Genomic DNA, 576716 nt, shown 5'->3' on the forward strand with positions numbered 1-576716 from the left:
ACATATTTATGTATCTTACCAGTATTGAAACCTGGCAGACACATTTACCTGCTGCAATGCAGAGGTACACTCCCTACTAGAAGTCCGGACGCTGCTTTCAAGTCCAGTGAGAGAACAGCTCTCAGAGCAGTCAGGAGGAAACTCATCCTAGGCATCAAGACTGCAATGACCACCTTCACACAAAAAAATTCAGGAACACCTGTCTGATAGCAATCCCTGGTGTATGTAGCTGGGCACCAAGGACATTACAGACTCCACAAGGACTTTACCGGTGACACCTGCCACCCTGATGCTCTAAATGACTTCTGTGCATGCTTCGAGGCATGCAACACAATGCCGGCCATGTAAACCAACCTCCTTCCAGGTGAGCAGCCACTGTCCATAACAGCAGCAGACATGAAGACTCTGCATTGAGTCAACCCCCATATGGTAGACAATATCCCATTTTGAGTACTCAGGGAATATGCACACCAGCTCACCAATGTCTTTACAGTCCTCTTCAACATTTTACTCACCCAGTCTGCTGTCACCATATGTTTCAAATCAGCCACCATCATTTCTGTGCCAAAGAACTAAGTGATTACAGCTTCAGAAGTAAATGGGTTACTGTCCAGTGGCACTGATGCCAATCATTGTGAAGTGCTTTGAATGGCTGATAATGGCACATTTCAAAAACTTCACTCCTGCCGCGTTGAACACTCACCACTATGCTTACCGACAGAATGGCTCTATGACAGATGCAGTAGCATCTGGCCCTGACACACCGAGAAAACTAAGACACATATCAGTTCAGCATTCAACACTAATGCCCCACAGACCTTGGTAAACAAAATCCTACTCCTTGGTCTAAGTAGGTCACTATGCAGCTAGGTGCTGGACTTCCCAACCAACAGACATCAGATAGTCAGAATGCTCCTCCCTCCATCATCCACAACACGGGTGCCCCCTCCCCCAGGGCTGTGTGTTGAGCCCATTGCTGTACGCTCTGCTCACACTTGACTACACGGCCAAACTCCAGAACAATCACATCATCAAGATCTCTGACACCACGAGAGTGGTGGGGCTCATTACCAACAATGATGAGACGGCCTACAAATAACCTCTTCCTTCATGTCAATAAGACAAAGGAGATGGTTATTCAGTTCTGGACAAACTCACACCCCACTTCACATCATTGGTAACGCAGTGCAAACTGCGAGTAGTTTCAAACTCCTGGGAGTGCAGATCACATACAACCTCTCATGGTCCCAAAACACATCCTACACAGTCGAGAAAGCTCACTGACACCTCTACTTCCTGAGGAGGCTGAAGAGAGCTGGACTTTGCACATCCATACTCACATCATTCTATAGATACGCAGAAGAAAGCATCCTAACAAGCTGCATCAATGCCTGGCACAGGAACTGCACTGCGGCGGACAGGAATTCTTTTTAACAGTTAGTCAAACTGCCCGGTGTATCACCAGCACCAGCCTACCCTCCACCATGGACATACAGAAAGGTGCTTAAAAAGAGCCAGTAACATCATGAAGACTCCCTGCCATGGATTGTTTGTCCCACTCCTATCAGGAAGGAGACTACAGAGCATCTACAGAGACTACAGAGGATCCCCGGACTCGAAAACAATTACTCTCTCCAAGCAGTAAGGCTGACTAACATCTCCACGCACTAACTCCACAACTACTCTATTGTTTCCCATCAGTCACCTTATGTACAGACTAGCATCATTTATGGTCATAAAATCAATCTATGTATATAAGCTATCTTATGTATTTATATTTATTGTGCATTATTATCATTACTACTATTTGTTCTTTATCTTATGTGTTCCTTTGTGCTGCATCAGATCTGGGGTTACAATTATTTCATTTTCTTTACACTTATGTGCAGAAAATGACAATAAGAAATCTTAAAATGAACAAACTAAAGGAAAGCGCGACTCTCTTAAAGGCTTAAGTAAATTGAAGAGACAGTTTTGGCCATCATAAAAGTAGTTGCTTGAGTTGTTGGCAGCAGAGGATTAGAGTTTGTTGTTATGTTTATATTTATCCTTATTTAATGTGCCCCATTCTGCATCATCCCAAATTGTCTTTTCAGACCAGTTTGAAAACTGCCAGGGAACTCCAACGATTCTGCCCCAGATTCTGAGAACTTCTGTAAAGAATGCTTCACCCTTTCAGTGTGATGGTACTCACAACCCCACCACTAGCACTTTAGCAGTTCTCTCACTGCTCCTTATCAAATAGATAGCCTAGACTGCTGCCATTCATGGTAAAACAATGCAATCCATGCCTGGAGTACTCTTGATTGCTCTTCATGGGCCCTGCAAACTCCTTCATTTTGGCAGGAGGCACAAAGCAAGCACTGCAGAGTGGTAGTGAGGTAGACAGGGGCATATGGAAGACAGATATTTAGGTATAATTTCAGTGATTAATATACAGATATATAACTTTGGTTTTGATTAAATGTGTAAACATGTTTGCCTTGTTAATTTGCTTGCTTCTAGTTTTCATAATTTATGCATAAAGGAACACTAAGATAATGAGTAACACAGATGAAAGCCATCATGGGGATTCAGGTTCCTATTCATTATAACTCATGGATGGTGAACATCACTGTGAGATCATTGCTCATCTCTACCTATTAATGTGGTTACAGAGGAGCTACCTTCCCATACTGCGCCAGCCTAGTGGATACGAAAACACACAGTTGAAAAAATATGTATTTCCAAGGCATATGAAATTATGAAGGGTATGTATAGGGTGAATGCACACAAGCTTTTTCCACTGAGGTCGGGTGAGACTAGAATGAAAGGGCATGGGAGAAAGGTGAATTGCATAAGGGGAATGAGGGCAAGTTCTTCATTCAGAGGGTGGTGAGAATGTGGTACGAACTGCCAGCAGAAGTGGTGATTAGGGTTCAATTTCAACATATAAGATAAATTTGGATGGAAGGGGTATTGAGGGTTATGGTCGGGTGCAGGTTGATGTGACTAGGCAGATTTGTAGTTTGGCATGGAGTAAATGGGGCGAAGGGCCTGTTTCTGTGTGGTAGTATTCTATGTCTGTATGACGCTAAGTGAGTATGTCAGTGAGTGTGATGGAGTCTGTCTTAGAAGTGTGAGAGTATACAAGCAATAGCTACCTTTGTTTCTACAGTTGATGTCAATGGAGAGTTTTTATAATGATGGGGAATTAGCTTCGTAGCAGTGAGACTGACATCATTGACACTATTACTGGATGCTTTGTGCTGAATGGGATGAAGAGAAGTCCAAGTAGGACTGAGTCGCTGTCTAATGTTGCCTTTGAACATAGCCTCCAGATACATTTATCATTGGAAAAGTAAAACATCCCGAGGAATAGTAGCACTTGTCAGTGCTCTTCTGCCATACGCCTTCTTCTCTAATACAAAGGCTGTGTCTTTTCCCCACCACTTTTTTTTTCAATGAGTAGAGTACCAACAGGACAATGACTAAAGCTTACTCAGTATATCTCTCTATCTAAGCTACCAATTTCTCTCAAAGATTTTTGAAAAAATAACCAAAAAGGTATAGGGGAGTGGATGTTGTCTGACTGGTTTTTAGAAGAGCTTTCAACAAGGTTCCACATGATAGGCTGATGTGGAAAGTCCCATGGAATCCATGGAGTACTAGTTAGGTTGGAAGCAGAAGGTGTTGGCTGAAGGTTGTTTCTAGGAATGGAGGCTGGTAACTAGTGGTGTGCTGGAACAGTCAGTGTTGGGACCATTCATATTCGTTATGTATATAAATGACTTGAATGCAAGTGCATGAGGTTTGATAAGTAAGTTTGCAGATGACAATATTAGGAGGTGTTGTTGATAGTTAGGAAACTTATCATAGATAACAAGGAACTTGATCAATTAGGGAAGTGGCTGAGGAGTGGTAAATGGATTTCAATACAGATTAGTGTTTAGTGATGTAAAGTCAAACGACCATAGGACATACTATGAATGGTAGCACACTGGAGGGTGCAATGGAACAGAGGAACTCAGGACTAAAAGTGCATATTTCCTTGAAAGCAGCATCACGGGTGGACAGGGTGGTACAAAAAGTGTTTAGCACACTAGCCTTCATCAGTCAAGGCACTGAGAATATGAGTTGGGATATTATGATGTTGTATAAATCATTGGCAAGGCCATATTTAGAGTACTGTGTACAGTTTTGATCACCCTGTTATTGGAAAGATGTGGTTAAACTGAAATTACCACTCACCAACATGCTTCCTGACAGAGCTGCTCTACAACCGATGCCATAACATATGTCATGCATCTGGCTCTGACACACCTAAAAAACAAAGACACTTATGTCAGAATGCTCTTTCTGGACTTCAGTTTGGCATTCAACACTACTTTTCCACAGACCTTGATGAACAAACACCTACAGCTCAGTCAAAGTACACCACTGTACAATGGAATGTTGTAGTTCCTAACCAACAGATATTGTCAGATAGTCATGATGCACAACCACTCCTCCTTCCCCATCATCCTCAACACGGGTTCCCCCCAGGGCTTTGAGCTGAGCCCACTGCTGTACACTCTGCTCACACATGACCGCATGGCCAAACACCCAAATGATCACCCAATCACATGCCACAACAATGTTGGGGCTCACCACCAGCAATGATGAGAGAAGGCCTGGAGCCAGTCAAATAATCTCTTTGTCAATGTCAACGAGACAAGGGAGATTGTTATCGACTTCAGGAGAGCTTGCATCACACACATCCCTCTTTACATCGGCAGCACAGCAGTGAAAATCGAGATCAGTTTCAAACTTCTGGGAGTGTACATCTTGTGTAACCTTTCATGGCTCAAGAACACAAACAGGAAAGCTCACCAATGCCTCTACTTTCTGAGGAGCCTGAAGAGAGCTGGATGATGCACATCTATACTCATTTCTTCAAATGTGCAGCAGAGAGCATCCCAACAAGCTGCATCACTGCATGGTATGGAACTGCACTGTGGTAGTGAGCAAGGCTCTACAACAGGTACTGAAAACTGCGCAATGCATCACTGACACCAGCCTACCTGCCATCAAGGACATATATACACAAAGGTGCCAAAAAAGGGCCAGTAACATCATAAAGGATCCTACCCACCTTGTTCATAGTCTGTTTGTCCCCCACCCATCAAGGAGGATGCTACATCACATCCAAGCCATGACCACCAGACTCAAAAGACAGATACTTTCCACAGTAAGCAGTAAAGCTGATCGACACCTCCAGCCACTAACTCACCCTCGACACACCCAACCACCACTACTTTATCATTTCCTGTCAGTCACCTTATGTACAAACACTCCGGTGCCTAGAGTCACTTTATGGACATACAATCTTTGTATATGATCTATCTCATGTATTTATATTTATTGTGTTACTTAAATTATTATTGTATTGTTTATCTCGTTGTGTTTTTTTTATTGTATTGGAGCTGGAGTAACAATTACTTCATTCTCCTTTACACTTGTGTACTGGAAATGTCACTAAACAATTTTGAAAAGAGTGCAGAAACTATTTACGAGGATGTTTTCAGGAGTAGAGGCCTGAGTTATATAGGGAGCAGCTAGCCTGGCTGGTTCTTAGTTCCTTGGTAAATACGAGAATGAGGTGTGACCTAACAGAAATTTTTAATGGATAAGTTAGATGGTTTTCCTCAGGCAAGGTGAGACCAAAGCTAGGGAGCATAGGCTTAGGGCAGGGGTTCCCAATTTTTTTGTGCCATGGACTAATACCATTAAGCAAGGGGTCTGTTGAGCTGAGGCTGGGAACCTGGCTTAGGATAAGAGGAGAAAGATTTATCCCATATGATAGATAATTGTGACCCCAACATTGACTCTTGAGAGAGCTAACTTTATACATGGTGCTGAATTTATGCTTTTGCATCATCCATATCAACATTATTTTGCTGTTTAGCCATTCTCCTCTATGATTGAATAGAAAGGCATTGGATGGATTGGTATCAAGGCAGCTTGGGAGGTATTAATACACACTTTTTCTTTGCAGATTATATTGCAGGGTAGCATGAAAACCATGTTTGCATCAAATGGTAGATAAATTGTCGTTTGGAAAAATGGATTGATAAGTGTCAACACATGGATTTTTTAAAAAGCAAATTGTGTGATAAATTTGATCTCTGAGATCTCTGAGGACCTAACCTGGTCCCAACATATCAATGCAGCTACAGAGAAGGCAAGACAGTGACTATACTTCATTAGGAGTTTGAAGAGATTTGGTATTTCAACAAAAACACTAAAAAAACTTCTATAGCTGTATCGTGGAGAGCATTCTGACAGGCTGCATCACCGTCTGGTGATTGGGCGGGGGGGGGGCTACTGCACAGGACCGAAAGATGCAGCAGAGGGTTGTAAAGTTAGTCGGCTCCATCCTGGGTACCAGCCTACAAAGTACCCAGGACATCTTCAAGGAGCGGTGTCTCAGGATGGCAGCATCCATTATTAAGCACCTCCAGCACCTTGGGCATGCCCTTTTCTCACTGTTACCATTGGGTAGGAGGTACAAAAGCCTGAAGGCACACACTTTGCAATTCAGGAACAGCTTCTTCCCCTCTGCCATCCAATTCCTAAATGGACATTGAACCCATTGACACTACCTCACTTTTTAATATATATTATTTCTGTTTTTACATGATTTTTAACCTATTCATTATATGTATACTGTAATTGATTTATTTATTTATTATTATTCTTTTTCTTCTTCTTCTTCTTCTATATTATGTATTGCATTGAACTGCTGCTTCTATATTTACAAATTTCATGACACGTGCCGGTGATAATAAACCTGATTCTGATTCTGATTGAACGCTGATGAAATAAATAATAAATGAGGATTTTGCAGGTGTTCTGTATTTTTTAAAAAAATGTGATTATGATAGCATAAATGAAATTCAGAGTGTGGATATGAAACTACTTCAAGTACAGGAAACAGAGAGTGTTCGATTTTATTGCACAGAGGGAATTAAATGGTGATGTTCCTTTGGGTTGATCATTCAAATAATTTTTTTGTGATCTAGATGAATTGAATTGACTTTATTTCTTACATTCTTCATATACATGAGGAAGTAAAAATTTTTACGTTACGTCTCCATTTAAATGTGCAATGTGCAATTTATGGTAATTTATAATGAATAGTTTGTACAACAGGACAGTCAATATAACATTGAAATACATTTGTATCAGCATGAGTTAATCAGTCTGATGGCCTGGTGGAAGAAGCTGTCCCGGAGCCTGTTGGTCCTGGCTTTTATGCTGTGGTACCATTTCCCGGATGGTAGCAGCTGGAACAGTTTGTGGTTGGGGTGACTCGGGTCCCCAATGATCCTTCAGGTCCTTTTTAGGCACCTGTCTTTGTAAGTGTCCTGAATAGTGGGAAGTTCATATCTACAGATGAGCTGGGCTGTCCGCACCACTCTCTGCAGAGTCCTGCAGTTGTTGGAAGTACAGTTCCCATACCAGGCAGTGATGCAGCCAGTCGGGATGCTCTCAACTGTGCCTCTGTAGAAAGCTCTTAAGATTTGGGGGCTCATACCAAACTTCTTCAACCGTCTGAGGGGAAAGATGCGCTGTTGTGCCTTTTTCACCACACAGCTGGTATGTACAGACCACATGAGATCCTCAGTAGTGTGTATGCCGAGGAACTTAAAGCTGTTAACCCTCTCACCACCAAATCCATTGATGTCAATATGGGTTAGCCTGTCTCCATTCCTCCTGCAGTTCACAACCAGCTCCTTTGTTTTAGCGACATTGAGGGAGAGGTTGTTTTCTTGACACCACTGTGTCAGGGTGATGACTTCTTCTCTGTAGGCTGCTTCATTATTATTTGAGATTAGGCCAATCAGTGTATTGTCGTCAGCAAATTTAATTAGCGGGTTGGAGCTGTGGGTGGTGACACAGTCATGGGTATACAGAGTAAAGGAGGGGGCTTAGGACACAGCCCTGAGGGGCACCTGTGTTGAGGGGCAGAGGTGAGGGAGCCTAGTCTTACCACCTGCTGGATGACTTGACCTGCATGTAGATGCATGGAGAATAATTAAGAAATAAGTAAATAGTGAGGGGGATAGAAGTAGGTTGAAGAGGAACTGCCAAATTGGAGAAGTATGTGGCAGATGAAAGACGATGTAGGGACATCTATAATGATTCATTCAGAAAGAAGAATGAGAGGAAAGAGGGTAACATAGATTAAATGGAAAAATAACAGAAATAAATATTTGGTGTATATGTACAAGAGTGAACATGATAGGACATTGATAAGAATGTAAGTAAGGACTGGGGACTCATGGGGCTCCAATAGGTGAATGAAGTTAAGAAAAACAGAAAAGTTGTGCTAAACTTTAAAAAACCAGGCTTCAGCCAAATATCGACATGTAAAAGTTTTCAACAGATACATAGAAACATAGAAAATAGGTGCAGGAGTAGGCCATTCGGCCCTTTGAGCCTGCACCGCCATTCAGTATGATCATGGCTGATCATCCAACTCAGAACCCCACCCCAGCCTTCCCTCCATACCCCCTGATCCCCGTAGCCACAAGGGCCATACCTAACTCCCTCTTAAATATAGCCAATGAACTGGCCTCAACTGTTTCCTGTGGCAGAGAATTCCACAGATTCACCACTCTCTGTGTGAAGAAGTTTTTCCTAATCTCGGTCCTAAAAGGCTTCCCCTTTATCCTCAAACTGTGACCCCTTGTTCTGGACTTCCCCAACATCGGGAACAATCTTCCTGCATCTAGCCTGTCCAATCCCTTTAGGATTTTATACGTTTCAATCAGATTCCCCCTCAATCTTCTAAATACGTACATGTCGCCCCCTGGTAAGCCTCAGGCTCGCTCAGCTCGCTTTCGTCTAGGGGGAGCAGCCTTCAGCCCCACCAAATAACAGACAGTACACCATATGCGATTAAATGATTACACTTTATAGATCTTACTGGAACTATGTAATTATTAGAGATACAATATAAAAGGAAAGTAAAAGGCGCCAGACTTATCAAAGTTCAACCACTTTGTGCACAACCATTGGAGCTCAATTAATGGAGTCTTCTTTCCACCATTCGATCCCCTCCGACCTTCTCAACCCACTGCCTGGGACTAACCACGGTGGTCGACCAGAGCACGTCCAGCACGTCCTTCCTCTTCGGTTCTCTTCCCAAAAAGCCCTGGGCCTCGGGCTCCCTCATGGGTCCGATCCTCGCCCAGCTTACAGCATCGCATCTCCTCTCTCTGTTCCCATCACACCTTCTGTCCAAAGCCCACGAAAACAATAGCTTACAGACACACAAGAAAGAATAACATCTATACCAATTGGTTAGCAAATGAATACAATTCTCGTTATCAGTAATTATAACCCAAACAAGCTGCTACCGTTAACTCAGCAGTTAACATTACAGAGAAACCATTTTATTAAAACATAACAAAGAAGACATTTTATTAGCCTTAGCAGTAACATAAAAGAAACCCCTTACATACAGTACTTGCGTTTAGATGTATAATAAAATACAAAGAAAAAAAGAATATTTTCAGTGCTAGATTTTAGGTGGTTTGGATGGCCTCACTTTTATCACACCAGGGTCCTGGTTCTTCCACTCCCTTTAACATACTAGGTCCTAGATTCTTGTGTTCCCTTTCCACACATTGAAACCCTTTAACACACAGGGGCTCTGATTACACTGGACAACAAAGATTTTGCTTCCTGAATACCTTTAGGTGTATCTTATGAATTTTGGGCTACTGATCATGAAAATCACCATGAAATTTCTGTATCACACTTTTTTTTAAAATAAACTTATGTTTATTATTTCAATTCATAATTCAAGTCAATTAAAATGTTGCCTACAATGTAAACTGGAAAGTTTCCCATCTTGTCCAGGCATGATTGGGCATGCTTAAGTGACATGGCTGCTGCATGGCAGGGCAGGTTTTAGTAATAATTATTGGGTTCAGGACTGTAAGGATGGAATTTGCTATCACTAGGCACAAAAATTTCTGTGAGGGATTTTGATATTTGAGACAGATGCTTCCCAGAATAACTGATGCCAAGATTAAGGAAAGCATTTTTGTTGGTCCACAAATCAAACCGGTCATCAATGACAGACAAGTTGAAGAATTTCTAGTGGGACTGGAGAAAATCACATGGAAGGCATTCAAGGAAGTTGTTGAAATTTTTCTTGGCATCTACAGAGCACCAAGCTACATGCAGCTGGTTGAAAGCATGATTCAAGCATATAAAACCATGAAATGCAACATGTCACTAAAGATTCATTTTCTGCATTCCCATTTAGACTTCTTCCCTGCAAATCTTGGTGCTGTTAGTGACAAGCATGGTGAAAGGTTTCCCCAGAACATTGTGGTCATGGAGAAAAGATACCAGGGCAACTGGAATCCATCAGTGCTGGCGAATTATTGTTGGACACTTGCGAGAAGCCCCAGACACTGAGTACAAATGAAAATCTTTAACAACATATTTTTAACTTAGTTGAACTATTGCAAAGCATCAGCGCCATTATGCAATTAAACACATTATATTCAATAAAAGTTAATTTGTTGTTTCTCCAAATTCCTACGTGATACAAGTAGTCTGAAATTATATTTTTGTTCATCTTCAAGCAGTCTATCATAAACAAAAAAAAATTCTGAGGAAGCCACACTTGAAAAAAATTGTTGTCCAGTGTTATCGTACTCCCTTTACATTGGGTCTATAGTTCCTACGTTCTTTTTAAACTCACTCGGATCTTAACTCTCGAAACGGAGATCTTCCATTCCCCATGTTTCTTTTAAACCCACCAGCGCACTATTTCCCATGCTCCCTTTAAACCTACCAGATTCATTAAAAAAAAATGTTGAATGATCTGGGAAACCTGCCAGCTTGGCACCTCTAAAGCCCTGGTATGTGGGATTAACGGTACTTAGACATGAAACCAAGACGAATGCCGGACCAACCCCATAATTGTTCTGGTTTTGGGGAGACCGAGTTGGGTACAATCTCAAACTGCAATAAAGTCCGGTAGCCCGTGAAAGAATTGAAGTAATGGTCATTTTGTGTTTTTACTTTGTTTCTTAGATTTCCATATCTGCGATGATCGCAAAGGATAAGTTAAAAAATATTTAGAAATGATGCGGCATGAATGGGAATGTCCGCACCTAGAGGAAAGTGAACGGTGGAGGTGGGAGCTTTGTTTTATTTGTCGGCCGAGTAGGAGTGGGTGTGCGCACCTTTAAGCTGGCGGGGGCTGCCGGAGCCGGCGTAGTGCCGCTGCTGTTGCAGAGCGAGGAGTGGGGCTACTGCGGAGGACCAGCACGATCGTCAGCGCTCGGTGCGTCGTGAGACCGCTTAACCCCCCACTGCCACCCAGCACAACCTTGCAGACCGAGCCCGGGAGGATGGCGGAGAGCGAGGCAGAAACACCCAGCACTCCGGGCGAGTTCGACAGCAAGTACTTCGAATACAATGGTGTGCGGCTGCCTCCGTTCTGCAGGGGAAAGATGGAGGAGATCGCCAACTTCCCGGTCAGGAAAAGCGACATCTGGATCGTCACTTATCCCAAATCCGGTAGGAACTCCCCTTCCTTACCTGGACCCTTCCTTATCCGCTCTTTGATTTCACATCTCTCGTCAACATCAAATCCCCATCCTTCCCCCACTTCACCCCATCCCCCATTCTCCCCCCTACAGCTCCCTGTCCTTCCCTCCTCCTCTCTCCCCATCTAACCCTCATCCTCCCACCAACCGCCATATTCCTCTCCTTCCCCTATACAACTCCCCCCCATCCGCTCCTCTGACCTTTGTCATCCCCAGCCTCACCATACTGTACCTCGCCCCTATGTCAAGCTGACAGTATTCAGGTGGTATTTTCCTTCCCTCATGATATAAAATGCTCCTGAGATCAATGGAACTGTACTTTGACAGATGTGTGATTTAACTGGCTGAACTAGACCAATTTATAATGTAGAGGCAACAAAATTGCAAGTGTCGGCCTTAAGACCAAAGTATGAGTCACTCACCATCGATTACAGTTTGCATATTGAAAACAGCTTTGGGCCCCCTTCCACATGTGCAGAGGAAGGTGAAATAGTGATGGAGCTTGTTTACATGGAATTTCTGCAGACCCACCATTGTCGGTGTGTGAGCAGCGGCCAATTAAACGAATGAACAAAATGTGGAAATCCAATTTTAGTCCTGATTGCTTTGCATTTGTTATGTTGTTGGGAACTCCTCTGCAATGCAAAATTGTAGGCTCCGATGTAGCGTGCCCCTAAATGTGAGCTTGTGATGCAGCTTACCTAGTGACAGAATGATTGATGGGTCTTAGCTTTTGGAGCGCACCCAATTATTCTGTGTATCGTATCAATGGAAACGTTGAATAACATTTTCAGCTACAGTACCTATTGCAATTTAAGACCACTTTTAGCAGGAAAAGGAGGCTATTTATACCAGTACACCCATAAGTTTATAACAGTCTCACATGAGGACAATTTTATGATGTTGTTATGTTCCAGCAAAGCCAAATGAATTTACTTCCAAGTTTACCTTGGTTGGAAATGCATATGCTGATATTTGAAATTTGATACGGTTTTGCAGGTTACCATGACAAGTACACTTTTTTCCTACATTGGTAGGATGATTTTTTTTTAAAAAAAGGTAACAGCAACTTTGAAAATAAATGTTTCTATTCCTGAGATCATGGAGCCAAATTTACCTTAGCTCTTGCTCGTTGCTTCTGTACCAGGCTGCGTATCAGTCTGTGTTTCAGTAACTTCTCCAGTATAAAAAAATCCTGGAATGATTTATAAATAAAAACAAAATATTTAGTAAAGCAGCAACAAATGGAGAAGAAATGACTAATGTTTGATGATTCTTTGACACTATTTTTAAATAAACAGTGACAGCAGTGGAGTTAACACTTACTAATTTCATTATCTTAATAGTTTTGGGGGAAATGTGAGATCACAATATTTGCACCATTTTTCTGTAACTTTAGCTTTTAAAATATTAGACGGTGATTTTTCTGCCTTGGCTCTGGCTTTGTTTAAATTATGATTTTATTTCCAGATTCAAGTCCCACTCCAGAGACTTGAATACAGAACTTTAACTTTGCACTTCAGCGCAATTCTGAGGGTCTGCTGCGCATTTTGAAATGTCTTTTTTAGTGAAACTAAGACGTTACCTGCTTTCTCAATTGGACAAAATAGATCTTTAGCATTACTTTGAAGAAGAGTTTAAAACAGATTCCCTGAACTAGCATCACAAACTATCTGTCATATTGTTATACATTGCAAGAAGTATGCTTTGCAAGTGCTTTATTGGTTGAAAACATTTGAAAGAGTTGTGAAAAATGCCAAATAATAGTTTATCTGTCTTTAATAGTTTAATTTTGGACTTTCTGTAGTCCCTGATAAATAAGGGAATCAATGAGGAACTATAATTTTTCATGTTAGAGTTCAGCATTCTGAGGTAGCAGATGTCTTTACATTCATGCATCTGGGATAGAATGGTATAATTGGTTGTGCAATGAAGCAGCATCATATCCTGTTACAGCTTGTTTCCATAAATCATCAGTATGCCAGGCAATAGGCAGGATTCTCTAGCAGCCTGTTTTTGTTATGTCCTTGTTTTTCGTGACCTTGTTCCTATAATTCATTTGTTTCTTTGCTGAATTCCTACCATTGTCAGGTAGTGATGTTTTGTTAGGCCTTTAGAGTCGGTTGCAAAAGCCCCAAGTCTGCACTGAAAGATGCAGCATTGTAGTAAATTGCCATCAGGCTCATTGCTGCAAATAAATCAAACAAATTATTTTTCAAGAATTTCTTCACAGCCTGTCTCATAAATGCCTTGCTAGATGCAGGTAAATCTAAAGTTCAGTGAAGCCAAATTATTTGCCTCATAATCTAGGTTACTTCATTGACTTGCATATTAAAATCAGGAATGATTTAGAACTGCCTGCTCACAACTGAGAAAGCAGGGCTGATGGGTATGCTCAATAATGCATCATGTACAATTACCCCATTCTAAATGACGCTCTCAATGCTATGAGCAGGAAGTAACTGTTGACTGGAGGTGATTTTATCAAACTTTTACCCTAGTAATTTTAGTGGCATAATCACCTTTTTTTTTATTTGTTCCTGTAAATCACAATTCAGTACAGGAAATTTACTGAATTCAGTGACTTAAAAATCTTACTTATTGCACATTTTTCCCTTCCATTATTTTGCCCCTTGCCAAGTTTAAAAATCAATGATTATTGAAATTTAAATGTAAAGACAAGTGATGATGCAGTAGGTTAGCACAGTATCCTGTCACGTCGAAAAACAATTTGGATCTAGTCTTGAAGTTATCTTTGTTTAATGTAAGGGTTCAGGGAACTATGGAATAAGCTTGAATAATCTCAATCCTGAATTGCTGTATGGCACATATTAACTTCTATTGACTGTCATATTCACTGAGGCCATAAGAGGTTTGGTGTGGAAAATGGGGGGGAAACACCCTGCATCACAGAGTGTAAAGTTAAGACAGGAATATTTATTGTACAGAAGCCAGTGTTATTAAAAATGATTAGTATAGGTAGTGATACCAGGACTGAATTTTGCATTCCCACAGCTAATGTCCTTCACAATAAATACAAAATGCACTCAAAATATTATCACAATTTAAAAAAAAGGTAACTGTGTAGACCTTGAATTGCAGAATGAAATTTACTTTAAAATAAAGCTTCAAGTTTGCAATAAGTTTTGCAATAATTTCTGTCTGACAATATTTTTTCCACATTTATTTATTATAAGGTGCATTTTATCAGTTAAAAATTTCAGCTGAGGAGTTGAGAAGCATACCAACATCTTCATTTTTCTAAAAAAAAGCAAAACTCAATGAAGCAGTAATTTAGTGATATAAACAATCCTAGTATGCAAGCTTATTAGCTATTGTTCTTTAAATTATGGCAAAAGTCCACCGTGGATTTGTCATCAGTGAAGAGAAAGCACATGCATAAATTTTGCCTTGTATCTTTTTCAAACCAGTTTTCTACCTTTCTCTTAACTTCTTTCAATTAATCTCCTTTGTGATACCTTACCAACGGTTTGTAAAAAATTTCTGTAGGCAACATCAGCTGTGTTTTCCCATCTGCTATAGCTGCCAACTCCCTCAGGGAACTTATCAAGGTGTCCTCTAAAGTCTTCCTTCTGAAACAGAGAAAACTGATCCTAATTATTGTTTTTTAATATCATGTAATATTTTAGGACAATGTTCAATTAATTTGCTTTCGTTGTGAATGTGTACAGAGTATATAACATTTCAATCTGAGAATATCCTGTCAATTGAGAGTCAAAGGCTGAGAGCTGGGCCTGAAATAAATGCATAGAAAAAGTAACAGCCTGAGAGTTACCGGATTTACAGCAGCTTGTGTTTCTCCTTAAGCAAGAATTATATAGGAAAATAAAGTTTGGTGCGACTCAGGATTATACTCAAGATTACATTGAATTCAGAAATTTTAATTACGTTACAGATTACATTTCATGCTTAATGAAGAAATAAACAATAATCATCATAAAAACATTTTTTCAGCATATTGACCCAGTATTTTCCATTTCTTCCCCCCCATTTTGTTTGAGCGACACTTCTTTTCAAACAGAGACAGCTCCTACTACATCTCTAAATTTGTCACCAGCTCATTCACTTTTCTTGATGACTACCTTGGGATGGAGCAGATCATATAAAGACAAGGTGGGGGAAGGGGGAGTTGGTGAACCCTTTATTTCATTTACTCATCATTAAAAAGCCTCTCTCGACAACACTGCCCATCTCTATCAGTCTGCCAATGCAACAGTTATCAATGTCTGTATCATATCCAGAGTTGAACATTCAAAGCTCAAAGTAAATTTATTATCAAAATACATAAATGTCATAATATACGACCCTGAGATTAATTTTCTTGTTGGCATTCACAGTAAATACAAAGAAACACAATAGAATCAGTGAAAAACTGCACACCACTAAGATGGACAAATGACCAGTGTGCAAAAGACAACAGTTTGTGCAAATACAAAAAAGAAAAAAATCAAAATAATAAATAAATACATATTGAGAACATGAGTAATGGAGTCAACTTCTCAACGTATCAAAAAGCCAAAGAGAGGTCTGTTGTTGAATTTGATGCAAAACATCCTCCTTCTCGTCATGAAATTTTAAATGCTCAGTCTTGCGTTTAAATTCTTTTATTGCTCAATCTCTGTATCGCACTGTTGCAACATTTCTTGGTTCCTCTGCTTTTTTTTCACTCCTTGGTTCTGTGCTCTTGGCCCTTTCTGAATTCACTCTTTTAAAAATCCCCCATGATATGTTTTGTAACTCTAAAACATGAAAAAACTAATTGAAACAAAACAAAAACAAGGAGCTGGGAATAACTTGTAAATGTTAGTTTTTTTTACTTTAAGTGAGGTGCATGTTTGATGTAGTGGTGTGATGACATATACCGTTCATGTAACCAATAACAAATTATATAAACTACAAAGAATATTTAATCAAACAATATATTTATAATATTAGTCAAATATTACTGAAATATTAAATACACAACACTCCACTATTTCACTTTCTTTAAAATCCTCTGTTGAGCCTCCTCGTTGATATTTGGATCATATCTTCTAGTATCTTTCTGTTTGTCTTGGGATTTGGATCTTTGATGATATCTCTGATATACTTGTCTTCCCTACATTTGCTCTATTTTTTGTTGTTACTACCTGCAATATGGTTCTTCTCTCATACTTTTTGCTGGGGATATCAAGCTGCAAAATGAATTGTGTGAATAGTTGACCATTGTTCAGTTTTGCCAAATGTAGAGGATTCGATTCTAAGAAGGTTGCAGGTCCACCTCTGTCTTGAACACAAAATGCAGACCAACACTTCATTCCGGTACCGAGGGAGTGTGACACCGTTGCAGAAGCAGTCTTTGGAGGAGGCATTAGGCAAATTTCAGCATTCCGTCTGAGGTGTTTACAGAAGGTTCCTTTCACCCTTAAAAACTCTTTCAAAATATTAATCCCATTGCCAGCACCACTGAAGTTTAAAGTGCTTTGGAGAATGCTGTTGTCACAAAGATCTCTGTCAGTGCATATAGTTGCCTCTTTCTTTTTCTATCTCCTTCTCTCTTCTCCCAGGTAAAAATTTCTGCACTCTTAAATTTGCCAGTTTTTGCTTTGTGTTGAAATTTCATGTACTATATGATAAACGTAGCAAGCAAAGCAGGGTTATGTTCCTTGGACTGCATAGCATGGAGGCAGAATAGTATTGTTGACACTTGTAAGGCAGAAAACAGTAATAAATCTGACATGGCATTTTCTCAGTTTTATTAGTGAAACAAAACGGCTAGCTGAATGGCATCAGCAAGGAAGGCTGAGAGAATGATGCAATGCAAAGCACAGAGCACAAACTGACATGCTACTGGTCTGAGATTTATTGAGATGATGTAGAGCTGTTAGCTGTTCCTGTGTTTGCAGCTCAGACCATAACTACTGTGATGAGCTGAGCTGGAGGTCTCACGCCTCCTTTCCCATCATGCTGACATTATGACTTTGTTTGGATTGTTTATATTTGGCTAATTACATATGGATTTCAAGGTTTGGCACTCACTGTCAGCATAAAATATTCTTGGCCCTTGTATAATGTGGGCTAAGTGCAGTGGAAATTCACTTCCATTTCAGGTTTGCTTTCCAATAGACCACGGGGAAAATTTGCTGACTGGCACAACACCTGGTTCAAGGCAGCACGTGAAAGTTGGGGCTAGAAAAGATGCAGCAGCCAACATTCTGAGATTGGTGATGAGAATTCTCATCGCATCTTTGATCTTTGAAATACATTCAAGCACAAATGGCAGTGATCTTTTTAGTGAACTGCTAGTACCCTTCTCATTGGGACAAAATGAACGAAGCCACAGTCTGTCCCTTGTTATTGAAATGCAACTGTAACAGCAGTGTAAATGCCACTCTTTTGACATTTTCTAGCAAGTCTGACCATTAGAGCTGCCTTGTTGGATTTTAACCTTGGGGACCTTTCTCCACGATCAGATGCCGAAATTTGATTCATTTTGTATGTCTCTCGGGTATGAAGTCCAGACCATACTTTGTCAAATGATGTACCATTATCAGCAAAAGTTCCTCAGCAAGAAATCATTTAATAAGAGAGAGGAAATTGTAGAACTTTATAGATTCTAATCTTGACTTGCATAATATCCTTCTTTAGATCTGTCACAAGTCATCAGATCATTTTGTTGAAATCATTGTAACTTAAAAGTCAGGATAATATTAACATAGTCAACTTTATAAAAATAGTTTGATCTTAGATTATCAATTCATCATAATGACTGGACTTATTAATTGGGATAGCCTTGACATGTACAGTAGGTATGTTGTATCTGTGAGGTTATTAGAAATGTTTTAAACTCCGAGTGTTGTACATCCCAGGTTTTAGAGTAGCATCCATTATCAGGATGCTGCATCGGCAAATTTTCAGCACTGGAAGCTCATGGCAGGGAGAGTTTCTTCCTTCTACCGTTTGCGTGAGATGTTGGGGCTATCGGGACTTTGAGACTTTTTTTTACCGTGCCCATGGTCTGCCCTTATCAAATTATGGTATTGCTTTGCACTGTTGTAACTATATGTTATAATTATGTGGTTTTTGTCAGTATTAGTCTTGGTTTGTCTTGTGTTTCTGTGATATCATACCGCAGGAACATTGTATCATTTTTTAATGCATGCATTTCTAAATGACAGTAAATGAGGAGTGAGGGTCCTCATAATCTAATCTAATCTAATATTTGATTCTTATAACACTTTAATCTCTTGTGTGAGTAAAGGGACTTTTTTCTCATAGAAGACAATATAGCTGGGATTGTTAATTAAGGCAGCTATAGTCAGAAAGGATGTTTATCTGTAAAAGGTATAAAATTAGGATTTAATATTAGAGCTTCTGTTGATGAATAAATAAGCTGATATACACTTTCAGGGGTGAGAGAAGATTGCTGAGGAAATTATATGTAGGAGGAGTTGATTTGAATGTCCCGTGTTAATGTTTTAACATGGAGTTTCATTCATCTTAATTTCATTCAGAACAACAGAATTACAAACAGGCTATAACAATTTTGCTTTTTAGATTTGCTTTACTTCAAAGCATTGAAATTTGCCTGCGCTATTTTCAATAATTCTATTATAAATTGATCTGTAAAAGTAAATGGATGAAATTAGTGCATGTGAATGGAATATGAACACATTGATGAGTATGCTAAAGTAGCAGACACAAAAACTTCCATCTGCAGATCCCCTGTTCTCTGCATTTGAATTTTAAAAAATTGGAACGTTTTAATAAATAGCGAAGCAATTAAGTTTATGGGCCAAGCTCTTGAACATAAGAATAAATTGAACTACATTTTCCTTCAAACATCTCAGCTTCTATATTAACAAAAATATTTGAGAATTACATTTATGGTGAGAAATGTTTGTGCTAGGTTATAGTCCACAAAATATGTCAGTCATGACTGTTACACTGATTGGAGAGAAATGCACGTTCAATTTAAAAGATCCTGGAATAAAGTATTATGGTCACCACAGAGATTAATAAATGCTTATCAGTTAGTTTTTGAAAACTCACTTTTTTATTTGCCTATTGCATAAAGAACTACCAGATATAAATATATGGATCTTTGCATATATTTTACTCTGTTGAACATGATATTTTATAATAATTAAAAATAAGCAAAAATTAATTGATTTGGAACCCTTGTATCATTGGGAGAGAAATGGGAATGTGTTTTAAAATGAAGCAGGTTTCTTGCGCACAATAGCTGAATATGCATCTCAAGACATAACTCCATATGTTCATGTTCTTTTGTGTTCTTTGCCTGATATGGTCCATAGGATGCAGTCCATGATAGATCTACCTGAAGTATACTTGTATATGAAGTGAAATTGTATGTCATGTTATTGCTTTTATGTAGCACATACACAATGCTGAAGGCACTCAGCAGGTCAGCGAGCATCTTTGAGGGGAATAAACAGTTGATGTTTCAGGCTGAGATCCTTCTTCAGAGCTGGTTGTTTATTCCTCTCCATAGATGCTGTCTGACCTGCTGCGTTCCTCCAGCATTTTGTTTGTGTTCCTTAAGATTTCCAGCAAATGCAGATTCTCTTGTGATAATGTTTTTATGTAACAGTTTTATTAAAACCACCTGCACAAGATACAATGCGAGCTTTGTTTTGCATGCCATCCATATAGAAAATTCTAAAACAGTGGTATATCGAGCTAGTACAAAGGGAAAGACAATACCGGAATGCAGAATATGGTATTACAGTTACTGTTACTAGAAAGTGCAGTGCAGGTAGACACACAAGGTACAAAGGGCTATGACAAGGCACAGTGTTGTGGATAATCATGGTGGAGATGTTGCTGCTTATCCTTCTGGATTGTGATCTGTGGATCAGGAAGTCAAGAATCCATTTGCAAAGTAGTTTAATTCACATTAAAAAGCTGAACCTAGTTTTCATTTAGGATGGAATATAAGGCAATATTAGAATTTGTATTAGTTTATTATTGTCACATGTACAAAGGTAAGTGAAAAGCTTGTCTTGCATACTTTTTATACAGATCAATTCATTACGCAGTGCTTTGAGGTAGTACAAGGGAAAACAATAACAGCATGCAGAATAAAGTGCAACAGCTACAGAGACAGATAGATGTGCAGTGCAGGTAGACAATAAGATACAGGGATAGGGTCATAATGAGGAGGATTGTGAGGTTAAGAGTCCATTGTATTGTAGTAGGGAATCATTCAGTAGTCTTGTAACAATGGGTTAGAGACTTCCTTGAGACTCGCGGTATGTGTTTTCAGGCTTTTGTGTCTTCTGCCTGGGAGGAAGAAAGAATGTCCAGGGTGAGTGGGGTCTTTGAAAATGCTGGCTGTTTTACTGAAGAGGCAAGAAGTATAGACAGAGTCAATAGTCACCCTTTTGCTACTAAGCTCTCTATTTCTCTCTGTACTCTGACTCATCGTCAGTTCAGATGTGGCCCCTATGGTGGTATCAGCTGCAAATTTGTAGATGGGGTTAGAGCAGAATCTGGCTATGTAGTTATGGTGTACAGGGAGCGGGCTGGGGAGCTGAGGACACAATCTTGTGAAGCACCAGTGTTGAGGATAATCATTGTGGAGGTGTTGTTGTCTATCCTTATTGATTGCAGTCCATTAGTCAGGAAGTCAAGGATCCAGTTGCTAATGGAGGTGTTGAGGCCCATGATTAGGAGTATGGAGGTGAGTTTGCTTGGAGTTACTTATTGAAGGAACTATAGTCAATAAGCAGTAGTCTAACATGGGTGTATTTGCTGTCCAGATGCTCCAAAGATGAGTGCAGGACCAGGGAAGGGGCCTCTTCCGGAGACCTGTTTCAGTAGTAGATGGATTTACAGTGGGTCAAGATCGTCTGGAGGGCAGGAATTAACATGTGTCAAGACCAGACTCCTGAGGTACTTCATGATGAGAATGTGAGAGCCACTGGGCAGTAGTTGTGAAAGCACATTACTTTGTTTTTGTTAGGTACTGAGTGGTCTTCTGAAAGCAGGTGGGAACCTCAGATTGACAGATTTAAAATATCTGTAAATACTTCTGACAGCTGATCTAAGGATGCCATGCAATGCCGGATGCTGTTTGTGGGTTCACTCTCTGGAAGACTATCTTACATTTGCAATGGTGACAATGGGTTCAGGTGCCTTAGTCAGGGTGAGTGGTACATACCAATCCCTTCTGTTCAAAGTGTGTATAAAAGGCACTAAACTCATCTGGAAAGGATGTGCTGTTGTCGAGGATGCTGCCTGACTTTGTTTTGTAGTCATTTATAGCATGTAAGCCCTGCCAGAACTGATGGTTGCCCTGGGACTCGATTTTAGACTGCGATTGTCTCTTGGCATTCATAATAGCTTTATGAAGGTCATATCTTGATTTTGTAAGAACGTCAGGGTCACCTGATTTGAATGCTGCAGTCCAAGACTTCAGTAGGGAGTGGAACTCCTGGTCCATCCATGGTTTCCGATTTGGGAATACCCAGACTATTCCCTTTGGTACACGGTCCTTAACACGCTGGCTGATAAAGTCCACGATAGTGGTGACATACTCATCTAGGCTGGCAGCTGAGTCTTTCTACAAACTCAAAAGTAGTCATATAGAAACTCATCTGTTCCCTCAGACCAACGCTGTATGATGTTCTATAGTGGATCTTCCTGTTTTAGCTACTGTTTGTATGCAGCGAGAAGGAGCACAGCCTGTTGGTCTGAATTACCATCGTATGGACAGGGTGTCCATATTTTGATTGTATAGCAGTGCTTAGGTCTGAATAAAGGCTCTAGCATTAAACTGGAAGAACAAATAAAAGTGCAGAAATACTTGGGGGACATTTAGTTCATTGCCCTGGATAAGTTCATCGGTGTTCCTGTCCCAGATTCCACAAATGTCTACTACAACATTATCTAGATTTTGGCTTTGTAGAAGATAATGTGGTGATGAACATTTCTGGGATGTGTGACAGGAGGGTGTGTGCCCAAGTTAGTGAATTAAAAGTCCCAAGCATTTTTTGCATTTGTTGCTACACTTCCAGTTTACTGTCAGACATTAGCTTTTAATGGCTTCAGTTTTTTTTAGGCATCCGTTAGTCTCGTGAGACCATGGATTTGCACCTTGGAAGGTTTTCAGGGCGCAGACCTGGGCAAGGTTGTATGGAAGACCGGCATTTTTCCATGCTGCGTCTCCCCTTTCCACGCCACCGATGTTGTCCAAGGGAAGGGCACTAGGGCCAATATAGCTTGGCACCGGTGTCATCGCAGAGCAATGTGTGGTTAAGTGCCTTGCTCAAGGACACAACACGCTGCCTCAGCTGAGGCTCAAACTAGCGACCTTCAGATCAACGCCTTAACCACTTGGCCACGCGCCAACACAATGTACACAACACAGTGTACTTTATTAGGAAAATAGCTGATCCAAGAAATGCAGGCAGGTTAGTACTAAATCTGGTTTTACACACCTTGTTTGCACACTGAAAGCACAATGTTTTCTTATTTTCTGCCATTGACTACTCACCTTTGCAATGGAGACTTCCAGAGCTAATATTTTGGCAGAAATTAGATTCAAGTTGAATCTTATTTATGATAACTTAATACATAAGACATTTAAATCTCCAAAGTGTGGGGTTGGTTGGCTGGCCAGTAAACTAATCCAGGAGGAGTAATTGGAAGAGATAGGTTGCTTGAGGTATAGGGCTGGAGGATCATAGTCAATTTTCTTCAGTCCATGGTGATGCAGAAATGAGAGCCATGGTTTTACCAGTCATACACTGGTGAGCAGAGCACTTTTTCTTGCTGAGCACTGAGGTAATTTTTTTCAACTTCATGGTTTGTTTTTAAAATATCTGAATTCTAATTAACTTAAATTACATACATTTATGTCTTTTGAGTTTTTTGCCTGCAATCTACTCAATTTTATTGATACAAATTATTTTGGAGATAAAAATTAGTTTTTTGTTTTAATTTGCTTAGTTGGAAATACTGCATAATTTGTTGTTTAGCTTGTGAAACGTGCATACCTCCACTGTTTTTTACTTGTTTCCTTTGGCAAATGTGAACTTTTTGGCCCGTTCAGTGACAAGAGTGTGGTGGCTTGCATTGTGCTTCAAATTCAAACTCTGAAAACGCAATGCTTTTTCAAAGTTTAAGATCAAAGTAAATTTATTATCGAAGTACAAATAGGTCACCATATACTACCCTGGGATTTATTTAGTTTGCAGGCTAAATTACTGAAAATCAGATTTTGCTCAGTCTCAAATTAACAGAGGTTTAGCCATACCTAAACAGTTACAAGTCATTAACATGTAGAAAATGGATATCATTGTCATTAATGACGATGTTTTGTTCTTCTGTGTAGAAGTTTCTAATGCATCTTGTCCTTGCATTTATATGGAATTTTCGTACAGTTTGGCACAATATCAGTGTTTCTTTCATTGTTACATGCATTGTAATTTGTCAAGGAAAATGTTTTTTTTTGTTAGAATGAGCTCTGCTTTAGGGTTCTTGCAAAAACAAGACTGATGGTTCAGAATCTGTCTTCCACTGGTGTACTGGTTGTAAAAATGCTGCTGGAAGAATTATCTCTTGCGTACTATTTGCAGAACTAGGGGAAGAATACTTTCCATATTGTGCTACATATTTATTCCACACCAAATTAATTTTAAAATATTGAATAAATTTCTGCTTATTGCTCGTGAATAAATTTTTACGATTGAATCGTTCCTTTCCACCCTGTTAACAAAACATTATTGGTTGGTTCTATGATGTGATTTAATGCTTTAGTCTAATTGACCTACTGCAGTAAAGCAATCTTCCTGATTTTATACATGATTTAATAGACCTGTTCAAAATTCCATTTTCTGCTGAAAGTGCTGTTTGGAAAAATGTCTTGAGCTCACGATATCTGCTCAGTTCAAGGGCACATTTATGGAATGCATAGACACAGGGGTAATAGATTATGCCAATTATGTTATCAGTGTAGATTGTGGGGGGTGGGGGTTGTTTATTGGTCCTAGCTCTTAACGTGGAATGATAATTAAGGCCAGGCACACAAGAATTTTTTAGATCAGATATAACACGGTTTCTCAGTATAATTCTTGCCATCTCTAACCTGTCCCACCACCCTGCAGCTAATTTTATTCTTTCTTTAGTGCAAAGACTTCAGCTGATGCAGTGTCCCAAAGGCATTACTGGGCTTTTCAGTATTAGACAGTGAATATTGGCAAGAAACTTGACCAACTGTTCTATCAGCTGTGACAAGAAGTGATGTTAGAGCTGAATAGGATTTGTCCTTTCCCCAGTGCTCTACAGTAGAGGTCACTGGGGAAACATTGTGAGTACAGTTCTTCTTCATTCCCCTAGCTCAAACTTACCAAGGAGATGAAAACCCTGCCCATCTTCTCTGTTTCCATTGAATGTAGCTCGAGAAAATGGATGTTTCTGGCTAACAGAGAATTGATCTCCGAAATGGAACCCATACATAATCCAGGGAATGCCTGCATTTAAAATACTCCTCTCTATAGAGCAATGGTAATGAGATGAATGTACATTGGTGAACAGTAAGTTGTTGGAGCTCCAAGGGCATATAATCAAGATTCAATTTTGTGGTTTTAAAATCAATTATGTCTCACCCTAAATGATAACATAATACATAGTATACATTATACATCGAATCAGTTTTCTTTATATAGTATTATTAAGTTAAATGTGGAGGGCCAATGTTCAGATTTGTAATGTTTTTGGAAGTGATAAGATTCAGTTCCTTTCACTGTTAGCTCAGTTTAAGGAGCAAATATCTGGTCTGCTTTGCTAAATGTGTGCATATTAAGATTCATGGTGCTCAATCACCTTTTGAAAAATGGCATCATGCAAGAGATTTCCAAAATAAATATGATTCAATGATATTTGATGAGCGAAAGAAGAAATTACTGTGATCTGAGGTTTATCATCTTGTAGCAGGGAGGTTGGTGTGAGCCAATGTACTACTTATTTGGATAGGATAAGAGGAATTGAACAATTAATCAGATCAATGAGCCAGAAAATGACAAAAATTGAAATTGTTAGATCTATTTTGTAATTTGATGAAAATGATAACTTCTGTATTTGTTTGTTGTAGTGGAGCTTGTGAACAACTCAGAATGTTTAATAAGTGTTTGTTTTAGAAACTTGTCTTTAGACTTCTTAGATTATGAGGAGAAAAAAGGAAGGATCATTGGAAATAATTGTCAGTTGAGTCAAAAGATGGGATTGGAAGAAATTAGACAAGCTCTAGCAACAGAGAAGTGGTGTGTGAATGGATGGTCAGGAGAGAAGAACACATGTATCAGAGGAGTCAGGAGTACGACATAAGATGGTACTCAATGAGGTAAATTAGGACAAGGCTAAGGATACAACTGTGGGAAGGGCAGGAATTTTATCATTGATCCAGGAAGTCAGTGTTTCTGTATTTAAGATCTTTAATTGAAATGTATTCATTATAATATATTATAGAATACAGATCTCATTATGCACAATATCTTGAAGATGTGATGGCACAATATCTAATGATTTCTTAGGCAAGAGAATGTGTTAGTAATGTAGTTTCTATTGGCATTCCCAATTTCAAACTTGAAGCTGTTTCTTGACATTGGGCATTGTCATTCATAATTTCATCATATAAATATATCATAGAGTAGGACAAGGTTAATCCTTAACACTGATCTGAGTACTATTGAAATGAAACTGTATGATAGAAGTGAATATTTATTGAGGAAAATAACACTTTGCCATTTTGAATTTTCTGTAAAACTTTATTTTAGGAACAAGTGTCTCACTATATAACACTCCAAATTCGTTCTGTTAACTACAGTAAACATATTAGAAATGTGAGGGAATACAAATGTTCAGCAACATTGAAGAAGTTCAGCATCATCCAGCGCAAAGTAGACTGTTTGATAGCCCATCCACCAGCATAAGTATTCGTCTTCAACCATAGGCATAGACCATTTATAAAACGCAATGCAGTTTCTTAACTAGACTATGCCTCTCAATGGTGTATTCATATCTTCCGTTCCAATGAAGGGTTTGTTTCTGTTTCCACAGATCCTGTGTGATCCTCTTTTTCTGTTTGTATATCAGATTTCCAAAGTCTGCATTTTTTTATTTTCAATCTTGTGTCCTCTTCTATAACTCAAGTTGAGGGTGCATGTTGAGAATATCCGGTCCTATCAGCATGAATTTATGTCCGAGCAATGGCAACTGTTTGCTTTGATATAATTACCTGGTTATTTTTGTGACAAGCTTGTATCTTATAATAATGACATTTAGGCAGTGAACTGATTCATAAAGCAGATACCAGCAGGGACTAAACCATTGGTGTCTGTGTCAAACATCAGCAGAGCCCAGGTGGCCTTCTTTGTAATGCTTCCTTACTGTTTTTTCCTCTTTATGGTGGCTTGCATGAATTAATATTCCCAAATAAATCCTTGAAAATCCTAATAATGTGCTTCAAGTCAAGAAGTCTAAATATCACAGTGCAAAATGTTCTCTTAGTATAATGAAAAAATATATTACTCGAAACGGAACTTCAGTTCTTTTATTGTGAAATCTATCATTGTGCTAATACTGGAGTTATGTGCCCCTTCCACCATCAGTTTTCATTTTTCTGTTGGTGGGTTGGATAACCGTTGAATCATGCTTTTATTCATTCTGAGAGTTGGCCAATTTATCACTTGGCCATTAAACTATAATAGGTCTCAATGGTGGTTTGGAAACTGAGACATTTGTGCAGCTTCCTGATGGCATTAAAATCCAAGTCTCTGACTCTTTAGAAGAGTTGAGGGTGGTGGGGGAACTGAAGTAGTAAATTCTATCAGTGCAGTACCCTTTTTATTTCTCAAGATTTCAATTGACTTTCCAGCTCCCCACAACAGCCACCTATTCCAAGATGGCTGGAGTCTTTGAGTTGTACTGAATTTACATCCTTCTGAAGTTTCTTTCCCTTGTAATTACAAATGGGATCTTTATCAATTATAGTTCTTGTTGATAATCTGGTGCTACTGTATCACTTACGCGTGGGAGTGGGGAGCTGGTGGGGGGGACTTTGGGGTTCTCACATTTAACTGCTGTACATTCTTTGGGGCATTTCTCTGTTTTCATGGATGTTTGCGAAGAAAAAGCATTTCAGGATGTATATTGTATACATTTCCCTGACCTTAAATTGAACCTTTGAACATGGTGACATATGGTTGAAGTGGTTCTGTTTATTATCAGAGAATGTGTACAGTATAAAACCCAAAGTACTTGTCTTCCATGAAAAACCCCAAAAGAATGAACGCCAGAAAAACATTAGAACCCCAAGGATTTCTTTTGCCCCTTCCCCTACGCAAGCAGCAGCAACCTCCTCCCTCACTCTCCCCGCTGCCCATTTCAGCAAAAAGCATAGCCCACCATCCACCAAATAACAACAAAGCACCCAAGAGAGATCGTGATCTGTAGTCAACAATAGCTAATGTTTACCAACAGTTTGACATGCCCCAGGCTCTCTCTGTCACTAACAAGGCACAGAGCGATATCACCCATTTTCACAGAGAAAAGGGAGACTGACAGACGCTGTACAATATTATAGTTTGCCGCGTTGCTTTTCCATACATCCATCGCAGCAAATTCCTGATGTACTTTTATAATAAATTTACTTTGAACTTTGAACTCATGCCAGACACAGCTCAAATGCTCTCTGTAAGTTGGCTGATAACACCACAGTTGTTGGCAGAATCTTGATGGTGACAAGGAGGGATTCAGGAGTAAGATAGACCGGGCGGTTGAGTGGAGTTGCATCATCTACTTCACACTCAATGTCAGTAAGACAAGGAATTGTTTGTGGACACCAGTCCTCATTGAGAGGTCAGTGGTGGAAAGGGTGGGCAGCTTCAAGTTCCTGGCATCAACATCTCAGGATTTGTCTTAAGTCCACACATCAATGTAATCACAAAGAAAGCAAGCCATCGGTTCTACTTCATGAGGAGTTTGAAGAGATCTGGTATGTCCCTAAAGACTTGCAAGTTTCTATAGAAGAATGATGGAGAGCATTTTGACTGGTTGTATCACAACCTGATTTGGAGTTGCTAATGTACAGGATCACTAAAGGCTGCAGAGGGTTTTAGATTCAGCCAGTCCTATCACCTCCCCACCATTGTAGATGTCAACAAGAGGCAGTATCTCAAGAAGGTGGGATCCATCATAAACAACCATCACCATCTGGGACATGTCATCTTCACGTTACTACTATCAGGGGGAGGAGGTGCTTAGGGCTGTTTCCCCTCTGCCATCAGATTTCCTGATGGTTAATGAATGCATGAACACTATGTTGTTTATTTGTGTTTTGCACTATTCATTTCTTATGTAACTTAGAGTATTTGTATGTCAAGCTGTAAAACAAAAAAAAATCATGATGTATGTCTGTGATAATAAAGCTGATTCTGATTCTGATGTGAAAGACTTCGAGTGAACATCTGATATTTTTTGTTTTCCTGTTTGTGTTTGCAGTTTCTCTGTTGTTTCCTTATCCGTACAGTGTAACTAAATCAAAACAAAACACTGGATACAATTAGCAAGTTAGTGAATGTTAGTGCTGTAATGTTAGTGGAGACCTTGGAATGGAACTCTCATTTGATGAAAGTTCTAGAGGGACATTAATGGGATATTTGAAGGAGGCTAATATCAGAATAACTAGAAATGAGATCATCTAAGGAATATTATGCTAATTTGGTATGTTTTTTTGTCAGGGACCAGCCTTCTCCAGGAACTGGTATATTTGGTGAACCAGGATGCAGATCCAGATGAGATTGGAATAATGAATATTGATGAGCAGTTACCAGTCCTAGAATATCCTCAGCCTGGTCTTGATATAATTAAGGTAAGCGTAATTCACTTGAACTTGTCCTGCAGTGAAATCCTGGGGCTAGTACTGACCTCCAACCACAAACGTCTTACTACGTCTTATTTTTGATTTCTGCCAGTGGAGACTTGCCATTAATTTTAATATAATTGAGATATCTACCTCAAATTTTATCAAATGATACCTTCAGTTTAAGGAAATCCAAGTTGTGTAACTCTGGAGGAACCCAAAGTGAGGATCAATGCGCTGGTTATTGATAAATACCACTTGATAAGTTGTTTGTTGACTTATTGTTTTGCTTGTGTCTGACCTGAACAGTGATTGTTGGAATTAGATTTTTCCTTTCTTTTGGACATGGCATATCAGGGCAGTTTTAGTGTGTTGTTTCTCAGTTGGAATAGTGGTCAAGTGCCAGTATTATTCTATACTGTACTATTCTTACACACTACGATTAGGATGATTTCACGGCCGTTAACCTTCCCTTATCTACTGAACTGTGTCATTTACTTTGGCTGAGCACGGGTTTCTTGGAGGGTAAACACAATGTCAGTAGTGAGAATTCATGTTTAGTTTTTTAATGATGTTATCCAGATATTAGATTTGAATTTTGAAATGGATCCTCCAGATGATACCTCAAGCTAAAGATGCCTTTGGGTTTTACATTTGGTGTTGCACTATCATCAAGAACAAGTTCTTGGAGTGTTCTCCTTTCGTTAGCTGTTAAATCCATCACTGCACATGTCCTGAAATGGTGCTGTTCTGATGCTTTGCTCTGCTCTGTTGGTTGTGGGATTGGTTAGTTCTGTGTATAACCTGCTGCTTTGGTTGTTTAGGATTTCTGTAGTTTTGTGTGGCAGCTTCACCAGGTTGGCATATAGATTGGCTATAAAGTGGCATGCTCTTCTAAAATCCTCTCCAAACCAGAATCAACTCCTCAGTAGATGTTAGCCATTGAAGCAAGAAAGTGCTGGGCCATGAGGTTACAGATTGTAGTGAAGAACATTTCTGCAACTGAAAGATGGCTGATTTTTGAGCCGTATGATCTGTCCAATCTAAGTCTTCTCCATTGCATAATGAAACTACCATGTGTTTGGTGTAAAGTCGTATCTGTTTACATGAAGGCTTTGCAACGTTGTCTCCTACCAGTACACTCATGGACAAGAGCATCTTGTATTGACTGGCACGAAAGTGGTAAAGCAGTTCTTTTCTACCCATTGGAGTTGGTGTTACTACAGCAGTATCTGTCAGTACCTTGCCAACTCAGTCAGTGGTGATACTGCTTAATCACTTGGTAATGTATGTTGAAGACCCCTGCCTTCAATACCTTTTGTGTATTTGCTATTGCCAGTGCTTCTCCCAAGTGGAATTTTAATATGGAAGTTTGCTGATCTTTCAACTGAGGTTGAATGTCAAATGATGATCAGTTGAAGTTTTGCAAAATTGAATGGTATCTTGGGCCATTTCAAAGAGCCTTTGGTTTTCCACTCTGCATCATCCTTTTCCTTTTCATTGATGTCTTTCTTGCATAAATTTCCCTTATTTGTGATATCCTATAAGTAAGAGTAGCAAGGCTAAGCATGTGAAATAGGTTACTTATGGACAGTTCCTTGTGTTCATTCTGTTAGATCTACCTTGGATGAAGAAACAGAACAATAATAAAAGTTCTTTAGAAAGTAAGGTTTCTGAAAGCTAATTATGTTCTCATCTTTAGGAACTGACATCCCCTCGCCTCATTAAGAGTCACCTGCCATATCGTTTCCTACCTACAGATTTACACAATGGACAGTCAAAGGTAAAATATTATGTGTCGTGTACTTTTTATTGATTATGCTGTTTAGAATTAATTAACATTGACAGGTAATTCCAAACACTTTTCTCAGAAGTTATGTTAATTTGTAGATCAAGTTCTTTAAAATCAGCTTTTCAGATAGGAGGTTTTATTTAGAAATTATTTCTGAATTTCTCTTTAAAAATTTTTGGCTCTCCAGAGTACAATAGAATACTGTGGACATAGATAAGGGAACCCTTTATTAGCAGTTGCCATTCACCTGCATTTGGAAGATATTATCTATTGGACTCTGAGCTCTCAGCAAGCTCTACTTTCTTTACTGAGATGTAGTCAACATTTCTCACTCTTCCTCATGCTTTCAAAATGCACTCTAGAGGGTAAAGGTGACATCCTGCAAATAGCTGTAATTCAGAAAGGGAGGAAGGCACTAATGGGTAATGGGTAATTCTTTTATTATTGTTACGTGTAAGGACGTACCCGGAGCCTGAAGGCACACTCTAAATGTTTTAGAAACAGCTTCTTCCCCTCTGCCATCATACTTCTGAACAAGCCGTGAACAAACCCAGGAACACCAGCTCACTATTTTTGCTCTCCTTTCGCACTACTTCTTTAATTTATTTTATAAATGCATTTCTTATTGTAATTTTTTTAAAGATTACACTGTACTGCTGCCCCAACACAACAAATTTCTTGATGTATGCCAGAGATAGTAAATCTAATCCTGATGCTGGAGATACAATGAAAAGCTTTTGTTTACTGCCATCCAGGCAGGTAATTCCAAACACAAGCACAACAAGGTAGTACAGAAAGGGAAGACGGCATGTCGAAGATAATGTTACAGGTACAGAGACAGTGCAGTGTAATTAGATAAATGAAGTGGAAGCACTACGACAGGTTAGACTGGTAGATCAAGGATCTATCTTTCATTGTATGAGAGGTCAATCATGAGTCCGGCGGGCAGACACTAAATGCTGTAGGAACTCAGCAGGCCAGGCAGCATCTATGGAAAAGAGTACAGGTGTCCCCCGCTTTTCAAACGTTCGTTTTACAAAACCTCACTGTTACGAAAGACCTACATTAGTTACCTGTTTTCACTAGCAGAAGGTATTTTCACTGTTACGAAAAAGGCAGCGCGTGAAAAAAAGCGGCGCGCGCCCCGAGCAGCCGCTCCTCGCCCTGGATTCGGAACGGCATTCTAGCCGGCATTGCTTAAGCACGTGCCTGTGAGCATCTGTCTGCAAGATGAATTCTAAGGTATCGGAAAAGCCTAAAAGAGCTCGTAAGTATTGTTACAGTTAGCGTAAAACTAGACATAATTAAGCGTTTCGATCGTGGTGAATGAAGCAAGGACAAAGTGAGTTTGGCTTGTGGAAGTTGATGAAGATGATGTTGAAGAGGTTTTGGCATCCCATGACCAAGGACTGATAGATGAAGAGCTGATGCAATTGGAAGAGGAAAGGATAACAATCGAATCTGAAGTAGCGAACGGACCGAAAGTGAAGTCGTCCAGGAACTGAACGTGAAGCAACTGCGTGAGATTTTCACTGCAATGATAAAGTACGACTTTAATTTTGAAAGGGTACGTCGGTTTAGGGCATATTTGCAAGATGGTTTGAGTGCTTACAAAGAACTGTATGATAGAAAAATGCGCGAGGCTACCAGTCAGGCATATTGTCGTTTTTCAAGCCTTACACAGCAGACAACGAACCTCGACCTTCGACATCAAGGCAGGCAGACATAGAAGGTGACCTGCCTGCCCTGATGGAAACAGACGATCATGAGATGACACCTCAGTGTCCCACCACCTCAACCCCCGGGCCGCGGACAGATACCGATTCGCGGAGAATGCAGTGGTAGCCGGTAGGCACCCAGCACATCTTTAATAAAAAAAAGCCGAAATAAACAAGCTAATTAATTAGGTGCCGCCTGGCACGTAAATGTCGGCCCAGATCAGAGTCGATTGCCGATTGCGTCGCCTCTGATCTGGGCCGACATTTACATGCTGGGCGGCGCCTAATTAATTAGCTTGCTTATTTCAGCTTTTTTCTTAAAGATGTGTTGGGTGCGTCCCAGCCACTGCTGCACCCCTGCATGCTTCGCGGATCGGTATCGGTTGGCGGTCTGGAGGGTGGGGCCACTGCACCATCCCAACTTCCGACGACTCAGCCTAACACACCATCATCAGTGTGTTCGGCACTGTCTTCCCAATTCCGGTAAGTGATACTACACTGTACATACATTATTTCTACTTTATATAGGCTGTGTATTTTTATATGTTATTTGGTATGATTTCGCAGCTTCATAGCTTAAAGGTTACTAGAGAGAGTGTTTTTGCCAAGAGTGCTTGCGTGAGAGTTTCGCTACGGAGAAAGGTGCATGCAATGATTGTAGAGAAGTATTTCTGCTTTATACAGGCTGTATATTTATAATATCATTCCTGCTTTTACTATATGTTACTGTTATTTTAGTTTTTATGTGTTATTTGGCATGATTTAGTAGGTTATTTTTGGGTCTGCGAACGCTCACAAGTTTTTCCCATATAAATGGTAATTGCTTCTTTGCTTTACGACATTCCGGCTTACGAACCATTTCATAGGAACGCTCTACCTTTGGATGGCAGGGGAGACCTGTACCATTGATGTTTCAGGCCGAAACCCTTCAGCAGGGCTCCAACATTTTGTGTGTTCTGCTTGGATTTCCAGTATTTGCATATTTTCTCTTCATAAAACAAGAGGGAGAATCTGCAGATGCTGGAAATCTGTGCAACACACACAAAATGCTGGAGGGAAGGGTTTTGGCCGGAAATGTCAACTGTACTTGTTTCTGTAGAAGCTGCCTGGCCTGCTGAGTTCCTCCGGCATTTTGTGTGTGGAGTGCAGAATTTCTGTTGTTTGTGTTAAGAGTCAAGCTGGATTTGGATCCATTGGGATTTAGACTGGGGGGACTTGAATGAAACGTAAATTCTTTGAGGTTCTTAATGTGTGGATGTTGAGAGAATGTTTCAATTGGGGCAGGATCTCAGACTAAGAATCATTGGTTTAACAATAAGTGGGGGCATATTTATGTAAGATGAGGCACTATGTTTTGTCTGTGAATTTTGAATGTTTGGAACTCTCCTCGTCAGAATAGTGGTAGTCACCTCTGAATATTTTGATGCAAAGTTAGTTTCATACTTGATATGCAAGAGTGTGAGAAGTTGGCAGAGGTAGCTGGGAATGTGGAGTTGAGGTTGCAGTCAGAACAGCCTTGTTCTTATGAAGTGCCTTAGCAAGACTGGTCTAGTTGCTAATTAGTACAAGGAAGTGAGAGAGTAGATTCAGCAATGATGATTCCATTGGCCAAGAATTTCTAGATTCTCGTATTATGGTCTCCTATTAAAGGGTTAGCTATTCAGGATTGAGATGGGAAGAAATTTCTGCAGCCACAGGGTGGTGAATCTTTGGAATCTTCTACCCAAGAGATATGGAAGCTCCATTCCAGAACATATTCGAGGCAGTGATTGATAGATTTTTGGTATTAAGGGAATTGAAGGATGGTGGGATGGGGACAGTGCATTGGAATAGTGTTGAATTAATGGATCAGTCATGATCCAAGTTAATGGAATAGCAGGTAAAAATGTTGAAGGTCAGCTTCTTATATTTTTAATTTACAGTGCACGATCTGATATGTCCATTAATGAATGCATCACTATTGTATGTATGTACAAAGGCAAAGTACTGCATATAGTCATAGTCATAGTCATACTTTATTGATCTCAGGGGAAATTGGTTTTCATTACAGTTGCACCATAAATAATTAAATAGTAATAAAACCATAAATAGTTAAATAGTAATATGTAAATTATGCCAGGAAATAAGTCCGGGACCAGCCTATTGGCTCAGGGTGTCTGACCCTCCAAGGGAGGAGTTGTAAAGTTTGATGGACACAGGCAGGAATGACTGGAAATATGCTGGAAATCTGAAAAAAAAACAAAAACTGGAAATAATTGGCCAATTAGGCAACATTTGTGGAACAAGAAATTGTGTTTATTATTCGGATAAACAACTTTTGCAGAATACTTGACAAACGGTATTGACCCAAAGTACTAAGTTTTTCTCCCTCACTGTTAATATTTTGGGTCAACAGTCATTTTATACTAAGTGACCATTTTTTTTTCTCTCATTTGAGTCCAAGCAACCGAGTTTCCTGGATTTTTGTGCTATTGAGAATGCTTTCAAGTCTTTATGCAGCAGCATTAAAATACTCCCTCTTGCAGTAAATTGGGCTGACGATTTGGCCCTTCATTCTAGTTGCACTTGTCTGACCCACCTGCTTGTCCTCGTTCATGTGGTCCAAAATTTCATATTTGAGTTTCGCTTTCAATGTAAGTGCACCTTTTTAGAAATGATCCTTATGTCTGTGTTTCTGAAAATGGGAAACTACTAGTATAATGACAACTTATAATTTATTTTAAGCTTTCATCCTCAGTTCCAAAACTGTCTTTCTACAGGTTATATGCATGGCCAGGAATCCCAAAGACTTGGTGGTGTCATATTATCAGTTTCATCGTTCTTTACGGACTATGAGCTACAGAGGGACTTTTCAGGAATTCTGTCGGCGGTTTATGAACGATAAGTGTAAGTGTCAGAACTACTTTGATATTTCATTGTTTTTCTTCATTTCTATGCGAGAATTGGAAGGTAGTTAAAATAAATTTGAATTGGGCAGATGAGTAACGTATTAATTGAAATAAGTCTGCTTGTAATCCATAGAATCAATAGCTTGGACTTCACGATCAGTTACATTGATTTTTGGGAGCAAAGAAGTTGAGCCAGTTGTATCAGGACATAAGTGGAGATTCAGCATCTGGAAACTACTTATAGTATTTCTGATTGTGATTTTGAAAAACATAATATGTCAAAAAAGGTTCGATCATTAGACATTGACCTAATTTAACATAGCCCACTTCCAAATCATCCTGTTAATTTTTTACAGGAAGTGGACATTCAGAACTGTAAGTTTATGTACACAGTTGATATTTAAGGATCCTGTGTGATGATTGTATTATAAAATTATATTTATAATTTTTTGTGAATTATTGTTTCCAGTTATCTTAAAAATTATACCATCCATAGTGAAACATCCATATTTTACCAATGAGGCAAATAGCAGCACTGAGAATTTCTTCAAGAATAGCATTGTACATCTGATTTTTCAGCAAGTACAGTGGAATTATGACAATGAATTTGGGCTTTGTTGCAGATTTTCCCAAGAAGTTGTAAAGTTCTTAGTTCTAATAATACAATAGTTTATGTTCTTAAAGTAGCTTTTGTTTTTCCAGTGGGTTATGGTTCATGGTTTGAACATGTTCAGGAGTTCTGGGAACATCGCATGGACTCCAACGTCCTTTTCCTGCTTTATGAAGATTTACATAAGGTGAGCCTTGTGTTGCTGGGATGAAAATTAACTGAACCACATGAAATCATAGTTTTTCCAGTAAAACAGTCTGGTTGGTCCAGCATTACTGGTATTAATCTGTTCTCTTCCTGGCTGTTTCTCCAGAGTGCTGCAAATACTGTTTCTTAAAGCATGCACGCTTACGTAATTCCTTTTCAAAATCCCTAATAAAATCAGCTTTCGGACAATGTATCTGAGACCTTGCTACCTGTGTGGAAAGATTTATAATTTTGTCTTATTTGATTCTTTAGCCAATATTCTTAAATTTGTTTTCTCATATTCCTGAATCTGATGTAAACAGGTAGATTTCTTCACCTTATCTTGACTTTCATGATCTTGAACATTTCTATCAAATCACTTCTCACATTCCATGATCTGTGTAGCTGTTTTTGTTGATCATTAATACATCTCATAAGCCCATGAATGGAACATAAATCTCTGGTAATTGAACTAGTGTTTTATAAAAGTTTGACATTACCACAGACTTTTGACAATGCTCTAGTGTATATCCCTGACTCAACCCTTGGTGCTGACCTTACGACATTAACGTTCATCCATTTAACTGCAACCATAGGTCCTGTCCCAGACTTGCTGTTTCTTGCATGCTACATGGCTCTCAAAGTATGCAGCAGGTAAAGTTATCACCTGATATTTTTGGTTTTCTTTTGCTGCTATATTTTGTGTTGGCTCACCTATGCTCAAAGTAGTGTACCTTGTGATGAGCTCTTAGCATATAAATGAGAGTCAAGATACATTTCTAGTAATGCATGTCTACAGGCGTTCATAAAGCTAAAGCCAAAGAACATTCAGGCTTGGACTGATGAGTGGTAAATCATCATCTTTGTGTGGTGGGGGTGTTCTCTGTGATCCAAACTTCCCCCAGAACCAACCAGTTAAGTACCATAGAGAAATCCAAGAAAAGATTAGAGATTAAGGTATTCCATGGTGTGACTAGTCTGACACCAGAAGTCTTTATGAGGTACAAGTCAAAATGATATGTATTCAAAGCCATGAAATATATTCTCTACTTGCACGATGAGTGCATTTGTAACTACTCTCATGAAGTTTAACACAATCCAACAAAGCATACTTGATTGATACTCCAATTGTTGTTCTCAACATCACTCTCTCCACTACCAGTGCAGTCTATGCAATCGATAAAATGTACTGCAGCACAAGCTACTGTGATAACACCTCCCAAACTGGCAAGCACTACCATTAAAAACAAGGACAGCAAGCATAAGTGGGATGTATTCAGCTGTGAATTCCTAGTTGCACATTATTTTCACTTGAAAATATTTCCTTTGTTGCTGCTGGGTGTAGAGCCTTAACCAACGGCCCTATGGGAGTACATTTACTCAGAAGATTCAAGGACATTTAGAGATGTTAAGAAAAAAGATCTCTCAAGGTATCAGGCCGGATAAATAATGTAATTATGTAGCCAAGGGCTAGAATATGAGAACATGAAAATTGTGTTAGGCTACAGCTTAAGATTCTAGTTATAACACCTCAGATATCATCTGATGTTACTGGAGTTTCATTTCGATGTTTTAAGGAGAGAGGCCAGGCTGTGGGTTGTTTTCTTTAGAACAGAGGTGTACTTGGGACACACAAAATTGATTGCCTGTGACAATATGAACAGGACTCATTTTCCTTTCCAGACAAGTCAGTAATTGGAATAGTAACTATTGCAATATCTCAGAGTATCAGAAAAGTGTTGAAGAGAAATTATACATCAGCTAAGTAGCAACAAGTGTCTTGAAGACCTGATCTGCTCAGTTCAACAGTGGAACAAGTAACTTTAACTTACAATTTGTGATTCCTTTTGGCAAGGACCAGTTCAGATATTTAAGTGATAGAAAAGGATGTAATCAAAGGTTCATAAACACCAAGGAAAACTGAATCTGAATATTGATTTTCCAGATTTGTGCAACTACCTTTTCTAAGCTGGCATATTGATCTGGTATTAGTAAGGTTGTGATATTTTAATAGCAGTTTTCCTGATATTGAAAGGTGTTCCAGTTAAGTCTGTCGTTTGCTCCTGGTGTTAGAACCTTGCAGGTACCGTGGAACTCTTGGTCCGGTTCCTTGGAGTATCGTATGATAAAACGCAGATGGAGGCTATAACTGAGCACTGCCAGCAGCTGGTGGACCAATGCTGTAATGCAGAAGCCCTTCCCATTGGGAGAGGTAAGTGCTGAGAACAGCAAAATAAAAACTGAGCAATCTGTGATATTCTGGCACTTATGGTGGATTTGAAATAAAACACATAAGTGTTCAGTTTGGCTCCTCTGTCTATGATGCAATATGATGTCACTTGCTACGCAATGATTATCTCTGAACTTCTGTGTACTGTATGAGGCCCATGAGTAGCAAGAGCCTCCTCCAATAAAACAGGACCTAGCCAGTGGGCTAAGGCCTCCTTTGGTGTTGATTATATGGCTTGACCCTGACTTGGCTATGGTCAGGGTGTCAATGAAAACCTTAACCAAAGGAAATCTTTCCCCATGGTTAATCACTCACCATTTACTGAATCCCCTCCATCCTCCTCAGTGATCCTCAACCCATTTATGGAATCTTAATCTACCAATCTACCTCCACTCTCTCAATTCCTGACCTCCCCCACTGCCAACTAGACCTCCAGTTAATTTTGCTACATTTATCCTCATTTTCTTCACTGTTAGAAGTGGTGGGACATTGAGTATGAAAGGTCTTTCTTGTTATTTGTTCAAGTAATGCCTTTTTGTAGCACACACAATGCCTGTATGAAATGCCACTGTACACACATTTAAGTGCATAACAGTTTGTAGATGTGCAATTTAGCAATGGACGCTGACTATCTCATCTCTGTATGACATCGAAGCCGTCCAGCCCATTGATCCTATGCTGGTTCTCATCACACATCAACTCCATTTTCCTGTCTTGCCCTACTTCAACCTCATGTCTTAAACCAATCTGCTCTTCCTGATTTTCCTGCCCGCTAACTATACTAGAGAAAATTTCTAATAGCCAGTTATCCTAACAGAATGCTTTTGGGTTCTGAAGGAAAGGAATTAAGGAAGTAAGAAACTGGTGGGACAGAAAGTACTGATGTCAAAGAGGAGTGATATGAACTGAAGGAAATTACGTTGAACTGTAAATTTCGTTTAGAACTTAAGAGAATGTTGTTAGGATGGGACTATGATCTAGAACAGGTGGAGTGATGTGAAGACGTGAGTATAATCTGTAACCGAAATGAACTACAAAATCCACAGAGTCAAGAATAAAACCTGCTTCAGTTTGTTCATTTTTCATACTTTTAGTTTTATTCATTGTTTTCATTGTATCAATTTTGTTTTACATATATATATGAGCTATTGAAAATTTTCAGACACACCTTTTGATGAAAATATTTAAGTTAAATGCTGAATATTCATTTTTTTTATTTTCTAAATTTTGTTTGTTTGAAGCATTTTGGTTTCTTCCTTTTTGTTTTTAGTGTTTCGACTCATTGAACTGAAGACCTAGTATAATTGATGAGAAGGTAGACTAGACCTTATCCCATTGGGGTTCTCTTTTCATCTAAACCCTCAGGCAGGTGTAATGTAGCAAGGTGGGTATCACAGTATTTCTTAAATTGATTTTTCGTTTGTTCACTTGTTTAAAAAAAAGTAAATTCTATTGGGTTACTAATCCATTGTATCACTTCAGCCACATGCTTTTCACATTGTTTAATATTGGTATTATTTTTATTCAGCTGTTAACCCAATCCATTTTCATTTTGAGGGTCTCCCTGGTTTTATTTTTCACACCTGTGCAGAATTAAAGTTCAAAGTAAATTTATTTTCAAAGTACATATATGTCACCTTATACAACCTGAGATTCATTTTCTTCCGGGCAAACTCAATAAGTCCAATAATCAAAATAGAATCAATGAAAGACCACACAAACGGGGTGGACAACCAGTGTGCAAAAGACAACAAACTGTGCAAACACAAAAAGGAAAAAAGGCAAGAAATATAGAGAACATGAGATGAAGAGTCCTTGAAAGTGAGTCCATTGGTTGTAGGAACAGTTCAGTGATGGGGCAAGTGAAGTTGAGTGAAGTTATACCCTCAGGTTCAGGAGCCTGATGGTGAATGGGTAATAACTATTCCTGAACATGGTGATGTGCGTCCTGAAGTACCTGTATCTTTCTGATGGTAGCACTGAGAAGAAAGATGGAGATCCCTGATGATGGATGCTTCTTTCCTGTGACAATGCTCCATGTAAATGTGCTCAATGGTTGGGAGGGCTTTACCCATAATGGACTGGGCCATATTCATTACTTGTTGAAGGATTTTTTGTTCAAGGGGATTGGTGTTTCCATACTAGGCTGTGATGCAGCCAGTCAATATACTCTCCACCACACATCTATAGAAGTTAGTCAAAGTTTGCAACCTCCTAATGGAGTAGAGGCACTGCCATGCTTTCTTTGTTATTGCTCCTATGTGCTGGGCCCAGAACAGGCCCTCTGAAATAATAATACCTCGGAATTTATAGTTGCTGACCCTCTCCTCCTCTGATCCTCCAATGAGTACTGGCTCATGGACTCTGGTTTTCTACTGAAGTCAAAATGTAAGAAAGAAAATTACCACTTAAGATTTGAAACTGAATTAATGATGACTGTTATTTAGACATATCAAAACTGCTCACAGTTTATTTTTCACAAACCCAAATATTAATGATCATGGTGAAGGAATGTCATTTCTTTCTGTTCCAATGCAGTTCTCAATTTTTTCCCCTTATTACTTGTTGATCCTCTGGTCTCCAGATTACATTGAGACTCGAGTACTTATCCATTGATGTCTGCTGCTATAGTAAGATAAGGTTGCTATAATTTAGAATACTCATTATCTATTAAATTCCATTATCCTCAACATGGCTTTGATATTTTTTAATCAACACTTCTTTTATGCACAAATGGAATTCTGTTCTTGAATGTGTTGGTGATTATTGTTTCCATTGGCTTGGAATTCTATATTCTTCTTGAAGTCTGACACCTTGGAATTTGAAATAGGCAATTGTTGGGAACCAAAGTTTTATTTTATCAACCAGAAAGCTGCAATTCTGACATTCTGTCATGTCACTTATGTTGCCTGTGTTTCATTTCCTGTCACCTGTAGATTATCTGATTTCTTTCACATTATATCTGTTGTTTATCCATCACCAGATAAGTTGCTATAAACATGTGTAATCATAAACTTTGCACTTTAGGAGCATTTAATATGAAGCAGAATTTTCATTTCTCATTTTATTTAGTGAATTGCTGGGCTGCAATGGTTTTCTATTCTTCAAAGATACAAGCAAAAAATTTATCTCATAGGACTTCAATACTATAATGATGATCTTGTAACTGGCACATACCCCTGCTAGCATTTTTCAGTTGAACAGTCTCAAGAAATGACTGACTTAGCATTTTATTGTTTGAAATACAAACTAACCATTTTCTTCTGCTCCTTATCTTTTCCATTGTTCTCTGAATCACATTGTAAATTTTAGCCCTCATTTTGATAGCCTCCATTGTGACGGAAGAGTTTGAAAGAAAGAGACATTTATTTCAGAATCTCTGAAGTGTATGATGAAGTTCTATTATTTCCAAGACCTCTAAAGTGTTTACTGACTATTTTCACTCTTAGTCTTGAGACAGGAGAAAGTCTTCCAACAAAAAGCGTGATATTTTATTGTAGAGGAAGGAAAAGTGAGAGCAATTTTTCTGACCTTATTGATTTTATTTTCCATGCTGTTACTTCTCAAAACTGCTAAATTCTCACTGCAGAAACATATGTCCGTCATTTTGCTTATAAATGCATGGTAGTTCACTTGCAAATCCACCAGCTCCTATTCCAACTCAGGTCTGTAATAAGTTTGATTACAGACCCCTCAAAGTTCTTTTGTTTCCTCAGCTTTCTCACTGAGGAAAATCTACAAGATTTGAAGATTTTAAACCCCAATTTTGCCACCATTTACATGCAATTTCCTTGTTTGATTTTATCATCTTTGTTGATGACAACCTGGTTTGTGAGCTAAATTCCTTACTTAAATTTTGTAAATGATACTCCTGGCTCAGGTATGCCACTGGTTGCTTTGTTTCAAACTATTTATCCAACTTCTAACTTTCTTTTTCCTTCCAAGTAATGTTTTTCTTACACTGAGTCATCACTCCGCATTCTCCTCAACTTGTCTGCTGCCTTTGGCATGTCAGAATATAAGGTTCCCCCTTTATCTTCCTCTCTGTAGCACTGGTCAATCTTGACATCCGGTTTGACTGCAGATTACACTTATGTGGCTGCCTGCTTCCTCTGTAACAATAGATCCCCGCATTGGCCCATTATTATTATCACATATGAAAAAATTGTCTTGGGTACCATTCAAACAGATCAATTTGTGTTACAATAATACATTGAGTTAGTACAAAGTAAAAGAATAACATTGCAGATCAAGTGTTACATTACAGAGAAAGTGTAGACAAGTAGACAATAAGGTGGAAAGTCAGAACAAGGTAGGTTATGAGGTCAAGAATCCATCTTGTCGCACTAAGAAACTATTCAATGGTCTTATAACGGCAGCATAGGAGCTATCCTTGAGCCTGATGGTTTGTACTTTCAGGAGTTTTGTATCTTCTGTCCATTGGGAGAGTTGGGGGTCAGGGGCTTTGACTATGCTGGCTGCTTCAGCAAGACAATGAAGGAGCCCTTTGAGAATAGGCTGGTTTCTGTGATGTGCTGAACTGTGTTAACAAATCTCTGCAGTTCTTTGCAGTCACAGGTAGAATATTTACCTGTGCCTGAACTTGAATGATTGCAATTTGGAATGATATCCTTGCACTTGTATTGTAGATTTAGTTGGTCATGATGATAGAATCAGTTTGTTGCCTGTAGCACATTGATTCAACTGGAATTGTCCCTAACTTAATCACGCTAATAAATTTAACTTATTTTTCAATTTCAGGTCGAGTTGGCCTATGGAAGGATATCTTCACTGTATCAATGAATGAGAAATTTGATGCCGTTTACAAACAGAAGATGGGAAAATCTGATCTTAAATTCGACTTTAGCCTTTAAGGAAGCAACATGCATGCACTTCAGTATTCTCAACATTAGAAATGCATCTCTGCATTTGTTTATCATTCACTGGCTAATCTTCGCTGTTATGTGTATTATGACAGCTTTTAGTGAAAGATATTGGGTATTCTCTATCTATAGTAACAGTTTCCTCTCTTGTTGCAGCTTTGACTTGTATGTTACCTTTCAGCAGAATTGGAAGATACATAGTCTAAGAAAGCAACTTAATTATAAACTGTAGTAATTTTGATGGAAAGGACAGTTACTCTGTACTCCAAAATAACTATTTAAAAATATGCAAACTGATACTTGCACTCCCATAAACTCAATTGTACACTTATGCACACACAAACAATACCAAAATTGTAAGGAAAATTACTGCTGCAAAATAGATGTTATTTATTTTCTGTAATTTTTAATTACATATTCCAGGTTAATTGCATATTAGCTTCAATGTAGTGTCCATGTCTGAATTAAACTAATTAAAATTATTTAGTTAGTGCTGATGCCATTTCATTTAGATCTACAAAGAAGGGGGTGAAATGAGACAAATCTTCCATTCTTTTGATATTTTAAAGAAAGCTCTAAAGCATTTCTAATTCATTTGAGCAACATTGTGAAACAGTGGTTAATGAATACCCGGTCCATTGACACCACATTGGCATATGTATCCTCAGGATTAGTAAGTTTGAAGTTCTAGTGGTTTGTAATTATATAATGTTTAAATAAGCTGCATTCTACCAATATGCAGCAACAGCATGAGGAGACAAATGGGAGAGAAATCTGTTATCTAATCACCCACTGCTTGTACTCTTGAATATTGTCATTTCATCTTTAATCATGGTAAAGTTTGCAATAAAATCTCCATTCCAGAATAATCTCCTTAAACATAGAAAATATTTTGTGGTTGACATTGTGTTGTTTTCAAAACAAACTGTTTGCAATGTTAACAAATCCTTTATTTGATATTACTTGAAGCTATATGAAATTTAAAAAGAAATCCTATCCAGTCTTTAAAAATTACCGTACAAGATTTTACCAATTGTGGACAATCAAATTATTAATTTTCATGTAACACTTCAACTTTGAGACTGACAGTATCTCTATTGTCTGTGATAGCACCTGGGCTAACAATTTTCCAGAATTCATGAATAATTAATTAGGTGCATCAGGTCTTAATGTTAGAATTGTTGCTCTTAGTTTTAGAGGCAAAACCAGAGCAATTTCTTAAAAATGGTTTCTATCTTGTCTCCTAACATTCAGTAGAGCCATCTTTCTTTATACTACTTAACCCAATGCTAGTGGTCAATTTCTACAAGTCCAATGAATAGGTTACTTTTATTTCACGATGAAGGGCGTGAAAATATTTGTTGGTTGAAGTACTAACTTTATTATTCTTTCAAAAAAACTGGTAAACTGTGATTTTGCTATGATTTCGTTCAGATGAGTAAAGCAGTTGAAAAAGTCTACATGAAATATGACTTTGCAGAGATGTCAATGCAAGTGTTGAAATCAGTGAGGAAGCCTGTTCCAAATCTGCCATGGCTTGGGGTCCATAGCATCTACTCCATTAATATCCCAAGATGGAACCCCAGTGGAATCTGAGAGGAAAAATATCTTAAACATCAAACATTTTTGAAGGCAACACAATGTCTTCTCAAAAAAAAACTTAAAACCATAAGACATTTGAGCAGAATCAGGCCATTCAGCCCCTCAAGTCCACTCTGCCATCTCATCATGGCTCATCCAGGATCCCATTCAACCCCATACACCTGCCCTCTCACCATATCCCTTAATGCCATGACCAATCAGGAACCTATCAACTTCCGCTTTGAAAAAAAACCCACAGATATGGCCTCCACTGCAGTCTGTGGCAGAGCATTCCACAGATTCACCACTCTTTGGCTAAACAATTCCTCCTTACTTCTGTTCTAAAAGGTCACCCCTCAATTTTGAGGCTGTGTTCCCTAGTTCTGGATACCCCCACCAGAGCAAACTTCCTCTCCACATCCACCTTATCTAGTCCTTTCAACATTCAGTAGGTTTCAATGGAATCTCCGCATATTCTTCTAAATTCCAGTGAGTACAGGCCCATAGCTGCCAAATGTTCCTCCTATGTTAACCCATTCATTTTGAGAATCATCCTCATGAACCTCTTCTGGACTCTCTCCAATGACAATACATCCTTTCTGAGATAAGGGCCTAAAGCTGTTGACAATACTCTACATGCGGTCTGACTAGTGTCTTACAAAGCTTCAGCATTATCTGCCAAAGGGTCTCAGCCCAAAATGGCAACTGGACTTTTTTCCATAGATGCTGCCTGGCCTGCTGAGTTCCTCCAGCATTTTGTGTGTGTTGCTTTTGAATTATCTCCTTGTTTATTTTATTCTATTCCCATTGAAATAAATGCCAACATTGCAATTTACTCAACCTGTAAATTACCCTCCTGGGAGTCTTGCAGAAGGACTCTTAAGTCCCTTTGCAGCTCTGATGTTTGAATTTTCTCCCCATTTAAATAATAGTCCAAGCTATTGTTCCTTTTATGAAAATGCGTTACTGAACAATTCCTAAGACTGTATTCCATCTGCCACTTTTTTGCCCATTCTTCCAATTTGTCTTAAGTTCTGTTGCAATGGCATTGCTTCCTCAGCACTACCTACCCCTCCACCTATGTTTGTATCATCTGCAAACTTTGCCACAAAGCCATCAATTCCACTATCTAAATGATTGACAAACAATGTGAAAAGTAGTGGTCCCAATACTGACCCCTGAAGAACACCAGTAGTCACTGACAGCCAACCAGAAAAGGCCCCCTTTATTCCCACTCAGCCATTCCTGTATCAATGCCAGTATATTTCCTGTAACATCATAAGCTTTTATCTTGTTAAGCACCCTCATGTGAGGCACCTTATCAAATGCCTTTTGAAAATCAAAGTAAATGACATCCACTGCCTCCCCTTTGTCTAGCTTGCTTTTTGCTTCCTTGAAGAATTCAAACAGACTTGTCAGGCACAATTTCCCTTTACAGAAACTATGCTGACTTTGACTTATTTTATCATTAGTCTCTAAGTACCCCAAACCCTCGTCCTTAATAATAGACTCCAACACTTTCACAACCACTGAGATTAAGCTAACTGGCCTATTATTTCCTTTGCCTTCATCCCTTCTTAAAGAGTGGAGTGATATTTGCAATTTTCCATTCCTCTGGGACCATGCCAAGATCAAGTGAATTTGGAAAGATCAAGACCAATGCATCTATTACCTCTTCAGCAACCTCATTCAGGACTCTAGGATGTAGTCCATCTGGTCCAAGTAACTTAATCCACCTTAAGACCTTTGAGTTTGCCTAGCACTTTTTCATTTGTAATAGCAATGGCATTCACTCCTGCTCCCTGACACTCACAGCGGGAAGTGCAGAATCAAATATTGCTGTGATAATTGTATGTTCTAGTATCAATTGTTTGACAACAATAAAGTGTAAGTATAAAGTACAGCTAGTCTTCCACTGTAAGGATTAAAGCAAAGTACCCGTTAAGTTCATCTGCCATTTCTTTGTTCCCCATTACTACCTCACCAGCATCATTTTACAGTGGTACAATATCAAATCTTTCCTCCCTTTTATTCTTTATATAACTGAAAAAAACTTCTAGCATCCTGCTTTATATTACCAGCTAGTTTGCTCTCATATTTCACTTTTTTCCTGCTTATAGATTTTTTTAGTTGCCTTTTGTTGGATTTTAAAAGCTTCAGAATCATCCAACTTTCCACTCACTGTTGCTACCTTGTATGCCCTTTCCTTGGCTTTTATGCAGTCCTAAACTTCCTTTGTCAGCCACGGTTGCATTGTACTGCCATTTGAGAACTACTTCTTCTGTGGGATATATCTATCCTGCGCCTTTTGAACTATTCCCAGGATCTTCAGCCACCTCTGTTCTGCCATCATCCCTGTCAGTATCCCTCTCCAATCTACCTGGGAAAGCTCCTCTCTCTTGCTTCTATAATTCCCTTTATTCCATTGCAATACTGATACATGTGACTTATTGAGACTTCTCCCTCTCAAGTTGCAGTATGAATTCAATCATATTATGATCACTGCCCCGCTAAGGGTCCCTTTACCTTAAGCTGACTAATAAAATCTGGTTATTACAGAACACCCAATCTAAGATGGTCTTTAGATCAGCACAAACTGATCTTAAAAGCCATCTTGTAGGCATTCAACGAATTCCCTCTTGTGATCCGACACCAATCTGATTTTCCAATCCCCTTGCATATTGAAGTCCCCCATTACAATTGTTACATTAACCTTATTACTTGCCCTTTCCAGCTCCCTATCCAATCTCAACCCCACATCTTGGCTACTATTTGGAGGCGTACATATGATTCCCATAAATGGGTTTTTTACCCTTGCAGTTTCTTAACTCCACCCACAAAGGTTTGGCCCTATATGTCACCTGTTGTCTAAAGATGTAATTCCATCTCTTACGCATAGAGTCACACCACAACCTATGCCTTCCTGCCTGTCCTTTTGATACAAAGTATATCCTTTGATGTTAAACTCCCAACTATGACCTTCTTTCAGCCATAACTCACTGATGCCCACAATGTCATACCGACCAATCTCTTAATTGTGCCATGAGTTCTTCCACCTTATTCTGAACGCTACGTGCTATCGGTCTTGCACTCTTCGCCCTTGTGAATTTTGCTGCTGGTACATCTTAACTCTTTGCTCTTTCTGCAGTTACACCCAATCATTTGCGTGTCCTTCCATACATTCATATTGTATATTACATCATCTATTTGTAAACCTGCTGGCTCACCCTCAGGTCTATCATACTGGTTCCCATCCCCCTGCCATATTAGTTTAAACCACTCCCAACAGCCCTAGCAAAAACACTGCTCGTTTGAAGAAGAATGATTCTGAATACTACTTTTCACTGAGGTTACAACTACTATCATTCTTGTATGCGCAGCAAATCAGTGCCTACCATCAAGTAGCCACACCAACCCTATTCTTACTGAACTCCTAACCCACCACCAGCTGTGACAATTCCTTACCTATAAGGGACAATTTGCTGTGGTCAATTATCCTACAGATCCACAAATCCTTGAGGAGGAAATCAGAGTACCTGGTAGAAACTCAATCAATTACAGGGAATATGTGCAAACTCCACACAGACAGCTCTGGAGGTTGGGATTGAACTCAGGCCAGTGTACTGTAAGACAGTAAACTCTGCCAACTGTGCCACGGTTGGAACATCCGCATCATCCCTCAAAGTCCTGTGCTCTGACATGAATTTCTGTTACACAACAATGATGAAAGCCAATGTAGCATATGATTACAACTTGATAATGTGTGAGAAAAACACATTTATTTTTATTCTGGCCTTGATTTTGCCCTTCCCAAAGTCTGTTGAAATGGTGATCTCTTTGAGTGTGACGTCAGCCTTTGGCCCTTCATCACATGACCACATGGGAGGAAAATTACACCGTTAATGCCATTTGTGTATCCGATCTGTTTATTGCAACTATTTTTATCAAATAATTTTGATCTTAGAGTTTGGCAGTTCCCCATTATCACTCTGTGGCTTCAGTTTTAGATCAGATTCTGCTTGAAAATCTGAAATTACTCTACTGATGAGGCTGGGGTGTTTACCCAGGATGAAATGAGCATTTGTGTCAATCAGTACTGGACCAACTTTCAGTTCCAACCTTGTGTAAAATAATTCACAATTTCAATTCATGAAATGTGTGCAAAAAAGATGTAACATAATAATTGTGTATGATTGGCAGGTTTGATATCACATTTATCTAAAAGATACATTTATTTATAAGAAGCATCTTGTGGACAAAGCCAGAAATTTTAGTTGGATTGCATCTGTTCTCACCAAATTATTGCTTGTGATCGACAGGAATCAGTATATCATTACCACACTTGGGCAATTTGTATTGTCTCTGCACAAACACTGCAGCAAAGGTTGGGTATTTCCAGGCATTGAGATGATGAATGGCCACACCCTTGGTCCATTCTCTATTAAACTTTTCATGTAATCGAGCGCTGCTACGTGCTTAAGATTTTCTTTTTTTTTTGCTGCTTTGGAGAATGATCTGAATCACAATTATCATCAATATAATGTTCTGATATCTTGCTTGATAAAAGAAAGCTCCAGGAAGAAGGGCTGTGATTAGTTCAGTTCCCAAAACCTGTGTTCAGTCACACTGTAAATAAAAAAACTCTGGAGTATATGATGCACTGTTATTTCTTAGTATCTCAGTCCCTATACTGCCCAGTTACTGCCCGTTTTTTAATGTGTTTGCTACCATTTATTTGTTCTTCTCTTTCCAAAGCTCTTTATTTTCACCCTCATACCCCAAATCAGGTCCTCCTATTCTGTTCCTTTCAAGGAGTATTTAAAACTTCAGAGGTCATTAGGTTGAATGAGGAATATGGTTACCTACACTGAAACAAAAATACTTATGAGGCACCATTGTCATTTTCTGAATATCCCAAAGCAATTCATCAGCCATGAATTCATCAAAAATACCTACTACCGCTATGTAAAGAGAGCTGTGGCAACCAATTTGTGCAAAAGCAGAACTCACACCCACAACTGAAATAAATCATTAATCTGATTTAAAATCTCAGAATTTATCTGAAACAGGTGCAACGTTTTACTTCCAAGTAGCATTTTCATTGCTGAAATGTATGCACTCCTTTGTGTTTATTCCATGCATCAAATTGAAATTCAAATTCCTTATCTGTGTAGCTTTGTTCACATTTGCAATGTGTCGATAATTATCACTACAAATAACCACACTCACTCATCAACAGTTGTGGCATATCTGTTTCCCACATGGTGGTTCTTTCAACTCTCACATCCACTGCCTGAGATGTTGCCCCTTGTCCACTTGATAGCCTGTGTGCCCACTTACCGAGCTGTTGACCCCATCACCCTCCTAGCCTTCATCTTATTTTCTCCTAATTGTGCACACAAGGTCAGAATTTTCTGAGCCGACCTGTTTTCCAAAACATTTGCTTGTTGGAGAGACACCAAAACCCACCTAAAAATCCAAAAGTAGTTGTGGAGTGAGCTGGAGGTGAGGAGTTAGATGGAAACAGGCCTTTTAACTTATCATGTTTATGCCAATAATCATAGCAATTTATATTAATGCCAGATACTTGCATTAATCTGGTATCCCTCATTTAAGTTCCTTTCCAGTGCCTTTTAAATTTTATTACTGTTCCTGCATCCACCACCTTCTCTGAGAACTCCCAATTACTGTGTAAAAGAAAACCTCCCCTCGCTTTAAGTCTTTGCCTTCCAATTTTAGACATCTCTACCACAGGGAAATTAACTTTGGTTATCTATCCTTAACAATGCCTCTCCCATTCTTCATCTTTGTCAAATCACCTCTCAGCTTCCAGTGTTCCTGGATAGACAGGTTCTACCTGTCCAATCTTACTTTATTACTCAAGCCCAGGTAACATCCCTAGGAAACTTTTCTACAATCTTAATCACATCCCGTAGTGTGGTGAGCAGACCAGCAATTGATACTCCAAGCGCAACCTAATCAATAGTTTGCACAATTACAACAATGAGGCCACAGATCTTCAGTTCAAATCCCTGGCAGAGGAAGCTAAGCATGTCATGTGCCTTCTCTACCACCCTGTCTATTTGTGTTGCCACTTTCAGGGAAATATGTACATATACTCTTAGATCTCACTGTTCTGCAGTATTCCCCAGAGCCCTGGTTTAACTTTCCAAAATCCAAAAATTCTCAATGCTGGGCGATGGAGAAGAAAGGTACTTATCAACTCTGAATCTTTATCTGTGTACACAAGCTATTTGGTGGTGGCAACGGCATAAGTGGATTGGGACTATGCTTTTTTCTTTATTATGGAATTCTATGAGAAGAGCTGACAGGTGTAAAGCAGCCACCACAAAAGCAGAAAGCAAGTTAGGAAGAGTAAAAAGAAGTGTCTTGTTTGTGTTGTGATGAAGAACTAAAGCTTTATACTGTAACAGAAAATTGGAGAGATTAAATTAGTACTGACTTCCTGACATTCTTTCTATTTCCTATAACACCACTTGTTTGTTTAATTGGGAAAAATAAGTGGTGACAAAAATAGAAACATAGAAAATAGGTGGAGTAGGCCATTCGGCCCTTCGAGCCTGCACCACCATTCAGTATGATCATGGCTGATCATCCAACTCAGAACCCTGTACCTGCCTTCTCTCCATACCCCGTGATCCCTTTAGCCACAAGGGTCATATCTAACTCCCTCTTAAATATAGCCTATGAACTAGCCTCAACTATTTCCTGTGGCAGAGAATTCCACGGATTCACCACTCTCTGTGTGAAGAAGTTTTTCCTCATCTCAGTCCTAAAAGGCTTCCCCTTTATCCTCAAACTGTGACCCCTCGTTCTGGACTTCCCCAACATCGGGAACAATCTTCCTGCATCTAGCCTGTCCAATCCCTTTAGGATTTTATACGTTTCAATAAGATCCCCCCTCAATCTTCTAAATTCCAACGAGTACAAGCCTAGCCAATCCAGTCTTTCATCATATGAAAGTCCTGCCATCCCAGGAATCAATCTGGTGGACCTTCTTTATACTCCCTCTATGGCAAGAATGTCTTTCCTCAGATTAGGGGACCAAAACTGCACACAATACTCCAGGTGTGGTCTCACCAAGGTAGATTTATTAAACAATAGCAATTGTCCATTCTGTTGGTTACATGTTGGTTTGATTGATATATCGAGCTATTCTTCACCTGAGAGAAAGGGGTTGGAAAATGAAGGATAAATAAATTCAATTTTGATTCTGTTTCAATGAAATATTTTGGGTACTTTTGGAAAGTTGAACCCGATTATAATAAGGATTCAGAGGTATTTACTAGATTATCTTGGGTTGTAGTCAGCAGGAAAAAGTAAAGTTAGAATATTGCAGTTAGAAAGACATTAACGCACCACCATGAAAGAAAGCATGCTGGTGATTGATGAATAGGTTTTTGATTCACTCTTAGGCATCATCTCCTCAGTGCTCCATGGTCTCCTAATTTTTAGACTTCCGTACCTCGTCAAATGCTTGTGTGAAAAGCCAGACAACGAACACCAGCAGGGAAGTGCACTACAGGAGGCATCTTAGTCTGGCTTAGTTCTGTTATTCCCTAGCATCCAAACACGTTTTAACTGAGCTAATGGTGTAAAGGTGCCCTAATCTGAATAGTGTACCACGTGCGTATAACAGGGCAAAGCCATCAGAGGGATGCAGGGAGTAGAGGTGGAATGCTGAATATTCTTGCAGCCGCTACAAAATTTCACAGCATAATGACTTTCTGCAAGCACCAAGAATAATTACCCCTAACCATCTATCTTGCCAGCATTCTGCCACGTGTCTGTATCTTGTTTTACGGCAGTTGGCATCCAGCTTAATGGTGCATTACCGCCACCCTCTGCTCCAGAATGTGCAACACACACACACACACACACACACACAACCTTTGACCATCCTAGTATCCTATTCCTGTTTATTCGTCATATTCTATAAAAACCCCTGTACCCCTTAAAAACACTAAACCCGGACTTGTGCTCTCTCACCCATGCCCAGCAACCCTTTTAATGTGAATTCCTGCATCCCCAACTCCCTTAATTTATTTCTCATCATCTCTCTCTGTATCCCATACTTCCTGCAACACAAAACTACATGTTCTACTGACTCCTCTTCCTGACATTCCTCACACAATCCTGTCTGGTGTTTCCCCATAATTTTCACTGTTTTGTTTAATGCACAATGCCCCAGCCTTAACCTAGTCCACACAATTTCCTCTCTTCTGTTTCCATTACCTACCCTAGTAACTGCAACATTCTTTTGTATTTGATATAAATGCCTCCCTTTCCCCTCCCTGTCCCATCTTTCTGGCCACATTCGGTTCACTTTTTCCCAGATTACACACTTAACCTCTGCTTTACTGATACTAATGTGCATTTCCACATTTTCTTTCTTTAACGCCCTCTTTGCCAACTCATCCACCCTCTCATTCCCCTTCACCCCTACATGTGCTGGAACCCATAGAAATTTTACCTGACCTCCCTGATTTGCAATTCTTGTAACTAACTGAAGGACTTCATAAAGTACATCTTGCCGACTGTTTGTGTGAAAAGACCTTAAACTTGCTAGAACTGAGGATGAATCTGAACATATCAATGCTTTGGCTTGTCTGGCTTTCTGCACTCATTGCAACGCAACCAACACTGCCAGCATCTCCACTGTAAACACCCGTAACTTATTAGATGTTCTTCTGCTGATTCCAATTTCTTTTGCTGGTATTACCACCCCAAACCCTGTCACTCCTGTTTCAGGTTCCTTCGCACCATCCGTATAAATGTGAGTATAATCACTATACTTTTCCATCACATGACAGTTAAATGCATTTACCAAATCTGTTTTATATCTTTCTTTCCTTTTTACCTCTAATAAATGCCAGTCTATGTCAGGCCATACAAGCTTCCATGGAGCTACAACCAGATAAACTACTGAAGGACTTATCCTCAGATCAAATACTCCACATTCTTTCGCAATATCATTCCCTACCTGACTAAGGGTATCCCTCTGAAACCTCACATTTTCCCAGCACTCCTGCAACACTCCTTTAGTAGGGTGAGAATCATTGTGCCCCTGCAAGTTAGCCTAGTAGTTTGCCATCAGTTGCATCCTTCTTAGTTCCAAAGGCATTATTCCCATTTCTACCTGTAGGGCTGACACTGGTGACATTTTAAAAGCCCCACTGCACACTCTCAAGGCCTGAGCCTGAATCACATCCAGTTTCTTTATAAGAGACCTAGCTGCTGATCCATATACTATATTTCCATAATCCAATACAGATCTTACTAAAGCCACATACATTCTCTTCAAAGCTGAACAACTTGCTCCCCATTCCCTATCAGTCAAACATCTCATCACATTTATTACTTTTTTACATTTCTCCTCAACTTTCCTGATATGGTCTGCCCATGATAATCGTGAATCAAATACAACTCCCAGAAATTTAAATGATGCAACCCTTTCTAATTCAACCCCATACATCCTTAACTTCTTCCCTACCTCAACCCTTTTCCTGGTAAAAAATACAGTTTGAGTTTTGTCTACTGAAAATCTACATCCCCAATCATAACCCCACTCCACCACTTCATCAATTGCTTCTTGTAGTTTCCTGATTATATGGTCCATGTTCCTGCCTCTTTTCCACAAGGCCCCATGATCCGCAAACAGTGACCTACCTATATCCACTGGTACCTTTGTGAAGACATCATTGATCATAATGATGAAAAGTAACAGGCTAATCACACTACCTTGAGGTGTGCCATTTTCCACTATGTACTGTTTTGATAATTCTGATCCAATCCAAACTTGAATTTTTCTACCAAACAAAAAATCTTTAATCCAATTAAAAACTCTCCCACCAACTCCCATCTTGTGCAGTTTAATTAATAATCCTTCCACATCATATCATAGGCTTTTTCAATGTCAAAGAACACTGCCACTACTGACTCTCTATTTGCCTGGGCCTTCCATATTTCAGTCTCTAACATAATCACTGCGTCCATGGAATTCCTTCCCTTTCTGAAACCACTCTGATAACTTGCCAGCATTCCCCTTTTCTCAAGCTCATATGATAACCTTTCTGTTATCATCCTTTCCATTATCTTACATATACTTGATGTTAATGCAATTGGTCTGTAGCTAGTGGGTTTTGACGGATCCTTGCCAGGCTTCCTTATTGGAATTACTACTGCTTCTTTCCATGCACTTGGTAATCTTCTCTCCTCCCACACTCTGTTATAAAAATGCAGCAACTTCAAGAGCGCTCCTTCTCCTAGATTTTTTAGCATCACAGAGCATATCAGATCTTTCCCTGGGGAGGTTGGTCTCAATCTCTTTATTGCTCTCACCATTTCTGCTAATGTAAATAGATCATCAATTATATCATCTGTTCCTTTCCTCCTGCTGAACACACCTGGGTGTTGGCTCATTATTCTTTCCCTTCTTCTTCTCCCTTCTTCAGACAAATTTTCTGAACTGTGTATCAGTACAAATGACTTGGCCATGACCTCAGCCTTATCCCTACTGGAGACTGCAATTTCCTCCTCAGATATCATTACTGGATATTCCCATTCCCTTCTATCTCCTCCCATCCTCAATCATTCCCCATATCTCTCCCACAGGTGTTGTTCTTCCTACCTTGTCGCAAAAACTCCTCCAACTTGCCCTTTTAGCTTGACGTATATTTCTTCTCACCACTGCCTGTGCTTTCTTATATTGAACCAAATGCTGCATATTATGGGTTCTTTTAACCAGCCTGAATGCTCTATTTCTGTTTTTTACAGCCTGACAACATTCCTCTGTCCACCATGGTACCAGTTTTCTATTCATCCCATTTTTACTCCTAGGTATAGATCCTTCTGCTGCCATGATAATTGCTGAAGTCACCTGACTGTTTAATTCATCAACATTTCCAGAAATATCAATCTTTGTCAACCCTTCTTCACTCAACTTCTGGAACTTACCCCAATCAGCTTTTTCAAACACCCACTTTGGGGTTCCGCCACCTGGTCTTACTTCAACTCTTTCACCCACTGAACACAAAACTGGGTAGTGATCACTGCCTACTGTTGAAGCAATCCAAACTCCCCAGTTACTAATGCCAGCCAAGGTATTAGACACTAACGTAATATCTAACACTGACTCAGTTCCTGTTGTTATATCTATCCTTGTGCCGCTACCATCATTCATACACACCAAATCCCTTTCTTCCATCAAATCTTCAATTACCTTTCCATTTGGATCTGTAATCTGATCCCCCCATATTGTGCTATGAGCATTGAAATCTGCACACCACACTACTTTGTCTGTTTTGTCCTTGTATCTTTAATAGGCTGTCCAAATCCAACCTTTTACATGGATTGTAGTAGTTAATTATAACCACTCCCTCCCCTCTCTCCCACACTTCCACCACTATGTATTCCTGATCATCTCCTTTTTCCAGTACCCTATATGGTATACCCTACTTGATTAACATAGCACAACCCCCTCCTCCCCCTAGATTTCTATCTTTCCTTATCATTGTATACCTATATACCACAAAGTCTAAAGTTGGTTTTAACCAAGTTTCCTGAATACACACTACATCCGGTTTTACAACCATTTCTTTAATAAAGTGCTTGAATTCCTGGCTATTGGCCAGTAAGCTCCTTGCATTCCATAGTAAAAGAATCACCATAATTAGTATTAACCAACACATGACACTTCCTGGCTTGACTGATTACTGAGGTTCTCCCTCACTTCCTCCCACGTCAGTCCTACTAACCCTAAATGGTTTACTGCTGCTTTTACCACCAGCTGAATTTTGTCACTTTTTGACTTTACCTCAGCCGTACTATTAATCACTCCTGCAATGAATGTTACTAGAGCCTTTTTGTCTACATAAATCCTGTCATTTGTTCTTTGTTGCATCTCTCGTATCCCTATTGCTCCCTCCCTGTTCATTAGGAGCATTATTCTGTTCTCTTGACATTCTTACAGCTTCTGCATAAGTGATATTTCTTTTCACTGTTATTTCTTGAATTTTAGTCTCCCGTCTCACAACCTCACACCCACTATATGCAACATTATGAGCTCCTCCACAATTGCAGCATTTTGGTTGAACTCCTGTTCCGCACTTTCCATATTCATGATCACCCCCACATCTAGCACATCTCCTCTGCCTTTTACAGTTTTTAGCCACGTGTCCAAACCTTCGACAATTATAGCACCTCAGTGGCTTTGGCACATACACCCTTACTGGGAACTCATGAAACCCAGGAACACCTTCCTTGGCACTCTTTCTTCTTCAAATTCAATCAATACAGATTCACTTTCCTTTTTCACTCCCTCCTTTGTTGTTTTCAGTCTTTGAACATTCATTACTTTCCCTCCTTTGATATTCCTCTTTATCTCCTCCATATTTATACTCATTGGTATCCCCGTGATCACTCCTTTACAACCACTGTTTTGTGCTCCTACCCTCCCAGTGTATTCCACCTTGCATTTTCCTATCTCTTTTAGCTTGAGTGCTTTCTCAAGTTGTTCCTCATTTGCACATCTTACCAATAAGTTGCCATCATTAAGGACTTTTGCTAATACTATTTCCCCTACCTTATTTGTCAGAGTTGTTGTTAGCACAAACGGGTTAATTTTCTTCATATGTCCCTGAGCCTTCTCATTAAATCTAATTATGACAACACCTCCTCTCTGAGCTTCTTCATCTTCCTCACTTTCAGAGCTTTCTCCACTATCATTTCTTATTCTTTTATTCCCTTTGTCTTGGTTTTTATTCATCCGACCCCTCACTACCTCCTCATTCCCTTTATTTCTCCCTTCACAATAATCCACCTCTCCCCAGCTGCCTACCTTTGGTCCCAAGTCTCTATCCCTCTCCTTCTCCACTTTCTTTCCCTCAACCCCGCCTCTTATGTTGTCCGCCATTACCGGACCCACACGACCCCCTCCCAGCAATTTCCGTTCCTTCCCCACTCTCTTTCCCTCAACAGGTTCCAAACCACATTCACGCATCAAGCAAAACATAGCCAGCTTCCAGTCGAGCCAACTCAGCCACTCCCTTCTCAGACCAACAGATGCTCCATCCACCGACTCCAGCCTGCCGCCTGCTTCCTCTTCGACGTTTTAAAGCGCAGACCAATTGAGAAGACCTTTGCTTGAGTATCATTTACGGGTTTATCCAATGAGGAATGTGTTCACCATTGCGACCAGCAACGATGTTGCTCGGCAACGAGACTGCGTCGGCGCAACCGGAGCGGCAAGAACAGGGTACGGGAGAAGGACAGATAACGAGGGTGAATCGTTTATAGGGTGAAGGTGTGACGGGGAAGGGGTCATGGAGGGGGTTGGAGAAGGAAAGAGGGCTATGGAGGGAGTTGGAGGAGGGAAGAGGTACGGCAGGAGGACGGGTAACTGGGATGAATCGTTTATAGAGTGAAGGAGTCATGGAGGGCGCTGGAGGAGGGAAAGGGTTATGGAGGGGTAGAGGGGAGAAGGAGTGACAGAGAAGGGGTAGGAGGAATGATGGGGAGATGGAAGGGGTCATGCAGAGAGGAATTGAGAAGAAGAGGTCATGGAAAGACAAGAAGGGCAGAGTGGTTTTAGTGGGGGACACAGGGAGGGCAGGGGAAACTTTGGGAGGGCGTGGGGAGATGGAGAAGGCATTGGGGGTGTGATGAAGCAGGAGGAAGGGGAGGAGGGGGCAAGAGACAGGGAAGGGGTGGGGTTCCTAGAACATTGGAGGAGGGAAGGGGTAACATTGAAAGGTCGTGGAGGGGGTGGAGGAAGGATGGGGAGAAAGAAGGGGTCAGGGAGAGACTAGAAGGTGAGATGAGTACATGGATGGGGAAGACGAGGGAAGCAGCGACAAGGAAGGGAGGGTTTGAGAGGTAGGAGTCATGGAGAGATGAGAATACAGGGAAGGGGAGAATTGGAGAAAATCTCCAATTCTGCACGTTAAAACGTGATGCAAATTGAATGCCCCTGAAACTGGAACCTAACTGAACAGCAAATACCTTTCGACTCTGCTATCCAATAGGAACACGGTGCAAACACGAGCATGGATAGAGAGAGACCAAGGTGTTTCATGCTTAAATGAGGTATTGGATGCTGATTTCAGAACAAGTCAGGCAGGTTTCAGATATTACAAGTTACTGTTTTGCTCTCCATAATAAAAATGATCATTTATATTTACAGATTATCATTCCATTAAGTTGTGTTCTAAATATTGATTTATTTTGATTTCTAGATAAATTCTTCAAGAGGATGGTCGGCTCTACCCCAGACTTAGGGGTTCTATGTTTGGAGTCCCGTGGAATACCATTGACCCCAAGGCCCCAGACAACACCCTCATGGCGTAATTGCAATAGTCGAGCATCACTGCAATCAGCTTCAGGTATAATGAGCTTATCTAGTGTCTCAACACAGTCAAATTTATCTTAATATTTTTATTGCTAAAAATATTAAGCAATAAAGCTGCAGTGCTGGTTGTCAGCGTTGTTAAGAAAGCATATGGTGTAATAGCCTTCATCAACCGTGGGATTGAGTTCAACTGCCATGAGGTAATATTAAAGCTATATACGAGGGGTGATTGATAAGTTTGTGGCCTTAATATTTTATTGCTAAAAATATTAATAAGGGATAAATTGTTAAATGACTAATGTGATTGCCATATTTTGCAAAATGAGTCTTTTTCTCCCATTTCCTGTACCGACTGATGTGCGACTCTGAATAAATGTGAATTTTAATTAGTTTAGTTCCATGAAAGATTTTTTTGAAGAAGCACAGTGCATTACTAACATAAACTAGCATAAATTATACAAAACTTACATGATAAAATAAACTAAAATAAATATAAAAGCATTAGTGCAAATTGATAGGGAAGAGGAAAAAAGATGTTCTGGGCGTCTTTTAGGAACTGAACTGAAATTTACTTCACGGGGGGGGCGTCTTTAAAACCTACAACTAATGAGTCTGATTCCTTTAAAACAGTCTGGATCTTAGATAGGAGGCTTCAGTTCCTTTGATTATACTTTCTGTAGTTGGATCTTACTATTTCATTCTCCCCTTGTGATGAGAACAAGAAACAAAAGAGGAAGGTATAATTTCAGTCAGCAGTGATATATGCACACAAGACAAGACTATCATGCTTGTTTTATGTAGCTCACATCCATCATCAAGTACTCTGACCATCCAGGATATGCTCTCTTCTCGCTGCGGCCGTCAGGAAGAAGGTTCAGGAGCCACACCACCAGGTTTAGGAAGTTATTAACCATCTGCCATCAGGCTCTTGAACCAGAGGGGATAACTTCACTCAACTTCACTTGCCCCATCACTGAACCAGCTGACTCACTTTCAAGGTCTCTTCCATCTTGTGTTCTATGTTGTTTATTTATTATTGATATTACTTTTTTTCTTTTGATATTTGCAGTGTGTTGTTTTTTGCACATTGTTTGTCTGTCCTGTTGGGGGCAGTCTTTCAATGATTCTATTGTGTTTCTTGTATCTTCTGTGAATACCCACAAGAAAATGAATCTCAGGGTAGTATATGGTGACATATATGTATTTTGATAATTTTCTTTGAGTTTGTGAGCTACACAAAAAGAATAATGATAGTTTTGCAGATATACTGTCCCTTTATAACATTTTATAAAATACACATTTCTCAGCTTTGAGTAGGCATATGTTTGATATGTTGATTTTCTCAATATATACTAAGTTGTAATTGAAAAGCAAAACCATGCAGACACCCTGCAAATCTGAAGTAAAAAGAGAAGATATTGGAAATGCACAATTGGCCAGGCAGCATCTCTAAAGTGAGAAAGAGTTTGGGGTCTATAGCCCTTTATCAGCACCGAGAGATCTTGAAAATCAGCCATATTTAGATTACAAAGAAGATGGGGGTGAGATGAAATCACTGAGGAAAAAATGTATGTTATAGGGTAGAGAGTTAGAGAATAAATGACACAAGTGGTGTTGCTGTTACTTGGGGGGGGTGGGAGGGGGTAAAGGCTTATTAATCACCAATAACCTACCTAAGGTGAGACATAAATCAAGAAATGACTGAAAATACACGAGGGAAGAGGGGTAGAGCTTTTTTCTAAAGTGCAGAGAGGCAAAGCGTTGCACATGTTAGAAACAATCAGTATATGTCAAGTGGGATATAGAGCTAGTGTTTTAGATTAATTGACCTTCCATCTGAGCTGGCCAATTCATATCCAAACTGGAAAGACTGGTTGTCTGAATTGTTGAAATCAATATTAAGACCATCGTCCAAAGGTTTTTTATCCCTTCTTTTTAGTTGTCATGGATTCCTAATTTCAATTCTTGAATTCTAACTGTTTACTAACCTTTCTTTCCCTTCACTTTCCAACCTCATTAGTGTTGGGCACGTGGCCAACTGGTTAAGACGTTTGTCTAGTGATCTGAAGGTTGTTAGTGTGAGCCTCAGTTGTCGCAGCGTGTTTGTGTCCTTGAGCAAGGCACTTAGCCACATATTGCTCTAGTCTGTGCGAGGAGTGGCGCCCCACACAGACTTCCAATCTGCGCCTCGTAAGACATGAAAATGCCCAACGCAGGCCTCTCATGGTCTGAGTCGACGTTCCCTCCTCCCTCCCTCCCTCCTTCCAACCTCATCTGACAGACCAGTTTTATTCTTTTATCGTCTTTGATTTCCTCTCTCTCATTTTGAATAGTCAGTCCTCATTTGTCATCTTCAGAATTCACAATGCACCAGACCCCTGCTCCTGGCTCTTTATTCATTATAAACGTATGGCCTAATACTGACCACTTTATTTTTTCCACTCCTCCTTTTACACTGAATCTGATGACAGGGGTTGTGCTGATATTGTTTGAAGAACTGAGAGACTGATTTCCTGCTCTCTGACTGTTCATCTGTCCTGAGCCACAACCCCACACTGAACATCATGCTATTTCCTCGAGAGATCTGTTCACTAGAGCATTCAGCTTAATAATTTTCCATGCAAAGCCCACTTCATCCTCCCTCTCCAAAACCTGGAAAAATGATTATCCTCGCAAACACGAGGAAATCTGGAGATGCTGGAAATTCAAGCAACACACACAAAGTGCTGGTGGAACGCAGCAGGCCAGGCGGCATCGATAGGAAAAGGTACAGTCTACGTTTCGGGCCGAGACCCTTCGTCAGGACTAACTGAAAGAAGAGGTAGTAAGAGATTTGAAAATGAGAGGGGGAGGGGGAGATCCGAAATGATAGGAGAAGACAGGAGGGAGAGGGATGAAGCTAAGAGCTGGAAAGTTGATTGGCAAAAGGGATACAGAGCTAGAGAAAGGAGAGGATCATGGGATGGGAGGCCTGGTGAGAAAGAAAGAGGGAGGGGAGCACCAGAGGAAGATGGAGAGCAGGCAAGGAGTTATTATTAGAGGGACAGAGAGAGAAAAATGGGAAAAAAATAATAAATAAATAAGGGATGGGGTAAGAAAGGGAGGAGAGGCATTAACGGAAGTTAGAGAAATCAATGTTCATGCCATCAGGTTGGAGGCTACCCAGATGGAATATAAGGAGCTTTTTCTCCAACCTGAGTGTGGCTTTATCTTGACAGTGGAGGAGGCCATGAATTGACATATCAGAATGGGAATGGGACGTGGAACTAAAATGTGTGGCCACTGGGAGATCCTGCTTTCTCTGGCGGATGGAGAGTAGGTGCTCAGCGAAACGATCTCCCAGTCTCGCCAATATATAGGAGGCCGCACCGGATGCAGTATATCACCCCAGCCGACTCACAGGTGAAGTGTCGCCTCACCTGGAGGGACTGTCTGGGGCCCTGAATGGTGGTGAGGGAGGAAGTGTAAGGGCATGTGTAGCACTTGTTCTGCTTATAAGTGCCAGGAGGGAGATCGATGGGAAGGGATGGAGGGGACAAATGGACAAAGGAGTTGCATAGGGAGTGATCCCTGTGGAAAGCAGAAAGAGAGGGGGAGGGAAAGATGTGTTCAGTGGTGGGATCCCATTGGAGGTGGCGGAAGTTGCGGAGAATAATATGTTGGACCTGGAGGCTGGTGGGGTGGTAGGTGAGGAGAAGGGGAACCCTATCCCTAGTGGGGTGACAGGAGGATGGGGTGAGAGCAGATGTGCAGATCTTGGTATTTTCATTGTTCCAATCTGTTCTACTACCACAGAACTTACTTCTTTCTACCTTTATTGTTTCTTCCAGCATTTTCCTATTTGCATTCGTGACTTACTTCTGCTGCTTTGACATTTTCCATTTTTTAAGATTCAACATGAGCACCTAATCACTCTGCATTACCATCCCACAACAGGCTCAACCAGTGCTCCTGCATCAAAACCATGCTTCACCTAGCTGAGCAACACAAATACTAGAGGAACTCAGCAGGCCAGGCAGCAACTATGGAAAAAAGTAAACAGTCAACGTTCCAGGCCGAGACCCTTCACTTGGACCTTAGCTGAATTTGTTTTCACACTAAGCACCACTCATTTAACCCCACGGACTTTCTCTAGCAGTTGTCTATTTTTATTACATTTTCCTCTCTCTCCTCTGGTTTTCATTTATTTCTTTCCATTTCACCTCTTCCAGACAGATCATCATCAGAGATAGAAGGAGGTCTGGAACCCTCTGCCGAAAAGCGGATGAGAGCAGAAGCCATAAATATATTTTATACTATTTGGATGTGTAGTTAGCTGTCATCTGTATGATTATGGACCAGTTGCTAGAAAATGCGATTAGGATAGGGACCTTTTTTGACTGGCTTAAAGAAAATAAGCTGATTAGCCTCTTTTAGTGTAATCAAAATTGGATGATTCTGATCTACATTGAACAAACTTGGACTATCCTCTCAAAACCCAGCACCAAAACCTTTATGCAATTCTTTGGTTTCTATCCTTTTGTCAGTAATCCTGTTGTTTTGGCAAATAAAAAAAAATAGAAAATATGTGAAATTTTATTTTTAAGCTTTCTCAGTTCTGCTGAAAATACACTTTCCTATCATGTTGTCCCTACTCTTTTTACAAGAGTTGCCTGTGAATTTCCAGCAATTTGTTTTTTATATACTCAATAATTATCAAGCTCTTGCACTTTTTTGCTTAAATCTGCTTTAATATTTATTTCTTAGGTTCATTGTGTGCTGACCATGATGTAAGCCGCTCCATTGCAAAAATTGCACACATTCTTGCTCAGAGAGCCAAGGAAAAGCAAAATGACTTAAGAAGAGCTTTCGAAACTTATGACAAAGTTCGGAATCTGACGGTCACAAAAGGCGAATTCCGCAAAGTGATTGAAAGATTTTTGCTGCCTCTTAATCCAAAACAATTTCAAGATCTACTTGCAAGGGTAATTGAATTAAATGCCTGAAGTCTCATTATAAAGCAGTCACTGAGTTTTAGTGCTTTATTGTTACTATTTTTTATCACTCTTGAGCAATAGGAAGTGACTGTCCTTTAAACTGAATAAGAGGTTGAGATGTCGAAAAATTGCATATTTAAAATGTATCTTGTTTCCATGGAAATGATTGAATTTGAAGATTTGATACTCTCCAATATTTTTGAAAAACATAATGGGACCTTTTATGCATCTAATGCAAGATTTATCATCTTTTAATATTTCATAAATTTCTTTGAAATCTAGAAATTATGGAGACCTCCTCAGGGAAACTGTTTCAATGTTTGATGATTTTTGTACAACTATATTGCAATGATCAAGATGCTCTGAACCTAGTTAGTAACTTTAAAGTGCAATTGATCCCTCTTTTTGAAAATAGTTTAATATGTATACACTTGTTAGCATCTGCAAGCATCTTGTAAGACTACACCCAGAAAGCTTGGCTTCTCTTTTAGAGTCATAGTAAAGTACAGCACAGAAACAGGTCCTTTAGCACTACTCATCCATGCTGAACCATTTAACCTGTCTACTCCCATCAACCTGCGCCAGGACCATAGCCCTTCATACCCCTACCATCCATGTACCTATCTAAACTCTTAAACGTTGAAATTGAGGTCACACGCCCCACTTGTGCTGGCAGCTCATTCCACATATTCATGATTCTCTGAGTGAAGAACTTTCCACTCATGCTCCCCCTAAAATTTCACCTCTCACCCTTAACTCATAACCTCTAGTTGTAGTCCCACCCAACCTTGATGAAAAATGCCTGCTTACATTTAGCCTATCTATACCCCTCATAATTTTGTATGCCTCTGGCAAATCTCCCCTTAATCTTCCATGTCCTAACCTATTCAATCTTTCCTTATAACTCAGGCCCTGTAGTCCTGGCAACAGTAGGTGACCAAAACTGCACAGAATGCTGTACTCCAAACTAGGCCTCACCACATCTTGTACAACTTCAACATAACATAACATCCCATCTCCTGTACCCATGTTCTGATGAATGATCTTTGCCTGAAATGTCGACTGTTTACTCTTTTCCATAGTTGCTGCCTGGTCTCATAAGTTTCTCCAGAATTTTGAGCATGTTTCCTGTACTCAGTAAATTGATTTATGAAGGCCAATGTGCCAAAAGCTTTCTGTATGACCCCATATTTTCATACCTAACTCTTAATTTTTTTTTGAAAAGCTTTAGACTAGCCAAGAATTAAAGTATCAGAAGAGTCTGAGTTTTAATATCTACTCTTTTCATCTGGAGAGGATATTAGAAAATTATAGAGTATTGCTAGGCAGTCCTTCATATTTCCAATTTGTCAGTTTTATTCTTTTAATTAATTCTTGTTTTAGTTAGAAATGCTGCTTCACATTTGTATTTATTCCTTATTGTCCATAGCATGCTTTCCAAGATATTTTAACCCTCTCCACTTATCCCCACAGACAGTTTGTCTTTTTCCATGTCACTTCATCATTACCCATTTTTCCACATGATATTCCGATGAATAATGCTTACAAAAGGAAGAAAAAAGCTGCAACAGATAGGATCGGTTTTAATAGGACCTCCAAAATTAATTACCTGTATTGCATAGGTTAGCAAGTACCAGTCAAACTGAGATGACTTCCAAATTGCTTGATTGACATTCTGGAACTTTCAGTCCAAGAACACTTTTTAGAATGCCTTCATACGTTGGACTGTAGAGGTTAGTTATTATCCTTTCTGAAGGCGATTAGGAATGAGCAATAATTGCTGTCTTTGCCAACAGTACACACATCTCAGAATAAATAAAATGCATGCACGTTTATTTGTCCAATCATACGGGGCTTTGAAGTGTGAAGAGTGGGGATTATACGTTTACAAAGGTACCTGTAGATGTGCCCAAAGCCCAGAATGCATTCTGCTGTTTTATGGAAGTGAGATGATTACAATCCAGTTTGGACTGATTGTATGCTTGTTTTTGTGGATTTTTCCAAGTATTTTTTTATACTGTATAGTATTGTTTCATATGGAGAATGTACTAAAGTTCAAAGCACATATATTATCAATGTATGTATACTATATACGGCCTTGAGATTCATCTGCTTACAGGCGGCTACAAAACAAATAGACCTAATAGAACCCAATATAAAAAAAAGGCCATCAAACACCTTATGTGAAGAAAAAACAAATCATGCAAGCAGTAAAAGTAAATAAGTAACATTCATAACTGAAGTTCACGAAAGTGTGTCCACAGCGAAGAAGCAAGTCACAGCCGATCCAGGAGCCCATTAGTTGCAGTCTCAGTTCAACACAGAGATGAGTAAACTTTGCGGAGAAGCCAGCTGAACACTGGCCTGTCCCTCGCATCCAGATCCAAACCTCTGACCTTTTCCATCTGGCCCAGTGCTTAAATCTGCAAACATCAGGTCATTCTTTGTTCTCAGACCCAGGCTCTGCTACTTTAATATGCTCTTGGACCCAGAGTCCACCACCTCGATTCCACCTATACCTGGCCTTTCCAATTTACCCTGGTGCTTAAATCAGTCAACATTGGCTTGTTCCTCGCTCTTGGGCCTGGGCCTCAATGCTGCTTCACCTTAGTTCTGGCACTTTAACTTGCCTCCAAGATCACTCCAGCAGACAAACATTGGCTTGCTCCCTGGTCTCAGGCCCCAGCCCCACCACCTCAATGTAGCCTGTACACGCCACACCACAAAACAGTGCTGCACCTTTGAGACTTCAGTTCACACCAGGACAATGCCAGGTAGTACAGAGTGATAAAAAGCTCACCTCCAAAAGGGAAGTTTCAGGCTAATGATTGCAGTGATTGCTTTTGAGAAAAAGTTTTCTTTTTGAGAAATAACCTAGTTAATAGTTGTGTCTGCTGTCAGCAAGTCATCACTGTGCTTCACAGGCACCATATTAAATTGGAATCACTAATTGGATTGGTGAAGTACAAAATTATACAGCAACCAAATAGAAGAAAACTGATATTTAAGCAGCAATTAGGAAGAAAATGAATCATCACACTATCACATTGCTGATCACCATCAGCATAATACTGTGGATAATGGTGATCTGAGAGAATTTATTAGCATGGAAATTTACCTGCTATATTGATGAAGATCAAAAAGTACCTGAACTATTTTGCAAAGAACGATGTACATTATGAAAAATTGTAGTAGTCACATTAATTCTGAAATAATAATTGGATTGCATAAAATGTGGTGATTACAACATCAGACAATTTATAACACTTAACCCAATTCATGAAAGTGAATCACAAACAAGAAAATCTGCAGATACTGGAAATCCAAGCAACACACACAAAATGCTGGAGGAAATCAGCAGGCCTGGCAGCATCTATGAAAAGAAGTACAGTTGGTGTGTTGGGCTGAGACCCTTTGGCAGGACTGGAGGGAAAAAAAGCTGAGGAGTAGATTTAAAAGGTGGGCGGGAGGAGAAGGAGAAACACGAGGTGATAGGTAAAACCGGGAGTCGGATGAGGAATGAAGTAAAGAGCTAGGAAGTTGTCTGGTGAAAGAGATACAGGTCTGGAGAAAGGGGAGTCTGGTAGGAGAGGACAGGAGGCCATGGAAGGAAGAAAAGTGGGGGTGTGTGGAGAAGTACCAGAGAGGAACAATGGGCAGGCAAGGAGATGAGGCGAGAGAGGGAAAAGGGGAATGGGGAACGGTGAAGGGGGGGGGGGGCATTACCGGAAGTTCAAGAAATCAATGTTCATGCCAACAGGTTGGAGTTCCTGATGAGTTCTTCCAGCATTTTGTGTTATGAAAGTAAATCATTCATTTTCCATTTACAATGTCAATAAATTTTGTGTTCTTTATGATAAAGTACATTCCTTGCTTTTTTTTAAAAGATTCCAATCAACAGCGATGAAACGGTACCTTACATGGTATTTTTGGAGAAATTTTGTTCATCTCATGAATCCTGTGTAAGAAGAGCAAGCAGCAGGTTTGTACTGAAATTAAGATAAACCGGAAATTTTAAATACGAGTGACAAAAACTGTGAAGAAGTTAGCAAAACTCTGTAAAATGGAAGTTTCATCAATCTAATGAGGGATACACATTTAAAACTTTTTTGATTGCAGATGTTGATTTATATGGATTTTAGCAGTATTTTCTGATTCATTCAGTATTGACAATTCAGTGGGCAAGGAAATCATTGTACATTTTTTTCCAGACAAGTTCTAAAAATCACAGAAGTTTATTTATTGGTTTTGTGCTGTTGATAAAAGAGATCTGAGGAAAAAAGAAGAGTTGATACTGCAGGGTTGAAGTGAAACGTTAACACCTTTTAGAGATTATAGTTTATAACTGGGTATCCTAAGTTGGATACATTGCCTTTAATTTAAAATTGCTTGGAGTGCCGTGTTGGACAAGTGATAATGCACCAGATTTTTTGCAAAACTCATCTTGTAAACTTTTTCCTTATTACTCTGAACACAATAGGTATGTTAAGGATAACGTTCTTAGCCATAAGCAGCAACTGAAAATTCGTTTAGGTGTCAACTGCATTGACAATCTTGATGCTGATTGTAGTTGGTTGTTTAATAAATGAGAACCCAATCTTTTCCCCCCTAGCCAGGAAACTTGAAATTGATTGAGGTGCTTTTCTTTCACCCCCAAGTGAGATCTACTAGAGCCGCATAATTGAGAAATCACACTTGGGATTGTCCTGCTTTGTATGAATCTGTTCTATATTAAGTGTGTTTATGAATTGAACCTTCAAAACTAGTGTTTTGTTATCGACAATGCTCAATATTCTGAGGGAAGAAAGAATTAACACTAACTTGCCACTTGGGATTTTGGTATTCTCAGTAAGAAAATGTTAATAACTTAAAAAGCACAAAGGAATGTTGTTAAAATTTCAAGTAAAAATTTAACAGATCTTGATCAATAGGATATGGTTTATTGTAAGTGAGAAATGTAGTTATTGAATTACTGATTTAAGTATTACTTTTGAGAGCAGTACAAATATGAATTTCTTTAAGAAATTCTGATGCATTCTATTTATAATTTTTTTTTTCCCAGGAGTATTTTTACTTACTGAAGCCCATTACCCCTACTGGGGCGTAGGCTGCTGACAGCTGCTCACCAGGGTCCTCTGTCGTGGGCCAGTCTTTCAAGTTGTCCCCAGCTGTAGTCCATCTTTTCTTTCCACTTCCTGGAATGAGCTCACTGGAGCTTCTTATTGACATTTCTGTAGCACTGTGTTTTTATGGGATGGGGTTGTTAGTGTCATGCCCAGCCCTCCTGCTTTCACAGTTGGGCTTGGGACAGTCCACAGGCGGAGTTAGGGGTACCCTTGCTTTGCTTGTTGCAAAGATTTTGCAAGCAGCTCTAAGCTAGGTCTTTTGAGGGCAGAAACGCAATTTATTTTTATCTTTGTTTGGATAACTTTGGATGTGCAATGTGATCACATTAGCCATTTTACTCAAATCAAATCAAGCTTAATTATCATTCAGACCTACATTGATACAGTCAAACGAGACAGTGTTCCTCTGGGACCTATGTGCATAACGTACATTCAAAAAAGTGAGAGAGACAAAAAACACACACATCGTTATGCAAGAAAACACATGTGTAGTCCAAGTTGCTGAGTAACATGCCAATTGATGGTACAGCTCCTAGCAATCTAGCCTGTCTTTCTGCTGGTTGGACACTAGAAGGCAGCACTGACAGGAAAGGTCAGCTCCCAACCAAGCACAAACTCCACACTACACCACCTCCAGCGTTGTCTCACCTGGTCTGCAGCAGTAGGCAAGCCTGTTTGAGGCCTTGTCCTCATTACAACCGAGGTGATGCTTCTGCCTCATTGCCTGTCTCTCCACCAAACAAGGGAAACAGGCCTGCAGCATCACACATTATCAATGTCCAACGGGGTCTTGTGATTGCAAGAGAAACGTCCAAGATAGTTACTCACGATTACACTGCAAGCTGCTTTTGCACATCAACTCCGATGTCTTTGAGTAACAGAAGCAGTACGGTCTGCATGCAGGTCAGCTCCTCTGAACCTTCCCTGCCTCGTCCACTGGTTTCTCCTTCTCCCAGCCCGCCACCAGCTTCCCTTTCTCTCGGTATCCACTGGCTTCTCCTTCTCCTGGCCCATTCGCCGACTTCTCCTTCTCCTGGTTTGTCTGCTGGCTTCTTTTTCTCCTGGCCCATCACCAGCTTCTCCTGCCCGGCCAAGCCCCAGCTTCTCCATGTAAAGGAGAAAACTTTCTCCAAATGTCTCTTCATAATCTAATATTGCCATAATAAGATTATTATTTGGCTTCCTTGCCACATTTGTGTCCATCACACAGTTCTTTCATTGCAAAGGAACTCTGAAGCTAGAATTATCTGGTAGATTAGTGGAATTGCCTTAAAATTGAATTGACTTTATTTCTTACATCCTTCACATACATGAGGAGAAAAAATCTTTACGTTACGTCTCTGTGTAATTAACAATGCCACAACTTTTTGAAGTTGTTTCAACTTTCAAGATTTTCTTTATCCATTATTTCCCATTACACTGCATTTGTAATGCTTATTTTGGAGTGTTCTCTAAGAAATATGTACAACTAAACACATTGTATCAAGAAACTGCTCACCTTCTACCATATCAAATAATCAAAAACAAATTTATTAACACTGACTTCAATGACATGAAATTTGTTATGCAGCAACTGTACAGTGCAAACTTAGGTTGAAACAATCTTACTTATTAAAGTCTCTGTGCCTGCAGATTTCAGCTGTAATTGTTTCAAATGGAGATATTTGATTCCTTTGGGAGCTGCATGTAAAAAGGTGCCCTCTGGTACCATTTTTGGAAAAATGAATAGCACAGGGATTGCTCATAACAATGTAGCATACATGTAACTGGACCAAATTGGAGAAGTTTTGGAGAAGATCTGCATTCACTTTATAAGAACAGCTATTTAACTATTTTCTCTCTTTTTCCAGGAACGGTTCCATTATCTCCAATTGCAATTTGACATTAAAGCAAATTGAGAATCACCTCAGAGAAAAGGTGAGAAATGCATCTTCGCAAAAGAACAGAATTATATCATTGTGATATAGAGAAACACTTTTTTTTTCAATCTTTTTATTAATATCAGATTCTCAAACAATACGAAGAATTGATACAAAACTATTGGGATTGCATTGTTAATAATTAGTATATATAAATAAAAACACAGTTGATACACAGATATTAACCTCCCAAAATCCTACAAAGTACAAATATAGTAATATATAGAAAAAAATATATACAAAAATATCATGGAAAAAGAAAAAAAGAAAAAAAATGCCCCAATAGGAAAAAAAACCCTAATTTAAATCAAATAATCAACTAAACTAAAAAAAGAAAAAGAAATGGGCTATTATGTAACATCAGATAAAACCAATAGTGTCATTAACTCCGCTCCTCTCTATATATTTAAAAGTAGCAGAATAGAATTGGAGAGGGTCAAACTACAACATATGAAAGTATTGAATAAATGGCCTCCAAGTCTCTTCAAATTTAATAGAAGGTTCATAAATGACACTTCTAATTTTTTCGAACTTTAAACACGACATAGTTTGAGAGAACCAATGAAATGTAGTAGGAGGATTAATCTCTTTCCAATTGAATAGTATGGATCTTCTAGCCATTAATGTAATGAATGCAATCATCCGACATGATGAAGAGGTCAAATGACTTTGTTCTATCATTGGTAAACCAAAAATTGTAGTAATGGGGTGAGGATGTAAATCAATATCCAGAACAGTTGAAATGGTATCGAAGATATCTTTCCAATATTTCTTCAGCAGAGGACATGACCAAAACATATGAGTTAAGGAAGCTGTCTCAGAATGACATCTGTCACATATAGGATTTACATGAGAGCTAATAATGAGCTAATTTATCCTTAGACTTATGAGCCCTATGTACTACTTTAAACTGTATCAATGCTTCTAAAGAAGAGAAACACTTCTTTATCACAAAATAATCTTTTATTTGCATAACTGCTTGAACAGCAATGTGCCCCAAGTGATATCTGAAGTTTATCACCATAACCGAAGAAGATATTAAAAATGATAAACAAAATCTTAATTAAAGATGCAAAGTTTTAAATGCATCATATGGAAAGAGCCATGAAAGGTTTAGGGAAGGAATTCAGCACTTTGGGCATTGACAGCTTAAGTCTAGCCACAATGTGTAGAATAATTCAACTGAGGGTAACCACGAGTTAAAGGAACCCAGGTATCTTGCAGAACTGTAAAGTAGAGAGGTTTAGAGATGGGGAGGAATTGGGGGCCAAGGGTGAGAATCTTAATAAGACATTGCTTAACTAAGTCAGGAAGCATAGGGATGATGAACTTGGAATGTTAGGAAATAGGGTCCAGGTTTTTGATGAACTTGCATTTGCAAGGGTAGTAGGAGCTTCCATGGGAAGTGGAGGTCGCACATAGATGTTGATTTCAGCAGCAAATGACTTGAGAAAAAAGTGTTAACAACCTTGGAAATGGTGGGGTTATATAACGTGATAACTGTGTCAGGAGCAGATATGACACCAGTTTTGTGAACAAGCTGGATCTATTTCAAACTAATGCCAGGAAGAGAGCTGGATTCAGTGACTAGGGAAGATAGTTTATGATGTGGACCAGGGGCAGTGATTAGGTTTTTGTAAATGAAGTTTAGGGGAACTTCAGTCTAGGAATGGACTTTGCTTTTAGGTGATATTGTCAAAAGACAACATAGAGATGCATAAGAAGGTCAGAGGCAAATTCATTACAGAAAATTTGCAGCAGATAGTTCTATAACAACAGCTGGATTGATGACTTTGAAACAACTAGGCAAGTGTTATTCCATCCATCTTACAGGGATAGAGAGGATAAAGTGGTCTACCACTTCAAAAGAGATGAGAAGCAGTTAATTACCTTTCTACCAACTACATAGGATGTCTCTGATCTGAGCTTTTTTAACAATGTGGCAGGGCAAACAGTGATATTTTTAAAAATAAATATTTGCTTTACAGGGTTTGGGATTTGGGGGCAAAACCAGCATTTACTGCCGATACATTTTAGTTCTGTCAATGGACATAGGACAAAATGATGGCTCAGCTTATGAAACCTAATTGCCCATAAGCTGCCTTGCTGAGAATCAGTTTCAGAATTGATTACATATAGAGAATATCTGAATTTTATTCCTTGATGCACACTAGAGAACCAGACAACTGCAATCCAGTAAATGCTGCGTCATCCTTACCAAAGATCAGTTGACTACACACATAGAAATGAAAGTGAAATATAGAATGGGGTACCAAATTAAGCAGTAGAATAAGTGAGTTAATTGTGAAGTGGCAATATTTTAAATACAGTATCAGATGTATGGTAAAATCCTGATAATCAGACATATGTCATTCAGAAATGGTGGTTTGGTATCTGGCTCACTCATTAGTCTGGTCCGAGGGCCAGGTATGCAGCCATGGTTGAGGGTGGATAACTGGAATGCTATTAAAATTTACTGAGTTTTTTGCCCCCATTCCCTTATGAAATGGCTCAATTTCCCATTCCCATTTATGTTAGATTTATAAAAGAAAGCGAAATTGTGTTGGTATATTACAAGGAGTAACATATTTGGCCGCATGATTTAAAAATAATTGTTTAGGTATCTTTTGTACTAATTTCTAAAAAACTTCTTGCATTGGTATATAAACATAAGATAACATTTTTAACACAGAACCTAGAATATCTGTTATATTAACCAAAGTTCCATTTGAATGACTCTAGTATGAAAAGAGCTTGTCATGTTTTATGCCAACTTCCCCAGTGTGTTAGTACTGAAAGCAAGCCAGTTTTTTACAATCTCATGTACTTTTAGCAAATGAGATTTCAGAAAAATGAGAAGTTGCAAATAAGACTGTTGTGATTTATTTATATAACAATTATGCAGAAAAATGTAACATTATTTTTTTCCTTAGATCTTAAATAATGTAAAAAATCTCGTAAGAGCCTTTAAGTTATTTGATTATAACAAGGATGAGCACATTCAGTGCTATGAACTTCGAAGAGTTCTTGAGAGTTACTGTCTTCGATTAAGCGACTCTCAGTTTGAAAGGTCAGTACATGTAGATGCTCATCTTTGGTGTTTCGGGATGAATTTTTAAAACTATACTTTGATACAGAATGGTTCAATAGCTAATCCTGTGCACTACAGTGAAAATCTGCTGCATTATGAGTGAAAGTAGAATGCAATTAGCAACAATTAAATAAGTATTTTAAAATTGGTTATACAATGTGATGTTTTGAATGGAAGAACATTAAGCCAAAAGGGAGTCCAAAATAGTGATTTCAGCTTTATCCATTACATCAGAAGAGTAATGAATGTTTATAAATATTAAGTTTGAAACACTAATTTAAACAGTTGTAGAATAACATTACAAGCTATTTTATGCTGGTTAATAATTCATATTGCTCAGTTGTTGAAAGATGAGAACAAAGTTAAGTAGCTTATTTCTTGTGTTTTTCACCTTTCCACTTCATTCCTATAGCTCCAATGTACGCATAAGTCCCTGTTCAGAATAAATTATGTGCCCATGCTATTCTCTGCGCTTCAGCAAGTAGCAGTATTGATACAGTAGTTAAAGGAAATAGGAGTTCCTGGGCAACACACATCAAAGTTGCTGGTGAACGCAGCAGGCTAGGCAGCATCTCTAGGAAGAGGTACAGTCGATGTTTTAGGCCGAGACCCTTTGTCAGGACTAACTGAAGGAAGAGTTAGTAAGAGATTAGTAAGGAGTTCTTGGGGATGGCATTGGAGATTGAGATGGAAGGTATGGAAAGGAGCTACAGCAAAAGCAGGCAATCAGTAAGAAGTTTTTCTAACTATGCTATTATAACAACAGTATTAAAGACATTTAACTCAAAGCTCTCTTGATTAAGTATCTCTCTGCAACTACCTCTAAGGTGGTCTTGCTGGTGAGTCAGAACAATGTATAGAGATTGAGATAGATGAGCCAGAGATATTAATGAATAAAAGGCACCTCAGCCTATGCCACGTATTTGTTATTTAGTTTGCGGGACAGGCTTCCCAATTTGGGCATATTTCTGAATATCTCTAAGGAAGATTTTAAAGTCATCTAGTATTTTATAGGTGCCATTGCAGTCATGGTATTTAAACTTGTTTCTCTGAATTTTGTAGCTCAGCCCTTTGGATTACTCATATAGAAATATAACCACTGCTATCATTTCCTTAACTGAATGAAGTATCCTAAAATTTTCTTACAAATCTTATCCATCCATCCATCCTTCCATCCATTTAGAGAGTTCTATGGATATACTTAACCTCTTTTCCTCTACTCATTAGTGTAGTATCATCTGTGTGATCTCCATGCCTAATTTCCTTCACATTACCATCCACTTCTATAGGTTTATTTCCTTCTTTCATTTTTCCGCCTACCCATTCAGCCTGCTGAGATCCTTCTCCAGTTGAGAGTTATTTTCCCTTCCTATGTTTGCACATCTTTAAGTGTGTAACAGGAAGGCTTCTTGTATTCCTGCAAACATAGGAGATTTCTCCTGCTTTCTACTACCTCCATTGAGACTTACTGAGTGGCATCTACAAGCCTCTGATCCCTTTTCTTCATATTGTCCGTATTTGTTTCTTGGATCAGTGCATTAGTTGATAGACCTTTCCTTATGATGTGCAAGTTAGTTTGAAACAAGGCAGTTACATTATGAGCTACTAAGCCAACACTGGTGTTTCTGAAAGCAATTGCAGAATTGCTGCCGTACTATTTTTTTCCAACCATCTTCTAAATGGAGCTTATCCTGGCCTCTCAGATTATGACATTTATGCTTGCAAGGCTCTGTTACCATTTGGACCTTCCCATGGAATTCTGGACCAATGTTTTGCAGGAGGTTAGCACTGGGGTATCTGTGCAAACTTAACTTTGTGTTTATAGGTGAGGGCAGGTTACTTGCAACTGGTAGGAACTATTGGGTTATTATAAACAGGCAATGGACTTGGTGTGCTGCTTGCTTTGCCATCCATGGGCACAGGTTTAATTGAAGATTTTGATCCCTTTCAAATATAGGCACTCCAACTTAAGTAACAGGAGTTGTACTGTTGAGCCAACCCAGATGCAGTTGTTTTCACTGACACAAATGTATGTTTCCATTAGGCTTTGTTCTCGATACAACCTTTCTAGGACTGGAACAGTGAATTACATGCAATTTCTACAAAAGCTGGACATCCATGTTGAATCCTCAAACAAATGCAGTAAAGAATGTGTGGCACAAGGTTGGTCTTAAGTTATTGATCCTTTCATTTCAGCTGGTATACATCTATGCTTTAATTGATCTAAAATTTATAATTTTAATAAATAATTTGGAAATCACGATTAAGAATCATCAGAACTGTAGAATATACTTGACCGTAAGCAAAATGCACTATATTCCCATATGCACTATAATTCTGCATATAAGTACAGTATAAATAATTTTGTATCCACAATCGTTATACAAGTTAGGCTTCAAGATCCTATTTTCCAAATAATCAGCACAGTCAATGGTGATATGTAATCAATTTCCATGAGAACCTGAACAATCACTTGGCTCACTTTTGTCTTTTAGCCCCCTGCTGAAGAGAATGACTGGCAGAGGAGGGCTGTGCAAGCTAAAGATTTTTGGGTTGGGGAAACTCAAGTTAAATGTGTACAAATGTAGTATTTTTATCCCATTATTGTTGCTTTTCTGATAATAAGTGGAGAACTCACAGTTCTCCACTCATTATCAGCCAACTGATCTTGGAATCACAGAGTCATACAGCACGGAAACAGATCTTTCAGCATGCAGTTCATCCCAGCATCAGGTATCTAGATGTACTGATCCCATTTTCCAGCTCTTGCCCTGTAGCCTTTTATATCATGATAATTTGGGTGCTCATTTAAATACTTAAATATTATGAAAGTACCTGCCTGCACAGCTACCTCCGACAGTATGTTGCAGTGGTTTCATGTACCCGCTGGGAGAAACATTATGTAGAAATGCTTGCTGCACTGCATCTATTTTTGAAGCAAGTGCCTACAATATTTACACTATTGCAGTAGGTCTGACCTCAAGTGATTATCCTCAGACATACTGGCAAATACGTTTCTTTTTGATAGTAATTATTGCTGGATTCCCATTGTTTCATTAAATTCTAGAGATTTATTATGAGTCAAAGTATAACTATTCTGCTGTTGACTCTTCAGTTACACTTGTAGCAGGTAACTGCCCAAAGGCTCCATTTACTTCAGCTAGAAGTCATCATTCTGTTTTTGATATTCCACCAGGAGTGTAGTTAGAAAGGATTGCTTTACACAGAATGAGTCTGGAGTTGTATCCATGGTACTCAAATTAAATATACCCTGGATACTGAAAATTATAGTTTATTCATTGGTATATAAAAAAAAAGTATTAGACAGCATCATGTACTCCCTCCATTGCCCCTGCACTATTCCCACAGACAAACCTTTGTCAACCCTGTGTGATCAGTTGGCCTTTCAATGTTTGTGCTCCAGACTCTGATGCAGTGCTGGGCCTGGGTGTGAAGCAGAAAGTTAGTTGAATAGCAACAACTCAGTACAATGGGAACTCAACGGGCCCAGCAACATCTGTGTGGAGAAAGGGATTGTTGATGTTTGGGTTGAAACCCCATATCAGGACCGGTATCAGACTATTACAGTGTTTCGACCCAAAACATTGACAATTCCTCCTCCCCCGCCCCCATCCACCACTGATGTTACTGGGCCCGCTAATTTGCACTAGCAGATTTGTTGCAGTTCAGTTGAAGAGCATTAAATCTCCCCAAAGTCAAAGATATGCTGACTGGAAATGTAAGTACATTTAGGACCAAGTTATCTTTTATCAATTCAGTTAAACTTTAAAATGGAATTATATTTTATTCCAGTTGTTTAGATTTCAGCTTTAAAGTGATGTATATTTGGGTATTGGTGCAGGATTAAATACAGTCAGCAGAATCTTGAATATGAATACGTTGAAGAAAGGTGAAAGATAGGAACCTCAATTAAGAATGAAACATCTCATCTATTGATATGAACATTTGAGAATTGGCAATGTTTGGGATTTAGTGTTCATAGATAATGCAAAAAAATTGTACAAAATCTTGGGATAAGGGATAAACCAAGGGATCCATGAATGAGGCTTTTGAATTTAGATTGTATTTATCATTGAAGGAGGAAACAAGACTGGATGCTGAGTGGAGAATAGAAATGTACAGAGTGGAAAATTGCAAGGTTCTGGTGAACTGACATGAATGAAAAAAATCATCTTTAAAGCAGAGAAGTTTATATTGGTAATTATAAGTGTTTTAAGTATATTTAATTGTGGTTTCACAAAGCAATGAACTGGGAAAATGGCGTTCAAGAACAAGGAAAAAAAACAAAATTGCAACAACCAGTGACTGAGGAGCCCCCCATAATTTCAAAAAGTTCATCCGTGGATGAAATTTATTCTACTTTTCAAAAAAAGGTAAATTTGTTCGTTTATTCTGATACATCTTGATACGCATGACTGGATTTGTATGTTTAAATTAAATGTTATTCTCACAGAAATATGGAAAGTTTATAGTTCGAATTTGAATAAGAGATCAACAGTAGTGGAACTGCAAACACAAGGAAATCTGCAGATGATGGAAATTCAAGCAACACACATAAAAATGCTGGTGAATGCAGCAGGCCAGGCAGCATTTTAAGGAAGAGGTACAGTCGATGTTTCGGGCTGAGACCCTTCGTCAGGACTAACTGAAAGAAGAGATAGTAAGAGATTTGAAAGGGGGAGGGGGAGGGGGAGATCCGAAATGATAGGAGAAGACAGGAGGGGGAGGGATGGAGCTGAGAGCTGGAAAGTTGATTGGCAAAAGGGATACGAGGCTGGAGAAGGGAGAGGATCATGGGATGGGAGGCCTTGGAAGAAAGAAAGGGGAAGGGGGGGAAAGCCCAGAGGATGGGCAAGGAGTTATAGTGAGAGGGACAGAGGGAGAAAAAAAGAGAGTGAAAAAAAAGGGAAAATAAATAAATAAATAAATAAATAAATAAGGGATGTGGTAAGAAGGGGAGGTGGGGCATTAACGGAAGATAGAGAAGTCAATGTTCATGCCATCAGGTTGGAGGCTACCCAGATAGAATATAAGGCGTTGTTCCTCCAACCTGAGTGTGGCTTCATTTTGACAGTAGAGGAGGCTGTGGATAGACATATCAGAATGGGAATGGGATGTGGAATTAAAACGAGTGGCCACTGGGAGATCCTGCTTTCTCTGGCGGACAGAGCGTAGGTGTTCAGCAAAGCGGTCTCCCAGCCTGCGTTGCGTCTCGCTATTATATAGAAGGCAGCATCGGGAACACCAGATGCAGTATATCACCCCAGCCGACTCACAGTTGAAGTGTTGCCTCACCTGGAAGGACTGTCTGGGGCCCTAAATGGTGGTGAGGGAGGAAGTGTAAGGGCATGTGTAGCACTTGTTCTGCTTACAAGAATAAGTGCCAGGAGGGAGATTGGTGGGAAAGGATGGGGGGAGAAGAATGGACAAGGGAGTTGCGTAGGGAGTGATCCCTGCGGAAAGCAGAAAGGGGGGTGAGGGAAAGATGTGCTTAGTGGTGGGATCCCGTTGGAGGTGGCATAAGTTACGGAGAATTATATGTTGGACCCGGAGGCTGGTGGGGTGGTAGGTGAGGACAAGGGGAACCCTATTCCTAGTGGGCTGGCAGGAGGATGGAGTGAGAGCAGATGTGCGTGAAATTGGAGAGATGCGTTTGAGATCAGAGTTGACGCTGGAGGAAGAGAAGCCCCTTTCTTTTAAAAAAAGGAGGACATCTCCTTCGTCCTGGAAATTTCAATGATTTTAAGTTTCCTGGCCTCCACCGCTTTATTTTAACCATGGATGTCCAGTCCCTATATACCTCCATCCCCCGCTAGGAAGGTCCCAAAGCTCTCTGCTTCTTTTTGGATTCCAGACCTAACCAGTTCCCCTCTACCACCACTCTCCTCCGTCTGGCAGAGTTAGTCTTTACTCTTAATAATTTCTCCTTTGGCTCTTCCCACTTTCTCTAAACTAAAGGTGCAGCCATGGGCACCCATATGGGTCCCAGCTATGCCTGCCTTTTTGTTGGCTTTGTGGAACAATCCATGTTCGAAGCCTATATTGATATCTGTCCCCCACTTTTCCTTCACTACATTGCCGACTGCATTGGCGCTGCTTCCTGCACGCATGCTGAGCTCGTTGACTTCATTAACTTTGCCTCCAACTTTCACCCTGTCCTCAAGTTTACGTGGTCCATTTCCGACACCTCCCTCCCCTTTCTTGATCTTTCTGTTTCTATCTCTGGAGACAGCTTATCTACTGATATCTACTATAAGCCTATGGACTCTCACAGCTACCTGGACTATTCCTCTTTCCACCCTGTCTCTTGCAAAAATGCCATCCCCTTCTCGCAATTCCTCCATCTCTGCTGCATCTGCTCTCAGGATGAGGCTTTTCATTCCAGGATGAAGGAGATGTCCTCCTTTTTTTAAAGAAAGGGTCTTCCCTTCCTCCAGCATCAACTCTGCTCTCAAATGCATCTCTCCCATTTCACGCACACCTGCTCTTACCCCATCCTCTTGACACCTCACTAGGAATAGGGTTCCCCTTGTCCTCACTGTATAATTCTCCGTATCTTCTGCCACCTCCAACAGGATCCCACCACTAAGCACATAATTCGTCCCCCCCACCTTTCTGCTTTCCACAGGCATCGTTCCCTACGCAACTCCCTTGTCCATTCGTCCCCCCCATCCCTTCCCACCAATCTCCCTCCCGGCACTTATCCTCGTAAGTGGAACAAGTGCTACACATGCCCTTACACTTCGTCCCTCACCACCTTCCAGGTGAGGTGACACTTCACCTGTGAGTCGGCTGGGGTGATATACTGCGTCCAGTGCTCCCGATGCGGCCTTTTATGTATTGGCGAGACCCGAAGCAGGCTGGGAGACTGTTTTGCTGAACACCTACGCTCTGTCCACCAGAGAAAGCAGGATCTCCCAGTGGCCACACATTTTAATTCCACATCCCATTCCCATTCTGACATGTCTATCCATGGCCTCCTCTACTGTCAAAATGAAGCCACACTCAGGTTGGACGAACAACACCTTGTATTCCGTCTGGGTAGCCTCCAACCTGATGGCATGAGCATTGACTTCTCTAACTTCCGCTAATGCCCCACCTCCCCTTCTTACCCCATCCCATTTATTTATTATTATTATTATATTTTTCTTTTCCCTTTTTTCTCTCTTTTTTTTCCTTCCTCTGACCCTCTCACTATAACTCCTTGTCCATCCTCTGGGCTTTCCCCCTCCTCCCCCTTTCTTTCTCCCTAGACCTCCCGTCCCATGATCCTCTCCCTTCTCCAGCCTCGTATCCCTTTTACCAATCAACTTTCCAACTCTCAGCTTCATCCCTCTCCCTCCTGTCTTCTATCATTTTGGATTTCCCTCTCCCCCTCCCACTTTCAAATCTCTTACTATCTCTTCTTTCAGTTAGTCCTGACGAAGGGTCTCAGCCCGAAATGTCAACTGTACCTCTTCCTATAGATGCTGCCTGGCCTGCTGCGTTCACCAGCATTTTTTATGTGTGTTGCGTGTAGTGGAATACTGGGTTATTTTTTAACCAAATCAATGATGATAGTGTGCTATGACTGACATAGCTATGATTTTTGCTAATATTAGTAAGTGCTCAAATATAATCACCTTTAAAAGATAAAACATGGTAAACAATTACAATTATAATATTAGTAGAAAAATGATAGGTTTTGTGATTTTAACTATTACGGTTTGGTTTCGGATTACTTTCAATTGTCTTAACAATCTTATTTTTTAAAAAGTTATTTGGGCAGACACTGGAACTTGCTCACTGGTAGTGGTGTTATGTTTAATACATATTCTTCTCAATTTACAAATTATGTTATTCCTCTGGACTCAGAAGAGTACAAGTCATTCATAAAATGGATTGCAAACCAAGGATAATTATAATTCAAATGGATGTAAATTCATAGTATGTTAATAAATAGAAGCAAGGTGCATTTAATCAACACACACAAAATGCTGGATGAACTCAGTGGGCTAGGCAGCATCTTTGGAAAACTAGGAACAGTCGACGCTTTGGGCTGAGACACTTCATCAGGACTGGAATAAGGTGAGAAGTTAGAGCAGGAAGGTTGGGGTAGGGAGTAAGACGTAGAAGGTGGTAGGTGATGGGTGAAACCAGGAGAGTGGGAGGGGTGAAGTAAAGGAGCTGAGGAGTTGACGGGTGAAAACGATAAATGGCTGCAGAAGGAAGAATCTGATAGGAGAGGGTAGAAGGACCATGGAATTAGGGAAAGGGGGAGGAGCACTGGAGGGAGGCAATGGGCAGGCAAGAAAATAAGGTGAAAGAGGGAAACAGGAATAGGGGAATGATGGAGGGAGTTACCAGAAGATGGAGAAATCGATGGTCATGCCATCAGATTGGAGGCTACACTGACGGAATATAAGGTGCTGCTCCTCCAACCTGATTGTGGCTTCACTGAGGCAGTAGAGAAGGCCATTGGCTGACATGTTGCAATGGGAATGGGAAGTAGAATTGAAATGGGTGGCGACTGGGAGATCCCGCTTTTTCTGGTGGACGGAGTATAGGTGCTCAGCGAAGTCGTCTCCTAATCTATATCAGGTCTCACCAATGTACAAAAAGCCATGCTGAGAACACTGGATACTGTAGATGACCCCAACAGACTCACAGGTGAAGTGTCGCCTCACATGGAAGGACTGTTTTTCTCATGAAGGTGAATTTAATACTTGTTTTCTATTCCTGTGCCTACAAATGTAAGAATGTATGTCTAATTATGTGTATTCATGCAATATTTACGATAAATGATTGATAACTTTCCGATAGTCTTCAAATAAATTTGTGCATGGAAAGTACAGGAAAACAAAGGTTTGAATGATGAAGCAATTGGAAAAAAGAGATGGAAGGGAAAAAATTGGACTATCAGAAAATAAGAAATAGGAGCAGGCATAGGCCATCTGTCAGGTCGAACTTGCTCTACCATTCGATAAGATCATGGCTGATCTGGATGTGAATTCAGCTCCACCTACCTGCTTTTACCCCATAACCCCTAATCCCCCTGTTATGCTGTAACTATGTCTGAAATATGTTAAATGAGCACTGTTCCCTCTAAGCTATGTTGGTATGCAGCCATGCAGTAACTGAAATGTTCTCGCTTACATAGCCTTTGTTGCTGCCAGCTGCAATTTTCTTTTATATAATGTTATATAATTTTGACTTATTAAATTCATTATTCTATTATTTGATTCATTCAATGTGTGTAATCATTTGGATAATAGATTTCCTGACGATGGGTTAAGAGAATGGCAAGCTTTTGTCCCTTCTGCTATTGCAAACCAACCGATTTTGAATGTGGAGAAGAGAATGTTGTATGACTGACAAGCAATATTCAACTACTATTATGAACTACACTGATAGCATTACCTCAAAAATGTTGCAGCAATTCTGTGATATCAAATTTGTAATTTCTGCAAAAGTTAAAACTGGTTCAATTAATATGTTCACTGATATGTTGAACTATGTGCTTAGAAATGAAGAATTTGATGAACTATCAATTCTTGTTGACATCATTGGATCACTTCAAGCTTCTAGTGCTGTCTGTGAACAAAGATTCAGTCTTATGAATTCAATCAAATTTAAATCCAGAAACAGACTAGAATTGGAACATTTGAATGATCTAATGAGGACTAAGAAGTATCTTTCATCTGGATGCAAATTAATCTGGACAGTGTAGACAATGGATTTGTAATAAAGACAGATGAAAAAAGGTTTACGAAGTGTGAATGATTTTCTTTGTCATACTGTATTTCCTTATACCCTTCAATTAATACATAACATCAAAAGTATGTGTTTTTAAAAAATGTTTCATTCTAACTATTCATAGTATGCATATTACAAAAAAAAATTAAAGTGCCACACAGTTTTCAGGCCATGTAAAAAAAAAATTTGCTCAGAATAATGTGTCTGTATCACTGCAAAAAAAAAATTGGAGGAAATGTTAATGAGGTAGCCTTGTACTACTTCCTTGGCCAGAGAATTCCACAGATTCACTACTCTCTGGGAAAATCAGTTTTTTCTCATCTCTGTCCTAAATTTATTCCCTCAAACCTTGAGGCTATGTCCCTACCTCTTACCAGTGGAAACAACTTTCCAGCCTCTATCTTGTCTATCCCTTTCAAAATCCTCTACCATGCTAATGCATTATCCCCAACTCCATGCATCCTTATCTTATGGATAGGTCTTTTACATAGCACTTTATTGAATGCCTTCTGGAAATCCTAATATCCACCTGTTCCCATCTATTCTCTGTGTACATAGAACTCCAGTAAGTTTGCACTTTATTAATCCATGCTGTCTTTGCTTGATGAAACCACTTCTATTCAGATGTCTTGATATTTTTTTCCTTAATGATGGCTTCAAGCAATTACCCCACTATAGATGTTAAGTTAACTGACTTATAGTTACCTGCCCTTTGCCTACATCCTTCTTTAAGCAATGGTGTAATATTCGCAGGAAGAACACGACAGGGTTGAACTCACCTGCCATGAATAAAAATCTTTGAGGGAGATAAAGAGTAAGAATCTCCGTCACATTGCACTATTGTTGTTCTCTGTCCTTGCTGAAGCTGTTTAATATACTGGTAATGCTTTATTATTCTATTGCAAAAAAAAATTAGTGTTGTATTTAAAAAAATATGCTCTTTTTAATCTGATGTTTCTGAATGTTTATATTTATTTTTTATTATCAACTGTAGAATATCAAATTACCAGTGTGGTTTTTGTTACTAAATAAAAAAATATTATTGTCAGGTACTATCATGCGCTCACTATTTGCATGTTCAGTTATTGCTTTGTGTATTCAAGGTAAATATTTTTTAAAGCTACCCAAGTCTCCCAGTCCAATCGTATGTGTAATTTTTCATGACAAAGGCATTTGAACTAAAGAATCAAACAGAGTTAGTTGCATGTTCCTCTTTTATTCCAGTTGCACTCCAATTATCATGAATTGTTGCAAGCATTTTCAACTTCTGATGTGACCAAAAGTGGCTTAGTCTCAATGGAAGATCTCCAGACAATTTTCAACAATGTTTTATTTTCAATGAGTAAAGAAGTCTTTGATCACATAATGGGCAGGTAAGACATAAGTGTTCTTAATGCTATTCATTTAATTTAGAATATTTTGTCTGAACATTTTAAACAATTTTTTGCTTATTATACAAAACTAAAAAATACCTATTAGTACTAATCATTGAGGGAGAAAGATAACAAGCAGAAATCTAAATTGGATTTTACCCCGGCCCTGGGGAAAAAAGACAGAATCAGTACTGATCAGATTGTTCATAGCTGTATTAAGTATAGAAAGTTAAACTTAACACCAGCCAATTAGAATATTAATTTTGATTACACTTGATCTAATACACTACTGGCTACCTTGCAATTCACAAGGCATCATCACTGTCTAAAAAGGAAAGAATAAAATCCATTGCTTAGTTAAGAGCCCAAAGAATTTATTTTCTTTAATTTTAAATAATTTGAACCCAAGAAAGAGTTGTTAGTGTAAAGGTTAATTCTTCTGCAGGTTTATTCATTTTAGCAGTATTTACCACTCTGTCTCTACCTCTACCAAGCTCCATGCAACTCTTTAAAACTGAAAGCATCCACTCTCTTTAAACCATTACTCTCTCAAGTCTTAAGTGGACAAGACAGTTTAACACATTGTAAAACTGAAAGCATCTAGTCTTTAAACCATTTCTCTCTCAAGTCTTAAGAGGACAAGGCAGCTTAAGACAATTAGACAGACTTTATGGAGACGTTAGAGGGAAAGGCAGTGAACAAGGCTAGGGAGAAGAGTAGAGATGGATGAACAAGTGTCCCAGCCTCCTTTTTACCTGATGCTTATTTTGAATTCTATCACTTCCTGCACCTTTCTTTCATATATTTACAAACAAAGTTGAAAACACTCAATCTCTTGCTCTCTGTTTCATTACAAACTCACTCACTTTCATCCTATCCAAATTTACTCTTATGTCCACTCTTCGTTGATGTAAACCATTGACTGGGAATTATTTTGAACAAAGCGGATGAGCTTAGAGCGTGGATCAGTACTTGGAGCTATGATGTTGTGGCCATTACAGAGACTTGGATGGCTCAGGGACAGGAATGGTTACTTCAAGTGCCAGGCTTTAGATGTATCAGAAAGGACAGGGAGGGAGGCAAAAGAGGTGGGGGCATGGCACTGTTGATCAGAGATGGTGTCATGGCTGCAGAAAAGGAGGAAGTTATGGAAGGATTGTCTACAGAGTCTCTGTGGGTGGAAGTCAGGAACAGGGAGGGGTTAATAACTCTACTGGGTGTTTTTTATAAACCACCCAATAGTAACAGGAGCAGATAGGGAGACAGATTCTGGAAAGGTGTAATAATAACAGGGTTGTTGTGGGAGATTTTAATTTCCCAAATATCAATTGGGATCTCCCTAGAACGAGGGGTTTAGATGGGGTAGAGTTTGTTACGTGTGTTCAGGAAGATTTCTTGACACAATGTGTAGATAAGCCTGCAAGAGGAGAGGCTGTACTTGATCTGGTATTGGGAAATGAACCGGGTCAGGTGTCAGATCTTTCAGTGGGAGAACATTTTGGAGATAGTGATCACAATTCTATCTCCTTTACCATAGCATTGGAGAGGGATAGGAACAGACAAGTTAGGAAAGCATTTAATTGGAGTAAGGGGAAATATCAGGGTATCAGGCAGGAACTTGGAAGCATAAATTGGAAACATGCTCTCAGGGAAACATACGGAAGAAATGTGGCAAATGTTCAGGGGATATTTGCGTGGGGTTCTGCATAGGTACATTCCAATGAGACAGGGAAAGGATGGTAGGGTACAGGAACCGTGGTGTACAAAGGCTGTGGTAAATCTAGGCAAGAGGTTACAAAAGGTTCAAAAAAACTAGGTAGTGATAGAGATCTAGAGGATTATAAGGCTAGCAGGAAGGAGTTTAAGAATGAAATTAGGAGAGCCGGAAGGGGCCATGAGAAGGCCTTGGCGGACAGGATTAAGGAAAACCCCAAGGCATTCTACAAGTATGTAAAGAGCAAGAGGATAAGACGTGAGAGAATAGCACCAATCAAGTGTGACAGTGGAAAAGTGTGTATGGAACTGGAGGAGATAGTGGAGGTGTTTAATGAATACTTTGCTTCAGTATTCACTATGGAAAAGGATCTTGGCAATTGTAGGGATGACTTACAGTGGATTGAAAAGCTTGAGCATGTAGATATTAAGGAAGAGGATGTGCTGGAGCTTTTGGAAAGCGTCAAGTTGGATAAGTCACAGGGACTGGATGAGATATACCCCAGGCTACTATGGGAGGCAAGGGACGAGATTGCTGAGCCTCTGATGATCTTTGCATCATCAGTGGGGACGGGAGAGGTTCCGGAGGGTTTTGGGTTGCGGATGTTGTTCCCTTATTCAAGAAAGGGAGTAGAGATAACCCAGAAAATTATAGACCAGTGAGTCTTACTTCAGTGGTTGGTAAGTTGATGGAAAAGATCCTGAGAGGCAGGATTTATGAACATTTGGAGAGGCATAATATGATTAGGAATAGTCAGCATGGCTTTGTCAAAGGCAGGTCGTGCCTTACAAGCCTGACTGAATTTTTTGAGGATGTGACTAAACACATTGATGAAGGTAGAGCAGTAGATGTAGTATATATAGATTTCAGCAAGCCATTTGATAAGCTACCCCATGCAAGGCTTATTGAGAAAGTAAGGAGGCATGGGATCCAAGGGGACATTGCTTTTTGGATCCAGAACTGGCTTGCCCACAGAAGGCAAAGAGTGGTTGCAGATGGGTCATATTCTGCATGGAGGTCGGTGACCAGTGCTGTGCCTCAGGGATCTGTTCTGGGACCCCTACTGTTCTTGATTATTGTAAATGACCTGGATGAGGAAGTGGAGGGATGGGCTAGTAAATTTGCTGATGACACAAAGGTTGGAGGTGATGTTGATGGTGTGGAGGGCTGTCAGAGGTTACAGTGTGACATTGATAGGATGCAAAACTGGGCTGAGAAGTGGCAGATGGAGTTCAACCCAGATAAGTGTGTGGTGGTTCATCTTGGTAGGTTAAATATGATAGCAGAATATAGTATTAATGGTAAGACTCTTGGCATTGTGGGGGATCAGAGGGGTGTTGGGGTCCGAGTCCATAGGACACTCAAAACTGCTACGCAGTTTGACTCTGTGGTTAAGAAGGCATAGGGTGCATTGGCCGCAATCAATCGTGGGATTGAGTTTAAGAGCTGAGAGGTAATATTGCAGCTCTGTAGTACCCTGGTCAGACCCCACTTGAAGTACTGTGCTCGGTTCTGGTTGCCTCACTACAGGAAGGATGTGGAAACCACAGAAAGGGTGCAAAGGAGATTTATGAGGATGTTGCCTGGATTGGGGAGCGTGCCTTATGAGAATAGGTTGAGTGGACTTGGCCTTTTTCTCTTGGAGTGACAGAGGATGAGAGGTGACCTGATAGAGGTGTACAAGATGATGAGAGGCATTGATCATGTGGATAGTCAAAGGCTTTTTCCCAGGGCTGAAATGGCTAGCACAAGAGGGCACTGTTTTAAGGTGCTTGGAAGTAGGTACAGAGGAGATGTCAGGGGTAAGTTTTTTATGCAAAGAGTGGTGAGTGTGTGGAATGGGCTGCCAGCGATAGTGGTGGAGACGGATATGATAGGGTCTTTTAAAAGACTCCTGGATCGGTACACAGAACTTAGAAAAATAGAGGGCTAGAGGTAAGCCTTGGTAGTTCTAAGATAAGGACGTGTTTGGCACAGCTTTGTGGGCCGAAGGGCCTGTATTGTGCTGTAGGTTTTCTATGTTTCTATTTTCAAACAGGTCACACTGACCAGAACATTGTTCTGCCCTCAGAGTGTATCTAACATATTCTACTCCCATGCCTATTGTCATTGGACTTTTGTCACATCCCATACCCACATAATCAGTTGAAATTCAAACCTCGCTGTTCACTGAGTTACTTCAGGACACACAAGGAGGTCAACCAGATACAAAGTTTTGGGACATCTCAAAAACAACTCATAGGGTGCTTGTTATTGTATCTTAAACATACTTGCATATGACCTGTATCATCTAATTGAAAGGTTACACATCATAGATGAACATTTTCATGAACATTGCACAAAGATATAGCTATTACTTCTTAACCAGCTCAGAGTGCAACTCCTCTCCAACCAGAACCGAACATCCCTTTGATTCAGTTGATTGGCCAGTCAATGTCACGTCCCTCCAAAGGGCATACAGTATATAATTAACAGACCTGTTATTGGTAGTCATATTTGCTCTGCTGAACACTTGTTTGTAAAGCTGTCACCTTTCCTTAAATTCTTGCAGAGCTTAGTTGTGTTAGGAATAGGCTCATAGCTTTTATTTCTTTTCCATCCTGCAGCTTTCTGTAGCCTGCTTATTTGGAACCATGAGGTGAATTAAGGTTTTCCTGTACATTTACATCGAGTATTGTCCTGTGTGATAGTATAGGGCTGTTGTCTTTAAGAGAAGATTCCAAGGGGCCATTTGTGTTGCTTTGTACTTCTGATCCTGTTAGCTTGATTACTGAAAATAGCTTAGAGATAGGAGACAGAGGTAGTGAAAGTTTGGAATTGGAAGTTTGTGAACAATGGTGTACTGCAGGGATAGGTGCAGGAACCCTTGTTTATTATAAAATGACTTGGGTGTGACTATAGAAATAGATAAATAGATATACTTTATTAATCCCAAGGGAAATTTGGTTAGTAAGGAATGATTAGTAAGTTTATGGATGACATGAAAATTGGTAGTCATATGGAAATCAAGGAATATTGTCTAAGGCTTTAGTTCAGATAGAAAGATTGGAATTTAATTCTTGTAAGTGTAAACTGATGAATTTTGGATGGAAGTGGAACAGGGTGGTAGAGCAGAAAGGAATATGATGTACAGAGGGACTTTGAGAATCAAATACACAGTTCCCTGAAAGAGATAACAGGGGTAAAGAGATAAGAAAGTGTAGAAGATGTATGACATGCTTGCCTTCATAGAGTATAAAGTTATTATGTTGTGGCTTTACTTAACACTGCACTGGGAACATTGTGTGCAGTTCTAGTCACCTTAATAAAGGAAGAATGTGGTTGCTTGGAGGGATTGCAGAGGGACTCACCAGAATGTTGCTGGGGTTAGAGGTCTTTGGTTATGGGGAGAGATTAGAGAAATTGTGTTTGTTTTCCCTGAAGCAAAGGAGGCTAGAGGGTGAGGGTTGGGTTTGGTGACCTGATAGGGGTATTTATAATTTTAAGAGGTATAGATAGTGTAGGTAGGCGAGCTCTTTTTTCATGGTAGGGTTAAGAGGGCATAGGAGAAGGAGTTGCAAAGGGGTTTTGAGAGGAAAGTGTTTTGCACAGAGAGTGGTATCTGGAACTTGTTGCCAGATGAGGTGCGAGAATCAGATATAAAGGGTATATTTAGTAGACTTATAGGCAGGCACTTGAATTTTTTAATTGGCCAAAAAGGGCAGCATCAATGTGGTGGGCCAAAATGCTTCTTTGCTGTACAGCTCTAACTCTGTGATTCTAAAAGTATTTGTAAATCTTATTGGTTATCCTGGCGACAGTCCACTGACCATTCAGGCTTCGGAAGGTAGATAATACATTGATGTTAAAATGGTCCTGTCCTTGCATTTGTGCAATCTTTATTTACTCTGCTTATTGAACAATATAAACTATACATCTTTAAAATGGGAAATACGTGTTCTCTTCCTCCCAATCCCTTCATGCCACACCAGTGACCTGTCAAACACAGACTTTTTACATTTGTAGTAAACACATTAATAAAAGAGAAGCTGGTTTGAGACTAATTTTGCAGTGATCTTCCAAGCAGCAAAATAACTACTAATTTATCAGTCAGAATTGGTTTCAAGTTACTTTGTCCTGCACTTCCTGATATTGTCATTTGAATGTCATCTGTCTGTCATGGTCTGGATCGGGGTCCCTTTAAATTTATCTTGTTTATGTTACGATCCGGTCCTGTTTTCCTGTGTCCTCGGCTTTGGTGATTAGAGGCAATTAACGCTCGGCTGAACGAGTAGTTTATAGTCTCCGGCTTTCAGCTGTTCGGCACGGGAGCGTCTGCAAAGTCGTCTAAGGTACGGTGTGCCGACGTCATCTGGCCAGAGCAAGCCTAGTCTCTGCTGAAGCGAGTGCCAGTAATTCGCCTTTCCTCACCAGAGCAACCCTGACCAGTTACCTCGCCAAAGCGAGCCTGCAAAGTTTCCTCACCAAGGTGGATCCGTCAGTTAACCCGCCGGAGGGAATCAAGAACCACTGTCTACTGTTCCCGGGCCGATTCGAGAGCTCGCCACTACCCGGAGGCTCCAAGTCAAGTCCCGGTCCTGGCGGCATTCAAGTACCAAGTCAAGTCCCGGTCCTGGCGGCTTCCCAGTTCTGAGTCAAGTCCTGGCCCTGGTGGTCTGTGATTCCTGTCCTGCCCCCACTGTCTGAATCCCTTCTCTGCCTGTCTTGCCTCTCGCCCTCGTCTGCAGTCCTTGCCTGCACTTCAGTCTAGTTCAATCACTGGAGCTAGATAGGTACTGTCTGGTGTGCTTTCGTGTTGGTCTTGTCCTGTCCTTGCCTCCGTGGGGTAAGTCAGGCTGTCTTGCCGTTGCCCCGCGGGGGGTCATGTCTTGTCTTGTCTTGTCCTCGTCTCCGTGGGGTAAGTCTGGCCATCTTGCCGTTGCCCCACGGAGAGTCATGTCTTGTCTCATCTTGTCCTCGCCTCCGTGGGGTAAGTCAGGCCGTCTTGCCGTTGCCCCGCGGAGTGTCATGAGTCCCGGCCCTATGTCCTGTACCCAAGGAGGGGTCCCGGCTCTGTGTTCTGTGTATGTGTCTACGGTTCCGTGTACCTGCTCTCCCGAGACCGAGGCTCTGTTTTCCATGTTCCTCCTCTCCCTAGCCCATGTCATTTCCATGCCTGGTTCTGGGGTCTGAACCTGAGGCAAGACCCAGGTACTGGGTCCTTGCCCAGTCTCGGGCTCTGAGTCCATACCCTAGCCTCTTCATGTCTCCTCTAGTTCTGGGAGCTGATTCCGAGTCCAAGCCCAGACCCTTGACCCCAGCCTAGTTGTAGTCCTGAGTCCCTGTCCAGTTCGTTACTCCTGCTCCTGCCTTGCTCTCCTGGTATCGAACAATTAACTAAATCTAAGTAACCTCACAAGATGTGCCTTGCATTTGGGTCCACCCTTGCTCCCAAAGCCCCCGCCAATGTGACACTGTCACAATTCAGTTTAACAACTTTTCCCTTCAAACCTTCTTTTCAAATTGTATGTGCAGCTAAATCAACACTTCATTTTGGCCGTTTGTAAAGCATTGTAGACCATTAGGTGCCCACTGATCAGAAAATGCCTATGGACACTGCAATCTCGCCCTCTCTCTCCAGGATTAACTGCATCACAGCAGCTGTAGGAGCCATATGGAGCCAACATATTAATTCTGCTTCCATAATGAACGGAACATGATTGCCATTTGAAATTTGTAGCCATGGATTATCAGTCATGGAAAGTGAATCAACTTGCCTGAAAATATGGAGTATATGCCTTAGTGTCCCATAGATTATTTGAATAACTTAACTATCTTAAATGTTTTACTTAAGGTTCGTTACTTCTTTCAGGGAAATAATTCCGTGAGCTAAATTCTCAGGCGGTTGAGTTTACTTGTTTTTCATAACCTATAGGTTAATAAGCTTCTATTTCACATATACAGTATTTGCATTTTGTTTTATTAGGTATAAAATTGAAACTAATGGCAAAGTAGCATGGAAACAATTTTTACTGAACTGTCCAGAGTCACAGCCATTGGAGGACAAATGGGCATTATCAAAGCATCAACCAAATCATATGTAAGTTTATTTTTCTGGATAGCAGGTTTAATAACTATTTCTGTTGTGTGGTGTTTTTCAAATAATAGTACTTCTGTTTAATTTCTTTGCTTAGATATATGACAGGAAATGAGACAATAAAGTTGCAGATCTGTCCTGATTCATTTCACTTTTAAAAGGCATATCTGGTTGCACTTAATTTCTTTGAATCTTTGTAATCACTTTGGACAAATTTGTATTTGCATTCTTATAGACGAGATTTCAGTTTCCAGTTAAAGCAGCATTTGATGATGACTTGAGAGGTGGGATTGGAATAAGACAGAACTTAACAATGATATCTCATATCTTGCAATCCTGACTTGCTGGTTGGATTTGACCACATTTTTTCCACTGAGCTGAAGCATATATTATTTAGTTCTTTGTGATTTGTTATATTGTCACACATCTTAGAGATCCATTCTCTCCTTTTTTGAGAATGCACAATGAACATATCTAGATGTGTGTTTTTTTTTCTTATTTCTTGAGTCATAATAAAACAAATAATATTAGTTGGTCATGAAAAACGCGCATGGCTTATCTGCATAATTTATCTTCTCCTTTCTGTTCCTTTGGTTTTCATTTTCATTTTTCTGCATCTTTAAATTGCTTTTTCCAATTTGTTTCTGTATCAATTTCCCAAAAAATTTCAGTACAGTGAAGGATTTGTGAGGAGAAGCATCTCTCATATGTTCACACTCACTCATTTTAAATCATTGAAGCTTTGTATGGGGATTTTCCAAGTAACCAAGGCGCTAGGATTCAAAGGAAGTCACAAATTCCAGCAGGCAAACAGTAGTACACGCTGTGGGTAAGGATAGCAAGATCAGGTAAATTGTAGAAATTAGAATATCTAGGATACTGGAGATATGTAATAAAATGTATATTTTGTAGTTCTTCGCAGGATGAGAGTTTGACCGTTATCCAGGAAACTCCAAAGTCTCCAGCATGTGGTTCACAGAAATCTGGAGCAAAGTTTGAGTAAGTTTGTGATTCATTTTTTTTTACTTGTCTGAGGAATTTCAATTTTGGATATCAACTAAATCAAGGCAGCAAACAATATGCTTCTGTATTGCCAGTCGATATTTATTGTCAGATGTTTTCATGAATAATTTCAAATGCTGACGGAGAGAGGATTTTGGTGAATAATGAATGGTTCAGTGAATCATTTTAGTCTTTCTGAATCTCTGTCAAGTCTGAATGAGTACTGAAACCTTCCCACAATGTCAGAAGAGGGCTTGGATAATGATTGTGTCAAGAAAAATACATGCTAGCAGGTAGAGAAATTATAGAGACACTTTGCTGCAGCTTGTACAGTACACTTTCAGTTTACTCCAAAAAGACTGTTGTTTGAGCTCACCAGGGATATCATTTGAACCTGCTTTTGGATGGACAATTCAAGTATAAACGCTTTTCACCCAGCCAATTAACAAAGGGCCCCGGTGTCTGAGAAAACTACTGAGATGGCCAAGTACTTTATGTGTAATAAACGCTAGCTTGCAGAGAACAGCACCTTCTATAAATTAAGATATTCATATATTTAGGACTTCAGGTATTTTAAGGAAAATATTGACCAGTTTTCCACAGGAGCATCACTCTTTCAAACTGTCATTACAGTTCGATATTCACCTAATGCACTAGAATGCTAGGTTGGATAAAAATTTACCATGTGTGTAACTCATATTGATTAAATGTCATACTGGCAATATCACTGAAATTGTAAATTTGGTTCTCAAAGATTTGGTGTCATAATAGTCCATTTCAGTCATTCAAATAAAGTCTAAAATTTCTTATTTGTGCTTCAGTCTTCATCTTTTTCATTATTTTGAAACACAGCCTTACATCTTGTCACAGGTTGACTCATGCTGGAGAAATGTTTGGGAACAAAAAGGTTATGGATGTTGTCCTGAAGCTTCATAAATATTTCCAGGAGAGATACCCTGCCTTGGAGGAGGAGGTATATGTCATGATTTTAAATTTTTGTATTTCTTGCACCTAATAACTGTAGCTTTCTGGTGCTAATGTAGATTTAAACTTTACAGAGTTATAAACATACCCTCAAATAGCTTAGCTGAACTTTTTCAGAAATACATTTTAATGTATAAGTACAAGTAATTGGACTTTAGATACTGGCAATGTTATTTTTAATGATTCTTTGTATAATGACTATGGGTAACCCTAGGTAATTTCTCAGGTAAGGACATGTTCGGCACTGTATTGGGCTGTAGGTTTTCTATGTTTCTATAATGCTTTTATAGTAAAACAGTTTCATTTTTTTCTCAGAAATGCAAAGACATAATAGCTAGACAAGAACTGCGTCAAATTCTACAGCATTTCCCTTTTCGGCTAACTGATGAGGAGATTAAAACATTTATGTTATTGCTGGATCCACAGCACAGTGGCTATTTTCATTATAACCAACTTATGGAACTTATTGAAGGAAAAGTATGTCAAACATCACTTTTTTTTGTTTTGAAACCAAATAGTTGATGATATGTCAATCTTTGGAGATAGTCAGAAAACAGTGAGTGCTGTAAAGTAAATTTAAATTGTTTTGTATCTTGTGAAACATGCTGTAACACTGTGCATATATATAAAATTTAGAGATAATTCAATGTCCTGTGAAGATTATAATAGAGTAGTTATAATGCCTCAAAGGTTTGTCAACACTTATTTGCAGAAATGTTTCCCACTGCACGACAGTTAAAATTGCTCGCAGGCTCACATGGTGGTACACCGTACACCAGATCACAATACGAGAGAATCAGCAAAGCTTCTGCTTTGTATTTGATGGTTTGGGGTAATGTTGAAAATAACAAAGTTGAGTAATTCAGACGATAGGCCACAGTTTTATAAAAAAAAACCTTTTAATTGTTAAAGCAGACAGTTCTAATAATATGTATGTCAGCACTCTTCCCTTTTAGACTGAAAATTTTAATCTCTTTCCAGTAATCCTGGGTCATAATATAAGTATTTCTGAGGGAATTGTGTAATGCACTTCTAATAGAGAACAGAGAAGTTTGAGGGAACGTAGAAAGAGCACAGAACTGTACAGCACAAGAATAGGCTCATTCTTGCAAGAGTGGCCAGAATGCCAAATTAAATTAATCCCATCTGCCTGCAAATGGTCCATGTCCTTTGCTCTCTCATGTCTGTCTGATTGCCTCAATCTTATCATTCTCCACCACCTCCCTGCCAGTGCATTACCACTCTCTCTGTGTTTTAAAAACATGTTGTCTTGCATATCCCCTTTAAATTTCCATCTTCTTACCTTATGCTCTGTAGTATTCAACATTTTCACTCTGGTAAAAAAAACTCTTATCTACTCTATGTTTTTAAAGTTTTATATATTTCTAGCATTCTCTTAAGGCTGTTTTGCTCCAGAAATGCCAATCCAAGTTTGTTCAACCTCTCTTTATGGCTATACACTCCAATCCAGGTAACTCTTGGTGAATCTTTTCTGCACCCTCGCCAGTGCTTCCTCATCCTTCCTGTACTGTTGCTACCATATGATTTGGATGTTCCTAACCATCTGGATTTGTCTTTACTTTCAGTGATAAAAAACAAAATGCTTGAAATACTCTGCAGCAACTTTGGAGATAGAGAAACAGTGTTAACAATTTATACCTACATACTAATTAGTAGCAGGGGTAGACCATATAGGCCCCTTGAGCCTGCTGTAACACCAGCAAAACCATGCTTGATCTAATTGTAACCTGAACCCTACATTCTCATCTACTAAAATGAGATTATTCTGGGTGAAAGGTGAGAAGAAGCTGATTTGGAGACATTTGTTACACAAAGGAGTGTGGCTGCAGAAGTAAATTTTGATTAACACCTTTTCAGTAATGAAAAGGAAAACAAAAACTGTTCAGATGGCAAAAAGTAAAGGAAACAAAATGAAATTCTTGAATATACTGGGTAGTTGAACTTATAAAACCCTCTGGGATAAAGCATTCCAAAGTTTTGCTACCTTCTGGATGAAACACTTCCTTTTCATTTGTCAATCCACTTTTTTGTTGGAGAACATGTTTTTATTCTCATCTAATATTTTGAACCAATTAGAAATCAAATCAACATTTATGAATGACTACCAAGGTAATTGATTTTTCATCAATATATAATATTTACAAAGCTAAAAAAATGTATGGAACATTGATGAATGCATCACCACTTTGTATGACTTAATAACACAATACCTAAAAATGTAAACTCTCTTCTTTCACAGTAAGTGTAAACATAGGTAAGAAACATTAAAGTTCTGGTTAAATTTAACAAATTCTACAGCAACCTCTCATGAAAATAGTAGTTATAGATCTTGGAAGTTAATTTGCAAAGTCTTCTAGTTAGCAATGTAACAAAATGCCTGAAATAAAAGCAGAAAACTTTGGGAACACAAGGTAGTTCAGCAGAATTTGTGGGAAGGGAAAAGGAGTTACTATTTCAAAGGGGAAATCATTTGTTAGAAAATGCCTGAATATCTGGAGGATATCCTCCCATTCAACTTGATTCACATCTACTGGTCAACAGTTATCAGTTTTGTTGAATTAAATATATGTCTGGTAAAGATCTGTATGAAGAGATCTGAAGGAAATATGGATTCTACACTCCAAAGGCTTGCTCCAGTTCAATTTGTAGTATGTTTATTGCTAGTTTGACCTTTAACATTTCTTTATAACCAATCTATTATGTTATACCATTAGAATAGTACAGAGAAAATTACTGGTGTTCTCATAAATATTGCAGATACTCCACCTCTCTCCATCTGCGCTCTTTTGTACACAAGGGAATGTAAACATTGGAACTTTACATTGGAGTTTGATATTCCTGTTGTGTCCTTTCCAAAACCAATATATTTGTTTAGTGGTGGAACACCCAGAAATGACACAGTACTTCAAATGGTCTCACCAAGATTTGCTGCAGTTAAAGCATAACATCCTTGTCTTTATAATCAACACAGGAAAAAAATTATTTTTCATATACCTTTCTGCTAAAGTGCTTAATAGGTTTCTGCTTTGGTAGAAAAAGCACACATTGTCATAGACTCTTGTTAAAGTGAAATTGTAAACTTGTGCCAAGTAATTTCAGAATTTAAGTGTTGTGTACTTGGATTCCTTGATATCTTTGCTCCTCTGCACTTTGTTGTTTTTCATGTTACTGAACCTGTTCTACAGGTGGGAATTTCTTTTGCACCGTGAATTATTCCTGCTATTTGGAGTCTGAAATCTTGGACAGGTGACTTGCTATCTCACTGTCCACATTTTTAAAAAAAAGAAAAACTAAGGTGCCAGAACCTCACTGGGGAACTCAGCTTACCAATTTGAATACATCATTTTATCACCATCTTCCATTTTCCTTCTTTTGTAATATGCCTCAAAATGCTGATACTTTAGTAATTATTACTTAAGATCCATAAGTTTTTTCCCCTTATTTTCCTTACCAGAAGAACCAAAGTTCTTTGAATGGAACTAAAATTGTCAAGAAGCATACTCCTGCAGCAGCAGTATGGGGAACTGTAAGTATGTCTGTTTACTTCTGTGAAATATTTGACGCAAATTTGTTTTCGCAAGTTGCATTTGTGAACTTTAGTGAACTGTGTGTGCTTTGGCAATTCTGAATGTAGGAATGCCTGTTTTAACAAATTGTGTTAATCCTGATAGAACACAGGATCTAACAGGATTATTATTTAAAAAGAAAATCCTAGTTCAAGTAGAGTCCGTGAATCTGTATTCTGAAAGTGTAGTGAGTTTTCTGTTAATATCAAAAATATTTGGCCGGAGAAGGGAAGAAATGTGTTTGCAAGGGAGTTGCCAACATTAATCTTTGAGAAATGGAAGCAACAGGCAACTATGTGAAAGTGACTAATAGACTTATTGTTTGGTCGAAAACCATGCACTGTCAGAAAGTCTGTTAAAGTAAAATTACATGCTTTTATCAAGTAATTTTACTGTGAGCTGAGATCTGTTATTTTCACAAAAGTATAGGATGAGTCAGAAGTACAGGGTGAATCAAACCATTAACTTGAACTCTCCCAGCCAGCTTCTACAGCGCAGCACATAATAATGTGGACTAGGTGCTAGAATTATGGCTTTCAGTGAGAAGGAAGGAATGTTGGGATGTTGTGTTATTATTGTTTGTGACATAGTATTGTTTGATTTTCATTCAGAAAGTAGAATTTGATACAAACTTCCTCTGTAGCCTCTTGTGGAAATGTGAATGCGGCGTACCTGTATGTTTGAATCTTATCATCAAGTTCATTACATAATTTAGGCATCTTTATGTGTCCAGTGGCAGAGAAATTGGTCCATGTTGCAAGCATTATTATTTGATAAACTATGGTCCCATTCTTAAAGGTGGTGGGTATTGGGGCTGGAACAGAGGTTCACACATACTGTACCTTCAAAATGTTTGGGATGAGGTCTGCCTGATTGTAATTGGTCACAAACTTTGTTTTAACTGAATTTGCACAGATCCACTAATTGGCCAATGATTAGCAAATGAAAATTGTATATCATGTTAAGATTGCTTTACTGGAACAATGTATGTACTTACAGGATGCAACTACTTCCTTTCGGTATCTGAAACACCTCAGAAGAGCAGATTAAATTTGTATAATTGGGTAGGTGTTGAATAGATGGGGATGATGTATAAGTATATATGTTTACAAAGATTTTTGTGAGGCAGAGACAGTTAAAGCCAGGATGTTTGTGTTATTGAACAATATAGGGAAGAAACCCTCACATTTGATGTCCAGAAGTGTGCACAAAAGCTAATTTGAGAACTGTGGTTTCATGGAATTGTTCATCAGGATCCTCAATTCTGACTACTACACTGCTCCGATTCCTGCTGGAAGGCATATGGAGGGATCAATCAGGATGAAACACCTCTATCTCTTCAATAGATTTTATTACACCATTTATAAAGATCTTGTCTTTGTGAATTTGGTCTTGAAAAGCATAGGTTTGCTTCTTCCTGTCTGTGCCATCTGGTGTTCAATTGAAAAAGGAGGCTGTAGGAACAAAATTTTAAAGGGGCCAATTAAATTAAGTCTTTGGTTAGACTCGAGCGGCTTCTGGGGTGCTTCAGTGCAGTTAGTTTATTTGGACACTTTGATGGTCTGCAGGGTGATTGTGAAGTGCTTTAGTATTTTAAACCAGAAGAATTAAACTGCTAATAGCCAGCACTTACAAAGTATGTGAAGCCCACAACAAGCTTTAAAACTCGACGTTACTATGTGATTTAATTTTGTTGGTATAGAAGGATTCACCCATTCAGCAGCAGCTTAAATGAAAAGATCTGTGCATAAACAAAGTTTGACGTTTTTGATACTACTTAATTTCTTGCTTTTCCATTTACCCTTGCTTGGCATTCCAACCAGGTAGAAGATATTCTGTGTGACAAAATTAGACACAATTGGGATGAAATTCAGAAGTCTTTTATGATGAATGATCCGGAAAGAACTGGTACAATTAGCCTTGCTAAATTGCGAAAGATCCTGGAAACCCACTGTCTTAGTATTTCTGATCAGCACTTAGAGAAGTAAGTGATTTTTAAAAATTAATATTGTACTTTTTGGTACATTGGAGATTTTAAGTAATATTTGTTAAAATTTAAATTTTGTATTTGTTATAAAAGAAAAAAATGAAATTGGAAGATGGTGATAAAGGATATGTACTTAGTAAGCAATGTTCCTCAGTGATGTTCTAAAGATTGGATTTATTGCTACTACTTTTCATAATATGGATGACGGGACATTAAGCTTTCTGATTTCTAAGATTTGTGCTCGACAGTTCTCCAGTGGTTTATAGATTAATTCCATACTGAGGTTCCTTTGGCTTATGTGGTTCAAAAATACAAAGTATTAATATCTTGTATGCTGCAAAGGTCTATAACACAAGAAAGTAAGTGTGGGGAAAGGGCTAATGGAGGAAAAAAGATCTGTATTGTCATTAATAATTGTCAGAATGAATTTCAATAATTGAAACTCATTCTGTGTCTTTGCAAAATGTAAATGTGTAGGGCAAGGGTGGGTGGTAAACCTTTTTGAGAGCAAGTGTCCAAATTGGTGATAATCTTCTAAAAAAAAAATCTCTAATGTGCCATACTAATTTTGAAATTTTGAGCAATGATGATCATTGATAAAGCATAACAGAGACAGATTGAAATAAAGTAAGCATTTTAGAATAACTATTAAGAAATTATTAATATTAATCTTTTTAAAAGACAACTATTTCTAAATAGTAACATACATCAAAGTTGCTGGTGAACGCAGCAGGCCAGGCAGCATCTATAGGAAGAGGCGCAGTCGACGTTTCAGGCCGAGACCCTTCGTCAGGACTAACTGAAGGAAGAGTGAGTAAGGGATTTGAAAGCTGGAGGGGGAGGGGGAGATGCAAAATGATAGGAGAAGACAGGAGGGGGAGGGATGGAGCCGAGAGCTGGACAGGTGATAGGCAGAAGGGGATACGAGAGGATCATGGGACAGGAGGTCCGGGAAGAAAGGGGGGCGGTGACCCAGAGGATGGGCAAGAGGTATATTCAGAGGGACAGAGGGAGAAAAAGGAGAGTGAGAGAAAGAATGTGTGCATAAAAAAGAGTAACAGATGGGGTACGAGGGGGAGGTGGGGCCTAGCGGAAGTTAGAGAAGTCAATGTTCATGCCATCAGGTTGGAGGCTACCCATACGGAATATAAGGTGTTGTTCCTCCAACCTGAGTGTGGCTTCATCTTTACAGTAGAGGAGGCCGTGGATAGACATGTCAGAATGGGAATGGGATGTGGAATTAAAATGTGTGGCCACTGGGAGATCCTGCTTTCTCTGGCGGACAGAGCGTAGATGTTCAGCAAAGCGGTCTCCCAGTCTGCGTCGGGTCTCACCAATATATAAAAGGCCACATCGGGAGCACCGGACGCAGTATATCACCCCAGTCGAACTACAGGTGAAGTGATGCCTCACCTGGAAGGACTGTTTGGGGCCCTGAATGGTGGTAAGGGAGGAAGTGTAAGGGCATGTGTAGCACTTGTTCCGCTTACACGGATAAGTGCCAGGAGGGAGATCAGTGGGGAGGGATGGGGGGGACGAATGGACAAGGGAGTTGTGTAGGGAGCGATCCCTGCGGAATGCAGAGAGAGGGGGGAGGGAAAGATATGCTTAGTGGTGGGATCCCGTTGGAGGTGGCGGAAGTTACGGAGAATAATATGTTGGACCCGGAGGCTGGTGGGGTGGTAGGTAAGGACCAGGGGAACCCTATTCCTAGTGGGGTGGTGGGAGGATGGAGTGAGAGCAGATGTACGTGAAATGGGGGAGATGCGTTTAAGAGCAGAGTTGATAGTGGAGGAAGGGAAGCCCCTTTCTTTAAAAAATGAAGACATCTCCCTCGTCCTAGAATGAAAAGCCTCATCCTGAGAGCAGATGCGGCGGAGACGGAGGAATTGCGAGAAGGGGATGGCGTTTTTGCAAGAGACAGGGTGAGAAGAGGAATAGTCCAGATAGCTGTGAGAGTCAGTAGGCTTATAGTAGATATCAGTGGATAAGCTGTCTCCAGAGACAGAGACAGAAAGATCTAGAAAGGGGAGGGAGGTGTCGGAAATGGACCAGGTAAACTTGAGGGCAGGGTGAAAGTTGGAGGCAAAGTTAATAAAGTCAACGAGTTCTGCATGCGTGCAGGAAGCAGCGCCAATGCAGTCGTCGATGTAGCGAAGGAAAAGTGGGGGACAGATACCAGAACAGGCACGGAACATAGATTGTTCCACAAACCCAACAAAAAGGCAGGCATAGCTAGGACCCATACGGGTGCCCATAGCTACACCTTTAGTTTGGAGGAAATGGGAGGAGCAAAAGGAGAAATTATTAAGAGTAAGGACTAATTCTGCTAGACGGAGCAGAGTGGTGGTAGAGGGGAACTGATTAGGTCTGGAATCCAAAAAGAAGCGTAGAGCTTTGAGACCTTCCTGATGGGGGATGGAAGTATATAGGGACTGGACATCCAAGGTGAAAATAAAGCGGTGGGGGCCAGGGAACTTAAAATCATCGAAAAGTTTAAGAGCGTGAGAAGTGTCACGAACATAGGTCGGAAGGGATTGAACAAGGAGTGATAAAACAGTGTCGAGGTATGCAGAAACGAGTTCGGTGGGGCAGGAGCAAGCTGAGACAATAGGTCGGCCAGGACAGGCAGGTTTGTGGATCTTGGGTAGGAGGTAGAAACGGGAAGTGCGGGGTGTGGGAACTATAAGGTTGGTAGCAGTGGATGGGAGATCCCCTGAGCGGATAAAGTCATTGATAGTGTGGGAGACAATGGCCTGGTGCTCCTTAGTGGGGTCACGATCGAGGGGTAAATAAGAGGAGGTATCCGCGAGTTGTCGCTGTGCCTCGGCAAGGTAGAGGTCAGTACGCCAGACTACAACAGCACCCCCTTTATCAGCGGGTTTAATCAGTGCTGTTGTAGTCTGGCGTACTGACCTCTACCTTGCCGAGGCACAGCGACAACTCGCGGATACCTCCTCTTATTTACCCCTCGATCGTGACCCCACTAAGGAGCACCAGGCCATTGTCTCCCACACTATCAACGACTTTATCCGCTCAGGGGATCTCCCATCCACTGCTACCAACCTTATAGTTCCCACACCCCGCACTTCCCGTTTCTACCTCCTACCCAAGATCCACAAACCTGCCTGTCCTGGCCGACCTATTGTCTCAGCTTGCTCCTGCCCCACCGAACTCGTTTCTGCATACCTCGACACTGTTTTATCACCCCTTGTTCAATCCCTTCCGACCTATGTTCGTGACACTTCTCACGCTCTTAAACTTTTCGATGATTTTAAGTTCCCTGGCCCCCACCGCTTTATTTTCACCTTGGATGTCCAGACCCTATATACTTCCATCCCCCATCAGGAAGGTCTCAAAGCTCTACGCTTCTTTTTGGATTCCAGACCTAATCAGTTCCCCTCTACCACCACTCTGCTCCGTCTAGCAGAATTAGTCCTTACTCTTAATAATTTCTCCTTTTGCTCCTCCCATTTCCTCCAAACTAAAGGTGTAGCTATGGGCACCCGTATGGGTCCTAGCTATGCCTGCCTTTTTGTTGGGTTTGTGGAACAATCTATGTTCCGTGCCTATTCTGGTATCTGTCCCCCACTTTTCCTTCGCTACATCGACGACTGCATTGGCGCTGCTTCCTGCACGCATGCAGAACTCGTTGACTTTATTAACTTTGCCTCCAACTTTCACCCTGCCCTCAAGTTTACCTGGTCCATTTCCGACACCTCCCTCCCCTTTCTAGATCTTTCTGTCTCTGTCTCTGGAGATAGCTTATCCACTGATGTCTACTATAAGCCTACTGACTCTCACAGCTATCTGGACTATTCCTCTTCTCACCCTGTCTCTTGCAAAAACGCCATCCCCTTCTCGCAATTCCTCCGTCTCCGCCGCATCTGCTCTCAGGATGAGGCTTTTCATTCTAGGACGAGGGAGATGTCTTCATTTTTTAAAGAAAGGGGCTTCCCTTCCTCCACTATCAACTCTGCTCTTAAACGCATCTCCCCCATTTCACGTACATCTGCTCTCACTCCATCCTCCCACCACCCCACTAGGAATAGGGTTCCCCTGGTCCTTACCTACCACCCCACCAGCCTCCGGGTCCAACATATTATTCTCCGTAACTTCCGCCACCTCCAACGGGATCCCACCACTAAGCATATCTTTCCCTCCCCCCCTCTCTCTGCATTCCGCAGGGATCGCTCCCTACACAACTCCCTTGTCCATTCGTCCCCCCCATCCCTCCCCACTGATCTCCCTCCTGGCACTTATCCGTGTAAGCGGAACAAGTGCTACACATGCCCTTACACTTCCTCCCTTACCACCATTCAGGGCCCCAAACAGTCCTTCCAGGTGAGGCATCACTTCACCTGTGAGTCGACTGGGGTGATATACTGCGTCCGGTGCTCCCGATGTGGCCTTTTATATATTGGTGAGACCCGACGCAGACTGGGAGACCGCTTTGCTGAACATCTACGCTCTGTCCGCCAGAGAAAGCAGGATCTCCCAGTGGCCACACATTTTAATTTCACATCCCATTCCCATTCTGACATGTCTATCCACGGCCTCCTCTACTGTAAAGATGAAGCCACACTCAGGTTGGAGGAACAACACCTTATATTCCGTATGGGTAGCCTCCAACCTGATGGCATGAACATTGACTTCTCTAACTTCCGCTAGGCCCCACCTCCCCCTCGTACCCCATCTGTTACTCTTTTTTATGCACACATTCTTTCTCTCACTCTCCTTTTTCTCCCTCTGTCCCTCTGAATATACCTCTTGCCCATCCTCTGGGTCACCGCCCCCCTTTCTTCCCGGACCTCCTGTCCCATGATCCTCTCGTATCCCCTTCTGCCTATCACCTGTCCAGCTCTCGGCTCCATCCCTCCCCCTCCTGTCTTCTCCTATCATTTTGCATCTCCCCCTCCCCCTCCAGCTTTCAAATCCCTTACTCACTCTTCCTTCAGTTAGTCCTGACGAAGGGTCTCGGCCTGAAACGTCGACTGCGCCTCTTCCTATAGATGCTGCCTGGCCTGCTGCGTTCACCAGCAACTTTGATGTATGTTGCTTGAATTTCCAGCATCTGCAGAATTCCTGTTGTTTGTATTTCTAAATAGTATTGTTATTGTATTTTATATACAGTATAACATAAGAAATATGAATGTGGAATTATAAGATTTGGTGCATATTTATAAAAGATCAAGAAAAGGAAAATAAACACACATTACTCTCAGTAAGACTTTTGTTGCTGCACTAACGATGACAAATGTTTTATCCAGCTTGTAGTTGGTTGTTTTGAGAGCAATATATGTAGCACTATTTTCATCAGTAAATCTACTCCTATTATTAGATTTGACCAAGTTTGAGGTCGAGTCAGGAATGTTCACGCTGTGACCCTGTTAATCCGAAAGGAGACCAATCCTGACATTACACGCCAGACCAAGTGATCCAGTGGGTGGTAAAAGGATAAACCCTCGGCCCACTGGAAATTATGAAAATCGTTAGCCACAACATTGAAGGCTTCAGCCACAGTAAAGCAGAAATCCTGGCAAACTTAAAACCGGACATCTGGTGCATACAAGAAACTCATAGGCTGAACAACCAACCCTATGTGCCAGGAATGCACTTGGCTATTGACACCCCTAGCCAAACTTATGGAAGTGCAATCTTTGTTAAAGATAAATCTATAGTAATGAGCACAGAAAACATCCAAGCTGGCTCAGTGGAACTTCTGAAAGTTGAAACAAAACACATAAATATCATGTTGGTCTACAAACCCCCTAATGAACCATTCATGTGGCCACCTAACCTAGATCTCTGGGACAAAATGTACCTCATTATTGGTGACTTTAATAGCCATAGCACCAACTGGGGATATGAAGATGACGATGCAAATGGAGAAGAAGTTGTACCATGGGCTCTAAACAACAGCCTTGAGCTGTTGTTTAGAGCCCATGATACAACTATATGAGTCAAAGGACACCCCTACCTTCACAAGTGCCAGATGGAGAAAAGGATACAATCCAGACCTTGCCTTTGCTACCTCGGCAAGCTCCATCCTCTTCACACGAACAGTCCTCCAACATATACTCAAATCCCAACACCGTCCAGTCTAGGTAGAATCCCTTCCAGTTCTGAGACCCGTACCGTCAAAGTACCTACCAAGATTTAACCTGAGAAAAGCGAATTGGACATCTTTCGCAGAATCTCTTGATCAACTTATTGATGCCATACCACCAGAACCTGATCATTATGATAAATTTGTCCATCTAATCTGGAAAGTTGTGCAGCAGAACATATCTAGAGGCTGCAGAACCAAATATATTCAGGGATTGACTAGTGATATCAAGCAAAGTTATGATGAGTATGTCAACTTGTATGACGAAGACCCGTTTGGTCAAGACACAATTGAAATGGGAGAGTCAGTTCTGTCCCTACTGAGCCAAGAGAGATAACAGCGTTGGCAGGAACTGATAGAAAACACAGACGTGACCAAGAGCAGTAAGAAGGCATGGGCAACTGTTCGGAAACTCAACTCAGACAATAGATCACCTCAGAGAATTGCTGCCATAACACCAAATCAGGTTGACCACCAACTAATACTAAATGGTCGACCAAATAACAAGGAACGGAAGCAAAAGAAAAAGCAACATCAGAAGATGAAGTCAACTTTCTCAAAGGGGAATAACAGCTTCCCACCTCTCACCCTAGAAGAATTAAAGGATGAAGTATCAGAGCTAAAATCCAGCAAAGTTACTGGCATAGATGGGATTCTTAATGAATTCCTTAAACACCTTGGACCTAAAGCACTCCACTGGCTTCTGTCCCTTTTTAACTGTTGCCTAAGATCATTAAGAATACCTAAAAAATGGAGAAGAGCCAAAGTTGTTGCTCTCCTAAAACCCAATAAAGACCCCAACATTCCTACAAATTACAGACTGATTTCCTTGCTCTGCACCCTCTATAAACTCTATGAGAGACTCATACTGAAAAGAATATCCCCCTTACTCAAAGATCTTCTAACACCAGACCAAGCCGGGTTCAGGCCAGGCCGCACTTGCTGCGGTCAAGTCCTGAACTTAAACCAGTATATTGAGGATGGCTTTGAAATGTGATAAATTATAGGGGCAGTATTCATTGACTTAACAGCAGCATACGACACTGTGAATCACAGAGGCCTTCTACTGAAATTATCTAAAATGTTAAAGAACGAAACCACAGTCAAAATAATAAGAAGCCTCCTAGAAAATCGTAGATTTTATGTAGAAATGAATGGAATTAAGAGTAGGTGGCGTCCACAAAAGAACAGCCTACCACAGGGATCATTCCTGGCACCTCTACTATTTAATGTTACACAAACGACCAACCAACCTTTCCTAACACACAGGTTTATCTATGCAGACGACCTAAGCATAGCAACACAAGCTAACTCCTTCCAAGAAGTTGAAGTACGACTTAACAGCAGTCCTTGAAGCAATGAAGCCGTATTATGAAAAATGGTATCTGAACCTAAATCCAGCAAAAACTCAAATGTGTACATTTCCACCTGAGGGATCGAGAAGCAGCTCAGAAATTCAAGATCTTCTGGTGTGGGAAGGAGCTCGCACACCATCCGACTCCAATTTACCTGGGTGTGACACTGGATAGGACCACCTAAGTCCAAAAACACTCTCTTGAAAAAATCAGCAGGCACGAAATAGGGAGCTAATGCTCACACATTTAGATCAACTGCCCTAGCACTCTGCTATGCAGCTACAGAATACTGTGCACCTGTGTGGGGCAGATCAGCCCATGCAAAGAAAATAGACCCGTTGCTTAATGAAGCCTGCTGAATAATCACGGGCACACTGCGCCCCACACCCACCAACATCACTTACAGACCTGCAGGGATTGTTCCCCCGGAGATCCGAAGACACACTACAACAAAAATTGAAAAAGGTAAACAGAACTTGGATCCACGGCACCCACTACATCATCATGTGCCAGTTCCAACCGCCTAAAATCGAGGAAAAGCTTTGCTACGGTGGAGGAACTACCGCATGGAACATCCCCCCCAAACATATAGGATTGACCTTTGACAACAAACAGAAGCCAGAACGCCACCAAACAATACAGTGCAAGACCCCACAGAAATGTTGCCAGACAGGGCACTGCTTGACAGACGGAAGTGGTGCACTCTCAACAGAGCGAGAGCGGGAGTTTGTAGGACGGGAGATAATTTGGTGAAGTGGGGTTTAAAGACCAGCGAATCCTGTGAGTGTGGCGAAAAGATGCAGAACATTGAACACATTCTGAGCAACTGCCCACTCTCACCTGATTTAGCTGACACTGACCTGCTCGACATCAACCAAACAACACTAGAGTGGCTGGCTCTCTGGTGTGACAACCCATGATGATGACGTGATGATGATGACAAAGTTCATCATTATTGAAAACAATAACTCACATGAGTATTCACGGAGATGTTAAACTACATACAGTACCCTGAAACGTCGACTGCGCCTCTTCCTATAGATGCTGCTTGGCCTGCTGCGTTCACCAGCAACTTTGATGTATGTTGTTACAATATTTACTGTTATTATTACTGAATTTCCAATGTTTTTCCAATTTCCAATGAACTTCAAATGAAAGAAGAAAAAATTTAACCAGAACCAAACCAATGCAAACTGGTCCAACCATTTACTATCCAAATTCTGATGTATACATTAGGTCTGTGAGGATTTCAAAACATATCATCCAATATCAAGTCTTCTTGAAATTGTCCAGCTGATACCAAGCCAGGATGAGATGTTTCCTGTGAAAACATTTTCATTGCTCTTGGGTTGTAAAAAATAACTTGATGCTTCATTTTGCAGAGAAGATAATCACTATGTATCTTTTTAAGGGGTTTAAAGAATGAAAGAATTGCAGTGTGCCAAATAATTCTTGCAAGTGCCCTAGATTTGCCCCTCTGGAAGTAAGTGCGATAGAAAAAATGGTTAGAGGTATTTCCTTAGGAAATTCAACAGGATCAAGAAGAACATACATTACTGAAGATGCACTGTCTCCGAGCAGATTGGTAAAAGTAGAATCAAGCAAGTTGCAATGAACTGGAGAACACTAAGTATTTGGTGGAGATTTGTGTAGTTTACCAAGTCAAAGGCTATAGGGAGGTTGAGAAAGGAGAGTTTAGGTTTTGGTAGGAGTTCAAGTGGGGGAGATGGAGTGAAGGTTAGTGCACTATGATCATGGTTGATTTTCATTCAAACTATTTCAGTGCTCATTACATTTTCCTGAAAACAAATAAATGCTAGCACAAGTGAATTACTGTAAGTCAGTAAGAGACCTGAACGTGAATCAGGATTCCTGGCAGAATTGGTGTCTGAGTGTACCAGTTTTGTCAGTTCCAGTTAAACATGGTGCCTAGGGTGACAAAAGTCATTACGTATTAAGGAAATTCAGTGGTTTTGTTTTATATGTTGCCTTGATACTTGCAAGTTATTTTGTATGAGAATCGTGCCTATTTTTGTCCGTTTGATTATTGTGGGGTATATTTCTGGGGTGTATTGCTGCAATTTTGTACCATTGATTCCAGCACCATTTTCCATTAGGGGTAGGAAACTTGTTTAAGTTTTATGCTGTCAATTACATGGATAAAACAGCAACACAGGAAAACGAAAACATAAAGTTGGAGGTACAGTTGAGAGATGACAGAAGAGCTCACAAGATATTAAAATATGCAAGTCTTGGAGACAGTTCCAATTATCCTCACAGATATGATGCATGTAAGATGATTTGCTTTGGCTGACCTACCATTACTGAGCTATATTGTGCTACAGTAGGAGTAAGTGTTAAGGGTCTGGCAAGCACAATGAATACTGTGGTGAGAACACACAATAAATGCTGGAGAAACTCAGCAGTCCAGCCAGCAACTATGGAAAAGAGTAAGCAATCAATGTTTTGGGTCAAGACCTTTGATCTGGACCCAAAACATCAACTGTACTCTTTTCCATAGATGCTGCCCGGCCTGCTGAGTTGCCCCAGCATTTTGTGTGTGTTGCTTGGATTTCCAACACCTGTAGACATCCTCATGACCGTGGTGAGGGTAACAGTCAGAGTGATGTTAACTGTTGTAGGATTTATGTTTGTGCTCTGAGTCTTTATCTTTAACATGCCATTCAAGAGTTATTAGCCACTCTTTACAGTACTTCATTACTTTGAATTGTGAAGGTAGTCAAATAGCAAAAAACAAACCAAGTTTTCTGTGGATGCATCAAGTAAATTCCTGGGTGTCACTATCTCAGTGGATATGTCCTGGACCCATCATATAAATATTATTGCAAAGAAAGCATGACAGCGCCTCTACTTCCTCAGGACTCTGCGGAGGTTCAGCACGTTATCGAAAACCTTGGCAAACTTCCATAGATGTGCGGTGGAAAGGGTGCTGACTGGCTGCATTATGGCCTGTTATGGGAACACTAATGACTTTGAGTGGAAAAAACCTACAAAAGGTAATGGATTCAGTCCAGTATGTTATGGGGAAAACCCTTCCAACCATTGAGCATATCTACGTGAAACATTGCCATAGGGAAGCAGCATCCATCATCAAAGATCTTCACCACCTAGACTATACTCTTTTTTTCACTGTTGCCATCAGTTGGAAGGTACAGGTTGCTCAGGACTCTCAATGCCAGGTTCAAGAACAGTTACTACCCCAAAACCATCAGACTCTTGAACAAAAGGGCATAGCTACACTCATTTAAGTACTCCGTTATATTGTTATTTCATGCTCATTATTTATTGCTACTTATTTATATCTGTATTTGCACAGTCTGTTAACAGTTTACAGTTTCTGTTCTATAAACGTGCTAAGTATGCCCATAGAAAAAGAATCTCAGGGATCTATGTACCCTGATAATAAATTTTACTTTGAACTTTAAAAGATTATACTCATAAAGCTCTGATACTCTGTGCCTCAAGCAAAGAAGTTTCTACATTTGGAAGGGTGTTTCTTATTGAATATTAATCTCATCTGCATTGAATAATTTAGTCTGTGTTCAGTTAACACATTTGTGATTTTATTCTATGAATGCCTCCAATTTTTGTTTCTTGCTCCAAAATTATTTGAATTTCATCACAAACCCAGGCACAGATACAAAGCTTTGTTGAAATTATTTGGTGGCAAAAATAGGAAAACAGATTATTTGGCGGCAAAAATAGGAAAACAGATTATTATCTGAATGGTGGCCGATTAGGAAAAGGGGAGGTGCAACGAGACCTGGGTGTCATTATACACCAGTCATTGAAAGTGGGCATGCAGGTACAGCAGGCGGTGAAAAAGGCGAATGGTATGCTGGCATTTATAGCGAGAGGATTCGAGTACAGGAGCAGGGACGTACTACTGCAGTTGTACAAGGCCTTGGTGAGACCACACCTGGAGTATTGTGTGCAGTTTTGGTCCCCTAATCTGAGGAAAGACATCTTTGCCATAGAGGGAGTACAAAGAAGGTTCACCAGATTGATTCCTGGGATGGCAGGACTTTCATATGAAGAAAGACTGGATGAACTGGGCTTGTACTCGTTGGAATTTAGAAGATTGAGGGGGGATCTGATTGAAACGTATAAGATCCTAAAGGGATTGGACAGGCTAGATGCAGGAAGATTGTTCCCGATGTTGGGGAAGTCCAGAACGAGGGGTCACAGTTTGAGGACAGAGGGGAAGCCATTTAGGACCGAGATTAGGAAAAACTTCTTCACACAGAGAGTGGTGAATCTGTGGAATTCTCTGCCACAGGAAGCTGTTGAGGCCAGTTCATTGGCTATGTTTAAGAGGGAGTTAGATATGGCCCTTGTGGCTACAGGGGTCAGGGGGTATGGAGGGAAGGCTGGGGCGGGGTTCTGAGTTGGATGATCAGCCATGATCATAATAAATGGCGATGCAGGCTCGAAGGGCCGAATGGCCTACTCCTGCACCTATTTTCTATGTTTCTATGTTTCTATGAAATAGCTACTCCAAGATAAAGTTGCATATAAAGCAGCTCTTAATGAGCTCTTAAAACTAAGGTTTCACTGTTTTGACTACTTCGGGCTATTCTATTTTGCTGACTAATTGGTAAAAGACAGCTTAGTTTGGAAAATCTAGAGCTATTTCAAGAATTTAAGGAGGCAATGAAAACAAGAAAGGCCTAAGAGGTTGTATATGTTGATTTAAAGCTAAAATTCACTAAACTAAAACTCAAAAACTAAAATTCGTCATATGGAATCCCTAGTACCTGGCTTATATACTTGCTGCACTTGTTGTGATGCTACTGTATTGTGTCTCCATATTGGCTTTAGTTAAAGTTGCAAAGCTACTAAACCTTTATCGATCATGGTTCCTAGAAATCCCCATGTCAGATAAGCTCAAGGAGCTATGACTGTTGAGTGCAGACAACATATCCGTTTTGCAAAACTAGCTGAATGCAGGCTGTATGTTTCACCTTCTGATATATAATCACTGAATAAATTGTCATATTGTGGATTGAGAGATTTCCTGGAATTAAAAAGGGTGTGAAAACTTTAGAAAAGACATAGAAGAGATTTTCCCAAGAATGCTTCCCACATTAGAGAGTATTATCTCTATGGAGAGTTTGGACAAACTTGGATTGTTTTCTCTGGAGCATTAGATGCTGAAGAGAAACCTGCTTGAGGTTTATAGGTTTATGAGAGGCATAGATAGGATAAATAGTCTTTTTCCCAATGCATAGATGTCAAATATTAGAGGACATAGCTTTAAGATGAGAGGGGGAAAGCTTAAAGAAAGCATACAGTGAACATTTTTTTTTACAAGAGTGATAGGTGCATGGAAAATACTGCCTGGGGTAGTGGTGGAAGTAGACATGATAATGGCATCTAATAGGCATTTAGACAAGCATAAGAACATGTAGGGAATGGAGGGATACGGATCATGTGAGGGTGGATAAGGTTTAATTTAATTTGACTTTGTACTCAGCACAGTCATGGGCAGAATGGACTGGTCCTGTGCAGTACTATTCAATGTCCTATGTACTAGAATGATTCCAGTGATCAGAATTTGCAATTACTTGAAAGATAGGAGAAACTTGAGCTCTCTTGGCTCAAAGAAATTTGAAAGAAATGTTTAACATCATGAAGGAGTTAGAGGAATAGCCTATGTGAACAAAGGTAAATAACCAGAGGGCACTGATACAAGAGCCTACATCAAAGTTGCTGGTGAACGCAGCAGACCAGGCATCATCTCTAGGAAGAGGCACAGTCGACGTTTTAGGCAGAGACCCTTCGTCCTGGCCCGAAACGTCGACTGTACCTCTTCCTAGAGATGCTGCCTGGTCTGCTGTGTTCACCAGCAACTTTGATGTGTGTTGCTTTAAATTCCAGCATCTGCAGATTTCCTCATGTTTGCATTTTTAAACTGATATAAGAGTTTGGGTTTGAGATTGGATATTGGGAGTAACTCACTAGTAGCTTTCAGAAGAGAGTTTGGTAAATTCTTGATGAAGAAACAAAGGTAGAAAAGAGGGTGATCAGCTGAATTCCCTATTAGATGAATGAAAATCTGTGGAAAATGTTAATAAATCTAGTTCTATAGAGAAAACTGCCCTCACAGAAATAAACCATCAGAATGACTGTATTTCAAGAGTAGTACAGATTTGATGAAGAAAATGGCCTCTTTCTGTATTGTACCATCTAAGATTCAATCCTTGGGTAGGATATCACTGATACCACAGTATCCTTTTTTAATTAACTATAGGGCTGTCAAATAGCTTTTAGGTCTAACGGTGTGATATCATTAGGGTATTGTAACAATATGCTTTCTAAATTTGAATCAATGTCATTATTAACATCAAAATAAACCCCCTCAATATTTCAGATTGTGCAAGCAACAACAGAACAGCAGCGTACAAGTTTCATATCAGCAGTTCCTGGAAAATCTTGGGGTTATTGGCATGCCTAAGATCACCAGCACAGAAGTACCTGTGCTCAATCATCAGCAAGATAAAAAGAGGCAAGGTCACTTCTCCATCAGCACTCAGTGCATCTTTGAATAACTCTGTTATTTAAAATGCTGTCAAAATCTTGACTGGTTTAAAATGAATATTAGGATGTGATATGCCTTCTAGGAAAAAAAAACAATTCTGTTGTTATAACTGGAGCCTTAATTCTAGAGAAAAAAATTTTTAGTTTTATGTTAAGTTCTGGAAGTTATAATCCTAGTTGGTTATTTGGCTAACGTGATCATGAATAGAACATTATGCACAATATTTTGAAAGTATGTTGAAAGTTTGCTGAGATCTCTGGTGTTACTATTTGAGATCTAAAATTGAAATCTACTATACAATAAAATTAAAAATTGTCTAAATTGAGTGAATAGAAGTGAATCATTTTCAGTGAAACTTCATGGAGTTTTGTAGAAACCTAGCAGTTCCACTTCTGTGATGTTCAGAGTCTGTTTATGAATGATTTTCATATTTAGATCTAAAGTTGTGCTGAAAATTAACAGATAATATTTCAAAGCTATATTAAGTAAATATCAAGGACTTGGTGAAAGTTATCTGCCATCACTGATTCACTTGGCTAAGCTTGTTCTCCGCCAAGATATCATAGACGTTCCTTTCTCTCCACCTCTTACACTATCACATAGTTTTGTTGCATGATAATAATTAAGGATAACAATTTTGTTTTCTTCATTACATGAGAGATCTTGAGGTCTTATTGGTTTTATTTTTCCTTTAATGAACAACTATGATTTTCTTAAATTGTGATCCAAGTAAAATAGGACAAAACTTTCTTTGAGTGAAAGGGCACTCGTATTGCATCAAATGTCCAATGGAAATTAGTTCCCTTGGTAATTACAAGCTATTGATTTAAAATGTAATGTATTTATATTTAGGTATATGAGTCAAAGCTGTAAGTTAGCGTACCCACAGATGAATCAGAATTATATGAATATCAGCCCCCTCCTCCCCCCCAAAATAGACTTGAATGAATGCATAAAACCATTTGCATTCATTTTCCCTCAGTATGGTCTCCAAGGAATGATTTCAGAACTGCGAGCAAACCGTGAGGTTTGTCATTTGGAAAACAGCAACATCCTTAATTTCCTCAGAGAAACATCAGTGCCATCTACTCTTTAAAAAAAAACTATTATTTTAAAGCTGTTCTATTACTAAGTGATTTCAATGGATAGCTGTAACATTTATTGTTTATGTTTCAGGCTCATAAAGAAAGAAAATGAGGATTCCATGTTTTGCAAGGCGATGACTTTGAATGAAGTAAAATCAGAGCTTTGGGAACGTATTACCTATTGTGACAGTAACATTAGAAAAAGTTTCCTTACCCATAAAAACCAATGTACTGGCAAAATCAACCAGGAAGGATTCAAAAAGGTCTGAATTTTTGAGTAAAAATAACCTCATTTGATTTAGACAAGGTAATATTCAATAAGGCAAAATGATGAAGTTAAATGGAGAGGAATCAGTTCAAACTACATGTCGATGATAATCGTGAATGGAAGTTACAGATGGTTGTTGTTTTTCTTCTGTCAGCTTTTTTATTTGCTCTGATTTTCCATTTCTTCTGTTCAGACATAACAGAAGGAAATGTACCAAGACACATGAATGATCTTTGTCAAAGCATACTACTTTATTCTTTCCCTTTTATGAGGCAATACTTATTGGCTTTCGTCCATCGTCTTCTGCCAGCAATTCCATGATGAAGGATGTTGGCTGATTTGTGATCCAAGAAAGTGATGTTGGTAGAGAAATAATCCCAGAGCATAGCAGCTAAGTCTGATCCACTCTCCATTCCACGTGCAGACACACACTTTCAAACAGGGCCTTGTAAAATAATAAATTTACTGAGCACAGTCAAGAGGTTAAATATGAAAGAAGTTACCTCCGTTTGATTGCTAAATTCGGTGAAGGCTCAAAAATTTATAGGAGGGTAAATGGTAAAGGGGGAATGAGGAGGCAACAAAGAGACGGAAGTAGGCTAAGGGAGTGGGTAATGTAGGAAGATCAAAAATTGTCCATTTTGACAGGGAATTTTAAAAAAAAATCTAAATGATGAGAGATTGCAAAGCTATAAGGTGCCAAAGTATATGGATGGCTTAATGTAGAATTCACAAGAAACTTCGGTAGTAATTAAGGAAGATAAAAGAAAAGTTTCATTTTTGTTTGTAAATGAAACTGAATACAATTTAGTGAAATTGTGCTTTTGTTGTAGAGACAATTAATATCACAACATCAGGAGTACATCATAAGTCCCCATATTCAAGGAAGGATGTTAATATATTTGAAGCATTTCAGGGTGTATTTATATTTAACAAACCAATACTTAGAATGGACAGGTTGTCTTAGAGAGACGTTTGGACAGGAAAGGCATGTCTGCCCAGGGTTTTGGTAAATTTAGAGGGGAATTGATTGAAACATACAAAATCATGAGATATCCTGACGGTGTAATGATGGGCGGGTTGTTTCCTGTCATGAAAATCTAGAACTAGAGATCATTATTTAAAAATGAATGATCCATTCAAGATGGTGATGTGAAAAAGAACTCCCTCAGAAGACTGTGAACCTTCAAAATATTCTTTCAAGGAAAGGTGGAATCAGAATATTTTCAAGGCAGAGGTAGATAGGCTCTTGACAAGTAAGCAAGTAGAGAGTGAAGATGCAATCTCACCGCTGGTAGACTGGAATGCAGAGGTTACAGTCAATTAGCAATCATTTTATTTAATGAAAGAACAGCTGTAACCTATTCCTGTACCTTAAATTCTCACTAGCTTATTCCAGTTTATTTTAAATATCATTACTCACGCTTTGCTATACTCTTCTTAAGTTCTATTTGCCCAGTAGTTGAAAGATAATGGTAGCTGTTATTAAAAAAAGCTTATGATTGTATACATGGCATGTATGTCAACGAGTTTCTTTAACTTTGATTAAAATATATATACCTGTTATTTTGCTCTTTTGATACGTTTCCATTACTTTCAAAAGTAAATTTCCAAGATTTTAAAAATTCTGCTTTTATCTTAGAAGTAACTATGCTTTTATTTATTTTATGCCTGTGGTATTAATGAAGTATTTTCCAATCAATTAGGATCACCGTCAAATCCACAGCTGTCTCCTCCTTAGCCTCCCACAGTGTCCTGGGATAGATCAATTTCAATGTTTTTCAAAATCTCCAAGATACCCTAGATTATCAACATACCCCTCCCTGATCTCAACATCATTCATGTCCTTCTCCACTACGAATACTAATTGCAATGTACTCATTTAGGACCTTGACCATTTCCTCTGGCTACTTGCGTAAATTCCTCCCTTTGCCCTTGAGTGGACCTACCCTTTCCCATCATGCTACCCTTTTGCTCCTAATATAGGTATAAAATGCCTTCAGATTCTCCTTAATCCTACTTGCCAAGGACATTCCGCCCTTTTCAGCCCTCCTAATTCTTTGTTTAAATTCTTTCCAGATTCCCTTATATTTCTCAAAGGTCTCGCCTGATACCAGTTTCCTAAACCTTATACAAGTTTCCATTTTTCCTTTAACTAAACTAAAATATCTCTTTTCATTGCAGGTTTCTAAATCTTGCTGTCCTTTCCCTTTATCCTCTTGGTTTTCTGAAGTCTAAACAGCTGGCCTTTAGCACTCTGTGTTCAGATGTGCGTACACTGAAGGTCAAAATTTATTGAGGTAATGCCTGCAGAATGCCACACATCTGTTGGCCTTAACTAGCAAATTGTACACCACTAGGTCTCTTCTGATGTTCCAAATGATATTTCTACTTTCATTATGGGGTTGCCCTCTAAATAATTCTGGTGGATGACAATTTCTGAAATCATGATTACTGATCACTGGTGAAAGTTTGCCTGTTTCTGTACCCACCCCAACAACTCCACCAAATGGCAGTCTGATTTAGGACCACTAGGGACCGCTACTACACCAGAAGAGGTACTGTACTGCTGTCATGATGTGTGAACTGGGAACTTCTGAAAATTTTGGTTATTATGCAAAACCAGGGTTGAGAACCATAATTCATGTTGAATATTCATTATGCACGTAAGAAAGTTTTTCTCCTGCAGCTAAATAAAATAATGCCTTGGATCAAGTCTGTAGCTCCATGTTAGCTTGTGTTTCTATCTGTATTATAATTTTTAGGCTAAAATCAAATTTACAACATAATGTTCATTCCCTTGTATTTTAGGTGCTACAAGATTGCGGCATAATCATGGACGAACATCAGTTTAACATTCTGGCTAACGTACTGGGATTCAAGAATCAAGACTTGGATTTCCATGACTTCTCTGAACACTTCAAAGGTAACCAAGATATTGCAAATTCAATTAGAACATTGTCTCTGACACCATCACCAGCCTAATCAAATCTAGTGATCTCCCATCCACTGCCATCGAACTCATTGTTTCCTTACCCCACACTGCTCATTTCTACCTCCTACCCAAGATCCACAAACCTGACTGTCCAGGTAGGCCCATTGTCCCAGCTTGCATCTGCCCCACTGAACCCACATCTGCATACCTTGACGCTATTATATCCCCCTTGGTTCAGTCCCTTCAGTTCTACATCCGTGACACTTTATATGCTGTTAATCTCCTCAAAACCTTTCAAATCCCTGGTCCTGATTGCCTCATTTTCACCATGAATGTCCAGTCCCTACATACTTATATTCCTCATCAAGAAAGCCTTAAAGCTCTCTGCTTCTTTCTTGACAAAACACCCAACCAGTTCCCCTCCACCACCAGCCTCCTCTGTTTGGCAGAACTGGTCCTTACCCTCAACCAATTCTCCTTTAGCTCTTCCTACTTTCTCCAAACTTGAGGGGCAGCCATGTACACTCATGTGGCCCCCAGCAATTCCTGCCTTTTTGCTGGTTATGTGGAACAGTCCATGTTCCAAGCCTTCCATGGTAAAGCTCCCCAACTCTTTCTGAGCTACAGTGGCAACTGCATTGGTACTGCTTCATGCACCCATGCTGAGTTCGTCAATTTCATCAACTTTGCCTCCAACTTCCACCCTGCCCTTAAATTCACTTGGCCCATTTCTGACACCTCTCTCCGCTTTTTCGATCTTCCTGTCTCCATCTCTGGAGACAAACTGTCTAATGACATCTTTTTTACATCTACCAATTCTCACAGCTGTCTTGACTCTTCCCACCCTGTCTCCTGTAAAAAAAAAGCTATTCTCTTTTCTCAGTTCCTTCATCCCCACCACATCTGTTCCCAGAATGAGGTTTTTCTTTCCAGGACAGATGTCCTTCTTCTTCAAAGGACAGTGTTTCCCTTACTTACCGTTGATGCTGCCCTCACCCACTTCTCCTCTATTTCCCAGACATCCGCACTCACCCCATCTTCCCACCACCTTAACAGGGAAAGTTTCTCTTGTCCTCACCTACCACCTCATGAACTTGCACATCCAACACATTATTTTCTGCAACTTCTGCCATCTTCAATGGGATCTTACCACTAACAAATCTTCACCTTCCCCCCCCCCCACCCCCCACTGTCAGCTTTCTGCAGGGATTGGTCCCTCTATAATTCCCTTGTCCATTCATCGTTCCCCACTAATCTCCTCCCTGCAAGTGACAGAAATGCTCTACCTGCCCATTCACGATTGTATTAGGTAGAATAGGAAATTCATTGGCATGAGAGAACTATCTTATAAGTTGTTGTGTAGTTTGTCAGTGACAATTTGTTCATGGATTACATCAACCTCCCCTCCATTGATTGTCTCAATATCAGCAGCCAGCATAATCAAGACATTTTTACTTCAGTTATTCTTTATTCTCTCTTCTCACGATGGGCCAAATATATGAAAGCATGAACCACCAGACTCGAGGACAGCTTCTATCCTACTGTTATGTGGCCTCTCGTCTTAAAAGATGAACTCTTGACCTTACAGTTTACCTGGTCATAGTCTTGCTACTTATTTGTCTACCTGTCTTGCATTTTATCTGTAACACTATATTCTACATTCTGTTTTTTTTTAACCTCAATGTAATAACATATGGCATGATCTGTCTGGATGGTATGTAAAATAAACACTTCACTGTGTTTCAGTATGTGTGACAAAATACCAATACCATTGCAGCAAAATTCAGCAGCAACTAAGACCAAGGTCTGTTGTGTTGCTGAATAACTCTTAACCTTATGCATTTTACCATTCTGGGGAATTGCGTGAAAGAGAATTATAAAGTCCAAGGCTGGGGCTGAGTCCTTAGAGATTGTGAGCTTTAACATTGAATCAACTGACAATGGTTGTATTATGAGATGGTGGAAAGAGGCGTGATTCAAGGCAGATAGGCATTGGATCAGGTGGGCAGAATAAAATTGAGACCATAAGATATAGGAGCAGAAGGTGGGAGGAGAGAGAAGCACCGCGCCGTGCGCGCACAGCCCTCCGGTGAAAAATGATATCGTATCCATTAAATAGGGGCCGTGAACAATTCTGATTTGATGGAGATGGACGTGAAAGCACAAAGGAACATCTGGAAAAATTTCTGAAGTGCCCGTTCGCTGCTGTCGTTACTGCGCGGTTGGGAATCTTTCGGAGGGAAGGCCTCAGAATCCCCGGCTTTGCCTGCTGTTGGCGACCGAGATGTAGGTCGAATCATTCGGATAGAGATGGCGCTCAGTACTCGGTGTCGGAGAGCTGATCAGAGCTCGAAGTTTTCGGATGACTCAGAGTCAGACTGTGGTCGGATATGGCAGGAAGGGTTTTTCTTCCTTCTCCCGTCTGCGTGAGATGTGGGACATTTGAGAGACTTTGAACTTTTACTGTGCTCATGGACTTCTTCATCAAGTTATGGTATTGTGCACTGTTGTAACTATATGTTATAATTATGTGGTTTTGTTAGTTTTTTTCAGTCTTGGTCTGTCCTGTGTTTTGTGATATCACACCGGAGGAAATATTGTATCATTTCTTAATGCATGCATTACTAAATGACAATAAAAGAGGACTGCGTGTCTTCATAATCTAAAAAAATTAGGCCATCTGACCAATCGAGTCTGCTCTGCCATTCAATCGTGGCTGATCCTTTTTTCTATCTCTTCCTCAACTCCAGTTCCCGGCCTTCTTCCCATAACTTTTGATGCCATGTCCAATCAAGAAACTATCAATCTCTGCCTTAAATACACACTACAACCTGGCCTCCACAGCTGCACGTGGCAACAAATTCCACAAATTCACCACCCTTTGGCTAAAGAAATTTCTCCGCATCTCTGTTTTGAAAGGGCGCCCCTCTATCCTGAGGCTGTGCCCTCTTGTCCCGGCCTCTCCCATCATGGAAAACATCCTTTCCACATTTACTCTGTCTAGGTCTTCGAACATTCGAATGGTTTCAATAAGATTCCACCCCCCCCCCCCATTCTTCTGAATTCCAGTGAGTACAGACCCAGAGTCATCAAACGTTCCTCGTATGATAACCCTTTCATTCCTGGAATCATCCTTGCGAACCTCCTCTGACCCTCTCCAATACCAGCACATCTTTCCTAAGATGAGGGGCCCAAAACTGTTCACAATACTCAAGGTGAAACCTCACCAGCGCCTTATAAAGCCTCCACATCACATCCTTGCTCTTGTATTCTAGACCTCTTGAAATGATTGCTAACATGGCATTAGCCTTGCTCACCGCCAACTCAATCTGCAAGTTAACCTTCAGGCTGTTCTGCACAAGGACTCTGCATCTCAGATTCCTGGATTTTTTCCCCAATTAGGAAATAGTCTGCACATTTATTTCTACTGCTAAAGTGCATGACCATGCATTTTCCAACATTGTATTTCATTTGCCACTTTCTTGCCCATTCTTCCAATCTGTCTAAGTCTTTCTGCATCCTATCTGTTTCCTCAACACTACCTGCCCCTCTACCAATCTTCATATCATCTGAAAACTTGACAACAAAGCCATCTATTCCATCATGTATCTCATTTATATACAGCATAAAAAGAAGTGGTCCCAACACCGACCCCTGCTGAACACCACTAGTCACTGGCAGCCAACCAGAAAATGATCCTTTTATTCCCACTTTCTGCCTCCTACTAATCAGCCAATGCTCTAACCATGTTAGTACCTGTCCTGTAATTCCATTGGCTGTTAATTTGGTAAGCAGCCTCATGTGTGGCACCTTGTTAAAGGCCTTCTGAAAGTCCAAATATACAACATCCACTGCATCCCCTTTATCTATCTGACTTGTAATCTCTTTGAAGCATTCCAACAGGTTCATCAGGCAGGAGTTTCCCTGAAGGAAACCATGCTGACTATGTACTATCTTGTCCTGTGTCACCAAGTACTCCATCACCTCATCCTTAACAATTGACTCTAACATCTTCCCAATCACTGAGGTCAGGCTAACTGCTGCCTTCCTCCTTTCTTAAAGAGTGGAGTAACGTTGGCAATTTTCTAATACTCTGGCACCATGCCAGAGTCCAATGACCGGGGGGTGAGTGAGATTGGGTTATGTGGTTAGGATATTGAATGTGATTGGAGACCAGTTAAATAAATGGGATTCCGAGGCACAAGTTAGGATCTGAGTGGTCAAGTAGCATTGGTGGGGGGAAGGGGATAGTGTATTGGGTGGGCAGGTATGACAGGGTGAGAGGTAATCCTTCTCCCCTTCTTCCCCACCCCAAACAGATGCTGCTTGTCCTGTAGAGTTCCTCAGTCAGACTGATTTTTGCTTCAGATTGCAGCATCCTCAATCTCTTCTGTCTACAAGTTAAGGTCTTCTGAGGAAGCATTATTAAGGGATAATCTCAGACATAACTATGACCGAAAATACATCCTCTGTGATTTGCAAATGGGTGCGTTTCTGGCAAGCTTGGCATGATTTAACCCAGAAATCTCAAACACATTTTGCACTAGAAATAGCCAGGTTACAAGAATTCAGTTCTTCTCAATTGAAAGAATTAGGGAAATTAGATGTGGGACATTGTGCTTACCCTTGACTTTGTTACATTGAACCTTGTCGCCCAAATAAAAAGGGCTTCACATAAGTTGGCAAATCTTTCACCTTCATCAGTCCAATGCATGATAATAGTGAAGACTATAGATGCCTGGCATCCTTGGAATATACTTTTCCTGATGCAGAGAAGTCTGTTGTATTTGGTTCTGTCTGTATCTGTAATGCTGTCAGTTTAAAGTTGGGAATAATGGATTGCATGCTGCGACTACACCTACATGACTGAAATGAATAGTTGATCTTCAGTTTAGAATGAGTGGATAAACTGCACCACCCATCCAACTGCTATGACTATGTTCTCAAAACCCTTCTCATTACATTGCCTTCATTTCCAGAGTTCCATTAATGTCCACATCTGAACTCCAAGGAAGGTTTACTGATGATTCAGCTCCAAGATCAGGGGAAAGTTCTGATTTACCAAAAAGTGGGTGGTGGTGGCTCGGGAATACAGTTTGCAAATACAAGGAGTAGGCCATTTAGGACTGAGATGAGGAGATCTTCCTTTGCTGAGTGTGGTGAACCTTTTGAATTTACTCTGTTAGGTGGCTCTGGATGCTCAGTCACTGTGTATTTTTCATAACAGATATGACCAGATTTTTGCCCATCAGGAGATGAACGGGTACTTTTGGAAATGGTGCTGGGGTAGAATTTTAGCTATAAGAATGGTGAACAGATTTGAAGGGCAAGATTGCCTACTCCCGCTCTTTTTCTTCCAGGTATAATCAAACATTTAATTTAATGATTTCTTTATCTGGATTACAGATTACAGAACTGCAAGTCCAGATGTTGCAATAAAACAATCTTCCAGTAAAGGGGCTGACTGGAAAATGAGACGCATGATTGCTGATGATTGTTTTAATTACATCTTTGAAAAAGTGAAACATTCATCTTCGGTAAGGCAATTTAGATAATGCTGGGGAAATGCTGCAGTTTTTATTACTTATGGATAATGTGTTACCTGTGAACAATTAGGTTTGTGATTTTTAGTATTTTTAATTTTTTAAAATCATACTCCTGAAACTGGGTAATATTATTAATTATGTACTAATTTTTTTCAAGGATTTTCACGTATTGTTTGACCAATTAGACCGTAACCACGATGGATTAATTACGATGTACGACTTTCGTACTCTGCTTGATGACTTCCCACTTACAGTCACAACAACCGAATATCATCGATTTTTAGAGATGTTGGGACTTCTACCCGAGTCAAAACTAACGTATTTGGAATTCCTTAAGATAATTAGGATAATAGAGTCCAAGCAAGATCAGCGCTGGAATAAATCAGCCCACAAGTCAGTGTATAACTGCTTTTTAAAGCTCACTCTTCTATTTTCATCCATTAAATTTGTTTGGAAGTGAAAATGTATTGTTTGAATACAAATAGAAAGCAAAAAGACTTTAAAATATGCAAACCTGAGACAAAACCAAAAAATGCATGCAACTTTCCATCATTGTCTGGCAAACGTCAGTAGGAGGCAGGGCTGGGTCTTTCTTCAGGTGAAGACAGTTATTGATGAATATGATGTTAGTGGAGGTGGTGTTCATGAGGCTGACTTAATGGAAGATATGAAAATAAAAGCTGGAGACTGAAAATATATAACAGCATCTCGATTAGACAATGAAAAATGTAAGAATAATTTAAAGGTAAAACTAATACAAAGACAGTGAGCAGCTCATAGAAAAGTGGGAAGTGTGGGAAAATGTGCAATATGGACATTCTTCCATATTCTCGGCCTTAAATACATTTTCAGTTTTATTTCTTTATCCCTGTCAAAGTGATTATTAGCAACATGATCTGATCGTTTGAGGGGCTTTGTAGTTTACTTATCCAATCCTCAGGAATACTGTCCATCCTCTTTGTGGCATTATAACTTTTTATGTATATATACTATATAAGGTAAGTTCTTACAGTGGAGGAATTTTGATCTGGAAGTTTGTTGCTCATCTACATAGGTAAGTTTAAGTGTTTTATCTTTCTTTCTCATTCTCATAAATAATGAGGAAATAATTCTGCCTTCCCTGTTTGTTATTCCCGTCCTTCCATGTCCTGCCATGCAAAATCTGCAGAAAGAAATGCGCAAACGACAACTGAGATGTGTTCTTGTATTAAAGATTCAGAAGGGAGCAGAACATTTAGATGTGTGAAACGTGAAACACAAAATATTTTTTTGAAATGTAATACTAAGTCAGTGATAGAACGGTACTTAAAATGGTCACCTTGCACATTTAGATACTGCATGACTCACTAATTCTTCTTATGGGGATGACATCTTTCTGGACTATTTCTTCTGCAGTTCTGAATTGAGTGATTAGAAAATGCAGCACAAGTTAGTTGTCAGATTCCAAATAAAATGTGGAAAGATCAGAGAAGTGCAAATAAGAGGGGCAAAGAATAATTTGGCTGCCAACATAAAAGGGAATCCAGTGGTATCTTAAAGGGAAATAAATAATACAGAGCTGTAGGTGGACCAAAGAGGTCAATTGTAAAGGATCATAAAGTATATCTATTTATAGAAGTGGGTAGTATGAGTATTTTGCATCTGTCTTTACCAAGAAGTAAGTGAAATTCTGGAATGTTCTAAAAGGGATAGTCGTTGTAGCAACCATCTCCGACCATTTGGCTGTGAGCCTGGTGCTACAAATGCTGGTGTGATCATAGTCCAAAGTACTGTAGCACTGTGTATATGTGTGCCTGCACCTGTGGTCTATTTACTTCCTTGTATGCTTACCTAAATTTCATGCTATTCTATTTCTCTTTCTATAGTAAAACTAAATTTAGTGTTTAATATTCAGTTTTGCAGTGAGCTAGGAATAAATAATCTGAAACAGGACTCCAAGGCTCTCAAACTAGGATTCGAATAAAATGGTACAATTGCAATCAGGACAACAGTTTTAGAGTTTTCCTATAATAGCTCTAAATAATAAATTAGTTAATCTTTTGGCGGTTGGGAGGCAGAAAGTATTCCTCTATTCAAGATATTAACATAAAAAGAAATAATTTTTACAATGATAACTTTCATTTATTTGTAGCTCAAGAGAAGACACAGATGACACTTACCTGATTTGCGAGCAGGTTCATGACTACTTATCTAATAAAGCAAGAACAAAATGGCATGAGATGATCAAGGTAAGAAGAAAGTTCTGATGTGATGTTCCAGTATTTACTTTTGGCTTATTGTTTTCTCTCTGTAATTTATTAAGAGACTGTACTGACTAATTTGTATATATACTGTATGTTTTTCACTGTTTTTATATAATCTTCATTCTTTATTTCACTAAATTATGGCCTCTTCCATTTGGAAAATGTAGTAATTATCATTTGTTTAGGGTTTAATAATGTGTCCAAAAGCTTTTGCTTTGGACCCAATCAACATATTCCATTAGTATTTAGTAAACTTTTCTAGCTTCTGCTCAAACTTATTTCCATAACACTGCAGATAAAAACTGCTATGAATTAGTGCAGCCTGGCAGTGTCATAAGACTTTGTAATTAAAAGCATTTTTTGGTTCACTTGATGTAGGTAATGAAATTAGAAATGGGTTTCAATGCATTGTTAATCTGTTCATGTAGTTTCAGTTTAATGACTGAAAATTAAATAAAAGCAGCACAGAGTCTATTATTACATTAGTATTAATTCTTAGAGAATTAATCTATTTAGCAGTTTTTAACATTGTTGTCATTGTGTTCATAAAATTAACTTTGGAAGAAATTACAAAAGTAAGTAAAATTTACAATTCAATATGTGGATAGTGTCAGTTTTGTGACTGTGGTCAGCTTTACTTTTTTAAAGTAATGCAAAAGTAACAAATTGTGCTAGACATTTGTTGAATATTGGGTTCTCTGATTCATGGTTTGATTCAGTTAGGCAAATTGAGGAAAATCCAGTTACTACCTCAACTTTTCTACCAAATATACAAAGGTTGCTATCAAACATAAACTGAGAATAATAATATTTATATTTTCTAGGCCTTTAATCAGATTGATTCTGAAGGTAACCTTATTGTGCAAAAGAAGGATATAAAGGAGCTTTTATGCCAGCCCTGTATGCCAATTTCACCCAAGCAATTTGAAACATTTTGGTCCTGGTAATGACATTTCATTCTTCTTCATCACCTCTTGTCTTCTGAAGTTGATTCATGTCTTAACTAGAGTTGTGATAGAATGATATCCTAATCAAATGGTCATTCATTATATCTAAGCTTAGAGACAATATGTATGTTAATTAACTGTGGAAGAACTCAAAACCTTCCTTAATATTTCCTTCACTTACAATTGACTTCCATGAGCTTTTATCTAGTGTTGTAAGATATCATAAGAAGAAATTTTGATAATCATCTTTTTCCTGCTCTGTTTCCCCGTCCCCTTCTTAATAGGCCATGATTTCAATTCAAACAAGTCAATTGCAGGATGACAATTAGCATACACCACAGTTTATATTTCAGACTTTCTTCGGCTTGATGATATCATTATACATTTGATAATCAATCGTCAACTAATTAGTTAAAGTAATATTTTAAATATCTTAAATTACTGTATATTTGAATCATGGAATTTAGATTTTCTTCCCCATGAATGTTTGCACCTGTGTTTTTATGGATTAGAATTCCCTTTTACCACTAATGTTTCTCATCTTCATTTCATGCTATTCTTTAAAAGCACTCCTTAAAGCTTACATTCTAATCAGAAGGCATGAGAAGAGTATTCCCTTTTTATACATCCCAAGTTCTGTTCCTGTGGACTATCTTGAAATGTTTTGTTTATATTAAAAATGTTATGCAATTGGTCAATTCTTGTTAAATTTAATGTAGATGGAAGTTACATTTTTTGTTGAATTATTAATTAAGAACATTTGAAAGTGAATTTACATGAAGCAGCAAATGAATTAAACAGCATAATTGCATTATAAATTAAAAATAAAATCGGATTTAAAACAGTATTATTTCAGATCTGCCGTGTCAATATTAAGTACCTTAAGATGACGTGTTGCATGAGTAACTACAGAAAAGGAGAGTAAAAGTTTCTCCATCTCTGAAATATTTAGTTCTAATTTCAAGGCAGTAGTTTTGCCTCAAAATTCTTACACAAAAGATTGGGTACCAATCAAAATGTAATTAGCAAAAGTTCTGCCTAATTCTTTCCTCAGATACCCTCAAAAGGTAGTTAATATGTGCATGCTCAATATTACACTTATAAAACTATCTACCAAAACAGAAAATTAGTGAAGACTGTTCTTGCATCAAAATTCATTAAAAAAATTATTATGTTTGATTATCTTAAAATACTGTTTGTTATTTCTTCAGACTAATCCTTAAGTTGTAAATAGAAATTTAATATGGGAAAATCGAAATAAGAATATAAAATCTGCTTGTATGAGTTCAGAAAGTGTACAACAGTATTTCATTTTTGGTAGCTCACAGTTGCTTACATTCCCTTCCCCAGAAACTGTGTTGCATTGAGGCTGAAATTTTGTCACAATGATGAATTCATTAAATGAGTTTGATTCACAATTTATCCATTCCTCTAACAGCTTTAAAAGTGAATCTGGGCCAACACACTTTAAAAGCTTTGCCAAAGTATTCCTACACTCATTTGTGTTGCTGACTAAGTTATTGTACTACAATATAAATAAATTGACAAAATGCAAACCAAAACTGATTTATGTGCCATAATATTGGCCAAAAGGAAATGCTAACTTGCTGCGGGAAAAAAATTGAATATTTAGGGAGTGCAACTGGTCTCTTGCCTATGCAGTGCACGTTCAGCAAAAGATCCAAAAGAAGTGGTAAAATGAGATGAGGCATTCTTCTTGCCATCAATGTTATAAAACCAAAAGAGAGAATTTCTCTGGATATTCATCCTCAAAGTTTCATCCTTCAGATCAAGTAGCCATGCCTATGTCCTGTTCCACAGAACAATTTAGGTACCTGTCTTTCACTAGTGAATCACAGAGCACAACAGACTAGTGGGAAATGAGGACAGTTAACAGCTGTGGCTCACTTGGCCGAATTTAGGCCTTATTGCAGACCCTTGATATTAAAATATGATGCAGTTTGCTACATCAGTAGACATACTACCTTTCCAGCAATAAAAGGGTTCTTTCTAATCTCAGTTGGATGTAATAGTGCAACCACCATACTTTGGGTAGAGGATTAATCCACAATTTGCTTACTGATAATTATCACTCAATCAGCATCACTAAAACAGATAGCAACACACATCAAAGTTGCTGGTGAACGCAGCAGGCCAAGCAGCATCTATAGGAAGAGGCGCAGTTGACGTTTCAGGCCGAGACCCTTCGTCAGGACTAACTAAAACAGATAACCTGGTCTTTATTGATTTTTGAGGAAGCTTAGCTTGTTTAACCATATGTCATATATTGCAGCAGTGACTAAATGTCAAATACCACATTGACGATATTCTGAGGGAAAGAAAAACACTGCATAGATGTTTTTCTTCTACTCTTTTCCTTTATTCCTAGCGACATTAATTTCCCTTTCCATTTATTTTATTGTCCTGCAGGTATGATCCTGATAATAAAGGTTTTGTGACTTACTTTGAGTTCCTGCAGAAGCTCAGGAGCAGGTTTGGATCACAAATCCAGTCAGACAGAAAACAAATTGTTCCAGAGACGAAAGACAACTTAAAGGACAGATCTGAGCAACACCAGGTCTATGCAGATAGCATCCAAAAACAGAGACTTCAGTCAGGCAAATTTAATATCAAAGAATTACAAAAACAGCTCAAGTAAGTAGAATAGTGCACATTTTCAACTGTTCTTATTAAAGCAGTTAGTGAGTTACAAAAGAAATTTAACATTTGGTTATGGTATAAGATTTCTCAATGAACTTAGTTAAAAAATGCCTATCATTGGCACTATGGAAATATCATACTCAAAGAGAAGGGATTATTTAGTAATGCCACGTTGTCAAAGAAAAGCTGCGCATAGTTGGGAGGGGGAGCAAATTAAAAATTGGAGTCATGGTGTTGCAGCCTATCTCTATTTTATTCTCTTTGGATATGGCTGATTGATGGTATTACCTAATTATGCTGGGTGATTAGGTGTACAGGATAGCTTGTAGAGATTTCCATTTGCTGTTTTTCAGATAAAATGAAACATTAGTAGAGTACTTAGTAAACAGATATGCGTGTAAATACTAGGATCCACCTGGGACTTATTCATAACACTTCTGTTGAAGAGAATGTTCAATACCTTGCTGCAACAAAGGGTAATAGTCTGACAGGGTAGGAATGAGAAGTGGGGAAAATATTAATTGGAAAAAAACCGAAGGGGGCAAATGAAAGAAACTAGTATTTCCCTTACAAACACTATTCGGGTTTTCTGTTTAGTCAGTTGAAAACAAATTTTAGAGCATCTTTTTCCAAAGATCAATTGCAATAATTGGTAATTAAAATGGAGAATTTTTACATAATATCTGAGGTTGTGTCCAATATAACTCTTGAAATACAGTGGGTTTATGTTTTAAACGTTCATGTTAAATTCTGGATGTGTAGCCTATAAATTCACAGGAATTGTCCGTAATTCAATGAGAGTTCAAATCATCAACTTTCTATTTGTGCTGTATGTCAATGGTGGTTTGAAAACTTATTTTTCATTCATGAAATTTAGGTATTAGCAAGCTCAGTATTTATGATCTCTCCACATTATCTTCAATTGTCTTCAAAAATTCTTAGATGCTTATGCCACAGAAGGAAGCCATTTGCCCTTTTAAGAAAGAGCTTTTCAGTACTAAGTCTATAGCTTTGTCGATTACAACACACCATGCTTTTTCAAATACTTCCTAAATAAGTAATGGGTTGCTAACCCACACCAATCCCATTATTCATACATTCTTTGTGCACTACCACCAGGTATCTCTGAGCGGGTACTGTTCGCTCTCTAAGTGTGTAGCCTCATGTTTGTGTGGAATTGAATTTCATTTGACACATTTGCCTTTACCTGATCTAACAATTGTACAGAGTTTTGGTGAGGGCACATCTTGAGATTTCATCTCTATTTCTAACAAAATATTATACTCACCTTGGAGGTGCAGAAGACTGACATTATCTGATTGAATCATTGTGCTTGTGGAATGAGGAGAAATTGACTAAGTTTGACTGAAGCACACTGGAATTTGGGATAAACACTGTGAAGCTTTTTTCCTTTGGCTGGAGAGTTAACTGGGGGTAACATAGTTGCTGAATATGACTGGTTATTTAGAATGGAGATGGGAAGAACTTCCTTTACTCTGAGAGCTGTATTTTCTACAGTGGATATTTAATTGTTGAGGTGATTATTGGATTACAGGCCTCTATAGGAATTAAATGTTTTGTAGTTCAAATGGGAATTGAGACTTGGCTATGCCCTTAACTCCAAAGTTCAGGAGGTTAGGTGGTCAATTCCTGTTTCTGCTTTATATATTCTTCACATCAAAAATATGTTCAACTGGTTCTAGGGTTGCAAATAATGTTGGTTCATTTCCTTCGCAAAGGGTATTTATAATTTAATGGACTTGAGATATTCATATTGGTATTTGTATTTCAATGTTAATTTATTGATTTAAATTCCCAACCAGTCATCATAATTAAGCATTTATTTGAATATGTGTTATCAGACCAGTGTTCAAACCTTTAGACTTCTGGTCCACCACCAAAACTACAATGCTATCATCCTGCTAAAATGTCTTGTGACAAAAATATGTATGAAAACATTTGCTGTCATCCAATAAGAGGAAGCTTTATGAATCACAACTGATAGAGATAGCAAGTGCTTTACTGCTGACAAAAATAATAGTATGGAGCTTGATTGTAATTTATTAACCACCTAATTTTTTTTGTTCTTTTGACCTCCAAGAGCTATGTTCAGGGATCACCACAAGGGTTTTAATGAGACCTTTTCTAAACTAGACAAGTGTAATGATGGCTGTATAACGATAAGTGATTTCCAGAGTGTACTGAAGGATCATAACTACCAACTGGGACAAGAACAACTCAAACAACTCTTGGTCAGGTATGAGCATAAAATGAATGTCACACGACTTTTGTACAAGGCGTACCTACATCAAATTGTGTTGATGAATTTGGAGAAGTTATTTAGAAAGACAGTCTTCACAAATATTTCATTATTGGAAACATTAGTTTGAAGTTGAAACCAGTTTCCTGAAGGTTCAAAGGTTCATTTATTATCAAAGTATACAACTCTGAAATTCTTCTGCTCTGGGTAGCCGTGAACCCAAGAAAGAAAAGAAAGGCAGCGCAATCATCAACCCCAAATCCCTCCTTCCACACAAAAACAAGAACAAAAATGGTACAGGCACATCGATCCCCAAATCCCTCCTCCTGCACAAAAAGAAAGAACAAAAATGGACCAGGCACATGAACCCTCAAATCTCCCAGCCCGCACAAAGAAAATGAATAAAAACAGAACAGGTACATCAACCCCCAAATCCCTCCTCCTGCGCAAAAACACGAACAAAAACAGAGTGGGCACGTCAACCCCCAAATCCCTCCTTCCGCACAAAAAAATGAACAAAAATAGAACAGACACATCAATCCCCAAATTCCTCCTCCTGCAGAAAAAAACCAAACAAAAACAGAACAAGCATATCAATCCCCAAATCCCTTCTCCTACACAAAAAAAAACGAGCAAAAACAGAACAGGCAAATTGACCCCAAAGAACAAGAAAGACTGGGCGAGAAACGCTGAATATAAAAAAACTATTAGATTGAAGGTGGCCTTAATAGTAACTAATGGAATTGTACTAAAATGTGAGAACCTTAACCAACTTATGCATCCGTTCCGTATATTATTTTGTAATGAATGAACGTTTGTTTCAGTATACACAGCAGCAAACATATGTTTTCTTTTGTCTTGCTCATCTAAACACTTTTCATCAGTTGCTCAGTTCTTAAAGATGCTGTCAGTAATTCATGGTTCTTATTTCAGTTATGTTTGTAAATTGTGGATCATCTTTATACCACTGATTCTTAAGACTTTGCAAAAACATGTCCCACTAAGAAAAGTGCTAATTCCGTTGAAAATGAATAACATTTTCTTATTTAAAATAATCAGGGTTGATCATCTGAGGGTCTTTTGCACAAATGAAACATTTTTTCATATGTTTGTTTTTAATTTTATAAATTATATTATTCTATGATAGCCCAGTACCCACAAAATCAGTTGTCCTCAGACAAGAGATTATCATTTCAATTTGATTTAAAAAGTGTGAAAAAAATCATTTAAAATGTATTATATATGTGCCAAATGAAAGAGTAGTGTGAAAATCCTCTTTAAAACTAAAAGCAGTGAATTTTCAACAATATTTACTCTTATTTTGTGGTTGCTCAAAATGTGTCCCAAGTTTTTGTCAACATCATCAGATATTTATATAAAAAAAAGCAATAAAATCAGGCAACCACATGGTCAACTATATTCCTGAGGACCCCCTTTCCACCCTCCACATCTGCTAAATGCAACAAGGTCAAACAAGCTCCTGTAAGTTTGCTATTTTTTCAATAATTTTTACATATTGATATTGCTACTGTCACAACCATGACGTGTCAACATTGCCTCTTTTGTATAGGAAGAATTATTTTAAATTATGACATTAATTTGTGCATTTTAAGTAGAGGCCAGAGGCAGCTAGCAACAGAGGGAAAACAAGATGGCTCCTGTATACAACTCATGCATGTCATGTAAAAGTGTGCTTTTGTCAATACCGTCGGGTTTTCTGTCTGACAGTGGTGACACATAGTTTGATGGTGTTGACAAAAATCCAAATCATCCTCAATGGAGGCTTGAATATAATTTATGATCACAATAAATAGTAATATGGCTTGTAATGTTTCATTAACCTCTTTATTTATAATATACATAATTTCCCCTTTATTTCTTCCACGTACAGGCCTACAATATTTCCTTACTGTATGTATCCCCAGTGACTAAAACCATAAATGAATTTAGTTGCACTATTTCATAATCATTTTATAAAATTTCACCAAATTAAACATAATTAAATTCATAGTAATTTTGCACAATTTCATAGTAATTCCATTAAATTCTGACCCTTTTATGTATTTTAGGAAGTTACAGCTAGGCAGCAGTTATCAGTGGAGGAGCAAAGGAGAGGAAACAGGGAATACCAAGAAAAGCGGAGAGACAAAATATATAGTGAGCCAGAGTTAAAGGAGGAATACCTGAGAAAGGAAAAGCAAAGATGGAGGAAGAGAGTAGAGGATGGGAAGATAAAAACAATCAGTGATTTGAATGAAAGGGAAAAGAGGAGTAAGAGAAAGGCGTGGAAATGTAGACAGCAAGAGTCAAGAGAGCGTAAGGGAAAGGGCCCAGAACCCCCAGAAACTCTGCCAGATAGTCCATTGGATCCGCCTATACAAGAGCCAGCTCGCAGTAGGCAGTCTATAGCAGGGGAAAGGAAAAGAAAGATAACAAGAGCAAGGTACTTGAGAGAGATGAAAGCTTTGAAAAGTAAACTTCATAGTTCTGAATCTTCTAAGGATAACACTGTAATGAACAATTTTTTAGATCAACTAAATATTCCTACAATTTCTGCCGACAACAGAAAGCTGTTGGAACAACCTATTCGTTTTGAGGAAATTGTTGAGGCTCATTACGTTTGAGGAAAGCTCTGGGTCCAGATGGATTTTCTGGAGAATTTTACAAGACCTTTTCCTCACTGCTTATACCTCATTTATGTTCAGGTTTTTTTGGATTCATTTAAGTCGGGCAGACTCCCTTAGTGTTTTTATGAGGCTTCCATTTTGCTTATTCTTAAAAAGAATCAGGATCCAACTGAATGCTCTTCTTATAGACCAATCTCTTTACTTAATGTTGATACTAAGATCCTATCTAAAGTTTTGGCCCATAGGATTGAAAATATTTTATCATCTGTCATTTCTGATAATCAGACTGGATTTATTAAAAATTGAGATTCTCACTTTAATATTCGTCAGTTATTAAATGTTATTTATCCTCCTTCTAACATGATATCGGAATATGTGGTATCCCTAGATGCTGAGAAAGCTTTCGACAGAGTTGAATGGAATTATTTATTTAAAACTTTAGAAAAATTCAATTTTGGACCCATTTTCATTCAATGGATTAAATTACATTATTCAGCTCCTTCCGCTAGGGTTATCACCAATTCTCATAATTCCAAACCATTTAAGCTTCATCGTGGCGCTAGACAAGGCTGACCGTTGAGCCATTTGCTTTTCGATCTGGCCCTAGAACCCTTAGCCATTGCCTTTCGAGAATCTAATGATATCACCGGTATTTGAAGGAGGGACACTATTCATAAAGTCTCGCTGTATGCTGATGATCTGCTGCTATTTCTGTCTAATGTTGAGACTTCATTACCCCATGTGCTTTCTTTACTCTCCTCTTTTAGCCAGTTCTCAGATTATAAATTAAACCTACATAAAAGTGAACTTTTCCCTTTGAACAATTTGATACCAACAAATTCTAACCTTCCTTTAAAAATTATAAGAAACCAATTTACGTACTTAGATGTAACAACCACTAAAAACTATAATTGTCTATTTAAAGAAAATTTTCTTACCCTATTGAATCACATAAAAAGGATACTATTAAATTGGTCGCCTCTTTCGTTATTGCTGATTGTTCGAATTAACTCTATCAAAATGAATATATTACCTAAATTTATATACCTTTTTCAGGCATTGCCGGTTTTTATTCCTAAATCTTTTTTTGATTCTCTTGACTCTATTATATCTTATATATGGAAGAATAAGCAATCTAGATTAAATAAAAATCATCTTCAGAAAGATAAAAAGAATGGAGGATTAGCCTTACCAAACTTTAGATTTTATTATTGGGCAGTTAATATAAGAAATCTTACATTCTGGTTATATTACATAAATTGTGAGGATTGTGCAATGTGGGTTGCTTTAGAAGCTAACTCTGTTAATTAATTTTCTATTAGTTCTCTTCTTGGATCCTCACTCTCTTTGTCTCTGAGTAAGTTAACTGATAATCTGGTAGTTAAACACACTATGAGAATTTGGATACAATTCCAAAAATACTTTGGCTTATTGAGATTTTCTCTTTCGAGTCCCATTTTTTCTAATTTTTTTTAAACCCTCTATGATTGATGTGGCTTTTAAAGAATGGGATAGATTAGGTATTAAATGCTTTCAGGACTTATTTGTAGAGGGAAGTCTGTTTTAATTTGAACAACTGTCAACTAGATATAGTTTACCCAAAACTCATTTTTTTCGATACCTACAAATAAGAGTTTTTTTTATGGTCTCAAGCAAGTACATTTCCTAAAAGTCCTAAGAATCTACTAGATGTAATTTTTAATTTGAAACCTTTTTATAATAGATCTGTATCTAATATTTATAATATTGTTGCTGGGAATGAGAAGTGTTCTTTTAGATAAAACTAAAAATCTTTGGGAACAAGATTTACAGACTTCAATTTCTGAGGAAACTTGGATCAAATTTTTAAATTGGTTAACACTTCATCATTACATGCCCACCACACTCTCCTACAATTTAAAGTGGTCCATAGGGCCCATATGACCAAGGATAAGTTGTCTCATTTTTATTTAGATATATCTCCATATTGTGATAGATATAATAATGGAGAAGCTTCACTCATTCATATGTTTTGGACATGTCCGAGTCTTGGAAAATATTGGAAAGAAGGATTTCAAACTTTCTCGACACTTTTTAAAGTAAACTTTAAGCCTAATCCTTTGACTGCTTTATTTGGTATTGTTGGAGGAAAGGATATTATTTTGGAGTCATCTGACTTTGCACATTTTGGCTTTTATTTCTCTTATGGCCAGAAGAACGCTTTTGCTTAAATGGAAAGATACGGCCCCTCCTATTCACGCCCAATGGTTGTGTGATGTGATGTCGTGTTTAAATTTAGAGAAGATTCGATGCTCAATCTCTGAATCTAGTCAAGACTTTCAAACGTTGTGGGGACCTCTTCTGAATAATTTTCAAAACCTTTGATTTGTTGTTAAAGCACAGATGATGACTAATAATTTTTTATTTCCTTTTTTTCTTTACTAATCAGCTTCAGTCTTGGTAGTGGGTTAGAATTTTTTAATATAATAAAATTACTATATTTCAATGCTATGAATTAATTAACCTGTATGAATATAGGGTAAGGAGTCTTTATATGTGATTTAGTATAATATATTGATTTTTTTTTTCCTGTGCTCTGTATCCTTATATGTAAATTAATAAAAATATTGGAAAAGAAAAATAAACTTCAAGAGATATTAAAAGATAGGAACAAACTGAAAAAGCGTTGGCGACGAGAGCAAACTAGAAATTAAAAAAAACACAATAATCACCATGAGAAAAAACAGAGCAGGTGCTACAGGGAAGCAAAATCTTCCATGAGATGGTTGGGAGAATCCTCTGCAGTACTCAGCTCTATCATATTGCTGAAGGTGACATGCAGACATATGATGCACTCCTTTTTCAATCACTAAAACCTGTACCAGCAACAAGGAAAATCCAGCAGGTCGTAAGTTACAGAAACAGCATCCATTGCAGATCATTATCATGCTTCTGCGGTGAGCCACAGATGTGCCAGTGTTTCAGCCCAACAACATTGCAGTTGACTGAAAATACACATGCAAGGGTACAGGCTGAGGAGAATGATGGCTCTACCATAATGGGAAAGAACAGAGGGCCTTTGGCAATGCTGATAGAGGAAATGGAGCAGGAACCCCAGAGTGATCCTGACAGGACTATGACAGATATATCTGCTGGTGTCATTAATTTGTGGAGATTGGCTTGCAGTCATTTATGACCAAAATTGGTGGTTAGCAAAGGTTGTCACTGTGGATGCTCATCATCAAGATGTTCAAGTGGAGTTTTTCCACCCTCATGGGCCCAACACAGGCTTCCATCCAAAACCAGGTGGAAAGGATATGTGCTTCATACCAGTTGAAGATATTCTGCTCAGACTGATGGAGCCATCATCACCGGGTCGTAAGAGCAGGTCGAGGGAGATCTACCACCTGTCTGCTGAAGTCATGGACTTCATAGAGGAGGAACATATTAATCGTCTACTTCCTGATAAAGCTGACTGAACATTTTTGAAGATTTTCAAGCCCAGAAATGGATGGAATTTTTTTTAGTTCCTGGTGTGTTTTCTGATGTTTATGCTTAAACATTGCAGTTGTACTGTAGTTTTTATTTTGCTGTTTACCATTGTTGTTAATATTTACAGAAGGATAAAATGTACATGACAAATTGTTACTTGTTGTACCAAATTGTTAAATAAAGTTGTTAAGCAAGGAAGCATTGACTTGAGTGGTGAAAAAGTTGGAATTGTTTGTTGTAATTAGGCCACTGCCACCACCATCAGAACTCAGTCACCACCGTCAGATGGAACTTTCTTTGTTTTCAATTAATATGCTTACAATCTGTTCCTCCAAAACAGCTGACTTATTAAAGTAATTGTCTCTTTAAAATTAAAAATGTTTATGTCCAAAATTGTTATTTTGTATATTTAATGCTAATGATAAAAGTTGCATGATGTAAGAGTTTTTAAAGGAGTACATGTGAAATAGTATAAAAAATGAACAAAAGTGAATATTCAACATTTAACAGCATATATGTGTATCAGTGCTGTAGACACAGTGAATCAAAAGCTCTAAATCTATATAAGACTAAATAAATAGGAATAATTAGCTTTTTATTGTGTCTGACTGTGTTGACAAAAACTAAGTAATGACAGGAAAAACACATATTTTATGAAAAAATTAAAAAATCAGGAGGCTGCACCGAAATATTACTTGATTGCTGAGACCTTGTTCTATAAACATATAGGTTTAGATTTCTTAACATTTAAAGTTTTTTCTTTTCAAAATTAAAACCTGTTTTATCCAAATTCTAAAGAATCAGTGATACTTCAAAATTATGTTAATATATCACATACATAACGCTGGAGGTACTCAGCAGGTCAGGCAGTATTTATGGAGAGGAATAAACAGTCGACATTTTGAAACTGTTTGTTCCACTCCATAAATGCTGCCCGAGTTCCTCCAGGGTTTTGTGTGTGTTACTCCAGATTTCCAGCATATACAGTATCTCTTGTGTTTATGTTGATGCATGTTGACTTTAAAAAGTATTTGGAAATCATATAAGCAGGGAAGGTTTCTAGTCTGTCCATGCTTTAGCTAAAATGGACAGTTTATAAAATATTTTCATGCCCATTTTTTGACAGCCAAGTTTAAATTTTCCAAGTATGTATTATCTAAATCAATAGTGCACTTCATTTTATTTTGCTGGGAAGAGACAGATGGAGGATGGAGGCATATTTAACATCCAAGCTACTTTTAGGAGAGCAACACACATCAAAGTTGCTGGTGGACGCAGCAGGCCAGGCAGCATCTCTAGGAATAGGCCCCTTCTGGGCCTGAAACGTCGACTGTACCTCTTCCTAGAGATGCTGCCTGGCCTGCTGCGTTCATCAGCAACTTTGATGTGTGTTGCTTGAATTTCCAGCATCTGCAGGATTCCTGTTGTCTACTTTTAGGAGACTTGTTTTATCTTAATTGTATGTAACTAGGTGTCAATATACTTAATTGTATGTAACCAGGTGTTGATATACTTGTAACTGCTCCATTCAGTGCCTCCATGTTGCTGCATTTAATACTGCTCTGCTACCTCTTCATTGCTATTCTGTCTCAGTCTCACTGCTTCAGACAATGGCCCATCACTTCACTCATTGCACCGATACTGGTCCACTTCCAGCTCTCCAGAAATGTGCCCACTTGTATTATGCACTAATAGAAAATAAATAAAAGTGCTGGAATCTGAACCAAGAGCAGAATTGCTGGAAGTACTCAGCAAACTGAGTAGCATTTATGGAAGGAGAAAGCAGTTAATGTTTCAATTTGAAGTCCTTCCACTATTCTGATGAAGGGTCTTCAATCTGAAATGTTAACTGGTTACTCTTTACACAGATGCTGCTTAACTAACTGAATGCCCCAAGTATTTTATTTTGTTGGAAGATTAGGGCACATGGAAACTTCATAGATTGGCTTGGCCATAGAAGACATGGGAAGTGTTGAGAGGTGGTATTCTGGCTGGAGATTGGTGACCAATGGTGTTCCACAGGGATCATTGCTGGGACTTGTGTTGTTTATGATATATAATCAGAATCAGACATTATCACTGATGTATATGCAATGTAGATTCTTTTGCTGCAGCTGTATAGTGCAAAGAAATAAAATTACTGGAAATTACAAAATAAATAAAATAAAGATAAGTGTAATATAATTATTTAGATGAAAATGTACTTTGGCTGATTAATGACTTCGCAAACGACACAACAAATAACATTGTTGTGGATAGTGAGGGAAGTTGTCAAATGGTTCAGCAGGATATATATACTAGTTGGAAGTAGGACAATTAGAGTTTAATACATATAACTGTGTGGTGATGCACTTTGGGAAATAAAATTTAACAGGCAAGTATATAGTAAATGGCAGGATGCTGAGAAGCGTTGGTGTACAGAGCGATATTTGTGTACAAATCCATAACCCCTTGAAAGTGGCAACACAAGTAGATTGGATGATAAAGAATGTGTATGGCATATTTAGCTTCATCAGTCGGTGTGTTGAGTATAAAAGTCGTCATGCTGCAGCTGTACAAAACATTGGTCTAGCCATGTAGAGAATTTTGAGAGGGGATGAGTTTATAGGAGATTTACATTGTGATTTTTTTTCTTGGAACAGGTGCTTGGAATATGCTATTGGGGAAAATGGTGGAAGCAGACATGATAGCAGATTTTAAAGGGTATTTAGACAGGCAGGGAATAGAGGGATATAGACTACGTGCAGTTTAAATTGACATCAATGTCAACACAAACTCTGTGCTGTGCTGTACCGTACTATGTTCTAGTTTATTCAGTAACTAGTATGTACCCTGAGTGCATATGTCACTGATAAAAACTTAAAAGTCTCTACCTATCAGTACAGTGCCCATTTATTGTTATAGATTTGTCTCCACCAGTATAAGACAGCTTTGTTTAGAACTGAGATTTTTCTTAGATCTTAATATTGATTCTGTCATGGTCTCTTGAATTCTCATCACTGAGTTCTCATCCCAGGCCTAGCAAAAGGTGGATCTTAATACTTACTTTCAAGTCGGACTCAAGGCCTTGTGTAGGGAGAGCCTCAAAGTCTGGCCCTTGCTCTGATGGGATTTGGAATCCAAGTTTGGCATTAGGCAGGGCAGCTGGGACAGAGAATGTGGGCGGGATGCAGCCCAGAGGCTGGAGTTACCCACCAAGATCAAGATTGTTGTATTTAGTATGCCATTTTTTTTTTCAATTTGATCTGTTATTTTAGAACATAGCACATAGAACACTGCAACACAGTACAGGCTCTTTGGCCCACAGTGCTATGCCGACCCTACAATCCATTCCAAGATTAATCTAACCCTTCTCTCTTACATACCCTTCCAATTTTCTTTCATCCATGTGCCTATCTAAGAGTTCCTTAGATGTCCCAATAATGTATCTGCCTCTACCACCACCCTATGTTGCAAAAAAAAACTTTCCTCTACCATCCTCCTTATAGATATTCCACCTCAACATTGTGCTCCCTTGTATTAGCTATTTCTGCTCTGAGAATAGTCTCTGGCTATCCACTTGATCGATGCCTCTTATTATCCTGTAGACCTCTATCATTACATTTCACCCTTCTTTGCTTCAAACCCTAGCTCACTGAACCTATCCTCATAAGATATGATCTCTAATCCAGACAGCATCCTGGTAAATCTCCTCAGCACCACATCCTTCCTATAATGAGGCAACCAGAAATGGATATTTCAAGTGTACTCTAACAAGAGCTTTATAAAACTGCAACTCAGAAATGTGGTTCTTGAACATAGGTCCTTGACTAATAAAGGTCAACACACCATATGCCGCCTTAAACTCCCTATCAACTTGTGGGGTAACTTTGAGGGATCTATGCATGTGGATCCTAAGATCCCTTAGTGAATCACTTCACACTTTTCCCTAAGTGAACTCCATCTGCTACTTCTCAGCCCAGCTCTGTATCTTGTCAAGTGTCCTGTTGTAACCTATGACAATCCTCTACACTATCCACAACTCCACCAACCTTTGTGTCATCTGCAAACTTACTGGCCCACCGTTCCATTTGCTCATCCAAGTCACTTGTAAAAATCACAAAGAGCAGGGGTTCTAGAACATATCCCTGTGGAACACCACTGGTCACCGACCTCTAGGCAGAAAATCTACAATCTCCAGGTGGAAAACCTTCATCTCCAACCACACTGTGCCTTCTATGGACAAGCCAGATCTGAATACATACAACCAGTTTCCCTGGATCCCATTTTACAAATACATTTTTTTAACGACTTTCATCTGTTTTCTATACTAAAAAGAAATTATGTTTTATCAACATACATCAAAGTTGCTGGTGAACGCAGCAGGCCAAGCAGCATCTATAGGAGGAGGTGCAGTCGACGTTTCAGGCCGAGACCCTTCGTCAGGACTCCTGACGAAGGGTCTCGGCCTGAAACGTCGACTGCACCTCTTCCTATAGATGCTGCTTGGCCTGCTGCGTTCACCAGCAACTTTGATGTATGTTGCTTGAATTTCCAGCATCTGCAGAATTCCTGTTGTTTATGTTTTATCACTTGGGATGGGTATTCTTCCTGTCCTTCAAGACCTGGAGCAAATAGATTTCCTTGTTCTTGCAGTACCTAAACCAGTTATATCCAAAGAGACACACTCACTAATGCAGGTTGGTCAAATTATTTTGATGAGCTTGACCCTTTAAAAAATACTATTATAGACAAGACATCAGCATCAAATAGCTGAAATCTTGATTTTTCAAAAGTGCTTCATTTTTTTTACCATGCATGAAGATGGGACCAAACAAATATTAGTACATGCTGTAAAATTGTTTTGGAAAACAGATTGATTGAAGGAGTATGATAGTATTTAACGATATGCAGTGAAAATGCATTTAATGTTGAATAAGCTCTTCTTGGGCTTCCAGCCAGGTACAGGTATTGATTATAACCGAAGTTTTGATGACCAACTCTACCCAGAGCTGGTCATTGAAATGTCAGTTATAATTGTTATCTGTACCGGGTTGGAAGCCCAAGAACTGTTTATTTGTCATATATGCCAGGAAAGCACTTGATCTTTTGTGTATATTTAAAGTATTGAAAATTCCCTTTATATAATTTTTAAAACTCCATTAATTTCAGAGAAATTTAAATGTATGTTAAATGTTTTTCAGTTTGTACTTTAATCACTCAAGAACTGAATGTAAAGTCAATGTTTTTATCAAAAGTACCGCAAAATCATGGTGTGTGACAGGATCATGTGTTTACTGAACATTAATCATGAATTGTGTTTAATATTGCAAGTCATAATATGGAATAGTGATGTAAACATAATGAAAATAATCAATGAAATAGGTACTTCATAATTAAAGACTGCTGCCTGCTAAACATTTAGAGATTTGACACGTAGTCTGGGAGCTGATGCTCAGCAAGTGGACCGATAGAGGCTTTTTCCCAGGGGTGAAATGGCTAGCACGAGAGGGGACAGTTTTAAGGTGCTTCGAAGTAGGTAAAGAGGGGATGTCAAGGGTAAGTTTTTTATGCAGAAGTTGGTGACTGCGTGGAATAGGGTCTTATAAGAGGCTCCTGGATCAGTACATAGAGCTTGGAAAAATAGAGGGCTATAGGTAACTTGAGGAAATTTCTAAAGTAAGTACATGTTCGGCACAGCTTTTTGCACCAAAAGGCCTCTATTGTGCAGTAGGTTTTCTATGTTTCTATGATATGTTCCAGTTAAATTTCTGGAAGTTTACTGAAATGGCAAAAAAGTGCTGAAATAGCACAGTACTCTTTTAAAAATTGCTTTATTACTCTTTCCCACTGTCTCATCTTTCATAATCCCATCACCCTGCCTCAGGTTGGAAATTCCACTGTATAACAACAAGTTTTCATATTCTCATTTCTTGCGGGCCATTGAGGGTATTGAAGACAAGTCTTTAAAGTGTGGATCGAAGCTTACATTTATTCCACGTGAAAACATTGAAGCCCCATCTCCAGAAAAAGTGATCACTAGACTAAAGGGGGTTGTCCTCAAATCCTATGGGGCATTGTTTAAGGTAAGTTTTTTAAAATTATAAGAGTCAGGATAGATGTAATGTAAATAATATAGGGTTCAGATGGTTCAGTTGTGTACTTATATTTTAGTAATATTCGAGTAATTTTGTGTGTGTGTATATATATAAAAATTTGATTAAGTGTTCTTGTTGGTTTAAATAATTAATTATTGATTATATGTAAAAGTAAGTGAATTGCATATGTCATCACGCTCCATGTAATACATGCTTAAAGTAAACGTGAAATTAGACCCACATTCTGAGACACCAGTAACTTGCTTTGAATTAATTTAATATTTTGATGTTAGAAAACATAACATTGGTTACGAGGTATTTTATAAGTGAACACAAGATGGCTTTTGACCTGTTGAAGCGCAACGTGATGTTCAAACTGAAAGGAAACATGGTGAGTAAAAAATGCAGCCCAGCAAATACAGAGAAGGTTGAGTTATAAAAAATAGCATTACAGCATATTTTCTTTGGAAAGGAAGACAGGATCATGTTTTTAAAACAAAAAGTCAGAAAATGGAAGAATTCACAGGTTCATAAAGTGTCAGTATCATAAAAAAAGGCAGAAATGGCTGGCTACATTGGAAAGGCTGACAAATTTGATTACACCACAGGTATACTGAGTTAATTCAATGATGTTTTGAAGCACCTGAAATAGCCAATGAGAAACAAGTACCAATTTTGTTGAGTGCATTGGGTTTAAAGGCATACAGTTTGCTTCAAAATTTGACTGTTGCAACTAAACCATCCAAAATGAGCTTTGCTAATATTGTCAAAGTAATGCAGGAACATTTAGAATCGAAAGTCATTGTTGATTGCAGAATGCTTTATGTTTCATGAGAGTAATCAAAAAGAAGGGGAGTCCATTTCAGTGTATGTGGCTGAACTGGAGAGGTTGTCTGAGCATCAGCAGTTCAGTAATGGTCTTAATGATGCACTGAGAGGTCATTTAGTTTGTGGAAACTTACAATAAAGCATTCAGAAACGGCTACTAACTGAAGCACAACTTGCATTTAATGGAACAGTTGAAATTACTGTTTCAATGAAAACCGCATTCAGCGATAGAATTGAGTTGCAGTCAGTGATGAAAGTCAGCGTGAACAAAATTGCAGTGTCTATATGGAGGCTTGCCTGGCCGAACAAATTGTGTTACCATTGTGGCAGGGGTTCACATATACCAGACAAATGCACTACTAAGGGTGAAACTTGCAGAAAACGCAACAAAGTAGGACACTTACAAAGAGCATGTTGGGCAGACAAAAATAAATTGAATTCTCAGGGAAGAGAAAAGGCTAAAAAATCAAGTTGCCATTTCAAAAAGAGCACTAATCTGCATGCTGCTGATGGAAGAAATGATGAGAGTGACACTGGACCGAGATTTATAGTGTAAGAATTAACAATAGACAAGCAATATGGCTTATGCCAGAAGTGAATGGCAAATTAATTAAAATGGAATTAGACAATGGTTCAGCTGTTTCCGTCATTCCACAAAATTAGTTTGAGTGGTATTTCAAAGAAACTGAAGCCTGCAAATATCCAACTAAGAACTTATACTGGAGAAAAGATAACTCCTGTGGGAATGACATTCCTGACAGTGTTAAACGACAACCAACAAGCCACATTGAGCTTGAAAGTGGTAAAAACAGGAGGACCAGCATTATGGGGACATTAGCATTAGCTGAGACAGCTACAAGTTGATTGGAAATCCATTCACCATGTGCATGACACATCCCTTGCAATGAAGCCAACTAAAAGTGAACTAAGAAAGGTACTGGATGATGCTGCAACTGTCTCGATGATGTACATCTTGAACCATTGTCAAACAGAAGACAAACAGGCATTGGTGCCAACTTCTGTGCCTCTGGTTCGAAAGCATATTAGACCAAGGAAAGACCATACTGCTCAGAGGAATCATAAATGTGACGAAAGCAGTGGCCTGACTACAACAGTTTTTGTAGGCAACATTTCTGAGAAAGCTTCTGATACGTTACTCGGGCAATTACTTGTGAAGTGTGGCTTGGTTTTAAGCTGGAAGAGAGTTCAAGCAGCTTTAGGAAAGTTGCAAGCATTCGGCTTTTAGAAACATAGAAAATAGGTGCAGGAGTAGGCCATTCGGCCCTTCGAGCCTGCATCGCCATTTATTATGATCATGGCTGATCATCCAACTCAGAACCCCGCCCCAGCCTTCCCTCCATACCCCCTGACCCCTGTAGCCACAAGGGCCATATCTAACTCCCTCTTAAACATAGCCAATGAACTGGCCTCAACAGTTTCCTGTGGCAGAGAATTCCACAGATTCACCACTCTCTGTGTGAAGAAGTTTTTCCTAATCTCGGTCCTAAATGGCTTCCCCTCTATCCTCAAACTGTGACCCCTCGTTCTGGACTTTGTGAGTATAAAGTACCAGAATCTACTCTGTGTGCATTAAGGTTATGGCATGAAATTTTAAGTGGGAGACAAAAACCTGCTTGTAAAAGTAGATGCAAAGACCAAATCCCAGCTAGATGAATGGAAGATCAAAAAGAAATGAGCTAATGGAAATACAAAAGCTCATTAGATGTGGATGAGGAAACCAAGAGGAGAGATCAGATCGCAAAGGGGGCAATAGAGGGATTAATAAGAGAATACTCCAGTAAACTACATACACCTTCCCAAGATCAAAATGCACAAACTAGAAGAAAAAGGAAGGAGAAGAAAGGTGTCCAAAGCTGTCAGAACCACGTCTAACAATCTCAGAATCAACCCCTACAACCACCACGAAGGGGGCCTCACAACCTGAGATTGTTACACACACATTTCACCTGCCAAGCAGAGTGATTCCCCCTTGTCAGGAAAGACATCATCCCACAAGAATAAGAAATCCTCCACAGCAATTAAATCTTTATGCGTGAATGGGACAATTTAAAATTTACAATACTGTGGATGTGTGTGTAATGTAGTAGTTGTATAATATTGTGTACTGTGTATATAGATGAGATGCATTCTCTATTGAATTGGAGTTTATAGCTAATCAGGGAGGGGTATTATGTATTTAATATTTTAGTAATATTTGAGTACTCTTGTGTGTGTGTGTGTATATATGTATTGTTTGATTAAGTATTCTTGTTCATTTACATAATTACAGGTTATATGTAATAATACGTGAATTGCATACTTCATCACATTACCATGTGAAACGTGCATGTCTCACTTAAAGTAAACCCAAAGTTTGACCCTTATTCCTGGACTCCCGTATCTTCCTTTGAATTAGTTTAAAGTTTTGAAATTACAAAACATAACAGACTCCACCCTGCAAACCTCAGAAGCACAGAAGCATTAGATTTTATTTGGAGAAGTTAAGAGCAAAGAAGCAAGGATTTGAGATAAAGAGAGTGTTGGGCGGGGGGTGGGGAATAAAATTAAGAGAAAAGAGTGGGTTTTGGAATACTGTAAAGTAGATAGTTCAAGGGGTAAACACCAAAATTGAAAAACTGGGCTAAATTCTGTAAGATATGTGCAACTGCATATCAGTAACATTCTAAGATAAATCATAATACACCCCAAGCAGAAATATACAAGACAGGCAACAGAGAAAATTTTCAGGAGCAGAAGATGTTAATGAATCATAAAGAACAGATAATAACACATGTAGACCATTATATTGAAGGACCAATTGATTCCCAAGCTATTTATCAAAAAAAGAATTACCAGTGCACACTATTTTGCTTGTCCCTAAAGCAATTGTCTTCTGTTTTCTAATTATTCATCTTATGTTAGCTGTAGGTGAATAATTTTCTACAACGTTGAACATAAAATAGATTCACATAATCAATGTTTCAATGAACTTTTCAGACTAATTGCTATGCTTTCTTTCTTCAAAGTTATTTTGTTATGTGATCAACTACACAACAAAGCTATTTGCCATGATTCATTTCAAAGGTTAAATTTGAATTTGAGATGAGGAAATGTGGGAAATATACTCAAAACATCAAAATCATTGGAACTTTCTGAAGCCTGTTCATAGGGTAACCAACTACACTTAGGATACTGTTGATTATTTGGGGAATCTCCAACAACTCTTGATAAAATCTCCTGGATAGTGCAGCAGTGCAACTTCCTGCTCCCATGTGAAGTACTTCTGTTCTGTTCTGTAACTTCTTGCCTGGACTTCTCTCTTCCAACCCCTCTTTATGTCCCTTAAAACCATTGCTATGCTCAAACCATCATTCATCCTGGTGGGTTTTTGTGTGGCATCTGAATCACAATGCTCGAAATAAATGCCTTGCAATGCTTCATTAAATCTGAGGTACTATATAAATGCAAGTTAATGTTCTTCCATAACTAACAATTCTTGTATGACATAAACCATCACACTTCTGCACACTTGGGCTGGGTTCTGCTTGACCCGAATCATGTCCCACTTAACTCCTTGTGGCTCTGTTGTTCAAACTACACTGGCAAATTACACCACATTGCTGATGTGGTCATTCTGTGAAACAGGTCCACAAGCAGTGACTGGATGGTTCCTAGCAAAAGCTGGTTTCTGACATCTGATATTGAAACACTTGTTTATGGTTTCCAAATTACTCTTATAATCAGAGAAATTTAGAGCCATTTGATGTAAATAATCAAAATAATGGTAAATGATTAATATATATTGCATTTAATTAAACATTACTATTAAAATATACAAAAAAATCACTTTTTAGTGAAGGTTGATAACTCTATTCAAATAAATTCTATGCACTCTCTGAGCTGATGTAAGATTGAGGGCTTTTCTGCATCCGGTCCCTTGGCTCGGTAAATTATGCAACGTCCCATGATTAGTTTGCCCAATTGCTTCGGATTGCAAGTGTATTCTCCAGTTCTGCACAGGTGCAGTATGATCTGGCCCATTGTTTCTTGATCATTTTCTTTTTCTTCCTCCATAGAGAAATGGCAAACTCCACACTATCTCTCTCATTACTTAGATCATTTGAAATTTGAGGAAGTAGGTGGTGAGAGGCAGGCACTCATGCTTGATTCTTCCAGTCTGTATAAAATTTTATGCATTTACTAATGTAGGTCATTGTTGTTGTTAGAACCCACCATTTTCAGTAACTTAATCAACAGGACTATGAAGGTATATGAAACTGAAATAGGCCATTCTAACTAAAGTTTTGCTTGTTCCTTGCCAAAGATGCTATTAATACAAAACTAAACTAACTACTCCAAATCCTCCCATGTGGAACTTCAAAAACTCAGAGATTTTTGTTGCTCATTAATATTTTGTATGAAGCATTAATCTTTGATATTTGCTGTTTTGTTTCCTCAGGCTTTTAAATCATTTGATAAATACGGAAATGGAAAGATCAACTCGTTGGCATTCCGCCATGTACTGAATAATGTATGCTTCAGGATGACAGATGGGGAATTCAATTACCTCCTCAGCAAATTGAAATTAGACTCTGACTACATGGTGGACTGGGTTGACTTCCTACAGACCTCCACCATTCACAATTATAAGGTCAGCATAGTTATTTTAATCTTTTTCTCTGCAACTATTCAGTCCTTATCTGACCATAAGCAAGAGAAAATCTGCAGATGCAGGAAATCCAAGACACATACAAAATGCTAAAGGAACTCAGCAGGGCAGGCAGCATCTATGGGAAAAAGTAGTCCATGTTTTGTGGTGAATTTCTTCAGCAGGACTGGAGAAAAAAAGCTGAAGAGTAGATTTAAAAGGTGGGGGAGGGGAGAAAGACCCACCAGGTGATCGGTGAAACCTGGAGGGGAAGGGATGAAGTAAAGAGCTGGGAAATTGATTGGTGAGATGAGGTGAGAGAGGGAAAAGCGGATGGGAAATGGAGAAGGAGGGGGTGAGTGGTAGTACCGGAAGTTTGAGAAATCGAGGTTCGTGTCTTCAGGTTGGAGGCTATCCAAACGGAATATAAAGTGTTGCTCCTCTAACCTAAGTGTGGCCTCATCACGACAGTGGAGGATGCCATGGGTACACATATCGGAATGGAAATGGGAAGAAAAATTAAAACAGGTGGCCACTGGAGATCCCGCATGTTCTGGCAGATGAAGGGTAGATTCACAGTGAAGTGGCCTCCCAATCTACAGTGGGTCCCACCGATGTACAAGAGGCCACAGTGGGAGCACCGAACACAGTATATGACCCAACAGACTCACAGGTAAAGTGTTGCCTCACCTGGAAGGACTGTTTAGGGCCCTGGATGGGAGGAGGTGTAGTGGCAGGTACAGCATTTGTTCCACTTGCAAGGATAAGTGTCAGGAGGGAGATCAGTGGGGAGTGATATATGGACAAGGGAGTCGCTTAGGGAGCGATCCCTGTGGAAAGCAGAAAGTGGGAGAGAGGGAAAGATGCACTTGGTGGTGGGATCTCAGTGGAGGTGGTGGCAGTTTTGGAGAATTATGTGCTGGACGCAGAGGCTGGTGGGGTGGTAGATGAGGACAGAGGAACCCTATCCCTGGTGGGGTGGCGGGAGGATGGGGTAAGAGCAGATGTGTGTGAAATGGAAGGGATGTGGTTGAGGGCAGCGTTGATGGTGGACAAAGGGAAGTCACTTTCATTGAAAAAGGAGGGCATCTGCTTCATTCTAGAATGAAAAGCCTCATCCTGAGAGCATCTGGAGTGGAGACAGAGGAATTGAGAAAAGGGGATGGCGTTTTTATAAATAGTCAGGTGGTTTCACCAATCACCTGGTGGTTCTCTCTCCCCTCCACCCACCTTTGAAATCTACTCTTTAGTTTTTTTTCTGCAGTCCTGCTGAAAGTTTTCGGCCCGAAACATCAACTGTACTTTGTTCAATAGATGCTGCCTAGCCTGAGTTCCTCCAGCATTTTGTGTGTGTTGCTCAGTCCTTATCTGAATTTTGTTTCAATCAGCACCTATAATGTCCCTCTTGTTTCTTATCATATGGAAACTACTTAATAGGAGGCATGAATAAAATATAAACGTATAGAAAAGATTTTTGTAATTCGAATGGTGTAACTTGCATTGAAATATTAACTTAGACATACAAGAACTAAAGAAACAAATTTCCAATGTAAATTGAATCTTAAAAAATCCTGTTCTGCCTTACAGTTTGGTCATCTAGCTTTGTAACAAAGGCATGTTCTTATGCCATGAACTTTGGCTTTGAAGAACACAAGAAAATCAATCAAGTTTGGGATACGAACCTGTGGGGCCATGTTAAAATCATAGCTCGGTTATAATGACTAACATTTGAAAATGATTCTTAGTTCACTGTATTACTCAGTTGATTATGAAACATTTGTGTTGTTAACTGTTTATTTTGTTAAAGCTCTATAAAGCTGATGAGTGTGTTTGGATATGGTCCCATATCTGAGGGCTCTGACCTCACTATTCATAGGTATTATTTTCACAATGTTAGAATATATGAGAAACAACCAGAAGTCATGTCCAAATTGAAACTTAACTTTGCTTTGTACTAAACTGCATATGTAGTCAATGTTGTGGGATCCATTTTCCATATTTGGTAACTAGCATAGAAATGATTAGGTGACAGAATCACTTAACCCAAATGGAATACAATTTATTGATTTACTTATTTAGAGACACGTCATGGTACAGGCCCTTGCGGACAAATGAGCCACAACGCACAGCAACTTACCTATTTAACCCTAGCGTAATCACAGGACAATTCATAATGATCAATTAACCTGCTAACCAGTATGTCTTTGAACTGTGGGAGGAAACTAGAGCACCTAGAGGAAACCCATACACTCAAGGGAAGGAAGTATAAACTTTTTACAAAGGATGCCGGAATTGAACTCCAAATTCCAATGCCCCAAGCTGTAATAGCGTTGCACTAACCGCTACATTGCTGTAGTTACTTGGTTGAATCTTGACATGCTGTATATCGTAGAGACTTGCATATAGTAGCTTACCAATTAGTGGGATGTGGATTCCACAGAACAGATGACGTGTATTTTTTTTGCACATCAAAAATTAATTTGCAATTTGAAGAGTGTGTATGGACCTAATGTTATGGAATTGTACTCATTATAGCAAAAGCGGAATATGTTGGAATACTCAGTAGATTAGGCAGCAAAATAGAGGAAAAAAAACTTTACAATGATCTTTCATCAAATCTATTTTATGTTAGGTTATTGATCTGAAGCCCTGAAATAGTCTTTTTTTTTTGTTTTCACGTAATCACTTTTGGATTCACACAAATCACAGTAGTAGAGTTCTGTTACTAATATTTACAGACTTCAGCATTCAGATTCAGACCCTGTGTTGTCAAACTGATGTGTTCCATTTAGTTAGAAGAACTCTTCAGCAACATATAGAGAATGCAGGAGGAACTCAGCAAGTCAAGTGACATCTGAAGGGGAATAAAAAGCCACTATTTTTGGGCTGAGACCTTTTAATAGGACTGGAAAGGAAGGAGGCAGAAGCCAAAATAAGAAGCTGGGAGGAGGGGGAGCAGAACAGGCTGGAAGGTTATAGGTAAGACCCGGGGGGGGGGGGGGGTTGGATGGAGGAGGGGAGATGAAGAAAGAAGCCAGGAGGTGATAAGTACAAGGGATAAAGGCTAAAAACAAATCTAATAGGAGAGGGCAGTGCACCATGGAAGAAAGGGAACAAGGAGTGGAACCAGGGGAAGGTGCGAGACAAGTGAGGAGAAGAGAATGGGGTAAGAGGATAACCAGAATGGGAAATGGAAAAGCAGATAAGGAAGAGAAGGGGAATTACTGGAGGTTAGAGAAATTGATGAATATGCCAGCAAGTTCGAGGCTACTGAAAAGGAATATGGGGTGTTCTCCTCCAATCTATGTTTGGCCTCATCATGGCAATAGAGGAGACCAGGGGCAGACATGTCAGAATGGGAATGGGAAGTAGAATGAAATGGGTAGCCATCAGGAGATCCTGCCTTTGCAGTGGACAAAGTGAAAGTGCTCAACCAAAACGGTTCTCTAATCTGTGCTGTGTCTCACCAATACAGATGAGGCTACATCATCAGCACTAGATATAATAGATAACACTGACAGATTTACAGGTCAAGAACTGTTTGGGCCCTAAGTGATCGTGAGGGAGGAGGTATAGGGGCAGGTGTAGCACTTGTCACACTTGCAGGGATGAGTGCCAGGAGAGAGATCAGTGGGGAGGGATGAGTGGATAAGGGAGTCATGTGAGTGCAATCCCTATGAAAATGGAGAAAAAGGGAGAGAGAGAGAAAGATATACTTAATAGTAGGATCCTGTTGGAGATAGTGGAAGTTTGAATAATGATGTGCGTGGGATGGTAGGTGAGAACAAAGTGAATTCTGTCCCTCTTCTTGATGGCAGATGGATGTGGTGAGGCAGATGTGTGGTAAATGGAAGAGATGTAGGCAAGGGCATCATCATTGGTGTTGGAAGAGAACCCCTGTTCTTTGAAAAAGGAGGGCATCTCTGATGTTCTAAAATGGAAAGCCACATCCTGAGAACAGATTGGGGAGCACTTCGTCGAGCACCTCCGCTCCGTCCGCCACAACAGGCAGGATCTCCCAATAGCCACCCACTTCAACTCTGCTTCCCACTCCTATTCAGATATGTCCATACATGGCCTCCCCTACTGCCATGATGAGGCTCAACTCAGGTTGGAGGAGCAACACCTCATATACCGTCTAGGTAGTCTCCAGCCCCTTGGTATGAACATAGAATTCTCCAACTTCCGGTAATTCCCTCCCTCTCCCTTCCCCTATCCCTATGTCACTCTGCCCCCTCCCCCAGCTGCCTATCACCTCCCTCATGGTTCCGCCTCCTTCTACTAACCATTGTGTTTTCCCCTATTCCTTCTTCACCTTTCCTGCCTATCACCTCCCTGCTTCCCCTCCTCCACCCCTTTATCTTACCCCTTACTGGTTTTTCACCCGGAACCTACCAGCCTTCTCTTTCCTACCCTCCCCCCACCTTCTTCATAGGGCCTCTACCCCTTCCCTCTACAGTCCTGACGAAGGGTTCCAGCCCAAAACGTCGACTCATCGTTTCCACGGATGCTGCCTGACCTGCTGAGTTCCTCCAGTGTGTTGTGAGTGTTGATTTGACCCCAGTATCTGCAGATTATTTTGTGTGTAGCGGAAGTTTGAGAAGTCAATATTCATGCCATCAGGTTGGAGGCTACCCAGACGGAATATAAGATGTTGTTCCTCCAACCTGAGTGTGGCTTCATCTTGACAGTAGAGGAGGTCGTGGATAGACATACCAGAATGGGAATGGGACGTGGAATTAAAATGTGTGGCCACTGGGAGATCCTGCTTTCTCTGGTGGACAGACCGTAGGTGTTCAGCGAAACGATCTCCCAGTCTGCGTCAGGTCTCGCCAATATATTTCTCAAACTTCCGTTAATGCCCCACCTCCCCCTTGTACCCTATCTGTTATTTATTTATATACACACATTCTTTTCCTCTCTCTCCTTTTTCTCTCTCTGTCCCCCTCACTATATACCCCTTTCCCATCCTCTGGAATTTCTCACCCCGTCCCCCTTTTCCTTCTCCCTGGGCCTTCTGTCCCATGATCCTCTCATATCCCTTTTGCCAATCACCTGTCAGCTCTTGGCTCCATCCCTCCCCCTCCTGTCTTCTCCTATCATTTTGGATCTCCCCCTCCCCCTCCCACTTTCAAATCCCTTACTCACTCTTCCTTCAGTTAGTCCTGACGAAGGGTCTCAGCCCGAAACATTGACTGTACCTCTTCCTTAAAATGCTGCCTGGCCCGCTGCATTCACCAGCTACTTTGATGTGTGTTGCTTGAAATTCCAGCATCTGCAGATTTCCTCGTGTTTGCGAGTAAATTTAAGGGCAGGATAGAAGTTGGAGAGAAAGTTCATGTAATTGATAATTTCAGTATGAGTGCAGGAAGCAGTACCAATGTAATGGAGAAATATTGGGTGACATTATCAATGAAGGCTTGGAACATGCACTGTGCCACGTAGCCAGTGAAAAAGTAGGCATAGCTGGGCCCCATGAAAGTGCCCGTGGTTATACCTTGGGTTTGGAAAAAGTGGAAGGAGCTGAAAGAGAAATTATTGAGGTTAAATACAGTTCTGCCGGACAGAGGAGAGTGGTGGTAGATGGGAACTGGATAGGTCTGTTGTCCAGAAAGAAATTAAGAGCCTTAAAACTTTCCTGGTGGAGGATAGGAATATGGCTTTGATATTTTCAGATTTAGCAATGAGCAATGAAATGTTGTATGAAGCATGGTATTTTTCAGTCACTTTGTGAAAACTTACAGAAACTGAAAACACTTCAAAACATGATAACGACACTTAACAACAAAACAGTGATGGTTGGCATGACTCGTACAACATTTCATTGCTCATTGCTGAGCCTGGAAAGCCCCATACAATCGGAGAAGAACTGATTCTGCCATCAGTGAGGGAGTTTCTGTGTAGTTTTATCTATGTCACCAAACCAAATAATTAAAGTGATTCTGCTCAGCTACAATTCTTCGAAGATGAATAGATGAAATAACTGAGCATGTGATAGACACATTGTGCAACATACTTAGGACAACAGAATTTGCTCTGCAGTTGGATGGTTCAAATTTGCCAGCTAATGAATCTTTGCTTTTTTGTTATGTTCACTTCATAAAACATGAAAGCATGATTCAAGAATTGTAAATTGCAAGGGGCCTCTGTACACTCCATCGGCAATTGGATCCTCGACTTCCTAACTGGAAGACCACAATCTGTGCAGATTGGTGATAATATCTCTTCCTCGCTGACATTCAACACTGGTGCACCTCAGGGGTGTGTACTTAGCCCACTGTTCTACTCTCTCTATTCCCATGACTGTGTGGCTAAGCATAGCTCAAATACCATCTATAAATTTACTGATGATACACCCATTGTTGGTAGAATCTCAGATGGAGATGAGAGGGTGTACAGGAGCAAGATATGCCAACTACTGGCATGATGTTGCAACAATAACCTTGCACTCAACGTCAGTAAGATGAAAGAGCTGATTGTGGACTTCAGGAAGGATAAGACGAAGGAACACACACCAATCCTCATAGAGGGATCCGAAGTGGAGAGAGTGAGCAGTTTCAAGTTCCTGGGTGTCAAGATCTCTGAGGTCCTAACCTGGTCCCAACATATCAATGCAGTTATAAAGAAGGCAAGACAGCGATTGTACTTCATTTGGAGTTTGAAGAGATTTAGTATGCCAACAAATACACTCAAAAACTTCTATAGATATGCTGTGGAGAGCATTCTGACAGGCTGCATCACTGTCTGGTATGTTGGGGGGGTGGGTGGGGGGCTACTGCATAGGACCAAAAGAAGCTGCAGAGGGTTGTAAATTTAGTTGGCTCCATCTTGGGTACAAAGTACCCAGGACGTTTTCAAGGAGCAGTGTCTCAGAAAGGCAGTGTCCATTATTAAGGACCTCCAGCACTCAGGGCATGCCCTTTTCACAGTGTTACCATCAGGTCGGAGGTACAGAAGCCTAAAGGCACACACGCAGCAATTCAGGAACAGCTTCTTCCCCTCTGCCATTTGATTCCTAACTAGACATTGAACCCGTGAACACTTAACTCACTTTTTTAACATATATTATTTCTGTTTTTGCACGATTTTTAATCTGTTCAATATATATTTATATATATATATTGTAATTGATTGATTTATTTATTATTATTGTTACTACTACTTCTTTTATGTTATGTATTGCATTGAACTGCTGCTGCTAAGTTAACAAATTTTATGACATATGCCGGTGATAATAAACCCAATTCTGATTCTGAAGGGGGAAGTAAGAGAAAATCTGCAGCTGTTGGAAATCCAAGTAACGCACACAAAATGCTGGAGGAACTCAGCAGGCCAGGCAGCATCTATGGAAAAAAGTACAGTCAACATTTTGGGCCAAAACTTGCCGAAGGGTTTCGGCCTGAAACATCGACTGTACTTTTTTGCCTGACCTGCTGAGTTCCTCCAGCATTTTGTATGAAGAGGGAGTCAATACTTCAGGTTGTTGAGCAGATTTCAAAGAAAAAGACATTCCGCTCACCAGCATTCTTGGTGTGCAACAGATGGGGCACCATCAATGGCAGGATGCCACTGTGGGATTACTGCTTTGTTGAAAAGCTGCTCCTAACATATTTACCATTGATGTGTAATTCACAGACATCTCATCACACAAAACCTAAGTGATCGGCTATACAAATCATGAAATACTATTATCACAGTGGTGAATAAAATCAAGTTCTACGCTCTCAATTCTCGACTATTTAGAGAGCTTTGTATTGAGAATGATGAGCAGTTTGAATGCTTGCTGATGCACAGATGGCTCTCAAGAGGAAACTACCTGAGACGCTTTTATGCACTTTGTGAAATTGTGATCGAATTCTTTGAAGACTCATGTGCTTCATTCAGCAATTGTCTCAAGAGCATTAGGCATGACTTTGCTTATTTGTCAGAATTATTCACAAAGTTTGATGAAATATATCTTCAATTGCAAGGAAGTAATTTGAATCTTATCAAAGTCTAATCAGTCATCTTCACATTTCTGTCTAAGTTAACCCTATTTAAGTGCAACATTGTCCGTTGTGACCTTTTCCAATTTCCAAACCTCTCTGAGTTGGAAGAGAAAGGAAGAATACCAGATGATGATCTTCAAGTATACTGTGCCCATCTGGGTGAACCACATAAAGACATGTCAAAAGAAATTTAAGGATCTTCTCTCAATCCAAATTGCAGATTGCTTACCAAATCCATTGCTAACACTTGTAAAGGGCAATTGGCGGGAAGGATGGAGGAAGAACTGATTTCGCTACAAAATGACTTTTAAGCTTAAACTGAGGTTGAAAAAGTCATATCAGGACCTTTGGCTGCAGAAAGACATCTCTGAATGTTACCCTGCACTGTTGGAAAAGGTCAAGATGTTCTTTATTGCTTTTCCAACATTATATTTAGTGGAGCACGGTTTCAGTGCAGTTGCCCAACTTTTTTCAAAGCAATAAAACAGACTGCAGATTACTGAACATGGGAACCTGAGACTCCTTGAGTGACATTCAGCCTGATGTTGAGAAGCTCATATCATTGCACCAAGCCCATCCATTTCATTGAAAGATGAAAAAGCAATGAAGTAGTGAATAGTTGGACTAGTAAGGCATACTCTAAAATTGGTGATGAAAATTGTTTTTAATGTATTTAAAGAAATTATTTTACTTGCACCTTTAAATAGATTAGAATATTTTTGCAATTATTTGTCACTGCTTTACATTTGCATTTCCTGTTTTCTTTCACTGTGCATCATAAATCAACTCTTTATACTTTTAATATAATGGCCAGAAAGGGAGAGGGATGTGGTCTAGGAGCCAAGGGGATGTTAACCTATAGAAGTTTGGAACCTCTGTACTGGACCATCAGACCACTGTGATTTTTGGTAGTGCTTTTTCTTTTGCTGCTTTGATGCTTCACTGCACCTCAAGTACACCCAATTTTCAACCGCCAGAAATTCAGAGGCACAATGTTAGTCCTACAAAAAATGATGGAGGATCACACACAAAATGCTGGAGGAACTCAGCAGGCCAGGCAGCATCTATGGAAAAGAGTACTGTCAATGTTTCGGGTCGAGAGAAGGGTCTCAGCCCGAAATGTCAACTGTTTATTCATTTCTATAGTTGCTTCCTGGCCTGCTGAATTCCTCCAGCATTTTGTGTGTGTTGCTTAGATTTTCAGCAGCTGCAGATTTTCTTTTGTTGACGATGGAGGATGTTGTCAGTATGAAAAGTTGTTTGCAAAAGGATTTTGAGATGGTCACTCCTAGCAACGCTGTCATGGGCAGATCATCTGCAGTGGGTGACAAGAACAAGGTTAAATAAGTTTGTGTACTATCTGTCACAGACACAGTCTGAAAGTTTCCAGACTTGGTGTGCTTTGTGAAGATCATCAATATTCCCTTCCAGAGTATGTTTTGTGCCCTTGCTTCTTTCAGTGCTACCAAGTATTGTTCAACATAGTTCCATCATTACTTCATCAGCTGAAGGAAAGCAGCAAGTGGTGATTAGGAGGAAGTGTTTTTGTGCCTGTTTGACCTGATGTTATGATTTGTTCTGGGGTTGGTAGTCAATGTTGAGGACTTCCTGGGTTATTCATTACCAGTATGCAACTACCTCTGTTGAGTCTATCCTGCTGGTGGGGCAAACATGCACAGGGATCTTGATGGAAGAGTCTGACATGTTTTCTGGAAGAAGTGATTTTGCGGAGTATGACAATGTCTCACAACAGCTCAACCAATCAGTTGGACAACTCCGCCAGTTTAGACATTTGAGTTGTCTAGGTTTGGTATCTGGATCATGCTGTGTTATGGTTAACTGATTTCAGTATAACACAGGAACAGTTCTTTCCCTCTGCCATCCGATTCCTAAATGGACATTGAACCCATGAACACTACTTCACTTTTTAAAATTATTTCTGTTTTTGTACTATTTTTAATTTAATGATTTAATATACATACAGTATATACTTACTGTAATTAATTAATTTGTTTATTTTATCATGTATTTCATTGTACTGCTGCCGTAAAGTTAACAAATTTCACGACATATGCTGATGATATTAAACCTGCTTCAGATATTTGAGATAAAGAACCTTAGAATGTTTTAAATCCTGGCCAGGTTCTAGTACATCACATTCCAAAATGCATTTTCTAACTGATCTCTTTATTTGCAAGTTTGATTGTCATCTAGCTGTTCTAATGAAATACAGTTAAAAAAAAAGGTTTATAATTATTTTATATTTGTGTGGATCAATGAAGCCTTATTTGTTAGACTTCAGTACTTTATAAAAAAAAATGAAGCAAAAGGAAAATAAAATATTCTCATTTTCCATTTGAACTGACAATGGTGAGTAAGTTTTTATATACTACAATGATTATTTGCATCATAACATACACATACAATTACATTACAACCACTGTTGGCAGATAGATCTTCTATATTGGGCACTGGACTCGAGTTACAATCAATTTTCGTGATCTTACACGCCATGAATTGTGCTGTTACCTTGATATTGCCTATGGAAAGCTGACATAACGAATGAAGAACAATATTGCTACAAAGAGCATCTACTTTTACATTAAGAGACAATGTATTATTTATGACTTAATATTAGAGACACAAAAAAACAACTGAACAGGAGTACTTAGTTGTGAATTGAATAGGTGGACCAGAGACCACCTGATTTTATACACATTTAGAAATTGCTTCTGGTGTTTGATTTCAGGTTAATTAAAAATTTGGAGGAATTTATTTTTCCCCTTTCAAATACAATGTTACGGTTTTTATTCTGTAGATCCTCAACTTTCTGGGGACTCTTTGCCAGCATTTACCCTTTTGGATTGCAAATAAATCCTGTAGAAGAATTAAACCTCACTGCAATTTCCCAAACCATTACACTTGGGATATCTTTCCATTGAACAGGAGGGACAGCATTATTCATTTGTTCTTTAGATACAATTGTGCAGCTGAGATCTTTTAGCTCCCGTGACACTTGGTTTAGTCTTGATCTCCAGTGCTCTCTGTCTGGACTCTATGGGCTACATCTATCTGTGGTGGTTTTCTCCCACCTCCCAAGAATATGTGGGTTGGAAGATTAATTGCTCGGTGTAAATTGCCCCCTGTGTGTAGGTGAGTGGTAGAATCTGAAGTGAGTTGGTACTTAACTAATGAGTGGGAGCATCTTTCCACTGCTGCATGTCTGGCCTTGTGTCCCATTTTGTGTCAGCCAGTAAGTAGCATCAATCTCTAAATCAGCTCTTAAATGCCATGCTAACATGTATAATTCCAATTTATTTCTTTTAATTTTTTTTTCAGATGTCATCCATCCCTGATTACCATTGAGTTGGTGATAAACCACCTACTTGCACTGTTGTAGTCTATTTGTGTTATCTGTGATAAAGTTATTAACAAAATGTAATTTTGCATTTCAGACTGCAGAGGTACCAGATGGAGAAGCGGCTAGACCAAAATCATCACAGCAGTTAACAATGAATGACATTATGTCCCACGTACGAGATGTTGTCAATAAGTGCCTCTATACCATTACTCAAGAGTTTGAAGACATTGATTATGCAAATATAAAAGCAATTTCCAAGAAAAACTTTAAAGAAATATTTTTCAAGCACTTCATGAGTCTCACAGATGAACAGGTAAAAGTTATGTAGAAATTGGAATTAAATAATCATTTTGTTCTGCATCATTATTATTGTTTGAATTGAATAATATTTGATATTTAATAAAATATTAACAACTAACTTTATATTGTTAAATTCAAATCAACATGATTTGCATTATGCAACTTAAAATGAAGAGGATTAATTAGGTTTTTTTCCCTACATCTTCCTTTTGATTTCTGAAAGATTCAATCATGGAAAGTTAAGATAGTCTGCCACTGGAGTTAAAAAACTGTCTTTTTTTCGGCAAAGGGTAATACAAATGTTGCATTCTACTGCAGTTTAAGATGCCTGATCTTAATAGGTGAGCACTTAAATGACAATGAGAAGGACCTAGAAAGAGTAGAAAATAAATCCCATCTCGAAGAAATGATGATACAGGACTTAATTGACCAACTGGTAAAGGAAGCCATTGAAATAAAACTAGAGGCAAAGAACTTCAACAAAGATGAAGATCTTGCTCTGAAGTAAGAACTGGAATTCGATTGTAAACAAGATGGGAGAGTGGAAACCTGAATGGATAAGGACTAACCAATCAGGAGGGATGAACTATGGGAGTATAAATACCACCAGACTAGATATACTCAGGCATCATCCCTGATGAGGATGGCAAGAGTCTGTCATCAAAACATTGGTTATAATCAATATTTGTACCCAGCTGGAAGCCTGAGAAAAGTTTATTTGTCATATATGCCAGGAAAGCACTAGATCCGTTTTTCACATTTTGATGAAGTTTTATTTTTTCAGAATTATGGATGTTAGCACTGTTAATGTAAACACAAAGTTCAGTGTTTCTTCAGCTATAGTAATAAAATACAAATATATAAGAAATAACCTTTTCAAAGCAATTCACTTATTTCCATATTTAAACAAGTAAAAATTTGAATAGAATATATTCAGACTTTCAGTTCTGCAGGTATATTGCATTTCATTGGGAGGGGGGAATAAGTTTTGATATGGTGTATTGTTTACAGTTGACTTTCTTTTTCAGTTTGAAAACCTGTGGAATCAATTACCGGTCAATGATTATGGGAATCTGGAATATCACAAATTTTTGAAGCAGTTCACTGGTCAGGAGTTACTTGACATGAACAGTAGTCGAGCAGCGTCACGAACCAAACTGTCAACGTCTAGAAGCACAAGTAGATCTTCAAGTTCTCAGAGTCATAAAACAGCATCTGCCATTCTGGGCAATGAAAAGGTATTGGCTACTAAAAGCTCCCAGTTAGAAATGCTGCATGATATAACACACGACAGAATAATATTATTATAGCATTAATTTGTCCAGACAAATTACTAGCATTTTCACAAATTGATATATCGCCATCAGTACAGGTGCCCCACAAGGCTGTGTGCTTAACCCCCTGCTCTACTTACTTTATACTTATGACTGTGAGGCTAAGCACAGCTACCATGCCATATTCAAGTTTTCTGATGACATTGCTGTTGTTGGTCATATCAATGGTGGTGATAAGTCAGCTTACAGGAGGAAGATTGAAAATCTGGGTGAATGGTACCATTACAACATCCTCTCACTCAATGTCAGCAAGATCAAGGATTATTGTCTACCAGAGGAGAAAACTAGAGGTCCATGAGCCAGTCTACACTGGGGTATCAGAGGTGGAGAGAGTCAGCAACTTTTAATTCCTCGGTTTCGCCGCGGATTGTCACCTTGTCGTGGTGGGGAGGCTTGTGTGGTCCTTTTATCCCGAGATCGATGCCATCTGGAGCTATGCTCCTGGTAGGGTCACCCCATGGCGGTAAGGTCGAGGGTGAGGACCCTGACAAAGAACAATCTAACCAATACCTCAACGGTGGAACAGGCAGACGAAGTTACTTCGAATTCAACAGCTGTGAAGGCGGATGAAGGCTGCAACAAATCCATCAGCTCCAATCGTCGTAGTTTCCATGCCATTGGAATCAGTTGGTTGATTTGTGAAGTATCGTGTGCTTCTTGGAGTGCAACGTCAAGTACATGTTAAACAAATACATGCACAGGCATCTTCGCTCTGTGGGCCACCTCTTCAGAATGAAGACCATCATCCTCGACCTCGAGGGATAGCCACGATGATGATGAATTCCTTGGTGTTATTATTTTAGAGGATCTGTCCTGAATCCAGCAGATAAGTGCTATTACAAAGAAAGTATGGCAGTGCCTCTACTCTCTTAAAAAGTTTGATAAACTTCTATAGGTGTGCATTAGAGAGTAAACTGACAGGTTGTATCATGGCCTGGTATGAAAACACCAATGCCCTTGAATGGAAAAGCGTACAGAAAGCAGGGGATTCAGCCCAGTCCATTCACAGGTATAGTCCTCCCCACCATTGAGAACATCCACAAGGAGAACTGTCTCGGAAAAGTAGCATCCATCATTAAGGGCCACCATCCAGGCCATACTCTATTCCTGCTGCTCACATCAGGAAGGAGGTACAGGAACCTTAGGACCCACATCACCAGTTTCAGGAAATGTTATTACACCTCTACCATCAGGCTCTTCAACAGACGGGATAACTTTACTCAACTTAACTCACCCCAACATTGAACTGTTCCCATGATCTATGGGTTCATTTTCAAGGACTCTTCATCTCATGTTCTCATTATTTTTTGCTTATTTATTTATCATTATTATTTTTTCTTTTTGTATTTGCACACTTTGTTGTCTTTTGCAGATTGGATATTTGACTGTTTTGTGTGTGGTTTTTCATTTATTCTGTTGTGTTTCTTTATATTTATTGTGAATGCCTGCAAGAAAATTAATCTTAGGGTTGTATATGGTGACATATACAGTATATACTTTGATATTAAATTTACTTTGAACTTTGAGGGCTTGAGTTACAAGGAGAGAGTCTTTAGGCTGGAACTTCTATTTTCCTAGAGTGTAGGAGATAAGGTGTGACCTTCTCATGAGGGGAGTAGATAAAGGTATTGCCAGGTTTTCCCAGTGCAGAGGTATCTAAAACTATAGAACATACATTTAAGATGGGGTGGAGGGAGAATTTAAAAGGGAATGAGGAGCAACTTTTTTGCATGGGGGTAAGTGTGTATATGGAATAAATGAGCTGCCAAAGGAAGTTACAATTACAATGTTTAAAAGTCATTTGGATAGGTACTTGGATTGGAAAAGCCATTACATGCCAAATGGAGGCAAATTAGACTAGCTCAGATAGACCTGTTGGTCAGCATGGACAAATTGGGCTAAAGAACCTACATCTGTGCTGATTAACTCTATGACTCTACACTGTTACTTTACTACCACCTGTGGGCTATTACTCTTGTCTGAAAAATGCCTAATTAGTTCACCACAGAGTGATTGCATTTTCAGCATTTTTCTGTATTTGCAGTTACCATTTGATATAAAACTGGAGAAAAAAATTCCAGAATTGCTGATATGAAATATTTGTAGTTCAACCATTAGACTAAAAGTAATTAATAACAATTTAGCAAATGTGATAAATTTGCTTTGTTAATCTTCCTGCAAATCTTTGTAGCACTTTCAGAAAGCTGGCTTAGTTTCTTCCAGCCTCCTGGATTTTTAACTTATTCCTGGTAACTTGGTTTGCTATGGGGTTTATGATCTGTTGGTGTAGAACCAAAGAGTGAGCTCCTCATTATCTGAACCTGATGATTAGTACTGTTACTGAATGTTAATTCCCGAGTCCACTTACTGAACAAAGAAATTCTCAGAATTACAGAGAAACTACTTAGTTTTGGTAATTAATGGAAAAACACAGCCACTGTTAAGTATTTTAATAACTATGACTGATTTTAAGTGGCCTTGATGCTGCTTAGATGCCTAATATATGAATAGTTTACCAGCGATGTTGCACACGCTTCAGAAGGATTTCTCTTGTATGATATGGTACCTTAAAATGTTTTGGCAGAACTTTTATTTGTCAAGTGCTTGGTTTGTTTAATGGTTTCATAAGACAATGATAACCACCACCCCATCCACTCATTTTTTCCTTTGTGATATCCAGCCAATGGAGTTCTCACAACAATCGGCCTCCTTAGCATCATCAATGAACTGTGAGGCAATTGAGCAGAGGCTGAAGAAAGATATTAAACATTTCTGGAAGGAGATACAAAAAGAATGCATCGAAAAAGACACTGAGAAACAGGGTGAAATTGAAGCTACTGCTTTTCAGGGTATGCCAATCTTTCTAAAAAAAAAATGTTCCTTTAGTGTTCAGAATACTAATACTTTACTTGCACTATCCACTCTGTAGTGTGGGCATTAGTTTGATGATATCAAGCTTTATCCAATTATTGAAATGACTGACACACAATATGCAACTGTAGCGGGTGAGAACAGTCTAGATTGACCAAGTGCTCAGTAAAATAGGCATAAATGTAGTGCAAGTAAAGACAATCTTTCTATTTTGGATGAAGAAGATAATTTGAATGAAGAACTTTGCAATTTGAAATCTGATGAATATTTCTTTGTTTCTGAAAGCCTTTTTATAAATATTCTTGCTTGATTTATCCTAAAATTCCAAATAAGTAAATTTTAAGATATTAGGAAATGCTTATTGTTAGAATAAGTTGAAGTTACACAATTTTAATCATTGAGTCACTGTCTGTTAATGTTCCAGTGTTTTCCATTAAGAACTGGGTAAAGGATTTGTACTTATTCGCTGTTTTCTTGATTTGCAAATTTACCATGAAAGGAAAACCTAAATATCACTCTCATAATCACCATCTAAGACCAAGTCTTACCATCTCCTGATTGAACTATGTACTACAGGTATGTGGTCATGACAATAGGGTACAACCACCTCTGGTAATTATTCCCAGGTATGCTTGTACCTATCGGAAGATAGCCAAAGGCATCAGTTGCCCAATTGCCTCTCTTCCAATTGACCAATTCATCCAGCAAAATCAAGAGTTCATCTTAGGACAGTGTCACTGTGGAATCTTCTGGCCCTTGAGTTGATGAAATACCGCTACTACAATAAACTAAGACGCAGCAGATAAGAGCCAATGCATCTAGGTTGGAGGAAAGCGGAGTAGCAAATCCTTACCTTGTAAATCCTTGCATAACCAAAGATAAGAGCTTATGTGGACCATCTTATGGTTTGGCTGTACATACCTGTACTTGGAACTGGATGTAATTTCTTTATTCCTGTGCTTAAATACACTGAGCTATTCATCCTGATAATGTAGTTTTAGTTTAGGTTGAAGGTATGCATGCAAATTCAATTTTTACAGGGTTTATGGGGCTGATTAGAATTATATTGGAAGAACAATATTGGGAACAATTTTCCCATTTAAATGGCTCTTCAAATTACCTTCAAATATTTCCATTAATCTGCATGATCCTTGGGGCAGTTGTGGATGGAGAATAAATATTAGTGTTTTCTATAATCTTTCAGTGTGGAAAAATATCTAATAAAATAGAGCAAAGAAAATCATAGCTTAATTCACCACAAGCTACAAGCTACATAATTTGTTTATGATGAAGCTAGGAAGCTATTATTTTAGACTTGATAATTCTGTACATTTTTCATTAACCAAGAATAGGAGAAAAACTAGCGCTCTGATCTTTTCATGTTACACTAAGCACTTCCAGAGCAGAGATGCAGCCAAGAGCGTGATGTAGAGAAAGGCTGCATGAATAAACAACAATTCTGTGATGAACTCTATTTTTGATTGCTTTTAGGAGCAATTTTTTGTTGTCCAATTCAAAATTTACTTCAGAGCAACACTTTTGTAATTTTTGATAGCAAGTATTTGGCTAACCTTTGTTTTAATTATGGAGAACAATACAATAGTAGTTGAGTTATTTGACTAATGATCAGAGCCCTGGCCCATTGATTCAGAACCAGGAAACCGAATCCCAGTACAGCAAATAGGAATTTAAATTCAAATTTTTAAATGAATAAAAAATTTGTCTCAATTATAGTACCAGAAAACTGCTCAAAATCTACTGTTCATAAACGTCCTTCAGGGGAAAAATCTGGTCATTACCCAGTCCAGCCTATATCTGCCTCCTGCCACCCCAAGTATAGATTCATTCTTAAATGAAATCAAATAAATGACATACTGTGTTGAATTTTGTTCTTATTTCATATTTCCAGCACCTGCAATTTTTTTTGTCATTGACTCTTGACTACTTCCTCAATTTACGAACAATTTGGGATAGACGATGAATACCAGCTCTGCCCACAGACAGATCAATAAGCAAAAAAAAATGTCTTCAAGTTATATTGTGGGTAGCTGGCCTCACAGTATGTGTCTGTGTAAACTGTTTATGAGAAACAAAATAAAATTAGCAATATCTCTTCAATCTTCTAGCTGTAATGAAAAAGTTCTGCATACCTATTAAACCAGAGGAGTTTCAGCAGTTGGCCAAAAAGTATGAAACTAAGAGTGTGGGTCATTTTGCATACAATGAATTTCTTCAGCACCTCATCTTATCACTGGGGAAACTGGACACAAATCCACTGCAGAGAATGAGGATCCCACATCCAAAGATCCCGGTATGTACAATACAGGTTGAGAAGCACAATGATTAAGTAAGAAGACTGCCCCCCAGAGGCCTGGAATGTTGATCGAAACCATGAGCTTGAATCCCACCACCATCATAAAAAGCAGGGAATTAAATTTAAGAGCTTTGGAATGAAATACTTGAATCAATAATATTGCCCACAAAACAGTTGATTTGCTGTAGAAACACGTTTGAATCAATAAAGGAAATCAGTTATCCTAATACATTTGGGACTGCAGACCAATTAATGTGGCTGATAGTGAAATCACTCAGTATCCTCTCAGTGCATAGTGCAGTTAACAATGGACTGTAAAATGCGCACAATGTGTGTGTGTGTGGGGGGGGGAGGGGAGTGAGTGGGGGACTTGAATAGTAACAAATAGTACAGTTTGTCTTACTGTGGAGGAAATTCTATTCTACATATTGTTTAATCCGTTTTGCCATAAAGTTTTGCTCTTTTTTGTCTATGAAAAAAATCATGATTGACAAAATTTTGGTGCAGGAGATACTTTCTGCATTTTCCAAGTCTCATTATTTGGCTGGTTTTAAGAGAGGAGCAGGATATGTTAGGTGCTTCTGACTAACTCTTACAGGTCTCCTTCTTGAGGGAAACTTTGAGAGCAAATGTTAGTACGAATATTTTTAAGATGCAGATGCTAACTTCAGATCATAGGTGAAGTGACTGAGAAACAATTTGCTTACTAGAAACCCAATTTAATGTAGTAAGTAAAAACTTGTATCTTTAACATTTGAGATCTTTTGGTGTGAATTAAAGTAAAAATGAATGTATTTTTAACTTCTGACTGTTGGGCAGATGGTCATCTTTCATGTTGTCTAGGCTCAGTTAATAGTTTTTCATCAATGTACACTTTGTACAAGAAATTTATAAATTAGTTCTTTCCTTAGTACCAGTTATAACCAAGACTACATTTTAATAGCAGATCTACAGTTGGTGGATCTGTACCTTATGAAGGCAAAAAATGATGGTAGAAAAACAAAGCTGTAACAATTACTTTTTCATGTAATGTGTAAAGTCTCTTAATATAATGGAACAATGGGAGTATAATTTTTCTTTTAATTTATTCTAATTATGCCAAGGACAATCTTTTTGCCACTTTTGTACTACAGAAACCACATTCATCACATTGCAATCATACAGTGAATAAGGCTACCATAATAAGCATTCTGTCAAGTCTAACTATTTGATTTGTTCATTTCCTCTACCATATGTCTGTCCAAAGCAAAAATAGGGAAGGAAGTGAAATGTTAGAGTGCCCACCATCTGCCCTCTGTTTTTCTTTTCAGATTTATAAAAACTATTCAGTCACTAGAGTAAAAATAAATTGTCAACTTGCAAGGTGAGCAGAGACTTGCCACAGCATTTGAACTTTGTTTCTCCTCAGATGTACTATAGCACTTTATTATTTTACATCCTCGTGCCAGCTTTCATACAGTTTTTCTTTCACTCTCAAACTCTTGTATTTTATCACAATGTACTTCTCCCTTACAGATGAGCCCCGGAATGCAACATGAGACACTTACTCAATTAATGATGCGGATTCAGCCATGCATCACAAAATGTTGGAAGCTTATGCGTCGAACTTTTAAAGCCTATGATGAGACGGGGAGTGGCTACCTCTCACTTTTTCTGTTTCGACAGGTTAGAACCCTGGCTTTTGTCAATCCAAAAGTTTTACATGAAGATTGACATTCATAATTTTTTTTAATGAAGTTGGTTGCTGTCAATATTTTAGGGAGTTCTGGTGTACAGGCCAATTAGGTAGACTGTCATACTGAAAATTTCATGAATTCTTCAAAGCCGGACATATAATAAACTCTAATTTTTGAGCGAACAGAAAAATTAAAGATTTGCACATGAGATTAAGGAAGCAACTGCATAAAAGATTAAAGAGCTACAGAGGTTGTAAAGAAATAGTTACAGCTTAGTGCACACTTGAAAATTTATAGAGGCTATATAACAAATCAAAAGCTAGATGTTTTTGCGAAGAAAGCAGCAATTTCACCAATGTGCAGAAATTCAGTAATATGGCAGTCCCACACTTGACGGCATATGATTGTTATTTCCAATTCCGCTGTGCTCGGATACCAGACTTCTCAATTTTCCTGTAGTTCTTCTAGCAGTTGTGCTGGGAAACCCACCAACTGAATTTCTGCAGTTAGGTCTGGCACCTACCTGTTCAGTAACTCCATTCATTTTAATGGAACTGATTAACCGTGAGGAAGATTTTTTTTAAAGAGTTTTTACTTTAGGAAAAAAATAATATTTCGGGTAGTCCCTTGGGGTTTTGTTTAATTGTTCAAATAAAAGAAATGAAACATGCCATGTAAGTTCACCAAGGCTTTTTCAGCACCTACTGAGCCCACAGCATTGAAGAACATGGGCTGCACGTATAAGAAACAACCTAGCTTTTCTTTGAGTTAAACACAATGCTGAATTGATAACATGATCACTTTTTTTTAAATGTCACCCAATGCAATTCTCAGAGCTACCTAAATAACAGGGCTGTAAGAAAACCTTCACTGTGCACACTGCAGTGGTTCAAGGTAATTGGAGACAGTATATAAATGCCTTTTGGGACCCAAAATCGGTGGATGAAATATAATAAAAAGTTAGATTTTTTTAATGCAGCAAATGATCCCTTGTTGGTTGCCCTAGAACAAGGCAGTGACATAATGGTATCCAGGGAGAAATAGAAACAGTTGCTATAAAACTCAAAGAGCTGCTTTGAAATAGTTTAACATCTTGAAATAAACAAAAGAATCTATGGTACACTAAGATAGATGAAACTCATTTTTCGTGATGTAATTTTCACAGATGTCCATTTGGATCTCTTAACTGTATTGTTGTGTTGTATAGGTCCTGCAGCAGTATGGTATTAAACTATCTGAGGAGGAATTTTACTACCTGTCGTCCTATTATGACAAGCATCTACAAGGAACAATCTCATATAATGAATTCCTGCATGTATTCCTCTGAATACTCTGTTTCTACGTTCATTTTGTATTTTTAAAGAGAAATATGACAACTATTTTCTAATGGTAAAGGTATTTTCTAAACTATCAACTGTATAGTTATTTTAGACCAGTTACATCATAAACTTTTCAAAGTTTGGGCATTATATTTTAGAAGCATCCTATTTTTTTAAAATCTCCTATTGCTATTGATTGAAAATGAATAAAAGGCAAAGTAATGTTACAAGAACCCCACTGATTTATCCAGTCACATAAATCTATATTTAATAATAATGTATTATTATTGTAATGCATTACAAAAGTAAATTTTTGAGGAATTCATCAGTTACAAAATGTCACTGGCAGAAACAGTTGAAAACATTTCCCAGTTATGTAACATGAAAATAAACCATCTTGAGATTGACAAAATTATATGTGATGATGGGGTAATTATTCCATGGTCCTGACCTTTGACGGTGTAGTCCCATCCAAAGAAATACTGGCTCTGAATGTGTTGTCACCATTTCTAGGTATTTGTGAAAGCATATGTGGTACTTTGCTTTTTTGGCTTTTGCCATATGATGCAAAATTAGCCTCCGTAGTAACTATTACACTACTTCATCTATTGACTATTTTCAGCATTTTATATTTTCAGTTCTTTTGCCTCAGTAGTTATGTTTTTCTGCTTTCTCTGATGAGCCAGTATATTTTAGTGGAATTAGCAAGTTAAACCAAATACAGCCTAAGCGGGCATGTTTCTTGGACTGAAAGCTGGGAAAACTGTACAAGTTTGTTTTGGCCCTTTGGACTCCACATCAGCATCAGCCTTCAGCAATTTTGCTGAGGGAGTGAGGCTAAGTTCCACTGTCAGGGCCAAAAAATTACTTGTTCAGAGTTCATAGCACTAACCAGATTATCCAGGTATCCCATTGTCATGGTTCTTTCATTTCCATAAAATCAAAATAGAAAATTAAGTTTGTTTTATCTATTTTAACCCAAGGAACAAAATTTCCATTAAAATTCTATCTACTTGATAAATCTTTGAAATTGTTAGTCCTAGGAAAGAGAATTTATGAAGTAAATGTCCTTTTTCACACTGCACATGAAGACACCAAGTACAGGTCCTTCCCAGGTTATGGCAGGGTTGTGTTCCTCCAAGTCACTTGTAACCCTAACTCTTTGTACTGTGTAAATGTAGCCTGGCAGAAGATACCTACAGCCGCACAGCAGCCAACAAGTCCATTTTGAGATCTCATTCATATATACTGGCTCCATGTAAGTTGGGTGATCAGAAGCTGGGGATTTAATTCAAAGAAAAAGTAAAGCAAAATAATTTTAAGAGGTTGAATGAGTACTACGCCCTCTGGTGGAAATCCATCATCTTGAAAAAAATCTTTTATAACTCATATCAGCAATTTTGGAGATAAGACCATAAGACATAGGAGCAGAATTAGGCCATTTGACCCATTTCATCATCGCTGATCCATTTTCCTCTCAGCCCCAATCTCTTGCCTTCTCCTTGGATCCCTTCATGCCCTGACCAATCAAGATGTCAATACAGATCAGGCATTAAATTCGCTCACTGAACCTGTACCTAGTGCAAGTGCTAGAAATCCCAATAAAAAGCTTTCAAAGCCATTCACAATTCCTCAGTCAAACAATTAAAACCTGCGTGCAGCAAAATTGAATGACAGTCTTGGAGTGATAAGTGGTAAATTTGCCTGCCAGTAGTGATCACCTCTCACTAGTGAAGGTATCAACATTTCCTTTATACTTATCGTCAACTTAAGTGCCCACTATTTGACCTGCTGTAATAGCCAAGGCATTTACATGGATGTTCAATAATCATGTAGACCAATACAGCAACTCAGATTTCTCAACAGTCCATGTACACTACTTGCTGTTTATTTCTCTCTTGCACTATTTATTTATTTACGTTATAATTTGACTACGAGTAATTTGCTTTGCCTGCACTGTACTGCTGCCACAAAACAAGATTCTGAGTAGACTAGACTTTCAAGACAGCCATCTCATTCTCAATTTACTTAATCTTCCACATTTTTGTTGCTCACCTTTGTTATTTATGCCCGTCTTCTCTCAGCTGCACTTTAGTTCATTTACAGGTTTGTCACTTGGAAATGTATCACAAAGTGTGAGGACAAGAACACAGTGCATTTGCCTGTTTGGACACAGCTACAGTGACACCAAAACACTCAGGCTTGAGCATCTGCCATCAGCAAACAAAGCTTTCAATGTGTATCACTGCACAGGATCCAATGGTGAGGAAATAGCTATAATTCCTGTTGGTTTCTGTGATGCAATTAGATAAATGGAGGAAAAGTTTAGATCCTATACACTGGAAAAACTGAGGTAAGGGGATTGACATGCACTTAGGCATTAGAATATGTAACCATTTGGAAGACGGGGTTGCAGATAAATAAGCAAAATGAACAGTTTTCCCACTCTGTGATGAGATGGTACATGGATTTGATAGTAGGAGTTCTCAGACTAAATCCTGTAATTCACATCACTGCCTGCATATGATGTATGAGTTTGCTTATTTTATATCAGAAATCTAATTATAAAGGTGTACAATGAATTACAGTAAAACTAGGCAATTCGATATGTTCCAATGCCACTTTTAACTTAAAGATGTAGTTCTACTTAACTATAGGCTAAGTTACAAATAGGATCAGTATACCATCCAGCAGTATTCCAACCAAAACTCACTCACCTTCATTTTTAAGTAATCTTTGAAGTTTATTATGAAAATGATTAAACAGACAAAATCCTTTATGTGCCTGCTTTAGAGGTCTAAGTTGGAAAATAAAACTAAATAGAGAGAGAAAACAAGGTAATTCAAGAAAAATGTGCAGAGTAAAAGGTTACATTTACAACACTTTACAGTGATAAAACTGGCGGTATTAACAAAACTGTGTGGCTCCCTTACTGCAAGTCTATGACCGTTGCCATTTATATAAAGTAACAAAATCTTATTGCAGTTTATACAGTTTGTATTTTAACTTCTTTCTATCTACTTTGGTAAATATTAACTTAATTTCATATGGAAAACAAAATGCCAACATTTGTACATAATTTACACATTGGTAATAAAGCTTATAAAGCAGCATCTACAGGTTTTTTATGCTTAGGTAAAGTATCAATCAGACCAGTAACCTAAGAATAGGAGAAATAACACAAGAATCTGTAAAACACTTCCAGTTCTGTACAGATAATGAAACTTCAGACCAACAGGAAGACCTGCCTATTCCAGTTAGTAAATCAGCCAGTAGCTTTGCTACCATTACATCAACTAAATCAGTAGCATAAATACAAAGATAATGCATTGGTTTTTAAGACAAAAACGGGATGTTCCCAATTAATATCACCTATGCAGATAAAAACAACCAATATGGCTATACCACGAAGAGCTGAGACTGCCTATGCTGATTTTCTTTATAAAGGAAAGGGTTACCAATCATTAAAACACAACATTCTGTATGGAGCATTTTATCTTACTGGAACATACTTGGAAACATTTTTCTCCTCCACTCCCTCCCTCCCCCGCCCCCCAAAGAAATGATAGAAGTGTTAAAATTCGGTATTCAGTTTGCAAAATGTCCTTTTAAAAAAGGCTTTTCTGTAGCAAAGAAATAAAATTAATTTTTTTTGACCAATCAGAATGAGAGACTAGAATGACTGTCCAATTCTGTTTCATCTCTGAAGTATAGTCAAGTGTTTATACAAGTCAAATAGTACTTTTAGACCTAAGGAGAAAACAATTTAGATTTTTTACTAAATTGATTCAAATACAACATTCAAGTGCAATTAAAATTCCAAATATTAGTTATAACTTTTCCTTTATTTCTATTGCATCTTTTTTTATATACTTTTGCAGGTAGTTGCCAATTTTTGCTACTTTCCAACATGCTGGAAGAGTTTTTGTTCTACTGGATCTATATTTTCCCTGTAGAGGAGATTAAAAATGAAATTATGTCAATAGTCATTTTCTATTAAAATGAAATGTTCTTTGAACATATAACAAAGGTGACCACCTGTAGTGCACACGTTTACAGCCAAAGCCAAATGCACATAAGGCTTCCCGAGTTCTTTCTGCTTTCAAAAGAATATCAACCCAAAGCAGGATAATTGCTTGTATATTTCAGCACATTTGAGAATATGTTCTTCAATAAGGAAGAATGGAAAAGATCTTTAAAATCAAAAGAGGACAATTAAACAGAAGCTTGAATTGTAATGAGAAAGTAGGACACCGGTGTTGAAGGAAGGGATGTCTCCTTTTTTCCAGATTGCAATATAACAGCATGTTAAAGATCTTTAGCAGCAAACCTACTTGTAAGGCCTCAGAAACCTGGAAACTTTGGACCGCAGCAACTTTATAAATGATCTGGGGAACATTTCTTTTGACTCTTGTGCTGTATACTTGAAATAATTTTGAGGATGTGCCAATACATCAAAGAGTGCTTTGATCAACTTCTTGTCCTATGTTAAAAAAAAACAAAGTTCATAATTGAAAATTTTCTTCAGCATGGGCATATACATATTGTATTTGTAAATACTTATGTCAATTTTTCTTCTTAATAAACTTACTTTAAGAATTTCTTGATGATTCTCAGAAGCATACAAACGGCCGTCTCTGACAATATCTTCTATGAGCTGTTGGTAGTCCTCTAACCAAGAAAAAAGGATTAAGTAGCAACTTACTACTTCAATTCTGATAAATGTTCTTTGGTAGTTTTCATTTGGCAGCAAGGTTTTGAAATATTCTAATTATCTTATTAAATTGCGTGGGCTTTTCGTTAAATATAACCTTGTAGTTTGCTGATACTAGTTAACTCTGTGTACACAGCAAGTGAATAGAGGGTCTTTTATGTACAATTAGCTTAGTGCAATATGGGTAAAATCCAATGGTACATTATATATATTATATCTGATATATGTGTTGGTGCGTAGCCAAGTGGTTAAGGCATTGGTCTAGTGATCTGAAGGTCGCTAGTTCAAGCCTCAGCTGAGGCAGCGTGTTGTGTCCTTGAGCAAGGCACTTAACCACACATTGCTCTGCAATGACACCGGTGCCAAGCTATATTGGCCCTAGTGCCCTTCCCATGGACAATATCAGTGGCATGGAGAGGGGAGACGCAGCATGGGCAACTGCCATACAACCTTGCCCAGGCCTGCGCCCTAGAAACTTTCCAAGGCGCAAATCCATGACTGATGGACGCCTAAAATATCTGATATATGTATTATATATATAATGCATCTGCTGTATCATAAAGTAGCTTGTACACCACGGTGGAATATAAAACTACTTAGTCAGTGAGAATAAAAACAATCACTGAATAGATAGTTGCCATGTCATTTACCTTCAATTTAAATACTTTATAAGACCATGTCCTTTCCCTGTATCTTAAACTTTTGCTAATCTGGGCAAAGTATTACACTGTATCTTAAATATTTTAAATTTATGCAAACTATTTAAAATTTGATGTTACAGATGTACATTCAAAGGATGTTTCTTAATATTTTGCAGCACTATGGTGCTGTGGATAAAATAGTTTCAAACTCCATTTGAAGAGAGAAGTTATCTTGAGATCTAAGAAGTTCTATCTTATCTTTTCCCTTTAATAGTTTTAACATCTACTCCCATGCCTCTACTGAGATAGATATTAGAGCAGATGACAAAACAGATTCTGCAGGAGGATATTCTGAAAGATGTTTGACTTGTCTGTCAGAGGTATCAAAAACACCATTAGCTCAAATGCACCTTTTAAATATGTATTGTAATCAAATTCACTGCAGGCTCAGATTGGCATTCTTCAAGATCAACTTAATTTCCAGTTTTTACTCTTGTATTCAAATGTGTTTGCAATTAAAGTAAATATACCATTTGCTTTCCTAACTACTTGAAGTTCCTGCAGGTTAACTTTCAGTGGGTTGTTACAAAGACACTCGTATGCCTCTGCGCGCCAATAACATTCCACCTTTCACAGTAAAGATTTCCTCTTTATAATTTTTCTACCAATGTAGTTTAAACCTAACTTTTTTCACATTATAATCCATCTGCCATGTCCTTTTCATTTACTTTATCTTAAGTATGGTCTAAGTGGTCTGTTATTTCTTCGTTAATAATAGTTCCACATTTTCCCTAGTATTGATATCTGGCTAATTTAGTCTGAAAGTTCCCTGTTCTCACAATCCTTCATTTCATAAATTGAGCAGATGAATTTACTATGTTCCAGTACATAGACATCTGTACAACTTTGAAAGACAGTACTTGTGCATCTACAACAGCCAATGAACCCTCCCTCAAAAACCTAAGCAGTAGATCACCAGGATCGGGAATCCACTGCCCTATACTCTGAATAATTTCTCCAATAATTTTAAACTAAAGTTTAAGGGAGGAGAATATTGTAGACCTGAGAAGAGCCGCAAATAGAGTGGTGTAGATCACCATGATTGTAAATAATTTTATTGAATAAAATAATAATATTGTTCTAAAGCAATATTTAGAACAAATTGTAATGCAGAAATTACCTCCATTTGATTTTGTTTGATAATATTAGGAAACCTTTCTCTTTTTGTGATTTTTTTTCCAAATAAATATTCACTGACTGTAAGCCATTCTATTGCAAACATAGTAGTTGCTTAGAAGCTTTGTATGAGATTCATTGCATTGCATTGTCTCATAGTTTGAAGAATGGCAAATAGTTTGGGGAATATATTTAAAATGAATGGTTTAAAAAGGGAATGTTGTTAAAGCAGAAAATATACTTATTTAAACTACCAATGTAAAAGGAAGAGCATCTTTGAGTATATGGATCATTTTTCCTTACCATCATATGTGACATATGGAACTTGAAATCCTTTGGCACTGTTCCCTTCATTAGCTTTGAACTGAATCCATAGTTTCCGAGACCTTGAGGTAAACGCGATAGGCCGTTCATAAGTTTGGCATGTTTCATAGGTTGTAACAGATGTTGGTGAAGCTGCGAATGAAATTATAAAATAACTTAATATGGACCATAATGAAAATGCATGTACACTACGTTATTTGAAACTTACCCTTTTAGCTCTTTAACTCCGTTTGGAACAAGTGGAGCCACTGAACCTGGGCTTGGTGCTGGTTCAGTGGTACAGTGTAGAAGTTGCAGTAAGTTAGTGCCCCTACTGCCAACATTGAATGTTGTTATACGGTTAACAAAGCACTTATGATCACCTCTCAGAAAGCTGAGACTCCTGCATCTGTGATGAAATTCCAAGTTGCCTGATAATAGAGAGAAAGGCCAACAATTCCACATAGAACTCATGGCACTTCTCAGGAAAATTTGGGCCAATCTTTGCTATAGATCAAAGTACAACAATGATAAATGTTTTTTTTTCCCCTTCATGTATGTTCACTGGCAAGTCAATAGCAAATTCAGTTGATGTTTTTAAAGATGGGTGAAAAGTTAAAGGAAGAGTAACTAATGCTCCATCATTAGTTCTTCAGTTTCTTCCCCACCTACTAGATAATATGCAGGAAAAGTTTGCAGAGTTTGAACTGAAGGTGTCCCTAAATAGTTAATTCTACTTTTCAAAATATACTTTCCATTTATAATTGTATCTGGGGTGCTAGTACGTGAAAGAAGAAAACAGCATTCAGCTACCAGAATTAGAAAGGCTAATGCAATACCCACCCATATTGTAAGAAGAATGGAGTATTAAATGGAGGACATTTTTGATACAAACTTATTGGGTACTGGTGGACTGCACCTGGAGTACTATGTACAACTCTAGTCTCCATATTAAAGGAAGAATGTTCTGCATTCTAGGCCGTGTAAAGAAGATTCACAAGGATGATTACTGGTCTGGTGTCAATGATGCATGAAGAATGTTAAATAGTGTGGGTTTATTTTCATTGGCATATGGAATAAAAAGCATACACTAATAAGGGGGATAATTAAGGTGGATGACAAGAGATTTCCCTCAGTGGAGATACCTATAACTAGGGAGCATAGTTTCAAAACAATTAAGTAAACAATTGAGTTGGAGGTTAGGAGAATTTCTTTTCTCTCAAGAGAGTCATGCATCCATCAGAGAACCGTGGAGGTGAAGTCAGTGATTACGTTTGAGGTAGAGACTGACGGATATGTACACTAGCAGGGTGTGGGATCTTGTGTTACAGTTAAAATTGGATCAGTAGTGAACTTGTTAACTAACAGAGCAGGCACCAGCTCACTCATGCTCTCATATCTTGTGTTCTCATGTATTCCTTGAATAATTCTCTATTATTCTTTAGGAAGGAAGAAAATGGGATATTTAAAAAAATACAAAAGTACAAAATGACATTGAAACTAAAACAAGGCACAGTAAGTAAACAAACAAAAAGAACAGGATGTGGAGGATGAGAAACAAGAAATCATTGGCTGAAGTAAGATCAAAATATTAGTAAATAATATAATAATGGAGTAATATAAAATTGGTTCAAAATCTTAAAAGAATAATTACTGAATGTAATTACTTACAACTCTTTCTCATTACTAAAACATCTCCACACTCATCTTCCATTGGTAAGAAAATTTCTGGCACGACGATGAGGATCCTCCTCTTTGGTGGTGGATTTATATTCCAAACACACTCCACATTGGAAGGATAATCTCCAGGATAGTTTGGTGACTCAATAAAGCCTGTGTAGTCTCCAAGATCTCCTCCACACTGTTGGTCTTTTTATTAAAAAAAACACAATATTAAAATTGAAGGTAGGCAGGAAACTTACAGAATATTATCATTTGTTGCAAGGGATCTCAATGTAAAAGTAGGGAGGATATACTTAAATTGTCATTTAATCTCTCCTGCTTTTCACCATCAGAGACATTGGTAAGATGTCTTCTAGATTATTGTGTACAGTATTGATTTTAATAAGTTAACATATTAATAATTCAGAAATAGTTCACTTGACTAACATTAATCATAGGCAAGTTATCTTTGAGAAAGGGTCAGACAGGCTAGACCAGTCTGGTGGAATTTAGAAAAGTGGGAGGGAACTTAACTGAAACTTGTAAGGTGCAGAGTGGTGTTGACATGGTCGATGTAGCATGGATGTTTACTCTTGTGGGGAGGATTCATTATGTAAAAATGAGGGGACTCCCAATTACAATCGAGATGAAGAGAACATTTTTCCACATCTTTGAAATGCTGAACTGTGGAAGCAGAGTCTCTGAGTACTTTTAAGGCAGAGATGGATAAATTCTTGATAGGTGGATAGAAGAGGATGAGATTACTGGGGATAAGTGGGAATGAAGTGTTGAGGTTATAATCTGATATTCCTTAAATTGATTGGTCAAACAAGCTCAAGGGGTGAATGATCTACTCCAGCTTCAAATTCATACACAAGTTCATATGGCGTTTTGAAGTTTGTTTTATCTATCCTATTATTATCCTGTCTTACACTACCTTGATAATTGTCATTTAATCTCTCCAGTGTTTCACCATCAGAGACATCCCTTGGTCATCAGTCTGAAACATTCGACTTGCTTTGCTACCTCGTTCATCGACTATTTCCAGCATTTCAGTTTCTGCTATAGGACAACCTGCATTTGTGTAATTACACTTTTGTCACCGCTCTGACATTAGCTTTCACATAACTGATCACGCACTGAGAGTCTGGAATACCTTATTCTTGTAACAGCAGGTACCATGAGGTACAAAACATTCTAACCCAGAGCAAATCAACATCAAATGTGCTTATACTGGCCAAAATTGTTGATTTATATCTAATTGAATGCAACAGTCTCATAAATTCTGTGTATGTGCAAAATCACCTGTTTTCAAGGCTTGCTTGCAAACCAGCACATTCATTGCCTAATGAGGACTGAGAACTTTTGAAGTTTTTTACCAAAATAAGAGAGTGAAATACTCGACCAAGAGCCCACCAAGGCATCTGGGAGTTGTGTAAATGAGTTTTAAAGGCTATTTCTATCCTGTTTAAAAAGGTAACAATCTTGAAACGCAGCTCTCTGATGGTGAAGCTGCAGGCATCACTGCTCCACAACACCAACAACGACTTAAGAGTTAACATGCAAATGTAATTTAATACAAAAGTCATGAATTTGCAATTAGTAATGTAACATGGATTTTTACAGCTGTCTTCACTGTAATCCAGTTGTAACAGTGATTAAGCTTCTATAACCCAGTCCCTGAAAAATAACACTTGGCCTGAGAGCATTTAATGTACTCAACCATAATTAATACACTGCACACTATCTGGTTCTAAAAAAGTAATTTTATGCATTGCAATTTCCTTAATGCCAGTCTTTACTTAGCATTTTCTAGAATAATGAAAAAGTTGACCCCAGAAAACTGCTTCCTGATTATGGTACTTGTTTCATGTGGTTGGCCACTGAACCAACTCAATAATATCACTGCTGCTGATGATAACAGCAAGAAGCAGAAAGAGAATGCTTTGAACATAAGCCTATTAATTTCAATAATTACAATGGTAAGATAATGAAATATATGTTACCATTATAGAGAAACCTAGGGGTGAAACTAGTGTTTCATCATACTGCAAAACATATTGCAAAGGTTGTTTAGCATCATGTCTGAAATCCCTTCTCATTGAAGACATTGAGCTATAATGCTGACATTTGCTAAACTGTACAAACCCTATTGGAAATAGAATCCTACAATAAACATAATACTTTGTATCTGAAAAATATTAAGACAACACCAGCAACATGTCTTGGTACAACCACATAGATGCCACAGCCAGGAAAGCTTGCCAATGACTTTATTTCCTTAAGGAGACTATAGAAATTTGGCATGTCCCCATTGACACTTACAGTTTTATCAATGCACCATAGAAAGCATTCTGTCTGGATGTATCATAGCTTAGTATGGCAATTGCTCTGCACATGACTGCAAGAAACTGAAGAGTCATGGACACAGCCTAGCACATCATAGAAACCAGCCCTCTATCCGTGGGCTCTGTCTGTGCTTCTCACTGCCTCAGTAAAGCAAACAGCATAATCAGAACCTCCACCCATTCCAGACATTCTCTCTTCTCCTCTCTCCCCTCAAGAAGAAGATACAAAAGCCTGAAAGCACATACCACCAGGCTCAAGGACAGCTTCTACTCTGCTGCTATAAGACTATTGAATAGTTCCCTAGTACATACAATGGACTCTTGACCTCACGTTATTATGATCTTGTACCTTGTTGTCTACCTGCATTGCAATTTCTCTATAGCTATTACATTTTAGTCTGCATTCTGTTACTGTTTTACCTTGTACCACCTCAGTACACAGTATAATGAACTTATCTGTATACAGTGTGCAAGGCAAGCCATTCACTGTATATCAGTAATTGTGACAATAATAAAGCAATTCCAATTCCAGTTCCAGAACTTTCCGAATCTGAGTACTCTTCTGGATTACTGCAAAATACTTTTGTATTAAGTCAGTGAGAAAATGCTCTAAATAATATCCTGAGATTACTAATTTCTAATGTATTATCAATTACTTACTTTTACATTGAGTGACGTTGGTAGAACCATCAAAATCTGTGGTTGTGTTTCCAGGACAAGTGATGCAGTAATTCTGACCAAACTCTGGCTGATAACTTGCAACGGGACATCTTATGCATCTGTGTGTGGTGGAGTTGTAATAGTGACCAGGGGAACAATGAACTGTGGAAAAGTTTATGAATGGTAAAAAATATTTCACTGAGTGATTTATTGTTATTTTAGAGATCATAAAACTGTTATACAAAACACAATATTTTATGTAAAAGTTCACAGTAAATGAATGAACTACAGAGTTTAGCATTAAATAACCATTTATTCTGATGTTATGTAATTCAAGTGAACGAGACTAAGACTTATCCAATTAAAAGGGAATGTTGATGCTGTTGTAAATGTCATTTAGTTTCATTGAATAGGTTGCATAAGTAATTGTAAACAACAAGCAATTTTACAAATTGCATTTACACATCACCTTTTATTTTGGAAAACCCTCCTTCCACAAATGGAAAGAAAACCGAATACACAAATAAATAAGTGAATATTAGGAAGGGAGACTAAAACTTGGTCAAAGAGATAAAAGTTTAAGGCAGAGTCTTAATAGAAGGGGAACAGATGAAGCACAAGAGCTGAAGGTGGAAGCTGCTTTGGTGCAAGCAGCTGATAGCATAGCTGAAAATGATAGACAAGGGAACAGTCGAGAGATCAGAATGGAAGGAATTAATATCTAGGGAACCGGGGAGCTGGGGTTACAGAGGAGGGAAGCATCACTGTTGGAGGGAGAGGTGCTATAAGGAACAGTGAGGCAGGGAAAGGAAAGGTGCTCAGGGCAGTCCTGGTGTAGTAGAAGGAGCCAGGCTCCATACCCTGAATGGAGAAAGCACAATGAAGGATAAAAGAAACAGAAAATATGTCTTGTGAGGGTGTGAGGTGGTGGAGGTTAGGAGAAGACATGACTGTTCGGTGAGGTGAGGCTGAGGTGTGAATTACAGGTGAATTTCATTGCCATAGAGGGAACCTTTCCACTTACATACACCCTGGCAAGAGTTAAGGGTTTATTACTGTTTCAACAGTACAGATATCTCCACTATAGAATCATAAAACCATAAGACATAGGAGCAGAATGAGGCCATTCAGCCCATCAAGTTTGCTCTACCATTCCATCATGGCTGATTCCAGATCCCACTCACCCCCATACACCTGCCTTCTTGCCATATCCTTTGATGCCCTGACCGATTAGGAAACTATCAACTTCCACCTTAAATATACCCATGGACTTGGCCTTCATCACAGTCTGTGGTAGAGCATTCCACAGATTCACCACTCTCTGGCTTTAAAAAATCCTCTTTACCTCTTTTCTACAGGGTTGCCCCTCAATTTTGAGGCTGTGCTCTCTAGGTCTGGATACCTCCCACCACAGGAAACATCCTCTTCACGTCCACCTTATCTAGTCCTTTCAACAGTCGGTAGGTTTCAATGAGATCCCTCCACATTCTTCTAAATTCCAGTGACTATAGGCCCGAAGTTGCCAAACGCTCTTTATATGTTAACCCCTTCATTCCCAGAATCATCCTCATTAACCTCCTCTGGATTCTCTCCAATGACAACACATCCTTTCTGAGATATGGGGGCCAAATCTGTTGACAATACTCCCAGTGCAGCCTGACTAGTGTCTTATAAAGCCTCAGCATCATCTCCTGGCTTATATATTCTATTCCCCTTGAAATAAATACCAATCATTTCACAGTTTCAAAAGCTTGTTGCTGAAAAGCCTTTTGAGAGGTGTGCATTTCTAGTAGCTGTGGACCTTCTTAATGGTGGAAACCCTGATGTGGATTTGAACCCCGCACACAGAAACCCGAATCGTTCTTCTCACTGGAAACTAGCTTCAATTTACCTGACGGTTTTAAAGATACAAATTTTAATTATATTCAAAAAACTTGCTTAAGAAACATACTAACTCCATGTACCTTTTGTGGCGTTGCTCATAGTGGTAAGCAAGTATGTCTGTAAAAGAGTAAGTGGTTTTGGAGACCAATCCCAGGGCTACAGAAGATGAACATATTGGGACAAAATGGACCAATGTGTGAATGTGACCCAGGGTGGGAATGTAACTGAAAAAGGTTTTTGGTAAATTAAATGGATTATGCTTTGATTCAAGTGGGGGATATTCAAGATTAATTTGTCAATTAATCTAGCATTTAAAATTTGTTGTTTGCACAGCCATATTAGCTTTTCATTGGTAATTTTTAATATGTTTTTACTGCAATTTTCCAACAAAGTGAAACACTGAAAATGTGCTGCTGACTTGACTAGAATGCCATCAGTGGAACTGCTCATACTGCAGATAACAACAGCAAGACTTACCTTTCGTTTCACAATCTTGGAATGAGACGGCACCTTCATATTTGGTTAATAATCCACCCCCACAATAGAAGCACTGTGTGCGGCCTGGCTCAGGTTGGAAGGTGCCAATTGGGCATGATCGACAGGGCCTAAACCCATCGGATGAGAAATGTCCTGGGGAACACTGGCCTGAAAAAAGAGTTAAAGAAAACTTCAGTCCATTTGCACAGTAGCAAAATTAAAAACAAGCACATCCACACACAACTTAAAGAGGCAAAATTATTTGGTGGATAAACTACATTTTGTGATTGCATATATAGTACAATATATTACAAACTATCCTGCACAAGTCAGCAGCATCTATGGAGGGGAATAAACAGTCAATGTTTCAGGCTGAGGCCTTTCATCAAGACGTCTTGCCTGAAACCATCAACTGTTTATTCTAATCCTGACTTGCTGAGTTCCCCCAGCATTTTGTGTGTGTTGCTTTAGCTTTCCAGCATCTGCAGGGACTCTTATGCTTATAAACTATCCTTCTGTCTGGCATATGGGCTCAAATCCAATCCCAGAAGAAGGGTAGTGCAAAACTTTTGAATATTAGAGATAATTGACAAACTGTGTTTGGATGAAATAACTAAATTCTGAAGAATCCACCACACAATGTTGTCTTTAGAAATACACTTAGTGGCCACTTTATTAGGTACATCTGCACCCCAGCTCGTAAATGCAAATATCTATTCAGGCAATCATGTGGCAGCAACTCAATGGATAAAAGCACGCAAGCATGGTCAAGAGGTTCAGTTGTTGTTCAAACCAAACATCAGAATGGGGAGAAAATAGGATCTAAGTAACTTGGACTATACATTGATTGTTGGTGCCATACAGGGTGGTTTGAGTACCTCAGAAACTGATCTCCTGGGATTTTCACGCAGAGCAGTCTCTACAGTGTGCAGAGAATGGCATGATAAAGAAAAAACACCCAGTGAGTGACAGTTCTGTAGGCAAAAATGCCTTGTTAATGAGAGGTCAGAGGAGAATGTCCAGACTAGTTCAAGCCAGCAGGAAGGTGACTGTAATTCAAATCACCACACGTTACAACATTGGTGTGCAGAAGAGCAGAATACACAACACATTGAACATTGAAGTGGATGAACAACAGTAGCAGAAGACCATGAACGTACATTCAGTAGCCACTTTATTAGTTTCAGGAGGTACCTAAAGAAGTGGCCACTAAGTATAGATATGTTCATTTCCTGCCATGGATTCGCTGCTTCACTGCTCACTGATGCACACTGCATAACTTAATTTCAATGGGAAATTTCCAAATCCATCCTGGAGAAAAGAATGTTTGTGAAAGTCCACCAGCCTGAAATGGTCTCTGTGTTTCTCTCCCCACAGGTGATGCCTAATCTGCTATTTCCAATACAATTTCACTAAATGGTAGAAAGGACTCAAGAGCCTAAAAAGGCAACTCTTGCTCATTTATTCATTTACTTCTTGTATTTCAGAATTCCAACAATAGCCAAATTTTGCTTTTGTAAAGAAAAGAAAGGTTTGATATTGTTCAACTGGAGTACCACCGGCATGAAGAGCCAGTTCTACTGAATTACCCAGGAATATGGAATATGACTTTAAACTTCATTTTCAATACTTCTGGATCATTAGTGGCCAAGGGATCATTGACTCCCACCATGATTAACCTCTTCATGTTATCTAGCACAAATCCATAGAATTCGCAGCAACACACACAAAATACTGGAGGGACTCAGCAGGTCAGGTAGCATCTATGGAAATGAACGAGCAGTCAACACTCTGAGCCAAGACCCTTCTTCAGGACACATAGAATTCTCTTTATTTTTGGAGAGAGAAAGCTTCAAACCATAATGAGCCTTTGGTGTTTATAACCCTCATCAGCTACACACTCAAAATAAAAGTATTCTGTGGGACTATACTCTTAAAAATACCAGGGAGATACTTTCACTTTATGTAATTTGAATTCTGGCTAGTCTCAAAATTTCATCAAAATTCATTTAATTCAAGCACAGCTCTGGCATCGTGTGTGTGTTAACATCAGTGTATTCAGACGTTGGGTAAAAGCACCACTTTCAATTCAGCAGGTAAAACATGTGAATAAAAATGCCTGATGTGGCGGACGGAGCACCTTCACTCTGCCACAACAAGTGAGTTTTCCTTGTGGCCACCTACTTTTATTCCACTTCCCATTGCTATTCCGTCATGTCGGTCCATAGCTTCCCCTACTGCCAATATGAGTTCATTCTCAGGTTGGAGGAGCAACACCTCATATTCACTCATATCTGGGTAGCCTCCAGCATGACAATATGAATACTGAAATTTCTAACTTCCAGTAATTTCTCCCTTCCTCTCCTTTCTCTCTTCTTAAATTCCCTATTCTGGCTCCTTTTGTACCCCTTCCCTTATCCCTACCTCCCCATCACCTCTCTCTCGTGTCCCTCCTCCTTTCCCTTCTACCATGGTCCATTCTCCTCTCCTATCAGATTTCTTCTTCTTCAGCCCTTTACATTCTTCACCTGTCACCTCCCAGCTTCTCATGTCATCCCCTCCCCTATCCACACGTCTTCCTCCTCACTTGATTTCGCCTATCACCTGCTGGCTTCCCCTCCCTCCACGTTCTTATTCTAGCTTCTTCCCCCTTCCTTCCCAGTCCTGAAAAAAGCTCTCAGCCTGAAACGTCAACTGTTTATTCATTTCCATAGATACTATCCTCCAGCATTTTGTGTGTTGCTCTGAATTTCTAGCATCTGCAGAATCTCTGTGTTTATTTGAGTAAACCTTAATTTAATGAAAAATAATAAGCTGTGAGTAAAAAGAGCAGTTATTTGTTCACTTCATCCACAAGCCTGATTGGCTGCCATCTACATTTCCTAGGCAATATCAAATGCCCGCTTGAAGTTCAGCTTCTTATCACCTGCAGCTTCTTTTGAGTATACACCATAAATTGCATTGACCAAGCAATATACGATCCAAACTTGTATCTCAAAATTGATAAAGCATGATAGACTATGTCTATGAGACACAACTCTCGGTAGATTGTGTTAGTACACAGCTCCAGATAAAGAACCCTAAAATATTATGATAAACAAGCTATACTTACTCCTGAAACCATTCTGGATGGACTGAATTTATCTTTGGTACTAGTAATCAAAATGGTATTGCTTAATGTGTTCAAGCATTGACTGCATCAAACATTAGTAAAAGTTCAGCAGTGAAAATATTTAGTATTCTGCTCTGTTTAAAAAGGTGTTTTACACCCTTTATCCTGTAGAGGGCATTAATAAAAAGAGTTGAAACACAATGTTCCTAGATTATTAAAATACCTTAACAACACCAATAGTTACATATTATGATAGTCGCACCCTGTGCCAAGCTAATGAGTTACTTTGTTTGAGAGTTGCTCTTCTTTATTAAAACAGCAATGGGATTAGATGTCTTTTCTGATTAAACATGAATGATCTAAAGATTTTATTTTGCACATATTGTACTGTACTAAGTAAACTATCCTCTTACATATGCCCATCAATCTGTGTTTCATTTTCTTCAGTCTTAGTGAACAGAGTGCTTGAAATTCAATGTTTACAATCCTTTCCCCCAGATTTTCCCTAGAGCGTAGGTGAATGTGGGGAGGTTGACAGAGGTACAAAATTATGAGAGAGATAAGACACGATAACTGCAAGCAAGGTTTTTCCCATTGAGGTTGGGTGAGACTAGAGGTAGAGGTCAAGACTTAAGGGTGAAAAGTGAAATGTTTAAGGGGAACTTGAAGGAGAACTTCTTTACTCAGAGGGTGGTGAGAGTGGAACGAATTGCCAGAAGTGGTGGATGCGGGATTGATTTCAACATTTAAGAGAAATTTGGATAGGTACGTGGATGGGAGGGATAGGAAGAGCTATGGTCCAGGTGCAGGTCAATGGGACTTGGCAGATTAATAGTTTGGCACAGATAAAAATGGGCCAAAGGACTTATTTCTGTGTTGAAGTGTCCTATTACTCTGCTCCTGTTTACCATGTACATATGTACGTATACAGTATATCATATACATGTTGCTCTCAATTTGTATTGACCTTTCTTATTATATACCCTACAAATCTTGGAGCTCCTTCATATTTAAAAAATAATTATAATTATCTGGACTAAATGTAGAATTAATATTTGTTTATTAAGGATTTCGTGGGCACGTGGCCAAGTGGTTAAGGCATTGGACTAGCGATCTGAAGGTCGTGAGTTCGAGCCCCAGCCAAGGCAATGTGTTGTGTCCTTGAGCAAGGCACTTAACCACACATTGCTCTGCGACGACACTGGTGCCATGCTGTATGGGTACTAATGGCCTTCCCTTGGACAACAGTGGAGTCGTGGAGAGGGGAGACTTGCAGCATGGACAACTGCTGGTCTTCCATACAACCTTGCCCAGCCCTGTGCCTTGGAGAGTGAAGACTTTCCAGGCGTAGATCCATGGTCTCGCAAGACTAATGGATGCCTTTATTTTTATTAAGAATTTCAATAGAATATTGACTTTTATATTTTACCACAAGATTTCTCTCCTTGCAGTTGTTTTCTGAATAAGGTGATCTAGGAACATTAAGATACAATACCTGTGTCATCTTTATAGCTTGAAAGGAATGTGGAATTTGGAAAGAGGGTGGTTAGGAGTAGTTCCTTGTACAGACGTAGGATAGTGATTAAACAAAAATATTAAGAAAATGGAACAAAAATCTACCATAAATTGTGTCTAGTTTCTTACCATCTAACAATTGATTAACAAAGTAAGTATAAGGCAAGAACCCACCTCCACACTCAGATACATTCCGAGCCCCAGCTATTCCTTGTCCATCGTTGCTAGGACATGGCTCACAGGACAGCTGCCCTCTTGTATCCTGGTATGTGCCCGGTGGACACAGGAGACATTGGTTGAGCTCTCCACTGTAATAGCGTCCTAGTTCACAGCTGACTGGAAGAACAAGACAGATGTGTGAGTGAACTGAAAGGCTTAGCATTCTAGCTTCTGCAATTTTGTTGTCTGTCATGCCTGTAAGGTATTCACATCATCCTCTCAAAACTAATTAATAAACACATGGACCTTGGCTTCAATACCTCCTTGTGCTATTGGATCCTCGATCTCCTCACTTACAGACCAGAGTCAATTCAGATTGGCAACTACATCTCCTCCACAATCTCTATCAGCACAGGTGCACCACAAGGATGTGTGCTTAGCTTCCTGCTCTACTTACTTTACACTTACGGCTTTGTGGCTTCAATGGCATATTCAGGTTTAATGATGGCACCTCTGTCGTAAGCCGAATCAAAGGTGGTGATGAATCATCATAGAGAAGGGAGATTGAAAACCTGGCTGAGTGGTGCCACAACAACCTCTTACTCATGGTCAGCAAGACCAAGGAGCTGATTTATTGATTTCAAGAGGAGGAAACCAGAGGTTCATGAGCCAGCCCTCATCGGGGGATCAGAGGTGGAGAGGGTCAGCAAATTTAAATTCCTTGGTGTTATCATTTCAGAGGACCTGCCCTGGGCCCAGCATGTAAGTGCCATTACAAAGAAAGATTGACAGTGCCTGTACTTCCTTTTGAGTTTGAGAGGATTCGGCATGATATCTAACACTTTAACAAACTGCTACAGATTTCTGGTGGAGAGTATATTGACTGGCTGCATCATAGCCTGGTATGGAAACACCAATGTACTTGAATAGAAATTCCTACAGAAAGTGGTGGATATATCCGTCCCCACCATTGAGCACATCTGCGTGGAGCATTGTCACAGGAAAGCGGCATCCATCATCAGGGTGTCCCATCATACTTGTCATGCTGTCTTCTCACTGCTGCCATCAGGAAGAAGGTACAGGAGCCTCAGGATTCACACAGCCAGGTTCAGGACAGTTATTACGCCTCAAACATCCGGCTCCTCAACCAAAGGGGATAACTTCTCTCAACTTCACTTGCCCCATCATTGAAATGTTCCCAAAGCCTATGGACTCACCTTCAAGGACTGTTCATCTCATGCACTCAATATTTGTGCTTGCTTACTTACTTAATTATTTGTTTATTTATTTGTGTATTTATTTATTATCTTTGTATTTACACAATTTGTTGTCTTCTACAAACTGGTTGTAGGCTTAAATTGGAGCACTCTTTCATTGATTCTGTTCTGGTTGCTATTCTATTATGGATTATTGTGTATGCCTGCAAAAAAACGAATCTCAAGCTTGCATAAGGTGACATATATGTACTTTGATAATGAATTGACATTGAATTTCGAACTTTCATCTTTATACTAGAGACTAAAGAATCATGTCTTTAATAATAAAGAAAAGCTGTTCTCTAACTGTATTAGGCATAAGACCTAGGAGCTAGTGGGTGGAGTTAAGATGGTGCCAAGTGGCTGCCTCTTTGAACTCATCTGTGGAAACAGGTTAAATTCCTCTCTGTAACATCTCATTTTTCCCTTTTCAATGTGGCTGGGGTTCTAGCGAGGTCCTGATCTTCAACAGCACTCATCGTACATTTTTTTTTTAACGGCGTAGGAGTTCCTGTTCCTAGAGATTGCTGGCTGATGGTTTTCCGAAATTCGCCAGGCACGGCTTGGAAGATGGTGCCTCCAAAGTGCGGCCCTGTGGACCACCGATTCCAGGCCAGTGTTGCCAACTGAGGCGTTGCTAGAGAAGGAACATCAGGATTTCACTGCTGCGGATGTATGGACAGAGGTCTCTGTAGTCAGGCAATCATACTCTCTTCCTCTCAATGGTGGGGAGCGTTTGCTGCCGATTCTTGAGTTGGAGAATTTCAGAGTAAAAAGCAATGTGGCAGACTTTAATATCTTAACAGAGGCTGTCAGTCTCCCCTTTCACTGCGAAATTGGTGATACCTCTGTCCCTTGTTATTGAGAGAGCCCGCGCCATATCAAACTGTTGGGTAAAGAACAGTTTTTGTTGAATGCAGACCTCTCTCTGGGTGCGTTGCTGTTACTTGGTGGTGGTAGGTGCTGACGCTTTTTGCTGAAATGGGCGGGGGAGGGTGATGTGTTGATGCTTTGCTGCTGCTTGTGCAGGGCAGGAGGAGAGAGGCCTTTGGGGTTCTAATATTTTTCTGTCGTTCATTCTTTTGGAGTTCTTCTGTTTGTAGATGTCCGTGAAGACAAGTATTTCAGACTGTATACTGTATCCATTCTCTGATAATAAATGGAACCATCTCAATTAAAAAATCCTATCTGTGGATTAAAATTGACCCCCAAGGCTTTGACACAGGTTAATATTTGGGACCGCACAGTAGAGGAATTAGTAGAGTTGGATGAACTCAGCAGGTCGGGCAGCATCAGTCAGAAATGTCGACTTATCATTTCTGACTGATGCTGCCTGGCCTGCTGAGTTCATCCAGCGTACTGAAAGTGTTGTTTTGATCTTTTACAGCATCTGCAGATGATTTTGTGTTTAGAATTAGTAGAGTTGCTGCCTCACAGATCCAGTCCAGTGATCTGGATTCAATCCTGACCTCCGGCGCTGTCTCTGTGATGTTTGTGCATTCCCCTCGAGTCTATGTGGTTTCCTTCCACATGCCAAAGAAAAGCGGAATTATACATTAAATAAACACTGCAAATTGTTGCAATCTGTAGTTGAGCAATGGGAATGTGGAGAGAATGAAACAGGTTTAGTGTAAAAGGGGGCTTGATGCCCAGAATGGACTTGAAGGGCTGAAAGTCTCATTTCTGAGTGATGAGTTTATTATGCATTTAGAGTTCCAACCATGCATCAACATTACCTTGATTCCCCAGTGGAGTGCACCTCAAAAGAAGGAGATCTGATACCTTCATATATCTGATTTTTACATTTTAATAGTACAAAATTTGCATATTACTCAGAACAGTTAAAGTTTGATGGTGTTTTCCAAAAGTAAGCCCCTTTGGACCTCCAATTCAGAAGATGGGCACCATTTAAATTGTGTTAACACCCAGGATGATTTCAGCCATTACCTGATCCACCTGATTTCAGTTTCTTCTGTTACACTCAGTTTGGCAGTTAGTGACTTTACAATATAAAGTACAAAGAGAAGTTTATAACAATGTTTGGCATTGATAATCATTTTAATAAATTGTAGTCGTTGTTGTTGAAATTCTCAAGGCCTTTGCAAGGCATACTGAAGTGATCAAGTGTCAGAAACTGACAGAAACACTCAGCAAGTCCAGTAGGATCTGCGGACAGAGGAACAGAGTTAACATTTCAGGTTTAAGACTTAAAGGTCCGATGAAGGACCTTCGACTTGAAACATATTCTGTTGCTATGTCCACAGCTCTTGTCTGACCCGTGGAGCATTTTGATTGTATTGTGTTAAAAAAAGGTTTATCCCTTTTCTCTCCATTGGATTGGCTCATCTTAGTTGATAATGGCCCATGCAAACTCGGAAAAATACTTACTGCACTTCCCATCCTGGAGCACTTGACCTGGGCTGCACATTTGGTTTTCGTGCATTTTTGCTGGTTTCTGGGCAACTTCATACTCTGTCCCAGAGAACTGAATATAAAATTGTTGTTTATTAATTGACTTCCTCAAAGTTTTAATTGCTGTCTGCAGTCTTTGTTCCATCTTCTTGCGTACGCATTCCATGTTACAGGAGTCTGAGAAGAAAAGCAATACAGATTGCTTTATTAAAGGTTGGACTGTGCTGAACATGTATTTATTTACAATGTTGTTATATTTACAATAGAAGATATAAATGCAGGGCCTGACTACACTTCATCAAAGCAGTCCGCAAACGGTCAAAGGACTGAGTGTGAGAGAAATGAATATTGGCAATTGTTGAACCATTTTGAAGTGGAATTGAAAACAGTTTTACTTCCATCTTCAACACCCCACATTAGACAACGCATTGATATTGAAATGCAAGGGGTTGGAAATGCCTGATGGTATTAGAGCACCTATTGCTCTGGCTCTCTACGGGAAACTCCTTAGACTCCTGGACAGACAGGAGAAAATCACTACCTGTGTATTGGTGGATTGTTGTTGCTGTTCATTTTCTGTAGTCAGATTTGCCATTTCTGTAGCATTTTGACTGTTCATTTTTAAGACACAAAGTTGCTAGGTCAACGGTCAACCTAGCATGGATAGAAAGCATGCAAGGAGCCGGCCAGATATGAACTCAGGACCATTCACCTCAAAGTCCAGTGCTGATGCCACCACACCACCAGCCAGCATATATTGCTGGATGTTTATGTAAGTTGCTTTTCCCTCTACGTTGGTGCAGTATCAACCATCCCCCTTTGAACCATTACTTGTCTGGGATTATAATCGAGTTGAGTGAAGTATTTTCTCTCCTATGCAAAATCAGATCTGGCTAGCATTTTGAATAACAGCATAGCGGTTAGCACGATACAATTACAGCTCAGGGCGTTGAGAGATCAGGGTTCATTTCTGACGTCATTTGTGGGGAGTCTGTACATCCTCTTCGTGGAATGTGTGGATTTTCTTTGGGTTCTCTGGTTTTCTCCCACATTAGAAAGACTTACTAGTTAGTGAGTTAATAGATCACCATCATTTAGTATAGGGTTAAATCAGGGGTTGCTGGTTGGTGCAACTCAAAGGGCCGGAAGGGCCTATTCCATACTGTTTCTCTAAATAAATAAAAATTTTAAAATAAGAATAATGGGAAAGATTGTGTATATATACTGAAATAATTCTCAAAAATGTGAGGTTAAGGAATCACTCATTGAAAACACATGTAACTTGGTTGGATAATAGGGATGGAAGGAAGCCCATGTTAAACACAGGGATGGACCATTTGTGCCAAATGGCCCATTTTCCTTCTGTAAATAACCATGCATGTAATAAATGGCTTTTAAAAGAAAAGCCAACAAACATTTGAAATGGAAGCATTCAAGCTGGCATGGGAAAATATGAGGGAAATTACATGAAACAGATTTAGATATACTTTTCAGGGTTGCTTTTTCATGAGAACTGCTTGATTTTGATACATAATTTTATTGCATTCCTCTTCAAGCAAGTTTCTGTTTCCAATAATGCAATCCCTTGACTCATCGACAGGGGGTGCTGGAGACTTGTTTGTGAAAATTTGTGAGCTCAACCAATCATATGCCTGAAACCCACAGAATATTTATCAGTTTGAACTCATTGGGACATTAGGACTCTAATTGCCACATGCCGAACCATTACCCTGAAAACAAAATGCAGAGTCCACACAACTAAATGCCATTTCTCAGCTGGGTGTCTCAATAGCAGACAGTTGCTTTTGTTTTCCAGAAAGTGCATTCTGTTCCCAGGCTAATTCATATTCGTGCTAACATACACAATTTTAATCTTTGCATTCCTTTTCACCATTTTTCTAACTAAAATCTAAGTGAATTTTCTTGCACAACATCTTTTTTTGTTTTCCCCTTTAACATCATTAAAAACTTTAGAACTGCACTTAAGCTAATATTGAGAATAACCAAGGGGCAGCCTACCAGTCATTTCTCAGGAAGAGATTTCCGTTATAATCTCTGATATAAATGTTTTTGACAATGGTAGATACTGACAAAACAACAAAAAATATACATTATACATATATGTGTAAATAGTAAGATCAAGTTTACATCTCACACCTAAAACGACAGAGTCCTGAAAATCAGCAAATTAACTTCAGTTGTGACGAGAACCCACTTCCATGCTTGAGATGGTTGAAACAACTGCAAACTGAACGATAGCCAAAACATCAAAAATAGCTGGATCCCAAGAGCAGTGAGATGATCAGTTTTCACTAACTGAAGGCAACCTTGATCCCTCGATACAATGTGTCCACCTACCAGTTGGCAAGTGATTGATCATTACTATATGAACATGTATGCTATCTGTCCACTACATGCTATTTTCCTGGAGCCCCTCCATATAAAAGGTGCAAGAAATGCTGAGAGGGGGCCCAGATTAATAAACATTGGAGTGGGATGGGCCAAGAGCCACTGCTCACAACATATAAAGCTCTAAAATGGCAAAATGTATGGTCTTTCTTTTCATTTAGAAGCCTTATCATGATTGGGTCCAGAACAGACTTCCCCTCATACTATCCCAATTACTTAACAATAATATTAAGGACTCGTACCATCCGGAGCATGCCCTAAGACAAATGCGCTGCTCCAAGGAGTGCTTTATGAGGTCATTCTTACCCTCGGCCATTAGGCTCTATAATGAGTCAACCTGTAGTCGGGGAAGTGATGACCCCTCCCGTCAGACTGTTTGAGGTACTTTACTTTTTATTCTTTTTTACTTCTCTTCTGATACTTGTATATCTGTGTGCTTGTAATACTACTGTGATGCTGCAATTTCTTTTGGGATCAATAAAGTATATACTTATCTATTGATCTATCTCTTCTCATTCCTACCATCAGTGAGGAGGTACAGTATGGGAGCCTGAAGACACAGTCAATATTTTAGGAACAGTTTTTCCCCTCTGCCATTTCTGAACAGTCCATGAGCTGATGAACAGTTACTCACTACCTCACTGTTCCTCTTTTGCAGTTTTTTAAATTGTAACCCATAGTAATTTTTCTATGTCTTGCACTGTATTGCTGCCACAAAATAACCAATTTCACAACCTATGTCAGTAATAATAAACAAAATTCTGATATTATGGTGATTTTTTTCTTCCTATCTGCTTGAGACATCCCCTTGCTCTTTACGCCCTCTGAATCCCTTAATTGTATTTATTCTAAATGCTTCTGCTAGGGTTAAAATACTAATAGTACACAAAAGGAAAATATCTTAAATGGTAGCTTGCTGCTCAGTAACACAATGTCAATTGACCATATTCATGTAAACTGGAAAGAACGCAGAAAAGATTTACTAGAATGTTGCCAGGACGAGAGGGCCTGAATTATCAAGAGAGGTCGGCCAGTATAGGTCTTTAATCCTTGGAATGTCAGAGAATGAGAGTAGAATGTATAGAAGCATTTACAATTATAAGAGACAAGGATAAGGTGGATGCTAACAGTCCTTTCCCCAGGGTAGAGGTCATAGGTTTAGGTGAGAGGGGGAAGATTTAAAAGGGACCCGAGAGGCATGTTCTTCCACACAGAGGATTGTGAGTATATAGAACAAGCTGCCGGAGGAAATGGTTGAGGCAGGGACAACATTATCATGAAGAGATTTTGATAGGATTTTGTTCCAGTTTTAGATTTTTCTTTAACTCCAGTAAATATCACAGAAAAAAAAAGACCTATGCATTGAAAGTCTTTTGGAAAAGAGCAACCACCTGTTTTGCAGGGCTTTGCAAATTTCTTTTACAACAGAAGCAAATTAGTCAGTATCTGTGGTAGATTAAATTTCATACAATCTTCTTTGGAAGTGGTTGAAGCAAAATACCAGAAAGGGTGAGATACAGAAGAGCACAATATAGCTACATGCCCTTTGGCCCATCATATTTCTCATAATTTTGTATACTTCTGTCAAGTCACACCTTAGCCAAATTGTTTCAACCAGTCCTTAAAACACTCTGACCTAGGAAACATCCTGGTAAGCCTCTTCTGCACCCCCCTTCTAAACTTCCACATCTTTCTGGCAGCCAGAAAGGTGCACAATATTCCACACGTAGGCTAACTAATGTTTTATACAATTGCAACATGACTTCCGACTTTTATATTTAATGCCTTGACCAATGAAGGCTAGCATGTCCTATGCCACCTTTACAATCCCATCCACTTGTGCTGCCTCTTTCAAGGGACAATGGACAAACCTTAAGATCCCGCTGTACATAAATGCTCCGAAGTGTCCTGCCATTTGCTGTCTGCTTTTCTCTTGCATGTGATCTCCCAAAATGTAACACCTCATACTCGTCCTGATTAAACTTTATTTGCCAATTCTCCTCCCAATTTTCTAACTGATTTATATCCTTCTCAATCCTTTGATAACCATCCTGTCCATTCACTCCTCTAACAATTTTCATGTATTTTATAACTGAACTTATGAGACTATCTACTTTTCATCCAAATCATTTATTACAAACAGAGATCCCTGCACTGATCCATGCTGAATATCACTGGTCACAGATCTCTATCAGAAAAGTACCTCTTCACCAGAAACCTGGATCTCCAATTTTGTTTCTAATTTTATCAATTCACTGTAGATCCCACATGACTCAATCTTTTGGACAGGCCTACCATGGAGGACCTTGTCAAATGTTTTCCTAAACTTGATGTAGGCATATTCCATTGCCTTACACTAATCAATCCTCTTCATCACCCCCTCAAAAAATGCCTCAATTAATTTTTGAAATACGTCCTCTCATGCAAAGCCACAGAAATTATCCCTAAAAAGTCCATGCTTTATGAAATACAGGGAAATCCTGTTCACAAGTATCTGCTCCAATAATTTCCCTACCACTGACGTAACACTCACCAGCTTGTAATTTCTTAAATAAAAGAGCAACACTGGTTATTTTATAGTTTTCTGGCACTTGCTCTATAGATATTTCATATTTTCTTATCTTTATGTTTAATTTTATAATGAAAAACAAATTTACTTGTGCTAAATGGAAACAATGAGGAAAGGAACTATTTCTCTCAGTTCTCCATTCTGCAAGTCTCTGCAACAAGAAAAATGTAAGTTTGTAAGCTCCAGGTAGGACCTTGAGGACAAGAGCAGAGGTCAACGTGGAATAGTGCAGTGCTCAGCAACTGCAAGAAAAACATCCCCATAAGCAAAACAAAGTTTGATCAATGATTTGGTGTGACAGAAATGAATGAAGAGAAAAGGCCGTACAATGAGGAAAAATTACTCTCGAGCGGAACTTGCTCTTCAAGCCCCTCCCTTTCAGTGGAGAAGGGTATCATTATGGTGCCCGCTCGAGGGTGAAATCTTGGAGCTATCTCAGCATCTCAGGGTTTTGACATTTGAAAAGGGCACTGGAAATAAAAACCCCGCAGGTTGCTTTTAGGTGGCTCATTAAAACGTTTGTGAATTACTATTTTCAAGGGTACACTCAAACATCTGATGATTACACGGGTAAATTCTTTTATCACAGAATTTCAAGTTAAAGAAAATTAAATTAAAACCCAAGAATTATGCTTGTACATAGTTCACAAATCTATCTTCACACTCTTGGTTTTCTGTTTCCTTCCAAAGTTCAAAGTTCAAAGTACATTTATTATCAAAGTATGTATACCATATACAACCTTGAGATTCATCTCCTTACAGGCAGCCACACAACAAAGAAACCCAATACAGCCCTTTTAAAAAAAAGACTGTCAAACAGCCAATGTGCAAACAAAAAAAGAACAAATTGTGCAAACAATGAAAATAAGCAAATAACATTCAGAACTGAATTACTAAATAAAGAACAGAACTATTCACCATCAATTTTATCCACTGGGCATTTTCATGCCCAATCCTAGGATCAACACGGGAATCATCCTTTATTAATAACTGACCAGAGGTGAACAGGGCACAGTTTCTAATCTGCAAACTTCTAGGACGTATCCATAGTCTGGCAGTATGGGTGGTTAGGTGGCAGGTGAAGTTTAATACTGAGAAAGATAAAGAGGTACGTTTTGGTATGAGGACCGATAGAAGGCAATGTAAAACAGAGGGCATAATTCAGAATGGGATCAAGAAAAGAGAAATCTGGGGATATTTCTGCACAATCCGTGGTACCAGTCTTTTCTCCAGAGCAGTTTGAGAATGCAGTGAAGAAAGATGGGATCCTGGGTGTGTTGGTTGTTAATGCAAATGACACATTTCACTTTATGTTTCGATGTACACATGACAAAAGAAAAACTGAATCTTGAAGCTTTACATCGAGAGAGGGGAAGAGTACAAAAGGAAGAAATTCACAACTGACATTTATAAAAATTTACCGGTTCAGTCATCACTATGTCAGATGTGAAGTCAAGAGCATTACAGCACGGCTACATTAGAGCCACAGAATCCTATCATAATTTCTTCATTAAAGAAAAAGTGATTTGCTTCCTATTCTGATTACCAGGATGTACATATATTCGTGGAACAACACAGCACGGATACAGGCCCTTCAGCCCATCCAGTCCATGCCAACCGCTAACCCTAATTTCCTGTGTTCATGTGCTTCTGAGTCCTGCACCTCCATGTACCTCCCTTAGTGCTTCGTACATGATACTGTTGTATCTGCCTCAACCACTTCCTCTAGCAGCTCATTCAGCATACTCACACCCTCTGCATGAAAAAGTTGCCCCTCTGGTCCCTTTTAATTCTTTACCCTCTCACCCTTGATCTATGCACTCTCTCCCCCAGTTTTGGACTCCCCTACGCAAGGAAAAGACTTTTACTATCTACCTTATCTTTGTATTTCATCATTTTTAAACCTTCAGAGAGCGTGAAGAAGAGATTAATTAATAACAACTCTTGGAATGAGGGATTGAGTTATGAGGATGGGCTGGAGAAACAGGATTCACAGCGAGATACAGAATGGAAACAGCTCCTTTGGCCCACTAAGTCAGTACCAACCATCCAGCAGCTCTTTCCACTAATCTTACATAAATTCCACTTTACTCTCCTGGCATTTGCATCATCTCCCTCCAGATTCTACCTGATATGCTGGCGGCAAGTAACAGCGAAATAATCTACCAACCCACGTGCATTTGGGATGTGGATGGAAACCGGAGTACCGAGGGAAAACCCATGTGGTTTCTGGAGAATGTACAGTCCAAGCTCTTTATAGAGCACCGTTGAGATCAAGATTGAAGCCAGGTTGCTGAAGGTTGCAATTCTGTGGTAGGGTGGTGGCAAAAGGATCTGATGGAGTTACTTAAAATCAGAAGGGTCCAGACAGGAAGATTGAGAGAAATGCTGACCAATGGTCGAACAGTCAAAAACAAGAATGAAGATGATTTTCAAAAAATAGCAAAACTTATGAGGGTCTACTGTTTCTCGTACAGCAGATAGTCAAGACTTGAGGCACCATTTTTGCTTGCAGTGGAAGCACTGGAATTTAGCATTCAAAAGGGAGCTAAATAGGACTTCAAAAAGGAAAGAAGATGCAAGACTATGGAGGCAGATGAGAGCAGGATCAGCTCGATTGCTCTTATGGTGAGTCTTCATGTAGTTGATGGGCAGAATGGTCTCCTTCAATGCCTTGATCATTCTGTGATCTTGTGTTACTCCAAGTGGCCAACTCCTATCCCAAGACAGTGCCTCAAAAGTCTGGAATAGACTGGCATGACATGGTTAGAAGAATCTTTCAGAATTTCAGGATATTTAAAGTAATTTTACAGCCATTGAAATAGTCATTGCACAGTCCCACTGATGTACAAAGAGCAGTTTGTATACAGCTGTATCCTACAAACAACATGGCTATGTCTGGAACATCTATTTTGGCGATATTGATGATAAAATGCTGCTGGCAAGACGTTTTTTGCCTTCCTGGCATATTTTCTATTTTGCAGATATTTATCCGATAGCCTTTGAGTGAGCAGTTCAGCCATGTGACCTCATCACTTGTTACACCTAGATTGAACATGAACTGCACAGACACAGGATTAGAATTGACACACCAGATTAATCAGTTTGGAAATGTTGCTACTAAATGTTCCTATCACTCCAATGTTCACTTATGGTCTTAAGCAAAAACCATTCTTAAGATGTATTTGCAACAACAAACTTATGTATTAACAACTTTTTGAAATGGGCTCTTCCTATTAAGTGTTTGATTTTGTCACCAATAACAAAAAACTACATTTTTCTATATATCTATATCTGGAAGTTACTCTTTCCTAAAGCAGAAGGAAATCCTGGGCATAACTCAAGTCTGTTGGTTTTTTGCATCTCACATTATTTTTGGTGTCTTACTGCACAGTCACTTGAAAGATGTCTCTCAAGGAAGGTGCCAACAGGTATCCCAACTTTGGCACAGCTAACAAAATTGTCACTCTTCAAACAGACCAAAGTATATTTCAAAGTACATTTATTATCGAAGTATGTGCTATACAATCTTGAGATTCATCTCCCAATAGGCAGCCACAAAGTAAGAAACCCAAGTGAACCCAGTTTTAAAAAAAGACCAACACCCAATATGTAGAGAGAACACAAATCATGTAAACAATAAAAGCAAGCAACAACATTCAGAGCCAAATTGAGTCCTTAAACCCAAAGCCCGGAGCAGCCGGTGTAGGCCCATAGCCTCAGTCTCAATTCATCACACCAAGCGGCAAATCGCCACAAAGCTCGGAGACACAAAGCACGGAGCAGCCGGAGCAGTCTTACAGCCTCAGTGCCGCGGAGGCAGGAGTAAACATCGTGGAAGAGTGAGCAGAATCAGCCTGACCCTCGTCTTTGGTTTGACACCCTGCCTTTTCAGAGACATCTGACCCTGTAATTGGCACATTTGGCTGCAAATTCAAAAACTGTTCTCTCTGGTTTCCTAAGCTGAAGTGACAGAGCCTGGCCTGAGAGTGAGGAACAAGCAGATGCTTGACTGATTTAAGCACTGGGCCAGATTAGAAAGGTCAGGTATGGGCTAAATCAAAGCAACGGGGCCCAGGCCCAAGTGCGTATTGAAGCAGCACATCCCGGGTCCGAGAACAAGGAATGAGAGGAGGTTTGACCGACTTAAGCACCTGACTGGATTGAAAAGGTCAGGAAGACAGGACTGGAGGTTAGGTATGGGTTGGTTGTTCAGGTCACTGCTTCATGAGGTGTCTCTGCCTGCAACTAACGGGCTCCTGGATCAGCTGCAGTGATGACTGGCTGCTTCACGACTTCTGTGAACTTTAATTCTGCATGCTATTTGCTTAATTTTTACTGTTTGCACGATTTTTTTTGCATGTTGGATGTTTGACAGTCTTTTTTAGTTGGTCCTATTGGGTTTCTTTGTTTTACGGCAGCCTCTCAAGGTTGTAAATACTATATGTACTTTGATAATAAGTTTACTTTGAACTTCCTATTCGAGAATGCAGAATGGGCATTCACATTGATGGTGATTCCTTGAAGATCTGGGGAAAAAGAAACCTTTCGTATGTGTAAACAGCAGCAACTTGGAAGACATACTACTTTATACAGCCTGTCCTGCAGAAATTCTGTCACTCCTTCCACACCTCAATTTGTACTGTCTCCAAGGAAGGTTGAAACAAAAACACACACCAGATTGAAAATTCTCTGAGGGAATATTATAAATCCCCTTAGCAGAAAATTAAGCTTTACAAAAAAAAAGCAGGGTTTCAGTTGATCATTTCCATGTTTAGAAAGTGCAATACTTTGAATAAAAACATAATGGACTGCAAATGCTGGCAGCCTGGAGCAATACACAAAGGCACTGGAAGAACTCAGTGGATGAGACAGCATCTGTGAGGAGAAATGGCCTCCATCCCTTCCCTCTACCTTTTTATACTAGCAATCTCCCCTGCTTATTTCCAGTCATGGTGAAGGGTCTCAACCCAAAATGACGACTGTCCAATTTCCTCCATAGATGCTGTCTAATCTGCTGAGGTGCTCCTGTATCTTTACGTGTTACTCATTCATTAAATGAAATCGATTTCTCTGAAACTGACTTCTCCATTAAATCCATGTAATTTCTATGAACCACAATGGTCTTGGCTGTTTAATCCATTGCTGTGAGGCTGATTAATCTTAAATTTAAGTAGCCACTAACCTGTCACCTGTTCAGACTTCATTTCTACCTCGAATTCTGCTGTAATATGCGAAACCTCCTTAGATGGCGACTTACGTCCACGCCTCCGCTTTTTGGAAGAATCACACTTCAGATTTACGAATGTCACATGGCAGTTGTCTGTGCATGGGAAGTGTCCACCTTTGTGCAAAGGAAGTTTGAAAAGTGAAGAAGCAGCATAGAAAGTAAAATAACAACATCTACATGACAAGATATAACTGCAAGGTATTTAGCAACAGAATACGTTGTGGCGTACTTTCAATCTCAGATAATGATTTAGTGGGTATCTTAAATTTTGGAATTTAGAACCATAGAACCATAGAAACTACAGCACAGAAACAGGCCCTTTGGCCCTTCTTGGCTGTGCCGAACCATTTTCTGCCTAGTCCCACTGACCTGCACACGGACCATATCCCTCCATACACCTCCCATCCATGTATCTGTCCAATTTATTCTTAAATGTTAAAAAAGAACCCGCATTTACCACCTCGTCTGGCAGCTCATTCCATACTCCCACCACTCTCTGTGTGAAGAAACCCTCCCTAATGTTCCTTTTAAACTTTTCCCCCCTCACCCTTAACCCATGTCCTTTGGTTTTTTTCTCCCCTTGCCTCAGTGGAAAAAGCCTGCTTGCATTCACTCTATCTATACCCATCATAATTTTATATACCTCTATCAAATCTCCCCTCATTCTTCTACGCTCCAGGGAATAAAGTCCTAACCTATTCAACCTTTCTCTGTAACTGAGTTTCTCAAGTCCCGGCAACATCCTTGTAAACCTTCTCTGCACTCTTTCAACCTTATTTATATCCTTCCTGTAATTTGGTGACCAAAACTGAACACAATACTCCAAATTCGGCCTCACCAACGCCTTATACAACCTCATCATAACATTCCAGCTCTTATACTCAATACTTCGATTAATAAAGGCCAATGTACCAAAAGCTCTCTTTACGACCCTATCTACCTCTGACGACACTTTTAGGGAATTTTGTATCTGTATTCCCAGATCCCTCTGTTCCACTGCACTCCTCAGTGCCTTACCATTAACCCTGTATGTTCTACGTTGGTTTGTCCTTCCAACGTGCAATACCTCACACTTGTCAGTATTAAACTCCATCTGCCATTTTTCAGCCCATTTTTCCAGATGGTCCAAGTCCCTCTGCAGGCTCTGAAAACCTTCCTCACTGTCTACTACACCTCCAATCTTTGTATCATCAGCAAATTTGCTGATCCAATTTACCACATTATCATCCAGATCATTGATATAGATGACAAATAACAATGGACCCAGCACTGATCCCTGCGGCACACCACTAGTCATAGGCTTCCACTCAGAGAAGCAATTCTCTACCACCACTCTCTGGCTTCTTCCATCGAGCCAATGTCTAATCCAATTTACCACCTCTCCATGTATACCTAGCGACTGAATTTTCCTAACTAACCTCCCATGCGGGACCTTGTCAAAGGCCTTACTGAAGTCCATGTAGACAATATCCACTGCCTTCCCTTCATCCACTTTCCTGGTAACCTCCTCGAAAAACTCCAACAGATTGGTCAAACATGACCTACCACGCACAAAGCCATGTTGACTCTCCCTAATAAGCCCCTGTCTATCCAAATGCTTGTAGATTCTGTCTCTTAGTACTCCCTCCAATAACTTACCTACTACTGACGTTAAACTCACCGGCCTATAATTTCCCGGATTACTTTTCGATCCTTTTTTAAACAACAGAACAACATGAGCCACTCTCCAATCCTCCGGCACTTCACCTGTAGACAGCGACATTTTAAATATTTCTGCCAGGGCCCCCGCAATTTCAACACTAGTCTCCTTCAAGGTCCGAGGGAACATCCTGTCAGGTCCCAGGGATTTATCCACTTTAATTTTCCTCAAGACAGCAAGCACCTCCTCCTTTTCAATCTGTACAGTTTCCATGGTCTCACTACTTGATTCCCTCAATTCCATAGATTTCATGCCAGCTTCCTTAGTAAATACAGACGCAAAAAACCTATTTAAGATCTCCCCCATTTCCTTTGGTTCCGCACAAAGCCGACCACTCTGATCTTCAAGAGGACCAATTTTATCCCTTACAATCCTTTTGCTCTTAATATACTTGTAAAAGCTCTTTGGATTATCCTTCACTTTGACTGCCAAGGCAACCTCATGTCTTCTTTTAGCCCTCCTGATTTCTTTCTTAAGTTTTTTTTGCACTTCTTATACTCCTCAAGCACCTGATTTACCCCGTTTCCTATACATTTCATACAACTCCCTCTTCTTCTTTATCAGAGTTGCAATATCCCTTGAGAACCAACATTCCTTATTCCTATTCAATTTGCCTTTAATCCTGACAGGAACATACAAACTCTGCACTCTCAAAATTTCCCCTTTGAAGGCTTCCCACCTACCAATCACATCTTTGCCAGAGAACAACCTGTCCCAATCCACGCTTCTTAGATCCTTTCTCATTTCTTCAAATTTGGCCTTCTTCCAGTTCAGAACCTCAACCCTAGGACCAGATCTATCCTTGTCCATGATCAAATTGAAATTAATGGTGATATGATCACTGGAACCAAAGTGCTCCCCTACACAGACTTCTGTCACTTGCCCTAATTCGTTACCTAACAGGAGATCCAATATTGCATCCCCTCTAGTTGGTCCCTCTATATATTGATTTAGAAAACTTTCCTGAACACATTTTACAAACTCTAAACCATCTAGACCCCTAACAGTATGGGAGTCCCAATCAACATATGGAAAATTAAAATCCCCTACCACCACAACTTTATGTTTCCTGCAGTTGCCTGCTATCTCTCTGCAGATTTGCTCTTCCAAGTCTCGTTGACTATTGGGTGGTCTGTAATACAATGCCACTAATGTGGCCATACCTTTCCTGTTTCTCAGCTCCACCCATAAGGACTCAGTAGACAAGCCCTCTAATCTGTCCTGCCTGAGCACTGCTGTAATATTTTCCCTAACAAGCAATGCTACTCCCCCACCTTTCATTCCTCTGCCTCGATCACATCTGAAACATCGGAACCCTGGAATATTAAGCTGCCAGTCCTGCCCCTCCTGTAGCCAAGTTTCACTAATTGCTACAACGTCATAATTCCACGTGTCAATCCACGCCCTCAACTCATCCGCCTTCCCCGCAATACTCCTAGCATTGAAATATATACACCTCAGAAGATTTTTACCATCACTCACAACCTTTCCCTGTTGATAAAGTCTCGCCACAGTAGGATAGAGATTAGCATGATGCTATTACAGCTCAGGACATTCCAGGGTTCAGAGTTCAATTTCAGTTCTATTCTGTAAGGAGTCTCTGCATGTTCTCCCCATGGAAGGCTTGGGTTTTCTCCGGTTCCCACCCCTCCTCCTGTACGAAGACGTTCCAGGCAGGTTAATTGATCATTGTAAATTGTCCTGTGGTTAGGTTAGGGTTAATTGGATTTACTGGGGGTTGCCGGGGTAGCATGGCTCAAGGGAACAGAGGGACCTACTCTGCACAGTATCAATAAATAAATATCAGTCGATCAGATTATCCACAGCCAGATCCTGCCATGTTAGCCTTATCTATGTAGGTGACAATTTAAAGATTGCTCTGAATGTCGACTGGAAAACAGAACATAACATTAGATTACCAAAGGTTAGGTTGATCACATTATTGGTCTACTCGGTGGCAAAACATTGTATGCTGAAGAGTTCCTACGGTGCTGTGCTGTTCTATGTTCTAAAATCCACAAAGAGCAAATGAAAACTTTCCAGAGGAGTTATAATAATATATTACAGTAATTAAAAGGCAATTTCATCAGACCTGGATGAATTTGGTACATCCATAATGACAATTTAAGGCAGAATAAATTAACGTTAGGTTTGGAATAAAAGATACAAATAAGCCTTTTGCTATCCACTCTTTAAAGGGGTAATGACATTTTTCATTACTCATAGCAGTCTTTCTGTGGACTTTCTAAGCCATATGATAACTGAAAGGGACCTATTTAGGTTAAAGACACCAAAAATTAACCTGAAAACACCTAAAATATATTCCAAATGGGCACTTTGCCAGGTGATAGACTGGATCCTAATCATACCAGTCATTTTGGACTTGATCTAAGTTGCAGGACTCGCAATGTACTCTCTCTGAAAAAAAAAGAACACTATGTATTTATTTCTAAGTGAACTATGGAAATACGTTTGCAACTTTTAGCTGAGTAGCTTTATTGACTTTGACATTCAAAATGCACACGACGTTGTCTTTCAGCTTGCTCTAAAGTACTGAGCACATTAATATAAACTGCAGTACATAACCACGATAACCTGCTGGGCAATTGATGAGGACCTGCCATCGCTGCTCTCACTGATGAATGACACCATCTGGAGCACACTTTTAATACTGCAAATATCCCTTAGTTCAGAATACTTCTAGGAACTGCTTGGGCTTGCTTTTCACAAATTTGTCTGAAAATATTGCTGCAACTTGTTTGTTAGTAGTCACTTCTGTCATCCTTTCAATGTGTTACTGACAAGGTGCGAACACATACTGTAGCTGTGTAGAATCTGATCTGTTATTTGACACCTTGGACAGCAAATGTAATAATACAGATAACGAAGAAATTGAATGCTTCTCAATAAATGAACAAACAATGATCCCATTTATTTCTGAAATAAGGCCATTAGTATTGCAATTCAGGTCAGCCATGCTCTATAATTTGCATTTGCTCATCACTACTTCCCTTAGCAATCCTGTACTGTTGTTGTGCACTAGAGAACAAGAATATTTATTATTTTGATGTCATAGGAGATTTCAGCCTCCACTTTAAATACACCCAATAATTTGACCTCTACAGCCAACCGTGGCAATGAATTCCACAGATTCACCAACCTCTGGCTAAAAAAAATCCACCTCATCTCTGTCTAAAGGGACATCCTTCCATTCAGAGGCTTTGCCCTCTGGTCCTCGACTCTCCCACTCTTGGAAACATCCTCTCCACATCCACTCTATCTAGACTTTTCAATATTTGATATGTTTCAGTGAGATCTCCCCTCATTCTTCTAAACTCCAGTGAGTATAGGCCCAGAGCCATCAAATGCTCCTCAAATATTAACCCTTTCATCCCCGGAATCATTCTTGTGAACCTCCTCTGGACCTTCTCCAATACCAGCACTTCTTAGAAAAGGGGCCCAAAACTGCTCACAATACTCCATGCGGTCTCATCATTGCCTTACATCCTTGCTTTTATATTCTAGTCCTCTCAAAATGAATGCTAATATTACATTTGCCTTCTTACTACCAACTCAACCTGTAAGTTAACCTTTAGCGAATCCTGCATGAGGGCTCCCAAGTCCCTTTGCACCTCTGATTTCTGAATTTTCTCTCCATTTAGAATACGCACTTCCGTACATTATATTTCAGCTGCCATTTCTTTGTCCATTCTCCTAATCTGTCAAAGTTCTTCTGCAGACTCCCTTCTTCCTCAATACAACCTGCCTCTCCACTTACCTTTGCGTTATGGGGTGTTAGCTTTCATAAGTCGAGGGATAGAGTTTAAGAGTCGCAAGGTAATTATGCAGCTCTATAAAACTCTGGTTAGGCCACACTTGGTGTACTGTGTCCAGTTCTGGTCGCCTCACTATAGGAAGGATGTGGAAACATTGGAAAGGGTACAGAGGAGATTTACCAGGATGCTGCCTCGTTTAGAGAGTATGCATTATGATCAGAGATTAAGGGAGCTAGAGCTTTACTCTTTGGAGAGAAGGAGGATGAGAGGAGACATGATAGAGGTATACAAGATATTAAGAGGAATAGATAGAGTGGATAGCCAGCGCCTCTTCCCCAGGGCACCACTGCTCAATACAAGAGGACATGGCTTTAAGGTAAGGGGTGGGAAGTTCAAGGGGGAAATTAGAGGAAGGTATTTTACTGAGAGAGTGGTTGGTGCATGGAATACACTGCCTGAGTCAGTGGTGGAGGCAGATACACTAGTGAAATTTAAGAGACTACTAAACAGGTATATGGAGGAATTTAAGGTGGGGGGTTATATGGGAGGCAGGGTTTGAGGGTCAGCACAACATTGTGGGCCAAAGGGCCTGTACTGTGCTGTATGTTCTACGTTCTATGTCAAACACAAGAGATTCTGCGGATGCTGGAAATCTAGAGTAACAAACAAAATGCTGGAGGAACTCTGCAGTTCAGGCAGCATCTATGGAGAGGAATAAACAGTCAAAGTTCTGGTCTGAGACCCTTCATTGGGATCTGTTTTTCTACTGCTTTTAAGCATCCCTGGTCATTTGGACACTAGGGAATAGCAGAACGGCAAGAGTTTCAGAAGACTGCCTTGGGGTAAAAATTAATCTGGATTATGGTATTTTCAATCCACTGAACAGTTGCACCACCAAGGTTACAGAACCTCTAAGGCTTGTATTTACAAAAGTTAAGTGTGCCTGTGGGCACCCTATGAGAGACACATGGCACACTGGTCACATCAGCCATAGGCCAGGTCTGGTACAATCTGACCCAATAACCCTTCACCTACCGTTAATGGTCACCAATCAACAACCCTGGTCTGAAAATTAAAAATAAAGAAGTGTGGATATGCATTTTTGGAAGACATTTGAAAAACGTCACATTTTTTCTCAGTTTTTCTTACTCTTCCTCAATCTAATCTTTCAGTACATGATGGGGTTTCTTGATTGGACAGTCGATCTAATTCACCACTCTTATCAATTTGATTTTACTGATCTCTCATTCCTTTCTATTTCTCATTTTGGATAATATCAAAAATACATATAATAGTTTCTTGAAAATTGGCCTAAATCAGTGATATCTAGACTTAAAATTGAGTGCTGACTTTCAAATTTCCTGTTAAGCCTGCTTTGAGTTTAAACCACCTTCAGTCATTAAGATGTCATTGGAACAAATAGTTACAGCATAGAGTTAATTCATATAGCTCTTTCCAGAAGCTGATGCCCTTTGGAATTCTGATTTCAGTGAGAAAAACCAAAACATTTAAACAAATTTTGGTCTTTGTAAAAAAAAGTCTTCAATAATGTGTATTATTTAGTCAAGGGGCTTCTATCTGAAGAATGATTTTTTAAAATATTGCAAATCAGTAGTAATGGATTGTTCTGCTATAATGGGCAAATTAGCAATGGAATTAAAATTGGCAGATGCTCAAGGGCACTCCATTGACTGTAGGTATCCACTATCTTTACTAATGTTGAACTTCTTCCTTCATTTTAATCACACTTTGGATTTCAGATATCACTTCTCCACCTCAATCAATATTTTGACTGTTATGGCAGGCAATGAGAAATTTATTAGCATTGACCTCTGTTCTCACTAACAAAAACATAAATTCCTTATAAGTATAGTTTATGCCAAAAAATGTTATTTTTAATACTGGAAGCATGACCTCATTATACTTCAGATCCTTCCTGTTATAATCAAACTATAACATACCTGACATGCTTTGCTTCAGACTATCCTTAATCCTCTCCTTAATTCGTGGTCGCAGATGGCACTTAGCATCCTTTATCTTGAATCTAGCTCTTTGCTTTATTGGTGGTGCCAAGGGATCTGAAATAAAAGTAACGGATGTCTTCAGTATCAGAAGATTTAGATTTAATATTGTATTCCAACTCATTAACAGGATATGGCCTATATTGAGAATGCCATCACAAATTACTCCTAAAAAGTGCTGGTTAATTTGTATAATCTCTGGTGAAGGCACTTCCACCAGATATGAGTGTACATGTTCTAGAACCGCAAACTTAAGCCAAATAGTTGTCTTTAAGTACCTTCACTTTATGGAGATTATACTATGGCAAACTATAAGACTAATTAGTCCCTTAGCTGCAGGGATTTAGCTGCTAATAATCACTCTCCCAACCAAGGAGGAGATACTTCCAGCTAATGAAGCAAATTAAACACAATTATTTTATTTTAAATGGAACTCATTAATTTTGAGGAATAATTCTAACAGATTATAATATCTACAAAGGATTTCAAACCACAAGTACAATTCCTACAGATTAGAAAACCATATCAATATGTTGCAGATAAACATGCCATCTGTCATATAAAATATCCTCCACTGGTTGAGGCTGAGGAGTAAATTCCATATGTTTTCATCACGGTAACTCTTCCTCACCCTTATTGCCTTCTGATATTCATATCTTCCTTTTGACAGCCATCTAATGACAAACTCATTTGCATGTGATGTTTGTAAGACTGCATTGATCAGGTCAGATGGCAGGAGATTGAAGTTAGCAGACAATGCTGCTTCTTCTGATTAGGTTGAAGTCTCAGTAAAGTCAACAATAGGCTTCCTGAGCCTGGCTAAGTAATACAAATGAAAAATTAACAATAAACATCTTGAACCTTGAACAGTTTCTTCTGGTGTGCTAAAAAGCTGAGTCTAGCAAAGAGCCTCCTGACCCTGGATAGTGAATATCCATCACAAAAGTGGTTCAATAGAGGCTCTTTGGATTTAAAAGCAGAAACAATTTTGAAGGACCAACAATTTATCAGAATGGACTGTGACTTTGAAGGGAATCTGGATATGATAGTTGTCCCCTTGTGGTAGTGGCTTTGAGTTTGGGGGTGATGTACAGTAGTTGGTTGAACAACTGCAGTGCATTTTGTAGATGGTAGATTAGGCAGCCACCTTGCAGGGAATACATATTTAGGCTGGTGGACAGAGCGTCATTCATCTAGTCTGTGATGTTCTGGACGAAAGAGAGCTACTTGAGTGTTACCAAAATGACACTCTTCCAGGCAAGTGGAGACTATTCTACCACACACTCTCTTTGTAGATACAGTCTCTGACTGGAACTTGTATGGTATGCATATTACTGACCAAATAAATTAGAAATTAATACAATGTATAAAAATTCAAGTGTAGCATCAGATAATTATTACTGCACGTGGCACCTGTTCTTTAATAAGCTCCACATTTGGAACCTGAAGTCACTCCAGTTTCTTGTTCTTTCCTCATTCCCTTTAATATGGCAGCCACAGTAGCATTAACTCTGTTACAGTTCAAGGAGTTCCAGAATTTGGAGTTCAACTCTAGTGCTGTTCAGCAAGGAGTCTCTGGATGTCCTCCTTGTGGAATGTGTGGGCTTTCTCTGGGTCTTTTGGCTTCCTCCCACAGTCTAAAGACATACCAGGTAGGTTAAGTGATCATTGTAAATTGTTGCTGGGGCGGTTTGGCTCAAAGGGCAACTCAGCACTGTATATTTGTGCTTTAAGTACTTACTTAATGTCCTGCTAGATATTCCTTGACTACAACTAGGACTGCACACCTCTGGCCTGGATTTCCTGGAGCAAAGTTAGCAGTTCCACACTGTACTGACAGCATTTGGCTTTGCCTCAGGAATCTTGAAGCCCCTGGGTGAGGTGTGTTGGTCAGTGAATACAAAATAAGTGTCTCCACTCTCAAGTGTCTTGAAACAAGTCATTCCTTCACTGCCACCGAAGGAATGTGAAGGATCTCCTACCCAATACCAGAAGGACTTTGGTAGTTCAAAGGTGCAGCTTACCATCAACTAGGGACGGGCATCAGTACTGGGCTTGTCAGCTATGTTTTGGATTGCATTAACAAATAAATTAATAAAGATGCCTGATCAGAATCACTGAGAGACCAAAATAGAAAAACAAATGCCGTTCCAAGACAGTTTAGCAATCATAATGACGAAGGGTCTCGGCCTGAAACGTCGACTGTACCTCTTCCTAGAGATGCTGCCTGGCCTGCTGCGTTCACCAGCAACTTTGATGTGTGTTGCTAGCAATCATACTAATCATCCCAGGAATAAAAAACATTGCAGCAGTGCACGCCATATCCAATTTCATTTAGGTCCTGTGTGAGTCAGTTACCTGCACAGCTGGGGAGAGTTGCATTTCGTTTCTGTGAACCTTTGGTTGGCTGTATTGGAACGCCACAACTGAAAGTATAGCTGTTTTCAGAATCTAAAGGAAGATAAAGATTGTATATGAGAGTAAGATGGATAATAACAGTGAATCAGTTTTTTCTAACAGATCTGTAAATAGAAATTGAACTTTATAGAAAAACATGCATAGAGCAATACAGCACAATACAGGTCTTGGCCCAGTGAGTCCATGCTGATGATGATGTCCCTGCATTTGGTTTATATCCCTCTAACCACCACCCCTACATATTTTAGATAAGGATTTCTCAGCTTGGTTGTATTGGCTATGTTTGGGTTTTGAAAGATTTAAGCTTTTATTTGTAAAACAATTTATTTTACTAAAAACAATTAATATTACTTTCAAATTCTGATAGAATTGCCTGACTTTCCCAATGCAGCTTCTATACAACAATGTAATTGATATCAAAGAAAATTATGACAAATCCTATTTCTACAAGTGAATAAGAAAGAAATGAGACTAAAAGTGAGTGAAAAGAAAACACCAAGCAGGGTACAAAATCAATAACATTTTTGTTGATTTCCAGATAGATCAAGATTAGTTCTAAAAAAAAAATTCACGTCTTGTTCATTCCAGACACCCAGCACTCTCTGTGTCAAAAAACTTGCCCTGCATATCTCCAATGAATCTTACTTCCAAGAAAGAAAAAAAATAAAAGAAACCTCTCACTTTCATATTCCTTTTCAATCCAGACTGATATGCTATTTAAAATGAGTTCAGCTGCACTACATATGTCGAACACCCTGAGCGTAAAGTAGAAGGGCTTGACGTCATAAGCACCTATCGCGTAGCTCAGCACAGCTGAATTCTGCCCTTGAACTCAGTACCTGTCATCAGCTTTCATCTTTCAATATGTGGATGTTGAAGTCAAGAGTGTGCAAACCTGGAATCTGCAACAAGCTGACTGTTCCATGGAGATAATCACCATGATCAGGCCCATTGTTCATTAACTGCTGTCTTAATAGGGGATTGCAAACTATTCAGAAAACATCTAAATGTATCACAAACCTTGTTGTTAAAAATCTCCCTGTGTTATGCTGGGAAATTTATTATAACTAGTAGAGATCTTGAATCTCAGTGATTACCTTACTAATCTCAACAAGCCAACAATAACTAAATCAGACAGCACTTTAACCCTATTTATAGTCCTTCTCAAGTGCATTTTAGATGTTTTTTTAAGTACATTTATACAGTGTTAAGTATTAACATTCAATTATTCATGACCTGCTTCTACTTATATAAGCATAAGTATATATATATATCACAAATACGAGAAAATCTGTAGGTGCTAGAAATCCGAAGCAACGCAAACAAAGTGCTGGAGGAACTCAGCAGGCCAGGCAGCATGGATGGAAAAGAGTAAACAGCTGATGTTTTGGGCCGAGACCCTTCATCAGGACTGGGAAAAAACTGGACTTCTCATCTTTTTTCCAGTACCGGTGAAGGGTCTTGGCCCAAAACGTCGGCCGTTTACTCTTTTCCAAAGATATACATATATATATCTTTATGAGAAGTGTAAATAAGATACTACGGCAAAAAGCATGACACCTTCTTGTTACTTACCAAATAAAACAACAAATTCACTACCAGTGAGACCACTAAATGATGTGTAACATGTCGTGTTCAACGTGCTTTTTATTAGAGTACCGCTACACACTCATGATGTTCATTCTATTAACTCCATAAGCAGATTTGTTCCTCTATCAGTGCAGACACTATTTCACACACGTACATTGTCACATTGTCAATACTAATACATTCCCGCACTAGGCACTTCTGAAAAGTTTGATAAATTCTTAAAGGTTGGGAGATTTATGGCTGTGGACAGCAGTGAAACCGCTGGTATTCTGACACTGAAAATGAAGTAAATTCCAGACTTCCACATTAAAATGACGCATGGATGTCCAGAACTCATTACCATTTGGGAGGGTGGGGCGGGGTAAGGAGTGGTCAGCTCAGAGTATATTCTGTTACACATGCGGATGGTAGAGGACAATGTCATTTATACAGTTACCACAAAGGACTTGTACGAGGTGAAACCTTTTACAGGATTCCGATTTATTTCAACATGGTTTAAAGAGTATAAGTTTCAAAGGTGACAGGGAAGGCAAGTTAAAAAATAATTACCTTAATTTAACGTTGCTAATATTTTACCAGTTTTTATATATTATTATGATAAATGTTTTAATTTTCTTTATTACTAACATCAATGTTAATAGTTTTCAAATGTGTTCAAATGCCCACTTCCAATATTAATGGACAATTTGATAAATGGTTTTACTGTCTGCCAAGAATGCTTTGGAAACTTTGCCTCTACGCAGATGTGCTATGGACCAGTCACTGTGGAACTTTGTGAGTGAGCACAAGATACAGCAAGGCCAGACAAATGCATCTACAGGTGGTGATGCCAGAAAGAAAATCAGGATAACCCGATCTATTGTTTAGCAAAGTCAGACATCTTCCCTGTGTCAGTGAGTGCAAAGGTTCTTTCTAAAAGAAGTGTTTGGTGAGTGAAAGAAAATTTCAACAAGGAGATTTGAGATTCCAAGAGGTACTGTGATACTCCACTGAAATGAGGGAGATTTTGTTTATAACACGTTATGATATCCCAAAATACAAATGCTGATATTTGGTATAAATATCTCAGTAGAAAGTAGGTGCAGAGCATGGAGAACCCAGAAATGAGAGTAGAGTGGTTAAGGCATAGAATAACTAGCCTTTAGTGGAAAGGACTTTGAAACTGGAGGAAAGGAGACTAACAGGAAATAGGGAGTTTAGGATGAGAGTTGTAAATTGACAACACCTGGTGAGAAAGGAAAAGGGCCAATCTTTTTAATGACTGCAGTTGTTTCTCCAACCCTGCTGAGCTAAGTTGGGAGATGGAATAGTTTAGGGAGGATGTGATGAGAAATGAAGGCTAGATTCCTAGGACAGAGGCTGTTAAGATTGCAAGTCACTTTTTTCTGCATGGGGTGGTGGAGGTTGATGGCTAGAGACATGTATAGTGAGAGCATTGCTTCATAGAAAGGTGAGCTAATAACCTTATTTTAGTGGAGGTAGAATTCACTGTTCAAGTTCCAGATTACTCACTTGGTGTTAGTGCTGCTTTGTCTTACCTGCTTTGTCAGTTCACCATAAATCATGTCACAATACTTTTGCCTCACCTAACACAACAGTTGGTACCACTTACCACTGTTAAAAATTAATAGACAATGATGGACATAAAGTTAATTATTGAATGCCTTGCATTTTCAGAACTGGTAGCATTGATATTCCGATTTTTACTATTTGTATACTATTTGGTCAGATAAATTATTATTCTAAGTACTTAATCCTACAAAGCTCTCCTTCGTTATCATCCTACATGTGCAATTAAATAAAGTAAATTCATTTGATAACCTGCCTTTTGTATCAACAATTCAATGCATTTTTCAAGGCCCACTTTCAGAGTTACCCACTTCTCCCCACAATGGTATTGACATATCTTTACAGATGGAATGCTGACCTGCCACAAAGAGTGCCTTTGATGGGCAAGACAGAGAGCAGCTTTCTACTCCTCTGCTCTTACTGCAGATCAGCTGAACTTTACGTGCAACCTTTGAATTTCGGAGACATTTCACCGTCTCTGAGGGAGAAAGAAATATTGATTATAAAGAGAGAAATGGTCGATGTGTTAATCACCATAACAGATTGCGGCAACTGAAAAGGCTGAGAAACAATGTCTTTACAGGCGATTGTTACATGATGTCTCATTGGAGAGATGGAAAACACTCTGAATATTGAATCAAAATTTGCTATATCTCTGAGTCACACATGATAAAATAACTTGCATATATTAGCACCTTCAGTACAGTTAATTTTCCCAGGCTTATTCACAAGTCACTTTGGATAAAATCTCAGAAACATCTTGTGAAGTAGAAATAGGAAGATGTTTAAGAATAAATCCTTTAATGATAGTTAACAATCAGGAAGAGATCTTGCAATGCAAACATTTAAGGCTAAGATGATAAAATTCCCATAAAAATAAAGGATCTCGGATTGTTTAATGTAACAACTGACATCAACACATCACAGATTTGTTGGTTTCAAATGGGACTAAAATGGCAGGTAATGTTTTATAGTTCAAAAGATGATGTTGCACTTTTGACGGGTCAGAAAACTTGCTTATTATAGATTTTGATTCAGCTGCACATTTTGTAGAGAAAACCATTCAACATTGTTAAGTGATTGCTTGTACCTTAGACAATTGAATTGCTTCATGGTGTTCTGTATAATAATTTTAAAGTGTGGTGATTAAAAGATAATACAGCTGGAAAATTGGTGATTAATGCATGATCTTTCTGTATCCCTTTCCCTGCGTTTCATCTTACTCCTTCAAGATTTCTACATACCTGTCTTAAAAGCCATGTATTATAATCATTTTTGAATGTTGCCAATTTATTGCTAAGATGATGGCTTCTACATTCTGTTGCAAGGTGCATGACATTTGGCTTGAAAGCTATCAAAAGGTCTAACAATTAGTGAAAAAAATAACAAAGTGAAATTAACTAGGCAATAGACTTCCTCAAAAACCATAATGGCTTTGAAAGATAAACAATAACATAGTGAAACCAAACAGAGTACATGATATTTTGCTTGTTAAAATAAAAAGCAAGTTACAAATTTAATCGATTTGTTTCTCCATTTCTCCCTCTAATCTATGCACTGAGGCTTTGTATATATACTAACTTGGAAGTTCTGATTTTTTTGGCATTTTGTTGATCAATTTCACTTCACTGTTTCTTATTAAAACATAAATGCTGTTCAAAGTATATGATGTCAGTAGAAGGAAATGTAATACTTCTTGCTTAAAGTTTTCATTACTATCAGGCATAAAGAATTTGCAAAGATAAAATAAAACTGTTGGGCATCTAGGAGCTACTAACCAAAGCTGAATTCTTCCCCAGAATTTTTCAGACCTTGTGTGGACACTATACCAATGTGACATTCTCCATATCCCTACATACCATCTACCAAATAATTAGAAGCACAATTGTGCTGATTTGAAATTGCTCCAATACACTTTACAGTTTGACTACTGAAAATTAAAGACAGACCAATCATTCAGGCAAAGCCCATCTACCACAGATTTTCCTGTCCCCGATTTTGAGACTGACTAGAACAAAGAAGAATGCAAAACAATCCAATACGTGGGGCAACTATTTCAGTGTTGAAAAAAGCAATGGAATCAATTGGAAAGGCTGGTGGAAAAGATAAGAGAGCGAGTATTTTTCTAGGACGCTGACACTTCTAGAGGTGGGCAGTAATAGCATTCAGATTGAATGACCCCCTCAGATTGAATGACCACAATGTCCAAGCTTCCTGTTCATTATATTTACTGTAACAGTGCACTCTATTCCAGCCCTAGCAGTGAGTAAAAGGAGCAGGTGTTTATTTTCATGGTTCTGAGTTTAGCTCTCAAGATGACTGAAGTACTGTATCTGAACCCTGGATGTAGACACTGCTAACTTCAATTTATTGCCACTAAAACATTTCGTATAGAATTAAGTTTGTACAGAAATAATTAAGTTTTGAGACCTGAGTGCTGAAGAGTACCTGTGACAGATAGATAATACATTCATGATACTTTAGGTTTAATTTGAACTCACCTCAAAGGGATCGAATCTAACACATCATGTGGGATGTCATATATCACTACAGTATGTGAACATTCACAACGTGCTTTTTGTTTAAATATGGAACTATCAGTTGTGACAAATTTTATTTTACTTCACTTTCTTTTGAACATTATATGTGTTTTATTCCAGCAGAAACCATCAAAATAAACTTATTGATGGGAAAGAAACATTACAAGACTCAGAGGAATCCGACTTTACATATTGGTCCCTCAATATGATCTGAGCTGAGTTAGGCAAGACAATGATAAGAACATTAAAATTGTGCTTTTCTTCTTCCAGAGAACTATCTAAAGCCATGAAAGTACAAGCCCAGATACAGGGGAAGACTATAGCATATTAGAGATCCTTCTGTAGGTAAACAGCCTGTCAGCTTCCACAGTTCACATTTAGATAGCAAAAAGATCGATGTCAAGCTGAAGGTCGGTACTCTTGCCTATGGGAACAAAGGTGTAAAATGAGAAAACGTTAATCTACTCTGGATGGCAGGTTGGAATTTCAAATTCACCATTTCCTGCTTTCATCAGTGCCAATTTAGTGAGGTGCTGAGCAAATCTTAGACATCCCCCAACAGAAAAATCACTTCAGAAGCTTTACTCAAGACAGCTTGTATTCACCTCACAGAAGCCTAGGGGCATTGCCAGTAACATTTTATTCTGTACTAAAAAAGTTTGATCTCTGAAAGATCCTTTGAAAATGAAGAAGTATAGACCACTATTAAAGTACAAAATTAATTTAAATACATGTATTCCCAAAATTGCTCCATAAATATTTATTCTACCCCATATTTCTAGTGTCTTATCTTAGCCACACAGATAAATTAAAAATCTGTTGAAAAATTACTGAGTAAAGTAAGTTAAGACTCTTATAAGGCAGCTATTAGAACAAAGAATGAAAAAGTCTGACATGCATACAGTATACAGCTCATGGCAAGTTTAAGCCAGACTATTGCATTTATGAAATGTATTCTGCTGCTGCTGCTAAAAAGTTCAGTGCACAAAAATTTCTCTGTAAAATTAGAACTGAAAAACTTAGACACTAAAGTGCATTGCTCCTTTTTCATGTGGATTCTGCTCAAATTAACTTTAAGAGGCTCTCACCTTGCCATCATTATTTCTAAAGTCATACTCACCAGCACAATCTTTTTTGTTCCAATGCAATTTCTTCCCAGGAGGACATACACACTCATAACTTCCCATTGTATTAATACAACCATAATCACAGCTCCCATTATTTATACTGCATTCATCGATATCTGAGAAGGCAAGAAAATACATTATGGTGGCTAGAATTATTACTTGTGGTGTGAGAATAAAATTCCTGTATTATTAATTATAAAATCTATACTGACACTTTAGTTTGTAAAAGGAAACATGATATTTTCTTTGAACATAGCTAAAAGGTATTATTCTAGGTCTATTAATTAAATCATTACCATGTTGGTGCTACAGTGAAACTAAATAACTAGGTATACCATTTAAAACACCCATTAATATGGCCGTTTTTCAGTTTTCATCTTATCCAAAATCATCTCCTGTGCTCTACCTTATGCTTTTAACTCCTTCTTCTCTTACCTCCATTTCCAATGATAAATCAGTGTCTCATTTGTTTACCTCCCACTACAACCAGAGATGCCACAATTCCTACCTTTGCTCTCAATTGTCATCAGACCAGATTAAATCTTTTTTGTGCCTTTTGCATACTCTTGTCAGTCCATCATAGCACATTCCCCAGCCTTTTTAAAAGCACTACCCAAATTTCTCAGTCATTCCCCATGAGACATTGATTACAGACAAGGCCCTCTATTTTCTTGTATTAATCTCCACTCCATCCCCAACCAACTGAAAGCATAGCTCCTTCTTCAGTAACAGAGGAAAAAATTTATTGTAGGTTTCTAACAACTATAATCTCATATTGCGTTGTCTAGCCTTTGATCCACAGTTTGGTGCCATATTTCACCTTTACAGTACTTCAATATATGGGATGTCACTTACTACTGCTACAGTTTATTATTGGCAGAACATGTGATTTACAATAACACCCATCATATTGAACGAACCTCCACAATGAGTCAGTCCGTATAAAGTATAGCCTTTATGACACAAACATTCAAAGCTTCCTGGATAGTTGATGCATATATGGTCACAAGTCCTTTCAAAGGAACACTCATCGATATCTAAAATTGAAGAAAAGAAATATCATCATCCAGTGATTAAAATCACTGTTGCATACCTTCATGCAAGGAATAAAGGCTCCAGCCCCATATGGTCCTTCTTTTAGATTTATTTGAAGCATAAATATTTCCTCGTGTTTAAATATTGGAACCTGTTTAACAATTGAGCTAGTTTTCCAAGGGAAGTTTCTTTTGGGAACATTCCCAAAATTCATCTGGTGACTGAACTCAATCCATTAAATGCATCAGTGCCTGAGCAATGTACATGCAAGATCCAGCTGATCAGTATTTGTGAGCCTATCCTTTACATGAATATTAGAATGCATTGTAGGCAGCGCATATGAAAACAGTTGAGTCTCTTTACTTAACTAGTGCACAGAGTCCATGGCTCACCATTGTACACAGGAGTGTCAACATTTCACACACATAAATTTTTGTTTGCTCAAGAGACCTTCAGATTTACAGCTGCTCAGTTTCCAAGCAAGGCGTCATGAACAGAAGGAATTCTTTGACATTTGGAAACAGCAGTACTTACAGTTTCTGACCACTGTTTCAGTAGTACATACATCAATGGGCACAAAGATGATGCAGTTCATTAAATAAAGGAAAAACAAACCTAGCATGGACCATCAGCATGGACATGATGGGCTGAAAGGCCTGTTTCTGTGCTGTGTCACTCCAGTACTCTATTTCTAGCCTCAGCACATCCACTGAGGAGCGTTAATAAACTTGCTTCACCCTCCTCTACACCTTTACCATATTCTGTACAAAGATCCAGGCTCAAAAAGGGAAGTTCCACAAAGTTTAAAGACTTTCATTTTGAAGATGTGAGCTACCTAATGCAGAAGTTAACAAGCAACTTAATACATCAAGTAAGAGAAAAGTCCTGAAATGGAGTTGATTGAAAGTTCAAGGCAACATACTGTTACATGCTATAAAATTGTAATCCAATAGTCACAGATCCCAGTGTTTTTCATGGATGGAACTCCTGGCCAGGGAATACCTTGCAAATGCCAATCACAATCCTATATCTAAACATAGAAAATGTTGGTAATCCAAAGCAGATCAAGTAGCTATGTTGATAGAAGATCAGTAACATTAGGGGTGTTTTTGTTTTAATTGTTGCTTCCCAATTTAAAACAAGAAAGATGTGATAATTTCTGCCTCATTCAATGTATATGTATTACTGAAACACAAGCAACATGTACGATTTGGCACAAAATAAAAGCACAGAGAATATGACTGGGTTAATAAGTTCATTGTTCTTAGTTTACCCATATCTATGGTCTCATAAAATTTTGTTTTGTAAGTTTCTCACCATCTTAAGAATGCTTCAGTGATAACATACTTCAGGTATTCTTCAAAGTGTTAATTTTTGCTGCTTACATTCCTCTAAAATATACACATCTATTGCTAACCCAAAAGCTAGACAACTATTAATACAAGCTAACCAGGATGGTTTGGGGATTACAGTTTTAGTTTGTAATTCCAGCAAAGGAATTATGTTGGAGCAGAACCAGTTCCATGTCCAATAAAATCTCGATCCAACATTTTATTTCAAGCACTCGTTAATTTTTTGATTCAAATACAAGCTTTCAGTAATGGATGGTAGACTGAGACATATACTATGTTGACATGCTGTTCTTTTGTCCTTTGTTTACTGGTTTCAATCTTGTCCAAAATGATGGAATTAGTATGTCCTAGGGGACCTTTAACACACCCTGGCTGAAGGAAGAGGGTAGGTGTGTAGATAAACTACATTTAGTCCCCAATTTTCATATAATTCCCACTGAAACTACATGAATGGAGTCTTTATACTGTATTTTTTATCTGACTGAGCTAGTTGCTTAACTCAAAGAGTACCTTGATAAGACAAGTTAATTAGTGTCTTATGCCATCCATGGGAAACCCTGACATCGTAACAGGCTGCAGTGACAGTACTGTTTTTCCTTATTTCTCTCCCAATATGCCCACGGGCATAGAACTCTTTGTTTGAATTGCTCTGATCAGGTTTCAATCACTTTCATGGATCCAAAAGAGAACCAATATGTAATATTGGTTAAAGGTACTACCTGCTTCTTGCCCTTCATGTTTAACTTGCCTAGACTAGGGGACCAGAGTTATTAGAGGAGGTTCTGTGGACTAGGACTTTATCCCTCGGAATGTAAGGGGTTGATGGGTGATTTGATAGGGGTATATAAGTTCATGAAGAGCATAGAGATGGTGAAAGCACAGAGAAGGAATGCTAAAAACAAGATAGCCTCGGTTCAAGATGAGGCAAGAGATTTATAAGGGACATCACAGACAGCTTCTTCCTGCAAAAGGTGGTGCATATTTTGTATGAGTTCCCAGAAATAATGGTTGAGGAAGGCACGTTAGCAACATTTAAAAGCCATCTAGATATGTACATGGATAGGAGGGTTTTAGAAGGCAATGGACAGATGGGACTAGCTCACTAATCAACATAGCCAGAATGGATAAATTACGCCAAAAGGCCTGTTACTATGCTGTATGACTCCACAAAAGTCTGCAGTTCTTTGACATAATTGATTAACTATTCTCTCTAGTATTATCCAGCTGCATAGGACTGTACTTCTCTGGTTTCATTATTCATCACATCCATCACTGCCAAGGAATAACCTACACTTCATATTTTTGTACTATCACTTTGGTCCCTCCGATCTTATTTCACTTTTCCAGGCTGTCTTTTGGCAACATTATCAAAAGAAACTGTCTTCCTCAGCTTCCCCAGGCAATCACTGTGACAATGATGGAAGAATACAATAACTCATCTGCTGCTGTAATTCCTATTCATGCTTCTGTAACCTGTAGGCTTGACTGTTCCAGTGCCCTCCATGTCCAGCCCTGAGGCCACCCAAATTTCTGCCGCCCATTTTTCACCAAAATCGATCCCCATTCACCTATCACTCCTCCTATGCTCCATAATCTACAACATCGCTGAAGATAAGTGAACTGTTGTTTCAACATTTTTATTTCTTTTTAAATCACTCCTTCAGCCTTATAATCAGTGCTCTGCAAATTCTAGCTCAGAGTCCAATTGCTCAACCACTGGAGGCTTTATATTCCCTTTCCCCTCTGGATGCCCTTTCAAATCTGTATCTGCTTCACCGTGGGTGTATATTTTCCCATTGATGTGAGAGTGAGGCAGGGCTGAAATGATCAGAGCTGCTGCCCCTTTGCTCCAGGGAAATAGGTTTGATCCTGATTTCGGCTTCAATCCAAGTGGTGTTTGCATGTTCACCATGTGACCATATGTGTTTCTGACAAGTGTCCCAGATTCCTCTCACATCCCAAAGAAGACATTGCAGGTTAATTGGCTACTTTAAATTGCCTTTCTCATAGATTGATGGCTAAAGATTCAAAGAGGAGTATTTGCATGAGATTAAGTTGCAGAAATATAGGAAGAGGAGATTTTGAACTGCAGGCATAGCTCTGCTGCGAGTTTGCATCGACTTGAGGGCTTGAATTGTTTCTTCTATGTCATTATAAATAAAACATCTTTGCTAAGGTTCTTGCAAAATCACTTTGTGACATTGTTGCTGAGGTTGTGAAGGATTGCTTCACTATGTATAATTTGGCAGAAATTTGTTCCCAAGAAAACTTGGGTCAGAAATGTGTACCCAAGAGGAAAAGTCAGAGTTTCTGCTATCCAGTAGATCCCATATTCACACTAATGACCACTCTCCACTCATCCACACAAGGTGCCAGCAGTGACTTTCCCAAAACAAGGTAGCTGGCTCTTCCACCCACTCAAGTGGATGACTGACTAAGGTATCTGCATTAAGTGTTTTGCCAAGGTCTTCCGTGGAGACTCTGGGTCAAAAAGGAAATTGGCTTTAGCTTGATTTTCGGTTGGAGAGTTTAAAGTCACCCTTTTCTTTGCATGGGCTGGGCCTCTCTGTACTTGGTGTTGTTTGTTAATTGAAGTGTCAAGATTTTGCCACAACTTGGCATTGAATATTTAAACTCAAGAGTGTACTGTATATAAACTGGAACAAAAATATCACTAGTATAATTTAACCCAGTTGAATCTGATCGGCTGAGATCAAATTTTATTTTGCAATTGATTGCGTTATTGATGATGTGAGAGTATTTGTTCATAATGAGTACCAGTTTCAAAAGGCATTCCATTTATAGCACTGCTCTCCCTCAAAAAATAAATAATGCTGGCTACAAGTAAAGGAACTACGTGATGTTACTACAAATGACATTCCGGAAAAATTACATCATTTTTCATGTAATCCAAAGCAGTATTGGAACACATTTTTTAATGATTCAAAATCCCCAAGACCAGTAACTTACTCCTTTTGGCACTTCAGTCAATAAAACAAACTACTTAGCACTTTCAGGTTAATGCCCCCTGCAGCAACCAATAAATCACCTTCATGCTGGTTTGCTCAAAATATCCATCAATTTACAAAGCTAGCAGAACAGAATAAAATATTATCACTGACAAACCATGCCTGGAGTTAATTACAGAGCAAACTCCCTCAGTGAGTGGTGTGGGTGTTAATGCCCATGAGAAACAGACTGCTGATACTGCACTGCTTTGTCCTGCAGCAGCTGGTTCCAATAAAGTTGCCCAAGGGGGGAAGAAGCTAATCTTAAATCCAAAACTCTGATCCTAGTTTCTGTGGATTTTCCCTGCCCTATCTAAACCAATTATATTTATTATAGAAACATGTATTAAGGGCACCTTTAGGTTTAAAAAAACGCAGATCCAACAATCAACATTCAGCATTTAAAAGTGAGCTACTGAATTAGTTAAATAGCAAGTTAATGTAAAAGTATACAGAAAAACAGAAAATCTATGGCTCTGATTGATTGCAACATGAACAAAGATACCCCATAAGCTTTCATTGCCTGTCAGTGTTGAAGTTCAGTGTAGATCCTGGCAATTAATTGCATGCAAAACAAAGTTTTCACTGCACCTCAGTACCAGTGACAATGAACTAATTTAAGTTTACCAAGCCCATAACTATGAACAACAGGTAATGCAGAACTTCTATAGCAGAGTTTTATTGTGTGGAAAATACAGTGCCCAATATGCAAAGAGCAAACTCACACAGCCAACAGCATGATGATGACCAGATATCTGTACCTGGAGTTGTTGGCTGAGGGTAAATGCTGACCACGATGCAAAGGATGACACTTCTTTCTATGAAATTATGCTACAAGGATTTTTTTAGATATACCTGAGAGATCAGCTAGAGCCAGGAATGAACATCTCCTCTGTACACCCAGAAGTTCTGCACTCACCCAATGCTACACAAGAGTGGGAGCCTAGAATGTTATGCTCCCAGCTTCAGAAGGAGATGAATATGGAACCCTTTGATTCTGAGGTGAATCATAACTGGTTTAAAAAACTGCTCTAATCTCTACTCAGCTGATAAAATTCTGGCTGCAAGTCACTTCATTGCAGTGAAATAGAAACCAATTCTTCGTTCCCCTGATCGGCTATACTCAACTGCTTCACTCTCACCCCTAGCAAAAAGATATCATCATGAGTAGGTGTTGCAACTCAAATCCTTTTGCCTACTTGCTCACTCATTAATTCTTACTCTAATACCAGCTCAGAATACTTCTCGACACTCTCTGTGCTATTGTTACAATCTCATCCTCAATCTGGAGTGCAGTTCTCTGCCTGAGCCAACTCAACATTTGTTATCTCAGATGTGACTTCTCACCTCTGGACCTTTCTGGTGTCCCTAGATCTGCTGTCAATAGGGGTGACATCTTAATCAACATGTTAATTAAGATTCTGAATGGTCCATTAACTCTCGAACGTCGCCTCATTATTCCTCTTTGGACTGTATTTTTTGTTGTAAAATTTATGTTTTTATGTCTTCCACTGTACTGTTGACACAAAACCGCAACATGTGTCAGTGATAATAAACACGATTCTGATTCTAATATCCACCTGGTCTTACTACCCTCTAACAATTTCTCAGAATCCAGTGTGCATCTTCCCAACTATTAATCAATATTCGTGCACGTTTCCCATTACCTCCATAGTCAATACTTCACTTCCTCAACCATTTTACTAAAACTCTTGCATTACTTTAAAAACAATTGTATGTGGACTTCCAAGGAACTGGAAAAATGAAATGCCATGCTATAATGTGCCACCTACAATGTGACCCCTGTTTCCATCCAGGGGGTCAGTGTGGACATGGTGGAGGATTACAAATACCTGGGGATACGAATTGACAATAAACTGGACCGGTCAAAGAACACTGAGGCTGTCTACAAGAAGGGTCAGAGCCATCTCTATTTCCTGAGGAGACTGAGGTCCTTTAACATCTGCCGGATGATGCTGAGGATGTTCTATGAGTCTGTGGTGGCCAGTGCTATCATGTTTGCTGTTGTGTGCTGGGGCAGCAGGCTGAGGGTAGCAGACATCAACAGAATCAACAAACTCATTCGTAAGGCCAGTGATGTTGTGGGGACGGAACTGGACTCTCTCACGGTGGTGTCTGAAAAGAGGATGCTGTCCAAGTTGCATGCCATATTGGACAATGTCTCCTATCCACTACATAATGTACTGGGTGGGCACAGGAGTACATTCAGCCAGAGACTCATTTCTCTGAGATGCAACACAGAGCATCATAGGAAGTCATTTCTGCCTGTGGCCATCAAACTTTACAACTCCTCCCTTGGAGAGTCAGACACCCTGAGCCAATAGGCTGGTCCTGGACTTATTTCCTGGCATAATTTACATATTATTATTTAACTATTTATGGTTTTATTACTATTTATTATTTATGGTGCAACTGTAACGAAAAACAATTTCCCCTGGGATCAATAAAGTATGACTATGACTATTTCAGGGTTAAAAGGTAATCTGAAGATATAACTTTAATTTCATATCATTAAAAAGCTGAATCAATAGAAATTCTAATCTATACTAAATGACTGACATGCAGCTGTTCACCGTAATTTTATTGATTATCTCTTAATTAGTTTGTTTCTCAAACCATTAAAAGTTCTGCACAATCGGTTCAATGAACATGTTAGCTTTTCAAGTTTTAAAGCTAGTCCAGCATTAAGTGTAAACAATCCTCGTGGTAGGAACTCCAATACCCTGTGAAATGAAATTTGCTTTTGTAATCTGATCTCTGGACTTCTTTGGCAAATGGAAATGATTGACAATGGTTGAGCTTAAATCCAGAGAGCTTTTGGACACCAAAGACTTGATAATCTAAAAGAAGAATTGTTTTGCATATATTTGGAAAAGTAAATAGAAATAGGAAACAAATAAAATTATGGTGGACTATGAACTGTGTCACGCAGAGAAATGTAAGCAGTAACGTCAGTAAATAAAAGCTATGCGCCAGTTTCTCCTGGCACTTCAAGGAGTGACAGGATATATGAGGAGTCATGAATCCTGATGACTTACTTGGGCAACAGCACCCTATCATTCAATTAAAAATTGCTTTTGGACACTGGACTGGTGCAGCTTGTGTCCTCAAAATGAAGTAAAAGGACCTCTCCAGACTGTTTGGAGACATGGCCCACTGGTGAAGAACCTCTGTAGGATAATATCTGAGGGATGTATTAAGGGTATAGAATATTTCTGCTGGGATACTCCTAACAAGGCAAAATTGGACAATAAGGAGGTGCCAACAAAAACCATGAAAGATATTAAATGCACATAGGATGAAAAGGATAGTAGTATTAAGCTGACTTCATTGATTAAGGAAGCAAGAACACATAGTTGTATTGATACACAGCAAAATGATTGCTCGTAGGTCAAGAAACATAGCCAAAATACTCCAACTGTCTTCCACCAATGTGGAGAAAAGCAAGTGTTGCATAATTGACACTCCAAGTTATGAGAGAGATGAAATGTTGCTTGCTAGTAAATTCAGATAGATCTTGTTGTGATTTACCCACCCTAATTGTAACACAATGTTGTATGTCAGCAATTGTGAGGATAGACAGTAAAATCATTAGGATTTTATAGGGTCATGTTTTTGGAAGAATCATTGGATGGTGAGGGGATCCAAGAGCCACTCATGATTTAGGGTATACTTGCTATGCTCAAGAAGACCACTGCTCAGCTAATCTTTGGAGACTCTTCAAGGTGTCTCTCAAGAATACCTTGGCTATTTACAGTCATCAGGGCAGGGATGGGGACAAAGTTCACGAGATGCTTTGCACCGAAATCTCTCCCATTCATGTCCCTGAATGAATGAAGGTGAAAGAATACCAAAAGGAAAAGAAAGCCACTTGGAGGCAATCATACAGTTCTCATTACAAAGGTCAGAAGTGAACCCAAAGTGTAGTTAATTTCTACATACCTTGTCAGGCCACCACTCCCAGCTCCCACACAGTAAAAGGTGGTGTCTCACATGAAAGTGATTCCAAGAATGGAAATGGCAGAGGCAATGAGATGTATTCAAGTATCTTGTATTTATGTACAGACTTTCATGGCTTGGGCTCTCCTTTGGCATTTCACAAGTCTCAATTGTAACTTTATATTGCAGAACCAAATGAACCAGTCAATCTGCACACAAAGTGGGTAAATAGCAGGGAGCTAAAGAAAAGGGCAGTCTTAGTTCGGAGCCAAATTTAGATGAGGACTACAGATGACCTCCCAAGTTTTTCGATTAAAGCCATTCCCTTCCACCCAAACAGATGGGAACATATTTCAAGCTCTTATCCAGAAAAATAAAATGGAATGCAATACAAAATTTTTGTAAGAGATGAGCAAAATTAGGAAAGGGGGAATGATACAAGAAATTGATAGCCACATCAGAAATATTCACAGCAAAATAGTTTGTAATTTTCTTTATACTGTGGTGGGGTTACCATCTGTCCACAGAAGTATCCATATGCAGACATCCCACCCTGCAAAAACTCATTTCAGGGAGGTAGCACCATCAATTTGCGGGAGACTCCCGGAACTTCCAGGAGAGGTGGGATGTCTGCAATAGAGTAGCTTCTTAGCAGCTAGCCAGCTAGTTTAAATAATGTTAGCTATGCTAATGAACGAATGACACCTGTTAAACTCACCTCAACATGTCTTTTACAGTCTTAACCCACCATGGGCAATCGAAAAGTCACTGTTGTAAACAGTGCAGCGAGCAACACTGTCATTATTTTGACCCCTATTAGGCAGGGGTACACTTTAGTGTAGTCCGGGGTGACGTACGTTTTATATTTTTTGGATCACTCTCCCATGGCGTGCTCTCTCTCTCATGGTCGCTCTTGCGCTCGCTCTCTCTCTCGCTCTCAAAAAAATTGATTTCTGTGAATTTGTATATAATTTGCGGGCATCAGGGAGCTGCTATTAATTTGCAGGAGACTCCCGGAACTTCCGGAAGAGGTGGGATGGCTGCATATGTCTTTCACTAAAAAGGGCCTGTTACCTCTTATCTCCATCAAACAACTGCAGGATTAAAAACCACATTTGAAGAGCTCCACATTGAGAATGCACATTCACAATACACAAAAGTAGAGTGCTGGTTAGAGTGTCCTCTAGAGGCCAATATGACCTTTAATTATATTCAAATTGAAACCAGATTTCCTTTCAATACACCACAAAGAAAGTTGAAAGTGTCTCTGGGTTTTTAAGTTATTGCTCTGCTAATTCATATCAGTTATCAGTGCAAACTCAAGAATTTCACTTCGATTAAAGCTCTGCTTTGTGTCAAGGATTTTGTTAAAGTGTATTTTTTTTTCCTGTCAAGAACAAGGGTCTCACTGCTTGGGGATGGAGCTACTTTCTTACTTTCTGACAGATGCTCAATTAATTCCACAAGGTAAAGACATATTCCTGTGTTCTGTGTCATCAGATGCTATAAACTAGTGGTTTGAGAAAGACTGCATTACATGTACAAACCTTCTAAGCAGGAAATGAGACAGATCTCTCTTTGCAGTTTATTAGACAGTTTTTGTAAATGCTTCCGCTGTTGTGTTTTATAAACAGTTTCATGGTTACTTAAGGAATTGGAATTATACACTTTTTTCTATGAGAATTGTTTTCTATAAAAGACCCAAAACCAGAGGTTCTGAATCTTTTTTTTGCTGTAGCCCACTATAGAAAGAGATTTGTTTATTCAGCAACCCCATGTCCCCTCTCCCCTCCTCCTCTTCTCCACTCCAATAATAAATTTTGAATGGCAAAATTTGTTCTTAGAATTGTGTCTCCATTCTAACCTCTCCACAACCCTGGGAGAATACTCCCCCCCATTCCCCTTTTCAAAACCCAAGACTCTAAACAAAATAGTTGAACTTCGAGTTGACAAACAATGTGTTGTTGGCTTTCAGTATTCCCCATTTGTATGTTTTGATGGAAAACATTGAGATAGCAAATGTTGAGAATAATGCATATTCAGTCTTACAAAATCATTCATTTCCCAAAACTTATGAACATATGAAGAATCATTTTGTCTCCTCTTCTAGAGTGCCCACCCTCTGCTTCAAAGAATACGACAAAATCTCATTGAATAATGTTATTATGTTAAGGGCTTGGTCCTAAGCTTTGTAGACTTGCTCTATCAAGGGGGCAATTTAGCAGCTAGTGAGAGGAGAACAATCCCATTGTAAATGGTGATGGAGCTCTGCCTGAATGCTAAGTACAAGGCTGAAGCTTTTGGAGTCACTTTCAGTGCTAAAACTGGATGTGGATGATCAATTTCTGCTTCCTCCCATGACCCTTGCCATCACAGATACCTCTACTCAGCCTAGCTTTCTCAGTCCAGACAATTGCAGGAAATGATAGTGATCACTGAATATAGCACACATTAGACAGCCAGAGAACAGCCTGTTTCAGTCGTGAGTTCAACTGCTGCAGAATCTGCTACATTTCTAGCAAAGCACATGATGAATATTCCATCTTACTCCTGATGTGCCTTGCAGATACTCTGAATTGTATCAGAAAATACCCGGACTCTGATCTGGCTCTGAACCCACGGTTATTACATAACCAGTCCCACTGAATTTCTGGAGTGGACATACTTTCTTCTTGAAGGTAGAATTGTCCATGGTGCAAAATGACATTGTATAAATATTACTTGCTGCAGTCTATTCTGAATGTGGTTTTGGTTTGGCTGCTTAATGAACTGAGGAGCAGCAAATTGAATTGAACATTGCTCTATCATTTCACTTGTTAATGGAAGGGATGTCAAGGATGAAGCAGCAAAAGATGTTTGGGTGGATTGATTGATCTACAACAAGGACAAAGAAACAAAAGCAGGTGTAACGATATCATTGGATTGGTTTTACTTTGATGGCTGATGACTTACTGTTTTACCAGGGCTGGCTAATGTCACCTTTGATCAAACGCCCTTCTGGAATTTAGTTCTTTGCTCCAATTTAGACTTTATTTTAGTTTTAAGATTCCCACTTTTCCCCTCCCCTTTATGTACATTAATTGGCTGCTATGTTTTCCACATTGTAACCATAACAACATTTCACTGGAAGCAAATTGCTACAAAAATCCTCTCCTATTTTCCATGTTCTTTGAGCTTTATTCACACAGATTACAACATTTTAATGTCATGTATAGAAATTATGCTTTTACTGGTCAGTACAATTATTACCAGAAAATTCCAAATGCACCACATGAATACAATTCCTATCAAAACAAATAGATTAGCACACTATTGAAGAACTGAATGGTAGCCTGCACTCATCAAATATGTAACATGAAGGATCTGAAAAGTTTCATTTTTGTTAATCTGGCACACTTAACTCCTGAAGAGCAAGTTTTGTTTTGGCGGCCAGTGAAGGGAATGGTTATTGTTAAACCACACAAAAACATTTGAGTCACACACCTAAAGATACCCAGCCTACTTCTGAGTCAGATGGTGAGAACACACAATATTAATTTTCCCTCTTGCACTCAAGGTGCTACGGAACCAAAATGGATCTTAACCCTTCCAGTTCCAAAAGTGATCATTCAGTCCATTCCAATTACTTGAAGGGGTTATCCAATTACTTCCACACCCCTGCTCTTTCCCAACTGTTTTAGAGTCCTCTGCTTTCAATTCTTTATCCGTTTCCAGACACCATTACATCCTTTTTCACCACCCTTCCAATGAAAGTGTTTTAGATTGTGAGAACTTTTCATGAAAAGAAAACAAAGTCTCCTCACCTTGTCTCCAGTTCTTCTGCTCTATAATTAGCTATGTAATAGTCAACATTTTAAGTCCTACTTACTGTGGCAAACAGATCAGATCCGTTTCAAAAATCAGTCCTTCTGTTTGTAAGGGTTGCCAGCATGGAGCGTTCCAAGTTGTCACCAGTGTAAACCAGGCTAGGCTCAAGCTTGAGCCATTTTGATGAGTGCCAGCATAAACAGCCACCAAATCTGAATTCCAACACCCTTCCAAGGTCCTGACATTTCTCCCATTTTTTCCATCTCACTATCACCAACCTCTGTCCCCACTTCTTCAGTTTGTATTGGCTGTGGGATTTCAGGAAAGGGTGTTTTCACAAATTAAATTTAGAAGGAATAAGGAAAACACATAAATGGTTCACTAACCCTCCCTTGTTTATTTGATTAGTGAGTTAATATTATGGCACAAACAAACTGTTGGTTCAATATTCAGTCTGAATTTGCTGAGCACAATCTAGTTTGAGCAAACCTGTTGAACTTTTCACAGAAGATTCCAAATATTAACACTTAATATTTTAAAACATAGATTGATATTAGTGTTGGTCAATGTCAGTTCAAGTACCATTTTTATTATGGTTAAAATCAAAGACTGTTAACAATGCATATGACAAGCTTTTAGCTGCAAGTACAAGACAGAAATAATTTATGACATAGTCAGAAACACTAACATGAGATTTCCATTTTCCCTTCATACAGAATTGTCTACAACTTTCTGAAAATTGTTCACTCTATGTTTTAAAAAGCCAAAGATTCAAATCTGAATTGTGTACTAATTTTAATGGATCTTCTGCCATTAAACAAGCAGGTTTTTTCAACTTCAAAAGATTCTGGTTCAAAGGATGTCTCAGCAACATTCAAATTCTGTTCGTTCCCAACATCCTCCAATCAATCACTCATTGGTATGATAAAACCATTACATTACTGTTGTGAGAGCACATTCCTTGGTAAATGTGGAAATTCTTAAAAGATTGAAGTAACTTGGAGCCGTGTTGAAAGAAGTCTTTAATTAACAATGTTAGGATTTCGATCTGTGGAGGCAGTGCTGATGCTGTACTGTGCTCCAGTCTGGCCAGTGTGACATAGCACATATCCCTAAGTTTCAGCAAAGATAAAGGCAAATTCCAAGACCAATCTCCAGCATGGGAATAATGGCCATTTAAAAATTTGGATTAATAAAGTGCATACTATATGCAAGTAATATTTCAGGATCCTTCAGATAAAATGTTACCCTAAGATTGGTCTCTCGTTATACAGAAAAGATCCCACAGAAAAAAAGCGAAGGTATTCTTTTCTAGGTTCATGGGAAATATTTGCTCTTTAATCAAGATTACAAAAGTGGGCCATCTGCTTATAATCAAAAAGCAAATCATGAAATTTTGGTTCCTACATCTCTTCAAATAGTGATGTGTAGATTCAGACCTTCATCTTGAGACATCCAAGCAATGCTATTAAAATGCAAATCTCTTTTTTATTCAGAGTATTTTGTACTGTGGAAATGGATATGGAGAATACTTGGCACAAGGTAATGGGATGCAGTTGAGTAGTTGGGATATGCCAATAAAATGACTACTAATAGACCAGTTACTGACTGCAGAGTGGAACTTTCCAGGCTACGGTAACATCTGCTAAAGTGAGATGGTTGAGTGACTAGTAGGTGCAATTTCCTCCCTCCCTAACCACACGGTAACTCATGGAAGGTTGAAGATAGCAGAGTATGTGAAAATTCCAGTAGGTAGTCATAAGTCTGGAACAGTGTACAAAACAGCCATTAATAAATAGCTTCAAGTTTCAGGGTTCATGTCCAGCAACAAAAATAACTCATTATTACAAGGAAAATAAGTTTCACTGTGCTGGCGCAGGGTTCATTCATTAACGCAATATAATGCTATCTATTAGTTTGTGGTTTCCCAATTTGGTGAAATTGTTCATACTTCGCTTCCATTCACATAAAAATGTGAAGCGACTTCCAGTCAGACAGGGATCCTATTTTAAACTAGCCTTCATCTCTCAAAAAGAATGAGAATTATGATTGTTGGATATAGTAAGCTAATCGAGTCTAGAGCTATGCAAAAAAAAATAATCCTTGACCATGTGAGAGAGGAGACACCAGGATATTTTGACTTTGTACCAGTATTCTGAGGGGATAGAGTGGAAAAATAGATTGTATCTGTAGTTTGGCGGGATGCCTTACAGACACATGCTGAGAAGGCAGCAGCACCAGATAGTCACAGAGACATGTGCCAAGAACTTTGTCCCAAGAATTGCAGGGCACTGTCATTTGTAATTCAATTATTTCACATGTGTGGCCAAAGTTAGTGATTACATTTTGAAATTCCATGTCCTAGCAACAGTAACAATAGCCTCTCTGCTGAGCAGTTCACCACATTCCTATTACTTCCCTACTGGCATTCTTCATCAGAATTCATGCACAAAGATTATACGTTAGACCATTATCTTCACAGCATGTTTAAGCTGGCAGGTAATCAACCATAGTACTCATATAACCTCCAACTATTAAAGAATAGCTCACTAATGCATTTTTCCCTCTGTATACAGGAAAATGATGCACAACGGAGCCCAACCAGCCAATGGGTTGTAGGGCTGGTGCTGGGGGATGGGGGTAGGTTAGACAGGAAGATGTTCCATCATACGCCAACAACTTGTAAGACATGGGGCTTTCCAGTAATGGCAGGGTCATTGCCAAGTTCTAAATCAGTTTCCTCACGTAGCCCTTCTGTCTACTCTCTACTGATTTTTGGAGTCAATTGATTTTGACATATAGTTCCTAATAATGTGCTCTCCTCGAACCACAATCTTTCCTTTGTCCCATATTTCTGGTTGAGAAAAGCAACACTGTAATTCCACTGGGATTCAAACTAAAGGTTAGTCTTTGACTCTACTGGAGACTTGGGATCATGGCATAACACTGGGCGACAGTGCATTGCATCCACTAAAAGACTCTAGGATTGAATGGGCTCCAATCATGATGATAAAATTACTCAGGCTCTTTATCTTCTTTTATGAGAGTAGATGATCTTTTTTCCACATAATATTTCAGTTCCCATGCACTTTTCTATTATTTTAATCTTGAAACAATTGCATTCTGTTCACAATTCACAAGGCCACCTTGGTTTGCATTACAGTATTAGCAAACCTGGATAGATTACACTTCGTCATTTCAGCAAAATCTTTGACTACATCATGAACTGCTGGTGTCTTAGTACTTATTCTAGTTGTCAAAGAGTCTCTCCTGGTTTCCTAAACTGCTGAATGTATTCTTAACAGTGTCTTTTATTTTGTTTAAAAACTTCTTGTGTGGCATTATATCAAGGTCCTACTGAATGTTTAAATATGTCACATTCAAGATTTTCCTTTATCTGTTATACTAGTTAGAGTCTCAGAGTTTTTAAGTAGACTTCTAAAATGTGATGCACTTTCCTAAATCCATGTCAGCATAATTTATCTGTCCAAATATTACTTCTTATGTACCCAATTCCATTTCATCAATAATAGATGTTGATATATTCCTTACTATTGTTGTCAGGCTGGTGGATTCTCTCCTTTTCTAATTAATAGGGTTAATTTTGCTACCTTCCTGTCTGTGTGAGCAATCTGATAATCAGTGGAATTTCAGACATTGGTCTTGGACCTGATGTATTCACCTTAGAGTGCATATGAAATTCTATCATATTGTAGTCACTTCTTCCTAGGAGATCCTTAAAATAAATCCTTTCTCATTACATATGATCAAATCTGAAAATGGTTGTTTCCAAGTTGACTTTGTAACATACTGCAATCCTTGTCTGACTCCACAATCTTCTGCTATGATATCTTTGCCAGTTTGGTTTTGGCGAGGAAACATGAGGATTAAAATTTCACATTCCCTTCAAACATGGTTTGATATTTCCTCATTTATACTTTGATTTATCAATAAGTCACACTTTGGAGGTACATGTGCCTTAAAATACAATCACCTGTGCAGCACAGTGGAATGCTTTACGTTGCCAATGATCAGCTATTGGGGCTCAATTTCCACCACTATCTGAAGGAGCTTGTATAATTTCCCATGGCCGTGTGGGTTTCCCCCGGGTGCTCTGGTTTCCTTCCATATTCCAAAGATGTGCTGGCAAGGGTTAGTAATTGGTGGGCATGCTACGTTGGCACTGTAAAGCATGATAACACTTGTGGGCTGCCCCAGTACATCCTTGGAATGTGTTAGTTGTTGACGCAAATGATGCATTTCACTGTACATATTGTTGATTGGATGAACATATGATAAATAAAGCTAACCTTTAAAAATCCTTCATTGTTTCTCCTGCTATTCATGATTTCCATCTAACCCAGTTTCACCTCTCTAACCCCTGCATCTATATCATGACTCAGCAACATCTGATACCTTCCTTGATTAATACTGCATCCATCACAACAGGTCAACGGCAGATGCCATTTCATTGGCTCTTCACTCTGCCCTGGAACATTTGATGTATGATGCATACATCTGGATGCTCTTCGTTGACTACAGCTTGGCATACAATACTATCATCTCCTCTAAACTAATCAATAAGCTCAAAACCTAGGCCTCAATACGCACTTTTGCAACTGGATCTTCGATTTCCTCACTTTCAGACCCCTGACAGTTTGAATTGGCAACAACATCTTCTCCACAATCTCCATAAGCTCAGGTGCACCACAAGGCTGTGTGCTTAGGTCCTTGTTCTACTGGCTTTATACCTATGACTGTGAGGATAAGTACAGCTACAATGCCATATTTAAGTTTGCTGATGACACCACCATCTTTGGCCTAATTAAAAGTGGTGATAAATCAGCATTATAGGAGGCAGATTGAAAATCTGGCTAAGTGGTGCCACAACAACTTCTCACACAATGTCAGCAAGACCAAGGAGCTGATTGATGACTACAGAAGAAGGAAACCAGAGTTCCATGTGCCAGTCCTCATCGGGGGTTAGGGGTGAAAAGGGTCAGCAACTTTAAATTTCTCCGTGTTATCGTTTCAGAGGATTTGTCTTGGGTCCAGCATGTAAGTGCCATTACAAAAAAGCATCTACTTTCTTAGGAGTTTTGTGAAGATTTGGCATGACATCTAAAACTTCAACAAAATTCTATGGACATACGGTGCAGAGTATATAGACTGGTTGCATCATGGCCTATTAAGGAAACATGAGTGCCTTTGAAAAGAAAAGCTTACAAAAATTAGTGGATACCGCCCAGTCCATCATGGTAAAGCCCTCCCCACCATTGAGTTCATCTACATGGAGTGCTGTCACAGGAAAGCTGCATCCATCATGGGACCCCACCATCAGGCTCTTGAACTAAAGGGGATAACTGCATTCACCCTAACACTGAACTGTTCCCACAACCCATGGACTCACTTCATCCAATGTTCTCAATATTTATTGTCTTTTTTCAATTTTTAATTTTTCTCTTTGTATTTACTGTGAATACCAACATGAAAATGAATCTCTACTTTGATTATAAATTTACTTTGAACTTTGAACTGTACCACCTTTCCCAATTGACTCGTTCTTCTAGAACATTATATGAACTGGAATACCAAGCACCCAGTCCTGGTCACCCTGTAACCATGTGTCCCTAATAACTAGCAGATCATCTTATATTGCTACGTCAGTACTTCTATCTTGGTGCAAATACTTACGTGCATTCAAATAAAGAATATTAAATTTTGAATTTGAAAAGCACTTTTTACTTAATCTGAGTTTACTTTGAGATGCTCAATTCAGTTCAGCATTCAACACAATCATTCCTCAGAAACTGATTGGAAAGCTGAGCCTACTGGGCCTGAACACCTCCCTCTGCAGCTGGATCCTAGACTTCCTGACTGGGAGACCTCGGTCAGTTCAGATTAGAAGCAGCATCTCCAACACCATCACACTGAGCACGGGGGCCCCCCAGGGCTGTGTGCTCAGTCCACTGCTGTTCACTCTGCTGACCCACAACTGTGCTGCAACACACAGCTCGAACCACATCATCAAGTTCGCCGATGACACAACCGTGGTGGGTCTCATCAGTAAGAATGATGAGTCAGCATACAGAGAGGAGGTGCAGCGGCTAACGGACTGGTGCAGAGCCAACAACCTGTCTCTGAATGTGAACAAAACAAAAGAGATGGTTCGACGACTCCTCCGTAGAGATCGTTAAGAACACCAAATTTTATGGTGTTCACCTGGTGGAGAATCTCACCTGGTCCCTCAACACTAGCTCCAAAGCAAAGAAAGCCCAGCAGCGTCTTTACTTTCTGAGAAGACTGAGAAAAGTTCATCTCCCACCCCCATCCTCACCACATTCTACAGAGGTTGTATTGAGAGCATCCTGAGCAGCTGCATCATGGCCTGGTTCAGAAATTGCACCATCTCGGATCGCAAGACCCTGCAGCGGATAGTGAGGTCAGCTGAGAAGACCATCGGGGTCTCTCTTCCCGCCATCACAGACATTTGCACCACACGCTGCATCCGCAAAGCAAACAGCATTATGAAGGACCCCACACACCCCTTATATAAACTCTTCTCCCTCCTGCCTTCCGGAAAAAGGCACTGAAGCAGTCAGGCTTTCACGACCAGACTATGTAACGGTTTCTTCCCCCAAGCCATCAGACTCCTCAATACCCAGAGCCTGGCTTGACATCAACCTACTATACCCTCTACTGTGCCTACTGTCTTGTTTATTATTTATTATTATTTATTGTCATGCCTGCACTGTTTTGAGCACTTATGCAGTCCTGGATAGGTCTGTAGTCTAGTGTAGTTTTTGTGTTTTTTTTTCTTACGTAGCTCAGTGTAGTTTTTGTATTGTTTCATGTAGCACCATGGTCCTGGAAAACGTTGTCTCATTTTTACTATGTTCTGTACCAGCAGCTATGGTTGAAATAACAATAAAAAGTGACTTGACTTCAGCTTACATTTTCTGCCCCTTCCTGTTACACTCTGATTGTTATTTTAACCCTCACTACCCTTGCTGCTGGTCTCAAATTTTCTTCTGATTTATTACACATCCTGTCCTCCTTCCCGTTTTTAGTTTAAAACCTTATCTACAATCCTAGTAATGAAGTTCATCAGGACACTGGTCCCCACGGGGTTCTGCTGAAGCACATTCCGATGAAGCAGTTCTTTCCTTTCCCTGGACTAGTGTTTGTGCCTCATTAATCGGAATGGATTCATTCCATACTGAGCTACTTCTTTATTCTTATTTGCTCTAATTCTTTCTCCCTCTTGATTTTTTCACACTCCACAAATGCTATTTGATCTGAGTATTTTCAGCATTTACCTTAATTTCAGATATTCCAGTGTCTCAGTTTCAGCATATCTCTCTCTCTCTCTCTCTCTCTCTCCAATCCCTTCTACTTACACTCCTCTAGACAGATAGGCTACGATTAACAAACCTTCTTCATGCTCTCACTGATTTTACTAACAGCCTATGTGTCACCTGGACAATTTTGTTCTTTACTCTATCACAAATATCCCCTTTGTTCTCTCCACCACCCCTGCGCAACATAAACCATCCTTGGCTCCTCATTTTTCCATTACTAATAAAAGATAATTGACCTGAGAAATTGACTATTTCTCACTCTGCAGATGCTGCCTATCTGTTGATTATCTCCTGTATTTTCAGTATTTTTAAATCCAATTTGTTAAGTAGTTAATGAATCCATTTATCCGATGCCAGCACAGGGAAAGTTGGACGTCAGGACAGGAGGACTCTAATGCTATTAAATTAGTGCTCTGTAATTTGAAGTCATCAGTGAGAAAGTGGAACTCCAGAAAATCAGCATACAGCATTGATGCCATGATATGCCTGCTCTGTTACTGCCAGTGGATGTTGAATGCATAGCATATTACTGCCTTTGTCAAGAAAGTGTTCAGTGTGCTTCATATTAACGGCACTTTTGAAAGCTACAGGACAATTGAGGCATAAAATGCATTGTCACAGTCCAAATTTATTGCTTTGAATTCTGTAAGAGTATTTTTCTTAAGATCAATATTTGAAAGTAGGCTTGTGAAACAAAATCTTGAATCTTATTGACAACTACAGTCAGTAGCCACCTTTATTAGGTACACCTGCTCTTTATTGCAAATATCTACTCAGCCAGTCATGTTGTAACTACTCAATGATCAACATGCAGACTGCGTCAGAATGGGGAAGAAATGTGATTGATGTGACTTTGACTATAGAATGACTGTTGATGAAAAATGGGGTGATTTGAATATCTCTGAATCTGCCGATCTCCTGGGATTTTCACACAAAATAGTCTCTAGAGTTTAGAGAGGGTAGTACAAAGCACAAAAACTATCCAGTGAGTGGCAGTTCTTTGGTGAAAATGCCTTGTTAATGAGAGAGGTCAGAGGAAAATGGCCAGACTGGTTCAAACTGACAGTAAGAAGGCAGTAACACGTTACAGCATTGGTGTGCAGAAGAGCATCTCTGAATGTTGAAAATGTCGAACTATGAAGTGGATGGGCTACAGCAGCAGAAGACCACAAACATATACAAAATTGCCACTTTATTAGGTACAGGAGGTACCTCATTTTCCCCACCCCCTTCTCTTTCCCACTCGGGCCTCTTACTTCTTCTCACTTGCCCCCGTTTACCTTTGTCAGGAGGGGCAAGATCCATGAAAGGCAAGTGTTGGACCTGGTTAATGAAGGCATGGGCCAGATCAAAGTATCACCTCCCCCTGGTGTCTTTCCTTCTTCCCTTTCTCACTGGTCCACTTCCTCTCCAGCCCTTTACTTTTCCCACCACCTGGCTTCACCTAACATCTTCTGGCTATCCTGCTCCTCCTCCCCCAATCTTTTTATTCTGGTGTCTTCTGCCTTCCTTTCCAGTAATGAGGAAGGGTCTTGGACTGAAACATCAGCTGTATATTAATTTCCACAGCTGCTGCCTGACCTGCTGAGTTTCTCTAATATTTTGTGTGTGTTACTTTGGATTTCCAGCCATCTGCAGAATTTCTTGTGTATATATACATTTCATTTGTCTTTAAAATATTCCAAAGATTAAACAGCCAATTAACCACCTTTAAGATGAGCTGTCTGCCATATTTTGGAAACTCTGAGTCCAAATTGACTGTCAACATCTCCTACAAATACTAATATGTTAATGGGCAGTTAATCAGTTTGCACAATGTTGATTTAGTGTTAAAAATTGTCTGAGACAATTCACCTTCAGAACAGTGGTATTGGATGGTTTATGACTACTCCTGGATGCAGGTAGAGTGTTGGTTTAATGTCATACCTCTGCCTGCTGTCCCTCAGTATAAGAATGGAGAGTGTGAAGAACTTCAGGATAACCTGGTCAAGAAAGATGCTACAGAAATGGACTTTTTTTTTTGCAATGATGAACTGCGATCAATGTACATTAAGGTCTTTTGGTGTCACAAAACTACTTCCAAAAGTATATTCCAAAAATCTCTTTGTAGTTCTGAATTCTCAAAGAAACAATAATTTGGGTGCCTGTTTGCTTAAAGAGTAGGCTTTAAAGAAATCAGCCTGCAGACAGCAGAGAGAAGCTCAAATGTATATTTTATATGGTATGGTTTATTATACAAAAAACTGCTGATGCTGAAATACCAAAGCAATCTGCTGGAACAAGTCAGTGGGCCATGCAGCATCTGTGGGAGGGAAGGATTTACTGATGTTGTGGGTCCTGATGTGAAGTTTCAACCTGAAATTCCTTTTCTCCTACAGATGCTGTTTGACCTACTGCATTCTTCCAAGCAGATTGCATTGTGTGTTTTATATCACTTAGCCAATGATCAAATGCCACTCAGAAAACAAAACTGATGCCATACATTCACTGAGCTGTTATAGATTGTCTTTGTTTATGCTGTAGGATCTCAGAGCCACCTTTATATTCTGTACCAGCCTGCTCTAAACACTTGTCTAATTCCAAAGTTGATGAATGCTGTATTCTAAAGCATTGCACTTGGGCCATATCTGGGACCGTGAGCCAAAAACATTTATAACATTATTGCACTCGTGGGAGCAATATATACTTTATATTCCTTCCAGTGATTTCTTGTTTTAGAATCAGAATCAGAATCAGGTTTATTATCACCGGCATGTGAGGTGAAATTTGTTAACTTAGCAGCAGCAGTTCAATGCAATACATAATCCAGCAGAGAGAAAAATAAATAAATAAATAAAATAAAAAATAATAGTCAATAACCAAGTAAATCAATTACATACATTGAATAGATTTTTAAAAACATGCAAAAACAGAAGTACTGTATATTAAAAAAAAAGTGAGGCTGGCAGCCTTTAATGTGACTGGGACAATAATAAATAGAAACTAAAGTTTGTTAGTGAAAATGATGGGAGTGATTCATTTGCCTGCAGTGTTAATTACAATTATTAGAATATTCACTTAGATGTGATTAGTGTTTCCTGATCTGGCGGAATATCCCCAGGTCAGCTTATTTTGAATGGGAGTCTTTGGTATTTCTAGATGTTAAATGAAGCATGTGGCTGAGCACAGTGTCCTTATTGTTGTGATTTTCCAGATCACTGACCAACAAGCTGGATTTAAATAAATGGTTAATTTAGCTTGTACCAAACAACTAAAAAGTTAATACTTTCTTTCTTTTCCATCCATATCATTCTTTATACTGCGAGTTGGTTACTTGTATTCTTTCATGGATGATAGAATTCATTCATATTGATTATAGTTAATACAGGAATTTGATTTTCATACCCTGCAGAAGATTAGGAAATTTTCAGAAATGGCTTCTACTGCCAATCATCATCTTTAAAAGCCTCATTCCAAGATATCCGAATGTATGCTTTCTTCATCAATATATCAATACCATGGACAGTAGCCCATTGCATTGTAAATTAGCTCAAGAAAAAATACTGATTCTTACTTACTCCAAAGAAGTCTAATTTATTTGTTAGCTTAGGTATTATGGGTTTGATTGTCACTTTTAGTGGCTGGAAGAACTATTGTTTCCCAGCTCCAGCAACCCAATTCAGCGCAGATTTTTGATACAACTTGGAGTTTACATGTTGTCCTCATGGCCGTGTGAGTTTCCCCTGGCTATTCTGACCTCTTCCCACTTTCCAAAGATGAGTGGATTGTTTGGTTCATTGGCCACTTCAAACTGCCCAGAGTGTGAAGCGAGTGATAGAATCTGAGGTGAACAGGTTATGGGGAAGATCAGTGGGGAAAAAGGATTGCTTAGTGAATCAACATAGACTCAAAAGGACAAATGTCCTCTTTCTGTGTTGTCAGGAAATATAATAAGTTCTCAGCATAAATTATTTAATGTTAGATGCAGGAGGAGAAAATAAGGTCAATTATTATAGGAACTTGTGTGGATTTCATTCCTTGAGGGAGAAAATTTGGGGTTTATTTGTCTTTAAGGATTACTTGAAGTGAAACAATTGAAATGCGAGAGTTGTGAAGCAAAGATTTTCTCTGTACGCTAAGTCCAACAAAACTTTACTGAAGAGGTTTATGCAGAGAAGAAACTTGATAGAGCAATATTCACAAGCTCAAAACATTTCAAAGTAATTTACAACCCAAGCAGGACCTTTGATATGTAGTCACTTTGGATTGTAGGAAATGGAGCAATTAACTTAAACAACAAACAGCAATGAGGTAAAGATTTTTTAAAGATGTTATTTGAAGGATAGCAGAAAGTAATCCTCTTCTCTTCAAAACTTTTGTCTACCAGAAAGGAGAGATAGGGCCGTAATATAAGTCTCGAATGAAAGATAACATTGTGCTTCATTCATTTAGTCAACTCATTAATGTATGATGTCAACTAGATTTTCTGCACATCTTCGGAGTGTGAGCTTTAACCCATGACCTTCTGAATCAAAGGCAGTATAACTTGGAACCATGGCAAACACAGCAAGCCTACATCAAAGAAAAGAAGAAAGAAAATTAGAGAGGAAAAATAATAAAGGCATTAAGGAGAAAAGCAAATAGAGGAGATAATGCTAGAAGTACTTATCAGGTCAGGTAGCACTTCTGAGAGAGGAAAAGAAATATCATTCCGAACAAGGGAAAGTTAGAGACAAAGCAAGATGTAATGTGGAGAGAAAGGGGGAGAGGAGGGAGGAAAGGAAAACAGAGAAAGCGAAGGAAGATCTGGGATACAAGAATTGACAGCTGGGCTGCTGGATTGGGTGAAATAGCATGGGATAGGTACTACTAATAAAAGATAGGTCTGAAGGAGGCAAGAAAGAGAGAAGAGTAATTATCTAAAATTACCAGCAGATTGATAAAAATAAAGACAAATTCTTGAAGTATGAGACGAAAAAGCTGTAATTGCTGACAATACTCAGTTTTGCGAAGCCATTGGAAAAGGGGTCATTCTATTTTGTATTACATTGTCATTCAGTTCACCAAGAATACTTGAGGCTCTCGGCTACCTGTCCCTTTAATTCTCTGATCCACTCTGACCTCTTCTGTGTCATCACTTCCACTTCTTACCCTGAACAAAACACAATCTGGACTCAAGGAACAAAACATCATCATCTCACTCCATACTGTGGCCAAAGGAATATGGTAAAAGTCCAACTTTGGATTTCCAGCATTTGTAACTGTTCTTATTCCCTGCTGGTAATGTGGGAGTATTTTTCTTCTACAAAATGCACCTTCTCCAGACTATCTTGTTATTTGCCAGTGTCTTTATACCCCAGTCACACCCCTCCTCTTTTAATCTCTTCTGTCCTCTACTATATCTTCCTTTATAATCCTCTTTCCCTGTTCTATATTTGTATTTTCCTAGTTCAGATGGCACATCATGAACTTAAAGAGAAATAAAAAAAGTATTTCCAGTACTTTTTCCATTAGTCAGATTCGCAGCAGTTGCAGGATTGTACAGGGGAAGAAAACAAGGCACATAAACAAAAGCAGGTATGAAAATTAGCAACTACAATGGTAAAGGAAGAAAAAAATTCAAGTGCCATCAGTCTTACCATACTATGACACTGGTGAATCCTTTTTGAGCAGAATAATCTGTTCAGACTAGAGTCTGAAAGGTATATCAGGAAATAGCTTGAAAAAATTGCTTAAGTAGCTCAACACTTAAATGTAATCCCATTTTTTAAAAAATTGCTTGATTCTTGTAATTAATAAGGAAAACATACAGTAATGGAAGATCTGTGTTTTGCATAATATCTGTGATTCATGGGCGGCAAACTCTCAAATTACCAACAATTATATCATGCAATATATCAGAATCTGAATCTTAAAATCATTTTATTACTCTACACTTTGCTGATACAACCCCCTTAAGAGTTACCAGCAGAGGAATCAATTTTGTAATCGTTAGAACAAGACATGTGTTGTAATCCATGAAGACCTAAGGAGCACATTCAAATGTTGTAACTGTTTTGAGTTTTATTTCCATTGTTTATGTAGGAACTATGAAAGACAGAATTGCGATCTTACAAATTAGCCCACACTATTTACTATCCTGTGGTACACTAAGGGGAGGGCACAAACCTAAATTAATTTATTTCAGCAGTGCATTTTATCCATATTTCAATGGATGTCTGCCAACCTCAATAAACATATTAAAACATTGAGCAGGAAATAGCTGAGAGATTAATATCTCACAGTAACCATCAACTTCATGAAATTACGTTCACTCATCTAAAACTTGTTGACTGCTTGAAACTAACTTTTTAATGTTTTAATTGCAAGTTTCCAAAAATGCAATATTAGAATTAGCACACAATACTTCTAACTATTTGGTCCATTCAGATAGATGAACAAATCTACAATTGTTTGAAAGTTTCCTTTTCCTTAATATTTTTCAAAATGAGTTACAATCAATGAAATACTTTTTGAGAAGTGCGTTGACAGGCAAAAATGCTGATACATTTGTGCTCAACTAATCATCGAACCTTTTGTGTTTGTTTTGTAGCAATGTGTAAATAATATTGCCAAGCCACATATTCTTCAAAATTTCCTCTGGGTTACTTATCTGCACCTGGGAGAAAGGCTGCCATCTTCAGCTGTCATCTCCAATAAATTAGGCTCTCAGTCCTGCGTTGACATATTATCCCAGATTACATGTTTATGATGTAAAGTGGGGCTTGGACCTTTAGCCTTCTGACCTAAAGCTCAACTCTGGTCAAAAATGCTATCATTGGATTGCTTCGAGAGGTGAATTTATATTTGGCACACTTAGAACTTGTAACATTAATACTGCTCATTAATACCACCAATAACAACTGTAAACAATAAATAGAACTGAGATGCAGCCAAGCTTATATCAGGCCATTAGTTAAAATTAATAGTCTGATACTTGGCTCCAAACAACGTTAAAATGACTATTACTTCATCAAGAAATCTGATGCCAAGAATTTTAACATATGAATTCCATCAATTTGTTTGTTTTAGGGTAAAGAAACAGAGCAAAGATCAGCATAAACTCAATGAGTAACTTTGACCCTGAACAGGGACTGCATTTTATTGATGGAGTCAATCCTGCAGTTTTGGTTTGGCTTCTGGAGCCAACAAAAATCTCAGTACAAGCCAACATTAGCCACATGATAAAGTCTCTTGTTTTTGCTCAACAGAATGAATTCTGAAGATATTTCTCTCACTTCAAAATGTCTCAGTGAAAGAAAACATCAATAGTATGATTGACATAGCCATTCACAAGAGAAATCCTTCACATACTCATCTTCAAATACATTTCTTGTTTAATGGCACTAGTGCTTACATGGTTCATTAGCCTGCACTAAAGAGTTGAAGAAACAATTTTCCTTCATATTATACTAGATTGACTCATTATTTTTAAAAAGATGCCATTGTGCTTTTAATATGAAAATGATGGTCTGTAAATGGAAATCTGATGGGAAGCACAGTAACACCTGAAACCTTATTGTCACATTTCTGCCCCATCATGACAATTAAAAGCCAAATTATTTGAAGCCCTCTTGTTAAAATATCAATATAAATGTCTTCTTTCAATTCAAGACTAAAATAAATCATCAAATTACATTCTTAGATTAAAATTTATAAATGTTCAAGATTGTGTTATGCATCTTGATATAACTTATTCAGAAAGACCAAATTTCTGTCATGTTCTTTACAAGGTTTTAGTTCAAAAAAACTAGCATCAATTGAACTTTGGTATCCAGACGTAGATTTACCAACTTGCTTTTATTTTCAGATCAACTTATTTTTTGACTGCAAACAGAGTAAGAAATGATGTGGATGGAGACTTACCTTGGCAAGATCGCTCGTCTGTCAGGAGCTTGTAGCCTTTTCGACAGCTACACTCAAAGCTGCCAACTGTATTCCTGCAGAAATGGTCGCATCCTCCATTATTTATTAAACATTCATCAATATCTGTGAGGAAAGAAAACATAAAAACTCATTACAGAATTTAATATAATATAATGCTGGTGTAGAGACAATGCAGATACTCTGATTGAACTTCTCATTAGTTCATATTATATTGAACAAATAAATCAAAGATCCTTCTCCATCCATTGTTCACAATTGCACCAATAATATTGCGAGTGCCAGAATATGAGGTCGCTCATTTCAACTGCTCTCCAGATTTGAGAGCACTGAACCACACAATTCAAAAGTCATCATTGTGATGAAGTTTTCAAATGTAGTCATTGCTCATGCAAAATTCAAACTTCTGATAGGAAAATTAACTGGTGCATCTTTGAACAAACCAAAATGCTGTGAAAATAGCAGATGAAGGAGAAACCATGACAAATACAGCCACATTATCATCATCTGGGGCCAGTGTTACAGCTCTTTCTGCTGTCAAAGGTTTAACATGCACTTTCCAGTTGTACAGTGTATTTTAATGGGATGTTATTACTATGTGACTGAAGATTGATGTGTATTGTTAATGCAAGTCTTGGCAAGCCTTTTTCTGATTATATATCTGTGGGAAATAGTTGGCTAATATTCAGATGTGAGGACTACTGAGATGCGATGTCACAACTTTCTGCCCGCATCTAGTACATAAAGAGCTTTGGCAACATTATTGAGATACTTCTGACTGCAAACACCTCATAGACATAGGCTCATGTGAGGAGATAGAAGGAGCAGCCTATGTCAATGGAACAGAAGACCACCCATGGCCTGGAAATTCAATATCAACTGAATAAGTGTGCTTAACTCATACCTATTTATGCTACAGCTGCTAGAATATGGTGCTCCATTACAATACTTATGGAATTGCCTCTACATTTTTGAGCAAACAATACAGAAGGAAAAGAGGGGAAATGTAGTTGTAACATAAATCGTATAAAGAATAAGTCAGCCCACTCTTAGGTGCAGAATGAAGAGGAATTTCGTGATCTCGCTTAAAAAAAAGAAACTGTAGAGGGCTACTTCCAATGACAATGTCCATCTTCGGGATGCCTAGGTGGAAGAGAAAGTTCACCAAGATTTCAAATGTTTAGCACAATGAGATCTGGCATGTGGAAAGTTTTTGGTAAAACGAATGCAATGAGTTGGCACAATCTGGAAGTTACAGCCTGAAGGAATGTTGAGTGCTGGTCTAGTAGTTACTTTCAAAAGAATGTTGTTTAAATATTTGAAGGGAAGAAATATTCAGACCCAGGGGGAAAGAGCAGGAACAGAACAAGTTATTAGCCCAAACAAAGGGTTGACACAGACATGATAGACCAAGTAACAACATTCTATGATGTATGCATCAAAATAAAAGGATTGTAAGACTGTTTTATTGCAAAGCTTTTATTAAGAATTTTTCTACCCAAAACTTTAAAATACAGATGAATTAATAGTTTTTTAAAAATCAAGTGGATACATTAAAATACTTAAATGGGTCTTTTTAGGAGAAAAGCAGAGGAGCAGGAATAAGTGATTAGATGTTGAGAGGTCAGTGCAGTGGGTAAAATGGTCTCCTTCTGGGCTGCTGAATTTTTTAGGAGGAATTCATGTGATTTTCTGATCTTTTACTACAACTTCAGCAAAGTATCAAAAGAATTCCTAACAAATCTATAGAAATGGCCAACAACAAAAATAATTCAGTGGGTTGGTAATTCACTTGTTCGGTGTTATACTTGTGTGCTATGTGAATGTTAACTCCTGCAAATTGGATCCAGGGCCATTGTGTGTGGGGTACGCATGCACACGACAGCTTCTGGGCCGTTCCAGTGACTTCAGATGTCATGTAATCCTTGTTTTTATGTCACAATGCAAAATTATTGTGTGCATATGTACAACTTGCACCTAAACATATCTTACCTGGCGGCAAAGAAAAAAATCCTGCCAAAGGGTTTCGGCCCGAAACATCAACTGTACTTTTTCCATAGATGCTGCCTGGTCTGCTGAGTTCCTCCAGCATTTTGTGTGTGTTGCAAAGAAGAATTTGCCTTGAATCTTTGCTGTGAGATATGGGATATCTTTTGTATTATTCCTCTAGGTAGGCTTTTTAGTGCTCACACCTTCCATCATTGCTGCTGATGTCCTGAAGAGTGTACACTTAAAGAACATAAGAGCATGGGCTCTTAAGGACATCTACAGCTATGGTGCCTCTGCCTCTGTACCTCACTTCTCAAGTTACCAACTCCTCTCTATCATCTAATCATAGACATTGACCAGCTCCTAATCTCCCTTCACATTTCTGCACACAATCACCCACCCCTTCCCCCCCATCCATCAATGTGATCTGCAGCTTGCCTGTCTTCCACTGCCAGCACTGCAGTGGTGGAATCATGGTTGAAATACATTTGTTTGCACTTGATGGCTTTCACTATTATGTAACAGAATTTTGATGCTGATTGTCTTTGTGAGATACTACCCACACCTCTCATGCACTCCATTTGGACACTGGTGAACTACCAATCCTTTCTGGAGAGCACAGTTGATAGCAGTAGAACTGCTGCCTCATAGGTCCAGAGACCCATGTTCAATCCTCTGCATGTTAAAACATCCTCTACAGGGGTGCCTAACCTGGTGTCCATGGACCCCTTGCTTAATGGTATTGGTCCATGGAATTAAGAAGGTTGGGAACCTCTGCTCTACATGTTCTTCCAGTGACCGTGAGAAATTCCAGCTGGTGCTTTGATGTTCTCTCGCATCCCAAAGATATGCATATTGGTAAGTAAATTAACCACTGAAAATTGCCCCCATATGTAGATGAGTGGTAGAATCTGGGAGAAGTTGTGGAGAGATGAAAAAGTGGGATTGATGCAGAAGTAATAAAGATGGATGCCAGATGGTCAGTGCAGAGTAGGTGGGCTGAATGGCCTGTTTCTGTGCTCTTTCACTCTAGTGTGCATCTTCATGAAGTAAACTGGTGCCGCTATGGATAGACTGATGAGTCTAAGGACATGATCCAATGAGAGTTGGATTTGATGTCAATGCCCCTGAAAGGCATCTACAAGACCCTTTACATGGAGTATTTGATGGTACTTGTAGTTATGGTATAAAGTTATTCATGTTATTCAGTATAGCATAGATACTAAATGTGGCATCGTAAAGGGATTTGAATAAAATTACATCTTAGGTTCCAAGGATTTATCATTTGACCCCATCAGACCATTTTCCAGCTGTAACCATTAAGCATTCCAGAAACTTATCAGAGCCTCTGTTTTACAAACTCGGGGCATAACTTATACAAAATTATCAAAATTACTTATTAACTGGTTAGCTAGGCATGGGTGGAAACACAATTTATTCCTTTGTTTAATTTAGAAGTCACTGGGGTGAAAGACTTGTGTCAGAGGTATGGCGATAATCCTTATTTGATTGGTATTCCTTGTCCTGAATGGTGAAGGGATTCCATGTTAGATCCATATCAACGCCTTTTCAGGCACAAAACCAGTCAAGGGCAAAATTGCTAAAGTAATGGGTCAGAGGAGCTGCCCTGATGATTTACAATCAGCAGTGTATTTAACAGTGAACTCATCAATCATAAGCCTTTAAGCAGAAATTGCTGCTTAAAGCAGGCAGATAACATCATCTGAAACCAGCTGCTTTTACGAATGGCGAATACGGATTAGAGCATAACTGCATCTGAAAATAATCATGTCATTTCAGTTGTTTGCCATGTGGAGAGTAATTCAGAATATTAAGCTTTAAGTTTGCTTGGCAAGTACCATATTTCAAAGCTACCATGTTAAAAATTTTAAGATAACGTCTCCCCCGAAGTTTATTGGTATACAGAAGGGGAGGTTAGCACAACATTAAGTGTTGGCAGCAGTATAATAGAGAAAGATTGAGCTCCTGAATCACACTGGCATGAATGGTACAGTATAGTCACAGCTGGAGATCTGAAGTTAGGCTTTTAGAAGCTAGGGAAGGATTTTTTTTAAATCAAAAAGTAGGACACTGACGGTTATAATCTCAGGATTACTCCTAGTGCAAATGAAAGTAGAAAATACCCTAATTACAGTGTGTGAAGGAGAGGGTATCAGATGCTAGGAGTCGACTGAGACCAGATCAGGGGCAAACCAAAATTACATAAAGTGAATGGATTGCACCTCAACATGAATGGCATCGATGCCCTCATGACAAGGTTCACTAATGCAATTGGATTAGACATAAAATGATCCAGCAAGGGGTAGGCATCAGTCTTCAGCTTTAGAGAGGGGAATAAATTACATAAATGAATGGAAATATTAAATAGCACTAGAGTAGGAATTGGTATAGTACTTATGGGAAAACAGATGTATACATTTTAAAGATGTATTTGCCAAGAGGACATGGCTTTAAGGTAAGGGGTGGGAAGTTCAAGGGGGATATTAGAGGAAGGTTTTTTACTCAGAGAGTGGTTGGTGCATGGAATGCACTGCCTGAGTCAGTGGTGAAGTTTAAAAGACTACTAGACAGGTATATGGAGGTATTTAAGGTGGGGGGGTTATATGGGAGGCAGGTTTGAGGGTCAGCACAACATTGTGGGCCGAAGGGCCTGGATTGTGCTGTACTATTCTATGAACCTCTATGTGATGTGGACATAGTTGTCCACTCATATTTAAAAGTGGGTGGGTTGTCCCCTTTTTTGTTCACCCCTTGATCCGTGAACCACCGTGGTGCACACAAAATTCTGAGGATACTCAACTAGTCATTTGGGATCTATGCCGAGAAATCAGAGTCATATGCTTTTTGTCAGAACTGGGAAAGTAACAACAGGAATATTATAAGTTTCAGACATACACAAGGGTGGAGGGAGAAAAGAGATATCTGTGATGGAGTGAAGACCAAAATTGTCCAGGTAACTAAATTGCATTAAGTAGCATCTAAGAAATGAGAATTAATGCTAATTAATCATAGTCAGTTATCTTTAACCAGCTGTCATTACTCCTCATAGTCAGCACCAAATCTTTCCCTTTGTCTTAGCTAACCTCCTCTCTGCAGTTTAAAACTCTCTTGTTATTTTCACTTTCTTAGTTCCAATGAATAGCTACTGACAAATTATTAACTCTTCTTCTCCCCCTACAAATGCTGCCTAACCTGCTGAGTATCCCCAGAATTTTCTATTTTCATTACTACTATTACTGGAACAAACATTTCCAAAATAATTCCAAGTGTATTTAATTATCTTAAGTTAATTTCTTAAACTAGCATTGTGGGATATAAACTCATATTTCCTGCTCACTACTCCACAATTCTGGTCGCTAAACTAATATTTTATCTGAAACTCCATCACATCCCATATAACTACGTTAGGAAAATTTGATGGATTCTGCATTTGGTGTAGTGCAGCAGATTGCAAATTATTTCAATATCATAATAAATTAATTTTTAAATTTTTTTTCACCATGTGGTTATATTGTTCAAATGGGAAAAATAAATCAGTCTGCCCTTCCTTTTCAATTGGCAGAAATAGGTGCATCTTTCTTGTTTCAGTACTTGATAATTTTGTTCTTGAACTAAGCCTAATATAAATGAATAGAACTTCACAGGCATAAAGCTAACAGTTCTGTTGCACTTCCCTTTCCTGAAATGAAATGAATGGCTAAGGAAGATATATTTTGCAGAATCTGCAGAATGTTGGCTGATATAATTTCGGTTTCAGATGCAACGCTGATACATTCAACCATGGCAATTTCTCCCCTTTGAGCTATGAAAAGGGAAGAAAGCCCAGAGACATACCGACTGAAAGCAATATAGTGTAATTTCTATCAGAAAGAGATGTTTATAAGCCATCTAGCCCATGGGAATTAGTCACACCCTGAATTGGATGGGCTACAGCAGCAGAAGACTACAAACATACATGCCGTGGCCAGGAGGGACGTAACAAAGTGTATCTTACATATGAACTTTTATGTAAACAGGTTTTTTCTTGGAAAATCTATTCAGAGCAACACATAAAATGCTGGAGGAAATCAGCAGATCAGGCGACATCTACGGAGGGAAAAATAGTTAACGTTTCAGATCGAGACCCTTCATCAACACAGGAAAGAAAGAGGCTTATTCTTCAACTAGTCAACAGAAGAACGCTAAACTTAGATAGTAGGCAAAAATCACAACTGATCAAACAAGGTCTGATTAAATACTTGAAATGGGATTAAATTTGTATCACCAAAGCTTCAGTTTAACTGCAATTCTTATTTCTAAGTGTTGTTGTTTATGCACATAAGTGTAATACCAGATTGGAATTCAACCTTCTCTCCACAATTCCATGCAAATCACAAAAAGAAACAACCAAGGCAACATGATAAAATCTGAGTTAAACTAAACAATAGGAGAGATGAATTGTTTGTGTTGTCCAAGTAGATTACATTAATCAGTAACTCATGCTTAATTATAGAGAAGAATCAAGGGCCTGAACTGGTAAAAAGGAGTTTATAAAGGGTGAGTAAATAGTATAGAATGGGCTGGATTTTCCTCCATGATTGTACCAAACAAGAATGCATTGTTAGGTCTACTGTCACAGAACTATCACACTGTCCTAGATCAAGAATTTCCATGTTGTTGGTCATTACTGATCTATTCAATGTATTCAAATGACAGCAAAGATTAACTCTTATAAACGTCTAGTACAAAAGGTTGGATTAGGTCCTGAGTTCCTACTTGAGAGATAAGGATTCTCAGGGTTCCTCTTGTCCTCACCTAGCATTCCACAAGCCTCCGCATCCAGCACATAAGTCCCTGTAACTTCCACCATCTCGAATGGGATCCCACGGCCAAGCACATCTTTCCCTCCCCCCAACTTTCTGCTTTCCACAGGGATTGCTCCCTACATGACTCCCTGGTCCACTGTCCCTCCCCACCACTCACCCTCCTGGCACTCATCCTTGCAAGCAGAACAAGTGCCACATCTGCCCCTACACCTCCTCCCTCACTACCATTCAGGGCCCCAAACAGTCCTTCCTGGTGAGGCAGCACTTCACCTGTGAGCTTGTTGGGGTCATCTACTGTATCCGGTGCTCCCAGTGTGGCCTCATGTGTATCATAAGACTGTAGGACATAGGCTATTATGCTATTCAGAATTAGGCTATTCAGCCCATTCAGTCTGCTCCACCATTCCATCATAGCTAATCCCAGATCCTACTCAACCCCATACATCTGCCTTCCCTCCATACCCTTTAATGCCCTGATCGATCAAGGAATGATCAACTTCTGACTTAAATATACCCATGGATTTGGCCTCCACTGTAGTCTGTGGCAGAGCATTCCAAGGACTCACTACTCTCTGGCTAAATAAATTCCTCTTTACCTCTGTTCTAAAAGGTCGCTCCTCAGTTTTAAGGCTCTGCATCCACTCTATCCAATCCTTTCAACATTCAGTAGGTTTCAATGAGATCCCCATGTTCTTCTAAATTTCAGTGAGTACAGGCCCAAAGCTGCCAAACGCTGCTCATTCCTGGAATCACCCTGGTGAGCCTCCTCTGGACTCTCTCCAATGAGAACACATCCTTTCTGAGATCTGGGGCCCAAAACTGTTGACAATACTCCATGCAACCTGACTAGTGTCTTATAAAGTCTCAGCATTATCTCCTTGCTTTTATTTTCTATTCAATTTCTTGAAATAAATACCAACATTGCATTTGCCTTCTTTATCCCAGATTCACCCTGTAAATTAACCTTCTAGGAGTCTTGCTCTAAGTCCCTCTGCACCTCTGATGTTTGAACCTTCTCCCCATTTAGATAATAGTCCACACTGTTGTTCGTTCTACAAAAACACTGTATTCCATCTGCCACTCTTTTTGCCCATTCTTCCAATTTGTCTAAGTCCAGCTACAATTGCATTGCTTCCTCAGCACTACCTGTCTTTGTATCATCCACAAACTTTGCCACAAAGCCATCATTTCCATTATCCAAATCACAGACAAATAATGTGAAAAGTAGTGATCCCGATACTGACCCCTGAGGAACACCACTAATCACTGGCAGCCAACCCTTTTTATTCCCACTCACTGCTTCTTGCTTGTCAGCCATTCCTCTATCCATGCCAGTATTTTTCCTGCAATGCCATAGAATTTTATCTTGTTAAGCAGCCTCAAGTGAGGTGCCTTATCAAATGCCTTCTGAAAATCCAAGTAAATGACATCTACTGCCTCTCCTTTGTCCACCCTGCATGTTAATACCTCAAAGAGCTCTAACAGGTTTGTCAGGCAAGATTTCCCGTTACAGAAACCATGCTGGCTTTGACTTAATCATTAGTCTCTAAGTACCCCAAAAACACATCCTTAATAATAGACTCCAACACAATCCCAAACTGGCCTATAATTTTCTTGCTTTTGCCTTCTTCCCTTCTTAGAGTAGAGTGCATTTGCAATCTTACAGTCCTCGGGGACCATGCCAGAATCAAGTGATTCTTGAAAGATCATGACCAATCCATCCGCTATCGCTTCAGCAACTTCTTTCAGGACTCTGGGATATAGTCCATCAAGTCCAGGTGACTTATCCTCCTTAAGACCATTGAGTTTGCCTGGCACTTTTTCCTTTTCTGGTATACTGTTAATGTCTTCCACAGTGAAGAAGGATGCAAAGTACCTATTAAGTTCATCTGCCATTTCTTTGATCCCCATTACTACCTCACCAGCATAATTTTCCAGTGGTCCATATCAACTCTCACCTCACTTTTTACTCCTTATATAACTTTAAAAACTTTCAGTATCCTGCTTTATATTATTAGCTAGCTTGCCCTCATATTTCATCTTTTCCCTTCTTATAGCTTTTTTAGTTGCCTTTTGTTGGATTTTTAAAGCTTCCCAATCATCCAACTTCCCACTCACTTTTGCTACCTTATATGCCCTTCCCTTGGCTTTTATATAGTCCTTAACTTCCCTTGTCAGCCACGGTTGTCTACCCCTGCCATTTGAAAACTTCTTCCTCTGTGGGACATATCTATCCTGTGGCTTGTGAATTATTCCCAGAAAATTCAGCCATCTCTGCTATCCCGTCATCCCCACCAGTATCCTCCACCAATCCACCCGGGCAAGCTTCTCTCTCATGTCTCTGTAATTCCCTTTATTCCATTGTGATACTGATATATTTGACTTATGCTTGTACCTCTCAAATTGCAGTATGAATTCAATCATATTATTATCACTGCCTCCTTAGGGTTCCTTTTCATTAAGCTCCCTTATAATATCTGGGTTATTACACAACGCCCAATCTAAGATAGACTTCCCCCGAGCTGGCTCATACACAAGCTGCTCTAAAAAGCCATCTTCTGGGCATTCAACAAATTCCATCTCTTGCAATCTGACACCAACCTGATTTTCCTAATCCCTTTGCATATTTAAACCCCCCATTACAATTGTGTCATTACCCTTATTACAAGCCTTTTCCAGTTCCCTTTGCAATTACAACGCCAAATCTTGGCTACTATTTGGAGGCCTATAAAGGATTCCCATAAAGTTTTTTTTACCCTTGCAGTTTCTTAACTCCACCCATAAAGATTCAACATTCTCTGACCTTATGTCATCTCTTTCTAAAGATGTAATTCCATCTCTTACCAACAAAGCCACACCACCGCCTATGCCTTTCTGCCTGTCCTTTCAATACGAAGTATATCCTTTGATATTAGGCTCCCAACTATGACCTTCTTTCAGCCACGACTCAGTGATGCCCATGTCATACCGACCAAACTCTAATTATGCCACAAGTTCGTCCACCTTATTCTGAATGCTAAGCACATTTAAATACAACACCTTCAGTCCTACATTCTTCACCCTTTTGAATTTTGGCTCTGCTGTACAATTTAACTCTTTGCTCTGTCAGCATTTATACCCAACCACTGGCTTGCCCTTCCTTACATTCACGTTACATCCATCATCTGCTTGTGATCCTGCTGGCTCATTCTCAGCTCTATCATACTGGTTCCCACATCGGTGAGACCCATCGTAGATTGGAAGCCTACTTCATCGAGCACCTTTGCATCATCTGGCACGAAAAGCGGGATTTCTTGGTAGCCACTCATTTCAATTCTACTTCCCGTTCCCATTCCGATATGTTGTCCACAGCCTCCTCTGTCCACGATAAGGCCTCACTCAGTTTGGAGGAGCAACATTTTACATTCCGTCTGGATAGCCTCCAACTTCATGGCATGGACATTGATTTCTCGAACTTCCAGTAATTACCTCCCACCTCCTCCCCCTTCTCTCCTTCATTATTCTCCATTCTTGTTTCCCTTTCTCACCTTCTCTTCTTATCTGCCATCACCTCCCTCTGGTACTCTTACCCCTTTCCTTTCTTCCATGATCTTCTGTCTTCTCCTATTAAATTCTTCCTTCTCCAGCCCTTTATGTCTTTCACCAATCAACTTCCCAGCTCCTTACTTCAACCCACCCCCCCCTCAGTTTCACCTATCACCTGCCGCCTTGTTCTTCTTCCTCCCCTCTGCAATCTGACTTCTTCCCCCTTCCTTTCCAGTACTGATGAAGGGTCTTAAAACAAAACATTGACTGATTATTCCCATCCATAGGTACTGCCTGACTTGCTAAGCTCTTCCAGCACATTGTGTATATTGTTCTAGATTTCCAGCATTTGCAGTACCTCTAGTCTCTAAGGAGCGTAAGAGTTTCCATCTGTTGCAATATTTTCACTTACGTTTTCAACTAGCTCAAGAATCCAAATGTGACAGTTTGCAGTCTGAAGTCTAAAATGGACTATGTGGAGAAGATACATGCCAATGAGACTGAGGAATAAAGGGCTAAAGGTATTAATTTTGGTGGTAATGGGGACATTTACTATTGCTGGAAATGTTGCACTATTTCTCAAGTACAATAGTCTCTCTACAGAAACCTTTCAATTGCCTTCAATTGCTTGTAAAATTATTTTTCGCTGAAGTATATACATCATTCTCCAGGACTGGAAAAAAATTGCACTTCTGCGGTTTGGAACAGTTCACCTTTAAGAAAATAAAGTATTGAGATTAAAATTGAATTAGCTTTTAATATAAAAATTCAGAGGGGAAGCTGAATGTGTACTTGAAATTTGGCACTGACCAATTTGACCTTCATGTGAACAGTTTTGAAAGACATACAAAAATAATTTTTTTGTCAGAGCAAGGAACATTAGTGGACAACTCAGTTAAGAGTCTCTGGCAGTATGCCATTTGAGAAATAATTTGGCAATTTTATTACTAGCCTTATTTCCAGGCCCTATTGCTTATTTCACAACAGTGAATCTGTTTACAGAGGTCTTAACTTGTATCTCGGATGTTTATTTAACAACCCATACTGGATGTATAGACATTTATTAGAAATGAACTTGGGAGCTTTGGATAGTACAAATGAAAAATCAGTCATTGTCTATCTAATCCTTATTGTACATCCTGGCAAATTCATGACACTGTGTTCATGGAATTATTGACTTATTAGGTGAATGAGTCGAACTTGGCCCTAATCCAGCATTGAAATCACCATCTTCTGAACTGGTTGGCTTAAAAATATTATAACCATCCAGAGAAATGAGAAGTCAAATTATATTTCTGATATTTTACTTATTGCCCTGGCATTAACAGCTCATTTATTTAGCAAATAAAGGAGAATGTGACTTAAACAGTACAGAGTACTCCAAGAGTGGCCTCACCAATGACTTATACAACTGTAACATAATGTCCCAACTCCAATATTCAATGCCCTGACTGAAGGCCAGCATGCTAAATGCTTTTTTCACCAATTTTTCTAGTTATGATGCAGCTTTCAATGAACTATGCACTTGTACTCTGAAGTCCCTCTGTTCCATTACACTTTCCGGTGCCCTACCATTTATAGTATAAGTCCACTTATCCATTGAAATTAAATTGCCACACTGCAACCATTTCCATAATCAATCCCTTCGTAATCAACGATTACCTTCTTCGCTATCAACAACACCTCCTAATTTGATGGCATCTGCCAAACTTATAGACCAAGTCTTGTGCTTACGTATCCAAATCTTTTACGTACAGTAAATAAAGAATATACAAGGTTCCAAACACTGATCCTGTGGCACACTATTAGTCACTGGTCTCCATTCTGAGAAATAACCTTCAGCCACCATCCTCTGTTTCCCACCTTTGAGCCAATTTTGAATCCACCCAGCTAGCTCTCCTTGGATTCAATGGGACCTTCTAGACCAGCCTAGAAGGTGCCTTGTCAAAGCCCTTGCTGAAATCCAAATATACAACATCCACTGCCCTATCATCATCTACATTTTTGGTTAACTCTTTGAAAACTTCTAAAAGGTTTGTCAAGTGTGACTTCCCACAAATAAAGCCAGAATACAAGAGAGGCAGTGTACAATGCACTGATATGTCTATTAAGACCATTTATTACCTATAATCAGAGATAGACTTCTAGGCAATATTTTTAAGTTATATTACATGTTACAAAGATATTCAGTGTAATAGGTGAGAGATACTTTCAACTTCATAAAATAAATAATCTATTTTTAAAATTGTGTGACAAGTAATAAGGTTTTCAAGCACGGTTCATTGATTGGGTCAAAATAACTACAGACTCAGAAACCCCTAACTATAGCCTTGTTCTGAAACAGTTATTGCTGTTTTGTTGGTTCTCAATGTCAGCCAATGCCAACCTTCTGAGTGAGCAAATCCCACTCCAGAACTGCAAGCAGAAAATTTTCCAGGGAGACCATAAAGTATTAGAGATGCAACCTTTCATATAACATGTTAAATTTAAAAAAAATCCTGCTTTTTCAAGTGGACAATCTCTGCAAACTCCTTCCTATGTTTCAATGGAGTTAACCTCACCAGGTTGGACAAAATGGAATGAACTACAAAATTATGGGGCAAACCACAGAGGTGGCATTGACCAATCAAATGCAAATGGTATAATACATATCTCAGAGAAACAAATATTTTGGGATGCAATCAGTCAAATTCCAAAGAGTGCTGACTGCCAGGAACCCAATGGGCTTCTCTCTGTGACCTCCCAATGCTGCTATTCTTCTGACTTCTTGATCTCAAATGAAATCTTTGCAGTCCTCCCCTTCTTCCACTTCTGTCCACTCTACAATTATGATCATCTTTCCTTATTAGCTCAAATCATGCATCAAAATACATCACTTTCTGCTTGTCTACCACGGTCGCTAATAAACTAGTAAACTTTATTTTCCCTGGCCTGAGTAGTTTGTTGTCATTACTGTCCATGGGATTTCAAACAATCTTCTTCAGCATCATAATTCAGATGAATTGATGGGATGCAGTGGAGGTTTTGTTGATCACTGAGAAGATCAGTCGACTTTAGAGAAATGGCACTTTCACTAAGGACCTTCTCTTGTCCGTTGTAAACCAAACGTATCATTTGTTTTGCGTTACTCATTTTTTTAGGTCCCTGGGCTTTAGTCATTTTAAATCTGGTAATTTAATTTGAATTGGCATTCATTTTCAAAATCTGTCATGCAATGGTCCATAGCTAGGGTATGCTTTTAAATAATATTTTTCCTGCACGTAGATACACTGTTGTACATGCTTATACTGTAAAAGGTACAACACTTATGAGAGTCAAAGTACAGGATGTGTGGAACCAATAAAAATGATCAAAATTTCCCTTTGCCCTTCCCTTCTATGTCGACTAATAAAGTTTACTTTACTTCATTGTCGCCAAACAATTGATACTAGAGTGTACAATCATCACAGCAATATTTGATTTTGCGCTTTGCACTCCCTGGAGTACAAATCGATAGCAAGTAGTAAAAATTTAAATTAAAAATCATGAATAGAAAATAGAAAAGGGAAAGTAAGGTAGTGCAAAAAAACCAAGAGGCAGGTCCGGATATTTGGAGGGTACGGCCCAGATCCGGGTCAGGATCCGTTCAGCAGTCTTATCACAGTTGGAAAGAAGCTGTTCCCAAATCTGGTCATACAAGTCTTCTAGCTCCTGAGCCTTCTCCTGGAGGGAAGAGGGACGAAAAGTGTGTTGGCTGGGTGGGTCGTGTCCTTGATTATCCTGGCAGCACTGCTCCGACAGTGTGTGGTGTAAAGTGAGTCCAAGGACAGAAGATTGGTTTGTGTGACTGTGTTCATGATCTTCTGCAGCTTCTTCCAGTCTTGGACAGAACAACTTCCATACCAGGAGAAATTCATTGATGCATGCCAATTATGAAACTGAACACCAATGCTTTTATGACATAAAATATTGATGTTACATCTGGAGTTAGGAATCAAAGCAAATCGAATTCACACAATGCTGGAGGAACTCAGCAAGTCAGGCAGCATCCATGGAAATGAATAAGCAGTCCTAATGAAAGGTCTCAGCCCGAAATGCTGACTGCTTATTCATTTCCATGGATTCTGCCTGACCTGCTGAGTTCCTCCAGCATTGTGTGTGTGCTGTGCTGGATTTCCAGCATCTGCAGAATCTCTTGTGTTTAAAATGTAATTCAAGGGATTATGGCTAATTTTACAATGTGCATATGCAATGTAAATAACATTTCTGAATAGCAAGGTCTGATCAACATATCATTTTGGAGGTCCCTGGTTGACAACTTTGGCACTGCCACGCCTGTCAGGAAATTATCATGGAAATGACATATCTTTTAGGAATTGAGGCCTGCAGAGAGGTAAATCATGTCTTGCAACAACTCCAGGATGACTACCATCTGTTTTGTAGGCCCCATTCTCATATATAATTCTATGCAGACAGTGTTGGCATCAGGCCTAGTGCTGTCACCTACAACTGCTACGTGTTTTTTCTACCTATGGTACCATGCCAAGCCTCGGATATCCTTACCTTTATCTGTATCCTGCTTTTAGTCTTCTACTTGTTTAGCACAGGGAAAGCATCATGTGATGTTTTTAAGTTTTCCAAAAATTTTGAAATTTTGCATATGAAATTCTGTCTTGGAAAACTGAACACAAGGATCGATTTCAGCCTGGCTGAAAACAACCAACACCCACTCTTGCATAAATTGTACCAAATATCAAAAAACATGCTTTCGTCTTGAAATAGTTTATCATAAACTCTCACTTGAATCACCAAGATCAGGAGGAGGAATAATGGTATAAACTTACAAAAAAAACTATTAACAATGGTAGATTTTCAGAGAATTAAAAGATTTTCTTTGTTCTGAATAGTATCAAATACTATTTGCAGATCAACATGTACTGTTCTGCCTACAGTTTATTTGTCTGGAGATTTACCATTTTTAGCACCACAAGGGCCGGTTGATGGTGTAGTGGCATCAGCATTGGACTTCGAGGCAGATGTTCCTGAGTTCAAACCCAGCTGGGTCCCTACCTGGGCAGCAGCAGTATCTGTGCAGAAGAAAGGCCTGGCAATCTACTTCTGTATCTTGCTACGAAAACCCTATGGTCCATTAGGTCATGAAGAGTCAAACTTGACTTAATGACTGAACAACGAAGTACCACAAAAAAACACTGAAGGCTAATGAAATATTTACAAGCACAGGAACTGACCTTTGCATGTTTTCCCATCAGGTTGCAGCGTGAATCCAACAGGACAGCTACACCGAACTCCTGTAGCAGTATCTTTGCATGTACGATCGCAGCCTCCATTATTCACAGCACACGTTTCTGTCAATCATAAATTCAATATGGAAAATATAATTAAGCTTCAGAAATATCAGATTGACATTTACTTAACAAAGCAAAAGATGATGAAAATTCTATCACAAAACAAAGAAGTCTCATATTAAGATGATTTATATTTAAAATATGAATAAGCAGCAACATATTCTGTGCAGTGTACATTTAGTTTCTTTATAATCTATCTTCCTGCTTTTCTGTATGAAAGTGCTTACTTATACTGCAGTGCAGATACGCAGGAACAGTCAAGTAGCTCACTTGTGAGGTTACAATTGATTATGGGCCAATCTGATCTCAAAGCCACCTACAAAGGTGTCCTATAAAGATTAAAGCACGATACTGGTTATCCATTCCCCTCAAAGCCCAGGGGCACTACAAGCATTTGTAGTTCTCCATTACCTTCCAGCTGAATTCATCATATACTGGAATCAAACCAAGTATCTTCCTTATGTAGCTTCTTTTTCTGTTTATTAAATGCACCACTAATGAAGGTTATTTTTTCTAAGCACAGGGATTATCACTAGACTGGAACATTTGCTGAAGTAACAAGAATAAATGCAGAGAATGGTATCCTGTAAAAAGATTCTCTGTTTTAATTACAGCAAAACTCTGCACAGAATGTAGCATTGCAAAGTGTTAAGGGATATATTGGAGCAAAAAGAAGATGCGCAAGAAAGCGAGCATTTCATCAATATTGATTTCTCACCAAGTGAAGTCATTGTGGGTGAATATCAGAATTCAGTTAATCATCTGATGAGGAGTAAACCATGTGTATATTTCTACATTTGGAAATCTAAAACATCAAAGTATTTAAGCATAACGCAAACTAGCCTGTGAAGAACACCCTAGAAGTTAAAATATCCATTTGTAGAATATGTGGATATATGGGACTGCAAGAGGCTTAGAAATGCAATCTGACGATTTTGCACATATCTATTTAGCAAGATTCAATATAAAGGCTTTTTAAAGAGATGAAATGAAAACAACAGTCTGTAGAGAATCTTTGAAACCCCCATCACAGCCAAAAGACTGGTGTCATGAATTTTATAGTGAGTTCTAACATTTAATGGCAGGTTCTGTTATTTCTATTCTGTCTGTAACAGTGCCCTGGATTTCTACAGGCATTCCTGGTATAGTTTACCGGCTATGCCTCACTAAGCCAATTTGACTGCAAATGTCTATCACCAAGCTCTCTGAATCCAACTTGACCATATAAGTATTGTCCTTTCCATTTCCCAGTCACCCCCATTTCCATTATCCAGAGGGTATGGATGTCCTTTGGTTCCTGGAATAGTCATTCTTGGTAACAAAGCCATTTTCAAAGTGTCTTCTCATTTGAGCTGAGGCAGGAGAAGATTTCAGAATTTGACCTTTGAATGGAATTCAAATGGATTTAAATGAAAATAGTCTTGAGTATTGATCGGAGTGAAAGCTGAACCTCAATGCAGGGTTAAATATGACATCAAGACCAAGAAGAGTCTGATTCAGTTTCAGCCAATGACTAGAAAGGAAGATGGAACTGGTGGCAAGATGATAAAGCTTGTGATGGGAACTGAAAGTATTGAAAGTATTGGCCTCATTGATATTTAATTGAAGGAATTTTCTTCTCACATGGAGATAAGCCTTGTTTACTAATGAAGTTGCCAAGGTGAGCCATGGAAATAAGCAATAGGAGGGGCTAAGGATAGATCCATGATGAGCATGTGATAATGGAATCTGTTTGGAAAGAAAAGTCATGAATGTCAATTTAATGGCTATGACTGGAAAGGTTAGAATGGATCTGGATTTGTATCATCTCATCCTGTTGAACAACACTGGACAGTGTTGGTGGGAGGTGTGCTGTTGTCAACCATAACAAAAAGATGATGAAAAGTCTGAGAAACAAGAGAAGGAAATACATTTATCACAATCACATAGGCTGCCATTAATTGCCTTGACTAGAGCTATTCTTGCAAGGTGACAGAAATCTGAGCAAAGGAACTCAAGAATGGTGTTCTGGGCAGGAATGATGGCAAAGTCCAAGGTCCTTTATGAGGAAAGGTTGATGATGACACATTTTAAAATGAAGGGAGTGGTATCTGGGAAAAGAAAATTACCATCAACATCAGAAAAACAAAGCAGTGTAAGGTGGGATATGGTGAAAGGATTATGACAAGGATTGCATGATTGGGAAATAGGAGAGACAGAAGTTACAGGAGCTTGATTGGAGCTGTAAGGATGCGGGGAGAGAAGGGAAGAGATGGATATGAACATCATTACAGGTTTGTCCTATTGACAAGGGCAAGAGGAAAAACCAGCAGAGCATAGTATTATCCCAGATGTGATGACAGAGCTATTCGTGAGCTAGTATTTATTATTTGGAGGTGTTCGGGAGAAGAGATGGCAAGCAGGGGCCAGTCAATGGGGCGGGGTGTGGCTAATGGCTAATAGAATGATCTAATAATATTGGTAAGCAGATTGACAGATACATGTAGAATTCAGAAGTGATTCTTTCAGATCCAATAACACATACTGAAAGCAGTTTTCTACTATACCTATTCCAATTGGATGTTAATATTGGGGATTGCACTAGGGAAACTGACAGGATGACACATAGTAATAGCTTTATCGGTGATATGGGTGTCAATGGTGAAAGCAAGGGCCTGGTTGAGATTGCCGAGCAGAGAGGTGGGGGCAAATTGAGCGGCAAAGGTCAGACAACTGAAAGATCAATAAACTGAGAGGTCAATAACCTGAAACGCTAAGCCAGATTTTGGCATGAAAAGCCAACACTTCCACACACAATGAGCAGTATTCTCCTGTTGAACTGCCAGGAAGTTCAGGAGTTCCATGCATGTGTGCACGAAAGCTGAAAACTCAGCTGTGTCGAGTTATTTGCAGGGTTTTTCACAACTCTGTTCTATTGCTGGAATACTCTAGTGATGAAGGAGCAGGTTGAGGCCAGTATTTTCAGAGTCATATTTTATTTACCTGACTTTTGTAATTTAGTTTTAACTGAATTTAGGTTATTACATTTTTAATAGACTTAAAATGCTTTTATAGGTTCTGAACATCAGGCAGCTGTAGTAATGGATAAACCTAGAGCTATAGCTGAGTAGATAGTTGGATTCCTGAGCTGGACTTGCTCTGACTCCACTGACTAGGTAATGGGATTGACACCTGCTAGGTCCTGCTATGCTACAAAGCCTCACTACCCAGCCTGGAGCCAGCTCCTATATACCAACTCTTCACAGGCACAATGCTAGCATGATCTCTTTATATTGGTCAGCAGTGAGTATAGGTGGATTATTGCTAACTGCAAGTCCTGGGGCATTTACTTGTTTCTATTCAGAAACTGTCTGAATCGCCGAGCATTTTCAACCATTTCTGCTTTTGGGAGCAAGTTAAATTTGGAGAGCTTGGGAGTAAACACAGAGGATATAGTGTTGATGGGAAGAAGGTGGATGTGGTGGGGGGGATCATAAACAGGGATGTCCCCATCTGTGACTGGAAATGGCAAGGTAACTTGAGACAGCAATGATGGCTGAAAATATACATTTTGTTGAGTTTCAATGGAAACAGGGAGAGATTAAAGGAAGATAAGGGTTGAGAACACAAAGAACAAAGTAATTGAATTCAGACAAGGATAAAAAGATTGTAAGATTCAGAGGCTGTTGGGAGAAGAAGGCATTGAAGATGTATGAGTGAGAACATATTTGCTTGGAAAGGTGTTATAGAATCAATGTCAACAGAATGTAAATGAGATTAATTAAGGCAGTTATGACAATGTGTTCTGTAATATCCAATATTATCCAAGATTGTACTTTCAGAAAATTCTGCCTGAAGACCAATGGACCTGTCACCGATAACTTTACTTAATGGGCAAGTGATGTGCCAAATGAAACAAAAAGGTATTTTTTTAACAAATTAAATAATTCAGCAGCCAGAAGAAATTAAAGGGGCATGATTGTTATCGGTGGTGAAGAATACCATCAGATTCATACAGTGAAATGCATTTGTGTTAACAACCGACACAACCAAGGATGTGCTGGGGACAACTCGCAAGTGTTGCCACACAATCTGGCACCAGCATAGCATACCCAGAGCGTTTAGTAGAAGAATACAAGCAGCAACAACAAAACAAAGCAAGACAACGGTGGCAAAGCAAGCCCCATTCCCAGCCTTCCACTCATATACGCACTCACACACACAGACAGGCCTCCAACACCAGGACAGGTCTCCTCCACGCTTCCAGTCCTTGGCCCACAACTCTCAACTCTCTCGGAATTGACCTCTGGACAAGCCAATCCAAGGGCTTCGACCTTCGGACCTCTACCTCTATAGTCATCACTTCCAGTTTTTGACCTTTGGGCTTCTACCTCCAGCCTCTCCGTGCTCTGGATTTCAAACATTGGCTTTCCACACCGGATTCTGCTGACCTGTGTATTGACCTCAGGATTCACTGACCTTCACGCCTTTACCTCAGGACTCGCCCATCACAGGTTTGAGATTTGAGCTTCAACTTCACAGATTCAGATTCACATGAGCCTCCAACTCTGGGACTCACCAACCTGAGGGGATGGTCACTGGCCCTCATGACTTCCGTCCGTGTAGTCCTTCAAATTGGGACTCACTGACCTGGGAATCACTGGTCTCCTCAGCACCTGCCTACCCAATCTCTGGGTCGAATGCAGAGTGAACCTTCCTTGGACTCTGAACACCTGACTCTTCATTTACAGCCCCGACCTCTAACTCTCCTCATTCCTGTCCATAAGCCCTAAGCTGATCCCTAATTCTGCCCCCAAAACAATCCCTATGAACCCTAAAAAAATCAACTGTCAGAGCCACAACATTAATGGACCTCGGCACCATTTTGACTGGACTTAGAAAGGACAGCTACCTAGAAAGTTAAAATCCTGCCAACAAAGTAGTTCAAGGTATAAAGCCTACAGGTGTGTAGTTGAATTTATGCAGCGTGTCACATAATCTCATGAAGGAAAATTAGGAGAAACTAAGAGGAGTAACATAAAATAATAATCATCAATTGGTGTACATTGCAATTGGATGGGGCATGCATATCCAGACTGAGCTAGTGTGTGGACATGTGATTACAGCAAAGACTGAAATGATGTAGCACTACATTTCAAGTTGCACATGTAGTGAAAACCATTTACTCATCAATAAGCTGCACATTCATGCTTGTTTTAAGCTTTTCTTGAACTACTTGGTAATCACAATCCAAGAGCAGAAATGAGAGCTAATGTTTGTGATTTCAGGGCAATCTTTGTCTGATAATGTGACAAAAGAACCAATGCATTCATGGCAAAAGTATAATAAGTAAGAAACCAGTTCTCACAGACTCAAAAGAAAATGTCATTGGCCCAATACAATTGCATTCTCCTCAATCATAATGAGTGGATAAATATGTAGTGATAAGCTATTGCTTTTAACGCTGTGACATGGGAAAGTGGAGGCAGGGTAATGTACAGATTTAAATGACAAGTACAGAAATCTCAGGTATCTGCACTTGACCTTTATGGTTCCCAGCATTGCCAAATTCACCACCTACATCTTGACAGGTTGTCATTGATCATACAGTGAACTGAACCAGCTATGCTAACACAATATCTGCAGAACTGATGAAGAGATTGGCTAATGGCTCATCCCATTAAAGCTTCTCTGGAGGTACAAAATCAGAAATTTGATGGGCCACCGATCTGCTGCTTGGATCATCACAGCAGCAACAATGATCAAGAAACTTTATATCCAGCACAGATGTTAATTTTACCTGGTTCCTTCAACTGAGCACAATACTGACCACCTCACAACACATAAAAGCAGACAAGATGAAAAGCGTTGACAGTGGCAGCCTACATGCTAGAGTCAATAATCAAAGAGGAAATTGCAAGTCCTCAAGCAAAGTTGAAAATATCATCAAACCTAGTCAGCATGATTTTATGAAGTAAGTCATCACAGTGAATGGTGGTGCTGGCTCGAAGGGCCGAATGGCCTACTCCTGCACCTATTGTCTATTGTCATACTTGACAAATTTGCTTAAAATCCTTTGAGACTGTGTCAGCAATCCACCTCTCGAATCAACGCCATCAATCCCTTTCCCCATTTACTGTATTCATTATAATTTACTTACCAATTCACCTACTGGACAGCATATGGGAAGAAAACTGAGCACCCAAGGGAAATCAGTACAATGGCAGGAAGAACGTGCAGGGTGCACACAGATAGCAGCAGAGGTTAGAACCAAACCAAGGTTGCTCGAGCTGTGAGACAGCTTCAAAGCCTCTGTGCAGCCCATCTTACTTTGACAAGACTGGGAACTCCTATGGAACAGACAAGGTTAAGATTGTGATGGTGGGAATGGCCGGGAGGTAACACAGGGAAGGTAAAATATTCAGTTGAAAGATGTAGAAGTTCTGTGGTGTAAAGTGTTTTTACGCTGCATCAGCCATAGAGAATAATAGCTCACGGTGATCACTAGAACAAGAAAGATAGAATGTTGTAACATGATGAGCTGAATATCCTTCAAAATCTAGAGATCCTGATCTGATGTTGCACGGTGCCTGAGCAAGCTAAACGTCCATTGTCACATGGAGTACCTGACATATTTAGCAAGAAATGATGTTACCAAGTTGGCTGAGCAACAAAACAGAACAATCCAGTGAGAGGGCACAGCAGACCAGGAAGTAAACAGCTCAATTGTTTATCTCTTGAAATATGACCAGAGTAAGGATTAGAACATAAGTGTATATCAAGGAAGAAAATGAAATATTTACTGTATGAGGAAACTTGACTCCAGTTTACTGGAGGAGAGAGGCAATGGGAACTCTAAATAGTTCACTGGTTCTTCCATTATCCTCCCATCAACTAATATTGTCACTGCGTTCAATGTCCTAGACTCACAGAGGCATATACCTCCCTTCATAATTAGCTCCCTCTCTGTAGCTGAAAACTTAGACCACTCCTCCCCTCCCACTGACACACACATAGACAAGAGTCTCCACACTCACACATCAATTACTTTCTACAGTGTCAGAAACCAAGAGGTGACGGCAGCACCACTATGCAATGCCACTGAAGAAATTCTGGAGGTGGAAACACACCCTGTCTCACAGCATCTGAGCCAACTGAACTCCAGCTCTTTTGCTTGCACCCTGTGGGTTGCAAACAACAGATTAGAGGATATATTTTCATAGGATAGTACTGACATTACTGGATTGCATTCAGTCAAGAGACAACTGGAATATTATTTGCTAGCTCAACGAAGGGGGCTAGCTCACTCGTCCTGCTCCACAAGATTCAAATGGTAAGCATTCAGGAAAAGGCTTCATGGATTCAGAGTGAAAGCTTTGTGCACTATCTGCCCTACCTGACTAACTGCATGAGGCTGATAAGACGAAGCTGTTTTCTGCTGCAACCAGACATGTAAGATCAAGCAGAATCATCCCACTCTGGGGATGATAAACAATTGTGTCGACTGCTGTTGACAGCTCTCCATTATCATGCCCAATGACTTCAGCTTCAACAGAGACAGATGGGGAAATTATTCAAGGTCTTTGAGGAGAATTGGGCTGATAACATCGGAGTTCTGTAAATTATTGCCTGGGAGAAGACTATTGTCAGAGTAGAGCAGAGGGATGCTACCAGGAGTAGTCATTTGCCTGCATACAGCAAGACCTAAACAACATTCATGAATGGGTTCATAAGTGGCAAATGATACGTGCACATTGATAGCGAGTTTGGGAGCATGTAAGAGACTGGGGTTCCTGTAGTGAGCCTCCTGTCCTTTAGCTACTTCTGACACCTCAAAGACTCCTCACTATCCAAAAGGTAAGAAATTGGAAATGTTCTCTCCATTTGCAAGGGTGAGTTCAGTTCAACAGCATTCAATCAGTACCAAATCATCAATTACAAAGCAACTCATGTAGCACTCACCACCCTAAACATTCACTGTCTCCACCACGGCCACACCACAGTTGGTATCTACAAAACGCATAGTTACTTGATGAGCTAACCTGACTGCACCCTACCAGTCAGGAGGACAAGGACGGCAAGCACATAGGAATGCAAATATTGTATCTGCATTCTCCCTTTCAAGTTGCACACCGTCATGATTTGGAAATATAATGGCTGCGCCTTTATTATCTACTCTCTCTCTCTCTCTCACTTGCTGCTCCCAGAAGAAAGTCCCACCATTTGAATGGTCTCTCTCCCTCTCCTTTGCTGCTGTCGGAGGATGGTGCCAGAGTCCTGGGTCTTGGGCGGCATTTGATCAGCATGGTTTGCGGATCGGACCCTGTGGTTCACGTTATGTGTTTCTGGTTTCTGGTCATTCCTTTTTTGTTGCTATTTTGTGCAATTTGGATCAGGGCGGCCTGCAGACAGCGAACAGCGCAGAGCTGGTTTGAACTGAACTGAGCAGAACTGAATATGTCTGGACTCATTTGATGATGACTTTGTGGGTTGATGTTTCATACTCTGTTTTCGCTCATTTTATTTGCCACTTGTACATTTTTTTAAATGTGGGGCGGGGCGGGGGGGAGGTTTTCCTTGAACAGGTTCCAGGGTTTCCTTCGTTTTGTGGGTGTCTGTGAGAATACAAATCTCAGGGTTCTATACTGCATACATTTTGATAATAAATGCACTTTGAATCTTTGAACTAGATACAAGTTCTTAAACTCTCCCCCCACCAACATGGGGCAGTATCTTGACCAAAAGAAACTACAGTTATCAAGAAACTTCTCAATGACAATTATCAGGGTCAGTAAATAATTCCTTTACTGATGACTGTTCTCTAAAATGACTAAAGATAATTATTTCTCTGATGAGAGGAAATTCCCACAATCTTCAGAAGCAAACCTTGTCAGGGCGGGTGGGGGTTTGGAAGGTTTAATGGTAGTTGTACACCTAGCTCACAGCAAACCTGTGCCCACTGTCTACAACTTCTCTTTCCTGAATCTCACAGTTCCAGGATGTTTTTTTTTTCTCTTTTTTCTCTAATAGCCATCATTCATCTGATGACTAGCTGGCTCCAAAATAACTGTCTCACCTCAACTACCTGGGTATATCTTATCACTTGATTCTCTCTATCACTTCAGTCTCTGCAAATTCAACTACTTGTTCTCAGTTTTCAGGATCTGATAAAGGATCAGTGATCTGAAATACTCCTCTGTTTCATCCTCTACAGATCTTCTTCTGATTCACCTGCTGTAAATCTCCTGCATTTTCTTCTTGTACATCACACTCATCTACCGCCCACTCTGGTGAACTTGGAGCAGACTGTCAGTGGTGAGAAGCATGGAAATATAGTGGTACAACAGTACAGCCAATATGGACAGCAAGCACAATGGATAAGCACCATGGCAGGCATGCAAGCTAACACCATAGTTAATAATTTTAACTTCATAATTTACATTTAATATTTCAAGGTCATGAAACCAATAAACAGTCATTTTAAATGTTCAAATTCAAATTACTGTATTGGTTCATAAGAAACAGACAAATGCATGCATATTGAGTTCCCTTTTTAAAAACTGAACACTTTATCAGCCTTGGTAACATCAAGGAAGGATCTAACCAATAAAAGACTGGAGGCAAGGATTTCTGTTCACTTGAAGCAAGGTACCTGATTACCCCCATCTTTGATGCCGCCCTCTCCCATATGGACAATATAGATATCTTGCCTATTATTAAAAGTGTATTATAATATTTGGAAACTCTTCCATCTTGTGATCCTCTAATTAAATACAAATGCAATCCTCCATTCTCAGCCAAAAGTTAGGATGTTTGGAGACAGTGATGACAACTCCCTGACCTTTAGCATATCCTTGAACAAGGATAGGAGCAAATGATATGGGAAAGTATTTAATTGAAGGAGGGCTAATTATTATGCTATTAGGCAGGAACTTGGGAGCGTAAATTGGGAACAGATGCTCTCAGGGAAACATAAAACAGAATGTGGAGGTTGTTTAGGGAGCACTTACTTTAGGTTCTGGATACGTTTGTCCCATTGAGACAGGGAAAGGATAGTAGGCTGAAGGAACCATTGTTGACAAGTGAGATGGAACATTTAGTCAAGAGGAAGAATGAATCAAGTTTCAGGGAGCAAATATCAGACAGGTCTTTTAAGAATCAAAAGGAGCTTAAGAAGAGAATTAAGAAAGCTAGAAGGGCCATGCGAAGGCTTTGGCAAGTAGGATTAGGAAAAACCCTGAAGTTTTCTACACATTCGTGAGGAACAGGATGACCATAGTAAGGGTAGGACTGATCGGGGACAAAAGTGGAAACATTCCTGGAATGGGAGGAGATAGCAGAGTTCCTTAATGAACACTTAACTTTAATATTTACTAGTAAGAGAGACCTTGATGAATGTGAGAATATGATGAGTGAACAGTAGAACAGATAAATGAGCTGGAATATATTGAGGTTAAGAAAGAGGCAGTGCTGGAATTTTTGAAAAACATTAGGTGTCCCAGGGCTGGATGGGATATACACCAGGTTACAACGAGAAGAGATTGATAGGTCATTGGCGATGATTCTTGTTTCCTCATTGGCCACAGGAGTAGTACCAGAAGATTTGAGGACGACAAATATTATTCCTTTGTTCAAAAAAAGTAACAGGAATAATCATTGGAATTATAGACCAGCAAGTCTTACATCAACGGAGAAAAACTATTAGAAAGAATTCTTAGAAAGAGGATTTATGAACAGTTGGAGAAGCATAGTCTGATTAGAAATAGTCAGCATGGCTTTGTGAGGGGCAGACTGTGCCTTGTGGCCTGATTTAACTCTTTGAGGAAGTGACAAAACAAACTGATGAAGTTAGAATGGAGGATGTGGGTGTAAATGGATTTTAGTAAGGCATTCAACAAGGTTTCCTATGGTAGGCTCATTGAGAAAGTCAGGAGGCATGGGTTAAGGGAAACCTGGCTATGTGGATTCAGAAAAGGTTTGCCCACAGAAGGCAGAGGGTGATAGTAGATGAAACGTATTCTGCCTGGAAGTCCACAACTAGAGCTGTTTAGTGGGGCTCTGTTCCAGGACCCCTGGGCTTTGTGATTTTTATAAATGACTTAGGTGAGGAAGTGGAAGGGTGGATTAGTAAGTTTTCAGATGATGTGAAGTTTGGTGGTGTTGTGGATAGTGTAAAGCGTTGCCATAGGTTACAATGAGACATTGACAGGATGTAATACTAGACAGATTGAGTTCAATCCAGAAAAATGTGAAGTGATAAACAGGGAAGCTGGAGCTTGATGGCAGGGTACAAAGATAATGGCAGGATTCTTAGCAGTGTGGATAAACAGAGGGATCTTGGGGTCCAAGTTCATTGATTCCTCAAAGTTGCCAAGCAAGTTGATAAGAAGACATTCGTGTTATTAGTCGGGAGACCGAGTTCAAGAGCGATGAGGTAATGATGCAGCTTTATAAAACTCTGGTTAGACCACAGATGGAGTATCGTGCCCAGTTCTCGTCACCTCATTATAGAAAGGACATGGAAGCTTTAGAGAGGGTGCAGAGGAGATTTACCACGATACCACCTGGATTATAGAGCATATTTTGTGACAAGAGGTTGAGCAAGCTAGGGCTTTTCTCTTTGGAGCAAAGGAGGATGAGAAGCAATTTGATAGAGGTGTTTAAGATGATGACAGACACTGATAGAGTGGACAGCCAGCCAGTATCTTATTCCCCAAGGTGGCAATGAGTGTAATTTTATGGTGACTGGAAGAAAGTGAAGGGCAGGTTTCAGAAGTTTTTTTTTTTACACAGAGACTGGAAAGTGCATGGAACACCCTGCCAGGGATGGTGGTAAAGGCAGATATATTAGGGACATTTAAGAGACTCTTATATAAGCACATGGATGAAAGGAAAATGGTGGCTATGTGGGAGGGAAGGGTTAGATTGATCTTGGAAAAAGTTCAAACATTGACATAACATTGTGGGCAAAGGGGTAGTACTATGCTGTACTGTTCTAAGTTCTATTATGGTGTTAATGAAAAGTGGCCCAATGATTGCATGAGACTAGGTAGATGAACAGTCTAAATTTAAAAGTCTTGGACTTCTTAACTTGGAATCTCACAGGAATTTAGAAGGTTGAGAGGGGATCTCATTGAAACCTTTCAAATGCTGAAAGGCCTATAAAGAGTAGATGTGGAAAGGATGTTTCCCATGATGGGGAAGTCTAGAACAAGAGGGCACAGCTCAGGATAGAGGGGTGTCCAATTAAAACAGAGATGCGGAGAAATTTCTTTAGCCAGAGGGTGGTGAATTTGTGCAAATTTGTTAACACAGGCAGCTGTGGAGGCTGGGTCATTAGGTATATTTATGGCAGAGCTTGACAGGTTCTTGATTGGAAACAGCATCAAAGGTTACAAGGAGAAGGCCAGGGAGTGAGGCTGAGAAGGAGAAAAAGGATCAGCCATGATTGAATGGTGGAGCAGACTTGATGGGCTAAATGGCCTAATTCTGCTCCTATGTCTTAAGATCTTATGGTCTTAACTAAGGAAACCACACCATCCTGGAGGAAGCCTTAAAATGAATGGAGTATAGGGCAGGATCACCCACTAGGGTGGATTGAGAAACCCATCAACACAGGCTGTTTGACTGAAGGAAATTCTTGATGGGGTCCCTGGTTAATTCAAAACCACAATGTTGCAGATGCTGGAAGTCTGAAACAAAAACAGAAATTGCTGGAAATGCTCAGTAGGTCAGACAGTATCTGCGGAGAGAGAAAAAGAGTTAATATTTCAGGTTGATGACTTTTCCTTGTCAGAAAGGACTATCATGGGTTTTTCTCCCACACTGCGTTTTGCTCCAATCTTTTGCGCTTGATGAAGTTTGAGACTCAGCATCCTGAGTAATGCATTTCTTGTTCAGTGGTCAGAGCAACTTATTAGTACTTGTTAATGATATAGTGATACCTTTCTTTCCTTTGTATGACACGGAATTCAGAAGCTCTTCTTTGGAACCTTAGATGGATCCATCCTGAAAGCAACTTTGAAATGAAAGAAAGACTTACACTTACCTGTGATTACATTAGTTTCAAATGAGATTGTTGAATTGTATGAATAACTACATTATATGCATGTAATAATAAGACCTGGCATTGATTTCATTTGTGAGGAAGTTATGCTGCTTCTTACTACCCAAAACATAGTTGCAGACAATAATGGAACCATCGGTTTGCACCTTTATGGAATTCCAAAAGAAAATCATTCAAACACTCTGGTTATTGGGAACAATTGCAGAGGCACATTTGGGAGATGTTCATAAGCACAGATATAGTGAGTTAAGTTGGTGGGCTCTTTCGGACAGCTATCTGTTAAATTGTAACATGTCTCTTAAACTATTGTACAATTGTGAGTAGAGAAATGTCATTGTGTAGTGAAGTTTTACATGGGTCACTCTTTTGTAGATGGAACAGCATTTGAGTGTCTATGAGGAGAAGCTGATTGCTGGATGTTTCCTGTTGCATGCAACTCTGGGAAGCCACGTGGGAAATGTAATGGCTTGTACCAGTGTGGTTTCTTGTCATGGAGCATTGGCTTTGGAAATAATGGGGGAGGCTGTCAGTCCTGCTCTTTGGTTCCCTTGATATAAATATCAGGGAAATCACATGGGACGGCTTCCCTTCTATATCGTGCTTTGTTCACTTCAAAGAATACCTTACTGCGTCTGATGTTGAGGCTTTCTGCCTCATTATCTAAGTTCTCCTGCACTTACTCATATATCTCAAGCAAGGGATCTGTTCTCTCCCTGGATGCAGCAGTTAATGAACAATGAACCCTATTTGGTCAGTAGCAGAGGGTAGATCCTGATTGGTGCAGGCAGTGAAACCTCAACCAAAGGAAGCTAATGGCAGCTACATCTAAGCCTGTGATCTTGGAGCGGCCTCAATCTCATCTGGCAAAACAGTCCTATCATTGACATTCACCATGCTGTCTGCATGTGGAGACCACAGCTTGACTTCTCAGGTAGAAACTCAAATCCCCATAGCGTGACAAATGAGATCACTTCTATACCTTGCCTTCAGTGTCCTACGATACCTGATTGATAGCCATTAATTATCCAACAGATCCAACAAGAGCACTAAGGGAGCATTCAGAGTAAAGATGGTTGAAATGTTCAAATGGCAGTATAGTTCCATGGACAAAAGGAGCATATTTCAGATTGATTAGCCACTTTGCAGAGTATCATGGAACAGACTGCAGACACAATGGCTCTTTAAGTATCAATAACAATCTAAAAGATGCTAGAAGGCATGGTTGTGATGACAGGGACCAACAAGTGGTGCTACTCAAGACAACATAGCCCAGTCTCACTCAGTATGGCATTGTGTGAGAAACGGCATTACTTGAGGCATGTCTGATGATAAATCGCACCATCATTGCAGCTGCTGTCTTGATGGGAAGTGGTCTGTTGAATTCTGAAATTGGCAAGAAATGATCCAGAAAATATTATCACTGTGTTTTTCTCTGGAAATCAGCTAGAAGCTTACTAAAGCAGTCATTACTGAAATATGTGTCCTTCATGAAAGGAAACAGCTCCACTGGATTGAATTTCTAGGCCCAAATATTGCTTGTCTGGCCCATGAAAGCTGAATTCATGGGGAAGCTCCAGATGCAAGAGCTCAAACACACTCATTTACTCAATGTTTTTCAAAATATAAGTGTCAAACATAAATTTCAATTTCAAGATTTAAGAAAATAGATTTTTAAAATCTTTTTGCAATTATACATTGGACATACAACAAAAAGGAACAGGGTTTGCAATGACCACAAAACAGAGTTCATTTCTCATATCAAATTCTATAACCAAATTGTATTTTAGTGAGGGTAACGTGATTTATAAACATATAACCATTACAGCATGGAAACAGGCCATCTCGGCCCTTCTAGTCCGTGCTGAACTCCTACTCTCACCTAGTCCCACCGACCTGCAGTCAGTCCATAACCCTCCATTCCCTTCCTGTCCATATATCTATCCAATTTAACTTTAAATGACAATGTCAAACCTGCCTCATCCACTTCTGCAGGAAGCTCATTCCACACAGCCACCACTCTCTGAGTAAAGAAGTTCCCCCTCATGTTACCCCTAAACTTTTGCCCTTTAACTCTCAACTCATGTCCTCTTGTTTGAATCTTCCCCACTCTCAATGGAAAAAACCTATCCACGTCAACTCTATCAATCCCCCTCATAATTTTAAACACCTCTATCAAGTCCCCTCTCAACCTTCTTCGCTCCAAAGAATAAAGACCTAACTTGTTCAACCTTTAAAATTTAAAGTTTAAAATTTAAAATTTAAAATATGAATTTCTTACTAGTCTCAAATACTGACCAAGAAAACATCAACTTAATCTTAACTAACTACTAGTTAATTACTGACATCTTTGGCAAAAGACTGCTTCAATGCTATGGAAAGATAAAAAACAGAAACCCCTGAATTTACCCTTCAGAATTAGTTAATACCACTGAACTAATATGTTCAATGGAGTCTAGAGTACATATATCAATTTGACAAGACTGTACAGACTGCCCTTGTCGAATTACAAACAAGCAGCATCTGGGTTTTCTCTACTTCAAATGTTCCTTCAAGAAAAGAGGCATTAGAATGAATGGGAGGGTACTATTAAGGTCACTGAACTCACTATAAGCTGTGTCATTGAAATTTCCCAGTACAAACAGGACATTCCAGTTTTTTTCAAAATGTGATTCGCCATACAGTGACGGAGAAAGTGAGCCTACCCTATTCATGGACTTGTAATTAAAATATAATTTCAGTCAATAATTTCACATTCTAAATTTTAAAAGAACTACTATAAATACCTTATATTGTACTCTACATTAAAAAAAATAGGATATATATGTGATAACCAGTATTTCTGGTTATCATGCTGTTTGCATGGGCATTCTGACAACACTTTAAGTGTCCGATGGAATTTAATTATCCAAACTACTGCAGCATATACAAATCACTTACCCTCATTCTCTTCATGTGAAATTTTATAATGCCTTTCTAAAGTACTTCTATTTGGGAGGAACTCCATTAATTCCCTTTGAAGACAGACAATAGAGCAGCTAGGAGTTAAGATTTGGTGATTTGTGGAAACAAAACAGTTTTTTCCCCCTTTGCACAACTAAAAATGTCCAGCTTCAGCAGTAGGAGCTAACTGAGAGTAAGGGTTACTCTCAGAAGCAGAACAGTCAAATGATTTTGTGGAAGAAGATCTGTTGTCATTTGCATTTTGCATTTTGTTTCTGCCATATCATGGATATTAAAAATACTTCTAATCCAAAGGGAACAGACAATATAGGCAAAACTGACACTTAAGCTGTTCGCTGGTATAGATCTGCTGCAGTTGGGTATAATCTACAGTTGAAATGCTAGAAAGGTACAGCAAACGTAGACATGAGAAGCTATTTAGCATATTGTGTCTGTGTCAGTGAAAAAAGGACTACCAGCTTTCCAGCTGCAGACACACAGTCTTGCAGTTCTTGACTCCTTAAGTACACATCCAAGGATTTTTTAAATAGTGGTGAGGATTGGAGCCTTTACTCTTCTTTGAAGCAGCCATTTCCAAAGCCTTATCACCAATTTTCCTCATCTCCCTCTAATCTCTCGACCAGTTACTTCAATCTATCCTTAACTGGTTTTGATCTCTTTATTAAGGGTAGCAGGTTCCTCCAGTTTATTTTATTGAGGTCACTCATAATTGGAAGTATTTGCATTAAATTTCTTTTCAGTTCCCTGTATTCCACATATAAAAAAACAACATGAGCTTATCCAATCTAACCTCATAGTTAAAGTATCCCAGTCCTGGCAACATCCATGAAATCTGCTCTGCATCCCCCCACCCCAAAGCAATTACATTTTTCTTATAATATTGTGACCAAAACTGTGTGTGGTACTCAAGCTATAGTCTACCTGCAGTTCTAGCATAACCTTATATTCAATGCCTCAGCTAATAAAGGAAAATATCCAGCAGGTGTACACAACCATTTTATTGAACTACCTTTTCTATCTTTAAAGACAAACTCATGAAGAAATGTTTGCTCCTGCACACTGTTCATTATTCTTTCATTTCACCTCACAATTTCCTGCATTAAATTCCTTTCGCCAACTAATCAGAACATCTATATCATCTTTTAGTCTAAGACTTACTTCCACACCAAAAGCCACATGGTCAATCTTGGTCATAGCCACTTGGTTATTTAAGTTGACTGCAAATATCAACCTTTGGTGTCATTCAAATTAACAAATAATAGAATAGTGAATATTCATTGATAATAGGATATAAATTAAAATTGGACAACTCCAAGAGACAGGTGTATGAGTTTTAATTGCATTATTCGTGGCTACCTCAGTGTTTGCAAATATAGGTACACATGTTTTAAACTGCTGCCCAGCACTAAATTCCACACCAATTGATGAAATATAGAAACCGCTTAGATGAATAATGTTCAAGCTGTTTACTGCTTCCGTTTTGTTTACAAAAAAACATCATGATCACAATTAACAGTTGAAGTTCAATTCTCAATAATGCCATCTTTTATCTAATAGATCTGGTAGTACAGAGTAATTTTTATCATTACCAGTATGATGATAGTCCGATTAATTTTGCTATCTGGATCTGGGGCAAGAAGAAGATTTAAAGTAGTCTATAATTGTAAGTACTTAAGAATGTACGTTTGTTTAATGATCATCCATTATTAAAATCAAGGTCATTACCTTTTGTATTAGTCACAGAAGTTTCAAGACCCAGCAACATTTAGGGCTTAAATTCATCACCAGCTACAGAAGCTAGTATGTTTGTGGAACAAATCTACCTGACAAGTATTCAAAGTTTCACTTAAATGCAAGAACTAAAGCGTAAAACCAATGCTTGGGTCAGATATTGCAATTGCTTTTAATTTGTAGAAAAGTGTAAAATACCATGTCAATTCATTGTGCTTCAGACTGTAATCATTACAATGCATCCATGCTAGCAGAAGAGCAAAGATTCATGCAAAGATTTTATTTGTTGTGGCTTGTGAATATTCGGTCACAGAAGTACTTGATTATGGTTACTGGCAATTCTAGAAAGCGCAGACTTCAAATGCAAAAATTAAAAGTAACTGCTTGACTGACAGGTCAAGGCCATGATAAAATTTGCAATGAGTAAGTGCAAGACCCTCCTGGTATTATAATATGGTGCTACATATAAACTTTATTGGTTTCCTTTCTGAATTTGTGGGTAATGAAATTCATTATCTAAGTTCACTGCAATGACTGTATTACATTCACATCACCTTGGATTCTTACTAGCTTCGTCCTTTTCCTTGTCAGTCAAGCACAAGTTTCCATGAGCCTTAAGGCTCAGTTCAATACAACTGAGTTTCAATTATAACAGATATGTGAACTTGTGATTTTAGAAAAGGAGGCCACAAATTAGACCAATTTTTCATCCCATTAAATAAATACTGGAAATAAAGTTTAATGACATAAAACGTACACATTATACATTTTCAAACGTTTCTAACGAGTCACTGTCCTTTGATGCAACTTTCTTGTTTTGTATTTGGGAGAAGAAATAACAATTATAGATGGAATTGCTTCAAAGCCCAATAATTAGCATCTTTTTAATTGATGGAGGAGTCACAACAGGAAATGAGAAATATAAAAGCAAGTATCATTGGTTAAGTAGGGTGGAGATGAGAAACCTTTTAATTTGTGACCTTACCACAAAGATAATATATACATAAAGCGTTAGCACTAACAAAGGAAGTGGAAGTAAAGGTTTACCCATGTGTAGCCGCCGTTTCACCCGCTTGTCCACATCAGCTACTGACGTGGCATTGTACTCAGAGCTCTCAATTGCAGCCTCATCCTTCTCTAAAACACAAGTAAGGGGACAAACATGGAGCAGTCGATTAACCAGGAGCCCAATCTTTCTGCCGCCTATGACAGCTGCTTGGCATTGACTAACCAAACAAAAGAAAAAGAATTAAGAAGTAAGCCATGAAGCACTAAATCCTTGTTAGAGTGTTAATCCTGTTGGGAATCTGAAGATAGTCTAAAATAAGATGGAAAAGATAGATTCTTGAAATGACTGCTAAAGGAATCTAAAATGATGTGCTATCAGAAGGTTGACAAAAGATAAGAATTTTGACAGGACATCAAATGGTGACAAGGTAGAAAATGAAAGGGAAGAGAAAGTGCGTGTTTCAATAAACAAAAACTGTCATGAGCAAATGGAGACCAAAAAAATTCAGATCAGGATTTTTGAAGACTCATGATGGAAATCAAGAGCATCTTGAAAGGATAGACACAGAATTTAAGGAGCCGGTGATGGATGGATACGGGAAGACAATAATCTTCCACAGTAACATAGAATGCAAAAGAGGCAGTGGTGGTGGTGGTGGTGGTGGTGAGGGGCAAATGAATCTGCATGCAAACAGGAAACATCAATCAGGGGCAGCGCTGGTTGCCTGCTTGTCTATGGAACACACCACAACTGGCTGAACAGTCAGGACGAGAAACAATGTTCCAAGGATTGGCGTGCACAGTCAGTACGAGTGAGTACAGGAAAATGTTAGCAACACAGCCATTAAAGTTAGTCTTTTGTTCATGTACAAGGATCAGAGAGAGAGAAAGAAAGAGATAGAGAAACAGAGGCAGAGTCAGAATAAAAGTGACAGAGAGAGAGACAGAAATAGACAGACAGGAGAAATAGAGGAAGAGACAGGGTGATATAGACAGACAGACAGACAGAGAGGGAGAAACAGACTGAGAGGGAGACAGACAAGAGACAGAAATGGAGGCATAGAGAGAGGGAAGTGATGGAGACAGACACAGAGACAGAGAGTGAGATACAGAGATAGAGAAAGAGAGAGAGAGAGAGAACAGAGACAGAGAAAGAAAGATAAACAGAGAGAAAGAGATAGAGAGATAGAGAAACAGAGACAGATAGACAAACAGAGAGACAGACACAGAAAGGCAGCGAGAGACAGAGAGAGAGCAAGTGAGAGACTAAGAGAAAAAGGGAGAGGCACAAAGAGTGAGAGAGAGAGAGATAAAGAGAGAGAGAAAGAAACAGAGATACAGAGATGGGGACATAGAGAGATGAAGAGAGGAGGGACAGAGAGAGAAAGAGAGACCGTCAGAGAGACAGTGACAGTCAAAGTGAGAGACTGAGACAAAGAGACAGAGGGACTGGGATAGACTGAGAGTGACATAGACAGTATGACGGAGAGACTGAGACAAAGAGACAGAGGGACTGGGATAGAGAGACTGAAAGGGACTGGGATAGACTGAGAGTGACATAGAGAGTATGACGGAGAGACTGAGACAAAGAGACAGAGGGACTGGGATAGACTGAGAGTGACATAGAGAGTATGATGGAGAGACTGAGACAAAGAGACAGAGGGACTGGGATAGAGAGACTGAAAGGGACTGGGATAGAGAGACTGAAAGGGACTGGGATAGACTGAGAGTGACAGAGTATGACGGAGAGACTGAGACAAAGAGACAGAGGGACTGGGATAGACTGAGAGTGACATAGAGAGTATGACGGAGAGACTGAGACAAAGAGACAGAGGGACTGGGATAGACTGACAGGGAGAAAGACAGAGTCACAAAGAGATAGCGAGAGTGAGAGTGAGATAGAGAGAGAGACTGACAGGGAGTGAGACAGGGACATAGGCATAAGAGGGAGAGAGAGAGAGACAGAGAGAGAGACACATGCAGGCAGAGAGACAGAGAGCTAGAGAGGGGGGGATTCACATAGACAGAGACAAAAAAAGAGATAGAGATAGACAGATATTAGAAGACAGAGACAGACTAACCTAGAGAGACACAGACGATAAGGAAAGAGATGGAGAAAGAGAGACAGATTGACAGAGACAGAGAGACAGAGGGAGAAAGACAGGGATAAAGGGAGACAGACACTGAGACGGAGACAGACTTGACATAGAGAGACAGCCAGGCAAACAGAGAAAGGGAGAGTCAGTCAGAGAGAGAGAGAGAGAGAGAGACAGACAGAGTCAGGAGCAGGGTGAGATGAAGAAAGAGACAAACAGAGGGAGAGATAGAGGGAGGGACAAAAGACGAGATGGAGTGTGAAAGGGGCTGAGTAGGAGGGGTGTGAGAGAGGGAGAGGGGATGGGGGAAGAACGGATGGAGGGTATATGTGTGTGTGTGTGTATATATATATATATATATATATATATATATATATATAGGAAAATGGGACAGATGGTGAGTGGAACAGAGAGAGAGGGAAAAATGGAGAGAGGGAGAGCGGGAGATTGAAAGAGAGGCTGAAGGGGAGGGGAAGGCGGGAGGTGGGAAGTGGGCAAGGGGGAGGGGTAAAGTGGCGAGGGAAGATGAGGGGTGAGTGTGATGGGGGTAGGGACAGTAGGATAGATTGGAGGGGGTGAGAGAGGAGTGGGAATTGGGGAGAGGGAGATATAGACATTGATAAACAGTGATAGATAGAGATAGTAGGAGACAGTGACAGAGAGTCAGAGAGGCAAAGAGTGAGCAAATCTGCCACACAACATTAGAACAAGATTAGACTTATTAATTACATTAAGAATAATGAAATGGAATAATCCAAAGTCAGACGAGTAAAGGATGAAGTCTTTAAACATGTTCCCTCCCACTCATTTGTGGAGGAACAGGCAGTTTCAGTAGGGTGGTAAGAATGATGATTCAAAAAATAGAAAGAAAATTGTGAGAAATTGTACAATGAAGTTGTTCTAGTACTTTCACATGCATCAAATGCAATAAGAACAGGAGGAAGGCAAATAATAAATAGGCTAGGTTTCATTTCAAAAATCAGACAGCTGAAGTTAAGGGTGACATTACTGGACATTTGCAATCTTTCATGATGTCACAATTCCACATCACTTCAGATGGCAAATCATAATGAGTTGAATGAGTCAGGAAATGTGTTTCAGTGGCACCACGGTATGGTTTAACAAGATTAAGTTCTTTTGTTTAACATATATATATATGTATATATATGTGTATATGGAAACCAGTTTCTCTGTGGGATCAGGCTGCAATAGAGGCTTTCTATTGTGTACTTTTTTAAAGTCTTTTGTTTAAAAAAAGTCACTTATATCAAAATCAACAATGCTCAGACAAGACAGGCAATCAGGAACCATCACCAGAAAGCAGAGGAAATAAAGATTTTCCTAAAGGAGGACTATATACAGAGAAGTTGGCACAGGCAGTTAAAGTAACATGGACCATATGACTAAGAAACAGTAAACTCCAAGTCTGTCAACATTTGCTGACTTGTGTTATCTGACATGTATAGAGAGTTTCAAGATTTTGTGAAGACTGAAAAGGACTAGGACAGATAAACAGATGGAATATGTATTTAACCAATATCTGATTAAAATATCACATTCCATTTTTCTCCATGAGGCAACATAAATGTTGTTCAAAAATGTTGCATCTTGAACATTAATATATTGCAAGCAGACACAACGTTATCAGACAAGGTTAAAAAGAGCACCTAAATACCAAATAGTCCTCTGTTAATAACGGACAAGTAAAGCACCCCTAAGACAGTTATTTTTAAGTTTTTTTTAGATACAGCCAGCCAAGTTGGACAGATGATATCCTCTACAATAAACATTAAATCAAACTTACCTCTGCCAAATGTCACACTGCATTTAGATTGGTGCCAATAAGATTTGTCTTAAAAGAATGCAATTAAAGCATGTGATTGAGAAATAACTGTGGATCTGATGTGCTTCACTGTCTCTGACACATGATTCTTTAAGTTTGCTGCCTGTTATGCTGTGCATGCAACGGTTAATGTTCCACAAAGCACATGAGAAAATGTCATATTAATGTCAAGATCCAGAAGAGCGGCAGACAGAAGGGTTTTGCAATGGGCATAGAGCTTAATAGCAAAATCTAATTAAATCTCACAATATCTTTACAGCAAAGCTTTAATATTATTAAAGTACACACCAAAATCTTTGCATTGGTAGTAAGTTGTCTATTGTTAATATGTTAAACATAATACGGCACTGTATATGATTTTTAGATGTCAAAAAATCATGGAAGGGTCTTACCTTCCAAACATATAGGTAAAATGTTCAATCCGTTCCTATTAACATTTTGCTTATTCCGTATAACACTGGATCTCCAACTGCTAACCACCTCCAGCCCACTCCTCCCCCAGCAAACCTCCTGCCCCCGTGGCCACATTTACTCCTGTGATTAAGAAATGTCAATTCACCTCCAAACCTTATGGGGGGAAAAGCTTTTTGGGACCAAGTAGCAATTTTGATTATATTTTGGCATCTCAAGAACCATGCATAACAGAAAATATTACAAAGCACATATTACTGGAAGGAATTAGAAGGACAAGACATTGTGTTGCCCAAACTTGATGTAGAAAAGAATAAATTCAATGTATAATCCCCATACTGGCTGGCTGGCATCTGGAATGATCTTTCAGGTAAGGTAGAAGGGTAGGAACTATGGAAATTTTAAACGGGTTATTAAATATTGTGATGGTGGTGGATATGTTTAGAAGGAGATAGTTGACTGGGTGGTGTCACTAACATTAGATATGGTCATTGCATAATAGCTTGTATTTTTGGCTATAATAAGCAGATAAAATGCTGGGACATGTGGTTTCCCCATCAATAATTTACCAAGACTATTTGGTAGGCATATAAATGTAACAGTGATTTGCTTTTCAGATAAAGAATTTAAAATATCCGGTTGGTAATAAACGTTCCAGATGTTGCTCTAATGGTAGTGCTGAAGCTGAATGCGGTTGTTATTATAGGGTAAATCTGGCAGCAACTATATGCACAGTAAATTGGAAATTTCCTACTAGGGACTTTTATTCTGCTACAGGCTACACTGCTGTAGTTCCTGCTAAAAAAAGCCAAAGCTTCCTAATGTTTGATATGTATCCTCTCACCCCATCTCTACACTAATGTCTCCTACCCAAGAGAATGCATGTTTTCTGGAGTGTTCAGAAATGTTACATCTTGTGAAGAGGGACTGTTGAATCGCAGTTGCATACTGCAATTTCCACTTTTATTGCATTTCATAAATTACATTTTGCTGATATGTAACAAGGAAGGTTTTGTCCATATCTTTCCTGTGACATCACAAATTATCATTTCATCATGACTGTAGCCTCTATTCGTCATTGTAAAATGAACACCTAATATATGCAAATTGGAAGCCTTAACTATTAGAAATGGAAATGTTGGGGCAAGGCATTCTCATCCGAAGTGCCAAAGTTTCATGGTTCTAATTCAGGAAGATACTATAATCCTGTGTCGTTGATATGAAATCTCCTTTTGATCAATTACTCCGTCTTCAGTTTTGAAGTTGCTTTTCCTCAGCCTCTGACCAAAACTGCAAAAAGGCAATCATTGACATTCTCATGTATAAAACTAAATCGGTGAAATGAATATCCTATTGTCATGATTCTGGTGTGAGCACAGTCACATGACTTCCCAAGTCACTGCTGCTTGAAATGGGCTTTGAGTAGGACAAAATGTGGAACCTTTAATCTGCAGGAAATGATAGCGTTACTCTACCATTCCAGGATTCATGCCCTCACAAATGGGTAATAAATATTAGATTGAAAATGTGCTCAGACTTTATGGACTTCAGCATTGGAAGCAAGTGATTCAAACCACATCAGATCCTATTGCTTTTATTGAAATAGTGATGTGGGATCTTTAACATCTTCTTGAGAAACCTTGTGGAGCCTTGCTAAGTGCCTTAACCAAGAACAATGTAACTTCAGTAATGGCAATATGCTCCATACTAGATTTAAGCATCGGTGTAAATTATGGATCAAATTCTGATTTGAGAGTTGAACTCATGACATTCTGACTTTGAGAAGAGCATGGCAAAAAATAAAATGAAACAAGGCCCTGTATTTTTTTTCCAGTTATTTTGGTAATGTACTAATACGTTGGCTACTTTAAAGGCCAAGCCTCCAAATTCAAATCCCACTTCTCAGTCCCAGCCATGTGGCTTTTTCATGTAGGCTGTAGTTTTCAAAAAGCAGCACTGTAAACTAACTTAAAGCACAGAGTAGCAAGCTAAGATGTTCACCTATATTTCAAGTGAAACTCTTCGTTTTGAACAAGTTAGATTTTACTCCAGAAAGCTCACAGATAATGGCCAGCTTGTGAGAACTTCATGTTACATGGTTACCGTCAGATTTGGTTTAAATAAACTCCAGCGTGCCTTGTGTTTAGAGGTGTTAAATTCAAAGCTCACACATTGACAGTGCATGACTGAAGCTTCTTCAAAAGGAAAATGTGATACAACATGGAATATTCACAGAAAATTTCCTGCTGCTTTAAATGCACAAGATGAAGCAGTTCCAACATTAGAGCTATCTTTCTGTTGGTGAGTAGGAGGGCTATTAGGGATCCATATGCAACAGCAGTTAAAAGGGATTGAGAGTTAGATTCCCATGGAACAGGAGCAGAATGGAAATACCCTTTATATATCCTCATGCAATAGACAACATACTGTATATAGCATTTATACTGAACGGCAGGCCTTTGCTCAGTGCACATATAGCAGCAAGCTGTCTAGCAATGATATCTTCAACACATGCAATAAGTCTTCACTTACCAATGCACGTTTTCCCATCAGAGTGCAGTGCATATTTCTGGTGACAGCCACACACTGGTCCATTGTCGGTATCATCACAGGTATGCTGACAGCCTCCATTTCCATAGTTACAGGTTACTGTTTCACGAAAAGTAGAAGCCAAAATGTAAACACAGAATTCCATATTCTAAACTTCACTTCTTTATAACATCTTGTGTCATTGAAAGAAATGTTGTGGAAGAAGCAATTCATTCTTGATGTGATACTAATGTGAGCTCAGAAGTGGATAAATACTGCTATGGGACTGGAAAAGTGAGGTGATTTTGGCTATTGTTAGAAATCATTCAATTTAATTCTACCAAGTTAATCCTTAACTTTGGATTCCTTTCCCAATGTGAAGAGTGGAGGACTCTAGGTAGTTATGTGTGGGTAAAGAGTGCTCAGTAATTCTGGACAAATAAAGCTTTCATTTGTTATCAAGTCACAAAATGGATCAGTATAACAACAGACCAAGTACCGGAGTGTGGCTGTCATTCCACTTACTGATAATACTGATTCATATACCCTGATGGTTTTCTTTCTCCACAAAATATGGCATGCTGGGAAAAGGAGAAAGCCAATTAAAAATCCTTTTGTCATATGCTCCCTACATTTTATGGAACTGCAGATTGTCCGAGGAAACATAGGATCACCTGGTCCAAACTGAAGAGATGATAATCCTTTTCCACATTATGTGATATGAACTTTTGATATTAAACTGGCAAGGGAACTGAGAATAATATTCCTGAATAAATATAACTTAAGTAACATTACCATATAATGAAATAATGCAATGAAGGCATAATGTTTTGATTGGGAGATATTATATTCTAGGGGTAACTATTGCCAATATTCCTCGCTAAAATTATATTTCTTTTCTACACTTGTCCTCACATTCTTCATGCTGTGTAAATGCCCAAATAACTTAATCTCTAGCTTCCATGTATGCTAGGCTATATTTAACTATATAAAGTTGGGAAAAATATGTCTAAGAATGATTTCCCTTTTTTCTGGAAATTATTCATAGATTCCATAATTTCTGATCAATTAATTATAGTGAAATTAAATGGAAGCAAGTCAATGAGTCACATATTCCACAGTTCCTTTGAGGGTGACACCCTTTCTGTAGGATCATGCATAGAAAACCCTTAACTTCCGATTACTACTCACTGGCAGCTTTGAAGCTGGGGTAGGGCAAGAATTCATTATGTGGAGAACACTACCTTATTGTTGTATGACCTAAGTTACTAGCATTTAATAAATGTCTACAAAACTATGGTCAAACAAATGTTAAAATGTTAATTTTGCTCAGAAATAGTGTAAATTAACCCTCAAGATAATTGAATAACTATTCATTCAGAGAAAACAAAATTGTATTTCATCACACTAGTAACATGTATATACATATCATCACATGTCCATGGATCTACAGAAACATTACTCAAGGTACTGTACACATAGTTATTCCTCACTGACGAGATCAAGTGTGGACACTAGAGAATTAATAGATAGTTGGGAATACCAGTGCACATAAATATAATAATGGTTCAAACATTAATCATACTTTAATCACATGTCATTGAGTTCACAGTTGCACTACACATGCAATTTGAACCTTTCCATTAGCAATGGTGTTAAAATTTGGGACTATGTACTCAAGAAATTGAGTGAGGTTTGAATACACATTTTTCCAGCTTGGAGGATGGACTGTTAGCACTGAGTCAAACAGACATATTTTAATTCTTACATACTTTTCTTAAATTCTACTGGAAACATTAAAGGATTCAGTAAAAAAAACAATAAAATTTTACAAAGTGTTTGAAATCCATGAGCATTGTACAATGTGTTGCAAGATCAGAGTATCAAACACTTAGATGATGTCGGAGCCACAAGCAGGAGCGATTTAAGACATTGTGGTATTTCTCCCTTTTGCAGTCTTGGCAAGGCTACCATTCTGTGGTCTGGATAATTGACATATTTTTAAAGTACTTCTGGAACTTCCATTTCAACAGGAAAGTTGACAGAGTGTGAAAGACGTAGAGTGCAAGTGGGCATAGTAGGTAATGCATTTCAGTATTATAACACGCATTATATGGCTATGTACAGGTACCACAATTTTTTTCATCGAGTAAGGCAACCATTTTCTTGTAAGTAAGACGAAAGAGCTGATTGTGGACTTCCAGAAGGATAAGATGAAGGAACACATACCAATCCTTATACAGGGATCAGAAGTGGAGAGAGTGAGTAGTTTCAAGTTCCTGGGTGTCAAGATCTCTGAGGATCTAACCTGTTCCCAACACATCGATGCAGTTATAAAGAAGGCAATCAGCGGCAATGCTTCATTAGGAGTCTGAAGAGATTTGGTATGTCAACAAGTACACTCAAAAACTTCTATAGATGTATCATGGAGAGCATTCTGACAGGCTGCATTAGTGTCTGGTATGGGGGGGGGTGGGGAAGGACTGAAAGAAGTTGCAGAGGGTTGTAAGTTTAGTCTGCTCCATCTAACCTACAAAGTATCCAGGACATCTTCTAGGAGCAGTGTCTCAGAAAGACAGTGTCCATTATTAAGGATCTCCAGCACCCAGGGCATGCCCTTTTCTCACTGTTACCATCAGGTAGGAGGTACTGAAGCCTGAAAGCACACACTCAGCTATTCAGGAACAGCTTCTTCCCCTCTGCCATCCGATTCCTAAATGGATATTGAACCCATGAACACTACCTCACTTTTTAAATATATATTATTTCTGTTTTTTGCATGATTTTAATCTATTCAATATACGTATATTGTAATTGACTTATTTATTATTATATTTTGTTCTTTTCTTCTATATTATGTATTGCATTGAATTGCTGCTGTTAACAAATTTCACAACACATGCCGATGATAATAAACCTGATTCATTAGCCCATCTTCTTAATAAGCACCATATAGTCTCAGAAAGATATTTTCTGTTCCAAATGCTCAGTATTGCTATAGAGAAACTATTGGAAATATTGCATGATCTATTCCCAACATGCTATTAGAACACACCAATCCATTTTATACTATGTGTTTACTACATCTCCATTAACTTCAGCGAAAAGTCCTAGCATTGACAAAAAGGAGCAGAGTCCCTGCAGAGTTACTCTGAAGAATTTCTTGCCTTTATTAACTGGAATTATGTCAGTGAGCTGATATAATCCAATGGGAAAACCTAGTTATTATTTCTAACAAGATGTGTGCCTCTTTAGTGAAACCTGTTTTTCTTCAAAAGATGGAGATTACGAGAAAAACATTCCTATTATTTGGCTAGTTGTAGCCGAGAGGACATTTATTTTACTTGACAATACAGTGGAGCATTAAAAGTTCTATATATTATAGCAATTCATTTCATTCCATCAATCACAAGCCTACCTTTCAAGCTGAAAATGGCTTAATTAGTAGAAACAGAATGGGAGTAACTGAACTCAACTCAAGGTCTCAGTCAGTAAAAAGAACATTTAAATAAATCACACTGGATCAGAAGGCTCCAGTTTCATTTTTTTAATTGCTCAGTTCAATTAGCTTGATTATAATGACAGAAGGTGCATTACAATTATAATTGGATTAGAATGAGCAAATATTACTCACTGTTTTGGTTCTAAACTGCTATTAGGTAGTATTTATTGTTTCATTAATATTGGAAGAAGAATGAATTTAACTGAATGTCATTATTGGATAAACTGCCAGCAATCATTCCTTGAGATATAATACAGTCTTTCAAACTTTGTCAGACTGCATATTCTGAATATAAAGGCATAATTGCATTTGACAGCATTATGGTAATTGAGCATGCCCTTTATTTTCCACCATTGTTAATGTTTTTTCTCTGAACAATCTAAACTGAAATAGGTGGACCCAAGAACCTCTTGATATTTAGTTAGAACTGTCTAGGGACCTCATGATGATTCCATTCACAAACTTTATAAAGTGCATCTGAAACATATGCTAGACTCTCTATTTCATCAAGCAAGACATCAGTTATTCAAGCTGTAGACTCCACCTTTACTGTATTTAATCAGAAACTTCTGACATTCCTAATGGGTGTACATACTCTCATTAAACATGAAGGCCATAAGACATAGGAGAAGAGTTAGGCCATTCAGCTCATCTGTCTGCTCCGCTGCCTCTTTCAGAGCCCTGGAGGGTAATCCATCGAGTCCAGGAGACTTAACTACCTTCAGAATTTTCAGCTTCCCAAACAACTCGACAGAAAATCCTGGCAATTCTGGACAATGTTTCTCACCCTTTGCATGCCACCTTGGCTGAACAGAGCAGCACATTTAGCAATAGACTAAGACAACTGCACTGCTCCAAAGAGCGCTATATGAGGTCATTTTTACCCTTGGCCATGGCTCTAAAATGAGTCAACCTGTAGCCAAGGAAGTGATGACCCTCCACCCTCCTGTTAGACTGTTTGTAGTTACTTATTTTTTTATTTTTTCTATTTATCTTCTAATATTTATGTCTGTGCACTTGTAATACTACTGTGACCCAATGTCCAGCTTGAAAAAACTCCCTGAACATAACAGGAAATACAGAGGGTCAGGTGAAGAGATGAACAGCCCAACTATTTAATTATTGTCCCTGTGAATTTTGTAGCCAATCTGTCTGAAGAGTTAAGTTGTAAAATTGATGAGATTTTTTCCATTGCGTCTGGCTGTAAACGAAATATTTGATGGTAAGGCTTTGAAAATTAACACCCATTAATTTATGCTACAAGCCTATGCATAAATGATATTGTCATGGTCCCCACTGAACAGCTGCAGTCATTCAAGTTTCAGCACTCCAATTCCCCAGAGAATGGGTAGTTGCCACTGTGCCTGTAAGACTCAGAATGCCAGTTATTGCCTACGACATTCCTCCATGGAAAGTCTGTACTTAAAATGCTCATGCTGAGCACTCAGTGCTCAATCATAGGAGTTCAATTTCTAGTACGACTATTTGTGTTTTCACTTTTGGAATTCATTTGTGTCATTTTGTTTATTTTGAGTCTGAGTTAATTCTAGACCTAACTCTGCACTTTGGTTCACCATCATTCATACCATTCTCATTGCAGGTATAGACTCAAAAAAATTTATTCTGCTCATTGCGCTGTTTTGATTTTAGAATATAGAACAGTACAGCACAGTAACAAGCCATTCATCTTATAATGTTTGTACCGATGATGCTAATTTTAACTAATCCCATCTCCCAACTCATGGTCTATATCTCTCCATTTTCTGCCTATTTATTTGCCTGTCTAAATGCTTCTTCAATATTACTGTCATATCTACTTCCAGCACTTATCCTATGGCAGCAGTCCACATACCTACCACTCTTTGTAAAGAGGAGCTTACCACTTCAACCTCTTTTATATCTGAAATAGAGGATCAGCTGTGGATTGGTAGAGATGGCTTGGGAGCATTTTGGCTCTGTTTTGAAATGCTCCTCTGTTCTAAGGGAAATTGTGTCATCTTTTCCAGCCCTGCATGATTGCTCTCTCAGAAGAACCTCTCCCATGGTCTCATCCAGTAACATCCTGAGAGCCCTCTCGTAAGCCAAGACTTTGGTATATTTCTTGATGAAGTTATTCAGTATGGTTTGGCAAAAAATAAATTTCCAATTTTACTACATCCAAATGCTATCTTGGAAGATTTTGTTTTGGGGTGAAGGAACCAATAACTGAAACAATTTATCTTATATAATAATTATTCAATACCTAGGCTTTTGTGTGCAAGACATGCATTGAGGTGAAATTCTGGGATATAGTTGGCGAGAAGTACTGGAATACAAAATAGGATTTTGTGCATAGAGCAGAAAAGCTATGAAAATCCAGCAACTTATGTATGTCTTCAAAGAAAAGATGAAGTCTCTACCTACATGTGCAGTCCCTTTGGTTTTTGGCGAGCTCAAAACCAGGCCTGCATTCACAAGCCACCCCACCCTTTGGTGTCTCTCGACAGATATGTGCACATCCATGATCTTTGTTCATGCAGTTCATCCCCTCTGTAAACAAAGCACAACACAGAGACAGAAAAAGAAACATTAGGTTGCAGCTTCAATACCTGTAACTCCCATGGCTATTTCATGACCAAGCCAAGTCAACTGTGCTTCCAAACACGTAACCTGAATTACAAACATTCTCTCCCAATGTTACATTTTTGTGAAAGGTGGAATATCTGCCTTCCTCTAAGACAAAATGATGGCGACCAGTCAAATAAATGATATTGTAATTACCCAGACTCCCTGACATTGGTTCAGGTTGGATGAGACCAGCTAATATAAGCTGACGTAAACCTTCATGCTCTAGAGAACAGCTGATCCTCCTTTGAGGTGCATACTGTTTCATGAACAGAATGATGTTACATTACTGTGCACCCTGTAGCCTCCAGGTTAGAATATCACATGCGTGGAAGATGTTCCACAGTTGATATGCAGATAGATGACAGAGCACAATTTTTCACAGTCTAAGTTGTGCAAGATTCTTGGTGAGATCATCTATGAGACTGAAATAATGTAAATGCAAGTTAGTTAGAAAGTTCAAAAAATAGGTAAATAAAAATATATTCAACATACTGTACCCTGGACCAGCTCCTTAAAAAGGGAGGGGCTAAGTGAGTATTTAACTAAATGTGAATGTGAACATAGAACAGTACAGCACAGTACAGGCCCTTCAGCCCACAATGTTGTGCCGACCCTTAAACCCTGCCTCCCATATAACCCCCAACCTTAAATTCCTCCATATACCTGTCTAGTAGTGTCTTAAATTTCACTAGTGTATCTGCCTTCACCACTGACTCAGGCAGTGCATTCCACGCACCAACCACTTTCTGAGTAGAAAACCTTCCTCTAATATCCCCCTTGAACTTCCCACCCCTTACCTTAAAGCCATGTCCTCTTGTATTGAGCAGTGGTGCCCTGGGGAAGAGGCTCTGGCTGTCCACTCTATCTATTCCTCTTAATATCTTGTATACCTCTATCATGTCTCCTCTCATCCTCCTTCTCTCGAAACAGTAAAGCCCTAGCTCCCTTAATCTCTGATCATAATGCATACTCTCTAAACCAGGCAGCATCCTGGTAAATCTCCTCTGTACCCTTTCCAATGATTCCACATCCTCCCTATAGTGAGGCAACCAGACATGGACACAGTACTCCAAGTGTGGCCTAACCAGAGTTTTATAGAGCTGCATCATTACCCCGCGACTCTTAAACGCTATCCTTCAACTTATGAAAGCTAACACCCCATAAGCTTTCTTAACTAATCTATCTACCTGTGAGGCAACTTTCAGGGATCTATGGACATGTACCCCCAGATCCCTCTGCTCCTCCACACTTCTCACTCCACACTTCACACTTCTCTGGGTTGAACTCTATCTGCCACTTCTGCATCCTTTCATTCAAAGCATTTTGAACTACTAAGGTAGTGCATAAAAAATGTTGTGCCCCAAAAGACAGAATTTTTGGTGTAGGACGTCATATAATTCCACAGGATTGATGAGACCATATTGGGATACTGGGTAGTATTCCTAAGGGCTCCATTCTCAAGAAAAGATGTATTTGCCTTGGAAGCAGCATAACTAAAGATTCAGACATCCAGTCTGAGGATAAGAGGATTGTCCCTCCAGCTGAGATCAAGGAATTGGCCAGTAGCCTCTGGAGTTTTGAAGAAAGAAGGATAATCTTATGGAAATAATTGAAATTCGAAGAGGAGTTGACAGGATGGATGGGTGAGATTACAGAAATTTTCTTTAACCTTACAGGATGGTGAGTGTTTGGAATTCCTTACCACATAGGGCTTTAGCTTCTCAGCATATTCGTGGATAAATTTGATAGGTTTTGAACTCTAAGGGAATTGAAAGATTTGGAGATCAGGCAGGAAAGCAACTGGATGATTCCCATATAGAGGATTGCGTATAATCTCATTCAAAGTCACTCTATAGGACCATTGGGCTTGTATTTTTGCTCCATGAGATCAGACCAAGGTCCAACTCATTCATCCTCTGATTTCCCAGTAATACATTTTGATCATGAATCTGACCAGTCATGTCAAACATTCAGTTTTTATCAACTCAGAACCAAATATGACATTAAAAAGCTATTTTGACAAAGGCGACAGTTCATTGAGATCATGTTGCTTGAATGGGCAGTTCCAATGTTAAATGTTGATATGAAAGCATAAATAAACCTCATCACAGAAAATACATCCATGATTTCTAAATGAAGTAACCTGTGATTTTTTAAACTGATAAAGATTGATAAGCAAAATTTAAAAATAATATTCAAAATTTTTATACAAGCCAAACACAACATCTGTAAATTTAGTTGAGCAAAATGTGATTTGGAAAATTACTGCACAAATATTTATCCAAAATATTATTGTGGCCTTGATTTAAAACCCAAGTTAAAACAGCGAAGAGATGTCGTATAGACCTTCACCCACAACTATTTACAGTGTGTTAGATCTTTTCTTTTATTTATTATAGTATCAGTGTTGGGTGCTGATCATACCAAGTGATATTCCTGTATTGACTTCTCATTTTCCTTCTTTTCAGTAACGAAGAAGTAAATTCAATTCAGCAGTAGTTTTCAGATGAATCAAGTTCTAACTCTTTAGAAGTAAGTTCAGACTTTGATAGATAAGGTGCAGTACTTCAGCACAGACCATCTGGAAATATTTGTATGCATGAATAGCTGGTGGTAGTTTAGGTATAGAGAACAAAATATGGAAATAGTGCTGATATATCATAAAGAACTTGGAAAATTATATAGACCAAATAATTAAATTGACTCTTCCAAAAGCCAAGTGTTCTACAGCTTTTAATATAAGATCCCCAGAAGAATGGGGAATGGTCAATGACAAAATCTCATGCCCAGAAAATATGCACATTCCATCAAACTGCCCCCCCCCCAAATAAATCAAACAAATCTCTTCTGCAATGTGTCGTATTTTCCCTAGTGTTGATTCCAGATAATATTACCAGGACAATATTACCAGGCTCTGAAAAATGCAATGCAAAACCTGTTAGTAACTGGAATGGCTTGGCAGTATTTGTGCTTAAAAGAAACAAGAAACTCAAGTGCATGAATTCTAATTAACTTACAACCATGTTTGAAATTCCTCACCAATGGAATGGATTTGTTTCATGCACATAAACCATAACAACCTGCACAATTGAAGCATCATTTCATGAATTCTAAAGGCTGGAAAACTCTGTGTACAAGTTGATAATTCAAACCATTCCAGTCTAAGTACCTCCTTGAGAGCTAAGCAGTCTCTCTGATAGAAAATTAACTTTGGCAAATGTTGACTCTCATTCCTTCAGGTTTAAATTATATGCAGATTTTTTTTTTAAAAGGGCTAAAATGCAACTAAATGTGATTTTTCTTTCTTAATGTGCCTTTCAACTCTTTTAGTATATCTACTCTTCCCTTTCCACTCTTTAATCTCAATATCTGTGTTGACTTTGAATTCATTATCTTAACTTGCTTTCTTATTTCAGACTCCAAGCCCATTACTAATTTGAAGAATTCATAAAACCATTCAGAATACAGTACAGGAACTGACCAGTTTCCCCCACCACAGTTATATTGACCATTCATCAACACTAATCCCATTTGCCTGCATTAGGATCATTTGCTTCTATGGCTTGCCAATTAAAGTGCCTGTCTAAATGACTTATCATCATAGTTATATCTGATTCTGTACCTCCTCTGGCAACACATTCCAAATACCAACCTTTCTGTTGATCGGTTAAGAATAGACAAAATTGCTTATTTTGTTCACACAAATCCTAATGCCCTGTGGAGGTTCTTGTCCTTTTGTATGCTTGCTTAACAGTAATTTGCCCCGTCCAATTTATGAGAAATCCAGTGAAATGGAAGCAAAATTTGACTCAATGGACATCAATAAACCCAGGCAAAAAAAACATGATACATAAGAGATCAGAAAAAAAATTGTTTTTTTTTCTGTAAATTTCCTGAGGGGAGAGGAGACACAGCTCATGATGAATACAGGAAAATATGGATATAATCTGGTTCCAAGTGTTTAGATTCTGTTGAAACATTTTAATCAGAAATGGATGGAAATTCCTGAGCAAACAACAAATAGCCAATTCATTTACTGTTTTTTTTTCCCAAGGATTTTGCCAATCTCTGATAAAATTGCATTAAGATTTTGGATCAAAGAAATTCAGAGGCATTAAATAAACAACTGATGGTCAATGAGAGATTCATCCAAAGACTACACAAAACAGTGGAAACATTTCCCAGTCAGAGAATGCTACAAAGAAGATGAAGACCATAAAAATACTGAATGAGCACAAAATGGAAAAAAAAATCAGAATGATTATTTTAACAAAATATTCATTAAGGATGATGTAATCACATTCTCTTTCTTAACATAACTAACAGATCAGTGGGCTACAAATGAATGGAAATCCTCGACAAGCTGGTAGCTGTTCAATACAATCACGAGAGGAAGTCAGCAATTCCAGCATGATGGATATTGGGAGACAAATGATGCAATAAATACCATTGTGATACTGGACAGAAGCATTGTAACAATGCATTTGTATCTCACTATTTCTGATCCCAAATACAAAAAAAAAGAGCATTACTAAAGTAAGATCTACAGTCCTGTTAATTTCACTTTCATTCCATGTAAAACAATAGACTCAATTTTCAGGAATAGCACGATGGAGATCTTTGCAATAATAATCTCTCCAATAAGCGGCAAGAGGTTGGATAATCAGTCTCTTCAGTTACCTGGAAGAAATGACACATCAAGTGAACAGCACAAAGCTTTGTTAATGTGGTGAACCTTGACTTCCACAACATTTTTCAGCTTTTTAGAAAACCATCCCTTGGTATACTATAATCAATTAATCTAGGATATTAACAATCCTCTGCCATTAGGCATAAGTGATTCTTTATTTTTTTCTTTGATACTCTATTCTGATTCTTCATTAACAATTCTGTGCTGAGATACTGCCTAATCTGGGACTTGAGATGCATAATTTATGTAATATGGTTAGGGTACTGAAATGAACATCCAGAAATACCAAGTTTATAATCCAACAAGGGCAAAATGCATTGCTATAAACTTGATAACATGAGGATAAAAAATCTTTAACTAGTGCCTCAAATCCTTCAAGAAAGAGAATCCAAGTATTATTTTTAAGAAGCTCCAATCTTAATGGTGAGCTCTAAAGCCAATTTATTTAATACACATTGGCTTGAGAAAAAGTCAGATGATCACCTTCTCAGAAAGTTAATGAGCATAAAATGCTGTGTTATCCACACCCTGAAAAAAAACAAAATAAAGTTTAATCACAAGTTGTTGCACTGGTTTTGCATACAAAGAAAGAAGTTGAATTATTTTCCTACATTAGTAAAAGGAAAAATGTCTTCAAATGAAAGAAAATAAAGCAATGTATTGCTACGTATTTCAAAACATCTGCTCGTTCCTTTGTATTTCTGCATGACCACTTAATAAATGTGTTTTATAATTTTTAGCCTGAGTATTTTGTTCTGCTACAATGCTGTATTTCATTGGTTCACTGGGATTTGGAAAACACAGTGGCCTGACTGGCATCCAGTGACATTGCATCAGTCATCTAACCTTAAAGAGCATTTATGCCTTTGGGATGTAAATCCTTCATACTGGCCAGTAAATTATTTTTAATGCAACTTCAGTGGTAGATGAGTCACTGGAAGTCCAGGCTGAGCTTCGATTCATAAGTGTATTGCTTGATGATTCAGTATATCTGATTTATAACAACTCCATCATGGTGTTGCTGAAAAATTGAACATCTTGGAAGTGACAATCAAGGTTAGATATTTTAAGAATTTCCATTCTACCATCAATTATCCAGCCATTGCATTATAATTTTGTCATGTCACATTGGAATTATTATGGATTAGTGTCAATTTACTATGTGCTTCATGTCAGCAACTTTAACAATATAAGATGTTAGTACAAATCTTAATGCATCACTTGCCTTAATCTCTATAAATTTGTCTTGCTTGTTTAAACACTGAATTTTTCTTTGATTGACCTGTTATATTCACAAAAATTACAACACCTGGATTTCATCACTACCCATCAATTCTTGTGTTTACTTTCTCAGAGCCTAACCCTTCTTGGTATCTTAATCAACCATCACTCCTTCACTCATCCTCTCACATCCACCTGCATCTGTACTCTTATTATCTTCATTTACACTTTCTTTTCCCCTTACCTCCCCCGCCCCCATTACCAAATACCATTTAACTTTTTTTCCTTTGACTCAATTTAACTGGGCAAGTCTTCTGGAACAAAAAGCTAAAATAATGTCTAACAAAACAAAACTGATTGCATTATGTGTGACAAGCAGAAAGCAAATCTGACAAATCAGCTTAAGGTATGATTGACCCCCAAATTCACCTCACATTTCATGCTCACAAGTACTCACAACATGAAAGGACAGACTAAAACTGAAATGAAAGGAGAAGAAATGACTATAAAAATTCTGTTCTTTGATGGTACTTTGTAACCAGATCAACAATCCTTGCACCCTCCTCCTTTCTCTGAGAGATGGCTCCTTCTGTGTTAAAAAAAAAGGTTGCAGGAGTATTTAAACGCAAACAACAGGAATTCTGCAGATGCTGGAAATTCAAGCAACATACATCAAAGTTGCTGGTGAACGCAGCAGGCCAAGCAGCATCTATAGGAAGAGGCGCAGTCGACGTTTCAGGCCGAGACCCTTCGTCAGGACTGACGAAGGGTCTCGGCCTGAAACGTCGACTGCGCCTCTTCCTATAGATGCTGCTTGGCCTGCTGCGTTCACCAGCAACTTTGATGTATGTTGCAGGAGTATTTCTTTCTTTCAAACAGTGCATAACCCAGATTAGTACGATTTTTATCTTTGCCTCCTATGCTGCCAGAATACTTGACACATTTTGATACTTCTCAATTTTATGTCCATAGAAACCACAGATAAACTACAGCACAGAAACAGGCCTTTTGGCCCTTCTTGGCTGTGCCGAACCATTTTCTGTCTAGTCCCACTGACCTGCACCTGGACCATATCCCTCCATACACCTCCCATCCATGTATCTGTCCAATTTATGTCATGCACATAAATCTGTTCTTTGGGGTTAGATGACAGATGCAGTGGTACTGGATGCCAGGCCACTAGTATTCAATCAAATGTTATAGCAAGATCCCAGCTACCTGCTGTTTGTTAGCTAAACACCATCAAATTAAGAATTTGGCTATGTCAGTATTTTGTCCACTTAGTTATCTCTAAGCTCAAGTTTGCTCTATGCACTGATAAAAAAAACAAAACTGGCATTTTTGGACTTGTACTGGTACTATTTTATTACCAATATTTTCACATCAAAACTAAACTTTTCATAGCACTAAAGCACATTTGTTATAATAGTGGAATTCAAAATATTCAGGTAGTAAAAATAATATTTTACCAGAACTTGAAGGAATGATGAATTTACAACTTAATCATAAACACAAGAGATTCTGCAGATGGCAGAAATCTTGAGCAACACATACAACATGATGGAAGAACTCAGCAAGTCAGGCAGCATCTATGGAGGGAAATAAACAATCAATGTTTTGGGCCAAGACCATTCACCAGGACCGAAAGGGATATTCAGCTAACATACATCTATCACACATTTTGCCAGGGTCCTTGATATGACATGATTGGTCTGATTTGAAGTCTGCAAGAAAGCATTTGTCATTCCGTGTAAAGAGTAGATTGTCAGTGGGATGTAAAATTGATGGGTGTCATGAAGTACAACTTCATTTTGTCAATATAAGAAACATAACTTAGAAATTCCTAAAAATTGTGCAGAAGAGGCACCTTGCACTGTTGATAAAGGAACTGCAATTCCCCTCCCCCAGTCCTTGGCATTCAGAAACGATAGTTAACAGATTAACAGGGCTCAGATCTTTTCAACAGATCTCACACTGTTTGAGCATTAAAAAGATGAGCTTCTTTGAAAGTAGCTTTGAAAGCATTTTGTTCTGCATTTTAATGTTAAACATGGATCATTTTTGTTAAAGCTTCATCAATGTTTGCTCAGAATGTGTTCAGCTAATTAACCAGGCAGCTCCTGAATGCATCTTGTTTGACAGATACATCTTAAAAATTCAATTCAGGAGAATAATAACTTTAAAATTAAACTTGATGTGAGCAATTTAATTATTCACTTCACACCACAAATTTAAAGAACTGCTACTTCATCTCAAGATGAATTTTTGCTTAACTTAATTAAAGAAAAACATTCAAACAGCATTTTTTGTTGTTTAAAGAGAATTATCCAGAAATTAATCCCTGCGAAGTGGCAGGAGTACATAGATTTAAATAAAACAGAATTTCAGAGACAGAGTAAACTATGTTATCTGAAAGCGAAGGGGTTCCACTCTTAGCATTTTAGGAACAACTTCTCCTCCTCCAACATATTTCTGAACAGTCCATCAATCCATGAACACTACCTTGCTATTACTCTTTTGCACTATATATATTTTTAGTGTAACTGAAAGTATTTTTTATGTCTTGCACAGTACTGCTGCCACAAAAAAAAACAATTTTCATGACAATATGTCAATGACAATAAAATCTGACTGACAATAAATTCTATGTTGCCATTTCTTAGCACCATTTAGCAGGGATGAAATTCTAGTCACTTTTTATTCTAACCAGGTATACACTTGCACATGCAAAAGCAGCTCATTATGAAGCAAAATGCTATCACTTGTAACACCATATCTTTGCTTTCTCTAAACTAAACTCACTATATTGTTCTCACCCCAATGACCAGTGCCTTTTACCACTTGCAATATTTTTCAAAGTTCTGTTAAAAAAAATTGATATCTAGAAGGTGCCTCCTAACCACTTTCCTATCAAAAATTAAAGGGGTAATCAATTTAAAATTTGACAACTTTAAAACAATAAACCCTTAATTACAAACTGCACAGTGAAGAAATTTAAATTCCATTATTTACTTTAAGAAAATTACATAATGGGGACTGTGGAGTCACTTGATCAAAAATTCAAGCCAAATAATATTCTAACTACAAAAGCTGATTGGAGGTGGGGTAGAAACACATACAATTATGCAAGGGATAGATAAGATAGAGGCAGGAAAGTTGTTTCCACTGGTAGGTGAGACTATAACTAGGGGACATAGCCTCAAGATTCGGGGGGGAGTAGGTTTAGGATAGAGATGGAGGAAATGTTTTTTTCCCAGACAGGGGCTAATCTGTTGAATTCTCTGCCCAATGAAGCAGTGGAGGCTACCTTAGTAAGAATATTTAAGACAAGGTTGGATAGATTTTTGCATAGTAGGAGAATTAAGGGTTATGGGGAAAAGGCAGGTAGGGGGAGGTGAGTCCATGGCCAGATCAGCCATGATCTTATTGAATGGTGCTGGCCTACTCCTGCTCCAATTTCTCATGCTCTTATTAATTTGTAGTAAATGACTCACTTCAGGTCAGCCTAAAGACATCTGGCATCTATAAGGCCACTATGTTCTTCATTTCATCAAATTCCAGCTCTTTACTAAAAAGAGTTAACACCTAATGGACAACATGCTGGAGGTCACTGTGGACTGCTGCTAAGTTTTCCCTGATATCGCCTACAAGAGATCAACAACTGTCTCAGTGTCACAATGGCACTGCAGTTTGTTGCCAGTGCTTAACTTGATAGCATCAAAGAATGTAGAACGATACAGCCCTATGTCCAATGATGTTCTGTCACTATTTCATGATCAATCTGACCCTCCCTCCTACATTGTCCATAAACCCCCATTTATCTTTCATCTATGTGTCTATCTAAAGTCCCTATTGTATCAGTCTCCACCACCACCCCTGGCAAGTGCATTCCAGGCACTTAGCACTCGCTGTGTAAAAAACCTACCCCTGGCATCTCCCCTAAGCATTCTTCCACTCATCTTAAAAAAAACGTCCTCTTGTATTAACAAATGCCACCCACACTGGGGAAAAAGAAGTGTGTGCTGTCCACTCTATCTATGCCTCTCAAAATCTTATATACCTCTATTGAATTGTCCCTCATCCTCTTTCACTCCAAAGAAAAGCTCTAGCTTGCTCAGCCTTTCCTCATAAGACATGTTCTCTAATCCAGGCAGCGTCCTGGTAAATCACCCACGCTAAAGTTTCCACATCCTTTATATAATGAGAAGACCAGAAATGAGCACCACTCTCCTAGTGTGGTCTAAGCAAAGTTTTGTTGAGTTGAAACATTACCTCCTGGCTGTTGAACCCAATGCTCTGGCTAATGAAGATCAACACACCACACTACCTTATGTGCAGCAGTTTTAAGAGGTCTGTGGACTTGGAACCCACTGCGAAGAATTTTGATGTTAACCTTGCATTCTGCCTTCAATTTCAACCTTCCAAAGTGTATTCCTTTCCACTTTACTAGATTGAACTCCATCTGTCACTTCTTAGGCCAGCTCGGAATCTTGTCAATATTCCTATGACTACTTTCTACACCATCCGTTAGTCTTGTAAGACCATGGATCTGCTCCTGGAAAGTCTTCACTCTCCAGGGTGCGGGCCTGGGCAAGGTGATATGGAACACTGGCAGTTGCCCATGCTGCAAGTCTCCCCTCTCCACAACACCGACGTTGTCCAAGGGAAGGGCATTAGGACCCATACAGCTTGGCACCAGTGTCGTCGCAGAGTACTGTGTGATTAAGTGCCTTGCTCAAAGACACAACACGCTGCCTTGGCTGGGGCTCGAACTCACGACCTTCAGATCGCTAGTCAAACGCCTTAACCACTTGGCCACGTGCCCACACTTCTACATCATCCACAACACCACCAACCTTCAAAGGATCTGAAAATTTATGAACACACCCTTCTATTTCCTCATCCAAACACAAACAGCAGGGCTCTCAGAACAAGTCCATATGAAACACCGCTAGACACCGAACTCCAGGCAGAATGTGCTCCACCTACTACCATCCTCTGTCTTCTGTGGATTGGCCAATATATTTATTTAGAGATACAGTGCAGAACAGGCCCTTCCAGCTCAAAGAGCCATGCTGCCCATCAAGCCAGCTATTGACCCTAGCCTAATGACCACTTAATCTACTAACCGGTACATCTTTGGACTGTGGGAGGAAACCAGAGCACCTGGAGGAAACCCACTCACTCACAGGAAGAATGTACAAACTTTTTTACAGAGGACACTCTTCACATCCATGCAGAATGCCTTGGGGCTTTGCTTAATCCTACTCACCAAGGACTTATAATGACCCCTTTTAGATCTTCTAAGTCACTTCTTAAGCATCTTCCTGGCTACCATATAACTCTCAAGAGCTCTGTCTGAACCTTGCTTCCAAAACCCTCAGTATGCTTTCTTCTTCCTCTTGACCAGATGTTCTACTTCTTTTGTTAACCAAGGTTCCTTCATCCTACTACCTTTTCTCCATCTCAGTGAGAGAAACCATTTCAGAACCCTAAACAACCTTCACATTTGCACTGAGCATTTCCTTAAGAGTATCTGCTTGCAATTTATGCTCCCGTTCCTGTCTAATACCCTTGTAATTAGTCCTCCCCCAAATAAATTTCCGGTATCTTCTGCTCCTATCCTTGTCCATGGCTATGCTAAAGATCAGGTAGCTAGGGTCACTAACTCTGAAATCTTCGCACACTGAGAGAGCTGACACTTGACCAAATTCATTGCCTACTACTAGATCCAGTATGGCCTCTCTTCTAGTCAGCTTGTCCACAGACTGTGTCAGGAATTCTTCCCGGACACACCTAACAAATTCTGTCCCATCTGAACCTTGCACTAAGGACTTGCCAATATCTGGGAAGTCAAAGTCATCCTTGATAACAATCCTGTTCTTATTGCAACTTTCCAAAATCTGCCTCCTTATCCACTCTTCAATGTCCCTGTTGCTTTGGTAAATGGGGGAGGGGGAGCGATAGAATACTTCAAAACAGAGTGATTGCTCCCTTCATGTTTCTGACTTCCACCAACACTGTCCTCCCTTTCTGCAGTTGTGATACTATCTCAAATTAGCAATGCCACTCCCCTATCCCTCACCCCCCCCCAATTTCCTCCTACCTTATGCCTTTTGAAGCACTTAAGCCCCAGAACAACAGTCATAGTGTGAGATCTACTAGTTGGCACAGGCCTTATGGCTGTGATTATTTTTATTTTGCTCCTGTGCCTCACTGGCGCATTAGGCAGCCAACTTACCATTTCTTTAGCTTTTGTCTGTTTTACAAGGCCGAGTTGCTAGCACAGTGCTCAACCTAGCACAGATGGAAAGAGTGCAAGGAGTTGGCTAGATTCAAACCCAGGACCACTCGCCCCCAAAGTCCGGTGCAGATGCCACTACATCACCAGCTGACTTCAATTATGGCTGTGATGGCAGTGATATAATCTACCCCTGAAGACTGCAAGACCTATGGACTGGTGGAACTAAATTCCACCTCCTTCTCCAAGAAACACAGCAATTGCACTGTTTGTCAATCAGCTAGCTCAGATTACAAATCATAAATGCAAGTGTTTGATAAATTCATGCAGAGAATGCTGTCTATACTCAGGTGGAGACAGAAATAAAAACACTTTCAGATTGTTCTGAACTGGAATTAACTATTGATCCTGTTAAATGAAACAAGAAACAAAGATCTTTCGAGAGTCATTCAAAGTTCAAGTACATAATGGGGATAGATAAAGGGATGCAGCATTGGAGGAAAGGGAAAAGCAGGGAGGTAAACATCTACTGTCTTGTTGGTACTAATGGCCAAGTCTGGCATTTCAACATTTCCAGTCAGACTAATCACATCACTGCCATCATTTCTGTATCACCGTTCTTGAAATGTTGGTGTAAAAGGAAAGACTACTGTGGAGAACTTTGCACTAACTGCTATATTGGATGCCCTTTGTGACTCTCACGTAAAAAAAAAATCATCATACACTAAACCTTAACAGAAGAAAATAGAGATAGTAAATATCTACCTAAGTAGCGGTGAATGATCCATTCACCAAAGAGCCTTGCTCTTGCCATGGATCATTACAGCAGTTGAGTAAACTATCAAAAACTAAGAACTAATTTCTTCAACAGTTAAAGAAACATTTTGCTCTTCAGGTGTACAGTACAAATAGGAAGACCATCCAGAACTCCACTACAACAGTTTGTACTTAAAGTAGCATAGGTCACATTGATTTATATTCTGTTTGAAACAGTTTGTACTGAAGTCAGAAAGTAAACATTTCACATATATGAGCAGGTTTTTTTATTAGTGTACATAAAATTTACTAATAAATTAATTCTTTTTGTCTCTTTCTCTGTGTAATGGGATTCAACACAATGGGCACGTCTCCATAAATCTAACTATATTTATAACTCAATTGAAGGAACATGGAATTGGTCTCTGAAGGAATAATTTAGCACTTTAAAGAGAGATCAATTTCCCCGCACCATGTCACATAGGATAGGATTTTATGAGACACAAGAAAGACTACAGCTGCTGAAATAGAGTAACACACAAGAAAATGAGAGGGTGGGAAGAGGTGCAGTCAGTGTGACTGTGGGATTTGTAAAAGATGTCGGTAGCTAATCTTTATCTGGAAATGGAGGCAGAGAAATCAGGAAAAGAGAGAGAGAGAGATAGAGAGAGAGATAGGGAGAGAGATAGAGAGAGAGATAGGGAGAGAGAGATAGGGAGAGAGAGATAGGGAGAGATAGAGAGAGATAGAGAGAGAGAGAGGGGGAGAGAGGGGGAGAGAGGGGGAGAGAGGGGGAGAGAGGGGGAGAGAGGGGGAGAGAGGGGGAGAGAGGGGGAGAGAGGGGGAGAGAGGGGGAGAGAGGGGAGAGAGGGGGAGAGAGGGGGAGAGAGGGGGAGAGAGGGGGAGAGAGATGTCAGAGATAGATCAAATGAATTTGAGGGTGGGGTAGACATTGGTGGCAAAATTAATGAAATTGACAAGCAAGGGTGCAGGAATCAGCACCAATGCAGATGTCAAAGTAAATTTATTATCAAAGTACATCATCAATGTCACTATATGAGATTTGTTTTCTTGCAGGCATAGTTAGTAAAGCCAAGAAACACAATAGAGTCAAAGCAAGTCTGCACCCAACAGGATGGATAAAGTTGCTTCAATGTAGTGGAGAAAGAGTTTGGGCGTGTAACCAGTGCAGGTTTGGAACATGGATTGTTCCACATAGCCAACAAAAAGGCAAGAATAGCTAAGGCCCATCTGAATGCCCATGGAATCAACCTTGGATCAGAGGAAGTGGGAGGAGCCAAAACCAAAGGGTGAGTACCAGTTCTGTCAGACAGGGGAGGGTGGTTGTGGAGGTGAACTTGTCAGGTCTGTTATCAAGAAAGAAGCAGAGAGACTTACGTTCTTCCTGGTGGAGGATGGAAGTGTGCAGGGACTGAACTCCACAGTTACCATGACTACACCTTCCATCCTATTCATTGCAAGGATGTTATTACCTTGTCTCAGTTCTTGTCTTTACCACATCCACTATCAATGCAGCCTCATTCTCATCTCCTCCTTTTCGCACAATTCTTTCCTCATCACATCACCCCAATAATATAACAAGAATAAGAGTTCCCCTTGTCCGCACCTACCACCCCACATCCTCCACACTGAGTGCATCATTCTCCACAACTTTCACATCTCGAAAAGGATCCTACCAACAGGCACATCTTCCCCTCTCCACTTTCCAAGGGGGTTGCAACCTTTGTAACTCCTTGTCCTCTTGCCCATCCCCCATGCCTCTCCAGGCACATCCTGGCATGTGCCTCAAACCTCTTCCCTCACCACCATTCGGGGTACTAAACATTACTTCCTGGTGAGGCAGTAACTCACATGTGAATTATCAGTGGCATTGATTGATCTGGTGCTCCCACTGCAGCCCACTCTACATTAATGAGACCCAATGCAGACTGATGGATTGCTTTGTTGAGCACCCTAACTCTGTCCTCTGTCACAGCCAGGATCTCCCTGTAGCCAGACATTTTAATTCCACTTCTCACAGTCACACTGATATGTCTGTCTACAGCTGCCCTACTACCAAGTTGAGGCTAGATGCAGATTAGAGGAAGAGCATCTCATCTTCTGTTCAGTAGTCTCCAAAATGACGGCATCAATATAGATTTCTGTAATTTCCAGCAACCACTCTCATCTGTCTCCCCCACACTCCCTTTTGTTTTCCCTTATCCCTCTGATCTCTTTACCCTTCTCTTTTCCCTCACCTGCACATGATCCACACCTTCCTCCCATCGGTTCCCAACTTCCTTCCCTTTAATCCATGGTTAAATGTCCTCTCCTATCAGATTCCACCACTGGTTCTCCACCTAGCACTTTCCAGCTTCTCACATCATTCCCATATCTGCCCTCTACTCCCCACCGACAACTTCTCATCTTCCCCCTTTCACCTATCACCCACCAGCTCAAACTCAGCCCCCTCCCCTACCCCTCTTTTATTCTGACTTCTGCCCTTTTTCTTTCCAGTCAGAAGGAAGGGTCTCTGTCCAAAACATAGACTGTTCATTTCCATCCATAGACGCTGCCTAACTTGCTGCATTCTTCCAGCAGTCTTTTTTTTGTGTTGTGGGAACTTTGAGATTTCAATAAGTTTTCGTCACCCTTTGCAAAAGTTGAATATGAAAGGTCAAAGAAAAGAATGATGAGCCTTATTCTCTTCTATTACTGACATTACCCTTCTGACTGACCATCAAAATTTTTGTGTAAATCAATGAGATTTCTGCCCTTGGGGTGAATAGAGGAAAATACTTCTGTCATGCTGGTCGAGCTAGCAACTCAGCCTCATAAAAAACAGACAAAAGTGCTAAAGAAACAGCAAGGTTGCCACCCAATACATCACAAGGTGTGGAAAGGAACAATAATTCACAGAAAATACAAAGAAACACAATAGAATCAATGAACAACCGTACACAACAAATATAAACAACCAACGTGCAAAAAAGCAACAAATAGTCCAAATTCAAAAGAGAACAAAAAATACTAAGTAATAATAATAAAAAAGCACCAACTATCAAGAACATGAGTTGAAAAGTCCTTGAAAGTGAGTCCACAGGTAGTGGCAACAGTTCAGTGATGGGGCGAGTGAAGTCGAGTGAAGTTTTCCCCTCTGGTACAATAGCCTGATGGTTGAAGGATAAAAAGTGCTTCTGAACCTATTGGCATGTGAACTGAAGCTCCTGTACTTCCATCCTGATGGTGGCAACAAGAAGAAAGCATGGCTTGTATGGTGGAGGTCCTTGATAATGAATGCTGCTTTCCTGCAATGGCTCTCCTTGTAGATGTGCTCGATGGTGGGGAGAGCTTTACCCATGATGGGCTTAGCTGTTTCCACTACTTTTTGTAGGCTTTACTATTGAAAGGCTTTGTAGTTTCCATACCAGGGCATGATGCAACCAGTCAGTATAATCTCCATTGTGCATCTATACAATCTATAGAACTGGATCTTATTATGCCAATTCACTCCTTTAAAAAGGCATAAACTCTTTTCCTCAATAACACATACAAATGGCCTTCAATATCCTCTCCTTTGTACCTTACATGAAGCAAAAGAAATCCGTGAAGTCTTTCCCTTCAGACACTGTCAACAATACATCTCAGTAGACGATGAGGCAGCCATTGCTCACCAGAATATCAGGATACACACAGCACTTGGTTAAAATGCCCTTGAATGTAAATGTGATGGACTATGCTTATATGAGGGAAGAATTAAGCAGCATTTTGAATCTTACAGAGCAGTCTGCCCATTATCAATAATACCACAAGGAAATAAACACAAACAACAGGAGTTCTGCAGATGCTGGAAATTCAAGCAACACACACAAAAGTTGCTGGTGAACTTTTGCAGGCCAGACAGCATCTCTAGGAAGAGGTGCAGTCGACGTTTCAGGCCGAGACCCTACGTCAGGACTAGCTGAAGGAAGAGTGAGTAAGGGATTTGAAAGTTGGAGGGGGAGGGGAAGATCCAAAATGATAGGAGAAGACAGGAGGGGGAGGGATGGAGCCAAGAGCTGGACAGGTGATAGGCAAAAGGGATACAAGAGGATCATGGGACAGGAGGTCCGGGAAGAAAGTCAAGGTGGGAGGGGGGGACCCAGAGGATGGGCAAGGGGTATAGTCAGAGGGACAGAGGGAGAAAAAGGAGAGTGAGAGAAAGAATGTTGTATATAAATAAATAACGGATGGGGTACGAGGGGGAGGTGGGGCATTAGCGGAAGTTAGAGAAGTCAACGTTCATGCCATCAGGTTGGAGGCTACCCAGACGGAATATAAGGTGTTGTTCCTCCAACCTGAGTGTGGCTTCATCTTTACAGTAGAGGAGGCGGTGGATAGACATGTCAGAATGGGAATGGGATGTGGAATTAAAATGTGCGGCCACTGGGAGATCCTGCTTTCTCTGGCGGACAGAGCGTAGGTGTTCAGCAAAACGGTCTCCCAGTCTGTGCTGGGTCTTGCCAATATATAGAAGGCCACATCAGGAGCACCGGACGCAGTATATCACCCCAGCCAACTCACAGGTGAAGTGTTGCCTCACCTGGAAGGACTGTTTGGGGCCCTGAATGGTGGTAAGGGAGGAAGTGTAAGGGCATGTGTAGCACTTGTTCCGCTTACACGGATAAGTGCCAGGAGGGAGATCAGTGGGGAGGGATGGGGGGGACGAATGGACAAGGGAGTCGCGTAGGGAGCGATCCCTGCGGAATGCAGAGAGAGGGGGCAGGGAAAGATGTGCTTAGTGGTGGGATCCTGTTGGAGGTGGCGGAAGTAAACACAGTCTATTTAGACAGTCCAGAGCAGGGGTTCCCAATCTTTTTTATACCATGGACCAATACCATTAAGCACCGGGTCCATGGTCGGCAGGTTGGGAACCTTGCGTCTAGAGGCTCCATTCAACGCAGGGGTACAGATAATAAAAGTGGCTTCAGTCACGGATGTACTGGTTGAGACTATGGAGGCTTTTAGCACTAGAATGCAGACAGCTGTCCCCTTTGGCTTTAGCTGGAAGGTTTGACAGGCTACAGACTACTTCTGTCAATGATTTGCTGTTCTAATTACTACTATTAGATCTACTTCCCTGCTGATTATTAGATAGTACAAAGTTAATACCCAGTTTTCCTGGTATGACAGGAATTTGTTCACATCATGCTACTGTCTGAGGATATTAACAGACTGTTTTCTTTCCACGGTTACCTCAGAAGCCTGAAGATGCAGCAGAAAAAAAGTCAGGCTGTAAGACTATTCCAGGACTAGGCTATCATGAAATGAAACCATTTCAGCTCTAAAAGGTAGCTGTGGAAATGGGAAACCTTACCTTCTCTTCCCACTTAAGTACTATCTCATAAAACTCTGAGGCAACTTTAAACACCTCACACTTGGATAGAAAAAAAAACAGAGGAATCTATATATCAGGCTTCTTCAGAGGCACGAACCTAATACCTGTGAAAGGACAAATGCAGCAGGTAACATGGAAAACCAAATTGTGCAAGTTTCCTCCCAAGTCACGCGCCTTTGTGGCTTGGAGATATGCTCCCATCCCTTCATTTCTGGAACTCCCTTACCTAGAACACTTTGAGAGGGAGACAGCAGTGACTCAAGTAAGTGGGCCATTGGAAAAGAGAAATAAATGTTGGCTTTTCATCTTCTGAATGAAAGAAGAGGGTGCACAGCATAGTTTCAAAATAAAATCACTGGCCTTCCATTTTACTGAGGAATACAGAAGTTCCTTGATGCGCCTAAAGATGAAAAGAAAGGTCCACCATGTGGTCAACCCTTTGCAAAAAAAAAGTAGAGATCTCTTGAAAACCCTGAGAATGAAGGAGCCGAATGATTATATTCACAGCAGCTATAAACCATGTTTTACAGTCCAACTCACAATATAACAGGCAGGTTGCATACCACGATAACCCAATGAGAAATTCCAGACTATTTTCTTTACTTTAACAAATGAAGAAAATAGTAGAATTGAGAAGATATCCTGTATTCACTTGCACTAGATGTTATACTAACTCACTACACCATTATATAATTTTCAATGAAATTCAGTACATTATATTTCATGATTGCAACCAAAGCTTCCATGTGTTAGGTATGTTTTTGAGACTTAAAATACAATTTTAAACTTCTAACCTAAAAATTCCAGAGTAAAGGACAGATTTCTGGGAATTCCAGCCTGTCTGTTATGCTACATGCTGCTACATGTGGAAAATGTCAAATGTGGATTATTTTGAAATTGTAAAGCAAAAGATCAGGCCCACAGTGTTCACTTGCATTAACATTCAAACCAGAGAGCCAAGTAAATTGATTTCATATGTGGTTCATAGTTGGAACTTCTATTATCTAAGCATGTAATGTACAGTATCTGAAGGTGAAAAATATTCTTCAAATAGACTCTTGCTGTTACATCCAAACTCCAAAAAGGATTAAGTTTTGTTATAAAAGCAAAAAAATTTATCAAGTGATTTAATTGTTAAATATTTACTTTTGTTTTACTGGTGCAAGAAAAGTAGTGTTTATGATACAAGTTTAATTTCTCATAAAAGCATCTGATAAAATCTGAGTTGGATTGCAGTTATAACTGAGAACAGTTTCAAGAATTCTGTCTGTAACAAATTATTATTGACAGATAGATGGCAACTAGTTAGTCCAGCAAAGGAAACAAAAGAAGATTGCCAAAGTCCTTTGGCAAAGACTGGTTAACAGTAGATGGCAGCATCACAGCAAAAGGAATCAAGGCAACTTGTGGATTGAGTGACTGTGTTATTTGCCTGTGACCACATACAGTATGAAAGTGTATATTATCTATGTTTTTTTTAACTGCAGAGCTCTTATTAGCACCTGCACTGGACTACTCCAGGGCTAACCAAGTCCCCCTTATATACCTCATTTCTTGAATCGCAGAAAGAGACAACACTATAAGCTTGGACTTGCTTAATGCACTCAGTAGAAGGCCAAAGAAATAAAAAGGTTTCAGGCAACAAGCTGATCCTTTTTTCTTCTTCAGGTTTAATCAATAAAATGGAACATTTGCGTTTAATGTTCTGATGTGAATACCAGTGATGTTAACTCACTTCATACATAGGAAAGGAAAGAATTAATGCTGATAGGTTCTGTACTCAGGAACTGAACTTTAAACTGAGCAATCCTGTCAGAACTGACAAGGATAAAAAAAAATGGCCTGCAAATAATCAAATAAAAAGCCAAAGTTTATAGGAATGCTTATTGTAAGCTTAAACTGTTTTTACAGAGACAGAACACTTGTACCACAAAAGTTGTTTTAATCAGATGTAGATTTTGGAGCATTGATGGTTCTATAGATATACAACAGAAATGAAGGAAATTTTTGTCTGATTGCATCAAGGGTAATAGGTGCAAGGTTAAATGTTAATTTTAGGTTTGAGAATGATATATTTCATCAGCCAAGGAAATTAAGAGAAAACTATAAGACATAGGAGCAGAATTAGGCTATTTGGTCCATCGAATCTGCTCTGCCATTCTATCAGCTAATTTATTATCCCTCTCAACCCCATTTTCCTGCCATCTCCTGCCGTACTAATCAAGAACCTATCATCCTCCGTCCGCTTTAAATATACCCAATGACTTGGCCATCACAACTGTCTGTGGCAATGAATTCCAATTTGATTCCACAGATTCTGGCTAAAGAAATTCCTTCTCATCTCTGTTCTAAAGGATATCCTTGTAATCTGAGACTGTGCCTTCAGGTCATAGACTCCCCCATTATAGGAAACGGCCTCTCCACCTCCAGGCTTTCCAATATTCGATAGATTTCAATGAGATCACCCCTCATTCTTCTAAACTCCAAGTACAGGCTCAGAGATGTCAAATGCTCCTCATACGTTAACATTTTCACTCAAGGATCATTCTCATGAACCTTGTTTCTGAACCTCTCCAATATCAGCATCTCCTTTCCTAGATTGTTATTCCTCTCCGCAGCTTGGACAGCAACCTTGTCGTTTCTTTAGTATTTTGTCTGTTTTCTACGAGGCCAAGTTGTTAACTCGACACTCAACCCAGCATGGATCGATAGCGTACAAGGAGCCAGCAGGATTCGAACTGGGACCACTCACCTCAAAGTCTGGTGCTGATGCCACTACACCACTGTCCAGCTCTTTCTTAGATAGGAGACCTAAAACTGCTCACAATACTCTGAATGCAATCTGACCAACGCTTTATAAATTGAGACAAAGACTGGTGATTTGCTTTTATTCACAATTTATAAATTGGCATGAACATGTGCCTAATTTTTTTTACAGTTTCATGAATTTCTGTGATTCTTAAACTCTATGAGGAATAGCAGTCTCAATATCAAGACTAGTATTTATTGTTCTTCACTTATCACTAAGATCTCTTCTTTAACCACTGCCATCTTAGTGGTGATAGGGAGTACTGCTATAGGGAACAGATATTGATGAATAAACAGCAATATACATCCACGTCAGGGTGGTGCATGACATTGTGCAGGAAGGTAACAGTTGATACAGCTAAAGGTGGTTAGGCCTGGGACAGTGCCCTTGGGAATTCTTCCAGCAATACTTTGAGGATGAGATCATTGGCCATCCTCAATCACTGCTATTTCTTTTTGTATTGGTCATGACTCCAGCTAGTGCAGAGTTAATCCCAATCGTCATTGACTTAAATTTCCTTGATGTCATATTTAGTTGAATTCTGCCCAAGGGTCAAGGCCAGTCATTCTGGCATCACTTCTGGAATTCAGCTTTGGGCCAAGGCTCTGATGAGGCTTGGAGCTAAGCAGCTCTGGCAGAGGTCACACTGAGTAAAGAAACCAGATTCTGGAGGATGAGTTACGATTGATAGCACTTCTGGTCATCGCTTTGTCACCTGGCTGATAATTCTGAGCAGACTAATCTAACTATAACTGGATTTCACTTCTCCAGTCAGGGCACACTTTGGTAAACTTTCCTTTGTAAAGTAGTTGGTGATGGAAGAGCAGGACTGATCATTGATTTTGTCTTCATCTACTTGTTGTAGATGGTTGCAAACGCTCCAGCATCTTGTTAGCAAATGTACAGTCGCTAGAGAACAAGACTGAGGACTTAAGGGCAAGACTGCTGATTCGGAGAGAAATGAGGAATTGCTGTGTTTTCTGTTTCATGGAGACGTGGCTTACCCCAGACATGCTGGATATGTTGGAAAAACCTGAACTCTTTTTCATACACAGTATGGACCAGTTCACTAATTTGGAGAAGACAAACGATAGGAGTCTGTGCTTCATGATAAACTCTTTGTGGTGCTCAAATGCAGTGGTCTTAGAACACAGAACATAGAAAAGCTACAGCACATTACAGGCCCTTTGGCCCACAATGTTGTGCTGACTACATAACCTACTCTAGAAGCTGCCTAGAATTTCCCTACTGCATAGCCCTCTATTTTCCTAAGCTCCATGTACCTATCTATGAGTCTCTTAAAAGACCCTATTTTATCCGCCTCTACCACTTTTGCTGGTAGTGCATTCCACACACCCACCACTCCCTGTGTGAAAAATTTACTTCTGACATCCCCCTTGTACCTACTTCCAAGCACCTTAAAATTATGCCCCTTCATGTTAGCCATTTCAGCCCTGGGAAAAAGCCTCTGGCTATCCACACAATCAATGCCTCTCATCATCTTATACATCTCTATCAGGTCATCTCTCACCCTCCATTGCTCCAAGGAAAAAAGGCCAAGTTCACTCAACCTATTCTCATAAGGCATGCTCTCCAATCCAGGCAACATCCTTGTAGAACTCCTCTGCACTCTATAGCATCCACATCCTTCCTGTAGTGAGGTGACCAGAACTGAATACAGTACTCCAAGTGGGGTCTAACTAAGGTCTTATATAGCTGTAACATTACCTCACGGCTCTTGAACTCAATCGCACAGATGATGAAGGCCAGCACACTATACACCTTCTTAACAACACTGTCAACCTGCGCAGCAGTTTTATGTGTCCTGTGGACATGGACCCCAAAATCTCGCTGATCCTCCACACTGCCAAGAGACTTATCGCACTCTTGTTCCCCCATCTGGAACATCTAATGTTTAAGTGCAGAACATTCTACTTACCAAGAGGGTTCTCCTCCATGATCCTGACCGCAGTTTTCATTTGGCCAAAAGCCGATGTTGATCGGGTCCTTGAGATATTAAATGCTGCCATTACCAAATAAAGCCCACCTTGAAGCATTTCAAATCCTAGTCGGGGACCTAGATCAAGCTTGTTTGAAGAAACCTCTGGCTAGTTATCATCAGCATATAACCTGCAGCACTAGGGGTTCCAACACACTCGACCACTGCTAAACATGATAAAGAATACCTACCGTTTCATGCCTAGACCACATTTCAGGAAATCTGATCACTTGGCTGTCCTTATCCTACCTGCAATACAGCCAGAGGCTAAAGGACAAGGCTTCAGAGATACGCAAGGACAACAAAAATGTGATCGCAAAAGGCACAGCAGTGGCTATGGGATTGCTTTGAGTCAGTGCACTAGGCTGTGTTAAAGGACTCATCAGAGGATCTGAATGAATACATCATGGTGGTCACAGACTTCATAAAAACAGTCGTAGATGAGTGTGTTCCACAAAATCAATCAGAGTCTTCCCATGTGCTACGTGGTAATTCTGGACCAAAGTTGAAGGATGCTCGACAGCCATAGGAGGACTTGAACACTATCACCTCTTACAAAAGGAAAGCAGGCAACAGAGGTGACAACAGGGCTTTGCTCCTAGATGAGGTCAATGCCCTCTATGCTCACCTTGACCACCGAGGAAACTTCACAAACTCTCACAGATCCAGGTGACCCATGATTTCAGTCTCTGAGGCCGACGTGAGAGCAACTTTCACGGGAGGGAACCCATGGAAACCATCTGGCCCAGACAAGGTATCTGATTGAATACTAAAGAGCAATGCTATTCAACGGGCTAGAGTGTTTAACAATATCTTTAACCTCTTGCTTCGGCAGTCCGAGGTACTCACCTGCTTCAAACAGACTTCAGTTATACCAGTGACGAAGAAGAACACGGTAACCTGCCTCACTGACTATCATCCAGAAGCCCTTGCAGTACATTCACTGTGGTGAAGTTTTTTGAGACACTGGTGATGAAACATATCAACTTCTGACTGAGAAGCAACTTGAATCTGCGTTAATTTGACTACAAGCTCAACAGGTCCACAGCAGATGCCATTTCATTGGCTCTTCACTCAACCCCGGAACATCTGGACAGCAAAGATGCATACGCCAGGATGCTCGTTATTGACCACAGCTCAGCATTCATTACTTTCATCCCCTCGAAATTAATCACTAAACTTCAAGACCATGGCCTCAATACCTCCTTGTGTAAGTGGATCTTTGATTTCCACACTTGCAGACCCCAGTTAGTTTGGATTGGCAACAACATCTCCTCCACAATCTCAATCAGCACAGATACATCACAAGGTTTAACCCCCTGTTCTACTCGCTTTACACTTATGACTGTGAGGATAAGCTCAGCTCCAATACCATATTTAAGTTTGCTGATGGTACCACTCTCATAGGCTGAATCAAAGGTGATGATGAATCAGCATATAGGAAGGAGATTGAAAATCTGGCTGAGTGGTGCCAAAACAACAACCGCTTACTCAATGTCAGCAAGACCAAGGAGATGACTATTGACTTCAGGAGGAGGAAACCAGAGGTCCATGAGCCAGTCCTCATCAGGAAAACAGAGGTGAAAAGGGTCAGAACTTTAAATTCCTTGGTGCTGTCATTTCAGAGGATCTGTCTTGAGTTCAACACATAAGGGCAGTTACAAAGAAAGCACAGCAGTGCCTCTACTTCCATAGAAGTTTGTGAAGATTCTGGATGTCATCTAAAACTTTGACAAATTTCTATAGATGTGTGGTGGAGAGTATATCAACTGATTGCATCACTGCCCAGTATGGAGGAAAAAAATGCCCTTGAACAGAAATTCCTCGAAAAGTAGTGGATACAGTCCAGTCCATCACCGGTAAAACTCTCCCTTCTATTGAGCATATCTACATGGAGCATTGTTGCAGGGAAGCATCATCCTCATCCAGAATCCCTTCCATCCAATCTATGCTCTCTTCTTGCTGCTGCCATCATTAAGTAGGTACAGGAACCTCGAGACTCATATCAGCAGGTTCAGGATCAGTTATTACCCCTCAACCATCAGGCTTTTGAACCAGAGGGGATAACTTCACTCATCTTCACTCACCCCGTCATTAAAATGTTTCCACAACTTATGGACTCATTTAAAGGCCTCTTCATCTCATGTTCTCAATATTTATTGCTTACTTGTTTAGTTTTTTCCTCTTTCGTATTTGCACAGTCTGATGACTTTTGCACATTGCTTGTTTGTCTGTACTGTCAGGTGCAGTCTTTTCATAGTGACACATATGTACTTTGATAATAAACTTACTTTGAACTTTAACTCTTGCTGAATGAATGGTCAGTTACTACAGAAGCTGAAGGGGAAGTAACAGTATTTCAACATTAAATGGTGAAAAGGTAATAATGGCATTTGTAAACTTTCAGACAGTAATTGGTTTGAACTATACTGATGTACTTCACCTGTTGTGCACATTGCTCCTCTATTCAAAGGTTCATTTATTATTAAAGTATAGAACTCTGAAATTCTTCTCTGCGTAACTATGAAATCAAGAAAGAAGAAAGGTAGCATGAACATCAACCCCCAAATCCCAACTCCCCCACAAAAAAATACAAAAATGGAAGAGGCACAACACCCCCAAATCCCTCAACCCGCACAAAAAAAATGAACGAAACGGAACAGGCACATTGACCACCCCCCAAATCCCCCTCCCTGCACAAAAAAACGAAAAGGCTCAGGTGAAAAACACAATATAAAAAACTACAAGATTTTTAAGAAGTCTATAGCCCAAGTCCACATCCTGGGCATGGTGGCAGGCTCTCCCCTCTCCGGTGCAGTGATCAAAAGACAGACAGCCAGCACTCAACCTCGCACTTGCCTTGATGCTTCAATCTCCCTTGTCGCTTTAATTGGTGCACAACGGAAGCTTTAATCGCCGAAATGGAGTCAAACATCAGCTTGCGCCCTGTCCCAAAGCCTACCCGCTACAAGGTTCACGCACACTGACTCTGTCTCCCAGAAACCTCTCAGAGAATTCAGAGTGCTGGAACACCTGTCACCTGTTTTTACATTCTTGCTGCTTTGATGTTAATTTGTTGTTATATATGCTTTTCATACTCAGTATGACCACATCATGCATGCATCTTACATACTTTAAGTACCTTTCTCTGGCTTTTTCTTCTCAAATTGTGTTTATTGTCCTAAGCGCATACATGGTGCAGATTTTGCTCAAATGGATAGCAGTAGGCTTAAATTGATAACATGGTAGATTCACCTGAATTTTCTAGGTCAGATGATTATAACAGTAAGTTCGAGCTCCATAGTCAAATGTGGGTGTAATTAATGACTGATGCCTATTAGGGTTACAAAACCTGCAAAAGTTATAGATTATTTAAAGAGGGCGCATTAACCCATTGTCAACGTTCTCTACTGATAGAATATGAAGGAAGAAAAAAATAAATCCACAATTTACAAACATGCCTTTGAGGATTAACATTTACTCTCCAGCTTGGTTTTGCTCAGGTTGGTGTGGCATGAGTTTTAAGCTGTAAATGTGCTGTTTTAAGACTACTGAACAGTCCCCTAGTAAAAATAGATTTCTTGAGCTCACAAGCTACTTTGTTATGACCTTGCACCTTATCATCTGCCTGCACTGCACCCTCTCTGTAGCTGTAATACTTTATTCTGCATTCTGTTAATGTTTTCCCCTTTACTAACCCATTACACTATTGTGATGAAATGATCTACAGACGGCATGCAGAACAATGTTTTTCCTCTGTACCTCAGTACATGTGACAATAATAAACCAATTTACAATAATGCTTTTGATAGTACCGATGCTGCTTGATCTGTTGAGTATTTCCAGCACTTTCTTTATTTTTATTTTTATTTTTAATAGCTCAGAGGGGAAGTTTATTTCAGCTTCTGGCAGTCCTTCTCTAGTTGCACTGCCATTAACCAATTGCTCCTTATGTACAGATGAAATGCTAATGGCAATGAGTACTAAATTAAGTGATAGTTTTGCGCAATGTTCTAATCTTCGTCACAGATTAACAAAGATAAAGATGGTCACTAATTAGCCATCCTTTCTGATCCAGCTGTTCTAAAGTAATTTTAATTAAATCATAGTAGTTTCAGGTGACAGATGTGTTTTTTCATGATACGCTTTGCTGTTAAATTGAATTGACACCCTGCCTTTAGCCCATTCACATGAAATTGCTGTCAGCTGTGACACTTCTGCAATCAAAGTGGTTGGAAGGCTTTATTTTGAGTTTTAAAATTGGATAGAAATTCCACATTTATTGCTTTGCCTCCAGTGCTTGCATTCATTTTCTGCCTGCCTTCCTCTCTTTGTATAAAACCTGCCTTTAAGTCAAGTCCAATATGCTAAATTGACTATGTTTTTGTTCTGTGACCTAAGTGCCTCTGATGAAAGGTGGATGATTACATCCTGACACCAAGATAAATGAGTGAGATTTAAGATGTTCATGAGAAAATGGCATCAGTTTAGGCATGATAAACTGTCAGCATATCAGAGGTTTTGGGGTTAAAGGATGTCTGATACTGAATAGGCCTTATCCATTGCAGAACATAGTAAAAAACTACCAAACAAGTTCAATGCTGGAATGAGGAATGGGGAACTATGGGTTTGCTTACAGCGGAAGAGGCCCATTGGATACAAAGGAGACTTGGGGCAGGCGGGTGGGGGGGGGGGCGCAGGAGGAGTTGGGAGTGTCAGCAGCCAGAGATCAGCAAACTTCTAGGGAGCTGTAGCCAGCAATTCTCAAGAGGGCTCAGTTTATCAGTTTGTTAAAAGAGCATTGAGGACATTTGGCTGCAATGAAGATTGGGCAAGAGTTGCTTGCTATGTGTTGGGAGGGAGAAAGTGTATTCTGAGGAGAGAGTTATTTTCTGCCTTTCCCAGTATTGATCATCTTATTTATGTTTTTTTCTTCTATTATTAACTGCTGGTGCTTAAAACAGTTGAAATTTAATTTAAAATCTTCCCATTTCCCAGTTATGCTCCTGCCCACCTCTAGAACATTGGTACTAGCTCTCTTAAGGTGCAACCTATAATGGTTGTACAAGTTTCCCGGAACTGGTATGACTACCCCAGGAATCTAAACCCTGATTTACAAATTGCAAATTCAGTCCTATCCTCCTTGTTCGGGACTCAATAACACATGACACTGGAGATTCTGACTTTGAAGACTTGCTTGTTTACTCTCCAAAATCTGTTTACAGGACCTCACCACTTTTTCATTGATGAAGTCTTGTAAAGAGATCACCCATGTGCTTACACTACCCCTCCTTAGAATATACAGTAGCCAGTCAGTGAGTGACATGTTTGACTGTCACCTCAGACTATGCAGCAACTTTGCAGTACCACACTGTGGCAAACTGAATTATACGTTTGTATATACTTAAACACTTTTGGTTCAGAGGTGCAAGTGCTACCACTAAATCAAGACCGACAACTGAAAATCAGCTGCGTTTAGGTTGGTTGTCATTGGTGGATTTCACTCAGGTACTGGATCAAAACTTTAAACTTGTGCTGCTGAATCTGGGTTTAGCGAGCAACAGATAAGGTGGAAGATTGAATCATAGAATCAAAGAATACTATAGCACAAAAATAGGCCCTTCAGCCCATTTAGTCCATGCTGAACATCAAGAAATTATTCATGGATTATCAGAACAGAACACTGCAGTAGCACAGCAGGTAGTACTGCTGTCTTAGAACTCCAGTGACCCAAGTTTGATCATGACTTTGAGTACTATCTGTTTTGCCTGTCATTACAGGTATTTTGTCATATCCTAAATATATTCCAGCTGATCAGTTAATGAACTACTGTAAATTATCCCTAGTGTAGGTAGTTGGTAGGAGCTGTGAAGACAGTGACGACTATGGATTACAGGAATGTATGGGGTTCAAATACATAAGTAGAAATGTAGCAGATGAAGCAATGGAAGTTAGTACATATCCAACAGGTAAATCGTCTCTTCCTGGACTCTATTATTCAAAGATTATGTCTTTATCATAAAAATTAATAAATATTTTGACATAGTGTGTGTTAGAGTGAGTTTTTGGGTAGATGATTCATTTACACAAATGACTCTGGCCACCAGTCTTCTATTTGACAAAGTACTGTGGGTTGAGTTCACAACAATGCACTTCCTAAAAGCTGTGAATATCGGGATACTAGCCAGAAGCTGCGGATGGAAGTGTCAAGTTTACAGGTAGTTTTGAAGACAGTATTATCTGTACTTTATAATACTAATTGTCCTCTATGTTAGCACATAAAATACCAAATAAATGTATTGTGGATTTAACTTGCATTCCTAAAGACTGTGGATACCAACCCAGACATGTTGGCATTGGAAGGAAAGAATGAAGTCAGAAGGTGTGATGTTTTGTATGTAGCTTCAAAAGGAAGCATTGTCTATAACTTTGTAAATAGGGATCGCCCTTTGTGTTTAGCACATAAATATCGAGCCCACATTGGGCTAGCAGACCTTTCTACTTAAAGCGTCTCCGTCCGTATGATGCCTGCTCTGCCTTGTTGTGTCGAATAAAGAAGCTGCTTTATATCTACCAGTAACTCTGTCTCTCCAGTGACTTCATCTATGCTACAATAGTGTGTTTATGCAGCTGCTGGTGGTATTCTCTAAGCTAGTGGTCACCAACCCGTCAATTGCGATCGACCGGCTGATCTTTGAGACGTTCCCAATAGATCCCAAAAAAAAAGAAAAATAAATACACAAATACATTATGCCTAATAAACCTTTTGATGGAAAAGCAAATTGTACCCCTGGAGTGCATATGTGAGTCATATGTAGTAATTTCTACTTTGAAAAAGGACCACTCAACAATTTCATGTCCAAAGGAACAACTTTATCTGGGATGGCAAAACCAATGCGGTGGAGGGGTTTATACACACATGCGCAGAAAAGACCGGAAGTAAAACCCCGCAACCCTGGAAACAACCTCTGTTTACAAACAGCTTTCCATAGCAGGAGTATTGCTATATATTAACTTATCTTGATAATGCTCACATTACAACTCCTTTATTTCTAAGTTTCATTATTTAATTTTAATTCAACATGAAAAATAAATGAATAGAAATTGACCGTTACACTCAGTGTGATGACTGGGGCTGAATATTTTATGCCAGTTCCCTGAAATTAGGCTCATAACTACAGACAGCCAGTCTGAGACGGTCTGTGAAGTGTCTGTCAGTAAGACAGCTCCTATACTTAGATTTAATAATTTTCATCTGTGAAAATGCGATTTCACACACATAAGTTGACCCGAAGTAGGCACTAACTTTTAGTGCACATATAGTGAGATGAGGAAACCTGCTGACAAGCCCACAAAAGTCACTATCTCTTGATCTTGCTTTAAGCTCGATGTCATTTTGCAAATTAATTATTTCCATTTCAATATCACTTGGCACACCAAACACTTGCTGGAATTTGGCTGCTATCTGTTCTATATCGATCGGCGGAAATAGGTTTGAAATAAATGCAGCAATATCTCTCATGACGTTTAACTCCCCAAAATGCTGATCGAACTCTATTGCCAGTTTGTCTTGGTAAGCACAATACTGCTCAGGGCGAATTTTTCCCTGATGGCCTATAACAGTTGCTCCAAGTTGGAAAAGTGTGTCAGCCTCCTGTTCTTTAAATTTGAAATCCAAACACCAAGCCTGGCCTTAAACGCATTTACTGTACTTATCATGTGGGGCAAGTGTCGGTCTATTCCCATGAGCTCGTTGTTAAGTGCCCTTAATTTAGCCGTTATGTCTATCAGAAACCCTAAATCCAGTAGCCATGCATCATCTGACAGTTCCTTGTGCTCGCTTCTTTATCTCAGGCAGCAAGTCAACAAACCGTTGCAGCACAATGCCCTCGCAAACCTCCTGACAGACTGAATATTTGAATGGACAATTTCCTTTGTTCGACCGAATGTTGAATCTGCCACGTTTTTCAGGTGTTTTGTATTGGTAAACTGTTACTGAGACACTAGTATAAGTTTCAGGGGTACGCAAGCTAATGACACCACTGTTTTTTGTTTCCCAGTTCTTTTACATTAGGGGAATGTTGGAATTTAAAGGGGGAGAAGTGTTGTAATGTGAGCATTATAAAGATAAATTAATACCAATTAGGATAATGGTAATATAGCAATACTCCGCTATGGAAAGCTGTTTGTAAACAGAGGTTGTTTCCGGGGTTGCAGGGTTTTACTTCTGGTCTTTTCTGTGCATGTGTGTATAAACCCCTCCACCGCATTGGTCTTGCCGTCCCAGATAAAGTTGTTCCTTTGGGCATGAAGTTGTCGAGTGGTTCTTTTTCAAAGTAGAAGTTACTAGAAAAGGTATGAAGTATTGTAATATTCTTAAAGAAAGACAGCTATGGCCTGTTTGATATGCTAGTTACAGTGTTTTCTTGGTTGAATTAATTTGAAAGTTTGACAAAAGCATTTTATGTAATTCAAATAAAATTAGCCCAAATAAAAAGCCTCAAGTTGGAAGTACAACCTGAGCTGTTTTTTCTCTGAACGATTTAGTAGGTCGATCTTGCCTTTCACTAAGGCTGAGGTAGGGGATCTCGGGCACAAAAAGGTTGGCGACTACTACTCTAAGCTATTCTCTTCAGTTTCAAGCTGTCCACCTAAGGGAAACAGTCTTTACTATCTAGTCCAGATACCCCTTTCATACTCTTACGTGTTTCAATAAGAGCACCTTATTCTTCTTAAACTACATTTATGCAAGTGTCGGTGATGCAATAATTAACTCACTGGAGTAACAATCCAGGGAACCAAGCACAAATTCCAACACGGTGTTTACAGAACCTAAATTCAGTCTATAATCTCGAATTTATAGAGTTAGAGATATACAGCTCAGAAACAGGCCTTCCAGCTCATCATACCTATGTCAATCTCTATGTCCATCAATATTATTGCCACTTGCCCGCACTAGGTCAGTATCCTTCTATACCTTTTCCTCAGATTTCCTTTAAACCTCCTTCCTTAAATCCTGACCTTAAATCCATGCGTTCGTCATTTTAATACACTTACCATACCAAATACCACAAAATTAATCTCAGGGTTGTACATGAGACATCTATGTACTTTGGTAATAAATTACTTTGAACGTTGAATGCAGACTAAACAATGTTTTTAAAGTTGCACTATAACCTCCCAACCTTTATATTCTATGGTTCATCCTATGGAGATGAACCTACCTTCTTTACCATCCTAACTATGCGTGTTACCTTTTTGGGGAACTGTGGGCTTAAACCCCCAATGTCCCTCTGTTAATCAATATTCTTTAGCACCCTGTGTATGTCCCACTCTTATCTGACTTATCCGGATCATCTTGCACTTATCAGGATTAAATTTCAAGTGCCAATGCTTCCCCAACTTTCCATATAATTCATATCCTACTTTAGCCTTAGACAAGAATCCTCACTTTCCACAAAACCATCAACTTTCATGTTATCTGCAAACTTACTATTTATATCTCCTACATTAACTAAAAAGGTCCAGTTCAACCACAGATACCTTTCATCCAGTCCTATATGAATCCATATGCATCCTGTAACATTTAACACTTCCTTCTTTTTAATACTGACATGTTCCAGATTATCTAGATGCCCTTGATTATCTGCATACAGTGCCTCTCCCTGAATTCAACTTCTGTACCCTTCTTCTTGGTAAATACAGATGAGAAGTATACATTTCATAAATATATCAGATTGAAATGAGTCAAGGTGACCTCTAAACTACAAGACTGTTGTCAAATCAATAATGTCATTCAGTGAAGGAAATATGCCATTCTTACACAGAATGTGGACCCACCAATATGGTTCATTCTTTCATGGTCTATGAAGCCAGTCAGTTCACAGACAATTAAGATGGGTCCTAAATGATTTCAAAAAATGTATAATTAAAGGTTAATTATTCATTCTTTATTGAAAACCAAGAATCAAGTTCATGCAAACACGAGGAAATCTGCAGATGCTGGAATTTCAAGTAACACACATCAAAGTTGCTGGTAAACGCAGCAGGCCAGGCAGCATCTCTAGGAAGAGGTACAGTCGACGTTTAAGGTTCTCGGCCTGAAACATCGACTGTAACTCTTCCTAGAGATGCTGCCTGGCCTGCTGCGTTCACCAGCAACTAATCAAGTTCATGGACTTACACAGATCCTAATTTCCAAGAAAGCTAACCTTTGACCAAAATTGTACATTGTAATTCCAGGTGTGATCTCAAAGTCCAATACAGTTACACCGAGACTTGTTTCCCTTTGTTCTCCAATTTGATGAGTAAATTTGCAGATGACACAAAATTCGGAAGTGTTGTTGATAGTGTAGAAGGTCATCAGAGATTACAGAGGATTTTAATGAGTCAAGGAAGTTCGCTCAGGGGTGACAAACGGATTTCAATACTAGTGGTGCTTTTTCTAAAGTCAAACCTGTGTAGGAGTTATATTTTGAATCGTAGGGCACGAGGAAGTGTAATGGAACAGAGGGACCTAGGAGTACAAGTGCATGGTTTGTTGAAAGCAGTATCACAGATGGACAAGGTGGTGAAGAAGACGTTTAGCATGCTTGTCTTCGTTAGTTAGGACACTGAGTATATGGCTTGGGACATTATGTTGCAGCTGTATGTCATCAGCAAGGCCATATTTGGAGTACTGTATACGATTTTGGTCACCTTCTTAGAGGAAATACATGGTTAAACTGGAAATGGTGCGGATTTGAGGATGTACCAGGACTAGAGAGCCTGAGTTATAGTAAGAGTTTAAGTCTTTATTCCATGGGGCATATGAGAGTGAGGGGTTTATAGAGAATTATAAAATTACAAAACGGAATGATAGTAGTCTTTTCCCCAGCGTAGAGGGAGTCCAAAACTAGGAGGTATAAGTTTATGGTGAAAGGGGAAAGATTTAATGGAGGCCTAAAGTGCAGATTTTTCCAAACAGAGGGTGATGGGTATGTAAAACAAGCTGCCAGAGGCAGGTACAATAGTGTAATTTAAGAAGCTCTTGGGGAGGCACATGCAAGGACAGGACTTAGAGGGATAGAGGCTAAATGCAGGAAATTAGAACCACATGGATAGGCACCAGAGTCAGCATGGACTCAATGGGCCGAAAGAGCTGTCTCCATGCTGTATTGTTCTATGGTTCTATGACACTAATTCGCTGAAAAATGGTCAGCTGCTGATTGATTCCTTCTGCCTGTTACTTAGGTTTAGTTTGCATTCCGTACTTCAAGAAAGCTTTAAAGCTAGCATAGTGGAAGGAAGGTGCTTAACAGGACATCAATGGAGTTTGTCTAGTTCAAAACTCACACGGGGTCCATGGATGCATTTGCGATCATTCCACTTGAAGTGCAACACAACCAGAATGAACAGAGTAGGTGCAGAGGGAAAACTGTCCAGAGAGTAAAAAAAGGAGTACGAGCTGAGTAGGAAGCCATATGTGTTCAGAGGACATTTCTCCCATTTGAAACTTGCAAGGAATTGTGTAAATTATATGTGCCTCAACACAGACATTCTCATGTTAGTATGTTAAATCTGACAGTGGGAAGCCGATTAGCAGGGGTGAATTCATGTGGTAGGTATCTTTGCAGCACAGTTTATGGGCAAAAGAAACGTAAGTGCCTCCACCACAATTCACTGCATCGCTGCATCTCCTCTTCCACATAAATCCCAGATTACTGGAACTCAACCCTAATCACCAACCCTCCCCATTTAAGTATCTTTCCACCAGCTCCCACTATTATAATTCCCACCCCTCCCCACTGACACCAGCAATGCCCCCCACCCATCTCCAGTCAGGACTTCCCACCCTGGTCAATCAGCCACCATCAGCACACAAGTATCTTCTTACGTCCAAATCAGCCATTTATTATTGTCTAATGAGGCCAGAATTTGAGGGGGAAAATAAAGAACTGGACTATTTTTGAGGAAATATGCTTCAGCATTTAGGATCAATTAGATAAAAACTTGGGCCATTCCTGGCCCTAAATTTGCTCAACTGCAGAGTTCATTTTCTAGAATATAGCAGCAGTTTATTTCATAAAAATAAATATAGTTTAATATTGTTATAGTAACATATTTCCAACTCCTATTCACAAACAGTTCACAACTATTAACACATAATTCTCCCACCTCTGAACCTTCATCTTCCTCTCCTCCTTAAAAGCTCCAATACCAACATTCAATGAATGACAGTTACTCTCAAGGACTTTGCCTAAGAAGCCATTCTTCATACCATAAGATATAGGAGCAGAATTAGGCCATTTGGCCCATCACATCTACTCTACCATTTCATCATGGCTGATTCCTTTTTCCTATCAGCCCCAATCTCCTGCCTTCCCCCATCCCCCGAATCCCTTCATACCCTGACCAATCAAGACCTATCAAACCTCTGCGTTAACTATACATAAAGACTTGTCCTCCACAGCTGTCTGTGGCAACAAATTCCACAGATTTACTACTCTCTGGCTAAAGAAATTCATCCTCATTGCGTTCTAAAAGGACTCCCCTCTAATCTGAGGCTGTGACCTCTGGTCTTGGACACTCCCAGCATAGGAAATATCCTTTCCACATCTGCTCTGTCATACCTGAGTTTAGTGAGTGATGTCAGTGAGCTATCAGACCATGGACAATTATAGCACTCTTTATGAAATACTCACAATATTTTCCAGCAGATAAAAATGATTAAATATCGCTCATTGTGTTTCTAACCAACTTTCTCTTTTTTTTTTATTATTGCTCTCTCACGCATACCTTCCCACATGCAAGGAAAGGAACTGGAGATATCTATATGGTCTGAGGAAGAACATTGATGGGCAAGTGGCTGAGCAGAACCAACTTCCCAGTCTGGGCTTTTCTGCCTTGAGACCCAGATATTCTATTCAGTGTAGCAGGAACTGGTGATGTATTCTTGTACAGGATTGGCACTGTTGAGTGAAATGGAAATGTAATGCTTTTTGCAATCACTCAGATACCTTGAACAATTAAGAGTGCCTGCAGGAGAATCTGCTTTTGAAAGGTGAGAATGGGTCTCTCAAGAGAGGATATAATTAAAGCCTTAGGAATGACAAAAAGAAGTCTACTAATTATCCATTAAGGGTGGAGGAATCACCAAGTGTGTAATCAAAGATATCAAGTCTCAGACATTTTTGAGTTAGAGGCAGAAATCAGATATGGTGGCAGTTGTGATACTTTCAATGCATATTGAGTGATAGAGAATAGGTGTCAGACTGCAAGATGCATTACTAAAGCTTTTCATAACATGCAGTTCTGCAGCGAACAACTTGCATCGTTTCTTCAAAGTCTTTCATTATCTGTAAGGCACTATTAGGACTGTGATGGAATATTGTAATTAATGAATGAATACAACTGCAACGAAACACAAAAAGCTCAACACTTCTCAGGGAAAAAAATCTCTCAGTTGACACATTCACCACTCTAAATATGCAATTTCCGACCCCGCCCCCCAACTGAAGCATTGCGACTGTGGTGTGTACCATGCCAAGCAAGCAATGCAAATACTCACCAGTACTATTTCAATTGCCTCTCCCAAATCCAGGATATCCATCACTGCCAAGAGAAATGGTTGGCACCTGGAAATGTAATCACGTGTCGGTTCCCCTGCAATTTGTGAACTATCTCAATGTTCTTTCACCACTTGTGGATCTGAATCTTTGACCTACTCAGTAACACCGGGTGAGGCTTTGACTGCAACATCCTCATTATATATCAAAATTCAAATGACGGGACATTCTCTGATGCGTCCTTATCAGTCTTTTTAAAAAGTAACAATAGAGATGAGGTAGATGGGGAAGAAACAAGTCTTCTGATGTCTATCTCATCTTCAAATATTAACTTTGATCTGTATTTTGATAATAAAATTTACTTTGAACCTTACTTTTCTTTTGAATTCTTGGCTGGTTGTCCTCAACTTTTCTTGTATCATTTTTCAGAGTTCTAAAAAATTAGTTGCTACAGAAGTCCTTAAAGATGCCTCTTCTGTACAATTATTGTGTTGTGATGCAATAGAATGTTACTTGTCACATTGATATCTGATATAAATCTCATTAATAATAAAATGGATGTATTTGACACAACAGAATCTACAGTCCAGCATTCCTGAATTAGAGGAGAAATATGGGAATAATCAATGTACAGTACAGTATTTGTGTGCAGAAGCACTAGTTGTCACAGAAATTCTGATGCTGTGCATCAAAGAGTCAGCAGAATGTCATGAGTTAACAATTATTCTGCAGCACATTAGATACAAATGCTATGCACTTAATTGCACTTATGTTATTTCTCAGAGGAGAATAAAGTTGCCCCTAGTTCTGCTGCCAAGGGGCAGAACTGTAGCAACACTTTACTCTAGATCCCATGGGCTCTTTATTTGTTTAATGACATAGTCACTCTCTGACACATATTTTTAGATTTTCATTCTGGCAGTCAGCAGAACATAAAATATAATAGTATACTGTAAACTTTGGCTCAGGTTTCATCTAAGTGGTACGACTTGAGACAAGAAATTTGTCTGCTTAAAATATTTCTCACAAAGTTCCAACAGGATTGCCAACCAAAGACTTGAAAGTGAAAAATAGTTGGCAAGACAGTAAACTGCTTCAGATGTGGAAATTTTAGACAGAAATTCCTCCTTTTTATTTTCAAAGCATTTCATTGGACATTTTTGTGTCTCCTGTTTGTTGGACAATATTTTTCATTAAACAGAAATGTCTCCTTTTTCACATAGATCTATAATCTTACACTGTAAAATTTTGCAGCCAGAATTCTCACTATTGCAGTCTGGAATGTGCCTTTAATGTTTACTTTTCATCCTGTATGCTCTGTTTCAGAAATATTGATCTTTTTCTCCTTGTAAATGTTAGAGAAAGAGTTCCTTATATCAAGAAAAGCTGGTCAGAAATAATCTTCATAATCAATCCTACAACGGACAAAGAGCAGGGGAGTCATTTGCTCTTCATATGGACATGCACTTGTGTAATGTCCAACTCTTCGACTGTTTCCTTGGCAAAAGGCCCCAGTTTAACTGAAATTGATGTTGTTTGAAACCACATCAAATACTTGGCATTTAACATATTGAGACAGCTGAATTACAGCATATCTATTTGTTTTGCACAAGAACTGCAATCAAGTTGTTTAAAGTTGTGGAATAACTTTTGTAAAGTGGAGACAAATATTGTGTTTTGCATCCAAAATTGGTATTCAAGCCTCAGCTAATGGTCAAAATTTTACTTTATTCTCACATGTACATTGAAGTAGTACGTAAATAGGAGGGGTGTAGACAGATATGGGCCAAATGGGTCTAGTTTAATGGTTAATGATTGAGGTTTGTACAATGGGTTTCTCTGGTGGCTGTATATTGTGTATTTTTATGCAATTGAACTAAATTGTTCAAAAAATAAATTCCATATGAATTGCACTTTGAAAAGTAGATTTCTAACCAGCATCTGTTGTTCTGGGCAAGGTACTTATTTTGAAACACGAGTGCTTTCAGTATTCATGTTATTCACAGTATTGCTTTGGGTAAAATTTCATTTGGCTTGTCTTTCTTCAATTTTGTTTAACAGGTTGAAAAGAGTGTAAAACCTAGTGTTCCTGGAATTGGTCTTTTTAAACATCTTCAAAGTTCTAAATGAATTTATCTAAGTACATTTCTTGCAGGCATTCACAGTAGAACATAGAAATGCAAATAAGTAATGAAAAACCAGAAAGAATGATCAACAATTAATGTGCAAAACACAACCTGTGCAAATAAAAAAGTAAATAAATAATGAGAACATGAGATGTAGAATCCTTGAAATGACTCCACAGGTTGTGGCATCTGTTCAGAGTTGAAATGAGAAAAGTTATCCACTCTGGTTCAGGAGACCCGATGGTTTAGGGCCTAAGGCTCTTGTACCTCCTTCCTAATCACAGCATAAGCCAATGTTATTTAGAATATTAAATTAACATCCCCTCACCAAATACTCTAGCAAATTTCTACAGATATGTGGTGGAGAGCATTCTGACTGGTTGAACCACCATTTGGCATGGAAGCTCTAATGCACAGGATTGAAGGAGGCAGCCGAGTGCTGTAACTCAGCTAGCTTCATCACGGACACAATCCTCCCCACCATCAAGGACATCTTCACAAGGCAGTGCCTCAAGAAGTGTCATTCATTATTAAAGACCCTCACCATCTGGCACGTGCTTTCTCTTTACTACCATTTGAGTAAAGGTACAGGAGCCTTAAGACCTACACTCAATGTTTTAGGATTAGCTTCCTCCCCTCTTGCGGCAGATTTCTGAATAGTCAATGAACACTACCTTGCTATTCCTCTTTTGCATTATTTACTTTTTATTGTAACTTATGGTAATACTTATGTCTTACACTGCACCGCTGCTGCAAAACAAATTTCACAATATATGTCAGTGATAATAAAACTGATTCTGATATCTTGCTCACAAGCAGTGACCGATACCCCATATAATTTTACTGCAAAAATATTACAACCACTCTCCTAAACTACAGTAATTTTATTGGCTGCCAAAACCTCTGGGTGATTACATATGAAGAAACTCTCATCTTCAATGTTGTTTTACCTCACATTTAAAGTTCTCACATAACTTATCTAAAATAGTTGAACTGATTCAGAACAATCTGACAAAACCAGTCTAAGAAAAGTATTATAATTCCAAACAAGGACTAGCACAAATACAATAGGTACAAAATGCTGTCCTGTGATCTTAATCCTCAAATTTGTTCAACATGCTGTGACAGGCTTTGCCAACAGGCATTCAAATACCACTTTAATTGGAATCTCAACTGCTCTATCTTCCTTTCGTTTTCTTCCTCTCATTTTCTGCTACTTCTCCCTTAACCCTCCCAGTCAAAACCACCTTCAATGCCACATATTTCATTATAATTTGCGAAATTCAATTCATTTGTTCAGCTCAATTCTCTTTCACATTATACCACTGAATGCAATTATATATTTGTTGTCTGACAAAGTAGGTCAATGGGAGGAGCTGGAGAGGATGATGGAAAAACCCAAGGTTCTCAGTCTTCTTCACAAGGTCTACAGTCTACATCTATTCACAAAGTTACTTGAAAGTAATTATTAGGTCCTTACTGGATGAATGCTCTTGATGAGATTGATACATTTGTTTCTATATTCCCCATTAAACTTTATCTGAACAGAGGTTAGCTGAAAAATTACTGTAGCTGACATTCAGCAATGTTAACACTTTCAAAATGATTTTAGTTCATAATGCTTTCTCTTAATTTTTTGGTGTACTGCTAAAATCATCTGGAAGCTGTTGAAACCATTTTCATCACAGACGTTTCATGAAAGGAACAGCAAATGTGTCACTTTTAATGAACATAGATTTATCATCTACTTTAAAAACCTGGGAATGAACTTTCAAACTCAGGAGACACATTATATCATGCTAAAAAGAAAAATCAATTTCCATTCTCCAAAAATTAGATATCTGTAAATTATTTGTTTGCATGTATGAGTCAATTTGTAAACTCAGGACAATCAGGAAAACACAATGTAGCCCAACAGATATTTTTCCAAGAAAGTTGTGGCAATGGGATGCTAACAATAAAAATAAAGGATTTTAGAGAGAGGTCATCTCCACCATTATTAATTATGGTTTATCTTTTAGGGATCATGCTCTGTAGTATTTTAAACAAAATAGACAAAATTGTTATTTAATTCTTAAAAACATAGAAACATAGAAACCCTACAGCACAACACAGGCCCTTAGGCCCACGATGCTGTGTCGAACATGTACTTATTTTAGAAATTACCTAGGGTTACCCATAGCTCTCTATTTATCTAAGCTCCATGTACCTATCCAGGAGTCTCCTAAAAGACCCTATTGTATCTGCCTCCACCACCGTTGCTGCCAGTCCATTCCAAGCACTCACCACTCTCTGCGTAATAAACTTACCCTTGACATCTCCTCTGTACCTACTTCTAAGCACCTTAAAACTGTGTCCTCTCATGCTAGCCATTTCATCCCTAGGAAAAAGCCTCTAACTATCCACATGGTCAATGCCTCCCATCATCTTATACACCTCTATAAGGTCTTCTTTCATCCTCCGTCACTCCAAGGAGAAAAGGCCGAGTTCACTCAACCTATTCTCATAAAGCATGCCCCCCAATCCAGGCAACATGTTGAAATTATCTTGGGCCATTTGTATGCATTGTGTGCTCAGATAGTCCATGTAAATAAAATTATTCTGGATTGGTAAAAGTCTCTTCATAAAATGACATATGGAACACATTTGAGATCATGATGGTATATTATTTATTAATGTCTTTTTAATGCATTTATTTTATTTCACACCCTCATCCACCATACCACACCCCCACACCGGAAAATAGGTCATTGCCTCCTAATTTTTTCTAACAATATCTACTATTCTAATAATCCACTGATGAAGAGAATCCCAATCATAACTATTTGCTTTTTCAAGTATTTTCTGAAATAGAAGTGTCATCAGTCATGCTTCCTCGCACATTGGTTCATCTGTATGAGCAGAAGTCCACATTCTCAGGCAGCACCTCACTGGCAGAGAATTAAGACAAGATGTTTAAGCTGCAGAAACCCTTCGGATGCAAAAGCCTCCACCTGACAGATATCAGTCATGGTCATTACTGCCTGAACTATTGTTTTTAATAAAGAGGATGTCTTTGCAAGAAACTCTCTGCTAGGGCCATGTTGGATGAGGGTCCAGAGGTTTGATGTTTTATTGTAGTTTTAGCTTTCTTTATGCTTGCTTATTTGTTTGCATAATCACCTATTTGGTCAGTTACACAAAGGTATTTTTTCTCTTCCACTAATGTATCAGATGAAAATTCAGTAGAATTGTTTTCATAAATCAATCATTTAAATTCATTCAATATTATTACATGTAGTTTTATTTCTGGAATAGGCTTATACCTTTCTTCTACAAAAACAGCACAAGGTACCCAACAAACTGGCAGATGACTGCATTGTCTGAAAGGGAAAGTTCCATACTTTCTTATACCAGAGTAGCAATTTGTCAGGAGGCTACTAGTATCTGTGACATCTTTAAACTCAGAAGCGGAGAAAGAAAATAATCAAGCTTCCTGTTCCTGATAGCCATCTATCTGTGCTGGGAAACCATAGGGATATGATAGCAAAATTGAAGCATGCTTATCTATGCTAGTCCCCACAGAGTAATCATGTCAATCTTAACTGTTTCATCACTTACAAAGAACATGCAATTGGACATGATACTGGAGAATAGATTATACCCTTTGAGGAATAACACAAAACTGAATTAATGCAAGAAAAAGTATGGCTATATGGAATGAAGTAAACCAAATGAGGCTAAAATATGTTGATATATAATCCATTATTTTTTACCACCAAATAAAACTCACAACAAGAATTCCAAAAGGAGACAATTGCTTCAAATGAAAGAAATGGTTGTCAAAAAGGAAAGTATGTGCATAAAGGGAAACAAACTTACCCTCCCCCCCCCACACCCCCAGCTAGAACAGAGGTCACAAATTAGACTCAGAGGAACGCTTTGCCTAGGCCAAAAATTTCAGTGAAAGAAAACAAGACTACAATAAAAAATAATGAGAAAATGTCAGCGTTTGAAGGATAATGATGGGAAAGGGACTGAGGGAGTGGTCACAAAAATGGAGATTTATTCACAGCAGCAAACAGTAATAAAATAACTAGAAAGGAACTAAATATATTCCGATGTAGCTTTCAATAAAGAATCATCTGCCTTAATTATTATATTTTAAATGAAACACTGGTATTTAACAGAGAATCTTTTTAAACATTTCTGGAATAGCGATAGTCATAGGTTGAGGACCCTACATAATTAGCTGAGCATCTCACCAGCACCTACCGTATGTACTGCTAACAAGATTACTAAAATGCACAAAGCCACATGGTTACTATTGAGTTCTATTATGATTTTTTTTACTGGAGTCCAAGTGTTTTTACATTTGTTTGGCAAAATCATGGAGCAAGGATAGCAACAGGGAATTGTTATCAAATTGGTGTCCTCTGTTGCCTGGAGACAGGCAGACAGAAAGGAATCATTCTGGTGCCAGACCTTTTGAAACCTGCAGATGGAATGCTTAAAGCTGCCAAGTTAACCCCAGAGTTTAGTCCTTTCTGAACTCACTGCACTGAAAACATATAAGGTTAGACGTACCTACATAATCTGAATTCATAAATAGAGCAACTCATGTTTTCTAAATAATCAGCCTTGCTAATGTTTCTTATGAATGGAAATGGAATCCAACACATTCCTACCTAAGCTGTGATTTGCACTCCATACCTGATATTAAGAGATAGTTGGAAGTAGCTCAGAAATGGGCTGGGCCTATAATGAAGTCCCAGTCAGTGCATAAAAATATCTGAACACCAAGTGATCATGATATGCTGACAGCAGCCAGGACTAGACTGCAAAGGTTTTTCTATGTTCTGAGGGTGGGGGGCCTATGCTAGTCTGCAGGTTGAATGACTGGAATCCAAGTTATCAGCACGGCTCCCTTTTAGCTTCAGAGTCTTAGAGTCCCATGCTGTCTGTAAATCAATGTGGCCTCTCTCTTCCAAGCCACTTTTTAAACCTTGAAAGCCCTTTATTGCCTTTTAACCCACAAGGCATCAGTCTACAATGCAACCTTTAAATATTCAGGGCCTCTTCTCTTGCCGATTACTTATCAGGGCATGCAGGTGTGATGCAATATGCAATTGAATTCTCTTCTGAACTCACAGATTTCAAAGTTAACCATGCTATGTCAGGGACTCATGGAAATGTACTGTACGGCGTGCAAACAGGTCCTTCAGCCCAACTCAACCGTACCAATTAAACTGCCTACCTGAGCTAGTCCCATTTGCCTGCATTTGGCCCAATTCCCTCTAAACCTTTCCTATCTATGTACCTGTCTAAATGCCTGTTAAACCTTGTAATGGCAACAGTCTCCACCACGTCCTCATTCCACTTACCCATCATCCTCTATGTGAAAAAATTAACCCTCATGTCACCTTTTAAATCTTCCCCCTCTCACTTTAAAACTACGCCCTCTACTTTTAAACATCCCTACCAAAGGCAAAAGACTGACTTTCATCCTATGTATGCCTTCTGATTTAGTATACCGCTAAGTTCAACCCTCAGCCTCCCATGCTCTAGCAGAGAAACTGTTGCATTTCCGTTCAAAAATAATTTATATTTGAACAGTAGTTAAGAATGAGTTGCTGGCAATCTGCTGCACATCTTGAATAGATCACATCACTGTATGAGGGCAAGTACATTAACAAAGTAGCCTGCTTTCAGACCATAGATAAGAAAAACTTAATTTTACCCAATGACTCTTTAATTCTCAGTCCCAAGGATACACAATATTCAAATGAAAAGCACTTAAACTTATTAAGCAGCAGAGTCTTCTTCCAGTTCTGCTCACTGCTTTCTCTTTGAGCTGTATCATGTTCCAAGAAATGAAGTAGCTATCATTGCTTTAATACAGGCATGTGCGAACAATCTAAAGACTATTCCCATCTCTGTAGGATAACCAATCCTGTCAGAGTTGTCCAACAATATCCAAGGATCAGTGTGCAAAGCTGTGGTTCTAATTGTTCCAGAAATACAGTATCATTTTCTCCATCAAGATAACAAGGTTAAGCAGATTGTGAAGGGTGCACATTCTGATATAGTTTCAACTTAAGTCAGTGTGAATCTACTCAAATTCAACAGGAACCAAGGGATTGCTCATGGGCAGCAAACTGAAGATGCTCCAGCTGCAAGACCAACCTGTTTGTTGACAATGAAATTAATCTAGCTTCATCATTGTAACTACTGAAATTAGAATCAGATTTATTTTAATTGATAAATGTAATGAAATCTGTTGTTTTGTGGCATCATTATAGTGCAATACATAAAAATCACTAATAAATTATAATAATATATTTTTAAAAATCACCTAGTGCCAGAACAGAGTAAAATAGTGAGGTAGTTTCATGTGTTTATGGTCCATTCAGAAACCTGATGGCAGAGGGATAGAAGCCATTCTTAAAATGTTCAGTGTGCATCTTCAGGCTCCTGTACCTTCTCACTGATGGTAGTAAGGAGAAGAGGTCAAGTCCTGGATACCACTGAGGGTCCTTGATGATGGACACCAACTTCTTGAAGCATCACCTTTGAAGATGTCCTCAGTGGTAGGGAGGTTAATACACATGATGGAGCTGGCTGAGTTTACAACCTTTTATACAACTTTTCCCAATCCTGTGCATTGGTGCCTCCATACAAGACTGTGATACAACTAGTCACAATGCTCTCCCTGTACATTTGCAGCAATTTGCCAAAGGCTTTGGTGACATAGCACATCTCTTCAAACTCCCAATGAAATATAGCCACTGGCATGCCTTCTTCGTTATTGCATCAATATGTTGGGCCCAGGATAGACCTTCAGAGATGTTTATACTCAGGGACTCGAAGCTGATCACTCTTTCCAGATCTCAAGACCCCTCAATCAGAACTGCTGTGTATTCACCCGATTTCCCCTTCCCGAAGTCCCCAATCAATTCATTGGTTTCACTAACACTGAGTGCGAGGTTGATGCAGCAACACCCCTCAACCATCCAATCTATCTCATTCTTTTATGCCTTTTCATCACCATCTGAGATTCTGCCAATAACAGTTGTGTCATTGGCGAATTTAAAGATGGCATTTGAGATGTGCCTAGCCACACAATCATGAGTGTAGAAAGAGTAGAGTAGCAGGCTTTGCACATATCCTTGAGGCACACAGATGTTGATTGTCAGCGAGGAAGAGATGTTATTTCCCATCCACACTGACTGTGGTCTCCTTTTGAAGAAGTCAAGGATCCAGTTGCAGAGAGAGGTATAGAGGCCCAGGTTTTGAAGCATGTAGTGAGGGAGTAATGCTATTGATCGCTGATCTGTAATTAATAAATGGCAACTGAATTACTGTTGTCCAGGTGGTCTAAGGCCAAGTGGAGAGCCAGTGAAATTGTATCTGAGTGGTAGGCAAATTGCAGTGGGTCCATGTCCTTGCTCAGACAGGAGATAATTCTAACCAAGATAAACCTCTCAAAGCAGTTATCACAATACATATGAGTACTAGTGGGCAATAACTGTTGAGGCAGCTCACCCCATTCTTCTTGGGCATCAGTATGACTGACGCCCTTTTGAACCTCTAACTTCAGCAGTAAGAGGTTGATGATGGACACCCCTGCCAGGTGGTTGGCACAGGTTATCAGTGCTCTGCCAGGTACACCATCACAGCATGGAGCCTTATGAGGGTTCACACACCTGAAAGATGTTCTGACATCATTCTTTGAGACAGATATCACAGGGGTTGCCAGAGCTGCAGGGATTTGCACAGGTATAGTTTTATTCTACCTTTCAAAACATGCATTAAAGGCATTCAGCTATTCCCAACACACTAAACCACTGTTATACTAAGATAAGGAATACCTACTGTTCCAAGCCCAGACCTCATTTCACTAAATCTGATCACCTGGCTGTCCTCCTACCTGCATACAGGTAGAGGCTAAAGAGCAAAGCTCCAGAGATGAGAACAAAGAGGTGGCTGCAGGAGGCAGAGGAGTGGCTATAGGATTGCTTCAAGTCAGTGGACTGGGCCATATTCAGGGACTCATTGGTAAATCTGAATGAATACACCTTGGTGGTCACAGACTTTATTAAAACAGTTGTAGATGAGTATGCTCCTACAAAATCATTCAGAGTCCTCCCCAACCAGAAGCCCTCGATGAACTATGAGATCCGCAATTTGCTGAGGGCCAGATCAAAGGAATTCAAGTCTGGTGACCAAGAAAGTTACAAGAGGTCCAGGTATGATCTCCAGAAAGCCATATCACAGGCAAAATGGCAATCCCGTACTGCACTTGAAGCAATGAAGGATGCTTGACAGTTATGCAGGGCTTGAATACTGTCACCTCTTACAAAGTTAAATCAAGTTACATAGGCAACAACGGGGCTTTGTTTCCAGATGAGCTCAATGCCTTCCACCTTCTATGCTTACTTTGACTGGCAAAACATTGAGGAACCATCACAAATTCCCAGAGACCCTGATGATTCTGTGATTTCAGTCTCTGAGGCTGACGTGAAAGCAACCTTCAGGAGGGTGAACCTATGGAAAGCATTCGGCCCAGACAGGGTACCTGACTGAGTACTAAAAACCTGTGCTGATCAACTGGCTGGAGTGTTCACTGAGTGTTTACATCTCACTTCAGCAGTCTGAAGTGCCCACCTGCTTCAAGAGGGTTTCAACTGTACCAGCGCCTTAGAAGAACATTTATAACCTGCCTCAATGATTATTGTCCAGTAGCACTGACATCAATAGTGATGACGTGTTTTGAGAGGTTGGTAATGAATCATATCAACTCTTGCCAGAGAAACAGCTTGGATCCACTCCAATTTGCATACCGTTACAACAGGTCCACAGCAGAAACCATCCCATCGGCTCTTCATTCAAACCTGGAACATCTGGACAGCAAAGATGCATACACTAGGATGCTCCTTCACAACTACAGCTCAACAATCAATACTATCATCCCCTCAGAACCAATCAATTAGCTTCAAGACCTTGGCCTCAATACCTCCATGTGCAATTGTATCTTCCATTTCCTCACTTTCAGACTCCCAGTCAATTCAGATTGGCAACACCTCCTCCACAATCTCCATCAGCACAGGTGCACCATAAGGCTGTGTGCTTAGCCCCCTGATCTCTCACTTACAATTCTGTGGCTAAGCACAGCTCCAAGGTCATATTCAAGTTTGCTGATGACACCGCTGTTGTAGGCCGAATTAAAGGTGGTGATAAATCAATATTTAGGATGGAGATTGAAAATCTGGCTGAGTGGTGCCATAAGCACAGCCTCTTATTCAATGTCAGCAAGACTAAGGAGCTGATTATTGAATTCTGGAGCAGGATACCAGAGGTCCACGAGCCAGTCCTCATCAGAGGATCAGAGGTGGAGAGGTAAATTCCTTGGGGTTATTATTTCAGAGGTCCTGTCATGGTCCAGCACGTAAGTGCAATTACGAAGAAAGCACAGCAGCTCCTTTACTTCGTTAGGCATGAAGTTCCTTCGGCATGACATTTAAAACATCTGGACAAACTTCTATAGATGTGTAGTGGAGAGTATATTGACTGGCTGCATCACAGCCTGGTATGAAAACACAATGCCTTTGAACAGAAAATCCTACAAAAAGGAGTGGATAGAGCCTAGTCCATCACGTGTGAAGCGCTCCCCACCATTCAGCACATCTACACCGAGCAATATTGCAGAACGGCAGAATCCGTCATCAGGGAATTCCACCACCCAGGACCTCTCTTCTCACTGCTGCCATGAGAAAGAAAGTACAGGATCCTCAGGACTCACACCACCAGGTTCATGAACAGTTAATACTCCTCAGCTACCAGGCTCTTGAACCAAACTTCACTCGCCCCATCAATGAAATGTTCCCACAATCTATGGACTCACTTTCAAAGACTCTTCATCTCATATTCTCAGTATTTATTGCTTATTTATTATTACGATTTCTTTATTTTTGTATTTGCACAATTTGTTGTCTTTTACACACTGGTTGAATGCCCAAGCTGGTGCAGGTTTTCATTGATTCTATTATGGATTTATTGTGTATGTCAAGAAGGAAATGAATCTCAGGGTTGTATATGGTGACATATATGTACTTTGATAATAAATTTACTTTGAACTTTCAAGAGTGAAGCATCACAGCCATTTATAATGTTAGATTTTGTCTTGTAGGAAGTAATGGCCTGCATAACCTGGCGTGCATCCACTTTAAATTCTAGCTTCACTGAGAATTGCTCTTTCTATCTTAAGATAGCCTTCTGTAGGTCATACCTGGACTTCTTATAGAGTTCTGGACCACCATTCTATATACTGTACTGTATATAGCTCTCAGTGGACCATGAATCTCCTGGTTCATCCATGGCTTCTGGTTTGGGTATGTTGGTATTTTCTTGAAGGTACACACTCAATCACCCAGTCCTTTATGAAGTCTGTGACAACTGAGGCATATTCAGTAAGATCCAAAATTAAGCGCTGAATATAGTCTTGTCCATCGACATATAACAGTCCTTTAAGTTTTCCTCCAGCCCTCCTTGACCATAGCTTCACAATCCACACATTTACCGTGGTCCTCAGTCTCAGCCTGAATGCTGGGAGTGGAAGTACAGCCAAGTGATCGGACTTGCCTAGGTGTGAACATGGGTTAGTGCTCTAGATGGTGGGGTAACAGTAGTCAAGTGTGTTGGCCCCTCTGGTCCCACAGGTGAAACATTGGTGGTAATTGGTCAGAGACTTCTTCCAGCTGCCCTAATTGAAGTCCCCTGCAATGATTGGTTGCAATGTCTCATGACTGCTGATCACAGTGCACAAATCCTCCAGTGCCAGCCTGATATTGGCCAGGGTGTGGAATGTACACTGCAACAGGCTTATAGCAGAAACCTCCCTCAGTAGATAGAATAGACGACATTTGACTGTGAGACATTTCTGGTTGGGGAAATAGGACCAAAACAAAACCATTACATCTGTGCACCATGATGAGTTAACTATGAAGCTAATGCCATCAGCTCTGCCTTTACCTGACATCACTGTCCGGTGAATGCAGTGAAGGGTGATTCCTCAGGCTGAAGCTCTGTGACCAGAGTGCTGGGGGGCGAGCCATGTGTCTGTGAACCAGAGTACATAACAGTCCCTGATATCTCTTTGATACTGCAATCTTGCTCTGAGGTCTTTAATTTTATTTCCCAGAGCCTGTACATCAGCCAGGAAAATGATAAGGAGTGGGGGACTCTGCAACCCAGCCCGGCAGCCTCATTTTCTTGAAGAGAAACTACACTCACTCTCTTGGTGGTCTGTAGTTCAGATTCTGCCGATCTTGAAGATCGAGTGATTTTTTAAACATCTATTCATGCGATTCATCACGTCAGGTTTGACCATAATCTGCAGGATAATAGCAATTAGTGCATATTTTCTAATAAAACACTGGCCTCAGCGGCTTCAGATCAAAATCAACTGAGCAATAAAAAAATATAACATTCACAAAGCTATCAATGGTAACTTTATTGGCTTTCAGCTGACATAAGACTAGCCTATTTTAGCAGGCATTTTAAGTAGCAGAAACTCCATCAAGAGCATGGAAATCAATACAAAATGGTTACAAGAGGATATTTTGGGTCTCAGCTTATTTGTTCTATTATCAGCTAAATTTACCCATTTTTCTGAATGATTTGCATGGAACTTGGTTCTTGTCGTTACAGACAGCAATAAGCAGATGATTTAAATTAATTGAGAGGAGGATTAGAGGGGAACTGTGAGTTCCACCGCTTCTCCCCCCCCCCCCCGCCCCACCCCAATGCAGAGAATGATGATGGTATGGCATTCACTTGTTGAGAGAGTAATCATCCTTGGAGTTCAGAACATTGTACCATATAAATATATGGACCTAGAGCCAGATTCTCCTTTGGACCTCAGCAACAGTGAAGTACATTTTTAATAGATAGGAAGAGAATTTAGCAAAATTAATATACAACTGTTATATTGTAGATTTTCAAACACTTAAGGAAAACTATTCCGCTTAAAAAGGGTTTTTTAAGAGACTTTTGGATAGGTACGTGGAGCTTAGAAAAATGGAGGGCTATAGGTAAGCCTAGTAATTTCTAAGGTAGGGACATGTTCGGCACAACTTTGTGCCAAAGGGCCTGTATTGTGCTGTAGGTTTTCTATGTATCTATGGAACACTTTGGTATCATTCAGATATTAATCACCTATCTCTACAAGTGTGACTTCAATGGAGAAGGTGAGAACTGCAATGCTCTAGGAACAGCATCATTTCCAAATTTCCTTCCAAGTTACACATCAATTGATTTGAAATGCACTTTGTGGTCAAAATTCCTGAATTCCCTATCTACAGAGTAGAGACTATCACCACAAAGACCACAGTGGTTTGTGGAAAAGTCCCATTAACAACAATTCAGGGCAATTAAGAATAAACAGCCTTCCATCCAGCAACATTAAGATGAACAGCAAACTGAAAAGCAACCTGAAAACTGTTGTAGTTTCTGTCTGGGTCCACACGTTGCAGGCTTCAATAATGGTGTGTGACTGGACTCTTCTTAGGGCTACATAATGGAGTTTCAGATAAAGCAAATTTTCTTATGCCACTCATAAGGGGCACCGTTTACTGAAATTAATAATTTAAATATTTGACAGTGTTTAATTAAAATCATATATTTTTCAATAACATGCACCCGCAAGCAAGCATTTTAGGCCATGCCTATCAGGGACTTGTACTAATATTATTTTGTGACTGAACGTGTTATCAGAACTATATGTGCTATATGCAGTGTGTGACTGCATGTGCTGTCACATGCAATCTGCAATTTGGCTCTGGAGGAATGATGTTTCATTTAGCTCTATACACATGGATGGTTGAAAGAAAATCAAGCATAAACCTGAACTTGATTTTACTGTTAATTATCAGAGCATCAAATGCTACCCTTCAACGCTGGAGGCATTTCCTTCTTTTGCATTAACTTTTAACAAACAGATGATCTTGGAAACTGAACATTCATGAGCAGATGCAAAAGTCATCCAATAATGGGATCCAGTTGCTGAAAACATAAATTTCATTAATAGAATATAGATAAGTATAACTTTTGAGCAAAAGAAATTAACTAAATTAAGGAAAAAAATAAAAACTACTTTCTGCCAAATGGGGTCCTAAATTACTTTGCTAATTTATGACCCTGTAAGCTATTTTATGAAAGAAATCTTCATTAAAAAAAACCCATTAAATCAGTAAAATCCATCTTATGACATTTAGCTGCCATTTTAGGAAAAAGGGGAGTGAATGCTGTATAAAAGTGGAATATTGTGAGTTCATTCTACTTCTGAAAATAATCTTAAGGTTTGGTTTCATAATGATCTACCCACTGCAGACTAACTATTTTAAAAAGTTTCAAAATATTGCTCATGCTAGAACATTCTTTGTGTTAAAAAGGGCATATGAGCTATTTGCACCCCCACAACGTTTTTGTTGTTAAATGTATTCAGTGTTCTGAAGAATAGCATTACTGAATTAACAGTTAGGTGGTGTTGAGCCAGAAAAATCCTTCTTTTTCATTCTAAATTGTAAATATTCTGTTCATTAAATGGAATGCAATTTGGCAGTGAATGCAAAATTGAACTTCATGAAATCAATGGGTGCTTTGACAGTCTGCAGTTTTAAATGTTAGCATGTGAAGTAATTAGTTACTGAAATACAAGAAATTTCTTACCAAACTCATCTAACAAGCAATTCAAATCATATCAAGCCCCTACATTATACCAATTGAATTGGATGAATGCATGCAGTGAAGAATTAGAACCACCTGACAAAATCCATTTATAAAATCAGTGCATTACACACTTTCTCCAAATTAGACGAACTACTTGAAAGCTGCCTCTCTACACTAAAGTAGGATTCTTTCTTTCAAGCATTTTCTCCCCAGATCATATTAACTTCAAATCATTTCTTGTGGATATGACTCTAAATTAACATGGAGACACGTGAAAACCATTTTAGGTTTCTTTTTCTAAAGGTGCAATCCTGCTGCAGAGCCCAGGTTTCTGTGAATGTAATGGGGGTTCCCTAATCCCTCATTTGCCCTGCATGTTTTATTGGCTAAAATCTCAGGTTAAGTTTTCCAATCTCATTCAGCAATGGCACCAGATTGCCAGCATCCGGATAAAATTCATACCGAGAAAGATAATTCTCAGGTTTAGTAATTACAGAAGAAATTGTTTTAGGTTCCTCTGTTTGAATGAAACCTTACTAAACATGAAGAATTAGAAACACGGCTGTATTGGTGTCTCATTATGTTAGTACTGCGTATTGCTGAACCCAACTGTTAATCAATTTTACCTAATCCACTATCCATGCTGGTAATAAGAGTTGCTGTACCATGAGCTGAATATCCAGACTTGCAACAGTGCCAACCTTTCTCAAGCTTGTGTAGCTCTCTGTTGGAAGTGTACTAATATGGAGATAATTGAAAAGTTAATGGGCAACATTTTTTTCAATGACACTCCAATTAATGAACTAATCTTAAAAATATGGAGAAAGACAAGTATCAAGTTAATGCATCAGATAGTTCACTTTTTAATTGATTTGATCTAGCTTCTGCTGGACAAATCTAATTTGAAACACATAAAATGTTCAAATAGGACAAACAATTTGTCTTCAGAGTCTGAACCGATTAGAAAGATAATGTGTGAAATATTAACTGCACCCACTATTTCAGCCACATTTTCATGAAGTCTCAACTGGTCGTCTTGCTTAAAAAATTGTAGTTTTTTTTTGTTCTTAAAACATGTCTTATCTTCATACAATTATTTCACAATTTATTTCATTTTTTCCCACTCTGATACATCATCTTAGAAATCAGTCAAATTAAAGGCCACCTGTACTTCCACAATGTCACAAAGTATCAGCATTCCTGATATTTACTTTGTCTTAGAACATATAACTTTACAGCATCGTATAGGCCCTCCAGCCCACAACATTGCACTAAACATTTAACCTACTCTAAGGTCAAAATTAAGAATCTAACCCATCCCTCCTGCATAGCTCTTCATTTTTCCATCATCCATGTACCTCTAAGAGTTTCTTAAATGCCTCTCGTGTATCTGCTTCTATCACCACCTCTAGCAGACGCACCACCACACACTCAGCACCCACTGTAAAAAAAACTTACTGCTGACCCCCCCGGATATTTTCCTCCAGAGTATATTCTTTATATTGTCTTCCAACATAAAGAATGGGTAATCAGGTAGTTTGTCATGTTCTCAAGTATGTGACACGTGATTGAATTCCATTACCTGCAGGATAACTATACAAATGGCAAGGCAGCTGTCAGCTGTACTATATTTGGTAAGGGTTTCAGTAACAAGGCAATTCAGATAAACATTAAGAAGTGAGGATCTAGCACATAAACATAAACAGACAGTAACACTCTAATAATCTAGCACTCTTGGGATTTAGGACACACAGGTCAGATGTTACCACTATTAATACCCAAACATACTTTTATTCCTCTTTTTTATATGTTACATAGTTTTATAATAGATTTTCCCATGAAACGGTGAGTTTAAAGTTAAGCACTCTGGACCCTTGTTCCAGTCAGAAAAGCTACTGAATTTCCTAGCCTCTGATGTTTCTCATTGCCAAAGTTCAAAGTACATTCATTATCAAAGTATGGGCACATACTGTACACAACCTGAAGATTTGTCTTCTTGCAGGAAGCCACAAAATGAAAAAAACACACTAGAACCTGATTTTAAAAACCCACGCAAGAAAGCCCATCAGACACCCAATGTGTGAAAAAAGGAACAAATCGTGCAAACAATAAAAAAGCAAATAACACACAGGATATTAACCACAGAGTCCCTGAAAGTGAGTCCACGGCCACAGAGCCGGTTCACCCACAGTGCTGATGGTTTGAGGCCACAGCTGCAGAGTCAGTTCAGTACTGAAGGGCCCTGATCTAATCACACAAATAGTGAATAAAATGTAAACGAAAACATGTGGAACATGAACTGCAGAGACCCCGAGAGTCCATAGCTGAGCCCGTTCAGCACTGAGACAAGTGAAGCAACAGGGCAATGGGCAGGGCAACAACTGCTCCTGAATCTGGCAGTGTGGGAGCCAAGACTCCTGCGCCTCTCGCCTGATGGCAGAGGCAAGAAGAGAGGGAGATGGGTCAAACAGAGGCAGATTGTGCTGAACACCTATTCATTTTCCACTTTCATCTTCAACAGTTTTAATCTTGCTCAACACGCTAATCAGTGCGGAGTAATGGAGCAAGCCATAGGTTCATGTTCCACCATCAGGATTTGATACAGCCACCCCCAGCAATGGTGATGCCCACATACTCTTATCTCATCCTCACTGAATTGCCCAGGAGAATGCAAACATGCCAGTTTGCTTAGTGAGGTCAAAAGTACATCCTTAAAAGGGAAATTACAGGCTGCAATTGATCGCAGTTCTGAAAAAGATCCTATGGAAGAAGAAGAAGAAGAGTATCTAGTTGTTTCATGAGCTGTCTGCAACAAGTCACTGTTGGTCGCTGGTGCCATTTTGCCTGAGCCACTCTGTCGGGAAGAGGACAGGCAAAGAGCAAGGACAATTGGGAAGGAAGGTGAAAGTCGAGGGAAAGTAAAATCAAGATCCTAAAAAGACCACACATATATATGTACAGGGATCTTGAAGGAATAGAAGGCTAGAGGATGGTAACGGGGGGAGGTGGGGTGCGGTGGTAACACAATGGAAGGATTAGGTAGAAAAGATTTGACTTCCTTTACAAAACATGAGCCATTGGATAAGGATTGCTGTCAGTCAAAATATCAGGAACAATGAGTAAATGAGAATTGGGTGGAAATGAGGACAAGGACAGCACTGTTTTGAGAAGAATGCAGATAAATCCAAAAAAGGTACACAACAATTTTGATGAAAATGTCTGAAGGACAGACTCCATGTTCCAAAACTACAAAAAAAACCTAAGAACCAATTCATAAAGCATCACATTATTGTAATGAATAAGATCATTCAAGCCCAATTTTGTAACTGTAAAAACTATTGTTTTCTGACTAATTGTCCATTATGTACTCAAGAGTGAAAGAAACAAATATACATCTGGAAAATATGGTTCCAATAATGTATACCACAAACACAATGTAGTCCACCATTTCATTCATGCACTAGGCTGCTGGCACAGGTTCCAACCCAGTCCACACACATCTCAGTCCAACCAGTGTATTTCTCTGTTGTGGTCCACATTAAATGGGCCAAGAATAAGGCTATCAACTATGTTGTCACAAGGAACAAATTATATACTGTATACTGAAAACACTTGAAGATTTGAAATGCAAGCTTGAAGCAATGTGCTTCAATGCAGTTATCTGGAGAACTAAACAACTTTTGAAAGAGTTGCCGTGCTGTCAAACAAAAATAACATAGACATAGATGTATAGCTCTCTACCAAATGACCTTAGGAACTTCCTGGAGGTCTCAGGGGAAATGTCAGTTTAGGATTGCCAGCCAATTCTCATGGTTTTTTCGTACTACTTTTGTGTATACTGCTGAAAGTTGGGTATAATGCATGTCCATTCTCCTCAGGGAACATAAAATGCCAATACAAAATAGCAAACTTGTTTATAGAATAAGTTTCAACAGGATATTCTTGACCTGTTTCTCTCCAGTGACTTCCATCTGTCATTGGTCCACAGTCCCACCTTGTGTTTGCTCCTCACTCTTTGCCCTTCTTCTAAGATCAGTTCCAACTCATGCCAAGGGAGACTCTACATTTTGCTGATTGTTAGCCTATTCTGAAAGTTTGAGATTAAATTCAGGAACCTTTTTTTCATATTTGACAGCATTTACAAATGTTCCAAAGTTGCTCTTAGACATACAAAAGAAAGAGTACTAAAAACTCTCATTAAAGAAAAAGTCTTTCTTAAGAATATCATTTGAGCAAAAGAAAATGTTTGGTCTAAAACCTACAATTCTTTTCAAGGGATTAAGGCAGAGAAGCTCCAAGAATTGCTTATTCTATAGTACACTATACATAATTTTGACACACCATTATAGAAAGGGTATTGAAAGCTTCAAGCAAATTGAGTTTGGATATTACTGAGAGGCAACAGTCGTACATTGATGAAAATTTAGTATCATATCCAACAAAACAGAAAAAAAAACAAAATGAAGACTTAATAGATAATCTATTTAGAGTATTTTGATAAGAATGAATAAGTTGTGGTTGTTCAGAAACATGACATCACAGTTGAATTGGTCCGTTGAAACTTTACCCTTCAGCAACTCAATCCATCATGAAATTAGGGAACACAATAAGAGAGTCAATTTGATAGAGAATAATTCAAAAGATCTATGAAAAATGCATTCTGATTCAATAGTTTAATACATTTTCTTTAAGAAATGGTGAATATAAAGGAAATACAATTGATGTAAATCTAGATTTTAAAGAGTACTCTTCCGAGGGGTATCAAATTTCAGGATTTTGATTTCACCACAGGATGTTCTTTGTTAAATCTGTGGTAACATTCATGTCCCTCGAAACATTAAGTTGTGAATTGGTAAATCTGCCATATCTCAACTTGAAACAGCAAATGTGGTGTGAGTCTTCTTACATCGACCTTGACAGGGATATATGAGAAATTTCTAAATAATGAATTTTACAGGCTAATTGTAAAAAAAAATTCACTTTCAGCAGTTGTAACCTTGCGAAAAGCAGGATAGTTTTAATCCTCATTCTCCATCCTATTAATAGCATGAAGATCACAGCCATGATCATTTATTAGTTATGGTCATGTATGTTCTTATTTTCAAAATCACAGACAGGTACAGCACAGTGGCAGGCTCTTTCACCCACTGAATCCATGTCAACAACCAACCAGCCATCTACTTGAATCACACACACAAAATGCTGGAGGAACTCGACAGGACTGGTGAAGGGTTTCGGCCGAAACATCAATTGTACTTTTTTTCCATAGATGCTGCCTGGCTTGCTGAGTTCCTCCAGCATTTTGTGGCTGTTGCTTGGATTTCCAGCATCTGCAGATTTTCGCTTGTTTGTTATCTATTTGAGCCCTTCATTAATCCCATATTTATTCTCTCTATATTCCCATTGACTCCACCCCCACCCTGATTCTACCACTCATCGAAATTTATGGTGGCAATTACTCTACTGGTCCACAAGGTCTTGTATTATTGTTCAAAAAGAATCAGATTAATTATGCTTGATTTCAAAAGAGTAAACCTGAAGTCACATGATAAATGTAAGCAGGTATTACGCAATAACTTCTTTTACCAAGTTAGTAGGGTTTTCTATAGCATCCTCCCTACCCCTGCCGACCATAAACACCTTTAAGAACCATGCTCTGGAGCTGCTCTGTTAGTGACGGAATGTCATGTGGAATAAGAGAAACAATAAACAGATCTCCATACTTGGAGACTCAACAACTCAAACATGCATCTTTTCTTAAACACAAGTTTCTGAATAATTATGAATTATAGTTTTCATGGTTGAAGTCATATTTAAGTATATTTATTTTGAAAAAACAGAAAAACATTTAGGTTAATTTTGGGAAGTGTAAGTCAAGATTCCCTTAGGGCTCCCCCATTCCTCTGCCACGAGATTCTTCAGCATAATTTCTGCAATATTGGCGGACACAGCAAGCAGGGTGACCAGACTCAGATCCCAGTACGTTAACTCCCCCATCATTTAGTCTGTGGGCCTAATGTATTTTGCCATCAGAGTAACTCCTGAAAGATACTCCACCTTCACAGGGCAGTAACTAGAATTACTCTAGCTGCAGGCATCAATGGAGGATCTCAGCCCATTTCCAAATAATCATGCTTTGGTCTCAAGTTCAGGTCAGTTGCATATGGGCATTCAATCATGCTTCACAGGTACCAAAGCACCAAATGGAGGTGTGAATTCTTCATCCAAGCATTTTTTCTTCTCATTCCAGTTCAAATTATGGAGCTTAAAAACCTATCATGTATCTGACAAACTTATCACCACAGTACAGGAGGTATTTGAGTGGCTGATAGGTGATTTGTTAGAATTTTAAGACTAATATAATTTTTTTAAAGAATACCGTAAATAAATTTGTTATGAAAAGTTTGGAATGCTTCTGAACATCAGGGGTGCCCTAGCACAGAAGTAGAAAATACAATGGATGTGGCTTTGATGGACAATTTGTATCAAATCCCTTTCTAAACTTTGATATTCGAAGGAGAAACTTCAGTTTCTCTAAATTTAAGTCACTCATCTTTATCTCTTCTACATTTTCTCCAAAGCCATAATATCTTTCCTACAAAATAATGCCCAGGATTGAACACAATTACTTGCTTGTTACTTTCCATTTTAATAACCTGTTTATAAGAGGCATACATCTTCAAAAAAAATCAATACTCCTTCTGTTCCTGAGCCTCTTCAGAATTATAGCATTTTATCATTTCTGATTCTTTCGACCAAATGACATCATTTCAGTTTTTTCTGCACATAATGTTTTATACAATTCAAATGTACACTTTAACTATCTCTCTATGCTTTCCTGGTTTGCTAAAGTCATCCTCATTATCTGCAACATTTTAATACCTTTAAATTTTGTCATATATGCCTAAGTCCTGGTCATTAACACACATTAAGTGCCAAGCACTGAAGAACCGCATATTCCCTATCCCATTGATTGATGTTCTCTGTTTTCTATTCATTACCTAATTTTATACTCATTCTGCCAATATTATTATATACATTTCTTTTTAAAAAATCATGTATGCAACATCACCCACAGTAACCTGTGTTACTCTATCATAGGGCAGTCAAATTAATTAAATACAAACTTCCTTAACCAATTCAAACAACAGGAATTCTGCAGATGCTGGAAATTCAAGCAACATACATCAAAGTTGCTGGTGAACGCAGCAGGCCAAGCAGCATCTATAGGAAGAGGCGCAGTCGACGTTTCAGGCCTGAAACGTCGACTGCGCCTCTTCCTATAGATGCTGCTTGGCCTGCTGCATTCACCAGCAACTTTGATGTATGTTGCTTAACCAATTCAAGATGCCTTTCATGAATTAACTAAGATAAATTCCACTTAGATTATTGTCTCCCAGCAATCAATCTTTGTAGTTCTGAAAATATGAATAAGTAAAAGAGATTTAGCCAGATGGTAATTTCTTTCATGTACTGAGATAATCTGGCTAGCAGGCTGAGAGAGGGAAATGAATCAGCCATGATGAAATGGTAGAGCAGACTCGATGGGCCAAATGGCCTAATTCTGCTCCTATATCTTATGGTCTTATGTTCTTATAGTGCCACTTGCATGTTAATAACTGAAGTTAGTGACTGTACCTGGGAACTCATCCCAAAAGTAAACATGGATTAAAACAAAATCCCACATTGCTCTTTATCACCCTTATTACTGGAGGATTTTTCCAACTAGAAAAAGCACAGAATTAACAAATGCAATTTGGCAAAATGTTCTGTGTAACACAGTTGATACCAACTTAACATTGGCTCACACAACTTGTATAATGAATGGAAAAATGATTTTAATCTTAACAGCATTTTCTAGAACATTAATTGTATATCAAATTATTTTCTTCTATATTAACAGTGGAAATTTTGCTTGCATAACTTGGAAATTGTGTTGTGCTGTATTACATTGATAGAATTTTCATCCACACCTACCTGCCCATTTCCAAATTTGTTTGTCTTTCTGAAGTGTGACATCAGCTGCTTCATTATTTACAAAACTGGTCCACTACAATATCCTGGAGATGTTAATCAGTTAGCAATATAATTGTGTTTTGGACTAAATTTCTCAACAAAGGCATTTGCTCTATTGTACGTTAATTCCAGGATACATTTACTGTAGTTAACTTGTTTAGAATTCTAAGAAACAGATTTGTCAGCTTGTAACTCATCTGTCAGGAAAGCAGTCTGCAATTGGACAACCGCTGAAGCAAACAGATGATGCAGTCAAAACTAGAGCCATATCCATACACAGTTTACAAATAGAGACCTCATAAAGAACTTGGCATATTATGGATGGAAAGCATTTACTTCTCTTTATAGAAGTTTTCCCTCTGCTAACATACATAGGAAATCTAGTTACTGGCTACATGACAGCAACTGAAAATGAGGAATTGTTTAATCTAGATCTTCTATGTGAAGAGAATCACTCTTCAAATTTAGTATAAACACGCTATTTTAAAGGACAGCCTGCAGCTGATTCCATCTTTCCCCTCAAGTTTGCGGAAATTAATGATGAAAATAAAATACATTGAAATATTTGCTTGAAGGTGGTCCAGTGAAATGGTCATATTTAGGATGCAGACTTGTACTTTTGATTCCCTTCACAATGAGATTTCAGTCTTAGCTGACCCATTAGGGTACATTATGAAAACACTGCGCTGGTGTAAAAAACGAGTTAAAGTATGTACAGTAAAAGTTAGATCAAGAGACCAAAGAGAGGGACATGAAAGACAAAGGAAATGGTTCTCCAACTTGAAGAGATTACACCTGCCTTGTCTTGATGATGATTCCAGTGGCAAATACAACCAAGGTTTAGTGACAGCTATTTGTCGTACACAAGGAAAACAGTATAATTTTCAATGCTAACAAGTTTTCATGCAAACAGTAAAATTCAAATCCATTTTCAGTACTAGTTGAATCCAACCTTTCTTTATATTTAGACAAGGTACACTTTTATCCTACAACATACATTAAAGTTGCTGGTGAACGCAGCAGGCCAAGCAGCATCTATAGGAAGAGGCGCAGTCGACGTTTCAGGCCGAGACCCTTCGTCAGGACTAACTGAAGGAAGAGTGAGTAAGGGATTTGAAAGCTGGAGGGGGAGGGGGAGATGCAAAATGATAGGAGAAGACAGGAGGGGGAGGGATAGAGCCGAGAGCTGGACAGGTGATAGGCAAAAGGGGATACGAGAGGATCATGGGACAGGAGGCCTAGGGAGAAAGACGGTGGGGGGGGTGACCCAGAGGATGGGCAAGAGGTATATTCAGAGGGACAGAAGGAGAAAAAGGAGAGTGAGAGAAAGAATGTGTGCATAAAAATGAGTAACAGCTGGGGTACGAGGGGGAGGTGGGGCCTAGCGGAAGTTAGAGAAGTCAATGTTCATGCCATCAGGTTGGAGGCTACCCATACGGAATATAAGGTGTTGTTCCTCCAACCTGAGTGTGGCTTCATCTTTACAGTAGAGGAGGCCGTGGATAGACATGTCAGAATGGGAATGGGATGTGGAATTAAAATGTGTGGCCACTGGGAGATCCTGCTTTCTCTAGCGGACAGAGCGTAGATGTTCAGCAAAGCGGTCTCCCAGTCTGCGTCGGGTCTCACCAATATATAAAAGGCCACATCGGGAGCACCGGACGCAGTATATCACCCCAGTCGACTCACAGGTGAAGTGATGCCTCACCTGGAAGGACTGTTTGGGGCCCTGAATGGTGGTAAGGGAGGAAGTGTAAGGGCATGTGTAGCACTTGACTCCAGCCTTGAACTCCAGGCCGGGTCTTTATGTGCTGCTGTTGTGACTCCCGTCTCCCCTTCCCCCACCACCACTCCGCAGCCCCGTCTTCCTCAGATCCCACCGTCAGCTCCTGGGCCCTCAGAGGCTCCATCTTCCTCTCACCCCAACCCTCCCCTCTCCATTGACACCCCCAGCCTCCCCCCTCCCCCCTCTGATCCCAGCTCTCATCCGTGCCGGGTCTTTACCATCCCCTCCGACCTTCAACTATCGGAGGCAGAACGCTCTGTTCTCAGTAAGGGCCTCACGTTTGTCCCCCTTCGCCCACACCTCAGCGAGTTCCGTGTTCGCCACGATGCGGAACTTTTCTTCCGCCGTCTCCGTCTCCGAGCCTACTTCTTCGGCAAGGACTCTTCCACCCCCACCGATGACCCCTTCTCCCGTCTTCAACCCTCCTCTTCTTCATGGACACCCCGCTCTGGTCTTCTGCCTGCTCTGGATCTCTTTATTGCCAACTGCCGACGGGACATCAACCGTCTCGACTTCACCGCACCTTGTCCCCATTCCAACCTCACTCCTTCGGAACGCTCTGCTCTCCACTCCCTCCGCACTAATCCTAACCTTATTATTAAACCCGCTGATAAAGGGGGTGCTGTTGTAGTCTGGCGTACTGACCTCTACCTTGCCGAGGCACAGCGACAACTCGCGGATACCTCCTCTTATTTACCCCTCGATCGTGACCCCACCAAGGAGCACCAGGCCATTGTCTCCCACACTATCAACGACTTTATCCGCTCAGGGGATCTCCCATCCACTGCTACAACCTTATAGTTCCCACACCCCGCACTTCCCGTTTCTACCTCCTACCCAAGATCCACAAACCTGCCTGTCCTGGCCGACCTATTGTCTCAGCTTGCTCCTGCCCCACCGAACTCGTTTCTGCATACCTCGACACTGTTTTATCACCCCTTGTTCAATCCCTTCCGACCTATGTTCGTGACACTTCTCACGCTCTTAAACTTTTCGATGATTTTAAGTTCCCTGGCCCCCACCACTTTATTTTCACCATGGATGTCCAGTCCTTATATACTTCCATCCCCCATCAAGAAGGTCTCAAAGCTCTACGCTTCTTTTTGGATTCCAGACCTAATCAGTTCCCCTCTACCACCACTCTGCTCCGTCTAGCGGAATTAGTCCTTACTCTTAATAATTTCTCCTTTTGCTCCTCCCATTTCCTCCAAACTAAAGGTGTAGCTATGGGCACCCGTATGGGTCCTAGCTATGCCTGCCTTTTTGTTGGGTTTGTGGAACAATCTATGTTCCGTGCCTATTCTGGTATCTGTCCCCCACTTTTCCTTCGCTATATCGACGACTGCATTGGCGCTGCTTCCTGCACGCATGCAGAACTCGTTGACTTTATTAACTTTGCCTCCAACTTTCACCCTGCCCTCAAGTTTACCTGGTCTATTTCCGACACCTCCCTCCCCTTTCTAGATCTTTCTGTCTCTGTCTCTGGAGACAGCTTATCCACTGATATCTACTATAAGCCTACTGACTCTCACAGCTATCTGGACTATTCCTCTTCTCACCCTGTCTCTTGCAAAAACGCCATCCCCTTCTCGCAATTCCTCCGTCTCCGCCGCATCTGCTCTCAGGATGAGGCTTTTCATTCTAGGACGAGGGAGATGTCTTCATTTTTTAAAGAAAGGGGCTTCCCTTCCTCCACTATCAACTCTGCTCTTAAACGCATCTCCTCCATTTCACGTACATCTGCTCTCACTCCATCCTCCCACCACCCCACTAGGAATAGGGTTCCCCTGGTCCTCACCTACCACCCCACCAGCCTCCGGGTCCAACATATTATTCTCCGTAACTTCCGCCACCTCCAACGGGATCCCAACACTAAGCACATCTTTCCCTCCCCCCCTCTCTCTGCATTCCGCAGGGATCGCTCCCTACACAACTCCCTTGTCCATTCGTCCCCCCCATCCCTCCCCACTGATCTCCCTCCTGGCACTTATCCGTGTAAGCGGAACAAGTGCTACACATGCCCTTACACTTCCTCCCTTACCACCATTCAGGGCCCCAAACAGTCCTTCCAGGTGAGGCATCACTTCACCTGTGAGTCGACTGGGGTGATATACTGCGTCCGGTGCTCCCGATGTGGCCTTTTATATATTGGTGAGACCCGACGCAGACTGGGAGACCGCTTTGCTGAACATCTACGCTCTGTCCACCAGAGAAAGCAGGATCTCCCAGTGGCCACACATTTTAATTCCACATCCCATTCCCATTCTGACATGTCTATCCACGGCTTCCTCTACTGTAAAGATGAAGCCACACTCAGGTTGGAGGAACAACACCTTATATTCCGTCTGGGTAGCCTCCAACCTGATGGCATGAACATTGACTTCTCTAACTTCCGCTAGGCCCCACCTCCCCCTCGTACCCCAGCTGTTACTCATTTTTATGCACACATTCTTTCTCTCACTCTCCTTTTTCTCCCTCTGTCCCTCTGAATATACCTCTTGCCCATCCTCTGGGTCACCCCCCCCCCCCCGTTTTTCTCCCTAGGCCTCCTGTCCCATGATCCTCTCGTATCCCCTTTTGCCTATCACCTGTCCAGCTCTCGGCTCTATCCCTCCCCCTCCTGTCTTCTCCTATCATTTTGCATCTCCCCCTCCCCCTCCAGCTTTCAAATTCCTTACTCACTCTTCCTTCAGTTAGTCCTGACGAAGGGTCTCGGCCTGAAACGTCGACTGCGCCTCTTCCTATAGATGCTGCTTGGCCTGCTGCGTTCACCAGCAACTTTGATGTATGTTGCTTGAATTTCCAGCATCTGCAGAATTCCTGTTGTTTACACTTTTATCCTAATGACTTCCCAGTACTGTTTTTTCAAAGCAGAAGCAGAAATATCAAGTAAATAATAGGGTTTAAACTTCAAATATACATTCAGGTAAAACAAATCAAACTTTATTGACCAACTTGTAAACAGGGCCAAATGAGCAGAGCAGGCTTCAGAATATTGGGGCTTTCTCAAATCCTTCAACTTGGCAAACTGTAGTCCTCATTTGTGGGCAACTCATAACCTTCTACAGTTCTCTGTTAAGCTTGTAAAAGAGTAAGGTTTCTGAAATCTTTCAAATGGAACATGTATCAAATAACACTGCTGGGAATAAAGCTTTGTTTGTACTTAATGCAAGCTGCAACATCACATATCTCTACTGCCTATACCTGACATTGAGAAAAGGAAGAGATGGGAATATAGAATCTTCCACAAAGTGAAATATTGACTATGGCCCAGATTTGTTGAGTGAAGAACACTTAACTCCTCATTTTCCCTAACTTAACATGCTCAGGCCTATAAAGACTATCTTGCTGACCTGGACTATTCCAGAATTGTGCAGTGTGGTGTGAGAGCCTCATTTTACCTCTTGTGATGTGGATCAGATAAAACAAGCCCCACTCACAAACTTCCTCTTAAAACCATGGACCAATGGCAAACTCTCAGCCCAGATTTTCATCTGTCAGAGCTACCATTTTTTCAACATTCCTTTCTAAACATCCCTGACAATGAAAAATATGGAAAATTTATGTTAAATAAACAATTTTAAAATTCATACTCATAGCAAATAACTCTAAATAAAAAACATGAAAGGCAAGCTCTAAGGAAAAAAAACAACAAAAACTGAAATGTGAAAACAACAAAAACTGGAAGCATCTGTGGGGAGAGAAACAGAGTCAAAGTTGCAGGTCAATTACTTTTCTGCACAACTAGAAGTTAGAAGTCAAACATGTTTTGTTATAAAGGTGCAGCAGTATATGTGATAGTGTCATAACTGACTGACACAGAAGCTGTTGACAACAGCATCTTAATTGTTCTCAAACTTCTGCTAATGCCCCACCTCCCCCTCGTACCCCATCCGTTATTTATTTATTTATATACATACATTCTTTTTCTCTCTCTCCTTTTTCTCCCTTTGTCACCCTCACTATACCCCTTGCCCATCCTCTGGCTTTTCCCCCCTCCCCCTTTTCTTTCTCCCTAGGCCTCCTGTCCCATGACCCTCTCATATCCCTTTTGCCAATCAACTGTCCAGCTCTTGGCTCCATCCCTCCCCCTCCTGTCTTCTCCTATCATTTTGGATCTCCTCCTCCCCCTCCCACTTTCAAATCTCTTACTAGCTCTTCATTCAGTTAGCCCTGACGAAGGGTCTCGGCCTGAAACGTCGACTGTACCTCTTCCTAGAGCTGCTGCCTAGCCTGCTGCGTTCACCAGCAACTTTTGTGTGTGTTGCTTGAAATTCCAGCATCTGCAGATTTCCTCGTGTTTGCAGCTGAATCTGTCTGGTGGAATAGGGACCGAAAACTCAATGCTGAAATAGTGTGATACAAAACACTGTAAAAACTGGAAATACCCAGTTGTTCAGAGAGAGAAAATGGAAGAAGTCAATTTTGATACAAACTGGAATGGGAAATGATATAAAGTTCTTTAATTCACTTTTGATTCTCAAGGCTGCAAAGTGTCTTATCTAAAGATGAGGTTTTGTTCCTTGACCTTAAGTTATGCTTCGTTAGAACAGTCTGAGAACTAGAGACACATAGACCAGCCTAAAAGTGCAGGCAGTATTAAATTGACAGGCAAATTAAGCGGATATCTGCTGCAAGTCAGTCAACAGATCATTATTTTACCCCCAGTATGAACTCTGAATGGTAAGCCCTAAAGTTCTAGTGAATTCTTGCTTCTTTTGGTAGGAGTTTCGGGCATATTGAGTTTGGATGTATCTGGGAGGCAACAGAACAGACACTGATGAGAATTTCGTGTCATATCCAACAAAACAGAAAAAAAAAATGAAGATTTAATAGTTAATCTATTTAGAGTACTTTGATAAGAGTGAATAAGTTACGGTTGTTCAGAAACATGACATCGCCATTGAACTGGTCTGTTGAAACTTTACCCTTCAGGAACTCAATCCATCATGAAATTGGGGAAACACAATAAGATTCAATTTGATTGAAAATAATTCAAAAGATCTATGAAAAATGCATCCGTTTCAATAATTTAATGGTTTTTCTTTAAGAAATGGTGAATATAAAGGAAATACAATTGATGTTAGTAAAATCTGTGGCAACATTCCTGTCCTTGTACTTGAGATTCTGAATGGTATAACGTGAGTAAGTAGAAATGCAGGCATTGCATCTGTTGCAGTTGCACAGGAATGTGCTGAAAAGGGATGAAAGGTCAATGGTGACTGAAGAGTGAAACAGCAAGTCAAGGAGCAAATGGTGTTCAAAATGCTGTAAGGAAATAACAAATATGACCCTTGGTAGTTTCACACAGATTACAGAGAATAATCTTTGTGTGTGCACTAGATTCAAAGTGAGAACAAGGGCAACCACATCTTCACTTTTAGTGGGAGGAAAATTGGTGATAACGGAAGTATTTGATAAAAAATAAAAGACTGTGCTTAATATAGTGTTGTTAAGGAAGACGTCTCAGAAGCAATGAGTTATCATCAGTTAACATGTGATGTTATCATCAGAATAGATACATCAGAATCAAAAAAAGTGGGAGAAGGTAATGATTACCTTACTGATGCCAGGTTGGGAGTAGGTAAGATCAAGATGAGCTTCGGGAATCTTATGCTTGCAATGTATTTTAGTTATTAATCTATCCCCAAGGTGAAATTATTTTAGTTGAGGAAGAGAAAGAGTCATTATTGAACGAGTGAAAGTGAAAGCGGTGTTGAAATCGAGAGTAAAGGTAACGAAATATTTGAGTCTTTGTGAGAGCAGCATCAATACAGTCATCAATGTACCAGAAGAAAAGATGAGGGAAGGGATCCAAGTATAACTAAAGTAAGAAATGTTCCACGTGGATGTATATGAGAGGGGACTAGACAATGGATGAACGAAAAGAATCGAGGAAGAAATAAACATGTGTTCTCTATCTCACAATTCCAGCATTTTTTGTTTCTCTCTCTCCTTATTCCATTTAAGAACATAAGAACATAAGAAATAGGAGCAGGAGTAGGCCATCTGGCTGGTCGAGCCTGCTCTGCCATTCAATGAGATCATGGCTGACCTGACCATGGACTCGTCTCCACCTACCTGCCTTTTCCTCATAACCTACAAGAACATTAGAGGAACAGAAGATTAACAAACTTTCAATGCCCTCTCTCAGCCAGCACCAGCAGCTGTGTGTCATTCAGTTCCTCTTGGCTTCACCATATCACAAGCATTGCCTTTATCATCTCCATTTCTCCTTTTCTGTCTACTTTAAAATTGTGCCATTGCTATTTGAACCCAGCTCTGATGAATAGCTATCAACCTAAAACACGAAAACTGTTTCTCTCTCTATAGATGTTGCCTGGCCTACTGAGTATTTACAGCGTATTCTGTTTTTATTAAAAATACATAGTGCCTTTCTCTTACCTTTCTCCATCAGAGCTGTGTAATTCAAATGAATGGGCTCACTGATCCTGTGCCATTCCTAACCTGGCGCAAGATCTAGGAACAAATTATTCAGGAATCCAAGAAAACCCCACCATTGGACTATAAAGAATCTAATTGTAGAGTACATTTGGGAGAGCACCAGCTGGGCTTGGCTAACAATATAAAGAATTCAAACTCTCACTTCATGCTGGAGTCCTGAAACTTGCAGGAGTTACAAGAGAAATTACCAAGAGTTCCAAATTAAACCACATGTTTGTGATTGTACACAGGATTTTTTTAAACTAAATAAATGCTTATGTACTATTTTATGGAGTCCTAACCAACCTCTCACACACCCTGTGAATTGATCTTGTATTTTCATTTACATAGGAGTACAACCTTCACATCTAATCAGTTGTCATAAGTAATGGCACCTCAAGGCAAAACAAAAAATGTCTATTGCTAGAAGGGACACTGCCAGACTAGTTACAGCAATCTCTGCTGTTCACAGTGATCAGCTCAAAAAATAAATCAAAACAAATATTGGATGACACAGGAGATGACAAATTTAAGCCTGCAGGACCATTAAAGTGTAATACTGTTATTTGATTAAAAGAAAACTATTATGCACTTTTAAAAAATTCTTACATGTATCCAAACTGAGTTGGAAAATTCTCTCGTCTTTCACATAAATATGCCTTTGGAGGCAAGAGTTCTGTAGAAAAGTCTGAACAAACAACTTTCGTATTTAATCGTGCATAGTGGAAGGAAAGCTTGTCTCTTCAGAAGAAATCTGAATCAGGATAACACATAGATCACAGTTCAAAAGACAAGTAACAAAATATTCTTCATTTCACCAATATATCAATCCATGAGATTCTCCAGAGTGCCATCATTTATAGTTTTAAAAAGACAGTCAAGAGTGCCAAAATATTAGGACACTATTTCTCTATAACTTTGATTTCCTTAACCTCTCAGTTTTGAAACTAAGCTGTAAAAGTAAACAATTGATATGTAATGATAAATTACTTAATGTATTAATTTCATACCACAGTTTTTAGAGTTAACATTTACTTCTCTTTTAAAGTTATCATTCATATTTCAATTTAGTAATATAAAGATTAAAGATTGTGTTACCCACATTTATTACACCAAGGAGCAAAATACAAATCCAAAGATCAGTATTTTCAGTGAACAAAATAACATGAACCTTTTATTCAGCAAAACAACATAATGTTCTTGGGTAAACTAAGTTTCTATTCCACCCTCACTAACATGGTTTTTTGCACAACTTAAGTCACTGAACCTAGAGGTAGCTTTTGATTCACATTCCCTTTCCCACACAATAGTAAGCCCCCCACCCCCACGGCAGATATACACTCACCATTAGAACGATGGATGCAGGTATGTTGGTTATCACTCAGAAAGAATCCCTCTTTACACTGACATTCATAGCTGCCCATGGTATTAACACAGATTTGCTGACAGCCACCATTATTGTCATCACATTCATTCACATCTGCAAATTTGAAAGAAAAATTCCTCTTAGCAATTGAAATTGCACATTTAAGAAACAAAATATCATAAATTATAGTGATATTTGACATTAAAAATAGCATGAATTGGATAATTTATAGCAGTTTGTGTAGTGCTTCTACAATCTTCAATTTTACCATCCTGTTAAACCCACAGTAGGAAGATGAAAAATAATGTAGTATTATTGCATTATTTTGGGAAAGCAACTGAGTTTTTTCATACAAATGCACGTTACAAGCCACAGCTGATGTTCTTCTTAGATTTCCTCTTAATACCTTCACTTGAATGTTATGCTGATGGTCTACACTTCATAAATTTTATGGGGGCAACATTCCTTTCCATCCCAAATTATGTTTAAACTTGTATTTTTCTTAGCCACCACAAACCAAAGCTAAACTAATTAACTGCATCTGCATTACCTTTTCTTCTCATAAACAAGGAACCATTAAAAAATATCTTTTGTGAATATTATTTCCCACAATATTTTGGAATTCCAGTTTTCAAAAAAAATAGGTATCAATAGATATTGTTGCTCCTGAACTTAAAAATGCAAACCCTTCTTCTAGTCGTCTATATCTTTCTAGTAGACAAAATTGGCATAACATGATAGTATGTAGAAATGAAGCCAAGAGCTGTAATTGTGCCAACTCCAAGGTCATATTAGCTATATTTGAAATCTGGTCATTCAGCAAAGAAAGCAGAGCTCCTCTGCATTCATTGTTCCTTTGAGTAGTATGCATCATATACTTCAGCATTTAAACCTGATCAACTCACTGATTATCTATTTATCCCACAGATCAGGTATGGCTCACTTCATAAAGGACTGTTATTTCATTTCCTCATGAAAATCTCCATAAATCCTTCTTCTTTCTGGAATGAAATTTGACTTCAAGGTCCATATACTCTCACATGTTTCCTGTAGTAGGGGAGTTTAGGACCAGAGGGCAGAACCTCAGAATAGAAGGATGTCCCTTTAGAACAGAGATGACGGAATTTCTTAGCCAGAGGGTGGTGAATCTATGGAATTCATTGCCACAGATGACTGTGGAGGCCAATTCACTGGATATATTTAAAGTGCAAGTTGATAAGTTCTTGATTAGTAAGGGCATCAAAGGTTATTGGGAGAAGGAGGCAGGAGAATAGGGTTGACAGTGATAATAAATCAGCCAAGATGAAATGGTGGAGCAGACTTGATGAGTGAAATAGCCTATTTCACAGATCCTATGTCTTATATTCAGCAGTTAATCTTCATTATTTAATCCTTAATCACTGCTTTCCACAGACATTGTTTCCTGTTGCTAAAGCTCATGGACTGCTGTGCCTATTAAGTGCTTAAGCATCTTTGTGCACACTTAACATTATTATCTTCAGTCCCACACTTAACCAAATAATTATACTTCTCTTCCGAATTCCGACTGCAATAGTTGCTTTTTACACAGACGTTCTCTCCACATTTTATTTCATGAGGGAAATTACAGCATTTTACATTTCAATATGATGAATATTTTATTGTACATTCTTGCTCCATGCTTAGTATTCACATTAGATATTCTCGTTTCCTTATCAATTTATTATATACAAGTTCTTTTATCCTATAACACTAACTGGTTCTGTGCTGCTTTTAGTAACTTGAGCCAAAGGACCTGGGCTTATCCCTGTTACTCATTTTTGGACATTCTTCGAAGCATAAATGTTCTTTTGTGAGTATTGTTTTTGCAGCTACATGGAAGATTCCATTCTTGGACGTGCTAGAATCTGTTAGAGGTTACAATAATTTACTTCAACATCCAATGAACAGGAAGTTACATCTACATGCTGCATTTGCTTTTACACTAAGCAGATATTTTCCAATGAATACTAAAACCCACTTCTTTACTTGTCAATTGGAAGCAACATGGTGAAATTACAAGAGTGAAATTGTTTAAAATGTTTTTGCTTCTTACCAAATAGTTAATTCATATTCTGCGCAATATAATCTAAAATTAGTTTCAGACAATAAACAAATGATTTATCTTTGCTATCATGAAAAAAACATTGTGGCAGACTATTATTGAAATTTTACACACCAGTTCATACTGTATGTTAGCATTATTCATCTTTGAATGTTAGATTGCAAGTTACATATTCCATGAATAATTGCAATGACAAAATACAATTACAGGTAATCTCTCTCAAACGGGAGATAACATTTCAAATATAAAAAAATCTTAATAAAAGAAAATGTAAGCAACAATGAAGTAATAATGTTAAATGGTCATTGACTTCAGGAAGGGGGTTGCTGGTTCATATGCTCCTGTTTACATCAATGGTGCTGAGGTCAAGAGTTTCTAGGAATAAGCATCGCTAATAGCCTGTCCTGGTCCAACCACATAAATGCCACAAAGCTTGCCAGAACCTCTACTTCCTTGGGGGGGGGGGGGAAGAAGGGGCAGGGGGCCAAAGAAATTTGGCATGTCTTCTTTGATCTTCACCAATATTTATTGATGCACAGTACAAAGCATCCTATCCAGATGTATCATGGCTTAGAATGGCAACTGCTCTGCCCGTGACCAACAAAGCTACAAATTGGCCATGGACACAGCTTTGCACATCATGGAAACCAGCTTAACCTCCATGGACTCTGTCTACACTTCAACCTCAGTAAAGTAGCCACCATAATCAGTCCCCATATACTCCAGACGTTCTCTTTTCTCTTCTCTGCCATCTAGCAGAAGAAACAAAAACCTAAAACCACCTAGTAACAGCCTCAAGAACTGCTTCTACCCAACTGTTATACATTGCTCAAATGCAGATAGGAATTTATATTACCAGTGATTGAATATTCAAAAGAGATCTCTATATTTTTAATTTAAATTTTGTGTTTATTTCAAATACATATTTTGCTGTTGTGTTGTAAATTGTATTTGTGTTCTTATAAATTGAGTATGTTTCTTCACTAAAGCCTCTTGGTATGATTCTACCTACAGTGAGCACTCAAATCAGAAATTATAACAATTTATTCTTGGTTCATGTGTAACTAGCTACACTTGTGTCAAGGAACGGTACCTATTAATTGATACCTATTTTTCAGAGCTGGAAATTTCTTCAAATTGCCCGAATCAACATTTTTTCACTTCACTCAACATTACAGAAACAGGCTGTCCATTGTTACTGTAAGTCTCTTTGAGGGATTTTAATGGGCACAAATGGATGGCCTTCTTCAAAACAGAAATGTTGTGACAACATTTCAACATAAGCTTTTAAACTAGAAAAACTGTTGGATGTCCCAAAAGAAATGACACTATTTAATTGGAAGGCTTCCTTTCTGTGGTAGTTGAAATGGCTACTACCACAGTATCTCCACATGGACAACTATTGCAGATTTGTAATCTAATAAGAGGGAGAGAGAGAATGAAACTCAGAGAATAAAACATAGGGAGGAGAGAAGAATTCACAAATCCATAATATGATATAATTTTATTCAATGCCTCAAAAGTGATCTGATTCAATTCTGAAAGCAAGGTCTTAAATCTGAGTAAAGCAAGGTTTAAGGTATAAATTAGATTTGATAGATAAAATTGTATGACAGTAAACAAGCAATGCCAAACATTTAAGTTATTAATAAATAGTTTATAATGAATATAAGTTAATTTAAGAAACAAAAATCTCACAGGAAAAGTGGTCCAGCCTTGGCTATCAAAATGATATTAGATCAAAGGAAAATGCATAATGTGTAATAAAAAGGTAAACCTGAAGACCAAGAAAACTTCAGAATTCAGCAGAGGACCAAGATGTTAACAATGAAAAACAGAATACCAGAATAATACAAGAATCATTGATACTGTAAGTTTTCAACAGAAATTGTAAAAAAGCAAACAATAAGTAGAAGGTGACATGGAACTGAAACATGAGAAATTATATTGGAAAATGAAGAAATTACAAAGAAGTTTAATAAATATTTTGAACCTGTCGTCACAGAAGATGACATTTAAAAAACCATTGGCGAAATAAAGGAGTTCAAATCTGAGTAAATAATGGGCAAATTAGCATTTCTAAAAATAATTTGAAGAAATTAACGGGACTGAAATACAATAGATCCTCAAGACACAAATACATTCATTCTCAGGTTTTGAAGTTGGCAGTTACTGGTTGCCATCTCCCAAAGGTCCAAAGGTCCAAAGGTCCATCATTTTGGAATACATCCCATAGATTGGAATGTAGCAAATGTAACCCCTCTATTTAAATAGGAGTAGACAAAACAAGGAACTATGCATCTGACATAAATAGGAGGAATCATGTTAGAATCCTTTATTAAAATAGATGTTACAACAGGGTACTTGAGCAATATAATAGAATTGATCGTGGTCAATGTGAAATAATAGAAATCACATTTTACAACTCCGTTTTTTGACATTCGATCTAGCGGAATATATCAAGGAAACCAGTAGATATGGTGGATCTAGTCTTCCAAGGCCACAGATAAAGTATCACACTAGAGATTATTGAATACAATTAGACCACGGGATTAGGAGTAATATATATGTACGGACTGAAAATTGGTCCACAGGCAGCAAGCAAAATGCATCAGTACACAAGACATTTAGGCTGAGAGGATGTGATTTGCAGATTGCCAGAGATATCTATGCTGCAGCCCCTTTCATGGTCTATGTCACTCTGCGGCATGAAAGGGCAATTGTAAAATATCTAAATTTGATGATTATACAAAGTTGGGTGACACTGTGGATTTTGATGATGTAGAGGTAGTTTAATTGAATGTGTGACAAGATGGAAGATGGAATATAATGAGAAAAAATATGAAGTCAGCCACTTTTATGAAACAATGATAGAAATATGAAGTACATTTTTAGATTAAAAGAATCACTAGTCAGGGGGACCTGGGCATCCTTGTTTATGAATCTCAATGCAAACATGTAGGTACAGCAAACTATTAGGACAGACTGTATGCTGGCTTTTATTGCCACAGGATTTGTGTATGGGTACAGCGACAACTTCCTGCAATTATAAGGGCCCAGGTAATATGACATCTGAATAAAGTGGACAGGTCTGGTTTTCCTATCAAAGAAAGGATGCACTTGTAATAAAGGGGGTGCAATGGAGGTTCACAAATTAAAAGCCAAAGCTGAATTTATGATCTTATCCCTGAGTACGGACATGCAAAGTTTTAATGAAAATCTTACTTGTAGCAGTATCAGATCCACAAGATTCACAAGAAAAACAAATTAGACACAAATTGTACACAATTTTTACAAGAAATAACATAATTAGAGCTACAAAAAAGTCTACCTTCACTGATTCCTGGAATGAAAATATTACCCTTAAAGAAATCAAATAAACTGTGGAATATACTCCTTAGTTCAAAAGAATTAGATCTTTGAAACATACAATATTCATTACAGAGTTTGACAAGGCAAGTTTAAACCAATGTTTCCCTGGGGTCCACTGTCTCAAGCTAAGGCACCAGCCTTATTTAGTGAGGAGTGAAACTTTAGACTTCTCTACCTAAGGGGATCATGCAGGCTCAATTGCCAAGTATATTCAAGGCAGGGGGATTGATAGATTCTGAGATATTGCTGGATAGAAGAGATACAGACTTTGCACAGAAAAGCAGTGCCAAAGTGAAGACTGAATATTAACATGTTGAATGGCACAGCAGTTACAAGGGGCTGAATGGTTTGTTCCTGCTTCTGTTTCTCACATTCTTGTGTTTTGGCAGCTTGCTATTTATATGGCAGCATGTACAGCTACTAATAGATGTTGACAGACGTACAATGTCAACACCACATCATTTACATCATTTGGAACAGTGTTTTCTCATCAATAAACATTTTGTTATGTGAAATGTGGTGTTGAGAAGATTCGAAGTATTGTTTATTTTTAAACTAGAATGGAATTAATATTGAGCATCTGTCAGCTTCTTCGATGTAACAAACTTTTCTCCAACATCAACAAGGAAGGATTATGTATTTGGCTAATCATTGAAAACATTCTTAGCTCTGAATAGTTCTAAAGGTTTTGAGCATAGGCAGTAAACAGGCCTCCTGGTGCTTGTTAATCAGTTTAATAAATATACAAGTACATTTACAAACAAAAATACATATCTGAGCTGCATGATAAAACTCATCATGTGGAGGAGTTTCAATGGAAGCCAGCAACGGTCTCAAAAAATGACTAAGTTTCATGCTATTCTGTTGATGCTGACTCTGGGCAGTCACTCAAAATGAAGGGCAAACTACTAACTGCTGGCCTAGTCCAAAGCTGGATTCTGGAAGCAATTATTCAAAATTGGTTATAAAACTCTGCAATGGATGTTCTCATATTCTGTTGCTTTGTCAAATGTCTCCATGGTGCTATCGTGTGCCATGGTAAAGCAGTCTGCAAAATGTTCCAAGCTGTTCCAAATGCTATCTATGGTTTACAACAAGAAAACCAGTTTATGAAAGGACAGTACACGTTGTTACATTGATTCCCCAGTCATTGACTTCAATATCTACGAGCTCCAAGATATTTAAACAGCGGGGAATGACAAACTGATAGGAACTTGAGATCATCTGTCCTTGACATTTTAAAAAAATGCCACTTTATTCACTGATTTGGTGCCAACTCAATGGTGGCAGACAGATTATGGTCCACTACATCATAATCTCACCGTCATTTAAAAGGACTGACACAAAGATGAAATTTTCCCAACCTAAAGAGAGTAATTTCAAGAAGTTCACTAAATTCAGATACTCCTGCCAGTTGCCATCTGTACAATATCTTAACCCCCAACATCTGATTCAGTGTCAGTGTTGTGTGTTCTGCTGACATAGCATTTTCAGTTTATTCCTGAAAATAAATGGAATTAAGACATATTACATCTGCACCGTACCAACCAGCAACAAATAGTTTGACAGAAAGGCTTGTCCAAAATCTAAAGAATGCATTATGAGCAATTTCAGCAGAAGATAGTACACTGGCACTAAATCAGAAGCTCATCAATTTCCTCCTTACATATTGCAATGCAGCACGCTCCACAACCACCAACTCACCAGCTCTGCTGTTCCTGGGTTGTCACTTGCGCTCACACTTTGATCTGCTCAAACGCAATCTCAAAACGAATACGCAGAACAAGCAGATGAGAAAAATTGCGAGATTCTCAAACAAGGAGGTTCAATGTTTCATCCCTGGACAAGCAGTCCTGGCGAGGGACTACAGAGGTGATCAAAATAGGCACTTAGAAAGCTTAGAGACAGAACTGGACCACTCTCCTACACAGTGGAGTTTGTGTCTGATGTCACCTGGAGATAACACAACCATCAGCTGAAGGGAGCAGAATCAATTGTTAGACAAGTAAGGTGTCCAGAGCTGTCAGAACCACTTCCTGTAGTCCCAGAGTCAACTCCTAAAACCACTACGGAGACCACAGAACATGAAATTGTTTCACAATTCTCACTAGCCAAACAGACTGATTCTGCTTGTCAGGAAAGGCATTATCTCTCAAGAGTCAGAAATCCCCCACAGTGATTATATCTTTAGGCCTGAATGGAACATTTAAAATTTACTATGCTGTGGATGTAATATAGCAGTTGTATTATGTTCTATGCAGTGTATACAGTTGAGATGCATTTTCTATTGAATTGCGGTTTATAGCTAAGTTGGAGGGGAGGGGAGTGTTGTGTATTTAATGTTTCAGTGATATTTGAGTAATATTGCGAATATATTGTTGATTAAGCATTCTTTATTTGGTTAAATAATTCATAATGGATTATATGTAAAAGTACATGAATGGCATGCATCATTACTCCACCACATCATATGTGCACACCTCACTTAAAGTAAAACCAAAGTTTACTTGCATCTCTTGGGCTCCTTTGTTTTTCTTTGAATCAGTTTTATGTCTTAGAGTTACAAAACATAACAATGATGCCCGACTGCATCATTTGCCCTACTTTGTTTGCCTGCCTTAACCCAATCTCCTGAAACCCATTTGAAATCAGAGTTAGACTTCATTCTGAACTCATTCATGAACATTTATTGATTATTTCCTCAGCCTGTCCTGGTCTCGCCATGCCCATTCCTTCCCTGATACGTTCCTGTTCCAGCTCCTAATTATTTTGTATGGGTGCAAAGATACCCTCTATCCTGGGCAAAGGGTGTTGATTTACTTTCAGTATCGGGTTGATGGTGACATTAATGTCACCACAGATCCTGACAGATCCATTCTTCTTGGCTTCTGGAACCACAGGCATTACCCATGGGTTCCACTCAACCTTGGAAAGAATTCCTTCAGCCTGCATGCAATCTAGCTTCACTGTGGTAGACACTAGCAGTGCGCCAGATATTGTAGTCTATGAAGAAAGAGAAGTGAGTGCAGTTACAAGGGAGAAGGTGTTCAAAAAGCTTAAAGAATTAAGGGTACATAAGTCACCCAGACCAGATGAACTGCATCCTAGGGTTCTGAAAGAGGTAGCATTAGAGATTGAGGAGGCATTAACAATGATCTTTCAAAATCATGGGACTTTGGCATCGTGCCAAAGGACTGGAAAATTGCAAATGTCACTCCACTCTTTAAGAAAGGATGAAGTTAGCAGAAAGGAAATGGCAGGCCAGTTAGCCTGACCTCAGTGGTTGGGAAGATGTTGGAGTCAATTGTTAAGGATGAGGTTATGGAGTATTTGGTGATACAGGACACGAAAGGACAAAGTCAGCATGGTTTTCTTACAGGAAAATCTTGCCTGACGAACCTGTTGAAATTCTTGGAGGAGGATAGATAACAGGGATGCTGTGGATGTCATATATTTGGACTTCCAGAAGGCTTTTGGCAAGGTGCCACATGTGAGGCTGCTTACCAAGTTAAGAACCCATGGTATTACAGGGAAGTTACTAACATGGTTAGTACATTGGCTGATTGGTAGAAGACAGAGGGTGGGAATAAAAGGATCCTTTTCTAGTTGGCTGCCAGTGACTAGTGGTGTTCCGCAGGTTCAGTGTTGGGCCTGCTTCTTTTTATTCTGTATATAAATGATTTAGATGATGGAATAGATGGCTTTATTGCCAAGGCTGCAGATGATATGAAGATTGATGGAGGGACAGGTAATGTTGAGGAAACAGGAAGGCTGCAGAAGGACTTAGACAGGTCAGGAGAATGGGCAAGAAAGTAGCAAATGAAATACAATGTTGGTCATGCACTTAGGCAGTAGAAATAAATGTGCAGACAATTTTCAAAATGGGGAGAAAATCCAAAAATCTGAGATGCAATGTGTCTTGGGAGTCCTTGTGCAGAACACCCTAAAAGTTAACTTGCAGGTAGAGTCGGTAGTGAGGAAGGCAAATGCAATGTTAGCATTCATTTCAAGAGCTCTTGAATACATGGGCAGGGATATGCTGCTGAGGCTTCACCTTGAGTATTGTGAACAGTTTTGGGCTCCTCATCTAAGAAAAAAGGGTTATCATATGAGGAATATTTGATGGCTCTGAGTTTGTACTCATGGAAATTTAGAAGGATGAGGGGAAGGGAATCTCATTGAAACCTTTCAAATAGTGAAAGGCCCAGACAGAGTAGATGTGGAAAGGATGTTTCCCATGGTGGGGAAGTCTAGGCCAAGAGGGCACAGCCTCAGGGTAGAGGGGCATCCATTTAAAACACAGATGCAGAGAAATTTCTTTAGCCAGAGGGTGGTGAATTTGTGGAATTTGTTACCACAGGCAGCTGTGGAGACCAGGTCATTGGGTGTATCTAATGCAGAGATTGATAGGCTCTTGATTGGACATGGCATCAAAGGTTATGGGGAGAAGGTTGGGGAATAGGGTTCAGGGGGGGAAGAAAGGATCAGCCGCGATTGAATGCCAGAGCAGATTTTATGGGCCAAATGGCCTAATTCTGCTCCTACGTCTTATGGTCTTAAACTTCTAAGCAAACTGTAGCAAAACACAAACTATGCTGGAGTAACTCAGCAGGTCAGGCAGCATCCACAGAAATGAACAAATTGACATTGTCTCAGATCCAGACCCTTCTTCGCAAACTATGCTTTTTCACCCAATGAACTCAGCAAAACTGGCACCCACTTTATATTGGATATTTCATTTGCTTCAAAATACTGATCAATTTGCTCAGGATACATCAATTATCTCTTGTACAATTGAATACACCTATCTTTTGATGTAGTCAGCCATTTCTGCCTTTATTTATAACTGTTATCATCCAGTACTCACTGTTTATGGATCTGTGAATTTAGTCAATTTTTGGCTTTTTTTTAAAACTCAACCCTCTCCTTTTCTGAAGAAACTACATTCAGCACTTTTATTAAACTCAAATATCTCACTGCACTTCAACATGTAGACAGTCATCTTAGGTTTGTTTAAAATTTCCTCAAGACCATTATTATGTTTTGTAACTCTACGACATAAAACTAACTGAAAGAAAAACAAGGGAGCCAGAGAAAACTTTGATTTTACCTTAAGCAAGGTGCATGCATATGACGTAGTGGCATGAAGATGTATGCTATTCACATACTTTCACATTTAACATATAATAAATTATTTTTTAAAAGAATGCTTAATCAACAATATATTTGCAATATTACTGAAATATTAATTACACAATAAACATGGCCTAAATTTACTGAAAGTACAAGCCTGTCAGTTTTGAATTCGCTACTGGGGGAAAAGGAATTCAATGAGACCTGGGATCATGGTGAAGGATATGTGGAAGTGAAGTTGGGGGATAAGCGTAATATAATTGAGAAATAGGTATTGAGATTTCAAAAAAAAAGGAACAGGTTCTGAAGGAATAAGACGAACAGATCAATACAGGATTTTGAGTTGAGTGCAGGGTACTCATTACGTAAACCTGTGCTCTGAAGGAGTGGGATGGAGAAGAAGTGCAGTTGTTTTAATCCAGAAAAGTGAAGATTATGTGGAAAATATCCTTGGGAAGAATAAGATTACTTAGAGTAATTTCTGGAAGTACAACCAATGAGCTCCCTACAGCTGGGTAAGATGAGGTGCCCACTTCAATTCTAAGTAGGCAGTAGGGGGAGACTCTGGGAGGAGCAATAGTAGGTGGAACGGTGGACTAGGTAATCATAAAATCGTTAACTAGAGAGGGAATGGAGGCAAGGAGGTCAATCACGAACAAGAGAAAAGAGTCCTGATGAAGGATCTCAACCCAAAATGTCAACTGTACTCTTTTCCATAGATGCTGCCTGGCATGCTATGTTCCTCCAGCATTTTGTGTGTGTTGCTTTTAAACAAGGAGGTGCTCACTTCATTAAATACATATCACTGTGATTTAAAAGTACTTAGTTTTGCTCCGAAAACATGAAAACATTAATTTTTAAAATAAATAATGAAAACATTCATTAAAATGGGCATGAATTTCAATTTAATCATTCTGAAATATGCAATCTGATTTTAATGGTCAATCAGATTCAATGAAATCAACTACTCGTAGCAGCAACTAGACAAACTACACTTAATATTTTCATGAATATGGCTGAGTATTTTTTATATAAAGTGTGCATGCATTGGCAATTTTTCATCATGCCTGCCATTGCTTTAATGTTGTTCATGAAAAAAATCCTCAGGATAAAATACAAAAAAAACTACACTTTATTGGTTCATATTTTATAGCTGTAAAATAAATGAAATACATAAAATGTGTTGTAAAGCTGTAAAGTAGATTTGTAAAGGCAGCCAGTTTGCGAAGATAGCAAACCATCTTACTTCATGGTTTTCATTCTTTCTTTCCTTTATGGTCATCAGATAATGCCTTTAATGATCATACACTGACCTCCTGAAATCTTTTGTTTGTACAAAGGATTAACTTTGTATACTGCTAATTGATGCTGTGTAATGTCTGCACCCTTTTCACAGTCAATGGGGAGTCTAGACTGCTTATAACCTCTCCTATCATTCCCAGCCCACTCAAAACACATGGCTGAGGCAAAAAAAAACAACTTCCAGTTGAAACAGTGCATCAATAAAGGGGATTAAAAATGACAAAATTAAATCATTGCCACTTAATCCTAAACAAACTTGTTGCAATTGAGAAATGAACGGAAACAGTTTTACGTGCCAGCATAAGGGAAATCTGTTAAAAGGCTCAGTATCATCAGGAATTCCTCACTTGTAAATGAGAAATTCCTGTTGACAAACACTGGAGATCAAAGATCCTGCTGGTTCACAAAGCAGTGCCTCAGTAACAGTGAAATTCTTTCAGTGAATGTTGTGAAAGAAAACTCGGGAATACAGAGGAGTATAACCATTTTGTATACAAGTTCATTTTCTGGTCAAATTAGTGATCGAAGGAATTTCATCTCTAGGATGAAGGTGGACAAAACTCATGTCTGTGTGCTTTTCAACATTGATCTCAGCAACTTCAGGAATGAAGCTGGCCTTCAGGAATTTCTTACTTGCAAGTAAGAAATTCCTGACAAGACTGGGGTTTTAACCCCTTTGCCTCGGGTAAATAATTTGCAGCCTTATATACTTAACCAAAACTAAATTCTGATCAAGATGCTTAGAACAAAAGGGGTTAAACTGAAGGAAAGGTGTAAACTGCTTTAATTCTCATTTTCCTTTGGCATTATTTTCCTTTGGATTTATTTTCCATCTGGCATAGTTTGCATTTTGTTGTTTGATTGTTGGGGTTTCTTGTATTACTATATTTACGCTCTATTCGTGGTTGGTGCAGCTGTAACGAAACCAAATTTCCCTCAGGATTAATAAAGTATATCTAAATCTAAATTCAAGAGTTTGTAGCCCAATCAGTTTATTCACCAGACAGGTTCCTTTTTACAGTTAAGAAAAAGTCTGAATTAAAAGGAGATTATTGGGCACATCTAACCTGCACTCAACTTTGCAGGCCATCCTTTCTTCTACCTTTCAAATTCTCAGAATTTTAATCCAATCTTCTTTTGCAAAAACAAATTTTACCTCTTGCAATTCAGCATTTACACAGATCTTCATTCCTCCACCCTCTGTCCATTATTATTTCTATAACTGAATCACATACTTTGTAAAGCAGTATGTGTTGGGGGGGGGGTGGTGCTCGTCTTCCTAATACCCTCCAACTGTTAAATATGTCATTTAGTTCTAATCATGAACTATATGTTTGAATATGAATATATGCCTTTCTGAATATCAAAATGAAAATGGAGGTAGAACTTCGAAAGCATATTAAAAAGTAGCACTAAAATATTGGTGTTCAGATCAATTAAAAACCTATTGGAATTTATGGCAACATTGCAACCAGTTTCATCAAGTTAATAATTCTGTTTCAGTATCTGTTAAGTGCATTGAACAGATTTGTAGCTAAGAAATAAAATCCTGTGTAATTGGAAAGCAAAATATAACCAGCTGGATAGAATTGGTGATAATTACACCAGCCCTGGAAATAATTTATTTACAGTGTAATAAACTAAACTGAAGCGCATAATAAAATCCAGTTTTCACAGATGTGAAATAGTAAAAAAATGGATTCCTCATGTGCTGGGCTATTATTAAACTTTCAAGCTTTTTAATGACTACTATGATGTAATTGAATCTCTTCAATTAGATTAGAGCTCTAAATTTATGACTTCCTGTTTCATTCTCTTTTAATTTATATTCAATTCATTAAAATATTACTTCATGCAGTCTGAGCCTCTTCTTTCAAAGTGCTTACGGATGTGCAAATTTCCCATTACTACAGACCCTGCAAATGACAGATGATTAGTTTGTGCATTCACTGCTTGCTTTTCATCAAAATGTTAAAATAAAAGGGCTGACAATGTAATTGACATAACTCTGCTCTGAAACCTTGGGTTGCATACACCTCTGTTTTACATCATTAACTACATAAAAGATACATCAGGGGTCATAACAGTGTGCCTTTCATAACATTGAAACCACTTTTCATTTCTGATTAAATTGAAGCCTAGGGTAGTGTTTGACCAAATTAAACTGGTGATTCTATCAAACTGAAGTTAAATATCTCATCTGACTAAGACTCATGCAGATATGCAAGATTGCAGAGCAACGTTGGGTTTGCTGACCTTAAATGAAAATTGGAAAAGGTTTCGGAATCACCAGTTTAAGGAGGGTAAAATAAATCAGCTATTGTTTCCTGGCTCTGATCACTAACCAGTAGCCCTCAGCTGGATGTCTATTTGACAGAGGCAGGATTAGGCTTGATGACAGTCCCTACAGCTGAATGGCTGATTGACAGTCCTTGTCTAGATTAATATTTGAAGAATTAGCCCTGTGGCAGGGTATCAGAGAGCGTCTAGCACTTGTATGGGGATGTCCCAACATGTGCAGAATTTCTGAAAAGCAGTCATTACAAGATTGGTATCAAGTCTAATGCACTAGCTGCTCTACTGCCAGGTTTAACTTTTATCCTGATGTTTTAAATGACAACTTACCTCTCAGAGAGCAAATTTTCCACATATTCCCATACTTCAAGGATGACTATCACAGACAACTATGAACAATTGGGAGTAATTCCAAATGCACTGGATATACTTGACACTTCAAACTATATTATTGGGCTTTCAATAGCACTCCCACCCAGCCCCGATAAAAGTCTGAATACTTTTTTTTAATATTGCTATCTCCAGACTCTTCAATGTGTTGCCTTTTGGAAACAAGCTATACTTTGCTGTAATCTCTTAATAAATTATAAATGATGTACTTCAACTAACAATACTGTTTCTCTGATGCAATGCTTTCATTTAATTACTGTATATTAATTCATAACAAAATAATGAAAACTGGGAATGAGGATGCAATTTAGCTGCAAACATGTAAAAGACTGGGATTTAATTTTTAATTCAGGAAGTAATGGTTTGAGTTTTAGAAATGAAAATGACCAGATGATGATCTAAAATATAAGAAGTGATATGGACTTCACTGACTGAACTCAATACTCTGTACACGTACATTTTTGTGGATAATGCCCAATTGTTAGAACCTGATATGAACACTCTACCCATCTGGAGGTCATTAAAGCCTTCAGCCGGCAACCATCTGATGCCATTGCTGCTGACAGCCCCTAAAGTAAATTGAGAAGTGGATTATTTCAGTGTCTACCGAAGGACTGAATGTTCCATTCACCAAATGAGCTCTGCTGCTTATACATCACTTCTAATGCACTGCTAATTTCAGTGGGCCTCCAGTTACCACAATATAATGTGAGATCACAGTTTTGCACCTGTTTCTCTCAATGAGGTAAAATAAATACAGAAAATATTGGAAACACTCAGCAAGTCAGCCTGCATCTGTGGGACGGGAAACAGAGTTGCTGCTTCAGGTTAAAGATGCAGTTAGAACTAGGAAGGAGAGAAAAGAGGCTTTTAAAGTTGCAGGGAGGGTGCGGGAGGGGGAAATGCCTCTAACTGGGTAACCGTGTAAATAAGGTTATTTGGCCCATGAATAAATGGGAGTGGATAGAAAATAAGAGCACAGGCAAAGGGATGTAAGAGTTATGAAATGCAGAGCAAGAGGACATGCTGGCAGGTCATCAAGGTAGCATCAGACTGTTGCTGGCTGAAGGCTTTAATAACCTCCAGGTGGGTAGAGTGTTCGGATCAGCTTCTAACAATTGAGCATTATCCACAAAAAAAACCATACATCTCCAGAGTATTAAGTTCAGACAGTGAGGTCCATGTCATTTCTTTGATATTAAAGACAGTCACATTCAACCCACTTCTAAAATCGACACTTTTACATGCACGTACCAAGGCTGCAATGAGATCTGGAGATGAATGCTCTTGGGGGATACAAAGGAGGAACATCAGCAAAGAGGTTAATGATGAGAAAATACCGGCTGGTAGCCCTGTTGAAATATCTTCCATTATTTTAATGAAGATGAATGTAGGTTAGATTATGTTTGTCCTACTTATTATGGACAGGACAAACCAGAAATTTTTTCCACTTTGTCAGCAGAATGCAGGCGTTAGAGCTGTACTGAACCTGGACAGCCAGGAGATTCAGCTGGATCTGGAACACAAGATTATAGCCAAACTACTGCAGACCCCATTATCCTTTACCGTAATACATGTGGATTGAATTAAAATGAATGAAGACCAGCTTCTGTGATGGTGGGGACCATGGAAGGAGGCTGGGACAGATGAGCTTTCAATCACTTCTGGTTGAAGATGGTTGCAAATAGCTCAGCCTTGATTTCTGCACTTTCAAGAAAGGATAGTTCAAGAAGCCTCCTCCTCCAGTGGAAATTTAACTGTTCACAACCAAATGTGGCAAGACTGCAGTGTTTTCATCTGATCTACTGGACCTGGGTTCTTTCTTTTTCAATATTTTTATTGTTTTCTTACGTAAAAGAATACAGAGTACAGGAGGATATATATTATATATCAATTACAATATATTTAAATCACACTTATAGTCTCAATACCCCATATTCAGGTAAATTAAACTGAATCATAATATTGAAAAGTAATAATTTTATTATACAAAAAAAATCTAAACCCACTACCAAGAAAAGCTGTTTGGTAAAAAAGGAAAAAATCCTTATCATATAGTAAAACATATTATTAGCCAACATCTGTACATAATAACAAATCAAAGATTTTGAAAATAATTCAAAAATGGTCCCCACAATGTTAGAAAGTCTTGCCTAGATTCAGAAATTGAACAACGAATCTTCTCTAAATTTAAGCATGACATAACATCGATTAACCATTGAGCATGAGTAGGCAGAACAACATCCTTCCACTTAAGCAACAATGCCCTCCTAGCTATGAGAAATAAAAGCCAAAATGTGCAAATCAGGTGTCTCCAAGATAATATCTTTTCCTCCAACAATATCGAATAAGGCACTCAAAGGGTTAGGTTTAAAATTTACTTTGAAAAGTACAGAAAAAGTTTGGAATACTACCTTCCAATGTTTTTCAAGACTTTGGGCATGTCCAGAACATATGAATTAATGAAGCTTCTCCATTGTTACATCTGTCACAATAGGGAGATATATCCGAATAAAAATGAGACAGCTTTTCTTTAGTCATGTAGGCCCTATAGACCACTTTAAATTGTAGGAGGGAATGACGGGCACATAACAATGAGGTATTAACCAATTTAAAAATTTCATTCCTGGGAATGAAAGTCTGTAAATCTTGTTCCCAGAGATTTTTAATTTTGTCTAAAGGAGCGTTTCTCATTCCCAACAACATACCATAAATATTAGATATTGATCCATTATGAAAAGGTCTCAAATTAAAAATTACAACTAATAAATTCTTATCGGGACTTTTAGGAAATATATGTAATTGAGATTGCAGAAAGTCTCTAATTTGTAAATATTGAAAAAAGTGGGTTTTTGGTCAACTGTATTTAGCTGACAACTGCTCAAATGAAAAGAGACATCCTCCAACAAACAAATCCTGGAAGCATTTAATACCCAGTCTATCCCAATCTTTTGAAACCTACATCGGTCATAGAAGGTTTAAAAAAAGTTAGAAAAAATGGGACTTGAAAGAGAAAATCTCAATAAAGCAAAATATTTTCTAAATTGTACCCAAATCCTCAAAGTATGTTTAACCACTAAACTATCAGTTAGTTTACTTAAAAATAAAGGAATTGAGGATCCCAGAAGAGAGATGATAGAAAATTTATTAACAGAGTTAGCTTCGAAAGAAATCCAAACCGGACAGTCCTCTTGGTTAATATAATATAACCAAAACGTGAGGTTCCGTATATTGACTGCCCAGTAATAAAACCTAACATCTGGTAAAGCTAAACCTCCATTCTTTTTAGCTTTTTGAAGGTGAACTTTATTTAGCCGAGCAAGTTTATTTTTCCATATATATGAAGATATGATAGAATCAAGAGAATCAAGAAAGGATTTAGGAATAAAAACGGGTAAGGCCTGACAAAGGTATAAAAATTAGGCAAGATATTCATTTTAATAGAATTAATTTGGCCAATCAACAATAATAAAAGGGGTGACCATTTTGATAGTGCCCTTTTTACATAATTCAGTAGGGTAAAAAAAATTGCTTTAAATAAATATTTATAATTCTTAGTAATTGTTACACACACATAAGTAAATTAATTTCTTACAATTTTAAAAGTATTAATTGATACCAAATTATTCAAAGGAAAAAGTTCACTCTTATGAAAATTTAGTTTATATCCTGAAAACTGACCAAAGCAGGAGAGTACGGAAAGTACGGAAGGTAATGAAGTCTCAACATTAGAAATATAAAGCAATAGGTCATCAGCATAAAGTGAAACTTTGTGCATATTACCTCTCCTTAAAATACCAGTGATATCATTAGATTCTCGAAAAGCAATAGCTAAGGTTTCTAAGGCCAGATCAAAACGCAAAGGGCTCAAAGGACAACCTTGTCTAGTTCCACGTTGAAGTTTAAATGGTTTGGAATTCTGAGAGTTAGTAAGAACCCGAATAGAGGGAGATAAAGGGCCTGGGTTCAATTAGCTTTCCATAGCAAGCTGTTCCACCATTTATCATAATCTTTGTTCTTTGCTTCAGCTTCCCCAGAATGGTACCTCAGTTTATTCATGCCTCATGTTGATCCCAACCTGCTCTTTGGGACACTTCTCTTTCAGCCAGAGATGGCTGTATGGATTGTCAGTAATCACAAAGAAAGAGATATATTGGACCATGAGATATCAGACTATTATGGAATATAATTCTGTTGCTGATGGCCCACGACATATCATGGATGTCTAACTTCCAGCTGTTGCATCAATTCTGAATCCATCTCATTTAGCATAACAGTAGAGCCTTAGCTAAGTGGTGGAACTCTCACCTTTAAGACACATACTCCAGGGGTTTAAGTCTCCCTTCAGGGGCTTGAGTGCATAGTCTAGATTTACAGGTGCTACAATTCTTGACACATACTGCAGAATCAGAGATGCCGCCTTCCAAATGAAACATTAATTCAAAGCCCTCTCTACTTTTTCTAAGTGAACAATGGATTTCATGGTGTTATTTCGAAGAAAAGAGACTTTTTTCAAGTGTTCTCGCCATTATTTATCCTTCCACCAACATAAATAACAATGAATCATCAGCTTCTTGGTTATGAGTGCTTGCTCTGCCTAAAGTTTCCATTTCCTATATTATGAAAATACTATGCCTAATAAATTCCTTGGAACATCCTCAGATTGTGAGTTGACTTTTCTTTGAAATGGTTAATTTCTCTACTCTGGAAACTTTTTGGAGAGACATTTTTAATATTATCTCAAAGGTATTGAATATAGATATTTCTCCTCACCCTATTACTGCTATCTTTGGACTACCTAAAATTTCCAGTAATCTTTCTCCTTCAGCCCGTAGAATGATTGCATTTCTTACTTCAGTGGCGAAAAGATGTATCTTACAACATTGGAAAGAGCTTAACGCTCCAACCACCTTTTTTTGGTTTTCTCAGACGATATTATGTTTGAATTTGGAGAAAATTAGAAGCAATCTTTATGATTCCTCACTTAAATTTGAACAGACCTGGAGATCTTTTATTCAATATTTTCATTTAATGCAATTTTTTTTCTTCTCTTTTTGTTCCATATTTATATACCCTTCTTGTTTTTTTTTACTTTTTAATGGAGGTCGGGTTTGAGGACGTGATTTTAAGTTCTTTAACTCTATTTGGTTCCAAGTTAGCCCATTGCTTTGCTTTGCTTTTAGTTTAGTTGCACGGTGGGTTTTTTTTGGGGGTTTTTTTTTTCTTTTCTCTATTGATATATATATATAAAAATTAGTATACTATTATGTTACCTTAGTATGTTATGTTTAAATTACTTTGTTTGTATCACTTTTTTTTCTGTATTAATATCTCCTGTAATTTTATTATATTCTAACAGTGTATTAGTGCCTATAGGGCTTACCCTTTTGTATACTTATTTAATAAAAAGATTTAAAAAGAAAGAAAAGAAATGGTTAATTTCTGCAAGTTGCTTTCACTTACTCAAAATGTATACTTTATGAATTTTTTTGACTTTAGATTATAAAGACCGCTTTTATTGTCATTTAGTAATGCATGCATTAAGAAATGATACAATATTTCCTCCGGTGTGATATCACAAAACACAGGACAGACCAAGACTGAAAAACTAACAAAAACCACATAATTATAACATATAGTTACAACAGTGCAACAATACCATAACTTGATGAACAGTCCATGGCACAGTAAAAAGTTCAAAGTCTCTCAAATGTCCCACATCTCATGCAGACGGGAGAAGGAAGAAAAACTCTCCCTGCCATGCCTGCACAGTCCGACTCTGAGTCATCTGAAAACTCTGAGCCTCTGATCAGCTCTCCAACACCGAGTACCGAGCACCATCTCTATCTGAACGATTCGACCTCAATCTCAGTCACCAACAGCAGGCAAAGCCGAGGATTTTGGGGCCTTCCCTCAGAAGATTCTCAATCGGCCAGTAACAGCAGCAACGAATCTGCGTTTCAGAAATTTCTCCAGATGTTCCTCTGTGCTTTCACATCTGTCTCCATCAAATCAGAATTGTCCACGGCCCCTATTTAACAGATACGATATCATTTTCACTGGAGGGCTGTGCACGCACGGAGGGCTGCGTGCGCACAGCGCGCTGGTATCTCCTCCTCCCGCCAGTGAGCCAATGAAGAATCTGGTTTTCAGAAATTTCAGTAACATGTAGATTGTCTTCATTCTCAGCATGTGGGCATCATAGGAAATTACAGCGTACACTGCTCACATTCAATTTAGATGCTTTCTCGTGGACTTCAGAGAGCAAGTTAGAGTCAACCACATTGGTGTGACTGGAGTCACACCGACTAGATTAAGAACAACTTCAGATGTTTTCATCAAGAACAATTATTCCTTCAGAGCACATTTCCAGTAGAGGAATGGTATATAATCACTGAATCTTTTGCAGTATTTTATGCCCCAGAGCTCCCTTCTATCAAGGGTTAGACAAATTCCATAGGGGTTACAATCCTTCCCATCAGATTTTCATCTAGTGAACACTTGAATTTTTCCTTGCTGAAGTATGGTTTCATTTGTGCTGATCCTCCTTCAGTACCATGGCATAAAAGGTAGCAACTTATGCCTGAGCTGTGACAGTGAGTGTGGCCAAACCTCCTCACCCATCATTCATTCCTTCAATAGCTGTTATTGGGATAGTAATTGTGAACAGGAATCACAAATGATTTTTCTCTGTGTCCAGACATCCTGAGGCTACAGAGCTACCAATACAACAACCACCATGACTAGATCAGCTAATTCATCAAATTCCAAAGTGGAATCCTTCCTAGCTTTATGCTTCAACTGAACAAATTGAAAATCTGAGCCATAAAAACAATGCGATTTCAGTTTACATAGAAAATCTATTTTTCTAAACTAAAATATCCATTCAGATTCAAATCTAACGAGTCAACAAAACCAAACAGGGGATCCAGCAGTGTAAAACATTGTATTTTTGTGCAATGTCCCAAGTTCAAGACTCATAAAATCCTAAATCCATATTCCCATGCCTCTGTGAACATGTATACTGCCAAATAATTAAAACATAAACAAAAGAAAATGAAAATAATATCAGAGATCATCATTGAATGCTTCCTATTTGGAAAGCTAATTAGCCCTGTGATATGCATTCACGCCACAACATAGCTCTGCTGCCCTGGTGTCGTGACATTCTGTCTTTATGCTGTTCTCTTTCAATCCCCTACCAACCCATCCGTACACTGAAGTCAAAGGCCCTGGGAAACTTGGCTCAAATTAACCCATACTGAAAAACAAAGATCACTAGATTCAAAGGAATCATTTTCTCTCCTGCCTCTGTTCTTTGGACATTATGCACAGCAATTGACCAGAACAACCTCCAGCAAAAAATTAAATAAATCCATATCCTCTGCCTGGTATAGGAAACAAAGACAGTAGCAAGTAGCATGTGGGGGTCTCTATCAATAATACTTGAAAAGGGAACGATGTCTTTTTCCCCTGAGCAGTCACTGCAGTTCACATTTTTCAATGACAACTTTTCTGAAACCCCCAAAAAGTCAAGAATTCAAAAGGAAATTGGTTACAAGTTCAAAACCGTGAAGTTACAAATATAAATTCAGGAGCTCCCACAATGCAGAAAAATCTCTGCAACTCAATCAGGCAACAATTTGAACAATATAAATAAAAATTAGTCTGCGTGAATTCAAGAAACTTTCATCAAAACACTCTAAAATTATCAACATACTGTATGCAGCTGTCCCAACTAAAGGAAAATAAATGTTAAAATCAAAAGAAACAGGAGTGTACAATAGACTTCTTTAATCAAGCCTTTGACAATGCAATCTTAAACCAATTAGTGTTGCAATTTGTTGACATTAAGCATCTGGAAGTTGATGCAGTGACTTCCTACACCCTTTGTGACAAGACAGGAAAATCACTTGCTCTTCTATGCCCTTGAATTTTGACTACAGAACTTGCTGTTAACCTTCTGAGGAATAGTCACAAGCCACCAACATATTTGCGTTTAAATTTATAAACTTCCCACACAAACCTAAAGTTGTTGGGTTCTTTTTTTTCTTGTTAATAAAATTAGTTTAGCCATCTTCAAAAGCTGTAAGCAATTATTCTAAAGTTCCTTGTATATAGAGTTAAACTAGCCTTTTGTGGCTGATTTCATGCTCTAATGGAACCACCTTTCCACTGGAAGACTGAATTAAAGACATTATGTAGTGAATTCATCTATTGCACAACCCAAAGTAGTAAATTAAATATATATACACAAACACTGTATAGCCTATTAACACATTGCACAATTTAGAGATCCAAATTCCCTTCACCCAGATGAATTTACTAATAAACTTGTGACACTTTGTAAAATAGATGAAAGATCACTTCCAAGGTAAAATGCCATTTTCTTTTTATCTGATATTCAGTGTTACAAAAAGGGTTAGAATGTATGTGCAAAATGATTGACATCAGTCTGTGACTTTCTGTACATTAATGACAAATCTAGATTGATCCAATTTTCACGTACAAGTACACCGGTCAGTATGGGTGCACAAACACTTATGCCTCCAATAAATTGGTGCTGTTACCTAGCAAGGCAGCAAACAAGACTGTCACAAGGATAAAGCTTATTTTAATATCAAGTTAATGCTTTATTTCCCAATGAAACTTAATTGGTGGACTAATTGGGACATGTGCTTTCTATCTCAAGTTAATTATCCCCTTCATGCCTCCCCATTATTCGGTCAACTACAATATTCACCAAGGGCAATAAAACCATAATATTAATGCAATTATATCAGGGCACATATGGAGAGGTTAGACAATCTAAAAGCCTTGCTCTTTAGAGGAAAATCAGAATACTGTTCCCATTACTTATTTATATCATTGCAATTCATTGTTATTAATACAGTCAGTCCTCTGTTCTATTTCAGAACAGAGTTTGGAGCTTCATCCAGATGTTGTTTTCCCAAAGTTTTGACAGGCCTTCATAATTGGCACACAAACAAAAGTTCCTTCAGTTGGTGAAGAGAGATAAAGGGACCAGCGAATTTGTATTGGAAGTTTAGATTTTGCCAATGTCCGCTTTACTCTTAAGTGGGAAAAATCTAAACATACAAATAAATTCATTTGCACAGTTTTTTGGACTGTTGTACAATTAGATTCTATGTTCCCCAGAGTAGCACATGTTGGCAATCATCATATTCGCAATTTCAAAGAGTACTTCCTGGTCTATGTTGTAACTTTTATTTATACTTTAACCCTTGGAGACCATGTGGTAAAACTACATTGCTCTTCCTTCCCTCTTGCATTCTTTACAAGGGGTGTTGCCTAGAACAGCCAACTGTACTTCAGATATAGCCTAGCCAATCTGGTCAAGTTTTTAAATCATTACTCTGCATGGTATTGACCAAATTTTGAAGAAGTAGGCTTGTGGCAGTCTTGCAGACACCAACAGGCATCAAGCCATGCAAGTAATTTTGCAATAATTCCTCCTCAATTCTGACAAAGGAAAGCATAATAAAGGAAGCAGGAACTGGTATCTAGCTTGTTAGCACACATACCACATGCAGTAACAAAGCATAGCAGATATTCAGTTTGGTTATCTTAATTGTCATGGCAAACTTCACAAATTCCAGTTCCAGTACAGTGATTAACAAAACTCTGAAGGGAAATGTTCAGATGCGAATTTCTGCTAGGTTGTAATTCTATCCTCACAGTTAATAGGTTAAAACTTGATACCATGAATAAAGACAACTCATAAGAAACCAAGTTTTAGAGAGCCAGAAACTTGCAGAATCCTTCGAAGTACCATTAAAGCAACATCAGGTAGAGGAAAAGTATATTGGCAATCAATTTGGAATAGGCATATTTTACAAGATGGTTTGGTTTAATGGTATATATGACCTTTAGAAATATGGTTAAAATGAAATGTTGAAAGTTATGTTAAAATTCTTCACTCATTTCTTCCACAAACCAGAGCATACTGAAAGACTGAATCTATTCTGAACAAAAAGGAAATTTCTTCCATTGTTTGAATTTCCGATTTCTCCGACTAGTTGGAAGTGTCATAAGCAACATGCAAAGAACTTGTTATGAGGAATTTCTTAGTTTTGCATAAGTGACCTTGCCCCATTGGTCATAATACCACAGCCCTTGTAACCCTGGATACATTCTGCATCAACAACAGGAGAAATAATTGTCTGTTGAAGACAAACTACCAACTATTTTGAGTGAAGTACCTTACAGATTTTCTGTATGAAAAGAGACATATTAGTTAACTTGACCCAGCTCCTTAATATTAACAAGTAGCTCAATTTATATGACTATATTTCAAAGCCAAATTTGACTCCATTTGAGGTTCTTCTGTTTCGGACACTGCCCTTCTTTTTGAGATTTCAATTCACCTTCTACGTTGTAGCATCACTTGAGTGTTGCCTGTTGATAACTTTGCTGAAATATCTTCCGTAATATTGGGATCACATCAGGGATTTACAGATACTGTTACTTGAATAAAGGAGACAATTTGCTGCATAAATGGTCTGGGTTTTGAAATCCATCCTAATTGGAAATTGAGTAGAGCATGAATGTGCCAGCCTTATTAGGTAGGCTGTAAGTCGGTCTGAGAAGCAGGCATTTACCGTGGTACACATGGTACTGTGAAGTAGCAGAGTACCACAATGTTGTAGCACTGTGCTACTCTGTACAGAGATTACTTCATTGTGTATAAAGTAGCAGAGTTCCACACATTTAAAGATCTGTTGTAATTAACATGACTGGATGTTATTCCTCCGTATAAACAAAATTTCAAAAAAAAAATACCAATTCAAGCAGATGCAACTATGTAGTGGCTGAAAATCAAAACCCTCTTCAATCCTGTCTCAATGCCAGCTATAAAGTGCTTCCATTTTGTAGGCAGGAGCTTGCATAGTTCACACTGAGTTTAGGAGTGAGAAATGTGAAATGGTGACCTATTACTGGGAGCACCAGTCTGAGATGAGAAAGAAATAAGCTGCTCCTGATTCACAATTCCAATGTACAGTACAGTGCAAAAGTCATAGGTACATATATATAGCTCGAGTGCTTAAGACTTTTGCACAGTAACTGTATTTGTCAACGTGGAGCAGGGAGCGAGTTTGTAAACCTGGCGGGAGCAAAGGATACTGGAGTAGTGGGGGTGGAGCACCACAGAAGGGGTGTGAGACAGGTGTTTGAGAAAGAATGCCAGGGTTGGAATGCAAACACACTCAGACCTGAGACACCAGGCAAGCCACTTGATTCCAAACAATTTTTTAAATATTTGATTACAGAATGTCTCTCTGGTGCTTCCCGCTCTTTCCCCTCTCCCTTCCCATTCAGCTAACCATGATTCCCCTCTCCCTGCCTCCTTCCCACACTCAGTCCACAATAGAGACCTATATCAGAATCAGGCTTATCATTATTCACGTATGTCATGAAATATGCTTCTTTTTGCGGCAGCAGTACAATGCAATACATAAAATTACTACAGTACTGCGCAGAAGTCTTAGGCACCCTAACTACAGTATATGGGGCTGAGACTTTTACACAGTACTGTAATTTCCAATATCAGTTGAGTATCAATCTAATTGGATCAACTGCTTTCAATTTGTGCCATTTTGCTTATTCTAACCCTAGAAACACACCTATATCTGAGCAGAGGATTACTGCTGCCTATCAGAAATATATTTAGCTAAACTCCAGAGAATTCACCTGTCTAAATGCACAGACTGTTACAGGGATGTTACAAATAGACAAGTACTCAACTGCATCACCACCAGTCACCAACCTCCTCAAACTACTCTTGGGAGTTATCTCAGACTGGTGATGCTTGAACTCTAAGACACGGGCAATGCTAATCCTATGGATAAAAACATATAGAGGGTTCCAAAGTAAATAGTTAGTAAAGTGACTGCTGCAAGTTTATAAAGAAATTCACCCAGTGGCCACTTTATTAGGTACGCCTGGCTATTAATGCAAATATCTAATCAGCCAACCACCTGGCAGCGCCACACAATGCAGAGAAACATGCAGACATGGTCAAGAGGTTTGGTTGTTGTCCAGATCAAACATTAGAATGGAGAAAGAGATTAGATCTGAGTGACTGCCAGTGGAATGACTGTTGGTGCCAGACAGGGTGGTATATCACAGAAACTACTTAACTCCTGTGATTTTTATATGCAACAGCCTCTAGAGTTGGTGCAAAAAACAAGAACATCCAGTGAGCAGCAGTTCTGTGGGTGAAAATGCCTTGGTAACGAGAGATGTCAGAGGAGCATGGCCAGACTGACAAGAAGGCGACAGTAACTCAAGTAACCATGAATTACAACAGTGGTGTGCAAAAGAGCATCTCTGAATGCACAACATGTTGAACCTTTAAGTGGATGGACTACAGCAGCACAAGAGCATGAACATATGCTCACCAATTATTTAACTGTATTCTGTACTCAGGATTAACAAAAATACTGCAAAACTCCACACTTCTGTACTTCATTAATCATTAAATCGTTATTTTATTCACCTATGGGATTTGGGCAATGATGGTCAGACCAGCACTGATTACTCATCCTTAAAACACACACAGAAAATGCTGGAGGAACTCAGAAGGTCAGGCAGCATCTATGGAAAAGAGTAAACAGTCGATATTTCCGGCCATGACCCTTCTTCAGGACTGAGAAGGAAGAGCTGAGATGCCTGAATTTGAAGGTGGGCGAAGGGGAAAGAGACTGGCTGGAAGGTGATAGGTGAAGCCAGGTGGGTAGGAAAGCTCGTGCTGAAGAAGAGAGAATATGATAGGAGGACAGAGTGGCCAATAGGAGAAAGGAAAGGTGAAGGGGGCCCAGGGGGAAGTAATAGGCAGAGTGGTGAATGGGGGGGAAGGAAATTTTGTTCACCAGAAGGAAAAAAATCGACATTCATGCCATCAGGTTGGAGGGTACCCAGATGGAAAATAAGATGTTGCTCCTCCACCCTGAAGGTGACCTCATCTTGGCACAAGACGAAGCCATGGATCGAATGTCGGAAAGTGAATGGAAATTGGAATTAAAATTTTTGGCCACTGGGAAGTTGCGCTTGTGTCTTCTAATTTGGGCACCTCGCTCCTTCCCTCTCAGTTCGGAAGAAGGGTCTTGGCCCGAAATGTTGACCGTTTACTCTTTTCCATACTTTCTGCCTGTCCTACTGAGTTTCTCCAGCATTTTGTGAATGTTGCTTTGGATTTCTAGCATCTGTCAATTTTCTCGTGTTTGTGATTTACTCATCCTTAAAAATGTTCTTCTTCATTTATTCCTTTCAACTGTTGAAAAAAGAAAACAAATACCAATGCTCCACAACTTTCACCCCACAATCTTTCCTTTCCAAGTTGTAGCTCAGAAACACTTATATGTAAAAGGAATCCCATTTTATAATTGGGGTAGAAAGTCAAGGGTCATCTCAGCACTTTAATGATTTTAATCAACTTTCTGAATATGCAAGACAATAATAATTTCAAGGTGTTCTTGACAAATCAACCCTTGTGGATTTGGGAAGTTTATTTTAAGTTCTTGCAGTGCGCACGTAATTTGCATATCCAGAGGTGGTGGTCCAAAATAATTAATGTGAAGGCAGCTTGAAGTAATATTTTTGATCAAGACCGGGAGATTAACTATCTAAGAGCATAACATTAACAGCAAAGCATCTCTTCCTATTCATACCACATTCGTAGGCAAAAGCAACTTGAAAACTTAGAGGAAGATCTCCAATGAAAGCGAAGGAGGTGGATGTAAACATGTCTGGTCTGTTTTTATTGACTCGCAGTTACTCCAGTTGATACTGCCTCTAGTAGTCAATCAAAGCCAATGCTCATAATTTTCAAAAAGCTTTTAAAAAGACAAGTGTCAGATTAACTTCTCTGCTGTTTGTTGAAAAGGAAGGAAAGAAGACAAGAAAGAGAAACAGGATTTCATTGTTAAATATCAGTATATTACCATGCCCTCAATACTTGTTTTTTAAAGCACTTCCCCTCCCATTTGAAGAGTAATTCTGTGTGACTTTGATCAGCATTTCAGTTGGGTTAATCACACACACAAAATGTTGGAGAAATCAGCAGTTCACGCAGCAAATATGGAGGGAAATAATGTTTTATGTCCCGACCCTTCATCAGGACTGAAAGAAGAATAATGTGGGCTGCGTTAATGACTATCGCCCGGTCGCACTCACATTGACAGTGATGAAATGCTTTGAGAGGTTGGTCATGACTAGACTGAACTCCTGCCTCAGCAAGGACCTGGACCCACTGCAATTTGCCTATTGCCACAATAGGTCAATGGCAGATGCAATCTCAATGGCTCTCCATGTGGCTTTAGACCACCTGGACAACACAATCACCAATGTGAGGATGCTGTTCATTGACTATAGCTCAGCATTTAATACCATCATTCTCACAATCCTGATTGAGAAGTTGCAGAACCTGGACCTCTGTACCTCCCTCTGCAATTGGATCCTCGACTTCCTAACCGGAAGACCACAATCTGTGCAGATTGATGATAACATATCCCTCTCGTTGACAATCAACACTGGCACATCTAAGAAGTGTGTGCTTTAACCACTGCTCTACTCTCTCTATACCCAAGACTGTATGGCTAGGCATAGCTCAAATACCATCTATAAATTTGCTGATGATACAACCATTGTTGGTAGAATCTCAGGGGGTGACGACAGGGCGTACAAGAGTGAGATATGCCAACTAGTGGAGTGGTGCTGCAGCAGCAACCTTTTCTCACTGTCAGGTAGGAGGTATACTCAGTGATTCGGGAACTGCTTCTTCCCTTCTGCCATCCAATTCCTAAATGGACATTGAACCGTTGGACATTACCTCACTTTTTGTAATATCCAGTATTTCTGTTTTTCGCACATTTTAAAGTCTGTCACGAGCCTTGTGGCCCATGAGGCCGGTGCTTATGCTGGTTTCCATGGTGTGAAGTGACTGAGAGTACGAGAGGACGCCAGTCTATCGTGAGGTTAATCCCCAGCATTTTTGCAGGTACCCTTTCTCAGCTGGGTAGACTGGACCATTGTGTGGTTAAGTGCCTTGCTCAAGGACACACACGCTGCCTCGGCCGAGGCTCAAACCCATGACCTTCAGATCACTAGTCCAACACCCTAACCATTTGGCCACGTGCTAAAACAACATTAGATAATAAACCTAACTCTGATTCTGAAAGAGAATAAAAGTCAGAACAAAAGGGTAGGAGGAAAGGGAGGAGCAGGAGCATAAGCTGACAGGTATGGATTCAGGAAGGGCGGGTCCTGATTGATAAAATTACTGATTTTTTTAAAAGTGCAGTGGTAGATAGGATCAGGTATGCTTGGATTTCCGGGGGCGTTTGATAAGATGCCACATAAAAGACAACCCATAATATAAAGATGAATGGAATTGAAAGTAATGTAGAGGATTAGTTAACCAATAGAAGGCAGGGAGTTATGATAAATATGTATTTCTCTGGTTGGCAATAATCGGTGCAGTGTGCCACGGATTGGTGCTGGATCCACAACTGTTCATGACATACATTAACAATTTGGAAGAAGAGACTGAGTGTTGCACATCTAAACCTACTGATGACATTAAATTTGAAAGACAAATTGTACGGTATGATGGAGGTAGCATCATGTTATGGTGATGTTTTTCAGCAGCACGGACTGTGAATCTAGTCAGAATTGACGGCAAGATAAATGCTGCTAAGTACAGAGAGATCCTGGATAAAAACCTGCCACCTCTGTCAGAAAGTTTAAACTGGGAAGGAGGTTCACCTTTCAACAGGACAATCTCCCAAAGCCTGAGCACCCATGGAGTGGCTTCAAATGAAGAAAAATGATGTCCTTGAGTGCCCAGTCAGAGTCCTGACCTTAAACCAATCAAACATTTCTGGCAAGACCTCAGGATTGCTGTCCATCACAGCTTGCTTACTGTAATTTATTTATTTATTCTTTCTTTCTTTCTATATTAGATTAGATTAGATTATGAGGACATGCAGTCCTCTTTGTCATTTAGTAATGCATGCATTAAGAAATGATACAATGTTCCTCCAGTATGATATCACAGAAACACAAGACAAACCAAGACTAAAAAAACTGACAAAAAACACATAATTATAACACATAGTTACAACAATGCAAAGTAATACCGTAATTTGATAAAGAACAGACCATGGGCATGGTAAAAAAAAATCTCAAATTCTCTCTCGAGAGCCACAAACTTGCCATCGTCTCACGCAGACAGTAGAAGGGAGAAACTCTCCCTGCCATGAACCTCCAGCGCCGCAAACTTGCTGATGCAGCACCCTGGAAGCACCTGACCACAGCCGACTCGAGTCCGTCTGAAAACTTCAAGCCTCCAACCAGCCCTCCGACACCGAGCACCATCTCTGCCGAGCGCTTTGACCCCGGCTACAGGCAATAGGCAAAGCCAAGGATTTGGGGCATCCCCTCTGGAGATTCTCGATCGCACAGTAGCAGTGGCAGCGAAGCGGGCTTTTCAGAAATTTCTCCAGATGTTCCTCCGTGCTTTTCAAGGCTGTCTCCATCAAATCAGGATTGTGCACGGCCCCTACTTAACAAATACGATATCATTTCGGAGCGGCCGCGCGCGCTGCGACGCGCTGCCATCTTCTCCTCCCCAATACAATGTATTGCATTGTACTGCCACTGCTAAGTAAACAAATTTCATGACACATGCCAGTGATAATAAACCTGATGCTGATTCTTCAATTAGATTGCTCTTAAATCACCCCTGGCAATTTCTCCGGTATGGCACAAATTTGACTGCTCACTCAGCTGCCACAAATGTAGGTACATTTTCTTAAAGTCAGAGATGGGACATTGTTTTGACAGGCTCAGCTGGTGGATTATACAAGAAGTTATACTGTAATCTTGCTCTCTTACTTGACAACGGCCATACAAATTCTAGGTTCCAGGGACTTTGTTCTTTTTCCCCAAAGATAACAGATTTGATACTAATTATTGAAAACTATCATCAAGTGTAGAGTAAATCTGGACCCCATCCCCTGCCCCACACTTTGATTTGAAATCTGTTATCACTGTGTTTTAGAGACAGATCCACCAATACACCAGCTGAAATGGATGCATACTGATGCACTGTCCTACTAGGACAAAAACCATGGAACTGTGGTACAACCCGAAAAAGTGTGCGAGATAGTTTGGACCTGAAGAGGCGCCATTATATTTATCAACTCAAAACTGAGCATTATTTTCCTCTGATTTATTTAACAACATTTCACTAACTGACAAAACATTAGCCCTTACCCACGATCCATTTCCTTTCACAGGCTGGGTGGTGGAGAAAGAAACTTTTCCCAAGATTACTTATCACATTTGTAAACAAAGAAACACCATAATGTAACAATACCATTCTGAAGTTAATTACCCTTATATTGTTAAAGGCACTAGCATAAATACCAGAGATATTTAGCAAGAAGTTGAATCATTGGATCAGAAAGACCCCAGGTTTCACTGTCTGTTTGAATTTAGTGTATCTTAGACAAAATAGCAGTTTGGAGGGGATAATTACATTTTTAGCTTAGGAAGTAGCAAATCAACTGCAGTTCCTGATTCAATACAGCACTCTGTTTGAATAGTCTGGGCCTTGCCAAGATCAGATGGACCAGCAAGGTCTTCATGTTAGAAATGAGAGCTAAAGTTGTGTTTAAATCTCAGATGTACACAGGGCCCATAGTTTACCATCTTCCGCCAATGTTTAGAGGCAGCTGGTAAGCCTTGTGAAACTGACAGGAAAGACCAGACCGCCAAAATAATCAGTAGAAGCCTAGAGGAAGGGAGGAAGATTGGTGAGTGCCAACATCAGAGCACCAGGACAGTGTCTCTCAGTTCCATGGTTCAGCACCTGACATATGCTGAATAAACTCACAGATGCAATAAGGATGCCATGTCTTTGAAATTTTTCATGTATAAAGCATTCAAAAAGTATTTTCAATATTCTTTTTTCTTACTTTTAAGAACATCAAGAGCTTGTCATCAGAAAATACCTTTCTATACTGAACCAGTTGATATTCAACTGCTTTTCCATTCAGGTTTTGGCTGACATCCTGACACTTTAATTTGACTGAATCTCATGACGACTAGAGATCATTCTTACTCTTGAATTCCTTTCAACTACTAACCACTTTAAGGAAAAGCAAGACTAGTTTTGTGCAAATCCCTAATCACAAAAAGTGTTTTGGAGGTTAAGGAAAGAAGCCAACAGAAGGATATGAATATGCAAAAGTCATCAGCTAGATGTTAACAGCAAGATCATCAGAAACCTTTCATTTTTCAAAATCACAGTCATAGAGTTGCAAAAGTATTGTGCAAAAGTCTTAGGTACCCTAAATTTTTTTATTAAATTTTGTTTTAGATGTTTATTTTTTGTCTTCTGCACCAGTGTGTCAGTAAAAATGAAATTTTAGACTAGCAGATGTTCATTTTCCAAAAAATTAAATGTTGTTTTGTGTTTCCTAAAGAAAGTGACATTAAGTAACAGACCATTTTTCAAATAAAATCTTGATGACTTTGTAGGTATTTAGCCCAGTTCATGATTAAACCAAGATAACAAACAGGTGCTAGTGATCAATGACATGAGTTGAATAAACTAAACTGATTAACTGTAAAAGAAATGGGTGCAGAAGGAATCAAACTGGGTGAAGGACAACCAAAGTAAAAGGTGAAGGTGTGTCAGATATGACAGTTTAACCTTCAAATCATTAATTCTTACACCGTTAACATAACAACAGGACACAACGTAGTCATCCTGCATCAGCAAGCTCTCTCCCCAGCAAAATTTTTGCCACAGACAGGAATTTCAGCTCTTCTATCAGTCCACCACTACTTTTAGCTCTGAATTTACAGAAACCGCTGGGACACAAGATCACCCCTCCACAGTCCAGGGAAGTGTTGTCAGAAGTGGTCTTCATGGAAGAGTTGCTACCTAAAAGCCATTCCTGGGAAGTGCAAACAAAGCCAAGGGACTCACCTATGCACAAAAACACAAGGACTGAGGTACAGAATAATGCCAGCATGTGCTCTGGACTGACAAGTCAAAACTTGAAATTTCTGGCTCAAGCAGGAGGCAGCTTGTCCGTAGCAGAGCTGAGAGTGCTAAATGGATGAGTGTCTGTAGCCAATAGTGAAACACGGCAGAGATTCACAACAGGTTTGGAGCTGTATTTCTACAAATGTAGTTGGGTGATCTGGTCAGAATTAATGGAATCCTCAATGCTGAGAAGTACAAGCAAATTCTCATCCATCACGCAGTACCATCAGGGAGATGAATAATCGATGGAGATTGCACATGCTACCTGTAACTACATGGGTTTCCACTGGGTGCTCCTGTTTCATTCCATATATGAAAGAAGGGCACACTGGTCCGTTAATGGTCCACAATACTGTAGGTCAGCCTGAGTGTGCAGATGAATAGTCAAATAAGGGTGGAATTAATGAGAATAGAATGGGATTCATGCAGTTGTGTTCTTGGTAGTTAGCATTGGGTCAGTGAGACAAAGGGCAAGTCTTATACTGTCTGACTCAGTGATGATTATACCCTTATATATGTACATAAGGAAAACAGACCAATCTCTAAATTCCAGTTACATTTTCTCGCATTCAACATCAGCAAGACCAAGGAACTGATTGTTGACTTCAGCAGGTGCTCACTGAAGGGCGTGCAGCATCAAGTTCCTGGGCATCAACATCTATGAGTATCTATCCTGGGCCTAGCACAACAATGCAATCACAAGAAAGGCATAATAGTGACTATAATTTGCTACATTAAAGACTCTAACAAATTTCTGGTTCTGATTCAGATTCATTTATTGATGACTTGTACATCAAAACATACAGTGAAATGTGCATTTGTGTTAACAACCAACACAACGCAAGGATGTGCTGGGGCAGCTTGCAAGTGTCTGCACACATTCCGGCACCAACATAGCATGCCTACCCTGTTCACAGAACAACACAAGCAATAACAACAATAATAGATCAACAGCAACAATTCTATACTGAAAGCATTCTGACTGATTGCATCACAGCCTGGCATGGAGCCTCCAATGCACAGGATCACAAGAGGGTTATCGACTCAGCCAGCTCCATCGAGGGCACAACCCTCGCTGCCTTCTAGGATATCTTCAAGTAACGGTACCTCAAGAAGACGGTGGCTTCCATTATTAAGGACCTTCACCATCCAGAATGTGCCCTCCTCTTGTGACTACCATCAGGGAGAAGCTACAGGAGTCTGAAGATTCATATTTATATGATTCAGAAATATCTTCTTCCCCTCCATCAGATTTCTGAATGGTCCATGAACACTACCTTGTTTTTCTGTTTCTTTTAAGCACTATTTAGTTTTAGTGATTTATTGATTTATGTGTCTTTGCACTGTACTGCTGCCGCAAAACAACAGATTTTATGTCATACGTCAGTGATAATAAATCTAATTCTGATGAACAAAACCCAAAGGTCATTCAGATGGCCAAAATTGCATTTCTAAAACTTCTAGTGCAATATTTTGGAAACTTTTTAAAGTTGGTGTTCCAACTGGTAGAAATCCAGAACTTTGCAACTATACCATGTGTTATGACAATCTGAAGTGGAAACTGCTTTGGTTACTTGGAAAAAATGTGGTTTGACTTAAATTAAATTAGTGAACTGTTCTAAAGTTTTAATGGAATATTCCAATTGCCTCAGCATAGTAAATTACCAGCTAAAGTGAACTGCATAAAAGGAGCAATTCTATCTCACTCATGCATAGAGGATTTTCCCTGAAAATCAATGATATTCTTAACTTCAAAGCAGTGAGTCATCTCTGGTATTATGTGACCCGTTTCAGTATTGTCATATTTACATGTAGTGACAGATTTTGCAACTATATTTAATTTTCCAAAAATCACCTGATGGCCATAGTTACACCTGGCTCCAGGTTTCAGCTTTGTATTGGGTTCACTTAAGTGGTGGCATGGAAAATTGCAAAGAAGATATGCAATTGAATCAAATTGGGTCAAAATTACTAGACAAAACAAAGTAAAATGTTTTCATGTTGAAATAACATCATGGAGCCTGAGAGAAACAAATGACATTTTAGAATATAGAAAATTAACCATCCCAACTAATAAATTTTGAATACTATTGGTACTTCCTGAAGTTCTCCACCAACAGCATTTTCCTCCTTCCAATTCCCATGTGTAACACAGGGGTTCCCAACCTGGAGTCCATGGACTCCTCAATTAATGGTAGGGGTCCATGGCATTAAAAAGGCTGGGAACTTCTACTATGACAAATAAATTGAGAATCTAACAGACATAGGAATGGAATAAAAATTTAAGATGAATCTTAATGGGGCTTTTGATGTAACAATTAATGTTTTACACTACAGGATTTGGCCAAAGTCACACAGAAATGAAATGCACAGACTTCTCATCTTAACAAACCTGCATAAATATTAACTCACCTTCTGAGTGATAACCTCCTGTGCCACCTTGAACTATTGTTTTTGTTTCAGTAACTTAAATAAATCATTCTTAAATTCTGACAATCACCATTCACTCACTAATTCTAACCATTCCACCGTGACTCCTCCCCCCATCTCCTTAAAACAGCTGTGTCCCAAATCACTTGAAATCAATTTCTTTACCCACTTGCTCTTGTCTATGTGCTATGGAAATTGGCTTTCCAATAACTATTGCAGGATTTCCTTAAATTGTCACTGTAATTTAAACAAATGATTATTAGAAACCACAAAAAAGTCAGGGTCAATGACTGTTGCTGCTATCTCTCCAGTTTCTGCCAAAGCTTTACAAAAGTTATACTGTACCTGGAGATCTAAAAAAATGGAATATGCAACTATATCTCTATCTCACCTTTTTATCTGTTTGGTCTCTTCTGTGAGATCACTCCCTTTATTTCCTGAAACACACACACTTCAAGTATGATGTTCATAAAGTCATACGGCAACAATAGGGAGCATATGAACAGAATATCACACGCAAATGAGATGCGTATGAATTCCATCCATGTTTATTTGGATTAACAAACCACCTCAAATTAAATTGTTAAACTAAAGATAGAAGGCTACTGTTGCGTGAGCATGATCACATTTATCACAAATCTTCAGCTTGAAGCACATAATATTTGAAGAATATTTCTTCCACAGAATGGTAAACAAAATTAAAATTGTATTTCTTTATTTACAAAGAAAACTGAGTGTAAAAAGATGTTAATTCTAACACTACATTTAAGGAAGTGATACAACTTACCCAGGCAATTATGTCCATCGTGCGCCAGCATAAAACCATCGTAACAAGTGCACCTGTAGTTGCCAGGAATGTTGATGCACTCATGAACGCAACCACCATTGTAGTCATTGTCACATTCGTCAACATCTGGAAGACAGTTAACAAGACTCAATAAAGCACAGGATGTTTTGCAAGACATTACATAAGAGCAGAAGGTAATCAACAGTAATGGAGACAAGCACCATAGTGAAGGTATTTGATTGTCCCAGTAAATCTGAGCTTTCAGTTCAAGAGTGCAAACAACTCACAGCAAACATTGTGCTGTGGTAAATAATAATGGAAAAGAAGGGACAGTTTAGAAAATGGTCACAGAAACATTGCTACCATAACTATATTAAAAATGCTGCAGTGCTAAACATTACTAAAGAATGCAGAAAAAAGTTCCTGAATATATTTTTTGAAAAGAAGAATTTACGATTTGGTTAAAATCATCCAATGTCAACTAAAACATTGAAAACAATGCTATCATTACCAGCAAATGAAGAGTTAACAGGTTTACACAACATTCCACAACTCAATATTTTTAATGGCAGGGTTAACCCAATTATTTCAAACATTTTGTGGTCTTCATTAAAGTAACATAATCTCATATAAACATTAAGTTTGCCTGCCAAATATCACTTCCAGGCCAACTTTCCAGAATTATTAAGTGTTCTTCTGAAGGTCATAATTCATCTTAATTTTTACTGCTTTCACTAACCTCTAAGTAGTCCACATAAAACGGAAAGTACACACATGAATACTTCATTAGATGCACACTCATGCAGGACTTACATTTCCTGGAGATCTGCAAAGTATTGTGCATAGAGATGGGATTTTTCCCAATCATTCAATCTCTCACATTTCATTAATATTACATAAAGTGAGAAGGCATGACAACGCGAATTGACAATTTAGGTAATCAGCTTTAGGTAGTTAACAGGAGGTTGGACCTGATAATATTGTACTGATGCAAAGATGTGGCACCAGGCTTAATGCTACTTGCTTAGCACAATGACATGGGTTGGGCCTAACATAAGGTGGTGGTGGCAAGATATGGGCTGGGATGGTACAATAAAAAATAGAAATGTTGGAAACACTCAACAGTTTAGGCATCAAATGTGGCAAGGGAAATAGAGTTAACCTTTCAGGTCTGAGACTTTATCAGAACTATATTCTAATGTAATGTTATACCACAGCATGCCTTAAAATGTTACCAGCTTTTCTTCCTCTCAGATTCCAATAAGAAACTTTGACCTGCTGATATTTAAAACCATTTGCAGTATAGATAATGTCTGACAAAAAGATTCAAAATGCAAAGGACAAGAAAAGCTGGCAATTAGCTATATGAAAATTCCCACCACAATTTCCACCTCTTCCCTCCTTGAATATGACCACCAACTCCAAATACAGAGGGGATAAAAACTAATTGCATTTTGGTTTATTTTTGAATTACAAAAACTTCACCATTCTAATATCTGTGGGACAGACATGTATTTCAAAGGGTGCCTCTGTTAGGGCCCTTTTGGTGCTGCATAAGGTAGAATGTGCAAAGGGGTATTAAAAATGTTCACATATTATTGCTACCACGTAAAAAGCAAGAACTATAGATATTGAAAATGGGAAGTAAAAACAAAGCCTGTTTAAAATATTCAAGATCAGGCAGCATCTGTGGAGAGAGAAATAGAGTTAGTATTTCAGATTAAAGACTTTTCAACAGAATCGGCAAATGGGAAAAGTTACAAAGGGGATGTCTGTGATAGACAGCTGACCAGGGGAGATGGTGATGCAAATACTAGTGCTGTCAACTGAAGAAATTTGTCATTCTGGAGGAGATGTAGATTACAGATAGAAACAGCATGGGAACAACCTTCTGCCCAACTTGTCCATGCAAACCATGGCGTCCACCAAGCTAATGCTATTTGGCTGTGTTTGGCTCATATCCCTTTAAAACTTTACCCTCCACGTGCTTTTCCAAATGTCTCCTAAATATTGTAGCGAATGGTGAATGAACACAGACAACAAAGAGGAATGAACACAATGCTGGATACAAAATCACAACAGGGACTAGAAATCTGAAATAATAAGTGAAAGCTGGAAATACTAAGCATTCTGTGGAGGGCAATGAACTGAATTTCAAATAAATTTATTATCAAAGTACTATACATATATGTCACCATTTTCTTGTGGGCATACACAGTATAGCCAAGAAGCGCAATAGAATTATTGAAAGACTGCACCCAACAGGACAAACAACTAATGTGGAAGTATAACAATAAACTGTGCAAATACAAAAGTAAAAATATTAAATAAATAAGCAATAAACATCAAGAAAATTAGTTGAAGAGCCTTGAAAGGGAGTCCATAGGTTGTGGGAACGTTTCAGTGATGGGACGAGTGAAATTATACCCCCTGGTTCAACAGCCCGCTGGTTGAGGGGTAATAACTATTCCTGAACCTGATGGTGTGGGTCTGAGGATCCCGTACCATCTTCCTGATGGCAGCAGTGAGAAACGAACATGTCCTGGGTGGTGGGGTTCCTTGATGATGGATGCTGTTTTCCTGCAACAGTGTTCCATGCAGATGGGTTCAATGGTAGGGACAGCTTTACCCATGATGGACTGGGAAGTATCCACTAATTTTTGTTGGATTTTCTATTCGGGGCATTGGTATTTCCATACCAGGCCTTGGTGCAACCAGTCTATATACACTCCACCACACATCTATGGAAGTTTGTCAAAGTTTTAGATATCATGCCAAATCTTTACAAATTTGTAAGGAAGTAGAGGTGCTGCCATGCTTTCTTCATAATGGCACTTACATGCTGGACCCAGGACAAATCCTCTGAAATGATAACAGCGAGAGTTTTAAATTTGCTGACCCTCTCCACCTCTGATCCTCAGATGAGGACTGGCTCATGGACCTCCAGCTTCCTCCTCATGAAGTCAATAATCAGAAGATTCTTTTCACCCCCTCCTCCTTTCTATTGCTAAAGTGCTCTTAACAACAGTATTTTACTTTGTGACAAATGATACAATGTCCTCCCATTGAGTCTACCTATGCTGACACAGAGTAATCTTGTACCTCCATTAATTTTCTCAATATCCTCTCAGCATTGCCATCAGCTCCCTCAGGCTCACATACAGTGACCAATTAATCTATCTTTGACATTTTGGACGAGAGTGGAGCACCCAGAAGAAACCTATATGGTCACAGGGAGAACATACAAACAGCACCTGGGGCTAGGACTGGATCCTGGTTATTGGAACTGTGAAGCAGCAGCTCTATCAGCAGCCCAGACTTGGCCTGGTTCTGACTGTCAGCCACCTCTTAATTCTGTTCCTCTCTTCACTGACCCTACTGACTATTTCTCATATTTTCTGTTTTTTTATATCACTGGTAGCTGCCAATAACAAATTGTGTTGATAGCAGTCAATCAAAAAAAAAGTTTCCCCATTTCTGGGAAGAAATCTTGAAAATGTTGTTTCAAGTTCTTTCTGTGGAGTTTTGCAGCCTTCCCAAATTTCATGTCCTGGCATATCTTAAAAGTGAAAACTGACTGGTAAACCTCATGACATTTGCTAATGGAAAATAGCACATGTAGTTTTTCTTTTTCTGTATGTCACCTGAAATGGCAGGAACATCTGTTTTAAACTTGTTTATCACACCTCACCATCACAATTTTTGTGTTTGCAGAACTGAAATTTAAATTTCAATCTCACACTAACACAGTGAACATTCATAACTCTAAATATGAACAGTAAGGAAAAGCAGCTAAGTAAAATGGAACAAAACCAAACTATTCTTATACAGTACATATTTGTTGTACCTATCAGTTTTTTCAGCTAATTCTATACAAGCAAAAATTAAAAATAGTTCACCTAGAGTTTTCTAATAAGCTCCAGAAAAAAAATCGTGTAATAGTGAAATGCTCTCGTCTTTTAAGTTTTCAAACAAAAACTTGTATAATTGTTATTGCTGATATTCATCCATAGATGGTAATCAGTCAGAGTTAACAACAATAACAATTTATTTTCCATTAGTGCAACAGATCAAAGGCTTTATTCTTTGGAGGTTAGAAGCTTCCTAATGGATGATGTTGTAAGTGTTTCCATCTCTCCGAGCAGATACAAATGCCAAAATCCTTCCTTTAATTGGCTGAGATATTGTTCCACTAAACAGGAGGTGTAATGGACTAATGCACATTTGTGCTGGGACACCTTGCTGCAATGGTTGTGTAAGATGACCCAGGCATCACATGCAGTGGAATCCGACTTAATTCGTACTGTGCACCTATATTTTTAACTCCATTAACACTGGCTTTCAGGAATAAGCAGAAAAAAAAAACAAGTGTCAGGTCCTAAAACAAAAGGATTAGGGGATGAGGACAGTGATGTGTCCTGGAGCAAGGATGGGAGAATCAGATGATTGTCGTAGGCAGGGCCATATTCCCTTTAATTGTTACCTCGAAAAAATTCATGAAGGTCATCATCTTTATGATTTTTGTGTGCTACCTGCACAAAAGAATCTGAAGAATGCCCAAGTTCATGTCAAATGCTGTTGGCCTCCATTGTGCATACTTGAATGCTAATATGCCATGCATGTTTAGAATTTAGAAACTATCTCACAACTTTCTGATCTCTGCAATGAGTACTCAACCACAGTTGGTGATAATGCTTACTTTGAGACCCCTTCAGGGATTCATAGACCTCGTGAAGATTGACACACATTTGTTTGATAACTCTCTCCTAACTCCCAAGGAAAGGGTTGTCACTCAATAGTCAGGAGTTCCATCACCAATTTTAAATTGCTCATTCCCTCCATTAGGGATTATTCTGGGGTTATGAAATTATGGATAGCATAATTATGGTTTAGCATAAAATGGGTTCCCTTCTTTAGGAAATAAGACCTGTACACAATTTAAACTCCACCTGATACTTTGTGGCTAATGAAACCAAATATTTGTTGTAGGACATTCTAACACTGTCCATTGAAATTACCTATGGAAAGACAATAAAGTAATGTTCCTGCAATTAGCACTTTACTAAAGATGCCCAGCTCGGGACAGATCTACTTTGTCACTTAACCTTCTAGTTAATTTTATATTCATGGAGCCAACTTTCACACTACAACTAAAGGGGTGTACTTTGGGTGGCTGAGTTATGACAGTAGAATAAAGGAATGTCAATCAATTCTGAGACTGTATCCAAGGAAACCTCTCATTGACAATGAAAGATCAGGTCCGATAATGGTGACTATAAAACCAACCACGTACAGTAAGCTCTCTGCATTGCTACATCTCCCAACACAGCAATCCCAATGACACCAGAAAAACACGTATGACACCATTGCTACATATAGAGCTGCCAGAAGCAAACATGACTTCACTTGGTTTAATAGATGCGCCTTTTCTTTCTACTACAGATTGACATGAAAGCGTTCTCATTTTTAAGTGGTACAGAAAACAATTCTGCATCACATAAAATCCGATATTTTGTTCAAATACTGTAACTCTCAAATGTATTATTAATTTTCTTTTTGGATTTTGGTGGCTTATGCTTAAATTCTTACTTAGGAAAAGAGCATTTCATGCAATGTAAATGGTATATTTAATCAAGAGTTGACAAAATTAAAGGATAAAGTACACTGTCAACTGATATTCCAGAAACTTTTTTCACTTAAAAGAAAGGAACAGATCTAAAGAGTAAAAATGCATCCTAAAGGGTGCACCCCAAGTTTAATTTATTCTCCCTCTCTGTTACAAACTTTGTCAGTTGGGTTCAGGGAAAGTTAAGGTGAGAAGTTTAGCCAGCAGTCACAGCACAAATCAGAGGTCTGCTGCAGATGGGGAAGAAAAAGCAGATAACGCCATTAATAGATGGTCTGAAGGTTCAAGTCAAGTAGAAGGGAGAAGCAATCAGATACTAAAACACTGTCAGCGATAACAGTTGGTAGTAGTGCTTGGGGTCCAGTGGATGTAGGCGGGTTGGGTGGGGAGAAGGTTGGGACCAGGTCCTAGATGACCAGAAGTTTTAGGGAAGAGGTAGTGTTGGGAACGAAACTACCATTGACAAATAATTGATTTACATATTAGTCATCTCTAACCAGCGGTATAATAGGAAAGCCAAATTGTGATACAAGCCTCCAAGCATTCAGGTTCCTGGGCCAAAGTGATTCATGTTCCATGCAAAAGGAGCATTACAAAAGAAATAATGTCAACTCATGGACATCTGGCATGGAAATTGCATCATGGGTTCGTTGGTGACCAGCGGTTGGAAGTGCTGGTTAAATTTCTAGATTGACACAAGACACCCTGAGAATTATTGTTTTCACATTTTGTTCTGGAATAGGTAAGATTTTCAATCACAGAATTCTGAAAAAAATACTACCATTCAATATTTGGTTAAACATCTAAGACACATTGAAAGGCATGTATTTTTTCCCAATTAAATCCTCAGTGTGTCAAACTCTTGACATCATCTGATGGAATTGATCCACATACTCTTCAGATCAATTTTCCAGTGCAACTTAAGATTAGTTTTAGATTCAAGAGAAACAGAGAGCAAGAGAAATACAGTGAGAGTGAGACAGAGATTTCTCCCAATGCCCTGTTATTCCCATTACCACTGTTCTCTACCAAAATATGTTAGCATACATTCAGTATTCAGAATCTCTGGGCTCTTCTTTATTATTAACTTTGATCTGTTGTTGAAAATATTGGCCTGTGGACCAAGTTTACCCTGCAGACAAATAAGTCCCACTGCAGGGAATATAGAAGTTAGAACAGGCCAAGCTCTTTAGTTAAATTGTTCTATATCCATGCTTCAAACGCCACTAGCCCACTTGCTTACCTCCCTCACTGGAGTAGTTGCTATTTCATCTCTGCCTCCTTTGGAGTTTATTCACTAAGTGCTTCCCAGCTTGCCAGTTGTAGCGGCTTCTACACAAAGTGATCTTGCCTCAAGTTCTGACCAACATTATTGAATTCCCAATGCCACATTTCTTTGACAGCTCTGACACTTCAGCTGTTTTACTCACCCCTTGGTAGGAAGTGTGTTCTCGGATGACTACAGAGGGATCTGGGAATATAGATCCATAATTCCTTGAAAGTCGCATCAAGCTTTTGACACATCGGCTTTCATAAATCAATGTATTGAGTACAGGTGTTGGGATGATATGTTGAAATTATATAAGATGCTGGTTAGGCCTAATTTGGAGTATTGTGTCCAGTTTTGGTCACCTACCTACAGAACAGATGTAAATAAGATTGAAAGAGTGCATAGAAAATTTACAAGGATGTTACTGACACTTGAGGACCTAACTTACAGGGAAAGGTTGAGTAGGTTAGAAATTTATTCCCTACAGTGTAGAAGATTGAGGGGAGACTTGATAAAGGGATACAAAATTATGAGGGGTACAAATGCAATAAATCCTTTTCCACTGAGGTTGGGTGAGAGTAGAACTTGGAGTCATTGGTTAAGGGTGAAAGCTGAAATGTTTAAAGTGAACATGAGGGGGAACTTATTCACTCAGAGGGTGTTGAGAGTGTGGAGCGAGCTGCCAGTGCAAGTGGTGGGTACAGGGTTGATTTCAACATTTAAGAGAAATTTGGATAGGTACATCAATAGGAGCGGTACAGAGGGCTATGGTGTAGGTGCAGGTTGATGGGACTAGGCACAGACAATATGGGCTGAAGGGCCTTTTTCTGTGCTGTACGGCTCTATGACTCCAATACAGGGCTCTGTACAGATTGAACAATGAGAAATTGCCAATAGCTGTAACCAACAATTGCTCTTAGTTTTCTCACATCTGCTCATGAATTGTGGTGGATAATTAAACAACCAACTGGAGGAGGCTCAAAGAAAATCTCCAATCTCAGTGATGGAAGAGCCCAGCACATAAAAACTAAAGACTGAAACATTTGCACACAGATTCTGCCAGAAGCAATTAACTTAGTAATCCTCACCATCATAGAAGCCAGTCTTTATCTAATTTGGTACACTCACAATATCACAGGATACAGCAAAGGATACAGGCCCAAACAATATTGTGGGTGCAGTACTGGAAGCTTATGCTTCAATGCTTACTGTTTCCCAGCTAATCTGTTCCAGCACAGTTAGAGCACTGGCCATCTACCAAGCAATCTGTAAAACTTCCCAGGTATGTCTTGTTCACAAAAGGCAGGACAAATCCAGTGTGGCCATTTACTAACCAATCAGTCTACGCTGTGTCATCCTCAAAGCGACAGAAATCATTAAAACTGCTATCAGGTGACACTTACTCATCAATAACCTGCTCATTGATACCCAGTCTGAGTTTAGTATAACCACTTACTCCAGATGTTTTCACAGCCTTGTTCCAAAGAGCTGACTTCCACAAATGCAGTGAGGTTATTTGGCTGTGGTACTAAAGGCCTCCAGTGAAAACGGAACACGCATCAAACCAAAAACACTCTCATAGCTTACTTAAAGAACATGATCGTTGGTGGTTATTACCTCAACCCAGGACAACACTGTACAAAAGCCTCAGAATATTGTCCTCGGCCCAACTACCTGCAGCTGCTCTATCACAACGTCAGAAATAGAAATGACAGACGATAGGACAAGTTTCAATTAAATGTACAACTTTTCAGCAAATAAGGCAGTACTTCCCATCACACAGCAAGGCATGAATGACATTGAGACATAAACTAAGTGGCATGTGACCTTCATACTACAAATGCATGAGGGAATAACCACCTCCCACAAGAGAAACAATAACTATCTATCCTTGATATCCACTGGTAGTGCCATTACAGTTTCCTCGTCAACATAGGAATGACCATTGACTAAAAACTCAACTATTCAGTCATATAATCACTGTGTATTCAAGATTAGTTCAGATTCAGGATATTCTTTGGTTATTATCTCAACTAGTGAAACCCCAAAATTGCACCACCACAAGGCAAAAGTCAGGAATGTGATGGGCTTTCCATTTGCAAGGATGAGAGTTGCTACAACGACATTCAGGAAGTTCCTCCACTCTGTATCCACTTCCCTAAACATTCATTCCCTCCACTGGGAGTGCATCATGGCTGCAACATGCAACATTCTCAAAATGCTCAGACTGCTCCAGCATCTCTCCAGAATCTATTACCTCTATCACCAAAGACAAGAAACACAGATTTTCCTCCAAGTTACACATCATTCTGATTTGGAATTTAATGCTGTTCCTTCAAACAAAACAGAACAGCATAAGGCCAGGGCCTTTTCCTGCATATGGTCTATATCCCTCTACTCCCTCACAAACAAGAAAAAAATCTGCAGATGCTGGAAATCCAAGCAACACACACAAAACGCAGGAGGAACTCTGCAAGCCAGGCAGCATCTATGGAAAAGAGTCCTGCCGAAGGGTCTCGGTCCGAAACGTCAACTGAGTTCCTCCAGCATTTTATGTACATCACTCTACTTGCTATTCATTCACACGTTTACCTAAATCCTCTTAAACTTTATAATCTTATCTGCTTCCACCACCTACTCTCAGTGGAAGCAGACAAGATGATAAAGTTTGAGGATTTCATTCTGAGTAAGAATCTTGCCTCGCACATCTCCATTAAATCTCTCTCTCTCACACACACACACACACACACACACACACACACACACACACACACACACACACTACACCCAAGTATTTGGGGAAAATATTCTACTATTCTCTCTATGCCTCTAATATTTCTATATACTTCTATCAGGTTGGCCCTCAACCTCCAAAATTCATCATCTAAATCTTAGAATTCCCTATTCCTGACCAAAAAAAATTACAACATATACCAGTGATATTAAACATGATTCTGATTGTGATGTCCATGAACAAACTTTATAAAAAGGCAAAATACATTGAAAAAACTGATCAGGAGGTACAGATAACACAGAATGTGTTAAAAAGCCTGAAGGAAGTCAATGTAGTGTTCTGGATGTTACATTCCTATTGTCACAGAGTACAAGACGAAAAGGTGATGCACAACACAGGCAGGACATTAGATAGGGTAACGGAAGCAGCTTTTAAAACCCCATTGTAGAAAGGATATTGGTAACCAAAGCAAAAGTGCCTCATAAATCGATAGAGGCCACCAAGATCAGAGGATATACGATGGGGTACTTGAAAAAACTGGAATATCGTTCACCACACCAGAGAAGCTTAATGGCAAATTTAGAAAAAGAATTTAATGTTTTAAAAGGGATTAAGAGAATAAATAGTAAAAGACTATGTCTAGTAGTTGCTGCATAAGTACGAAGAAAGGCTAAGCTTAGGATTAATGCTAAAAGCACAAGAAAGATGGCTTTATATGAAGAGTTACTAGAAAAAAGGAATACATAGGGCTTTTGAAAAACAGCCGTTCCCAGTGTTTGGGAAGCCAGTCTGAAAGATCCAAAAAATGTGGATTAGTTAGCATTCGTTATGCAGAAGTTCTCAACTACATAGAGAACATGAAGTACTACAGCGCAGAACCAGGCACTTCAGCCCATCTAGACCGTGCCAAATTGTTATTCTCTCTGGTCCCATTGACCCATACCTGAACCATAGCCATCCATACACCTCCCATTCATGTACTTATCCAACTTCTCTCAGTGTTCAAATTGAACCCAAATTCACCACTTTCGCTGGCAGCTCATTCCATACTCTCACCCTCTGAATGATGTTTCCCCTCAAGTACTTCTCCTTTCATCCGTAACCTATGACCTCTAGTTCTAGCCTCACCCAACCTCAGTGAAAAATGCCTGCTTGCATTTACCCTATCTATACCCCTCATAACTTTACCTCTGTCAAATCTCCCCTCATTCTCCTACAGTCTAGAGAATAAAGTCCCAATCTATTCAATCTTTCCCAATGACATAGGTGCTCATGTCCCAGCAACATCCTTGCAAATTTGTTCTGTACTCTTTCAATCTTATTGATACCTTTCCTGTAGGTAAGTGACCAGAACTGCACACAATACTCCAAATTAACCCTCACCAACATCTTATATAATTTCAACATAACATCCCAACTCCTGTACTCAATACTCTGATCTATGAAGTCCAATGTGCCAAAAGCTCTCTTTACGATCCTATATATTTTCAAGGAATTATGGATCTGTTTCCCCAGATTCCTTTGTCCTACCATACCCCTGATGCCCCGCTGTTCATTGTGTTTGACCTCCCAAAGTGCAACACCTCACATTTGCCTGCACTAAATTCCATCTGCCATTTCTGAACCCATTTATCCAGCTGGTCCAGATCACTGTCCATCACTGTCATAGACTATCTGGAAGAAGAAATCAGCCTCATAAAGCCTTTTTTTTTTACTGTCACACTTCTTTATTGTGAGCATGAATTAAGTATTTAATATTGACTCATTAGTGCTTGGTACTGTACTTGTCCAGGCCATTATCAGAGGCCAACTTGTCCTTAAACCATGCTGTTGTCAGGAATATTGGGTCTTGTACAATGACTAATTAATCACTTCTGTTCTTCTCAAAACCTAGAATTACTGCCAATATAAGGTGGTTACCAATGCAATGAGGTTGTATTACTTTGCTGTTTTAACAGATGTTAACCCACTTTTCCCCTTACTAAGTTAACCTCAGTTAATCATATGTTTTCCTATAACAGAGGAGGAAGCAATTCATCTTAAGTCTGTCTGCTCTCAGAGCAACACCAATCACATTTCCACACTATTTCCCTGTAACCCATTCTCACACATGCCCAATTCTACAACCTCCCACCTACATTAAGTTTAATTCACCATAGTCAATTAAACTAACAGTCAGCCTATTTTTGCTATGTGGAGGTAAACCTCTGTAATTACAGGACGAATGTGCAAACTGTATAGAAGTTACCATAGATTATGATGCCACTGGTTACTGGAGTTGTGAAGCAACTACATTTCCAGTGGGACTATTAATGAGCTAGACTTAGGGGTGTAAGCTACAATTTCTAAATATGGAGGTGGTGATAAATTGCAACGGGATATAAATCAGCTTGTAGGATGGGCAGATATGAGGCAGGTGAAGTTTAATGCAGAGGAAAGTGAGGATGAGAGGCTGTTCTGAAAATGGTGCAGGAAGAAGGGAAATGAGGGAGAGGGAGCTCTATTATTGAAACTAGCACGGCAGGTTGAGAAAATAATTCTGGTTTGCCAATGGAGTACAAAGCCAATCCGTCACTGTCTGCAAGGAGTTTATACATTCTCCCTGTGATCACATTGATTTCCTCCAGGTCCTCCATTGTAAAATGACCCGTGATTAGGTTATGGTTGAAACAGGGGTCGCTGGGTGGTGCGACTCAAAAGGTCAGAAAGCCCTACTCCTGTTGTATCCAAATCCTTGGCTTTGCCTATTGCCTGTTGCCAGGGCCGGGGTCGAAGCGTTTGGTGCTCAGTGCTCGGTGTCGGAGGGCTGGTCGGAGGTTCGAAGTTTTCAGATGGTCTCAAGAGTTGTCTGTGGTCGGGTGCTTCCAGGGTGCTGCATCAGCAAGTTTGCGGTGCTGGAGGCTCATGACAGGAAGAGAGTTTCTCTTCCTTCTACCGTCTGCGTGAGATGATGGGACTTTCGAGAGACTTTGAGACTTTTTTTTTACCGTGCCCATGGTCTGTTCTTTATCAAATTACGGTATTGCTTTGCACTGTTGTAACTATATGTTATATTTATGTGGCTTTTGATAGTTTTTTTTAGTCTTGGCTTGTCTTGTGTTTCTGTGATATCATTCTGGAGGAACATTGTATCATTTCTTAATGCATGCATTACTAAATGACAATAAAAGAGGGCTGCGTGTCCTCATAATCTAATCTAATCTAATCTCCATAAATAAGTAAATAAACCTCAGGTCCATCCTTAGCTACACTAATTAATGTGCTCATTTCTCAACACCTCCTAAGAGGAAGGATGTGGAGGCACTGAAGAAGATTCAGAGAAGGTTAACAAGAATGGTTCCAAGGAGAAGACAAGACAGTAATAGGGATACAAGAAACAGTAATAATAAGGAGAAAACAAACCGCTGGAGAAACTCAGCAAATCAAGCAGCATCTGTAGCGTGGATTGTGTATGGAAGGGATTGTTGATATTCATCCTGATACAAAGTCTCAACCAAAAACACAGACAATTCCTTCCCCCTCACCCCACAACCCCAAACAGATGCTGCTCAACTCACTAAGTTCCTCCAGCAGATGATTTGTTGTTGCATTTGCAAATATGGATTAGAGTCACTGGAGCTGTTGTTGTTGAAGGCGGCTCAGGGGAAGTCTTAAAGGGGGCTATAAAACACAAGAGGTAAAAATGAAAGAGATTTAACAATGACGTGAGGAAAGAGAATTTTACATATCTTGTAACTGGAATCTGGAATGTATTGCCTGTAGACGTGATGAGACAGATTTCATGGTGGCCTTTGAGAGGAAAATAGATAAATGTAGGAGGTGGAACTATTGTATAATGGTATGTTGTTCTGATAGCGTGCTTGCATGGGTATGATGGGCCAAATTGCCGCCTTCTGTTTTGTTTGTTCAATGATATGATGGAAAAGTAAGTAAAATATTACAAATTATTCTTCTGAAAAAGTAAAAGTATCCAAACTGCTATAGTAAGTGCAATAAAGAAAGAAATGAATACCAGATAACAATATAATCTTTGTGGCTAGATTGCAACAATAAATTCTTTTCAGTTTGTGACATGAACTAACCTCTCAATTAAATACAATTCCCAGTCATGCTTTATTCTCCAAATACACCCCCAGAGAAACATTTCTCTATTTAGTGGCCTATTTTAACAGCTTTGAGAGTAGTTTTGCAATGAAGTCAGATTCCAAGTTTCCTGATTTCCTGGAACATCAGCCAAGTACCCTTCTCTTCACATGAGTCAGCATATTGAGAACTAAGTAAACAGCATGGGCAAAAGATGGAACAAATAGGAGAAGTAGATTATATTCTCTGAGAAAGATCCTGCACAAGTCAGTTGCATTTTCCAGTGATCTGACAACTTTATGAAACCCAACCATTATTGCCAGGTTTATTGCACTGTTAGCTTAGATTTAACTAACAATATCCGGGCTTCTCATCTAGACTCAAATGTTTGCTAGAATGGAACAAATCACTTAAAGTACCAAAAGCTGCACAGGTACGGTTGCTAAAAGGTACCGTACTGCCAATGTTAAAAAATTTGACTAATTCAACAGCAAGAATTACATTTCAATTATCTACTTGTGTGTTGTGCTTTTCCTCAAGAGGAAAAGTCACTTAGCAAAGCAGCATTCCAATATTATCAGGGCTGCTGATGTCCTGTGCTGGAATATATCTTAGAAACAGAGAAAGTAATATGCAAGTTTTTTTTTACCTACTTAACCCAAGTGTCCAGTCACTTGGGTGAAAGTAAAGTTGACAAACAAACATGGTAACGAGCTTCTATTTTTACAGAAATACATTCTGAATATATAAACATGCACCGTGGAACTAAATTTTCAGACAATGCATGAATTGCTCAGTTATAAAAAGGAACTCTGTTGCAACTATTTAACTGTTGAATTGTGGCATTCCAGATATTCACTAAGCACTTACCAGGGTGATTCTCCCTTATGCATTTGATATATTTTTCACCCCTCTAGAGCAGTACCTGGGAAATTAGGCCACAATGTTTCAGGATGCACCTCTCCTTGGATACTCTCAGAACAAATGTGTTTTCATACCATTCTGGCACTGATATTTAAAGGAGACCTCCTTCAAGTCTCAGGCCAACATTGAGAACCAGATTCATCAGATCCCCTTTAACTATTTCAGTGTACACTCATTGTACCAGACCCATATCTCACATCTCTTATGTTTTGACACACTCCTCAAAAGACCATCTCATCAAAACCTCTCACCACCACTGTTGTCACTAATCTCCTGGCTCCTGCTTCCAGCCTCCAGCTCAGGACTTGATGGATTTTCAGGTCACCGGAAAATTTCCCCTTGCACTGCCTCCCCATGGTCCTGCATCCATTCCTGGTCTGCCAGCACATGCAGAGTAGAGCGCAAAAAGGATGCTAGTAGTTTTTAGGACTTCTGATAGAACCATAGAGCACTACAGCACAGAAACAGGCCTTTTGGCCCTTCTTGGCTATGCCGAACCATTTTTCTGCCTAGTCCCACTGACCTGCACCCGGACCATATCCCTCTCATCCATGTACCAGTCCAAGTTTTTCTTAAACGTTAAAAGTGAGCCTGCATTTACCACTTCATCTGGCAGCTCATTCCACACTCCCACCACTCTCTGTGTGAAGCCCCCCCCCCAAAAATACTTCCTTCTATCTATACCCATCATAATTTTATATATCTCTATCAAATCTCCCCTCATTCTTCTCTGCTACAGGGAATAAAAGTCCTAACCTATTCAACCTTTCTCTGTAACTCAGTTTCCTAAGTCCTGGTAACATCCTTGTAAACCGTCTCTGCACTCTCTCAACCTTATTAATATCCTTCCAGTAATTTAGTGACCAAAACAGGACATAATACTCCAGATTCGGTCTCACCAATGCCTTATACAACCTCACCATAACATTACAACTCTTATACTCAATACTATGATTAATAAAGGCCAATGTACAAAAAGCTCTCTTTACGACCCTATCTACCTGTGACGCCACTTTTAGGGAATTTTGTACCTGTATTCCCAGATCCCTTTGTTCTACTGAACTCCTCAGTGCCTTACCATTTACCCTGTACCCTGTATGTTCTACCTTGGTTTGTCCTTCCAAAGTGTAATACCTCACACTTGTCTGTATTAAACTCCATCTGCCATTTTTTAGCCCATTTTTCCGATCTCAGGAGCCACACAGACCTGCAGCAACCCCAGGGCTGAAATAGTCGCCCAAAGATGATTACACTTGATAATGAATTTTCCAATGGTACATACTGAACCAACTCCCCCAGAAATCGGAATAGAAAAAGTGTAAATTATTTTTAAAAGAAATGAGGCTGCCTGCACTTAAATAAAGCTCAGTAATTAATGCCCCTGACATTCAAATCAGTCTGAAAAAAATCTTCTGGCAGGACATGAATGAATAAGCAACAGACTTACATGAAGTACGATAAATGCTGCCTGTGTATGCAACTTAGGACAGTTGTGGAGGTCCAAGAGCAGTTATGAAGACTGTAAGACATAGGAGCTGAATTGGGCTAATCAGTCCATTGAGTCTGCACCATCATCCCATTATGGCTGAATTATTATCCCTCTCACCCCATTCTCCTGCTTTCTCCCCATAACCTTCCATACCCTTACTAATCAAGAACCTATCAACCTCCACTTTAAGTATATCCAAAGGTTTGGTCTCTACACCCATGTGGCAAAGAAAGAACAAATCCAATAAATTGTGTGCTCAACTCGCCTATAGCAGGCATCAAATCTAACCTGCAGAACAGAGAGTGAAGGGGCTGAGAGAGAGGATTATCAGTAACAAAATGTCATTCAAGTGGCATGTTTTCAAGTCCTTATAATCAACCGGAAATTGTGAGAAGGGAGGTTACATTCTACACAAGTATCCATAATCAGTGCTGCTTTGAAGATTTTTCTCCTAGCAACTGTTATTAGCCGAATTTATAACATATGATTATAATGAACAGGAATAAACAAAATCAAGAATCCTGACCAGTAATGTGTCACAGTATTCAGGTCTTTCAAATAAGTTAAGAACACAGAAAGCTACTAAACAAAAATAGGAAACTACTAAGACAGTCCTGCATTAAGATCAGAGAACCACATTGGATTTGCAGACAATTTTAAGTGAAGAGATGAATCCATCTCTGATGTTGACTAGAATATGGCAAGGAGAAAAAGCTGTTTGTGTAAATCATCAAGAGACCACACAATGGATGTCCGAAATGACATATGGAAATACGATCTACATACAGAACAATGGTTCAGGGAGATGAGAATATTTAGGAATCTGAAAACATTATTAATTTGCTCACAAATAAAAAGCCAACCAAAAAAGTAATTAGTCACCAAGAAAAGAAACATGAGTGATTGGGAGTATCTGTTTGTAGCCCTTCATTAGGATATTTATGGGAAAAGGAAAATGTTACAGCTAGCTGGAGTGTGGATAATTGGTTAATTCTCTTGAGCTTGGTGACTTCACTACTGGAAACGACTGAGATTAATTTCATGCACACAATGTAACAATCCTCCGCTTATAACTGTGGAGAAATTACACTGGTTTTATTGTGAGGAATTGCTATGGCTTCTCTTCCCTTTAAATAGACAATACAGTTTGCTTTGAGTCATACAACTCATCCCACTGATAACTTATTGACTAACACCAGTGTCCCAATAAATCTGCTGAAAACAGAAAAAAGTTGTGCTGGCTTTGGAAAGAAAACATTGACGATTTACAAAGAACTGAAAAGGCTTGTTAGGATAATAAATGGTATCACATTCATTAAAGGTAAAGGATTACTGGACAACCTCAATGAACTGTATAAGAAGTAAGGAAATTTACAAAATATATTTAACCTCAAAAACCTAAAATGGAACCATTTAAAGAGTTTTAATTAAGTTCTTCATAATCTACCCCACTTATCATGTATTGATACTGAATCAACTGAAGCTTGTAAAAAGGATACAGGTACTCCCTTCAGATACAGACCATAAGGCATAAGAGCAGAATTAGGCCATTTGGCCCATCAAGTCTGCTCCACCATTCCATCATGACTGATTTGATATCCCTCTCAACCTCATTCCCCTGCCTTCTCCACATAACCTCTGATGCCCTGACTAAACTGTCAGACTCCACTTTAAATATACCCAATGATTTAACCTTCACAGCAGTCTGTTGCAATGAATTCCACAGATTCACCACCCTCTGGCTAAAAAAAATTTCTCCTCATCTCTGTTCTAAAGGGACATCATTTTATTGTGATTCTGTGCCGTCTGGATCTAGACTCTCCCACTATAGGAAACATCATCTCCACATCCACTCGATCCAGGCTTTCAATATTTGATACGTTTCAATGAGATTCCCCTCATTCTTCTAAACTCCAGCCATCAAATGCTCCTCATACATTAACCCTTTATTCCCAGGATCATTCTGTTAAAGGCTTGCAAAAAATGTCATGAGTTAGGTTATGGATGGGAAAAGAACTGAGACCCTTTGCTAATATGCAGTGAAAAAAGCTCCAAATTCTATATTCTCCTGCAGGGATGACTAAAACTCAGCAACTGGCACAAGGTGATAGAAATGAAGACCGTACCACAATTCCCAGCAAAGCAGGTCCCTGGTTTTGGATTTGCTTTCTGGCAAATCAGGTCTACACTGATTTTCCTGTGGGAGTGGTGGAAAATAAACTGGGGAATAAGTCATTCTGAGTATATTCACAAGCCTCGAGCCTCAGCATAAAACAGAAAACTCCTCTATTTCATCAAATGTTAAACATGGCCAAAAAAAGCAAAAACATATTTTAGCTTTGGCACAAGTTTACAAAATAAACAAACAAATAAATCAGTCTAGTAAGTGTTCGGCAAGTATTTATACAGCTAAATTTACATTGAAACCTACTTTGACTCATAGCAACATAAAGCCCATTGGTTCCCAAACTGACCTGTTCTTCTCCATAATGTTCTTACTACTGCTACTATGTCAATTTGCTGATATTATCAATCATTGATACGTTTATCTCTCCCCTGCTAAGGCAAGAAACCAAGCATGAAGCCAATAACAGCAACTCTAGTAAAAGCTCTCTTTTAGATTGATGAAATGAAATATATTTTGATTCAGAAAAGTGCACATTTTCAGCTATAGTTATTTCAACATGTTTCATATTTTACAACCCTCCTTGCCCAGTTATAATCATCTTTCCTCATTTCCAGATCTTGAGTGTGTCCGTTAAGGTGCTATTATATTTACTGTAGTTATTTTCCATTCAGGTTTGAAGCCCGAATGCAGATCTGCTAATCTGTAGCATCACAGAAATGCAATTTTTATTGTTTGCCATTTACAAAAACACTCCCTGACATTTCTCTTCAGCAGATGACATGGTAGCATGGTAATTATCCATTTAAAATACACCCAAATTGACAGCGTGATAAGAGATGCAGCTCAGGACTGATCAATTCCTCAACATCTTGTTTTCAACTTCCAGTCAATGATCCTGAATATCTAAAGTATTATTTAAGACATGCAATGATTCATTTATGGTAGAGTATTGTGAAAGAAACTTTGAAATTATGTTTGTTAAAAATATCTCTAGAATTCAGTTACTTTATAAAAATGGACAGGAAATTATTTTTTAAATGGTCTGAACTTAAGTAACATGGTTATGTTAAAAAACATACATTTTAAATATTGTACCTACAATTCAGACTATGATTTTCTTCTGCTTTCCTGAAATATCCCAGAGTACAGTACCCCCCCACCCCCCACCCAATCACAGAATGCTCTCAAAATGGTTAGTTCTTGCAGGGTTTAACGTATTCAAACATACTGTTAAATGTCTGACCTCAATCTGGCATTCTGTCCTTCAACAAAATTCAAATACTGAAGAATGAAACATACCTTCAAAACATATGTCAAATGCATGCTAATAACAATGGCACAATGGTTCAGCAAGTAGAGCCACTGGTTCACATTTCTATCTTTACACTTTCTCTCCATGACCACATGGGTTTCCACCAGCTGCTCATTTTCTCACCTATTCCAAAGACATGAGGTCCTGCACGTTAATCGGTCATTGTAAATTGCACCTGGCATCTAGATAAATGGAAGAAGTTGAGAGAGGTATAGAGTGGGGTTAAGGTAGGATTAGTATAAAAGGGAGGTGTGCTTTTTTATTCAAGGAGGACTGTGTGGGCTGAAGAGCTTCCTTGTGTGCTGTATCTCTCTATATCTACATGAACTACATGAACAGAGGCAAGGGAAGTATATTCTTTCATGGAATAGGTTGTCAAGAACACTGTGAAGGAACTGGCACAATTTTAAACAATTATATTCTCGTGTGTGCTTTATAATCCATCAGAGGCTTATTGTAAATGAAATGAAGAGCTCCGTGGCAGCTGGATTTCATGCAGGTCTCATTTATCTACAAGAAAGGGCTGAAGAATTGCAGCAATGGAGAACAGCAATGGCAGGAACCTCTTCACCCATGGAACTGCAGTCAGTACAAGAGCAGAAGACAAGTCAAGGGAGAAATAAATTGTTTTTTTTAAGCAATGTCAATGCTAAAGGTAACAAGTTATTCTGAAAATGCTTCTTCATCCTTACACTTGCTGCAGATAGTTGAAATTATCAGTACACATCATTGTAATCCAGGTAGTTCAGGACAATGGATTCATACACTAACTCTTAGCCGATTAGGTGATTGCAAAAATGCAATTATGAAGCTCCAGTATATTGCATTTTGATTTGACAGTATTTGTAAAACTTCTTTCAGGTGACCCTTTGAATTTCAAGAAAAACAGTTGTTATTGTTTAACTTCAATGAACAGAAATACAGCAAATTCCAGCAAGCAAAAGTAGGCATAGTTAAGAACTTATGGTGACTTCTGCAATAAACAGCAATATTCATACAGTGATTTACCGAAGACAGATAAATTAAAACTTGCATAAGTTCCCTTAAAATGCTCACTCTATTTAACTCACTTTCACTTGCAAAAAAAAAGGCTTTCATCCTTCCCTAATCAAAGATAAATTATGTTTGTTGATTGGGAAAGAAGGAAACATGTCCAATGCTTATTGCTGTTCCCTGACTGAAGGCGTTAGTGAGACATGTTCTTGAACTACTGCAGAGCTTAAAATGAAGGCAATCCCACAATACAATTTGATAGGGAATTCTAGGATTTAAACACAGTCGTAATGAAGAAACACCAATAAATTTTCAAGCAAGGAAAGAAACCAGCAGATGATGCTGTTCCATGTGATCATTGCCCTTGGTCCTCTTTGGGGGTAGAGATCATACATAAGAGTTGCACAATGGAATACTGCTGGTGAAATCCTCAGTAACTTACTAGGACAGCTTGAGTGAGTTTCCTATATTTCTCCTGTGTACACTTACACCCCAGAATTTAGGAAAGTCTGATCTCAATGTCATCCAATGTCAGTAAACTAATATTTGTGATTTTTCCCCCAATAATTTTAGCGTTTTATTTTTGCCATTTTCCTATGCCCAGTAAAAGATTTAACCAAGAGGCTGTCATTATTTACAATGATGAGACATCCTCAAGTTGGCTAATCCTGTTCTGGAAACAGAGACAGGATGTTTAAAGAGTGAGACATTGTGGCCAAAAAACACCAGCCCTGTTACTCACTCATACATCTTACAGGGAAATTCACACTTGTTTGTTTGCTTTTGGCCAGGTTTTTAATTCATACATGGGGAAATGAACACCACAGGAAATTTTGAAATGTTTCTGTAAACAAAATAATTTCAGGCATAAACGTCAGTGAAGTTAGCACAAAAATGCAATACAGGAAATCTAGAGAAGACCAATCTAAGGAGCAAGGAGATCTAGTTGCTGCAACATCTTTTGAATAACTGTGCAGCGCATGTGTAAAATCAAGAATACAACGTTGTATTAATGTTTGCTGTTCCACTAAAGCATTGAGAAGTAGAAATTTAATCTCATTGATATTTTAATTTTGAAAAAGATAAGTGAGAAGTATTCAATTGCACTATTTTTGTTCTGAGAAGGTACATTTTCAGAGTTCATTTTATCACATAACATTGAAAAACATACTTTGAGAATATATTCCTATATGAACAATGGTCTGAAAATTGTGTCCATACATCTACACTTGTATAACAGCTTTACTAGTTTACTGTTATATTGCCTAGTATATTGAAATAAAAACTGATTCTCACTTCCTTAGGACATATTGGAAATGTTCTTTGGCATCTGCGATTATTTTAGAAGCGATTTTAAAACTGATAACAACACTTCATTTCAACCTGTAAGATTGGATAGTTTATACTCCACCCTCTACTCAAACCAAGCTACTGGTGCTTCTTCCAGCTTGTCAGACTTCACACTCCAGCAATAATTTCAGTTAGTGTTATCAACATTTTTACAGTGCAGAGCTCAGCTCCTTCAGAGTGCAGTACATAATACCACACAACTATGATTAATGCTTAGAACTCTGCCTCTGGGTGGCTGGTTTAAGGTTACCTATTGGATCAACCAGAAACCTTTAAAAAGTTCTTAACTTCTTCAATGTTAGCAATGTTCATTGCTAACATGCACAGGAGTCAAACTGTGACAAAAGATTTTTTAAAAAATCATCACAAGTTCTAACTCTTGCTTCACAGCAAGGTTGAAAGTGTATATTCTTGTGCAGAACTGGGAATCTTCCCCTGCTCCTGCCAAAGGCATCTGTCTAGCTTCCTTACACCGGCCATTCAGACTGGAATGTCCATTGAAAGCTCCTGTAGAACAGAAGTTCCTGATCAGAAAAAATGCTTGGATCACTGAAGATGCATGGACATTTTTTTCCCTATTGGTCTCATCCCGATAGAAACATAGCTCCAGGAAGAGGCCACCCACCTAGAGGGTTTTATCTCTTTTTGGATGGTCAAAAATCCTGTGAACTCTGATAAGTCCCACAGGAGGACTGTATATCTACATCAATAAGAACTAGCGTGTGAATGCTTCAGTAGTGACCACCCACTGTTCACCTAGAGTTCTTAACTTAAAGTGCATTCCCTTCTATTTACCAAGGCAGTTCACTGCCATTGTGATTGTGGCTGTACGAATGTTGGGGAAGAGCTGCATAAGTTCAATGGAACCATCAGTGACCTCCAAACTACACACCCAACGGTTTCTTTATTGTTGCTGACAACTTCAACTGTCCTAACTTAGAAACAGTCCTGCCTAAACTATATCAGACCTTGTTACCAGAGGCAACAACACATTAGACCTGGAGCATACAAGGCTGCTCCCTGACCCCACCTGACCACTTACCTGTTATGCAAATTCTTGCATACAGACTACCGATTAAATGAATCAAACCAGTTCAATGGGGGAGAAAGACCTAGCCAGAAGGAGCAACCTCAGCATTGCAGGCTGTTTTGAAAACAAAGACTGGAACATATTCAGGGACGCAGCTGCCTACAACCATCAGTGATCTGTGATGGCTACATCGGGAAGTGCATTGAGGACGTGACTGCTATCAAACACATCTCTGAAGGAAAATCAGAAGCCATGTCTGACAGCAGAGGTCCACGAGCTGCTGAGAGGTTGGGAAATCTGCCTTCAGATTGGGGATAAGACAGCTCTCACTTCAGAAAGAGCTGCATTTTCCCGCACCATCAGGATGGTAAAACAGGATTATTCACAGAGAACATACAACCATTTCTAAGACACCAGAGACCCGAGGTGAGTGGGCATTTAGACCATAACCACAAGCTCACCCTGCACGTCGACAGTGACGCCTCACTTCCAGATAGAGTAGGTTCAAAATCTTTTATACACAGCTTGATGCATGATACAATGTTCCCAGAAGGAAGGACCACCTCCACCTCCCCCAGAGGAGCAGGCACTCTGTCTGGCTGCAGCTGATGTGAGGAAAACCCTAGCCAGTGTCAACCCACATACAGCTGAGGGAAATGATAACATACCTGGTCAGATTCTGAAGGACTGCAGCCCAGTTAACAGAGGTTCTCTCTGGAATAGTACACTGTCCCCCCAGGCTTCAAGGCAGCCATCATCGTCCTAGTGCCCAAGATGGTGACAGTGACCTGCCTTAACAACAACCATTCAGAGGCATGGTAAATAATATTGAAGTGCTTTGAGCGGCTGGTTATGGATCACATTAAATTCCATGTTCCCGCTACATTGGACCCTTCTAGTTTGCTTATTGTTCAAATCAGTCCACTGATGGTGCCATAGCCTCTGCACTTCACTCTTGTTCTGTCCCAACCAGAAAAGAGTGCCTCAATTTGCCAGGATGCTGCTTATCGTCTTCAGCTTGGCATTCAACACAATCATCCCTCAGAAACTGGTTGGTATACCGTTCTTGTTGAGTCTCAACATCTCTCTCTCTAACTGGATCTGGGACTTCTTGACAGAAAAACCACAGTCAGTTCGTGTTGACAGCAACATCTCTAGCTCCATCACACAGAGCACTAGTGCTCCTCCACCAGGCCTGCATGCTTAGCCCACTGCTGATGCATGAGCATACTGCTAGATGCAATTCAAACTAAATCATCAGTTTTGGTGATGACACATTAGTTGGCCTCATGAACAATGATGATGAGACAGGGGGAGGAAGAGCGGCTGGTAGAATGAGTTTTAATATGGACAACCAAAGAGATGGTTGGAAGGTGCAGGCTGACTCCTCACTACACATAAATGGCTCCTACATGGAGAGAGGTAGGAGCACCAAATTTCTGGGAGTGTACATAATGGATGATCTCACCTGGTCCCACAATACCACCTCTTTGGTCAAGAAAGCACAGCAGTGTCTCCACTTGCTGAGGAAATTGAGGTGATCAAGGCACCCCCGAATCTAACCAATTTTTATAGGAACACCATTGAGCATGTCCTGACCAGCTGCATTACTGTCTGGGGTACAGGAATTGCAAGGCATCTGATCCCAAGACCCTACAAAGGATCATGAGGATTGATGAGAGGATCATTGAGATCCTTCTTCCACTCATTCGATACACTTATCAGGAGCGCTGCATAAGCAGGGCTCTTAACCTTGTTAATGATCCCTCCCATCTATACAATATTCTCTTTGAACCCCTACCATCAGGCAGGAGGTACTGCTGCATTAGGACAAGGACTGTTAAGATGGGAAACAGCCTCTTCTCCCAGGTCACAAGACTACTGAATGCTCTGCTACCACCCAGGTCTCTTCGTGTATGAAGTGCTGTTAAATTGGGTCATAAATGCACCTTATTATTTGTTAATTTACTTTACATGTTGTGAGTTATACTGTATGTTCAGTAATGTGTTGTGCACTTGTGATCCAGAGCAATGTTGCTTTGCTTGGCAGTATACAGTTGAGTGACAATAAACTTGAACTTATGCAAAGTCCAAGGAAGGACTATATGGAGTTAGGATTGTAGTGGGAGAGGAGGGAGAGTGTGGATCTTGGTACAGGAAGTCCTTTAATTGTTATCTTGCAGCTTTGACGAAGTAGCTACAGGGTTTGAAATGATAGTGGCATAAACTCTCATGGTCTCAGGTAACTCAATATCACATTGCTACTTCAGAATCTCCAGAATGACATTCTAATGCTGGAGCCAATGGACATATTTATTCTTAATACAATCACCAGCAGCACTGTCAATCAATATAGAGTAACAAAAAAGCATACTTGATTCTGAACACAGCAACCAAAATTAAGGGAAAGAGGTTTAAATTCTAAAATTAAGTTCAATTAAGGAAATCAAAACAAAAATTGCTGTAAACACTCAACAGGTCAAAACCACTATGGAAAACGAAGAATTATTGCTTCAGCTCAAAATCTCTATCAGAAATGGGAAAGTGTGAAAACAAGTTAAGTTGATGTCTTAAGTTATAAAGCAAGTGTGGAATTGAGGGGAAGGATAAAGGGAATCTCACAGACAGGCAAGGCCAGAGTTGCCAAGGTGATCCCAATTTTTACAGGACTGTCAGAGAGAGAAAACAAAGTGACATGTTGAAGCTGTTGCTGAAGTCTGAACAGCAGATTACATGCAATGCCCAGTAGATCAGGGAGCTTGCAGAAAGAGAAAATCAGAGTTGTTATCACAGGTGGAACACTGGACAGTCCTGATGCAAACAAAAAAAAAATGGAAGCTATCCACAATGGTTGAATTCAACACTGAGACCTGAAAGCTGCAACAGGCCCAAATGGAGAATGTGCTGCTGTTCCTTCCACCGTTTTTTTTTAATATGAAGTCTATCTTTTCCTATCTTTCCAGTCCAGATGAAGGGTCTCAACCCAAAATGTTGACTATTCATTCCTTCCATTGATGCTGCTTGAGCCAATGGGTTCTTCTGGAGCTTTCCATTTTCCTTTCACTTTAATTCTCCGTGCCATTCTGACCTTGTTCCAATAAAGTCCAAAGTAAGCTTGAAAAGCATCTCATCTTCAGAATGGTCACATTACAGCTTTTGGAACTCAATATTAAGTTCAATTTCAGGTAACTGGTAGAATTTGCTGCAAGATTGTCCATCCACGGTATTTCTCGCTCCATGGACTCTGTCTTATCTGGTAGTTATTTGCAGCAGCCTGTATTCGTCTTCAAGCTTTAGCAACATTCCAGTCAGCATTTCACATCTTTAACATGCCTCTTGGTTTTCTTTCTCCTTTCATTCACCTTTTAATCAAGTAGTACTGTAAACATTGGGACCATCTCAAAAACACTGGCCTCACATAATCAGAGATGTCCTATTTGTTTCCCTCGCCCCATCTCCTCAACTGATGGAGGGTGTTTGGCATGAAAGGTTAACTTTTACTCCCTCAACACAAGATGCCTGACTGTTGAGTATTTCCAGCTTTCTATGTTTTTATTTCAGATTTACAGAATCTGCATCTACTTAATTTTCATTAGGTTTCAATAGGTACATTTAATGTCAGAGAAATATATACAATATACATCCTGAAATTCTTTTTCTTCGTAAACATCTACAAAAACATTCATTCTTCAAAAGAGTGAAGCATTCACTCTTCAAATCACAAAGAATGAATGAGAGTTAAATGTTAGAACCCCAAAGCCCCCTCCCAGCTCCCCCCTCTCATGCATAAGCAGCAGCAAAGCAATTTTCAAGTAATGAAGGAAACATATCTTGGAGATGAGGCACATCAAAATACTATCCTATTGAAAATGACAGCAGACAGAGAAAATAAAATCAAATGTTTACATGTAGGTTACATGGTCTGCACAACATTGTGGGCTGAAGGGCCTGTAATGTGCTGTAGATTTCTATGTTTGCACGGTAACCTCATGTTCACCCATGGGAAAGATGACACCATTCATCCAGCTATCAAGATCAGATAGGAGAATTTTTGGCATTGGTATGTATTATAAAATCTCATGTCAATATGAGCCAAAGAGAAAGACTCCCAATGACTGGATATATATCAGATGCAAAGGAACATAATTGTGACCATTTGAGTTCAGTCCTGAGGGTTTGATTTTATTACTGGATTACTGCAAGGATTCCTCAGGGAAATGCCCTGCTTTCCCATTGCCAGCTATATTTTGCCTTTTAAAGTCAGGAATAAGCATTCACTCTTCAAATCCATTCACAACCCCTTCAATAGTGAAGTGGCTCACTTAAGAGTGCAGAAGGACTGGCTAAGTTCTTGATTTATACATGGCATTAAACATCATATTACCTGAGTGCTGAATTAAAGGCAGGCTAAACTAGAGAAAACCCAACCTTTGATGATACCTCTGAGGGAGAATCTTCCAGCATCAAACTGGAGGCCAACTTAAACCAGAAACTAAACTGCGGTCAAAAAGCTCTGTCTTGCACCAGGACTTACAGTCATGGAAGGGTACAAGACCTCAACTTCAATGAATTTTTGCCATAATTTAAGAACAGCCTATTGAACATGTTGGGATTCAGTATTCTTGATAGCTAAGTACCTGTATGGTTACAGTTTAATTATCATTGAATTCTAGGAAGGTTTTCAATATCACTTTTAATTCTATTTTATTATACTTGTACCATGTCAGGTAGTTACTGGATTGGCTGTCAAAATGGAAGACAGACATTTAGAGGTCTGCGAGATACAAGGGTGAAAAGGGGAACAGGTACCTGTCAGTTATAAATTGTATGACACTGATCAAAACCGGTCTTCACAGAAGCTGGTTGGAAACATAGACTTTTCATTCAATTCTTCCATTACAGTGTTGTTGGAGACTGTCCAAAACATGGGAACAACACTTTTATTGATCTATTCCTAAAATTAAAAGGGCGATGGACAATCTGCATTGTTCTTTAAAAAAAGCATCAATTAACCACTAACTAAAGTCTTGTTGTTGCTTTGACCCCAGCATCTGCGGAGTATTTTGTGTCAACTAAAATCTCTGTTGTGTTTATGCTTCAAATATCCATGCTGAAGGTGCTCACCTGTAGACTGATCAGCATTATTTTCGATCTAGGTGGAAAACTGAAATAGGAATGTCCAATTGGAAATCCAGCTCTTTGTTTAGTGAAAATGAAGTTCAAGATATGAAGTCTCAAACCTATTTTGAATGAATTATTATACATTTTTTTAATCAAATGGACCACTCTGTTCTCAGAGGTCATGGGTCAAACCCTACTCCAGACTTTCATGCACAATTCAGGCTGGCACACCATTATCACCAGCATATCAAATGGCATTAAACTGAAGTTCTACTTGTGCTTATAGATTGTCCTGGACAATTATCCCTCAAGCAATATCACCCATTCATTTAAACACTAAATCTCCTCCTCTCACAGCTAGCATTGGGCAGAAGGTATAGAAGCTTGAAAACCCACACCACCAGGTTCATGAACAGTTACATCCCTTCAACCATTCAGCTCTTGGACCAACCTGCACAACACTAATTACTATGTTAGTATAGCAACACCATGACCTCTTTGCATCAAAATAAACTTTTTTTTGTCCTGTGTTCCTTCTTGTAAAAATTGTGTATATTTTATGCTTAATATGTTTTTGTTGTGAATGGTGTATCTGATGCTATCTGCTTGAAATGCTACTGCAAATAAGTTTTTCAATTGACCAAAGACATCAGCAGAATTAGGCTATTTGGCCCATGGAATCTGCCCCACCATTCCATCATAGCTGATTTATTATTCCTCTCAACCCCATTCACCTACTTTCTCCTCATAACTTTTGATGTTCTTACTAATCACAAACCTATTTACGTCCACTTTAACTATACCTACTGACTTCGCCTTCACGCCCATCTGTGGCAATAAATTCCACAGATTCAACACCCTCTGGCTAAAGAAAATCCTCATCACCTCTGTTCTAAAGGGACATTACACTATTCTGAGGCTGTGCCCTCTGGTTCTAGACTCCCCCATTATAGGATACACCCTCTCCATATCCACTCTATCAAGACCTTTCAATATTCAATGTTTTAATGAGACCACCTCTCATTCTTCTAAACTCCAGTGAGTGCAAGCCCAGAGCTATCATACACTCCTCATATGTTAATCCTTTCATTCTCAAGAACCTCCTTTGGACCCTCTCCAGTGCCAGCACATCTTTCCTTAGATAAGGAGCCAAAACTGTTTATAATACTCCAACTGTGATCTGACCAATGCCTTATAAATCTGCAGCATTACATCCCTGCGTTTACATTCTATTCCTCTAGAAATGAGTGCGAACATTGCATTTGCCTTCTTTACCACCCATGTAACTTACAAGTTAACCCTTAGAGAATCATGAAGAAGACTCTCAAGTCCCTTTGCACCTCTGATTTCTGGGTTTTCTTCCCATTTAGAAAATAGTGTCTACGCCTTTATTTCTTCCAGCAAGATGCACGACCAAACACTTCCCAACATTATACTCCATCTGTCAATTCTTTGCCTATTCTCCGAATCCACCTAAGTCCTCTGCAAATTCCCTGCTTTCTCAATGCTACCTGCCGCCCCCCATCTATCATTGTATCATCCACAAACTTGGCCACAAAGCCATCAATTCCATCATCCAAATCATTGACATATAACGTGAAAATATGTGGTCATGACACTGACCCATACCAAACACCACTAGTCAATCGCACCAAACAGAAAAGGCCACTTTTATTCTTACCCTTTGCCTCCTGCCAGTCAGCCATCTTCTATCCATGCTAGTACCTTTCCTGTAATACCATAGTTCTTATCAAGCAGTGGCTCCTTGTAAAAGGCCTTCTGAAAATGCAAGTAAACAAATTCACTGACTCTACTTTACCTATCCTGTCTGTTATTTCCTCAAAGAATTCTGACAGATTTGTCAGGCAAGATTTCCCCTGTAAGAAACCATGCTGATTTCAGCCTTTTTTATCATGTGCCTCAAGGAACCCTGAATACTCATCCTTCTAAACACTGAAGTCAGGCTAACTGGCCTATAATCTCCTTTCTTTTGCTCCCCTCCCTCCTTAAAGAGTAGAGTGACATTTGTAATTTTCCAGTCCTCCGGAACCATTCCAGAATCTAATGATTCTTAAAAGATCATTACTAACACATCCACAATCTCTTCAGCTACTCTTTCAGAGTCCTGAGTTGTAGTCCATTGGGTCCAGGTGACGTATCTACCTTCAGACCTTTCAGCATCCCAAGTAATGGCAACTAAACTCACTTCTGCCCTCTGACACTCTCGAATTTCTGGCATACCGCTGGTGTACCAGAAATTCGAGAGTACCAACACTACATGTAAGTATGCATACTACCTATGCATACGTGCAGACATGCATATGACAATAAACTCGACTTTGACGTGATTTGTCTGATCTACCCGTGTAAACTATCCATTGCATATACTTAGTTCAGAAGTACTTCGATAACTGCAAATACACATTGTCCGAAGATCAAAGGGTTCTTATAGAAATGTCTTTTCTTTCCCAGGCCATTTGTCCAGGTATATGAAAATGTGTCGCTCCCACTGAAATTTGCTTGTGATCTTATCTTTCCTCAGCAATCATTTCAAATTCCTCTTCCTCTCCTCTAGTTGTGACACAAAGGTAAATGAAGCAGAGGAAGATTTTGAAGAAACATTCCCTCTGATTAAAATCCTGGTTGTACTGGATTCTCATGCTGCACCTGAGCATTAAAGATTAGACAAAATTATGATGAACATACAACTAGGTGACGTGCAGAGCCAGAGTGGGAAAGAAAAGTTGGGAACAGAAGGTGAAGAAGGCATTCCTGACAAATAGTAGTGGAACATGTGGTAGGTAACTCCACAATCACAATCAGAATCAGGTTTATTATCACTGGCATGTGTCATAAAATTTGTTAACTTAGCAGCAGCGGTTCAATGCAATACATAATATAGAAAAAAACAAAATAAAATAATAAATAAATAACAGTATATGTATCTTGAATAGATTAAAAATCATACAAAAACAGAAATAATATATTAAAATAGTGAGGTAGTGTCGAAGCTCCAAGGGTTCAATGTCCATTTAGGAATCGAATGGCAGAGGGGAAGAAGCTGTTCCTGAATCACTGAGTGTGAGCCTTGAGGCTTCTGTACCTCCTACCTGATGGTAACAGTGAGAAAAGGGCATGCCCTGGGTACTGGAGGTCCTTAATAATGGACACTGCCTTTTTGAGACACCACTCCTTGAAGATGTCCTGGGTACTTTGTAGGCTAGTACCCAAGCAGCTTCTTTTGGTCCTGTGCAGTAGCCCACTTTCCCCACCCTCCCATACCAGTCAGTGATGCAGCCTGCCAGAATGCTGTCCTCGGTACATCTATAGAAGTTTTTGAGTGTGTTTGTTAACATATCAAATCTCTTCAAACTCCTAATGAAGTATAGCCGCTGTCTTGCCTTCTTTATAACTGCATCAGTATGTTGGGACCAGGTTAGATTCTCAGAGATCTTGACACACGGGAACTTGAAACTGCTCATTCGCTCCACTTCTGATCCCTCTATGAGGATTGGTATGTGTTCCTTCATCTTACCCTTCCTGAAGTCCACAATCAAATCTTTCGTCTTACTGACGTTGAGTTCCAGGTTGTTGCTGCAACACCACTCCACTAGTTGGCTTATCTCGCTCCTGTACGCCCTCTCATCACCAGCTGAGATTCTACCAACAATGGTTGTATCATCAGCAAATTTATAGATGGTATTTGAGCTATGCCTAGCCACACAGTCATGGGTATATACAGAGTAGAGCAGTGGGCTAAGCACACACCCCTGAGGTGCACCATTGTTGATCATCAGCGAAGAGGAGATGTTATCACCAATTTGCACAGATTATGATCTTCCGGTTAGTATGTCAAGGATCCAATCGCAGAGGGAGGTACAGAAGCCCAGGTTCTGCAACTTCTCAATCAGGATTGTGGGAATGATGGTATTAAATGTTGAGCTATAGTCAATGAACAACACCCTAACATAGGTGTTTGTGTTGTCTAGGTGGTCTAAAGCCATGTGACGAACCATTGAGATTACATCTGCCGTTGATCTATTGTGGCGATAGGCAAATTGCAATGGGTCTAGGTCCTTGCTGAGGCAGGAGCTCATTTTAGTCATGACCAACTTCTCAAAGCATTTCATCACTGTAGATGTGAGTGCTACCAGACAATGGTCATTTAGGCAGCTCACATTATTCTTCTTAGGCATTGGTATAATTGTTGCCTTTTTGAACCAAGTGGGAACAATGATTAAAGCGAGCACTGTTGGCCAGAAGAAACTGCAGTCTGATCAAGGACAGGGGAAGCAGACAAGCCAGTTGTCTTTGTTTCCCCCATTTTGTGGACTCCGAACAGTTTCTTGCTCTTGGATAATCTAATCAGAGCAACTGAATGCGGACAGAGGAAGCTTCAGGTAATGATCTGCTAAACCTGAGACCATTCTCAAACAAATAGCCATATGTTATGCAAAGGATATGGACTCTGAACTGATTCTTGCTCTGGGACAAGCTAATCAGAGCAATATACCTGAGACCATTCTCAGAGGAGTAGCTACTTCTTATATAAAATGCCAGACCTACAATCAGTAATCTTGTTAGACTCTGTCTGGGTTGCCTCAATTAACTGGTTTGGACCAGTCAGAGTGTAAAGACACAAATACACAGCCTTGATGAGAAACAGTATAAGATTCAGGAGCTCCAAATACGCAGGGGCGATAACCCTCCAGCAGCCAGAGACCAACCATTGTGGATAAGGAGGACCCCACAGACACGTGGAGATCGGGACCACAAGGAAAGCCTGGCCAGCGTAGACTCTTTTTCCCGGGCAATACCCTTTTCTCTTCATTGACTGTTCATGGACAGTCAGGGAATTCTAGTAGGGTGCACACAGAGACAGTTTGTGAACCCACGTGCTTTTAGTTGGAACAATGAAAGTTACTTGTTGGTAACTACAGAATCTCTGTACCTCACTGATCATTACTACAAAGGGTGATTCTTGTAACAGCGCAAAAACTTCTTCAAATGCACGTTCAAGCTGCTGCCATAAAGGACTTGGCACCAGATATGAAATGGCTGCATGACCTCCCCACAACAACTGTTGTGACAATTTAAACAACTTTCTCTCAGGTATGATTAGATTGTTCATTCTCAGCCTGCTTTCCTACCAACTTCCATGCTGAACTCTTGTAACTGAAGGATGAGCAGTTAACAGCATCTCCACAATCTCCCTCAGCACAGGTGCACCATAATGATATGTGCTTAGCCACCTGCTTTACTTGCTTTACACTTATGATTGCGAGGCTAAGCGCAGCTCCAATGCCATATTTAAATTTGCTGATGACACCACTGTCATTGGCTAAATCCGGGGGGGGGGGGGGGTGACGAATCAGCATATTGGAGGGAATTCTGGCTCAGTGGTACCACAGCAAAAACCTCTCACTCAATGTCAGCAAGACCAAAGCGATGATTATTGACTTCAGGAGGAGAAAACCAGAGGTCCATGAGCCTGTCCTCATCAAGGGAACAGAGGTGGAGAGGGTCAGTAACTTTAAATTCCTCTGTGATATCATTTCAAGGGATCTGTCCTGGGTCCAGCAAATATGTGTCATTACAAAGAAAGCACGGCAGTGCCTCCACTTTCATAGAAGTTTGAAAAGATGTGGTATGTCATTTAAAACTTTGATAAACTATTACATAATGGCGCTAGTAAGTTTGTGAACCCTGTAAAATGTTTGCTATTTCTGCATAAATATGACCTAAAATATGATCAGATCTTCAATTATGTCCTAAAACTAGATAAAGGGGACCCAATTAAATAGATAACACAAAAAACATTATACTTGTTCATTTATTTATTGAGAAAAATTATCACGTTTTGTTGGAAAAAGTACATGAACCTTTGCTTTTAGTAACTGGTGTGACCACCTTGTACAGTAATAACTTCAACCAAATGTTTCTGGGAACCGTTCTTCAATCCTGCATATTGGCTTGGAGAAATTTTAGGTCATTCCTCCTTACAAAACTGCTTCAACTCTGGGATGTTGGTGGGTTTCCTTGAATGAACTGCTTGCTTCAGGTCCTTCCACGTTTCTATAGGATTAAGGTCAGCACTTTAACTCAGCCATTCCAAAACACAAAGTTTCTTCTTTTTAAACCATTCTGTTGTTGACTTACTCTCGTCTTTTGGATCATTCTCTTGTTACATTACCCAACTTGTACTAAGCTTCAGGTGACAGACTGCTATCCTGACATTCTCCTGTAAACTGTCTTAATACAATTTTGAATTCATTGTTTCCTCAGTGATTGTAAGCTGTCCAGGCCCTGAGGCAGCAAAACAGCTACAAACCATGGTGCTCCTTCTGCCATGCTTCATAGTTGGGATGAGGTTTTCGAGTTGATGTGCAGTGCCCTTTTTCCTCCAAAAAGTTCAACTTTTGTCTCAACTGTCCACAGAACATTGTCCCAGAAGCATTATAGAACATCCAGGTGGTCTTTTGCAAACTTGAGACAGGCAGCAATGTTTTTTTTAGGAAAACAGTGGTTCCTCTGTGGTGTCCTTCCAGGAACACCATTCTTGTTCAGTGTTTTTCTTATAGTGGACAGTGACTTTAACAAGTTCTAGACATTTCTGCAGGTCTTTTTCACCTCCTTCAGCATTGCAGATTGTGCTCTTGGTGTAATCTTTGCAGGGTGCGAGAGTAGCAACAGCATTGAGCTTCCTCCATTTGTGGACAGTTTCTCTTACTGTGGATTGATGAACAGTCAGGTCTTTAGAATGCTTTTGTAGCCTTTTCCAGCTTAATGCATCTCTACAATTCTTCTTCTATGGTCCTCTGAAAGTTGTTTTGATCAAGGCATGGTGCATATAAACAGATCTTTCTTGAGGAGAGCAGGCTGTGTCAATAACCTGAATCTGCATGTCTTTTTTATAGTGCAGGGCACCTCTACCAATCACACCTCCAATGTCATCTCATTGATTGGAAAACCTGACTCCAAATAGCTTTTGTAGAAGACATTACCCCAGAGGTTCACATACTTTTTCCAACAAATACATGTAATATTGGATCACTTTTCTCAATCAATAAATGAAGTATAACCTTTTTGTATTATTTATTTAATTTATCTAGCTTTAGGACTTATATGAAGATCTGATCACATTTTAGTTCACACTTACACAGAAATAGAGAAAATTCCACAGGGTTCACAAATTTTTCAGCACCACTATGGATATCTGGTGGAGAGTATACCAAATGGCTGCATCGGTGCCTGATATGGAAACATCAGCGCCCTTGTACAGAAAAGTCTACAAAAAGCAGTGTATATAGCCCAGTCTAGCACAGGTAAAGCCCTACCCACCACTGAGCTCATCTATACAGATCAATGTCTCAGGAAAGCAGCATCCATCGTCAAGAGCCTCCACCATCCAGTGCATGCTCCCTTGTTGCTGCTGCCAAGAGGAAGGTGGTAAAGACCAGGTTCAGGAACAGTTGGTACCCCTCAACCATCAGGCTCTTGAACCAAAGGGAATAACTTCATTCGCCTCATCACTGAACTGCTCCCACTGAAATGGACTCACTTTCAAGAAATCTTCATCTCATGTTCTTGATACTTATTGCTCTTTTATGATTATTTCTTTTCTTTCTCTTTCTTTTTGTATTTATTAGTTTGTTGGGGGCTTTTCATGCACATTGGTTGTCATCTGCCCTGTTGGGTGTGGTCTTTCTATGATTCTATTTTTACTGTGATTGCCTGCAAGCAAAGGAATCTCAGGGTTGTATATGGTAACATATATGTACTTGATAATAAATTTACTTTCATCCTAATCATCAAATGCTCACATGTATTAAAATGTAATGGTTCCACTATATGATAAATATAGAGATGACATTAGTGACAATGTTTAAATTGAATTCTGATAAGCTTCAAATATAGAAACCAAAAGAATACACAAAGTCTGTTAACAGATGATGCAAATTGTGCAAAGGGTTGAAAACAGATTTGTTAGTGACAACATCCAATTCAATTACTTTATGTCTCCTTTCATTAAAAGGTGTGTTCTTAACATCTTTTTTGATCAGCCATTTGCAATGCCAGGTACCCATTTTATATACTGGGATGATTTATATCTAGTTATAATGAGACAGAAATGACAGAACAATATATAACAGAAACACATCACTTAAAGTATGCATGATAAAATTTTGCTTAGAATTTAATACATTGAATGGAACTAATACTGATAAATTTAATGCCACGAGGAGTAAATGCTGATCACCTATGAAAACTTCAACCAATTTAACTGTATTTTCCATCCAATATGTAGACAGAGTCAATGGTTCGCCCATCTGAGATGTAAGGACCAATTCAGTATTTCAATCTGTTTAATGCCAGCCTTTGTGCAAACAGAGCCCCTTCACCAGAAGGGCAATCAGAGGCCTTTCAGAATTGGCAAATACTTACATTTCAAGATCAACATCCCCTTGGGTGCTTGTTACCTTCTACAGATAAACAGATTAAAATAACAAATCATTAAAGATTGTGGCTTCTAGTTGCTGCATTAAATCAGAGATCTGTTCATATTACTATATTTCTTCTGTAATGGTAAAACATGTTTTCGTGATTTGATCTAGCACAGACTAGAATCTTCTCCATGCCTTATTAAGTAGAGAGCAAACTTACATCCACAGGGTTCTAGAAGTGCAATTTCTTTCTTTCTTTCTTTCTTTGTACCTTTCACCTTGCAGATGAGGAAATTGAAGGCTTTACTTACCCAAAGGACAATTGACGGTGACAATGATTGTGTTCTTCTTCCTTTCAGATTATTTTTACATGAATAATTAAAAAGACTGGGACTGTGAGTGTTAAATATAGTGCAACATTTAATCTCTACCACATCATAGGATACTTTGTCCTGACAACACAAGAGCCACTTTTTCTTTTAAACATAATGGTACAAAGATCGACAGTGATATTTATGCTCTGTCTGTTTATTTTGCTCTTATTATTCTCTAATTCTTTTCTCCCTCTTGTGCATGGATAGCCTTCCCTTAAATGTACTATTTGCCTTATATGTATCTTGTGGTTTTGAGCTCTAAATTCTTATTGCTGAGTGATTTTTTTCCCAGAATTCTTTCTTAGATTAATTAGTGGCAATCTTATTACAATCTCCCAAGTTCGGACTTTGGACAATTGAAAATATTGTACCTCTGTATCTACCTGATCAACCCTTCATTATATTAATGCTTTAATTGGGTCTGTTGGGCAATTAGCCAATCCATAACACATGCAGAAAATTATGCAGCAAATTTCTGGTTTTTCAGTGGGGCACAGAATGAGAATTCCATTGACAATTATTTTCCATGTTAAAATTGATTTGCAGACAGTATATTTTATGAGGTTTTGATCTTCCTTAACAGAATATTTTGGATACTTTTAATGCTTAATTAATTATTATTACAGTAATGGGACAGGTGTTTACAATTCAGTTTTCCTTTCCTAAAAGACGCAAATGGTAAGCTATATTGAATTAAGTACAAAATGAAATCGTTGAATACAAGTCATCACCATATAAAATGGGTTTTCAGTTTTGCTGATAGGTCATAAAATATAACTGGAGCAGAAAAGAAGCAAATGGATAATAAGTTCAGAGGCAATGATTTCCAAACCATGGAATGTTTGGAATACATTTTCACACCATTTCCCAGACCACAATACAGCCAAGAACATCCACCATCCTGAAGGCTGGTATCTATAGACTTCTATGAAGTACCAGTCACCAATACTCAGATAACCAGGATTCAGAAAACTCCCAGCCAATGGCTCAGGTATATGCTTGTTGACCTTCTTTTCAATGGGTGAGAAATTTTACCACACCAATACTCCCATCCACGGAAACTATTGGGATGCTATATATCCAGCTCTCAATTAATATAGTTTCCCTCTGTGGGACCAATATTTTGAGAAAAGACACTTAACTTCTACCATTTAAATTTACTTTTAAACTATTTGTACATGCTCCAAAATGTTGCTTTCTTGGTCAGTTAGAAGTTGGGCTGCTGAAAGAAATCCATGCATGCAAAATTAAATCCGTGAAGGATATCCAATATGAGTATTCTCTCAAAGCAGGAGGCATCCTTGGTTAATTCACTTCCTGTTGCTAAAGACTTGCACCTTGCTCATTAAAAAGCCACTTAGTATTGGTATTTGTTCATTTTCCTTGAATACAAACTCTTTCAAGAATGTAAATCATTCAGAATCCCTCCATTGATGCAAGTTATCATTCCATCTACATTCAATGGGCACTTTATTAAGTACACCTTCTCATTAATGCATATATCTAATCAGCCAATCATATAGTAGCAACTCAATGCATAAAAGCATGCAGAAATGGTCAAGAGGTTCAGTTGTTCTTCAGATCAGAATGGGAAAGAAATGTGATCTAAGTGACTTTGACTGTAGAATGATCGTTGGTGCCAGGCAGGGTGGTTTGAGTATCTCAGAAACTGCTGATCTCTTGGCATTTTTATGCATGACAGCCTCCAGAGAGTTTACAGAAAATGGTGTGCTAAACAAGAAAAACAAAAAAGTAGTCCAGTGAGTTGCAGTTCTGTGAATGAAAACATCTTGTTTATGAGAGCAGTCAGAGGAGAACAGTGAGACTGGTTCAAGCTGATAGAAAAGCAACAGTAATTCAAATATCCTTTGGAGAATTAAAGGAAGAAGGAGTCCTGAAGAAGGATCTCGGCCTCAAATGTCATCTGTTTATTCATTTCCACAGATGCTGCCTGACCTACTGAATTTCTCCAGCAGGTTGTGTGTGTTGCTCTGTATTTCCAGCATTTGCAGACTCTGTGTTTTTGAGTAATTCAGGTAACTATGTATTACAAAAATGTTGTGCAGAACAGAATCTCTGAATGCACAAAGCATCAAACCTCGAAGTGAATGGGCTATAGCAGCAGAATACCAATATATAGAAGGTATCTAATAAATTGGCCACTTTGTATATATCTTTTCTTATGTCTCCAACTAGTGAATATGCTGTCTGACAGATTCTTTATCACAGTCCTGGTCACAGACCCCATCACTCCAATTACAGTAACTTTCCACCTTTTCCACAACCATAAAATGATCCCAAATTGGCAAATTATATCCGGTTACAATTGTGTTTTATGCCACCTCCTCCTATTCTCTGCAGCCATCGCTATACATCTCTCCTTTGACATCCAATAGGATATAATTGCTTAGATGGTCTACTTCTACAATCCATCTGTCAAACACATCAAAAGAGTGAAGAAATTTTGTAAAAATTTGCCTTCTATGGATGATTCAGAAACAGGTAAAGGAAAACCACATGACCACCCCCCCCCCCCACTCTATCTTTCTAAATTTGCCATTCAAAATTTTGCAAAATTTTGTCTCATTCTTCCTGGAGAAGTATCTGGAAGTATATCTCACATTTATTTCAGTTCTCTGTCATCATACAACGAAGTACGTCCAGGAAAACACTCTGACGTGGAGAGTACTAAAATGCTGAAATCTGTCAATTTGGGAGCTAATGCAGACAGAACAAAAAGTTCCAGAACCATGTTTTTATTACATGGAACTATCAAGAATCAAGATTTTTAAAAATGCTGTTTTCAGGCAAAGGGAAGAACATGATTAAATGCAAGAGATTCTGTAGGTGGTGGAAATCCGAAGTAACACAAACAAAATCCTGGTGGAACTCAACAGGTTAGGCAGCATCAATGAAAAGCAATAAACAGTCAACATTTAGGGTCAAGACCCTTCATCAGCACTAGGAAGAAGGTGAAATTAGAAAAGATTTTGCTTTGTCATGTCCAGACCATTTCTAAAGAGGCTAATAACTGAGTAACCTAATCCTAGACATTCGTGAGTGCCATTTACCAACCAAGGCAAAATCCAAGAATGTCATAAGTTGAAATCCTCAAATGTTCACTCACGCATCTTCTCTTTATCTTCCCAAACAGTTGGGTGTTCAGGTGGAGTGGGGGGTAAGAGCCTGCTTTTCATGCAGAGGCGGGTAAGAGCACTTTTGAGTTGGGTGGAGGAAGGTGGTTGTAAGGTGGAGAAATTGCTTTTGACACTCAACATGCAGTACAGTGAAAGCAACTTTAAAAAATTCCAAATAATATCGACAATGGAATTAAGGTTTCCAAATCATTCCATGATTCTTACATTTGTGCACATGGGAGGAAAAGTGAGATTCTTACCATATCCTTACAGGTTAGAATGATTTGTATAATCACAGTAGAATATGTTCTTTCGCAATTAAGTAAATTAGCAGATATTAGCCATTAATTTACCTTCACATTGTTTTCCATCTCCTTTATAGCCAGGTTTGCAGATGCATTTGTAGGATTTGGGTGTATTTTGGCAGATTGCGTCGATATGACAGTCATCTGTCCCTACAGCACACTCATCTAAATCTAGATCCAGATAAGAAACATTTAAGTATCAAGGCTCAAATAATCATACATCGAAACAAGACATGAACATAATTTATCAAAAGGCACTATTTTCATGTACAAGATACAGCAGTAAAATGATGGCATAAAACGGAACTTGTCTGTCCTTGGCATCGAACTGTTGGGGATGCCCACTACGAGCTCTTGCCTTGCCTTTCATCCATCTTTCTACGGAACTCCACTATGTCCTGAATGCTGGAAGCTGCAAGTTCCTGCAAGGTTTTAAAACAGCTTGCTTTTGCTGTGTCATAACTAAGCCAATTTCAGTCTCAGTGCTTGACTAAAGCTGAGAAGCAAATTAAACATTCACAGCAAAACTGATCTTGCCAATCAAGTAATTTACCTGTGTATTTCTAGCTGTCCCCCATTTACCTGAAAAGAATGAGTTTAAAACATGATAAAACTTCTAGCCTACATATTTATATACTTTTTTGTTATACAAATCAAATCCGCAGCTAAATTTTAAACAACGTGTCCCTGATCACATACCTAATACAAATTTCCAATTTGTCCAAGAGTGGATCTTCATCCTCCTGTCACTTTGCCCCTACCATCACTACATACACCTCACTTAGAGTCATTTAATGTACGTACAATCAGTGAATGCATATATGTTTTATATTTATATTGTGTTTTCTTTTTTTTATGATGTTCTTTATACTTATTGTGCTTTTTAATGCTGCATTGGATCTGGAGTACAATCATTCCTTCTCCTTTATGCTCCTGTACTGAAGAATGTCAATAAACAAATAGACTTGTGCAATTCATACAGAAGTAAACTTGCTTTCTGTGATGCTTGGTACCAAATTACCCAAAATGCATATTTCAAATGGGGCCACACAGATCCGAGACACTGGTGCCACTGTGGATCAAGACTGGAACTGGAACCTGAACTTTAACTGGTCTAAAGCGTCCGTGACATCTAAAGAAAACAGCTATATTAATGCAACTAAGATAACTGTTATCTAGGAAGCGCGTCCATATGCCAAGGATTTGACATAGGTCTTTATATTCCCAAATCCCATTGTTATTTTATATTTCTTTATAATAAAGTGTGATGTGTTCGGATTTGCACAAGTCCAGTAGATGACATGAAGCTATTGGAAAAGTAGTTGATAACGCTAGCGCGTCGAAGGTTTGTTTCGCCCTCTCCAGTCGAGTGGCATTCCCATGGGGCCAATATTGCAAACGAATGGGCGGAACAAATGTGCAGCTTGTGAGTAATCAGTGTGACAGTGCAACGTTATTTTACGGTTGCTGAAAGACAAACACTGGCGGGGCAAGAACAACAAACGTGCCGAACTACAGAGCGATGCCTTTTAAATATAAACCTGCCCGTCTCATGAAGAGAACGCCGGGAGAGCTTTTTCAAAAGTAAAACAAAATACACCAGTCTTTCACTAAAACTACCCTCTCAGCAGACTGGTTGTTGAACTTCATAAGGAAGTTCGGGTAATTAAGAGGCAATGTTGCGTTAAATTATGATTATTTTGTTTAAATTTGGCTTATGGTTGCCAGGGCCAGCATTTTGTTTCTTTTATCGTTAATTTAAAAAAATGAAGTCGAACTTCCATTGCCTGCATAACATATGACGTTCATTATATACCGTCTTCATCTGAACCGATGTATTGAATCAAAACGTTGCGACCCCTAGGGCAATGATATTTGCAAAAATGTTTTTTTTTAATTCGCGTGATTATGTGCATACTCCAGCGGCGCTGTTAAACAAAAAAAACAATAGAATTTGCTCAGTTAACATTGGTCCTTAAGTTCTAGTTTGCACAACTGTAAAGGCCAGACGTATGACTGATTTTGCGTTAAATACAAAACTTACAAGGCAATTATTTTCTTTTACGCCTGGATTTGATTTTCCACTCAAATAAAACCATGCAGTAGACAACTTTGCAAACGTTTTCTTTGGAAACTGGCGATTCGCTTTTGCAAGTTGATGAAAACAATAAATAAAGGGTAGTGATTTTGCACTCTGATTTGAATTGCCAATCTGCCGAGACATGTCCTATCATTATAGCAGCCGCCTTCAGGTATCCAGCGCTATTGATTGATGGATTACTGTCAATACAGCGGCTGCAGTTGCTAGATTTTGACTGGTAATCGATTTATTCGTAGTTTCATTATCCATCTGCGCCGGGGACACTTGGTAAGTATGTGTCCTTCGAGGGCAAGGAAGAAAGCTGGCAGGCATTACAAATGTAGCCATAAACTACTTAAAATTGTTTATTACTGTGTCTGTAGCAATGGAACAAGATAGCTTGTGCTAAGGGTTCATTGATGCTGAATTTAAGATTGCAATGGCCGTGACAATAATGACAATTTAATGAGCATTTAAACGTTACGGGAGTCTTGAATGAGGACGACCTTATTTATTCATAGACAGTTATCCGCCCCCTCCCCCTTTACGGAAACCACCGGTTCTTTTTTTTAAAGAATCGATTGAATCTGCCGGCTCAGTCAAGTCTAAACTGAGTTTCAGTTAAATGAACTCGGCAATCCGAAGCAGACGTTTGCAGTGAAGCAGAAAAGAAAAAGTGCCTTGTCATATTTTGACTCATTATCAAGTACTGCTCTCGCACGGTTTCCCCGGACTTGACAGCTGGGTTCCTTGGCACCGCCGACGCCCTCGGAATTAAACTGCAAATGAGTCCAAAGGGGGGCTTTTCATTAGGACTGGAGGGGGTCACTCCTGTGTGTGTTAACCAATAAGTAAAATATCCCTTTCTCTTCAGGGGATATTTGCCAGGATACAAACATGCAAAATACCCCATAATTTAATGCCGGTTTTAACTCTTTAACTAGACTGCAATTCTTTTTTTCATACACACGATATATCGTAAACAACAAACACAGAAATACCAAACAACTTATTTATAATCTCCCCGAATACGCGTCAGTCATGTTCTACCAAAAGTAATAAATATTTCAGGATAGCCTTTCCATTCAACCTTTCTGAATAATTTCACTATGCAAAAGTTAAACATTTAGCAAGCATCACAAACTTTATTAAAGCTCTGTGAATGCCTGCTATCCAAAAAAAATCTCAGAATGCGAAGTAGAAGGGGAAGCACCATTAACTAAAGCTAGATCTTTTAAAACTTGAAAGCAGTCCCGCATTAGCATCAAAATACAAAACGGCCACAATTAAAAGAACTGGAAGAAAAATGCTTACTCCTTTGTTCCGTTTTCCCCCAGGTACTGTATTCTGTTTCTTGACTAGCAATAAAGTATCGCGCTGATGGAGTGTTAATGACTTCTGAAAGTTGCAAATATTTTCTTGCAAATAAGGATTAGCAGCAGATTTGAACATTAACTGTTCAAATTGACATTGAACAAATTTAACATTGACACAACTGAAATCTGCTGGTGTGACCCAAAATCCAATGGTGTAAAAAGATTCCTGCCATTGGCTGGTTGGCAACATTATATATTTTTACAACTGACAAACACTCACTCAGCCTCACGAAAAATAAACATAAATTCCCTCTTTCACAATTTGCAAAACAAAAGGTAACAGAGAGAATGTTCAAATTTCGGAACTCTTACCTACAAGCCCACTAGTTCCCAAGGACCGACAAGTATTTAACAGGACGAAAAACAAACAAAAGTGCCATGAAAAACAAACAGTCCCCATAATGATATGATTCGATCCTTGGTGTTTCTTTGATAAGACGCGTTTGGACTGAGAAATTGACGAGCTGACAGCCTCATTTTCATGCGAGAACGTCAGGGCAGCGGCGCGGGCGCGATCTGGACATTCCCGCCGCGCTCCAGGCGCGTACACGCCTGACCAATGGTGTTGCTGCGAATCCTACGTGAACGCTCTGAACGTGGGGTGGCGGCGGTAGCGGTAGAGTGAGTCCGCGCGCGCCAGGCAGAGCGCGCGGCGTGACTTGCCCCGGAAACCCCGGCGCGCGGGCAGCAGTGAAAGCGTCATTGGCCGGGGCCGAATTCGGTAAATGGAACGTGGTCCACTCGGCACGCGCAAGGTTCAGCCGGCTCCACCCCTTCCCCCTCCCTTCCATCTGCGCGCGCCCGGAGCTGAAGGTTCCCATGCACGTCTGCGAAAGTGCGAGCTTTGTTTCTGCACTCTGAGCTGGTTGCGATCGCGCCTTGGAGGAAGGAGGAGGGGTGATGCCTTCCGAGCAGCTGGAGCGCACTTGCAAAGGCGCGAGATCGGTTCTGAATGGAGAGTTTTGCACTACTCTCATCACTTCAGAGCAAAACCGCAGGGATCTTGCTTGCCTGTTTCTCCTGCGGAGTAGTGGTCATTGCAAATATCTCTTTGTACGACTACAATGTCTTAATGCTCCGAAGCTGGGCTGTTCAGGTGACACTTGTCCCTATTCTACCAGCTGGTAGCCGGTTTGTGTAAGATCTCCCTAGACTCATCTTCCCCATTATGTTGGCGATAGCTGGGATTTTACAATCCGTTGGTGAAAAATTTCCAGAATTGTACCAATTGGAGTCGACAAGTGTCAGTGTCCATCTCCGATCTCCTTGACAACCAAAAGGGAAGTCGTGTGATTTTTGCCCCAGAGGTCGGAACAAAGGAATATGGTTTACCTTGAAACAAGTATAATACATATGTTTACCGTGCCATATGTTCCAAAGGCATGTTTAGCGCTTTATTTAGCAGACGGTGCCAGTCATTTCCAATGCCAACTTCATCAATAATCCAGTGATGGTTTGGAGTTAAGTATCCAATAACTTGAGTCAATTAAAGCTTCTGAAAACAGATCAATAATGAGAGATGGAAAGGTATAATCAAAGTTACTGACACATTTGCTGCATTGAATTCCCCGAGCTGCGAGGGAGAGGGTGGGGGAAGGGAGACCCGCATAAAACGTGCAGGAAAGAGGAAAACTACTAATTTCCCCCGAGGTAACAATTAGATCGATGTGTATAGTCCCGAGTTCAAGACATTAATTTTGTGTGTTCTGCGTGGATATAATTTGTCGTGGGCTCAGGTCTTTAACTTTTGGATATTCTGACAATCTGATTGATAAAACCGCACGTTTTGAACAAAGAATTCGTGAAATATAAACGCATCGTTAAATCGGCATGATAAGGCAAACGTTTATAATTGTAAAAGAAGTGCAAATATCAGTGAGGCTATTTAATGTTACAAAAATTACAACATTGCTCCGGTGATGAAGAATATCCCGTTTCACGTTACAACCACGCTGTCACAATTTCTACGGAATAAGGTTTAGACTGAGGCTTTGCGCTGCACATCCTGGGCATTCTTTAGTGGTCTTTAATTGGAAAAGTACTTTCATATTTTTCAGAGATGAATCCGACAACCGTATGCACAAAACAACAAAACCCTATATTAGAAAGCGTGGCCAAACAGTCACAGAGGTACTAGTATGTTGCTAGTTTGGAAAGCAGATTTTCAGAAGCTCCGGGGTGACAGTCATAATAACCAAATGCGGGGTGAAAAGGTGCATTACAAGGGGCCAGGACAAACGTTTGCTGGGGGTGAAAAGGTTGGGTGTAAGTGGCTTTTGGAAACATAGGAATTTTAATTTGGATACATAGGCGGACCAAGAACCTAACGTGGGACACAAAAGTTTGAAGACTAGAAATATGGCGGGGGGGGGGTTCCAGGGCTGGGGTGGAGATTAAGGTTACCGGGTGAATAATGTAAAATGGCAGTTATCCGGTCTAAGGTATTTAGATGGACGGCGTCGATACAGATGAAGTCAAGTGGCCTTTTATGTTGACAAGTTCTAAAGGGGGCAGTAATTTGCTGAGGTTGCAAGTGCGTAATTAAATTCCTCGTGAGACAGTGGCCAGGACGGATTGGAATTACCAGGATATCGAATTCGTGGCGGAAGCCACATATGGTTCGTTTAGAACTGGTGGAAACTTATCATTATACAAATCTGGTCTAAAATCGAACAGAACAAGTAATCTGACTACAGTTTTGATAGACCGGCAGTCGCATAATTTTCAGTGGAGTTCCGTGTGAGAGTACACCTAGGTACTGGATGATGTTGGGGAAGTTTGCGAATAAGGAAAAGTCGCAAAATAAATTATTTGGCTGACGCGTTGGGGGAGGGGGCGAAGCGGAAGCGAGATTTGAGATGCGGAAATGAGGATACAGCAGTTCTCCAGAATCTCCGGAGTATATTGGATTGTAAACCAAGTTTGAAGAGCTTCATTGAACAGAGGGTATTGGCGGGGTGATGGGGCGGGGATGGTTAATGAGGAAGTCAAAGGCAAATGGTGCAACTGCCCAGGAAAAATAAAAAAAACGCTTAATTACTAAGAAGTCTCCAACAGAGTGTGTTTTTAATGTTTAAGACTATACTAATTGACAGTCTAGAAGGGAGTTGTGTGCCTCCGCAACTTTTTTTAAAAAGTTGAAAGTGTTTCTGCTATCTCGTGCTGAATGCAGTTGTTCTCTTGGCCAATTAACGAGTTCATTAGAAAGTGAAATCACAAATGTAAATATTGCCCTGCTCTTTGTAATTAAAGGGCCATTATCCGTTTAACTGAGGCGGTTTCCACATGCAGGTGGACCTCCAGTCTGTTTATTCTCATGAAATGGAACATTGCATCAGGACATTTGTTTCAGTTCAAGCCCTCGCAGAGATCAGAAGGAGCCGCCAGCTCCGTTTATTTTAACAAGTCTTTCAGGTTTCCCTTGGAGCGTGTCGTATACAGAGACAAAACTTCTGCTGCTATAATTGCATCCATATACACAAAACATCTTTTGCTTCCGCTATACCTTTCACCGTCCAACCTGATTGATTTTGGTCTCTGCTTGCACACATCTAAAAGAGTGCAGCTCTGAAATCTTAAAGCGAGGCAGTTCAATAAACAACAGTGAAAATAAATACGAAACAATCGCCTTAATATTTAAACTTTGTTTTTTTTCCTAACAAGCGTAGTCACTTTTCAGTATAACAATTTAATCGTGTGTAGGAAATATGTTTTTAAATTCGCAATTCCGGTATGTCGAACACATCCTACTTATTAAACGTCAATTGACACATACATAGCAACGGTGTAAAAGTAATAACGTATTAATTTTAATTGCACGACGTGTTCACAATACAAGGAGAATGTGTGTAAACCGAATGAATAATGCGCGATGAATGAATGAACCATTCCTATCATTGCTTTTCCCACGCCGCGACCAGGCGGAATTCCTTGTCACTGTTGAAGCCGGGCGCCACCTGCCGATGACCAAAGGGAGTTCAATTCAGTTACAGGTGGGACCAGCACAAAAACATTGCATGCGCGATCGATCAAAGCTTTCAGAAATACAGAGATGTTTAGAAAAACATTCAGTGCAGGAAAGAAAGAGATGTTTTAATCTGCTAGTCGATTTCTACTGGTCATATTGTTAGTACCTGATTACAATGAAAGCATCATAATTTTGTAAGGCATTAAAACGTAGTTTCCTCATTGTTAATTCTTCGATCCGGCAGCTGGCTTCTGGAATCGGGAAGTTTTAAAGATAAATTTGATTTTTGCTCTCGTGAGCGGCAGTGGCAATGGACGTTTGGTTCTGATAAAAAATGGACATGTGTCAAAATAAGATGGTTAGAGATGCATTCGTCTGAAAGGTACCACTTTGTAGAAAACGGATCTTGTCCGAATATTTGAAAGGATTATTCAACCCTTAGTTGACATTTTGTTTGATGATTTATTCTTTTGTGAATATATAATGGCGATCATGTTTCTTTTAGCCATGACAGTATATTTCACGTTACCAATAATAAAAACTCTCTTAATAACGTAAAGTTATAATCCTTACGCCCATGCACACACTATATAAATACATCGGTATTAAAGCTTTGTGTCAGTGCTGGGTATCGCGACGCTAATGGGTTCCATCGTGATCGGCGCTTTCAGAGCTCTTCATTACTTCAATACAAAGGAAGAATGGCGCGATTGAAGAGTTCTCCAGGGGAGAAAGGCGTGAAAATCACAGAAACGTCTGCTCACTTTGAAAAAAAAGTGTGGATTTAGTAAATGGAAGGCGGCGGGAGGCCTCAAACGCAGCAAACTCCATTCATCAATCCCATGGTGTTGAGAAAGGCCCCATACAATCCTCTTACCAATGACGGTATAATAAAACAAGGCAGAGGGGGTTTATTCCTCTCTCCCGAGAAGATCAGTGCAATCCGCGTTTTGAATGAAGGGCAACGAACTGTTTAAATTGTTATTTACATTTCCAGCTGTTTAACTAGCGATTTGTCCATCTTAATAGCTCTTTAGGCTTTTAAACAGGAAAATAGCCATTCTCATGATTCAAAAATGAAACCAGGGTTACTCTAGTCCCCGTCCGCTTGTAAAAATAACGGTTAGATCTGTCTTCCAAACATCCCAACACCACACCACTATCCACTATTGCATCTTTTGCTCATCGAGAAAAAGGAATTTTTTTTTCTAGGCAACAATTTTTAAATCTGGTGTTTCCTGAAACTGTTTCGGCTTGGATTGTCAGTAGCATTAAGCCTCATACAAAATAGTGAATCAAGTCATCTGAAGGCTAAATTCCTCTAAGTGTGGAATATTGGGAAATATATAGTTTTGCCCGTGTTTGTGTGTGTGTGTGTGTGTGGAAATTGTGAACTGTGCAAGATTTATGTAAGTGACCTCTGGGATTTTGTTAACAGCAATATCAATAAATCAGACTCATGTGCAGCAGAGCACCCTTTTTAACCTAATGCAACTAATGTTCTACGTGCTGCCTATTTACTGTATTTTAAAACCGTAGAAAAATCCACTTGTAGGGAAAAAAACAGTTCAATGTTGGCAAAATCGTCACAATGGTAGCTGCCAATAAAAAAAAGCGTCCCTCGGAATACTTTGCTTAACATTCTGGGAATGTTGAAAGGTGCAGAATCAGATAAATGCAAGGTCAGTCTGGAGTAGATAGCACTCTTCACGTGCAAGAGCGGACTGGTATGTTTTATGTTAAAGAACAAAGAGTTAACAGCGCACACTGAACACGAAGGGCAAAGATGTTCCGAAAGTAAACCAGAGTAAGATCAAAGATAAGAATTGTAAAAAGATCGCGGGGTGGATAGCAGATGTGAGGAAGTGGATGAGGAATTTTGGAAGGTACATTAATGAACGTGTAGCCACCAGCAGAGCCTCGAGACATGCAGTCCAAGAGGAGATAATCCGTGCAGTGATATTAAAGCAAGAGATCAATTGGTAATTCCGGTGAGATCTACACTGGAGTACTCTCCAATTCATACCATTGCCTATGGCTTTCCTCCAGGTTTATATCTATGGATTGAAAGGCTTAAGGTAAAAAATTTCTGAGATGCATTCATGGTCGATCCAGATGCTGCTTATGAGAAAAATGCTTACAGGCAATGAATCTGGGGATATTGTGTATATTCATATTCATAGGATGATATTCAAATATTTGTGTGCATTGGGACGAAGTAATCTTTAACAGCGCCATGTATCATGTGATAAAGGTTTGATCATTTGGTAGTCTGAGATGGAAGGTGTGGGTTCAAGATCCTTTCCAGAAATGAGCATGAAGACCACACTGGCATTCCAATTCAGTATTTGTCATTTTAACACAGCATTCGTTCATTGAGGGTCTTAGTTTGCCAGAATTGTTTAAGTTTTTTGGTGAAGGGAGGAAGAGTGGCATAATCAATTGAACTGCTGCTTCACAGTGCTAGAGACCCAGGTTCAGTCCTGATCTCAGGAGCTGTCTGCATGGAGTTCTCACATTTCCTCTCTAACTGCATGGGTTAGCTCCAGGTGTGGCTGCTTCCATTGATATTCTGCAGGCTTGTTTATTGGCCACTATAAATTATCCGTGGTGTATAGATGAATGGGGGAATTTAGGGTTGGATTCGACAAGGTGGAGTACAAATGAACGATTAGTGGAAGATTAGCATAAATGAGTGGCCGATGATGAGTATAAATTTGGTGGGCCGAAGGAACTGTTTCCATCATTTATCTCTCCATGACTCTGTAAAATCAGTTGTGCAGCAGATCCACCAAGGAACACTGTGCTTCCGGTATTATCTCTTGTATCTTCAAAAATATGACTATCATACACAGAATTTAGACCAGAGGAAGATGCAGCAGAGAAGCAGGTTGGTCAGCTACTTTTAACCCCACCAGCTTTTTGACAAAACTACCTAAGTAATGCCATTGAGTATAAGCACCTGTGGGACTTCCCCCATAACACTGCAGTATTTGCCAACTTGTTGTCATATCCTTTGGTTTACAGGTTATGTATTTCAAATCTTAACAACTCGCTTGTTGCCTCGTGTTGTTTCTCGTTCCATCACCAGACCTTTTCAGTCTGGGTTGTGTGAATTCCTTTGCAACCTTTTCTAGGCATTAACATAACCATGAGATGATTTGAGGAAATCTACCCTCTGTCCAAACCCTGACACCCTTTTGACACATAGATCCTAAAAGTGAACACAGTACGCCTTCTTAGACCTGGTGTGACGGCCATCCATTGTATCCAACGATGACAAAAAACCTGTACGGGAGAGTTTTAAAGTAGAATATATTTCTAGTAAAACTACCTTTAGAATAAGGTGCAGCATGTGGTAACAAAACAATAAATAAATTCTTTTCCCTCTCTGCTCTCAGCCCTAATGCAGGACTTTAACCCAAACCTCAAAAACTCCTTTCTTTCAATAGATCATGCTGAGTTCTGTCAGCAGATAGATTGCACCTCTTAATTCCAGCATCTGCAGTCTATATATCTCATGATACTTCTGAAGGATCATATAAGCAAAATGCATATCACTCTTCTCCGTTACTCTGTTACTCCGTTACTAGTGTTGGGCACGTGGCCAAGTATTAAGGCGTTCGTCTAGTGATCTGAAGGTCGCTAGTTTGAGCCTCAGCTGTGGAAGCGTGTTTGTGTCCTTGAGCAAGGCACTTAATCACACATTGCTCTAGTGTCTGTGTGAGGAGTGGCGCCCCACACAGACTTCCAATCTGCGCCTTGTAAGGCATGAAAATGCCCGACGCAGGCCTCTCATGGTCTGAGACGACAATCCCTCCTCCCCTTCCCCCCCCCCGTTACTTCATCAAACTGCTCAACAATTACTCATAAAGCATTGTGTTTTTCTTCCAGTGGTGATTATGTACTCAGATAAAATGTAAGAATGGTGGTAAACGTTTGACTATTTTTGCATGTGTTACATGTGATCTTCAGGAAGGTGTGAGGTTTGAACTATTGTTACTGGCATCCACAACTGCTAGCTCGTTTACTACAGTGTCACAAAACAATTCATTTTTTTCCGATTCTTACTGCAGTCTTAAAATGGAAGGATTTGTGACATAAACTGCAGAGATTCTGCAGATGCTGGAAATCCAGAGCAACACAAACAAAATACTGGAGGAACTCAGCAAGTCAGGCAGCATCTATGGAAAAGAGTATTGTCGATGTTTCAGGCTAAGACCCTTCATCAGGACTGGAGAAAAGAAGAAGAGTCAGTGTTAGAAGCGGGGGAGAGGGGAGGAAGAAACACAAGGTGATATGTGAAACCGGAAGGTAGAAGGGGGTGAAGTAATGAGCTGGGAAGTTGATTGGTGAAAGAGATACAGAGCTGGAGAAGGGGGAATCTGATAGGAGAGGACAGACAGCCATGGAAGAAAGAAAAGGGGGAGGAGCACCAGAGGAGGGTGATGGGCAGGTAAGGAGATAAGGTGAGGGGGGGAAAAGGGAATGGGGAATAGTGAAGGGGAGGGACGGGGCCATTATCAGAAGTTCAAGAAATTGATGTTCATACCATCAGGTTGGAGGCTACCCAGATGGAATATGAGGCTTTGCTCCAACCTGAGTTGGCTTCATCGTGACAGTCGAGGAGGCCATGGACTGACATATGGGAGTGGAAAATGGAATTAAAATGGGTGGCCACTGGGAGATCCAGCTTTTTCTGGTGGATGGAGCAAAGGTGCTTGGCAAAGTGGTCTCCCAATCTACATTGGGTCTCACTGATATACAGGAGGCCACACCAGGAGCACCGGATACAGTAGATAACCCCAACAGACTCACGGGTGAATTGTCCCCTCACCTGGAAGGACTGTTTGGGGCCCTGAATGGTAGTGAGGGAGGAGGTGTAGCACTTGTTCCGCTTGCAAGGATAACTGCCACAAGGGAGGTCAGTATGGAGGAACAGATGAACAAGAGAGTCACATAGGGAGAGATCCCTGCAGAAAGCAGGAAGTGGGGGATGAAGGGCAAGATGTGCTTGGTGGTTGGATCCCACTGGAGATAGCAGAAGTTATGGAGAATTGTGTGCCGGATGCAGAGGCTGGTAGGTGAGGACAAGAAGAACCCCTATCCCTGGTGTGGTGACAGGAGGATGGGGTGAGGGCAGAGGTGCATGAAATGGAAGAGATGCGGTTCAGGGCAGCATTGATGGTGGAGGAAGGGCAGTCCCTTTCTTTGAAGGAGGACACCTCCTTCATTCCAGAATGAAAAACATCATTCTGAGGTTGTAACAGTTGATGTTACTGGCCGAGGCCCTTCATCAGGACTGGAAAGGAAGAGGGAAGAAGCCACAGTAAGAAAATTGGGGGTGGGGAAGCAGATAGGTGATAGGTGAAGCAAGGTGGGTGGGGGAGGGGTGAATAAGAAGCTGGAAGCTAGTTCAAATTTCAAAGTACATTTATTATCATAGTATCTATACTTTATACAACCTTGAGGTCAGTCTCCTAACAAGCAGCCATGAAACAAAGTACCCATAAAAAAGACCATCAGGCACCCAATGTGGAGAGAGAAGGCAAACCAAATCATGCGAACAATAATCACAAGCAAATAGCATTCTGAACTGAAGTCCACCAAGAGAGTCTGACGCCCATAGTTCAGCGTAGGGGTAGTAGGCAGAGAAGGTACAGGGCTGGAGAAGAAGGATTTGTGGTATATTTTGTTATAGGTATTGCTGCATTGACCGGTCAATGCATGTTTCTTCGTAGTAGGGACATCCAAGACGCTGAAGTGTTTCAGGTACTGAGAGGAATTTGATTTCAGATGGATGCTGAAATGGTGCCCGGTAAACATAAATCTTTGTTATTAATATATGTCAAAAGGAACTACTATCAACTTGTGAACAGTGTTGTATAATACCTTCTGGTCTGAAAAGCCACTATTGGGAACAATTACTCATTCATCACGCATTTATATGAGCATATTTATATACAGTATTACTGTCATCATCATGCTGCAGTATAATTATTGGCTATGGTTGCACAATGGCAGTATGTGGTAGTTGCTTTGCGTCTCCGGCTGTCACCCTCCGCATCCAATATTATTACATGCCTGGTACAACTTCCAAAACCCAAGCCTTTCATAAGAGGTTCCTTTTCACTAATCTGTGTTTCTACATATCACAATTCATTACTTGATCTCATTAAAATGTAAGGTTCAGTTTGGCTATCTCACTGTACATCATCGCTTTATACGTCCTTCAACTGCAGAATACCTCCGTAATGCAACCCACACGACTAAATTAAATTAAACTTAATAAAGAATTTGCACTGAACATTTTGTCTAAGTTTTTTGAGTGGTGTGGCATGATATTGTATGACCTATCCACTGGAATAATATATTTGGATTAGTTCCACACTAAAGATCCCTGAACAGAAATATGGCTCCCTAATGTTAGAATAATAGAATGTCTGGTATCAGGATAAGGTTAATGGACCAAAGAGGCCTCTTTCAGAGGGATCAGTTTCACTCTCCAGTTCTTCACTTCGTTTGGTATCTGGAATTGCGCTTACTTTCCTTTTAGTTATTTGGTTCTTTTGAACAGCTTCCTCATTAATTAAGTCACAACACTATTCCCACTTCCGTGAAATGGTTCTGACAGAATTTCACTCACACTTTGTAGTTTTGTCATTCTTTATACAATGATTAATTTGCCTGCATCAAGGTTTTTTAAAAATAAAATCAAATTCTATTAGTCTTCTTCACAATCTAAAATCCAGAACTTGCATTGTGCCTAGCTCTGTCCTTCTCCCTTCAAGTAGGCAATCCCTCATGAAGACTCACTTCCTCTGAGCCCTGAGGTGACTGATGAGGTTAAAGTGTGACCCATGGGCTCCTCCTCAGTTGGAGCAGGAGGTGCTGGACAGGACAGGTTGGAGGATAGTTCAGGAGGCGGTGCATACTTTACTCACTTTATGCAACGTTCTGCACGTTCCCAGTGAATAGATTTGAGGTTTTCAATGGCACCTTGAATCTTCCTTCTCCATTCTAAGCATTCACGGGCTAGAGTTTTCCAGGAATCAGTGAGGATGTTACATCAGTGAAACAGTAGCAACATCCTTAAATGTTTTCCTCTGCCAACTTGACCTAATGGGGTAGAGGATCTGCTTTGAGATCGGTATCAAGCACGTGAACAACATGGTTTTTTTGATGGAGCTATTTGAGGAACCAATAGGACTGGGAATGTTGGCTTGGCACGGGATACTGATGTTACCTAAAGAACAGGTGTTGGGTGGAAATAGTGCAAGAAGTTCAGCATCTCTTTGGTAACCATGATGTACACAGATTTTTTTCCGCACTGTCAGCACCATCTATGGCCCAAGCACCCAGGCCTAACCTGCCTGACACGTACCTCTGTAACATTTTAATAGAGTCATAGACTACAGCACAGAAACAGGCCTTTTGGTCCAACAAGTCCATGCCAAACTATCCATATGTCTTGTTCCATCGACCTGCATCTGGACCATTGCTCTCCCATCCACGTATCTATCCAAATTTCTCTTAAATGTTGAGATGTTGAAACTTCTGCTGGAAGCTTGTTTCATACTCCCACCACCCTCTAAGTAAAGAAGTTTCTCTCTCATGTTCCCCTTAAACATTTCACCTTTCACTCTTAACCCATGACCTCTAGTTCTAGTCTCACCCAATCTGAGAGGAAAAAGTCCGCTTGCATTCACCCTATCTTTACCCCTCATAATTTCGAACACTTCTGTCAAATCTCCCTTCACTCTCCTATGCTCTAGGGAACTAATAGAAACAGTAATATTTTTCCTAACATATTTTCCATAAATTATTCAGTAGATAATTGAACTGAAAAAAACAATGAATATACCAGATAATGCTTCAAGTGAGTCTGAGTTACCTAATTGTTACTGAAGTGGGAGAAACAAAGAAAGAAGGCAAAGAAAGTGATTTGTATTTATGTAAGATATTTCATATCCTAGCGTGCCCTAACCCATTTCATAGCCAATGAGATTATTCTGAAGGTAGCCCATGTCGTAATGTAGACAAACATGTTGGGCGATTATTACACTTCAAGATCTCACAAGAAGCATTATAGTTGACCTAACAATTTCTAAGAACAGTGTTGGCTAACAGATAAAACACAAGGCAAATTGTTATCTGCTTTTTCAAATAATACTATGGAAACTTTTTTCCAAATAATGTCAAGACAATCAGCTGTGTGGTAAATAAAGTAACAATGTAATGTTTCATCCAAGAGATGGCAGTATTTTTGGTGTTGTATGAGGACAGCTAGACTTAGCTAATCTGCCTGTAGCTTTTTGTGTGGTAGGACAGATTGAAAACGGTTCTACAGTTACTACAGATCAGGGGACTTCCCAACCTGGGGTTCATGGAGGCTTTGCATAAAGTTATTGGTCCATGGCACAAAAAAGGTTGGGAACCCCTGCTGCAGATGGATTCATAATTTATCCATTGTTTTACCTTAATCTCCTACCTGCTCAAAATATTGCACCTCATAACTGATATTTCCTTCCACCCAGGTGAAGCTGTATTCTTCATATTGGCCATTTGAATAGTTACCTGAATTGTCTTTCAGAGACTGGTTGCAATGTTCCTGTTAACTACTTCTATACTTATTTTGCTATCATCTGCATATTTAGATTTTTTTCCTCATAATGGCCATGCTCAAATTGTTTATTAGTTATTTTAAAAGGTATACAAGTTGTAAGGCATCTTCCTCGACCCAGTCAACAACTTGAAAACTCCTCACCTATCTGTGTTTTTTTTTCAGTTTTTAATACTGATTTTTATCCAAAACCATATATTAGCATCTTTTTAGGATTCCTTACCTTAACTATAAATTATCAATTATAAAAGATGCTGATAATCCTTTTGCCAAATGCTTAAGTGATATGCAGCATTCATTAAGATTGAGCTGGTATGTTTTTTGAGTAAAATTACCAATTCAAAACAATGCTTTAAATACGTGCACTGATATGTTGGTCTATTGTGTCAAGTCCAAGATGTTTTGGATATGTCTTGGATATTTTGCAATCATATGCACTGTCATTGGAGCTGATGCCACATCGCACAACATTCTGGTGTTTCAAGGGAAACTTAACAAATTGTCAACGCACAACAATGGACTTCAAACTTTTTGAAAAAGCAATCCTTGATGGGACAATAATGTTCTCTTTTTTTTTGAGAAAGTATGAGCCTAACTTGTCACTTGACAACTGTTTCACCTTATTTACACTATTTCAACTCCGTATTTCACCTCCGTTGCATAAGCTGTAGTCAAGGTGACCAGACAGATGTCTGGCGTTTTAGCTGAAGCCGAGTAATGACCAGTGCACATTCTATGCTTAAGAAAATGCTGCGCACCTTCAAAGGAAGTTCGGATAATGGAAGCTCTTTTGTTCAGCATTCTGCCATCTATTGTGGCTCAATCAGTTTGGGTGATGTGTGCATCGAATGGTTCATATGCAAATATCTTTTTAAGGATTTAGGCCTCATTATAATTGAATAAAAAGTTTGGTTAATTCTGTAGCTTCCACGTAGAAGTACATATCTTTTAATTTGTTTAAAGAATCATGGATTTGATACTCCAGGCAATTAACAAAATAAACAAACAGTACAGCGATAGATCAGAGTGAATGTCTACAATTGAAAGATACTCAATGTCAGGGACCAAAAGAAATTTGTGACAAATTGAAGTTTGTTGTAACTGAATGAGAACAACAAATTTTGAAATTTATATATCGCCTATTCTGAAGGTATCCTTTAGAAGAAAATATAAGTGTCGCTCCTTATTGAAAATAACCATCACTTTGCAGAAGTACAACGTAGTACATTTAATGGCAAAAAGCATCCTGGAGTTCTTAAGAAAAAACAGAAATGTTGGAAATTCTCACCAAATCAGGCAGTATAGGTGGAGGGACAAGGTAAATATTTATGGTCAAACTTGACTCTGTTTCTGTTTCCACAGGTACTGCCTGACCAGCTGAGTATTTCTAACATCTCTGTTTTTATTTCAGATTTTCAGCATCTGCTTGCTTCTGTGTTTTAGATTGTGGAGTTTCTATGACTCCAGTCCTCAGAAGAAGATAGTAGGCAAGACAAACAAATGTCAGTTGGGCATTTTAATGGAAGAAAGAGAGGTCAGGAAAAGGAGAACAGTTCAGAAGGGAATACCAAAGCCAGGGAACTAACTGTTCAAAGCCTCAGAGTCAATAGTAATGTTGATTACATTTAGCAGTGAACAAAAGGCCAGAATTGGAGAAGCAGCAAGGCCATGGATGGATGTGAAAATTAAGAGAAAATTTTTATAACTGAAGCTATGAATTAACCGGGAGCCAATGTAGGTCAGAAAGCACAGAGTGAAATCTGGTGCAATTTATGACATGGGTAGCAGGATTTGGAGTTAACTGGAGGGGGGGAGGGGAGTCAGACTGCCCAAGAGGGTAATGGAAAATTCAGCACCAAGGATGAAGGTTTCAGCAGCAAATGAGCAGAGTCGGGGTGAAAATGAGTGAGTGAAATAAGGGAAGCAGAGATGGAAGGTGTTAGTGAAGATGTAGGTATTTGGCCTAAAGCTCAAATTACACCTTAGTAACAATCAGTCTGGTTGCACTTCAGAAAGCTACAAGGAAAGGAACACAACTGGTAGCTGGGGCTCACATTTTACAATTAGCATTGCATGACTGCTGTGGACAGGAAGGCTGTACAAGAAGACAAAACTGCCCAACCCATCACCGGCACCAGCTTACCCACCGTCAAAGACCCACCCACTGTCAAAGACATATATAAAGACAAGTGCCAGAAAAGGGCCAGTAACTTCGTGAAGGATCCTATCCACCCTGCTTGTGGACTGTTTGTCCCACTCCCATTAGGGAGGAGGCTATGTAACATCAACGCCAGGACCACCAGACTCAAAAACAGTTACATTCCCCAAGCATTAAGACTGATCAACACCTCCAACCACGAGGAAATCTGCAGATGCAAGATTTTCAAGCAACACACATAAAAGTTGCTGGTGATCGCAGCAGGCCAGGCAGCATCTCTAGGAAGAGGTACAGTCGATGTGTTGGGCCCAGACCTCTAGACTTCCTTCTAGCCTGTCTGTAGCCTGAGACACAGAGTGAATGAGCCCCAGCTACCAGTTCTGTTCCTTTCTTTGTAGCTTTCTGAAGTGCAACCTGACGCAGGGTCTCGGCCTAAAATGTCGACTGTACCTCTTCCTAGAGATGCTGCCTGGCCTGTTGCGTTCACCAGCAACTTTGATGTGTGTTATCTCCAACCACCACTACGTCATCATTTCCTGTCAGTCATCTTAGGTACAGACACTCCTACAGCATCACTTTATGGACATAGAACCAATCTAAGTTCATAGCAATTTATATTTATTGTTTTTTTAAATTATTGTGTTCTTTATCTTATCGTGGGATTTTTTTTGCACTGCATTGGATCTGGAGTGACAATTACTTAGTTTTGCTCTCCTTTACACTTCAATACGAGAAATGACATGAAACAATCTTGAACACAATGGCTTTGGTCTGCTCAACATTTAGCTGAAAGAAACTCGTGCTCATTCACTCTGTATCTCAGGCTACAGACAGGCTAGAGGGAAAAACAGTTTAACCAGCGTTATGTAGGATGACATTAACAGTTTTGATAAAAATCTGTTTTGATAATAGAGAAGACACCTGACTACCAAGAATCAAAAAACTAAGGAAGATTTTCTGGAAAACCTTTTACAAAGTTTACCTTCCTAGGTTTGTGCCTGTGAGAAATACAAGTCTGAAATCAATTCAGATTCCTTAACTGTGTAGCTGCCAGATTGTGAAAGATAGCAGCTTATCACAGCCATCATGCACTTGTACTCTACAAGGTCAGAAAATTCTCTCAGTTTTAGTATTCAATATACTGCATGTCGGAACTGAATGCTCAAAACCCTAGTCCTCAAATTGAAAATCTCTACAAATGTTAAAGCTTTGGGAAGATTCTTTTGAGTCATATCCAGAGCTTCAGCTGAATAAAAAATATGTAATTTAAAATAAATTGGCTGATATTCTTCATCAATTGATCCTCATCAAACCAATCTTGGACATGCCTGAGAAGAATCTCAGAGAGTCACACAGTAGGCCTTTATAGTAGCAATGTATTACCAAGTAGTTTTGTGTTTTTAATTTACAATCAGAGTCCCGGAAAGGTGGCCAGGCATTCTGAGGACACAGCTAGATGATGTAAAACTACACTTCATATGGAAAGGTGGAGGAATTGAACAGGCAGAACAATAAAAGACTGGACAGGGAATAGAATTTGGGCCTTTACAGTTATGAATGATTCTTGTTACTTTTAAGTATTTATGATATTCTCAGATAAAACAAGTACTGAACAAAAAAAAAAGCATTGCAGACATTCAATGCATTAGTTAGCATTTGTAGAGGGAAATGTGTTACCATTATTTTTGATGACCTTTGTTTGCTTTGCAACTTGCAATGGAAGTATAAAAGTAAACTTATATTCAGTCAACACTGCAATTTTGGTATTAATAATAATGGCATACTCTGGAATGTGGAAATTATGAGGAGTACTTTGGCTCTTCCGGGTGTAGCAAAGCGATAACTTGATCAGATGTTAGTGCAAGGTTCTCAAATTATTCTGTTCTCCTAGCTACAATCTCTGCCACTAATAGCTGCTCCATCTCCTGGAACTTGCAGCTCGGTCTTAGAACTTGAGCTTCTGAGTTATTCTGTTCTCAGGAATCTCTGTCTCCAGGTCTTTCATTGCAGTCCTTTTCAATGTTATTAGCAGCCATGGCAGCAATGAATGCTTGCTGTATACAAGAATTTCCCTTCATTCTAGAAGAGCACAGGGAGACTGGGCAGACACAGGATGAAAGAATAACAACAGCTTCCTACACACTTGCCACTAACAAACAGTGCATATTACCTCAGGTAGTATGATGAGTGTGGTCTCCATTTCTTTCACACAATGGCTTGGGCTGATGCTAGAGTCACCTGGTGTAATCTGTACATTGGAGTATTTGTATATAACTAAGAAAAATTAAAGCTTACTTCCTTGTCTTGCTTTTGAATCAACTATAATGAGCAGCAATTTGTCTGATCTTGCAGTAATCACCTGTTGATCCTTAAATTGATTCATTGACAGGATAATATGTAGAATGCCTGTCACGAGAATGCATTATAGAATGAAGCAGCACAGAAAAAAACATTTATACCACCACATTTTTCTTGGCATCCCTGTTGACCTAAAGCTTAACAGTTTAGTAGTGTTTTACATCATTGTTTTTACTCTGTAGTTAATGTGAGACCACCGGAGAAATCAACCTGCACCATATTAGTCTTTTCTAAAGTAACTCATAAGTACCTAAAAAGCACAAAAACTGAAAACCTGAGATATACGCAGAAACAAAGACAGGAATACATAGCCCGTCAGGCACCACCTGTGCAGAGAGGAACAGAGTTAATACGTCAGGGTGATGAAAAATGATCAACTTTAAATGCCAGTACCACCTCTCTCTCCATGGATAAGCTTGACTTTCAGCATATTTACAGCATTTACTATCTTTATTTCATAAATTACATTTTTCCATTCATTTTTTTTTATTATTAAAGTACACAACTCTGAAATTCTTCAATTCTCCAGGTAGCCACAAAATCAAGAAAGAAAAGAAAGGCTGCACAATCATCAACCCCCCCCCCAATCCCAACTCCCCCCACAAAAAAAGAACAAAAATGGAACAGGCACATCAACCCCCAAATCCCTCCTCCCACACAAAAACAAAACGAGAAGATCTGGTGAAAAAACATAGAATATAAGAACTATAAGACTGAAACTAATATTTTATAGTTCAAGTCCACATCCAAAAACACAGAAAAACCCCTGGCAACACTCTCTGCAGTGGCAGGCTCTCCCCTCTCTGGTAGCATAGCAGAGACAGGCGGCTGGCACTCATCCTTTGCATTCGCTTCGATGCTTCAATTTCCCTCGTCGCTTTAATCGGCAAACAATGGAAGCCATAATCAGTGAGGTGGGATCAAACATCAGTTTGCGTGCCCTGCTGCAGGCTTCTCGCTACCAGGTTCCCTCACGTTGCCTCCACCTCTACCTCTCAGAGACTGCAGAGCGCTGAAGCACCCAAACAATCTCCAAACAGCAAAACACAGGCTCCAGCAGTTCCAGAATCACATTCAAGACGAGAAACAAATGTAAAGGACATAAAAGAAGTGAAAAAGATAGTTCCATAATCTATCCAGAAGATGTTGACCAAAAGAGCGTTGTACACAGGCTACACACACAAAATGCTGGTAGAACTCAGCAGGCCAGGTAGCATCTATGGAAAAGAGTGCAGTCAACCTTTCAGGTTGAGAACCTTCGGCCAGTCCTGCCAAAGTTTCTCGGCCTAAAATGTCGACTGTACCTTTTCCATAGATGCCGCCTGGCCTGCTGAGTTCCACCAGCATTTTGTGTGTGTTGCTTAGATTTCCAGCATCTGCAGATTCTCTCTTGTTTGTGATTTGATTGTATGCAGGTGCCATCTTGACCATAAATCTCCAATGACTAAAAATAACTAAAGCATGAGAATAAATGTTAACCAAATATTAATAAGACCATAAAACATAGGAACAAAATAAGGCCATTCAGACATTGAGTCTCGATCATGGCTGATTTGTTATCCTTCTCAAATCCATTCCCATACCTCCTCCCTATAACCTTTGACGCCCTTACTAATCAAGAAACTATCAACTTTTGCTTTAAATACACTCAGTGCCTTGGCTGTCACAGCCATCTGTGGCAATGAATTCCAGAGATTCATTTTACTCTGGCTAAAGAGATTCAACCTCATTTCTGTTCTAGAGGGACGCCTTTCTACGAGCAGTAATTGATAAGTTCGTGGCCTATGGTAGGAGTCAATTTTAGAAAACCTAGCACATTTATTTTTCAACATTGTCCCCTCCTACATTTACACACTTAGTCCAGCAGTCGTGGAGCATACGGATCCCTTCTTTGTAGAAGTCAGCATCTTGGACCTCCAGAAAGTGGTCCACAGCAGGAATGATTGATAAGTTTGTGGCCTACAGTAGAAGGAAATGAGTTATACAGCTCTCGTTACATGCACATGCAGTTCAACTCTTTGAATGATTATGCAGAAAGTTTGAGGTTAATAACTCATCTCCTTCTACCTTAGGCCACGAACTTATCAATCACCTCTCATATTCTGACTGTGCCATCTGGGCCTATACTCTTCCACTATTGAAAACAGCCTCTCCATGTTCTCTGTTTCAATGAGGTCACCCTCATTCTTTTAAACTCCACTGAGTGCAGGCCCAGAGCCACCAAACACTCCTCATGCTTTACCCTTTCAATCCCAAGATCATTCTAATAAACCTCCTCTGGACTCTCTCCAATACCAGCATGTCCTTTATTAGATATGGGGCTCAAAACTGCTTATAATACTCCAAATGTGGTCTGACCAATACCTTACAAAGCCTCAGCATTACACCCTGCATTTATATTTTAGTCTTCTTGAAATGAAAGGTAACATTGCATTCACCTTTGTACTAGCTTTATTGAACGGGACTCATTAAAAGACAAGTTATTTTGTAATTAGTGGGCAGCCAATGATCCCAGGGGATCATGTGTTTGCGCCTCTGGTGGACTGTGTCCTCTCCAGGGCACAAGCCTGGGCGGGACGATTTGAAGAACTGGCTGTTGCCCATGCAGTGGGTTCCCCCTCTCCACGTCACTGATGTAGTCCAAGGGAAGGGCAAGCGCCGATACAGCTTGGCACCAGTGTCATCGCAGAGGTTGCCAGAGTGAAGTTATAAACAATATCGAGCTGCCTTGGGGACCCTGGCTCCGGATTTCTTCTTTGGGTTTGCACCCGAAGTCTTTCCCATGGGACGGTATGGCCGCAAGGCAGCAGAGGTTTAAAATCAGAGTTTTCTTTCTCCTAGGCAGGCTGCCATCCAAGGCTGATGAGCCCCACATCCCCAAAGCAACTGGTTTTGAGGCGCCAGTGGTCTGCCTTTTCTCCTTTTCTTGTCAGTAGAAACAGATCCACCAGGGCTAGTAGCTCAGCCACGCATGAAGGCCAAGAGTTGGACTTGGTAGTCAGAAACTGTTAGAGCCGTATGCCATTTGGAGCACTTTCTAGGTAATAGGAGCTTATCCCCAGAACCACGCCCCAGCTAAAACAACCTTAGGTACGTAATATTTGTAATGCATCTTTGCAATACCCACCACTTACAGAAGTCAGCAGCCATGTTTGGAGACAATGTGTTCCTTGTCCAATGACATCTAGCTGTGATGGCCACTGTGAGAAAACTAGACAGCCCATGGGGCATATTTCCCCCGGGATCAATAAAGTATGACTATGACTCTGTCAGTCTGTGTTAAGATCTACCGATTTATTATGGTCAATCCAGGGGGAGTGAAGCAGAATGCAAAAGGATATAAGTGAGGTCTATACATCCTTTATTTAACACAGTTCGGAAGAGTAAAGCAAATATCAGGAATAAAGTTGGGCTAACTGTAGTGATATTGTGATTCAAAAGACTGACCGCAGCACCCTCTCGTGACAGACAATGGGAAATACAGCACTTACCTACCCTACGGGGATTAATTCTACAGTGTGAAGTGGGGTTGCCACTCAGAATGCACATTGTCCTGGAGGCTTCATCCATAAGCTTCTATCTCTAACTGTCAAATGGCCTTTCTCTATCAAACTCCATAGCATTTTTGTAACTAATTAAAATGTCGAAAATGTAAAGAAAATTCTGATGAATTTGACCTAAAATGTTAACTCTGCTTCTCCTCTACTCCTTAACGGCTGCGTGGTTCCAGCAGTTTTTGTTTTTTATTTCAGATTTCCAGTAGTTTCGTATTTGGCTGGATTGGACAAGGGGACAAGATATTACACTTCCAAGCTTGCGAATGTGAGAATGTGATTAATGATGAGAATGTGACATACTTATTCACAATTCTAAATGTGGAACAAAAATGGACCATTAGCTAGGAAAGCAAAAATGAAGTTCACAGACAGGGTGTGTGTGCTGTTTACAAAAGCTTTAGTAGCATGTGCATTATTTTTTGGAATAAATTAAGGATTCATAACAGACCTGCTTTTTTTAAGTCTCAACTTGCTCTTTGAAAGAACTGAGACATACTCAATGACTCCACTTTATACCAGACATAATAAGTTTCCATTTTTTTTTACTTCCCATTACGCTGCTGGCATTTAGGGCAGCAATGAAGGTCCTCCACCTCTGGTGGTGTTCAGGGCTTCCTTCATCACATCAATAGCTCCCTCTTAGTTTTCACTACTGTCAGTCATGCAAGTCCCAAGTGGTGACTCAGGAATACCATTGCACTCAGATGTAGAAGAAATCTTCATTGCCGTTTCTGTAACAATTTTATTTTACCAGTCAGGGTTGTCAGCCCTGAGCTGAACCCCTGAACCTAGAGGAGCGTTGGACCACTCTTAGTCTGGCCTCTTTCCTTTGACCTATTTGGCATGGGTGACCCTAGCAAGAGCCAAAGCACAAAGCCCTGACTCCAACCAACAGAGCTCTCCGGGTCATTGAGGCACACAAGCCTCCATACTCGAAGACAAGGTTGTGGGTCCTCCAGGAGCATAAATCCATATGGTTCACCAAATTTGATTGTGATGAAAGATGTCATTCAGGAGACACCTTGAATGAGCTACCTATTCTTGCTTGTTCTTTTTAAAGATCTATTGACAGATTTTGAATACTTCTATTGAATGTGCTTTCATGGTACTTTTGTTTAGTAACATATTCAAATTAAAATAATTTGCTGTGTAAACACAATTTTCCCCATCCACTCCTCCAACATATCTACATCTACTTATCATTATGATATTTGATTTATATTGCTTTATCTGACCCACCAAATTACCCCCAATCAGTTAGGAATAACAAATACAGAGGGCTGTTGTTTTGTTGCTTTTTGTCAAGATTCGTCTTCTGAGCAGAGTAAAGTCACAATGCAATAGACGAACCTACTCATTACAATACCCTGCTGGTTTGTTCATTGGTAAGAATGGGGATTAGAATATTGAACAACATAACATCATCTGCAAAAAGAAAATCACCACTTACCTGCGATGTTCAGAACAGAAACTTAACGATTGAAGAGCAAAAAGCTGGAGCCGCTGAAAATCTGAAATACGAAAATAGCTCCTGGGGACACTCAGGAGGACAGCATCATCTGCAGAAAGGGAAACACCATGTTTCAGGTCAATGGCCTTTCATTAGGACTGAATACGTTTGTGATCAACCGTGTTTTAAGTTTTCAAGAAGGGCAGGATGGAGAAAACAAAGGAAATGTGTGATAGAATGGAGAAGAAGGCTATTTGGATGAAATAATTGCTTTTGGAAGTATTTGCATTTATTTAAATCTTACATCTATCCCACAACGCGAGGGAGTAAAAATCTTTACGCTATGACTCCATTGCAATGTACAGACATGTGAATTTATAAGTGTAATGGCTTGTAGATAAAAACTGTCCCATAGCTTGTTGGTCCTGACTTTAATGCTACAGCACCATTTGCTAGACAGAAACAGCTGAAACAGTTTATGGTTGGGGTGACTGGTGCCCCTGATGATCTTCCAGGCCTTCTTTCTGTACCTGTTGCTGTAAGTGTCCTCAATGGAGGGAAATTCACCTCCACATGTGCGCTGGGCTGTCCGTGCCACTCTCTGCAGTGCCCAGTGATCAAACTTGGTGCAGTTCCTAAACACAAAATAATCTGCAGATGCTGGGGTCAAAGGCAACACCCACAACACGCTGGAGGAACTCAGCAGGTTGGGCAGCATCCGTGGAAATGATCAGTCAACATTTCGGGCTGGAACCCTTCATCAGGATTGAAGAGGGAAGGGGCAGAGGCCCTATAAAGAAGGTGGGGGGAGGGTGGGAAGGAGAAGGCTGGTAGGTTCCGGTGAAAAACCAGTAAGGGGAAAGATAAGGGGGTGGGGGAGGGGAAGCAGGGAGGTGATAGGCAGGAAAGGTGAAGAAGGAATAGGGGAAAACACAATGGGTAATAGAAGGAGGTGGAACCACGAGGGAGGTGATAGGCAGCTGGGGGAGGGGGCAGAGTGACATAGGGATAGAGGGAGGGAGGGGGAGGGAATTACCGGAAGTTGGAGAATTCTATGTTCATACCGAGGGGCTGGAGACTACCTAGACGGTATATGAGGTGTTGCTCCTCCAACTTGAGTTTAGCCTCATCATGGCAGTAGAGGAGGCCATGTATGGACATACCTGAATGGGAGTGGGAAGCAGAGTTGAAATGGGTGGCTACTGGGAGATCCTGTCTGTTGTGGCGGACGGAGCGGAGGTGCTTGACGAAGCGGTCCCCCAATCTGCGTCGGGTTTCACCGATGTAGAGGAGGCCGCACTGGGAGCACCAGATGCAATAGATGACCCCAACAGACTCACAAGTGAAGTGTTGCCTCACGTGGAAGGACTGTTTGGGGCCCTGAATGGTGGCAAGAGAGGAGATGTAGGGACAGGTGTAGCACTGGCACATACAGGGATAAGTGCCAGGTGGGAGATCCATGGGGAGGGACGTGTGGATCAGCGAGTCGCGGAGGGACTGATCTCTGTGGAAAGCGGAGAGGGGTGGAGAGGGAAAGATGTGCTTAGTGGTGGGGTCCTGTTGAAGGTGGCGGAAGTTGCGGAGGATAACGTGCTGGATCCGGAGGCTGGTGGGGTGGTAGGTGAGGACAAGGGGAACTCTGTCCCTGTTGTGGTGACAGGAGGATGGGGTGAGGGCCGAAGTGCAGGAAATGGAGGAGATGCAGGTGAGGGCATCATTGATGATGGTAGAAGGGAAACCATGATCCTTAAAGAAAGAGGACATTTGAGATGTCCTGGAACGGAAAATCTCATCCTTGGAGCAGATGTGGCAGAGACGGAGGAACTGGGAATAGGGAATGGCATTTTTGCATACCTCTTCCCACCCCGCCACATAAATCCAATAAAACTGCCATTCCTCCAGCTTGTTTCCTTCATTTCGTATTCAAATTCATTGTTTCAGAATCAGAATCAGAATCAGGTTTACTATCACCGGCATGTGATGTGAAATTTGTTAACTTAGTAGCAGCAGTTCAGTGCAATATGTAATATAGAAGAAAAAAATTAAAATAATAATAATTAATAAATAAGCAAATCTTATTCAGTATACTTTATACAGTATAAGTATATTTAATAGATAAAAAATCATGCAAAAAATGAAAATACTATATATTAAAGAAAAGTGAGGTAGTGTCCAAGGATTCAATGTCCATTTAGGAATCGAATGGCAGAGGGGAAGAAGTTGTTCTTGAATCGCTAAATGTGTGCCTTCAGGCTTCTGTATCTCCTACCTGATGGTAACAGCAAGAAAAGTGCATGCCCTGGGTGCTTGGGGTCCCTAATAATGGACACTGCCTTTCTGAGACACCGCTTGCTGAAGATGTCCTCGGTACTTTGTAGGCTAGTATCCAAGATGGAGCTGACTAAATTTACAACCCTCTGTAGCTTCTTTCGGTCCTGTGCAATAGCTCCCTCCATACCAGACAGTGATGCAACCTGTGAGAATGCTCTCCAAGCTACATCTATAGAAGTTTTTGAGTGTATTTGTTGACATACCAAATCTCTTCAAATTCCTAATAAAGTATAGCCCCTGTCTTGCCTTCTTTATAACTGCATCAATATTTTGGAACCAGGTTAGATCCTCAGAGATCTTGACACACAGGAACTTGAAACTGCTCACTCTCTCCACTTCTGATCCCTCTATGAGGATTGGCATGTGTTCCTTCGACTTACCCTTCCTGAAGTCCACAATCAGCTCTCTTGTCTTACTGACGTTGAGTGCCAGGTTGTTGCTGCAGCACCACTCCATTAGTTGGCATATCTCACTCCTGTAAGCCCTCTCATCACCACCTGAGATTCTACCAACCATGGTTGTATTGTCAGCAAATTTACAGATGGTATTTGAGCTATGCCTAGCCATACAGTCATGGGTATTTAGAGAGTAGAGCAATGGGCTAAGCACAGACTCCTGAGATGCACCAGTGTTGATCGTCAGCAAGGAGGAGATGTTATCAACGATCCGCACAGATTGTGGTCTTCTGGTTAGTAAGTCGAGGATCCAATTGCAGAGAGAGGTATAGAGGCCCAGGCTCTGCAACTTCTCAATCAGGAATGTGGGAATGATGGTATTAAATGCTGAGCTATAGTTGATGAACTGTATCCTGATGTAGGTGCTTGTATTGTCCAGGTGGTCTAAAGCCGTGTGGAGAGCCATTGAGATTACATTTGCCGTCGACCTAATGTGGCGATAGGCAAATTGCAATGGGTCCAGGTCCTTGCTGAGGCAGGAATTCAGTCTAGTCATGACCAACCTCTCAAAGCATTTCATCACTGTCGATGTGAGTGCTACTGGGCGATAGTCATAAAAGCAGCACACATTATTCTTTGCAAACATGAGGAATTCTGCAGATGCTGGAAATTCAAGCAACACACATCAAAGTTGCTGGTGAACGCAGCAGGCCAGGCAGCATCTCTAGGAAGAGGTACAGTCGACGTTTCGGGCCGAGACCCTTCGAGACTGGTCCTGACGAAGGGTCTCAGCCCAAAACGTCGACTGTACCTCTTCCTAAAGATGCTGCCTGGCCTGCTGCGTTCACCAGCAACCTTGATGTGTGTTACACGTTATTCTTCTTGGGCACTGGTATAATTGTTGCCTTTTTGAAGCAAGTGGGAACTTCTGCCCGTAGCAATGAGAGGTTGAAAATGTCCTTGAATATTCCTGCCAGTTGGTTGGCACAAGTTTTCAGAGCCTTACCAGGTACTCCATTGGGACCTTCCTCCTTGCGAGGATTCACTCTCTTTAAAGACAGCCTAACATCGGCCCCTGAGACAGAGGTCACAAGGTCATCAGGTGCAGCAGGGATCTTCACAACTGTAGTTGTGTTCTCCCTTTCAAAGCGGGCATAGAAGGTGTTGAGTTCATCAAACATCGCTACCATCAATGCTATTGGGTTTCGCTTTGTAGGAAGTAATGTCTTGCAAGCCCTGCCAGAGTTGTTGTGCATCCCATCTTGCCTCCAACCTCGTTCGAAATTGTCTCTTCGCCCTTGAAATAGCCCTCTGCAGATCATACCTGGTTTTCTGGTACAGGCCTGGGTTGCCAGACTTGAATGCCACAGATCCAGCCTTCAGCAGATGACATACCTCCTGGTTCATCCATGGCTTTTGGTTTGGGAATATACAGTAAGTCTTTGTGGGCACACACTCATCCACACAGGTTTTAATGAAGTTGGTAACAACTGCAGCTTCCTCATCCAGGTTCGGAGATGAATCCCTGAATACAGTCCAGTCCACCGATTCAAAGCAGTGCTTCCTGTGCACTTCCCTTGGTCCTCACTACTGGTGCTACAGTTTTCAGTCTCTGCCTACACTCAGGGAGTAGAAGTATAGCTAGGTGATCAGACTTCCCGAAGTGAGGGCACGGAATAACGTGGTAGGCAATTCCTCTTCTTTTTCACACAAACTGTGAGAAATTTTTATTGTAATTTTGGACCGATATCGGTTTTGCCTTAGAAAATGAGGAGACTTTTTTTTTGTCGGGCGATATATATTAGAATCCTGTAGGCGGCGACTAAACATTACCTTTAAGCGGCGGTGCGCACGGAGCCGGGGTCTCTTCAGTTCACGTGTGGCGAAGATGGAGTCGGGTGCGGGGCCGGAGGAGGATTTCCAGCTTTTCATAGACGTTCACGGCGCGGCTCTGCGAGCTTCAGGGGTGCCTCCGCTTTACTGGAAAAGCTTGCACCATAAACTGGCACATGAGGTTGTGGCCTTTGATGATCTGAAGGCGGCTGGTCGAGATCTGGACATGTGTTGCAAATTCTTCCGGGGCGTACAAGGGAATGTTACAAACTGTCTAGCTGGCAGTTCATTTTTTTTCTTGAATTCATCAAATAGCTATATGTTTCCTTAAGGAAACAAAGCGTAGGCCAGGAGGGTATGTTTTTAATTTGCTGATGCAGCCCATGAGACCAGATTAGGAATGGCTGGTCTGTATTTAAGGGAACGGTGGGGCGGGGGTGAGAATCGGCCTGGATTTTCACAAAGTAGGCTTTTTTACCACTCCTGAAGAAGGATGGTTGGAGAAATAATCGATGTTCATGCAGGACTTCTAACGTGCAGCGTGTCCCAAAGTAGTAGGAAGTATAGTGCCTTGTTTGGTAGATAATTAATGCCTTGAATAAATGACATTTTTAATCTCTTTTGATTGCGTCTAGGGGACAAGTGAAAGCTGGCAGCTAACTCCACTGCCAATCTGAACAGAGTGGAAATAAACATAATTGTATTGCCTCTGGGGAAACGTCTTCAGACAGAAGTGGTTAATATTATTTGATCTAGAGGGCTAGAATTAGAAAACTGCAACAGGCAATGCTGGAAGTGTTTAACAGGTCTGGCAGCATCTAGTGAGAGAAATTGAGCTCATGTTTCAGGATGATTATGTCAGAAGTTTAATTAACCTGAAATATTAACTGTTTTTCTTTCTGAATGCTGGTGGAGTATTTCAACGTTCAGTGCTTTCAGATTTCTATCACTTTTTTTTGCACCAAATATATTTGTCCCACACTTACTGGCAAATAGTTCTGCATTCACCAGCAACTTTTATGTGTGTTGGTTGAAAGAATAGTTCTGTTCTGTTTGAAGTATACTGACATGGCTGAAGGTGGAAAATGTGTTTACTAGTATGATACAAGGATGTCACTTTAGAACAGTGATGAAGAGGAATTTCTTTAGCCACAGGATGGTGTACCTGTGAAATCCAGACTTGATTCCTTGAGAATCACTATAACCAAACTTTGAATTCACTGTGCTGGCTGACCTTGTTAATAGTTAATTGGCCTCCATACTGATCCTCACTGACACCAGAGACTGCCGGGCCATCCAGTTCTCACTTATAAGTCCTCCATGATCATATTGATTGGAATAATAAAAATAATATACATTGCCTGACAAGATCTGTGTAAATTCGGTCACAGAGTTCTTCTTCTGCTGTAGGTGAAGGGTCTCAAACTGGAAGGTCAGCTGTCCATCAGATGCTGCGTGATCCACCGAGTTCCTCCAGCATTTCAGTCTCTTGTCTCTCTGCTGTGGATCTCTGTGTCCAATGGAAACACCTCATTCAATGCTTTTACTATATGATTGAAAACAGTTCTTCACTCAGATTGATCAGGGCATGACGTTGTTTCCAGGTAGCTATAAGACAGATAAGTATTGCTGGAGTAACTGGACACTATGGGGTAGAAGGCTGAGATTATCGTTTGAGCAGTTGAGGGTCAAGGGGATGGGGCCAGATAAACAAGACAGTTCACAGGGGTACTGGGACAAGAGCAACTCTTTTTCGACAGAGCTTTGTGGATCTGAGGTTATTTCCAGAGTCTAACATACAAACGTCCAGAGTTCAAGATGAGATTGAATGGAAGCAAAAAAAAAATGCCCATCAGTTATGGGAATATTTTAGCAAATATGATCAACTTATCCATTGGTAAGCATTGACGTGCTAGAAAAAATTACCTAAAGTTACCTATTTCTCAAATGAAATTTCACTCTGGGACGCAGAATATTATTATTTGGCATGTGGGTATTACTTTCCATTTGATTGTGAGGAATTTTAAACCACTTTGATAATTCTGGGTAATTATCATCCTGAGTAGTGGAAATGAGAGAATTTTGAAACATGTTCTGTTTGTAAAGTCACTAATTAGCTTTGAATTTGTTCGGGATGAACATTGTAGTGGCTGTATCAAATTATTAAACTTAGCAAAGATGGAAGGGGCTTGCATTTATGTACTGCCTTCTGCAGTGTAAATGTCACAAAGCATTTCACGGTTAATTAAATTGTTTTGAGGTATGACAGCGAGTTTGTACAGGTTCCCATAGCTCTGTGATATGTGTTTAAGATTTTGAGTTCAGGGAACAAAAGTGAGAACCAGTCTATTAGCTTTTCTGTAAAGTATGTCCTTTCCCTTGAAATTGTGAACTCTTTCCACCTTTTGGCCAGTCTTGCTGCAATGGAAATTGAAGTGATATTCATTCATTGCCTTCAGGTGTTTGATGCGGGTGAAGTATTTGGGATCATGGAAGTAGAAGATGAAGAGGTTGAAGATGATGATTCAGAGCAAAAGATGTCTGTTAATCCAGGGACACCCCCTGTTTACAAAGTCATTGTCACCAAAGAAGATGGGCTTCAGGCAGCAAACCCAGATAGGTAAGAGACAGTTCTTATTTTTTGCCCTCTTTAAACACTGTCCTCAGGCTGTGATGTAAACAAAAGTGCTTCTACATGTCCTCAGTGTTTTACTGTGGAAAGTTTCATCTGACTATATTTGAGTTTAGTTTAATTTAACTCTCTCCATTTACTAAACAAGGCTGCATCTTTTCTGAATTTATTAGCTTTAGTTGTAATTTGTCTGCACTTGCCCCCTTTGCCTCATCTATCCTGTCTAACTCTTGCACTGGTTAATTGCTACTGCAAGCTAACTTTATGCTATCGGTAAGTCAACTTTATTACAACAAACCATTCTGAACATCAACCTTTTAGTTGGGACTGTTTGTCATTTCTCCTTCATGTGCTGAGAACATTACGTGCTGCATCTCATCTGCTGTGGGTGAATAAGCCAATATTTTTGTCTGGCATCCTCTGTGAAGCTGAGCTCATTGTTGTTTCGTTTGGAGGCTTCACTTGAGCTTTCCTGTTTTCTGTCCTCCCTTCCTGTTAACCAGCCTTGCTCTTTCAGGTACCTTCAGCCATGCAACAGACTGTCACAATATATTCTTGTTGCCTTGTCACTGTCCCACATTTCAGTCCTCCTTAAACAAATGTCTGAATATTTCCTTCCTTGGCTAACCTTTGACTAACAATTTTAAAGTTTGGTTCTTTGACCTAAGGATGGAAAGGCAACTAGTGGAGAAGACAACCTGACATATTGTGTGACCTACACTTTAGAGTACTGTATTTTGTCTTTTGCAAGATGAAACATATTTTACAGCATTATAGCTGTACTTGATCATTTACCATAAAAAAAATTTTGGGCACTATTTCCAATAATTATGTCCTGTATTACAGTATTTTCTTAATAGATCATGCCTGGACCTACCGAGTGGGTCAAGCTCGTCAGCAGCTCTGGGAAATCCCTGGCTTGCTGCACCGAATGGCCAACCTTACTGGGGTGGAATTCCATGGAGAAGTCCCAGATGACGATATCATTGACAATGTGCTGGCGGAGCTGTGGGCCTTTAGCCACATGTACAAGCTGAACCAAGGGGTAAGAAGGATGCTATTTTAAAATGCAAATTTAATAGAAAAAATATTTCTAATTAAGTTGTACAATGCTGTGATTGAAGCTGCGTTATTAAATGTTTGTAGTGTGAGATTTTTCACAATAGTGGATCTAATTTCTGAGGGATCTAAATGTTAAAGGGTAGTTTAACATATTGGTTGCACTATACCAGTGTTAGCGGTGTTATCAGCAATTCACTTTGGCAAAAAGGTAAAATACTGTTTTTCTACTTAGCAACTTTTGATTCCAAAAGGAATACTCTTTTGGGCAGATGAGGTAATTTCCTTTGTAAAGGGTGATTTGTTGTGGTGATGCAGTAATCAGATATTATCGTTTAATTGACTTTAAAGCTGAGGGGATGGTTATCATCCTGCCTTGTGTTCCATTTGGAAAAGTTGCATCGAAGCTGATTTTATTTCTTCTGTCCATCCGCAGTCAGCTGAAGAACAGGTACCAATTTGGTATGTCATGGATGAGTTTGGGTCGCAGATCCAGCACTCTGATGAACCAACGTTTCAAATTGTCCCTTTCTTTTATGGGATGGGACAGATGGCCTTCTCCTTATTGTGGCCATTGCAGGATCTCAATCATGGAGGTGAGTAGAAACCCTGGTGGTTATTTCATAAAATTGTTTTAATGTATTTTGCTGCTAATAGTTGCAGATTGGGGCACCTGGTTGCTAATTTATATCAATTTAGTAGACTCCGCACTTTTGCTGTTGTAGTCATAAGAGAAGATAAAGAAGCAGAACTAGAACATGCAGCCCTACAAGCCAATTCCATATTGAGGGAGAATACTAGTTGTATTTCTTTGTGTATTGAATTAAGAATGGTGTTTTTTAAATTTTCACAGGTACTGGGTTTGAACTCGTGTTTCCAGATCAATTCTTTATGTCTCTTAATGAATTGACTACTGTTACAGAGCTATATAATCGTATTTTGAACTTTAAGGTTTTTATTTTATAACCCACCAGGTTTGCAGTGTGATGCTAATTATTTGAAAACCTTTGGTAAATATTTGCTCTAAAGCTAGTGTACATGCACCGAGGATTTTGCTGCAGGTGCTCTTTAACAGTTCACTGACGTGTCCATCTGCTGTAGTTGGACATGGTTCCTAATTGATTCATTGCCTGAATCTACTCCTGAAAGATGTCTTCATCTTTCTGCTTTCATTTTGCACTTCTGGTTGTAATGTCTGCAAGAAATTGAAGGACAGGATTTTAAAAAGAATTGTGTGTGATATGCGTAGTGTTTGTTAAATTAGTTTTGTCAGAAACCAGAAAACTGACAGGTCTAGAGTAGCTCTGAGATGTCACCTGCTTTAGTGATGGGACTTTCCATTAAGTCATTTCTGAGATGTCTTCCTTTTTGTGATAGCATAGCTTCTCTTCTGAAGTAGGTGGCAAAATCCTTAATTACATATCATCAACTTCCAGTACTTCTGCTCCCACACCCTCTCTTGGATAGAGCAAGGATACGATTCCTTTTGTCTTTATTCTCCACTTTGCCTGTCTCTATTCAATGGATCATCCTTTAAAATTTCCCCCACTTGCAGTAAAATCACACCATCTGATTCATCTTTCTTTCCACTTTGAGCATTTTGGTCCCTTCAAGAATCTGAGCTCCATTCTTCTGCCTTCAACAATCACTCCTCAGAGCATTTCTCACACAATCAAGGGAGATGTAATATCTAAACACAAGAGTATGCAGTTGCTGGAGGAACTCAGCAGGTCAGGCAGCACCTATGACCATCTTGATGCTTCAGGCTAAACCCTTCATGAGGACTCTTCAACAGATGTAATATCTGTTTTTTTTACCTCTTCCCATCCCACCGTCCTGGAATCAAAGCAGTAGTTTAGATGTTGTTTTGTTTATTATTATTATTATTCGATTGATATGCAGGGATGTTGGCTGTATACCATCTTCATTGCAGTATTTATATTGATATACAAAAACAAATTTCCTGTACTGTGGAAGACGTCCTGCCTCGTCCCTGTTTCGAAGACGCTGCGCCCCAGCGGCCTCAATGACTATAGACCGGTGGCATTGACCTCCCACATCATGAAGACCCTGGAGAGACTTGTTCTGGAGCTGCTCCGGCCTATGGTCAGGCCACACTTAGATCCCCTCCAGTTCGCCTACCAGCCCCGACAAGGAGTTGAGGATGCCATCGTCTACCTGCTGAACCGTGTCTATGCCCACCTGGACAAGCCAGCGAGCACTGTGAGGGTCATGTTTTTTGACTTCTCCAGTGCATTCAACACCATCCGCCCTGCTCTGCTGGGGGAGAAGCTGAAAGCGATGCAGGTGGATGCTTCCCTGGTATCATGGATTCTTGATTACCTGGCTGGCAGACCACAGTACGTGTGCTTGCAACACTGTGTGTCCGACACAGTGATCAGCAGCACTGGGGCTCCACAGGGGACTGTCTTGTCTCCCTTTCTCTTCACCATTTACACCTTGGACTTCAACTACTGCACAGAGTCTTGTCATCTTCAGAAGTTTTCGGATGACTCTGCCATAATTGGATGCATCAGCAAGGAAGATGAGGTTGAGTACAGGGCTACAGTAGGAAACTTTGTCACATGGTGTGAGCAGAATTATCTGCAGCATAATGTGAAAAAGACTAAGGAGCTGGTGGTAGACCTGAGGAGAGCTAAGGTACTGGTGACCCCTGTTTCCATCCAGGGGGTCAGTGTGGACATGGTGGAGGATTACAGATACCTGCGGATACGAATTGACAATAAACTGGACTGGTCTAAGAACGCTGAGGCTGTCTACAAGAAGGGTCAGAGCCGTCTCTATTTCCTGAGCTGAGATCCTTTAACATCTGCCAGACGATGCTGAGGATGTTCTACGTGTCTGTAGTGGCCAGGGCTATCATGTTTGCTGTTGTGTGCTGGGGCAGCAAGCTGAGGGTGGCAGACACCAACAGAATCAACAAACTCATTCGTAAGGCCAGTGATGTTGTGGGGATGGAACTGGACTCTCTGACGGTGGTGTCTGAAAAGAGGATGCTGTCTAAGTTGCATGCCATCTTGGTCAATGTCTCCCATCCACTACATAATGTACTGGGTGGGCACAGGAGTACATTCAGCCAGAGACTCATTCCTCCGAGATGCAGCACAGAGTGTCATAGGAAGTCATTCCTGCCTGTGGCCATCAAACTTTACAACTCCTCCCTTGGAGGGTCAGACACCCTGAGCCAATAGGCTGGTCCTGGACTTATTTCATAATTTACTGACATAATTTACATATTACTATTTAACTATTTATGGTTCTATTACTATTTATTATTTATGGTGCAACTGTAACGAAAATCAATTTCCCCCGGGATCAATAAAGTATGACTATGACTAAATTTGGAATCACTTCAAAACTTTCACTGAATGTTTTATGTAGAGGAGGTCACATGGGATCATACGCATGGTGAGCAAAACCCTCTGATCCGGAAGTGCATGTTGTTGCCGTGGCAACCAGCTGATTTGAGGGAGGTTGATGCAAGCATCAGTGAGCCACCAGAAGATTATTTTAAGGTAAGGACTTGAAATGACATAGTTGAACACCATGAAATGGAGAAGTCAAATTAATATTTTGTATTTTACCATACTGAGTAATATAGCTATTAATTTGAAGATTTTGACTTTTAGCTGTTAGCAATCTTGTATGTTTTATATCTAGGGATTTTATCTTTTATCTCATCTGTATTGCTGCTCCTCTGTCTGAAGTTGTTGACTCTTTGCTGGGGTAGCCTGGGTAGATGTTGGTTTCATTGTGATCTTGTCAGTTGACCAATCTTTTAAGTCTTGGCACTACTTTTTTTGAGGGCTATTTAATTATGGTGAAATTTAATCATGGTGAAACCCTGTTCCCTGCATTTACCCCTCTTCCTGAGAGGCTTTAATGTTATGGTAAAGAGCCAACATTTCAAACCACTACATTCTTTCCGATGAAGAGATTCCCTGAAAGCTTTTGGGTTGGGAGCTCCAGTATTTATGCCCAGAAATGGTATTTCTGAATTGGTGTGGTATATGACTTCAAAGTGATGGTGTTTCCTTTCCCTGAGATCCTCCTTGTTGGTCGAAGTCAGAGATGTGGGAGATGTTGCTGAAGTAACCTCCGAGTTACTGTTTTGTAGATGGTGGTGCACACTACAGTCACTGTGTGCCAGAGGTGCAGGAACAAAAGATTTGGGTAATGGGTGCATTGCTAGTTGGTTGGGCTGCTTTGCTCTGAATGGTGTCACTTGAGCGTGGTTGGAGCTGCAGTCATCGGGGCAAAGAATATCCCAGGGTGTTCCTGACATGCTTCACACATAGTGAAAAGCCTGTGGGGTGGTAGGAGTGGGCCATACACCTTGGGATACCTGATCTTTGATCTGCTCTATCTAGGATCTGCAGTATTAATATGCTGGATCAGTTGATTTTATGGTTGGTGGTGATATTTATGTAAAGGCGGTGCTAGTCAAAGACAGGTGATTAGATCCTACCTTGCTGAATGGTTATCTAGCACTTTTGAGACATAAATTGTCCCTACCACTTACCCATCTGTGCCTGAATATTGCCAGGTCCTGCTTGCTGTGGGCATGGGCTTCCTCAGTTGTTGATGAGTTGTCAATGGAATTGAATAATTGTGCCATCATCAATAAACTTTCCCACGTGATCTTTTATGGTTGGAAGAAAGTTATTGATGAAGTATTTATAAGAATATATTTATTTGTTTCAAAATATTAATAAGATTCATTTTCTGAATTTCAGGATATTTTAGCTAGCAATAAAGAAATTCTTCCTCTTCCAATAGAACCACCAGTTTATCAGAAGGATAAAATTTTCAAGTATGTTTCAACCTTTTTGTGCCTTTCAATTTTCTCATATTTCTGAAGGTAATGATAGTGGTGGAGTTCAATCTGTACTGTTTGAGGTAATTGCTAAGTTATGCATTTATCAGTATAATAGAGGTACTCAATTAAAAGGACGGCCTTGGTTCTCTTGGACAGCTCCCTTTTATTTATCTCTTCAGTTTACACACTGCCTATTTATTCAGTGTCCTTGACAGATCGTTCACTTAGCTCCAGTCATCAACTGCAAACAGCTGTTAGTTTCAAGAGCGTTTTGCTTCTCTGAACTTTCTCAGAAATGCAGCATTTTGAAACGTACTAGTCTAGCATTCTGTGATTTGGCAGCATCTATGGTTCAGCATGTTTTGAACCTGTATTATAGATCTATTCTAATTAACTCAGATCTGAACTAATTTGTAGCTAATTAACCTTTTGTGATCTCAGCCGACAGCTTTTCCAACTTATCAAAACTTTGAGTTGCCAGCAGTTCTCGGAATCCTTGCATGACTTGGCAAGTGTCTATACTTAAAAGAAACAGTTCTTCTGTTTGAATGAAGCAGATTGTGGGTAATTTCTGGAATGTATTCTCTGAGGTCTGGCACCTGTCAAGTCCCAAGCGTGCCAGTCTAGAGTGTTTCAACCTATATTATTTGGTTTTCTCAGAGTTCAGTTTGAAAGATCTTTAGAAGCCAAAAAATACATAGTCACTTTTTCAACCCTCAATTCCACCATTTAGAAGTTAGGGTAATGTGATCCCACTAAGCTTTTGATAGTCGCCATGAAGTTCCCTCAGAGAAAATCTGACACTACGCAAAAAATTTGTTGAGGTAAAACGATCCTAATAACTTGGTTTAAAAAAATGGGCTGTGATAGTTGACTTTTTAGACTTTTGATGCTTCAGTGTTTTCCAAGTAAAATCCATGAACACAATTTTGAATGAAGTTTGAGTGTATTTCTGCATGTTTTTATCTTTCTTTCTCCTTGTATTGCATGTAATAAATAGTCAATGTGGTACCTTGAAAAAGTATTTGGCCCCCACAACTATTTTCACATTTTACTGTCTCATCTTCTAAACTGTAAAATATATTGAGGTAGGATTTTTTGAGCTAATTTACAAAACATTGTGCACCATATCAAATCAACAGGAAAAATTCCAAAATCTGTCAACAATTTACTAAAAATTAAAAACAAAAATTGTGATGCCAAAAAAGTATTCATCCAATTTGTAATTACTATGCTAACTTTTCTCAGGTGCAATACTATATATTAACTTAGCAACTCACCCAATTTGTTGATGTAGAGAATTGGAAGATCACCTGAATAAATATCCCATCTCTCTAAGAAATTCAACAGCATAGTATTTTCAACAGACCAAACCAAAATTTAAAAAGAGCATTCAAGGCAAGTCAGGGAAATTATAGTAGAGAAGCACAAATCTGGTAAAGGATCCAAGACCAGCTCAAAGCCACTGAACATGGAGCTCTGCAGTCCAACATGAAAAAGTGGAAAGGAATATGAAACAACAGCCACACTGCTAAGGTCAGTTGGCTTTTATATACTTAGTTGCTGGGAGAAGAATGTCACTTGTAAGAGAGGGTATTGTGACTCTGGGTGCATCTGGAGATGAGGCTCATGGCCCCCAATCTCTAAGGCCTTGCACAAAAAGAGTATTTATGGAAGAGTGGCAAAGAAGAAGTCCTGGCTTTTTTTTTAAAAAGCGTATCCTTGCCCATAACACTTTGCAAATTGTCACTTAGAAGATATTGTAAAGATGTGGAAGAAGGTCTTGTAGCCAGATGAGACTAAAGTGGAATATTTTGGCCTCAACACTAAGCAGTACATGTGGTGTAAATGTAATACTACACATCAGCCAGGTAACCTGATCTGTACTGAAAAGTATGGTGGAGGTAATATCATGCTATGGGTATGCTTTTCAGCAGCAGGGACTGGGAAGCTGGTCAGGATTGATGGGAAGATAAGTGCTGCTAATTACAGAGATATCCTGGATAAAGAAGTTCATCTTTATCCAAAGCACACTGCCAGATCAAACATGGAGTGGCTTCAAATGAAGAAAATTGATGTCCTTGAGAGGAGCAGCCAGAGTCCTGACCTTAACCTGATCAATACACGGGTGTTAGTCTGCTTGGCAATCAGTGGTGAGCAGTGTGCCATGGGTCGGTTCTGGGCCCGCAGCTGTTCACGATATACACTAATGATCTGGAAGAGGGGACCTGGTGTAGTATAGCTAAGTTTGTTGCTGACATTAAATTGAGTGGAAAAGCAAATTGTGCAGAAGATACGGAGGGTCTGCAGAGAGATATAGATAGGTTAAGTGAATTGGCAAGGGTCTGGCAGATGGAGGACAATGTTAGTAAATGCGAGATCATTCACTTTGGAAGGAAAAATGGAAAATCAGATTATTATTTAAATGGCAAAAAATTGCAGCAGGCTGCTGTGCAGAGGGTCTTGGGAGTGCTTGTGCATGAATCACAGAAGGTTGGTTTGCAGGTACAGCAGGCTGTCAAGAAGGTAAATGGAATATTGGCCTTCATTGCTAGAGGGATTGAATTTAAGAGCAGGGAGGTTATGCTGCAACTGTATAAGGTACTGGTGAGGCCTCAACTGGATACTGCGTGCAGTCTGGTCTCCATTCTTGAAGAAGGATATACTGGCTTTGGAGCCAGTACAGAGGAGGTTCACCAGATTGTTTCCAAAGATGAGGGGGTTAGACTATAAGGAGAGATTGAGTCACCTGGGACTGTACTTGCTAGAATTCAGAAGGATGAGAGGAGATCTTCTAGAAGCATATACAATTACGAAAGGGATAGATAAGGCAGGAAAGTTGTTTCCACTGGTAAGTGAGACTAGAACTAGGAAACATAGCCTCAAGAATCGGGAAACATAGCCTCAAGAATCGGGGGAGTAGATTTAGGCCGGAGATGAGGAGGAACTGCGTTTCCCAGAGAGTGATAAATCTGTGGAATTCTCTGCTCAATGAAGTACTGGAGGCTAGCTCAGTAAATATATTTAAAACAAGTTTGGATAGATTTTTGCATAGGAGGGGAATTAAGGGTTATGGGGAAATGGCAGGTAGGTGGAGTTGAGTCCATGGCCAGATCAGCCATGATCTTATTGAATGGCAGAGCAGGCTCCATGGGCCAGATGGCCTATTCCTGCTCCTATGTCTTATGTTCTTATGATTGTCTCTGGCAAGACCTCAAGATTACTGCCTACTGCTGCTCCCCAACTAACCTGGCATAGCTTGAGTAATTTTGTATTGAGGAATGGGTAAATCTTGCTCCATCAAGTTGTGCAAAGCTAATAGAGACTTATCCAAAAAGACTGCTGGCTGTAATAGCTGTGAGAGGTGGATCAACTAAGTACTGAGCAAAGGGATGAATACTTTTGACTTGCTGGCATTTCAGTTTTTGGTATTTTTTTTCATTTTTCATGCTTTAGAACTTTCCCTGTTTTTGAGCCCTACAGTGGGGCGGGGGGTGGGAGGAGCATGTGATTCACAAATAAAAGTTCAGTTAAATTGATCGAAATCCCTGGTTGTAATAGTCATTTATGTGAACAAAGGGTTGGGGGCTGAATACTTTTACCAGGCACTGTACTTCAATTTCAGCTTAATTAATAAATGCAGAGGAGTTTCCTAGAAGCATGAGTGGCATTTATATTCTATCTGATAATTAGACTGAGAGGGAAATTATATTCACTTTAGGGAAGTCTGAGATCATTTGACTTGAACCTAAGAAGAATGAAGGATTAGCATACTTGATGGGAAGCTAGGATTAGTGGAGGTTTTGAGGTACCCAGACAAATGATTTTAAAACCAGTGGACAAAAACAGGCATTGTTTGTGTTTATTTCAGGAAATTTGGAATTCTATCTTTTCCTTAAACTTTGTTTTGATTGCACTTGGTAGCATTTTTTTTTTGGGCACTGAAATTGGAAATGTTGTATTAATCTGGAGAGGGTTAAGCGTAGATTAACCAGAATAACACTGGATAGGAAGGTTAAATTATGAGCCTCTTTTCCACAAATTAGACTTGATTCCCTAGATTGTAGAAGATTGATGGGTGATCTAATCAATGTTTTTATAACAACTTAAAAGGATAGAAAGTATATGCTGTATGGGATAATTCACAACCAGAAAAAGTAACAAAAATTAAAACAACACACATCAAAGTTGCTGGTGAACGCAGCAGGCCAGGCAGCATCTCTAGGAAGAGGTACAGTCGGCGTTTCAGTGAAGGGTCTCGGCCTGAAGTGTCGACTGTACCTCTTCCTAGAGATGCTGCCTGGCCTGCTGCGTTCACCAGCAACTTTGATGTGTGTTGCTTGAATTTCCAGCATCTGCAGAATTCCTGTTGTTTGCGTTTTTAAAAATTAAAACAGGCCTGTTCATAGATGAGGTCAGTGCATTTCATACAAAAAAGGTTGTAGAATTTTGGATCTCTGTGTCCCACAAGCCTGTGGTTTTCTTGACTGGTTGAAAACTTGACAAACAAAATGAATAATTGTTGTTCAGGAACTGAGTTGGAGTGAAAGGACTAGGGATGAAGTGTATCTTTGATTTAGTAGAATGTAGTAACAAATTGGAGGGGCTAAATGGGTTACTTCATGCTCAACAATAAGGAGGAGGTGGTTGTAGGAGGAAAAGAATGTAGTCAAGATGTGCTTGTCTCTCTTGAGTCTGAATTGTCTCGTGTATTTTTTTTAATTTTAATTTTGCGTCCTTTTTATGAAAGCACAAATTGTTTACGTGAACCACTTGTACCTCGTGTTTTAACATCTATATTTTTTGTCTAGGGTTTATACAGATTTTAAACAAGTGTTGAATAGTCTGAATGCTCCGCGCTTTGTCTTTACAGAAGATGAGGAGGAAGCAGATATTCTTTATTTGTGTGATCATTTTAAAGACTACAGGTCAGTGGCACATTCTTAGCAAGAAGAGTTTCCGGGGTAAATTAATCCCATCAAAATTCAGTTTTAATTGCAAAAAACAAGGCTACTGTGAAAGTTGAACTTGTTAAAGAGCAGATTGGCAAAAGCCTTATGTTGGACGATGGACAGATTTGTCTTTGTCATGGCAACCCTCAACCCTAGGCTGCATGCTACTTGGACTGACGAGATGAATCTCCACACTATTTATTGCCCGAGAGTACCAGTAAAATGTATTGGAATTGAGGAAGGAGGCATTTAATGGGTATTTCAGTGGATGAGGAGAGTGTCTAGCAGGAAGTGACACTGAAAAAAATCAGGCTTGAATGGTTCATGGCATAGTCCTATTTCTTGTGTGAAACATTTTGAAACTTTGAGGGATATGGGAATGGGCACAGAAAAGGGATTGTGGCCAGCTTAGATCTATCATGTTTCCTGGGAGGGGAAAATGGCGGACATGGTGGTGTATTTTTGCTCCTGTTGTGCTTTTTTTTTCCCCCCTAACTTTGTACTTTCTACTATTCTACCATGTTCTTTAACAGCGATATTAGAACTTATTTTTATGTAATCAATGTAGTTCAATTGACAATTTTCACATTCTTTGTACGTTTTGTTTGAAACATTTGCAGGACTCTGAGTGAGAAGAGGCCTCATGTTATGGTCAATCAGTTTCCATGTGAAAGCCTACTGACAGTAAAGGATTGCTTGGCTGCTGTGGCTAGGCGAACAGGAGGCGTGAATGGTCCAAAATGGTTGCCACTTACCTATAACCTTTGCACGGAGCTGCCTCAGTTTGTTAGCTGTTACCAACAGCGTCAAGCCAGGTAGGTAATGCTGAGGTTATGTTTTATTGAATTTCCTGCTGCAGTGTACAGTGGCATGCAAAAGTTTGGACACCCCTCGTCAAAATTTCTGTTACTGTGAATAGCTAAGCGAGTAAAAGATGACCTGATTTCCAAAAGGCATAAGGTTAAAGATGACACATTTCTTTAATACTTTAAGCAAGATTACTTTTTTATTTCCATCTTTTACAGTTTCAAAATAACAAAAGAGGAAAAGGGCCTGAAGCAAAAGTTTGGGCACCCTGCGTGGTCAGTACTTAGTAACGCCCTCTTTGGCAAGTATCACAGCTTGTAAACGCTTTCTGTAGCCAGCTAAGAGTCTTTCAATTCTTGTTTGGGGGATTTTCGCCCATTCTTCCTTGCAAAATGCTTTTAGTTCTGTGAGATTCTTGGGCTGTCTTGCAGGCACTGCTCTTTTGAGGTCTATCCTCAGATTTTCGATGATGTTTAGGTGTGTTTAGGATCATTATCCTGATGCAGAAGCCATTCTCTTTTCATCTTCGGCTTTTTTACAGACGGTGTGATGTTTGCTTCCAGAATTTTCTGGTATTCAATTGAATTCATTCTTCCCTGTACCAGTGAAATGTTCCCCGTGTCACTGGCTGCAACACAAGCCCAAAGCATGATTGATCCACCCCCATGCTTAACAATTGGAGAGGTGTTCTTTTCATGAAATTCTGCACCCTTTTTTCTCCAAATATACCTTTGCTCATTGCGGCCAAAAAGTTCTATTTTAACTTCATCAGTCCACAGGACTTGTTTCCAAAATGCATCAGGCATGTTTAGATGTTCCTTTGCAAACTTCTGACACTGAATTTTATGGTGAGGACGCAGGAAAGGTTTTCTTCTGATGACTGTACCATGAAGGTCATATTTGTGCAGGTGTCGCTGCACAATAGAATAGTGCACCACCACTCCAGAGTCTGCTAAAACTTCCTGAAGGTCTTCTGCAGTCAAACGGGGGTTTTGATTTGCCTTTCTAGTAATCCTACAAGCAGTTCTCTCGGAAAGTTTTCTTGGTCTTCCAGATCTCAACTTGACCTCCACCGTTCCTGTTAACTGCCGTTTCTTAATTACATTACACACTAAGGAAACGGCTACCTGAAAATGCTTTGCTATCTTCTTATAGCCTTCTCCTGCTTTGTGGGCATCATTTATTTTAATTTTCAGAGTGCTAGGCAGCTGCTTAGTGGAGTCCATGGCTACTGATTGTTGGGACAAGGTTTGAGGAGTCAGGGTTTTTTTAAAGCTTTGAAATTTGCATCACCTGCCCTTTCCTAACAATGACTGTGAACAAACCATAGCCCTAACAAGCTAATTAAGGTCTGAGACCTTGGTAAAAGTTAACTGAGAGCTCAAATCTCTTGGGGTGTCCAAACTTTTGCATGGTGCTTCTTTCCTTTTTTTATTCTAAAATTGTACAAAACAAAAATAATACACTAATCTTGCTTAAAATGTTGAAAAGAATGTTTCATCTTTAACTTTGACTTTTGGAGATCAGTTCATCTTCTACTCACTTAACTATTCTCAGTAACAGAAATTTTGACCAGGGGTGCCCAAACCTTTGCATGCCACTGTATGACTGAGAATTTGTAGCTGTTGCTTGAAGAGGCGGTGGACTGGTGCACGATCAAGAAGGATATTATTTTTCCTCGACTGACATTGCAGCCTGCATGTGAATGGTTGAAGTATTTGCAGTAAAGTAGTCACCAGAACACCACAAGGGATCATCTTTATTCTATAATTTATTTTCTAATTTATCTAGTTTTGTTTCTCAGAGGTGAGGATAATCACTGGATCTGTAAACCCTGGAACCTTGCTCGCGGTCTGGACACGCACATTACAAACAACCTCAACTACATCATTCGCCAAAGGGAGGGTACGCCCAAGGTGGGTTGGACTTGACCTGAAAAATTATGGAACTATGTGGTTATTTGCAGGACACCCGGGGATGAGTCACCGGGCAGGGTGGTGGCAAAGTGCCTTAAGTACTGTGATGGGTCATAATTGTCCCCCTCGTATGTGGTTTGTTTTTTGGTGGAGTAGTACCTGCATGGTACAGCTGGTTATTGCTACTTGTTGAGAGAGAAACTCTTGATCTCCTAATGTACTTGTCATCAGCCCTTGCACTTGTCTACTTGCAATGCACTTTCTCTGTAACTGTATTGATATATATTGTATTATGCTTTCTTTTGCTTTCCCTGATGTTCTTGTGCAGGAATGTTCTTTCTAGATGGCATGCAAACAAAATCTTTTCTCTGTATCTCGGAACATGCGACAGATATAATAAACCAGTATCCAAACACAAAGAGCAAACATGCAGAGGGGATGGAATCTGTTGGAAGAATCTCTTGGGAGAAATCCCTATAAAGTCAAAATAATGTTGCAAAATACCTTTTCAGCACAATGATAACAGATGATTAAATTCAGCAGTTTCAGTCATCGTAATTACACGGTATACAATATTTTTAAGTGTAAGCAAGTGGTTCTGTAGAAATATAAATTTCCAATAGGAGCAACTTCATCAGAAGCAACACTTTTTAATATCTGCTTATCTTTTTTGGGTGAGATCCAGACTCCCAAAGTATCTGTCCCTCAATATAGTGGTAAATTAAGTCTCTCTGTGAAAATAATGGTGATTATTCTTGTCCTTGAATGATGGTGACGTTCTTGTTTCTTTTAACTGAGTGCTATTCCTTTAACTCCTGAAGAATTTTCCATGCTTAATAATCTCTAATAGTACAGTCGGCCCTCTTTATCCACGAGGGATTGGTTCCGGGACCCCTCGCGGATACCAAAAAACGTCGATGCTCAAGTCCCTTATTCAACCTGTCTAAATGCGGTGGTCCTTGGGACTCAGCGGAACCCCGGACCTTATTTAACCTGTCTCAGTGCGGTGGACATTAGGACCCAGCAGCGGAGCTCTGAATCCGCAGTGTTTCTGTTCACAAAAATAATCACAATTTAAAATAAAGTGGAAATAATAAAGCGATCAGAAAGAGGCGAAACACCATCGGTTATTGGAAAAGCGTTAGGCTACAGTCGGTCAACGATCGGAACAATTTTAAAGGTTAAAGTGAGAAAATCCCTGCTCCGATGAAAGCTACAATTATTACTAAGCAACGCAATGGTTTAATTATTGTGTTTTGGGGTTTTGGGTTTTTGATCCTTCACATCAACCCGGCAGGGATGGAGAGCGTGCTCGGGAGCAGTCTGTCACTGGATCAAACTTGGGAATTTCTGTTACTGAGCCCGGCGCTGAAACATATGTTTCTTAAGTTTTATATGCATAGAAAGGTAAAATATATACTATATACTAAGACAAACATTTGACTAACTGACTCTAAATAATACCAGATGTACCTGTTCCGACTTAGTAAGAGAACTTCGGTTTTTTCGATTCCGATCCATGATAACCTACGCACATCCTCCCGTATCCTCCCGATTACTTATAATACCTAATACAATGTAAATGCTATGTAAAATAGTTGTTATACTGCATTGTTTAGGGAATAATGACAAGAAAAAAGAAGTCTGTACATGTTTGAGCAACAAGTACTGGAAGAGCCCTTCCGGGTTTTCTCGATTTGCGGTTGGTTGAATTCGCGCATGTGGAACTGGTGGATAAGGAGGGCCAACTGTAATTTTATATTAGATTTGCATTCTTCATTATCTCTTCTGCAGGTGGTGTGCAAGTACCTTGAGAATCCGGTGCTATTTGAGAGAGAAGATGTAGGGTTGGTTAAGTTTGACATTCGGTACATTGTTCTTCTCCGTTCAGTCCACCCGTTGCAGCTATATGCATACAATGTATTCTGGCTCCGCTTTTCCAACAGGTATAAAAAATGGAAATATAATTTCAGTGTGTATTTTTATAAAGGAATGTAATTATATCTTAGATGTTGAACGTAACTGGTTTAAGTCAGTGAAGCCAACAAAAACCAATTTCATTGCTTTTTAAAATAAAAAAAAGTTGAATGGTGTATTTCTAAATTTTACTTTCTTTTCAACCAATGATGCTGTTGAAGATCAGGTTATTTTCTTTCAAAACTGAGGAAAAGTTAAGGTGGGGGGGAATAACCAATTAAAGTGCATGCTCATAAGATTTTAGTTATTTGGACGTTTTAATGATGTACTGTGTGTTTAAAGTATTTCAGTAAAATATGTCTTTAATTTAAGTAATATTCTAGTTATCACGTAGCAAAATAATCAGATGTCATACTATTTTCCACTTGTAACTATTACCTGTTTGAATAATAGCTAGCTCAGCAAGCCAATCGTTTCCTGTCATGGAATCTGACTCTCTCTCGCTCTCCCAATAATGATATTCAAAATATAGTTGGTGTGTTTAGAAGGAAATTGGATAGATATTTAAGAGAAATAAGTTTGCAGGACTGCAGGGAAAGAGCAATGTACTGGGACTGACTGGATTATTTTGGACAGATCTGGCAAGGGCTTGAATTGCTGAATGTCTGTCTGTGCTGCAACAATTCTTTAATTATATGAGTCGCTGAACAGTAATTGACTTTGGAAATCCTGAATTAAGGAAGCAGACAACGTGGCAGTGTAAAGTGGTGGTTAGCACAACGCTTTACAGTACCAGCTCAAATCCCATTGCTGCCTGTAAGGAGTGTTTTGCATTCTACCCTGTGACCACATGGGTTTCCTCTGAGTGATCCAGTTTCCTCCACATTTCAAAGATCTAATGGTTGGTGGGTAAATTAATCATTCTAAGTTATCTCATGATTAGGCTAGGATTACATTAGGAGATTGCTGGGCGGTGTGGCTCAAATGGCCAGAGGTGCCTGTTCTGCTCTGTTTGGAAAAATGAAGAATAATAGCTAGGTATCCATGCGGTGCAAATAATTCACTTTCACCAAAATGCTTGTAATTTGTACAAATACTTCTTCCTAAAAACAAGTAGCCTTTCATATAACCCCTTGGTTCTATTCCACTACGTTGCTCTTTTGAGACGTACGTGTGTGTGTGTATATATACATGTACGTTAAACGGTCAGTTTTCCTGGTATCTGAAGGTGGAGCTTATTCATGACCCACCCACACAGAAGTTTTTTGGCACCTCAGCCTCTGTCAATGCATAGTTATGGAGATAGTTTCAGGTAAGATGGTGGCGGGTTTCAACAAAGTAGTCGCTCCAGCTCCAGTCAGGGTTGTATTTCGTCTTGCATGTCTTTTTTACGATCACAAATAACTGCTCAATACTAATAACATCAAGTAGTGCAGAGCTATCCCATCGGCGAGTTGCTTGACAGTGATGGAGCCCAGCTCATTGTGTACCATTGGACAGTATGCAGTCCCAAAAAAGATGAGTGACAGTCTTGGACATTTTTATTATGATTGCAAGATCCTGTAGGAATTGGTAACATAGAACATTGCAAGTCTGGTCAATTGGTTCATTGGCGAGACAGATGGTAAGGGAGCTACATTATCTTGGTTGTGGCTAGGCTTGCTAGTTGCAGTCGCCCAGGGATAGAGATGCTGAAGCTGTGTGGGAGAGGCCTCTGTGGGCATGCTAGAATTTGTTAAAGGACTGGAGGCTGGCCCCTCCCTCTGGTGTTCACTTGGTGGAAGAATAAGTTGGTGTCGAAGAAAACCAACGCTAGAGATCAGACTTCAAGTGGTGATACCGTTATTCAACACAATGTAATGGAGAGCCTGCAGAAATATGCAAGGCTCTGAGTTACAGAGCAATTTCAGCATATCCATTTATACTGATGCCAGGCTATGTGACTACTGGCATGCAAGTAAATCTGTTACACTGGCAGATATATATATAATGAAGAGCAATGTACACTTATCTGTAGCTCAAGATGCTTTTTAATCATAGAACAGACAAGTGACTAAGTTCCTCTTGTTGGCCATCTGTTCTCAGTACTGCATCCTAATTGTGAAGGACTTCTGCCATCTCTGCTACTTGTGTTGTGCACTGTGTGTTGTTGGCAAAGTGTTTTGCACCCTGACTTTGGAGGAACGCTGTTTCATTTGTCTATATTCATGTGTGGTTGAATGATAATTGAACTTGAACTTCTAATGTGGGTGTCTGTCTGGACTATGTATGTGCACTGTTTATTGAGGATTACTGCCAAATCAGGGAAATGCTGTCCCAGGTTAATTGTAGGGCTTAGAGTAATTTTCTTAGGCTGGGACTGTGACCAGTGAGGACCAGTTGATCACCCTGTTCCCAAGCTGCCACTGTTTTTCACCTTTTCTCTATGGCTGGAACTTGTTAACGTTGAGAGCCTGATACACATATCGGCACAACATTACTGTGAAATTCTGTTTGCAGTGAAGAAAAAAACATATTAATATGGAGCACTTTTAAATGCTCTTTGTGACAGAGGAAAAATGGTTTAAAATTCCCAAACTGAGGATAAAACAAATTATTTTAAGACCAATAATTAATAAAGTCATAAAGTAAAATAAATAGAGCTTCAGATATAACTAGGAATGATAGTTATGCGATGCCACTGGGAAGATTGGGTCAGGCAATCGAGCCAAATGCTGATGATAACCAAGGATAGTGAAAATGCATTTGTTTAACCCCTTTGGATCTCCCAGAGCAGTTTACAATAAATGGACTAAAGTAGCTGGAAACGAAGGTTGGGATCGTCACTGTAGAATTGAATGCAAAGCCATTACCCTTTCTGCATTCTTATATATTGTCTTTGAGGGCACTAATCCTACGAATCCTTATCAGTATGGAGCTGAAGTGAAAGCATGGATCACATGATCCATCAATGGTGCTGAAGCTGTGGCCTGTCTCATAGAAGCCACCAAACATTTCAAACTGATGGCTTAATGAGGGCAAACAACAGAAAGAGAGAACATTTGGTAATGGTGCTTATAATGGAAAAACTGCGCAAGGTAGCTCTGACACGTGCTGGAAAATGAGAATCGAAAGTTGACTTCATTATCATATGCACATGTCTGCTCAGGTGCAATGAAAAACTTACTTGCAGCCATTTTGCAGGAACATGGCATCATGAAAGGAGCATTCACAAGAAAACATAAATTTAACAAAAGTAAAACAATTTTTATAAGAAAGAACAATTAGAGCAAAAAAGTTGCATATTTATTGGGCTAAGAATGTGTGAGGTTATGGAGTATAAATGACAGAATTTAAATGTACAGTACATATGCAAAAGGTGTTTCAATGTTTAATGTGAACAAACTGAAAAAGCTTATTCATTTTGTAGTCATGGATATGTATTATAACATTATGATTCAAAATAGTCTGTGATTCCTTCATATTGAGAAATGTTTTATTAACTTTCCAGGCCCTTCTCCTTGGATCATCTTGATGATTATCAAAAACATTTTACAGTAATGAACTATGTTGATGAAAGTCAACTTAAGCAGGTAAGAAAAGTTATTTTTAATACTCAGTATTTCTAATTGTATGGCTTTCTGTTTTGCCTTCTTTCTTTCCTCCAATTTCTCTCCATTTCTGCTCATTAAGGTATAGCCCCACAGGCATTTACCCTTAAAGCAGCCATGCATGTGCTTCTTGGCCTTCAGCTTGTGCTGGCTGGTTCATTTTGATGAATCACAGCTATATCCTTGTCCTAACTTGCATCTTCCCAAGGGCATCTGTGTTTTTTATTGGGTTGGTCAATAATAATTGTAAGCAGAAAGCATGACCAAGGGGTATGTTGTACAGATGCTCCTCAGCTCTTGAAGACCTGACTTACTGTAATCCGCCAAACCAATGTAAAATTAAATCTATTATCGTGAAAGAACTCATTCTATGGAAATTAAGTAATGAAGCTTCAATTGCAACCTTGTACTACTTAGTTTTTAAAAACTGTATTGTTGGTACCTGTTGGTACGGGGCTCCATAGAAGACCCAATTTAATGCATATCCTTGTGCATGTTCTTCCTTAGAACTCTACAAATAGATACAGACAATGTGTCCATGGAAATTGGTCAGTTGTACTTCATCATGGATGTTTGTAATAATCTTTAAAGTTTATAATATTGAATAACTTGTGCTAAAAAGTTCAGTATGGGCAAATATCCATGTGTTTTAACCGTGACTTGATTTAGAAACGCTTTGTTAGAATTTTGTTACCTCTGCGGGCTTTGTGGTTCTTTTGTAATGGTATGTGGTGACTGGCTATGAATGAGTGAATTTCTGTTGTTATAGCTGTCACTACTGATTTCCCTGAGAAACTTTCCATTTCTGACTTGGAAGGGGGCGTGGTGGTGAAAACAACCCTAATATTTGTTTTAATGTTTTCTTCACAACTCTCTGATTTTATGTTGATTTGTATTGATGACAGTATGAATTATTCAAAGCAAACACTTGACAGATCTCAGCATCTAAGTTGGAGCTATTAGAGTGAACAGAGAACCGCATTTTCATCCCACCATGTCTGTTTTGACCATGATGCCAATTTAAACTAATCCCATCTACCTGTATATTGTCTGTATCCTTCCATTCCTGACTTATTCATGAGCATGCCTAAATGCATCTAAAATCACAAAGATTGTGATTATCCTCCTCCAGTGGTAGGCGCATTGCAGCACCTCACACTTTCTCTATCATAAGAAAGAGTTGCCTTGCATATCTCCTTTAAATTTTCCCACTCTCAGTTTAAATCTGTGCCCTCTAGTGTTTGATATTTCTACCCTGGGGGGGAAGAACTTCAGCCTATCTACGCCTGTCTTCATTTTGTATACTTCCATCTGCTTACCAGTCAGCCTTCATGACAAAGAACAATCCAAGTTTATCCAACCTCTCCTTTGCAGCTAATACTCCTTAATCCAGGAATATATGGTGAGCCTCTTTCACATCCTCTCCAATCCTGTAATGTGGTGGCCAGTACTGCACAAAGTACTGTGAATGTGGCCAGCTGTAATTTGACTGTTAACTTTTATACCCTGCATGCTTTGATCAATAAAGGCAAGCATTCTATATGCCGCCTTTCAGGGAGCCTTGGACCGAGTCTTTGTTAGAATCTTCACCTCGTTCAGTCAGTGGGTGCATGTGGGCTTCTGACTCCTGAGTGAGCCTTCCTTTCTCAGTATTCTGCAGTGTGGGACTCTCTTTATGTGCATTCATTATGCTGCAAGTCTGTGGAGGAATGTTTGACCCAATCACAAACATGCATGCAATTTGCATTGTCCAATCACCCTGCCTTGCTGGGTCAAGGTTGTGACCTTTGAACCATTTATTTTTCACCACTGGGCCATTATCTGTTTATTAGCATTCCAGAGATAAATTCCTAGACTTAGTGGAGACACATTGTCCTTGATCATTAGCTATCCTGACTGAGACTAATGTCAATCCCTCTTTGTTTAATATCTTATTGAGGAATTCTACTAATGTACTTAGCCTTGAGTCTCACTCCCTGTGAGAGCAGATCGCGGAACTGCACAATTAAAAGTCTGCTGATAGTGTTTTTTTAATTTGGTCCAGGCACAGGCAGGCCTAGCATCTCTGCCTTACTCTCTTCTGTTCATTTCACAACAGGATTAGAGCTACAATCATTGTTTGAATGTTACTTTATGGGTTCTTCAACAAAATAAAACTACTGTTTAGTTAAAAAGTAAAAACTCCAGGGAAACTTCTTAAAAGCTTCAACTGAACAGCATGATTTTTGTCATCATTTAAGATAAAATATGATTCAATGTGCTTTATGTAGACAATCAGTGCGATTTTTAATTTTCCTCAAAAGCAGCTCAGCACAGATCAGATGAGTTGAGGGGCCTGTTTCTGTACTCTATAGCTCAAATGTTGCTACAAGGTCAATGTTTTATTAAAAAAATATGGGTTTGTTTCTGCACATTATTTTGCATTCCACTATTGCTTTTACTGTATAGTATCTCAATGCACTGATATGATGAAACAATCTGTATCAATGGCATGCAGAACAATTCTTCAGTGTACCATGGTACAAGTGACAGTAATAAACCAATTTACCAATTTAATTTGAAATTCATTGCTGTTTCAAGTGGAAATTTATTGACTAAATCATTTGGGAGTATGAAATCTTGACTCACTCCACCATTACTGACTACTCCTGATTAACCATCATGATAGACTGTTGCTTCTAGTTGCCACTAAAGGAGGTAAAGGAAAGCAGCCTAATTTGAGTGGAGTATGTCCAAGAAGAAAAGCGCTTTTCCCTCATAAATCGCTTCTAATAAACCTGGAGTTCCCCAGAGAATGATTCAGTAGCCTAACTATTACAATCAAGCCAGTTTGGGGGTCTCCATCTTATGGCCCAGCTTGCCAATCCATCAAGGTGCTTCACAGAATTATAAGGGTATGTGACCTGTTTGTAGTTCCAGATCATTTTACCTCTCTCTGGGCCTTGATCTTCCAAATGGTTTTATAAACCCTGTGGAATGCCACGTTTAAACATACAACGTAGTATTGAAATTAGAAGTTGTATATCCTGATTAGCTTTACAGCCAGTGGTTCAACCTTGCTTTCTGACCAGGTTCTATTAATTAGTTCAAGATTCAAGATTGTTTATTGTCATTCTTCAGTACACAAATGTAAAATAAGAACAAAATGATTGATCCAGATCTGATGAAGCATTAAAATAACAACACAATAAATATAAATATAAAAGCAATCCTGTAAAGTACAATGTACATTATATATGTGGCCATATCTATATACTACTAAATCTCTGAAGCTCTGTCTGTCTGTGACCTCCAATTAGCGCAAGCGGTGCATTACAGCGGCACTTTTTTTGGCTAAATCAAATTAAAATGTGCTAACTTACAGAATGCACGCAAAGTTCAGGGTTATTTATTCGTATAAAATTGCTCATTTGCAAAAATCATCAGGCTCCCTTTTAACCCGGGAGCCGATCCGCCATCATGGAAATCGGGACGCAACAGCCTGACACATGCGCATGGTCAGTCTCAGCACCACACCACACATCAATAAGAGATATTTAAATCTTATTGTAATGACGTACTTCGAGACACTCATAAAACCCTTTGCTGCAGTCAAAGGACAGTGGTGACTATATCACGTCCATTTAGGAGAGCGCCAACCACATCATCAAGAATAATCAGCATCCTTTGGTGTTACTGCTTCGTATCTTATATCCAGCATTAGGTTAAAAATAAATGGTCAGCTTAATTATGCCGCGTGGAAAGGGAAAGGGGACATTATGGTCAAGAGATGATGCCAAACGTCGTTGGGAAAGGAGAGAACAAGAATCGGATGAGGCCAGGGCCGCACAACTCCGGGATCAAAGAGTCTGGAGAAAAAAAGATGAGAGAAGAAGAGACAGGAGGAGAGGCATGTACGTCTCCAGGATCAGAGACAAACAACAAACAGCAGAAGAGATTAAGAGATGGGGGATGAAAGGGCTGCATGTCTCCAGAATGACAACGAGAGGCACAAGGGTGGCAGATAAACCAGAAATGATGCCATCAAAAGTGTCCTTCGTTAAACGAGGAGGAGCTATATTTGCTTTGCTACGCATCGTTCTTCTTTAATAAACTGAGGTTTTCTACTTCAGTTTCCAAAGCAAAGCGATACCAGTAACATTCAGTAAAACTTAATGTTCATTCTGGTCACATTAGACTGCACCACCCTTCTCTCAAAGGGTGCCCCAACGGGTCACCCCCGTTGTCTAGTATACATTAAAATTAGCTTGTATACCTAGACTGTATGTATATAAAGTGACCTTTAGGAAACACAGTAGAACAGTGACAGGTATATCAGTGTAGATATGAGGTATGGGGTGTAAGCATAGAAGCAGTGCATGGGGAATGGAGGATGCTGAGGGGCTGTGGAGAGGAGTAGCTGATATAAACGTAGCGGTGGTGGAGTGGGTTCATGGATAGAGTCAATATCAGAGCTCCATATGAAGTATGAGGTTTTCAAGCTGAACTTTTTGCATGTTTTGGAGATTTGCTGGAATCACGATGCAGATCTGGATGTTTATAGGGTTCCCCCCCCCCCCGCCCCCGTCCCCATTGTGTGTATGCCCTCTTCCTCTCCCCTCAATGGTACTTCAATTGTTAGTATTCTTCCTTGCCAATTCCAATTTCCTCATCTGCCCAAATCTAATTCAATTCACCATTCAGATCTAAAGGACCTGCGTTTTGTCGTACTTGCTGAACATTGCTGTTCTCTTCCTTCCTTCAAACTATCTTAATTTTTTGTTTCACTGGTAATTTGTGATGCTGGCTGCTCTCTCTCTAATCATGAGAGTTTCATTAACTGTGCTATCAACTTCTGCAAATCATAAATTAATCTTGGATTTTTCTTGCTCCTTTGACTTTTTCTATTGTTGCAGTGGGCTTTCCAGTGCTTAACTGCTGACAGCTGATAGATGCCTCCCACCCATAGCTCCCTCAGTTGTACTGCTTCCCATTGGTGATATGTGGATATCTCTGGCAAGGGAGGCATTTAATGGCCAAGGTTAAATTGGCCTTGAAAAGAAGGTCAGCATCAGAATCGGGTTTTTATCCCTGACATATGTCATAAAATTTGTTGTTTTGTGGAAGCTGTACAGTGCAGAATAAAAGCTACTGTAAGTTATAAAAAGAAACTAGTGCAAAAGAGGAATTAATTTTATTTAGAGCTACATCACAATTACAGGCACTTCCAGCCCAATGAGCCTGGTACTGCCCAGTGTGACCAATTAGACTACTATCTTTTTGGAATGTGAGAGGAAACTAGAACACTCAGAGGAAACCTTCGCATTGACAGGGGAGAATGTACAAACTCCTCACACACAGCAGCAGAATTGAACTCTGTCACTGGCGCTGCTGTAGCATTATGCGAACAGCTTGCCCACTGTAGCAATAAAATAGCAAGTTACTGTTCATCGTTTTAGCTGTTTCTAAAAAGCTGAGTCGGGTCTTCAGGCTCCTGTACCTCTTCCCTGATGGTAGAAGGTGAGCAGGCTGCTGGTATCCTTATGGTCCCACCTTGCTGAGGTGCAGAGATTTTTGGACTCGCAGCAGAGAAGGAAACACCTCTCAAATGGCTAGGGATTGTGCTTTATGCTGGGTGTGTTTTGGTTCTCTGTTAGTGATACGGTACTTTTGTTATTTTCTGGGTTTATTTCTGATGATGACTTTCTGTCAACACTGGAAATTTAGAGCTTTTGGTTAAAATTTCCTGTACATTGAAACATTAAATGTCATGTTACTGAAAATTTATGAATTTAATCAAAGATTAACACCGTGCTAAAGAATTTGATCTGTTTTAATTTAATGGATTGCCCTTAGTGAAAGTGAACATACAAAGTAGGATTTTCTCTGTGGTTTCAATATGTTTCTTTCATTGTGCCTGTGCTTTGGTTAATTATCTACAGATTCACTACAATGAGTTCATACCAATGTTTGAGAAGCAATATCCCAAGTATGCATGGACAAGTATTGAGGTAAGCTTCAGTAATTACGTCGATAAACTTTTATAGTGCTCTGTTTCTGAAATAAATGAATTGTGTTTTGGTTGTAGTAGAAGCAATTTAAACTTCTGATTACCAACATCAGGAATGTCACCACTGGACAGAGTACGAAACAATTTGTGTCCAGACGGAGGGCTGAGACTCTGAGACCAAAGGATGTTTGAGCAAATGGAGACTTGTAGAAACTAAGTGGGTTGCAACTGTACAGTGCTGGAATCAATTATCTTGCATTGCCTTGACACAGGCTATCAGCAGTTTGCCAGAAAACTAGGCACTGGAGGTATAGAGCGGAAGGATGATGGTGTGAGGAAACGGAGTGGCAGACATCAAAGTCACAAGGATGGAGCAGTAGGAGGAATTTAATGTGGTCGACTGAAACGTCGACTGTACCTCTTCCTAGAGATGCTGCCCGGCCTGCTGTGTTCACCAGCAACTTTGATGTTTGTTGCTAGGAGGAATTTAATGTTGGACAAGACCATAAGACCGGAGTTAGGTCATTTGACCCACCAAGTCTTATCTGCCATTCCATCATGCCTGATATATTATCCTTTTCAACCCCATTGTCCTCCCTTCTCCCCATAATCTTTGATATCCTTGCTAATCCAGAACCTATCAACGTTAAATATACCCAATGACTCAACAGCTGTATATGGCAATGAATTCTACAGATTCGCCACCCTCTGGCTAAAGAAATTTCTCCTCATCTTTGTTCTAAAGGGACATCCTTGTATTCTCGGGCTATTCCCTCGATTCCTAGATTCCCCCCACTATAGGAAACATCCGCCATGTCTATCTAGGCCTTTCAATATTCAGTATGTTTCAATGAGATTCTTCCATCTTTTTTTCTAGATTCTAGCAAGTACAGCCCCACAACCATCAGATGTTCCTCATACATTAATCCTTGTATTCTCAGGATCATTCTTGTGAACCTCCACTGGATTCTCTCCAATGCAAGCACATCCTTTCTTCTAAGTGCAGTCAGACGAATGCCTTATAAAGCCTCCGCATAACATCTTTGCTTTGATATTCTAATCCTTTCAAAATGAATGCCGACATTTCTTTTGCCTCCCTTACTACCAACTCAATCTGCGTTAACCTTGGAATCCTGCACTAGGACTCCCAAGTCCCTTTGCACCTCTGATTTCTGAATTTGCTCCCCACTTAGGAAGTAGTCTATGCCTTTATTCGTTCTACCAGAGTGCACGATCATACACTTCCCTACACTTTACTCCATTTGCCACTTCTTTACCCATTTTCCTAATCTGCCCAAATCCTTCTGCAGAAAACATCAAAGCCAGCCAGCAAGATGTTAATATGAGATGTTACAAGTTAGTGGCATATTTAGCCATGTGGTTACGGGGCTACAACAGAAGATACAATGCATTGGGAATGATTAGAGAAATCAAAAGACAGGTTGGCTGACTGTATTGGTTAAGGACAAAGTTGTATTGAGGTTTGACACACGAGGTCAGTGATCTCTACCATTTTTTAAGTTGAGCTCATATGGGCAAAAATACATTTCATACAAGCTTATTTAGTTAACATGTAGCTTACTGTTCTTTGTGTTTGGGCTCTCCCTCCCCCTCACCTGCATGCTCATTATTTTACATGTTTCTGCATCTTCCCCTCTTTCTCTCTTCCTAATGTCCTCCTTTGTTGTCTCGTCTCCTTTTTCTCTGCTTTTTGTTTTTTCTCTCATGCTCTCCTCCTCTGTTTCTTGCGCTGTTTCTATTCCCAAAACTTCTCTAACTCCCTTCTGTAATAGAACTCCTGCATTTTTTTGGTACCCTTTCAATTTGTCCATCTCATACTTTCTCTGATACCTTTCACCCCAGGTCTGTTTTTCAGTACCTCTTTACCTTGCTCTATCCTCTCATTTTTCCCCACCACTCTTTGCTATTCAGCCCCATAGAACATTTAAAAGTTAGTCGATTGGACAGGTATTGCAAGATGGCCATTTGTTTTAAGGATAATGGAAGAGAAAGGTGAGCTGATGTGCTAAATTGTTCAACTCTTGTAAAAGAGCCAATTCAAATGCAAAATACCAATTGGTTTCTTCCTTTTCTAGAAGATTCTTTCTTTATCTTTGTTTTGCCTATCAATTTTCTTTGGTGTTTGCAGCTTGTGATTTTTTTCATGTTTGTGTGAAGTAGACTTGAGAGTGCCAGTTTTCTTCTGATTGATTGTCTATCTTCCAAGAAATTCAAAATCCTAAACTTCCTTCCATCCTATTCCAGGAGTCACATGCCATCATCTCCCATCCACAATTTGCAATGCTTATTTCTCCACTTCTTTTCATTTGCTTCGTAATAACTTCCCTTTCCGCTCTTGAGCCTACTGAATAAACCTCTGCAAATCTGTTCCTCCATTTCTGACCTTTTCTGCTTCCTGAGGTCCATCCCACCATTTCAACCTGTGGCTCCAACCATCTAAACCTTCGGACAATAATTCCCTCTGCACTTCCCTTCTCCCCTCCCCTCTTAATGTCCAAGGTCATTGCTATTGAACCCTAAGCTCTGATTTTTCAATTTATTTTAATCATATCTCTGTAGCAATCATGCCTTGACATTTTCTTGAATGAATGCCAATTGTTTCTTGATTTTTGTCCCCACCAATCTGCTCTATATTTATTTCAAACTGAATGCAAGATCACATTACAAGGACAGCAGTCCCAAGCTTAAAGGAATGGGGAACAGGAGTACGATCACAAGCAAGAGAAAATCTGCAGATGCTGGAAATCAAAGTAATACACACAAAATGCTGGAAGAACTCAGCAGGCCAGGCAGCATAATTACTTGTTTTTTATGCTGCCGAGCTTTCTGAGTTCTTCCAACATTTTGTGTGTATAACAGGAGTAGGAGTTCACCTGGCCCCTTGGGTTTTTATGCCGTGTTAAATCTGTACCTGGACTCCTTGCCATTGATCTATATTTCTTGATATCTTTACCTATCAAACATCTACTACACTCTGTATTGAAAATATCATTTGACCCATCACCCACAGGTCTTTTTTGAAAAAGGTTTCAGATTTTCACTGTGTTTTGTGAGGGGGTGTCTTCAAATTTCATTCGGATTGGTCCAGCTCTACAAATGCAGCTTCCCCAGTGGGGTAAATTAAATCCGATAGGTATAATTGAAAAAGGTTCAAATAATTTATCCCTCAGCCTTAAAAGCTAAACAGTGCTATTCAAGTTTATGCGATTTATTTACTTTTTTTTAAGCTGTGTTATCGTTCTAGATCCGTGCTGTCTGCAGCCAGTAATTGCTAGGCTATGCTGCGGGAACTGAATTCCCACAAGACAGATGATGCCTGTAGTGCAGCAGCTGCTAGCAAAATCCACTGGTCTCCCAAACGCTCATTTCTGTATGCAAGCTATATGTAAATTGGATGCTGTGAACTACATAAGTTGGGTGTTTGTAAGCTGGGGAGGAACAATATTACAGAGCCCAGAACTGAATGTAATGCCTCCTGAGATCTGATTCTGGCTCTGTACAACTGAGACACAACTTGTAATCATTTATATTCTGCCACTAATTCTCACTGACCTTGAGTTGAAGACTAATCTTCCATTAACCTTTTAACATAGAAACGTAGAAAACCTACAGCACAATACAGGCCCTTTGACCCACAAAGTTGTGCTGAACGTGTCCCTACCTTAGAAATTACTAGGCTTACCTATAGCCCTTTATTTTTCTAAGCTTCATGTACCCATCCAAAAGTCTCTTAAAAGACCCAATCATATCCTCCACCACCGTTGCCGGCAGCCCATTCCACGCACTCACCAGTCTCTGGGTAAAAAACTTACCCCTGACATCTCCTCTGTACCGACTCCCCAGCACCTTAAACCTGTGTCCTCTTGTGGCAACCATTTCAGCCCTGGGAAAAAGCCTCTGACTATCCACATGATCAATGCCTCTCATCATCTTATACACCTTTATCAGGTCACCTCTCATCCTCTGTCGCTCCAAGGAGAAAAGGCCGAGTTCACTCAACCTATTCTCATAAGGCATGCTCCCCAATCCAGGCAACATCCTTGTAAATCCTCTGCACCCTTCCTGTGGCTTCCACATCCTTCCTGTAGTGAGGCGACCGGAACTGAGCACAGTACTCCAAGTGGGGTCTGACCAGGGTCCGATATAGCTGCAATATTACCTCTCGGCTCCTAAATTCAATTCCACGATTGAGGAAGGCCAATACACTGTACGCCTTCTTAACCACAGAGTGACCCTGCGCAGCTGCTTTGAGTGTCCTATGGACTCGGACCCCAAGATCCCTCTGATCCTCCACACTGCTGAGTTTTACCGTTAATACTATATTCTGCCATCATATTTGACCTACCAAAATGAACCACTTCACACTTATCTGGGTTGAACTCCATCTGCCACTTCTCAGCCCAGTTTTGCATCCTAACGAAGCCCTGCTGTAACCTCTAACAGCCCTCCGCACTATCCACAACACCTCCAACTTTTGTGTCATCAGCAAACTTACTAACCCACCCTTCCGCTTCCTGATCCAGGTCATTTATAAAAATCATGAAGATTAAGGGTCCCAGAACAGATCCCTGAGGCATTCCACTGGTGACCAACCTCCATGCAGAATATGACCCGTCTACAACCACTTTTTGCCTTCTGTGGGCAAGCCAGTTCTGGATCCACAAAGCAATGTCCCATTGGATCCCATGCCTCCTTATTTTCTTAATAAGTCTTGCATGGGGTACCTTATCAAATGTCTTGCTGAAATCCATATACACTATACTGCTCTTCCTTCATTAATGTGTTTATTCACATCCTCAAAAAACTCAATCAGGCTCGTAAGGCACGACCTGCCCTTGACAAAGCCGTGTTGACTATTCCTAATCATATTATACCTCTCCAAATGTTCATAAATCCTGCCTCTCAGGACCTTCTCCATCAACTTACCAACCACTGAGCTAAGACTCACTGGTCTATATTTTCCTGGGCTATCTCCCTTTCTTGAATAAAAGGACAACATTCACAACCCTCCAATCCTCCGGAACCTCTCCCGTCCCCATTGATGATGCAAAGATCATCGCCAGAGGCTCAGCAATCTCCTCCCTCACCTCCCACAGAAGCCTGGGGTACATCTCATCCGGTCTCGGCGACTTATCCAACTTGATGCTTTCCAAAAGCTCTAGCACATCCTCTTTCTTACTATCTACATGCTCAAGCTTTTCAGTCTGCTGCAAGTCATCACTACAATCACCAAGATCCTTTTCCATAGTGAATACTGAAGTAAAGTATTCATTAAGTACCTCTGCTATTTTCTCCGGTTCCATACATACTTTCCCACTGTCATACTTGATAGGTCCTATTCTTTCATGTCTTATCCTCTTGCTCTTCACATACTTGTAGAATGCCTTGGGGTTTTCCTTAATCCTGCCCGCCAAGGCCTTCTCATGGCCCCTTCTGGCTCTCCTAATTTCCTTCTTAGGCTCCTTCCTATTATCTTTGAACATGTTTCGTATGCTGTGCATAGATGAAACATATTACACATTCTATCGTTTCAGATTTCTTATGGTTAAATTAAGACATCTGAGCACAAAGTCACAATCTATGATAAATAAATTGATTAGCTGTTTGGATTGTTGGGATGAGGCTAGAAGGGACAGTGGGGTGGAGGTTTAAGAAGACAGCCAAGAAAAAATTAGGGATTATCTTTCTATTCCAGTGTTAGATTGGAGTAGATGATAGCAATGGAGATTGTGACCAATTGAGCTTAGTGGTGAGGCTGAAGCTATTCATTGCCAGATAAACAATTTGTCTGCTGGTGTTGGCAGTAAAGACCAGGGACTTTGAATTAGAATGAAAAGAAACACAGTCAGGTCCACATTTGGGTCATTCAGAGAAGTATTAATGATAGACCTTTCATCTGCAGAATGGAGGGGACCCAGGTACCTTGAGTGAGAGTCACACTCACTTCCCCCTTATATAAATCATGGCACTTTTTGGAGATAATGAGCCACAATTTTATCAATGTACAGAAGTAAATTCCAATCCAAAGCAAGGTGGATAATCTGCTTTGGAGATTCCTACCCCCAGTCAGCATCTCATCATAGCAAATTGCCTCTTTAATTCCACCAATCTATTAGTACTCCGATATTAACCACATCCCTTCAAAGCTTGCTTGAACCCAACTTTCCTGTTGGGGAGCAACATTTCCTTGGGTGACCACCCATCCACCTGCATTCCTACAGAGTTAATTGTTTTGGTAACAAGTTTTGTGGCTCATTACAATCTCACACCCGTAGCTATTCCTTTCCTGACTATGCCAATAGGACTATTAAATTTTTCCGATATCTCATATGTACTTTCCTGCTCAATATGAACTTGTACTGAACCATACCTTAGTTGCCAGGCAGAGTATTCCAGTGGGGAAGTCTATTCCTTATTTGTAAAGCCAGCCCTTACAGCTCAGCTGTTCAGGCAGGTCTGATTTTCTTCTTCTTTCCTTACTATTTTTCAACATGATATTCAAGTTAACCCCTTTCTCCCAATCCTTGGTGTCTGATTGTCTCACTGCAAGCAGTCTTGGATGCAATCACGGATTTAGATGCTGGAAGCAGCACAAATAACTTGTGATGTTACAGATAACTTTAAACTAGGACTTTGAATTTTTAGTTTGGCCAAAAAGCACCACTACTTGCAGGCAGAGGTACTGAACAGTGAAAGCAGAGACTGTCAGAGATTGCCAGTGTAGTGTTCGATTGATTTCCATCTAATTGTCTACTACCCTGTCATACTGCTGGCATTTAGGGCAGTAGTGAAGGTCCTCCATCTCTGGCAGGTTCAGGGTTTCTTTCACTGTGTCACTAGCTCGTTTTTCATTACTATCAGTCGTGCAAGTCCCAGGTAGAGTCTCAGGAGTAGCGTTGCACACAGATGTAGAAGGATTCTTCATTGCTGTTTCCATAACAATTTTGTTTTACCAGTCAGGGTTGTTAGCCCTGAGCTGAAGCCCTAAACCTGGAGGACTGGTGGACCACTCAGTCTGGCCTCTACCCTTTGACGTGCTTGGCGTGGGTGCCCCTACCAAGAGTCAAAGCATAAAGCCCTGACTCCAGCCAACATAGCTCTCTGGGTCATCGAGGCATGCAAGCCTCCAAAACCTACAACAGGTTGTGGTCATCTTGGACGTTCCATCTGATTATTTTTAAACAATCATTTTCCATTGCCTAACTGACCATAATACAGTACTTTAGAAAAAGAAATGAAGATTCCATTTCAAGTCGCAGTGATGTGATTGTGGCTGTTATGACACCAAGACTATATTTCTTGGTAGCCTAAGATGCTTTTAAAAAAAAATAGTTGTATACTGATAAGGCACCATAGCAATATATACCTCCTTCATCCTCTATGATAAGGTTGACTACAATTTTCATACTTTTTTTAAAAGTTAGATATTTCATTGTATGTTAATAATCATCTATATGGCACAATTAGTTTGATAAGAAGCAAACTCATTAAATCGGTTAATTAAAATTGATTGCAATTTATTTGCTTAATTACAGTTGTTTGATGTGGCCTTCAAGGGACACCGCCTCACTTTGGTTGATGAATTTGTAGTTTGGCAGGGTGATATCCAGCTCCCTATGATCAATGCTGCCAGAGATAACTGAGTGCACAAGCCTGTGTTATTCTTGCAGTCATTAACTCTGTCATACTCAGTTACAAATTATAACTGAGAACCCTTCAAAGAGCAATTCAATAACAGGAGGCTGCTATTCACCTTGATTGTTGGCCTCTTTTTCCAAGAGGAGGAAATGTCATTCTGAGGACAAGCCATAAAAGCATTTTAATCAAACTCTGTATCAAGCATTCTGTTACAGGACAGACTGGGGTAAATAACTCACTTTGGTAGCAGATCATCATTGTGGGAGATCCGTGATCCTGGATCCACTTGTGAATACAACATCTCTTTATCCTGTCCAAACTAGTCTTTTTGATGGATATCTATCACGCTTGGTTGGAATTTGCTAAAAAGTCTGCATGTTAGTGACGTGTGACATTATCCATAAGCAAACTGGTCTGCAGTTTGCATTGAGGAATGAAGCAGCTTGATATGTAAAATACCATGGGTTTGTTGAATGCAAATATAATATCTTTACTCCTTCTTAAACCTCATCCCCTGAACTTTTTGTGAAATGGCTGCATCTGCACATTAATTGGCTAATAAGCCTGCCAGGAAGGTAAATGATAGGGCTCTTAGGAGCATTTTGAACAGGGAGGAGGAGGATTTTCTTTCTCCAGAACGTGGTGGATCAGTGCCCTAAACAGCAGTGGAGGCCAGGTATTTGGGTATACAGTATTTAAAGTGGAGGTTCTTGATTAGTAAGGGTGTCAAAGGTTATGGGGAGAAGGTAGAATGTGACAGAGAAGGCAAATAATCGGTCATTATCAAATGGTGGAGCAGGCGCAGCAGCTGAATGACCTAATTCTGCTCAGTGTCTTAAGGTCTCATTGACGTACAGAGAGACTTTGAGGTGCAAGTTGGAGTATTGTGCATAGTTCTGGTTGCCACACTACAGAAATGATGTGGTAATAGAGAGAGCGCAGAGACAATTCACCAGGATAATGCCTTGGATGGATTAGGTTTATTCTCACTGGAACATAGGAAGCTGAGGGATGACCATGTAGAGCAGGGGTTTCCAACCTGGGGTCAACGATTCCTTAGTTAAGGGTAAGGCTCCATGGAATAAAGAAGTTTGGGAACCCTTGGTGTGGAAGTTATTATGAGGAGATTTCAGAATCATTTTACTGGGACAGCGTACGCTAGAATTAGAAGACACACGTTTAAGGTGAGAGGGGAGAAGTTAAAAGGATATTTAAGGGGTAAGATTTTCCACACAGCAGAGATTACCTGAAACCTGCTGACAGAGGAAATAGTGGGTACAAGCACTCGGATAGGAAGTGGAGAGATGCAGGCCTAATACGAGGAAATAGGATGTGCATGGGTAATGGTCTGCCTGGATAAGGTGGGTTGAATGAGCCTGTCATTGTGTTGTATGCTTATATGGCTCTAAAGTGGGCCATTATTAATATGGGCTAGTCAATACTCTGAGAGTAATGAACAATTATGATGTCTTCCATTCCTTAATGAACTGATTAAGGGAGATATTGAATATATCAAGTAATAAAATTGCATGCTCCTCCCTGCTCCAACCACCACTCACACTAACACGTCTTTATTTTTCCATTTTAGATCTGATTTCAAATCGCCTGCCCCCCCCTCAATCCGACTTCAGTCTTTCCTCTGCCAGTTTTCCAGCCCTTTATTTGCAGATACAATGCTCCCTTTCCCAGTTCACTGAGCTCACAGTCTGCACCACATATCAGCTTGCACTTCCAGTAACGTGCAAGGTAAAACATGCTTTGAACTGATGTGTTGCAGTTACAGATCAACTATAAAGCAGGCCACATGATGTCAGACTCTCCCAGAAAATTTCCACTCGCTGTATTGAATGTTGCGGAGCTGTTAAGGAAATGGTCTCTGAGATTATCTGAGCAAAGTCTAAGTTATGTTTTATTTTTCTTATTGAAATGTTTGTTTTATTATCACTTTGCTTGCAGGAGGAAATATTTAAATCGTTTGTTGAACTATTTCAAGTCGCCACTGCTAAACCTGCCCCCTTTGGTATCTACAATTATCCATCATCTCGAGCGATATACGCTATTGACCTCATGCTGAAGTGGGATACTAATGGTGGTGGTAAGTCTTTTTTGAGGATATCATTGTTACAGCCAAAAGCAGGATGTAGAGAATCGTGCTCTGGTCCTTCAGGTAGAGAAAACACTGAACCATACAGCGTTTAAACAGCCTTGCATCCCATAGATTCTGCACAGACAGCAAGCACCCTCTTTATTCACCCACATTTCTCATCAACTCCCCACACGCTCTACCTTCCATATACCTGAAGGATAATTTCCAGTGTCCCATCAACTGAGCAACCCACACGCCTTTGGGTTGTAGGAGGAAAGCAGAGCACATGTAAACTCCACACAGAGAGCCCTCAAGGTGATGAATCAACACAGATATTTGGAGCTCTGAGGAAGCAGCTCTGCTAGCTGCCCCATAGTACCAAGCTATCTTGATGTGACCAGTAATACAAAGCACACACACCACTTTTACACTCTTGAAATATAGCTTACTTAACCATGGAGGTTTTTTTGTTGTTGTTTGTTAAAAAGCTACACTTAGCCACTCCTCATTGTGAATGGTTGTACTTCTGCAATGCTTGTTTACCTAGACCTACTCTATCAGTCACAGCACCAGCTTGCTGTGTCGCTGGACTGAGTGAGAAGTATTAATTAGTCAGCTTATTAGTCATTTGACTACCAGTATGGACTGCTGGACAATAAACACTTGCACTTAATAAGGGCTTGGATTGGTTCAGCAGCTCTTGCAATTTAATGCCATCCTGTAGTACTTTAGATCCAACCATAGGTTATGTGCTTTGAAGTGATGTTGGATGAGATGAATAATAGTGGGTACATCGCAGAATTCCCCTGTAGTTGTAAGCACTGATTTACTTTGCCTCTATCGTCATGTGTTCGGTAGGCAGCAGTGTTGCAGTGGAGGATTGGCATGTTTGCACCCCACAGTTTACAACAGAGGTATTTCTCCTCAGCCACATCTCCACCATTTGCCTGATTTCAAGATACCAGCCAACTGCCTGACACGACCTTACACCCAGCTGGCCAACCTGTGCCTGATTACAGTATAAAACTGGTATGACCTGTGTTCTACTTTTAATATCAGGATGTGTGGATAGTTCACAGGTCCACTGCCTGACCTGAACACAAAGTCGGGTTATGTCTGCCACTTCTGTAAAGTATCAATGACAACCACCTTTGTCTTGGGAAGGTGCAGGAAAGAGAGTAGAAGAGTACATTGGGAGAAATTCATAGATTCTGCCAAAACTTAAAAATTGTTGTAACCTCTCTTAAAATACAACTGGAAAGTTTTTTTTAACCCTGCACAGCAAATATTTGTATCTATCTTCCAGGGAAAACGATTATGCAACCACAGATTCTTGAGGTGAATTATAGCCCTGACTGTACTAGAGCCTGCAAGTACCATCCCAGCTTTTTCAATGATGTTTTTAGTGTGCTCGCCTTGGATGAAGTGGCTGGTCACAATGTCACTCGCTTGATCTAATCCTATCTGCAGTTATTTGGATTCAAGACGTGGATTGTTGCAGATCTTCCAGGTTTGAGGAATGCCATTCAGCAAGTGGAGGATGACATCAGACATCAGTAAATTACAGATGTGAGAATTTTAAACTGTGTATTGGGGTTGCTGTGTCATTCACATAATTGGAACTATTATTGGAAGCCCATTTTAAACTTGCTTCCAGTAGCTTTTGATGAAAACAAGCCCTCAGACAGCCTTAATTTGTAGCTGATTTAACGTAATGACATTAAATATGTAACCTTGCTTTGAGTTGTTTGGTTTCTTTGTAAGAATATCATTGTTGAAGATGGAAAATTTTACATGGTCAGGTATACTTGTAAATTATTCTTCGAAGTTTTGTGTGCCTGGGTAGTAATTCAGGGCCAACTATCATTTTGGAAATGTTAGTGTCATAGGGAGTCATATCGTCACAGTTTTCCAGCACAGAAATGGGTCCTTCACCCCTCTACATTTATGCCAACCTTTTTGCCCATCTACCCTAATTCCAGTTGCCTACATTATGACCATATCCTTCTAGGCCTTGCTATTTAAACAAACGTAAAAATTGTATCTAACACCATCACCTCAACTGGCAGAAAGTTCCTGATATCAACCTCTGTGTGGGGGTAGAATCAACTTGCCTATTAAGTACCCCTTAAACCTCTGACCTCTGAACTTAAACCTACCCTGCCTTGTTTTCTCAACCTTACCGGGGAAAAGGATTGACTGTCTACCCTGTCTATGCTTCTCAATCTAATATACAGTACATAGTTGAAATGTTTTTGTTTTGCTTCTTTAGTTTTCATCTGTATAAAGTTGAAATGTATTGGAGCTTAGTGGTTCAAGTCCAAGTTTGTCATCTGCATGTACATACAAACAAATAAAACAACGTTCCTCTGGATCACGGTGAACCCAAAAACACATTTCACACACAGCACATAAAACAAAATATTACCATAAATAATTAATAAGATATAATTCAAAATGCATGTAGTGCGCAGTACAGGTAAACAGCTTGCTGTCCTAGTGACGAGACCTCAGTGGCCAGAATCTCGTGGGCTGAAGGAAGAACCTGTTATCCAGTCTGGCAGGCCCAGTCCTGATGTTTCTGTATGTTCCATGCAGTAGTGAGTCAAAGAAATTGTGGGATGGGTGGTAAGGATTCTCAACAATGTTTCAGGCCCTTAGTTTACAATGCTCTCTTGGTAAATAGCACAAATAGGGGTAGGGAGGCCGGTTTTTACTGTTCTCTGTAGGGTCTTGCAGCTTCCGTACCAAACAATGATGCAGCCAGACAGGACACTCTCAATAGTTCTCTTGTAGAAAGTTGTTTCAATGGGGGTGGGGTAGGGAGCTTTGCACACTTCAATCTCCTCAAAAATTGTAGACCTTGGTGTGCCTTCTTGACTAGTGAGGTGGTGTTGTGGGACAGGATAGATCACCTGTTACGTGTACACCAAGAAACTTTGTACTCTTCACTCTCTCCGTGGCAGATCCATTGATGTGCAATGGAGAGGGGTTAACCTGAAGTCCACAATCATCTCTTTTGTCGTGTACATGTTGAGACTCAAGTTGTAATTCTCACACTATTTGAAAAGCTTCTCTGTATGCTGACTCATTGTTGCTGATGAGGCCAACCACTGTTGTATCATCAGCAAATCTGATGTTGGGGTTTGAGCTGGATCTGACAGTACAGTCTTGGGTCTGCAGCAGGCTGAGCACACAGCCCTGGATGGGGGATGGTGGGGGCACCAGTGCTTAACGTGATGGAGCTTGAGATGATACTGCCGACTTGGACTGACTGGGATCTTTTTCTCAAGGAGTACAAAATCCAGTTAGAGAGAGGGATACTGAGTCCCAACAAGCACAGTTTACCCACTGGTCTCTAAGACATGATCCTGTTGAACGCTGAGCTAAAGTCTGTCAATGAACAACACCTGGTGTATGAGGCATCGTTTTCTAGGTGGGACAGGACGGAGAGGAGGGCTGAGGCTATTGCATCATCAGTGGACCAGTTTGAGCAGTAGGTTACTTGGAAGGGATCTAGTGTAGCTGGAATGTGGGATTTTGTACAATCAAAGCATTTCATAATTGTTGAAGTCAGTGCCACTGGGCAGTAATTGTTTAGGCCAGTTCTCTTGGGCACCAGAATGATGGCGGACACCTTGAAGCCTACAGGGACAGTCAACTGTTTCAAAGAGATAATTAAAGAGGTCCGTGATAAAACAACTAGGGTTTACTTCCTAGGTCTTAAGGTGAATCAAATGTGAACAAAGATTACTTTTCATCTTAGTTCTTCTCACTTTTGGTTGCCTCTTCTACCCCCCCTCAACTATCTGATCTTGTATGTAACTGTCTGCCATCATAGAACAGTTGTTGTTGTTCAGTCGTTAAGTTGAGTCTGACTCTTCATGGCCTCATGGACTCCGGCACACCAAGCCTTCTTGTTGGAAACTGCCTCTCTAAGATCCCCCAAGGTCATATGCATTGTCTGAGTAACATTATCTATCCATTGTAGCCTCTGTCATCCTCTCCTTCTTTTACCTTCTGTTTTACCCTAGCAGGAGAGTCTTCTCCAAGGAATCCTGTCTTCTCATGATGTGGCCAAAATATTTGAGCTGTTGTCTCATAATCAAGCCTCCTAGTGAGCAGTCTGGCTGTATTTCTTCAACTATTGACTTGTTGGATCTTCTTGTTATCCAACGAACTCTTAACACTTTCCACCAGCATTCAAGTTCAAAACTGTCGATTCTTTCGGATTCAGCCTTACTAATAGTCCAGCTCTCACAGCTGTACATCACAACTGGAAATACCATCGACTTAACTGTACATATCTTTGTAGGGGGACTTCCGGTAGCACTCATGGAGTGAAGTCGCGTTCTTGACTCGCTCCATTACCTCTGAGTTTTTCTTCTTATGATCAGCTATATTTTAATTAACCATTAAGGCATCAACTTTTACAATACTTTGAAACAAATTGGGCTCTTCGATAATCGGATGTTTTTAAGGTCTGCTATGTCTAAGAATGGAAAAAAACGGGAAGGACGGCAAACCTCCGGGTGGACCGAAAGGTACCGATTTCCCTCCGACTGAACCACCGGTGACTTTGAAAGCTATATCGGAGCTAATTCGTGAGGAAATTTCAACTAGTTTCCAGAAAATTGCCGATTCAATCGAGAAGATACAAATATCTATTACGGAACATCAGTCGGCTATATCTGATCTTCAAAATCCACGCAACAAAGTGAGCTCAAGATGGAGAAAATCGAAGAAACAATTAATGTAATGAAGAAGAAACTCGACTTTCTGACCTTTAAAAACTCTGACTTAGAATCCAGAATGGGACGGCAGAATCTTCGAATGATTGGGGTGCGTGAAACTGTTGAATCTGATAACCCTATGAAGTATTTTTCTCAACTTTTAAAAGATGCATTTCCTACTGTATTTCCTGACCAACTACCGTTATTGGATCGTGTTCACAGAGTTCCATCATACTCGCCTAAGTCAGATAAACCTCGACATGTCATTTTACGTTTTCATTACTTTCAAGACAAGGAGAAACTGTTTCGTTTCGTTCGATCTAAAGGTTACATTGATTTTCTGGATCTTAAGTTCCGATTCGTGGAGGATTTCAGTAAACCAATCCGGGATCAACGGGTTCGTTACAGATCTGTGATGTCGGAACTCTACAAGATGGATTTAAAACCAGCGCTGCTTTACCCTGCACGTCTAAGGATTCGTACGTTGGATGGAGCCCTCCGTTTTTTTGAATCTCCATCGGATGCCCAGAGTTATCTGGATCAATTTTCACCTTCAACATCTTAATCGTAATTTTTAACTATCTCCGTTGATCGGAGGTTGTGAATTTTTCGGTCTTAATTTTTTTTTTGCCCTAATGGGCAGAAAAGTTTATTTTTGATTATTTAATATGGTTGCTAAACTTTCTTTTTAACTGCGTCATTTCTTTCTTTTTCCCAGGGGATTCTGGGTGGTTATTTCCTCACCGTCATTTTACGTATTTCCTTTGTGGCCTTAAATTTTGTAGTTTTTTTAAATCTATTTTGTTTTGTAGGTTTTTATAACTAGTTTATGTTAATAATCTCATTTTTTTTGTTTTGTTTACTCATGGGTCTGGGGTTTGTTGCAGTTTTTTTTATATTTTCTGGCTTTTACTCTGTTATATTATGTGTTTGTTTTAATTGAGTTATCTTTTTTTTTATTCTTTTACTGTTTTATAATTAGCTGATCTTTTTTATATTTACACTTTTTTTAGGGAGCATATACCGGAAGTCATGGGGGTAGTTTTAGTGCTTGCCTCTTTCGGGCTGGTCTGCATTAGATTTAGCCTTGGGGTCATGGGGTGGGGGGTGGTGGGAGGGGCTTCTCGTTTTAGTTTCCTTCTTCTTGGGCTATGTACATTATTGAAATATTGGTTGCGTTCTTCTTCCCGGTATCTCTTGTATGTTCTGTTCCCTTTCCGGGTTCGTGGGTCGAGCCTATCGTCAATCCTCCTTGTTGCAGGTTGACTTTAGGGTTTATGGAGTCTGTTATTAATTTTGTCTCCTGGAATATTAATGGTCTTAATCATACTATTAAAAGGAAAAAAGTTTTTAAAGTGTTCCGGAGACTTAAAGCACAAATTTTATTTTTACAAGAGACCCATGTGCGGAGGGGGGACAGACTACGTTTTTTTTTAATTCTGGAAGGGACAACAGTTTCATTCAAACTCCAATGCTAAGATTCGAGGCGTCTCTATTTTTATAGACTCCTCATTTACTTTTATACAACATGAAATTATTTCTGATCCAAATGGTAGATTTCTATTGGTTAGCGGTCTACTATTTAATAAAAAGGTAGTTTTGGTTAATGTTTATGCTCCTAATATGGACTGTCCGGAATTTTATAAATCATTATTCAATCAGTTCCCGAATTTGAATGAGTTTTCATTGATCTGGGGCGGAGATCTTAATACCTGTTTGTCTCCAGCTTTGGACCGTTCGGCTCCTCTACGGACCTTACCTAATAAATCTGCAACTTTGATTAATTCATTCTTGGGTCTGGGTCTGATTCTGGGTCGACGGACACTTGGCGTTTTTTGCATCCTCAGGAAAAAGATTTTTCTTTTTTTTTCACATGTTCACCATTCCTATTCAAGAATTGATTATTTCTTTATTGATTCTCGTCTTATTTCTTCAGTGATTAAATGTGATTATGACTCTATAACCATTTTGGATCATGCTCCACTTAAGCTTTCTATTAAAATTCTGGCCAATACACAAAATAATAGACAATGGCGTTTTAATTCGCTGTTGCTTCAGGACTCGGACTTTGTTAACTTTATGAATGAACAGATTGATCTTTTTTTTACAAGTAACTATACAGAGGATATTTCTGTGAACATTCTTTGGGATACTTTTAAAGCTTATATTCGTGGTCAGATTATCTCGTATTCTGCTGCTTTGAGGAAGAAGCTGAAGCAGGAGGAGTTGGTAATTGTGGACAAGATTAAGGAAATTGATAAGGAATATGTTATAGCTCCTTCTGAGGAGTTATATAAACAAAGAACTGAACTTCAAATGGAACACAGTTTATTACTTTTGTCCTCGATTGTAAACCAATTAAAGAAAACAAGAAGTGAATTTTATGTACACAGTGACAAAATTAGCAAACTGTTGGCTAATCAACTGAAGTCTCATTATGCTAAATCTCAAATTAATCAGATTTATAACCAAAATGACCGACTGATACTTGATCATGTGGGGATTAATCAAACCTCCTGTGATTTTTATTCTTCCTTGTATCAATCAGAGTCTCCTCGAGATTCTAAATATATGAATGATTTTTTAGATAATCTAGACTTCCCTGAGATTTCACAGGATATGTCTTCTATGTTAGATACTCCCATTACCATGGATGAGATTAAGAATGTTATTTTCTCTATGAATTTGGGGAAAGCTCCTGGCCCTGATGGGTTTACCGTAGAATTTTATAAATGTTTCGCTCCTTCATTAATCCCTTGGTTCTGTAGGGTTTTTGAGGCTTCATTAAAACTTGGCAAACTTCCTGAATCTTTCAATAGAGCGTCAATCTCTCTAATATTAAAGAAGGATAAAGATCCTGCTCAATGTGCATCTTATAGACCAATATCTTTATTAAATGTTGATTCTAAAGTTTTTTCTAAGTTATTAGCAAATAGATTAGAAAAAGTACTTCCTTCTATTATTTCGGAAGACCAAATGGGTTTTATTAAAGGTCGTTACTCTTTTTATAATATTCGCACACTGTTAAATATTGTTTATACTCCCTCACAAAATGTTCCTGAGTGTGTTATCTCTTTAGATGCTGAGAAAGCTTTTGATAGAGTAGAATGGCCTTATTTATTTAAGGTGCTTGAAATGTTTAATTTTAGCTCGAAATTTATATCCTGGATTAAACTGTTATATCATTCTCCTGTGGCCTTGGTCCGTACTAACTCTTTAAGTTCACCTTTTTTCCCTCTTTTTCGAGGTACTCGACAAGGTTGTCCTCTTAGTCCTTTATTATTTGATATTGTATTAGAACCTCTTGCAATTGCCATTCGAGAATCTCCAAATATTACTGGGATAACTCGGGGCTTAAAGTCTCATAAAATATCACTCTATGCTGATGACTTACTTTTATATATTTCTAATCCCCAAAAATCCATCCCGGCTGTTTTAGAGCTATTAGCACAATTTGGTCTTTTTTCAGGTTATAAATTAAATCTTAGTAAGAGTGAACTTTTCCCGATTAATAAACAACTTCCCTTATATCATAACTTTCCATTTAAATTGATTAATAATTATTTTTCATATCTTGGGATTAAAATTACTTGTAAATACAAAAATTTATTTAAGATTAACTTTTTACCATTAATTGACCATATTATTCAACTTTCATCTAAATGGTTTCCTTTATATTTAACTTTGATTGGTCGTATTAATGCAGTTAAGATGTTTTTTTTGCCAAAATTTTTATATATATTTCAGGCATTACCAATCTTTGTTCCAAAATCTTTTTTTGATAAAGTCGACTCCAAAATTTCTTCATTTATTTGGCAAAATAAAAACCCGAGACTGGGTAAAATACATTTACAGAAAGCTAAGAGAGATGGAGGCTTAGCATTACCTAACTTTAGATTTTATTATTGGGCAATTAATATTCGACATATGAAATTTTGGTTACTTGACCAGGATATGCTATCCATTCCTAAATGGGTAGCATTGGAATTACAATCTGTTCAGGGTTATACACTTGGCTCTATTTTAGGTTCATCTCTTCCTTTTGATTTGAAACGCCTTAAGCAGGTGTCTAACCCGATTAGTTAAATATACCTTACGTATTTGGTTTCAATTCAGAAAAGTTTTTGATCTTAATCAATTTGGGTTAGCGATTCCTATTTTAGGTAACATATTTTTTCCTCCCTCTTTTACGGATCGTGCTTTTCAAATTTGGAAGACTAAGGGTATTTCACAGTTTTTGGATTTATTTTTAGATGGTTCCCTTATGTCTTTTGAACAATTATCTAATAAATATAATTTATCAAGAAAACATTTTTTTAGATATCTACAAGTTAGAAATTTCCTAAGTACTGTACTTTCTTCCTTTCCAATGCTTCCTCCTACATACATTTTAGATACTATAATTAACCTTAATCCATGTCAGAAAGGTGCATCGGCTATGATTTATAATATTATTATGAAACTTAGGAAAGCTCCATTTGATAAGATTAGGGTAGATTGGGACCAGGAATTGGGGTTTATCATTTCCGTGGATGACTGGGGGCAGATTTTACAATTAGTCAATACTTCCTCTATCTGTGCTAAACATTCCCTAATTCAATTTAAAGTTGTTCATAGAGCACATATGTCCAAAGATAAATTAGCTCGCTTTTATTCTCATATTAATCCTTTTTGTGATAGATGTCCGGGGCAGATAGCCTCTTTAACTCATATGTTTTGGTCTTGCCCTACTCTGGAAACTTTTTGGAGAGACATTTTTAATATTATCTCCAAGGTATTGAATATAGATCTCTCTCCTCACCCTATTACTGCTATCTTTGGACTACCTAAAATTTCCAGTAATCTTTCCCCTTCAGCCCGTAGAATGATTGCATTTCTTACTTCAATGGCGAAAAGATGTATCTTACAACATTGGAAAGAGCTTAATGCTCCAACTACCTTTTTTTGGTTTTCTCAGACGATATTATGCTTGAATTTGGAGAAAATTAGAAGCAATCTTTATGACTCCTCATTTAAATTTGAACAGACCTGGAGATCTTTTATTCAATATTTTCATTTAATGTAATATATACCCTTCTTGTTTTTTTTTACTGTTTTTTATGGAGGTCGGGATTGAGGACGTGATTTTAAGTTTTTTTAACTCTGTTTGGTTTCAAGTTAGCACATTGCTTTGCTTTTGGTTAGTTGCACGGTGGGTTTTTTTTGGGTTTTTTTTTCTTTTTCTCTATTGATACGTATAAAAATTAGTATACTATTATGTTACCTTGGTACGTTATGTTTAAATTACATTGTATTATTTTTTTGTATTAATATCTTCTGTAATTTTATTATATTCTAACAGTGTATTAGTGCCTATATGGCTTACCTTTTTGTATACTTATTCAATAAAAAGATTTAAAAAGAAAGAAAAAGATCTTTGTAGACAATGTCGTGTCTCAGCTCTTCGGTATTTTATCTAAATTTGCCATTGCTGCCTCCCCAGAAGTGAGCGCAGTTTAATTTCGTGGCTGCAGTTACCATCTCTACAAATCTCTGAAATGAGGAAGACAAAATCTGTCACTGCTTCCACTTCCTTTCCATTTATTACCACGGAGTTAATAGGGCTGGTTGACATAATCTTAGTTTTTTTAAGAGTATGATATAGTATACACTTAAAAAGAGGTCTGTATTGGTCACTTCTTCAAGTTCACTGGAATTCTGTCTCCTCCAACTTCCTGTAGTTCATTCAGGTGCAAAGGTGAAGGGCATCCACCAAGAGATCCAGATGAAGAAGAGGAGAGCTGGAAGCACCATCTGAGTAACGCTACATGCAACACAACTCTTCCGAAGGTACAACTGGCTCAAATTGTCTTGAACTTCAAGCAGCACCTACTGGCTCAGAGGATTTCTTGAAACTGCCCTTGCTTGCCTGAAGTTGAATGTGTTCTCTTCATTGGCATGACCAGTTCTTGAAAAGCATTTGGAGTATTCATGCTTTGGTGGAAATGATGCAGATGTTTCCAAAATTCTGTGCAGCTATCACCTATTAAGCTAAATGTTGAAGGCAAAGTGCACATCATCTCATTCTGCACTGTGCATCAGTTTTGTTGTTGCATGAATGAAGTCACCGGAGAGAAGTACTGGTAGATATGAAGCAGCCTCTTTATTCGACAAAACCAGATACAGCAGGCATCCTATTGACACCCTTTTTCAGTGCAAGGTCTGCCTGGCCCAGCCCTACAAGACATTTTATGTGCTAAAGATCAAAGAAAACTTAAGAACAATTCAAATAAATCCACATTAAATGTTTTCTTTGAACCACACACCCATTTCACACCTCCCTCCTTCCCTCCAATACGACAGGCGCTCAAATACACACAAATAATGAATTTAAATCAGTGTTGTCTACCCATTGTTCAGAGTTGCATTTTAGATTTAATCTTAAATGCATATTCAAATCTGAATTAGTCCTGACGAAGGGTCTCGGCCTGAAACGTCGACTGCGCCTCTTCCTATAGATGCTGCCTGGCCTGCTGCGTTCACCAGCAACTTTGATGTGTGTTGCTTCAAATCTGAAGATTGGTTGCCGAAGTCAATATTCAGGCTGCGTCCACACTAGACCGAATAAATCCGTAACCGAAGCTTTTTCTCTTCATTTTGACCCTCCATCCACACTGAAATGGCGTTTTCCTCCCCCAAAAACGGAGCTTTTCTAAAATGCTCTCCAGAGTGTTTAAATCTGAAAATGCCGGTTGGGTGGTGGTGTGTGTACAAGGTAACCGGAGCTTTTTAAAAACACTGTCATGACGTGCCAGATAGTGGCAGCAGCCCGGCATTTCATTGTTTTCTTGAACACAACCTCCAACACCACAACAATATCTGACAATAGATTTGTAACAGCCTAATGTAACTTTGTATGGAAATACAAGATAACACCGATGCAGACATGTTTTATACATTTAACGAGGTGCTTTATTAATGTATTGCATGTGCAAACATTCAATAGATGCAATTGTCACTACTTCCAAAATGTTATTTTTAAGTAGTAGCTTATGTTTGGCATAGACGTGAAAATGTTAAGGCCAAAAAAGGGAAATTGTAAGTTTCACTTATACTCGGGTAAAAATAAAATCACTTTTGCACAGCAACTCATTTTATTGCACATGTTAAATACAGCAAAATAATACAGAAAGAAATGGCAAAAGTAAAGGCTAACAAATGAGGTAACAGCAAATTTCACTTTTGCACAGTAACAAGCCTTATTGCATTTAGTTGTAGCTGTTGTCCCTTTCATCGGTGAGGGGACTATGACTGTAGGAAATGTTTCCAGGGTGACCCCTCTGTGGAAGTGGGGAAGATGTTGGTGGGGCCACCCGGGGGTCTGTGTGTCCGTATGTGTAGCTATTGTAGTGTCTGTGAGGCTGGTATGGTGACAGTGAAAAGTGCGGGGGGGAGCCATCATATACCTCATCATTGCAAATTCCCCTGCAACACACTCAGTTTTTCAATGTTTGCCGTCAGCCGTGTCATACTGTCCGTGAACTCCCTGTTGGTTACCTCCATACGCTCCAGTAGTTTTTTTAGTTTAAAGTCCTCCTGCGCGAGAGCCAACAGCTGTCAGTTGTTTGGCAATTTCCTTTTAAGTTTTTCTAGTCTGTAACTGGACAAACGTGCACCAAGTATACCGCTTCCTCTTTGCTTGCTTTCTGTAGATGTGTCCTGCGCATGCCCAATAGGAGGAGATTAGCACAAATACCCGTTTTAATGTGGACGGAGGTATTTTTAAAAACGCCTGGTGTGGACGCCTATCGTTTTTACGCGAAACCAGTGTTTTCAAAATTATCCGATTTAATGTGGACGTAGCCTCACTTAATGTCCTAACCCCAAAAACGCCCTAACAATCCCTCCTCTTGGCCCTCCTGGACAAAATAGATTTGTAGCAGGAAAGGCCAACCTTGAGGAGAATCTACTCAAATAGGAAAGCCAAAATGCCCTGCTTCAGAACCCTCCCAATTACTCTATGTGCATCTACATCTACATCTACCCTAGCATCCCTAATGGTTGTCTACAAAATGTTTAATGAAGAGATTGTTCCAGAAATTTGAACAGCAGTCTTCAGAAGTGCAGCTCCATTTGTATGCCTGTTGGCTTTTTCCCTGTTGGCAGAATGCAGCTTGATCACATTCCTTCTCTTCACCCATTCATTCTTTGGTAGCTAAAACTCTCTCCTTCCAGAGACACATCAGGCTCACAGGCCCTTCCCTGTACAGGAAGGGATTGGGGTGGTCTCTATTTAAATGACTGCAAGGACCTCTCCCCGGTGGCACCCCCTTCCAAACTGTCTAGTCGATTGCTGGCCCAACCGCTGATTGGGAGAGCCCAGGTCATTTGTATTCACTCCCCATTCAGGCTGAGGGTGACTGCAATCTTTCTCAGTCTGCCATGCCATCGAAGTGTGGAACCTGATGACCTTGCTTTAACTTAAATCCCTCCCCATCTATTTTTCCCAGTATCTTTTCTATACTATTCAACTAATCATGTACCTTCAGCACCAGCCTTCATTACAGAGTACCGTTACCATTGCACTGCAGCATGTGATTCACTAGTTTCTGCCATGCTCTTGGTGTCTTCTGCCTTTCTGTTTCCTGTGGGTGTGTTTCCATCAACCGTGGTCAGGTCTGGTGTGGTCGGCTGGTGCTCAAATATTAGGTTTTCTGTAATTACACGGTTGCTGGGTGCATGTGATCCTCCGCACTGTCCGTGGGAGCAACAGTAAGGTGAGTGATATGGATTAACCTGAGTCCAGTGTTTCCACCGGCTGCCTCGCCGAGTCTGCACACAGGCCCAAGTGTGAGAGGAAATGCCGTCTGTGCTCCTGTCCACCTAAGGACAAACCCTGCCCTTTCAGGCAGCACCCTCACCACGACTTATTCACCCAGCTGTGGGAGGACTATCTTCTTTCCCTCCGGTTCTCTCTGATCAGCAATGTGCTGCTGTTGTTTTGCTTGGTCCTTCAACACTTTAAGGTGGTTACAAAGGTCTTTCACATACTGTATCATTCTATCCCTGTAAGCCCCAGGCTCACCGCAACCCATAATTACCCTGTAAGGGAATCGCATTGCTCGCCTCATCAATAATTTGTAGGAGCTGAGATCCAGCATGAAGTTTGGGGTTGTTTGCAATTTCAGAATGATTCCTGGTAATACATCAACCCATGTCTATCCTGTCTTAGCTATAGCTTTGGCTAAGGCGTTCTTGATTGTTCAGTTCATCCTTTCTACCGTTTCTGAACTCTCGGTGGTAGGGTACTTGGAACTGTTGTCGAATCCCAAACAGTTGGCAAATTTCCTTCATCACTATTCCTGTGAAATGTGAGCCCTGATCAGAGTCCATTTGGACTAGGGTTCCCCACCGTGGGAGGAATTCCTGAACTAGAATCTGTGCAGCCATGCGAGTAGTACAGTCCCTTGTTGGGAAAGCCTCTGCCCACTGGGTGAAGTGATCCATAATCCTCAGACAGTGACTTTTCCTCCTGCTTTATGGCAGGGCCCTGTGGTCCATCTGGATGTTTTCTCTGGGTTCCCTCAGCCGAGGCTGATTTGCCAGCTGTAGCTTTCTGCCCGTACCAGTGTTATGCTAGGCCCAAATGATACAACGGTGGCAAACATCCCCGCCCATCCCTGGCCACCACCAGTCCTGCTGGAGGGTCATGGTCGTGCTCTGCCTTCCCTGATGCATCACCCCATGATATAACTTAAGTAGTATCTGCCTGAAGCATAGTGGTGTCACTATGACTCCTTCCTCCCTGTGGGTCCAGTTCCCATCTGGTTCCTCCTTTGCTCCCGTTCTCTTCCATTTCTCCTTCCCTTCTGCCTCCATCTCTTCATATAATTTTACTAAACTGACTTCAGTCGTTTATTCCTGCACACTTGCAATTTCAATTGCATCTTGTTCCTCTGCTGCCTTCTTCTCACTGGTGTCTGCCCACTCACTTCCTTTCTGCTCCTTTGCTCTCCCCTTTCTGGAGAGCTTTTACTTTAGTTACTGCCACCTCTGCTGGCAGAGTCACTGCTTCTAGCAGTTGTTGCATTGGCTGTCTGTATGTATATTTGCTTGTCCACCTGTACTGTAGCACAGTGCTCCTATCAGGGTGACCAGTTCCTCCACCTGAGCTGAGCAACCCCCTGGCGGTTCCCCTGAAGCTAATCCTTCACCTTGGCCCACTCAGTCTGTGGCTTCCCCTCTATGTACCTCCAAGACCCATTTATAAAAAATTCCACTGCTTCCCCTTCCAGAGGTGTTTTCTTCACACCAATGTCATCTTCCTGCTCTATCTCCATTTGGCACTCGTGTGCCTCCCCCCACCCCGACCCCTACCCAGTAGGATGGTGCTTGTGGGATTCATTCCAGTATTCCTAACTATCGTTACTGACGTTGGGAACAGCTGTTAGTGTATCCGTTTTTATAGGATACTGCTTATGGCATTTATGCAGGCCCCCCCCTTCTATTTTAACTGGGTTTATCCTTACTCGACCACAATCTTGCTTGTGTCTAGCCCATACTGCTGGGAAATGCTGACAAAGCAACCCAATGGACATCGTCCTGGCTTCAGTCTCTGATGATCTGGATGGCTGTGGCTATGTTGTGTACTCTGTTAGTTGTATATGTTTGCTGCTCCTGGCTTGTCCATACTATTTCTCCCTTTCCCAAATCTATAACAGCTCTTGTTTCCCTTAGGGTGATTATTCCAAGGATAGTTCTCTCGTTATTTGGATAGACCCGGAAATACACTGGAAGCTGCACCCCGCCGATTTTGAGTATCTGCGACTCGCTTCTTCCTGCCGTCACTGTTTTTCCTCCCATTATATAAATAGTCTGTCTGGTTGTTGGCAAGGGTAGGTCAGTTATCGATACTGATGCCCTTGTGTAAACTAACATATTGCATTGCTGGTCCCAAATGTACATCCGCAGGCACCCGCACTGGCCGTGCGGGTTGCTACCACATCTCTTTCTGACCTCGAAGCCATCTTCAGCAGCTGTATGATCTGATTGGCGCTGATGGGGTGAGAGACTGCATGTCTGCTGTGATTTTCACCTGCTCTTCTTTCCTCTTTTTGGACACTGCCTCCAATCATGTCCGATAGGCCACTATGGCAACACCTCAACTCCTTTACTGTTTTATACCTGGTCCAGCAGTCCTTTGCTAGGTGCCCTGGTTACTGGCACAAAAAGCAAATGCTCTGTGATGTCACAGCAGCTGCATCCACTATAGCCCTTTATGATTTCTCTTGCACTATCTTTGGTCTATCTCACTGGCCCATGAAACTATTTCAGAGTAGGTTGACCCCACTACTCTCCCTAAATCTAGAACTTCCTGGTGGACTGAGCTCAGGCCTTCCTTCACCATTTTCAGGAAGACTTGGTCTCCTTCTCTAGATTATCCAACTCTGAATAATACTCTTACGCTGGATATTTATGTGCTGTATAATCCATGGCTCATTAGCTCTTTGAATCACTGCCATTATCGTTCCCCAGTTACTCTCAACCTCCCATGAGTCGCTAATTCACTTCCCCTTTAAAAGAGCGATATCCTTCTTCATTGCTGGGGTTCCTGGTAATTGCCCATGTACCATTTCACACCACCTGGGCCATCCTGTCCCACATATTCCTCGGGCACTCTGCTTTTACCACACGTGTATATCTTTAGGGTGCACCTGGTGAATTTCAATCATTTCCTCAAGCTTGCACCAGAATTCTGAATTCCCACATGCAACTTTAAGTGAGGGCAACTCTGACAAAATGCTTTGTTTCTCCCCGGGGGTGAAGGGCTTATGAATGGTCGTGCAAAGGTGTCCTTTTTTTTTTGTTGGTACTGGAAGGACTTCAGCCTTAAAGTAATAAAGCTACCTGTGCTATAATTAATTCTGTCGGCTTAATACATTTGTTGCATATTGCAGAAGTAATCAGATGTGTTATTCAAATGAAATTGTGATGGGGGTTGGTTAAGTGGATGATTTAATTAGAAAAATTTTAAAATATATAAATAAATAAAGCAGTACATGATAAAGCAAATATTGTTATACAGCTATTTACATTTTTACCTGTCAGTCCAGTTTTTTTCCTTCTGAAACCCAGGACTGCATGATGTCCTACAGTGGTGTGAAACCAACCAAATCTATAAATTGTACATAAACTTGCAGAAGAAAATCAGGTTGCAAGTTATGAATCTCTGCACTATTTACTACACCGACTTATTGGATGGAGTCCACTGAAAGTTCTTGTTGCCATGGTGATGTTCTTGATTTAAACAAAGTGCAGATATATTGCCAGATTTGTCAAAGCTGGTATGCAACTGACCTGTTATCGCATTAGAAACATTTTGACATGAAACAGTTCTGTGGATGCAATAAAAACTTCAGGACAAAGCAAGGAAACAATATTAAGTGAACAACAACAACAGGTTTGTGCAGAGCTGTGAGAGCTGAAGTATTGCTGGGATGTAAAATAAATTAAGTCCCAAAACTAAGTAGAATGAATAGTCATGGTGTCTATCTTCAAAGTATTATAGGGGTCTCTAAAACTGCTCTGATTGAGGCTAATTGAAATGCGAATGTGAACTGTGGCCTCCAGCTGTGTCAACAGATTTGACTAATACCTGGCAGACGTGAAGACAAAGGATTTGACAGTAAGTCTGAATTTGTAACCAAAGGGCCAAACCAAGATCTATGCTATGCCTCCTTAATAAGATTAATGACTGGAGTTCAAGGGATAAACAGTTGCAATATAATGGTCCAAAAGACGTTGTGAAATACCTGAAAGTTTTTCATAAAGTTCCAAAAGCAAAATCTTTTCCCAGTGTGTTTTACTTGAGGCCCTCGTAATATTTGGAATCAAATCCTTGCATCTCCTGATTACTGTGGTGTGAGTTGTGTCCCAGCTGTGAAAATTGTTTAAACATTTTAACCAGTGAACAAGTACTTGAACAGCTGGGGTTCACTATTCTAAATTCTCCCTGTCCATTTGGCAATGAAGATTCATTTAACCACTTCCCAGGTCATAAGTTAAATTCCAAAGTAATTTTGTTTGTTTTTTAACAAGGTGCTAAACTAGAGTTCATTTTTATCAATATTATTTCAATACTATATCAAACTGCCCTGAACTAATCATTCTCATTTGAAATAAATAATTGGATTAATGTGATCATTACATCTCTGTCAAAATCTATCAAATAAATACTGTTAAGAGTTGGGAATTTGCCACTAGTCGAAAATTTGAACAAGCAAATAATGTATTTCAATTGTGGTACTTGTATAGTGTTTTTTGTTTCTAGCCAAGTAGACTTTTGAGTTAATATCTCACCTGAAAGACATTTCTGACAAAGCATTTACAGACTGTCTGTGGATGCAGATAAGGCAACTCTTCGAAATGTGCAAATGTAGAGTCTCTTTGTTACCAGAATCGGCTTGCAATACATTGTACCTGCAGTGAGATCTGAACAGCACTTAATTTTGATTTTATGTATTCAATGCATATTGGGATAAATTAGTGGTCTATTGAACTGTGTCTACAGGCAAGTCATATCTACATTCAGTGGCCATTTTATTAGGTACAGGAGTGGTGTCCGATGTAACCTTCTGGTGCTGTAGCCCATTCATTTCAAGGTTCAATATGCTGTGCATTCCAGAGATACTCTTCTGCACACCCATTATTGTAACAGGTGGTTATTTGAGTTACCGTCGCCTTCCTGTCAGCTTGAATCTTTCTGGCCACACTCTGCCTTCTCTCATTAAGAAGCAATTTCACCCACAGAAGTGCCAGTCACTGGATGTTTTTTTTTTGTTTTTCACGTCATTCTCTGTTTACCTCTAGAGACTGTTGTGCATGAGAATCCCAGGAGATCAGCAATTTCTGAGATACTCAAACAACTCCGTCTGGCACCAACATCATTCCATAGTCAAATGTGACTTAGATCACATTTCTTCCCCATTCTGAAGTTTGGTGTGAACAATTGAACCTCTTGACCATGTGTGCATGCTTTTATGCATTGAGTTCCTACTGATTAGCTGACTGGGTATTTGCATTACCGAGCAGGTATACTTAATATAGTGACCTCTGAGTGTACGTGTCAAAACAATAAAGTATAAAGACATTTCCAATGACCAAGATTAGTGATCTCATTGCCTGCTTTCAAACTTGTAACTGAATCTTCAGTTTGACTGGTATGTGGTTTTCTAGGATGCTTTAAAATCAACTGCACTGACTTGATATTCTTTGTTTTACCAATTTCTTATAAACCAGTTTCAAAGTTATATGGCTGAAAGCCAGAAGAAAAAAACTCAAAAGCTGTGTTTGGGCAATGAATCGAGCAGGAAGCTGTTTGGCCTATCACATCATGCACTCCAAAAACTTCATTCCCTGGTTTCACCGTAGCTCTACAAATTAATAGAAGTACCAGCTTCTTGTGCAGTAAGTTCCAAGTTATAACCACTCTGCATAAAAGAAGTTTTCCCTCACACACTCCTGGTTCTGTAAGACAGCTCTTTAAGTTCATGACCCTGGACCAACTTGTTCTTACAACAGTCTATTCAATCTAAAACCAGTTATAATTTTACACAATGCTATCAATTATCCTATACACTAGTGGTCACCAACCTTTTTAAGCCCAAGATCCCCTACCTCGACCTCAGTGAAAGGCAAGATCTACCTACTAAATCATTTAGAGAAAAAACAGCTCAGATTGTACTTCCAATTTGAGGCCTTTTATTTGGGTGAATTGTATTTGAATTACACAAAATACTTTTGTCAAACTTTCAAATTAATTCAAACAAGAAAACACTGTAACTAGCATATCAAACAGGCCATAGCTGTCTTTCTTTAAGAATATTACAATACTTCACACCTTTAATTCCAAGTTTCATTATTTAATTTTATTTCAACACAAAAAATAAATGAATAAAATTTGACTGTTGCACTCAGTGTGATGACTGGGGCTGAATACTTTCTGCTAGTTCCCTGAAATTTGGCTCATAACTACAGACAGCTAGTCTGTGAGGTGTAGGGTTGCCAACTGTCCCGTATTCCCCCCGCTAAGGTAGAATGTTCCAATGAAACCTTTCGTGCCAAAATGCTTTATGCTGAAGAAGCAATTACCATTAATTTATATGGAAAAAAATTTTGAGCGTTCCCAGACCCAAAAAAACCTACCAAATCATACCAAATAACACATAAAACCTAAAATAACACTAATATATAGTAAAAGTAGGAATGATACTGGGGCGACCCACTTTCTGACACCCATGAACCGGCTCTCGAAACAGCGCGCGCAGGCAGAGGGCGGGCAGCAAAAAGGGCGGGAACGGGAAGGCTTTAAAGCGGGCCGCGAAGTTTGAATAAACCTCTTTCATTGCAACTCCAACTCACCGACTCCGTGTGGTTATTCTAGCGCTGTGTGTAGCACATTGCTACAATTGGTGACCCCGACGGCCCAAATGATATTTGGACCAGAGATGACCGACGCTGCATCTGTTCACGCAGTTTCATTAGAACTGCCAGGCTTCTGGACGCTGCGACCCCATTTATGGTTCGAACAGGCAGAAGCACAATTCCACATTCGGCAGATAACCTCGGAGTCCACTCGCTACTACTACGTGCTGAGCTCCCTCGACCAGGAGACTGCTGCACAAGTTGAGGAGTTTATACAGTCGCCCCCGGAGGACGGCAAATACACAGCATTCAAAACCCTGCTCATAAGGACTTTCGGACTCTCACGGCGCGAACGAGCACGCCGCTTAATGCACCTGGATGGTTTGGGAGACAGGCCGCCGTCAGCATTAATGAACGAGATGCTGGCCCTGGCTGAAGGACACAAACCCTGCCTCATGTTTGAGCAGGCGTTCCTAGAGCAACTGCCCGAGGACATATGCCTGCTGCTGTCCGTCGCAGATTTCAGCAAACCCCGGGAGGTGGCGGCCCGAGCAGATGTGCTGTGGAATGTCAGGAAAGAGAGAGGGGCATCCGTCGCACAGATCACCAAGCCGCGTGCCCAACGACAGACCAGACCGGGCCCGGCAGCAGAGCCTACAAAACCCGGAGACGGGAATGAGGAGCCCAACGAACAATGGTGTTTCTACCACCAGCGGTGGGGCACAGAGGACGGCTGCTGCAGACCACCCTGCAAATTCCCGGGAAACACCAGGGCCAGCCGCCGCTGATGGCTACGGCGGCTGGCCATCAGGACAGCCTCCTGTACGTCTGGGACAAGCAGTCGAGACGCCGCTTTTTGGTCGACACCGGAGCGGAGATCAGCGTCTTACCTCCAACGAGTTACGACACCCGCAACAGAGAACCGGGACCCACCCTGAGGGCCGCTAATGGCAGCACAATACGAACCTACGGCACCCGCACGGTGCGGCTACAGTTCAGCTCCAGCCGGTTCACGTGGGACTTCACACTGGCCGCCGTGGCCCAACCACTGCTGGGGGCAGATTTTCTACGAGCCCACAGCCTGCTGGTCGACTTGCAAGGGAACCGATTAGTCCACGCCAAGACTTTTCAAACGTTCTCCTTGGGTGAAGCACAGTTGCCAGCCCCACACCTGGACTCCATCACGCTGTCCGACGATGAATTCACCAGGGTCCTGGCGGATTTCCCATCAGTACTGACACCACAGTTCACGGCAGCCATGCCCAGACACGGAGTACAGCACCACATCCCGACCCAGGGACCACCCCTCCATGCCCATGCTCGAAGGCTTCCCCCGGACAAGCTCCGACTGGCGAAGGAGGAGTTCAAGAAGATGGAGGAATTAGGGATCATACGACGGTCCGACAGCCCATGGGCCTCCCCCCTTCACATGGTGCCCAAGGCAACGGGGGGCTGGAGACCATGCGGTGACTACCGCAGACTGAACGAGGCTACAACGCCAGACCACTACCCTGTGCCGCACATTCAAGACTTCGCAGCAAACCTACACGGCGCAAGGATCTTTTCCAAGGTAGACCTCATCCGGGGATACCATCAAATCCCTGTATATCCGGACGACATCCCCAAAACAGCACTTATCACCCCGTTCGGACTTTTCGAATTCCTCCGAATGCCGTTTGGTCTAAAGAACGCCGCACAGACTTTCCAGCGGCTAATGAACGCGGTGGGACGCGACCTGGACTTTGCATTCATCTATTTGGACGACATCCTCATAGCCAGCAGTAGTCGGCAGGAGCATCTGTCCCACCTCCGCCAGCTCTACTCCCGCCTGAGTGAATTCGGCCTTACAATCAATCCAGCCAAATGCCAGTTCGGACTCGACACCATCGACTTCCTGGGCCACAGGATTACTAAAGACGGGGCAACCCCGCTGCCCGCCAAGGTAGACGCGGTCCGCCACTTCCCCCGACCCAACACAATCAAAGACTTGCAGGAATTCGTGGGTATGGTGAATTTCTACCACCGTTTCCTCCCCTCAGCAGCCCGAACCATGCGCCCCTTGTTCACTCTAATGTCGGGTAAGGGCAAGGACATTACCTGGAACGAAGAGGCCGCAACCGCTTTCGTTAAAACTAAAGAAGCCTTGGCAAACGCCGCGATGCTAGTGCACCCCAGAATGGACGTTCCTACTGCCCTCACGGTGGACGCATCCAACACAGCAGTCGGTGGAGTGCTGGAACAACTCATCGAGGGTCGCTGGCAACCCCTGGCGTTCTTCAGCAAACACCTACGACCACCCGAACTCAAATACAGTGCTTTCAACCGGGAGCTATTGGCACTATACCTGGCAATCCGGCATTTCAGGTACTTCTTAGAAGGTAGGCCCTTCACCGCGTTCACCGACCACAAACCGCTTACCTTTGCGTTCACTAAGGTGTCTGACCCCTGGTCGTCCCGCCAGCAGCGACATCTGTCCTACATCTCCGAGTACACGACGGACATCCGACATGTCTCTGGAAAGAACAATGTCGTGGCAGACGCATTTTCCAGACCTACCATACAGGCCCTGTCCCAGGGGGTGGACTATACAGCGCTGGCAGAGGCACAGCAGGCAGACGCTGAGATCCCCAGTTACAGGACTGCAGTCTCCGGTTTGCAGCTCCAAGACCTCCTCGTAGGCCCAGGTGAGAGGACCCTACTATGTGATGTAGCTACTGGCCAACCCCGCCCCGTCGTCCCAGCAGCCTGGCGCCGGCGGGTGTTCGAATCCATTCACAACTTAGCGCACCCCTCCATCAGGACAACCGTCTGGCTGGTCTCCAACAGGTTCGTGTGGCATGGACTTCGTAAACAGGTCAGTGAATGGGCCAAAACGTGTATGCAGTGCCAAACGGCCAAGGTGCAGCGGCACACCAAGGCTCCACCGCAGCGGTTCGAACCCACCCGCCGGAGGTTCGACCACATCCATATGGATATCGTGGGGCCCCTGCCAGTGTCACGAGGAGCGCGGTACCTCCTAACTATGATAGACCGGTTCACCAGATGGCCAGAGGCAGTCCCGCTCAGCGACACCACCTCCGAATCCTGCACCCGAGCACTGATCGCAACCTGGGTAGCACGCTTTGGGGTACCGGCCCACATTACCTCCGACAGGGGCGCCCAGTTCACCTCCAGCCTGTGGTCGGCTATGGCCAGACTTTTAGGAACACAGCTACACCACACAACTGCCTACCACCCACAGTCGAACGGACTAGTGGAGCGCTTCCACCGTCACCTGAAATCGGCTCTCATGGCCCGCCTGGAGGGGCCTAACTGGGTGGACGAACTTCCCTGGGTCCTGCTCGGAATCCGCACGGCGCCCAAAGAGGATCTACACACCTCGTCGGCCGAGTCGGTGTACGGCGCGCCCCTGGTCGTCCCAGGAGAGTTCATACCAGCCCCAAGGGGGCAAGAGGAAGAACCCACAGCAGTCCTGGACAGACTACGGGAGAGGCTCGGTAACCTGGCCCCCATACCCACTTCACAGCACGGACAGAGCCCGACCTGCGTACCCAAAGACCTGCAGAACTGTAAGTTTCTTTTTGTACGACGGGGCGGACACCGGGCACCGCTACAGCGGCCCTACGAGGGGCCGTTTGAGGTGATCAGCAACAACGGGTCCACGTTCGTGCTGGACATTGGGGGGAGAGAGGAGGTTTTCACGGTGGACTGACTCAAACCGGCCCATGTGGACTTGGCGCAACCGGTCCAGGCTCAGGCACCGCGGCGCAGGGGCAGACCTCCCAAACAGAGGCCGATCCAGACTGTGGACATTGGGGGAGGTATCGCCGGTTCTGGGGGGGGGGTTATGTGGCGACCCACTTTCTGACACCCACGAACCGGCTCATGAAACAGCGCGCGCAGGCAGAGGGCGGGCAGCAAAAAGGGCGGGAACGGGAAGGCTTTAAAGCGGGCCGCGAAGTTTGAATAAACCTCTTTCATCGCAACTCCAACTCACCAACTCCGTGTGGTTATTCTAGCGCTGTGTGTAGCACATCGCTACAATACGATAAATACAGAGCCTATATAAAGTAGAAATAATGAAAACTAAGCCAAAACCGATTGGTGGGGTAAAGAAAAGAAATCGGCACATACGTGCATGCACACACAGATGCCCGCGCAAGGCTTCATGGTCATGGTAGTCTTTCTCGGGGTAAACATAAATGTCCCGAGATTTGACTGCTACTTTTGTCCGTTATTTTGGAGTGAGAAAGTTGGCAACCCTAGTGAGGTGTCTGTCAGTAAGTCAGCTCCTGTACTTAGATTTAATAATTTTCATCTGTGAAAATGCAATTTCACATAGATAAGTTGACCCGAAGTAGGCACTGACTTTTAGTGGTATAAAACCAACGAGTGCACCGCGCATTGCTCGGCCCCATCAGTAGTAATTGCCACCAGTTTATGAATGGGGTTGTCATTTTCATGGACATTTTTTAAAACTCATTGTAAGTATCCTCACCTCTCGTTCTTTCCTTTAATTGCAAAAGAGTGAGGAAGTCCTCCTTTGTTGTAAAATCCTGGAAAACCATTCTGACAAATACAGCAAGCTGAGCCGTTTGCATTACATCTAGGGATTCATCGAACTGTAGTGAAAAATATTCACGTCCTCTGAAGGTGACTCTACCCTCCTTGTCACTGTTGCAGGGCCAAGCAGTATATTACGTATTGCGGTTGTGATGCTGTTTTTGTTTTTAAAGTCATTAAAAACAGTCTCTCCGGTAATGACCATTGCTTCCTTGAATAAATCGCCATCTGTAAAAGGCTTCTTGTGTTTAGCCAAAAGGTGACTTACACAAAATGATGTTTCAATAGCAGCCTTATTTTGAGCAGCATGTTTTGTGAAAAACGATTGCTGGGCCTTTAACCCTGATTTCAGCTCAACTTTCCAGGCACGAATTGCGCTCTTTGGGGGGTAGGTGTCTTTAAATTCCTGGTGGTTGGTGTTGTGGTGCCGCTCCAGATTCCCTCTTTTAGTCAGTGCTTGTGTTTAGTGGCACAACATACATACACACTTGTCTTTCACCAAGATAAATAGAAATTCCTCTTCCCATTCTGGATGGAATTTGTATGTTTCTGCCTTCTTTTGTGGAGCCTCCGCTATGCTATCAGGATATCACAAGCAATTGCCGATTGCGTCGCCTCTGATCTGAGCCGACATTTACGTGCCAGGCAGCACCTAATTAATTAGCTTGTTTATTTTGGTTTTTTTTCTCAAAAATGTGCTGTGTGCATCCCAACTACTGCTGCACCCCTGCATGCTTCGTGGCCCAGAGTTTGGGGACCACTGCTGTATACTGCTGTTTGCGACAGTCAGTACTCTTATCTAATTTAATTGGTCACTTTGACGCAGCACAGGCTACGCTGTAAACGCGGTGCATGGCGGGGGAGCTACACACATGCGCACTGGGCAGAAAGAACGGAACTAAACCCCCGCAACCCGGAAACAATCTCTCTTTACAAACAGCTTTTTAGTGAAAATATTGCTGTATTACCATTATCCTAATTAGTATTACTTTCTTTTATAATGCTCACATTGCAACAGTATTTGTGTATTTATTTTTGATTTTTCTCGGGATCTACTGGGAAAGTCTGAAAGATCGACGGGTTGGCGACCCCTGCTATACACTATTTGATGCAATGTGAACAATTTCAGCCTCTCCTATCTAATTTTATGCCCGAAAGTCCACAGCCTTGGAAGCATTCTCAGAAATGCTGAACATGTGGTAACGTGACCTGATCACAATGCTTCAGTAATGCCACATTTGAAGAAATATGTAAACACTTTAAATATGACCACTTTAGTCTGTTTGTGTCAAGTTTTTTTTCCTGCAAAACTGAATCATTTATAGTTTCATGTTTCATTTATTTGCCTGTTTTGCTAACATCTCTGTGCTCCCTTGCAGTTAAACATCAAAGTCCACTGTTGATCACAACCCCTGGTCTTACTATCTGCAAGCTGTAAATTTAAATCTTTTCACCCAAATCAAAGTTATTAATATATGTAAGAGAAATGCTCAGTCATGGATTCCTAGGGAACACATGCTTTTTAAATTGTATTTTAAATTATTATTTGTAATGGTAACTTAAACCTTTTAATTTAAACCTTTATACTGCTCTAGCAAGACGTGACTTTGTTTCTCATGAACATTCATGCTATCCATTAGAGAGCAAGGGTTTCGAGATTGATATCTAACTTGTACACATATTACATATTAGGAACTATATAAACTTTGAGAAAACTATGAAGCTATGAGAACCATTTGTATCTACAGCTGTCCACTCAAATCCCAGCGATGCTTCTATGCACCTACAAGTTGCTCCTTTACTTCTGATGATTCCTTACAGATGCTGTTTCTCCTCTATATTCCAAATAGTAATTGACCAAGAAGGTATCATTTCACATGTTAGATAAAGTAAGCATCCATTTTACCAAGCCCTATTGCATCCATGTTACATCTACGGTGGGGATTCTCAACCTATTTTTAAGCCGTGGACCAATACCATTATGCAAGGAGTCTGTGGACCACAGTGTGGAGACCCCCACCCTAGGGCTAGGTTCTACAAACAGAAATTGGACCCCAACTATGCCTGTTAAGATCCTGATGTAACCCCCCAGCAATTCAAAAAGAGGGGCCAAACCACAGTCTGATTTACAATTCAGTTGAGTTGAGAACGGAGCAACTCTGTGAGTTCGATTTTACCTCATACACATTAATTCCAGGTTCATTCCTGACCTGTGTTAGATTAAATCTTGTAAAACATTGAATGAATGTCTGAACAGTTCAAAATGATAACTTAGCTCTTTGTGAGCTCTCAGCATGCAGAGTGTCTGTACAAGGTAAACACTGTTCATGTCTGATGTCTGTTGGCAGCTGCTGAATTCTGTCTTAGACTCAGGCACAAAAAACATGAGGATGTCTATTAATGGCTAAATGTCTGTTGGTCGCTTTGAGAGCAAGGTTGATAGATTATTTCTTAGTGTCTGTCAAATTGGCTTGATAGATTTTTTTTGCATTTGGGCTTATTGCTTTTATGTAATGCTCTCACCCACATCTCCTCCATTACCCAAACATCTGCGCTCACCCCATCTTCTCACTGCCTTACCTATCATCTCATGAACTTCCGCAATTTCCGTCATCTCCACTAACTTATCTTTATCTTAACCCCCCTCCCCCCGCTTTATGCAGGGATTTTTCCCTCCATGATTCCCTTGTCCATTCATCGCTCCTGGCACATCCCTGCAAGTGGCCAAAGTACTAACCCTACCCATTCACCACCTCCCTCACCTCCTTTCAGGCACTAAACAGTTCTTCCTGGTGACACAACACATCACTCGACTTCACCTGTGAATCTGCTGGAGTCATTTATCGTGTCTGGTGCTCCTGATGCGGCCTCCTCTACATTGGTGAGACCCACCGTAAATTGGGGTCCGTTTCATTGAGCACCTCCACTCCATCTGCCAAAAGTGGAATTTCCTGGTGGTGAAATATTTTAATTCTGATTCCCATTCCCGTTCTGGTATGTCAGGCCATGGCCTCCAATTTGATGGCATGAATATTGATTTCTCCTTCTGGTAAAAAAATGATTTCCCATCCCCTCCGCTCTTCTATTCCCCACTCTGGCCTTTTACCTCTTCTCACCTACCTATCACTTCCCCCTGGATCTTTGCCTCCTTCCCTTTCTTCTATGGTCCACTCTCCTCTCCTATCGGTTTCCTTCTTCGCCAGCCTTTATCTTTTTCACTTGTCTTCACCTATCATCTAGCTAGCTTCCTTCCCCTCCCCATGTCTTTTTACTCTGGCATCTTCACCCTTTACAGTCTTCAAGAAGGGTCTTGGCCTGAAACGTCAATTGTTCATTCATTTCCAGCACTTTGTATGTGTTTGACGTAATATTAATGTTCTTTTGTCACTGTAGGAATGTTAAGTGCAAAACACTGGTGGACTGATGGATAAGGAGTGACCATTAAAGTGTCTAAATGATGTGTAACAATATGCTGAACATTGTGTTAATGAACTTGTGTATTGTCTGTGTTAGAGAGATTTTTGGGTTTAGCACATTTATTTTTAGCAAATAACTTCGGCCACCAGTTTTCAGTTCTGAGCATAAATTGTGATTTGATTTGGAGTGCAGCTTTGAACAATGGTTTCTTAAAAGCTGTGAACCCCAGACCAGACCATGCTGATTAAAATTCATTTGGATGTCTGTGGTGTGGGGGTGAATTAGGAGGTGTGAAGTTTGTTGGTAGTTTCAAAGAAAGCATTGTAAATAATGGAATTGTCCTTTGATGTTTAGCACATAAAATGTTGAGTCCCACTGTGGGCCTGCCAGACCTTTCGACCGAAAGCATCTCCATATGATGTCCGCTGTAAATTGTTTTGTCGAATAAAGAAACCGCTTTATTTCTGCCAATACTTTCTCCAGGGACTTCATTCATGCAACAACATTTTGAATGAATGAAACCAGGCTGAGTTAATGTCATGAGGACAAAAGATCAAAGAGTTTGTCTGCATCTGTGCTTATCGCTGTTTGTAGAACTGTACATTTCCCTGGGTTCTTTGGATCACCAAGGCCAGAAATCAGGCTCGGTGCCTAGGGCCCAAAGGTGGTGTCACGAGTCAGAATTTGGAGTTCCCCACACCAGCAACAATCAAGTGGTGAGTAAGAAACGTGAATCATGAAACCTTTGTGACTTAATACATAATATTTTCTATTTTTATGATTATAAATTAGGCTTGTTACTTCAAGATTCAAGATTCAAAAAACTTTGTTGTCATTCTAACCATACATCAGCTCTGCAGGGCAGAATGAGACAGCGTTTCTCAGGAGCAGTGCAATCATAACATAACAAACGCAACACTAAATAATAAACATAACAATAAATAGTAAAACACAACAGCCACATGTCAGTTAAAATCAAGTTATAAGTGTCCAGTGCAAGTTAAGAGTGTCCAAAGCAGAGTCAGGTAGAGCAGCTATTTAGCAGTCTGACTGCCTGTGGGAAGAAGCTGTTTAGTAGCCTTGTGGTTTTAGTTTTGATGCTCCTGTAACGTTTGCCTGATGGCAGAAGAACAAACAGTTCATGGAGAGGGTGTGAGGGGTCTTTAATGATGTACTGTATCTTCTGGAGGCATTGATGCTGAAAGAGGTCTTGGACAGAAGGTAGGGAGACCCCAATAACCTTCTCTGCTCCCCTAACCACCCTCTGCAAGGCTTTTTTGTCGACAGCACTGCAGCTGGAGTACCAGGTTGTGATGCAAAAGGTCAGCACACTCTCAACCACGCCTCTGTAGAATGTAGTTAAGATGTTAGTGGAGAGTGATGCTTGTTTAAGCTTCCTCAGAAAGTACAATCTCTGCTGGGCCTGTTTCACAATCCCAGTGGTGTTCCTGGACCAGGTGAGATTGTCCGAGATCTGCACCCCAAGGAACTTGATGTTTTCCACTCTCTCCACTGTGGAGCCGCTGATGCTGAGGGGTGTGTGCTCAGGCTGAGACAGTCTGAAATCAACGATCATCTCCTTGGTTTTGGTGACATTAAGCATCAAGTTGCTATCCCTGCACCAGCTCTCTAGGTGTTTGACCTCCTCCCTGTACATTGTTTCATCATTTTTGCTGATGAGCCCCACCACTGTGGTATCATCTGCAAATTTAATGATCAGGTTCTCCTTGAATCTGGCTGCACAGTCATGTGTTAGCAGTGTAAACAGCAATGGGCTAAGCACACAGCCTTGTGGGGATCCAGTGCTCAGTGTGATGGAGCCAGAGATGTTCCTGCCAACACAGACTGACTGTGGTCTCTCTGTCAAGAAATCCAGAATCCAGCGACACATGGCAGTGCTAAGGCCAGGCAGCGACAGTTTCTGCACTAGTCTCTGCGGGATGATAGTATTGAACGCTGAACTGAAATCAATGTACAGGATTCTGGCATAAGTGTCTTTGTTGACCAAGTGAGAGAGAACTGTGTGCAGTGTGGTGGATATTGCGTCCTCCGTAGAGCGATTTGGACGATAAGCAAACTGTAGAGGATCCAGTGATGAGGGGAGGCTGGCTGTGATATGAGGCTTGACAAGCCAGTCAAACCATTTCATCACTATGGGGGTCAGGGCAACGGGATGGTAATCATTCAGACAGGCTACAACTGATTTATTTGCTACAGGGATGATTGTGGAGGTTTTGAAGCATCTGGGGACAATAGCTTGACTAAGGGAGATGTTGAAAATGTCTGTCAGGACATCTGCTAATCATCAGCACATTCCTTGAGCACACGTCCAGGGATTAGTTGTACTTGTACGCTTAATACCACATCTCCTGGACATTCCAATTGTTTGGGTCAGATCAACTCAGCCCATTACATTTTGGAGTGAGCAGGGTCTAGGAAAATGTGGAGGCGGAAATGTCGAGCTATACCATACTCGCGACACATCAGGTCCTAGGATGGACTGATATGAAGGTCTGGATCTCCAGCTAATATTCTGAGTAAATGGGGTCCGCCCAGATGTTTGAAGAAGGTATTTGTTGAATCGTGTGACGTTAAGATTTTGTGTGTAATGTCACAATGCCCTAAGAATGTAGCTTCCACCCCCCCCCAGTGATTTCCTGCCTCATGTAAGGTGAATTTTTATGACTGTCCTGTCGCAGTCGTGTTTTGACACTGCTGAACTCTGAGGAAAACAAGTGATTGTAGCGCGAATTGGTCTTAGAACACTGTTTTAAGTGACACGCCGCGGGCGGGATAGGAACGCTCCGAGCCAAAAGACTACCGTGACTGACGGAGATATTTAGTATGATGATGATTTGGATGGAGACGAAAATAACGTAAATGAGACTTGAGAATTTGCCCCCTTTTGCAATGTAAAAGTTAAACCTGTACGCGGAGCTGATGAACAAAATCACGCTCCAGCAGATGTCTCTACCACCACTGAGACCACTAGACATAGCTACACTACAGGACTTAACCCAAAGAAATCCCTGCCAAACTGGTCCACCCACCTACATAGAACATAGAATAGTACAGCACAGTACAGGCCCTTCGGCCCACAAGGTTTGCCGACCCTCAAACCCTGCCTCCCATATAAGCCCCCAACTTAAATTCCTCCATATACCTGTCCGGTAGTCTCTTAAATATTACTAATGTATCTGCCTCCACCACTGACTCAGGCAGTGCATCCCACGCATCAACTACTCTCTGAGTAAAAAACCTTCCTCTTAATATCCCCCTTGAACTTCCCACCCCTTACCTTAAAGCCATGTCCTCTTGTATTGAGCAGTGGTGCCCAGGGGAAGAGGCGCTGGCTATCCATTCTATCCATTCCTCTTATTATCTTGTACACCTCTATCATGTCTCCCCTCACCCTCCTTCTCTCCAAAGAGTAAAGCCCTAGCTCCCTTAATCTCTGATCATAATGCGTACTCTCTAAACCAGGCAGCAACCGGGTAAATCTCCTTTGTACCTTTTCCAATGCTTCCTATGGTATTTTGAAGCCTCACAACTGTTTTTTTAATGTGTATGTATTGATTCAGTTAGCGACATTAAAGACCGGCCCAGTGGTCTTGGCTGAATTGCGGCTGATCAAGTTGATGGAGCTGAACGCTCCCTGTGGACGGTGGTTTTGTAGACTGTCCGTGCTCACTACTCTGCCCCTTTGTATTGAGATGTGTCTCCTCGTCCCTGGAAAACCGCCCCACCCCCATTTCACGCCTTCGTGATAAAGCAACACAACTCGCCATTTATAATAATAATGGCTGTTCTTTTGGAACGCGCACCCGATTGCTGGAATGGGGTCCCGTGAGGGGAGAGACGTCTTGCTGGCTCTTCTAGGGCCAGCTGAGGGTCGGATACTGCAGAGTCCATTGGCCCAACTCGAAGGGTCAGATGTAGATAGAAACGAACACAGGTTAAAGCTGCTTTTAATTCCGGCAGCAGCAGGGGCAATCTGGCCGCGTGATGAATGGAGCTAGGAATGCCCAAAGCACCCGATGGCCGTGCTTCAGCAGTAGGTATCTTTCTGTCTTCGTAGAAAGGGTATGTTTCTGTCCCTGCTAAAGCGAGGGCTATATAAGGAAAAATGTGTATCTTCTGGTGGTTTTACGTGCTATACCGTGAGCATTGTGGCCCAGGCGGGTTGCATTCGATAACCCAGACAAATGGACGGGTCACCTTAAGGCAAACAAGAGAAAATCTGCAGATGCTGGAAATCCAGAGCAACACACACACACACACACACACACACACACACACAGTGCTGGAGGCACTCTGCAAGTCAGGCAGCATCTATGGAAAAGAGAACAGTCGCTGTTTCAGTAGGACCTCCCCTAAACTGGAATGTAAGGTTAATCCTAAAAAAAAGGCAGAACATTCACCTAAAATCTGGGCTAGGGCGAATTGAATTCTGGATAGCGGGTTACTCAGCTCACTACCTAGGGGTATGGCCAGGGCTCCTCGACCACAGGTGACCCAGAGACCATACGTACCTAATTACCCTTTGTTGGTCAGACGGCAATAAGCAGCGGCGAATTACCCTGGGGCTGAGGTTACCTTATTACACGGGAATCCGAATCTATATATAGGGGAGCGCGTGTGTTTTCAGGGATGAGGGAGATTGGTTACCGATTCTAAACGAACAAAGTTCCGCCTCACTATTGACGAGGGGGCGCTTCGGTCTGTGCTCGTGCTCATCTCCCAGGTACCTGAAAACTTTTTGGGAATTGATTTGTTAATGCGAACTTTCATCACGACACCCTTTAGCAAAATTGCTTTTGGTATTAGGAAGGTGACTTCTGGTTGGAAAGGCAAAGTGGGAAACTTGTCTTTGTACTCTTCCTGCCGTAAATAGTAGCTGCCAAGCAATGTCGTATCCCGGGAGGGCATAAGGACATCGATAAGACCATTGTCCCTTTTAAACCTGGGGGTTCTATGTCCTGCTTCATCTCCTTATCATAGCTCTGTTTGGCTTGTTCGGAAACCTGATGGTTGATGCCGTATGACCATTGACAATCGCCTGTTAAATCAGTTTGCCCCAATGCTGGCCACAGACGTTCCAGCCGTTGTGACCCCGACAGTTTCTAGCGGGACTGCTGGTTATTATGCTGTTTTTGATTTGGCGCCATCCCTATTGTTCCCAAATCCGAAGATCAGTTTGTTTTTACACGGAAGGTCCTTCAGTACACTTTTACACGGCTTCCACAGGAATAAGTCCATATGTACTACGGTGTGGTGGCACGGGATTTGCATGAATGTGTCCTAACCCCCAGCATTATAGGACGTTAAGGGTCAGGGTCGTCTCGGATTGTGTCCACAACATTCTGAAAGAGGGAGAATGAGCAGCCAGGTGTCTTGGTACCAATGACATAGGAAGGAAAAGAGAGGAGGTCCTAAAGAGAGAATTTAGAGAGCTCGCTGGAAAGCTGGAAAACAAGATCTCAGGGTTATAAATCTCTGGATTGCTGCCAGCGCCACGCTCCAGTGAGAGCAAGAATTGGATGATTTGCAGATGAATGCAGGGATGAAGAACTAATGAAGGGCAACACACACAAAATGCTGAAGGAACTCAACAGGCCAGGCAGTATCTATGGAAACAAGTACATTAAAAGTTTCGGACCAAAACCCTCTGACAGGACTCGAGAAAAAAAAAGCTGAGTAAATTTAAAAGGTGAGGTGAGGGGAAAGAGAAACACCAGGTGATAGGTGAAACCTGGTGAGGGAGCAATTGGTGAAAGAGACGGAAGGCTGTGAAAGAAAGAAAACGGGGGGGGGGTAGAGCACCAGAGGGAGGCGAAGGCGATGAGCGGTGTGGTAAACCATGTATATATATTGTATCTCGGTTACCTGTCTGGACACACCTCTCTGCTGACTGCCCCTGTGGCTCCTCCCACAGTGTCCTGTATAAAGGTGTTCGCCTTGCCCCTCCCCCTCAGTCTGGGGGCAGACACTCACTGTGGAGGTCGTATTGTACAGCGAATAAAAGCCTTTCAGTATTTTACCAAACCTCAGCCTTTTGGAGTAATTGAAGGTGCTTCAAGCGGGCAAGGTGGTAAGGTGAGGGACGGAAAAGTTGAGGAGAAATAGTGAAGGAGAGGGGGAGTAGGGGGCAGTACCGGAAGTTTGAGAAATCGATGTTCATGCCATCAGGTTGGAGGCTACCCAAACAGAATATAAAATGTTGTTCCTCCAACCTAAGTGTGACCTCATCACGACAGTAGAGGAGGCCATGGTTGGACTTATGGTAATGAGAAGTGGAATTAAAATGGGTGACCACTGAGAGATCCTGCTTGTTCTGGCGTAGATTCTCGGCGAAGCGGTCTTTCTTCCATGACCTTCTGTCTCTTTTACCAATCAACTTCCCAGCTCTTTATTTCGTCCCGCCCCCTCCCGGTTTCATCTATCACCTGGTGTTTCTCTCTCCCCAACTTTTAAATCCAGTCCTGACGAAGGGTCTCGGCCCGAAACATCGACTGTGCTTCTTCCTATGGATGCTGTCTGGCCTGTTGCGTTCCACCAGCATTTTGTGTGTGTTTTAAATCTACTCCTCAGCTTTTGTTTTTTTCAGTCCTGTCAAAGGGTTTGGGCACGAAAGGTCGACTGTATTTGTTTCCATAGAGGCTGCCTGGCCTGCTGAGTTCCTCCAGCATTTTGTGTGTGTATTGCTCCGATTTGAATTGAATTGAATTGACTTTATTTCTTACATCCTTCACATACATGATGAGTAAAAATCTTTACGTTACGTCTCCGTCTAAATGTGCAATGTGCAATCATAGTAACTTATTATAACTTACAATAAACAGAACAGTCAATGTAACATAGAATGCACTCAAATCAGCGTAAGTTAATTAGTCTGATGGCCTGGTGGAAGAAGCTGTCCCGGAGCCTGTTGGTCCTGGCTTTTATGCTGCGGTACCGTTTCCAGCAGCTGGAATAGATTGTGCTTGGGTGACTCGGGCCCTTTTTTCACACTTGTCTTTGTAAATGTCCTGAATCATGGGAAGTTCGCAACTACAGATGCACTGGGCTGTCTGCACCACTCTCTGCCGAAACCCGCGATTAAGGGAGATACAGCTCCCATACCAGGCAGTGATGCAGCCAGTCAGGATGTCCTCTGTTGTGCCCTTGTAGAAAGTTCTTAGGATTTGGGGGGCCCATACCAAACTTCCTCAACCATCTGAGATGAAAGAGGCGCTGTTGTGCTTTTTCACCACACAGCTGGTGTGTACAGACCATGTGAGATGCCGAGGAACTTTAAGCTGTTTACCCTCTCAGCCCCAGATCCATTGATGTCAATAGGGGTTAGCCCATCTCCATTCCTCCTGTAATCCACAAACAGTTCTTTGTTTATGCGACATTAAGGGAGAGGTTGTTTTCTTGACACCACTGTGTCAGAGAAATGACTTCTTCCCTGTAGGCCACCTCGTTATTGTTTGAGATAAAGTCAATCAATGTAGTGTCGTTGGCAAATGTAATTAGCAGATTAGAGCTGTGGGTGGCGACACAGTCATGGGTATACATGGAGTAAAGGAGGGGACTTAGTACACAGCCCTGAGGAGCTCCTGTATTGAGAGCCAGAGGGGGATTTCCCACGTCTACAGATTTTCTCTAACTAGTGAAGGGGTCAGGGTTTCAGATGTATGGATCATTGAGGTCTCTTCTGGGGAAGGTTTGACCTGTACAAAAGAGACGGGCTACACCTGAACCCAAGGAGGACCACTATCCTTGCAGCCTTGGCAGGGGTATGGGAACTGGAGTGATAGGTCTGAGGGTAGGGATGTTGGATTACAAGCAGAGGTAGTGTATAGTGAGACTGTCTGGAAGGACAGGCAGATGAAAAACCAGCAGAAGGCAGATTTAAAAAAAAACACACGGGGGTTGTAAACAAACTTATTTTTGAATTTTTTATGTGTTCTTTTCTGGTTCTGCTCACGATATTCTCAAAAAAAATGAGACAACACACATGGTCAAGGCCACAAGGAAACACTTTTGTAGAGCTAGCACAAATGCAATACAAAAGCAAAAACAAATTTCTATGGCAGTAAGTAGTAGTGGTACAGAAATCAAAATAATACCTGTCATTTTCTAAATGAGCTAATCTGCCTCACATCTCTCTCTCTCTCTCTCTCTCTCGCTCTCTCTCTCTCTCTCGCTCTCTCGCTCTCTCTCTCTCTCTCAAATCCAACTCCGGCTCAACAAACTCTGACTCTCTTCGATGCACTGTTCACTATTTTAGCATTAGTCACTAGCCATAACCTAGACTAGGACAAAATTCTCTCTCTTGCACCAAGAAGATGCCCCTTTCACACCTTTCAAGACCCCCTACACTGGTACTTTTCCATGCATTTGGTACCAGCACTACAGAATGAACTCTTTTTTTTTCACTATTTTCTACTGTTACGGCTATAGACTTGCTCTCCCTTAACTTTCTCAAAACATTACTGTGGACTGGTTCTTTTATACTTTCCAAAACAATCGCTCTCCAACCTTACACCATTTTATCTTACAAACTTCCATTTTATTTTAGCATATACCAAGGAGGAATCACATTTAACTTTTTCCTTACAGGGCGAAAAGAGAAAACATGAAGGTAAGCAAGCCAATAGTATCAAAAATTGTACCAAAAGTTTTTTCAGATATATGAAGAGTAAAAGAGATGTGAGAGTAGATATTGGACCTCTGGGAAATGACACTGGAGACATAGTCGCAGGGGACAAGGAAATGGTGAATGCACTGAATAAGTATTTTGCATCAGCCTTCACTGTGCACTAGTAGTGTGCCAGAAGGTTGAGAGTGTCAAGGGGAAGAGTTGAGTGTAGTTGCTGTTACCAGGAGATGGTGCTTGGGAATCTAAAAGGTCTGAAAGTAAATAAGCCACCTGGACCTGATGGATTACACCCCAGGTTTTAAAAGAGATAACTGCAGAGATTGTGGAGGCTTTACTAATGATCCTTCAAGAATCAATAGATTCTGGCATGGTTCCAGAAGATTAGAAAATTGCAAATGTCACTCCACTCTTCAAAGAGGGAAGAAATCAGAAGAAAGGAAATTATAGGCCAGTTAGCCTGACCTCAGTAATTGGGAAGATGTTGGAGTCAATTGTTAAGGATGTTATTTTGGGTACTTGGAGGCACATAACACGTGCCCGTCTTGGTGATAAGAGTAGAGGGATAGGTAAGTATGGGTATAGACTAAGAACAATGATTAGCTGATGATCAATTACCTTATATTACTGTCGCTGGGCAAATCAGAAAGAAACCCTACCCAGCAACAGGTGACGTACTAGACATTGTTCTCCGAAAATGCTAGATAAAGGTTCAAATAAGGAATTATCTGGTCATAGCAAAGCATTTTGAGGCATATGGGTATAAAAATGACTGAAGGGATATCTCAAGGTATAACTAAATATGGGAAGGATAGCGTAGGGGACAGAACGTTCGAGAGAAAGGGGAAGGTGTCAATATAAGGAACTGATGTTGTATCCAGGCTAGCTTTGGCAGAAAATAATTATAACTAACCAATGGTGAATTTACATGTAATAGTAAATTAGCATATGATCAGAACTATTAACATGTGATGGAAACTATTCTAAAACTGTCTTAACTCGCGTAATTGTAAGATTTCCTGCCTAAGTGATGATCAATGTTATAAATAGTGAAGAATTGTGATTCGGGGGAGGGTAGTGCCCGGACTGGCTCTTTGGGAGATCAGTCTGTAACTTCCCCCATAGCAAGCTATGAATAAAGAGTAAAGTTTGATAAAATATTGCTTGTTTTATTGTGTTCGTGGTATTTGCGCTCTTGCATCGGTGCATAGGCAGCTCAGAGATTTACAATTTCCCGGCGGCTCTACGGTAATACAGGACGTAGACGACCACCTGCCGGCAAGCCCGTCAGAAACATCAAATTCACATGACACTAATACTCTTCTGAATGCCCTGCATTCGTGGCGATACGCGATCCCGCCCCAAAAAGTAAAGACAGCCCAAAGGCAAGTGAGATTTCTGGGAACCCTTTTGAGTGCAATCGAACGGCAGCTCACTCCTGAAAGGGTGACCCCAATCCTTGCAACCCCCCTGCCCACTACGCCGAAAGCCACGCGTGCTTTCCTTGGCCTGGTAAACTTTTGTAGACGGTGGATTCCAAATGTTGCTCTGTATACAAGACATTTGAGCCCTCTGGCTTCCAGAACGCTTAAGGGGCCTCTGGAGCTAACTGAGCAACAGAAAGAAGCCTTTGAGGAATTGAAAAAATCGCTCTCGAGGGTGCCTGCCCTCTCTATGACCGTGGGTTCCAGCTTCTTGTGAATGTTTTAGATGGCTGCACCACTGCAATACTCACTCAGACTCATGGGGGATAGGCGCAGGCCTGTTGCCTATTTTTTAAATTTCAAAATATACTTTATTCAAAAATAAAATTATATACAATAAACCATTCAATAACTTTCCATCCCTTACATACGTTTCCATTATAGTCACCACATATCCATACTTATGGCCACCCACGTGGCACTCCAGTTGTTCACCTTACCACATCATTGTTGAGGAGTATACTCCCCGCCACCCGATCCCTCCCAGTCCCACGGCTGAAGAAACCTATACCGTGGTCCTTCCCCACCGGGCCCTTGCGGTGGCTGCACCGAGTTTCAGTGCATCCCTCAGCACGTACTCCTGCAGCTGAGAATGTGCCAGTCGGCAGCATTCTCCCACGGACATCTCCACGTGCTGGTAGATCATCAAATTTCGGGCTGACCAAAGAGTGTCTTTCACCAAGTTGATGATCTGCCAGCAGCACTGGATGTTGGTCTCCGTGTGCGTCCCCGGGAACAGCCCGTAGATCAGAGAGTCCTCTGTTACGCAGCTGCTGGGGATGAAATGTGACACTAGCCCGTCCATCCTCCTCCACACCCTCTTGTTGCCTATTATTCCACACCTGTTGCCTATTATTCCACTAAGTTAGACCCCGTAGCGCAGGGCTTACCCCCTGCTCGCAGATGCTCCCGACCATTTACTCCCTAGTTACGGCTGCTTCCAACATCACTCTCCAACAGCCAGTTACAGTGTATTCATCCCATACCATTGTAGCCCTGCTGACCTCCCACCAGACCCAACATCTTACCCAGGCCAGACTAAGTCGTTATGAAATAACCCACTCCTCACCTTTGCATACTGTCATGCCATCAACTCCGCTACATTTTTAGAGACAGCCCCCGTTGAGTTGACTGAGCCTCCTCAGGACTGTCTGCTACGGAACCATTTTCTCACCTCACCACGCCCCGACCTCGCAGATGCAGCTATTCCAGGGGCACAAATTGTCCTATACGTGGATGGCAGTTCCACCATCTCTGAGACCGGGGAACGCTTCTGCGGCTACGCCGTTGTTGGCGATGACCGCACGCTCGAAAGTGGCGCTTTCCAGCCCCCAGTCTCTGCCCAAAAAGCAGAACTTATTGCTCTCACTCGCGCCTGTATTTTAGCCAAGGACAAAAAGGCCAATGTTTATACAGCCCTTAGCTACACCTTTGGGGTGGCCCATGATTATGGACAACTCCGGGCACAGCGAGGGGTTCTCACCTCCTCCGGGACCCCATCCAGAATGCCATGTATGTAAAGAATCTGCTCTAGGCTATACTCCTTCCCGAAAAAATTTTTCATTATTAAATGTTCGGCTCATCTAAAAGACGAATCTGCAGTGACTAAAGGAAACAACAGGGCCGACTTGGCAGCCAAGCAGGCTGCGCAGGAGGCGAATATTATAGTTTCCACTGCAGAGCGATTGGCCTTCACCATGACTAAATCACCACGAGCGCCGGGCACTCCAGACCGGGCTACAGTTCAAAAACTCCAGGGGACGCCCCTGATTCAGAAAAACAACTCGGGAAGACACACGGGTTTGCGCATTCGGTGTCCACAGGCCTCTGGCAAACCCCAGTTGGCCAAGTTTGTATTCCTGATGCTTTGTTACCAATGCTTATTGATTGCCTGCAGACGGACACCCACCTTGGCAAGGCGGAATGAATAATATTTTGTTCCTCACATGGTGGCACCCAAGGCTGGAGGAGGCTGCCACAGCAAAAATACAAGCCTGTTTGATTTGCCAAAAGACAAACGCGGGAAAAGGAGTAAAATGTGACCCGGAAAACCCCCCTTGCCTAGTGGTTCTTTTGAATGTATTCAGCTTGATTTTATCGAACTACTGCGTGTACACTGTTATAAGTATTGTTTAGTGATTGTAGATGTGTTCAGTAGATGGATTGAAGCCTTTCCGACCACCAATAATAAATCTTCCACGGTGGTAAGGTTGTTACTTACAGAGATTATACCAAGATTCGGGGTACCCAGACAGATAAGTTCGGACAATGGTCCTCATTTTGAGGGGAAAATAAACTATGTGAGGTGCTACACACTGAACAGCAGTTTCATTGTGCTTACCACCCGAAGGCTGCAGGAGCAGTGGAATGGGCTAACGGCAGCCTGAAAAATAAGCTGGCTAAGTTAATGTCCGAAACCGGACTGAGCTGGCTGAAGGGCCTTCCGTTAGCTTTATACCATATGAGAATTACCCCACATTCCACAACAGGGGTATCTGCAGCTGAAATTGTTTATGGACGTCCTGGAAGGACCCCATGGGACGCTAACACGCAGCTTCCCACCCAAATTGACCATAATGTCATGGGAGATGAATTGCAGAAGTACCTTCGCCAACTAATATCCTCTCTAAAGTTTCTGCACTCCCAGGTAAAGAACACCCTTAAGGATTCTGCATTTCTCCTAGTACCATGATTAAGTTAGAAACATTTACATAGCAGCCATTTAGTCACTCACTGTATCTAGTTCTTCTTTTTCTCATTCACCTCAAGAAGTTTTATTGTAAATCACAGATTGAATGAAATAATGAAGTGCTTTAAACAAAACATCAAAGGAGTGAATCAGACATCACCAATTGGGAGAGACAAATGTCATGGGCACTGTGGGATTCCACATGCAGACACGCAGAATTGTTTAAAATCCATCCTTTTACTTATCAGGTTCTGCCTGAAGATGGCAAAGAAAATTCCACTTGCCCATTATCAGGTATAGATAATAAGAAGCTTATTAATGAGGAGGATGATTGTTTTTGAACCAGTGAAAACTATAAACCTAATCATATAGATATGCCTTCATTGAAATTCTGTGTGTTTTTAATCCCATGTCTCTCACAAGACTTCATCTTACATTCTACTATGAACTCTATCTTGTTGGTACATCACTTCTGTGTTCCAGTGCTTTACATTCTGAGATGTTCATTTAACAATACATGAACTCATGATGGTATACATGTATGAAGAATATTTAAATCTCAGAAAGTGGTCCATTATTACCATTATTCCTTGCTTCTTCAAGTCTGTCATCTAAATTCACATTTATTTTCTGGACCCCACCTTCTCCCATTTTAGACAGTCATCATCCTCTGACCCATCACTTCTCCTAAGACCTCTCCAAAATTAGTCAGCTGCCTGAACCCAATTCTGCATTTCTTGCTGCCAACCCAACTCAAGAAGTCTTTTAGAGTGGTTTCCTGTATTTCTCTTGCTGTTGTCTGCCCTATCTTTTGTGAAATCTATCATTGCCCATCAAAGAAACAAATCCATCTATCTCATCTTTCATTGCTAGTCAGCAGCGACACACCCGGTTGCTCCTAAGGCATTAACCTTTCTAGCATTCTCTGCATCTCTTTAAAGTTATCTACTGCAACTTCAGAAATATGGCAGCAGCTCATCAATCATTTCCCTTCTCCATGGAACTTTTTTGCATTGATAAGATCCTTGCTATCTATGAAATCTGTAAAATGCTGGTTTCTGAATGATGAATTGTACCTGTTAACTTTTTGTCATATTGGTGTGGGCTGCTAAAAGCCAGAGCTATTTAACCTCTCTTTTTACTCTTTGCAGACCTCTCATGGTCTGAGTCGACGTTCCCTCCCCTCCTTTTACTCTTTGACATTTCATCCTTTTGAACATCTTTTACACTTTCCTTTTGTTACTTCATGGAGCACTGACTTTCTGAGCAATTAGTTTTTATTCTCTCTTCCTTATTTTGATTTCAAGTGATTCCTCATCTTCGATTGCATCATTCTATATATAATCTGTGCTGCTCCCCTCTCTTCCAATTTCTATCTTGGTGCAATAAACTCATTCTGTCCGATCCAAGCCATTCCATTAATCTTAAAATATGTTGGGTCCTCTGGTTCTGTGGACTTCATCACATATAAGATCATTATTAGCATGTTTTTTTCTCCCATGATCATCTGTTCTGGAAGAAGAATTGTTCTGTAAGTTACTCATACATTTCCCCCTTATTTTGCAGAGCATTTTGGTGGCTTCATCTCTTCAACTGACCCTTTTTCTTCTGTCTTTAGCACTGTTATATCCATTAATTCACTTGCCATCCTCTGCTTCTGCATTTCTCCTAGTACCATGGCTAAGTTAGAAACATTTACATAGCAGCCATTTAGTCACTCACTGTATCTAGTTCTTCTTTTTCTCATTCACATCAATTAAGTCTTCTGATTACTTCACAGGCCTTTTCCTCCTAATTAAATCACCTTTTCAAAATGCATTTCCCTGTTCTATTGACCCTCAAGTCTAATTGTGCACTCATGGATTTTTTTTTTGTTTTGTTCTTTGGCGAACATACCCAACTTTTTAGATCCAACCTGACTTAAAGGCCCCAAAGCAATCGGCTTTCCCCTATGGGACACTAAAGCAAGCTTACTGTACAAAAAGATGAATTTAAATTTGTTAAAACAGATTGACCAAAATAGTTTAACCGGAAAATTGATTATTGCAGCACTGAAATGTTGCTTGGGAATCAAATTTCTTTTAAGAAATACAGTTTTTTAAACTTAATATGCCTTGATAGTTCTGATTATTGTTTTCTTTGAATTTTTTACACAAAGTGAATCCATGTTCCGTCTTAGTCTGAAGATTGCACCTCTATTGGACAGAATATCTCTGTTCTATTTGCTTCAATCTTTGCAGCTGTTGCACTTCAACAACATCAAATCCAAAAATATTATTACATCATGTATCTAAGAGCCATAGATTTCTTAAATTCAATCAACAATAAATGTTTTTTTTTCTGTGGAGGCTGCGGTAGAATAAAGGACCCTACGGAAAATCCTGGCTTTTCTGGATAATGTTTCTCACCCACTGCAAGCCACCTTGGCTGAATAGAGGAGCACTTTTAGTAACAGACTAAGACAAGTGCACTGCTCCAGGGAGCGCTGTATGAGGTCATTCTTACCTTGGCCATTAGGCTCTATAAAGAATCAACCTATAGCCGAGGAAATGAAGACCCCTCCTGCTGGATTGTCTGAGGTAACTTTCTTTTCTTACTTCTCTTCTAATATGTGTTTATCTGTGCACTTGTATTGCTACTGTGACACTGTAATTTCATTTGGGATCAATAAAGTATCTATACAAATGTAACAAATAAGCACTGGCAATTGGTTAATATTATGCACACATTGGGTCAGATCAACTCTAAATTCTGAAAGAGTTTCTGCAAAGGTAATCATTAAATCTATCACTTTAAAATAAGCCAGAGTGGTTTAAGATTAATGACCCATGCTTTCATTAAATGTCTCTATAATTCCAACTGGCAACAGGATCTATGCGGCCGTATGTAAATTTAAAAGCACACTTCGGTCTGTTTTGTTGATAACCCTTTCCTTTTGTTACTAGCCTAGCCCTACTTTCCATCACAGACTAAGGGTTATTTTTGAAGTATGAACAGGCTTTGTTCTGGTTTATTTTTTATGAGCTAAGTTATGTTTTTGCAGCCACTAGAGTGTTGCTGGCACTACCAATCTCTGCTGAACAGTTCTTTTTTTTCCCTGATTGGCAACAGCCTTAATGTAAATACATGTATATCAATTTTGCTAAATTTGCCAGCAGGAACTGGCAGTACAAATACTGTTCTAGAACTGCTACATAACTAGGTTACTGGGCATCACGTTAAATTGTCTAAACTCACACATAAAATTTTAGTATTTGCATGAGGAAATTGAGACACCTATGAAATCAGAAACGATCAGCAATGCGTAATGAGGTCTGGCATTTTCCCACACAGATGGGTTAATTACTGTTTATAAATGGGCATCTAAGAATCTTTCTTTGTTATGCCCCTTACCATTTTGAGGAGATAAATAGATTTAAGAATGTGATGCACTGTTTAAACTATTAATGAACTCTGCTCATTCCATTTCAAAGTTTACCAAAGCCACAGTTACAGGTTACGAAATGTCCCCTTTCTATCAAAGCAAGCAGAATAATTTTGACCATTTTACCCATTCACTTAGAATTTAACACATAATGTCATCGATATACTACCGGTACATCAGAGAAGAGAATATATGCATCAGGATTTCGCGCTATCTGTCTTTGACACAGGGTAGGGCTATACACGTACCCCGAGGCAATCTCGTAAAAGTACAGTCCGCTTCCCCATGTGAATGCAAATTGATCCTGTGACTGTGGCGACAGGGGAACGGAAAGAATATGTATGTTGGACAGATCTGTGCCATTTCTTGCCTCCCTGTGGCATTCTTTCCACTAAGGTCACTATGTCCGGGACAGCAGCAGTTAACGGAGGGTTGGCGATAATCAGCTGTCATCCTCTAGCTGCCGTCTGATTTCTTTACCGGCCAGACAAGACTGTTATACTCAGAATTTGCATGTCTGATCACACCTTTTCTAAATGACTCTGCTACGGTGTCCAGTACTGTTTCACACAAACCACGGCATTTTAAGAGGCTTGCACTTCACTAGCCCCTCCAAAACGGGGCTTTTAAGATGCCAAATGTGAACTTCCCAATTTAGTCTGCACTGTCTGTTCCTGCAGCACATTCAGTCCAATTATATTTTCAGGTAACTTGGCCATCAGTACGCGGGCTTCCATCGGCGGGCCCTCCCCAAAGTTGTTTACCGTGTTCTGATTAGATTTCATCTGAAATCCTTCATTCGTACTGGAGGTCCCTGATGTCGGTCAGGATTTCCACTTAGAACCGAACGTTCGCACCCGTGTCCAGTAAAACATTAACCTTTTCTCTGCTTCCACGTCCCCACTACAAAGTGATAGTTTTATGTGGCCCCGGGTCCCCTGAAGGAGAGGCTTCAGTACTCTGAATGCTCGGGGTCCTGGCCCCACCCCCATGCAAAAGGTTGGTGGTTGTTGGGGGGGGGTGGAGGATATCGGGCCACTCCGAATCGGCCCTCGTTCCCCTGATGTATGTATGTCCCTCTGTCCCTCTCGCCCCCTTGTGCTGATCAATTGGCTCCAGTGTTCAATGGGACCCTTAACCTCTAGTTTTGGCAATGTGTGGTACCCACCTGCTTCAAAAAAAGCTTCATTTATACTGGTGCCCAAGAAGAATGTGGTGATTTGCCTCAATGACTATCACCCACTAGCACTTCCACCCATAGTGATAAATTGCTTTGAGAGGTTTGTGATGAAACATATTAACTCCAGCCTGAGAAGCTATTTAGATCCGCTCCAATTTGCCTGTTGGAGCAACAGGTCTATAGCAGATGCCATCTCATTGGCACATGCGGACAGCAAAAATGCATACATCGGGATGCTCTTTATGGACTCCAGTTCAGCAACCAATACCATCATCCCCTCAAAACTAATCAGGAATCTCCAAGACATTGACCTGTTACAGACCTCAAGGAGATCTGTGATTTTTTTTGTGAGAATGATATAATGGTCTTTTGGAGGTCATCTGATGTAATTTTCCTGCCGATGTGAGGTCACGTGATGACATGTGCACCACGGGTATATAAGGGAAGACCTCAGATGACGCAGTTAGTTTTTAGTTTTTAGTTTTCCAGCTAGAACGTTGATGAGTCTCCGTTTCTGTTGCGTATTTGTTTTTAGGACGCAGTCTCAATTTTAAAATGGAGTGTTACATTCTGTTGCAAGGTACAATAGTGCTGGATTGGAAATTTTTGCTAGATGTGTTGATGTACCTTATTCCAGCAGTAGTACGGGAGAGTGAAGACTTTATTGAAGTACAGAACCCGAAGGATTGAGAAGAGTCGGTATCGTTTGGCAGTTTAACAAAGGATTGACCTTATTGAGTCTTCATTGAAGGAGTAGTGACCTGCATCGAAAGGGCCAAAAGGGCAAAGAGTTCATGCAAGGTGCTCTCTAGAATATAAGGTCAGTTGTTTTAAACTGTTTATTTCCTGCATCGTGAATCCTTTGGACAGAACCAACAGGAAAGTCGCGTCTATGAAGAAATCCTTCTCCAGAGAAGTCTCTCCCAATTGAACGTATAAATCTGTTGGATTTTCAAATTTACCATTTTAAGAACTATATCCAACTTTACTGCTTTAAGAACTGTTTTCTCATTTAACGCTTTAAGAACCAGTGCCGAGTGACGATCTGTAGAACGGCTGCATAGCGGTTAACTTCCAGTTAAGGTTTTCGTTTGTTTTTTTTATCGTTTATCCGTGTTTAATAAATGTTTGGTTGTTTTTATATAACCTGTCTCGATTGATATTCATTGTTGCTGGTTACGTAACAGACCTTAGTACCTCCTTGTGCAACTGGATCCTGGATTTCCTCACTTGCAAACCCCAGTCTGTTCAGATTGGCAATAACATCTCCTCCATGATTGCCAGCAGCATAGGTAGAGCTTAGCACCCTGCTCTGCTCTATGACTGTGTGGCTAAGTACAGCTGCAATGCCATATTCAAGTTCACTGTCATAGGCCGAATCAAAGCTGGTGATGAATCAACATATACCGTAGGAGGGAAATTGAAAATCTGGCTGAGTTGTACCATAACAACAACCTCTCACTCAATGTTAGCAAGACCAAGGAGCTGATTATAGACTTCAGAGAAGGAAACCAGGGGTCCATGAACCAGCCCTTATCAGAGGTGGAGAGGGTTAACAACTTTAAATTTCTAGGTTTTATTATTTTAGAGGATATGTCCTGGGCCCAGCATGTAAGTGCTATTACGAAAAAGGCGCAGCAGTGTCTCTGCTTCTTTCAAAGTTTACGGAGATGTGGCATGACATCAAAAGTTTTGAAAACTTTTAAAGATGTGTATTGGAGAGTATATTGACTGGCTGCATCATAGCCAGGATTGAAACACCAATGCCCTTGAATGAAAAATCCTACAAAAAGTAGAGGAAAAGTCCATTATGGGTAAAGCCCTCCAAACCGTTGAAATGCAGTTGTCACAGGAAAGCAGGATCCATCATTAGGGACTCTTGCCACCCAGGACATACTGTCTTCTCTCTACTGCCATCAGGACTCACACTACCAGGTTCAGGAACAGTTATCAGTCAATGTTTCGGGCCGGCACCCTTCGTCAGGACTGAAGAGGGAAGGGGCAGAGGTCCTGTAAAGAAGGTAGGGGGAGGGTGGGAAGGAGAAGGCTGGTAGGTGCCAGGTGAAAAACCAGTAAGGGGAAAGATAAAAGGGTGGGGGAGAGGGTAGGCATCCCAGTTTCACTCTGCCCCCTCCCCCAGCTGCCTATCACCTCCCTCATGGTTCCACCTCCTTCTACTACCCATTGTGCTTCCCCCCTATTCACCTTTCTTGCCTATCCCCTCCCTGCTTCCCCTCCCCCACCCCTTTGTTGGGTCTGGTGGGAAGTCAGCAGGGCTACAATGATATGGGATGAATACACTGTTCTGGTCCAAAACGTTGACTGATCGTTTCCACCGATGCTGCCCGACCTGCTGAGTTCCTCCAGCGTGTTTGTTATGAGTGTTACTTTGACCCCAGCATCTGCAGATTATTTTGTGTTCAGGGACAGTTATTAACCCTCCACCATCAGGCTCTTGAACCAAAGGGATAATTTCACTCAACTTCACTTACCCCATCATTGAAATGGTCCCACAACCAATGCACTCACTTCCAAGGACATTTCGTCTCATGTTCTCGATATTTACTGCTTACTTATTTATTGTTTATTCTTCTTGTATTTGCGCAGTTTGTTATTTTCTGCACTCTGGTTGAATGCCCTAGTTGGGCAGTCTTTCATTGATTCTGTTATAGTTATTATTCTATAGATTTGTTGAGTATTCCCACAAGAAAATGTATCTCAGGGAAACAAACATGTACTTTGATAATAAATTTACTTTGAGCTTTGAACTTTAGTCAAATGCACCGTGCAGGCACCCGTATCCCACAACTGAGCTAAGCAAACAGCAAGACATTCTTTGCTGTTTTGCAAATGTTTATCTTGAATGGTCTCCTTTTCCGCAGTCTTCCATGCTGTCACTCGTTCCTTCTGTGTTGTCTCACCCCCCACCACCCCCAGTGTCCTTGTAGTCTTATGACTCTGCACTGTTACCGGGTGAGCCTGTACTACCAGGTCCTCATCTGTAATGTTCTGCTCAGATGTCAGTGGAGATCCTCACAGCCATCACCCCACTGAGTATCAGCGCCACACCAGATTTCGCCATTCCAACTGTTGGGGACCCAAGCCTTAGCCTTTAACGCTCTCATTTTGATAAGATCAGGTTACTGATCACTCAGCTTTATCCAGTGCTCCTGCTGTGCTCTAAGCAATTTACACGCTAAGATGGTTTGCTGGGTTTCAGCTTTGTCAGCTTGTTCATGGGCAGATCTAGCTAATTCAGCTAAAGTAATATTTTGCAGCTCCATGATTTCAATTCTGTCATTACCGACAGAGAACCTTCGCTCTGCTACCCTATACATGTCAAAAACAGTTTTCAAAGCATAAAACAAAATCCAAAAGGCCATTCCCTTTCTCCCTATGTGTTTGGTAAACTTAGCAGAGTAGCTGCCCTGCCCAGAATGTCACCTCTATTGCTCTCCACCTCAGCTTTCCAACAGGTGGGAGGGCAAACCTCAGACACACGCTGACCATGGACCCTGGTATATTTATCTCAGTCTCATCCTCAGCGTTGTTCCCTTGTTTGCAAAACATAGCACCCTGTGAGCGTGACAAACTGAACCTTGCCAATAGACATATGAAAATCATTTTTAAGGTTGTTATGTGTTCTCTCCTGGTTCAGCTCAGGGTATTCGCTGTGTTCGCAACCAAAAGGAGAAGACACACGTATTCAAGGCCACAAGAAAACACTTTATTAGAACTAGCACAAGTGCATTACAGAAGGGAAAACAAATCTCTATAGTAGTAAGTTGTAGCAGTACAGAAATCAAAATAATACTTATCATCCTGTAAATGACTAAATGAGCTGATCTGCAGAATGACTCCATGCAGCTCTCTTCTATCTCAGTCTAAGTCTAACTGTGATTCAACATACTCTGACTCTCTCAACGTACTGTTCCCTATCTCAGCGTTAGTCACCAGCCATGACCTGGACAAGGATAAAACTCTCTCCTCTTGCCCCAAGAAGATGCCCCTTTTATACCCTTCAAAACCCCTTACACTGGTAGCTTTCTATACATTTGGTACCAGCACCTGCACAAAGACCTTGCCTTACTGTGAAAAGCATGTTTTTCACCACTTCCCACTGTTATGGCTATCGACTTGTACTCCCTTAACTTTCTCAAAACATTGCTGTGGACTTGTTCTCTTGTACTTTCCAAATCAATCGCTCTCCAACCTTACATCATTTTGTCTTACCACTTTCCATTTTATTTTAGCATAAACCAAGGAGGAATCAAATTTAACCTTCTCCTTACACAGGGCAATGGAGCTACACAAAGGTTTGAGAACTTCACAATAGAGGTTTTGCCAGATTGGAGAACAGATGGCTTAGTGTGTACAGGTATAATCGGACAACAAGTCTTGGCACATTATGATTAACGGGCAGTAAGTAGTCTTGCAAGTGCTGAAAATTACAATATTAGCAAAAGGATGTGCCAGATTTTTTGAAACTTAATTAGAGTTAAATTGCAAGCTGTGCATGATTGTTCCACATTCTCAAACAAGGATAGTGGATCGTTCTTACTGTGTATCTGGATTGTTCAGTCGATTTTAGGAGTAATTGGTCAATGGTTAAAATAAGGAATTTGGATGTCATTTGGAGTTCAGAATATACATGTGCTAGTTTGAGATATTCCTGAAATTTTAAAGGTTTTTTTCATTAAATTCAGTAGGTAAGGTATGGTCCAAGGTTAACCTGCTAGCACAAAGTATGAGGGTTTGAGAAATGAGTAACACCAATCTTTAAACGATTGACAAGATGCATCCTTCTTTAGTTCAATGATTAAATTATAATAATGTGCTTAAACTTCAAACCTTGCAGATGAGAAATCAAATAGGCTATGAGTACAGCTGTAATGGCCTTTTCTGTGACAAGTCAAAACGAGTTTGCATTCCTTGCAATAAGCACAAGCAAAATGCCTCTGAATTCCTGTGTTGCCTTGGTTTGAAAATGCTTCACTTTCTGAAGGATCCTTGTCCTTGATACGTTACCCATATCCTCTGTGATGTTGACATAAGTTTGTCATCAATCCGTTCTTGTTCAGACTGCAATGTCTAGAAGCACAGTTCTGCTTGTGGAGAAATACAACTGTCCTGTGCAAGGAGACGGTAAGGTGGTGACCCTCTCCAGTCGTTTTCTGTGATTGCATGGGTTACATGAACATCTCGGTTGAAAAATACACAGTGTTGGCTTAACTTCCCATCGTGTTCTGCTAAACAGAGCAGATTCTGATTCTTAACTCTCCAGAGAAAAACTGGATGTTGATCATTCATTAATTCCACAGCAAACAACTAAGTTAAAATGGAAGAATAACAATTTGGTAGATTACAGCCCAATAGTATGAACACTGAATTTTTCAATTTCAGGTTACCCACACCCCCCAGTGTTCTCCTCCAACACATCACTCCCTTCCTCACCTGATTCCACCCCAACTCCTTCCCTCTCAGTAATGATGTAGGGGCACAACTCAAAACAATGACTTGCAATTTTTACTTCTATAGATGCTGCTTGACTAACTGATTCTTTCCAGTATTCTGTTCTTTTTGTACCTGATTTCAGATTCTACCATCCCTTTTGTCTTCAGACTCTTGAAGCGTTGTCTGCTTCAGTCAAACAGCAACAAATGCAACAAGTTAAGCACTCGGTTAATCTGTTATTGATGTTCCAGCACTGCCGGTAGAAGAACCATTCCTATGTTTGGCTTAGAAACTTAGAAACATAGAAACATAGAAAATAGGTGCAGGAGTAGGCCATTCAGGCCTTCGAGCCTGCAACGCCATTCAGTATGATCATGGCTGATCATCCAACTCAGAACCCTGTACCTGCCTTCTCTCCATACCCCCGATCCCTTTAGCCACAAAGGCCATATCTAACTCCCTCTTAAATATAGCCAATGAACTGGCCTCAACTGTTTCCTGTGGCAGAGAATTCCACAGATTCACCACTCTCTGTGTGAAGAAGTTTTTCCTCATCTCGGTCCTAAAAGGCTTCCCCTTTATCCTTAAACTGTGACCCCTCATTCTGGACTTCCCCAACATTGGGAACAGTCTTCCTACATCTATCCTGTCCAATCCCTTTAGGATTTTATACGTTTCAATTAGATCCCCCCTCAATCTTCTAAATTCCAACGAGTATAAACCTAGTCGATCCAGTCCTGCCTTCCCAGGAATCAATCTGGTGAACCTTCTTTGTACTCCCTCTATGGCAAGAAGGTCTTTCCTCAGATTAGGGGAACAAAACTGCACACAATACTCCAGGTGTGGTCTCACCAAGGCCCTGTACAACTGCAGTAGTACCTCCCTGCTCCTGTACTTGAATCCTCTTGCTATGAATGCCAGCATACCATTCGCCTTTTCACCGCCTGCTGTACCTGCATGCCCACTTTCAATGACTGGTGTATAATGACACCCAGGTCTTGTTGCACCTCCCATTTTTCTAATCGGCCACCGTTCAGATAATTTGTTTTCCTGTTCTTGCCACCAAAGTGGATAACCTCACATGTAACTACAGGGAGGTAGTTATGCCAAAGGAGCAGAGGACAGGAAATTGGGTCACTGTCAGGCGAGGGAAGAGGAAAGGGCAGGCAGAGCAGGGTTCCCCTGTGGCCATTCCCCTCAGCAACAAGTATACCGCATTGGATACTGTTGAGGGGGATGACTTACCTGGGACTAGCTGCAGTAGCCAGTCTCTGGCACTGAGTCAGGCTCTGCAGAGCAGAAGGGAGGGGGGAAAAAGAGGAGAGCGGTAGTGATAGGGGACTCGATAGTTAGAGGTGCAGATAGGAGGTTCTGTGGTCGTGACAGAGAATCCAGGATGGTTTGTTGCCTCCCAGGTGCCAGGGTCAAGGATGTCTCTGATCGATTGCATGACATTCTGAAGTGGGAGGGTGACCAGCCAGATGTCATGGTGCACATAGGCACCAATGACATAGCAAGGAAGAGTGAAGAGGTCCTGGACAGTGAGTATAGAGAGCTTGGTAGGAAGTTGAAAAGCAGGATCTCAAGGGTGGTAATCTCAGGATTGCTACCTGTGCTAGGTGCCAGTGAGGGTAGGAATAGGATGCTCTGGAGGAGGAACAAGTGGCTGAGGAACTGGTGTAGGGGGCAGGGTTTCAAATTTCAGGATCATTGGGACCTCTTCTGGGGCAGGTGGGACCTGTACGAGAGAGACGGGTTACACTTCAACTACAGGGGGACCAATATCCTTTCAGGGAAGTTTGTTAGTGCTACTGGGGAGGCTTTAAACTAGATTTGCAGGGGGATGGGAACCAGAGTGCCAGAGCTGACAGTGTGGCTGGGGTGAAAATAAGTGTTGAAAGTTCAAGCAAATCTGCTGATAGAAAGGTTGTGAGTGGTGGTAAAAATCTTCTGAGGTGTATATATTTCAATGCTAGGAGTATTGCGGGGAAGGCGGATGAGTTGAGGGCGTGGATTGACACGTGGAATTATGATGTTTTAGCAATTAGTGAAACTTGGCTACAGGAGGGGCAGGACTGGCAGCTTAATATTCCGGGGTTCCGATGTTTCAGATGTGATCGAGGCAGAGGAATGAAAGGTGGGGGAGTAGCATTGCTTGTTAGGGAAAATATTACAGCAGTGCTCAGGCAGGACAGATTAGAGGGCTTGTCTACTGAGCCCTTATGGGTGGAGCTGAGAAACAGGAAAGGTATGGCCACATTAGTGGGATTGTATTACAGACCACCCAATAGTCAACGAGACTTGGAAGAGCAAATCTGCAGAGAGATAGCAGGCAACTGCAGGAAACATAATGTTGTGGTGGTAGGGGATTTTAATTTTCCATACATTGATTGGGACTCCCATACTGTTAGGGGTCTAGATGGTTTCGAGTTTGTAAAATGTGTTCAGGAAAGTTTTCTAAATCAGTATATAGAGGGACCAACTAGAGGGGATGCAATATTGGATCTCCTGTTAGGAAACGAATTAGGGCAAGTGACGGAAGTCTGTGTAGGGGAGCACTTTGGTTCCAGTGATCATAACGCCATTAGTTTCAATTTGATCATGGACAAGGATAGATCTGGTCCTGGGGTTGAGGTTCTGAACTGGAAGAAGGCCAAATTTGAAGAAATGAGAAAGGATCTAAAAAGCGTAGATTGGGACAGGTTGTTCTCTGGCAAAGATGTGATTGGTAGGTGGGAAGCCTTCAAAGGGGAAATTTTGAGAGTGCAGAATTTGTATGTTCCTGTCAGGATTAAAGGCAAATTGAATAGGAATAAGGAACCTTGGTTCTCAAGGGATATTGCAACTCTGATAAAGAAGAAGAGGGAGTTGTATGAAATGTATAGGAAACAGGGGGTAAATCAGGTGCTTGAGGAGTATAAGAAGTGCAAGAAAATACTTAAGAAAGAAATCAGGAGGGCAAAAAGAAGACATGAGGTTGCCTTGGCAGTCAAAGTGAAGGATAATCCAAAGAGCTTTTACAAGTATATTAAGAGCAAAAGGATTGTAAGGGATAAAATTGGTCCTCTTGAAGATCAGAGTGGTTGGCTTTGTGCGGAACCAAAGGAAATGGGGGAGATCTTAAACAGGTTTTTTGCGTCTGTATTTACTAAGGAAGCTGGCATGAAATCTATGGAATTGAGGGAATCAAGTAGTGAGACCATGGCAACTGTACAGATTGAAAAGGAGGAGGTGCTTGCTGTCTTGAGGAAAATTAAAGTGGATAAATCCCTGGGACCTGACAGGGTGTTCCCTCGGACCTTGAAGGAGACTAGTGTTGAAATTGCGGGGGCCCTGGCAGAAATATTTAAAATGTCGCTGTCTACGGGTGAAGTGCCGGAGGATTGGAGAGTGGCTCATGTTGTTCCGTTGTTTAAAAAAGGATCGAAAAGTAATCCGGGAAATTATAGGCTGGTGAGTTTAACGTCAGTAGAGGGTAAGTTATTGGAGGGAGTACTAAGAGACAGAATCTACAAGCATTTGGATAGACAGGGGCTTATTAGGGAGAGTCAACATGGCTTTGTGCGTGGTAGATCATGTTTGACCAATCTATTGGAGTTTTTCGAGGAGGTTACCAGGAAAGTGGATGAAGGGAAGGCAGTGGATATTGTCTACATGGACTTCAGTAAGGCCTTTGACAAGGTCCCGCATGGGAGGTTAGTTAGGAAAATTCAGTCGCTAGGTATACATGGAGAGGTGGTAAATTGGATTGGACATTGGCTCGATGGAAGAAGCCAGAGAGTGGTGGTGGAAAATTGCTTCTCTGAGTGGAGGCCTGTGACTAGTGGTGTGCCACAGGGATCAGTGCTGGGTCCATTGTTATTTGTCATCTATATCAATGATCTGGATGATAATGTGGTAAATTGGATCAGCAAGTTTGCTGATGATACAAAGATTGGAGGTGTAGTAGACAGTGAGGAAGGTTTTCAGAGCCTGCAGAGGGACTTGGACCAGCTGGAAAAATGGGCTGAAAAATGGCAGATGGAGTTTAATACTGACAAGTGTGAGGTATTGCACGTTGGAAGGACAAACCAACGTAGAACATACAGGGTTAATGGTAAGGCACTGAGGAGTGCAGTGGAACAGAGCGATCTGGGAATACAGATACAAAATTCCCTAAAAGTGTCGTCACAGGTAGATAGGGTCGTAAAGAGAGCTTTTGGTACATTGGCCTTTATTAATCAAAGTATTGAGTATAAGAGCTGGAATGTTATGATGAGGTTGTATAAGGCATTGGTGAGGCCGAATCTGGAGTATTGTGTTCAGTTTTGGTCACCAAATTACAGGAAGGATATAGATAAGGTTGAAAGAGTGCAGAGAAGGTTTACAAGGATGTTACCAGGACTTGAGAAACTCAGTTACAGAGAAAGGTTGAATAGGTTAGGACTTTATTCCCTGGAGCGTAGAAGAATGAGGGGAGATTTGATAGAGGTATATAAAATTATGATGGGTATAGATAGAGTGAATGCAAGCAGGCTTTTTCCACTGAGGCAAGGGGAGAAAAAAACCAGAGGACATGGGTTAAGGGTGAGGGGGGAAAAGTTTAAAGGGAACATTAGGTGGGGCTTCTTCACACTGAGAGTGGTGGGAGTATGGAATGAGATGCCAGACGAGGTGGTAAATGCGGGTTCTTTTTTAACATTTAAGAATAAATTGGACAGATACATGGATGGGAGGTGTATGGAGGGATATGGTCCGTGTGCAGTTCAGTGGGACTAGGCAGAAAATGGTTCAGCACAGCCAAGAAGGGCCAAAGGGCCTGTTTCTGTGCTGTAGTTTCTCTGGTTCTATGTATCCACATTAAATTGCATCTGCCATGAATTTGCCCACTCACCTAACCTATCCAAGTCACCCTGCATCTTCTTAGCATCCTCCTCACAGCTAACACTGCCACCCAGCTTTGTGTCATCCGCAAACTTCGAGATGCTGCATTTAATTCCCTCGTCTAAGTCATTAGTATATATTGTAAACAACTGGGGTCCCAGCACTGAGCCTTGTGGTACCCCACTGGTCACTGCCTGCCATTCTGAAAAGGTCCCGTTTATTCCCACTCTTTGCTTCCTGTCTGCCAACCAATTCTCTATCCACATCAATACCATACCCCCAATACCGTGTGCTTTAAGTTTGCACACTAATCTCCTGTGTGGGACCTTGTCAAAAGCCTTTTGAAAATCCAAATATACCACATCCACTGGTTCTCCCCCATCCACTCTACTAGTTACATCTTCAAAAATTTTATGAGATTCATCGGACATGATTTTCCTTTAACAAATCCATGCTGACTTTTTCCGATGATTTCACCGCTTTCCAAATGAGCTGTTATCACATCTTTGATAACTGACTCTAACATTTTCCCCACCACCGATGTTAGGCTAACCGGTCTATAATTCCCCGGTTTCTCTCTCCCTCCTTTTTTAAAAAGTGGGGTTACATTAGCCACCCTCCAATCCTCAGGAACTAATCCAGAATCTAAAGAGTTTTGAAAAATTATCACTAATGTATCCACTATTTCTTGGGCTACTTCCTTAAGCACTCTAGGATGCAGACCATCTGGCCCTGGGGATTTATCTGCCTTTAATCCCTTCAATTTACATAACACCACTTCCCTACTAACATGTATTTCCCTCAGTTCCTCCATCTCACTAGACCCTCTGTCCCCTACTATTTCCAGAAGATTATTTATGTCCTCCTTAGTGAAGACAGAACCAAAGTAGTTATTCAATTGGTCTGCCATGTCCTTGTTCCCCATGATCAATTCACCTGTTTCTGACTGTAAGGGACCTACATTTGTCTTAACCAATCTTTTTCTTTTCACATATCTATAAAAGCTTTTACAGTCAGTCTTTATGTTCCCTGCCAGCTTTCTCTCATAATCTTTTTTCCCTTTCCTAATTAAGCCCTTTGTCCTCCTCTGCTGGACTCTGAATTTCTCCCAGTCCTCAGGTGTGCCACTTTTTCTGGCTAATTTGTATGTTTCCTCTTTGGAATTGATACTATCCCTAATTTCTCTTGTCTTGGACAGGTACATAGATAGGAAAGATGTACAAGAACATAAACCAAACCGCAGATTAGCACAGGTAAGCATCTTGGCTGGTATGGATGAATTGTGCCAAAGGGCCTGTATGTGTGGTGTATAACTCTCTCTCTCTATAAATCTCTATGATTTTCCCAGTTTCTAACATGGTGATTGTGTTTGCCTGGAAGGATTAAGTGCACTGCCTTCCTTCCTCTCCTTCTAAATCAAGCCTGGTTCCTCCTCTTCTCTCAAGTTTAGCTTTGTCCTGAGTTGTCAGTTCATTAACATTTCAACTGGGAAATACCTGTTACGTACCCCGTAACTGGGTTGCCAACCAGCAGAAATGGATCACTCAGTTGGAGTCTGGATTACTAGAACTAAGAAAGTTTTATTAAAGAAACAAGCAACACAGTGATCGAAAGGATAATAAATGCAACAGTTCAGCAATGATAAACACACATGTGCACAGAATTAAGATAACAGGATCAATCAAGCTCTATCGTTGTCTAGGGGTAAATGACCAAATTCAAAGTGACACAAAAGTCCAGTTCGATTTAATAGTTCAGTTCACAGTAATCGTTGCCATGGCGATGGACAATGTGGGGGGAAGGAGAGAGAGAATGAGAACGACAACGACTGATCATTCAGAAACGGCTTCCACTCACAGACCGGCGATATTGCTCACAAGCAGCTTTCGGGCGGGTCCTTTGTGATGTCATCTGAGGTCACCAACTGTGACCCCTCCTCCAGATGCGGTCGATCCTCTGCAGTGAACCCGGCACCCAGGCGAGGGTGGACACACACCGGGTTCCCGCTGATCGTACCTTTGCACCCTGTGCGTTTAAGGTCCGGTACTTCCCACCGACTCGTGAGAGGCGCACCGCTTCCAGGGTCTCGTTACCTCGGGTGTCGTGTGTGTGTCCTGCCTTAGCGAACCTGTCCCTCTTCATCCCCCTGCTGGGGTATCGCCTGTCCATCACTTCAAACAGTTCAGGGTTCAAAGGTGGAGCCGCTCCAGACAGCTCTCTCTCCCGTCCCTTCATTACACATCTCCAGATCGCCTGTCCATCACTTCAAACAGTTCAGGGTTCAAAGGGGGAGCCGCTCCAGACAGCTCTCTCTCCCGTCCCTTCATTACACATCTCCAGATGCTGCTTCATTGTTCCTTATCTCTCCTTCCCCTGAGGACGGGTGGCAGACCAACTTTTGCTCTCACAGGACAGCTAACATCTATGTGTATTCTCGTCACACTTCCCCCCTTTAAGGATTTTTACCGGGAGGTAAAAATTACAAACATGAATACATTATTTGATACACACAAATATACATCGTTATCAGCTATTTGGCTAACACAGCGAGTTTGAAGTTGTCAACACCTTGACAGACAGTCATCACATTTTCTGTTCCTTTTATGACAAGAGAAATTAGGGATAGTATCAATTCCAAAGAAGAAGCATACAAATTAGCCAGAGAAAGTGGCTCACCTGAGGACTGGGAGAAATTCAGAGTTCAGCAGAGGAGGACAAAGGGCTTAATTAGGAAGGGGAAAAAAGATTATGAGAGAAAACTGGCAGGGGACATAAAAACGGACTGTAAAAGCTTTTATAGATATGTAAAAAGGAAAAGACTGGTTAAGACAAATGTAGGTCCCCAGCAAACAGAAACAGGTGAATTGATTATGGGGAGCAAGGACATGGCAGACCAATTGAATAACTACTTTGGTTCTGTCTTCACTAAGGAGGACAAAAATAATCTTCCAGAAATAGTAGGGGACAGTGGGTCCAGTGAGATGGAGGAACTGAGCGAAATACATGTTAGTAGGGAAGTGGTGTTAGGTAAATTGAAGGGATTGAAGGCAGATAAATCCCCAGGGCCAGATGGTCTGCATCCTAGAGTGCTTAAGGAAGTAGCCCAAGAAATAGTGGATGCATTAGTGATAATTTTTCAAAACTCGTTAGATTCTGGACTAGTTCCTGAGGATTGGAGGGTGGCTAATGTAACTCCACTTTTTAAAAAAGGAGGGAGAAAGAAATTATAGACCGGTTAGCCTAACGTCGGTGGTGGGGAAACTGCCGGAGTCAGTTATCAAGGATGGGATAACAGCACATTTGGAAAGCGGTGAAATCATCGGACAAAGTCAGCATGGATTTGTGAAAGGAAAATCATGTCTGACGAATCTCATAGAATTTTTTGAGGATGTAACTAGTAGAGTGGATAGGGGAGAACCAGTGGATGTGGTATATTTGGATTTTCAAAAGGCTTTTGACAAGGTCCCACACAGGAGATTAGTGTGCAAACTTAAAGCACACGGTATTGGGGGTAAGGTATTGGTGTGGGTGGAGAATTGGTTAGCAGACAGGAAGCAAAGAGTGGGAATAAACGGGACCTTTTCAGAATGGCAGGCGGTAACTAGTGGGGTACCGCAAGGCTCAGTGCTGGGACCCCAGTTGTTTACAATATATATTAATGACTTGGATGAGGGAATTAAATGCAGCATCTCCAAGTTTGCGGATGACACGAAGCTGGGTGGCAGTGTTAGCTGTGAGGAGGATGCTAAGAGGATGCAGGGTGACTTGGATAGGTTGGGTGAGTGGGCAAATTCATGGCAGATGCAATTTAATGTGGATAAATGTGAAGTTATCCACTTTGGTGGCAAAAATAGGAAAACAGATTATTATCTGAATGGTGGCCGATTAGGAAAAGGGGAGGTGCAATAAGACCTGGGTGTCATTATACCCCAGTCATTGAAAGTGGGCATGCAGGTAGAGCAGGCTGTGAAAAAGGCGAATGGTATGCTAGCATTTATAGCGAGAGAATTTGAGTATAGGAGCAGGGAAGTACTACTGCAGTTGTACAAGGCCTTGGTGAGACCACACCTGGAGTATTGTGTGCAGTTTTGGTCCCCTAATCTGAGGAAAGATATCCTTGCCATAGAGGGAGTACAAAGAAGGTTCACCAGATTGATTCCTGGGATGGCAGGACTTTCATATGAAGAAAGACTGGATGAACTGTGCTTGTACTCGTTGGAATTTAGAAGATTGAGGGGGGATCTGATTGAAACGTATAAAATCCTAAAGGGATTGGACAGGCTAGATGCAGGAAGATTGTTCCCGATGTTGGGAAAGTCTAGAACGAGGGGCCACAGTCTGAGGATAGAGGGGAAGCCTTTTAGGACCGAGATTAGGAAAAACTTCTTCACACAGAGAGTGGTGAATCTGTGGAATTCTCTGCCACAGGAAACAGTTGAGGCCAGTTCATTGGCTATATTTAAGAGGGAGTTAGATATGGCCCTTGTGGCTACGGGGGTCAGGGGGTATGGAGGGAAGGGTGGGGCGGGGTTCTGAGTTGGATGATCAGCCACGATCATAATAAATGGCGGTGCAGGCTCGAAGGGCCGAATGGCCTACTCCACCCATTTTCTATGTTTCTATGTTTATAGGTGTTATTAATAATCCCTTAGACCAGGCTCCAACTCAGCAAACTTCATAGTGGCCAAAAACACTGATGAATTGCGATCAATGAAACCTCTCATTTGGTTTTGTCCCGGACCACAATAACAAGGGTCGTCCCATTCTGATTTAGTTTTCTCTCGCAAGGGCTTAGTAGGAGGGGGAGGGGTAGTGACCGCAGAGTTATTGCAAAACTTCCTACAGTACCCCACCATCTCCAAGAGCCTTCTGAGGGCCCTCTTGTCTGTCGAGGTTGGGAGGTCAGCGATAGCCTGCACTGTAGCTTGCATCGCTGCCAGCTGCCCCTGTGTCACCACAATTCCCTGGTAAGTGACCCTCCTGTGGCCGAATTCATTTTCTTCAAGGTTCACTATCAAGCTGGCTTCTGACAGCCGTGTTAAATTGCCAATACACACCTCTGTGTTCGTCAGCCCTTTAGTCACTGAATTACTCATTATATATGAGTGTTGTTTACTAGGCTGACCTATTGTAACAGACATCACCCAACGTCCCAGTTCTTTGCATCGCCTCGGGACAATCAACCACACGGGTGCGAGTCGTTTAATTACTCCTAAAGAGTCGCTTTGTTCGGGGATTAAGGGAGAGACCTTATCAGTAGACCTGGCCAAAACAATAGTCTTCTCCCATCTGATCGATCCCATACTAATCTCTTCAAAATAGTTTTTTTCTCTTATCAGGGGGCCCCTAGCTTCATTGATTTCCACGCTAACACCAACTAGGTTTGTTCGCATATCAAAAACCGGTGACCGTCTCAGTTCGCGTCGGTCATGATCAATAACATTCTTCCCCCTGGGCAGCCGGTAAACCTCTTTCATGATTCCACCAACTGTTTCCTCCAGTACCGCAAAATGTCCACCGGGGGGTACCTCGTGGGCCATGTTAAAAACCCCATCCCCATAACTCTTTTGCACCACCCCCCACTCCTCATCTGCGGGTACGGTACTTGGTCTCCCTTGCTTCCTTAGCACTTCCTCCTCCGCACAATAGCCTACTAGTTCCCTTGTTAAAGCTGTGTCAGAGAGAGCTGTCTCTGCCAGAACCATCAGCCCCTCGTCTCGCTCCTGCGTCTGCACAAATTCTTTCCTGGCTACTGCTACGTCTGTCCCAGCTCCCTCACTACCTCTTGTCTCACTACACTCCTTCTTTTCATTTTCTACCCCCGTCTCGTACAAGACTGGCAGAAACGTTTCAGCTAAATTCACTACCGCGGTCCCGTGATGAACCTGTGAGTCCATGGGCGGGGCCTCAATGCTGGCAGGCTGACCTGTCAATCTCACGACTGGGAACACGATTCCCCCGGCGATGTCATTACCGAGCAAGACTTCCACGCCCTTCATCGGTAATTCGGACCTCACCCCGATCGTGACTAGTCCAGAGACCAGGTTGCTTTGTAAGTGTATCTGGTGCAAAGGGACTGACTCTGTCCCTTCCCCAACACCTTTGACCTCTACCTCCCCAGTCTGGGTCTCTGAGCTAAACTCTAATACACTCTTCAGTATTAGTGACTGACACGCTCCCGTGTCTCTCCAGATCCGCACTGGAACTGGGTTTAACCCCTCCTTCACTGACACCAATCTGGCCGAGATAAACCTCTCGCGCCCTTCCTGAACTTTTTCAGACCTGTCCTTCCCTAGCGGTTCGCTTAACAACTCGATACAGCCAGTCAAAATTGCCGTTTTTCCTTTTCCCGTCTCCTTCTTTGGGGCAAAGCACCTGGACGCAAAGTGTCCGGCTTTCCCACAATTATAACAGACGACCCCAGGAGACTTTCTACCAGACTGCTCCCGGTCTACCTTATCCTTTTCACTAGTCCCCGGCTTACTTACTGACTGTTCTGGCGGACTCTCCCCGCCGTCCTGACGACCCTTTTGGTAGCCTTTACTCGGGGCTAACTTCATTTTATGCGTCAACGCATACTCATCCGCTAACTTAGCAGTTGCGGCTAACATGGCTGCCTCCTTCTCATCTAGGTAGGGTCTCATACCCTCAGATTAAACTGCTCAATCAGGATCAGCTGTAGCAGTCTGTCATAATCCCCCTCTACCCCCTTTGAGGCGCACCAACGCTCACAATATGTTTGCATCTCACGGGCAAACTCTAAATACGTGCGGTCCCACTGCTTCCTCGCATTCCGGAACCTCTGCTGGTATGCCTCCGGGACCAACTCATAAATCCTGAGGATGGCCTCTTTCACCACCTCATACCTCTGGGCATCTTCCGTGGACAAAGCGGAGTAAGCTTCTTGGGCTTTCCCTTTCAGTACACTCTGAAGTAAAACAGCCCACTTATCCCTCGGCCAGTCCTGACTTATAGGCACTTTTTCGAAATGGAGGAAGTACTGATCCATGTCGGTATCGTCAAATGGGGGAACCAGCCTAACCTCCTGGGTCGCCCGGAACCCTCCAGCTTGGTTCGGCACGAGCCCCTGCTCGGCCCTTATCTTTAACTTCTCCAGCTCAAATTCCCTTTCCCTCTGTTTTCCTCTCTCTTCTCGCTCCCATTGCCTCTCTTTCTCCTCTCTCTCCAACTGTCTCTCTCTCTCTTTCTCTTCTCTCTCCAACTGTCTCTCTCTCTCTTTCTCTTATCTCTCCAACTGTCTCTCTCTCTCTTGCCTTTTTACCTCTTTCTCTTTCTCCCGCCTTTCTAACTCTCTCTCCTGCCTTTCTAACTGCTTCTCTTCGTGTTCTAACTGCTGTACCTGGAACTCGTGCTCGAGTCTCAGTTTTTCAAGCTGTACCTGTACCGCGTCTCCAGCAGGTTTTTCAATAGACACCACCCCCAGCTCGCCTTGGGGAAACACACCTTTAGATACATAGTGCTCTACAATAGCTCTGTGTATCTCCTCTCTCCTCATTGTCGACTTCCCCTTAGCAAGATTCAACCGTTTGGCCACAGCTACCAATTCCGATTTCCTGGCATCCTCTAATGCCTCCAAGGTCAGTGCCTTTATAAATTCCTCAGCCTCCATTTCTGCTGTTTGTCTTTTCTTTCTTTCGGAAATTTTAACCCAATCAATTTACTCCGTCCCAAATTTAGCGTTCAAAATCCCGGACGAGCCCCCACTTATGTTACGTACCCCGTAACTGGGTTGCCAAACCAGCAGAAATGGAGCACTCAGTTGGAGTCTGGATTACTAGATCTAAGAAAGTTTTATTAAAGAAACAAGCAACACAGTGATCGAAAGGATAATAAATGCAACAGTTCAGCAATGATAAACACACATGTGCACAGAATTAAGATAACAGGATCAATCAAGCTCTATCGTTGTCTAGGGGTAAATGACCAATTTCAAAGTGACACAAAAGTCCAGTTCGATTTAATAGTTCAGTTCGCAGTAATCGTTGCCATGGCGATGGACAATGTGGGGGGAAGGAGAGAGAGAATGAGAACGAGAACGACTGATCATTCAGAAACGGCTTCCACTCACAGACCGGCGATATTGCTCACAAGCAGCTTTCGGGCGGGTCCTTTGTGATGTCATCTGAGGTCACCGACTGTGACCCCTCCTCCAGATGCGGTCGATCCTCTGCAGTGAACCCGGCACCCAAGCGAGGGTGGACACACACCGGGTTCCCGCTGATCATACCTTTGCACCCTGTGTGTTTAAGGTCCGGTACTTCCCACCGACTCGTGAGAGGCGCACCGCTTCCAGGGTCTCGTTACCTCGGGTGTCGTGTGTGTGTCCTGTCTTAGCGAACCTGTCCCTTTTTATCCCCCTGCTGGGGTATCGCCTGTCCATCACTTCAAACAGTTCAGGGTTCAAAGGGGGAGCCGCTCCAGACAGCTCTCTCTCCCGTCCCTTCATTACACATCTCCAGATGCTGCTTCATTGTTCCTTATCTCTCCTTCCCCTGAGGACAGGTGGCAGACCAATTGCTGATCTCACAGGACAGCTAACATCTATGTGTATTCTCGTCACATACCTAATTCAAAGTTCAAAGTTCAAAATAAATTTATTATCAAACTGTATATATGATTATGAAGACATGTAGTCCTCTTGTTTTGTCATTTAGTAATGCATGCATTAAGAAATGATACAATATTTCCTCCGGTGTGATATCAAAAAAACACAGGACAGACCAAGACTGAAAAAAAACTAACAAAACCACATAATTATAA

General features: G+C 39.9%; 4 protein-coding genes across 6 annotated transcripts; 3 read left to right on the top strand and 1 right to left on the bottom strand.

Moving 5' to 3' along the window:
- Positions 1-11206: 11206 nt before the first annotated feature.
- On the top strand, positions 11207-50043 carry sult4a1 (sulfotransferase family 4A, member 1). Of its 2 annotated transcripts, XR_010019224.1 has the most exons (8): positions 11207-11571; positions 29366-29496; positions 31190-31270; positions 35757-35883; positions 36588-36682; positions 38755-38893; positions 40182-40295; positions 43673-43790. XR_010019224.1 is itself a non-coding variant. In XM_063058116.1 (7 exons), the coding sequence occupies exons 1-7, from the start codon at positions 11403-11405 to the stop codon at positions 43783-43785; spliced, it is 855 nt and encodes a 284-aa protein (XP_062914186.1). In that variant the 5' UTR covers positions 11209-11402; the 3' UTR covers positions 43786-50043. The 2 variants fall into 2 exon arrangements, 1 of the variants encoding a protein (XP_062914186.1); XM_063058116.1 differs by lacking the exon at positions 40182-40295 and having other exon boundaries at positions 11209-11571; positions 43673-50043.
- Positions 50044-58565: 8522 nt separating this feature from the next.
- On the top strand, positions 58566-172521 carry efcab6 (EF-hand calcium binding domain 6). Its single transcript, XM_063059688.1, has 32 exons — positions 58566-58677; positions 59631-59777; positions 64490-64707; positions 68607-68701; positions 71696-71762; positions 74698-74834; positions 76900-77018; positions 79119-79249; positions 85836-85984; positions 93664-93777; positions 94687-94773; positions 95647-95749; positions 96076-96237; positions 99236-99307; positions 101171-101331; positions 115193-115327; positions 116537-116708; positions 119525-119639; positions 125055-125185; positions 125352-125587; positions 127326-127422; positions 128262-128380; positions 130815-131039; positions 133147-133302; positions 145270-145468; positions 150768-150959; positions 162400-162618; positions 163634-163843; positions 166620-166788; positions 168937-169121; positions 170640-170789; positions 172008-172521. The coding sequence occupies exons 1-32, from the start codon at positions 58566-58568 to the stop codon at positions 172125-172127; spliced, it is 4704 nt and encodes a 1567-aa protein (XP_062915758.1). The 3' UTR covers positions 172128-172521.
- Positions 172522-174847: 2326 nt separating this feature from the next.
- On the bottom strand, positions 174848-448455 carry scube1 (signal peptide, CUB domain, EGF-like 1). 2 transcript variants are annotated; one of them, XM_063058117.1, is made up of 23 exons: positions 448276-448455; positions 444556-444678; positions 404188-404313; positions 367294-367428; positions 297026-297151; positions 291124-291240; positions 284281-284370; positions 265380-265496; positions 249794-249916; positions 222307-222423; positions 221380-221502; positions 218078-218197; positions 214501-214593; positions 212083-212199; positions 204602-204760; positions 194415-194615; positions 190786-190947; positions 185985-186152; positions 183624-183785; positions 180625-180822; positions 178954-179106; positions 176711-176790; positions 174848-176602 (listed from the first exon to the last, which is right to left on the bottom strand). In XM_063058117.1, the coding sequence occupies exons 1-23, from the start codon at positions 448361-448363 to the stop codon at positions 176450-176452; spliced, it is 3051 nt and encodes a 1016-aa protein (XP_062914187.1). In that variant the 5' UTR covers positions 448364-448455; the 3' UTR covers positions 174848-176449. The 2 variants fall into 2 exon arrangements, with proteins under 2 accessions (XP_062914187.1, XP_062914188.1); XM_063058118.1 differs by lacking the exon at positions 284281-284370.
- A 26196-nt stretch (positions 448456-474651) lies between these two features.
- On the top strand, positions 474652-513819 carry ttll12 (tubulin tyrosine ligase-like family, member 12). Its single transcript, XM_063058119.1, has 14 exons — positions 474652-474816; positions 477095-477255; positions 478114-478312; positions 478763-478922; positions 481729-481862; positions 483084-483160; positions 487978-488094; positions 488739-488933; positions 490730-490841; positions 492636-492787; positions 496249-496330; positions 502270-502338; positions 511953-512091; positions 513389-513819. The coding sequence occupies exons 1-14, from the start codon at positions 474691-474693 to the stop codon at positions 513538-513540; spliced, it is 1875 nt and encodes a 624-aa protein (XP_062914189.1). The 5' UTR covers positions 474652-474690; the 3' UTR covers positions 513541-513819.
- Positions 513820-576716: the final 62897 nt, after the last annotated feature.

The sequence above is a fragment of the Mobula hypostoma genome, chromosome 9, assembly GCF_963921235.1.
Source record: "Mobula hypostoma chromosome 9, sMobHyp1.1, whole genome shotgun sequence".
Lineage (NCBI taxonomy): Eukaryota > Metazoa > Chordata > Chondrichthyes > Myliobatiformes > Myliobatidae > Mobula > Mobula hypostoma.

Excerpts from the sequence above, each read along its gene's own strand:
- sult4a1 (XM_063058116.1), top strand. The coding sequence starts at position 11,403 with ATGGCGGAGAGCGAGGCAGAAACACCCAGCACTCCGGGCGAGTTCGAC. Across the intron at positions 11,572-29,365 it reads CGTCACTTATCCCAAATCCG|GGACCAGCCTTCTCCAGGAA; the intron begins GTAGGAACTCCC and ends TTTTTTTGTCAG. Across the intron at positions 35,884-36,587 it reads GCGGTTTATGAACGATAAGT|TGGGTTATGGTTCATGGTTT; the intron begins GTAAGTGTCAGA and ends TTGTTTTTCCAG.
- efcab6 (XM_063059688.1), top strand. The coding sequence starts at position 58,566 with ATGAGGAATGTGTTCACCATTGCGACCAGCAACGATGTTGCTCGGCAA. Across the intron at positions 64,708-68,606 it reads TTCAAGATCTACTTGCAAGG|ATTCCAATCAACAGCGATGA; the intron begins GTAATTGAATTA and ends TTTTTTTAAAAG. Across the intron at positions 128,381-130,814 it reads TTTGAAACATTTTGGTCCTG|GTATGATCCTGATAATAAAG; the intron begins GTAATGACATTT and ends ATTGTCCTGCAG.
- scube1 (XM_063058117.1), bottom strand. The coding sequence starts at position 448,363 with ATGGGGACTGTTTGTTTTTCATGGCACTTTTGTTTGTTTTTCGTCCTG. Across the intron at positions 297,152-367,293 it reads CTGCATCCATCGTTCTAATG|AGGGGATGAACTGCATGAAC; the intron begins GTGAGTGTATAT and ends CTTTGTTTACAG. Across the intron at positions 218,198-221,379 it reads GAACAAAAAAGATTGTGCTG|AGACGGTGAAATGTCTCCGA; the intron begins GTGAGTATGACT and ends TTTCTCCCTCAG.
- ttll12 (XM_063058119.1), top strand. The coding sequence starts at position 474,691 with ATGGAGTCGGGTGCGGGGCCGGAGGAGGATTTCCAGCTTTTCATAGAC. Across the intron at positions 478,923-481,728 it reads GCAGGATCTCAATCATGGAG|AGGAGGTCACATGGGATCAT; the intron begins GTGAGTAGAAAC and ends TGTTTTATGTAG. Across the intron at positions 488,934-490,729 it reads TACCAACAGCGTCAAGCCAG|AGGTGAGGATAATCACTGGA; the intron begins GTAGGTAATGCT and ends TTTGTTTCTCAG.